The following is a 528,282-nucleotide window of genomic DNA, read 5'->3' as shown; positions in this document are numbered from 1 at the left end:
AAATACACCGACACCAAATAGGAACATCTAGATAAGGACAGCGCACTCAAACACCCAGACAGACACACCAAATGTGACACACGGTGGTACATTAACAGTGACACGCACCGAATCACATCCAGAGATCGGGACACAGAAACAACCAATACAAATTCACAGAGACATACTAACCGATCTACAAGCACTTGCAGTCAAGAAACGTGCAGGCATTCACACTTTTTGAAGCTAGACCTTTACACAGACGCAAATTATGAATATATGGATCCCAGGTAGACTGTGGAACATGCTTGGGGGCTAAGAAAGAAAATACCCTGGTGAGACTTCAGGGTCCAAGAATTACCTAGTCCGTGATCCTGGATGCAGATCGCCATACGTTACTCAATCCATGCTTCTTTGCTATCATTATTGGCAAGCATATATATATAAATTTTAGATACTACTCAAGGTACAGTGTATATATATATATATATATATATATAGTATGTGTAAAAGATACTGGGTGTTTGAATACATGTACATTGTATTTGAAAGGACACACAAAAACTAATGTCTTCCCTTTGAGGAAGAAAAATGAGGGACTTTTACCATTTTACTTCTTTAAATTTGAATTAAAAAAAAACTTTTATTTAAGCGTGTTTTTCCAGGACCCATCAGCTCCAAGTTAAGTAGTTGTGGAGGGCATAGCTCACAGTGGCCCATGCGGAGATTGAACCAGCAACCTGTTGTTAAGAGCACCATGCTCTAACCACCTGAGCTAACTTGCCGCCCCTAAAATTTGAATTTTTAAAAAAAACAAATTTTGGGGCGGCTGGATGGCTTTTGGTTAGAGCAGGAGCTCTGAACAATAGGGTTGCAGGTTTGATTCCCACATGGGCCAGAGAGCTGCACCCTCCACAACTAGATTGAAGACAACGAGTTGCCTCAGCTTCCAGCGGGGCAGCCAGATGGCTCAGTTGGTTGGAGCAGGAACTCTCAACAAGGTTGCTGGTTCAATTTCCGCATGGGATGGTGAGCTGTGCCCTCTGCAACTAAAGATTGAAATGGCAATTGGACTTCGAGCTGAGCTGCTCCCTCCACAACTAGATTGGAGGACTTGGAGCTGATGGGCCCTGGAGAAACACATAGTTCGCCAATTAAAAAATAAATTAATAAAAAATAAAATAAGGCCGGGCCGGTGACTCAGGTGGTTGGAGCGCTGTGCTTCTAAGGTCGCAGTTGCTCACTCAATTCCCACATGGGCCAGTGAGCTGCGCCCTCTACAGCTAAGATTGTGAACAACGGCTCTCCCCGGAGCTGGGCTGCTGTGTGTTGCCACGGGCTGCTGTGTGTTGCCACCGGCTGCTGTGAGCTACTGTGTGCCACCCTGAGCAGCCAGCCGGCAGCCAGCGTGAGTGGCCAGCAGCCAGCATGAGCTGCTGTGTGCTGTCATGGGCTGCTGTGTGCTACTGTGTGCTGCCATGAGTGGACGGTGGCCATCGTGAGTGGCTGGCAACCAGGGTGAGCAGCCGTGAACGGCCAGCAGCCAGCGTGACCAGCAGCCAGCATGAGTGGCCAGCAGCCAGCATGAGCTGCTGTGTGCTGTCATGGGCTGCTGTGTGCTATCGTGTGCTGCCATGAGTAGCCGGTGGCCAGCATGAGTGGCTGGCAGCCATCGGGAGCTGCTGTGTGCTGCCATGAGTAGCCGGTGGCCAGCATGAGTGGCTGGCAGCCATCGGGAGCTGCTGTGTGCTGCCATGAGTGGTCGGCAGCCAGGGTGAGCAGCTGGCAGCTGGTGAAAGCTGCCGTGAGCTGCTGTGAGCGACCGACCATCGACTGGTGACCCACTGCCTCAGCGGGGGTTGGGGGGGGTGAGCGCAAGACTCAAAATACCATCATGGGCCAGAGAGCTGTCCTACACAACTAGACTAAGAAACAACAGCTTGAACCGGAGTGGGGGAGGGGGAGGCGAAAAAAGGGGAGGGAAATAACCCCCAAAAAGCCTCCCACCAAATTTGACATTTACAAAGAGGGAAAAAAAAGCAAAGAAAAAGAAAAAAGTTTTCTCCATGGAAAGGCTTGAATCTAAGGGCTAATCCCCTTTAGGGCCATTTCATTCATTGAAAGTCTGCTTTGGTTCAGTCCAAAGCCTCAAAGAACATAGTTGTATTGCCATAGCCCCTCGGTCTACTTCAGCCACGTTCGCAGATCTGTACCCTAAACTGGGAGGGTCTGGCTTTGCTGCCTGCTGAAAAAATAGCTCTGGGAGGAAGGAGATGGTGCTGTTTTACAGGTCTGTGGAGTTTATGATTCATCCGAGGAACCTGGAGGATGTTATCAAACGTGAGGCTGGAAGATGCATGAAAAGGAGGGAGAACAAAATAAAAACTGGAGTTTTAAATAATCTGTACTTGACCCAGACGCTCTTAGAAGCTAATCATGATTAATTGAACTTGTTACTTACTAACACAAACCACTTGGTTATATTGGTTAATATTGGACAATCTTTGATTATCAATCTTAATCTGAATCATTTGATGGATTTTTTCTCCTCTCACAAAGGGGTTATCTCAGATCCCAGCTCACGGTGAGTTCGCCATTATGGATGAGGTTTAATGCGCTCAGAGTACTTTTTTAGTATCCCCTGGATATCCTTCTAAGGACCCCCTCTGCTCACTTGCAAAATGGGGTTCATGATATACCTGAATGATGGTGGTGATGGTCTGTAAATGGAAAACGCTGTCAGAAGTGCAAAGGCTAAAAAGTTTGCGAATAAGGACACTGCAGTGAGCCGTTTATGATACTGCAGAAATTCGTATTTGGTTCAGGTACTTAATAACCCTAACTTGAGATGGAGGTTGAAGTAGGAATCAGAAGAGTATGGTAATGAAGGCACAGGATGGCTGTGAATAGGCTCCCACTATAAACTACCACCTTCCTGCAGATCTGAATTTTTATAACGTGTTGATTCAAACACTCCATGTATAGGTCTGCCCAGACATTGGACGTATGTAGACGTAAAGATATCCACGGCTATGCTATATGCAATCAAAAGCCTATCAATAGGATATTGGTTAAATGAATCATTATTAAAAGGTTGTATATTCATTGATGTGGAATAAACCGTATTTTTTTTAAAGGGTTGTAAAACAGCACATATAATCTAACATTACGAGTATGTAAACATAGGCACATGTAGGTAAAAATGCAAGTATCTGAATAGCAGTATCTCTAGGTGGTAAAGTTTTAAAGGATTTACTGCCTTCGGTACACTTTTTTATACTGTCTATGAAAGCTTGAATTGCATTTATGGACGGAAAAAAAAAATCACACTTGAAATGAAGTCTAGTGTTTTTATGGTTTGGTAATGGCCTTGTCCCTATGCTCACTTTTATCATATAGAAGTTGAGCAGTATACACACTCTACCATTAAGGACCTAGCACTGTGATGGTAAGCAATGGTCCCTGCTCTGAATGTTTAGAATTCAGGTGAGGAGACAAAGCATCATTCAACAAATTTCAAACGCCAATGTGCCAGCACTACTCTAGTTACTGAGGATACACAAAGCAGTGTTCCTAGACAAATTGTTTTAAAGAATTTTAAATACCAGCTCACACCTATTAGGTTGGCTACTATCAAACAAAAAAAACATGTTGGTGAGGATGAGATTGGAACCCTGGTACAGAAGGTAAAATGGTACAGCTGTTATGCACAGTATGGGGCTCCTAAAAAAATTAAAAATATAATTACTGTATGATTCAACAATTCTACTTCTGGGTATGTATCCAAAACAACTGGAAGTAGGGTCTCAAAGATGTGTTTTGTGCACCCATGTTCATAGCAGCATTACTGACAATACTTAAAACATGGAAGCAAACCAAGTATCCACCAATGGATGCATGGACAAGCAAAATGTTGTAATATATTAATACATAACAATGAAGTACGGTGTTTCCCCTTAAGTAAGACCTAGATGGACAAGCAGCTCTAATGCGTCTTTTGGAGCAAAAATTAATATAAGGTCTTAGAGCTGATGGTCCAGCTAGGTCTTATTTTCGGAGAAACACGGTATTATTCAGCCTATTTTAAGGAGGGAATTCTGCGACATGCTACATCACAGATGAAATGAGTACATTAAGTGAAATAAGCAAGTTATAAAAGACAAATACTGTAGATTCCAATTATATGAGGTAGTCAAAAACCATAGACAAAAAAAATCATAAAGACAATTTGTAATGATGGTTGTGAGGGGCTGGAAGAAAATGGGGTTACTGTTAATGGGTATAGTTTGTTTTACAAGATGAACTTATGGGGATGGGTGATGGTTGCACGTGATCGCATTACCACTAAAATGTACATTAAAAATTAGGTGTCATTAGTTTCACCATGTTACACCAATAATCATTTAAACTGCAAGGCCTTTCCACAGACTCTCATGACACTAAATTAGAATGTACACAAAGAACATTCTTTTCCACGGGCTCCAGCTTCTATGAGAAAACAAAATGGCACCCAAGTTCATAAAAAAATTAGACACCCTGCTACTGGGGTGGACATGTTTATTAACTTTTGTCTACTACACCCAATAAATTACCTTCTTTCCTTTTCACATTTCCTATTGTACATCTGGGATTTACAGAGCTCTTAAATTGTGTGGAAATTATAAAACTTTCTAAGGCTAGAACTGTAATTTCAAGCAAAGTCCAGGGCAATAAAAAATTAAGATAAATCCTTTAACATACTGTCTTCTAAAAATTAATCATATAGTACCTTCTCACCCAGAATTTTTCAACTTAATTTTAATTTGATCTTTTTATATCTTCATTTACCTAGTGAGTAGCACTTTGAGCTGTCGTTATTATCAACTATAAAGTTTATTGATCAGCAAGTTAGATAGATGTACTTGAGCAATGAGAAGTAGTTATTTTCATTTTGCTCATTTTAAACTTCAAAAAACTAGTCATTATCAAACCTTTTAATTAGTTCCTATGTTGAGATTAACAATGGTACACAGTAAAAAATAAACAGGGAAAAAACCTCTGGCCAGGCAAAGTAGTGAATTCTAAAGACTTCATGTTACTGTCCCACTAACCTTCCTTGAAATGTCTGATTGCAGTAGGTCCCCAGAAAATTACAAGACTGTTAAATGTTCTGAGCAAAAAATAAAAGATAAACTTGGGAAAACAGCATCTAGGGTTCTGAAATAGGGTGCCTCACTTTTTTTAAAAAAATTATTTGCACAGGCCTGCAAATGGTGATTATTTTCCAGTATTACCCTTAGTTTTAGGTTTGGAACAGTAGCAAAACCAGTATTTCAAGCAATAGTTACCTAAACCAGGCATTTGATTACAATTGCCTAGCAAAAACACTTCTTCAGCTGTAGGTAAATCTTCCTCAAAGTATGGTCTCTAGCCTTGACATCACAAACACCAATGACTTGTTACAAATACACAGACCCACCTGAAACTTCGCACATCAGAAATTCTAGGAGCAGGGCCCAGCAATGTTCCAATTAAGTCTTCAGGTAATTTTGAGGCATGCCAACACTTGTCTAAAAGTATCTTGGCCAGACTCCTGACTTTCGTAAGACTTGCTTGCATCAGAGTGAAGGGGCACTTCAACCTCAGTTCAACATAATAGTTAAGGATCCTTGCCAGGGACTAAAATCTCAAACTCATTACCACTCAACATTTGAACTTTCAAGCTATAAGCCATATTCTATGGAGACCAATAGAGGAGTACAGAGAGCTGCTCCAAGCACTACTGCAAATTACCTTCAATAGCCTAGAGATTCTACCAGTTTTGTTACTAATCTGACTTTTAAAAATGTTCTGTAGTGTTCCTGCAGATTTCTCCTACACACCACGAGCCTCTCATTATTATTTTCCCTCACGGTAATGTTGCGTTTTACTGTTCAAAGATACCAAAAATTCATTATGAACAAAGCCAGGCAAAAAATAAGTTCTCTTAATACCTGCCATAATACTTAATACTGTATATTTCCTTTTGTCCCCATTGCCTTAACAAAGGGGGGTGAGAGCTCTTCCTCTTAGAAGGAATTCATAGATAATTTATAAAGTTCCTTAGATCATATCACTTAAAATCTTTAGAGGAGACAATGGTATACTCTATGGCTAGTAATTTACCTACCTCATTAATAAAATTTATTTTAAACGAAATTATATTTAGGATAGTCAATACTACAGCTCAACCAGTGTCATGTTCTTATCCTAAATTTACCAGCAATGGTTTTAAAAATATTGCAAAACAAACGCAAGGTGTTTTTAAGTTTCCCTCTCACAGGATTAACTAAGATTAAAGGCTAAAATGGAGGCAGGAAAAATGTTCCTAAACTTTACAGCAAGTTTTAAGTAGAAATATTCTTACTTAATAAAGGTTTGTCATAATCTGGGAAATAGCTGTTACAGGTTTATTTATCACTAGTTTGAGAATTTCTGCTTTTTAAATTAAGCTGTTAAACATTCTTTTCCACAACTTGGTACATCCAACAAAGTAGGACTTGTGGGAAAAAGCTATCACTGACAGGATAGGACATTAGGATATGACAATTAGGAATTCCACTGTACACGTAATGCATTGTGTAGTTGCTGTTAGTTAAAAGTGGGAATTAAACAAAAGTGGGTAATTAGTAAAGACCAAAATTAAACTGCAGAAGTAAACCGGGAAGGATTTTTTGTTCATGTTACATTAAAAAATGCTACCTGACCTTCAGAGGTAGACCATAAAATTTTATCCAACTATTTGATATATATACTTTAATACACTTGGACCTAAGAGTTTCGAAAAGAATTCCTGTAAGTTTACTTATTTTTTAAATTAAAAAAAAATTGATAACATTTTTTTTAAAGAATCCCAACATATTTCGAAAGGCTGCTAGAATTCTTGCTATTCCGTGTTATTTTTAATTCTACTGTTAAACTACGTAGATATGCCTAAATATTAGCATTTGCTATTTCTTTGCCCTTAGCATTTTAAACTCCCAAGATTTTGAAAAATAATGCAGACATTTTTTTGTTATGTAACAGGAACAAAAAAATCCACCAGCACCCAAAACTTTAAAACTCAAATCTTTAGTAGCAATCTTTAGAACACTCTAGATTAAAAATGTAAAAATTGGTTAAAGCATGCAAAAAAGTGTAATAGTGAATAAAAACCACAACTGACAAATATATTGGTTAACATTCCAAACATGTATAACCAATGAACATGGCCTAGGTTCTTTTTTATTGGTATTCACTTCAGAAACTTGAATCCACAGATATAAGCAGTTTATAACCAGAAAGTTACAAGTAAACACAGATTATACATGCAAATTTCTGTTCACAAAGGTCACATGTGCAGGTATATATGAATTAGAAGCGTGCGTCTAGATTATGGCCAAACTGTTTTTAAAAATGCAGAAATGTAAAATTACATCTTGAAAATATGAAGAGATGGTCTACACACTTCAAAAATCAAATGTTGCTTATACCAGATGTATGACAGCTACAGGATTCAAGTGACAAGCAATAAAGTCTCAAGAAATTAATACTGGTCAAAGAGAACGGGAATATTTTTACATTTCACTGAAAATACATTGACTACTAGAATACGAAATCTAGCAGGAACTTAGGGAAAAAATTACAAAATCTAAAGCCAATTACTTAATATTTCTTATTACCTAAACAACAGCATAACATTAAAAGAAAACTGCACCCGCATTTTAACCGCTAATCTCACATTAATGAAGTTCTCCAAAAATGAAATGCAACCAAAAGCGCTTCAAACTCCAAATTAAAGTCTGCAAGGCTCAGATTAAAATGTGGAATGTTTCAGATGAAAGTAATAAAAATACAATTGCTTTTGTTCTTTATTGAATGGAATTAAAAGTTTTGACATTTTCTTTGAAGCTTAGAACTACTAAATTTCATTTCTTTGAATAGTTCTATGCATCTTTTTCTTAGTGGTGCAAGTTGTCTTAAGTAGCTTACAAAGTCAGTCTCTACTAAGTACTCCTGTCTGTTACCATTCTGATAAAACAAAAACAATTTTTCATTAACTTAACCGTGTATGTATTTTTGCTATAACACTTAACACATGAACAGACATCTATTATTTTTCCACTAAAACAAAAGAGTACAATAGTTTTCTTCTAACTACCAGTATTGTATTTAAAAAAGGTTAACATTAAAAACAAAGAACCACTATTTTCTTTGAAATCATTAAGCTTCTTGCACATCTTAAGCTTCCTTCTTCTGCCTGCGTTCTTCTGCCAGTTTATTCAGAAATTTCTGAAAGAAAAAAATATAGCGATTAAATAAGTTATTTAAGAAGAACATAAATGGATTAATTCCAAAATAAAATATTCTATTCAAATTTGGGGGTTTGGTGTAATTCAACTATAAAACCATATCATTATTTTAAAGATTCAGTTATTTCTATTAGTCAGTGAACAAAACAGGTTTAGGACAGCATAATTAAGACATGGGGGGAAATGGTAAAATGTGAAAAACGGTTCTTTCAAGGTGCAATTAACACTAACTTATAGAGATGAGAAAACAAGACCATAATCAGAAGAACTGCTGTTACTCCAAGAACACGTATTAGTTAAAATGACGTGCATTTTTTCAATGCCCCTTCCACTAAAACAAGTGGGCAAATTTTTCTTAACGGGCCAGTAGTAGTCAATATTTTAGGTTTGTGGGCCATTAAGTCTTTATTTCAACTACCCTTTTCTGCTGTTATAGCAATAAAAGCAGCCACAGTACTTAAATGAATGATCGTGGCTGTGTTGAAAGTGTAGCTTGCTGACCCTTGTATTAGATCTGTACCTTCTAGAGCTCATGGACACAAGAGATCTGTCAAGACATTAACGAAAGTACAAAAAAAGAAAAAAAAATCTAATCTGAAACATCAAAAGCATATTCTTTATAAAGTATCAAGCAGCCCAGAGGACACTTTAATATTTATATATATCTAGGTAATAGATATAGTTTCTGCCCCCAAACAGCTTAATATCAAATCAGATAAAATTTGAGATTGCTCCTACCATTGAAAATAACCTTTGCCATATCTATGATGGAAAGATATGTATAAGCAGCAAAGAACACTTGTATTTAAAACAGGTGATTCAGCCAAGAACTGGATTTCCTAAATTCAATGCTATCTTTTATTTTCTTCCTTTTTTTAAAAAAAAACATTTTATTTATTTAAGCGTGTTTTTCCAGGACCCATCAGCTCCAAGTCAAGTAGTTGTTTCAATCCAGTTGTGGAGGGGAGCAGCTCACAGTGGCCCACGTGGGCATCGAACCCGCAACCTTGTTGTTAAGAGCACTGCACTCTAACCGAGCTAACTGGCTGCCCCCAATTCAATGCTATCTTTATACATCTAGTCAACACAAAGAACATGTTTGATGACTGAATACTTTTGTAGTTTTATGTTATACAGCAGTGTGAAAAACCAAGTTATCTACAATTATGAGTTCTCTTACTTTCAAGTTTCCCCCCATTATTTGTTTCAGTGCTTAGTCCTTAAAGAGGCCACTAAAATACCAAATTAAAAAACATCCAAATAGGTATTTGTATTACAAATTTGTTGGGGACGGCTGGTTGGAGTGTGTTGCTCTGAACAACAGGGTTGCCGGTTCGATCCCCACATGGGCCAGTGAGCTGCACCTTCCACCACTAGAATGAGAGCAGCTACTTGACTGGGAGCTGATGGATCCTAGAAAAACAGACTTAAAATAAAACTGTTATCTCTAGGTCCACAGAAGGTATTATACACATTTTATTTTCTATAAACTTACATGATTTGTTAGTTTTCACTAAAGAACTCTTAAGATTTAGCCTTACCTTTAATTTCTGATAATGAGGAAGGCTGCTGCAATGAGTATTCTTTGCAACTTCTTCATTTGTATAAAAGAGTGAACACAGCTTACAGTAAAACCCTGTTTTAGGTATCACATAGTCTATACCTAGAACACAAACATACATTCTTACAAATTCAGTAAACTGAGTATTTTAATTAGTGTTCTCAAATCCAACATGGCCTAAGCTAAAACAAAATTAAACAACAACAAAAAAAATGACATTAGTTAATAACTGAGTTGTATTTAATTGACGTGTAAGGTCCCACCTATTTATACTCTTAAAAAGGCAGAAATATAACAGGTAAACAAAACAAAAAACGATGTGAAATTCTCAGAAACCTTGATGAGAAGAAAATAGAACATTGCATAATGGTAACAAAAGATACAAAATCAGGAGACTCAGTTAAGAAAAAGGAGAATATATCAATTAAGATTTACAAATTGTTCTGTACAGAAATAAATTTAAATACTATCAGAGCTTATTTAAAAATCAATTTAAAGACAGACCAATTTTAAAAATCTTATTTAGTAAGAGTTTGGGGAGGGTGAGAGGGGAAGAACAAAGCCTTAAACCTCACCAACAGGAACATTGGGCTGATACGGTCCAATTCTATACTCATCTGGGATTGTACAGTCCTCCTTGTTTTCGTCGCTTTGGCCATCTGCGTTTTCACTTGTATCCTTGTTAGGATCATCGGCATTCTCGGCAGATTCAGCACCTGGTTCTGTATTTTCCTCATTTTTAATTCCATTTTCCAACGCTGCTTCGTTTTCTTGATCAAGTTCCTCGACCTTGTCCACCTTAATTTCAACCAAACCATCATCATTTTTGTCAGCAGATTTAAATGCCATGCCCGATTTACGAAGTTTCTGAAGTTCCGAATCTTCCTCATCACCAACCTCATCTAGAGTGACAAAACCTTCCATACTCCCTGGGAAACGACGCTGTTAAGAAAGACAAATTTACTCTGCAACAATTATCCTGCAGCATCCCTTCCATTTGTTTTACTTGAAGGGAAAGGCATAGCGTCTTTGTCTTTCCTCATTCTCTCAAAATACTGACTTTTTTTCTTTTTCCCCAAAATCACTGATTTTTAAAAAACAACTTAGCTTGTTTTAAAACTAAATAATCGAAGGCTTGCCTCACACAAAATGCAGAAAATAAATGAGGACACTCACATCCTATACTTTCTGACACTTCTTTGCTTCTAGGGACTGTAAAGAACTGATTTGATAGAAGTAGTTGAATAATGTCCTTTGGAAGACAGTATCTTACGATACAACTTGTTTACAGAATATGCAGTCTAAAACTGTAGTGGTTTAAAAAAAAAAAAATCAAGCTCTGGAGCACGACTGCCTAGCTTTAAATTTTGGCTTTGCCACTTATAAGCAATATGACCATGGACAATTTATTGAACTTCTCCATGCCCCAATTTCCTCATTCATGAAATGGGGATAGCAAAGGTATCTACCACAGATGGTTGTGAGATTAATTAGCACACACAAAGAGCTTAGAAAACTTTACAGAAATTATAGGCTCTTAAGAGTACAAACATATTACATAATAATCATCCACTTCAGCCAAAAAAAATAATCTTAAGACTAAGTTATTTGACCAAGCCATCAAAACCTAGGTGTAGGGCCGGCCTAATGGCTCAGGTGGTTGGAGCCATGAGGCTGAGGCCGATGGATTGATTCCCACATGGGCCAGTGAGCTGTGCCCTCTACAGCTAAGATTGTGAACAATGGCTCTCCCTGTAGCTGTGCTGCCCTAAGCAGCCAATGTGAGCGATCAGCAGCCAGCGTTGAGTGAGCTGGCAAGAGCTGCCATGAGCTGCGGACCAATGAGAGACTGCCTCAGCAGGGAAGGGGGAAAGCGCAAGGCTCATAATACCAGCATGGGTCAAGGAGCTGTGTCCTACACAACTAGACTGAGAAACAACGGCTTGAACCAGAGTGTTGGGAGGGAGGGGGGGAAACCAGAAAAAAAAATACCTAGGGGTAAAAATTAGCTTTCAAATAGTCGAATGTTACTTAAAAGAAAACAATAGAATAAAATCACAAAAATTTCATTTCAAGAGCCATTTAACATACAGGGTTTCAAAGGCATTTTAAATGCTCTAATCCTTAATACAGGTAGTCAGTGTACCATGGGTCTTTTGTTTTATTAATCTATATACCATGTATGTATTTTTATATTCATATGCATCTGATATGCTTTTCTAATGCCTTTATTAACCTGATATGCTCTTATTAGTAACATATTCTAAGAAAAATGTTTTAAAATCTAATAAAGTATCTGATCAAGCTTAATGTTTCTCAAATAGGAAAATTCTTCAAGTTCAATAATTGACTGAGTGGCAAAATGTTTTAAGTATCTCTGATCAATTACCTTATTGAAAACTCATCCCCCATCTTTTTAAAAACAAGCTCAAGTATACAGCTGCCTATGAGTACTTACTACCCCTACAATATAGACGTATACATAGTTTTAAGTTTTTCTCCTTCACTACTAAAAAGTTCTTTGTGAGCTGACATTTTTTGGCAACTATAATAGGAGGTCCTATTTAAGCTATTTATTGCAGAGTTTAGACTTAAATGTTTATATTGTGGTTCGTATCTGATTTTTTCTAATTTTCTTTAATCTGACCCTACTAGGGTAAATAAGTTGAAACATTTATTTGATCTAGTTTTCTATTAAAATAGGTCAATATACAATCTTCCTTTACCTTTTTAAGTTTTTTCTTTGCAGCTGCTGAAGCACTTGTATCTTTTTTCACAGCTTTGTCTGAAGGTTCCTTTTTCCCATCAGAAGTCACATCACCTAAATTAGCAAGATCTGTCTCATCTCCCACTGAACTGCCACTTTCTAGCAGTGCTGCTGCTTCTTCTTCATCTACAAGTAGTTCATCTTCAGATTCAAGAAGCATGCTAGGTTCTTGTTCTGTCTGGTCATCTTTTGTATCCTTTTCACCATCTTCACCTGACTTCTCTTCTTGTTCTTTACCTTCATTTGTACTTTCAGTCTTCTGGGAACCATCAGTTTTGGATTTCTTATCACTTGGAGATTCTTTGCCATCTGGAGAGTAAGATCTTTTTCTGAAATAAAAGATACACTTCAATCAATTCCCCTGAGCTTAATGAACTAGTGTTTATACAACACACACAAAGAATGAATTACCGTGATTTATCTTTTTTCAGTAAGTCAATGCCTCTGTTGGGAATCTAAAACACAAAATTTTACATTAGTTACATAAATATATTATTTATTTAATAATAATTTATTATTAATTAAACAAATATTCATTTGCAGAACAATATAATTATCCAATTAACTGACAATTACCACCCTTTAATCATCTAAGTTTATGCAATCCTTGTAACCATAACTAAGAATTTAAAAGCTACCTAAGTCAGGAAGTTCATTACAATCAACATTTCAATAGAGCAGTGGATAATCAAGATTTTCGTAGAACTGTGCTCAAATAAAAGCTAAAATACAATAGACAAAAGCAATAAAGGTGCTTTTATGGAACACCAGATAAAAATCTTCTGCTACTGAGGAAAACCAGAGAGAAAAGGTTGCTCTTTCAACAACTAAAACCTATATTCTTAGCGTATTAAAATGCTTATAAGAATGTTGTGGCTTGAAATATGTGGAAACAAGCTTTATAATGATGATGAACCAAGTACATACCCTCAATACCAATTTTTTATATTTTTCAGACAGGTCAACTTTCACACATCTCCCCTGAAACCATAGGGCCTTTTTCAAACAATGGTCAACCATTGCCATTGCATCCTCTCTGGTTTCCATCTCAATAAAGGCCTTAAAAAAAGAAAAAAAAATTAGAAAGGGCATTATTTTTCTGAAAATTGTAAAGAACTCTAGTGCTTATTAGTTTCTCTAACCACTTGGTAGGAAAATTTAATCTTTAGCAGAGACACAGATAAGAGTTAAGTCACCCAATAAAATAAGGGCAACTTGTCAGATTTACAAAGTAGCACCAAATATTAAACGACTATATGCAGGCTTTCTGCAAAAAATGAAAAGTAATACTTAGAAGATATTACTCAAATACCGTAAATGAGGAAAACGAATTTTTTAAAAAAGAATCATGTATAATATGGAAAGCAACAATATAATCCCAGTTGAAGTACGAAAAAAACAAAACACCAATTATCATCTACATGTATATTACCTGACTTTTCAACCTCATCAGTATATAATTCTTTATTTTCCCATAAGGCTCAGCAAGCTTAAGGACAGCACTGTCAGAATAGCCAGAATGGGGTAAATTGCTGAGATGTATCACACGTCCAAGCTCTTGCTTTTGATCAAACTTCTGGTCTGGCTTCCCTTCAGGTTTCTTTTATTCAATAAATAGAAAAACCAAAGAAAAAACAGGCAAGTTAACATTATCCTAGTTATTAGCAGCAATTTTAAATAGCTAAAGTTAATACTAAAACAATGTATTAAATAACTGGTAATACAAATCTGAAAAAAATATTACCTTTATTCTTTTATACTTCTGGGATAAATGGACTCTCACTGGCTTGCCAAATACTAACGCTGGTGTGGTTGTATAATAATCCACTGCAGCCTGAGCATCTTCTGTGGTTGCCATTTCAATGAATGCCTGAAATTGCGCGCACACACACACACGTGGGCGCACACAATTACAAATAAACAAACATTGCTCAAAGTCTTTTCAGATATATTTAATCATTAAATAAAAAGTACTTTCAAGAATCTAAAAGCAAAAAAAAAAAAAAAGAATCTAAAAGCAGAACAAAAAAACCCAACATTGCTAACCTGCTAAGCAATTTTATTAAAGGTCATCTCAGATTTTATTATCTTCATGCTACTAAAACTATCATTTATGCCCACTGTATCTGAAATAACGATTTGGCACCAATTTGGTAGAAGTTTGAAATGATTACAATTTACTGCTCAAAAACTACAATTTATAAAGTTACTAATTATCCATCAGTACTAGAATTTAGCTTTATAGCAGTTCCTTGAATAACATCATTTCATTATAATGATGAGATGCCATAGGAACTTAACTCTTGCTTACATTAGTTAGCCTGTGGTAAAAATGGTTTAATTTTGTCATTTCACCTAAAGAACGTTTTGATGACATTAAGTGAGGACTTACTATATACCGGGGGTGCCAAAAAAAGGTATACACATGACTCTTATTCATCTTTTGTTAACGGCATATCACATAACGGTATCACATTTTAATACAGGTTTTTCTTTCTTAAAAAGTGTATACATTTTTTTTGGCACCCTCTGAATTATCATACTTCAATTATTGGCTTTTTTCCTTTACTTCATTCCATATTGATGATTTAAGATTACATTGAGTTGTTTTTCTAATACAAAACCATGTAATCCCTTTAAGAAATATATTAGTAATGAATAAGTATTACACATTTTTCAACTCATACCTCATTAATTTTATTTAAAATCAGATGATTTGAAATGACTCCGAATGGTTCCACCAGCTGTAATAATTGATATCTCAAGTTTTTCCCTCTCTGAAAATCCATGATGTGAACAACTCGGCTAGTTTCCTATACATTAGGAAAAAAATCAAGTCAGTAAGTCTCTTTAAACGCAACATGAAACAGGTTATGCATTAGAACTTTTAGAGTCTAATGTTAACCAGAACAGATTATTTAAAGTAACAACTCATAACATTCTAGAGAATTTAGAAGCAATGCAGGAAATCAAGTTAGTATGGTAGGACAGATCTCAAAGTTTCAGAAAACAGTCTGCTCTGATTTTTAAATTAAATACTGTGTATATTATTGGATAACAAGGTGCAATCTCTATAGACTACAGGCATATGAAAATTAAAGTTGTAACTTTTATCAAACCCACAGAAAATCCTGATGGCTTTCAAACTATACCAGTCTTCCTATAGTAAGAACTATGACACAGATTCAATTAGCAAGGATTTATTTAAATCAAATCACATTCCCAAAACAGCAAATAGAGTGAAACCAAGAGCTTTATTACTGACCACTCTGCCTTTTTGCATGTGTCTTGGTCCTTGCAGGTTTCCATTTCCAGCACCTTTATGGGGAAAAATATACTTTTTCAGTCTTCTAATATACTTGCTATAACAGGCTACTTCAATTGAAAAACAAACATCTTTCAAACACGAATAAAAGGACATATTACAAATATCATGAGTACCATGTCTTTTCATGAATATTATTTTTGAGTAACATTTTATTAAGCGATCTTTTGCCTATCATCACTGCGTTTTATTTTTATGGCAAAAGCTTAGGGAAAAGTAACATGAATTTTATAATCACCCAGATTTCCTCTTGGTCCAACTGCTGGTCCCCCAAGATGAAATGAGGGAGGTGGAGGTCCCAGAATTCCTGGTGCTGGGTTTGTAGACTGCTGCAACATGAACGGATCACCCCTAGTAAAGTGAAGACATAAAATATAATAAGCACGATAAAGGTATCCATCAGAAATAATTAAGACTTATTGTTATAGCACCTCTTGGATAACTATGATTCCAATCTTTAGGGGCATTTATGTGCGAAGTAATTAGGAAAAAATCTATGATAGCAATAAAATAAAAAGTACTACATAAAGTAAGTTTCTAAAAATTCTGTCACCCAGTCAATAAAAAATAATTCAGAAATTATTTTATGAAAGGTTGAAAGTTTAACCTGAATTCCTTATATTGATCTCCTTTACAAACCATAGCTTAAAAATATTTAACTTACATTGTGTGTCCTGTATCATTGTCAGGATTCCATTCTGGGTAGCTTTAAAAAGACCAGAAAATTAACTTTAAAATAAAACTATCCTTTTCACAAAGTAGCCTTGCTTGGCCTCTAAAATAGAGATTATTTATTAGTAAAGTATGAGAATATAAGTGTTAGAAATATTACAATTTAAATTGTCATATAGATATTTCCAAAGAAAAATTTCAGATCTCCAAATTAATCTACACAAATGAAAATAAACATGTTCTGTATTGCTTGAAAGTGTAGGTAATGTACGTTGAAATTAAATTTTTTTCAGTATTTAAGTCATAAGCAGGCAACATGCTGCATGAGGAACTGGAAATATGGGCTACGTAGGGAAACAGGGACCTGTAATCACAGGTTTTCCTTCTCCAATATTAAGTACTATGAGCACAGTTGAATTGTATCACTAGAAAGAAAGAACAGCCCCAACAGAGCTAGGCATGTGTGAAAATTACCATTCCCGTGAACAATGGGTATAGAGTGTGCTGCTTACGCAGGGAGATTCTTCAGGAATTCAATTTCATTCTAGCAGCTTAAACTCAGAACCAAAGGTATCTCAAAAGCAAAAAATACATCCTGAAGGATTCTGCTTGACAGCTTAACTTCTAATGATTCCCCACACTTTTCTGAATATTCAATATTTTTAGAGCATGTATTACTGTTATCGAGAATGTTCTTATGAATCTATGCTATATAGCAAAAGCCATCTTTAAGTATATTAAAAATTCCTTCAATTTGTATAAAGCACTAATGTTTATATACCTTAGAAATAATATCAAATAACAAAGTGCCACTATCGCTGCATCTAATATTCCATTAAGATTTCAGATCTAAACATTTTGTTTGTAATTAGTATTGCCTGGACAGTAGCAACTATGCAGGAATAACAATGTGGATATTACAAGTAAATGATGAATTCCCGAAAACCAATCAATGGCTGTTTCTGATTCATGGTAAGGATGCTTTAAAGGTATTTCAAACTCCTACATTTCAAGAAGAAGCTGGCATCGACGACTGTGACTCGCTCCATTGATATGTTGACTCCACTCCTGCAGCAAAGTAAATTAGTAGAATTAACAAAAATAAAGAGTTTTCATTTGAACCATTCAAACTCTAGGATGTTAATCTATATGCAACATCATAGGCTGTGCAAACACCTGCCCATTCACTAATCACACTGATTTAACTTAAAGCGATTTTTCTGAACCCTTGTAGCTTGATCCTGCCCTCAAATACGCCATGCACATTCTTGGAAAAACTGGGTAACTTGGTTAACATACTAATAGACCTTATAGGGAAAAGATATAGAGTTAATAAAGATCAAGAATAGTAACTGACCTTGAGATCAGCTAGACATATTAATTTCTGCTGTAGACCAAACTAAATTATTCATGTTATATTAGAATTGTTTTTTATAGTTGTCTAAATGACAAAATATCCATGCTTGTATCTACTCTTCTAGAAAATATATGCTATAAATGTGAACAATTAGTTAAAAATAGAATGTTTAATTTCATCCAGCCTTTTGAGGTATGTTCCAAATATACTACAGACATTAAAAGCTAAGTTGATTCAACAGGAATAGCTTTTCTAGAAAATGCTTCCCATTTAATAAAAAACCTAAGCTCACATTTCCCAGAATTAAAGAAGCAAATTTCAGGAATGTCTGTTTCCAACTTTTAAGGAGGAAAACATTACATTCAGCCAATATTTGCTCCTTTGTGGTTATTTTAAATTTGAAGGGATTAACTTTTGTCCTATTTTATGCAAATAAATTTTCATTTCTTTAGTTAAAAATCCACATGTAAATGATTAATGTTTTAGGTAATGTAAGAGTTAGGAAAAGTAGGTTCTGCTGCCATTGCTTGGGTTCCATTCCCAAGGTGCCACTTGCTAGACATGAATCTCTAGTACAAAATATGTAAATTCGCTATGATTCAATATTCTCCTAGGGTTCTGTGAAAAGTAAATGAATTAATAAAGGTAACTAACTACTTATCAAAACATTGCCAGGCACATAGGAAGTGCTCAAAAAAAGTGATTATTACACTGCTTAAAAAGCTATCTTGTTTTACAATTCCTGCTTTACACGTTTTACTGTTTTACAAATTCCCACAAAATGAACCAAATTTTCTAATACCCACACTACCTAATACAATTATATTTGGAATATAGAACATGGTCAGGCAATGTTTTTCAAAAGGGTCTCACTTAGAGCTGAACTAAAATAAGAAACCAAATTACAAGATACCTTTTTGAAAAGCTTTAGAATTGTATTTTATAAATGGGATCCTAATTTTTAAAAACTGACTTATGTTACAAGTTTACATACATTCCTATGCCATAATAGAATTAACTAAAACCCTGTGAGAGAACTAAGATGGAACACATTCAAAAAGAATGTCAGTTCTCAGAACTTGAAGAGCTATCTCTCAAAGCTAGACTGTCTTTTGGAAATAATGGCTAATAGCTAAGGAACTCAAAGAGATCTCTGTAGTTGGCTCTACAACCAGATATTTGGGATATCAAAAGGTTTTACTTGGAAAGCAACAGACCACTGACTTGTTGAAAGCTACTTTTAAAATTGCTAGAAGCAAGAAGCGCCATAAGTAAAGTTTGCAAAATTCAGAAGAGGGATTAAACAATTAACTTAGAATTTTCTGAATGAAAAATAATCTCAGATTTTATTTATAAAATATCCTTGAGAAGTAATGTGTTAGGAAAGGAGTAAGTTTACCCTATTAGGCATGCTTCTAATTCATAGAAGATGGAAAGGGTACCTAGTTGAACAGAAATTATTCATATCCAATCCCCATGCCCTATAAAAGTTCAAATTTATGGTAAAAGTGGCTGATCTTTCAACGTACTAGAAGGAAGGCCAAGATCAAAGACTCAGTTACAAACCTCCCAAGCTCGCTCATTATTAACCTGTCCTACCACACTTTTACTGTTTGGTTTAAGGTGAGGATTAAGAATCAAATGGGTTTTTAAAAAAACCTGTATCCTTGGATTCTACATTGAGGTAACTCTCCCATCAGATTTCTAAAGAACAAGGATTCATTTTTTGAATTCAGAAATTCTGTAGGAAAACTACATTCATCTTGATGTCTTTGAGATACCTAAATGATATGAAGAAAGGATAATTTGGAGAAATACTCCTGGAATGGTAGAATAAAGAATAACTTAAGGGCTTCTAGAATAATACTAAAAGGAAAAATATGAACGCAAGTGACAAGACAGCGAAAGGGCAGTTTTCTTTAAGTGAAAGGAATTTGAGGTTGTACAGAAAAGCCACTTCACATTCTAAAATGACCTAGAAAGAAAAGCAACACCATCACTGAAAGTCACTTAAAATATCAAAAACAATGATGACAAATTAGATGATGTTTTTCAACTAAAAGTTTCTTACTTCATATTAAGAAGTTTTGATCAGGTAGGTTATTTAACATTACCAGTAGGTAAAAAGAACAGATTTTCCAAGTTATGCAGCAATACCAGAGAGCAGGATTAAATGTTTAAAAAATGTTCATAATCTACTTTCACCACAGGAATTTTTCTCTAAAGTCATTGTTTCTACATCAGCTCTAAAATGAGTAAAGACCACTCCTAAATGTGAATATTTAATTACTTTTTCAATAATGCAGATACCCAGAAAACGTGAGCTTTAAGGAAACTAGAATACACTGAAAATCCAGGTACTTAAACTTAAAATCGGTCCTATTTACAAATATAAATTTTGTAAATCAAACAATCAAAGGCCTCTAAAATAGTTCTTAAAATGTTCCCAATATTTTGATAGAATGAGGGCCTAAGCATTTTTACAGGTTAAAAGTACCTCTTGCACTAGGTAGGGTATCTTACTCTCGAATCTACGGTTTCAAATATTTTTAAACTGTTCTTTTAATTTAGGTCCATTTACTATCATTATTTATTAATATCATTGTTCAGAAATTAGAAGATAACAAAATTTGGTGAAAAAATAATCATACATACAAAATAGAAACTTTTCTCTGATTAAAGTCCTCTCATGACTTCCTTTTGTGTTCCTTTACTCAATTGTTTTTCTATGTGCAAGCAACAAGGTTAAATTACTGCTCAAAGTCAGGATAAGCAGACTTCCAACAACAGGTTTTGATTTCAATGACTTCAGAACAAAGAATTTTAAGTCCCTTACAATTACTTTAATTTGAGACAATGTAACTAGCGATTTGCCTTGGAATTTAAAGATTGCCATTATTGCAAATAGGCAGAAGTAACAGAAAAAAATTGAGTCACCCAAGTTTAATGGACCTTTTCATTAAATCAACTCCCACTAGACCTAGAAGTCAAAGTTTAGTACTGAACAAAAACTAAATTCCATGATATACTTAGTATATCCAACAAATTTGAAAACAGACAACACCAAAAACACCAACCAGACAGAATGTCCTAATTTCTATGAGTTTGGGGTTCTGTGTCTTGCATGAAAATTTATTTATGAATTTAAATTTAGCATTTTGTATTAATTTTTGATATAAAGATTAAAATATTCCGTTTGTGTACTTAACCTATTTATACATTAATTCAAGATTTTTGTATTATAGAAATACATATTTAGCTAAGAATTACTTTTTAAAGACTTCTTCAAAGTACTCCAAATTCAAACAATATAAGAAGTCTTTTCTCTTATGTGAGACAAAATTCTGCGATCCAAACACATTAAAAACAAAATCTCTAATGATCTGTATGATTTAGTTTACTCAAAACTCACTAAAAAATGCATTTAAAAGGGATAGATATGAAAAGAAAACCTTTCCAGATGTTACTGTAAACAAAAAAACCCTGAACAGTAACCATCAAATCGATTTCATAGTAGCAGTATGTTCCAGTTAAAATAGAATTAACTACACAGCACATCAGGAAAAATGGATGGTCAGATTATAGATCAAGCTAGTAAAGTGCTATAATGTTGACTTTAAGTCAACTGCACTGTATATTGACAAAAAATCAGAGGAAGTAAAATTGAAACATTGAAAGAGAAAAGACAACATATTTAAAAGGGCTTTTTGAAAAAGTTCCCATTTTGCCAGATGTGATAATTAAAGCAAAGGAGAATTCACTATACCTCTTTTTTTTTTCCTCAAATGACTATACCAGAAGTCTATGCCTAAGTCAGAAAAAGAATATGCTTATGAGGAAACACAGAGCAGGATACTGCAATAGTGGATTTTTCCAAGTCTCTAAAGGGATAGATGTAATATGGGATAATAAAAAGTGAGTTCTGAAGTATGTTTAAGAAAGTTGTGGAAAAGGAGAAAAAAAATGATGAAAAATTTCAGTCATAGTATGAGAATTTACGTTAAAGGGAAATTAAAAAAGGAAGAATGAACTAATCTAAAATATGAAACATAAACAAATACCAGGGCTCTACATTAACTCTTTCCCTGTAGCCACAGATAAGAAAAAAAAGGGAATTGTTCAAGAATCCATCTTTACTACATACAAATCAGCAATCAAGACAGATGGAGAGCTGAAATCTAGCATCCTGAATGGCAGAGCACATTGACTGCAAAAAAATAAAAAATAAAAATAAAAATACTCAAAACAATTCAACAAAGCAGACAAAAAACTGCTTAAATATGATTAAGAAGAACATATTGATGCCAAAAACCAACAAGATAATCCCAGTGGATGACAGCTTTGTGGCCAGAAGTAATCTAGGCAGATTGTATTAATGTAAAGCCCTGGTTTAAAATGCTCAAAAAACAATTACCTTCCAAATAAAGTATTCTCAAAAGTATAAAAATTCTTGATCAACTTAGTGTCATCAGACTACAGAATTAGAGTAAAAGATATAGGTAAATACAGAATAGACACTACAATGTAAAAGAAATTAGAAGCATCTGTTGCATTAACTCACCTTATTAGAATGAACTGGCAAATCACATATAGAGCACAGATGGGGATAACCCTTCGGTAAGAGTCCATGGAAGTCTTCAATATTGCTACTTGGAGGAGCGCCCCTCTTTTTCTCAAAGAGAGATCTCTCTTGTAAGGGGCCAGGACCACGTCCCATTCTCTCATACTCACTGTCAAATTTATGATAGTTATGCGAGGTCTCACCAAAAAAAGAATCATCCCTACACCTTTCTCCATCTCTTAATCTGTCATCTTCATAATCCATTCTGTCATAATAACCAGATTCTTGAGAACGACTTCCATGGTCATAATCAAGCACTGGGTTGAGACTAGGACCACGATCATCAAAACTATCTCTTCTAAAGTGCCTTTTTTCTTCCCAATCATCCCTAGGTACTCTGTATGGCGGCTCCCGGGTAGCAGATCTGCCATCTCTACCATAACTCAATGTAGGGCCTTCTTCAGTTCTCCTCCTTTTAAGCTGTAGAAGGATTTGGGGCAAATTCTCAGGAGTAATCTTGTCCTCTGGATAACGACTCAGTTCATCTAAGTCTCTAGCAGACAGACCAAAGCTGGCCAAAATGTTACTGGCCTGGTCTGCGTCTCCACGGTGTTGAGAAGACAAAGGGAGTGGACCTCTACTTCCAATGTTAAATATAGACTGCAAATTATGGGAAGAAGTACTAGCAGAAGACAGTGCACTATGAGCTCCTTGTTGATTCAATGAAGAACTCATTCCAAGATTCATTAAACTAGCAAGGCGTGCAGTACCCTGGTTCATCCTTCCAAGAGATGCTGGCATACTTAAAGACTGGGTAGCAGCAGCAAGAAGGCCTATTCCTGCTGCAGACAGGTCACGCCCATGACCCTGCGAGTCCCTACCGAGAGATGACTGCTGGAATGACTTGGACATTGTAGAACTATCTCTTGTCTAGTTTAGATTTAAAAAAATTTTTTTAAGATGGCCAAAAAGAAAGCTCAAACTAGAAAACTAGGTTAACTTTGCTTCAAAAAATGGTAACGCCAAGAAAAAGGATCAATAAGGACTGTAGAATCTTCTTCAAGCTGAGAACCAGCAGACAACTCTGTAGAAAAATAAGCAATTTTAGTCATAAATCCCTTTAAGTAGATGCCGTTTTTTTAAAGAAAAAAAACTTATGCATCATGTTGATTAAAAAAAAAAACATTTAAGATCTCAAACTTACAAGGAATTTATTATATATCTTAAACAGATTCCAGATGTATGCAGAGCCTGCATATATTTAAAAAGTAGTCTTTCATGCTAACATTTAACTATTAAAGGGAATTTCATTCTAAATTTAAAAACATTTCAATTGAAGGGTTAGATGTCTCGAGTACATCAAAATTTCAGTAAAAATATAGATGGGTCTCTTCTTTCAGAAGAATAAAAATACACCCTATAGTATGATGCTTAAGTTCCAGAAGACTAAAAACAAAAACAAAAAAAATCAATGTCAGCAAGTCAAAGATGAATCAGTTGTATTCTGCTTTAGAAAATGAGACCTCTTTCTATCAGAAAGAACCAAGTAAAAATCACAAGTAAATGAAGTTTAGGTGATAAGTACCTAGTATAAGATCTAAGACCAAACACAGTAACTGAGACCTTTATGCAGCAAAATCAATTTGAGGTGAAGACAGATGTGAAGAAAAATAAGTGACTTCCTACAGTTTAAGGATTTCAGCACAAATTTAAGCCATATAGCTAACTGTCTTCTTATTGTTCATCCTGTATCAGGCAGTACTTATTTCATTTCTAATCTTACAAGGTAAGGAGAACTAAGTATGGTCAGTACAGAAATAAGAGACCTCCCAAGAAAAAACCCAGGTACAGGAAGTTTAGGTGATTTAAAGAAGTGAAACTCCCCAAGTTAGCATTCACCAACACTCATTTAATGTTCAGGGCTTCAGAACCTCTAGAGCTCCAAACAGGTATAAAAATGAAAATGAGATCTTGCTTGCATAGATTTCTATAAACTTTTCACAAGAACAGCCACAATCACCTGGAAATTTTAAATTCTGAATACAATCACCCAAAATGTGTTCGTAGATGGATTTTCATTTTTTTCTTAAATTGTTATTTTACCTCAGAAATTGTTATGCAAGAATTTGCAAAGCATTTATGTATGATTCTCATAATATTAAATGATGTACGTTAATAAATGTCCTTGATGAAACAGCTTTTCATAATCACCACTACACACAGAAGTCTTAAGTAAGTAGTTTGCTACAGAATTCTATCTGGAGGTTTTGTTAAATTTTATACATCTGATCACCCATACACACCTAAGCACTGATAGTTCAAAATATTAAACTTTATTACAGTAAAAACCAGGCAATATTCAATAGTTACAAGTCTATTATGGGGCCAATCCCACCAATGATAGAATCAAGCAAGGAAACACTAGATAGTGGCAGAAGAAGTATAAAAAAAGTTACAGGCAGGACTAGATTTTACAAAAAGATGTAACAAAGTTAAAGACACAGAAATGCTATCAGAGGTGACTGGAATTACAGATGTTTTGCACACCAAGAAAGATGAATTTGAGAAGACACCAAAGAAACTAATTTTGGATGCTATGTAAACTTAGGCTTTAAGATAGGACTAATAAAATAAAGACAAGAGTTAAGTGGATTTCTTTGGATGAAAGTATTTTTGATTATGTCTTACAAGTGCCATACAGAATCGCAGTTGACATACTGTGTAAAAACATTGGTAGAACCCTCTAAATTTTCACATATACTTTATTTTCAAAGATCAAAACTTTTAGAGGGTTTTTTAAAATCAGTATTTCAAAGCACCAAGGTTATTATTAATTGCAGTTTTGCCCTTCATGTCATAGCCAAAGCTTTGTATTATTGAAAAGCCAGTTTTTTGAAAGAATTGTTCTTTTCCCTCAGGGAAATTATACAATACTATAATGATCATGTGTAAAACTTTTTCATTCATCATATTTTAAGGAAATGATTGTTGGATTGCAGAGAGCTCACTTTTCTTTGTAATATACAATGAAAATGGTGTATCTGCAAAAAGAAAGGTTAAGAGAAGGTAAAAGATAAAACAGAAAATGGATGTCAGAAAAACTCAGAAAAAGGGCAAGACAAACAATGTATATATCCCATGAAAACTTGTAATTTCATTAAGAATAACCTTAATATTTTGGACTCAGAGTTTCAACTTATATGCAGCCCCACACAAAAACATGAGATGGTATTACTGAAAAGGAACTTAAAATTTAAAAGTCAGACCTTTGACTGAAACACAACCAAATGAAATTCTTCAACTTTTTTCATTAGAATGAAGAAATTGAGAGAAATCAGACATGTCAACACTGTTTAAGAGCATTTACGAAAACAATTCCTTTAGTATCTGGTCAATGACAAACATAAGACAAACAAGCCATTTTAAAAGGCTCATTTAAGCAAGACCTATTAAAGTTAGTACAATACTGAGATGTTTACTAAATTACTAAATATTTTTTAAAAGATTAGCTTCTTTTACTTTTATTTCCACAATTGTAAAATTTCCTTTTCACAGTACATTATACTAGAGATTAATAAAGTCTGAAAACAGTTCCTTTGAGATTAATATAACATGTAACGTCAAAATCTAATTTACCCATTTATAATCTTTATGTAATAAATTTTAAATGTGCATCAATGCAGAACCTTTCACTTCCAAAACAGAAAGTACCTCCACCCCAAATCAGAAAAAGAATGCCTAACTTCATAATTAGGCTTCACAAATGCTGTTTACTATAATCTAATACTCAAATTCTTAATAAACAAGCTTAAAACTCATTTTTACAGACAATATCACTAAATAATTAACCAAGAACTTAAAGCTAGTTCATGACCTAAAAACTGTAAATGCTACTAAATATGTTAGCTTCATGTCCAATATCTGAACAAATATCTATTTATGTATGGTTAAGAAATAAGTTTTAGTTAGTAATATTCAACCCCTCTCACTCCATAAATTACCTATCTGATATTCTTTACTGGATATATTTTCATCTCCAATGAAAGAACTGGAATACAAAAATATTTCAGAAAACAAAGCTTAACATAGAAAGTTCATGGAGAACAGAAACAAATGGTTGTTCTAGATTTTCTCCTATGTAAAATAAAGATCACCTGTTAGTTCTATTGATCATTCTTTCAGAGTGTTATTTATTTAGCAGGATTACTAAAATGAGCATAAGCAGGCTTTAGTTCTTTAAAAGATATAGGAAAAAAATCTTCAGCTTCTAAATCCAAAATTTAAAAATTCCATGTTTTGAAGGTACCTTCTAACTACCACAAGTATCTTTAGCTATGTTCTCAACTGTGTGAATTACTTGTTTGAAACAACTGATTTTAAGATGATAGAACCATAAAATCCTTGTAGAGAGAGATATTCAGGAAGAAATTCTTCATGTTGACATTATTTTAACCCTTCATCTCACATAAAAAACTTACAAGCAACAGCTAGAAAACTATAGTTTCTTACAGTATTTTCCCCTTCTGAATTAAAACCACAAAGCGTACAAGAAATTTTCAGATTTTCCTAATGTTCCATCAGAGTCAAACTTGTGATCTGTTAACTTATTCATTTGAAAATATCCCAAATATGTTTAAGGTAGTAACCAACAATACCAATACAGTAAATTCTAATCGTGTCACCAATAGATGGCAGGGATAGCTATTAGTGATACCAAAGAAGCATCATTTGGAAAAGTAGGTGCTTAACTTTTGTCATCAATCACACAAAAGCACTGATTCCTGTGGTCAGAACTTTTAAGTCAAGTGACAACCCATTTCCAATTAAAATACAGGGTTAGGTTCATTATTCCTTATTTAAAATGTTCTCACTTAATTTTATAATGGTTTTCTAAATAACTTATCATTTTAAAGTAAACTAACATTAACATTTACCAACATTCCACTTTACCTTCTCTCAGTATTTTATAACTTGTATTTCATTTAAAGGTTTGATTTTTTTAAACGAACTATTCAATTTTTTATATAGAGCTTGAGCCACTTTAAAACCTTGTACTTTAATGTGCATTCCTTAGTGTCATAATCTGATCTCACTATGGTATACCAATGAGTGACTTAAAAGGTTTTTAAAAATAAAATTAATTTAGATAGTAAACCCCTTAGGAAATAAAGCCCTAGAGCTCTATTAATTTCAGTTTTGTACAAAGCAATACATGCAATATGTGCCTCATCACACAATAGGAAAAGATGAAACATTATAAAACATAGTGCCAAGAAGGCTGAAAAATAGGTATTCATATTTTAAAATGCTTTAAGACTGTTGCTCTTCATATTATAGACCTGGACTCAACCTCTCACCCATTTCTTGATTCTTAGGCTAATGATAAAAGTGTTGCAGAGAGCCTTCAGCTGCTAAAATAGAAAACATGTTAATATCAGTAGAAGGGATTCCTATTCAGACTTGGAATATTTTCCTTCTTCCTACTTTTAAAAATATTTCCTAGTGCCTTTGAATTAGGTATTAAATAATTTTCAGATTAAAGCAACGAAGGAAACTGATTTATAAACCCATACTACAGGGTAGAAAGTCACTCCAATTACTTGACAATTCTGACTCTTGATTTTAATTTACTGATACTAACTTGGCTTAACTCTATTTAAAAGCAGAATTAGTGGTTTTCATCAAGGAACCATTCTGCACCTTTAAGATTCTCCCCTCCATTCACTTTACGTTCTACTCTCCCGTTTCCACAAACACTTGTACAACTCTTTGACTTGATATATACTGAGATTTCTGGAGCCCAAACATCTTGATCTGAATACTGGTTCTATTACAAAACAGCTGCGTGACCTTGGGGAAATTACTTAACATGAGTTTGTTTTCTCATATGTAAAATGGGAATAAAAATAATACCTATTTCATAAGGCTGTAAAGATTTAATAAATTAGTTCACATAAAACACTTAGAATGGTGTCTGGCACATGTAAGCACACACAGTAACCACCTTTTATGTAATCTGATCTTCACAATCAATATGTAATCTGATAAAATGACTGACCCAGCGGCACACAAAGAGCTTATAAACCTTTCACTTGTACTGTACTCCCTTATTTTATATATCAACTTCAATGTCCTATCCATTTCTACTTAAAGCCAATATTCATGTTTAAACTTTGTTACTGAACTAGAAGTCAGATTTTAAAAGACCAGATTTAAAGATTGGTAGTAACCCAGCCAAATAAGATTGAAGAACAAAAGTGAATTCTAGTGAAAGTGGACAAATTAAACCTTTCTTCATTCTCTATTGCCAATCTACTTTTAAGTTACCTTCTCATCCTCCAAATAAAGTCCGTATCTCTATTTCCTCTGCCATAATCTTACTGGAGATCTTCAGTACTCCTGCCTTTCGGCTGGCCTCCTTGCATCCATGTTCACAGCTTCCAATATAACGTCCTAAAACATCACTCATTACCTTATACTCTACTGCTCAAAACCATACCACTCCCTCCTACTTACCACATGAAGTCCACACTACGGTTTTCAATGCCTTTCATATACTGGTTGCATCCTAACTTATCCAAACCCACTTTCCACTGTATGCCAACACCTTATGAGAGAGGTCATTTTATGAGAAGACTGCCCAGTACTCATGTAAATATAATTAGCTGGAATGTGTTTCTCCTCTCTTCATTTAATACTAGCAATTCTCTGAAGGCACAGCACCCTCACTTTATATAATGCATTATACAAACCACTGTGTATGCAAACATCCAAATTTAGAAACAATATTAAGAAGACCTTAGATACCTCTTACCTACCAATTTCCAATGCATTCCTCCTTCCCTTCTGTAGTCCGTTTTTTGTTTTACCACTTAATATATATCCTTAAAAAAACACGTTAATTTTGCATTTCTAGTTTTTTTTTTACAAACTGACTTAATATGTATGTATTGTTACTTGCTTTAAAAAAACTGATTTATTCACTAATTAAACCTACACTTTCCCTGCAATATTATGACACACGTACTTTTCTATTGTGCAGATGATGAACATTTAGGCTGTTTCCAATTTCTTGCCTTACCAAGAATGCTGCTATGAATATTTCTTGGTGTCTCCTGATGCTTAAGTGTAAAAATTCCTCCTCCATGGTGTTTCCCAGAATACCATCGCCCATACAAGGGCACACAGTTAAGTATAAAATTGTTCTGACGTCTCAAATCTCACAGCAAGAATATTTTAAGTACAAATGTTTGTATTTCTTTGATATTGCTGTTCCTTACCCACCTATTGCATGAATCAGGTGTTCAAATGCTTCACTTGAAAAGTTCACATTTGGTATAGGTTCTTCTATGGGTTACTATACCAGAGGAAGATGTTTAATATCCTAGTAATCCCCACAAAGGGGGCGTGTGTGGGAAACCCATACAAATCACTTTGAAAAATTAGCAAGTTCTGTACCTTCATTAGCAAACTATGATACTGCAAATCAAAGATCCTATTTAGACCCTACTATCAATTGACTGCTTTCCATATTTGATGCATTCTACTGCCTGCCCACTATGACATGTACCACAGATATTTACCCCCTTTGTTGTTTTTATCCAACAGCAGTCGCTGGGAAGAACTACACCCCATCCCCGCATTGGTATACCTTCTTTGTTTTCTTGCTAACCTAATTCTGCCTTAACGTATGTAGCAACAACCAACCACAGGTTAGTGTAACTCTCGATCAAAGATAATGTCAGAGACATGCCATCTTCAAAATTTTCCAGAAAAAAAGCAAGTATTTGTATCAATTAGCTTTTAACCTTTAGAATAGCTTTTAAAATTTTTAACCAATGAGAATGCCCATTACATAGCTAACAATTATAAATTTCAACGCTTTATTTCCAGGACAGTGTTGACCTTGAAATAACCTTGCACACACCGCAACACTACAGTCTACAACCCTTCCAACCTACCCAACCAACTTTGTATTGTCTATCCCAAAGTTAAGTCACCTGCACTCAGAAACTGTTGCCACAAGTGTGGGATACATATAAAGCAATTCTAACTAAACGATATATAAAAACAAAGTACTTTTACCTAAAAAATGTTCTAAGAACACATAATAAAGTTATCCAATTCTTTGGTTTTGCTCATTCTTAAAGTAATTAATGGCTGCAGTTCACATTGTAAACTAATTAGCATTAATCACAATGAAAACATTTTTACATAAGAATGTCTTCAGATTTCTATGTTACAATAAGAACCACAACTTTTTGTCACTTGAAAACTCAGCACTTCAGACTTCAAGAAGCTGGCTCACTTCTATCTGAATTCCCCTCAAAAATACAAGAGATCCTAAAATACAAAACAACATGAGATTCTGGTATTAAGCAGTTCTAACATTTACAAAAAATGTCCCCTCCCATTACAAAAATATAATTTTTTCTTGTGGAAATTTTGGAAAAATCACCCATAATGCCAACATCCAGAGCTAATATTTTGGGGGTATACTTCTCTTTTTATGCTTATTTACATGTCCTTCAAACAACAATATATTAAATTTAGCAGCAGCTGAGTTTTAGTACATTTTTCTTTCCAATTAATACCATATTCCATTATCATTTTACCATCATTATTCTCCTCCTTATTGCTTCAAATAGCTGTATAGATTTCCATTTGATGGCCACACTATAATTTGATCTCTGAATGTTGAATCTTTTAGATTTTTAATATGCTTGGTAACTGAGATTAACATTTATGTACATAAATCTTAAACTATTTCCTTTGGTTACATTCCTGTAAGAGTAGTCCTTTCATTTTTAAGCCTATTTAGTAAGACATAAAGAGTCTGATTCAAGTATCCAATCAGGACGCAAGCATTCCAGAAGGCACTAGCAGCACTGCCACTGCCTCCTTGGGCTTTAATCTTTTCTATAAAATTAGGAATTTGAATTACAGTTTATTTATAAAATTTTATAAAACATTTTCTTTGCATTCTTCAGTTGTTAAAATTTGTTTAGTTATCATTAACTAACTTGTATTATTACTTAGCATTTACACTTCCCTAAAATTAGTATGTTTAAAGAAGTCTTTATGATAAACAATGTTCTTATCAAGGGTGGTTAAATCCTTCCGAATTAGTTCAAAATGGTACATAAAAGCAACTCCACTTACACACAGTGAAAAGGGAGATATGTAAAGATGATAAAGTGAAAACTTCCTTTCTGGGTAAAGTATATACTAATATTATAAGCATATAATGTTAAATGTAAAGGAAAAATTGTAAATTTAAAGCACTTAAACACGAACACCGTCTGGCTAAAGATCGCTTTTCCAAATCTTACATAACCAACCAAAAAAATCTTCATGTAGTACTTCAATTGTGTTTAATTTCAAGTTTGCAAAAACATTCTAGTTAAGTGGAAAGGCATACCACAGAGCGTTTTTCCAACAAGACCTGTTTTCCCCGCCTTCTTGATTACCAGAACAATACTAATGTTGAAAAATTACGTCGCTAAGCTGCGTATATGACCAAACGATTGAATTTTTTTAAAGGAAATTTTATTTTGAATATTTAAGCCTAAGGTATTATTTTTGCCCACAGACAATTATTGTTTAAATTTACCTGGGAGAAAACTGCATTACTGTTTAAAAATCTAAAACCAAGCTCTCTGTTCAACAACCAAAACGCAGCATCAATACAAAATCTCATGACTACGAACTGGGAAATCAACGTCTCTCATTATTCCAGCGCGCTTGAAAGACTAGAAATTTCGGAATCGCCATAACCATTCTAGAAATATCTGGCTGGAAAACTGTAACTGACCCAACAGGAATATTCCACAAGATAGGGCCACAAAGCAATATAAACACCTAGGAAATATTCCTCCACAGTAAATGGGAAAAGTCTCTGTGGAACACAGAACAGGGCACAACGCATGAAAAGAACAACGATGCGACTACACCACGGTACTCCAAACCCTTTGTCTGGAAACCGGAAGGTCCCACACCACACGATTCTCTCTGGAGGAACCTAGACTGATAGCATTTTAATAAAGGGAAAAGGACTGTGAGGTGATTCTCTAAACAATACAAATCTCCTGCCTCGCAGCGTACTGCAGAAGGCTTTATCCAAGACGCAATACGAAAAACAAGCGTTAACGTTTCATTTTTTCGGCCATTTTTAAGCGATGGGGGGTGGGGAGGAATTGTTTCTGAGGTCCGGCTAAAATCGCGCGCGCATGTGTGGGCGGACAGGGGAGTCTTAGGGGGCGCTATGAAGCGATGGGCAAGGAGCAGAGCGGAGGCCGTGACACCAAAAACGCTGCTCAAGCGGCTAAGCTTTTCAGACTCTGCGAAATCCTCCATTTTGGGGCACATTTTCAGGCGCAAAAGGGGAAAAAGCAAACACGTATATGGGACTAGCGCTATCTAAAAGCTTCGCTATGTTAACTATCCTCCCCCAAACAGCACCCTATGGACAGTGGGTCCCTCAGGCTTCCAGCGCTCCTCCCTTCTCCTCAGCGCTGCGGCTCGCGTGTAACGGGCTCGTTGTCCCGCCCCCGCCCACAGTAAACCCAAGACGCGGGAAGCTCAGCCGATCGGCTGCCCTCGGTGCCCCCAACTATTCCGCCACACCCTGGTCCTTTAGCTGACCGCGTGTATCCCTCCGGGACTGCTCACCTCCGCCGCCCGAGGAGGCTGGTTGCGCCGCCACTGCGCTCCTAACATGGCGGCCGCCGATTAGGCGGCTCACATACGCAGCGCGGAGGGAGGCAGAGCGGGCGGGCGGGAGCGAGCAAGAAAGGCGCGCCGCCGGCTCCCCGCAGCCTCTGTCGCCATCGCTGCCTCCTCCCGGCGGACGCGGAGAGCCCCCTGCCACCCCACCCCGATTCTTACCCGCTTCACGCCTACCTTAAGGAAAGGGAGAGGGAAAAAGGAGAGGTACCTCTCTCCCAGCGAGCGGGACGCGGAGGATCCCACAATCCCCCGCAGCAACGGCGCTGGTAAGAGGTGGCAGCAGCGGCTGCGGACCAAGAGCAAACCCACTCTCGCGAGAGAGCTTGCCCCCTCCCACCTCGGGTCTTCTGTCTGCGCGCGCCAGGCCCCTCCCCCTACCCATTGCAAGCGCTTCACTGGCGCTCTTGGCGGCGGTCGTTGTTCTCTAATCCCGGAGCCCGCCTGTGGCGGGAAATGGGACAGCCACAGCCTATAAGTTCGAGTCCCATTTCCCCAAAAAGCTTTTCCCCACTCCCTAAATTGCCTGGTGTAAAATTTAAATAGGGTATGTGTTAGAAGCCAGTCGCGGGAGTCCCTGGCTTAGACCCGATTGCTATTCTGATTATTTGCCGAGTGGTAAGTAGCACAAGGAAGGGGGAACAGATACCGATTTGGCTGATCTCAGGTATCCTGTGGAGGGTCATTGAGGCGCAAGACAGTGAACCCATCCCACGGAAAAGACCGCCGCCGCCATTTGGTGAAATTGACTGAATGTAAAACACTCGAGACTGATACAGGTTCTGTATGAGGGAAAGAATAACACGTGTGGGAAAACGTGAGGCGGACTCTGATAAATTGCATAGTTAAGGCTGAAGTCAATGGGCATTTCCCTGGAGTTTAAAATACAAATACAAAGGGACAGTCACCTGAAGTCTGAAGTAAATTAGTGAATGCAAGTCCTGATTAATAACACGCAAATTTTTAAAATCTTGTGTGTTGAATCAGATTCGCGTCTTTGAAAAAATATTCTGGGTCCGCTGTGAAGACAGTGGAGGGCAAAGATAGACTAGGGACCAGTAGAAAATTGAAGCAATCATTTAAGACAAAAAAGCAAGTCCTGTTAATTTTATTGGATATAGAAGATTGAGAAAAGTGTCATGGATGAATGACAACTGTTAGCAGTGCTATTAAGGAGGCCTGGAACATATTTCAGCTGAGGAGATAAGGCAAGTTCTGTTTGGCATCAGTTTTAAAGAAGTGGTACCGTATTTATGGGTTTTAGGTCAGGGGAAAAGGGTGTGTTAGGGCAAATATGAGCTGCTATAAATGAAGCAATAGGAGTATTGTGAATAGAGAGGCCTTAGGACCAATCCTTGAGAAACTTAATCAGGTAGAGCTGAATGGCAAAGGAGACCAAGTATGGAGCGGGAGAGTGTGGGGGGGAACTGGGGGTATATTAAGGGAGGGAGGTCAGCAGGAACAAAAGATACGGGGGAAACTGAAATCTATGTAATTTTACTAACAATTGTCACCCCAACAAATTAAAAAAAAGATATGGGGAAAGGGACAGAAAGTATGCTGTCTTGACAGCCAACATACTCAAATGACAAACTGATCACAGGGTCAAATGCTATCAAGGTTAAGACTAGGTGTAAAACCATCTACAAAACATTCAGCAACATGGGCATTAACATTGAGTTGCTTCTGGCAAAGTGGGAGAAGAAATCAGACGAGAGGTGCTGAATATTTGGAAAGCAGGAAATTTGGCTGTAAGAGACTGGAGAAAGCAGGGTAGAGGAAGATTTTTTGTTTTATTATGGGGAAGAGTTTTGAGCACAATTATGTTGGTAGGATAGTTGTCTTAGGAAAGCATTGGTTGAAAAAACAGGCAATTCTCTCTTCCCTGTTTTTTAACTCATAATGGATGCTCCTAAAAAGAATGGGATCAGAGGAAGGATGACGTGCTTTTGCTGTAACTGGAGGTATGGTGAGGATGGTGCTGTTTTCATTGTTTGAAGGCATGGGAATTATAGTTAGGTGACTTCAATTTTGTGACTAAGTCACCTGTTCAGAGTTGTACCAGGGTAAAATTTTAAGTAGCCATTGTGAAGAGTGGAACTGCAACCCCACATTTCCATTTCTATGTATGCTGTGATTTTCCACAGGTTTTGAGAAAGCATTTAGTAGAATTCAAGGCCTCAGACTCCCCTAAGTGATGTTTAAGCCCACTATATAGTTAGCTTTGGAATGAAATTTTGGGGATCCTACTTCTTCAGTAAATCTTGGGTCTTCTTTCCATTCAAAGCTAGATCTGCCTTCTACTCTGTGAGCCTTTGATTCCAACTGATCTTGGCTAAGACTTCCCTTCATGTTGTCCCCAGATCTTAGATGACACATGCGGCTCTGCTTCTCTGGAGACAAAAACATGAATGCATCTTAGTTCAGATATGCACTTACCCTGGCTTTTGTATAAGACTGTAATGCCATCTGGTGATCACACAGAAAAGTCAAACTTTTTTAATTGAGTTATTTATTGAGGATCTGCTCAGTGGCTCATCAGCAAAAATATACATTGGAAACCAAAGTTAATACAAGATTCCAGTCATCAAATGCCTATTTCATGAAGGGAACAATGTAGAAGGGGGGGTGAGATGGGGAAACATCAGGTTAGTCTGGATTTGAGGGGATAATGAAGACCATTTGCAATTTTGAGCACAGGAGGCACATTGATAGAAAACATATATTTAGACACCACATAATTAATAAGCAGCTGTATATCATAATTTAAAGGGTAAAGTGCCATTATTCCTGTTTTACGTCAGAGATTAAAAAGCTTGCCTATGGGCATGAAGCTCAATAGTGACAAAGTCAGGATTCGAACCCAGTTCTATATAAACACAAACTCAGAGCATTATACTATACCGCCTTCAGCAGAGCTGTGATCTCAGAATCTCCTGGCAGTCCATAATCCAGTTGTTTTTAAATCAGATTTAATGCTCTGGAAGCAGGTCATTTTTATGCTTTAGGGTATTGAAAATGAGAAAACTGTTAACTAGTGGCCCTTTTACTAGTGGCATGGGGGTAGAGGTGAGGAAGGGGGCTTAAAATTTTCCCAACTTCTATATCCCTACATTTCTTGTGTGTTCTAAGGATTTTCTATACATACATAAACGTTTTGTGTATGTGCACATACATACACTTGTGGTGAATTAAAGATAGCCATGAATTCCACTCTTCTCATTGAATAGTGAAATCAGTTGCCCCTCTACCTGCATCTGGAAGGGCCCTGTGACTTTGACCAATATAATGCAGAAGGGACCCAGTTGCCATCCTGTAAGAATTCCAACCAATATGAAAGGCCACATCAGTCTACAGCTCCAGTGGAGCCGCCAAGTGACCGCCAGGACCAACTGCTAGCCGAAGTCTAGCCTTCAAATGGCTGTAGCCCCCGCTAAACCCATGTGGAACACAACCATCCAACTGAGCCCAATCACCCCACAGAATTTTAATACTTGTTTGAACCACTACTAAGTGTTAAGAGGTTTGTTACGCAGTGATACATTAAACAAAGCTTTAAGATTATATACATTTTTCTTGTTTTACTTCCTTGGGTATCTTCCAAGAAGGCTGCCTAGTACTCTATTATAGGGATGGTACAAAATATAACCAATGTTCTTCCAATTTACAATTTAGCTATTTTCTATTATTCAAAGCAGTGATAAAAAAGTCATGTATATATTACTCCACACATGGAAAAGTACATTGTAGTTTAAAATAAACTCGTTTTCTAGAGCTACACTGTCCACTATCTAATAGCCATAAGCTACACTCACTCTCAGTCTTACTATCTACATTTAGCTAGTGGACAGCTGGGAGAACATTTCTGCCATTGCAGAAATTTTTATTATACAGTGCTGTTCTAGTGCTGGGATCAGGCACAATTTCTGTGGAGGGACAAATGTTATTTTAGGCTTATGGGCCATATGGTCTGTCAGAAATACTCTGCAATTGTAGTGCAAAAACAGTCATAGACAATCGGTCGATAAATGAGTATGACTATTAACATTAAAATTGGAATATCATATAATTATCACGTCACAAAATATGGTTTTGATTGCATTGGAATTGCTTGGTCAGGAGTATACATTTTAAGTTTAAAAAACTAGATTGCCTTCCTTAAAGATTTTACCAATTTTCACTGAAGAAATGAGTGCCCATTACCCTGTTCCTTTGATAACTGTTATCCAAATCTATTAGGTTGGTGCAACAGTAATTGCGGTTTTTGCTATTGTTTTTAACCTTTTAAACCGCATTTACTTTTGCACCAACCTAATATTTGAAACTCTGACTGCTGGATGATGAAATGTCAACTATGGATTTGCTTTAATGGGGTTAAGCATCGTCTTTCAACTATTCGTATCTTTTGCCCATTTATCTATTGGGTGGTTGAGCTTTTACTTTTTGATTTATAGAAATTGTAATAAAGAAAAATTAACCCTTTGCAATATCTTTTTTTTAAAGAAGGGTGCAGCTCACAGTGGCCCACATGGGGATCGAACCAGCAACCTTGGTGGTGTTAGCAACACTCAATGAGCTAACCGGCCACCCTGGCAACATCTTTTAACAGTTGGTTTGTTCATGATGTTATTCCATACAGAACTTAATCTAGTCACATCATCCATTATTTTTAAGTATTCTTCATTTTGTTTTTAACTTAGAAGGCAAAGCCACTACACAATAAAAAAACTTTTTTCTTTTTTTCCTGTACTTTTACATTTAATTTAATTTGGTTCATGATCTATTTCTAGACTTTCTTATCTGTTCTACCGTTTTATTCTTTTTATTAATGTTTTAACATCTGGTAGGGCTAGTTTTCCTTTATGACTCTAATTCTGCACAATATTATGGTTATTCTTATTTTTCCAAATGAATTTTAGAATCAACTTCTCTGGTTCCCAAAATAATCCTGTTATTTTTATTCAGATTTTAAAGAACATCGTTTTCTTCAGGAGAATTATTTTTATGTTGAGATTTCTTGGACATGGTATAACTTACCATTTATGGTTTCATTTGTGTCTTGTCAGTATTTTAATGTTTTCTTCATATATATCTTTTTTGTCTCCTTAAGTATTCCTAGTTTTATTTTCCTTCCAGTTTATCTTCAACCTGATTACTTGCTATTTCAATGAACTATTTTTAGTTGATGCTCATAGTATTTAAGTATACTTACCATCTACAAGTGATTTTTACTTTCCCCACTTATACATTTATTTTCTTCTCTTGCCTAATTGCCTTTTATAGTACACTTGAACGAAGTTTTTTCCCTTTTTTTCCCTTCCCCAGTCATTGAACATTACAGTAGCACCTGGACCCATTAACTGTGTGACTTTGGGCAAATAACATATACCCAGTAGGACAGTTGAGAGGATTAAGAGATGTGTAGAATGAAGTTAGCAGTTCTGGAACCTGGTCAACATATAGTAAATGTCAATATTCTACATTGCCACATTCGTCCTGCAGTATATTTATCCTAAAATAACAAAACATAAATTCAAAGATTATTCATTTTTGTAAAGCCCGGAGTAAACATGTTAAAATTCTCCATTTAAATTTGGTTGTAAGTTTTATCCTGGCATCTACTTGTCAGTGCAATGACCACTAGTTAAGATTCTGCAAGTTATAATTTACACACAAAGATGTTTCACAAATTTCCTTAACTATAAAGACATTTATAGATTACCAAAAAGAGTAACCAAAGCCCACATAGATATTTTAGTTAACAGATGTCTCCAATTTTAACAAGTCCTCTGCAAATTCATTATTTTCATCTATTACTTTTTGAAGTTAAATTTATTCTCAAATAGTTGTGCAGTATGTTGTATTTTTAGGGTCCTCTAGCCAATGATTTAGAAATCTGACACCTTTGTTTCCATCATTTTTCTGTTTCAAATTTAAAAAAAAAAAAAAACAGAACCAGCACTCTTATTACTCTTACTGGGGTTTTTGAAAAGCAAGCTATGTCTATGGCCTTACTCTATTCTGGGTGCATTCTGACACATAGATATTATTAGGTTGGTGCAATTGTGGTTTTTGCAATTATTTTTAACCTTTTAAACTACAATTACTTATGCACCAACCTAATAATATTTACCAGCTGGGGCTCTTTAGCTGTCAGTAGAATTGATGCTCCTTGGCTATATGGGAGTGAGGTAAACTTTAGAAGCTGGTGAGTATCTTTTCAAAGGAATCTTACATGGCATCTTACTGGCTGGCTCTGTGTTAAACCGTGGTGCAAGGACACACAAACTGGGTGCCCAGTCAGGGAAGGCGGCTTCTCTGCAGAAGTGCAGTCTGAACTAAGATCTCAAAGTAGACAAAGTGGAGAAGGATGATGGAACCAGACAGGGTAACAGCATGTGCAGAGACGGTAGCAAAAGGCTTATCAAAGACTGAAATAAACCAGTTTGGCCAGAAGGGGATCTGAGGATGGTAAAGATAAGTAATGTGGGAGAGGTAAGGATAGACTCTGCAAGAACTGACAGGCCATGTTAAGGTGAGCAAGGACTGAGTCTTGTTTATCACTTATCCCCAATATCTAGCATAGAGTTCAGCTAATAAAAGCCGTAGAAAGGGTATGAGTTAAATGACCAGTCTTTTGACAAGATGGGTAATTCGCATAGGTTACTCTCCCTCACCCATGGAGGTTAGGGATTGATAAATTAAATATGAGGAGGTTTCCCCACTGTCCCCCGGAGGAACAGATCATGACTGGGTTTTACTATACAGGGGCAAAAAATGGAAACCCAGTGTAGAAAAGGGTAGAGTGCCATAGGAGTAGCAGTAGTACAAACTGGAATAGAACTTTTCTATTCTGTCCCTTTCCCCTCCGTTTACTGCCTCATATCCAACCCATCACTGGCTAGGGTGGCCAACATATTACAAGCTTACCTAAGCCCTGGTGTTCTCAAGAGTTACAACTGAAGGGAAGGAGAGGAATTCTATCATCTGCTACTCTGGTGAAGCCCAGATTCTAACTCCGAGTTTCTGTGCCTTGAGGGTACATCCACTCTCCTTCAACTCTCCTTCAACTCGGGCCTGGGCTGGGCTCCTCCCTCTTATCAACAGCTGACACAAAATTCCCATCCTCTACTGTGAGCTCATCAGGTAAAAATAATCAGTCATCTGGGGACTGCAACATCTGCTATAAAAGACTATAGGCTCAACCACTCAAGACCATAGGATAAAATGTGTTGAGAATATTAAAAATAGAACGTTAATTGAATATAGAAGGCATTGAACTATGGATCCTGGTTGACACACATAATACTTCATTGTTTTATCAGCTCACAGGGATAGAAGCAACAACATCTCAGTATCAAGAGCACATCTAACACCCAGATCTTGGTTCCTTAATACCATTAAATAATAAAGGAACCAGGCTCCTTGGCTAAATCGTTGACTCAGAGATTGGGACAGGTTGAAGATACAAAATGACTTTCGCGTCACCTTGGTGGAGGTCAGACAGTGGGAGGCGGATGGGATCGGGATGTGCTTCCAGAATCTCTCTCGTAACCTCAAAACTGGTGCTAGATCTGGGGCAGTGCTCAAGATATAACACCCAATGTCTGACAAGAATGGAGACAACAGAAAAGGACGTAGACATTTATTTCTAAGTGTCTGAAAAATTCAATAATTTTATTTGCTCAGAGGTGGCTGTGAATCTTTGAAGGGAAAATACAGCATGATTTTTTTTTGTTTTTTAAAAACAAGAAATCAGCAAGGTGGTATTTAGATGACCATCTATTGCTCACATGCCGTCCCAGGTGTGAGCTTTGATACTATTCAAATTCTTCCTCTTCCATGAAACTGCAGCTCAGTGAAATTTTCCTTCCTCTAAATCAGTTCTCAAGCTTTACTGTGCATCAAAATTACCCAAAGGGCTTGCTGCTACATAGATGGCTGGGCCTCACCTTTCGATGGGGCTTGAGAAGCTGTCTTCCTGACAAGTTCCCTGGTGATGCTGCTGCTGTGGGTCTAAACACTGGTGTGAACTCATAACTCCCATGAAGCAGGGCCTGTGCTCCATTCCTTCACTGCTTCATACTGTCTACCACAGGGCTTGGCATTTAGTAGTCACTTTATAAATACTGGTGAATGAATGAATACATATCCTCACATTGGTTCCTGGAAAAAAAAAAGATATAAAATGAGCCCAGAGCATCTTATAGTGCCATAAAGTGAGACATACTTAAACACAACCCCACAATAATGGGGACATATTGAAGGGACACAGAAGCCAACTGAAAGAGATGCCAATGGCCAGAGATGGAACGCTTTGAACAAAATGAAGTATTATCGAATTATTTCCTAAAGTATAAATATCCATGACTCCATAGTAGTATAAATTGAATAAATGGGGGAGAAAAGACCAATTTCTTTCTGAAAAATTCCAAGTAACTTTGCAATAGTGATTTCATTGCAAAGTGTACAGTATTTGGTGGAGGGGAGTACCTTTACAGTGGAGAAACCTGGCAAGTAAGACATCAGCCAGGTGATCAAGTCTAACATCAACAGTAATAAATCATGTTGTTAGCATGTATTCCTGGTATGTGATGGGAATGGTACTTTATCTCTGTAGTCTTCCTCTCAAAATCCCTTAAGCCCAGCCTAATCATGAGAAAAACTCAATCCTAACTGAGGGACTTTTTATAAAATACCTGACACAAAACTCAAGGTCATCAAAAACAAGGAAAGTCTAAGAAGTTGTCATAGCCAAGAGGAGCCTAAGGAGACATGATGAGTAAATGTAACATCCTCAGTGGGATCCTGGAACAGATAGAGGACATTAGATAAAAACTACAAAAATCTGAATAAAGTATGGACTTTAGTTAATAATAATGTATCAGTATTAGCCCATTAATTATGACAAACGTACTATACTAATGTAAGATGTTATTAGGTGTGGGTACATGGGAATTGTTTGTACTATCTTCACAACTTTTCTGTAAACTACAACTATTCTAAAATAAAATAAATTTCAAGGTCCATTTTATCACCCCTTCCCAGGGAGTAGTTAAGTCACCCAAACAAGCAGTACAGAACATCCTCGCACCCCAGAAGGCCTTTACTGGACAACAGGGAGGGCTAACGTAACAGGGGCTCCTTTAAACCTGGCCTTAAGATACTAAATTAACAAATATATGACCCAGCAAATTGGCTCATTAAGTGTTCTAAAATAGTACTAAAGAGAAATGTTTTTAAGCAGACATTCTAAGTATTACAGTTGATTTGTTAATTCAGTGAAATTCTTTTCCAAGAGAATATTGACAGGCTCATTAACTGGAGCTGTTCATAAAGCCCCAATTAAGCAAAAAGATTAACAGGAGTCATTGTCACTTTTTAAAGTTCTTAATTAATTGCTCTTACCAGGTTGTTTTCTTTTGTGTGAATTCCTAGGCACTGAGCTTCCTATTAGTATCCCTTTGGGGCATGCAGAATTTATTCTTCTGGGGTTTTGTTTTCCCAATTAAAATTTGAGACGTGATCCAAATTTTCAATGCAAGTCTACTGACAGCAGTTTCTTTCAACCCTGAAAGGGAAACAGGCGACGGGATAGCACTCAGTACTTGGGGCCCCCCCTACTCACCCTGCTTTAGTTTTTCCTCTTATACAGGATTGGGGCCTGAGACTTGATCAGCGCAATGAAGAGGGGCACTTGTGTTCACAAACTGCTACGTATGGTAGGAGGTGGCAGCTTGGATATTTACAGACCAGTAACCCTGCCAGTACCATTTCAGTTTCCTTTGCAAAAGGATGATAAAGAGAAGGAATGAATAAAAATCTACTTTGAAATGTTTTACACTTCATCTTCTTCCTAAGACTCACCAGGAAATAAAAAAAATCAAGTCAACAGGGAGTAGTAGGTGACTAATTAACTTCACTTATCAAGTAGGAAATCCCGTTGAATTATTTTAATGTGCATGATTAAGCCATTGAAACCTCTTAGGGTATTAAATACAGGCACAAATACCAAATGAATGATCCCTTTTCAAGTAGTAACCAAGGGGCCTCTCTGCACCTGGGTAGCATTACCATAGTCAGGAAGGCAATCTGTATGCTCAGAGGAACTTGAGATCTCATATTTAAACCCTGGCTATTCATGATATTTAATATTCCCCTTTTCTTAGTAGCCATTTCTATTTCACTGCCTAGGGATGAGGCTGTGATTAGGCTCTGCTGGAATTGAAGGCTGCTGTTCTTTCTTAGGACCTCTTCCTTAGGTGTACCTTAAAAGAGAACCACTATGATAAAAGTAGCTCATGTATAAAGTATACATAAATCCCAAACACAAGAAATAAGGACTATTCTACTACTGGATAATTTACTAAAGTCACCCTCATCTTCTAAGAGATGAAGAGTTTAAGGCTATATGGTAAAGGTTTGCTAGAAGAGAAGGGTATTGATAACATGGAGTTTTTCCCATGTTGGTACTGGCCCTGAATCTGTCACTAATGAGCTGTCAACTCTCAAGGCCTGAATTCCATTCTCTAGAACAGTTTGGTAAACTACAGACTGCAGGCCAGAAACCTGCCATCTGTTTTCCAAAGGCCCCTGAGCTTACAATGGTTGAGGGAAAAATTTTTGTTGTGACACTGACAATTTTATGAATTCTAATTTCAGTGTCCATAAATAAAGTTTTATTGGAACACGGTAATACTCACTTGTTGCCAATTGTCTATGACTGCCTTTACACTGCAATTGCAGAGCTGAATAGTTGCAAGAGACCACATGATGCACAAGCCTAAAATATTACCTGGCCCTTTATAGGAAGTTTGCCAACCCCTGCTCTAGAACAGCAGTGTATAATAAAACTTCCTGCATTGGTGGAAATGTTCTCTGGGCTGTCCAATATACCGTATTTTCCCCCAAAATAAGATCTAGCTGGACAATCAGCTCTAATGAGTCTTTTGGAACAAACATTAATATAAGACCCAGTCTTATTTTACTATAAGACCAGGTCTTCATAATATAATAAATATAATATGTTATATTATAATGTAATAATATAATATAATACCAGGTCTTATATTAATGTTTGCTCCAAAAGACGCATTAGAGCTGACTGTCTGGCTAGGTCTTATTTTCGGGGAAACATGATAGTAGTCACTAAATCCTGAGATGGAGAAACTGATTTGATTTAATTTTTGTCAATTTAAACAGCCACATGTATTGTACAGCAGAGCCCTAGGAAATGAGAGCTTAGTTTAAGTCTTGGACTTAAATTTTTACAATTTTAAGTTTTCTACCTGTAAAGAATACCTCTCTTCTGTTTTCCCTTTGCTCTCACACTACTAACACCATTTCTGACACCAAATGTCTGGGGTTTTTCCCCACACCAAGCACATCTGTGTCACTAGCTGAGTGTCCTAAAATTTATCTCAATTCTGACACTATCTACACCTGGAAACAACATCAGATCCCACAGGTTAAGGTTACATCCGACAAGACTGCCCACCTTACCTCCAAATCAGAAGATCAGGTTGTCACCCATGCTTCTGACTGATAGGCTAAAAATCTGAGGTTCCCACAACGTTCTACTTAGGCTCAACTAATTTGCTAGAGTAGCTCAGAGCTCAGGGGGAAAAAATTATTGTTTACCAGTTTATTATAAAAGGATATGATAAAGGATACAGATGAACATCCAGATGGAAGAGATGCATAGGACAAGGTATAAGTGAAGCGGTACCAAGCTTTCATGCCCTCTCCAGGAGCATCACTTACACAGCACCTCCACGTGTTCACCACCCTGAAAGTTCTCTGAACCCCATGCTATTGGGATTTTTATGGAGGCTTCAACATATAGTCATGATCAATTATTAACTCCAATTCTAGCCCCTCACCCGTCTCTGGAGAATGGGAGCTGAGGCTGAAAATTCCAAGTTTCTAATCATTGCTTGGTCTTTCTAGTGACAAACCCCCACTAGAACAAAAGACATTCCTATCACCCTGGAAATTTCACGGGATTTAGGAGCTATGGTCTGGAACTAGAGGCAAAAAGTGAATATTAAAACAGGGCTGGCTGTCAGACATGAGGTCATGATGGAGGCAGGTTTCTCATTCAGGTGAAGGCATCTAGGATTCAAAGAGGATAGGAATGACATGACAGGTTGTCTCTAACAGGGTCCTTTTCTAAAAGAAAAAAAAATTGTTTGCACCCAGACTAGGACCAACTCCACAGGAGAAGTTATTCCACTCTCAGAGATGCAAAATGCTGCCCAAAGGCACTTGGACACAACACCAAAACAGTGCTTGGATCCAGACCTTAATAAAGGCAGCAATTGCTCTTCCAACAGTGTAACACCATCCGAGGCATTACACTAGCCTGGATAGCTGACAACTGCTGGATGAGTCCTAGTAAAATAGCTTTATTTGTTTCAGATACCCAGGCATCCCAGGTAGAAGACATGGATACAGGTATCCTCATGAATTAAATGTTGACTGCAAAACAAGCACTGATTGCAGACCCTGTTGCCAAAGCCTTTAAACATACAGGAAAACAAAAATCCCTTTTCCATGCATGCCTTCAGTCATGTTATCCAACATTCGGGGAGTTCCTGCCAGGTAGTGGGTACTGTGCTTGGATCTAGCAGTGAACAAAGCAAAATACCCCACCCTTTCCCTTATGAAACTTACAATCTCCCTACAAATTCCTCAGATTCCTAATGCCTTCAGACTATAAACATCAAAATCCTACTCAGCCTTTCACTGACAGGCTGCATTTGTTGGGGACAAATATTAGGTAATTTTGCCTCCCAATTGTTTCCTGATGGACACCAACTAACAGACGCTATGACTGGCACATATTCAATGTTGGAATGAATAGGGACATTTACCTGAAAACTCCACACAGACTGTACACCTGCCACTAATTTTCTCTTCAGGAGGGCCAAGGATGCCCTACTTTCAAGTCATCCTAAAAAGGAAAAGATTTTACTGTTTAATACCCCAGACTAAAACAGCAGCTCCTAAAGGCTGCTTTTCTGTAGAGATGGAAGCAGAATGCCGTCTACCATTTATAATTTACCATATTTTTTACATCCTCAGGAATTATTTTATTTCCCATTTGCCTTTTTCTAGCCTATGATTACCATTAAAGCTAACTATCCCCCAAGCCCTCTAGATACCACTAGTCTTAAGACCCCATATGTAAAAGGCTACATTCACAATGAACATCTGAGATATTCACACAAATCCTTTTAAGGAAAAGCAAATTGATAGAACAAAACTAGCTTTGATAAATAACTCCCCAGCCTCCCAACATCCTCATCAGTTCCTCCTATGGAAACCAGGATGTCACTTTTCACAGAAGCAGCAACTAAGTCAGCCCTCTTGGACAATCTCCAGCATCACCCTGAGTGATTAGTGTTTGCCTAAAACTGAGAAGCATCTCTTCTCAGAAAATTAGCATTCCAAAACAAAATCACTTACAAAGAGGGCTCAAGATTTACTGCTCCAAAGGGGCAACAACTCTGTTCACTCCTGAAAATCAGTAAGAAACCAACACAAATATTCTGTCAGCCTAAAGCAGAAATTAGTATGGCTGTAGCTAGGCCTAGTACACGTGTAGAGCCCATCAATTACTATTTTTATATTTTATTAATGAACTAAAGAATAGCCTACAATTTTAAAGAAAATTCACATCAACACTTCCTTGTAAGACATTTGTATAGATATAACTACAGCTATGAAATCCCTCTACAGAGGAATCAACCTGACTAGCTTTGTATGAGGGAGTGAGACCCATGAATTGATTTCAGTGAAAATGCGCAAAAATCCCATCCACTTCCTCTCTGTATAAGGCCCTTTTTGAACACTTGGAAGGCACTGAAAAAAATGAAAGCCTTTTCTTCCCTACTTATACATTCCTCCATGGCTTGATTACCTTTATTCTATTTCTGAGGTGTAATTCAAATAACTTCATACGAGCCAAACCTGTTGGACCACACCACTCAGAAATGTCTGTATTTTTAGGTTTCTCCCTGCAAAGTTACGCTCTTGCAGATTTAACCTTAATGGATAAGCAACTATGCTGGCATCCTGGTATCGTTAACAACAGAGATGGCGTGAACCAGGCCCAGAATGCCAACCAGCTCTCTGCTGCTGTTCTCCCAGCAGTGTAACACTTGCCTAGGTACAAGGCAACCTAGGCAGCTGCCTACAGCTGGGGCCAAAGGTAGGCAAATGGCACTGCACTCACCTGGCACTACATCTGTCCAAAGTCCACAACTGGCCCCTCTGCAATCAAAGCACATCAGGTGAAAGTCAGCCAACAGTTAGGGAATACTATGTGCAGTTCAAGACCCCTGCCCTCAAAACCCTGTAACAGTAAGGCTGGAGCCACAGAAACAACAGCAGGAAATAAAATAGATTTCCCTTGATTAGCTTTATTTTCACATGGTATTTGTTACTTATGTCCCACAGCAGTTCAACAGGAGCAAGTAAATGGTCTAGCCAACACGCATCAGGAAGCTTGGCTCTATCACATAACCGCCAAGTAACAGCAGACAAGTAACTTAACCTCTCTGTATCTCAGGCTCCTTTGTAAAATGGGAATGTTATCAATAGTACTCTACACAAGGTGGTTGGGAGGCTTACATGGAAAATAAATTACGCCCATAGGATACTATCTGGGCACTCAGTAAACATTTGCTATTATCAGGAGCTACATTCCAGGCAAGCAGATGATGGACACGAGTGGGTAGAAGGGAAAAGTTACCCTGGGAGAGCAGTGGGCAGTGAACATTGGAAAGGTTGGTTAAAACTAGGTTGAGGAGGGCCTCCAATATAGGACTTCTTTAAGAACTATAAAAGCAGAACTTTAGAAAAATAATTGGATGCAGTAATGGATGTGAAAGGAACTGGACACAGGTTGCCATTCTGCCAAAGACCTCAACTATGAGTTGAAAGCAATAACCAAAATGTTTGCAAAAATATTAATAAACATTCCTACCCACTAACCCTTATAATTTACCTTATTTTATATAAGGTTAGGGTATCTGAGACCACATCTTGTCCCAGCCACCATCTAATTTCACTCCTGACCGCCTCCAAACAATTTAGAGGAAAAGGATACCAGAATGGGCTCACTGTCCAGGTCCAAAAACCAATCTAAAAATAGCCTGCCCCTTTTAGCGACTTGGGTTGAAGGAACCAACCGAGCTCCACCGGACACGTGTTCCTCGCAACGCTTCCAAAGTCCCTGGCCCTCGTGCCTGGGGGGCGAGGCTCTCCTCGACCAGTTCTAGGTGACCCTTCAGGGACAAAAGGGATGGGAGAAAACGGGGCGACTCAAGGGCTACGATCTCCCAGTGTCTCTTCAAGACGCCCTCCAAACCCGGGGTCACGAGGAAACGAACCCCAATTTCGTCCCGTGCCACGGAAGAAGCCTCCCTATAACTCCCTCTAGTCCCGGGTTTGTAAACCTCCAAGGTTTCTCCCCACTTGGCCCCTACTCACCTGCATGCGTCCGGAACTCCGCAGGGGTACTCCTACCCCGGCAGAGGCCGCATGGGAAAGGACAGCCGGGAACCGAGAGGAGCCCCGCCCCGGGGCGGCTACTGGGCGGGGCCTTGGTGGGCGGGGCTCCCGGGCCCCGCCCAGGAAAGGCCCAGTTGGAAGAATGCGAGTTCTGTGGCACAGGTGAGCGTACTCCTAACAGTAGGTTGGACCCAGAAGGAAAAGGGTAGGAATCTGAACAAGGGCTACATTTATTTGACTCCCATTCCCTTTGTTACTTACGGATGGAAGAGGCGCTGGCTTTGGAGTTGTTAAAAGAGAAAACCTGGTGTGTTCTAGTGCGGCCGTGCTTCCTGCCTGCCCACACCGAGCGCCTCTGGGACACCAGTTTCTCTTACACATGTGACGCCTTTCGGTTTCTTCAGGCTCAGCCCACGCTTTTTCCACCTCCCACGCAGATCCTCTTTCTGGCTTTCTCCAGCAGCGCTCTGACTCGGCTTGTGGATGGCCCATCCACAAAGGTCACCTTGGCTTGCAGGTTCTCTCCAGGAGGTTTTCGGGTTCAGTACACCGGTCACTCCTACACCCTGACCCTGCGGGACCACATCACTGATGCCTGCATTGGGGTCCTTAGCTGAGCTGCAGCAGCTAAAGAACACAGGCTCATTCTGACAGACTTGCACTGTGGCACAATCAGCCAAAGAAGCCACATCCTTGATCTGGACAGATTGCACACCAGGTTACCAACATTTTTTTTGAACACTAAAACTTCCTTTCCCTTCTAGCTGAATTCAGTATGATTCTGTCCTGCTGAACAGCTGGTGAAGCTGGGGCCCAAAGGGGAGAGGCTCAGTAGCAGTAATTCCTAAATCCATTCCCCAAATTCTAGAGCCCCTCCCTTCCTAGCTTCCCCAGCATTCACCCGGCTCTGCTGATCTATTTGCCAGGCGAGCACCTGGGAATCATCCACTGCTCTTGGCGTCTACCAACATGTTTTATTATCTTTCCTCAGCTTTTTCATAATGAAAAAAAATGTGCTTCCTGTGCACCTAACCCTCCCAGGCTTTTGCTGAGAAAGCCCAGAGCCCTAAATTGATTCCAGCAAGAGACCCTAGGCAATAAGGCCAGAGAGCCACTGGAGAAGTAGCAAGCACAAATCCTCTCCAGTTTTGATGGAATCAGACACAGACTCTGGTCGGAAAAAGGCTTACATAAATACAGTAATTTAAAAAGTCACGTGAGCAGCGCTGGCCTGGTAGGCAGGAGCTCTGCTTTGCAGTTAAATAGGAATGTGGCTGAGGACTGCTGCCATAATCAATGCTCTCATCCAGCTGTCACAGTGTGTTCATAAAAGAGGGTTATGAGAGCTATAAAACAGGCTAGATTGGGTGGGTAATTGTCCTGCGGAGCTCTGCTAAAGGAAAAATTACATTAGCATCTCATATATTTTGTTTTCTTTCCTTCCAAACACACAAAATGGAGAAGGCAGAGCTACCCTGAGGATTCATGAAAAGATGAGGTTTGTGTGAACATGTGTATGTGTGCTTTCTAAAAAGAGGCAGGAAGTAATTGGGGCTAGGGAGATACTAAGGCCTTTGGGGAGAGAGGGACAAATGACCTGGTGACAACTGGATTCACAGATTAGTTCAGGTAGAAGGCAGGATTTGTATAGAGGAAAGGCCAGCCATTATGAGTAAGGCTGAGCGATGGGCCATGTTCTCCTGTCATTTTGAAAATGTGGATTTTTTTTTTTTTCCCAATGTAGGCCATTCAGTGTCTTTGGAGGAAAACCTAGATTATGATTTCTTCATTTCCTAATTTAAAAATCCTTCATAGTTAACCTCTATCCTTTTAAATTCTGAATTCATTTTGGTGAGTTAATTTATGTGGTCTTTCACCAGCAACATCCAACTCTTCTATTTTTTTGCTTGTTTCTTATTCTTGCAAAGACAAAATTGTTAGGAATAATACCAAAAAAAGAGAAAATTTCTAGATAAAAAAATATGTAGCCAGATAGAAGGCAAAGGATTCGTGTAGGTCCATCAGCTCCGAATTTGACTTCATGATCAAAAGGCTGGTCCCAAGGGACACTAGGTCTCGAACCTTCTTCCCTGCCTTTCCCTGTCTCCTCCATCTATCCATCCCCTCCTTGATGCCTTTTGCCCATGAGACTGCTCTTTTCCTTTCCTCCCTGGACAGGAATGACTGGTAGAGAAATATTTAATCATTTGTTCAGTCAGTCAACATTTACTAAGCATCTGCCATTTGCTAGACCCGTTTCAGATACTGCAGATAAAGTCAGAGCAATAGACATCCCTGCCTGCCTAAAGCTTACAATCTAGTAGGAAAGAAAGACAAGTGTATGTGACCTTGGGCATATGTCAGGGGGCAGCTAACCTAGCCTGGGGAGTCAGGGAGAGGACTAGAGATGGCAGTGTTTCTTCTGGAAGACTCTAAGGGTTTAGAGCAGAGGAGGGATCCCTCCTCATCCCTCTCCTCCTCTTGCTGCTGCTATGTCTATAATAGCTACCCAAGTTAGAGTGGGATCCTGCAGTTGTCCTTATTATATCTCAAAAGCATAGTTGGATTGGCAAGAATATAGAGAAATTGGACCCCTCATACACAGCTGGTGGGAATATAAAATGGTGTAGCCACTTTGGAAAACAGTCTGGCAGTTCCTCAAATGATTAAAGATAGAATTACTTTATGACTCAGCAGTTGCACTTCTAGGTATATACACAAGAAAATGAAAACGTATGTCTACACAATAACTTGTACATAAATGTTTATAGTAACATTATTCACAATAGCTGATACGTTGAAACAACCCAAATATCTGTTGACTGACAAATGGATAAGCAGATGTGGTATATTCATACAGTGGACTATTTGACCATAAAAAGGAATGAATGAACCATTACATTAAGTTAAAGAAACTAGACCACATATTGTTTGATTCCATTCATATGAAAGTCCAGATTTGGAAAATCTGTAGAGACAGTAAATTAAGGGTTGCTTAGGTCTGGGGCTTGGGGAGATGTGGTGATAGTTAAAGGTTATGGGGTTTCTTTTTGAGGTGATGGAAATGTTCTAAAATTGTGGTGATGGTTGCACATATATGTGAATAAAATAAATATCATTGAATTGTACACTTTAAATGAGTGCATTGTATGGTCTGTGACATACCTCTGCAAAGCTGTTTAAACAACAACAATGAAAAGCATTCTTGGGGAACTGAAAGATCTGCAGTTCTGATTAAAATTGTGAGCTGCATGGTCACTGCCAATTTTAAGGCCTAGAGAGGATTTTTTATTTTGGGTCCTGTGTCCTCTCAGAGCTTCTTCCTCAATATACAGAGAAACTTAATACGTTTGTGTGGGCAGCACATATGCAAAGGGATAGACTCTATGTTCCCATACTTCCCCTCCCTCATAATGATTTGGTTCAATATTTATAGTGTACCTACTGTGTAGAAGGTATATGGACCTGAAAGAGCCAAGTCTCTTTATTCCCTCCAATGGTTGAAATTAAATTATTAATATAATGCCCTCTATATAAATAAATAAATAAATAAATAAATAAATAAATAAATAAATAATAAAGCTCTTTAGAAAGTAGGTGATGCGGTACAAAGAATAGTCACAAAGCATCTGGGATTCTAGGCTCCCTCTATGGCATTTAGGGAAATATCATGGTGACACAGCTAGAGCAAGACCAGTTGCAGGCCTTCTTCTTCTTTTTTTTTTTTTAAATATATGTATATATTTATATATATATTTATATTTATATATATATTTATATATATATATACACACACACACATATATATATTTAATTGGAAACCTCTTTGTTTTTATTTATTTATTCTTTTATTTTTATCTTTTTTTAAGGAAGACACAGCTCACAGTGGCCCACGTGGGGATTGAACCAGCAATCTTGGTGTTATCAGCACCATGCTCTAAACAACTGAGCTAACCGGCCACCCCTCCAGGCCTTCTTGACCCTGAGCATTTCTAAGACTTGGCTCTCTCCTCACAAGCCTCCAATCACCCCTTCATTTGGTTTCTAGACTCAATTAGTCTATTTCCATACCCCTCATTTTCTCAACAAACTCACCCCCACAATGTCCAAATTGGCCCTCCAATACTGAAATCATTTGCCGGAAATTCATTAAGCTGAACACATGGGAAATTACGGAGGAGATTTCACTTGTCACTTCGGCTCAAATATAGAAAGTAATTTTAAAAGGACAGTGGCGAGAGGCTATTTTTATCTTGCTTGTTTGTGCTGAGTTTTATCTTATGTCTCTCATTCTCTTCCTGACTACCTCACTTCTTCCTTGCTTCTTTAAAATAAACATTGGTCTTTTAAATCTTTGTCTTAGGTTCTTTTATCTTGCTTTATAGAGTCGTCTCTTTCTGACTTTGTCATCCATTCATTAATTCAACAAATATTGAGTATCTACCATTTGCAGGCCCTTTACTAGGCTCAGGAGGGATACAGTAAAGAATAAAACAGACCTGGTCCTTACTATTATGAAAATTACAATCTGAGGCAAGTGGATGTCAGGTAGAGTGAATTCAGATTTGGTCACAGGAAAGCCTTGAGGGAATTACTTATACTTTTCTGATGCTAAGTTTACCCTGCATGTGAAAATTGCCAGAATCTCAGCATGTTTGTAGGGTTAGGGAATAAACCAAATATATACTACGGATGCAAGGAAACCAAAGACCCAGGTTTCTGTGTGATTCCGTGTTTCCCCCAAAATAAGACTTATATTAATTTTTGCTTCAAAAGACATATTAAGGCTTATGTTCAGGGGATGTCATCCTGAAAAATTATGCTAGGGCTTACTTTCCAGTTAGGTCTTATTTTCAAGGAAACACGGTATATATGTGTCCTGGGTAGGGAGAACATGGATTTGGGAGTCAGATGTGGATCTGATTCTGACTCTGTCACTTAACATATTGGCTGTTTGACTTTAGGCAAGTGACCTCTGGACCTCAGTTTTCTCACCTGTAAGTTGGGAATTGCAATCTTTACATTTAAGGTTGTGAAGATTGAATGAGATATCATATATAAGGGAGCAGGCAGGTGCCTAACATATGACACTTTTTTTTAATCATCACCGCCCTACCCTACCTTTGAATCCTACAATTACAAAAGAAAAAAAAAAATAGCCCAGTCTCCCAATTGGTGGGAAATGAGGTTCTTCAAACGGTACTCACTGATCATATAACCACAGAAATGGGTTGTTACTTATATTGGTTACTATAAGTTGCACTATACATGCAACTTATGATGGCAGTGAGATCGTTCCCTTCTTCTGGGGTAAGGGAAAGGCAGTAAAAAATGAAATTATAGGAAAAAGACTGAAATGAGAGAAAACAAAGGACTTCCTCACTATGAGGGCTGGAAATGTGAGTGGATACCAGAAAGAACTACAGAATCTCCTCTTCTAAGAGCATCTATTTGGACTGGGCTGGGGCAGGCCTACCTGGAGGTGGAGAATAAACCTGCCAACCTCTTCATGTCCTATGTAGCCGATGGAATCTTTGTGGGAGGAATTGCTGTTATTCCTTTTCCAAGCCAGGCATGCTCTGGAGAGATGAATGCTGCCTAGAAGGCTTATTGCTCACAAGGAAAGGAAAAATGGCAGCTGCCATTTCAGGCACTTAATAAGTACACTAAATTGAGAAGCTGCTGATCTGGTTTACCTGATTCCTCCTCCCTGATAAAGAAGAAATCTCTTCAATCAGAGGTCCTTTGAAGCTGAAAAGGAAGCCTGAGCTCCAACTGCGGAAACTGGCAGAGGCGATGTTTAAAGGAATAAGCCAGCTCAGCAGGGAGCACCAGGATTCCTGGATCCCCAACTTTGCCCCCACCCCTGGGAAATTTCAGGTTGCCCTTGTTCTGCAGAGTTCTTTTCAAAGAGGATGAGTTTAGTTGTTCTTTTCTCCCTTCAGCACCATTTTTCTTTTCCTTCCTTCTCCTTGTTCTCGGTTTCCTTCTTTCCTCTCTTGTACTTCCTTCTTTTCCTTTTTCTCCTCCTCCTCCTCCTGCCTCCTAATCTCCGGTTCAGCTGTTGGATCTCATCGCCCACCCCGTTTGCGATTTCTGTTCCAAGAACTTTAGAATTCCTTCTTGATCTGAAGTATAATAGTATCCTAATAACAAAGGCAATGCTCTTAGAGAGCAATGTTTCCCCAAATGTAGTCAAGGTATGTGGAGGGAAGACCTTTCCTGCGGGATTTTCAGAGCCTATCATGTACTAATGTGAATTGTGAATGTCCAAGGGTCATTAGAAATTGGAACCCACATTTCCCAAACCTCTTTGATAATTTTTTCCCCCTTGGAGCTCATTTCGGGACATGGTTTTTGGAACACATTTCAGAAAAACATATCACATTAGATTTAAAAAAAAATACTGTAACATTCATCATCATTTGATTTCTACAAATACCGTATGATAGGACAGGGAAGTTATAATAACCTCACATTACAGATGAGTAAAACTGAGGCTCAGAGAGGTTACATGTCTGGCTGATAGTAACATAGCTAGCCAGCAAGCAACAAAGCCAGGCCTGCCTCCTCTTCTCATTTATGGCCCTAGTCTCTTTGCACTGCCTTGCACTGCATTTAAGTATAATACATATGTGACATAATACAGCATGTGATATAATACAGCATGTGATATGTGATATGGGATCTAGAAGACACACACTCTGCAATTGGTTAATTATGACACTCATTTTTTTCCCATTCACTAAATATATATATATTTTTTAAGTTTTATTGAGGAATATTGGGGAACAGTGTGTTTCTCCAGGGCCCATCAGCTCCAAGTCGTTGTCCTTCAATCTAGTTGTGGAGGGCACAGCTCAGCTCCAAGTCCAGTCGCCCTTTTCAATCTTTAGTTGCAGGGGACGCAGCCCACCATCCCATGTGGGAATTGAACCGGCAACCTTGTTGTTGAGAGCCCAAGCTCTAACCAACTGCCCCTCCAGAAGCTCAGCGGCAGCTCCTTGTCTTCAATCTAGTTGTGGAGGGTGCAGCTCACTGGCCCATATGGGAATCGAACCAGCAACGCTATTGTTCAGGGGTCGCACTCAAACCAACTGAGCCATCCAGCCGCCCCATTAAATATGTTTTGCACATCTATTATGTGCTTATCACAGGTGCTGGGGATAGAGCAGCAACCAAAATAGACAAAAACACTAATTCTTGCCTTCATGGAGCTTACCTTCTAGTGGGGGGAGGGATAGAAATTACAAGATAATTCTATAAAATATATTTGATTATATTTGTTATATAATAATAAGGGCTAAGAATAAAGTAGAGAAAAGGCTAGGCAGCTGTGGAATTGCAGTTTAGGAGTGCAGGGGGTCGAGGAAGGCTATACTGAAAAGGCTACATGTGAGTAAAAACCTCAAGGAGATGAGGGAGTGACCATGCAGAGATTTAGGGGTAGCTGGGAGGGAGCTCCAGCAGAGAGAAAGGCAATTCAAAGAGCCTGATGCAGGAGTGAGCCTAGGGTGAGGCTGAGCTGGGGAGAGGGTGAGGTGGTAAAAGATGAGGTTAGAAAGATTGAGCAGCTCAGCTAAGCTGGCTCCGGGATCACTCATGAGGCTTCAGTCATCTGAAAGCTTGCCTGAGACTGGAGGATCCGCTTCCAAGCTCACTCAGGTGGCTGCTGATAGAAGACCTCAGTTTTTTTACCACATGAGCCTCTCCATAGGGCTGGTCATGATGTGGAACTGGCTTCCCCGAGTGAGTGATGAGAGAGAGAGAGAGAGAGAGAGAGAGAGAGAGAGAGGAAGAAGTCAGAGTGTCTTTTATAATCTAATCTTGGAAGTTACATACCATTACTTATGTCATATTCTGTTAGTCACACAGATAAACCCTAGTTTTATATGGGAGGGGACTACACCTATGTGACTATCAGGAGATGGGGATCATTGGGGATCACCTTGGAAGCTGGCTATCACAACTGGTTTGTGGGAAATTTCCTCAAACTAATCATTACTTCAATAAATACTAACAAAAATGTGCCAGGCTTTAGTGTGGATCCTGAAACACTGGAACTCACAACCCTATGTGGGTGGAGGCCTGAATAGGGACAACACAGAGAACCGGAGCTTAAAAAACCCACTGAGAGTCTGAAGGTCTTATTTCAAGTCTGCATGAACCTGCTTCTCTCTTCAAAGCCCCACTTCCTCTAGGCCTAGCCTCATTAGTTCATTCACCTAATTAATACAACCTGGAATAATCTGACTTAAACCTGTAAAGAAAAAAAAATGCACAGAGGAAAGCTATAGAACTTCAAAAGCAGGCTGGGACCCCTTTGGGCAATTTAACCTTGAGAAGACACTGGACTTTTATGAAGGGCGGAGCCAACCTACCCATCCTTCCAAAACCTTTAGGAAACTTCCTGTGAAAGAGAGGTATCCCGCCTAGTCTAAGAAGAATGACAACAGGTACCAGAGTGTTTGTTCTGTCTTTGAGGCCCAGTACTGGGTCTGTTCAAAGACAAATGGCTCTCCTGAGACCCTTGCCCAACTCCGGCCAGGCTTGGCCTTGGCTGTGCAATCAGAGTCGGCCAGTTTCCTAAGATGAGCAGCAGATGGCATCACAACCTCAGGAGCGAGCAGCTGAGGCTGCTGGCAAAAGCAGCCGCACGATTAGGAACTCAGACTCACGCTGGGCATCTGGGGGGCTCCTGGGTGGAGGGGACCTGCCTCCCCAGCTCCCAGCTTAGGGAAATTTGTGTGTGGTGCCTGTAGATTGGGTACTGTCTGGCCAGTATCTTAGAGAGCAGAGCCTGGAGCCCCAGTTAGGAAACAGATGGCAAACACAGGGTCTTTTCTAGGATCTTTTCTGATAAAGATGAAAATCAAAGGTTGCTGTTCCCAGAGCAACTGTGTTTTCCCATCACGGCCTGTCCCTTGCTCGTGAGGTTCTACATGAAATATATCCTGGTTTTGGGGCTGGCAGGTCCCTGGTTGAAGCCTCCTGGGGTGGCCAGATGGGGCCAGAGATGATTTGAGGGATCAGAGGGCTCTGGAAACTATCTAGGGGATCCCAAGGGCTCAAAACTGAATCTTTAACTGCTCCCTGGAATACCAGGATCCTCTCTACCCCAAGGGACTCAGATGAGGAGCTACACCTAGAGCTGCCTCCCAGCAACACAGACAGGCCTCAGTCCTGTGGGCCTTCTGTGTGTGCCTCAGTCTCCTTCCCTCTCCTTGTATTTCTGACTCTTCCTGTCTGTTCTGCTTTTTCCTGTCTTTCCTTTTTCCTCTGTCATCTCTGTTCATTTATGTCTTTTCCTCTGTGAATCTCTTTTTTTCTGCTCCAGGATAGAGAAGAAAGTCAGTTACCAAACTGCCTGGGCCAAGTGCTTGCGGGCATGGGACACCATTGCCAATCTTTAGGGACTCAGACCCTCTCCACCTGACCTGCCCTCCCTCTCTTAACCCCCTTTATCCCTGCTGTTACTGCTTCTGCTTGATGGCTAGTCCCAAGGAGACCTGGACAAAGGGAGGTCCAGAGGTCATTAAGAGAATATACTCTCCACCCCCAGAGTCCATGCTCCTTGCTTTGTAGCTCTGGACAGGAAAGCCCTCAGAGGCTTCCCACTAGGACTGAAATTCACTGAACCTCCTATTCACTAGCCACCCATCTATGTCCCTAGAATGTGAGCTTGAGAGCAGGGACCTTTCTACCTTGTTCACTGCTGCATCCACAGTATCATAGTTAAAAATAATGAGAAGTTAAATGGACGGATGAATGCTGGGCTCTGTATTAGACACCAGAGTACAAATATGAAAGGTACCATCCAGGCCACAAGGAGAGAGGGACACCCAGAGAAGCAATCACCTATCATCCAGAATAGTAACTATGAGGCTGGTGGTGGTAGAAGCTGCAGTGGGCGTCTGAGTCTGCTTTGGGAAGACAGAGAAGGCTTTGTTCACTTACCACTTCAACAACTGTTCATGGAGAGCCTACCAGTACTAGACTGTACATTATAGCAGAGAACAGGGTAGTCTCACAGTGGGGTGAGGGGGGTAAATAAATAGAAGTAACCAACAGAATGAATGCTGTCCTAGGGGAAATAATGGGCAGTGGGGGCAGAAAGCAGAGGCAGCTCGCCTAGTCTGGGGGGGAGAGTTCAGGCTAAGCCCTGTGTGAAAAGTGAATAGAAAGTCATCTTGGGAAAGAGGAGGGAAAGAAAGTTCCAGGCTAAGGGAACATCATGTAGGATCAAGAGAGAATAGGCAAGCTTCAAGGAACTGAGTAAACGTGTCCAGAAATCTGGCTGAAGTACCAGAATGGGTGCTGGGCAGGGCCGTGAGACACAAACAAAAGCAGTGAGTGGGAGTGAGGTGCAAGAGCTGTCAAAACCAGGTTAAGAAGTTCTGACTTTACCTGGAGGGCATGGGAAACCATTGAAAAGTTTTAAGGAAGGAAGTGATAAGATCAAGTTTGCATTTTAGAAAGATTACGCTGGGTGCTGTAAGGGAAATGGATAAGGTAGGGCCAGAGTGGCATCCTTGAGACCAGTGAGGGACTCGTCCAGGCAAGAAATGATGGCCTGAAGGATGATGATATCAGTGGGGCCAGAGGTCATGTTTGAATGAAGACTGAGGATAATTAGCAGTCTTCCTGGTGGGAGGGGATCCTGGCATTCCAGACAGAGAAAAGGATGTGCAAAGGTTTCAAGAACTTGGCAAGTTCTGGGAAGCACATGTGGCTATGTATTTTTTGCTGCGAGAGCGCATAGGGCTAGGCAGTGGGAGATGAGCTAGGGAGGACCTAACCTTTCCAAGAGCGTTGGAAGCCCAGGGTGAGGCCAGACCCCTTTTGTTAGAATTGGGGGAGGAGCGGGAAGGACATCCTCTCCAGATACCTGAATTATCTGAAGGGCTTCCAGAGGGTCCTGGTGCATCCAGGGATTTTCTGAACAAATACATCACTCAGAACATGAAAGACAAAGCAAGCAGTATCCAAAGAGGTGAAGAAGGATGTGGGAGTTGGAGCAAGCAGGTGGACCAAGACGGGGAGTGGGGAGATGGGAAGACACTGCCTGCCAGGCAGAGAGGTGAGCAAGGCTGTGTGAGATGGGCCCCAGCAGAACCAGGAAATCCATCTTCCCTAATTGTCCAGATCCTGTCCTCACTCTTCCCTCTTCTGTCTCCAGACCTCAAACGCCTCTAATTTCACCCCAAAGGAGATTTGGAAAACAGTAGAGGGCACGACTAACTACTTTCATGATTAGGAAACTGGGTTCTGCTTTTTCCTTGATTTGTAACTTAGGGCAAGTCACTGCCCAGAGCCATTTCCCTCACCTGTGAAGTGGGGACAATAATAATACATACCTCATTGGTGCTAAAAGGTTGAAATGAGGTAATGTGAACAGAAAGCTTACTCAGTGAAGGTTCTCAATAAATCTTTGGTGTTATTAAGATTTTGGTATGAGCCAACTGGGATGGGAGCGGGGAAAGAGAGAGAGAGGAAGGGATGTAAGTGAGGAAGGCTGAGTGGAATGGAAGTGAGTTCCAGCCTGTGCAGAATTTTTTAGTGGCTTCCGCGGCCTATGGAACAAAATCCTCCATCAAGGCTCATTTGGGCCCCTGTTCTGCCTCGTCTGCCACTGCTCCCAACCTCACGTTACAGACTAAACATGACACCACTATCTGTAATTCCCAGAACATACCAGGTTCTTCACGCCTTTACATGAGCTGTTCTGGAGAGAAAATTGTCCCTCAGATTTGTCTTCATACCAAATATCAGGAAGATTTTAGAGACTTGGAGCAGATGTTGGAAAGGGACCCTCCGTGAGTAGATTGTGGGAGGCAGATGGGGACAAAGGGAGGGAGGGGCAGGACAAGGATAACATGGCTCAAATAAATGACATTTGACTTAGTACAGCAGGTCCACGATACACTCATTTCGTCCCACATTGTTTACTTATAACACTGATGAGGTGCTGTAGGAACTTCACTCTCATTTATATTAATTAGCCTATCGTAAAATTGGTTTCATCCTTCATCTTTTTGGGTCAAGTTACAGAATTATCGATGACGTGAAGTGAGGACTTACTGTGCTTAGTTGAGACAGAGGGGCAGGCAGGCCAATACACAGGCTTGTCTGGGTAGTGAGGCTAAGACTGAAGGAGCGGAGGGAAAGGGGAAAGGTTCAGGGGGGCCTCAGCGTATACCTGGCCTTCCACACCCTTCTCTGTTTTCCTTCTCCTTCCTTCCTTAGGGTCTATGTTCCCTGGGAGAGAATTGCAAGCCTGGGAGTGTTAGCCAGAGACTTAGTTGTTCCTGGTAGAATCTGAGGCCCCAGGACACAAAGGTCCCATTACTATACAATGTGGAAAGTGACTCTTAAAGATTTGTGGAAAGAGCTGTGGGAGCCCAGAAGCATATGTAGCTAACCCGGCCCTGCCAAGACCCAGGGTTGCTGTGAGGATTATAGGAGTTAACATGGACGTGTCCGGCACAGAATTCTCATCACTATTATCCTACTGTGGGCAGGGCCTGTTTCTCAGAGAAAGTGTTGTTACTTTCATTGGATTGTGCTCTTATTGAAGGAAAGGACAATAAACTATCTTGTTTTCTGTTGTATAGACGACACCATAACATACTGTCTGGTGTACAATCAGTAAATATTTGTTGGATGGATGAATAAATTCCCATTTTATCACTAGGGACATTAAGGTTGAGAGTTTAGGGGATTACAACCATTCAGCTAAGTTAGTGGCAGAGGAGGGACTGAAATCCAAATCTCTGGATCAGAAAGACTTCAGGCCCAGGGATTCTTAGAACTCAGTTCTGATGCCCCCAGGGCTCACCTGTTTTCTGATACAGATGGATGGAGTAGTGGGATACCGTGGGAAGAGGTCCAGACAGGCCTTTGATAACACCTTAAGTGATCTTAAAAGGACCCTTGTGCCCTGTGACTCTCCTTATTCTCGCGTCCTCTAATGACCAGCTACGAAGGTGAGAGCCTGGCACCCACCCAAAGAATCTTCAGAGAAAGACCTCTGAATCTTTCTCACTCTCCAGCAGCCAGCCACACCTCATGCAGAATTGTTCCACCCTTTCACCACTAAACCCCTGACTAAATCCTTCCTCTCTCCACCTTGCCTAAAGCTCTCCCTTTCTCCCGGTCTCTTCCCCTCTTTCCAAATCGTGGATCTTCCTCCTGCCCCTTATCCTTCTTTCCTCCCTTTATAAGGCAATAGCCTTGTTCTTTCCTCCTTAAATTAAAGGTCAGTATTCAATCACTGTCAACAAAGTACATTTCCACTGTATTCGTCCCCATGCAGTGAAAATTTATCAGGGTCTCTCACCCTACACGGGTAAGTAAATGTGGTAATCCAGTGAAAATATGACATCAGAGGAGTTTGAGGATAAAGTCACCATAAAAACTATCAGTTACCCACTGGGGCTTGGGTTTGGTTGTCTGCCTACTATCTTTGCCCCTCTGGGGGGAAAACTTGACGGGTGGTAACAGCTTATGAAAGATGCTTTTTGCCTCTTTAGGTCCTCAGAGGTCAGCTGGAGGATCAAATGCTTGTAAAGTGTCTGAGAAATTATAATGTGCTACATAAGCTTTAGGATTGCATGTGCACGAGTGTTATTGCTTCTTTTGTCTTGTGGGCCATTTCTGTCCCTCTTCAGTGTGACAGATGTCTGCTCTGTCTGCAAACCTAGGCTAACCTCACGCTTAGATGTCTGTACTGTCTTCTGCTGGCCTGCACATGTAAGCAATATTCCTATCCCTCTTTGTAGGTAGCTCCTGGGCACCCCAGAATCACACTGATGTTTGTTTATCCTAGAAGTTTAATACAAAGATAAGATTTTGAGGGGGACAAGAATCTTCTGAGTAGCCCTCCACATCCCACCCCTCAGGAGTGGAGAATGGGGCAGGCTCACAGAGCCATGGGGAACAGGAGGGAGGCTTGGGTCAAAGCCCTTAGCTGCAGCCAGACCTCAGGGCAGTGGTACCAGGGTCCGCAGGGATTCATGTGCTGCCCTAATATTCAAGAGGCCGTGCTCAAAGAGGCCTACACTGCCTTTCATTCCAAAAACAGGCAGAAGAGCCTGGTGGTTAAGAGTCTAATATCTGGGTCCTGGGTTTGAGCCCCAGTCTGCTACTTTCCAAATTATTTCCCCTCACTTTTCTTATTTGCCAAATGGCAGTGATAACAGTATCTGCCTCAGAGAGTTGTTGGGAGAATAAACGAGACAAGGCTTGTGAAGCACTTGACATGTAGTAAAATAATTTTATTGTTGTTTTAAGTGTTGCTCAGAAAGCTTTGTACCTCATGAGTCCTGCACCTCAAAGGCCTGGCCATGGGAATATAGACCTTGCCTCGCCCCTTCCCCCAGGAAAGAGCTCCTAGGTCTGAGTTGTGCCTGCTTACCTTAGGATCAGGCCGTTCCAGCCCAGCAGGCCTTGAGGGCTGGAGTTGAGACCAGAGGAGGCACTGAAGAGGCAAGAAGAGTTTTGTGGGAGGTGGGTATCTCTTACGTAGAAATGTCAAGAATCAGATCTGGAAGTATGGGAGGTGGCGGGGGTGGAGGGAGGAGGGAAGAAGATAGGATGTCTCTAAATTGCTAGAATCTGGATGGGGCTACAGCTCTAGGGCCCTGGCACTTCCTGCCACCCCCAGGCTTGAGGATGAGTCACTAGAGGGAGGAGTAATGGAGGTGTCATGCTCTGCCTACAGAGCATGGGGCTGTTCCCCAAAACAGGGTTGGTGGGAGGGAGAAGGAGATGCAGAGGCTCAGGGGCAGAAAGGAGCTAGGAACGAGGGGAGACAGGAAACGCTCCTAAGGCTCTGCTCACCTATTGCCAGGCCAGGGAGGCAGGCCCCACGCCCCACTGCTTGTGCCAGTTTCAGGGCCCTTCCTGGCTAAGAGTAATCAATCCACAATTACTCATTTGACTTCTGCCAGTCTGTGCTGGGTTGGTTCTATCCAGTTTTCTCCACAAGGGGGTGCTTCACATCCTTTTGGTCACCCACAATGGGGGAGGGGACAAGGGACCACTAGTCCCTTTTCTACCTGGCCAACTCTTAAAGTCTCCTCCCCTTTAAAAACCTTTCCCTTTGTCCCTGAGCAACTTTTCCATGACTCTATTGCAGTACTTTTTTCCTTTTTCCCCAGGAATGCCTGCTCCTTTTAGTCTGCCAGCTTCTCACAGTCAGGGATTTCTTTATGTCCTTAGAGCCCAGCCAAAGGTTAGGCATAAATGTATGGATGTGGCCTTGGTCCTCAAATACTGTTTCCTTTTCTTCTCTTCTTCTCTAGTTACCACTGTTCCCTGACTCCTTTTTACACTTTTCATGTCGTGAGCATCTACTATGTGCCAGATGTCTTCACATGATGATTTACTTAATTCTCAATGATGACCTAATACACATTTTACAGACGAGAAAAATGAGCTCAGTGAGGTGAAGAAACTTGTCCCAGATCACAGTCAGCAGGTGCTAGAAGTGAGATTTGCCAGCTATGCCCTCAGAGTTTGTTTTAAGAATCATTTTATTTATTTTTTTTAAATACAATAATCAGACTTCTTAGTTGTAACACTTAGATACAGAATTTTTAGTTAATTTTTGAGTTGCCCATTGCTTTTCTTCATACATATATGTATGTGTATATATATTATCTTTATTGAAATATAATTTATACACTATACAATTCAATGGTTTTTTTGTATATTACAGAGTATGCAACCACCACCACAATCAACCCTAGAACATTTTCATCATGCAGAAGAAAACTCCATACCCATTTGAGTTATTTTCCATTTCCCCCTCAGCCCTAGGCAACCACTAATCTATTTTGTGTTTATATAGATTTGCCTATTCTGGACATTTTGTATAAATGGAATCACACGTTCCGTGGTCTTGTAACTGGCTTCTTTCACTTTGCATAATGTCCTCAAGGTTCATTTGTGTTGCAGCATTTATCAGTACTTCATTTCTTTTCATTGCCAAATAATATTCCATTAATATTAATGAAATGGAATAATAATATTCCATTGTATGGATACAGTACAGACATGCCATACAATACAGTGTTGTATTTATCCATTTATCAATTGAAGTGAGTTTGGATTGCTTCCACTTTAAGGCTGTTATAAATGTTACTATGAACATTCATGTACAAATTTTTGTGTGAACACCTGTTTTTAATTCCCTTGGGTATATAACTAGGAGTGGAATTGCTGGACCATATGGTAACTCTATGTTCAACCTTTGAGGAAATGCCAGACTGTTTTCCAAAGCAGCTGCACCATTTTACAGTTCTACCAGCAGTATATGAGGGTTCCTATTTCTCCATGTTCTGTCCAACACCTGTTATTATCTATCTTTTTTATTATAGCTTTCCTAGTGGTATGAAGTAGTATCTCATTGTGGTTTTCTTTTTCATTTCTCTGGTGACGAATGATTTTGAACATCTTTCTATGTGCTTATTGTCTATTTGCATATATTCCTTAATGACATATCTATTCAGGTCCTTTGCCCATTTTTAAATTGGGTTATTCATTTTTTTATTATTGGGTTGCAAGTGTTCTTTAAATAGCCTAAATTCAAGTCCCTTATCAGATATATAACTTGTAAATATTCTCTCCCATTCTGTGGGTTGTCTTTTCACTTTCTTGATGGTATCCTTTGAAGTACAAACATTTTTAATTTTGATGAAGTTCAACTTAGCTTCTTTCCTGTAGCTTGTGCTTTTGTTGTCATATATAAGAAGACTTTACCTAACTTCAAATCATGAAGATTTACTCTTATATTTTCTTCTGAGAGCTTTTTAGTTTTAGCTCTTACACTGAAGTGTGTGATTCATTTTGAGTTAATGTTTATGTGTGGTATGAAGAAGGGGTCCAAGTTCGTTCTTTTGCATGTGGATATCCTGTTTTCCCAGCACTATTTGTTGAAAAGACTATTTCTTTCACCATTGAATTATCTTGACAACTTTGTTGAAACTCAACTGACTATAGTAAATGTAGGGTTTACTCTGGAGTCTCAAGTCTATTCTGTTGATTTTCGTATCTATCCTTATGCCAACAGCACACTGTCTTGTTTATTATAGATTTGTATTAAGTTTTGAAATCAGAAAGGGTGAGTACTCCAAATTTGCTCTTCTTTTTTAAGATTGTTGTGCTATTCTGGGTCCTTTGCATTTCCATATGATTTTTTTTGGATCCAATTGTCAATTTCTGCAAAGAAGCCAGCTGGAAGTTTGATAGGGACTGTAATGAATCCGCAGATTCATTTCGAGGAGAGAGCACTTGCTTGTAACCAGGACATCACACCATTTATCAACCGCAACGCAAAAGGAGACAGGAGGAGCATATTAGTGAGTGAATGAATAGGAGAGAGAGAGAGAGAGAGAGAGAGAGAGAGAGAGAGAGGAGAATAAAGGAAGAGAAGTGGTCATCCATATGGAAAGAGCAGCAATGAATCCAGATATGGGGAAGTCCCAGGCCAATCAAGAGGCAGAATCCTGGGTGTTCGCAGCTGCCGCCGCGCCGCCGTCGCTCTCTAACGCCAGCGCCGCCTCTAGCTCGCCGAGCTCCAGCCGAAGGAGAAGGGGGGTAAGTAAGGAGGTCTCTATACCATGGCTCGTACAAAGCAGACTGCCCGCAAATCTACCGGTGGTAAAGCACCCAGGAAGCAACTGGCTACAAAAGCCGCTCGCAAGAGTGCGCCCTCTACTGGAGGGGTGAAGAAACCTCATCGTTACAGGCCTGGTACCGTGGCACTCCGTGAAATTAGACGTTATCAGAAGTCCACTGAACTTCTGATTCGCAAACTTCCCTTCCGGCGTCTGGTGCGAGAAATTGCTCAGGACTTCAAAACAGATCTGCGCTTTCAGAGTGCAGCTATTGGTGCTTTGCAGGAGGCAAGTGAGGCCTATCTGGTTGGCCTTTTTGAAGATACCAACCTGTGTGCTATCCATGTCAAACGTGTAACAATTATGCCAAAAGACATCCAGCTAGCACGCCGCATACGTGGAGAACGTGCTTAAGAATCCACTATGATGGGAAACATTTCATTCTTTAAAAAACAAAAAAAAAATTTCTCTTCTTCCTGTTATTGGTAGTTCTGAATGTTAGTTTTTTTTTTTTCCATGGGGTCAAAAGGTACCTAAGTATATGATTGCAAGTGGAAAAATAGGGGACAGAAATCAGGTATTGGCAGTTTTTCCATTTTCATTTGTGTGTGAATTTTTAATATAAATGCGGGGACAAAGCATTAATGCAAGTCAAAAGTTTCAGTGAACAAAACAAGTTTCAGCAGTTCAACTTTATAACAATTATAAATAAACCTGTTAAATTTTTCTGGACAATGCCAGCATTTGGATTTTTTTAAAACAAGTAAATTTCTTATTGATGGCAACTAAATGGTGTTTGTAGCATTTTTATCATACAGTAGATTCCATCCATTCACTATACTTTTCTAACTGAGTTGTCCTACATGCAAGTACATGTTTTTAATGTTGTCTGTCTTCTGTGCTGTTCCTGTAAGTTTGCTATTAAAATACATTAAACTTAAAAAAAAAAAAAAAAAAAAAAAAAAAAGAGGCAGAATCCTGGGAACACTAAATTCTTCCTTATCAGGTACATGTTCCGTTAACCCAATTTCAGTCCATATGTCGGTAAGTGGTATGGCTTCTTCCTTCCCAAGATCATTTCTTCCTTGTCTCTAGGTTCGTTTCCAAATACCTGGAGGTTATGAGAATGCCTTATATACTTTGATTTATGGGATTTAATGAAAACTCCCAGTTGAAAGGCCCCACATCTTGTCAATGGAAAGAAATGAATCTCATTCCCTCCCACTATTCTGCAGTAGGAAGTTACAGCCCCTTCTTGATGAGTAGCAGGGAAGTTGCCCTGGAGCCTGTTCTGGGCAGGGTGTATATGGGTCTCCAAGTGTGCTCTGGGGTGTGCAGGGTGGGAAATGGGGTGCTACTCTTTTACAGCCTCATGCTCTGGTGAACTCAGTTGAGCCCAAAGTGTCTTGCTACAATCTGTACCTACTGTACCTCACCCAGACCATCTTTCTTGCTAAGAGATGGTGGGGGAGTGAAGATATGGGAGATGGGAGTATAGGCTGGAGGAGAAATGAGCTTAACTCCCTCCTACTGAATGGGAAAGGGATGATTGAAATTGCTCATTTAGCAAACGATTTAACCTGCTGTAGAAAATCCTATTAAATGACAATTCTTATCTCATTCCCAGGCTCCTGGGAAGCAGCTCTGGGCTTTCTGAAGACCAGGACACAGTCTGTTCTGAATCTGGTCAAACAATAATCACCAATAGAAAGCCACAAGCCATAGGCAGGGAAACTTCACCAGGTTTCCTTACCTCTTCCCACCCTTTCACCCTAGTCCCTCAGATCATCCATCAATTATCTGGTTAGTTGAGCCTTTTCTCTGCCATTGTAATATAAATAGCAAGCATTTTATGGGTCCCCATTAAGCAATGTGATCAGCATCAATTACCTAATGAGACTCTGGAAAGTCGTGATTTAAAATCCTGTCCTTAATTGTGACTCTGCTTTGTCTAGAGCCAATGTGATAATTGCAGAGACACCCAAACTAATGGCACTCCAGGTGTGGGGCCTCTGCTCCCAGCCTGGGTTTGACCCTGGGGAAAATTCATCCTCTGCCCAGCGGACTGATCTCTGTACTTTGTTCTGAAAGGGAGAGTTTTATATGTTCTACTAGGCCTCAGCGGGTCGTGGGTAGGTCTGCCCAGTTCTGCCCTGTAGCCTCAGGACCTCTGGGCGTGGAAGAAAGAGGCTGAGACTAGAAGTAAGTACAGGGACATGGGACTATTAGCTCCACAGGTGAGGGAGTTTTGTCTGTTTTGTTCTCTGCTATCTCCATAGAGCCTTAAACTATCTGGGACATAAATACTTGATGACTGAAGGAATGGAATCCTGGGATGGTACCTTCAACCAGCAAGCTCTTCTCTTTGCAAGTTTAGGACTAGTTCCCTGGAAGATAAGGAAGGATTTTTGTGTTTAGTGATGATCTTTTTAGCCTGAAGTTTTAGTAGTTGCCCCATTTGGCCTGGTGGCCTCAGACACAAGTATTCGATGTTGACAATCTGGAGGGTTTCCTCTTTCTCTCTAAACACCCCTCCCCTCCAACCTCTACCGCCAAACAGCCTGGTTAAGGATTATATCCTGGCTTGTTCCCAGAGCAACACAGGTGGTTCCTGTTCTTCCTCCCCCTTGGATAAGAAGAAACTTGAAGGCACTTGCCAAATTTATTTGTCAATTTTCTGTCATTCGTCATTTATTCTCAGCGGTATTTCACTTATTTGATCACACTCTTCCCTTGGAAACACTTTCTTAATTTGGCTCCCTGGGCACTACGACTCTCATGGGTTTCCTCCTGCTTTCCTGACAGCTTTGCCTTATCTTCATGCCCTCTACATGTTTAAGGCCCCAAGTATCCATCTTTTACTCACATTAATTTCTAAGCGAGCTTCTCCAGCATCAGCTTTAAATGCTTTCTATACTGATGACTCCTAATTTATCTCTCTAGTTGGGAACTCGCTTCTGAGCTTCAGACTCAGATATCATTTTATTTTATTCCTCAAATTGTTCCAATTTTGGTTACTGGGAGCTCTTTCAGTTGGCTCCTATGTCCCTTTGATATACCACCATCATTGTTTTTTATTTGGGCTCTTACTTTCTTTCTGTCACTGTAAGATGCTCCAGGCTCGCGTTATATATTCCAGGCCCCAACCCTAGAATCAGCCATTTCTCAAAGGAGCTCTGGTTTCTTTCATTACAAAGAAGTTTCACTACCTGAAATTATATTATTTCTCTGTATTCTATCTGTATCTCCCGCTAGAATATTAGGTCCTTAAATGGGACCTTTTTTGTTTGTTCATGCTATTATAATATATATATCTTATGTTATATATTATAAGTCATATATAATAATGCTTATTATATATATACTCTCTCCATTACTTAGAATAGTATTTGGTACACAGGAGGATATCAATACAAGTTTAGTGAGTGAATGAATAAATGAATAAAGCTGAGTATTATGCCTTTTATATTCATGCAATTCCTCGTAGTGTTTTGACACTCATAAGAATTTAATCAAAGGACAGATGTATAGAAGGATAGATTATTGGATGTATGAATGAATCGAGAAATGGATGGAAGTTGTGGTTACCACTGTGTACTCCAGTTATTCATGACAGAAACTGGGTGGTAGGCCTCTTTCTTGATTCCTTTCACACTTGCTTGTCCCACATTCAATCAACCGCTAAGGTCTGCCAATTTTACATCTCAAATATTTCTTAAATCCATTTCCTGTTATTCATTTCAGCTGCTATTGCCCTAGTGCAGGCTCTCTTTATCTCTTGCCTGGGCGAGCGACAACTTCCTTACTCATCTCTCTGCCTTCACCCCCACCACCATCCACATTCCTGCCAGAGGGCTCATTCTAAAATACAACTATGCTTGTGCGTCTCCTCTGCTTAAACCCTTATTGTGAAGTCTAAACTCCTTAACACAATATAAAGTGCCTATGATGAGGACCTGGACCTTGGCTATCTCTCCAGCCTCTCTTCTGTCATTCTCTACCCTGCATTGATTTGTATGTCTCAGAAATACCAAACTGCTTGCAGTCCCCACCAGGGCTCGTGCTACTTCCCTGCTGTTCTTTGCTCACACTAGTTCCCCTGCCTGGAATGCCCTTTCCTCACGTCCATAGCTCAGAATTCTTACCTGTTTCAAGTTGTTCAAAGCAGGTAACTTTGAAGTTGTTATGTTTATAGTGGGGCCAGGACTAGGGTGTACAGTTTAAGGGAAGCTGTGTAAGTAAGAGTGAATACATCCTTAAATTTTGTGCCCTAGGTACCTCACGTGACACATCCTAATCCTAATCCAGTCTCTTCTCCTAGATTGGGAGCTTCCTGAAGGCAAGAAATTTCTCTTTTATTCCTATAATCCCTAGCACAGTGACTGGTGCCTAGCTGGTGGCTCATTAAATGTGGGAGGGAGGCGGGAGGGAAGGGAGGATGGATTAGACTCACTGGGCCTTCAAATCCAGACTCTATCTCTTACTAGCTATGGGAATCTGAACACGTTCTTCTTTGTTCTTCAGTTTCCTCATCTGTGGAAAAGAAACTTTATCTCCATTATAGGTTTGTTTTTCCATTTTAAGGAAAATTTTTCCTTTCATTAAAAACTTAAAATTTATTGACCTAAAATTCTTTATAGTATTCCGTCATGACTAAATTGTCTATTATATTTGCAGGTATGTCCCTTTTAAATTTTTTGGTATTGTTTATTTATGCCTTCTCTTTTTCTTGATTGAGCTTATCAAAAAGTTTTCTAGATCCTCTATGGTATCTCTATTTTCTAATTCATTAATTTTTGCCTTTGTCTTATGATGTCTTTGTTTTATTCTCTTTTGGATTAGTCTGTTCATTTTTAACTTCTTGAGTTGGATGATTTTTTTCAGCTTTTGCTTTTCTTATGTAAACATTTAAATCCGTACATTTCTCTAAGTACCACTTTGCTTTCCACAGCTAACTTTCATTTTTAAATGTTTCATTTTTTATTTCTTTTTCATCCCATGAGTCTATAAGTATTTCCAAATGCATGAGGCCCTTGTTATCTTGCTGTTAAGTTCTATTTTAATTAGAGAAAGTGGTCTATTGCTTTTTTTAAAATGTCTGATGAGATATGCTCTTTGGTCTAGTATGTGACCCATTTTTTAGATGTTTCATGGGTGCTGGACAGTATAACTGTTGGCTACCTCATAGGGTTATTGTGAAAACAAATATTAGATAACAGCATAAAGCACTTAAAACAGTGCTTGGCACTTAGTAAGATCTGTAGAAGTAGTGGCTTTCATTGTTGTTTTGTTATTGTTGGTGGATGGCAGTCTCAGTTGTTGCTCTGTGTGTCACCAGGTATCCTGGGAATTAAGGAAATTGAGCCCTCTCCTGCAAGCCGGTGCTCTATAGTTCAGTGTCTACACTGACCACAGAATCAATTAATCTTTGACACACAGAGAAAGCACCGCTCAGCTCATCATAGTAGAAACAGTTCAGAGTCTGAGTCAGCCTGACCTGTGTTGGAGCCCTAGTATGGCCCCTCACTAGCTTCCTCCAAACTTCACTTTTTTAATTTGGATATGGTCTTGGACTTGGGTTGTTGGGAAGATTAATGTCAAAGCCTTCAGAATAGGCTGGACACAATGTAGACCTTCGATTGCATTGGTTTATTTTCCTTTTCTTTCACTGAGCCTGCAGGGACAGAGAGGAAGGGAAGTTAGAACTGTAATGTTGCAGCCGTTTTCACTCTGCTGTCCTGGACTTCTCTCCTTAGAAAGCAAGCCTTCTTTTCATTCCAGCAAAGTTGTACTTCTCTGATGCTTCTCCCCAGGGAGCAGCTTGAAATCAGCCATAACTGAGGGAGAGGGGAGAGGGAAGGGAAGCGCCTGTTGACACATGCAAATCAGTACCCAGCCTCCTGCCAAATGAGTGTGATACCTGTTCGGACAGAATTTTCCTTTTACCTCTTATCTGGAGCAGTCCCATTCATTTTTCAGGCCACCAGTTACTGTATTCCATGGATGACAGCTCTTCAGTCCCTCAGTAAGAACATCCTCCCTGGTGGCCACAGAAACTTGGGATTTGCCTCTGCTTATTTCTGGGGTCCCCAGGTTGGCTGAATATCTCAGGGACACTGACTTCGACCTCTCCTACTTTCTCACCTCTAAGCCTAGGTCCCATTGTGCAAAGTGGGTTGGCTGGTTTTCCTATCTTTGAATCCAAGGAAGAGGAGGCATGAAACACACAGAGGGCAGAGCTAAAGGGGCAGAATAAGGGAAGCTCTGGACAGGGGTGTTTTAAAAGCACCCTCAGACAAAGATAGTCACTCCATTCTCTCTACTACCACTAGTTCCTTTGCCTCCTGGTTTTCGCCTTCTCCCCTCTAATTCCCACACACAGATCAGACAAGCTTCGTTTTCTCTGCTCCTGCCTCCAGGCTGCTAGAGAGAACCACAGTACCATGCTGACAGGCTCCAATGTCTGATTTCCAGTCATGATCAAGCCTTCAATGCCCCTTGGTAATCTTTATAATCATCCCCAGTCCTTGATCTTTTTCATTCTCCTGTTATGGGCATTTGGCTTGTTTCCAGTTTTAGCTATTATGAATAAATAGCTGTGGATAGTCTCATACACATCTTTTCGTGGACATGTTTTTCTTTTCTTTCTTCCTTCCTTCCTTCCTTCCTCCTTCCTTCCTTCCTTCCTTCCTTCCTTCCTTCCTTCCTTCCTTCCTTCCTTCCTTTCTTTCTTTCTTTCTTTCTCTTTCTTTTTTTTTTTGAATAAATACATAGAAGTGGAATTGTAGGTTATAGTGTACCTGTAGGTGTATATTTAACTTTATAACAAAGTGACAACTATTTTCCAAAATGTTGTCCTAGTGGGGCCTTTATTAAAAAAGAAAAATTCCTGAGTTCTGTGTCAGGCTTACTGAATCAAATCAGAATATTCCAGGAATAAAGGCCAAAAAGCTGTATTTTTAGAAAGTTCCCCATGTAATTTTAATGCAGCTAGTTCATTAATTGGCATTAGAAAACCACTGGACAACACTTAAAATCTTTACTTTTTTGTTTTCCATTCTCTCCTCAGTAAATGTAATTCTGGCTTCTGGGCCCACCATGTATCATGGGTGCAAATAACGAAATAGTTGACTAACAGTGATTCAAGCAATAAGACATTTCTTTATCTCATATAACAAGAAATCCAGAGGTAAGTAGCTTCAGGTTTTGTTAATTTAGACACTCAGTAATGTCATCAAGGATCCAGGCTTTTCTCATTTGCCATCCTCAGGGTATTTGTTTTATTCTTGGGCTTGTCTACGATCATAGTCTAAGATGCTACCACAGCTCTAAACAGCCTGAGCTCAGATGACAATTTCCAAGGCAGGAAAGGAAGGGCTTGAAGATATTCATTGTATTGAGGAGAAAAGTCTTTTCCAGAAGCTTCCACACTTTCTCCCAAGTCCCATTGTCCAGAACTAGGTCACTTGTTTACCCTTAGGTTTAAGGGATGGGGGAGGGTATTGAGAAACTATTTGGCTATTTTTGAGCCCCTGTAATGGGAGGTAGTCCTTAATAGTAAGGAAGAAGGGTGGGAAATGCCTTTTTGGTAAGTAATCAAACAGTGTCTTCCACAAGACCTCACTAAAACTGTTCTTAGGAGGTTATCTTATTTGCTAGATCCAATGCCTTCTCCCTGTTTTCCTTGCACTTGACCTCTCTGTGATGTTTTACATTGCTGGCTGTCTCTTTCTTGAAACTCTTGTTTTCTGCTACTTGTCTACTTCTTTGATCACTTCTCCTTGGGCTGTACTCCACTACATTTCTCTTCTTTATAGGTTGGTGTTACCCTAGGTTTTTAACCAGACCCTGTCTGGGCACCTCTGAGTATCTAAACCAAGCAATCTACCCTAACCATGTGACCAAGACCTAATGAGAGCTGTCTGTCAAGAGTTGGCCTACTCCTTGAAACTTTCTTTGGCCATGGTCTTCCTTTCTTCTCTACAGTCTTGATTCTCCCTCTGCCATATCTCTGTCTCTTCTTTCCTTTACAGAGCTATTGTTCTTGATAAGGCCCTTAGTAGCTTTTTCTTAAGGACAGAATTTAAAAACAAAGTTATTTATAATCTCCCATAGGGTAGGTGCTGCAACTGAAGGGCCTTTGTTTTCCCACACTCCTTGGAATTTTGGAATAGAAGCTGAATTGCTTCACAAAATAAAGGGATGAAGATTTGGAGTACCAGAGTTTAAAAGATCAAGAAGACAGAGACTAGAGTCCATTGATAGCTGGGTGGTAGAAGAGTGGAGAAGGACCTACTACTTATAACTACATAAGAGAATTTGAATAGACATGTCTAGAGCTGACTTTTCAAGTGAAACAATGTGTGTTGTGACCCCTCCCCGTGATGGCACACATTTTTATTGAAAACTTCTGAAGCCACCTGTATGGGGTGTGACTCAATTTCAAACAATGCCAGTGAGGGGGCCACAGGCTTATGAGGCTGGCAGTCTGGACAGCCCCCCATCTGGGTCACACCCAGACTATCAAAGCCTCTCTGATCTCTCAGCCTCTGGCCTCAAGCCACTTCCAGCCCATCTTCCACGAAGCTGCCTGGGTGATCTTTTTAAGACACAAACACAGGTCATTTCCCTGCTTAAATCATTTAATGGCTCCCCAGTTAGTGTTTCTCAAACCTGGGGTTCATGGATCACTGGGACATATTCTCAGGGGTCTTCACTTCCCCTCAAGAATTTTATTTAATTTTAGGATTAATTAAAATTTCATCATATACACCACATTAACAAAATGAAAAATAAAAATCACATGATCATATCAATAGATGCAGAAAAAGCATTTGATAAAATCCAACAGCCATTTATGATAAAAACCATTAAGAAAGTGGGAATAGAGGGATCATATCTCAACATAATAAAGGCCATATATGACAAACCCACAGCTAACATCATACTCAATGGGGAAAAGCTAAAACCATTCCCCCTAAGATCAGGAACAAGGCAAGGTTGCCCACTATCTCCGCTTCTAGTCAACATAGTGCTGGAAGTTCTAGCCACAGCAATCAGACAAGAAAAAGAAATAAAAGGCATCCAAATTGGTAAGGAGGAAGTAAAATTATCATTATATGCAGATGATATGATACTATATATAGAGAACCCTCAAGACTCCACCAAGAAGCTATTAGAGCTGATAGATGAATTTAGTAAAGTAGCAGGATAAAAAATTAATATTCAGAAATCAGTTGCATTTGTATATACCAATAATAAAACATCAGAAGGAGAAATTAAAAAAACAACCCCATTTACAATTGCTCCAAAGACTATAAAATACCTGGGAATAAATTTAACCAAAGAAGTAAAAGATCTGTACTCAGAAAATTATAAGACACTGAAGAAAGGAATGAAAGAAGATATAAATAGATGGAAACACATATCATGTTCATGGATAGGAAGAATTAATATAGTTAAAATGTCCATACTGCCTAAGGCAATATACATATTCAACGCAATTCCTATCAAACTACCAACGATGTTTTTCACAGAAATAGAACTTATAATCCTAAAATTTATATGGGACCATAAAAGACCCCATATAGCCTCAGCAATCTTGAGAAATAAGAACAAAGTAGGAGGTATAACAATACCTGACTTCAAATTATACTACAAGGCTACAGTAATCAAAACAGCATGGTACTGGCATAAAAACAGACACATAGATCAATGGAACAGAATAGAGAGTCCAGAAATAAATCCATGCCTATATGGCCATTTAATCTACGACAATGGAAGCAAGAATGTATGATGGGGTAAAGACAGTCTATTCAATAAATGGTGCTGGGAAACCTGGACAGACACATGCAAAAAAAATGAAGCTGGACCACCTCCTTACACCATATACAAAAATAAATTCAAAATGGCTTAAAGACTTAAATGTAAGATCTGAAACCATAAAATACCTAGAAGAAAATATAGGAAGAAACTTCACAGACATTACCCGGAGTAAGATTTTTACTGATATATCCCCTCGAGCGAGGGAAGTAAGAGAAAAAATAAACATGTGGGATTATATCAAACTAAAAAGTTTTTTCACAGCAAAGGAAACCATCAATAAAACAAAAAGGGATCCTACTGAATGGGAAAAGATATTTGCCAATGATATATCTGATAAGGGATTAATATCACAAATCTATAAAAAAACTCACTCAACTCAACTTCAAAAAAACAAACGACCCCATTAAAAAATGGGCAGAGGACTTGAAGAGACATTTTTCTAAAAAGGACATACAGATGGCAAACAGACATATGAAGAAATGCTCAACCTCACTAACCATCAGAGAAATGCAAATAAAAACCACAATGAGATGCCACCTCACCCCAGTCAAAATGGCTATCATCAATAAATCAACAAACAAGTGCTGGCGTGGATGTGGAGAAAAGGGAACGCTTGTGCACTGTTGGTGGGATTGCAGATTGGTGCAGCCACTATGGAAAACAGTATGGAGGTATCTCAAAAATCTGAAAATGGAACTACCCTATGATCCAGTAATTCCACTCCTAGGTATCTATCCGGAGAAATCCAAAACTCCAATTCAAAAATCTTTATGCACTCTTATGTTTATTGCAGCACTATACACAATAGCTAAGACATGGAAACAACCGAAATGCCCATCGGTAGATGACTGGATTAAGAAACTGTGGTACATTTATACAATGGAGTATTACGCAACCATAAAGAAGAAAGAAATCTTACCATTTGCAACAACATGGATGGACCTAGAGAACATTATATTAAGTGAAATAAGTCAGACAGAGAAAGATAAGTACCATATGATCTCACTTATATGCGGAATCTAAAGAAAAGAATAAGTGAATGAACTAATCAGAAACAGTTTTGGAGACAAAGAGGAAAAACTGAGGGTTGCTAGATGGGCAGGGGGGTGGGGGTAAGGGGGAAGGTGAGGGGATTATAAAACAATCAGTAACCACAAGATGGCCATGGGGTTTTGAAAATTAATCTGGGGAACGTAATTTAGTGGTTACCAGAGGGTAAGGGGGTTGGGGGGTGGGAGATGAGGGTAAGGGGGATCAAATATATGGTGATGGAAGGAGAACTGACTCTGGGTGGTGAACACACAATGTAGTTTATAGATGATGTGATACAGAATTGTACACCTGAAATCTATGTAATTTTACTAACAATTGTCACCCCAATAAATTAAAAAAAAAAAAAAATTCATCATAGTCTGTAATGCCCAGATGACCACCTTACAACCAAGCACTTTGAGGAGATTTTAGTATTGGTTTGCACTTGTATTTATCAATTGGGTTGCTGCCAAGTCATCTTCTGAAAAGACAGCATTTAACTTTTAATGCTGTAATCATTTTTCTCTCATTGTTCACAGATACATCTTCAGCACTTAGGACAGTGCCTGGTACATTGTAGGTGTGTAATAAAGATTTCTGGGATAAATGAATGAATGAAGTGTCTCAAACTGGGTTCTGATATCCTTGGGGACTCTCCACTGTTTGAGACCTCAGCACGGCACGTGAGGTTCTTCATAGTCAAGCCCAGAATATTCAACTAGTAATTTTACCAGACAGTCTGGGCAGGATGTGGAGGTGTAATCCTTTTTGGGGGGGCGGGGGGTAGGGGAATAAAAAAATGAAAGTACAAAGGATTTATGTACATTTTGACAGTGCAGGCGTGATATGCAAATGACTTGCAAATATAATGCAAATGACACACAACTCCTCATGCAAATGAGCATCCTGTCTTCGGAATCAGCTGTGGGGTATTCACTAATTTGTCTGTGGTACTGGCAGTAAATCTTTCAAGGCCTTAAGATGCAAGTTGCTTTAGTGGGGATGTGTGTGTATTGGGGAGGAGGGGATGGTAGGAAAGGTTCTCTCAAGGAGGAGTCAGTGTGCTGCAGTTTAGCGTAAAGCTTAATACAATATACAGCTTAATATGAAGTTATTCTACCGTGATATTCCATAGGCTGGATTTTTGGAATTGGTGGATGATGTGGGGGCGGGGGGGTGGGTGGGGATGAAGGGGGAGAGCGGAGAGCAACTCCTTTCACTGCTTCAACTCTTTGGCTACCTCTCATCTTCTGTCCCACCCATCTCACACCATCCAAGCTCTGGTCTACCTGAGTAGAGAGTTGGGAGTCAGAGATCTGGCCCCAGGTCTTTACCCTGCGGACTGTTGCAGAGCCTGTGGTAAGAGCTCTTGTAAATCATCTGAAGGAGGGTAAGAGCATGACGTGGAGTTCTGCATTTCCTAATCTCAGGACAAGAATTTAGCTGAGATTCTGCTAGACCTATTAGAAAAAGATGGTTGGTTACAAGAAGCCTGCGGGCTTTCTGAGAAATAAAGCTGCTTAATTTCAATGCTGGTGATGCAGTGGCTGACAAAATTGGAAGCTTACTTGGAAATCTAAAGGAAAAAAATGTCAACTGTGATTTTTTTCATTATAAAAACCTGTTCTTCCCTGTTGTTGATGTGAAAGAAAATTTTGGGTTGTACAGTTTCTTCTCTAGTGATTATAAAAATATTGGGCAAATGAAGTAAAAGAGCCTCTTGCAGATGTATTTTAATATAACTGGAAGTCTGTTTTTTCTCTGACACTTTGCTTAGCAATAAGACCTGGGTTCAGTTTCCCACCTCCCACAAACTTGGGCAACTTACTCAACTTTTTTGAGTCTCAGTTTCCTTATCTATAAAATAGAAATAACAATAGACTCCTCATGATGTTGCTGTGAGTGTTAAGTGAGATAATTCATGTACTTAGCATAATGCCTGGCTCACAATAAGCATTCAATAAATGTAGCTATTTGTAGTGGTCATCTGTGGATTTGCTGCCAAGAATCCACTAAACCTCCATCTGATAACCATACCCCAGTTTCTTTTGGTGAACCATCGTTTTCTCCTCAGTCCATGTGTTTCTAAGGAAACTAACTGTACCCTCAGCATCAGGAGTAGAACATGTGACTTAGGTTTAAACCAATTGGACCAGTCTATCCTTCAGGCCATATCGATTGATTAAAAAATGGGGACATACATAGAGTTACCATATGACCCAGCAATTCCATTCCTAGATATGTACCCAAGGAAATTGAAAACAGGTGTTCAAATAAAAACTCATACACAAATGTTCATAGCAGCATTATTCGTAGCAATAATAAAAAAAGAAACAATCCAAATGTCCATTTCTGATGAGCGGATAAACAAAATGTTGGTATATCCATACAATGGGGGGCATTATTCAGCCATAAAAGGAAGTACTTGGGGATGTAATGTACAGCATAGGGAATGTAGTCAACAATATTGTGATAGCGTGGTACAGTTGCTAGACTTACCATGGTGATCACTTCTTTAGGTATATAAAGGTTGAATAACTATGGTGTACACCTGAAACTAATATAATACTGTATGTTAGCTATATTTCTAATAAAAGTCTTAAAAAAATAATAAAATGGGGCCGGCCTGGTGGCTCAGGTGGTTAGAGCTCCATGCTCCTAACTCCGAAGGCTGCCGATTCGATTCCCACATGGGCCAGTAGGCTCTCAACCACAAGGTTGTCAGTTCAATTCCTCGAGTCCCGCAAAGGATGGTGGGCAGCGCCCCCTGCAACTAAAATTGAACATGGCACCTTGAGCTGAGCTGCCACTGAGCACCTAGATGGCTTAGTTGGTTGGAGCGTGTCCTCTCAACCACAAAGTTGTGGGTTCACTCCCGCAAGGGATGGTGGGCTGCCCCCCTGCAACTAGCAACGGCAGCTGGACCTGGAGCTGAGCTGCACCCTCCACAACTAAGACTGAAAGGACAACAACTTGAAGCTGAACGGCACCCTCCACAACTAAGATTGAAAGGACAACAACTTGACGTGGAAAAACGTCCTGGAAGTACACACTGTTCCCCAATAAAGTCCTGTTCCCCTTCCCCAATAAAAATCTTAAAAAAAAAATAAAATGTGAAAAAAAAAGAGATGTACTGATTCATGCTACAACATGGATGAAATTGAAAACACTATGCTAAGTGAAGACAGACACAAAAGGTCATGTGTTATATGAGTATAATTCCACTTATGTGAAATATCCAAAATAGGCAAATCTATAGAGACAGAAAGTACATTAGTGGTTGCCAGGGATTAGAGGTAAGGGGAATAGGAAGTGACTGCTAACATATATGGGGTTTCTCTTTGAGGTGATGAAAATGTTCTGGAATTAGATAGTGGTGATAATTGTAAAGCATTGTGAATATACTAAAACCCACTGAACTGCATACTTTAAAAGGATGAATTTTAAAGTATGTGAATTATACCTCAATGAAAAAAACTAAACTAAAAAAAAATGGGCACATGATTCAAGCGGGCCAATGAGAGTCAATAAGACTCAATCCAATTCTTTGGAGCCATGAGGGGAGCAAACTAATTCCTTGTTGCAGGACTCCAACTTGAGAGAATATAGGGTTTATAGCTGCTGACTTGACTTGCTATGTGTAGTGCCTGAGACTGAATTATCCAACCCAGCTGAAAGCAGAGCCAAGAAATGGAGAGATATAAAGAGCTGGTTACACATTGGAGCAAAAGTGACTAATCATCCCAGTTAGCCTGGGATTTTCCTGGTGTTAGCACTGAAAGTCTTGTGTTCCATGCTGGTCACCATAGTTAGAGCTCTGCATCTACCTCTGCTTGAAACTCAGAACTCTACCTGTGAACAGTCCAAGTACATGACTCAATAAGTTGCCCTTTTGTTTAGCAAGTCTCATTTGGTTGGGTTTTCCAAAGGCAGGCACTGAGACAGAATTTAGGGTTCAAGATGTTTATTAGGGAATAACACTTATGAAAGGAAGAAGACAGAAGCAGAAAATTGGACAGAGGAAGGAGTCAAAATGTGATGTAGGCTCTTGGCCAATCCAGCAGAGAGCTCTGGCACTAGTATTGCCCTTTGAAGTTCCCACATTGAGCCAAAATGGGCTAGGCCATTATATTCTCCTCTGCTTCTTTTTACTTGCAAACTTCTAGTCATCCTTTCAGTCTGAGCCTAAATATTGCTTTTTTGGAGAGTCCTCTCCTGAAGCCCTCAGTGACGTTAAGTGCTGTGGCATCTGGGGTATGTGTAGCAATTTGATTAATTATTAACTTCTGAATGCCTGTCTTACTTGCAGTCTATTAGTTTCATGAAGGAAGGGACTGTTCTGGTTAGCTATTGCTAGGTAACAAACTACCCCAAATCCTAGTGGCTTAAAACAGAGGTTGGCCATGTAGGGCCCGTGTGCCAGATTCAGCCTATAGCCTGCTTTTTGTATAACTGGAAAACTAAGAATTTCTTTTTACATTTTTAAGAGGTTGTTAAAAAATAAACAAACAAACGAAAAACCTAAACAAGAATAACATGTGACAGAGACATTACATGGCCCACAAAACCTAAGGGACTTACTGTCTAGCCCTTTATAGAAAAAGTTTGCCAACACATGGATTAAAACAACAACCATTTTGTTACACCTCATGATTTTGTGTGTCAGACATTCAGGGAGGGTTTGGCTGAATGACTCTTCTGCTCTATGTGCTATTGACTGGGACCTTTCAGTGGCACTCAGCTGGAGGCCAGTCTCGTTTGGAGGATCCCAGAAGGCTTCACTCATGTCTGGTACCCTGGCAAGATGGCTGGAAGCCTGGGCTCAGCTGGACCCCTCTCCCTTTCTATACTGTGTCTCCCTCAAGGAGGTTGGACTTATTACAGTCGCTCAGGGCTCTAAAAGACCAAAACGGAAACTCTCGAAGACTAGCCTTATAACTGGAGAGCGTCACTTCTTCTAACTCTATTGGTCAAAGCAGTCACAAGCCAGCTTTGATTCAAAGGGTGGAAAAATATTTGCACCTCTCACAGGAGTGCAAAGAATTTGAGGCTCTCTTTAATCTACCTGAAGACTAAGTCAGCTCACTCATCATTATATCCCCTGCTCTTAGCACAACCCCTGACATATGAACTCAGTAAATTTGTTAACGGTCTGGTATGTGGAATCTGACTTATTTGTAATATGAAGTATTAGACTTGGAGCTAAATGTCTACTTGGTCCCTTAGGAGCACTTCATTCTTCATGTTACATTTTGGGGCTACCATGGCTGGCCCAGCTCTGTGCTCCATCTCTCAGAGTATTTGAACTTCAGTTTCCTTTTTGGTTAATGAGGGACAATAAAATCTGCATCTTGCAGGATTCCTGTGAGAATTAAATGGTATGACAAATGTGAGAAAGCCTTATAAACTATAAAGTTCTGTTTAGCATTAGGTTGTTATTGTCATTGTTCCCCTGGGTGGGGTGTAGACAAAGCCAAAGGCCCTAGATCCCTTGCCCTGGAGAAAGATCCCTTAACCTTACTCCGCTCTCCAGCTCTTACCCCTGCCAGTTCCTGAGGAGCAGGCGTTAGGAGAATGAAGGAGGGTTCCCATGGCTATGCAATCCAGTTCTAGCTAGGGAAGATTTATTTCCCTACAGTGGTTCTAATGATGGTTTGATGGGTCTCATAGTTCCATAATGATCTTGATGCCAATACCTCCCTCCCTGGGCGTCTCTGTAGAGTCTGTGGGGAAATGGGAAGGCCCACTAGCTAAACAAATAAGAATGATTAGTTGGATGTGACCAGCCTCCTGTCGCCTGTGCTGGCTTATTGTGTGCTCCGACATATGGAGTAATAAAGACGCTGCTGAGAAAAACTGCATTGAATCTGTCATCCTCATTCAGCTCAGAGAATGCAGTTTTCCTTTCCCCAGAAGAGCCCCCTGAAACCCTCTGTCCCAGAGACACTCCATACCTTTCATTTTCTATGTGTCTTATTTTTGACTGGAGGGAGAGCAATACCTCTTCTTCCAATCTTTCCACAAAAGCTCCTATACAGCCTGGGCATGATATATAATGTGTGTGTAGGTTTGGGAGTGAGATAATTATTTAGAATGTTAAGTAGGGATATAAAGTGGGATCTCATGTGTGAATTTGTAAGTACCCACATGTGTATTTGTGTGTAATTTAACTTTGCCCAGCCTCTAGCCCAATGTCTGTGTAGCTGAGAGGCATAGAAAACAACAGTATTGATAGCTAAGAACTATTTAGCATTTACTGTGCCAGGCACTGGGCTGCATGCTTTACATATACACGTTTGATTTATCTTTATAACAATTGTTGAGGTGAATACTAATATTACCTCCATTTTATAGGTAAGGAAATGCCCCTCTCAAGTTGGTTAGCATTAAGCAACTTGCGTAGTTAGTGAGGGTCAGTCAGGACTTGAATCTAGGTCTGTCCAATTCCAAAGCCTGTTCTTAAACTGCTCCACCATCCTTAATCCAGGCTTTCTGCTGACAATGATACTGGATTTGATTATATGTTGTTCTGAGACATGTCACACAGCGAGCCTTATTCTCCACATCTGATTTCCCAAAGCTTTGGTGCTATGGAACCTTCATTAGGGACAGTGTCTGAGGAGGGAAAGATTCTCCCATTGTTGGCTTACTGACCCAGGATTGTGCTAGTGTCGTCAGTCACTGTACCCACTACACCTTGTCACAGTCACCATTCCTTGTCACCTCCTTGGAGAGGCAGCCCTGGCTTGTGTGGGGGTAGGCACAGAGGGGACCAGGAAGAGGGCCCATGTAGACTATCTGACAACAGCCATGCAGTGCCCTGGTTCTAGGGCTCTTCACGGTGTGTGTGTGTGTGTGTGTGTGTGTGTGTGTGTGTGTGTGTGTGTGTGTGATTGCAATGAACTATTCGAGTCAACCTGGCTCACCCCAAATTTGGTATGTAGAGTTAAACTGGCTTAGCCCGTCAGACATGTGGATGTGATACAGGTGACAAGAGTGAGAGAACAAGTAGTCCATGAGGAGAGATGAGAGCGTAGTAGCCTGTCTTCAGGCCACTTGAGTTCCAGTTCCAGTCCCTGCCTGTCTTTATCTCAGTCCTTTATCATGGGTCTGGTCTGTATGATACAGGGGTGAGGAATTTGGAAGCTTGAGGGAAAATCTAGGAGAAGGAGATGTGAACTAGTTGTCTGGGTACTGTGCAAGGGAAAGAAATGATAAAAATGATGCACTGAGGTGATACAGATGAGACAGGGAATGGGGAGGCAAGAACTGCTCAGCGAGGCTTTCATGTTGTCTGCTGCAGGGTGGGTGGTATTCATGTCTCCATCACTGTCTTTAGTAAATTCGGCATTTCACTTGATACTTTTGCAGGTGTGGGTTCTTGGTGGGGAAATGGGACAGGGAGGGGACAGCTGACATCTAGGTTATATTTCATCTGTCCCCAGTCTGGTTTCCTTAGGTTTTCTGATTGGTTTTCAAGGCTACTCCATATGTGTATGTTTGCATGTTTCACTAGACATGCCTAACTAATTATGTAAGTAATGTCTGTGGCAATGTGCATATCACGGTGTGACAGTGTTCACGTATGTGAATGCAAGGTGTTGTCATTTACCTACATGTGTAAACATGTCTATGTGCTGAGAGTATGAGTCTGGAGATGTAAGCTTGATGCACGGGTGTGAGTGTTTGTACCAGGGTGAGGGGCTTGTGGCCTACTCCATTTCCCAGAGGTAGCTTCCATATTATCTCCCACCCCACATGTTCTCTTTACAGTATGACATTGACACTCCTCCCACTGAGAGGTGGGCTTTCTTTCCCTCTCTTTAAATATGAACAGACCTTAGTGACTCCATCAACCGATAGAGTATGACAGAATGACACTATGCAACTTCTGAGGCTAGCTCATAAAAATACCATGCACTTTTATTCTCTTGGGATGCTCATTCTTGGAAACCAGCCACCGAGTTGTGGGGGGGCCAAGCAGCTACTGGAAGAGGCCACTTGTCAGTGTCCTGGCTGACTGCACCAGCTGAGCTCCCAACCAACAGTCCGCATCCACTGCCAGCATGCTAGTGAGCGTCTTGCCTTATTTGAGCCACCCCAGCTGACAGGACATGGAGCAGAGTAGGTTCTTCCCAGCTAAGCCCTGTCCAAACTACTAAATAAGTGATTGTTTGGGGATGCTTTGTTATGTGGCCATGGATAACCAGAACAGGGCTGTTGCTGTGTCTGTCCTGTGTGTGTTCCTGTGATTCGGGGCCTTTCTAGGTGCCCGGAGGCAGTGCATTTGTGGCAGATGTCTGTGTACATGAATAGGTGTGTGGTTGAATGTGTTTCCAGAGACAGAATCATAGTTCTTGGGGTTTTGCTTTGGCTTCAGTGGGAGCTGTTTGGTGAGAACTCTTTGAAATCTTATCTGTCTTGTCTAGGTCTCTTCTTTTGAGTGTTTTTCCTCTGAAGCAAAGAGGCCTGTTTACCTCAAAGCGAATGCAGTTTAAGTTTATTTTTTCTGGTCAAAGCCTCCTGGAGCTGCCAGGGCCTTCCAGGAGGTGGGAGGCTGCCATCCGGAAGTCTCACAAGCCTTTCACAGGGGCTAGAAATGCTATTTAACAAAAATTTTCCTTTTCTGCTACTGAGGCCTTTAGAAATGATCCAGAGACAGAGCAAAGCACAGACACTGGGGTCTTTGAAGTCTCTTAGAGTAAAGAGACATAGAATTCTTGACTGCCACCAAGGAAGCGGCTGATACAGGCTCAGGTGTGCCCAGGTCCCGGGGTAGAGATCATCTGGTCTCTGCACTGCCTTTGCAACTGCAACCCACTCCATCTGAGGGCAGCGCAGGAACTGGAGGATTCTGGTTCAGATGGCCAGTTCCTCTTGGTCTCCTCTGCAGTGCCCCCAGCTTCCTGCCTCTTCCACGTTGGTAGCTCGACTTAGGTTTTCTGGGAACACTGAGAGCTCTGGCTTTACACTCCTGCCCTTGCGCTGCCTCTCAGGACCTCTAAAACACTGTTGTCCAATAGAGCCTTCTACGATGATGGAAATGTTCTAGACTCTGCTCTGTTTGATATGAAAGACTTTAGTCACATGTGGCTATCGAACACTTTAAATGTGGCTAGTGTGACTGAGAAACCGAATTTTAAATTTAATTTCAATTAGTTTAAATCAAAATACTACATTGGCTACTGTATTGGATGGCACAGCTCTGAAGAGTTTAAGAGTTTTTGTCTTATCTGTAAAATGGCGATGCAATCATTTACCTCACACAGCTGTCTGCCGCAAACGAGATGATGAATGTGAAAGAGTTTTCCTCACATAAGGGATCTGGAAAGGATGAGAGCAATGTGAACCGAGTGGGCTTATTCTTTTAGCTCTTTGCTGATGTTTCTGTTTTATTGCCCTTGTTGGGCTGTTTTGATTTGATCTGTTTACAATTTCTGTGCCTCTCATCAGTCCCTGAGCCCTTTGAGGGTCAGAACCTGGTGGGACTGCTTCATACCTGTATCCTCACAGCCACTGGCTGACATGTGGCTTCATACTTATATTCGAGTGAATAAAATATTTGGAGTCCAGAAGGGATTCCTGGCAGCAGGATTTAAAGCGTATGGTGAAAGCTGGTGGGGGGTGGGGCAGCGGGGAAAGAGCAGAGAGAAGGCAGAACAATACAGTGGTGAGACAGAGAGCTAGGGCTCCTGCTCCCCACATTCTACATTCTAGGCCTGTCCAGAGAGAGCAGGGAGCCAATTCCTGATGTTGGGAATGCTTCCATACAACTGGGCCTGTGGGAGAGAGAGAAAGGATCAGGGAAGAAATGATCCATTCAAGACATTTTGCTTGTTGAAGAACGCCAGGTCATATAAATTTCTCCCTACCCAGGTGCTGTAGTTTCCTTTGATTGATGGTGGCCAAGCTGACGGTGATTTCTTACGCTCTCTACCTTTCCAAGCGTTTGCTCTTTTGGGGAGTGGAGGAGGAAATTTTGAAGCTCTCCAACAGAGGTACAGGGAAGAAACGGCTTTTGGGTTGTTAATTCACTTATTTAAAAGAAAAATTTAAACTTATTTCTGCTCTATCAAGATTCACAAAGGGAAACAAACAAAAAAAGAGACTACCGTGATCCCATCCATGCACTCAGATCCCTGGACTTCCAACTTCCCACTTTTGTTGGGGTCCTTGTTTGGAGCCTTGAAAGTAGAGGCTATATGCTGAGGATTGGTTCTGGACCCTGGTTTCAGCAGTTCAGGAGGCTTCAGCTAAGAGCTAGTCTCCTTGGGAAGGTGGTTCTCAGTCAGGGATTTTCAAGGTTTGAGGACTGGCAGGCTTGGAATTTCCCTTCCCCAGACATGTTAGCCCGTTAGAGCTGTCTCAACAAGGAAGCCAGACTCGTGAGTGCTTGAAGCTGTGTCCAGCTGAACTCTTCTCTTGGCCCATACATTTATTTATTCATTCTATTACCAGATTTGAGCTTATTCTGTTTTTAGGCATCTTACTATTATAGCATTTATAACTTTTTAAATAACTTTTGTCAGGCTTGATTGTAGTTTACATGTTTATTGTATAATTTATCACTTTTGCAATAGATATTTGTTGAACATTTATTATCTGTCCTTATGGTACTAGGCAACGCCTCAAGCTAGAATTATTCCTGGGCCCAGCTACTCTCACTGGTCTCCTGGGTGTTCCATAGGAAAAGTGAGCTGTTTCCTGTCCTTTCCACCCAGTCCCAGGGAAGTGTTCTATCTAGATCAGGGGTGTCCAAACTTTTTTCAACGTTTTTTACCAAGGGCCGTATGCGGTAAAATACACAAACAGCCGGGCCACTCACTCGAGGTGAAGTACTTATTGCCTCACCTGGTTTATTTAAGTAAACTAAATATAATTTTGGAATTTGCTGCGGGCCAATTAATAATGGATTGCGGGCCGCAGTTGGCCCGCGGGACGCAGTTTGGACACCCCTGATTTAGATCTTTCTTGTAAACTGATTGTCATGCGGGGCAGCCTGCGCTCTGCTCCCGCTCCCCACATAGGAACGCAGGATATGGTGAGGCCAAAAAGGAACACCCACAGAGCTATAGGTAGGCAAGTCATACCTCTGTATTCTCGCTGGTGGCTGGGTTGGAGGCACAGGAAGCAGGAGCCACAGAATCTGCAATCCACAGTCCGCCACACTCTGCCGCTTGCTAGCTCAGCCACCATCTTCTTGCTGGCCCCCATTTTCTATTAGCTTAGCCACAGCAGTTATATTAGTGGCCAATGGCTCACTGGTTATAGCTGACGGCCAACTAGACACAGCTGATGGCCATCCAATCACAGTTGATAGCCATTTACTACCTGAGCCAGCACCTTTCTATGTGAGGCTGAGAGCCTGGAAACTGCTCTCTGGGGCTCTGTCCCCACACTGATACTACTCACTCAACTATTGCCCAGGAGCTTGTTCTCCCTCCCCAGGATACTAACCAAGGCTTGCTAAGGGGCTGCAAAGTCAATTTCCCACCTGCTTAAACAATCAAGAAAGTAAATTAATTGCTAGAAGCTCACATAATACAAAGAAATGGAAAAGGAACTCAAAAGATAGGTTGTTTGCTTGCTTTTGGGGAATACCTGCTGTTTGGGGGAGATCACTGCTTATTTGGATGATCCTTTTCTCCACTCCTGAATGACAAGGAATCATTTGAGGGCCTGAGGGAGCACCCCATTTTACCGGTGAGGTGAGGCAAGGGAAAGCTGAAACAGAGTAGTATCATGAAAAGAGAAATAGGACTTTTGGAGGCATCCAAATCTGACTTGAATTCCCAGTTCTATCACTTTCTGACTGTATGAGCTTGTATAAATCCTTTAACCTCTGAGTCTCAGCTTTTCCATCTATAAAAATGGGATGACAATTTTAATCTTAGAAAGTTACAGAAATACGATGTATATGCAAGCAGCTGGCACCTATAAAATAGCAGCTATTCAGTGATAAAGCAGATTAATATATTTTAATATTTTAAAAATATTTTTTCGTTGTAAAAAATTCATACAAGACACAAGTATATAAAGTAGGTGACTTGCAGGTGGCCGTGGCCTATTCTCCATGAATTTTCAAAGGACTATTTGTTGCTTGAGACTCGGCTTTATCCCAAACTGAGTCACAACAGTTTGATTTATTTTAACTCACTCCAGTTTCTTTTTGAGGATCTTCCCCTTAGAAAGAAATTAGACTGTTGGGAAATCAGAGAAGAAGTGCCACCTTGGCCTAACTTAGAAGCAAAACTACGCCCGTCGGCATCATTTAGAAAGTGTCTCACTCCGGCGGAAGCACACGGGGAAAAAAAACGTTCCAGGCTGTTTGCGAAGGGAGACGCTGTGGGGCGGGGGAATTTAACAGCGACAGGAAGAGGCGGGGCTAACAACTCAAAGTGCTTGAAAGGGAGTGAGGCCACCTCCCGCTGTTCTGGAAGGCGGCAATTGGGCGAAGCGGAGAGCGACGTAATAGCTGCGCGTTCACGGGTTCGGACGGTGGCCACGGCGTCTGCGCATCTGGAGCTAGTTGCCGCAGCGGCAGCCTGGAATTGTGGGGGTTGTGTCTGCCCCTCGGCTGTCAGGCGGGAAACCGAAGGTAGGGGCGGTGAGGGCCGTCCGGTCCTGGAGCTGGGCGGGGGACTTAGGGCATTGCCCCGGCCTCCTCCCGCCAGCGGCCCCGGCGCTTTCTCAGCACTGTTCTGGGGTCCCCACGTATCCCCCCTCGTGTCTCCAAAGCGGGACATTCAAGTGGGTCCTGAGCTCCTCAGTACTGTCAGCCGACCTGGCCTCTCAGCCCAACTGCTGCTTTCCCTGCCTGTACTACTCAGAACGTCTCTAGTAACCCTTCTTAAATGCCAGGAGATGAGGCAGGGGGGTCTGAGATAGGCTTTTGACTCCACACGTTTTAGTTTCCTTCCCAGTTCCCTTCTCCCGGCCTCAGTGTGTGCATCTGTCTAACCGCTCCAGTGTTCTTGGCTGACTGACTCCTCTGTGTCTGGTCACCATATGGAATTGCGCCCTACTTCCTATCCTATCTTGTGTTCTTTGTCCCGGTAGGGGCAGACTTGCCTTTAAAGTAGGGGTTACCGACTTTGGTGTGTCTCAAATCACTTTGTAGGTTGTGCCTATCTTTGGTCTCCACCCACAGGGATTTCTGATGAAATGAATCTTGGGCACTTGCAATCCTCCCCAGGTGGTTCTGATTCAGCGAAACTGTCGCTTTGAGATTCTCTGCTTCAGAAGACAGAATCAGTTGATATATGAGCTTCTTAATATGGCTCCAGGAGGGAAAGACCAGGAGTCAGGAAATGCCTAACCCCTCAGAGGCCAGTGGGGGCTTCCTTCGCACTGTAGGAGCTAGAGGGCTGTTTGATTCCTTTAAAAATATGTATTGACAACACATAATGTAAGATCAGTTTTCTAATAAACCTTTTGCAAAGCCTGGCTTCAATTCAAGTCCAGCTGGCTTTCTGACCTCAATTAAACAAAACCAAACCCACAAAGTGCTTTGGGGGGTTGGGGGGTTTAGGTTAACCCAGACTAGGTAGGCAGGAGAATGAATGGCCCTGTCCATGTTTGCTAAGAGAAGAAACTGATGTATTTATAAACACTTAACAGTGTTTGTTTTGACAGTGTGAAAGATGTTTTGTATCTGTGTGTCTTTTTAGCTCTTACTACACTCAAACATTTTTCTTTTTTGATGAAAGTATAGCCAGATTTGGGGATTGGATAGGATTTTGATGAGAGCCACGGCATAAGGATATTAGGATTGATATTTGTATAACATGGATCAGGACTTGGTCTATAATTTCAGTTGAGAACATGGCCCTTAAGTTTTTAAGAAGGTGTTGCCACATCAGATGTGTTTTAACCTTTCTTCTGGTGTTTAGTGAATTTAATACATGTGCTGTTCTGATGAAATTGGCTACAGAAAAGATTTACTGGCCCCATTTTACAGATGGGAATGGGGAACATGTTAGTGATGTTAGTAGCCCAAGAATGAAAAGTTGCCTTGTACCCCGATTCCTGTTTTCTTCCCCTTTCTGCTATCTTTGTAGGCCATCTATTGCTTCCCTGCAGAGGCCAACTTTGGGCCCTGGTGTGTTTCACTGGTACCAAAGAAAGGTAATTAAGCGAAGGGAAAAAGCAACAAAATGGGTTTTAAAATAAACACTCCAGAATTTAATCCTTCAATGAGTATTGCTCTCCTCTAGAGTGGTATGTGTATGTGTGGGTGGTGGGGGTTGAGGGTGGCATCCCTTAAGTGATATGGTTATTGTCTAAAGCAGTTTTGAAAGTTCGCATCTGAAATGGTCTCCTGAGACATTTTTGGATCATGTGAGAGGTCAGTTTCATTAATACCACACCGTGTGTGTGTGTGTGTGTGTGTGTGTGTATTTTTTTTAACCCCAAATGGCATGGTTAAGAAACTTGTCATCTGACTTGTCTATAGATGAATTAACAGTTCTTTCGAAGTGGGCATAAAAGATTTTTGGAGTGTGGTAAACATGAGTTTTGATTCAGTCTATCACTTACTTATTGATATTAGCCATATGACCTTAGATGAGTTATTTCACCTCTTAGACTTGGTTTTCCACTGCCTAACAATGGGAATAATACTTACTTTGAAGAGTGGTTAAATGAGGTAATACACATAAAAGCTCTTGGAACATAAAAATGTGGTAACTGTTTTCAACCTCATAGAATGAAGATTTGCTATTAATGAGAATATTGAAAAAAAAATGACAGTCTCTAAAGGCAAGTTGTACCTTTTTCCAGATAGATGGATGCCTTCCAGTTCTCTTCATTATGTTTGTGAATTCATGCCCTTCTCATCCTGCCTCCTTTTTTTTCCCTTCATTAATTTTTTATCCTAAGTGAAGCTTTGCTGCAGAGGCCGTCTGCCAGTCTTTTGGAGTAAGCCTCTTTACAGGAGAGCTAATCTGAACATTTTTACAAAGCCAGCCCCTTGGTTGTGTGTTCCTGGGGATTTTTCTCTAGGGCCTCAGATGGCGCTTACGTAGATCATGCTCTATAGCGCAGGCATCTCTAACTCCTGGATTTGGTGTCAACTTGGAGACCTGTCTTTGTGGAGCTAATCTTGTTCTTTCTGAGCGAGGATGAATCCTTTATCCTTCCCTGAGTCAGCCTTAAGCTGCAAGCCTTAGTCTTCCACAGCACAGAGCTTCTTATTTCAAATATATGTGGTCTGAAGAGGGACTATCCTGCCCCCTTTTTTTCTTCACTTACTTTCACAGCTGAGTGAGGGAGGAGGAGACTAGCCCGTTACCATATAGGTGGGGTTTGGGTCACCCCTGATTCCTCTCATCAACAATAACCGCATTTGTCTTTGGGACAGAACCCTAAAAGAGGCAACCTGCTCAGAATACCTGTGGTGAACCTCCCGGAATTTTCCTGACTTGTTAAGAGTTTACACCTGCTGTCTTCATTTGTGCAATTCTCTACCTTGGAGAGTGAGAGTATAGTAGCAACGGAACTATGTTCAATCCGGACTTACAGTTTCTTCAGGTTTCCCCTAGGCAGCTCGTTGAGTAGGGTATGGTTGTGTTTGCTGGCCATCTCTCCCCTATTTTCCTAATATTGCCCTTGGCTTTGAAGTTGAGGCATTGAGAAGTGTCTTAATCAGTTATGGACAGTGCTGTAACAGAATACCATAGACTGGGTGGCTGAAATATCAGACATTTCTCACAGTTCTGGAGGCTGGAAGTGTGACATCAGGGTGCCAGCATGGTCACGTTATGATGAGGGCCCTTCTCTCAGTTCATACCGTGTTTCCCCGAAAATAAGACCTAGCCGGACAATCAGCTCTAATGCATCTTTTGGAGCAGAAATTAATATAAGACCCAGTCTTATTTTACTATAAGTAAGACTGGGTATAAAATAATACCTGACCTTATTTTACTATAAGACCTGGTCTTACATAATATATAATATATAATATAATAAAATATAATATAATACTGGGTCTTCTATTAATTTTTACTCCAAAATCGCAATAGAGCTGATTGTCCGGTTAGGTCTTATTTTCGGGGAAACACGGTATCTTTTCTTCCGGAAATAGTTTCATGCACATGCCTCACATTTCTGTGAGGCTTCCAAGGTGGGTAGCAGCCATCTGACCAAATTCTAGAATTCTAGACTAGCAGGCTTTAGTTCCCTGGAAGTTACATAAAGTAGAATAGTCGATACAACGTTGATGGGTCATGCTTGAATCCAATGGGTAATAAGACATTGGAAGTTTAAGGGGCCAGCTCCTAAGCAAGGTATTTGAAGTTGATTTTGTGACCTTCCCCATCTCATACTCATGCGGAGTTGGATTTGATTGTATTCATGAAGCAAAGTCTACATCCATGGGCCCAGCTGCTAAAGTCTAAAATCATCGTGTTTCTGGGCTGGAAGAGATCATTGTTGGGGAATTTATATCAATTTCATTACAAACATCAGGGCTGGGTCTGGTTCAGATCCAAGGGATGACAGTTTGTGGCTCCTTGGGTGAGTGAAGAGTCGGGAGATAGTCTTCTAGTTCTGTCACTGCCCTGGCTTTAGTTTTGCATTTGATCGGTTCTTATTTTACTGATAATAGATCTGAGCCCCAGAGAAGTGAAATGGGTCATACATTTTTTAGGGCCACCGGTATGCTAGTGGCAGAGCTGAGACTCAAGCAAGAGGGCTCACAGAGGGTGGCCATAGAAGTTGTTAGAATTATTTAAAGCCTGTAAAGATGCAAGATGCTATTGCAGTTGAAAATCTCCAGGGAGAAAGAAGACCCCCCCCACCCCCACTAGCTTTCTTGTCTGTTGTCACTATTGAGAGCTTTGGCTGTCATGCTTATATTTCTTCTATTCATGTTGAAGTGTATTTCTTTCCTCTTGCTCTTACCCCTGAGGAAATAGATTTGAAGTTTCCCCCTCTCTTCTAAACAGGTTTCAGACCAGACGCTGTGAGTATGTTCTATAAAGAATGGGGCCAATGCACCAGTGGATCTTTTCTGGTGACTCAAGCAAACCTTTAATACATCTCTAAAAGAAAAAGAGATTGAAGGAATGAATGGCAGGTCAGAGTGGTTTAAAAACACTTTGGAGTTAGCTCACTTGGTTTCATATTTTGCTCTCTACTTATTAGCTGTGAGATCGAGAACAAGTTACTTATTTTCTCTAAGCTTTAACCCTGTTGCCGTGACAGTCGAATATATCCAAGTGACAACGAGGTGTGACAATTAAGTTCACGAACTCATCCTAGAAAAAGTGCTACACACCTCATTGCTGAATATCACTACGGTCACCTTTGTACTCCCCTTGGGAAGCTATGCACCGACACCAGTGCCTAGTCCACCTTTAAAAGCAATTTTGGAACTCTTTCTGGAATGGCCATCAGAGCTGTCGTCGTATTACCCTTGATGTCCTGAATGTCATCAAAATGTCTTCCTTTCAATATTTCCTTTGTCTTTGGATAAAGAAAGAAGTCATTGGGGGCCAGATCAGGTGAGTAGGGAGGGTGTTCCAATACAGTTATTTGTTTACTGGCTAAAAACTCCCTCACAGACAGTGCCGTGTAAACTGGTGCATTGTCGTGATACAAGAGCCATGAATTTTTGGCGAAAAGTTCAGGTCGCCTAACTTTCACGAAGCCTTTTCAGCATTTCCAAATAGTAAACTTGGTTAACTGGTTGTCCAGTTGGTATAAATTCATAATGAATAATCCCTCCGGATCAAAAAAGGTTAGCAACATTGTTTTGACTCTTGATTTGGACTGACAGAACTTTTTTGGTTGTGGAGAATTGGCTGATTTCCATTGTGCACTTTGACACCTTGTTTCAGGGTTGTGTTAATACACCCATGTTTCATCACCAGTGATAACGCCCCAAAACATCGTCTTGCCTCTCCAAAAGGTCTTGGCAAACTTTGTTCTTTGGTGAGCTTTTTCAGGACCATTTCTGCACACACCTTTCTCATGCCAAGATTTTCAGTTAGATTTTCCTGACTTTCTCCATCGATGTTTATTTGGTCTGCTCTGCTTCTCATAGTCAGCCAATGATTTTGATGCACAATTTGACGAATTTTGCAATGTTTTCATCAGCTCTGCTCGTTATTGGCTGCCCTGACCCCTCTTCATCAGTGACACATTCTCTCCCCTCAGAAAAACGTTTATTTCATTTGTACTGTGCCATTTTCTTCATGGCATTATCCGCATAAACTTGGACTAACATGTCTCTGATTTCACTTCCACTCTTGCCAAGTTTAATAAGAAATTTAATGTGTGTTCGTTGTTCTAATTCAAGCTCAGACATTCTTACGATGGCACACAAAAACACACAACAATAATGAACGCCACTCAGCAAGACACCGCCACACATCGACACGAACACAGCTGTGAGACACTGATGTACCAGGGTTATGAAACCTGACGGAGCTGCTTGTACAGTGCAGCTAATGTAAGTGCACCATGGCAAGTTTGTGAACTTAATTGTGAGACCTCATATTTCCATCTGCTGACTGCGGATAGAAACTTCCAGAAAGGAAGTTTAGGAAAGAGGATGTACATTTTTCTGTATTTTTGTGTTTTTCAAGAATGAATACTGAGGAATTTTTTTTTTTTTAATTGGCGCAGGGGAACAGGACTTTATTGGGGGAACAGTGTCTACTTCCAGGCCTTTTATCCAAGTCAAGTTGTTGTCCTTTCAGTCTTAGTTGTGGAGGGCGCAGCTCAGCTCCAGGTCCAGTTGCCGTTTTCTAGTTGCAGGGGGCACAGCCCACCATCCCTTGCAGGAGTTGAACCAGCAACCTTGTGGTTGAGAGGATGCACGCCAACCAACTGAGCCATCCGGGAGCTCAGCGGCAGCTCAGCTCAAGGTGCCGTGTTCAATCTTGGTGGCAGGGGGCGGAGCCCACCATCCCTTGTGGGACTCGAGGAATTGAACCAGTAACCTTGTGGTTGAGAGCCCACTGGCCCATGTGGGAATTGAACCGGCAGCCTTCGGAGTTAGGAGCATGGAACTCCAACTGCCTGAGCCACCAGGCCGGCCCCAGGAAATTTTTATATATGAAAATAATGTCATTTATATACAAAGCAGCTCAAATTATTATTAAATGCATAAAATAGTCAAAATAACCCTTTTGTTTTTTGTGGATTTCTGACACATTTTGAATAAAAAAGTTGAAACCAACGCAGCCAAAGAATTAATTTCGTGATCTGTAGAATGGGAATAGTAATAGTTAGTTTTGTAGCTGTCTTGAGAATTAATAGAATACATACGGAAAGTGCTTTCTCTGGCACAATTTAAGTGTTCATATTATCAATAATGACAACAGCCGCAGTTACCAGTTCCTGACTCAAAACGTGGTTAGAGGATAAGGTATACTGACCAAGCAGGTTTTATCTTAGCAACTGTGTCATTATCTGTCTTTGTTGATTGGCTTATTATTCATATCAGTAGTCTCAGCTAGCTCATGCTGAATAACTAAAAGTTGTAAATAGTAAGGAACTTTGCAGTTTCTCTGCCGTCTCCTTCCTTACTCTGCTCCTTTCTCACCTTTCCGATGCCCTCTTTAATGGGCTGCCCAAGCCAGCGGGCCCTGTTTCCCGGGCAGTGTCTGAATGGGGATTTTAATAGAGCAGGGCTGGTGGGGCCAGAGCCCGCCTGGGGCCCTCTGACAGTGTGTTCTCCTTGTCTCTTGCCTTCTGTTCTTCAGACGCGAAGCAATTAGCTCATTAGGGGAACTTGGACTTCCATCACGGCTTTCTTCTGATTTGTATGCCCATTTCTGGTTCTTGTGCCAGGTCAGGGAGGCATACTTAAATACACTGACCTGGATTTTGGGCTCAAGTTGACCCTCTTTCCCCTTAAGATTTACAGCTGGTTCAGGGGAGCAGTGGGAGTGGGAATGGGAGTAAGCTCCTGAAACTGCTGCCCCCATTATACTGACCTCAAGCGGAGTTTTAAAAAAGCCCAAGCACCATAACTATAGCTTGTGTCTTAATGAAACAAACGAAAACCTCACTATTTTGGAGGAAGACCACTCTGAATTGGTAAAAAATGAGAATTAAGTGTTTTCAAAGAAATGCCATTTGTTTTGGCAGGCCTCTGCAGTAGCTGTCTCACCTAGTCTTACTGCTTCCTGTTTCCTATAGCTGCTGTTATGATGGAGTTATTACGGGAGCCTCCTCCTATCTCCTGCTTCAGCTTCTTCCGGGACATTGTACGCCAGTGACCTTTGGGGTCTTCCTAAATACAGCGCCGACAGAGACCACTCACGCTTAGAAGCCTTCGGTGGCACCCACTGGCTGCTGACTAAATTCCCATGTCTCAGTTGTCCTGGTGTCCCATGCCTATCCTGGTGTTTCCCTGTCCTACACTTTATAACCTCTGCCACCATCCACGTGTTCCCTTTGCTCCTGATAGGCTGGTCCATGTGGGCCTCTCAGCATGCCTCGTGTCGGTGTCTCTGCCAGTTCTTTTGCGCAGAGTACCCTCTCCTTACTTTCCAACTTCGTGCTGCACAGCTGCCTTCTTCAGCAAGCCTTGCCTGCTACCTCCTCATCTGTATCCCATAGCAACACTTTGATTGTGGAATTCAATCTAGTTTGTCCTGGTTAGTTATTTTGTCTCTTATTATATGAGTTTCTCAAGGACATGGGCTCTGCTTTATTTTGTGTCTCCCGCATGATGCTGAGTGTAACGTGGACACCATAATGCTTCTTGAATAAATGAATGACTATGTGAAAGCCTGAGAAATGATAACAGTCCTGTTCAAATCCCAATTCTCTGAAGCATTCCTCGATCCCTAGCCACAGTGAACCTGGCATGCTCAACTCCCAGGCTCCTTTGTGTCTGAAGCAGTTTGAGTCTTTAGAGTAAGGCTTATCTTTCCAACTAGAAATTCCTGGAGGGCAGACACTGCATCCCTCCTTCCTCCTTGTGTACCCAGCCCCCAGCACCGTTCCTGGCTCACAGAGGGTGTTTAATAAATTCTGTGAATTCAGGAGTCCTGCTGTTTGGTCAACTGATGTGCCTACCAGTTGGTCAGCTTTCTCTGTCACTCACTGGCCAGGGGTCTCCAACCCGGCTATTTTCAGGGCCAGGTAGGGAACCGTTAGTGTGAGGCAATAAGAAATGGTGGGCCTGGTCAAGCTGCTCCTTAGGGAGCTCAGTTATGTCGGCCTGTGTTGTTTGGAGAAAGGGGATCAATAGTAGGTTTCTCCATTTTCTAGATGGGGTAAACTAAGGCTCCGCTTCCCTTTCAGGGAAGGTTGAACTGACAGTCAGGTTTCCTTTTCTTTGCTGAGTATTATTGCCGTTATTAGGCAGAGGGCTTTGTTTCCAGGTTACAAATCTTTCTGGCAAAGAAGTTAAGTGTGGAATAAAATTGGAAGGACTTGTGTAGTCCTTGGATAGAATTTAATGCTCCACATCCGGAGAGAATAAACATTGTAAAGTGTTAAAGATGGGTTTGGATTCATACCCTGACAACATATGGCTTGGCATGTAGGGACTCCTGGGAGACCCTCCTAACTGTACACAGCCCCCCTTTGCTGGTAGCCCTTTCCCACAGGTCCTCCTAGCAGCTGTTGTGCACCAGAGTGAATCATCAGCTTCCCTAATCTTTAGGGGAAAAAAAGAAAAACAATTATAACTGATGAAAGCCTTATAACAGGAGGCAAAATAAACAGATCATCCTGAAAGACAGTATGCCTTAGTACTACTTTGCTTCCCCGGACTGTGTCCAGGGTATTCACTTCCATTAGAAAATACTGGCCGGTCCTCACCACTGGACTCTTGAGAATACAGCATTGAGATCATCTTGCCCTTTCTACTCTGTTGCCCCTAGAAGGTCTTTGGAAACTTTCGAGAGGCAGCGAACAATATGAAGGGAAGGGTCAGTTGCTTCTGAGGACCAAGCAGAAATCATTGACGTTTTACCTATACTGTTCCTACTTAAATCAGAATTCTCTCCAAAGAGAATTCTGTGCATTACTGTTGCAGGTCAGAGTGGGAGAGGCGTCTGGTACCTCCTTTGTCATCTCTGCAGAGAACTTGGGGGCATGTAAAGATCATGCTTGCGTTGACTGTTCCAAAGGGGGTTGTCCCAGAAATACCACAGATACCAGCTGATGGCTTAGTTAGGCTTTCACTGGTTTTTAGCTTTGTAGGTCCAGAAACTCAGCTAGTTCACCCAGGTTTAGGTTACCGTGGGCTGTCTCAAGTACACGGAATTCACGAGAACGTCAAACCACAGTTCCAGTTAACTAATTAACTCTTAGAAATATGACTGCCTAGTTGATTTGTGAGGACAGGTACCGTGTTTCCCTGAAAATAAGACCTAGTCGGACTGTCAGCTCTAATGTGTCTTTAGGAGCAAAAATTAAAAATTAATATAAGACTGGGTCTTATATAAGACCCGGTATTATACTATACTATACCATACTATACTATATTATACTATACTATATTATATTATACCCAGTCTTATATTAAAATAAGACCGGGTCTTATAATAATTTTTGCTCCAAAAGACACATTCGAGCCGATGGTCCGGCTAGGTCTTATTTTTGGGGAAACAGGGTAGGAGCATTGTCTCCTCTATAGGAAAAGTGAGCTGGGAAGTCAACTCACCCCTAGAGGAAAGCAAGGTGAAGTATGGTGGAAAGCTTTTGGCTGTAGCATCCGATATGCTCAGATTTAAACCATGTACTAGCTGTGAGACTTCAGATGAGTTACTTAACCTCTCTGTTCCTATTTCTTAATTTGTAAACCCCGCTGGGGTTTTCATATATGTACATAGTAAGCACTGAGTAAAATATTTTGTCTCCTATATTCCCTTCTCTCCTTCCCTCTCCTCTCTTTCCTCCCAGCATTGGTCTTTTAGGGCTACATAAGTAGTCTGACCAAAATACACTTGTCAGACTATTAGGGCACCAGGAATGTATTTGAGAGAGACTCGTTTTTGTTGTCTAGGTTTCCCTTTTATGTATTCTTTGAAGACCACAGTCCTTCCTTTTCCACAGGTTGCAGTAGGAACAACTAGATTCTAGCTCTCATCAATCTTTTCCAACCTCAGGAGTCTTTGTGGTTACCATTCAATCCAGTGGGTTCTTTGCTGAGCACCCACTATGTGTCAGGTACTGCTTGGCTGTAGGAATATAAGGGTGAGTGAGACAGAGAAGGTCCCTGCCCTCAGTAACTCCTCTCCAAATTCCCTCCTTCGATGGGTTACTTCAGTGGAGGAGTGATCTTGTTTATTCTTTGTTGCTTCATACTGATTTCCTTCTGAGAGGGCAATATTCTCCCTAGACCTAGGGGACAGTGCCCCTTTGTGCTGCCTGGGCCTTGCCTGCTGGCTTGCCTGCTACCAAGCGATGCGAGGGGTGTGCTGAGGCTGAAGGGGAAAGCCCTGCGGGCTCCTACTGCCTCGGCCACACATCAATGTTGCTTTTCTCCTTACACACAGATTATAGTGTTCGTTGGTAATTTAAATTCAAATAACTTTCCGCCCCCTCTCTGCCTTAAAAAAAAAAAAAAGCCCTGTGTATTACAGGGGAGGGAACAAAGCAGGCAGCCTGGTCTCCTGGTGGGATATGTTTTTATCATGTGTGTGTTTTCATGTAGCCTTGCTAATGGTTGCCTTTACTTTAATAAGGCTAATGTGTGATTCAGGCATATTGATATTCTGCCATCGTAGAATCTCACATTTTCCTCTACCTTGTTTGTCATTAATGGTGTGACAGGTAGATTCAGGGCTTTGGCGGACAGGAAGTGGGACTTGCTTCTCCACTTTGGACTCTGGACTGTGTCCTGGACCCTCGTGGGCCCTGGATAAAGAAAGCCCAGCAGCCAGGTGGGTGGATTTCTCAGCTTCCAAACAGGAACCTGAAGCCAGCCCTCTTCTCCCTCCTCTTCTCTCTGGTGCCAGTTTTGCCAGTGGTTGCCAAGAAGTGTGCCCGGGGAAGCAGGCAGAATGGCTCTCTGGGAACCATTTATTTGAGAACTCCCAGTGGAGGCGGCATTTTCCTCTCCTCTTGTTGGGGTGTGTGGCACTGTGATGTGGTACTGCTTGTCCCTCTGCAGGACTGAGGCTTGTGTATGGCTCCTCCAGCCCTGCTAGGGTTTTCAACAATAAATTGCACGCTGGGAGGTGTTTCCCCTAATTCCATCCCCTTCACAGGAGTGGAGGGGTATGTCAACAGTGAGGGACCCAGCTGAGTCTCTGTTTCTGGCACTGTGACCACTGACAGCGTGGTAGCTGAGCCCAGATGAGCCACGTTTCCCGCTACTGCTGGGGCTGGGCATTTGCCGAAACTGGGTTTAGCTTTAAGAGTCACACTAAAGGTTTGGTTGGAAAGGAGAGAACACTATGTAATTATTGCTTATGTACCAGTTAAACCTATCAGCCAACAGATGTCAAGTGCAGGAAAAAAGTGCAATAATGTTATTATAATGGCATAATAGTTATCATTATAATAATCAGCTGGCATAGTTTTTGAAAAGAGGCAGATCCTGAAATGAGTGCAGGGGGAAGGGTTAGCCTTGAGCTAAGGCACAATGCATGGCTGCTTCACCTGTCAGCAGGAGAGGCTGTGTGGCTACGGATCATTCAGGGATGGAGTTGCCGTCCTCTCCGCGTAGTGAGAGGAGCTGCGCAGACTTCAGCTGGCATTGTCTGCCCTGCAGATACTGTCTCTCTCATGTTGTGATGGAGGACACACCATTTTTTGGTTTAAGTTGCTCTGGATTGCAGAATTACCACCCCAGCACCCAGCAGCAGTGGGTTCTGGGAAAGGCAGAGACTTAATCCGTGTGGCTCCATTTGAGATTTTCAGAAAATCCGGCCTCATCCTCATAGCTACAGACGGTGAGCTCCACTCCCAGGAGTGAGCTGCGCTCCATACCTGGCTTGCCTCATTCTGTACGTACTGACAGTGGCGGGCTGTGCTTGTGGCAGAGAGCCTGCCTTTACCCAAGCACTTGGCGGAACTGCAGTCCCATTCTGGTTAGGACGGTGGCGGTGAGGGGGGAGGAGCAGAGCTGGGCTCTGAGATCACCCACAAAAGCAGCCCTGGGGTAGCAGAGGAGAGTCTTTGGATTCAGGCAGACCCGGGTATGCTCCTGACCTTGCCATTCACTAGCTGTGGGACGGGTTGTTTAAGCTCACTGAGCCTCAGCCGCCCTTCCGTGGTAGGTGCTTATCTGTGTCGCATTTGTTTTTCCCTAACAGCCCTGTCTGAAGTACCTGTCACGATGCTGCCACTAAGTAGTGCTCAGTAAATGCTGCTTCTTCCCCCATCCTGCACTCTGCCTACCCTGAGTAGTCAAAGGGCAAGGACAACACAAGACCCTCCTTCTTTCATAGGCCATTTTGGCTTCGATTAGAGCTTTATAGGAGCTTCCTTAGACCTCGGTGTTGCTTCTCTGAGCCATGACCCTAGACCTCTTCTGAAGCTGCTTCATTAGGGGAAACTTTGATATTTAATGTTTGGGAACACCTCTGCTTTATCCAAGGAGTAAAGGGTAGGGTTTAAAATTCCTTCAGGGAATGGTATACCTGCTCCTGCCTCAGCCCCCTGCAGCCCGGCTCCTCTCCCCTTTTTCCTTTGGTGGTTCACTTGGGGGCACTGCTTGCCCTGGGAAGCACTTGTTTTTTTCAGACTGCTAGTTGTTTGGCTCAGTATTTTTACTGGGTAAAGGTTTTTGTGTTTCTATCTGTCTGGCCTTGGCTGTGGACTTTTATTTTGGAAGTTGGGAGCGCTCAGACAAGGTGCTAGCTTTTTAGACTAATTTTGGCTGTAGGCCAGCTTGTCACTATGGCTACTACCTGCCTGAAGAATGGCAGGACATAGAAAGTAACTTTAAGAAATTTGGGAAAGAGGAATGGGGAAGAGGAAAGAAAAATTTGTTTTGAGATCCCACAACGGGAGAACAACTTCTTTAAGCAGAACCATTTGATTTGGACAGAGCTTCATTTCCCTTGTCAAAGAAATTTTGTTCTTTCAGTGAAACATATATAGAGTATCTGTTACACTCCAGACACTATTTAACGGATAAACCCTGAGATATAGTCGTGACCAAGTCAGATACAGTGCCTGCTCAGAATGTATTGCTGAATATAGACATTAATCAAATTATAATCACACATATATAAAATTACAATGATAATAAATGTGTTGAAAGAAAGGAATGTGGTGCCATGAGAACATTTGACAGCGGTTTGGCTTGGTCCTTGGTTAAGAGGTATCAGGGAAGGCTTCCTTGAGGAAGTGATATTTGAGTTAAATTATGAAGGACAGGTGTTTACTGAGAAATTCAACATGTATTTTAGCCTGAGGGTCCAGCATTTACAGAGTCTCTGGGGTGGGGGTGGGGATGGGGGTGGACAAAGAAGCAGCTCTAACTGGGAATAATATGTCGATCTCACAGGGTTATTGCGAAGTATCAATGAGAATATATGAAAGGAGCTGAGGTTCCTTCACATTTGGAGTAAATACTTAACTGAAATGTGGTTATGATTGTTATGGTTTATGCGGCTAACTTTTGTTTGTTGTTTTACATGTCTGCTGTGTGCTGGGCTCCATGCTGGGGGTGGTATACAGACGTGGTCCTGGCCTTGCAGTGCTTAGTCTTGTGGTCACCTGTTCTGCTCTTTGTCGCCTTCTGTGTGGTCATGCTTCAGCCAAACAAGGAAATATCCCCTAGGGAGTCTCCTAGGAGGGATCCAGGTCAAGTGTCCACTTTTTGACTCTGTCTCCTCCTCCGGCCTTCTCCTTGTCCTGCCTCCAGCATGCTCTGATTCTCTTTGTTCCCTTCTTGGGGGTGGGGGTTCTCAGTTCTCAACAGGGTAGCCCTTCTTCCTGCTAGGACTGCACCATCTGGAATAGCTTTCTTTTTTTGTTACCCTGAGTCTCCATTTCACTTAGTAGTGAACGTCTCTTAAGTCCTCTTGTTTTTTCTTTAAAACACTCTATTGTTGCTGTTACTTTTCTTTTGTAAAATATCATGTAAGATAGTTGACGTTAAAGAGACAATGAAAAATAAACTAGGTTGTATTTTCTGTAAAGGTTTGTTCAGTACTGAGTTACTGAAATAAAATACTCCCCAGTGGTCTAAGAGGGGGAAATGACCTTTGTAATGGGATTGTATTTGGTGGAAGTGTTGGGGAAGGTTAATTTGATTCATTTGTTTTCTCCGATGGGGTTGGTGGGGTGAGGGAGAAAGGACAAAGCCTTTACTGGTGTTTGACGTGGCACCTGTATTGGCTGAGAAGATGCGGAAGTGTTTGTGTAGAGTGTCTAGAGCTGGGTGTGTGGCCTTGACCTGTGCCCATGCTTTCGTCCTCAGTCATGGGGGGGAGGTGTTGCCATGATGAGTTTATATGTCCCTTCATTCACTCACCATTTAGTAAGCTCTATATGTTGTAGAAAGCAATGGAATTCCAGTTCTGCTGATGGTTAGCTTTTTGACCTTGTGCTTTCACTTCTGTGACTCCATTTCCTCATCTGAATAAGGGCGTACTGACACCCAGCTCCCGGGCAGTGAGGATGAAAGGATGTAATGCACATCGTGTGCCGGATGTGACAGGTGCTCACTATGGTGAGGATTGTAATACCTTCAAAGAATTCAAACCCCATCGGGAAGACGGGACCACGGGTGCTGAGAAAGGGTGGCCAAACGCATGGAACAGTGAGGTTGGAATTGGCTTGTTAGGGAAGGTTCTTGGGGAAGGGATTTGGAGTCAGGCCCCAGTCTGTGTCCCTGAGTGGGGAAGATGAGCCAACGGTTTGAATTAGAGGGAAAGCAATAGGTAGAAGGCTTGCGTGGTAACCAAGGAGAACTGTTCTTTCCCCCTTCAGGGAAGAAGGTGGAGTCATTAGTGGGAAGTGGCCGGGAACCCTGGCCCTTTCAAGTAAGGCCAACCTGGGTTCCAGCCCCAGCTCTGCCTCCTATATCCTGTGTGGCCTTGGGCAACTTTCCCTCTTATGAGCTTTGGTGTCTTCATCTGTAAAATGGAAATGGTAATATCTCCTTGGAGTGTTGGGCTAGGCACACTTGGCATAGTGCCCTTCACATAGTACATATTTAATAACTGATAGATTAAAAAACAATTAAGTATTTCTCTTGGGAAATGAAACTCTTCTAAACTTCTGTGGCCAGATAAATGTTTTGAAAAGTCAGTATACATCTTGGAATCAGTTATCAACTTCCCTCATTAACTTCTTAATTTAAGGAGCACGTCACTCCCCTGCTCACACCCTCTGCTGCTTTAGCATCATACTTAGAATAAAGTCCTGACTGCTGTGGATCATGAAAACCTATGGGTTGTTCTGAAAGAAACGGGCGTGCCTCAGCACTTGATTGCCCTGAGGCATAGTCTGTATTGTAGACAGAAAGCCACTGTCAGGACAGATTATGGAGAGACAGAATTGTTTTCTGTAGGCAAAGGTGTCAGATCAGGGTGCATTGTATCTCCCTATTTGTTTAATCTGAATGCAGAACATATACGAAAAACTGGGCTAGACTCAAAGGACGGGTGAAAATTGGAATAAATATCAATAATTTAAGATACGCAGATGACATCATCTTACTGGTAGAAAATAGCAATGATTTGAAATGACTCCTGATGAAAGTAAAAGAGGAAAGTGCCAAATCAGGACTGCGTTTGAACATCAAGAAGACAAAAGTCATGACTACAGAAGAAATACACAACTTTAACATAGACATTGAAGATACCAAAATTGTTGAAAATTTTGCTTACCTTGGTTCAATCACCAATTCAGATGGAGACTGCAGCCAAGAAATCAAGAGAAGGCTGAGACTTGGAAGAGCAGCGATGGAAGAATAAGGATCACTACGAGCAGAGATGACCAGGAGAGACCGCGGCTAAGATCACTCCCACCCTCGTATTCCGAAGTACTCCCGGTGTGTATAGATGCGAAAGCTGGACAGTGAAGAAGGCTGATAGGAAAAACAAATGGATTCATTTGAAGAATGGTGTTGAAGGAGAGCTCTGTGGCTACCTTGGCCTGCCTGAAAGATGAACAAGGGTGGGTCCTAGAGCAAACTATGCCTGAAACATCCCTGGAGCAAAAATGGCAGAATAAAGCTGTCCTACTTCGGGCACATCATGGGAAGGCAGGGTTCTTTGGAAAAGACAGTAATGCAGAGAAAAAGAGAAGGCAGCAGGAAAAGAGGAAGACCGCATATGAGATGGACTGACTCCATAAAAGAAGCCATAGGTACGAGTCTACGGGAGCTGAGCAGGGCTGTGAGGACAGGACACTGGGGATGTCACTCATTCGTAGGCTCGCCAGGAGTCAAGCACCGACTCAATGGCGTGTAACACACACTATCCGCTGGTTAAGGTCTTTCACGAGCAAATCTCTGCCTGCCTACTTTGGCAGCTGCATTTCCTACACTCTGCCCCTCACTTTCTGTCCTGGCCACAGTGAGAGGCCTTGGCTCCAACTGTACCCTCTGCCTGGAATACTGTTCCCTCACCTTCACTTGATTGGTTCCTTGTCATTCAGATCTCAGTTCTGCTGTTACTTAGGAGAAAGGGCCTTCCTTTCCTCTTGTGTAAAGTAACTACTCATGTCACCAGAACATAGCCATCTGATACTTTCTTGTTCGTTTGCTCCTTGTTGACTCTGGTTTTCCTCCAGTAGAATGTAAGCTCCATGGGAACAGGGCTCACGTCTGTCATGTTCACAGCTGTATTCCCAGTGTGAGGAACAGTGTCTAGCATGTGGCAGATGTCAGACAACATTTGCTGAGTGAATGAACTTGTGAATAAGAATGGATTCTGTTATTACTCAGAAGCTGGGTACACACGTGTTCACATTCATACTGCTTTGGTTTCTAACAAATCAAGATGTAGTTAAGATGATTTTCTTTACTTTTCTTGTTCATTACTTATTAAGTGTCTCCCTGCTTCTAGGAACAACCCCCTCACCCGCCCCCCCACCTTAATTGGAACCTTCTGAGGAGAGGCTGTTTTTCCTGGGCTTCATTTTTATGTGGTTCTCTTTCTTCCTAGCATTTTGTTATTAGAAAGCGGAGTTTGTAGTTGCTGGGCTTTGGGCATTGATTTTTAGGTTTTCTGTTTATAAGGAAGCAAGCTTTAGTGCAAAAGCTCACCAAGACAAGGCAAATTTATCTTACTCTGATTTTGTACCAACACTTTTTGCAATGCTACCTAAGTTCTTAGACAAGGGCATTAGACAAGAATTGACAGATTGACCCTGGCTAGACAGAAACAAATTCATGGAATGTGAGTGAGTAGCAAGGTGAGACATGGAGAAATCAGGAGACAGTGCTTCTTTCTGGCAGTGGCCTGGTTTTTCATGGCAAATATTAGTGGTACGACTGAGACCCTGGACCAGTTACGTATTCCCCTGGCCAAAGGCCTGTAACCTGGAGCTGCAGGCACTGTGGGGGCAGCTGAGCGCTGGTGTGTCCCCCGGGAGAGGCTGAGGCCATCCTTTCTCTTGGCCTTGTGAGGGAAGTGCCTCAAGCTTCCTGGAGGAAGAAGAAAGTGAGACTCCAGCTACCTTTGCAAATGTTTGGGTCCTAAATGTTATTAGTGCTCAAAGACCTGGTCCTGGATTTGGAGAAAAAAATCCCAGGCTTGGATATGAGCAGGGGAGGGTGTGTAGAGCAGGATGTCTGCAGCCAGCAGAGATGAGCTTATTATAGTCCTGAAAAGTTCTGTATTTATTGAGAACTGTAGTCCTGCACGTACTGGTCATTCTACTCATTTCCAAGGCTCCCTTTCTCCCGCCAGAGCCGCCTTCTCCTTTCTTTAAGTTCACGGTTACCTTAACCTGCCTTAGATACTGTTGACCCTTCACTATTTATAAGGCTCTCAAATGAAGGACATGGGACAGTCTTCGTGTCAGCGCTCTCCTTTGCTGCTTTTCCTGCTTTAGGAAAAGGACTTAGCCTTGTGGCTGACTCAGCCTATTTGGCCCCTCTTGCTACTACTATAGAGTCAGTGTCTTAACTTGCTGTATTTACTGACCATCCTCTCTCCATCCGGCATAATCTTTAGCTTATGTTTAATTAATATTTAGAAGTTCACTTTTGGTGAAGTTTCTCCCCCCACACTGCCCCCCAGACCATTTTTTATGCAAGAACTTCAGCTGTAAGCCAGCAAGACAGGCATTTGAAGATTCTGGTACCAGAAGGCGGCTTTTGGGTAGACCAGTGAGTGCTTCTTCTGGGTGACTTTCTCTGGGCTCAAAAATCATTAAGTCTCTTTTCACTTTTTTCACTTCCCCGCTTTAGGCCTTCCTGAGCTAAAGGATGACCTCTATTCCTTTAATCTTTTCTTACTTGCTTTATTTCCTGGCCTTTGTGTTATTTCTTCAGTTTTTATTCACAGGAGTGTTTTATTTCAGACTCTTTCAGAGATTTCTTCTGGCCAGGGTTGCAGGTAGTATGTCAGGCTCCATCTCCCCCACCCCCAGGCTCTAACTTGGTTTTTTGTGACTGTAGACATGTGGTTGGGATGGGTAAGACGCACTGTTACACTCTTCCACCTCGTTTTGACTGTCATACACAATTTGGTGTCATTTAAAGCGGAATCAGCCAGAGAGTCCCCAAACCAAAGATGTTCCTAGCCTTCAGGGGTGTTGCTTGCCCAAGTTTCTGGGGAACCTAATCAGTTACCTTCTTTGTTGGTTTAAAAAGTAGACAGACTTGCATCTCTTATTTTGATTTACATTGAGTTTTCTCTTCTTAAATCCTGAGTGAGCATTTAAGAAACAGTTGCCAGTCTCTGTAGTCACAAGAATTTGGAGGATCAGGCCTCCTGGCCCTGTTCCCATATTCTTCTGTGCATCTGATAGAATAATAAACTGCTATGGAAACAGCTCTCAAATGTCTTTCTTCTCTTACGCCCACACCCACACATATGAACACATTCCTTTTCTAAGGAATGGACATTTCTTTAAGGGGAATTCATCCTGTTGAATGCAAATGCCCTCCATTACAGCAAAATTCAGGGGACCGAAATAGGTAGAATTAGTGAGGTTCTCCCCCTCCCCCCCAAAAGGCCTCAAAGATCTTAAAATAAACCATAAAAACCCGCTACTCAGAGCTTCAGCAAAGCAGACAAATTGCCAACCTGGTATAATAAGGCTCTTCTCTCCTCTGATCTCTTTCCCTTTCCTCTCTCAATTTATTTTAATATCCCCTTTCATGGTCTTACCTTTCTAGAAAGTGGATTCAGTCTTTCCTTGCTGTTTCTTAGCAGGAGAAGCAGCAGGGCTTCTGGTTTTCATTTATGGTTTACATTTCTTCTCTATTCCCTCTCTTTACCACCCCATCTCCTAGCATCCTGCTGACCCCTCCCCAGTCAGAATGGACAGTGTCACCTCTAGTTACATGTAGCTTTGGAATGTCATGTTGGCCTAGCGATTTGGGCAAAATTTGGGAGCCTGTTCTGAGCATGTGCTGCTATGAGGGAATGGGGGCTCTTTTTTTTGTCTGGTACCGTCTTTCTTTCCCCTTGCCTGCCTCGCCCCCATGAGCCCTGTTGCCAGGGGAAGTGGAAAACTCTTTAACTATGATGAATTCATTATTCTATGAAGTTATAAAATAGCATTTCAGAGCAAGATGTCAGGGAGTCTTCCTGAAGTTCCCATGGAACAAGCAACCTTTCAGTTACATTTTTTCAACACCTTTGGGGGCCCATTTGAAGAGAGCTAAAGCAATAATTAGGATTAAGCAAGGAAAACTAATTTGGAGCCAGAATATTTTAATAAGAAGCTTAAAAAAGTCAGAACCAGCTGATACATAATAAGTAGGGGTTTGAGCTTTGTTCTCTTCTTACTTCTTTTAAAATGATTATGTTTTGGTTTTCTTCCCAAGACTTGGGGATTCTCCATTATTCCCCTGGAATGGGGGAGTGGGGATCTTGTTGGGGATCCGTGCTGAGATTCAGGCAGCTGAGGGGGCAGAGCTGGGCAGCCTTCGGGTCCTGCTACATCCAGGGGTTTGGGTTCATCTGGGGAAAGGGAAAGCTTGCTTTCATTTCTGGATCCCCAAGGATTCCCCCAAGGATTCTTTGGGACTGACTGTATGTTCCAGGTGATTCTCTTTGAGAAATGAAAGACATTTTCTGGATGGTTCTAAGAACATTTTTGCCCGTCTTTCTGAGCAGTTCGAGACTCAAACCAAAGATATGTGGATTTGTCTCCTTCAGGTCTTTAGGTGACAGTCGTAAGGCACCTAATCACTTGTGAGGCAGGCAGTTTCTTATAATAAAGAGCTTGGTTTTCGGAGTCAGATCTGTTTTCTAATTCTGGCGCTGCTACTGATTAGCTCTGTGACCTTGGAAAAATGACGTAAGCCCTCTGCGTCTTAGCTTCCTCATCTGTACTAGGGGGATAATGACAGTACTTATGACGTAGGGTTCTTGTGAGCCCAATATAAGCGAGTAAATAACTCTCTAAATGTTAGCTGTAATTGTTATTTTGAGATACTGATGGAAAATCAGATTGAACCTTCTTGGCGAGGGAATGGAAGGTAGGGAGTCACTAGAAGAACCTTGAAATACGGGGTTGAGGGAGAGAAAAAGAGCATCTAGGAAAAAGAAAAGTGGGAGAACTCTGGGTACGCTAATGAGTTACCTGTTGTTTTACTATATTAGTTAAGTCCTAAGTCTTCCCCTTGGCTAATCCACTAAGCTGGTGGTTCTTCCAGAAATCCTAACCTGGTTACTGGCTCCTCAGCAAAGATTGAAGAGCCACAGCTGCCACACTGCCCTCCGACACCAAGACACCTTTGTTTTTACAAAACATACTGCCGTGTTTTGCCACCTGCACTCTGAAGTGTTATAAATAATTAAAGCTGAACCATACTTGTCAGAATAGGTTCAAAAAGTGCATTTTGGGATGCTGTCCCTTTGCCCTGACAATGTGTTTATTAGCTTGCTTGTTAATTCCAGCATCGCTTAACTTGGGGCACCTCTGCACCAGTCTGCTTATATTAACACTCATGGAATGAAGGCTTAGAGAGGGGGACTCAGCATGAATCCCTCCTTCTTTCTCTCTCGTCCCTGGGAAGTCCTCAAGTGATGAGCAGGGGACAGGGAGGAGACTGAACTACGGTGGCTGATACTCCTCCCCAGATGTTTCTGTGCAGGAAAGAAGACATTGTAGGCTGGAGGGAGTAGAGCAACAGGTTAGGAGCCTCTTGATGTTTTAGAAAACAAGTGCAAATAAATCAGATGAAAAAACTTTGTTAGACTGGTTTCCTTTCTCATCAAAATGTTGGACTCGGGGCTGTTTCTTCCCTTACCTGATGATCAGAATACAAAGATGTTGGCTCATCCTCTGATGAGGCTTTGCTGTGATGGAGGTGGGGGGGAGAGGCTTGTCTGGGGGCGCTGCAGCAGAGCTGCTGTCAGGGCTGATTACTTCAGGGCTTGGCAGGGTCACCCAGCAGAGTGCACAGGGCTGTCCGGGGGAGGCTGTGTGCAGACGAGGAGCAAGGGACAGGGCTCGAGAGTGCAGGCCTGGAGTCTCAAGAGCAGGTCCAAAGCCTGGCTGTGCTTCTGCTTGCTGGATAGGTGTTTCCTGTGGCTGCTGCAACACATCAGCACACACTTGATGGCTTAAAACAGCAGAGGTTTAGTCTCTCCTAGTTGTGGAGGCCAGAGGCTGGAGTCAGTATTGCTGGGCTGTAATCGCGGTGTTAGCAAGGTTGCCCTCCCTCCAGAGGCCCTAGGACAGACCCTTCCTCCAGCTTCTGGAAGCTGCTGGCATTCCTCGGCTTGTGGCCACATCTGTCCACTCTTCAAGTTCAACATCTTCAGATCTCTCTGTTCTGTCTTTGTATCACCTCTTCTGTGCTTGTGTCAAATCTACTTTTGCTTCTTTCTTAGAAGGATATTGTGATCGTATTTCCAGCCTATCCAGATAATCCAGGAGAGTCACTTTAAGATCCTTAACTTTATCATACCTGCAAAGACCTTTTCTCCTAACAAGGTAACATTTACAGGTTCCAGGCGTTAGGACCTGATATCTTTGAAAGACTATTCTACCTACCACACTGGGCGAATTTGGGAAGTGAGTTTCAGCAATATATGCGTACGTTTGTTTCCTTATCTGTAAAAGAAAAATGACAACCATATAGTGTATTCCTTGTTTCCAAGAGGCTTAAATGACACCTTGTATACCAAACACTTAACACAGTGCCAAGTATGTAGTTGTGCCTCGTACTTGGTATTATATATATATTACAGTTACTGTTATTTAGCCATCTTCTGTCAAAGCGAAAGGAATTGATCCTTAAGAGTTTATTTGACTAGGGACAGCCACCCCCCTACAACCACCACGGCCCCCACAATCCTAGGATCTTTGGCTCTGACCCCCTCCCCCTCAGTTAGCAGGTATGTCCCCTAGGCCACCCCCTTACCCAGTCCTCCCTTTTCCTTTCTCAGTGCATGGGCTGGTCTTTGGGAACAGGCCTCACCCTTCATGTTTGTGTCCCCTAAAAATTCATATGTCGAAGCCCCTAACCCTTAGTGTGGCAGTGTTTAGAGTACGGAAGTAATTAAGATTAAATGAGGTCATAAGGGTGGGACTCTGATTTGACAGGATTATGTCTTTGTGAGAGGAAACCCCAGAGAGCCCTTGCTTTTTCTCTGCACTCATGCACTGAAGAAAGGCCATTTTGAGGACAGGGAGAAGGTGGCTATGGACACGCCAGGAAGAGAACTCCCGTTGGAACCAAATGCGCAGGAACCTTGATCTTGAACTTCTAGCCTCCAAAACTGTGAGAAAACAAATTTTTGTTGTTTAAGCCACCACGTCTGTGGTATTTTGTTATGGGAGCCCTAGCAGACTAATACAGAGGGTATAACCTGGCGCATACCCACTTGTGCCCAGACACTTAGGGAGAAGCTTGGCATCTGCAATTATTCCCATTTACCATTCAAGGCAGTTTGCTGTGTTGCTGCTTTCCCATGGATAATTGTAACTCTATAATGAAGCATGGAAGAATATTATTTTTACAGTGGCATTTAGGATCTGATCGCTGTTAGCCAAAAGGTACGTGTCCCCAGTGAGGTACTGTAAATATATTTTATCTATTCTATTACCTGCTGTTTCACGAACACATCCCTGACGCGTTTTAATCTTGTTTTTCATACTTGTCTCCAAGTGAGGGATTTTTCTGATTTACAACTTTGGGGGATAATTACTATGTTCATTAACTTCTTTTCTTTTCTTCCCCTCCATTTATTACTGGTTTCTTGAGAAAATGTTCCCTTAAATCTACACTAACTGAGACAGGTCACTTGATTAAAAGGGTGTTTTACATACTGGCTTCTCTGGCTCCCTTGGCCCTCTGATGGGAGAGCTATGTCCGCACCTGCTCAGCTAGGGTAAAGGTCTCCCTGGTCTGGGCTTGGATAAATAAGAGGCTGTGGGGGGGCCTCTCACCTCAGGCTGCATTGCAGAATATTTGTTTGCAACTGTAGTATTCCTGGGCAGGGAGCAGGAGAGGCTTACCTCTCCTGTTAGTACAGGACATTGTGCACGCTATGGGGACAGCGTTCTTGGCTCACAGGGGTGTTCAGTACATGTCGATTAAGTGACTGTGTAGCTGGATAGGTGGCCTTGGCATTCAGAGAGACTGAAGGGGCAGGCCAGGGGTCAGTGCCTGGGGCTAGTGAATGAAGGGTGCTGTAACTGCCCTGAAATGTAACAATTGGGAGCAGCCTCTTGAGGGCCATGATGCCCTAGCACTTGGATCTGCAAGAGGAAGCAGAAGAAGAAGACGGCTGTGCTGAGGATGGTTAATTTTGCATTTATTTATTTTTCTGGTGTTTGGCCTAGTGGGTCCCTTCTTTTCATTGTGAGTTCCCTCTGCTTTTCACTGTTATGTATGTTCCATGTCAGTGCAGTTGTTTACTAAATGTCAGGTGATCACCCAAGACAGTTCAAGGAAGAAAAGGAAAAATCGTGGCTCAGATAAGTTGCCTCAGGATAGGACAGAGACAGGGATGTATGGGGTTAGATGTCTGGGAAAAGGACCGAAGAAGGTGAGAAAGCAGAAGCCAGAAGGGATTTGACTTAATGTGGAGCTGAAGAGAAATCTGATCTGGGCTAGAAACCCAGGGAAAGAGCCCTGGAGGGATTTGTCTGTAGGAATGAGGGGAGATGGAGAGCAGCTCGCCTGGGATACTGTGGGAAAGGGAACACTAGGAAGAATGGCTTAATTCTCTCACCCCCCCACCCCCACGTATCTCTCCATTATGACACTTGTCAGATCAGGTGGCAGTTACTTGTGTATATGCCTTTTCTTTCTCCGAGAAGATAGGAGAGGGGGCTCCATCATCTCTGTTTCTCAGTTACTTAACACTGTCCATCACATCGTAGGTGCTGCACAGACGAGTGATGAACATGCTTGAGGTTAAGGTCTTCGTGAGCCACCCGTTAAGGACTGAAGTGTGAGGGGCTGGCGGGACAGAGGGGAGACGAGCACACAACTGGCTTGGGGAGAGACTCAGGATAAAGCTGAGAAGTGAGCCTGACACACAATCTAAATCATCCTTCCAGCGTCGAGCTAGCTGGGCAAAATAGACATGGTCCCATCATTATGATGCTTAAGGCCTAGCAGGGGCGAAGGACGATTATGTAAGATAAAGTGTCATAGGTGCTATGATCAGTACTTACTAGTGCTGGGGCAGCACCTTATCTGGCTTTAGAGGAGGGGTGGCGAAGGCTTCCTAGAGGAAGTGTCTTTTAGGATGAGTAGGAATTTGCCAGATAAAGAGGAGGGGAAACAGAGTCCCGAGCAGAGGGACAGAAGTGTGAAGGCCTGAAGGTGGGAGGCAGGATGTCTTAGAGCTTTGGAAAAAAGTTCCCTAAAGCCAAGAGTTGACAGGGAAAGGAAGGAGAGAAAGCTGAAGACGCCGATCTCGGCTGGACGGTGGAGGGCCTGGCTATGGCATTTGGCTGTTATCCTGAGGCCCGTGGAAAACCATTGAATGGTCTCAAGCAGGGGAAGGTAGGATCGATTTCAGCTCTGCTGTAGGATAATCCCATTAACATTTAATCAGGTGTGTGCTTGTAATTTGTTGATCTTCTACCCCAAGATCCCTAGACGCTGCAGTGGAGTCTGCCCATTTGCTCTCCATCAGCGTCGGAGTGCAGGAGTCTGAGGTCTGGCGGCCAGCGCAGCTCGCCTCAGGCCTGAGTCCCTGGTGTTTGATCTTAGACCTAGAGCCCAAGGCTGTGTTGCTTAGCGTGTGGTTTTCAGGACTGTAGCTCTCAGCCCAGCACTTACACAGCAGCTTAAAATTCCTCAGCCACTGCACATGTCTCTGCTCGGTGCGCTCCACAAATTGCAATTTTTTTATGACAATGTCAAACCAATTGTAAAAGTTTTGAAAAGTAGGATTGAGAAATAAAAACTTCTTTGCCTTTGCTTCCTGCGAGGGAATTTGAAAAAATATAGAAATTCTAAGTTATATGCTAAATATCCTTGGGGTTGCCTTTCCTTTCCTCTTGAAAGTGTTTCACATTAACCAAAAATCCGACAGAGACACTTGTGGGAAGATAATTCCTTTCGGCTGGAGCTTAAGCTCCACATTGTGAGCTTTTTAATTTTCTTGCGTTGGCTGTGGCTTGGGACCCAACTGTGCAGTCGCCAGAGCTCGTCACAGTCCTGTTGCTGGGCAGAGTTATCTCTGTGAATCTGGATGTTTTCCCCTTGTACCTACCTAATGAAATCCAAATTAAATCAATTTTAATCAAGGAGATGAATGACGGGTTTTTCCTTAGAAAAGAAACTACAAGGCCCCAAAGTACTGGATGCAATAAAAAGTGAAGCTTTTATTTGCAAGTGTGCCATTAGACATGGCTTTAATGTCAGGAAAACAGGAGGTGCTTTTAAAGTAGGATTTGGAAATACGCCATCCCAGAGAGATGAACGAGAGTGCTTTGTTCTCTGCCCCTCTTCTCTTGCACAGTTTATGCCCGCGTGTGTGTTCCCAGCGCCTTGCACAGGTACATGGCACGTGGTAGGTGCTCAGAGACATCTGAATGAATGACAGGATGGCTTTGAGCAGGTACTTCTTTGTCTCCCGTTCCCTTCTCTCTCCAGTTCCTCAGCCTGCCATTTGTTCGTTTCTTCACCCATTTGTTCATTCGTTCAACATACATTATTCCTTGTGGGCTGTTTTGCTGGCCAGTGGTAGAGAATGGGGTGAAGAGAAGTTCGCACCGAGCTGAGGCTGAGGCATGGCCAGATCGCTCCTTCTTCTTCAATACATATTTTGTCCTTTATTTTGGGAAATTGCTTTCTAAGCTATCAGCACCACCATCCTCCTCCTCCTGAAAGTTGCCTTCTTCCGCCTGCTTTGATGGAAGGAAGTGGCTTCTCTTCGTGGGGTGGCGGCAGAGGGAGTAGGGGTGAAGACATGTCAGCTCGGTGGTTATCCCCATAGTATGTCTTCATGGGCTGGAGGGAGCCGAGCTTGCTCCCCTGGGATTTAATTCTCATAATCATAAGTCTGCCTCTGGGCTCCAAGGTATTGACTTCGTGAGGACTCGTGCAAAGCACCAAACCCTCCTGCAGCCCGCATTGCAGTCGCTACTGTGATTGAATGAGCTCCCTGAGTGCAGAAAGTGGCTTCTATTGAGAGTGTTTCAGAGGGGCTTAGAAGGCTGGATTTGGGGTGTTCCAGAAACCCGAGGCTGAGCAAATTAAAGCTGTGTGCCTTCTGTTTCCTCATTGTGTTGCTCAGCCTGGGTCTGGCTTCGTTGACAGCCTGCTTGGGTTGCCCTCACTTGAGAGGTGGGGGTGGCTTTCCCGGTTCGGGCAGGTGAGCAGGAAGGGAGCTAGTAGATCAATTGCCAGCACTTGATGACGGATGGGCAAGGGGTTTAAGGGCAGGTTGGGGGAAAGATGGAGGTGTTAAGGAGAGCTCCTGGGTTTCTGGCGTGCTCAGCAGAGCTAGGCAATTCTAGAGGATCAGGAATGGGGGGAAGAGCATGAGCTTAGCTTTGGACTTGTTGAGTTTGAAATATTCCAGAGGAGATCAGAGCAGGCATATCCTTCGAGGAGAGGTGGCACTAAGACTGTGTCTAGAATCTTAGGCTGCTTTCCTGTGTGAGTTATCTGCTGGGGTTTTAGGCCACAGATTCTGTTTACTGGCTCTTTTTCTTAATAGATGCTGAGAATTTGCAAGAGCTAACAAACCATTGAACTGCAAAGCAAAGAAGAGTTCATAAGCAGAGTTCACAAATGATGATGACCCACCTAGCAGGTTTATAGCAGGCTTCCTTTCCCCTCTCTAATCTCCCTTTTACCAAGGGGCTGCTCTGAAAAGGAGATTCCAGAACTTTGCTAAGATAGTGCAATGAATTACGTGTTGGAAACTCATCTGGCTTGTCTGGCAAAGAGAGTTCTTGTGTATCATGATGCCATTCCCCATAAGCCTTTTGCTCCAGCTGTTGTTGGAACAAATGCTTGCTCGTAGTTTCATGCCTCCAGGCCTTCAAAAAGCACTCTAGTCTCTGCTTGGGATGCCTTTCTTATTGCCTTTTCCTCTTTTACTCTTTAAAGCTCACCTCTTCCAGGAAGATCTCCTTGACCTCCATCTCCTGATGGAGATATCTGTTCTCTCCTGCTTTAGTCTGCTAGCTGTCTCTGTCAGGCTCCTTCACTCCAGTGCTTACTCTGCCGATTTACTTATCCCTCCATTGTTCGTCTGGAAGCTCCTGGAGAACACGTTCTCTATTAGTCTTTGTATCCCTAGCACTTGGCACATCTCTGGGATGTGGTAGGTCTCAGTAAATATGTGTTGGATGATGAATAATCTTTGGATGTGTTGGAAGTGGTGGCAACTGGATATATGTTTTATAGTAGGCAATAAGGATTTCTTCATCTTTTCACAGTGCACAGATTTTTTTTGCTCTTGGCCGCTCTCCTATATGGGACAGTGAACAAGGTCTTTGTAAAAACATTTTTCTGGATTGCCGTGGCTGTTAACAGCTCACCTGGGGTTGAAATGCCTTTGATGGGTGTGAAACTGCAGGTAGTAAATGAGCAGTGTGTCTGGACTGTGTGGACATAGTGTTCTTCTGTTTTTCTGGATGCTCTCCACGTTTTTGTGAGCTACCCAAACATCTGGCTTCTCTGAAGTCAGGGCTTGTGCCTCGTTGTTTATTGGAGTGGTTGCCTTTCAGAGTGAAAGTCTTTAATGTTAGCCAAGCTTCTCCAGTGTTTTTCTGTTGGTATCACCAAGGGCTGCAGTTGCTGTTTGAAGGAGAACTGCCACAAGTGGAATCCCTGAGCAGTGAGAGACAGGAAGGAATAATTGGGAAGAATTGCCTCCTACGTTGTGGCAGGGCAAGCCCTTTAGGCAAAACCGAAGAAGGTGTAGGGAGTTGATGAGTGACAGAGACAGAAAAATAAGATCAACTGAGAAGTGAGGTGGTAGTTTTGTAAGGAAACTAGAAAGAACGGGGCCCTTGCTGTACGGGTGAGGTAAGGGAGGGCCTCTTGTCATCTCTCATACTCTTGATGCTCTTAAAATGATACCGTCTTACTCATGACCCAGTGGGATTGGGTTCAGAGCATCTGCTGCCCAAATGTGGCCTCCAAGTGCTTACTGATGCTTGGCCAAACATGTTCTGCCTGGAGGCTGATTGTGAGACCGATTGTTTTTAGGATCTGTTTACCTGGGCAGGTAGCTGGCATGTTATCCCCTTTCAGCAAATCTGGTGCTGTGAGAAGGCTGGCTGGCAAGTCGTCCCCGTGGAGCCTGCTGTGGCAGGAGAGACTTCCTGGGGTCCCGCTGGCGTCCCCATCACAAGCTCACTCACTGGAACCCAGCGTCCCTTCGCAGGCTCCAGTGTAGGACGCTGCTGCTGGCTGAGCTGTGCCCCTGTCAGTTGCAGGCAGATGACTCCTCGCAGGCAGAGATTTGGTTGGTGGCATCTTGCAGAGCCCCCTGACCCTACCTGCTGTCGCGAATCCTGTTGTTTCCCTCTTGTACACACCCTGGAGTGTCTCGTGATTATACCACTCTTTAAGAACAGATACCAGATGGGAAAAGGATCCCTCTTGGGTTTATGTGTGCTTTTTTTTTTTTCCTTTTTAAAAATACACTTTAAAAAATAAATTGTAGCCTGGTTTGGCGATTTTCCATGCTCAGAATGTGTTTGTCATGTTTTTGCTGCCCTGTGGAGACCAGCAGAGCTGTGAAGAGAAACTATCTCATTAGGAGACTCTGGAAGAAAACGAGGCTCTCCTGGGGCTTCCCCAGGGCCACGGGCTCCGCCCCTTCCACAGCCTGTGAGGCCAGGGCCTGGGCATGGCTCCCAGGGCACTGTTGCTGTGCCAGTGTCCCCGGATCTTAAGGAATTTAATTAAGCAACTAATAGACTAGGGGGTATTTAAAGTTAAAGTATGGTTTTTGTTGACATTAAACAAAGGTATTTAAAGATCAGTTAATGAGTGCTTTTTAATATTGCTTCTTGAACTCCAGTTTGGTGACTGCAGTTGACATATATACTTGAGAAACCCAAGTTCAGTGTGGGGGCGTGGGGTGCAGTTGAACGTGGACTTGGACGAGGAGGAAGAGAGAAAACACAATTTACAGCTGCTGACGGCTCAGCTGTTCCCTTGCTGATTGCGCTCCTCTGTACTGCTGACGCAGTGAATTGTTAATAGATGGGCTCTTGCTGTGCCAATCGGGGGATGAGGCCATTTTGATTGTTGGGAATAAACTCTGAGCTTGGGAAGAACACTTCAAGTTTGACACTAATGCCACACTCCCCCTCAATCCCAGCACAGGATGTAAACTTTTGGGTGTGTTTTCATATGAGGGTTCCATCCTTTTGGGTGAAAGCAGGCACTGAACTGGGGAATGTTGGTTGGGTAATGAGGGAAAGTGAGGAGATGAGAGTTCAGGCCTAGGTTCCACTTAAAGAGCTGCAGACAAGCTGAGTTGCCCATCAGCAGAGAAGTGGATTCTGTGGACTGGTTGGCAAACCTCTGTAAGGTCTCCCTGCCTGAAAAACTGCTCTGCCCACCTGTCACAGTGACGGTCACTATTCTGGATTAGGATGTTCATCACCTCTTCATCTCTCTACCCACCCATTCATTCACTTATTTATCATCCGTGCTTTCATTGAGGGCCTGCTCTGTCCTAGACCCTGCACTAGCTAGGGAAAGAACAGTGGAGGAGTGGAGGGGGAAGGAGTCCTTGCCCTCAGGGAGTCCATATTTACACTACAGTTGGTGTGCCTTTCGATAGCTGCACAGAAAATTATGGAAGTACATGGAGGACCAACAAAATATGGCAGGTCAAACCTAGCAGGATATAAAAGCGATCATCTGACCAAGTTGGGCTTATCCCAGTAATGTAAGGGTGGTTTCACAGAAAATCTGTGCATAAAATTTGCTACGTTAATAGGCTAGAGGGAAAACTGTATGATCATCTTAGAAGATATAGAAAACACATGTGATGAAATTTAACACCCATTCATGATAAAATGTTTCAGTTGTTTAGAAATATAAGGGGACTTCTTTACCTTGATAAAAAAATATCTACCAAAAAAACTACATAAAATACCATTTTTTGTTTCTTAAATGTTTTTTTTTTTTTTTTAAGATTTTATTGGGGAAGGGGCACAGGACTTTATTGGGGAACAGTGTGTACTTCCAGGACTTTTTTCCGAGTCAAGTTGTTGTCCTTTCAGTCTTAGTTGTGGGGGGCGCAGCTCAGCTCCAGGTCTAGTTGCTGTTTCTAGTTGCAGGGGGCACAGCCCACCATCCCTTGTGGGACTCGAGGAATCGAACTGGCAACCTTGTGGTTGAGAGCTCACTGGCCCATGTGGGAATCAAACTGGCAGCCTTCGGAGTTAGGAGCACGGAGCTCTAACCGCCTGAGCCACCGGGGCCGACCCTGTTTTTAAATTTTTACAGGCGAGACCAATATAATTAATGTACTTGTGCCCATTTTCTAGTTTCAGCAATTGCCAATTCATGGGCCATCTTATATTTTTTAGTGTGGTAAAATATATACATAGCATACAATTTGTCATTTAAACCATTTTTTAGTGTACAATTCTGTGGCATTAATTACATTCACAGTGTTAATGCAACAGTTATCACTACTTCTAAAACTTTTTCATCACCCCAAACAGAAACTCGGAGCCTGTGAAGCAGTAACTTCCCATTACCTTCCTTCCTAATCACTTCCCCACTCCCTGCTTACCTCTAATCTGCTTTTGTCTCTATGAATTTGCTTATTCTAGATATCTCTTATAAGTGGAATTATACGATATTTGTCCTTTTGTGTCTGGCTTATTTCACTTAGCATAATGTTTTCAAAGTTCATCCATATTGTAGCTCACGCATCAAAACTTCATTCCTTTCATGACTGAATATTCCATTTTAATGTATATACCACATTAAAAATATATTTAAAGAAAGTATTCCTCTATTGATGGATACTTAGATTGTTTCTACCTATTTGGTCACTGTGCGCCTTCACATGCAAATACCTGTTTGAGCCATCGTTTTCAAATATTTGGGTATGTACCTGGGAGTGGAATTGCTGGGTCATGTGATGGTTATATATTTGGCTTTTTAAAGAACTGCCAAACTTTACCACAGTGGCTGTACCATTTTACATACCCACTAGCAGTGTACCAATTTTCCACATCTTTACCTACACTTGTTATTTTCTGTTTTTTTTTTTTTTTAATTTTAGCCATCCTACTAGGTATCAAATGGTATCTCATTGTGGCTTTGGTTTGTATTTCCATAATTACTAATGATATTGATCATCATTTCATGTTGCTTATTGCCATTTGTATATATTCTTTGGAGAAATGACTGTTCAAGTCCTTTGCCCATTTTTAAATTGAGTTGCTTGTCTTTTTGTTGTTGAGTTGTAGGAATTATTTATATATCCTGTATATTAAACCCTTATCAGATATGTGATTTGCAAATATTTTCTCCAGTTCTGTGGGTTGTCTTTTTCACTCTCTTGCTAGTGTCCTGTGAGGCCCAAAAGTTGGTAAATTTTGATGAAGTCCAATGTATCTGTTTTTTCCTTTTGTCTCCTGGGCTTTTTAGAGTCATATTTAAGAAAGTGTTGCTCAATCCAAGGACATAAAATTTTGCCCTTATGTGTTCTGCCAAGAATTTTATGGTGTTTGCTGTTAAATTTAGGTCTTTGGCCCGTTTTTAGTCAATGGCATCCTTGTTAAAAATCAGTTGACTGTAGATGTGAGAATGTATGTTTATTCTTCTGTCAACACCATGCTGTTTTGATTACTGTAGCTTTGTGGTAAAATTTTGAAATTGGCACATGTGACTCTTTCAGTTTTGTTCTTCTTCAAGATTGTTTTGGGTATTCAGGTTCCCTTGAAATTTTGTATGAATTTGAAGATGTGTTTTTCCATTATTGTGAAAAATGCTGTTGGGATTTTGGCAGAGATTGCATTGAATCTGTATATTACTTTGGATAGTGTTGTCATCTTAATAATATTGTCTTCCAATCCATGAACCAGAATGTCTTTCTGTTTATTTTGGTCTTTAATTTCTTTTAGCAATGTTTTGTAGTTTTCAGTGTACAAATCTTTCACCTTGGTTAAAGTCTTCCTTTGTTAAATTTATTTCTAATTATTTTGTTCTTTTTGATGCTATTTTAAATGGAATTGTTTTCTTAATTTCCTTTTTGGATTGTTTGTTACTAGCGTATAGAGTTTCAACTGATTTTTGGATGTTGATTTTGTATCTGCAACTTTGCTTAATTTGTTTATTAGCTCTAACAGATTTTAATAAAAAATAGATTTTTTAGGGTTTTCTGCATATAAGGTCATGTCATTTGTGAAAAGAGATAGTTTTGTTTCTTCCTTTCCAATATGAATGCCTTTTATGTCTTTTTCTTGCCTAATTGCTCTGGCTAAAACTTCCAGTATTATGTTGAACGTAAGTGGCAAAAGCAGGCATTCTTGTGTTGTTCCTGATCATAGGGTAAAAACTTTCATTCTTTCACCTTACATATGATGTTAGCTGTGGGTTCTTTATATATGACCTTTAATTATGTTAAAAAAATTCTATTCCTGGTTTATTGAATGTTTTTATCATGAAAGGATATTGGATTTTGTCAAGTTCTTTTTCTGTATCAATTGAGATGATCATGTGTTTTTTTCCTTCATTCTACCAATGTAGTGTATTAAATGGATTAATTTTCATGGTTGAACCACTCTTGTATTCCTGGGATAAATCACACTTGATCATGTTGTATAATCCTTTTAATATGCTACTGAATTTGATTTGCATGTTGAGAAATTTTGTATGTATATTCATAAGAGTTATGGGTCTGTAGTTTTTTTGTAGTGCCCTTGTCTTGCTTTGGTGTCAATAATTCTAGTCTCACAGAATGAATTAGGAAGTGTTCCCTTTTGTTCTATTTTTTTGGAAGTTTGAGGAGGATTGGTATGCTGCTACCCTTCTTAACAGGCATTTTGCTGGCTACCGTGTTTCCCCGAAAATAAGACCTAACCGGAAAATAAGCCCTAGCATGATTTTTCAGGAGGACATCCCCTGAATATAAGCCCTAATGCGTCTTTTGGAGCAAAACTTAATATAAGACCTGGTCTTAGTTTGGGGGAAACACTGTAGTAGACCCTGGGCTGTATGGCATGGGAGTACCTGTTTGGAGCTCTGGCCTTGAAGCTGGGTCATGCCAACCTTTTCATACGTTTTTGTCCCTGTACTTCTGTCTCGGCCAATCAGAGTGTTGATGCAGACTGGAAGCTGCCCTGGCAAAAGTGTCAACTTGGTAAGACTGCAGCTCTTGTGCTCTCTCTTTCTTTGGGCTGATGGATAGACAATCTGTTTTGGGGTTGCCAAACAAGAGCAAGGCCTCTGAAGCATCCCAGCAGACACGGGAGCTGGTTCTAAGTCGAGAATAATATTAATTTGAAGTGTTTTCTCATATAGCTAGCATTTCAGGAAGAGAGACTCCATCAGGCACAGCTTTCCATCATTATCACTTCGTATCTGATCATAGAGGTGGCCACACGCTGTTTTTCAAAGTAGTACTTCGTATATATGAGTGCCATTATGTTCTGCTTCTGCTCAACAATATTTTATGGACCTGTTTTCGTGTATCACCATAGTCCGTTTTTCACCGATTTTAATGACAACATCATTTTCCATTGTGTTCTGGATGCCCCCTTTTTAGGTTGTTGATATTATTCAATCACCAGATACTTTTGGAGTGCCAGCCATAGTGCTGTGCAGTGAAGATCCCATGGTGGGTTAGGTGGAAAGTTGTCCCTCTCACGGAGCGCCCGGTCAGGTGGGTTGTAGTTATTACAGGCCTGTGAAATGGAATGTCACTGAGCATCTAACAGCCTTGGAGACGATGGGGAGGTTGTGTAGTCTGGTCCTGGATCCTGTTGCTGCTGTGAAACGAGCAAGGCCTTGGCAGGACCGTGGCAGTTCTGCTCATAACTGAGCTTTCAGCGAAGCCCAGGATGAGGAGCCCTGGTGAGTGCACAGAGTCAGCTTTGAAGTGGGGCCGCCACAGCAGGGAGGACGGCCGTTTCCTAGGCGATACTCTGCTTAATATTTTTAGTGCGTGGTCACGGCAGAACTAAATGCGGTTTCTGATCCCAAATCGGTAATAAATGTAGACATATTTAGAGTCAGAAACAATGCTTTTAAAATTCTCTGCTCCTTCGTTGTCCTGCCAAGTGCTGAGTTTAGGTTTCTTTGTTTCTTGGCTACCTACCCAGCCTCCCACCATCTCTCAGAGAAGGCGCCCAGATTTTCTCGGGGTGTTAGGTAGGATTGTGAAAGCCGTGAGTTATGGCTCCCTGAGCTGCTTTGAGAGGCATCTGATTTTTGTGTTTCTGCCCACGTATGTAAATGTGTACATTTAAAAATCATCGTCCTTTTAAGTTTTTAAGGATTTGGGATTATAAATAGTCTTGGACTCTCAGGCGTGTTAAAAATAAAATATGACGTGTTAGTTGCTGACTTACCTGGAAGACATAATCAATGGCAACATGGTAGTCGCGAGTCCTGAGCTTGGTGACCTGTCTTCATGTAGCTGCTCAGTGTTTCTGTAAGTAAATGCTGTTTCCTTCGGACTCTTCAGTTGGTTTAAGGAGCACCCTAATTGTTGCCCATCTCATTTCAAAGACGGAAATTGTGTCTCAAGTTGTCCAGAGTAGTATCCATTTCTCATGACATATTCCTTAAGATGGTACGGTCTGAGACTTTCTTTTTAATGTTGTACTGTCTGAGACTCAGCTGTGGAAGGCCATGCTGTCCACTGACTGTGAATAGGACATCAACCACCCGAGGGTGGTGACAGTCTCTTTTGTATGTTCTGTTCCATAATATGGTGCCCAGTGGGCTCAGGGGACCGAGGCTCATACTAAAATATCTTTCTGAAGTACCTGTCTGTAGAGTGTGACTGCTGAGTGCTTGTAATCCAAAGTGCCAGAGTGGCTGGCAGAATAAGTGTTGGTATGCGTACCGATTTGCAGATAGTCCATTGGGAACTATAGGCTGGAATCCTTGTAATCGTCCCACTAAGAGGCCCTGACCTTCTCTGGAAGCTTGGAGACAGCAGGGGAAAGGAATGACGAACGCTGACTGGGGAGTGTGGATGAGTGTGTGAAAGTCCCTGGTGTTCTTTGGAAGCAGGCTATAGAGAAAGTCCACTGTGCCTACTACCGGGAGACCCAGTTATTTGGAAAGGAGAGGGAAGAAGGCCCACGGGCCCTTCCTCTTACTCCCTGGTTGCCAGCTGATGCTGTCCAGGGTAGTCTAAGCAGTCTCGGCCTGCCCCAGCTGCCCCTGCCCTCCCTACTCCCTCATAGAGGTAGGAAAGCAGCAGCAGGAATTTGGAGACGGGCCTGAGTCACCAGGAAGCTGGGCTCTGAAGTGGCTGTTCTCATTCCGAAGTGGCTGTTCTTCAGTGGGCACTGATGCAGAGCCAGCCAGTAACACCTAAAGGTTTCAAGGAAATGCCTGTTAGCCACCCAGAGTGTGGTTTAGGTGTGTGAGCAGGCCTGTGGCTCAGGGAAGCTGGGGGCCAAGGAGCGGCTGGATTGTCAGAACAGAAGACAATTCTACATGGGGGTGAAGCCCCTGCTGCTTTTGTTTATCCTGTCCTTTGCTCAGATTTTTCTCGAATATTAGTTAGAGCTGCAAGCTTCTTGAACCCTCTTTTGTGCCAGGCACTGTGCTATATGCTTCATATCATCTCATTTAATAACTGACAACCATCCTATAAAATAGTTACTGTCAGGTCCCTTTTCAGAATTGAAACTTGGAGAGGTTAAGCAGCTAGCCCAAAGTCCTACAACTAGTCGGGGAGACTTGGGTCAAAATCCACATTCTTTTCATTCACTGGAGTGGAGATGGTGTAGAGTGGAGCTTCTGGTAACCTTGGCTGTTATCGTCAGACACAGGTCAGTCACTTTCAGGAGCTCAGGCAGGGTCAGGGAGCCGGTATAAAGAATAGGTTGGGGCGGCCGGTTGGCTCAATGGTTAGAGCGCAGTGCCCATAACACCAAGGTCACCGGTTGGATTCCCACATGGGCCAGTGAGCTGCGCCCTCTAAAACTAGATTGAAAACAACAACTTGACGTGGAGCTGATGGGTCCTAGAAAAACACACTTTTCCAATATTCCCCAATTAAAAAAAAAAAAAATGTCACCTTGCCCACTGCCTGCTAGGAGCTTGAGTCTAGGGCCTAGTGGAAAGTACACTGACCAGATCTGGGGTGTTTCTGTAATTCACCTGGTCTCTTGCTGGCGTGCTTAGGTGAGCCCCATTCACTTTTTGGGCTCCATTTTCTTCAGCTGCTATGTAGAACTAATCCTGTCCTACATGCTTCCTGGATGGGGAGTGGGATCAGGATCATAGACAAGTTGGAAATGAGCTTGGATATCATCTTGGCCAACTTTTACCCAATATAGTTCTCCCCTCCTGTCTGCTGACTTCTTGCCAGACAGTTGGGTATATATGAGGGGAGTGCATGGTGCTGGGCTCTGTGAGGGGGAGCAAGGGTGCCTTTGCTTCTTGTACATTTGAGAAGCCTGAGTGACGGGAGGTGAAGAGGTCAAGCCACACAGGGTGCCAGTGACCTCGCTGCAAGTTGAGCCAAGGGCATTCTTCCTCTTGAATATCTGCGCCTCTGCTGTGGGCTGGGCTGTGCCGAGAGCACTCAGTAATCAACATGTGTGAGTGTCATGTGCGTGTGTGATGTGCAGAAATGTGCATGGGGTTGAGGTGGGTCTCTCCACAAGAGGGCCCCAGTAGGCTCATTTACATTTCTTTCTCCTGACACAAAATGTGTGCCTTTTTATTCACACTGTTGCAGAACAAATAAAATGAGTCCAGTTTCTGTGGCTGATTTCATACACCAGTGGAAAGGCAGCATGGTCTATGGAAAAAGCACATGTTCTGGAGCGAAACTGGCTTTGAATCCTGACTCTACCATTCTCTGGCTGTGTGCACTTGGGCAAGTTACTTAACCTCTCTGAATTTTAGTCCCCTCATGCGCAGAATGAGTAGCATATTAGAGTTACCCGGTACGTCAAAGGATTGTTGAGAAGAGTGAATGAGCTTAGAACGGTGCTTGGAACATAGAAAAGTACTCTATAAATGTTGATTATAATTATTTGACAGAATTTACTTTCCTCTGGGCTTCCCAGATAGTGCATTTGAATACGGGGGAACTGGGTGTCCCTGGAGTATTTCTCTCCATCCCTCACTCCAAGTGCTACAATTATGATTACTGCAACTCTACAAAGTGTAAGGACTAAAGCTTCTGCACAGCCTGAGGCATGGCTGAGAGCTCAGATAAGTTGTGTCTGATGGGAGTTTGTTCTTGTAGAGTTTGCTTCCCTGCCCCCTCGCTCTGCGGCTGTGAGTGTACCAGGTCCAGCCCGAGGACGTGTTTGTTGAGCGAGACAGCTCTACACCATTATAGGAACCTATCGTATGGCATCAGAGAATCCCTCAGTAGGGCCACTGGAGTCAGTTTTCTTTCTGTTATTATTAAGACTCTAGTGAAAATGTTGAAAAAATTGAATTTAGAGAAGTAGCTCCACATTTCTCAACTTCGGTGGACCCACTCAACCTTTCCAAGTGTTCTACACTCATGCCGGTTTCTTTATACGAGTGCCCTCTTGTGAAGCCCCTCTGGCTGCCTCATCGCCAAATCCAGTGGGTTTTCTCATTCTCATTCCCAGTGATGTCTTGACATGTTGCCAATAACTTGATTTTCTCAAGATTCTCTCCTCTCTTGACCTGTGTAATTCTGCGCGATTCTTGATGTGCCTTGTCTGGTTCCCTTGCTTGTTCCTCTTTCTTTTCCTAACTTCCAGCCCTGACTTTAAGACTATTCTTGGCCCATCGTTCCCATTCCTTTCTCTCCAAGATTCCTCTCTAAGACAGGGATTCTATTCTCGTCGTCTCGGTTATTACCTCTGTGCTGATGGCACCAAAATTCTTGTCCTGCACCGGCCATCTCTGCCTCTTTGTCTTCAACAGTTATGAAGTTGCCAGAGCCTTCCTGGATCCACTGACAAGCTCTGTGCGTAAAAGCACTGAACTCTGGTTATTCTATATGTAGATAGATATTGAATGCCTGCTGTGTCTTCTGGATCTTTAGCAGTCCAGATGAAGATTGAGTTTTAGGCTCCTTTCCAGCATTCAGATTCTTTGAAGGCTGTGGCTGAGTAGGATAGGTGTGGAGAGGGCCAGGCTGGGCTCATTTTTATTCAATCGCTCTGCCTGTCACTTGGTTTCTTTTAGCTGGAGCCACTGTCTTTGTCTCTGAGGCTGCAGGTTTTGCTAATACACTTAGCTACGTTCTTGAAGATCTGTTCTCTTCCCTGCTGGGATAGGGATCAGATTGGTCACATCCTCCACCTTTTGGGGTGCAGAGTATTGAGAAGGGATCAGGCATGCTACCTCCCTGTCTGACCCCGCCCCGTGTTGCCCTCCTTCTAAGGCTCTAGTCCTACTAGTCCTAGCCGGGCCTGCGGAGCCCTTCTTGGCTCCGTGTGGTCTCTGGTGGGGCCAGCACTTGCCCCTGTGCTGCCACTGGAAAGGCTTCTCTTGGGCTCTCCCTTACAGGCTGCACAAGTGGGGTTTGGCTTTGGAGCTCTGGGGTCAGGTAGAGGCTTGGGTTTGCTTGTGTTAGAGGACCCTCTAGCAGCGTCCTCTAATGACTTCTTGGGTACCTTGGGTTTATGGAGGGCAGTTCACACTTGCTGGGCCCGAGGCATGGCGTCAGTATTTGGGGCAGGTTCTGTTCCCATGACGTCGATGGTCAGTGTCTAACGGATGCTCCAAGTCCAGCCTCGCAGCCAGTTAGGGGCTGGGTGGTTGGAAGCCACATTGCTTTTGCTGTTTAAAGGCTCTTTTCACTTAATTGCTGTCTACTTCCTGACTTTCTGTTTAGTTTAGGTCTTGGGGGGAGAAAGCTTGTTTGCCTGACTACTCCAAACTTATTTCTCTTGTCCTTCAAATGATTCTTTAAAAATCTATTTCTTTTCCTAAGCCTTGGTACATTGTTCTCTCTTGTCAGGGCTGTCCTTTCAGTGTCCTCTTTGCATTGTTTCTTCAGCTTCATATTTGCCAGCTCAAATTAGGCAGTGATCTTCTGTTTGTGTAGAGGTGAGTGACTGTGTGTGTGTATGTGTGTGTATTTGTATGAGTCTTTGCAGCCCATAAATAGTAATGAATGTGTGTCTGGGAAGAGCTCATTTTCTAACCTTCAGTTTGTAAAGCAGAAGATTCTTTTACAGTTGTTCCTGCAGCTGGTAGTTTTACGTGATGGTGGCCTGGCTCTCTGGACACTCGACGAGTATGCCAGGAAAAGCACTGACGGGGCTGGGTCTGCCTTGGGGCTCAGCAGAAAACTGGCTTGGGACTCTCCAATTTTTATCTGTGGGGTTATTCTCTAACACCTGTTTCTTTCACCTGCTGGGGGTAGATACCCAACAAAAGGCTTTGGTCTTGAAGTTGGAGGTGTGGGGTCAGCTAGAGGGTAAGTAGAGTCTACAGAGGCAGGAGCTCTGGAGACTTGTTCCGGGGTGCCCGGCCTGGCCCCAGCTACCTGTGGGTCCAAGAGAAAGCATCTCTGCTCTAATGACGGCGTGATAGCTATGTGCCCGCTGCTTGCTACGCATTGTTTTATTTAATCCTCCCTAACACTCTTTGAAGTAGGAACTCTTATTATGCCTGTTTTATAAGTGAAGAAACAGGTCTAGTGAAGGTGGTTTGCAAGGTCACAGAGCTAGGAACTGGCAGCGAGAGCCAAGCATTGGCCTTAGGTCTGTGTGACTCTTAGTCTATGTACTACATTTTCTACCCAATATTTTTATCTCTTTGCTTCAGTTTCCTCCTTAGAAGATGAAGGTAGGAATTCTTGCCCTTTCACTTTTTCCAAAAGAGTTGGGGAAGCAAATACATGGACATACACTGTAGATGAAGAACGTGAGCATTTTATACGATGGAGTTTAAGTGCTCTCACCCAGGCTGCTGAGGACACTTGTGACCATTTCCTGTTCTCCCTGCGACTGGAGAACAGCCACTGTCCATGGGGCCTGCCAGCCACGTCAGAAGCTTCCAGAGATCCAGCAGTCCCATTCCTCCTTCCTTTGTTGGCTTCCTGCCATCCTTTTCGGCCTTAAGAGAAGACAAAGTTATGGGAGGATGTCGTACTCGCACAGGGCCCAGTACTCTCCCCCATTCCTGTCTGAATTGAGTGCAGGACATGAGGTGCCAAGGGAGGCCAGGCTATCAAGTCCAAGGGCCTCTTTCACTTGTGCCCCAAGCGTCTTCTCGGGGCTGCAGTAAGCTGGCCGTACAGATTGCCAAGAGCCTTCAGCCGCTGTTTAAGTAGAGGTACAGCCTACACGTGGCCAGTTTTGATGGGAAAATGGGCATCTCAAAGCCCAGGATACCTAAGGAAAGAGTTACTGGTGCAACCCTGAACTGTGTTCCCCTTTCCTGCACAGAGTGATGGTATTTTAAGTCACAAGAAGCCTGTAAATGTAAAGATGGAGGTCTGTCCTCCGTTGAGAGCTGAGGATGATGCGAAGTTTTGTTCTGCAGCACGTCCCGGGGCAGGCGATCAGGCGAACTGAGGGTTAGTGGGTGGTAAGTGGTTTGTGGGGGGGCGCTCACCTCAGGCTGAGTGTGCCAACCTGTGCCTCCGTCGGATGGCATGACTTCGGCTTTACTTATGTCAGCGTCTAAGGTTTTCTTTTGCTGCTGCTGCCTAGGTCCCTGCTTGGGATGGTGGGCCATCCTGGCAGGACATAGCTGTGTCCCACTTCCTCTTTCGCCACTTTCCCGCAGCTTCAGCACAAAGCCCAGGGAAAGCTATGCCTGCTTGCTCTCCACCCACTACCTCTTGAATAAGAATCAAGACTAGATGACATGGCTGCAGGCCAGGCCCTAAGAGGACATCATACCCACGCCTGCTTGCTGCAGAGCTTGCCCTTGTCCTCCGAGTAGCCTTGCAAAGCCTGGAAAACTGTCTCACACCTTTCTCTTCGCCTCACTTCTCCAGGGTCTCTCCCTACACACCTTTCCGCCCTACATGTGCTCTCCCTGTTTCATGGAAAAAGTAGATGGAGGCAGTGAATTGGTCAGGTGTGCAGCCTTATGTGGAATTACTGGGGAGAGATGAAGGATCCATTTGCGAATCGATATCTCATCCTTTGTATTGGCAGAAAATGCTTCTGAAGTCATTGATGTGTGTGCAGGAGACGGTGGCGCCGGAAGCCCTGTGGGAGCTGCCATTTCTCTCGCCATCCCTCTCCCCTTCCCGCTCCACGAAGTGGGGAGGCTGCTGTTCGTGCCTCAGCTGCCCCGGCCTCTTCTTCCTCCATCCCTTTTGGGCCTGCTTCTCCTGTTCATTTGTCTTCTTTGCCCTTGACTTCTTCGTTCTCATTTGTCTCTTCCTCTTCCTCTTTTTCTCCAGCACCAGTTCCATGTTTATCCCTGGCTCTCAGGAGGGTGCATCTCACTCTGTGTGTGTACATGCGTGTACACATGAACGCTCTCGTGTCGGGGAAGGGAAATCTGTGGCTTTGGGGCATAATCCTTGTTCTCACTTATTGTATGTTGTCTTGATAATGCCGAGTTCCCCACTTCAGTTTTGATTCTTCTCTTCCCCATAGCCATGGCTGCAGGGATAAGGAAGGTATCTTGGGACCCTTCTCCCTTTCCAGCCTTCTCACTCCTGATGTGGCAGCCTCTGCCCCTTGTTCATCCTCACCCGCCCAGCCTGGCCCTCCACCCCCCTCACAGCCAGGCCTGGCCAGGCACCTGTCCAGACCCCAGTGCTGTGCTGTGAACTCACTCTCTGCCTTTCAGTGTGATTGGTGCCCCAGGGAGCCAGGTTGCTGGGGGAAGCTCATGTGGCACTCAGCCGTTCCATTTTGTCGACAAAAAAGAAGAGGGGAGAAGCTGGCAGAAAGCAAAGGCTTTTGCTGCTGGGTGAGTGTAGCAGCTATTTATAGCTCCCAAGCCTTTGCTTTTCCATTTGGCTGTGCTTTTTTAGCACAGTGCTGGTCCAGCAGGGCTGTTTTTCTTCGTGTTTCCAGATGTCCTTAGGGAAAGTTTCTGTCTGCCCTGAGAAGGTGTGGGCTGGGCAAGAGGGCAGTAACTTCTGAGCGGGGGTTTAAGCAAGGCTTTCGGTCCCACTGCATGCATGTCACAGGACCAGTTTCTTGAGGTGGAACATGGAGGAATGTGGCAGGAACAGGAAAGAGAAAAGGTAAACTCCATGCTCTTAAGAGTTGTTCTCCCATAATTAATTCAGTTAAGCCTCTTTTGAGTAAATTGCTTAATGAGGTGTATTGGGGCTGAGTGATCAACACAAACTTTTTATAAAGGTCTGGGCTAATACTGACATGTTCTGGATTCTTCTAAGCCTTTTTTTTTTTTTTTTTTTTTTTTTTGGTGGTTGATGGTGGGGTCTTTTATTTTGTTTTTCTTTTTGCCCGTCTTTCCTGTATCATTTGCCAATTTGGACTAAGTTCTCTTGACTTCTGCTCTGGTTTACTGACCGAAATGTTTTCACCACTCCAAACAGAAACTCTGTACCCAGTGACTCCCCTGGTAACCTGTAATTTTTCTGTCTCTCTGAATGTGCCTGTTCTAGACATTTCATTTAAGTACAGTCATATAATATTTGTCCTTTTATGTCTACCTTATTTAACTTGGCATAATGTTTTCAAGGTTCATTCATGTTGAAGCATGTATCAGCATTTCATCCTTTCTATGGCTGTATAATATTCCATTGTATGTATATACCACATTAAAAAACACACTCATCTGTTGATGGATGCTTGGGTTATTTCCACCTTTTGGCTATTGTGAATAATGCTGCTATAAACATTCACATGGAAGTATCTGTTTGGGTCACTGTTTTCAGATTTTTTTGATGGAATATATAGCTATGAGTGGAACTGGTGGATCATATGGTAATTCTATGTGTAGCTTTTTGAGGAAACACAAAGTGTCCCACAGCAGCTGCACCATTTTACATCCCCACCAGAAATGTCCAAGGGTCCCAGTTTTTCTGTATCCTTGTTAACATTTGTTATTCTGTTTTTTGTTTCTTTGTTTAGTTATAGCTATTGTCGCACATTGAAAGCATTAACTCATTGCGGCTTTGATTTACATTTCCTTAATGATTAATGATGTTGAGAATCTTTTCACATCCCTGTTGGCATTGTGTATCATTTTGGAGAAAGTCCTTTGTCCATTTTTAATTTGGGTTGCTTGTCTTTTTGATGTTGAGCGATTGGAGTTGTTTATATATTCTGGATATTAAACCCTTATCAGATAGGTGACTTGCAAATATTTTCTCCCATTTTGTGGGTTGTCTTTTCATTCTCTTGATATTATCCTTTGATGTGCAAAAGTGTTTTAATTGTGATGGAGTTCAATTTATTTTTCTTTTATTCACCTATGCTTTTGGTGTCATATTTAAGAAACTATTGCCAAATCCAAGGTTATTAAGATTTCCCCTATGTTTTCTTATAAGAGTTTTAGCTCTAAAATTTAGGTCTTTGGTTCATTTTGGGTTACTTTTTTGTATATTGTGTAAGGGAAGGGTCCACTTCATTCTTTGTGGATATCCAGTTTGTCCCAGAACAATTTGTTGGAGAGACTGTCCTTTCTTCACTGAATGATGTTAGCACCCTTGTTGAAAATAATTGACCATATATGTGATTATTTCTGGGCTCTGAATTCCATTCCATTGGTCTATATGTCTGTCTTTATGCCAGTACCACACTGTTTTGATTGCGCTAGCTTTGTAGTGAGTTTTGAAATCCAGAAGTAAAGTCCTCCAAATTGGTTCTTTTTCAAGATTTTTTTGGCTGCTCTGGTCCCTTGAAATTCCATATGTATTTTAGGATAGGCTTCTCGATTTCTGTTAAATAAAAAAAGCCATTGGGATTTTGATAAGGATTGCATTGAATTTGCATATTGCTTTGGTAGTATTGTCATCTTAATATTAAATCCAGTCCATGAATGTGGGATATCTTTTCATCCATCATTTTAATTTTAACAGCTACTAGGGCCTGTGCTTTGGTTTCTTTGGCTGTTTGAAAAGTGATGCGAAAGGCTTGTGGTTTGTGAATATTGAACTCTGCTGGTTTAGGGGATGCTAATGGCATCTGTCTGCAGGTATAACAGCGGGTATGGTTTAGAAGTGAGTGGTTATAAAGGCATATGCAGATTTGGACCCGTGTCTGTCCACACACGAATCAAATGGTTCGTTTCCTTTCTCCTCACCATAGCTGATACCACTCTACATAACTTGGTAACAAGTCGATAATGAGGAAGAAAGGGACCAGGGCTGTTACAGCTCAGGGAGGAGTCCCGGTTGACTTAGTTCCAACGAAGGCATATCTCCCCTTGGCTGGCTGGGGTCCTTATGGGAGATGGAGGCTTTCCTCAGACTGATCTACCCCTGTGGGAGAAGACCTCTTACACCTCTATGTGGGAGTGTCTGACATCCATTGAAGAAGTGCCATGGTGGGAATCTCAGTGCTGGGGGATCAGGCCCCAGCTTCCCATTGACCTTCTGTTTCCTGTGTTTATATTCGCTAGGTCTCCCTGTGCCTCCCCAGGGCCTATCCCTATGTAGGATGGCTCCTCTGGGCCTGCTGCTCGGGCTGCTGGGGGCCTCCTGCTTCACCTTCTGCCTCAGTCATCAGAACGCAGTAAGTATCACAAGTAGACGGCTCCCGATTGGTTCCAAGAAAGCCTCCATGCCACCAGGGCTGCTGTGCGGGTGGGCTGAGCTTTTGTTTTTCTTACAGGAATCTGGCCAGTGCTCGGTCACAGAGTCTCTATACTTCTTCCCCTCTATTCCTGAATCTTCTGGCCTTTGTTTAAAGCTCATGGTGCAGTTTCTCTTTGGGGAAAGTATGATGATGGTAATGTTATTATTATTTAATAGTAATAATAAGCTTACCATGTACTAAACATTGTTAAGTGCTTTATATGTGTTTTATTTAATCCCCCCCACAACACTATGAAGTAGACAGCTACAATTGTTACCCTCATTTTGAGAAGGAAGACACTAAGGCTCAGACGCATTAAGTGACTTGGCCAAAATCCTACAGCCAGCTTGTGGCAGAGCTGGGGAAGTCAGGATTCTCCCCAGGAGCTGGCTGCCTGTGTGGTGAGCACCCAGTATGACTGTTTCTTCCTCTGCTCCTCTCTTCCTTGGCTTTCTCAGTCTATCCATATCTCTGTATCCTCGTTCCCTCTGTCCTTTTCTCCCTGTTCTTTCCAGGCCCCTCTGCTTTAACCTAGACTTCATTGCTTAGGATTTCTGTCATTGCCACAGCAGGAGCAGAATGCCGAGAACGTTCTGCCCTTGGCCCAGCTGCATATGCTAAGGCTCCTGGCCCTGTTTCCCTGGCCTGCCCAGCAGCAGTCTGCCCTTGACCAGCTCCCAGTGCCCTCTCTCCACCCTCCCTTGAGGAGCCTTGACTGTCAGCTCTGACAGCTTTACCCTCCCCTGGCCACCTTCCCCAACCCCAGGGGCTCCCACTAAATGTTGGCTAAAGTGCTGGAGGCTTTGGAGCTGGAGAGCCTTGAAATGCAAATGACAATTGTGATGAATTTAATAACAATGCAGCTCAGCTGAGGTTCACCTCTGGCTCATGGCGAACTTCCACTTTCTCTCTGAAGTCATTTGTTTTCTCTCTGCCTTTCCCCCCACTTTGTGGAGCAGGAGAGAATGTACAGTTAAGAGTCGTGAATCCTTTTGAACTTTTAATGTTCTCTGACTAATATCTTGTTGGTGCTGGTTTTTTGGCCTCTTCTTCTAGGACAATGCGAATAAGATCCCATTGGCCCCTAAGTATGGGACCGTCCGGCCGCAGCATGAAGGTTGGGGTTGTGTTTGGCATAGCCTGGCCCAGAAAAGCACCCAAGTGTCTCAAGGGATCAGGACTGTGTCCCCCCCCCCCCAACCTGCAGCTCATGAGGATCCAGGGGGGTCCCCATCATAAGCTTTAGCAGATGCACAATTAACAAAAGCGTGCTGATGAATTTACTTCAGGACCGTGTTTTAGTAAGTCCCTTTTGGATAATAGTCCAACCAAATAGATGAGCTTTCAGAGTCATAATTATTCTGGCCCATTTATATTAGCTCTATTGAGTCTAGTCTCAGAAAAATGTTAATACTGACTTTCATCAACAGAAGCTGCTTTTATCCTTATGTCTGTTCCTAAGCTGTATCCATTTGTCATAATCTTTCATCATGTGCTAAACAGAAGTAGGAGTTGAAGCATCTTTTCTCTCATACCATAAAAATTGCTGCCCTGATGGCATTTAAAATCCAAATTATGCAGCCAGCCACCTTCACAACAGTGAAAATGGCCGGTGGGGGAGGTGCTGGTGATTATGGTTCTTGCTTCAGAGCCTGGAGTCCAGGCAAGTGCTCCTGGAGACCCGGAACGGTCCTCCCAGAGGGCATTTGTGCAGGTTAATGGCCACCCAGGAAAGGTTGGCTGTGTGTATCGGGGTATGATCTGGAGCCAGCGTCCCTTCCCGGCTCTTGCTGTGGCACCTCCCTGGGGTGCCACATCTTAGGAGCAGTGTGGACCCCGAAAGTGATGTGATTGTGTGGTATACTGGCCTTCAGATAGGTAGTGATTAATGAGGGAGGTAGTGGAATCCAGTGGAAGGAGCACAGACCTTTGGTAAATCCCATTTTGCCACCTACTTTGGCGTTTTGACCATTTCTGAGCTTTCTTTCCTTATCTTTAAAACAGTCTTGGTTCCTCCCTCTTAAGATTTTAGAATAGATTCAGTATGATTATGGATACAAAGCACCTAGCGTTGGGATTGGCGCAGTAAGGTCAATGATGGTCAATAAGTGTCAGCTGTTATTTTTAGTAAGGGGGTGGCCGCTTCCAGGGTTTCATTTAGGGCTCAGTCAGGCACGCTCCTGTCCCCAAATGTTGCCCTGGCAGTCTGTCTCTGTCACATCGTCTATCAACCTAGCATTAGAGATTCATTCATTCTCTTGGATCTTGAAGGCTTTGATCTTTAAGAATCTTTTATTCAGATACAAGCACAAGGAAGTGTGACATGGTAAGCTGTTGTCAGCTAACACCTTAGCTGGGATTTCTTGCCAGTCAGTTGAGAGGAAATTGGTGGCAGAGAGAAGAGACTGCTGAGCATTCAGCATTGGAGGGAGCCCTAAGAAGCCAGCTGAGAGGGCACCAAAGCATGGGATTTACTGCACAAGTGATCGAGGGCTGGCCCGCCTCTCTCGCCTCTTGGTCTTTCTCTCCAGTTCAGGACACTGCCCAGGCACAGAGAGACTATTCTTGCTTGTCCTTTCTTTGGGACTGTGGTTTCTCACCCGGTCCATGAAAGCTTTCCCTTGGGAAGGGGGCCATGCCGATAGATGTGCTAAGATGATCTCATTGCCCTTGCTTCATTCTCTCAGTGTCCAGGGCACAACTGTTAGGGCACGTGACTAAGAACAAAAACACAGGAGTGAGTCAGAAATCATGCATGAACGTTGGAGTCAGTCAGGCCTGGACTTAAATTTCTACCCTGTTTCCCGCCAGTGTGATTTGCTCAGGCTCCGTATGCATCCTCCACTGTAAAATGGGAGTAAAGTATGTGCTTCACAGATGAAACTTGGACAAGTGGTGAAGCTTGCAAGGCACTTTAGCCCAGTGCTGGGCATGTATTATGTTGGTGCAAGAGTAATTGTGGTTTTTGCAATTTTTTAACCTTTTCAACTACAGTTACCTTTGCACCAACCTAATAGTAAGGGCTTAGTGAATGGTAGCTGCTATTATCATTACAACCTCATCCCCGTGATGTTGCTTTTCCTCAAAACCTTTTGTGGAATTTCCCTTTTGAACTGACTGTCTAAGTCGTGGTATGTCCATATGACTGAACTGCCCTCAGTGCTTGCCGGATGTGACTTGGGCAAACAGTCCAAAGTCACTTGGGGCCAGATTTGGTGAACAGGGTGAGCTGGTCAGACAGGGGAGCACCAATTTTGTATCACCCTCATTAAAAACTGAGGTATGCTATAAAATAATGCATGTGTGTGTTAACATCTGGTTCAAAGGTGATAAGAGGAAACTCATAAAACATCTTGAGCAGTGACAGGATTGTTGCAAAAGCGTTTGGCCTTCTTAGGGCTTGAAGCGTGTGACTCAGTGGTTCATTAGCCTCCTTCTAATCCTACTTTGTAAACCTACTCTGTTAACCTTGTTAGAGAAATTGAGAAAAAGAGGCTTTCCCAGCTCCTAGTCATCAGAATGAATACTAGCCCGGCCTAGATTTTGAAGGGCTTTCTGCAATATTCTCATCATCACCATTCCCCTTGCCTCTTTCTGCTCTTGATGATGAGACTTTGGTTGCTTGCTTATAGCCACACCTGCCAGGAGTTACCTGGCTAATAGATATGCTAAAGTAAGAGTTGCAATTTAAAGCTTATAGACGCTTGGTTTGGCCCTCTTAGTGTTCTAAAAATAAAAACATTACACATAAAAATCTGGTTTTCTGTTTTCAAGTTGAATGCCTTCATGGCAGTGGCGGACCAGCTGAGTAGCAGCTGCGTTCCTCAGGCAAGGCAGGAGGGCCCCAGTTTTCACAGTCCCATCACTCCCTGTTGCTTTCCATCTGGCCCACCTTGCTCATTCGCATCCTTTCCTGCCTGGCCTAGGGACGGGATGCATTTGACCCACGCTCCTCTGAGGTAAATTTTACTAACATTCTTCTAGCCCCACAGTCTAGTGTATGGTGCTTCAGGCAGAGGCTGACCATCACGGCTGGGCCTTGGAGCACCCAGGCTCCTGGTACTTAGTGGACAAGGTGGTCTTTGTTCTGGAACGTGCGGTTAGTACCTGGCTTCCAGCAGACTCAGCTGCTGTGGGCTTTCCTCAGTCCAAGGCTTCCAAGAGACATACCTGCCTGTGGGAGTGGTGCATTCCTTCCTTTCTCTGTTCTGTGATTACAAACTAAGCCTTGTGCTAGGCCTGGGGAATGCAGTGGTGAAAGAGACTGACACAGAGCCTGTCCTTCGAAACTCAGCTGGAGAAGGTTGATGCCCAGGCCCTCAGATTGTAGGGTGCCTCCTGCCAGTCTTCTGCTCTTTAGTCTCACAGGCACTTCTTCTTTTCTGTTCCTAGTTTTCTTTTGAGCTCAGATTTGTGCAAACTTCAGGTTGAGGAGATAGGAGAGGTTTGAGGGGATAGGCTGCACACTTGACCACAACCCAAACTTGACCTGCCTAAACAACGCCATATTGTGTAGTCGCTGTTGGATGTCACAGCACAGACTCATCTAAACTGGAACCCATGACTGCCTTTACAAGAGTGACAGCTACACAGAGCTAGTGTACACAGAGCTAGTGGTGTACTGTGTAAAGTACTAAATATTTTACAAGGTCATATTTCATCTAATGTATGAGTTAGATGTTATTATCACTACAAATGGGGAGACTGAGGCTTGGAAAGTTAAGTAACTTTCCCAGAGTCACAAGAAACTGGGATTTGAATTTTAGGTTGTCTGATGCAGAGCTTGAGTTCTTAACTATTATGCTATATAGTCAGTGCCTCTCATTATTTGTGACATGATTTGAGGACCTCTTCTTGCTCAAGATACTTTCCTTACTGGTCCTTAACAAGATCTGAAATCCTGCCATTTGAATTTCATGCCTTTATTTCTTGTTAAAATGTAAAAAATCCTTAGAGGGGCTTTATATTGTTATCCACCAACACCTTAACATCTTAACCTTTCCTCTGACAGCTAATTAAAGATCAGCCCCTGAGGGATCCAGGCAGGTGGGGGTACCTATCTGGAGCTGGGGCACTGCTTGAAAGAGGTGCATTGTTACCTCCCATGCAGAGTTAGAATTGTTGGGAACTAAAATGAGATCTGTATAAAGTACCTAGCACAGGTTTCTGTTCATAGGAGGAATCCATGAAATATACTTACCTATTATTAGGGGAGGTGGAGGAAAAGTGACGGTGGGGGAGGTGGGAGGGCTGAAATAACCTGGTGTGCTAGTGTGGGTTCCTTCTTGCCCTCCTAAATGTAATTTCCCAGAGCTCTGGAACCCTCTGGTTCCAATTTCCTGAGGCCTTACTGTGTTTATGCAAGAGCAGGTTTAAAAATGGGACAGAAAGATGGGAGACTGAGGAGGAGCGAAATGAATAATACTTTGTATTTATCTTGCGTCTCTGTCTCCTGAGCTCAAAGTGATCCACCGACACCATCTCATTAATCTTCCATACTCTCCATGGGGTGGAAAGAAATAGGTTTTAGGAAGAGGTTTCCAACCTGGGCTTCTTCCTTCCTCAGCCCAGCTGGACTCCCAGCTTCCCACTTCCACCCCTTTCTCCATAGATTGGAATGTCCCAAATGGTCATTTATGCCCCATAGGCACCCTGGGGGATTGCCAGATCCTTACTGTGCCCTGCTAGGCTGCTTAGCAATCAGTTGGGCCTCATCTGCTAGCTTTTGTACATCTGGGGTGGCCATTTGAGGCCTTATTCTCCTGTTCATATATATCTGTGTGTGTGTGTGTGTATATATATATATATTTTTTATATAAATCTTTTAATTGTAAGAGTAATAGGTATGAGTTTTAAATATCAAACAGTATAATATCATATCAAAAGCAAAAGACTCTTACTGTCTCCTTTGCCAACCTCTTTCCCTAGTATGTTCCCTTAACCCCCTAGAGATAGTATGGAACTTTGTGGACTTTTTCCTTATGCATGTACAACAGTGCTATATACACACAACATCTGCTGCGCTCATTTAACCGAATTGCCTCACTCATACTGGTTCTGAGGCTAACCTTGTGAAAGGTCCAAACATGGCTGGGAGGGAAGGAAGGGCATGGAGGGGACAGAGTACCACCCTGGGCTATTTCCTTTCTGTTTGCTTGTATTTAGCTGTGATGGCTCATGCCCTGTGTTTTCTTTTCTCTGAAGGAGTTTGCGCTGACCAACCCAGAGAAGAGCAGCGCCAGAAAAACCGAGAGAAAGGAAACCGCCGCAGAGGAGGAGCTGGACTCCGAGCTTCTAGAGGTGTTTCACCCGACCCACGAGTGGCAGGCCCTCCGGCCAGGTATCAAGCCCGGCGCTGTCCCTGTGAAATATACTCTGATTTCAAATTGCATGTCCTTTGTCCCCACAGGGCTGCTTTGAAGGGCAGCCACTCTTTGGCCTGATGGAGGGGAACAGTGTGGTCCCTCAGAGTCCCCCTGCTGCTGCCGGGTTCAGGGACCTCCATTTTCCAGCAGAACAGAGATTGCAGCGTCTGAGTTCCCTGGAAAGAAGGCAGGTGGTGGGTGGCCAAGCTTTCTGAGCAAGTGATTGAAAACTTTCTCTCCTTGCACTTCTGAAGCACAGGAGAGGCAATGACATGTGCCTCGCTCTGCAAGTGCTATTTCGGGCTCTTCTGCTCGGCTCAGTGCTGCTGAAATATTGTTCACAGGAGAGTCCTGAGCACTGGTGCGGGGCACGAGTGTTCTTTTGCTGAAGGAACCTGTGCCGAGAAATAAGGGGCTGGTCCTGGCCTGGTTTTTAAATGGGGCATCCTCAGAAGGAACAACTTTCTAACCCTTTTATGAGCCTGGGCCCAGGGCTTAAAATAACAATGAAAGGAGCCCACAGTTGTGGTGTTGACCATAGTCAGGGGCTGTGTTAGGTACGTCACGTGCATAATCTTGTTCCATCTTCACAATAATAGGAACTGTTACTGCCTTTATTTTCCTAGGAAAACATACGTCAGAGAGGTTATAACTTGACCTCTGTCCTTCAGCTAACTCGTTCTATGGCATTGACCTCGGATCCAGGACCTGCCTTTTCCCCCTTTGTCCTTCTAGTCCCGGCTGTCCTTGGCTGCCGCCCCAGCGTGGTGACACTTGGGCCCGTTCTCAGGAGTAGGCGGTTTGCGTTCTACACTGTGGCGAGGTGGATGGCGAGCCCTGGCAGCTGCCACAGTGTAGTTCCCTCAGCTCCTCGCCGATACTGTCTTCACTGCCCCCATTGCTGCTGTGCTGGCAGGGGCAGTGTTTGCTGTGCCAGCCAACTTTCTGGTGGTAATATCACTCCTGCTGGGCCTGCATGCGGCCCAGTTGCTGCCACAGAAGAGGGATGAAGCACCAAGGAAGCCAAGTAGGAGCTAATGGTGTTGGGTAGAGGGAGGTTTTAGGAACAGAGGAGCTGGCTTCAGCAGATCCAACCCCTGGCGCCCCTCCCCTGGCTTCCTTGAGAACTGAGCCCCTGGTCCTTGAGGACTGAAACTAGAGGAGTTCTCGGGTCGGGAGTAGGAGATGTGGGCTGTACCCACTGGTGTTATGTGGTTAAAGGTGCTTGTACCATTTTCAACCAGGCAAGTGCCTGGAGCAGACGGAGGTCGATGTCCTCTGGCTGCCCCTCCTAGCCTCTCTGTTCCTGTGGCACCCTTTAGGGCCCTGGTCTGCATTGCAGAATAAGTCTGAAAGTTCTGACCCAGGGCCCTCGCCCAGCCTTCTGGCCAGTGGGGCTGCTGTTAATGGCTAAACAAAGAGCTCCTCTCTGCAGCCGTGGGGAGGGAGAGCCCGCGCATGGATGACAAGGGCAGCAGAGGGCTCTGAGTGCCTCCTGGAGAATTAGAGTGGAACACTGGTTTTTACATTTAACTTGAAGCCCCATTGACATCACCCTCTGCCTTCTCGTTTCTCAAGAGCCTCTTGTAAATTCTGCTCCACATTCCCTAGAAGCTGTCCCAAAGGCTGGTGTGTTGTGGTTGAGCACAGATACTTGGGCCCCACAGCGCAGGGGGCAAAGCAGCCCAGAAGTGCCTGCCCGTCTCAAGTGTTATTTGCCTATACTCACCCCCAGAGTAGGGCTGGTGAAGGGGCTGGTGAGAGGCTTGTTCTGGCCTCTGTGTCTGATGTGAGGTCATTCTGAGTCTGCTGCTGGGGAGTCCGGCCCGTGGGGGCAGACAAGACTCCCTTAGGCTCTGGTATAAGATTGAGATGCTCTGTGTGTATATTGAGAAGGTTTTGTATGTCTGTCTGTTGATAGGAAATTGACCTCTCCGTGGTCTGGGTGTATAGCTGGCACTTGCCTTCAATCAGAATATAATATTTAATTCACCACATTTGGAATGCTGCCTGGGAGCTTCCAGCACAGCTACCTGAAGGTTAAAGGAATGTAGTCAGTCCTGGGAACTTTTGATGGGTGTATAAATGGGGAGGTAGTATAATTTAGTGGTTAAGGGGACAGGCTTTAGACGCAACTGGTTCTGGGTTCAAATCCTTTGCTACTTAGGGGATCTTGGGCAAGTCACTGAATCCTTCTGCTCTTCAGTTTCCCTGTTGATGTTGTGGGGAAATGTCCTGTTCTTCCTGCTGCAGAGGCTGTTATGAGGATTCTTGACATGAAGACATCACTTACTATGCAGCAGTTCTGATTTTAAATGGTAAATTCTCCATTTGTGCCACCATTCAACTTGATTGTGGAATTGGTTACCAGTGAGCGTGCATGAGTGTGTAGCCTTCCTGCCCTTTCTGGCCTTCGATGGGGAAGGGAGCTTCTGATGAGAAGGAGAGACTTCCACAGCCGTGAAATGCGCTCCCTCTCTCCCTCCACCGAGGTTTTTGATGAGGGAGCAGAAGGGGTTGGCACAGCATTTCTGGACTTAGAGTCAGGGACATGGCTCAGGAAGGTGGCGATGTATCTTCTGGGGACTTTTCAGAAAATGGCAAAGTGGCTGGTTTGTGTTGACCCCAGTGCAGTGCCTTCTGCCCTGACAGGCCTCTGAAGGGAGGACCTCAGCTCTGTTGTGCTCAGGCTTCCAGGGAGGAGAAACTGGGGTATGTGGCCTGGGCTCATTTGAAGGCAGATTTCCAGTCAGAGGTTGCAATACCAGGCGACTAACACAGGACTCCACAGCCTTGCTCCCAGGTGGAATCGAGCCGCAGGCGCTCAGCCGTCGCGCAGCTGCCGGCCACTCTCCTTAGTCTGCCCGCCTTTTATTGCTGTCAGCATCCTCACTGGGAGCTGCTTGTTCCTGGAAGTGATTTTCTTGTCTCTCTCTCTCTCTCCTGGTTTATTTTGGGATCTGTCTCACCTTATGGAGGCACAGCAAGTATTTGAGTGTGGATTCAGCATCAGCTGTTCCCGAGCAAGCAGAGGAAAGCTGTTTGCTGGCGGGTCCTATGGATTCTGGGCAGGGAACTCAGGAATTTGTCCTGGGGTTGAGGCCCCCTGAAACCCAGGTCACTGCCTGTGCACTTGTTATTACAGAAAGCTGGTCACAGCCCTCTATGATGGAGCGTCTGCTCCCTGAGCATTTTCTGAGATCCTGTTTTGTGCCAGGCGCTGTACTGGTAGTCAGAGATATACACAATAGCTCACATTTACTGAACATCGACTGTGCCAGGCATTCTTTGAGGGCAGGTGCTATAACTTCCCTCATTTTTATAGATAAAACTGAATCTCAGAGAGGAGAACTGACTTAGCCAAGCAACCAATAAGTGGTAGAGTCAGAATTCCCACCTCGCTTTGTCTGGCCCTAAGTCTGAGCTCCTAACCATCGTGCCGTACTGTTTCTCTGGGTAGCAAATGGGACATGACCCTGCTTCCATCACCTTATAGTCTCACGGGTGATAACAGAGACAGAAAAAGACATCCAGTGTGTTGGATATGGTGGTGGAAGTGTCTTGTGCCCAGTGAGGGCACAAAGAATGGGTGTGGAGAGGCGAGTGCCTTCTCTCTCTTCTGAGATCTTGGTGGAACAATGAGTCAAATTTTATAATGCTAAACCTCCAATCCCACCTTCAGTTCTCTTTTGAGCTGTGTGGTCTTGGTCAAATTGATTAGAATCTCTGAACCAGTTTCTTCATCTGAAAATAGGGATGAAAATATCTGCTTCACAGAGCTGACATGATGAGACAGAAACAAGATTAACATATGTAAAATGTTTCACACAGGGCTTGGCACATAGGAGATATTCAATAAGTGGCTGCAGTTGTCATTTGAAAAATTATACATTTGCTGCCCTCTTCTCCTTGGGGACCTGAAGGAGAAGTGGAGGCAACAAGGCAGCCTGGACAAATGACCCCCTTGCCCTGCCCATTAGCCAGTGCTGCATGTTCCCCCCATGTGGGCTCAAGGAAGCTCAAACCTGGGACTCCTTATTGACCTGAGCTGACTTCCCGGAGGCTGTGAGAGCTTCTGAAATATTAGCATTAGCACAAAGAGCCCACTTGACGGTAGCGTGCAGGAAGCCCGTGCAGGAACATGTTCATGTGAAGGGGTTAAAAAAAGGAAAAGAAAAATCCAAATCATCAACAACCGATGAGAGCAATCCAAGAATTATAGAGCACCAGCCATCTGGTCAGATCATTTCAGATCTGCATGAGCAATAGGAGGGAATTGAATTTTAAAAACCTCGTTTATAGTAGACCAACTACTCTGTTTCAAGTATTTAGGAGAGGAGTCTGATTTCCTGTAGGCCCTGGACATCTGTTTGCAGGAGCACCTGCCTCTGGTCTGGGCGATTCTGCAGGATTGTCTCCGTGAGGCCTTTGGCCAGAAGCTCGCAGAGGGCTGTGTGACTCTCCAATCCTCCGACACCAACTAGGTGTCCAATAATTCACTTCAGTTCTGACCCCGTCTACCTGGACTTAGTGTCAGATCCCACGGTTTAATGGCTTAATGCCCCTGCCTCTACTTCAGATGTGTTGCAAATTCTAGGCCACCTGTACTTTTTTGACAGACTAGCTATAAATTGGGGGTTCCCACTACACCCTTCTCAGGTTCGATAATTTGCTAGAACAGCCAGCAGAACTCAGTTACTGGTTACGTTACTGGTTTTAGTTAGTTACTGGTTTATTGTAAAGGGTACAACTCAGTAATAGCCAAATGGAAGAGATGCATAGGGCAAAATATGGGGAGAGGGGTGCAGAGCTTCTGTGCCCTTTCTGGGTTCAACACCTCCCAGCACTTCTGTGTGTTCACCAGCCTGGAAGCTCTCTTAACCCTGTTGTTCAGGGGCTTTTATGGAGGCTTCATTACATAGGCTTGATTGATTAAACCATTGGCCATTGGTGATTGGACTCAATCTCCAAGCCCCTTCCTCTCCCTGGATGTAGGTTACCCTTGGCCTTTCTGGTTACCCGCCCCCATCCTAAAGGTCTTTCTGGTTACCCGCCCCCATCCTAAAGTTATCTAAAGGCCTCTCACCAAGAGTCATCTCATTAGCATAAACTCAGGATGAAAAAAGATACTCCTACTGTGTTTCCCCGAAAATAAGACTGGGTCTTATATTAAGTTTTGCTACAAAAGACTCTTTAGGGCTTATGTTCAGGGGATGTCATCCTGAAAAATCATGCTAGGGCTTATTTTCCGGTTAGGTCTTATTTTCAGGGAAACTCGGTATCACTCAGGAAATTGAAAGGGTTTTAGGAACTCTGTGCCAGGAACCGGGGATGAAGGCCAGATGGATTTTTTGTTATACCACAGGCTGCAATTGAGGTAGGACTAAGAGGCAAAGCTCCCAGTGCCTTGTGGTTGGGAGGCAGGTGGCCCTCTCTTTCTCCCTAGTTTGGAGGGATCTTCCTTATGCGTCCTCTCATCTCCCAGGAGGTTCACAAGAGTATGACCTGCTTCCAGCCCATCCTTCTCTCTCTCTCACACACACACAAGCTCCTGTGGCTCATCAGAGTGGTGCAGTGGGACTTCTTGGCTGTCACCAGGAGGTAATGGCCTGAGGGTGGGGTATAGCATGGAGCCTCTGTTGGATGGTCTTTCCTCCTGGCTCAAGTGCGGTGCTGGAAAGGTGGAGCAGGGGCCGGATGTATAGAGGAAACTGCGGTTTTTGTGTGGTGGTGGCGTAGTCTGTCTCCTCTCTCGAACACAAGTTGCTGTCTCCAGCACCTTTTCAGGATGAGGTGTTCAACAGAGCTTATTTTTGGTGCTATCTCCTTCTGCACAATGCTTTCCTCCCCCATGTTGAAGGCTTTCAGGTCTTCTGGGGATTCCCCGAGAACTTCATTTGTTCCTCCCTTCCTATACTTCCAGCCCATTTCACCCATTATTGCCACCTCCCCTGCCTTTGTTCAGCGTTCTTCACTCTGAGCGTTTCCTTTACTTCTTGGTAATATGATTCAGGGAAACTGCTTGGGGCATAGCAGGATGCCAGGCCTCTGGAGGCCTATTGGAGCAATTTCTGACGTTCCAAATTCCTCTGTACTTGGAGAGAAAAGGATGGAATGCTTGAAGGCACCAAAAGGCTCCATGAGGACAGTTTAAATCTCTGCATTTCAGAGAGACCTCATTTCCCATATTTGGAGTTCTCCCAGGATGGTTGACCATCCCCCTCAGCAGCCAAACCCCCCTCACCTCCAGGGTAAGAGGGGAGGCCAGGGCAGGAAGGCCTGTGACCTCTAGGGCAGCCACTGCCAAGGCCGAGGTCACTGTGACACTAGCTGGTTGAGCTCCATGCTGGCTCAGAGCATCTCTGCCTGGGCTTTGGCCTTCATTACCCGGATGGAGAAGGCCAGGGTCCACTTTTCAATCTGTGGACTTGGGTGGTAATGGAGAGCAGCTGTTGGCCGTGTGCTTTCTAACAAGCATTTGTATGCTTAATGCTCACCCTAGGCTTCTATCCTCTTCCTCTGGTTCCTCCATCCACCTGTTCTCCCTGAGGTTTAATAAAGGGCATTTAGCAGAGTGGCACAGCCTCAGCTCTTAGAGATCAGATGCCCGAACTGGCTGCAGTGAAAAACTCAGACTGGAGCGGAGATAATGGAAAACGAACTGCAAACCTGTTCCAGCCTCCACGCCCAGAGCTCGGTTTTAATCAACACTCTGCAGTGCTGACTTCCCTTCTTTTCTCAATGGGGACTTCACCTTCTGGCTAAGACTCGCCAAGCTGTCTCCAAGTTGGCACTACCCAGAGCTGGGAAGAGCTCTCAAGGGCTGGCCTGGAGCTGGAATGAGAAACCCTTTTCTAGAACCTGTTCCATTCTAGTTTTGTCACAGCACCGGAGGTAGGAACTACAGTGGTACCTCGGTTTTCTAACGTAATTCATTCCGGAAGACCGTTCAAGTTCTGAAACGTTCGAAAGCAGCCGACAGCTAGGCCTCAGGATCTTGTACTCAGCGGAAGCCGCGTGACATGTTTGACTTCCGAGGTGTGTTCAAAAACCAACGCACGCACTTTTGGGTTTACGGCGTTTGTAAACCGAAATGTTCGTCAACTGAGATGTTCGAGAACCGAGGTACTACTGTAATCAGTAACTTAAGAGGAGATAATATTTGAGTAGGTAGTGAAGAGGGCAGGTAGGAAGCATGAGTGGGGGGTGGATGACGTGAACAGAGACATAAAAGAGTGTACCCACCTGGTTGGAGAGGCAGGGATCTGTAGGGGAATACTGGGATGGTGGTGGTGGGCAGCATAGGGGAACGATGGGAGCGACGGGCGATAAGGAAAAGAAATGACAAGGCAGTAGGTCTACAGATGTGCAAGTAAGTGTAAGTTCTGCATGTGTAATTGAGTTCATGAATGGGAGATGAGGAAATGAAAGATAAACTCCTGGGTTTGAGAATAAGTGGGAGAACTAAAATGGTAATTTCAGAGCTAGCCAGATGAAAAAACTTGTTCATTTCATATTACGTTTGTTGAACGCCTATAATGTTTTCAGGTATAGTGCTTGATGCAGGAAATACCATGGTGGGCACCGAGAGCCTTGCCTGCCTGGGCTTCTGGTGTAGGAGGGCTCCCAGCCGGGAATATAGCTCTGTGAAAACACAGAGAAGGGAGGAGCCCTGAATGAAAGATTTCCCAGAGGCAGGGTCATTGAAGCTTAGCAGAGAGAGCTTTTGTGTATTGGATGGCAGAGGGGAAAGGGACCGGTGTTGACAGACTTGAAATCCCAGAGAGGAGATCACTGATGAGGCAAAGTTTTTTAGGTGGCAGATGGAAAGCCTTAGCCTTGTGAATATAATGAGCCTTGGAAATGAGAAGCAGAGGCTAGAAGAAAATAAGGAAAGGTGGGAGAGATATAGAGAGAAATTAAGGAAGCTTCCATTAGATGTCTTCAGTTTTCTGAGCCAAGCCAAGGGTGGGGCTTCTACTTTGGATGATGAAAGAGAAGGACTCGATTGGGTGGTTGAGGAATGGCAGGTTAGGGAGAACCGCTGTGAGGAAGGTGCTTAGACAGCCAAGAGGTCAGAACTAAGCATTGCCCAGCGGCAGGAAGGGCCCAGTTCATATCAGACATGCTGACTTTGTGGTGGGCCAGGATCAGTGAGTTCGGTGACATTCTAGAGCAATCTAGCCCTGGACAGTGGATAGCTGGAGTGTGAGGAATCATGGACAGATCATTGAGGAGACTGTTTGGGGTGGTGAGGGAGACCTTTGCCTCTCTGGCCTATGGGGCAAGCAGGAGAGCTCTACTGGAAGCTGCTGTGAACCAGCTCCAACCTTTCCTCTTCTGAAACAGGGAACATTGAGACTCTTGGAGGCTCCTGGCATTGCCTCAAGGTCAGAGTGGGGGTGGCACCCCACTAGCCACTGATCATCTAGGCAGGCTTGAAAAGAACGTGAATGAAGCAGAGCTAGTGTGCAGGGGGCTCTTTTGTAAAAGCCTTTTGTTGATTGTGCTGTAATCAGGCTGATTGTATTTCTGTTCATGTTAGGGTTTTGTTTTGTTATTTGTTCATAAACTAATAGGTTGTTGATCTTGCTTTATTTCCCATAATATGGTGATTTGGGCAAACAAAGATTGAGTTGTATTTTAATTTCCTTAATTCCAGAATAGTCTGGTTTGTATAATGCAGTTGTTTGAAAGGAGAGAACCATTTCTTTGGATTAAAAAGTTTTCAGATTTGATTATCTGTTGCCATAATTAGTTTATCTGGGCAGAGGTGAGTTTTTATGGAATGGTAATATGGTGTATTTGTAAATTGTTTTTTTGCCTAGAAAAAAAAAAACTCCCCCTATCTCCCACCCTAACAGCCCCCTAAATGTTGCATAAACATCTTACTATTCTCCATTCTGTCATCCTGGTTTTGCCAAATCAGGCTTTTGTACAGAGGGTGAAGAGATTGTCTAAATCTCATGGCCAAGAATAACTGAGGCAGAACAGGACCCAGGCACTCGAGTGTACCTGTTGGAGAAGTGGAGAAACCTAACATTTTTGGGGAAAGCCCATTGTGCCTGGTGCTTTGTGTACATTATTTAAGGGGCTTCAAGGTGCTTCATAAAGAGTAGTTACCTCTTCTCTTGGTGTCTTTTGGAGGCTGTGGTCGGTCAGTGAAGGGGCCTCAGATCCCATTGCTTTTCCTAGGATTTTCTCTCTTCTGAAAATAGAAACTGCAGGATCATTGCTTGAAAGTGGTATTATCTGAGGTCTATGTGGGAACAACATAATGTGAATTTTGGGGGAAATTATTCAAGAGGATGCAGAATTAGTCAAGCTGCCCCAACTTCATTTCTTAGGATAGATCTTAGGGATCTTGGGGTAGACCCAGATTTCCCTGAACACAGTGGAGTGAGCCTGTGTGCAGTGTAATTTGAGGGCTATAAACTGGCTTTAAAGTCTCACTGGGTTCGACTGCAGATGGAGAGGCTGGAGGAATTGTTCCCTAAAGACCATTAGCATTTCAACCTCCAGTACTTGATCAAAATAGCTAGCTGCGGATACCTTGGAGTTAGGTCTAGAATAGTGGATTTCAAAGGGGAGGGGCTCTTTCTTGCAGAAAGCTGCAAGTAATAGTGTTTGCCAGATGAAATGTTTGATTTGCAAGAGTTCATCTTAATGATGGGGTTGAGGGGTACTCTTCGGAAGTGGGGAGAAGAAAAAGACACATCAAAGGGAAGCTGAGTCTTTTCACCTATTTGCTGGCATCATCTAACACTGCTTACGTATGTCAATGTATGTCAGTGAAAGTTTTGGTTCTATAGTGACTCAGTTTGAACAAAATGTTCTCTCTCTCTCTCTCGTTTTTTTCTCTTATTCCTTTTTATGATCTCAGCTCTTCTCCCTTCTTCCCTCCCTTGCTGCCTGCCTTCTTGCCTCCTTTCTTCCCTTGCTCTACTGGCCCCTACCTGAAGCTGAGTGGCAGGTGGCAGGCGTGGATAGATGTGGAGGTGTATAGCTGGGGGAATATTTTATCAATTCTGCCAGCATCAAAGAATGACTTCCAAACCAATCTTTCCAGCCATGTATTTCACTGATCAGTTAGAATGAGAGGGGGAAAAAAACACATTAGCATTGCCAGAGAAGGGATTTGGGAAAAATCAAGTCTATGGAAATGAGTGATCTAAAGCATTAAAAACAAATCTTGGAGTGCAGCTTAAGTTCTTCCCCGCCTGTCTCACATAGCTGTCTCGCGACACACACCTCAGGTCCTACACGAATGGGTTATGCCTCATCTTTTCCAAAGAGCCTAATGCTAAAGAGGAGGTATCAGCTTATGTTACTCATCATTGGACATTTATTTCTAGGCATGACATGGAAAAGAAGCAACCTTAGAAGGGTGTTTTTTTTTCCTTTCTTTCTTTTTTTGTCCTGTTACTGCAATGTCTCCACATACTTGCAAAGGCCCTTGGAAGAGAGTTCTCCTGAGTTGAGCACACCATGTGCAGGCTCGTGTATTTCCCATCTGCCTGGTACTAGTCCGGAGTGAGGGCTCAGGAAAACAGTGGCCTCTTCTTTGTTCTTAGGCCAGGAAGGGGATTCTTGTCAAGAGAAAAAAAAGTGTGGTTGTATAGGTAGAACTTAGTAATTAAAGGGGATTAGTTTGTCTCATTTGGAAAAAAGACAAAAGCCTGGAATGTCCTTTCTTCAAAGAGACGTGTCCTTCAGAGGGAATTGACGGAGGGCAGAAGCCAGGCCATATTTTGGCGTTTGGTGGTTGCAGCGCCTTGAATATAAAGACAGTAGAATGTTGTAGTCAGTCTGCCCAGGTTTACACCTCAGCTCTGTCTTGTACAGCTAAGTAGCCTTGGGCAAGTTACTTAACTCCACTAAGGTTTAATAAAATATCATTTGTAAAATAGGGATAGTAATACCTACCTCATCTGGTTGTTTTAAGTAGTAAATAAGGTAAGTATATAAAGTGTTTAGTACCAGGTGCGTAGTATTAGCTCGGTAAATGTTAGCTTCTGTTGTTTCTGTTTTAGTAAAAATGAGTGCATATCAGACAAACCCAAATTAAGGTATGGTCTAAAAAAATAACTGACCAGTACTCTTCAAATATGGCCAAGTCAAGAAAGACTGAGGAGCTATCACAGATCGGAGGAGACTAAGGAGACATGACCACTAAATGCAGTGCAGTATCCTAGGTTAGATTCTGGAACAGAAAAAAGAACGTTAAAGGAATGACTGATGAAATCTGAATAAAGTTGGTCGTTCAGTTACTACTATTATGTCAATGTTAATTTCTTTGTTTTGGTCATTGTTTTATACTTATGTAAGATGTTAATATCGGGGAAGCTGAGTGAAGGGTATATGGGACCTCTGTAGTCCTTTTTCATATTTTCTCTCGGTCTAAAATTATTTCAAGGTAAAGAGTTAAAACAAAATAAGTGAATTGTCCAAGTGGCCTGCTAGATAAAAGAGAAACTGATCAGAGTGGAGCCACGCAAAGCGGATGGCACCTGACTCTGTCTCACCTCCTGTGTCAGAGGGAGGGTGCTTACTAGGGGCACCAGTGCCTGCCTCCTTAGCTCCTGAACACCTGCTGCCTCCTGAGGCAGAGGTGTGCTCGAGGCAGATAATTGGTGAGAGAACCTCGCAGACACGCACCCAGGTCTGATCCTGCAGTGGTGCCATAGAAGCACTGGGGAGGAGGCCACACGTTTGACATTAGGACTCTGCAGGGCTGAGAGATCAGGGCACTTGTCTCTGTTCCTTGGCATAGAAATGAATTCTGTCTGTTTTATCCCTCTGTCTAAGCACAATCACTATGGCAATCTGTTTGCGGGTCGCTCTGCCTACCCCTACGCTCGTGCTCACTGTTTGATCACCCAGAAGAAAGAAAAAGAAGTTCAAACCCAGCTCTGCAATAGTTGATCATTGTCTTTACTGTTTCCAGTGCCTTACTCTTGCACAAAGCAGGTATTTGGCTTGCTCTTCTTGGGTGCGTGCAGAAGGTACCTGTGCTTTTCTCATGACTGATGCAGCCGTCTCTCATGCTAATAGCAGGGTTTGGAGAAGAAAGCCATTATAATCTTTGGGAGAATGTGAATCTTTGAGTTTTTATTTTTGTGTTGAAGTTAGCTGTCAGGTGGGATCTGGAAATAAAAAGTCTTTCATCCTAGCACACAACTCCCTCGCAAGTATTTACCCTCGGAAGTCCATATTTTCTAAGTTAAAAAAAAAAAAATCAGTGCTAAAAAATGTTCTTTGTATTCTAACTCAGTGACTAAGGTGTACTGCTTTTCGGTATTGATTTACAAATTTTATTGTCAGACCCTTGGGATGTGGATTACCCAATAGTGTGACAAATGGCTGAGCTCTGAATTATGTATTGTGTTACAGGGAGTTCATAAACTATATTTCTCTATAGGTTATTTTAGGCATAAGACTGGTGAACTGTCATTTCTCTTTTAGTCACATGTGACTAAAAAAGAAAAGGAGGGGGATGGTAATGTGAGCGAGAAGTGTCTGGCTCAAGATTGAACAGTGAACTACCCCCCTGAAGGCTTGTGAGCACAGAGGCTTGAAGTGGACAGAGTTTGGGTATGGATGGAGAGTACCTGGGTGGAGGAGAGAGACTGCTCCACAGCTCACCTTTGCTGCTCCTTTGCTCAGGCTAGAGCCCCCGTGGAAGGATGACTGGCTTCTGTTGTCCTGGGGCCTCTGTTCAATCAAATAATAAGTGGCCTGAGGCCAGAGAGTCCTGCACCCTGAGTGGGCTTCCCATGTGCCCCTCCCCCACCAGCCACTTGTGCTGATGGATGTGCAGACCCTTTACAGATGGTTTGGCACTGCCGGCTTTTGGAAGTCATCTGTCTCTTTTGAATGAGCAAGTTGATGTTTGCTGCTCCTTCCCCCTGCACAGAGAGAAATCACTTCTGCCTTATGATGGAAATGTTTACCTCCCCTAGGGAAAGGCACTATTCTTTGGGGATAATGTCTGCTGGTCCTCCCCACCCCTTGTGGGAGCATAAGCCTGTGCCCAAGGGTGGACGGGAGGAGTGGCCATTGGAGCGTGCACAATTGCCACTGGGGCAGCCATCTGCCAGTGTCTCGGCTCACAGCCTGCCTCCGAGCTGGGCCTGCATGCATTATGTGCAGCCTGTTCTCTAAATGAGCTTTCTAAGTGTATGTAACTCCTTTCTACCACGTTCTGGTATGGTCTGCCTCAGGGCACTGTTCAGAATCTCCCCTAATTATGCTGGAGCTCAGCTTCTAGTGTCTAGCAGTTAGAGTTTCTGGTAATAGCCGATTTTTTTTGGATAGATTTCTAAAATTGCAGTGAGGGATTGATTTATGGTTATAGGAAGATTTGCTTCTTACGGGCAAATTATCAACCCTGCGCTGAGGTAGTTTCATGGCGTGGTGTTTCGCCTCTATCCAGAGCCGTAATCTAGCCTGCCTAGCTGTTTCCAGAATGGACTCTTCGTAATTTGAGGAGACTGCTCTGGTATTAGAATGGAATCCGTGCTTCCGGGTGCAGACCACTGTCCCCGCATATTGCCCTCCTCCTCCTCCTCACCTTCACTTCTTGAGAAGGAGGACTTTTTGCACATGCTGCTTAGAAAAAGGAGATTCATAACATGAGTCAGTCCTCGCCCACAGAGCTCGGATTCCTGCCAGCCAGTACATTTTGGCAGGCAGGCCATGTGTGTGGAGAGCACGTCCTTCCCTATCCCTGCACTGCTCCCCTCATTGTGTATGCCTGGGGTGGAGGCTGGGGTGTCCAGCTTCTCATCTCTTCTGCTTTTCCTCCCAAGCAACCCCTGCTTCTCCTGTAGGCTGTCCTTTAGTATCTATAAGGTAAAGGAGACAGCCTCTCACATCCCAGGGACCTTATAGAAGTCCTCTGGGAAGAATTCAAGCCCTGAGATGTTTGAGTGCTTGCCACGTGCCCACCCCTGTGTTAAGTACAGTGAGAACTAGCAGGGCGCCTTGGCTTTAAACACTAGAGCCCACCTGGGAATCCATCTGAAGAAGGTTGGCAGTCCGCCCCTCCCTCACACATCTAGGGGTGCAGGTCTCTTTGTGTCTGTCATTACAGTGTTGAGCTCTGTAAGTTAGTGAGGCCTCAGGCTAGTGCTGTTGATGAGGCCCTTGAGAGTGAGTTACTGGTGACCTTGGGCTCTCCTTTGCCCTCTGGTGAGAGGGGAGAGGAAAAAGAGGCATTGGGTTCTAGAAAATCCTTGACTATGAAGACTTGGTTCAAGTTTGCCTTCTTCTCACCCATCCCTAGATATGTCAAAAGAACCTAAGATAACAGAGTGGAGGGCAGAATGGGACTTCGGGGGACCAGAAACAGTGAGAAATCTGTAGGGGCAGAGAGAGCTGCTGGCCCACCAACCTGTTAGAACAAGAGAAGGAGTGTCTTTCTCAGCCTGGCCAGCCAGGGAGACCTATGCTGGGCCCACTGTCGGCTCAGTCTAGCTGGGAGTGGTGAGCCACACAGACTGGTCCCTGGGGATACTGTTGCTGCATCGGAAGCTGCAGTTCCCCTCTTCACATAGCTACATAGCCACAGGAAAGTTTCCTGCAGCAAGGAAACTGACTGCATGGGGAGAGACGGAGACCAGATGTGGCTTCTTTTTAGCCCAGCCAATGGGAAGCTCTTGTTTTTGGAATAAACTCCCCATCCCGAGTCTGTGTAGATGTGGCTGGAGCTGAGCCTCTCCCTTCCAGTCTGATCTCTGTGGGCTTTCTTCCCCATTTCAGGCCTCAGTGAACTGACCTGCTGGCTGGTTCTGGAGCCTTCCCAGGCCTGCAGCATGTAGGGCTTAGCAATGACAAACTCTGTTGTAGGGCTGCATTTATTGGATGTCCTTTGAAATTAACTTTCTCTGTAGTCTGTAAGTGCTCCATGGGGGCCCCTTCAAGGGTCTTGGCTTCCTTTGAACGCAATGCTTGTGCTGACTCCCACTCTCATTCCTGTGTGTTCATTTTAAACATGGTTGGTGATGAATTGGGGGAAAGGGATGGGGGTTTGCTTTCCTCTGCACCATAAGTGCAGTGCTGCTCATTTCATTCTCTGCACTCTGTCTCTGAGATGAGCAGGGTCCTCTGTGCCCATGTTTAGTGCTGCTGTGTTGCTGGGCTCTCCTGGCAAAAATTAGGCTAATGTCTCCAACGACTGTATTAGCCACTGAAATGAGGTTCTAAATTGAAGGTACTACACCAGGTTTCTCTCCAAGGTATCACCTTGTTCTGGCTTTTATTATTCAAATTCATTCTCTCAATGATTCTCTGCAGACTGACTGGCACGCAGGTTTAGTGCTGCACATTTGTACTAGCTGAAAGGCAAGATCACCTTTTAAGAAGAGGGAGAAAGGGAAGAGAGGAAAAAAGCAAAAGATGAATGCCACTGTGCAAAGACTCAGCAGTTTGTCTGTTCTAAGAGCTATTTGGCCAGCCTGTGAGATGAATACCTAGAGATTGGTGAGGAAGGGGCCGGACCTGGGACGGGGTGGTGGCGGTAGCATGGGGGTAGAGTTATGTCATTGCATTAGTGGCATCTGTGCCTTATAAGTTCACCACACTTCCTCCTTCCCTTTCGTGTTTACTGAGCGCCTAAATATATGCCTGCCAGGGGACCAAGAACTCCTGAGTGGGAAACCAAAGATCAACAAAACAGGATCTTTCCTTCAAGAAGCTGTTAGTCTTATAGTTTTACTGGTTTTTCTCTCTGACTTGTGTCAGAGTGGGGGTGTGAGTGGGGGGTGAGGGGGTGGAGGGGAGGGAGGGTTTATGATTTAGGTTTATGAGTTTTGCATTTTACATCAGAAGTAGGCGCTTGTAACAGTCACATGCTTAGAGAGTTGAGAGTTTGGCTCTTACGTTTGTTTTTAAAATGGCTTTTTTACTCTCTGCTGACAAAGTAATATGTTTTCAAACAGAAAACTTAGAAAATACAGAAAAGCACAAAGGGAAACAACAAAACCACCCATATGCTTCTATCCAGATGTAAAGTTAACATTACGACTTGTTTCTTTCAGTTGTTTTTATAAAAATGCCATCATTTGGAACATAGTATTTTGAAGCTCATACTTCAAAATACTATGGGAGGTAGAATTTTGCAGTTTTGAAAGCTAGAACCTCCGGCACGTAATTAGGCATAAAGTGAACATTTTCTAGGTGCTTGACTTAATCAATTGTATGAATATACCAAACTCGGCTCACATTTCTTTTTTTTAAGATTTTTAAATTTTTTAAAAAGATTTTATTGGGGAAGGAGAACAGGATTTTATTAGGGAACAGTGTGTACTTCCGGGACTTTTTCCAAGTCAAGTTGTTGTCCTTTCAATCGTAGTTGTGGAGGGCGCAGCTCAGCTCCAGGTCCAGTTGCCAGTTGCTAGTTGCAGGGAGCGCAGCCCACCATCCTTTGCGGGACTCGAGGAATCGAACTGGCAACCTTGTGGTTGAGAGCCTGTGCTCCAACCAACTGGGCCATCTGGCCACCCAGGAGCTGAACGGCAGCTCATTGACTTCATTTTAGTTGCGGAGGGTGCAGCTCGCTGGCCCATGTGGGAATCGAACCGGTAACCCCATTGCCCAGAGCCAGCGCTCTAACCAACTGAGCCATCCGTCCACCCCAAATTCTGCTTAATTGATTATTACTATTGTACATTTAGGCGGTTGCCAGTTTTTCATTGTTATCAATCTACAGTGAACATCCTTATATATATTTGTATGTACTCTCTGACTTACGTTCTTAGAAGAGATACACCGAAGTAGAAGTGCTCCTTATGATTCTTTTGAACAGCCTCTCAGCTGGGACAACCTCTTGTCTGGGCTTTTAAGATAACACCCTGTTTTTGAGTGTCTCTCATCCCTGTTATGCTTCACACTTCAGATGCCCTGGGATTTCCTTTCTCCCTGGTCCCTGGGTACTTCTCCCTTGACCAGGAAATAGCTGGCTTCAGGGGACACAGGGCAACAAGCACAGAGCATATGTTCTCATTGTTTTGTGCCAAGACTGTAGGATTCCCCAGGGACGGGGACCTTATCATCACCCTCGGATGGTAAGCAGATACTATTGAGTGCCTGCCCACCTGTGTGGAGCCCAGTGCCAGATAAGGGAGAGAGACAAAACAGCCCCTACCCTCAAGGAGTTTAGTGACTGATTGGATAATGGAATTGACATGCAACAATCCACATACAATTTATTGAGCACTTACTACCGTGTTTCCCTGAAAATAAGACCTAGCCGGGCAATCAGCTCTAATGCGTCATTTGGAGCAAAAATTAATATAAGACCTCATGTTATATTGTAACCAGTCTTATAGTAATATAAGACCGGCTCTTATATAATATAAGAGCCGGTCTTATATTATAGTAAAATAAGACCAGGTCTTATATTAATTTTTGCTCCAAAAGACGCATTAGAGCTGATTGTCTGGCTAGGTCTTATTTTCAGGGAAACACTGTGTATAGTAGGTCCTTGTGCCAGGCTGTTGGGAATAGAATAGGCTGAGAGCTGTTCTTCTTAAAGGAAGCCATAGTACATACAAATAAGAGCTATTTATAGGTGAAGTTAATTGGCCAAACAGGCAAAAGGATAAATACTGAATCTTACAGATGGCAAGTGTTACAGAGATTGGCAGCTTTGGAGAGGAAGATCATTTATTATGGGTCAGAGTAGTTAGAGAAAACTCAGAGAGAAGGTAGGATAGACATTATTAGTGATTGTAAAAGAGCTGACATTGCAGTGGAGTGGGAGGAATAGCTTGCAAAGGGATGGTGGCAATAGTGACTGTCTGACAGTGGAGATCAGTGGCATAGCATCACTGGGACACATTGGGGGTGAGAGCTGCAGAGAGGTGAGTGAGAGTTAAGGTTGCATACTGAGACCTGAGAGCTCCAGAGGAGTACTAGGTACATAGTGGATGGGTCAAAACCTTGTTAGTTTGTCTCTGATTAAAGGGCAGGTAAGAAGGTCTTGATTTCTCTTAATTTTTCAGAGTGTCCCCAGGCTCAGTCCTGGTACCTCTCATTTTCTCTATTTGCACTTCTGCCCTTGGTGATCTCATCTAGCCTAATGGCTTTACATTTTGTCTGTATGCTAATGACTGCCAGATTTTTTTTTTTTTTAAATCTCCAGCCCAGATTTCCCTGAACTCAGACCCATCTATCTATCTGCCTATGAAATACCTCTATGTGGATATTTAATAGGCATTTCAAACTTCACATGTCTAAAACTGAGCTCCTGTAACATTCCTTACCTCAGTTAATGGCAACTCTGTCCTTTCAATTACTCAAGCCAAAACCCCTGTAGCCATTCTCGATTCCTTTCTTTCTTTCACACCCCCATTCTATCTGACCGTAAATCCTACAGCTGTCTTCAGAATATATCTAGAATCTGCCAACTTCTCATTATTCCTATGACCACCGTTATCTTTCACCTGGGTTATTGTAGTAAGCTCCTAGCTGGCCTTCCTCGTTCTGCCCTTATCTCCTGCAGTCAGTAAGCCACACAGCAGGTGGAGCGATCCTTTTGTCATGTCTTCCTGTACACAAAAATATCCTTTGACTTTCCTTTTCCTATAAAGTAACAGTTGAAGTCCCTTCCTTGGGCTGCACAGCCCTCTGACGTGGCTCTCCAATCCCGCTGTCATTTGATCTCCTACTACTTTCCTTCACGTTCCCTCCCCTCTAGGCACTGTGGCTTCCCTCTTGTTTCCTGATCACACCAGGTCCCTCATACTTCGGAAACTAGAATGTTCTTCTCCTAGGTAGGTTTGTTGCTAGCTCCCTCACTTCTCTTAGGTCTTTATGCAGAAGTGACCTTCTCTTCCAATGGCCACAGCTGGAATGGTTTAAGCAACAAAATTAATAATGTAGTTTTGGATTATACACCGAAGTATAAAATAAATATACATGAGCCTGAACTCAGATAAACAAATGATTGATTGAATGAATAAATAGAGAAAAGACAAATTTCTCTTAACAGAAGAATTCCAATAATATATATAGATACTTTTCCCTCCAGGGAGTGGAGCTTAAATCTTTTGAGTGTGGTCTGGACTTAGTGACTCGCTTTTAAAGAATAGATTTTGGAAAGGGGAAAATCGTGACTTTACAGTGGAGACACCCCGTAAGCATTACCTGGATAACATCACCAGTGCTGTCATGTGGATGTAATGGGCCTCCCTGATAGGATGTGAGAACAAGGGCTCTTCACCTCTGTGGTATTCTTTCTCAAAACCAGTAACCCCGGTGTCATCATGAGGAAAACATCAGACAAATCCGTAGAGGGACATTCTACAAAATACTTGACCGATACTTCTCAGACTATAATGGTTGTGATAAATAGGGAAAGACCAAGAAATTATCATTGACTAGCGAAGACAACATCTAAATGCAATGTGGTATTCTGAATTGTGTGCTAGGACAGAAAGAGGACTTTCATGGAAAACCTGGTGAAACACGAAGAGCGTGGAGATGCCAGCAATATACCAATGTTGATTTCTTCACATTGACTGAGGTACCACAGTAGTGTAAGATGACAACGTTAGTGGTACGGAAACTGGGTGAGGGGTGTACAGGAACTCTTGGAACTCTCAGTGCTGTCACTGTAAGTTTTCTGTAAATCAAAAATTATTCCAAAAAAGAAAAAAGTACCCTTCTCAAGCAAGGCCTTCCCTGATCACCATCTGAAAAAAGTGTTTTATTCCTCCTTGACATTTCTTATCCCTTCCCTTGTGTTATTTTTCTCCTTAGCACATACTGTCTAACACTATATATTTTACTAATATTGTTTATCGTCTGTTTCCATACGACAATGTAAATGCTGAGAGAAGAGGGATTTTTGTCTGCCTTCTGGATATTCAAGGCCCAGAACTATGCTTAGTTCATAGCAGGTGTTCAATAAATAGCTGTTAGTGAATGAAAGAATGAATTCCTCTGTTGCACCCGTTTGTCCTTAAGTAGCGTGAGGATTTGGTGTTTGGGCCTTCCTTTCTCTTTTGAGATTTCTAGTGGTTTCCCATTCCAGTGGGGGAAGTAGCACTTGTTTCTTTCCTACTTTAGCTCCCATGGAAATGAGAGTCATGTCAGAGGTGGGTGTGCTTCTCCAATATGTTCACCCACCAGCAGGAACAAGTAAATGGCTTCATTTACTACTTTCCTGGCAGAAATTCTTCCTCCTGAAGGTGGGGGCCGGTTTATGAGCAACACCTTCCTCCCTTCACCCTCTCCCCCAATGTTTAAGCCTGTGATCCAGGACTGGCTGGTTTCGCATGACAGATGTGTGTGGATGTGAAGACCGGGAGGGAAGCATAGGACTCTTTGATCTGGCAAAGTAAAAGCAGAAGGAAAATTCATTTAATCACAAGTATGCATTGAGTTTCTCTGTGCCAAGCGCGGAAAACTTGGAGGATAAAGATATGGGAATGTGGGAATGGTTCAACAAATTCTGGTCAGTGGAACCTGACCGCACTACTTGAACTCCAGGGGACTAAATTTAGGACAGACAAAGAAAGCCGACCTCCCCCAGTGAGTAGTAAATGCATGGTTTAAAGTATGGATTCAAAAATATTTTAGAAAACTGTGTGGATGATAGCAGTGTACATAACGGGCAGGAAATGGAGTTTCGAGGACCTCCATTGAGCATATCATGGCGAAGGACCAGCCTCTTCCACACTCAGAGCCCATGACAGGAGATCCTGTGGGTTTCTCTGCTACTTCCATGGAGGTGGTTTGGGGTGGAGAATTGTATTGTCAGCACCTCTCCAGGTGCAAGGTGTGGGGGAACGTTGGAAAGGAGCGGGTCTGACTGAGCTCTGGAGGACGGTGGCAGCACCTGTGTTTTTCCTGCGTCGGTACTTGGTTTATCTCATAATATATTTAAAACCGTCGTAGAACACGCTTCCCAGAGAATAGAGTCATGCTGATTTGAGGCCTGAACAGTCATCAGGAATAACAAAACTGTAAGATAAAAGATAATTCCCTTGTGCCTGACACTCTTCATCTGTTGTTTGCAGATTCTCCTTGTCTTGAGCCCAATGATGCAGTGGTTTTGCTTTCTGTTTTTGGTGCTATACCCATCACCTGTGGTGTTCTCTGAACAAAGGCTTGCTCCCTGCTGGGCACAGGAATTGGGCCTGGGCCTGGGGCTAGATTCCTCTTGGAGACAAATAAGCAGAGCATCTTGCATCCCCTTCATTTTGCCTGTCTTAAGGAAGAGGCCAAGGGTCCCCTCCCTTTGCAAGTAGAGCAGGATGTACTTTCTTAAAACTATTCAGATATCACAGTTGGGTTCAATTATCTGCTGAAATAGACTTATATAAAAGGAAAACTTACAAAGGAGAAATTTGTACCATATAACAGGCTATGTTTTTGTTAAAAAAAATTTTTTTTTCCCTTTTCAAGGCCATCCAGTTTAAAGTTTGAGTGTCCAGGAAAGAAGAAAAGGAAACCAAAGTACTTACAGACTCTTGAGTGTAAATCTGAAGTCTCAGTGGTCATATGCTCTTCACCAGCAGTGCAGCCTGCCAGTGGCTTCCCCTCCTTGACCTTCTTCCTTAGCTTCCACTCTCCCACCCTCATTAGATGGTCAGACAAGGAAAGCTGGCCTCGAGATCCTTAGCTCTGCCTGCCTGCTGCTTCAGCCAAACTAGATGACCTAAGGGGACTCATTCCCATCTCTGTGTCATGGTGTAAACCTTTCTCCCATCTGTAGGGCCATCTTACAATTTATAGCCTTGTAACAAATTACCTCAAACTGGTGGCGTGGTGGCTTAGCTCACAGACCTGGTACTGGTGAGCTGGGGCTCCTGCTGAAGGTCTCATAGGCTGAGATCTGGGTGTCACCAGGCTGTGTCCCTTTCTGGAGGCTCTGGGGAAGCAGCATCTGCTTTTAAGATCATTCAGGTGATTGCTAATATGTCCTTGGAATCAATTCCTAGAAGTCAGATTTCTGGGTCAAAGGTAAATGCAGTCATAATTTTATTAGATGTTGCCAAACTCCCTTCCACAGGGGTTGTACCGTTTTGCATTTCTGTCAGCCATGTATGTAGTGCCCGTTTCCCTATAGTTTCACCAACAGATATGTATGTATTTGCCAGTCTGATTGGTGAGAAACAGTTTCCAACTGTAGTTTCGTTTGAACTTTCTCAAATTCTGAGCAAAGTTGAGCATCTTTTTATATGGTCAAAGGGCATTATATATTTTTTTCTGTGAACTGCCTGTTCATATCTTCGGTCCTTTTTTCTATAGTGTTGTTGGTCTTTTTATTTTTAAAAGCTCTGTATATATTAGGGATATTAACACTTTGTCAATAATTTTAAGTTGCACATTTTTTTCCAGTTTGTCATTTGTCTTTTTACTTTGCTTATGATACTTTCCATGCATTTAAAATTTTTTAAACTTATTTTACAAATTCAAATTTATTAATATTTTGTTATTGCTTTTGGATTTTGAATCATAATTAGGGAAGTTAGACACTACTCCCAAGTTACAGAAGAATTCACCTATGCTTGCTTCTGGTACTTGTACAATTTCATTTTTAACATTTAAATATGGTTTGTTTGGAATTTTACCTGAAGGAAGGGAGTTAATTTTATCTTTTTTCCATATGTCTGTTAACTCATCCCAACAATACTTATTAAAAAGTCTGTCCTTTCCCACAGATTTGAGATGCCGTCCTTAACAAATTTCCACATGCTATTGAGTCTGTTTTTGAATTTTCTGTTCCATTGCTAATTCTGTCCGTTCATGGGCCAGTACCACACCGTTTTAATATACAGACTTTGCCATACCAGTAGCTCTCTGTAGGTGAGACAGACCCTGAAGGAACTGACATTGTAGGTCGCCTGCTGAGTGAAGCAAGTCTTTCCTGGAAAGGGGAATCTGGGCATGGCTGCCACAGTAGAAGCAATCTAGCTGGAAGCCCAGCTGGACAAGCTTGAAGCTGAGGCATGTGGATAGCAGATTCTGCAGGACTATTTTCCCATCATTGCCCTGAACACTGTTCTTAGAAGCTGGCTGATGAACAGGAACTAGGTGGGCTGGTGCAGCTGGCACCAGAAGTTACACTCTACTGCTCAGGTATAATGAGCTGAGCCCTGGCATTTGAGCATTTGAGGACACGGGCATGTGTTCCCATGGGGAATGAAATCTCACTTATTAGAAAGGCTTTCTTCTCAAGCAGTCAACTGACCAGGAGTGGTTTGGGTTTTGAAAATGTTTCGTGATGTTTTTGACTTTGCTGTTCTTTGTCAGAGAAATGACAAAAAGGAAAGGGCACCTCGTCAGCAGTCAGCAAATGTTTGCTGAATGAGTAAATGAAAGAACCATTGTGGGCAGAGCAGCAGCAGGAAGCAAAGGGTCAGAATTCTGTGTCATCTTTAGCAGCTCGGCAGGCTGAATAATAGCTTGAGATGGAAAGAGAGCGTGAAGGATGGAGCCTGGAGCAGAGGCGCAGTGGTCCTAGGTGGGGTAAGGAGGTTCCCCAGTTATGTTAGACACGGGTGCCAGCTGCCTCAGCTGCCTTGTGAGGAAAAAAGTGGGCACCTTGAAGTGGAGGGGTGGCTGGATGCTTGCCACATGTAGCCATTTGGGACATGGAGGGGCTAGTCTGGTAACCTTTTCCCAGAGGAGGCTTTCCCCTCTCCCTTGTTTGAGAACTCGGTGGCCTTTCCCGACTTCTGGCAGCTGGCTCTCTTCCACAACCTCACAGCCCACCTGCTCTATCACCCCCCTCCCCCCAGAACTTAAAGCAATATGGTCCATCGATTGCCACCCCCCACGCCCAGTTCCATAAGCTGTTTCCCCTCAGGGAGCCAGGCCTGCGGCCCATCAGTTCCATCTTGCTTCTTTGAGTCTCTCAGTGTCTTGTGGCCTCACTCTCTCTTGTGGAGCCCATGGCACCTGTCCTTTCCCAGACACGATTTATTGATTCCCTCACCTTGTTGTCATATGTGGAAAGAGGTGGGACTGTAGCAGGATGTTGGATTAGGAATGAAGAAATGGAATCCTGGAGTCTGGGTGGGCTGCTCTTCATGTCTAATTGCTAGTGAAGGTGGACCTGGGAGGGGGGGTGGAGAAAGAAAACCTATAAATATGGTAATTTATTATTATTTTAATGACTCTCATTTATGTAGAAGTTAAATTTGGCTTCCATATCTGTTATCTCACTGGAGTCCATTCTTACCTCTTTCCTGACTCCTTTTTCTCCCTCCTACTTTTCAGGTTTATGTCATACATTATGTCATAAATATCGTTTCTTCTCTCTCAGCTTTCTGCCTCGGATATTTCTGGCTCCAGCCCTCATTGCTGTACAGACATCTCCCAAGCCTGTGTTTCCAGCCTCAGTCTCATCCACTGAGACCTCATCTCATATTTTCAGCTGCCTGATATTTATCCACCTATCCCACTGGTGCGACGCCCTCTTTTAAACCAAACTCATGATAATTTCCTCCCAAACCCATTCTTCTTCCTGTGTAATTATGGCATCATCATTCTCCCAGTTACCTCACCTTGAAACGTAGGCATCCCCCTCCCGCCTCCCTCGGCCCACTCTTGTCAGTCACTTATCGGTCGTGTCCCATCACTTATTTTCATTCCCACTGCTCCCTCTTGTTTCCATTCCATGACTTCTAACTGAGCTCTGGCTCCTTGCCCGGTTTCCCCAACTCCAGGTGTGTCTGCCTCCAGGTTGGGCCCCTGGGTCAGTCTGTCTTAAGTCACAGTTCTTGTTCCCTGAAGAAACTGAAATGCTTTCCCATTGCCTAGACAGTTAAGTTCCAACTTCTCGACCTGGATTGTGAGGCCCTACACATCTCTCTTTGCTCTTTACCTCTTGGTATGATCCTCACCTCATTTTCTAGCCACGCCACTGCTTCCATTTCCCGGATGTGTTCCGGCCTCACCTTCTTTCCTGACTTTGTTCATGTTACTTTTCATCCTGAAGCTTCTTTTCTACTTCTCTATTTCTCCACTCCTTTGCCCCTTAACCTACATAATTTCTACCTATTAAAATCACATTGATTTGTATCTGTTGCAGTGGAATACAGTGACACAGTTAAGAAATGAGGTAGATGTACATGGGCTGATATGGAATAATATTGAAGGCAACTGCTAGATGTAAAAAACATGTCCAACAGTATACATGGTGCAATTCCATTCTTGAAAATGTTGTTAGTAATAAGTGTATACGAATGTATGTGGAGAAAAAATTGGAAAATTGTTTTGTTAATCACTATTCTTAAAGAAAAGTGATGATTATAGGAATTATAGGTGACTATATAGTTCTGTAATGTTTGATTTTTCAAATATAATGGTCGTATATTTCTGTAGTAATCAGAAAACATAAAGCATAAATCAAGGAAAAAAAATTGTCCCAACCTTCCTGGTACATCCGAATTTTCTCCTCCCTGCTTTCCGCGAGTGGCAGGTGCTGTTCCTCATCTACCCCCTCGCCGTCACACCCTCTGGCTGAAGCCCACATCAGGCCTCACATTACAGTAATTTATAGATTTGCCTCATTCCCCTTCTTGCTCCTGAATCAGAAGTAGTTGGTATCATTCGAATCCTTGAGTCCCTGTGGGGCCTGGCCGAGTGCCCATGCCCGGTGGCTGCTCCTGTTGGTTGAGCTGGCTGCCATGCCCCAGGAACCTCGGGCATCCTGGGGCCTTAGTGCTCCCATGGTTTGGGAGGGACAAAAGGCCCTCCTTTTTCCACGGCAGAAGCTGTATGTTTGATGGGGCTGATGATGGACGGGCTTTTAATTCATTACCAGCTACCTGACTAGCATCCCGGTGATTATGATTGATCAGAGTGTGATTGGAAATCTCATCTGTGTTCTTACTGATCCCTAGAGGAATCCATTCCCACACTACAACCTAGGCTCTAATCTAGCATTAGATAAATTCAATTCAGCAATCCATCAAGACACAAAGTAATTGAAGTGTAGATTAGTGCCTGCCAAGAATGGCAGGAGGAAATGATGGAAGGGATTTTGGCGAAAGGGGATGAGCTGTCCAGCCCCTAGGGAATCCATTATTCTACCAGCCCACCAATCCTTCTGTTGAGCTTTAAGATGTCTGCTTTGCAGATCCTTCCTTCCAGGCCCCAGATCAGCATAGATTCTGGTCTTTGCATCCAGAGACTTTCATAATACATAGGGAGAGACTTTTTTATTTGGCCTTATCTACATTCTTGAGAGTAGGCAGTGGAGGTGTTGACAGTTAGAATTTGGTTGTTCCTGAAGTGCTGTCAGGCCCCGCATGTCCTCAGGCTGGCTCAAAGACAGAGGGAATCAGTGTTGGGTGATGGAAGAACTGCTTTTGAAGTCAGACCGACTGGACTACCAGCTACTCTAGGCAGGAACCACTATGGGTCACAGGATGTTTGGTAAATAATTATTGAGTTGGACTAGTTGTATAACCAAAATATTCTTATCTGTACAATAGGAATACCTACCTCATAGGATTGTTGTGGAAATGAAATAAGATATACTCGTATATAGCAGCTGTTCCCATACCTAGCACCAAGAGGTAATCGGTATCTTGTAGTTTCCTCTTTTCTGTCCTCTTCCCCCTTTCCCCCTAGGGGTTAGAAATCTTATGACTTAGTAGGTACACACCTACTAGGCTACAATAAGAGCAGCTTGAGCTGATCTCATTTTTCAGCAGGTGTAACCTCGCTCCCCATCTGGGGTTGTCTTCTGTGGTTCCCGTAGCCATCCCCATGGGCTGGCTGTGAAGGCCCTGTCCACAGCGGTGGCTCATGGCACAGCAGTGTGGTACCGCGAGAGCGCCAAGGGCAGGGCAAGCTACTGGAGCTCTTTGGCATCTGTTTTTTTTGTTTTGTTTTGTTTTTATCTGTAACAAAGTACTATTTGCCCTGTCTTGAATGTATATTGCAGTCCAAATCTGCTGCTTTCTGAGAGGGCATTCCCCTACCTCCATTGTTCCTGAGAGATGCTATATTCTGTTACATGTCTCCCTTTCCATTGCCCTGCCCGGACTCACTTTACTTCTTTTGAATATCTGTCTTAGGACAAGAATTTATCAAGTGAACTATTATTGACACCATATTGTGATAATAGTGGTTAGTGCTGTGCTCATAGTATGGTAGTACAACTCTTTTATGAGGCTGCCTGCTAATGCAAAGGACTTGAAGTAGCTTTTAGTAAAATGTGTGTGTGTGTGTGTGTGTGTGTGTGTATGTGTGTATGTATGACTGTTTAAACATAAATTAAAAATTAATTTAAACTCTGTGGGTGTGGGATTAGGGAAAACAAGTATAATAACCACCTTGGATACTTTGGTTACAGGGGTTACAGGACCTAAACATTAAATGTAATTCTGAATGTCCTGGCAGTTAAGAGAAAAAGGGAAATATAATGAATCATATAATTATCATATAATAAAATAGCCAATAATTATACTGGTTGTCTGCTGAGAAAGAAACTTTTTCCTGCTACTGGTAAGAACTGATCTAAAAGCATTTTTATAATAGACATTAAACTAGGTACTGGACAACGTCTTTAACAAGATTTTTTCCCCCAAAATGCTCAGACTTGCTCAGAGATGTTAGTTGTGGCTATGCAAGAGAAGGTAGAAATTCCAGGTTTTCCCGTCTAGTTACTTTTGGTTTTTCTCTTGGGACATTGAAGTTGTCGTGGGGAAGAAAAACGTCATTGGAAAATATCGGTGAAGCCAGTGCACATTTGCTAATAGAGGTGATTCCTTCAGAGCTCAGAAATGGAGGAAAACCACAAGGCTGTACAGGAATAAAGTGATTACAAAGTGATTTCCTTACTTTGTTAAACCTTTTGGTTTCAATTAATCTCATAAGAAGCTATTCAGTAGAGTTTAATTTTCCATTTACTTCTTTTTGCCACTACCTGAACTGAAGAAATCCAGGGCAGTCCATTATTCCTTTGCCCTCCCTTGTGGGTAAGTTATTTTTCCATCCGGTCTCCCTCCATCTCTGAAAGGGTTATCTGACTCATTTGGGAGGATAGGGTATTCTGTACTTGTTTTTATCTATTATTTATGTTTGCATTCAATTATACTCAGCCTTCCTTTCAATTATGGAGCTGGCCCTTGAGCACTTTTGTTTCAGGGAGTAGGAATCTGTTATAACAATTAGCTCTGGAGAGAGGGGAATTACCCATAATTCTTGTCCTCAGAAGAGATGTAGTACTAATGGATCCCTGGCCTCCCATACGACTCCTCTGGAGAGCTGCTAGCCTTGTTTACTCCTTGGCTCAGGACCTCCTGCACGGGACTGGCAGGAGGTACTCTGTGTTGTAAACCAGATTTCAGTCCCCTCGAGGGGCCTCTGCTGCAAGGCCCCAGGATTCCAGCTTACGTTTGTGCTGCCCATCATGCCTCGCAAAGCCCTTTCCAGCCGGTGTACTTCAGGGACGTGCCATTTGTGAAATGAAGTTCTACTTCGGTGTTGTTTAATACGGTAGTCACTAGCCATTTGTGACAATTTAGATGAATTAACATTAAATCAAATTTAAAGTTTAGTTCCTTAGTTTCATTAGTCACATTCCAGTTGCTCAATAGCCATGAGTGACTGGGGCTTTGATGGACAGCATGGATTCAGAACATTTCTATTACAGAAAGTCCTATTGGACATCGCTGGTCTATAGATATGGATAGCTGATGCTAGTTTTCCTTAATTGGCTACTGATTTGGAAACAGAATCTCCTCTTCTACATGATATATTAAGTAGCTGCTTGATGGTCATTATTATTTTACTGCTTTATTGACTTAAAGTTAACAAGTGAAAAGTGGTAGATATTGCTAGCTAAAGTTATTGGCGACAGTGCCGAGTTCTTTGCCTCTTGGTGCCTGGCATTTTATATGTGTGCCTTGTGGTGGTGGTTTTCCACCTGCTGGGAATGGTGAGGAGCTGACATGCAGGTTGTGAGGTTAAGCTTCTCAGCAGACAGACTGTCCCGAACCACGTAGGTGACCTCTGCAGGTTGGGTCTTGCCTTCTCCCACTGCTCTGACTTTCCCCAGCAGGGAGTCATGGAGAAAGTAAGTCTGGTGAAATCTGGAAGCTCACGTGGGAAGATGCTTGGCTGTCAAGGACCTGTAGTGTGAAAATCAATTCCAAAGGGTTCCAGAAGAGTTAAGATGATTCCAGAAATGAAGATTTTTTTAAATTCCCAGAGACTTCAATGAGAGATTGGGAAGCTTTTTGTCAATTATAATTTTGTCTACTATAATTCTTTGTAATTTTTTTCAGGCAAGATGTGGTTAGAGACAGAGTGTATAGTAACCAAGTATTGTTTGTTGTATACCCAGAAATGTGAATTTGAGATTTTACATGGAGAAATACAGCCACATTGAACAAGTGATCTTTGCTGTCCTGAGGGTCCCTGGTCCCATACAAAAATCTTTTCAAATCCCACATATAGACATGCGCCTCCTAGCGCTGTGTGTTAGTTTGTCTGGGGTGTGTTACAGGGAATGAGGACAATGGAAAGCACACTTATATGCTATTCCTCCTATCCTGCAATCCTGTCCTCTTAAGGGCACTAAGTATATGATTTGTCCTAGGATAAGCTGAAGATTTGATACAAAGAGATGACTCTCTAACGATGGGATTTGATTAGTAAGATTTTTTTGTGTGTGGGGGGGGTCTGGGTGGTGCTGGGGTTGCAGTGTCTCCCTGATAGCTCGCAGATCCCAGCACATCAGTGACTGTTTGGGGGCCTCTGCATGGGGCTGTGCCCACTGCTCTGCGCTTTCAGGTTGAGTGCAGGTTTATTCAGAGACGCGACTTTGGGGAAAGTTCCTCACGATGTGTGGTGAGGCCTCAGTTCTGGGCTCAGGAGGTGTGATGGTAGCTGTTAGGAAAAACTAAGGGAGATTAACAATAGATTCCCTGAGAGAATTAAAAAGATTCTTAGGTTGGAATCACAATCTAGACAAGAACAGTTTGGGGGGATGGAGTTTCATTGTAAGTTGGGACTCTGGCCTCCTTTTCCTGGAGTTGGGCCTGTTAGGAGTTCAGTTAGGAAAACTGATGAGAGCTCAGAGAAGCAGCAGTCCTATTTGGTGGGCTGTCTCGCAGGTGATCATTTTCTTCTAAGCTTCAGCATCTCTCTGCAGAGATGCCCCCTCCATGCCACTGAGCCTGCAGTCAGCTGCTGTCCCTTTTGGGGACATGCTGCCACGCTGGTAACTGTACAGAAATTCCAGTTAAAGAAATCCCTGTCCCTGGCCACTGTGATTTGTAATTGAGTGTCACGGAGAACATTTAACTGACGCCTATGACCAGATGTGCAAAATACCTAAAACTGTGAAATAAGTTTTAGGTAACTGTGAGGGAGTCTTGAGTATCGGATAAGAGAAATTTGGGGGAAATTGAAATATATGTCACAGTTTTATACTTTTTGTAGTTTTGAAGTTATTTATTTATATAAATTTATTAAATACATTTATCATGTATTTGGCAAAATGAAATCCCAGATAAAAACTGGGAAAAATTTGTTTTTAGATTCTGGAGGAGAGGAAGGCTAAAGAACCAGAATTAGTCCCGAGAAAGGAATTGTTTTTTCATTTTTTTCTGGAGAGTCTTTTATTGCTTAATTTGGGTCACAATAGTCTTTGAATAAGAGTGACCATCAGCCATAGCCATTGAAGGGAAATTGGTTTCTTAGTCACTGTGCTGGTGAAAACATGGGTTGGCTATAAATCTGACCCTTTTGACATCATGTCCTCAGTTTTTCAGATGTCTACTAACCTGTCACAGGCCCTAGGAATAATCATTTACTCTTCTAAATGGTGTTGCTCTGAGCTACCAGAGCTCGGAGATTGATTGCAGGATGGGGCAGTGTGCAAATGACTATATCAGTATCAAGCTTTTGCTGTTCCCAAGGTCTATATATTCAGCCTTTTAGTGGCTTTCCATGTAATGCATTTGACTTTTAGCTTCTGTTGCTAAAGTAATGGTAACATATTCTGCTTTCCATTTGTTTATTTATGGTCTTGTATTCTATCCTTGCAAAACTTGATATAGGTACAAAGCTTCAGAAATGTATACGTACCAGAGTAATAGATAACTCTGGTTTGGTTACGAGGCAATAATTTAAGTTGACAGGTTTAGCTGATAACATAAAACACTAGAGAGAAATAGGATCAGTTTATAAATGTCAGTAGAACCCCCGAGAAGGCGTTGCTGCCTTGGAGCTGACTCTAGTACTGTTGTTTTGTCTAATATATTATAAAATGAAGTAAACTGATGTCGGTGAAAGTCTGGCTGACCGAGATTAAAAGAATAGAGCTGTAAATTAGCTGCTTCCTTTATGTCACTTTTAAGCAACTTTCAGAAGGGACTAAATGACAGGACATTAGGGTCCTTGGAAAGACCTGGGGTCCAACTTCTCTGGAATGATAAGAGGCCAAGAGAATAGTTGGGCCTGCTTGTGGCCAGGCCTGTTGGGAATCACAACTTGCCAGTTCTCTATGCCCCACTATGCCTTTGTCCCGGGAAAATGGAACCTTAGACTGGAGGAGATTGTGAAATCCAGATGTCTAGAAACTAGACCTTGTAGAAGGTCATTATAGGTTCTGTCAGCATGACGGCCATAGCCATCCAAAATGATGATGTGAAATATTTTAGTGATTTGTAAAAACTAAAATCAATTCAGCATAATGGGGCATTGACATACAAGATCACCATCTCTCTTATGGAAAATAAATATTCCTGCTTTATCTCAATATTTATTCCCCGTAAATGCCCTAGCATTTATGTAGTATTATCTTAGGATTGTGTTTTCCTCCCTGTGACATGCTCTGTTATTGACGTCTGCAGAGCCAGGGGAAGTGGTGGGGACTGCTTAGGACATCCAGGAGTCATTGATTTTTAGGCAACAGTTTCAGTTTTGTGTAGTTAGTAGGACTGGACGTAAAAACTAAGCACACATATCATTTTCATGTCTCTCAGTGGCGGTCACACATTCAGAAAATTCCTTGTAGTATTGTTAGTGTTCTATAGAGAAGTTTGTACTGACGTCCTTGTTTTGTTTTGCTCCTCATGTTGCAGAGGAAAAATAAAGTCCAGGGGATGGAGAATTTCTTTTTAATTTTTACTTTTCAATTACAGTTGTCATTAAATATAATTCTTTTTTTCTTCCTCCTTCTTCCACTCCACTCCCCCCCCCACCCCTTCAAGCCGTTGTTTCTCAGTCTAGTTGTGTAGGACACAGCTCCCTGGCCCATGCTGGTATCATGAGCCTTGCCTCCCCCGCCGCTCCCCGACTGAGGCAGTCAGTTGCCAGTTGTTGGTCGGCGTTCACAGCAGCTCACAGCAGCTCTCGCTGGCTGCTGGCCGCTCACAGCAGCCCAGCTCCAGGGAGAGCTGTTGTTCACAATCTTAGCTGTAGAGGGCGCAGCTCACTGGCCCATGTGGGAATCGAACTGGTGACCTCGGTATTAGGAGCACAGTGCTCCAACCACCTGAGCCACTGGGCCGGCCCTATGTTTATTTTTTAAGGAGGGTACAGCTCACAGTGGCCTATGCGGGGATCAAACTGGCTTACTTGGTGTTAATCAGTACCATGCTCTAACCAACTGAGCTAACGGGCTACCCCTCAATATATAATTTTTTAAAAATATTTTTTATTTTAGGAAACTTTTCATGAATTAATTTTTGGTATTTGTTCCGTCTTGTTTGGACTTTCTTTATCTAATGTTGGGTCCTTGTTGTTTCTCTTCATTGTTTATCAGTTTCTGACAAATTTTACTTTTCTTTGGTTCTTTTTGTTTTTTGGGTTTTTTCCCAAATTTTCCTTTCACCTTCTATTTATCTTAACACATTTTTTTGTTATGATTATTCGTTCTTCTATTTCTAATTTTTCCTTCAGTTCTGGCACTTCATTTCTTATTTTTGTTCCTGAATATCTTGTATCATTTGAAAAATGTGTTTAGCTCATTTTGAAACAGGAAGTTACAGTTTTGATCATTTTGTGGCTATATCTTTCTGGCTTGCTTTCATGATCTGTAGGGATGTTATTCTTTTCCTTATCCTTTTTTCTTATAATAACTTTACTGTATAGGATTTGTCCTCAGTACTTTTCTGTTGCTCATTTTTATGTGAAATTAGATTTCTTTTTAACTTTTAGAAAGAAGCACGGTTTTAATTACTTTTTCTAAATTTATAGTGCTCCCTCTTCTATTGTTTTCATGTAGTGTTCAAAACCTGGCAGCTTGCTCTATGAAATTTCCTGGCTCTGTTTTCTTCCCCAACTTTTAGCTGGACCATCTCTTTCCTTTATTTCTGTTGTTCCAGTTCTGCTCAATTTTGATTGCACTTCTGAAAGTGTCTTCTAAGTGTGGGACCGAGTCCTGATAGGAAGCGTGGGTTGATTAAATTGGAGAGTTCAGTGGGGCTAGACTGCTCTAGCCCCTTGAGAACTTTCCACATGTTTCCCGCACTTGCCCACTATTGGACTGGGAAAAAAAAAGCCCCTCCAGTGCTGCTCTCCCATTGGCCCACGGTGTTTCTTAATGAGTATCTGTTGACTCCTTTGGGGTTTTCCTCTCTTAAGTCTGTCAGACACCTCGTTGCTTCCTGTGCTTTCCCATATAGAACCTGAGGCCATGCAGATCTGATGTCATTTGGTGATTTGTCTTCACCTGCTTCTGTTTTGGGATTCGTAGGTATCTTTTCACTTAGTTTTGATATAAATGTTGCTTAGGGGTATGGTTTTACTATCTGAGTTTGTTTTTGTGTGGGGATTTGGATAGATTAAAATACTAGCTGCTGCTACATTAACATATATGTTCTTTAAAAAGAAATATGAAATCATACATTTGCAACTTGTTCTTTTTGCTTAGTCTTAGTCATCTTTCTGTCAGTACAAGTCTCCCCGCTTTGTTGAAGACTGTTTTATTCCATGGAAGGGATATGCTATATTATGTAACAAATCTCCTACTGGTAGACGTTTTGTTGTTTCTCATTGTTTATAATTATTAAAATGCTGTAATGAACATTCTATTCGTGCAACCTTGTGCACTTCTGTGAATGTCTCTAATGGATAAATTTCTAGAAGTGGAATCTGCTGGGTCAAATGGAATGAACAGTTACAGTGTTAACAGGTGTTGCCGGATGCCCAGAGTCTTTGCACTACTTTACACCCTTACCTACAATGTATTAGAAGGCCTGTTGCTGGTTGGCCTTGCCAGTATTGGCATAAAGGCTCTCCAAGGTACGCATGTTTATATAGGTGTTTGGAGAGTGATTTACAAACCTCTTTAAGAACTAGCGAAAGCTGTGGACCTTCTCAGAAAAGTGTAACTTTACACGTAAGTATTTCACATATGATTTCAGTCTTCACCAGCTGGTCTCAGGTGACATTGTTCTTGTTGCCTTCCTAATCACCAGCTCTCTCTTCTGCTTGGTGGACTTGGGAACACTGGAAAGTTTAAGGCTAAAAAGTAGTTGTAGAGTTATGACCAACAGTTCGTCCACCAAAGCCTGTAATCAGAGGTGGTGATACTTAGTTTTGATAAAAATGTAGCTTGTGGTTTGGTTTCGAAGTCCACAAAGAAGTGTAACGTGTGTGGTTTACTCACCGTTCAGGACTACACCGTGTTACTCTCTCATTCTATCTTCATCTCTTGCTGTTTCTGTCTCTTCTTAGTCTTCGTACCTCTCTTTGCTTTTTATTTTCTGGTGGGTTGAGGAGTGATACTGTGGAATTAAACCTCATTTAAAAATACGTGTTGTATTTATTTTTATTTCCCCCGATCCCAAATTAAAAACTGTCTTTGCAATAATACATCCTTCTGCTCCACATTTCAGAAAGAGCAAATTGTTTGCTTCTCAGAAAACTCACTCATCTTTGTTTTGGAACGTATACGTAGTGGACATTTACTATGTACCAGGCACTCTGCTTAGAAAAGTAAGGAGTATAAAGATACCCTGACTTCAAGAGGACTGTAACCTACTGCGGAAAATTTGAGAAGTATCATATTTTTATGGATTCATTTCCTTTACTAGACCAACGATCTCCTTAAGAGTAGAGAGGCCATGTCTGATCCTTGATTTTCCTATAAGCTGGCGTATCATTGGTAGTCAGTAAATGTTTCATGAGTAACAAGAACCCAAATGACTAAGAGAAAATGAATTGAGGAAGTGCTGCTATTAGAGAGGAATAAGCAAGACACTCTGGAGATTGAAAGGAAGGACGGACACGGAATTGTTCAAGTTATGCCATTAAAACTGGGTTTGAATTTGGCCCGCTAAAAGCGAGCAAAGAGGGGCAGTATCAGGAAGCAAGGAAAGCATGGGGTTCATTTGGCCAGAGCATGGGGTACCTGTGGATGAGGGGCGACGAGACAGAGAATATCAGGCAGGGACCTTACTGGGTCAGGTAGGCCTGGACACCAGCAGGGGTTTGGGTACTTTGAAGGGCAACAACCACTGAAGGTTTTTCAGAAGAGGGGTGCCCACACAGTCGGGGGATGCCGTGCCTGGCTGCAATGGCAGGAGGCCTGGCACTCTTTCCAGTGGAGATTAGGTCTCATGACCTCCTACGGTCCCTTCTAACTCATGATGCTGGTGTCCCTGGATTTCTGAGGGATTTGCCTTCTCGTTTGGAAAGTGGAAAGTGGCAAGAGGATGTCCTAGAGATGGCTTTTTGGGAGGTGATTTCTGTCAAAAGGGATCCAGTCCAGAAGTGCTCAATAGGGAGTGAATCCACTCATGCGTGGGAGGGAGAGCGAAGGCCAGAACTTCCAGCACTGCCTGGTCCTTGTAGGGAACTTGAGAGTGTGTGGCGGGTAGAGAACACATAATGAGGTGACAGTTGCCGCATTCCTGTTAGGTGCTCGGGATTGAGAGCATTGAAGGGAGGTGCAGCTGGGAGCAGCATCAGCTGTTGTGACGATGGGGTAGAGGTGCGAAACAGGCTGCTTTTTGGAAGTCTACACATCAGCAGGTATGCTGGAGCGCCAGCCTTGTGCTCAGCGGCCCGAAACGTCCAGGCATCCTCTGCCATGCTTGGGTGGGCACCTGCCAGCAGTCCCCTGAGGAGCAGGAAGCCAGAGCAGGGCAGCTGCTTTTATGTGCTTTATGGTGCATTGTTGCAAAACTGGCTTAAGCCTGTGATTTCCTTTATCAGGAAACCCGAAACCCTTCTTCCTTGTTGCTGGCTGGCAGTTGTTCTCATTTAAATTCTCTCCATGTTTGCCTAGGTTATGCTGCTGCCTCTTTGATTTCTGTTCGGATGTCTTGGGGATTGGGAAAGAGACTGCCTTATCTTAAATGGGTCTGGGTGGCCTGCTGGTGGCCCCAGCCAAGGAAAGCTGTAGTGGGCGTTTTCAATGTGGTCTAGGCATGGTTTAGCCAGCTCGTTGGCTGTCCTCTCAATTTGGATGCACTGAAGCCTTCATTGTTATTGAACTTTTTGCAGCCTTAATGAGGGAGGCAGTCTGACATGAAAATTATACAGAAATCATCTCCTCTACAGAATTCAATCAGGTATATACTGAGAGCCTGTTAACACTCAGTCTGAGAATCTGTCATGGCACTGGTCCCCGTCTCATAGCTGGGAAAACTCAACAAGTCAGAGGCAAGAGCCAGGCAAACGCTATTATTATTGAGAGCGCTCTGCAGTCAGCCCAAGCATGCCACAGGCATTGTCTTTTACTACTCACAGTGAACTCGATACAGTGGGTACTCAGCCCCATTCTGTACAAGGGCCACAGAGGTCATTTTCCCAAGGTCTCACAGCTATTAAGTGGTGGAACTGGACCTGGAACTTGGGTCTTCCTCAGCCTGTGCCTTCCACCACTGGACTGGACGACTGCCCAGGTCACCCAAATGCTAGAGGCTAGAACTCCTTCTGGTGAAACTGCAATGCAGGTGAAGAAAGCAGAGCACAGCATTACTTAGCAGGTCTCTTAATACTGATGATCCGGAACTTTAAGCTAACAGGCAACAAATTGGGATGGTCATTACACTTTGAAAGGTTAAGGAAGGCTCAGGTGACCTCATTTTGTTGCTCAACTTGCCTGTGTTTAAGGGAGACCCTCCCACAATGGGGTCGGGGGAAGGACCTGGGACCAGTTGTTTCCTTGACTGCCTTCTCTGCACTATATCTGTTGCTCAATCTCCCTCTTTTCCTGCTCTGATTTGCATTCTGTCCCCCCTTCTCCCAAAAGACACTTAAGAGTCCCATACTTGAGAGCTGATCTAGAGAGAGATTCTATCCTAGGGATTTTGCTCCATTCATAACCTGTATACATTTTCTTCTCTTTTCACTGCAGGGAGCATCCCAGCTGAAGGGCTTTTGCAACAGGTGGAGGGGGGGGAGGAAATTGTAGGGTCAGGAGTAGCTGATACTGTTTTGAAATTATTCATAGAACCATGTTTGGCCATGGAGGTAGGTAGCAGGTGCTGTAACGGAGGACAAATAGAGCCAATTATGATGTCAGGATCTCTGGGGACTGATGGGTGGGGAAAAAAGGATTAAAAATTAAAGCTCAGTATCTTGGCACTTTGCTTTTTTTTTTTTTTTTGCCTCCTTATTAAATTATGACTTCTGTTTGAGGAAATAATAGAGAATAAAGGGTATGTTTAAAATACAATCTTTGTGTTTTAAATTTGACTAATGAATGGTTTTAGCACTTTGATTTGGTTCTCAGTCAACCTGTGTTCAAAGTATCAATTAACCAATAAATATTATAAAAAACAAGAGTCAGAAATGGTTGCCACTCCAGCTAATGAGCTGCTAATGAAATTGTGCCAGGGTGGGAAATGCAGGCATTCTTCTGGAATCCCCTAAAGTCTTCTCCAGAAAATGAGCAGTAGTGGAGCTAAGGCTCCTGACCCCTGGGAAATAGGCACATTTGACTCCTTCTCTTCCAATTTGCCATTTTCCCCCTCCTCATTATTAAGTGAAGCTCACTGCTAGTATCTCATAGTTAACACCAATTATGGTGAGAATTTTTTTTTTTAATTGGGGAATATGGGAAACAGTGTGTTTTTCCAGGACTTATCAGCTCCAGGTCAAGTCGTTGTTTTTCAATCTAGTTGTGGAGGATGCAAGTTCACTGGCCCATGTGGGAATCGAACCGGTGACCTTGTTGTTATAGGCACTGTACTCTAACCACTGAGCCAACCAACCACCCGAGAATTTTTAAAATGCAGTTTTATTTGCTTCAATTCCTACGTGGCTTTAGAAAGCTGGAAGTATTGTTGCTGTGCTGTGGTTTACTTCCAGTGCCTGGCCCTTGGTCTCTTGGTGATTCGCTTTCTCTTCTAATTTTATTGAGCCTTTTCTCAGTCTCCTCACCCCCGACACATACATACACACACAACTGAAAATAGATTGAAGTCTGAATACATTCAAGATTTTGTAGGCATGAAGGAATATGGGGTAGGTGGGGAGCATATCTTTAAAAAGAAAAAAAAAAAAGGAAAAGAAAAGAGAAATGGCAGAACTAGTAGACCATAGCAGTCAACAGGGTTCTTGAAAACCAGATTCCCAGCATGGATGCAAAAGCCCAAGTGCTCTGAGTAAGAGGCTGTGCTGTACCTGTTAGTCTCGTGTGTCTTCTTCTAAGCTAAAGAGGAGCAGGGGACACATTGAGGCTAGTGATAGAAGGGGGTCAGAGGCAATCAGTGGGCTAGGAAATAGATGTGGGATGCTGGTTATAGATCTCTGGGTGAAGGAAGCACCTCTCCCCTGTTCTTCTTTATTCCTCCCCTGGTTTTATTACAGTTTGGAGCTCTGACAGGTCCCCTGGGCTGATGGGAGGAGTCACTACACATGCTTAAGGTCCCTTTGAGGAAGGCGGCCTGAGAGGGCCATGATAGGATGCCTAGTTTTCCTGGTCAGAATCTGTCATCCCTTACTACTGTCTCATTCTTCCCATTGCTGACCCATTCCCCTAGTTCAAGCTTTATTATGTCTGACTAGGTCAAGCAAGGATGATAGCTTTCCAACCGGCCTCCCTGCTTCTTGTCTCCCTGTTTCTTAAACTGAGCTCCAAATGCTTTAAGGGGAGTTACTCATTGCCCCCTGAATATGCCTGCTTCTTTGAAAGATGTTCTCTGGCCGTGGAGCTCTGAGTGTTGATCCCATGCTCCCTCGTTTACTTCGTACTCCTCAGTGGCAGCAGTTGGTCTCCTTTCTGTGGTTTCCTTCCCAGTGTCGCACGCAGCAGTGGCCCTCAGTGGCTGTGCAGTAAGCGGTGGCAGAAGGAGCCTAGAGTGCAAAGAGGCTCGCTGTGTCCTGGGTACTATTACTTCGAGCCTTTGTCCTGATGGCTGTTCAGAGTACCTGTCTGACTGTAACACAGGAAGTCTAAGTAGCATAGCCAGCCCTTGTCCTGGAAGAGCTCTGCTTTTGTCAATTTGGTATGTACGTAGAGGTTGGTGACTAGCTGTTGTCGGTCCTTGAGGCCTGGAAGGAGACATGAGTTAGGTCACAGCAGGTCAGATTTTGGAGGGTAGTTCTGGAGGGTGATGGGAACTCTCAGGGTCGCTGTTCTCTGAGGAAAACAATGGAATCAGTTGTTCTGAAGGGCTTTAATGCAGGTGAGAAGTTTCCACCCTTGCTTATTTGCCATGCCAGAAAACTGCTAAAGGCCCTGCCCAGATTCTAGATTCTGGGACTTAGAGGGAAAAGTCAGTTTGGAGAATATTTTTATTTTTTTCTCCTTTTGTCATTGTGTAGTCTTTTAAGAAAATGCATAAATACAAGTACAATCGTGCAATCTAGACTGGTTCACGATATGTTTTGCTGTTTTAAAAAAGGTCTCCATTTGTTTCCCTTCAAACAAATAATAACATTAAGCATTGGTGCAGAGTTCAGCACCCTAGAGAGGTTTGTGCACATTTTTTTAATTACTGGTTCAGTTCAAGTCTTGCCTTGGAGACAGGATAGATGCTCATTTGTGTGAGTTAGGGATCTTGCCAGGACTTGTTCTGGGGTTTTGAATAAAAAAGCTGGAGAGGACTGTGGTCGTCATGGCAACTGGCCCTGTAAAGTCTCAGCTCTGACTGGCCCGGTGAGGTGAGGGCATTGCTTCCTGTTCCATAGTCCATCTATTCCTTTTGGTCTGGGGAGTGGTAGCAGAGGGCTAGCATTTAGGCTGACCTTTGTGGAGGCCTACTGTGTGCCTGGAGTTGAGCCTGAGCTGTGGGCACAAGTAATTGGTCCCTGCCCTTCAGAAACTCAGCATAATCGGGAATTTTTACTCTTATTAACATACACCTACAGGATTTGGTCAAAAAAAAGGTCTTTGTTTCATCCTGGTTGACATTTACCTTTTTGGGGCTGTGTTTCCTGAAGCACTTAACTTTTTCTGAGCACCGACACAGTGCTTTCTTATTTGTTCTTCACAACAATCTAATACATTAGGGAAAGCAAACACAATAGCTTCTTTTCATTTAACACAGAAAGGCCTCAAGAATCAGACAGAAAAAGGAATTTGGTTCAATTCACCTGGCCCTCAAAGACAGAGCTGAGTGGGTAGCAGAGTTCCAGGGCTCTTGGTGGTACGGCTGGAGTAGCCCTTGATTTTCTGCCATTGTGTCCAGGTATGACTTGAAAGCACCTAGACGTCCCTGGAGGAGGAGGTTTCCAGGCAGGAAATACAGAGGCTACCCTGTTCTGTCTCATCCCTCCCAAGCCATATAACTGCTGGGGCATCCGATGCCAAGACAGAAACAAGAGCACTGTGGCATCCATCTCACTTGGTCCTGTCTCACCGAAGCAGGGCAGTCAGGCCACACAGCATTCTCTCACTGCAGGCACTACCTGAGGAGGACCCTGCCACTGTGAGTCCCAGAGAGGCAAGTTTTTAATCACCGGACACTGGGAGGAGTTGGGACAGAGAGTCAGGCAAATAGGTGAAACTTTTCCAGCACTCACAAATTGGCTATGGGCCGAATTTCATTTATGGATGTTTCGTTTGGCTTTCATATTTTAAAATTTGAATGCTTCAGAGGGGGCATTTTTCTCAGTGCTCACCACTCCCTATTGTCTTACAGGTGACCCTCACTTCTCCCTCTTACTTGCCTGCCTCTCATAAGCATTTGTGTTGGCTCTTACGTCTTGGATCACTATTTCTTACCTGCCCTTCTTACCAGGGTCCCTCTTGACCAGGTGTTTCATGGCCTCAGCCTTTCTAGGCCCATTTTCTTCCTCCTACGCTGCCCAGAACTGTCCTTCTGGAGCTGTGTTTAGGCTCTGACTTAGCTCCCTATACTGGCCCCTAGAAATACTTTGCTGTCACCTGGGACTGCATCCGATAGACTAATTACTGTTTTGGGATTCAAAAGAAAGTTCTGCTTTATCCAAAGAAATGAATTTTTTAAGCAACTTTATTGAGATAAAATTTATATGCCATATAATTCACTCATTGAAAATACCATGTTTCCCTGAAAAAAAGACCTAGTCAGACCATCAGCTCTAACGCATCTTTTGGAGCAAAAATTAATATTAGACCTGGTATTATGTTATGTTATATTATGTCATATTATGTTATATTATATTATAATATACCCAGTCTTGTATTATAGTAAAATAAGACCCGGTCTTATATTATAGTGAAATAAGACCGGGTCTTATATTAATTTTGGCTCCAAAAGACGCATTAGAGCTGATGGTCTGGCTACGTCTTATTTTTGGGGAAACACAGTATATAATGGGAATAATTCTCTCCCTACATCTAGGGACACTTGTCCCTAGTCTGGTTTCCAGACTATGGTGTTTCATGGACCAGAAAAAGTTTAAAGAAAATTTTGGGGACCAGAGGCCAATATAAGTGTCCAATATGAAGAACAGTTTTTTATTTTGCTGAGTTAAGGGCCTTAACATGAGAAACAATCCACTATCATCCATCATCATTACTAATCTCATTTTATAAAAGGACATTTAACACTAAAAAGATATAGAAACTGTATAATTTCAGAAAAAAAACTGTCCTTTATATTGGACACTTTTAACTTCATGGTTTCAGGGCCATTGGAATGGTCCTGAACAAACCACCTCAAAATGTGGCTTAAAACAACAGTAATTTCTCTTTGTATTGATCTGACTCTAAGAACTAGAGTAATAGTTCACATACCCTTCAGATGCCCCCCCCACAATAAACGAACTAGGATATGGAGGAGTGGGGACCACAAAATGGAACACAGACGCCAACAAATGAACCAAGTATTACAAATTAACATCAAAATCACAATGAAGGGGTAGGGAAGAAAAGAAGTAATCTAAGTGACTTTGTGAAATGATATCTTGACTAGATACTATAAAACTAAAGACAGATGCTGTAAAACTAAGGACAAAAGAACTGTACATAAATGCTGAATCAGTTTGGTAAAATGTGTTTCTCATTGTGGTATGGGTTAGCAATTTTGAAACTGGTGTATATGTATATTAGAATTGAACAATAAATATATTGCAGATAATAAGAGTCAGGTTTATCACTGTTGGAGAAAGCAGTTACAAATAAGGAAAGGGGGAAGACAAATGAACTCTGAACTCTGTGGTGTTAGATTGGAATCTGGCATATAAGTATAAACATGATTTTTAATATACAGACAAATAGATACAGAAATATATATGCATATATGTATGTGTGCACGCAGACACACACACACACACACACACACACACACCTCTTAGCTCTGTCCATTGAAAGGGTCTAGAAACAATAACACTCTAATAGTAATGGACACACCTAGCACCCAGATCTTGGTTTCTAAACACTGTTCTTCAATAAAAGAGACTAGGGTTCCTTGAGAAGTAGTTGATTCTGGGGCTGGAGAAAGGAATATATAAGATGAACTTAGAACATCTTACGGAACCAGGAAGTAAGGAAATACTTGAAAAAAGAAAATGACGAGGGGAAGGGACTTGTTAAAAGAACACAAGAGGCAACCTGAAGGAGTCCCTAATTGCCAAAGCTAAAACAATTTGAGCAACAAAATAAATAATGGTAGCATCGGATTATAACTCATAGAATAAAATATCCATGAGTTCATAGTGGTATACGTAAATAATTAAATAGATGGAGGAGTGACAGTTTTTCCTTGCAGTGAATTTTCAATTAATGTGTAACAAAGGAGGGAAGTAGGGAATTGTATTAGATCATCACCACAGTGGTAATTGTTGCAGGATTCCCCTAATGATGTGGTTTGAGGAGAAAAGGGATTTGTATAATCTCAAAGTACTTCCCCCATTATATATATTTATTTATTTATTTATTTATTTATTTATTTATTTATTTATTTATTTATTTTAGCAATTCAATGGTTTTTAGTATATTCACAACATTGGGCAACCATCACTACTATCTAATGTGGTCATTCGCCATTTCTTTCCCCCTAGCCCCCGACAACCACTAATCTGTGTCTCTTGGTTTTTCTATTCTGGACATTTCATTTAAAAGGAATCATATGATATGTGGTTGTTTGTATCTGTCTTCTTTCACTTACTGTCATGTATTCAAGGTTCATCCATGTTGTGTATATATCAATATTTTATTCCTTTTAATGGCTGAATAGTATTCCACTGTATGGATATACCACAGTTTGTTCATTCATCAGTCGATGGACATTTGGGTTGTTTCCACATTCTGGCTATTATAAATAATGCTGCATGGGCATTAATGTACAAGTTCTTTATGTGAACATATGGTTTTAGTTTTCTTGCGTATACACCTAGGTGTGGAATTGCTGGGTTCACACAGTAACTCTGTGTTTAACTTTTTGAGAAACTGCTGCACTGTTCTGTACAGTTCGGTAGTTTGCTATTATTTTTGTTTACTACCTGGAAAAGCTCAGCAGAGATTACTTTTCTTAGCTGATCGAGGCCAGTAGCACCAGTAAGAAGACATATTGGCATCACAAACCTTGTGATACAATGCACCGAGAACACCACTGCTTCATTTCTGTGGTGCTTCTGTCAAGGATGTATGACCTCAGTTTCATCAAGAGAAGACACCAGGCAGTCCTGAAGAACTGACCAGTATTCCCCAAGGGTGTCAGGTCCATAAAAGACCTGGGGAGGCTGAGGAGCTGTTGCAGACTACAGGTTAGGGAGAAATACCCAAAGGCTATGTGGGATCCTGGAACAGAAAAGGACATCAGTGGAAACACTGGTAAGGTTTGAAAAAGGATCTTCAGTTTTGTTAACAGTATTGTTAATTTCCCAGTTCTGATCATTGTCTTTGGCTAGGTAAGATATTAACATTGGGAAAGGCAGTGTAAGCTATGTATGGAAACGGCAACATTTGTGTAAGTTAAAGGTGGTTCAAACAAGTTAAAAGATACTCAGCCTCTTGTTCTTGCTCACATGTCTGCGGATCAGCTATACTTGGCTGACCACGGCTAGGTGCAGCTGGGCTTAGCTCCAGTCTGCAGTTTGGGTCTAGGTCTGTCCTCTCTCGTCCTTCTTGGACTGGAATGCGAGTGAAGCATGTTCTTCATGGTGACGGCAGAATTCCAAGAAATGAGCCAAACACACGGGCATATTTCAAACTTCTGTGGCACGTTTGCTAACACCCTACTGATCAAGGCATGTTACAAGCCAAGTCCAAAGTCGGGATAGGAAAGTCCACTGTCACTAGTAAGAGGGGCTGCAAAGTCACACAGCAAAGGATGTGGATACAGACGGGGGGGAAGAAAATTGGTGACAATAGTGCAGTCTACCACAGATTTTTTTTTCCCCTGGAGAAAGCAGTTGTTACCTGGGTCTTGGCCTGGGATTGAAGTCAGTGACAGAGAGTCCCAATGGGAGTCAAAACTCAAGTATGATGTGACCTTACTTAATTGGGACCGGCTTTCTCCTTAATAGAGGCAGTTTCCTCAGGCTTGGGTCTGTCCCCCGGGAGCCAGTGGGGGACACAGACCCTGTAGGCTTTGCCGGCCTGTTTGCCTTTCTGGATCCCCGTCGTCCCTTGCTCTTTGCCCCGCGATACCTAACTCTTCACCTGCACGGATCTGGTGACTTCTTGCCTTTGCTCCCCCCTAGTGTTGTGGTCCCTTCACAGAGGCCCTGGAAGGATGCAGGTCAGATCCCACTCTCTCTCTAACTTGGCCTTTTTCCCAGGGGGGTGGAAACATTGGAAATACTGTATTTTCTGCTGCCTCTGCCACTGCTGCTGCCATGGCTGGTTTTGTGTATTTTCAATGAACGTAACCTGTATTTTCAGTTAATGCTATTGTGGTTGCTCTTGCACCCTGTGGTGGCTTATGTGAAAGGAGTAATTTTGGAATTTTCCCCAAATAAAATAAATTGGTTCACATAAGATCCTCGTCTCCTCCTTGGCCCGCGTAGCACGGGATAACCTGTCATGTTCCGAAACTTACAATGTCACGTCCTTTTTTTTCTTTTCCATTTCTAATTTTGATCAAAAGTCTGAAAATTCAAGATTCTGCTATTATTAGAATGGATTAGTATTAATCCTCTTACTACTAAAAATAACTATTGACATGACTACTAATTATTATGAATCTACTTGCCCTAGTGAAAATCCTTGTTGGCCTTTCCACACACCTCTAGGTCAGGATTTTCTCTTTCATTTTTAATTTTTCATTCAACAAATAATTATTGAGGGTTTACTATATGCTAGGCCACATGCTAGGCCCTGGGATAAAATGGCGAGCATTTATATTAACCAGGTAAATAAAAAAAACTAAAATATAACTACTGATTGAGGTAAGTGCTGTAAAGAAAAAAAGGTCATGGTGCTGTGAAAACCTTTAGGGGGCAGCTGGATCTGGTCTGAGGAAATAGAGGGTGCCTCTCAGCAGAAATGAGTCAGCTGGGATTGAAAGGAGGAGGAGAGGAAGGCTGCGGTTGGAAAGAGCATTCTGGGCAAAGGGAGCAGCCTGGAATGGCCCCACGGCGGAGGGAGCATGGCTCTTGCGTGGAATGGAAAAAGGCCAGTGCAGGGGATGAGTTGTGGACGAGGCTGAAGGGGCAGGCAAGGGTTCCATCCTAAAGGGCCCCGTTGACCAGCATGAGGACGTTCATCTTTATTCTAAGAACAGTAGGAATCCATTAAAAGGTTTGAAACAGGGGAATGACATAGTCAGATTTGTATTTTGGAAAAAAAAAAGTCATTCATTGTAAAGAACAGTGGGTTTGGGAGGTCAGAGTAGATGGGGGTCAGTGGGAAGGCTCTGGCAGTGTCCACAAGAGAGATGGTGATGGTTGGACAAGAGCATGGTGGGGAGGACAGAGCAGGGTATAAATTCAAGAGACATGTAGCAGGAGAAATCACCAGGTTTTGGAGAGCTAGACGGGGTATGCAGTTGGGCAGCAAAGTCGAGGGGATACCCAGGATGATTTAGCATTCCGCCAGGAAGGTACCCTGTTGTTTGTCAGTTTGGGATCTCTCCAGGTGAGACAACCTGTCCTCTTCACATGTTCAGCGATGAGATTGATGCTAGAAAGCCACCTCTTGCCCCATGGCCATAGGAATAGGACAGAAGTTGTTCTTGCCAATATTTGGCTTCGTCTCCTCTCAGAACCAACTTCCTCAGCCATTAGCTCTGTTTTCCTACCCCCGCCTGGGTTTCCTGATGGCTCACCAAACCAGCAGCCTCCACAGCACTTCCAGTGCTTCCAGCCTCTTCTGCTCTCTGCCTCCTGCAAGCAGCCTGGCTGTGTCTGTGTCTGAGCCTTTGCATGCAGGGCTCCATCTGTTTGGGATTCTCTTTTTTCCCAGTCTGGCACTCACTTTTTGCCTCATTTAATCACCAACTTAACCTTATTCAGGAAACCTCTCCGGAGAAAGGTTTCCCCACTCTATTCTGAACATATATATTTTTTTATCCTTGAAGCATTTTGGATAGGTTTGAGGTTAGAAGGGGATCATTATGCACATACACTTAGGTATTTATGTTCCCATTTATTTTCAGCCAAAGATACAGAAATTCCCTGCTGAAGTGGGGCAGCAGGAACAGAACAGAATGTCTTGGCCTGGTGTTTCCCTGGCTCCTTGGTTCTGTGATGGAAGCACAGTGGTTGGTGGAACTTGGAATTCACTATGGTCCTGCCAGAAATTAGAAAACCTGAATGCTTGCTACGTTGTTACCCTTTTATACTCAGGGTTTACCTGATCCTTCTGGGAGAACTTGTACTATGTGCTTCTGTTTGTGGAACTTTTCCAGGTCGTCATCCTGTTTTGATTTTTGAATCAAGCTCAGCATCAGCAGGGCGATGCCATCCTCTGTCAGGGAGAAGCAGAGTCAAAGTTCAGGTGTCAGAACAGCATCTCTGCTTCTAGGTTTCCAGTCGCCTGAAGAGCTCTTTCCCTGAAATGCTCTCTGTCTGCAGCAATTAACATTCCTCTTTGTATTCTTAGAACCTACCTACCACGGTCGCCTGGTATGTAGTGGTAGTTGCCTGGTAAATATCAGTTGCATGAATGAATGAATAAGTATAACATTCCATTTGTAGTATGTGATGTTGCAAGATTGCTTTTTAACTATCCTTGGGTAATTTTATACAATGTGTATGAATAGCCCATCCATTCTCAACACTTGTTTTTCCAGCTAGTGGATCAGCTCTTCTGAGATAGGTGGGTGTAGGTTTTTTGTTTCTCTTGGTTCCAATCCCCGCCTTCTTGGCTCGCCATGTCCTCCTGCCTTCCAGTCTCTTGCTTCTTCCTTCTCATATACGTTAAGTGCCACAAATTATATGTGTCAAGCTCTGGCCTAGAGGCTGGGGGTGAAAAAGGAGGAGATATAGTCCCCGTGCTCAGGGAGAAGGAGGCTGATTAAATTGATGAGGGTTGTGAGGTGTAAGTTTGCTGGAATGGCAAGCTGTCTGGGGTTCTGACACGGGAGGGGCACAAAGGATGTTGTGTGGCCATGTCCTGAGGGTAAGTAGGTATTCACCATTCACGTACTGTACATCACAGAAAGGCTTATTATAGCTCAATGTAAAGAAACTAGAATGGTTTAAATACTATGCAGGTTGTAACTGGGGGACGTTAGTCTCTAGACTGAAGTGCAGATACCCTTGCGCACTTTACCTCATACCTTTATTCATTGTGGATAAGCAAAAGAATGTGTGACTGGTGTTAGAGAGGGAGGGAGGCAGGGAGAGAGAGAGCAGTGGGGCGGGAGGGACAGGGAGATATGGATGGATTCAGGTGCCTGCGTACAGCAGTCTGGTCTTCAGGAACGAAGACACTCTGTGGCCTGTTAGCCAGCCATCCCATCAGTGTCCCTCTAAGGACTGTTGACCTCATGAACCTTCTCTGTTCTTGGCTTGTAGGTCAGGCTGTTCCTGCAGGATCCCATGTGCGGCTGAATCTCCAGACGGGGTCAAGAGAAGTGAAACTCCAAGATGAGGATACGTTCCGAAATACTTTGAAAGGGTCGAAGAAAGGCAAACGGTAGAGTGTCTATCCTAGGGGCCGGGAGGCTGTCAGCACTGGTTTTTGTAATACTGCAAGTAATGACAATGCAATGTTTCTTACCAAACTCATGTGGCTTTTTAAAAACATTGAAATTTAATAGCGTAGAATTTGTGATAAATCTGTCAAGAAATTTACCTCTATGGTCTTTGGAAAGAAATAGTTTGCAAAGCAAAGTGATACTTTAAAAAAGGCTGTAGGGGGAATGGTTAACCTGTTTTAAAAATGAATCTATTTTCCCCAGTACTTTAAGAGCACTCATTTGAATCCCAACAATTAATGCGCTGATTACAGATGAGTCATCTATTCATTAAAACAGGCCTGTTAGGCCTTCTGCTTTGCAGTAATACTTCCTTGGTGAACAGTAAAGTTTAAAGTGTTTAATTCAGACTAAATTTTCCTCTTGTTAGTCCATATTAAAACAGGCTATCTTATAGTATAAAAGTTTTCCAATGATACAAGATTGCCTTACTTTTTAATAACCAGTGTGGATTATTCAATTTGGGTCAATACATGGTCTCTCTTTTTTTTCTGCTATTCACCTTGAACTACCGAGTTGCTTCTGCTTGCTATTTCCTGCATGAGGGAGAAGGAGGTGGACATACAGGCTTGCAGGGGCTCCTGGAATTGTGCAGTTTGAAAGGTTGATATTAATACCAGCCATGAAGTTTCTAACACAGGGACCAGCAAATTATGGCCTGTAGGACTGCTGCCTGTTTTTTTGTTGTTGTTGTTTTTTTACAGCTAAGTTGTTTTAAACATTTCTTAATGGTTAGGAAAAAACAAAAGGATAACGTTTCATGACTGATAACAATTGTGTGATATTCAGGTTTCAGGGTCCATAAGTAGTTTTATTGGAACATAGCCATGCTCATTCATTTATGTATTGTCTGCTAAACCAGCAGAGTTGAGTAGTTGAGACAATCGCCATAAGGCCCACAAAGCCTAAAGATGATCTGGTCATTACAAACAGTTTGCTGCCCCTGTTCTAATACATGTAAGGACTGGGAATCAGTCATGGATCGAGCAGGGATAGTGTTACTCCGTCCTTAGATTTTTATGATTTTACCAATATTTTGCAGTTAGATATGAGGCAGAAAGGGACCTTAGAGACCCAGTTCTTACCTAAGTCTTTTCCTCGATGTACCTGACCAAAAGGCACCTTCAGTCACGTGGTGCTTTCAACCCCACCAAGCAGCCTGTTCATATGTGGGCAGTTTTCACTATTGGAAACCGCGACTTTATATTTTGATAGATAGGGACATTTTTGTCCTTCTCACAGTTACTCTAAACCGGCAGGGATCTTTATCTTCCCCATCTCTCCGGGTAGGCGTGTACCCAAGTCAGAAGATGATTCCTTTCTCACAACCGTCTAAGAAAGAATCAAACCTCATTGTTGTAACCCTGCCAACCTCCCTCTATCCCCAGCACACATAGAGACACATATGTCAGTGTCTCGAAGTAGTTCAGGAAATTGTTTCTCACATCTAAGCCAAGTCTTAGTTTCTAAATAAAAAGCCTATCTTTTTCTTGGTTTAAGAATACTGAGTTACAGACTGGATTGCTTTGGAGTCTTTTATTTGTTGGTTTTAATACCAAGGGAAGTTATTTCTCCAACACCTGACTGGAGACCATCAGTAGGAGCATTTACTGCTTTGTCTGGTGTTCGTATCATTTTAGAATAGAAAGCAGAGCCATCCATATGGTCTGTAGTAGACAATACCGAAAGAGAGAAATATTTGTCCCCACTCCTGACTCTTATATCCTCTGAAGTATTTCTGAGGGCTCTGCCCTGGACTGGCCTCCAGGATATGCTGGACAGGTCCTGTTCCTTCTCAGCATTTATAGCCAGTGGCAAACCCGTCTGAATAGGAGCCCGAAGGCACTAGCAAGGTGGTGTGGGTGTGGGTGCTCACTGCCGTGAGTTCAGGAGTCTCTGGCTGCCTTTGGTGGTGACTTTCTCCTCCTGGGGTCGTCCTGTGCCCCTCCAATTGTATTTCACAATTGGAAATACAGCTGGCTCTTCAGCACTGGAATGGGAACAGAGGCCAAAGGGCAGGGCTAATCTCCAAAATTGTTGTAGTGTTTTGCTTATCCGCGTGTTCTGTGTTTGGGGGACAAGAGGAGCTGCTTTCCATTAGATTGTCAGAGAGGCTGCCGACCCCAACAGAGTTAAGAACGACTGGCTGGAGAGAGATGGCGATGGTCCATTCAGCCGAATGCACGGCAGCCTCTCCACCAGTCCTGCTGGATGTGTGACTGGCCACACTGCTACCTAGAGCTGCAACGCCTCTAGGCTGTGAAGCTTGGGACAGGGTCCCCGACTCTGATTTGTCCCAGAGGATTCTCTCGGCACTGCCTGATTGCCTGTTGGCTCCCAGCAGCGGGGTTTCCTCTTGCTATTTTTATATTAGGCATTGCCATTGCCACTGGTTCTAGCCCTCATCCCTGTCAACCTCTCCACAGTGCAGGTCTCTCTTTGCCCTGGAGCAGCCAGCTTCTTTGAATCACCCTCCTGTGTTTCGAGGGATGAGGGACAAACTACATCCAAGTCGTCCCACCTTGGGTTGAGTATTTCCCATGGTACAATATGCTATAGTGGTTAAGTGAGTGGGCCCGGGACAGAGCCATTGACTTGCTCCATTCATTCATTTCCCAAAAGACCTATTGAGTGCCTGTGTGCCAGGCATTGGGGTTACAGTAGTAAACGAAACAGATAAGATGCCAGCCTTGTGGAGGCTGCCAGGGAGACAAACAGGTAAATAAACATGCAAGTAAGATAACTACAGATTATAAGAAACACTAAGGAAGAAACAAACCAGGTCGTAAGTCAGTCACTGGGGGAGGTCACTTTAGATAAGATGATTTGGGAAGCCCTTGTCAAGATGATATTTGAACTGAGACCTGAAGAACGAGGGGGATTTAGTGGTTACTTTTATATGTTTAGGGTTGGAACATTGCAGGCACAGGGAACAAGAAGAGTCCCTGGCTTTGTCAAGGGAACGGCTTTGTCAAGTGTGAGAAACAGAAAAATGATCAAGGTGACGAGAGAGGTGGAGAAGGAAGAAGACTAATACCTAGGAGATGAGATTAAAGGTATAAGATCATGTGGAGTTTTGAGGAGCGTGTTGAATGTTCTTCACTCAACTAGAATTGTAATGGGAAGCCGTGAGGCTTTTGTGGGAGGCTGATTTAATATAATGCAGTTTTCGAGATCACTCTAATTGGTATGTGTATAGAAAATAGATTGAAGGTGGACAAAAGCAGAAGCACAGAGACAATTAAGGTATCTTTTTAGTAGATTGGACGAGACATAATGGTGGCTTAGTCTAATGTGTCATAATGGAGAGTGGATGGAATTGGATATTTAATTTGGAGGTAGTGACAATAGGACTTGCTTATGATTTAGATGTAGGAGTTGAAGGAAGGTTGGTAGAAGGAATTCAGGATAAAGCTTCATTTGGGGATTTGTGTAATTACGTGCTTGGAGGTACCATTTATTGAAATAGAAAAGACTGTGAGAGGGACAGGTTTCTAGGGGGAACATCAAGACCTATGTTTTAGATGTAATAAGCATGAGGTGCCTGTTAACACATCCGAGATCCAAGACATATCAGGTAGTTGTACAGGAGTCTGGCTGGGACTCAGGGGAGCGTTTTGGGTCAGAGACATAAAGTTGGGCATCATAGCCTGATAGTTCTTTAGAAAGAACTAGAGGAAAGTATAGATATAGAGAAGAGCAGATTGTCCAGGATTGAAGTCTGAGGCATTCCAGCACGTACAGGGTTCATGTAGGAGATGAGGAACCAGCAAAAGAGAGGAGGAATGAGGAAGGGGAAGAACCAAGAGAGCACGGTTACAAGAAGCCAGGAAAGGAGAGTGTTTCGAGGAGAGAGAGGTGAATGGTGTAAATGCTGCTGAGTGGTGAAGGAACATGACATTAGTGAAGAGTCCATCGGATTTGGCCAGCAATTATTCATAATTTTGAGAAGCAGCTTTAGTAGAGTTGTGGGAACTGAATCCAGATTAGAGCAGATGGCAATGTAAATAGCAGCAGGAAGGTGAGGATAGCGGGTGAAAACAGTGTGTTCATAGTTTTACTGTGGTCGGGAGCAGAACAATGGCGTGACAATTAGACTGTGCGCTCAAAGGAGTGTTGGTATGTTGATGGGAATAATCCAGTCCCAGGGAGAAACTGATGATGCAGGCAGGAGGGGTGGTGTCATTATGGAAGTTTAAGCTTTTGGAAAGGCAAGTGGCATCTGGGGCTTACGTTTAATCGGAGCAGGGACACTGGCATCCATTCTAATAGAAGGGAAAGCAGAGAGTATAGATTTAGGTGCAGGTTGGTGCGTTGAGCTGATGAGGGAGTTCTTGATCATAACATCTGTTTTTCTCAGGGAAGAATGAAGTGAGAATACCAGCCGAGGATGGTTGTATGTGTGTGCATGTGTGAGTGCAAGCACACATGTGCATACTTGTGGCCTGACAGAGGGGGATTTAAGGCAGTAAACAGAAATAGGAGACATGATGGGACTAGTCCTGCCCAATTAGCCCTCTCAGACGCGGGAGGAGATTATCTGTTCAAGCTGTGGCCCTAAATACTGAGCTCCCTCTCAGGCATAAGGGGCAGGGCACTGGTATCCTCAGGCAGCTGGCAGTGGATGGTACTCTGCTGGGCGAGGGATTTTCTCCCCTATCTTGTAGGACTGTGGTCATGATTTGAATGAAATATTACTCCTGAAGGGCTAACACAGTGTCTGACACATGGTTGAGTGCTCAATAAATGGGAGTGATTCGCTATTATTAATTAGTTTAGGAAGACTGAGGTGTAAAGAAGACAAGCGTTTTTCTCAGGGCCGTAAAGGTCTCTAGGATGAATCAAAGACTGAATGAGCAAAGCCGTGAGAACACGCCCTTCTCATGAGAGCAAAGGCCTGCGAGGCTCTTGGACTATGAGCCTGATGGATGTGCTCGTCTTCTCTGGAGCAGAGCCGGCTCTGAAGCCTTCTTCCCCCACCTCGAGATAGCTCCTTACCTCCTCACCCCCTCCGCTGGACAGTCTTGTCAAACACAGCCCGCCTTCCATACATCTCTGTCCATAGCACTCTTGTTCCTACCTCTGTTCCCTAAACTGAAATGGCTGCTGGTGGCAAAACCTTCCTGCACCTCCCAGCCCATGAATGCCTTCACTCCGGTCAGGATGAATGGTGTGGCTGGGACCAGCTCCAGCGGGCTTGTGAGGATCCCACTCTGCAGTCTTTGCTGGGTTCCCAAGATTATGTCCACGTTGTTTCCCTTCCTCCCTCTTCTTGGAGGCTAGCTGTGGAAGGTGGCTGGCTTTGATTCTAGTCCTTTCCATTCCTTTGTCAGGTTGATATATACCTCCTGCATCTACTCTCTGCCAAGGGGTTTGTCTTAAAAGTGTGAATGTATCCAGCCTGTTTTTGTGAAGACAGTCTGGCTTGTCAAATCAGGTCAGGCATACACTTGTGAGGCTCAGGGCCCTGTTGGTTTCTTTCCTAGAGGAATATAAATAAACAGGGTCCATGTTATTCCCTCTGTCTGTGTCCAGTACCCTCCAGGAGCTCCTGCCCTGGCATGTACTGAGAGAGCAGCATTGCACAGACCTTCCAGACTTGTTTTTGTCTGAGTAGTTGGCTGATAGCTCTCTGTCCATGATGGGCTTCTGTCTGCCCCATGCCGTTTCCTCCTCTTTCATGATATGACCCCATCTTCAGTGTCTTTCCTCCTCTAGCTTCAAGGTAAGATCCACCCTGTTGGACTTCTGGTTGACAGGTCAGCTCTCAGTTAGAGCTGGCCTGGTTTAGCTTGCCTTCAAGTACCAGCCCCCCATGGGTGTTTTCTTTCTTGGGAAAGATGGTGCCTCCCTCCTGACTCTCAGCTTCTCTTTGGACAGGCTGGACATCAGCACCAACACTTACACATCTCAGGACCTCAAGAGTGCACTGGCAAAATTCAAGGAAGGGGCAGAGATGGAGAGTTCAAAGGAAGACAAGGTAGGTGACATTCTTTCCAGGGAGTTAGAATAAACCTGCAGGACGGCCTTGAAGGGAATCACTTTTTCCTGAAGCTTTTGCAAGAAACATGGGATAATAACAGTAACATTATAAAATAATTTAAAGAGCAGTTAATGCCAAATAAGTAACCCTTTATATAGACAGTTTTCCCCCACTTTCTTCCGCCTCCCCCTTCCTCCCCCCAGTTCAAGCTGTTGTTTCTCAGTCTAGTTGTGTAGGACACAGCTCCCTGGCCCATGCCGGTATTATGAGCTTTGCGCCCCGCCCCACCCCAGCTGAGGCATTTGGTTGCCAGTCGTCAGTTGGCCATTCACAGCAGCTCACGGCAGCTCTCGCTGTCTGCCGGTGACCTCAGCGTTAGGAGCACAGCACTCCAACCACTTGAACCACCGGGCTGGCCCTATGTAGACTATGAAAAATGCTGGGAGCATTTCTGTCATAGTTTAGGTTAGGATCCAACTTCCCATTACATGTTTGGCCATCCTCTCCATTATCACAGACATACGTGGAAAGAATAGGGATTAAAACTCAGATCTCCTAGCTTACATTTGGATTAGACACAAAGGACAGAGGTACTATGCTGGGATGGAAGAAGCCTGGGTCCTTTGAACATGTGGCAAATGTATTCCACTTTTCAGGCCTCAAGATTCCTTAAATATACAACACAGGGCTTGGACAAGAGGATGGCTGAGGTTTCCATCTGCTCTGAATTTATCTACAAGCTAAGGGAAACCGAAGGAAAGAGGCAGAACTGCAACTTCCTGGCTATGGCCCGAATGTCTGGGGAGGGCTTGTGGGTACAGACCTCTACCAGAAAGAACTCTTACTCTTAGTTGGATCTCATGTAATAGCCAGAGAATGTCACAAATCATTTGTTTACATTTCTAGTTGAGTCCTGTCCTTGAAAGAACCTCCTTTGATGGCTGCCTTGGAGACCTTTCTAAGTTCTCCCTCCTCCTCCTCATCCTCTGCTTTGTCTACCCCTCTGCCCTCGCCCCAGAATCCTGGCATTATTTTGGAGGGGCAGCATCAATTTCTTGACAGCTTTTATGTTAGTGGAGGAAGCCTTAGGTCCCTCATATCCTTCAGAGCTAAGTATTTTTGAGACAAATAAGCTTTTTTTTTTTTCTTTTTGGTGCTGGGAGGACCCAATTAGGATGTGTTAATATGCAGGCCCAGTCTCCATGTCTTTACTCATCTTACTAAAGTCACATATTCTAGCAAAGAGAGTATATGTAGTGTGAGAAAGTGAGGAGCAGGATGGCAGCAGCAGCGGCAGCAGGGTGATGCATAAAATCCCATCCTATCACTGGTGTATTATTGACCCAGGGCGTGAGAAGAAGCAAATCCCCTACCTGGTAAAGGTGAGGCCAGCAGAGGAGAGCACTGCATGGCTCGGTGCGTGGAGCAGAGATTTGTGCTCCTGTGGCCAGGGGTGGGGCTCGTTCCCACTCATCCCTTCACCCTGTGGGGCTGACAGGAACATAGCGGCATAAAAGGTAGTCTTTGTTCCAGGTCTTCTCTGTGGCTGGAAGACGCACTGCACCTCTGGCTCTTTTCTTTGCGCTTTTTAATGACATTCTTCTTCCATAATTCAGTCAGTGGAGAAAAGTATGGATATAATGAAAATATTTTTTAAGTGTAAAAGCAAGAGATTAAGTTTGCAATTGTTTTTTTGCAATTAAAAAAAAATCACTTCATAAGTTACATAAATGTCTAACCATTATGCTGTACACCAGAAACTAATACAATACCGTGTGTCAACTGTAATAGAAAAATTAAAAAAATTTTAAAACAAACAAGAAATAATCATCACCCCATGCAAAGGGAGATGCCTGTACCAGTTAGCTGAATGCGTGATCCCTGTCTTGGCTGATCTGAGTCAACTGTCACTTCTGAGGTATGGCTGCCACACACTTTTTTTTCACTTCTGTGGAGTTTTGGTTTTTAGCTCCTCATTGAGGTGCTGGGTCCTGGGGTTTTTCTCCCACTGTCATTTGGAGCCTGTCTGGACTGACTCAGCTCACTGCCAGGGCACTGAGTCAAATAAATTGACTTGACGTAGGTTGGGGAGTTTCTTACATGTTCTAAGCTGATGGTTACAGATGCCATCATACTTTTTGTTTATCAATCTTTAAACGAAGGTAGTGTGGCGGCTTGCAAGTACAGGGTAATGCTTTTGCTATTTATAAAGAAAATACCTGATATTATACTATATCCTGTCAATTGAGGGAATGTTTTTGGGACTTGAATTTTTGAGGGGAAGGGCATCAATTCTGTTGTATCCATTGATACCTTAGTAGATTTAAGTGAATCAGTTCTTCCCAGAATCACGTGCTTTGTGGAAAAGCTTTGTCTTACTGAACAGATTCGAGCTGCTATTATTGAAGTTGATCCCTTTATCCCTCTATTACCATACAGATTGCTTGACGCTTTATGGTTTAGCATGTCAGCTGTTGTGCACCTGTATTCTATAAATCACTGCATTTTAAAATGCGGCCTTAAACTTTAGATTCTGGACAAGGTGAAGTAGACTATTTCCTTTTATTCCTCCTGCTAAGGACAACTGAAAGCTCCGGATATAATACTCAAAGTAATTATAAGAAAACTCTAAAAGGTGGGAAGAATGAGATGGACTGGCTGGGAACCTTGGAACTTGAGGAATGACATGGCAGTGAGTTCCTTGGGCTTTCTTTTTGCCCTCTATATATCCAGAGTGGGCACTGGAGAAGCCCACATCCTGGAAATGCCAACAGGTACAGATAGAAAACAGCCCTAGGAAAGGATCTGGAAATGGGCTGCCTAATAGGACAAAAACCTTTTTTGACAATACCTATCCTACTTTAGCCAAAGGCCATGGAAATCTCCCCATTCCCACCCTTAGTGCCAGTGGAAATTGAATGGGGAACTTAGTTTGTTATGGCTAAGTGGGAAGGTGGAAATCTATACTCCCTTTCCTCCACCAGAGTGGTGTCAGCAGAAGCTGAGTGGGGAGCCTGAACTTGTACTTCCTTTTGGTGGCAGTGAGATGGTGTGAGGCTGTGCTCTGCTACCTTGACCGAAGTGGTGTCAGTGAGAGTTGAGCAGACAACCTGCATTTCTGCCCTCTGCCCAGTGGTAGGAGGCTATTCTCTGCTCTTCTACTGTTGGGGTGGGACCAGCAGAGGCCAAGAAGGACACCTGAATGTCTGTCCCCTGCGTGGCGGCACCAAGGTGAGTTTTCACTTCTAGCTGAGGTGATACCAGTGGCAGTGATGCTGGATGGAGAGTCTGTACTTTCACCCTTCACCTGGTGGCAGTAGGCAGTGTGACTCAGCATTCTGCTCCCCACTCTGGGGCAGGGTTAGTGGGGGTAAGTGAGAAGGCTGAACTTCCACCCCTAGGCCAGCAGCAATGAGGCAATGCTTCAGTTCCCTCACCAGGGTGATGTCCTTGGAAGGATTTCTACTCCCAATGTCCAGCGCCCAGTGGTGGCAGGTGATGCTCTTTTTCCTCCTAACTAGAGAGTGGTGGTAGGATTTTGGAGAGAAGGGAGCTAGAGAAAGGGATTTTGCAGATGAAGTCCTGGGCATACTTCCTAGTGACCCACGCGAGAAACTGACCAGAATTAACACAGCAAAAGATTTTAGTACTGAACTATAGTGTGGAACACTGCCCAGGTTTTTAGATTAGCTTCTGGGTAGCACACAAAGGAAGCAGACCAAATAACGTTGCAAAGGCTCTGAAAACTAAATTGTCTTGGAGTCACAGCCACACAAGAAGGCCAGAACCAGCATGTTAAACCTAAACAGTGTGACTGCCTACTGAAAAAGGAGATTCAAATAGGATTCAGAGTCTTGTAACTTAGTACCCAAATGTCCGGGATACAATAAAAAAATCACTCATCATACCAAGAAGCAGGAAAATCAAAACTTGAATTAGAATGGACAATTAACAGACACCAACAGTGAGATGACTCAGAAGTTGGAATGATCGAACAAAGATTTTAAAGCAGCTATCACAAAAAAGAAATTATGAATACTCTTAAAACAAATGATGACCTCAGCAAAGAAATAGAAGATATGAAAAAGAACCAAATGGAATTTTAGAACTGAAAAACACAACTAAAATTGTTAAAATAGTCACTAGATAGGCTCCACAGCAGAACAGAGATGAGAGAGAAAAACATCAGTGATTTAAGACAGATAAAAATTTCTTAATCTAAATAACAGAGAGAAAATAGATTGGAAAAAAAAATGAACAGAGACTTAGGGACCTACAGGACTATAGGCATACCTCTTTTTATTGTGCTTCACTTTATTGCGCTTTGTAGATACTGCGTTTTCATCAACATCTATGCAAGACCATCCACCAGCAAAAAATTAGAACTCGCTGAAGGCTTAGATGATGGTTAACATTTTTTAGCAATAAAGTGTTTTTTAATTGAGGTATATACATTTTCTTTTTAGACATAATGCTGTTGCACACTTAATAGACGACAGTATAGTGTAAGCACAACTTTTGTATACACTGGGAAACCAAAAAGTTTGTGCGACTCATTTATTGTGTTATTTGCTTTATTGTGGTGGTCTGGAACCACACCTGCGCTATCTCCTAGATATGTCTGTATAACAAAAGATCTAACATTTGTGTCCTTGGAGCTTCAGAAGGAGAGGAGAAAGAATATGGGGCTGAAAAAGTCATCAAAGAAATAAAGATGGAAAAATGCCCAAATATAGTGAAAGGCAGAAACCTACAGATTCATGAAACTGAGTAAATTCTAAATAGGATAAACCCAAAGAAATCAAAACCATGGCACTGATACTGTCAACCTTCTGAAAACTAAAGACAGAAAAATTCTTGAAAGCAGTGAGACAGAAACAACATATTATCTATAAGGAACAATGATTTAATGACAGTGAATTTTTCGTCTGAAACCACAAGGGCCAGAAGTATGTGGCATAACATTTTTCAAGTCCTGAAAAAAAAAAAGTCCACTCAGAATTCTATTGCCAATGAAAATATCCTTCAGGAGTGAAAGGGAAATCAGGACATTCTCACACAAAAGAAAATTAAAAGAACTTGTCACCAGCAGACCTGCTTAAAAGAATGATTAGAGAATATTCTCCAAATAGAAAGTAAATAATAACAGAAGGAAACTGGGAACATCAGGAAAAAAGAAAGAACAATGAAATAAATAAAAATAAGAGAAAATATAGTAGACAGTCCTCTTGAGTTTTTAAAATTTGTTTGATAGTTGAAGGAAAATTATTATCTGTAACTCCACATACATTCATTATGAATTCCATTGCCAGAGTTACGGCTTTTGTTGTTGCACTTTCATCTGTTTGGGGCAGTTCTCTCTTTGTATTAGCCATTTTTATGAAATGTTACCTGAGTTTATCATTTGGGGATGAGGAAGCCGTACAACTACACACTTGATGTTTGTGTATGAACTGAATAATGGATGCCCGGTGGCCAATCACTGACAGACTTTGAAAGAAGTGAAGTAATCAGCCACTGATCATTTTGGGCATTTAAGTTATTTATGTAGCTATTTGTGGGCTGAAGAACTAGCAGCGAAGGTGGTAATTTTTGCAATTATAGTTAATATACTGTGGCAACTGAAATGTGTGTCATGTTGGGAGACTGGTGTTACTTAAACTGTGGTGTTTGAAATTGGCGCATATCAGGTCTGTGCAAAGCAAGGATTGTCTGTATCTGGTAAAAGACTTGCATCTAGAGTATATAAAGAACTTTCAAAACTCAGCAGTAAAAACCAGCAACCTACTGGGAAAATGCACAAAGGACATGATAGACATTTCACCAAAAAGTGTATGTGGATGGCAGATAAGCACATGAAAAGATGTTTAATGTGATTAGCCATTTAGAAATTCCAGTTAAATCCATGATGAGATACACTGTACACCTATTAGAATACCTAAAATAAAAATGGTGATAATAGTAAATAATAGTAAGGATGTGGAGAAACTGGATCTTTCATACATTGTTGGTGAAAATACAAAATGGTACAGTGCGCTGGAAGATAGTTTGGCAGTTTCTTATAAAACCAAACTATGCTTATCATGCAATTCAGCAATTACACTCTTGGACATTTATCCCAGAGAAGTAAGAACTTAAGTTTATACAAAAACCTTTATACAAATGTTCATGCAGTTTTATTCATAATAGCCAAAACTTGGGGAAAAAACTCAAGTGTTCAACAAGTGAATGGTTAAACAAACTGTTCATTTATACAATGGAATACTATTCAGCATTAAAAAGAAATGAACCATTGATGTATGCAGCTTGGATAGATCTCAAGTGCATTATGTTTTGTAAAAAAAGCTAATCTCAAAGGTTACAGACTGTGTGATTCCATCTACTATGTTTCCCCGAAAATAAGATCTAGCCAGACAATCAGCTCTAATGCGTCTTTTGGAGCAAAAATTAATATAAGACCCGGTCTTATTTTACTGTAATATAAGACCCGGTCTTATTTTACTATAATACAACACTGGGTCTTTAATGTAATATAATATATAATATAATATAATATAATACCGGGTCTTACATTAATTTTTGCTCCAAAAGACGCATTAGAGCTGATTGTCTGGTTAGGTCTTATTTTTGGAAACACGGTATATAACATTCTCGAAATGACAGAATTATAGAGATGTAGAACAAAGTAGTGGTTGCCAGGACATAGGGTTGGGAGAGAGAGGGTGGGAGGCTGAGGCGCAGCTCCAAAGGAGCACAGTAGAGTTATTTGGTGGTGATAGAACAGTTCTGTTAGCTTGATTGTTCTGGTGGTTCCAGGAATCGGTATACTGGATAAAGTTGTATGGATGATACACACACACGTGCAAATGTGTACGTGTAAAAGCTGGTGACGTCTGAGTAAGACCTGTAATGTAGTTAACAGTATTGTACCTATGTTTTTTTGGTTTTGATATTGTGCTATTATATAAGATGTTACCATTGTACTATTTTTGTAACTTCCTGTGAGCTTTTAATTATTGCAAAAGAAACAGTTTCCCCCCCACCCCCTTCATAAATAGGCCTTCATGATGGCTAGGCATGCGTAATTTTTGTGAGGCAGAGGTGACTAGTTTCTTATCCTTCTCACTTGCCTGTCATCCCAAAGCTCTAGGCAGTGACTCAGCTTTCTCAGACCTCTTTGCCTGGCCAGAGTCCTCTATCTGGGTGTAAGAAGAGCATTTCACTGTAGTTTTAGCCCAAAGAGATAGGATATGGCATCCTATAGATATGATTACTCTGCTAGGAGCTTGCTCTTTTTTAAGAGAGGCTGATTCATTTCTTTGGTTGATGTTTCTATGGCGTGCTTATAACTGGAGAGAAAACCCAAAGGTAATAGATGAGCAATTTAGAACTGACAGCTGTTCATCATCCTGCTTTTTATAAATATTCGTGCCTTTTAATTTTTCTTGGAAGACAGAGACGCAAACCACTGTGACATTTCAGACTCTCTTTATAAGCACTATCCTCTAAAATTGGTAAGAAAACAGGGAGTGTCACAGGTATAAAATATCTAATTAAAGTCTTTTATTCACCTCAAATATCACTTTATTTTAAAAATCTATGTGTATGGGGTGGGGAGGGATTGAGAGAAAATTGTTTGAGATTTGAGTATAGTACATACAGTAATTTAGCCACTTCAAACAGTTGAACAAATTGTACACCTGTAGTTAGATTGACAGTAATGACAGTGACTTAATTTTCATCAGCAAATTGTTCCCACTCTGACATCTCCTTACCCATAGTTTCCTACATCCGGGTTTCCCAAGAATGTTGCTGGATTGGGCAGGGCAAAGCCAAGATAGTCTATGATTGTAGAATAAGGAGAACCAAGGTGTGGATTATTCCACCTTAGCCCTCAGCCTTCCCATGTGAAGTTAGGGGTGGAAGGTGAGCTTGCATTGCTTTCCCTGACCTTCCCTGACCTCAACAAGAAGACTTTCCAATCTTCCTGAACATTGGAAGTTGGACTTGTGATAAGAGAACCTTGGAAAATCTTGAGTGTGTTTTTGGGGTGGAGGGCTCTATGGGTATACTCTGAGGGCTCTCTTCTCCAGGTATCTTCGAAGGTATCAGGATTTCTGATAATACAGATAAGAGAAGACTTTGAGTCCGGGAGAAGCAGTCCTTTGAGGGTGGGTATCCATGGTAGACCCTGAGAGTTCTGGGGAGATGTCTCCAATCGCTTTGATTAATCATCTCTTTGCTGCTCTCCTTAGGCGAGGCAGGCTGAGGTTAAACGGCTCTTCCGCCCCATTGAGGAGCTGAAGAAGGACTTTGAGGAACTGAATGTTGTCATTGAGACTGACATGCAGATCATGGTGCGGCTGATCAACAAGTTCAATAGTTCCAGCTCCAGCCTGGAAGAGAAGATTGCTGCTCTCTTTGATCTTGAATATTATGTCCATCAGGTATTGTATTTCTTTGTCCAGAAGTCTGACTTTTAACTGACAGCCCCTGTCCTTAAGCCTTAAGAAGATACACCAGCATCTTTACTTTTCTCCCAGGATGTACAGTATTTTCAATCTAGGCCAATTTCTACTGCAGTAAGATACATTCTTAGAGGCCAGAGCTAAGCTCTTTTACATTTGGAGCGTTACCTCCTTTATTTTTTCAACACTGAGGATACAGCACAGGTAAAATAGATGTCCCTGTTCATTGTAGCTTATAGTCTGGAAGGGGGAATAATTAAATAACGAACAATTGAACAGTGACCAAATTAACCATTTAATAGTAACATAATTTAAAATTGTGTTAGCCCAATAATCATATAACAGGGGACTTAGCCTAGTCAGGGGCACTGGGGAAGGCTTCCCTGAGGATGGCACTTTTAGGCTGAGCACGAAGTGATGATTAGGGGTTTGCTAGGCCCTGCGGGGAGATGAGAACAGGGGATCGCAAACTGTGGCCCATGGGACAAATATGGCGCACGCCTGCTTTTGTAGATAAAGCTTTGCTGGGACACAGCCACACCTGTTTGTTTAGGTATTGTTTTATTATTTTTGGGCTATTTTCATGCTACAATGGGAGAGTTGAATAGTTGTGACAGAAACCATGTGGTTCACAAAACCAAAAATATTTAATATCAGGCCCATTAAAAAAGTTTGCCAACCCTGGGCTTAGAGCCTTCCAAGTAGAGGAAACAGCATGTGCAGATTCGGAGCATGTGCAGAGAAAAGCTTGGAGAGATCAAAGACCTGGAAAAGATTAGAGTGACAGGAGCACAGTGATGGGGTAGCAGTGATAACGTGGACGGTTAGGGAGACAAAGAGGTGGTTTTATCCTCGATCCTAAGAGCCATTGGAGAGTTTGAAGCAGGGAAATGACTGAGCAGACTTGTGCCATAATGATAGTAGTTAATATTTATTAAGCATTATCATATAATAGGCACATATTCAAGTGCTTTGAACACACTAACTTATTGGCTTCCATAGTGGCCTCATGAGTAGGCACTACTATTAGTCCCATTTTATAACTGAGGCACAGAAGGTCGCACTTGTGATTGCCCAAGGTCACCCAGTTAGCAGTAGAGCTAGGATTCGCAACGAGGTCTGTCTGACTCCGTACTCTACTCTTAACCTTTTGGACATTCTGCCTCTCACAGGATACCGATACTGTTTGAATGAAGCCTGAAAGAGAATAGGTGAATCTAAGGAAAAGAAGTCAAGAGAAGCCATTTATTTATTCAGTGAATTAATTTATTGGGTGCCTGTGAAGTCTCATGCACTGTTCCGGGCACTTAGGCTACATCTGTGAACAAAATTTGAGCTTACCTTCCAGCAGAGGCAGATAGACAATAAACATAACTAATAAGTAAATTATAAATAATGTTTGAAGGTGATTAATACTATAGAAAAATGAAAAATACAGCAGGGAAGGGAAGGGCCTCTCAGGCAGGAGAAACAGCAAGTATCCTTAGCCCTAAGGTGGAGCATATCTAGTGTGTTTGAGGAACTGCAAAGAAGTCAGTGTGGTTGGAGCTGAGAAAAGAGGGAGAAAAGTAGGTGAAACTCGGATAATGGGAGGAAGACCATGGAGTGCCTTGTAGGCCACGGAAAAGAATGAAATTGCCCATTATTCAAGGATGTTTAACAGAAGGAAGACATGATCTGACTTACTTTTAAAGGATGCCTCTGGCTGCTGTGTTGAGAATTAGACCAGACCCTGGGGGCATGGGTAGAAGCAGGGAAACCAGATAGGAGGCTATTGCAGTAATCCAGACTTGAGGTGATGCTGGCCAGGAAAGCTGTGTAATCATAATCAAAGACTTGTTTGAGACCCTCATCAAGACATAGATCTTCACCTTCCTCCTACACACGGCGGTGTCCTTGTTCTCTAAAAGCTAGGCTAAAAGATGTTCTTTCTTTAGGATTTGCCAGCCTTTGTGGTGAGAGAGGATGAGTGTGTACTGTATCTGCAGGAATTATGGGGCAGCCGCTTCATCTTCTCTCTCTCTGCTCTTAACTCTTTCTCAGGCCTCAAATAGCAGGTCTGTGATCCTCTTAGAGAAAATGGACCTGCGTTCTTGTTCCTCTTTCTAGTCTTTCTCTCCAGGGTAAAAAACAAAAATTCCAATAGCTTTTCTGTTACAGATATTTAAAGGATTAAGGATCCTAGGGGTTATTTGCTCAGTCCCGCTCTGATGTTGACAGCTTTTATTTTTTTCTCATCTTAACATACTTGAATAGATCTTTAGGTACCAGGTTTCTGTAGGTTCTTCCTTTAGCTATAGCATAAAAGGCCAGAATGACTTGAGAGCTTATCATACCTAGAGGGGAGTGAGTACACAGGAAGCTTGCAGGGCCCCAACAAATTTCTTTTTCCTGCAAGTTTTCTCTCTAGAGTGACATCCTGTTCTGCTTTCATAGGTCATTGGTTGGGGTAAACGGTTTCTTGGACATCAGCAAACTCAGCCTAAGGTCAGCCTAGTAACCAGTCCCCTGGTATAGGCCAAACTTGCTCTGTTGGCAGAAGAGTCATAAATGTTTTGGGTCATTAGCCTTTTGATTGGAAATATAACGTCCTTGGTTTGGGCTGGTATGTCAGGTTTCCATGCAATAGTGTTAAGTTGTGATTTCACAGGGGGATTAAAGAAGACACAGCTTGGCCACGAGGTCCAGTTGCAATGGGTAATTGGAGTGATGTAGTGCTAGCTTTGAGGAAGATAGGACTTTTCTTGCCAGGAACTTCACCAGTTCACTCCTGTTCTAGACTCACTGGTTGGCGGTTCTGAGAGCCCTGGGCTTCAAGGACTCAAACTGGATCTGCCCAAGGATTTCTTATAGCCGTATTTGAATTATTAAACAGGATTTGTGAAAAACAAAACCATGCGTGTGGAAAACAGTTTGTGTGTTATTTATGAGGAGAGGCTTCTTTCTGCCGATCACCCTGGGGCAGTGTTTGCCTTCCTCACGTGACTCCTCGGTTATTTACCGTCATTTCTCCCTTTCTCTGTTTCCTGTTCTCTCATTGTCTCATCAGTGCTCTGATTCTCTTTCTTCCTCTTGAGTGTGGGCACAACTCCCTACTGCCCCCTTTCTTATGTGCTCCTTCCCTCTACCTTTAGCTCTTTTCCTATCTCACCCCTTCAGGATAAGGCAGCCTGGGAAAAATTCTGGCCCCAGACTCAGATTTTGGAGCTTGATCTTCTGGGTGTGCAGTAGGTAGAATGACTTCTTTCTTCCCCATCTCTAGTGAAATAGCAAATGAGGACACATATGAGAAGGCTGAAGTGCTTATATAAATGCCAGCATTTATAACACTCTGAATTATTTGTAGTAATAAAGAGAAACTGAATCTAGAACAGAACCGTGGTGACGCTGGGCTGTGTTGCTTTGGGGCTGTCAGAGTGGCAGCTGCTCTGCTAGGAACTCAGACAAGCTGTGATAAGTAGCCATCCCAGGCTTGGAATGACAGGACTCTGAGCCATCGTTTTGTATCCAGAAAACCTGGAGGAAGGAGGATCAAAGGAGAGGCAATGAATTCTTAGATTTTAAAATCAGGGTATGTGAGGAAGGGAGGCTTATGTCACACCCAGCTCTAAGTCTCCCTAGTTAGCTGTGCTGTAGCCCAATAAGCATTCCTCTTCATAAGGACAGATTAGGGCAGAAACATTCCAGCCCTGGCTTGGGGCCTTTATGGCAGAGTATGCTCCGTACTTACTTCACGACCCTGGCTTGGCCATCTCTTCAGGTCCGTGGTACAAGGGACCCATTCATTTTGTTGGCGCAAGTACTCCAGATTGCCTTTGTGCTCACAGTGGAGTTCATTTCAATAACATTTTTTTCTGATCAAATTCATTAGTTGGTGTAATGATTATTTATTGAACACCTAACTGTATGCTGAACACTGTTCTAGTCACTAACCTACACAGTGGACAGACAGACAAAAACCCCTGCTTTTGGGGAGATGATATCAGAATGTATAAGAATGATCTCAGTGGTAGGCCCACCCCAAGACATAGGCAGAGTCAAATACAGTGCTTCAAACTTGCGTTCTCTGTTAGAGCCCTTTTCCAGTTCGGAAGGACACTGTCAGGTAGGAAAGGGCTCTGGCGTCGGGAGGAAAAGTGGGTAGTAGTCACTTTGTTGTTGGGCTCTACCTTCCTGGGTTTTTCTGATGATTTGTAGAGTGGGATCAGCGTGTGGGCAAGAGGCAGCCTTTGTAGCAACAAAGATATTTTCAAGGGAGACCTGTAGCTACTGCATGAGGAAACAAGATCCAGTGATCTTTCAAAGGAAGTTGCGTCCTCCTGTTCTAGGGTACTAATGACTCTTGGGGAATGAGATCTCCTCTTTTCTAGAGTAAGAGAGAGAGATCGTCTGAACTTGAGGCTTTGGACCTTAAATGATAGCCTCGACCCGTGCTATCCGATAGAACTGCATGTCCTGACGGCCATGTCCTGCACTGCCCGATAGTAGCCACTAACCAGTAACACAGATAGAGACCAAAGCCTTTGAGAGAGAGACTTTCGTGCAGATTTTCTCAGAATGTCCTCTGATTCAGTCAGCCTTAGACTATATGAAGTGAGGAAGAGGGAAGAGGATTATACTATTGTTATTTCTCTCCAATCACTCTTCTAGGCTCCTCTCCCCCTGCAACAGGGTTCCTCTTATAGTCCCTGACTTCTCATTAAAAATTAGCTATTTAAAAAAAATAAAAAATGTCTACTGCCTCCATTGCCCCCACTGGGGCTAGACAGCAGCAGGAAGCATGGTGCCATTTAGTGGTGCTCATGATGCCAGATCTTTGTGTTAACAGCTTGTCCATTAGGCGTAAGCCTTGTGACTCGTGGTATTAGAACTTTCCAGGACATGTTTGGCATGAGCAATAGATAAGGTGCCATTTCTGCCAGTTCCCATGTAGGTGCTCATAAACCATGTTAGATGAATTCAGAGTCTCAAATGTAAGATTATTAAAAAATTTAGCTTGTTTTCTTCAAATCCTTTCCTAGTTAGCTTTTTATTTGATTTGTTTTTTAGTTTGGTTTTGAATAGTCACCAACAGCAAGGCTATAAGAAGGGCTCCTCTTTCCTTGATGGCTGTACTGTGCTCAGTTGTGCCTTTGTTGCAGATGGACAATGCACAGGACCTGCTTTCCTTCGGTGGCCTTCAAGTGGTGATCAACGGGCTGAACAGTACAGAGCCCCTGGTAAAGGAGTACGCTGCGTTTGTGCTGGGGGCTGCCTTTTCCAGGTGAGCAGCAGGACAGACATCCCATTGGCCGGGATCGTTTGGGCTCTTCAGGTGAATTCTAGCTTTACTCTTGGCCTGACTGGCCTGGATATAGGTTACACTTGAACCTGTGCATATCCCTCTCCACATTTCACGGTATTCTCAATGAAACCAGGGTAAGAGTTTGATTCTGCTCTTATTCCAAGTAGATAAGAATTTTCACCTATGTTGTCACCATTTATGACTCTGTTTCCCCTCATCTTCCATGTATGGACATTTAATGATATATTTTAGATCACATTCTGTGTTTTATTCAAAGCTAATAAAAACCATGAGTTTGAGAGGAAAGGGGATGAACTCTAAGAGTTGGTCCTTTTAGAAGTAAAGCTACATACATGTGGTGATGGATAAATGAGGGACCTGACAAAGGAGGGCCTTTTGGGGGGAATGTGTCTTTCCTTTAGTTGTCTGGAACCAATCAATATGCAGTCAGGGTATCGGACTCTCTGGGTTGGGAGTTGTTTAAATTTCAATTCGTCTGGCTTGTGCTAGAAGACTGATCAGGCAAGAGAAGTGGGGAGACAGCATCGTTGCAGAGAGACTGAATCAAGGTATGTGGGCACCACATCATTACACTAAAAAAGTGAGGATGTCTTCAAGTTGCAGTTGGTCCATTGGAACTATAATTCCTTCCATGAAAATCTGTTCCTGGGACCATTTGTGCTTCTAAAACAGGAGCCAATATTCAGATTCTTGCTGCAAGGGCAGGGATGGTGGCTATCAGGGTGGTGACTATTAGGGTTGTCCTGCTTGGGTATAAGGATTATGATGTTGTAGGAGAAAGGCTATTCTGAACATCTTTACCATTGGAAGCTTTTTTTTTTTAATTGGGCAATATTGGCGAACAGCGTGTTTCTCCAGGGCCCATCAGCTCCAAGTCATTGTCCTTCAGTCTAATTGTGGAGGGCTCAGCTCAGCTCCAAGTCCAGTCTCTGTTTTCAATCTTAGTTGCAAGGGGTGCAGCCCACCATCCCATGTGGGAATTGAACCGGCAACGTTTGTTGTTAAGAGCTCGTGCTCTAACCAAATGAGCCATCTGGCTACCCCCTGGAGGCTTTGTTTTGGCTACCCCCTGGAGGCTTTGCCTTTCATCCATGCTTATCTTTATTTAATTTGAAACTCAGTCTTTTGTCTTTTCATCCTAAAAAACTTCAGTATCTTTTCTTAGTCAATTGAGGGGCAGAGCTGGGAAGGCCGGAAGAATTGTCCCACGAGGAGAGGCTGAAAGTACTGCAGGCTTTTGTTTCCCTATCTCTGCCCTGCCTTGATCTGGAAGCCCTGGTAGTCCTGTGGTTGTGTAGTTGACAGTCAAGGCTGTGGCCTCCAAGTCACTCCACCTCCCTTTATCTCACCTCCCAGACCCAGACAGGCTGCCAGGAAGCCCAGGGAAATCTCTGCTTGTGCATCCACCAGAAAGGTGGAGAATCTGAGTTTGTCATTGGTGGCTGTGATCTCAGCTCTGGAGCAGTCCTGGGTCTCAGCCTCATTAAGGCTTTGAGAACATACTGAGGCTCACTCTTTGTTTCTCAAGCCATAAAAGAACTAAATCCAACATTATTAACCTCTCTCCCCAGACCCGTTTTGGAAATCTTTGCCATAACACCAAGTATTCTGTACTTGTTCCTTGCCATTACTTTTGGAAACACGTTTTTTTGGGGAAACTGTAACATCTTGATGTCACTTCTTAGTTAAGGGGACTAAGTGGCTTGAGAAGTATGCATTGGTCCTGCTTAGCAGGCCATAACTCATCCGGGGGCTATGCCAATATGTGGTGTTAAGACTTTTCTGTGATTGTATTAGTGTAAAACCATGTTAACATTTATGCAGCATCACTAAAATTTAAAATGAGATAAATATAAAATATTGAATTTATTTTTTTGGTGGCAAGCATACTGCTGTATTCAAAATGTTCTAGCCAGGCTTTTGATGGCTCACCGGAGGGCACTTACAGTGACAACATGGTATGGCGCCAGAGCTTTTAGAAGCCAACAGCAGGCTTTTTGAACATCATGAAAATGTCAATGTTTTATGCAAAGAGGAACTTGATGCAAGGTCAGAATGTTTCTATGCAGAGAGGCAGATTTCTGTGCTCTAGTCTGATATTCATCATTTCCTCTTGATGTATTGGTTCTGTAGCTCCTTCCCTTCCCTCAGCATACAGGTATGCACACACACCACACATGTGCATGCACACACACACACACACACCACATGTACATGTACACACCTCACACAGGTGCATGTACACACACACCACATGTGCGTGTAACACACACCACATGTATGTGTACACATACACCACACATGCACATGCACACACACCACGCAGTGTGCATGCACACACCACATGTGCATGTACACACACCACATGTGTGCATGTACACACAACACATATGTGCATGCACACCCCCACACATGTGCATGTGCACACACACACACACACACACACACACCCCACGTGTGTGTGTATACTCACACGGTGATTAGATGAGCTTGCTCTTTGTCAAGAGGGTATTCAAGGAATCATGGAGTCCCAGGGTTTGGGGGATGTTATTTAAAGGTCATTCCTTCTAGTTTTCTGCCGATGGACAAGAACAAGTCCTCAGTAAGTCCAGATGTGTGAGTATTTGGGAGGACTAGGCAGACCACTGTTGCTAGAGTTGGAAAATCTAGGTTCAAGTCCAGTCTCTACCATTTCCTGGCTGTTGGCCCATTGGCAAGTGATTTTACCTTTCTAAGCCTCATCTTTTGCATTTGTTAACTAGGAACAATCATAGGTGTCCTCTGCATTTCATAAGGTTAAGTGAATATGAAATAACACAATGTACCTAAGTATAATTATAAATAACATAATAAGTCTTGTGAAAATGCTTATAAAGCACCTGCCAGAGATAAGGGGTGTAACATTATCAAGCTCATCATATGTCCTTTTTACTGAGTTTTCACTATAAGGCAATTCTAATTTCTTTTGTTTTTACAGTATAAACCTTTACTTCCTCATTTTCTGTTAAGGGGCTTACATTCTACCACATAGCATATCTCTTAGTGCTAATAGTGCTGCTTCGTAAGGGTGTTTATTTGCCTACCTGTCTTAATTGCTTAATAAGGCCTGCACACACATTTTTATGGATGAAGAAGAGATCTTTTCCCTTGTGTTAAATGTGAAGATCAAGAAGAGTTAACATAAATGTAATTGATGTGACCACTGAATGTTACATGGCCTTATTTAAATATTAGTCACACTTATTTATGGGTCACAGACACTAATTTTCTGCTGTTTTTTTGCCCATGTATAAGGTAGGTCAAACTCTTGCATAAGAAGATATGCGGAGATAGGGACATAAGAGTCTGATGTTTTTGGCAGCTTCATCTTTATATGGTTTCTTTCTTTTTTTTTTAAACCTCCTTTCTTTCTCTTTTTTTTTTCTTCAACTTTTATTTATTTTAAGTGTGTTTTTCCAGGACACATCAGCTCCAAGTCAAGTAGTTGTTTCAATCTGGTAGTGGAGGGCGCAGCTCACAGTGGCTCATGTGGGGATCGAACCAGCAACCTTGTTGTTAAGAGCACCGTGCTCTAACCAACTGAGCTAACCGGCCACCCCAACCTCCTTTGTTTTTCAATTCTGTTATTTTTCAGTGGCCTTCCTGTGACTTGATTTTATCTCACGATAGCCCTGTGTGTGTCTGCTTACAGTATGACCTACCAGGAGTCTGTGGAGTCCTGGACCAGTTGTTTGTGTTTCTGTGTATAGGAAGTCTCAGGAAAGCCTTGAGAATTTCAGAGGCCATGCCACCTTCTGTCACATGGTTTTGGTTTTACTTCTCACAAACTGGCTGCATCCTTTTGTTTGCCTCTTACTTCCCTATATGTAACCTGTACCTTTTAACTATCAGGAGTTAAATTACCGAGAAATTGGCATGCTTGCCCCAGGGAGCACTGGCTTTTGCTGTTCTCATGCCCTTGCTTCAGTCACTTTTGGTGTCCTTTATCCATCTTTAATAACTCCCATTCTCATCTGCATATATATGAATTATTATGCTATAATAAGGTAATAATAATAAGCACTTACATGAGCTAGTAAGTGCTCATTGGATACAGTACTTTTGTGTGAACTGTCCATAGGTTGCAGGGTATGGTGAACCTGTGCCTGGTGTAAAAGGTACATGTGGCATCAGTCATCGTGCGAGTATGTTCTGTGATGAAGGGTCCCTGGGACAGGATTGTGTTTCACCTGCTCTCTCCTTGGCAGCCTCCTTGGAAACTCCTTAGCAGATTTTGGGTTACATAAATCTCTTTGTGAAATGAATGTCTCCCCGACTCTTGACCCTGCACCCCCTCACCCCATGCTTTGTTGGCTCTCTAATTTCCTAGTTATACTCTTCCCACTGAAGTTTTACCAGTTCATTTTTGACCCTTTGGCTGGTGTCCCATCTTCATCTATTGGCCTCCAATTTCCAGATTTCTTTCCTGCCATCCTCAGTGCATTTCAGCTCATCTGTATCTTTTCTCCTCTGTCTTTCCTAATGGCTTCTGGGAGCTCACTGGTGACCAACATTCTCAACTCCACTGACCTTTATCTTCTGTCATCCACGAGATATCTTGAAACTCACTTCCGATTTTTTCCAACATCTCATGTTCTCTGAACACCTTCATTAAATTCTTCACATTTTCATCTCTCCTACTGAACATGGGTTTTATCCTTATTGTGACCTTCAGTCTCTGCATATCTTCCTGTATGTTCCTTTACCATCAGGGCTCCTCACTCTCTTGCCTCTCTCTAGGCTCCTTCCTGTTATCTCTCAAATGGTCTCAATGACCTATCCGCGGACCCCTGTCCCACCACCAACTTGTCCATCGCCTCTAACCTGCCAACCTGTATTTCCCTTCCCTTCCAGACTTCTTGGAAGAAGAGATAGAAAAAAAAAGAGATCCAAATAAGTGCACGTGAACATTATGTTTCTACCATCCCTGACATTTTTCCAGAGTATTTTAGAATCATTGACATCTCTGTAACAGTCAACAATGTCAACCACTGCTTCCCTTTGGAACCTTTACTTCTTGGCTGCCATGTGATTGTAGTCCCTTGGTTCTCGTAGACCAGTAATTAACCCCTCCCGCTCCCTTTCCTTTTATGGTGCCATCATCATCTTACTAACTCCTAATTATAGCCATTCATCAAGATTTTCCTGGCCTTGTTCTCTTTCTCTCTTCATTTGCTCTGCCAAGGGTCCTACCTGTTACTGTGGTTGCCAATCTTACCTCATTGGGGGTGACAATACCCAGTGTGAGTGTTGATGTCTAGCCTGTCTCCCAGGTCCCACCCTCCATCTCTGTCAGACTTTTCTGTCTAATTGCACCTCAAACTTAAGGAGAAGAAAGTGGAATTCACTTTTGTCTCTCTCACAAACTAGCTTTTTCCTCCCACGTTCTCTTTTTATCTATTCTTGGCAATATGATTGTCGTTACCCAAGCGTGAAACTTTTGAGTGATATTTGAGTCTTCTTTCTCCCTATTTCACTGGCGAATGAATCCTGTGGATTTTTATTTCCACTATTGTTGTCTACTAAACAACTATTTCTTTTTTTTAAAAATCTATTTTAAGGAACCTTGATACTGTGAGAGCAGCAACACGTTCAGGGAGGGGATTCCCTCTCCCATTGCTAGGAAATGAGCCACCAGTAGTCTAAAGCAAGCGCTTAATCCCATTCTTCATGGACATAGATTGATTTAGAGGTGGGCGTGTGACCCAGTTCTGACCAGTGAGACATAAAGAGGTGTTTGCTGGGAAGGCATCTGGGAAGGATTTTGCTCTCTTATTAAAAAAATAGTTAAGGAGACCTTGCCTACCTCTTCTGCCTTGATTGCAGTTGTATTGGAGCTGTAGCAGTTACCTTAGATCAGTGAGGTAAAAAGCAAAGGACAAAAAGCCAACATGCTGAGAGCATAATAGAGGAAAGTCAGAAGGAGACTAAGTCCTTTATGATATAGTTCAGGCTCAGTACTGACTACTTCCAGACCTTTATTGTGAGAGAGAATTAAATGTCTTTGTTTTTTAAAAACCAGTGTTAGTCATTATTCTGTTAACTGAACATATTCATATTAATAAAATTTCCAAAATCTCTCTCTTGGATCTTTTAAATTCCCGTTGCTGCTTCATGGCACTCATCTCAATTTGCAAGTATATGTTTGTTTGATTACCTGTTTATAATCCCTATTAGACAGTAGGAGGAGGAGAGGATTGTTTTTCTATTTTAATCTTGCTGTCTCCCTAGTATGTAGCATAGGACCTAGCATCGAGTGCTAGAAAATAATTACTGAATGAAGAAACAAAAGAATAAACTGATGCCTAGGAAAGGAAATGTTTTTCCTGATAGCCTATGGAGGTTGAGTATAGAGTCCTCCCTTTATTATTAATGCTATAATAGTGGATGATTCAGATACTGCTCCTTGACCCTTTAAAATCGAAGGCCATGGAAATGAGTGTGTAGCTATTCCCACCCCCGTTTCCCAGCTGAAGGCCCAGAAAATAGAAGGTCAGACTTTGGAGATGCCAGCATCTGAATAAAAGTTCAAACGTGACTCCTAGTACTAGTTCTGACCTCACAACGCCAGGAGCTAAATTTTCATGCTCCTCCAGTGACAGAGGAGATGCTCAAACCATTTCGTGTCTGAGAAATTGATTAGCGTATTAACCAAGTTTGGCTGTGCAATCGTATAGCTCTTAAAGCTGCATTCAAAGTTTGATTTCTTTTTGCAAATGGCGATGAATGACAAATGGAAAATGAGCTCTAAGTCTAACCCGTCACCCTGACTCCTGCAGAACCAAGACTTCATTTTAGGGAGGGAGGCACCACTTTGCTTAATGAACTTGTCCCTTTGGCTTTTTTCTTTTTTTCTTTTTCTTTTTTTTGAATTTATCTGCAATGTGCTCCTGCCTCCTCCACATCCTGGATGAGGCTGCCTTCAGGTTTTTTGTTGCTGTTGACTACCTTCTTCATTTCTTTCATGTGTAACTCCAGCCTACAAAGTTCTTTCTTTTCAACTTAATTAGCTTTTGCTGTCTTGACTCCTAAACTGACTCTTTAACACACATCTAATTCTCTGTGTATGCCAGTTCTTTCTTCTATCCCTCCCTCCCCCAAATTGAAAGCTTCTTGAGAATGGAAACTGGTACCCAAGTCTGTGTTGCCCACAGCACCTTATAGAGGGTAAGTTTCATGGGGCTACTTAGAGTCGCATTTCATGGTCCAAACTAAGTGGCCTAACACAAAAGCTGAAATCACCAAAAATCAGTGGGAGGAATGAAGCCACTGAGAACAGGGAAGCTTTTTATTTTTCTCTTCTAGTTTGGTTGATTTTTATTTTCTTCCAATGAGTACATATTATTTAAATTTTAATTATAAATATAAGTAACGAAACAAAATAGAACTGGGAGACTTCAGTGTCTAATAAATGGTGGTTTACATTTCCCAAGAAGCATTCTTGGTTCAGAATACCTGAAGATGCAGGATTAAATATTTAAACATTTCCTTAAATGCCCAATTCAATTGACAAACTGTAGGGCCACTGCTTTGCCTAACTAAAGGGAAAATTAAAAACATCGTATTCTATATGTGGTGGCTCTGCAAGAAAGAGAGAGATGTCCCAAAAGACAAATATAATGGAAAGCACAAATCCTAAGAGAGAATGAAACACTGAAACTTACAGCCATCTGTGGGGACAGAGTCCCAGAGAGCAGTTTCCAGGCTCTTGGCCGTGTGTGGAGAGGTGCTGGCTCGGGTAATGAATGACCATCAACTGTGATTGGTTAGCCATCAGCTGTAACCGGTTAGCCAATTGGCTACTGATATAACTGCGGGGCTGTGTTGATTGGTTGGTTGGTTGGCAGACAGAGAAGTGAATGGCAGACTGTGGATCGTGTGGCTACTACTGCGTGTGTCTCCTGCGGCCACCAGAGAGAATATAGTGGTATGACTCCCCTATCTATGGCTCCGTGGGTGTTCCTTTTTGGCCTAGCCAAAAGGATCCTGCTGTTCTTATGTGGGGAGCAGGACCAGAGTCCCAGTAGGCCGCTCCGTACGACACCATCCTGGGACATTTGCCGTTCCATGGTGGCCGAGAATTTTTGGTTTCCACAGGTTTGTAAGTTGGGGAACAGGAGACAAAGCCTACAGCTTACAAAAGGGAGATTTAGAAAAATGAAAATCTTCCACTCAAAAGGAGATAGTAAGGCAATTTGGCTTTGAATGGAAGGGAGAGAAATTCCCTAGAAACTTTTTCACCTAGTCCAGCCCTAGAGTGCATTTGGGCTGGAAATAATATTCCTTTTGTGGCTCAAAAATCTCCAAGCTGAGAATTTAGTCTAAATGGTCTTGATAAATAATAAACTAGAAAAAATGTTTGCAAATTATATTACAGACATAGCATTAATATTCCTAATGTATATAAAGAGCACCTAAAAAATAGAGAATAAACACACTAACCAACCCTGTAGAAAAATGAGCCAGACACACATAGTTCACACCCTAAAAGAAATGTAAATGCCTTAACCATATGAAAAAATGCTCAACCTCACTCATAAGAAGAGAAAGACCAATTAAAACTACACTAAGGTACTGTTTATCACCTGTCAGATTGGCAGAAGTCCAAAAGTTGATAGCATCTTCTGTTGGTAAAGCTGTGGAGAAATAGGCTCTTATGCATTGCTGGAGGAACTATAAAATGGTACAACCCTTATAGAAAGAAATTTATCAATATCTAGCAAAATTGCATGTTTATTTACCCTTTGAAATAGTATACCTCTAAAATACATTAGTAAAAATACAAAAAGACGTATGCATGTTCAAGGTTATTCATTATAGCACTATTTGTAATAGCAAAAGACAGAAACCAGCCCAAACGTCCATCAATAGGAATCTAATTGAATGAACTGTGTAATTTATTCCATGAAATACTTATCCAGTTGTAGAAAAGATTGAAGAATATTTCTGTAAAATATAGAATATTTCTTTTCTATGTGATATTTTTTAATCACAATTTTATTTTTTTATTTTTATTTTTTTCAATTACAGTTGACAAACAATATTATATTAGTTTCAGGTATACAGCATAGTAATTAGACATTTATAAAACTTATGAAGTGATCACCTTGATAAGTCTAGTACCCCCTGACACCATACATAGTTATTACAATATTCTTGACTGTATTCCCTATGCTGTACTTTACATCGCCTGTGACTGAACTGGCAATTTGTACTTCTTAATCCCTTCACCTTTTTCACCCATCTCCCCAACCCCCTTCCCATCTGGCAACCATCAATTTGTTCTTTTTTTCTGTGAGTTTGTTTCTGTTCTGTTTATTCATTTATTATGTTTTTTAGATTCCACATAAAAGTAATATCACGTGGTATTTGTCTTTCTCTGTCTGACTTATTTCACCTAGTACAATACCATCTTGGTCCATTTAGGTGAGAACCTGTGTTATTTAACCAGAGCGCTCCCTCCCTCCCCACTCCCAGCTCAGTGAGGTAGTGACTCCACTCCAAACTGTTGCAGCATAGAACACAGGACTCCCTGTACCCCACCTCTCAGTTGGAGGGCTTTCTTCTGGGGGGCGCAGAACTTGAGCATTTCTCATCCTGCCTTGAGCTTCCTGTTGCTGAAACTGAGTTATGGCTAGTACATCCAGAGTGGGGGCTCTCTTCTCCTGCCCATCTCCCACTCGTGGAATGGAGGCTGTACCCTGGGTATGGAGCACTGCAAATATTGGGGCCCTAATCATCCTTGCTCTGGCTCACGAGGCAGGGGTTGCATGCTAGGAGAGGCAAGCTGAGAGGACCTCAGGCTGCTGTCACCCAACCCACTGAGCATTCAATTCCTAGAGTTGACATGTCACTCAGAGAGAAGCTTTTCATTGTCTCCCCTCCCAGCTCCAGAACCCTTGCTCAGAGATTTTGCCTGGGGTAGAAGCAAGGCCATAAAACAGCTCCTAATCTGTTCCTGCTGGAACTGACTTCATGTGCAAGAATGTGCAGAAGTTCAAACCTAAGCACACTCTCAAGAACTGTGGAGGTTGTGGGTGAAAGGCAACTAGGAAGAGATGGATGGATTTAACAAAGACACAGCCCAGCCTGTCAGGCAGCTCATTTGCAGGAGGGAACCAGACAGTCAGGCAGTCGGGAGGAGCCCTCCTGGGGTCAGAACAGACATCAAACAGGGACTCAGAAACTATTCCTTCAGAAGAACTTTGAGCTGATTGGATTAGTTTGTAGAACGTTTTATGCCTCAGGGCACTGGTGAAAATAATAGAGCTCATTATATTTTAGGGATTAACCTTTAGTATCGCAAATATTTTTTCCAAGTTTATAATTTTTCTTTCAGCCTTCTATATGGCACTTTCTACATGGAAGTTAAAAATGTTTATTTAGACAAAATCATTCATCTTTATTTCATGGTTTCGGTCTTTTATGACATACTTAGTAAAGCCTATTGTATAGCAAGAGTATATAAATGTTGTCGTCATATTATTTCAAAATATGAAAATTTCAAACATAAAGAATTTAGAAAATCTTGTACTCACTATCCACATTTAATAAACTAAAATTTGCTATATTTGCTTCAGGTTTTCTAAAGAATAATTTCTAATTCTATTTCCTTCTCCCTGAGAAGAAAATACACTATTCTGAATTTTGTGTGTATTATATCTATTTTTTATATTTTTCCATATTTACTGTCTTCATAGTATGTGTGTATTATTTTACTAGTATGTGTTTTATTTAATAATACATACGTGATAAATATGTATGTATTATTTAGTTTTTGCCAGTTCGATGTGTGTGAAATGATGGTATCTTATTCTTGTTTTTAATTCATTTTTCCCTGACTATTATAGAGGTTAGGTACTCCCCCCAACCCCATAATTCGAATCACACTGTACATGTTGCTCAGAAATTTCCTTCTTCGCTGCCTTCTTTCCTTCCTTTCCTTCTTTTCTTTTGAGTATATTTTTTGTATGTTTTTGTGGCATCAGGGCTGCCACTATTTAAAATTACTTCTGCGTATCTTTCGTACATTTTTTTATTGAGTTTTTTGTTTATTGCTTGGGGGTATTTATATATATTATATGTAATAGGGATTCTTACATATTATATATATATTTTTTCATATATATTACATATAGCCTGGATACATTTGTCACTTATATGCATGGCAAATACCTTCAGGTATGTAGTTGATCATATAACATTGCTTATGTAGCCTTTTGTTATAGATGTTTTAAAGTTTTTTTTTTTTTTAAAGATTTTATTGGGGAATGGAAACAGGACTTATTGGGGAACAGTGTGTACTTCCAGGCCTTTTTTCCAAGTCAAGTTGTTGTCCTTTCAATCTTAGTTGTGGAGGGTGCCGTTCAGCTTCAAGTTGTTGTCCTTTCAGTCTTAGTTGTGGAGGGCGCAGCTCAGCTCCAGGTCCAGTTGCCGTTGCTAGTTGCAGGTCCTTGTGGGAGTCGAAGAATTGAACTGGCAGCCTTGTGGTTGAGAACCCACTGGCCCATGTGGGAATCAAACTAGCAGCCTTCGGAGTTAGGAGCACGGAGCTCTAACCACCTGAGCCACCTGGCCGGCCCTGAAGTATTTTTATAAAGTCAAAATTATCAATCTTTTTGTTTATAGTTCTCTTTGTATTTCAAGAAACTTCCTTACCTTGAGGTTATAAAGGTATTATCTTTTAAGATATAAAGTTTTGACATTGAAATTTTTATTCTAAAATTTACTTTTCTATGCTCTGATATATAGATTTAATTTTGGTTTTTTACCATGTAGTTGACTAGTTTTTCTGGCACCGTATGGTGAGCAGTCTTATCTTTCCCCCAGTGAATTATAATAGTTCCTCTACCATATACCGAGTTCCCTGATTTATATGGGTTTGTATTCTGATCCGTTGGTATCATTTTTTCATCCTTGCACCAATCTCATATTATTTCATTACTGTGGCTTTATAAGTTTTGATATCAGGTAAATCCTTCTTTCTTATTCTTCTTTAAAGTTGCCTTGCATATATTTGGCCCTTTAATCTTCCATATAGACTTTAAGCACACTTTGTCAGGGTCCACAAAAACTCTGGATATTTCAATTATGTTGCAATAAATTTATAGGTTAATTTGTGAGAATTAGCATATTTACAAAATTGTGTTCCCACCCACGAACATGGCATATCTTTCCAGTTAGATTTTTAAAAATCTTTCAATAAAGCATCATATTTTTTTCCATATAGGTATTGAATCTCTTAATTTGTTATCTTTAAGCACCTTACACTATTTGTTATTGCAAATAGGATCATTTTCTAGTTTTCATTTTCTAATTTGTTGTTGCTGGTGTATGATTTTATATCTAACAAATGTGCTGAAGTCTTATTACTTCTAATAGTTTATCTTTTTTTCCCTTGGATGCTCTTTGTAAACGGTAGATCTAAAAATAACAACTTTATTTCTTTAAATCTTTCACTTGTCCTTTTCTTATTGCAATTTTAGCACTTTTAATACAGTGTTTATTGAGATACTAGTAGTAGACATTCGTATCCTATTACTGTCTCTAAAGGGAATGATTCTCATATTTTACCATTAAATATATTTATTTTAGGTTTTTAATAGACTAAAAACATTCTCTTCTATTCTTAGTTTTCTACGATTTTTTTAAAAGCAATCATGAATTGGTATTAGATTGTATTGATAATTTTTTGTATCTGTAGAGATGATTGTATGATTTTGGTTCTGTTAATAGGTTGATGTGGTGAAATGCATTAGGAGATTGTCTAATGTTCTACTTGGCTGTGATATATTATTATCTCTAATATTGTATTGGATTTAGCTTGCTAATTTTTAACAGAAGTTTTATATTTGTGATTATAAATCATATTGGCCATGTGATTTTTTTTCATCATATTATTATTCTATGATTTTGTATAAGAGTTACAGCGATTTATATGATTTGGAATACTTTTCTTTCTTATGTCTGGAACATTTTTCATAAGATGGGATTGTTAGTTCCTTGAAGGCTAGATGACACTCACCTGTAAAACCATCTGAGCTTGATATTTTTTTTGTTGGGAGGGGGGGAAGGTTTAAAATTTTTTTCTCATTTAATTTTATTGATATTATAAGACTGATTTTCTGTCTCTTATTGAGTCAATTTTGATCATTTTTCATCTGTAAAGTTGTTTATTTCATTTTTCAAATTTATTGACAAAGTTGTTTAAAGTATTAGGATATTTTATTTTCATCTGTACTGCAGATGAAAATGTCTCTCTTCTCATTCCCAATATTATTTTTCTGTGCTTATCTCCTTTTTTACTTGGCCAGTTTTGCTAGAAATTTATCTTCTATTAGTCTTTTCATTTTGTTAATCCTTTTTTCCCCTTTGATTTTTGATTGAACTTATTCCTGCAGTTAACTACTGTTTTCATTTATACACTCTCTTTGCATTCATTCTTTTGTTCTTTTTCTAACTTTCAAGTTAAATGCATAACATTAATACTCAGTCATTTTGTATTTGAAAATAAATGTAAGACTTCAGGTTTTCCCTGTAAAACCATTTTAGTTAAATATTCTATAATTTATATCATAATTTTTTTAATCCATGAATTATTCAGTAATGTGGTTTTAGTTTCCCAAATATAGTGTTTCCTTCCATGTATGCATATTTTTATGTATATATTTTGCATTGTGAGCAAAGCGTATAGTCTGTATGGCAATGATTCTTCAGTATTTGTTGAGACTTCCCTTTTTGGGTGGTTAGTTTGTAAATGTCCTGTGATCGCTTCTAAAGAATGAGTTTTTTATTTGTTGGATACATGGACACATATAATTTTTTTGCTTTATATATTTATATATGTGAATTCAATTTTGTATATAAGTTGTTTTTGTCTCCTATTTTCTTACTAATTTGTGGCCAGCCTCACTTTCTTTTCTGAGACACTTGTAATAAGATCTCTTACTATGATTATATATTTCTGTTTCTTCCTGTATTTGCTTAATGTTTGCTTTATTTTGAGCTAAGTTTGTTAAATGTATATAGATTCAGGATTCTTACCACTTCCTGGTGAATTGTACCTTATATTATTAACAAGATCATTTTTATCCCTAATAAGTTATTTTTGCCTTGAAGTCTGTTTTTTCCTGATATTACTGGATCTACCAAGATTTCTTTCTGTTAGTATTTTCTTGGTATATCTTTTTCCATCCCATTTCTTTCAATCTTTCTCCCATTACATTTTGGATATACCTTTTTCTTACACAGCATAGAGCTAGATTTTGTTTTATTGATACAGTTAAATATCTTTGTTTTTATTGGGTGAATTTAATCTACTCCCTTTTGTTATCTACATATTTGGATTAATTTCTGCTATCCCTTTCAGTGAATACCTCTAAGGTTTAACATGCTTGAATAGGCTACTAAACGTGTAAAGTTTTCTACCTCCCCTCAAAAAATACAAGAACTCTAAGAATGCTCTAATTTAATTTTTTTTAGTCTCCATTCTCCATGGAGAGCTAATATTTTATTTCTACCTCGTTTTTAAGCAACTTCATAAATTAGTCATTATTATCATTATGCTAGTATTTTACATTTCACGCTGTTCATGTTTATCATTGTTTACTGATTTCTTTACTTACTTTTTCCTTCTGGGGCTTAATTTCCTCTAGTTATTCTTTCGGCAAATGTCTGGGGGTGGTAAACTTTCTTAGTTTTTCCTGATACTGTCATTATTTTGCCCTCCTGCTTGAATCATAGTATATTTAGTTATCCTGCTGGTATTGGTTGTTATTGGTGAAAAATCTATTGTCAGTCTAAGAGTTATTTCTTCTTTAGGAGATCAGTTTTCCCTTGACCTTTTTAAGGTTTTTTTAGATGCATTTAATTATTAGCAAGTTTTACTATTATATTTCCAAATGTGAATTATTTTAATTTATCCTGTTTGGCTCTCAGTATGCTACTTCAGACTTCAATTATGGAAATTTCTTGGTTCGTTATATTATTACCTGGTTCATCAGTTCTCCCCTATATTCTCTATTCTCCTCTCCTTATACTTTTATGAGGATTAAATCAGACTATCTGTTTCTAATATCTCTTAACTGTTACTGCATATTTTTTTCTCTCCATTTCTTATGCTTCTTTCTGGATGATTTCCTCCACTTTGTTTTCCAATTAATTGATTCTTCAATAGTGTCTAATGTGTTTATCATATCTATAAAGTTGCAATTTAAATAACTATATTCTTCATTTTAGGAGTTTTCTTCTAATTGTTGCTTTAATGGCTTCTAAAAGTTTTGATATGTGGTATTTTAAATATTGTTCAAACTATTTTTAAATTTCAGTTATGACTTTTTTGATTCATGATTTATAATTAGGTGTATTTTGTAATTTCCAAATATGATGGAAAGTTTCTAGTTATGTTTTTTTTAAGATTTTTATTAAAATAGAGCTAATATACAATATTAGTTTCAGGTGTACACCGTAGTTTTCAACATTTATATACCTAAAGTAGTGATCACCATGAGAAGTCCAGCAACTTCTGACACTGTACCACGCTATCACAATATTATTGACTATATTCCTCATGCTGTACATTACATGCCCATGACTTATTTGCTTTATACCTGGAGATTTGAACCTCTTATTCCCCTTCACCTTCCCCCTGCTTTTAAAATTTTTCAATTACAATTGATGATGTTCAATATTATTTTATATTAATTTCAGGTATACAACATAGTGGTTAGATATTTATGTAATTTAAAAAGTGACCCCCTGACTAGTACCCACTGGCACTATGCATAGTTATTACCGTATTATTGACTAAATTCCCTATGCTTTACTTTACATCCACCCCAGTTATGTTTTTATTGACACCTTGTAGTCAGAGAAATTTTATTTCAGTCATTTGAAAATACTTGAGACTGTTTGGTTAGTATGTGATCAGTTTTGGTAAATGTTCCACATGTGCCTAAAACAATATGTATTCTGAACCTTGACCATGAGATAGTGTCTCTGTCTCTGTCTCTACACACACACACACACACACACACACACACACACACACACACGCGTATATGATGTCAAATTCTCTGAGTTTTTGTTTTGTCTCAGTTTTATCTAAAATTGTTTAATTTTGTCCTTATTCTCAAAAGAAGTTTTATCTGGGTATAGAATTCTATGATAACATTTGTTTTCTTTCAACAAATTAAATATATCATTCCATTATGCCTTGTGTTGTTGCTGTTGAGAAGTTAGCTGTCAGTTGGTCACCCCTTTGAAAATAATCTCTTGGTCCCCCTGTCTACTTTAAGATTTTTCTGTTTATGATTTTCTGTACTTTTACATGATGATATGTTTAGGTGTGGATGTTTTCTTTTTAATTTCCTACTTGAAGTTTGTTGAATTTATTCAATCTTGATTTGTGTCTTTTACCTGTTCTAGAACATTTTTAGTCATTGTCTCTTTAAATATTGTCTTTGCCTCTTTCTTTTTCATATCTTTCTGAGACTAATTAAACATATGTTAGACCTTCTTATTTAGTTTTCTTTTGTTTAAAGCTATTTTTCATATGTCACATCTCTTATGTCACATCTCTGCTGAATTCTTGATAATTTTGTGTAACTTATCTTCTAGTTTACTTATTTTCCCTTCTATGTCTGATCTATTATTGAATCTGTTCATTAAATGCTCAATTATGTGTTTATAGTTCTAATTTTTAGAATTTTTATTTCATCTTTGTCAAAGTCTGATATATCCCTTCTTTTAGTTTCTTATTTATTGAAGATATTTTTAAGGATGTATTTTATTTATTCAAACATTGTAAACACAGTTATTTCACAATCCGCGTTTTATAATTCCAGGTCTGTTTCTGCTAGTTTTCATCAGTGGTGCCTTGTTTCCTTCTGTGCTTGGTTATTTTTGGCTGTACTACACATTGATTTTTAAAAATTATTTGGGGCCTGCAATGAAAGGGATCTTTCAGAGAGGATTTGGGTTTTATTCTACCAGGTGTTTGGAGGTAATTAACAAGCTGGAACCCTCTCAAATCAGGTTCACAACTTGAGGTTTTCCAGTCCAGTCAAGGGTTGGGAACCCACACTGTAAAACTGTGGATTGTGGCTTCAACATTTTGTGGTCAGTTTTTTCTTTTTCATTGGTTCCTCTTTTTTCCCCATTGATCTAATTATTACCAGTGCAGTCTTTCTGATTCACCTTAAAGCTAGGACTCCAAAAGACTATATTCTTTGGATAAATGTGGGGTGACTTTGGTGACTCTAGATCTTGACTGTGTCCCCCTTTCTCCACACAGTTGCCAAAACCAAAACCCAAGTTTGACTGAATCAGTGAATGCTCTAGGCCTGAATGAATGAGTACTCTGGTTACTTTTCTGGGTTCCCTCATTTCCTTAGCTTTTGCTCTGGTAGTTCCTAATCATTCTGTTGCTTTTTGATGCTTTTAAGGAGATATTTTAAATATTCAGTTTTTTGTTTATTTGTTTATTTTCAAAGAATGGGTAGGTCTAAATAATCTAATTCACCATTGTTGGGAATGAGAGTTGACTATTTTTTTAAAAAAAACCTTACTAAGCCATCTTGTTTCTGACAGCTTTTTAGTTTATTCTTTTACTTATGCAATTGTAATACCTGCAAAGAATTATAATTTTTTTATTTTTTAGTAGTAGCGGTGAGACTTTTATTTGTGTCTATTTTTGGCAGGAATCCTTTTGGTATTTCACGATTATGCATGATGCTGACATTTGATGTGTGTGTCTGCTCTGTCGGTTTATTTGTGTATGTATTTGTTTATGGTAAGTGTGTTACATTAATGTTAAGTATGTATACATCAATTTTATTTTCATGAAGGGGCTTTAAGATAAATCTATGGTGAATTGTGTACCTTTTGCCATCCACCAAAGTGACCATCTGATACGTGTATATTACTACTGTGACCTCTCTTGGGGTGGATTGTATTTATGTATTACCTAATAGTGAATTATCCTTGCATGTTTGAATGACATATAATGAATTTTGTTGGTCATTGTATTAGTTATCTATTGCTGCCTAACAAATTACCACAAACTTAGCTGCTTACAGCAATGGGTGCTTATCATAGCAGTTTCTCTGGGTCAGGAGTCCAGGCATGACTTAGGTGGGTCTTCTGCATCACTGCAGTAGCTTGGGTTTAATCTGAGGCTCGACTGGGGAAGGATCTCTTTCTAAACTCATGTGGTTGTTGGTAGAATTCAGTTTTTTGCAGGTTGTCAGATTAGGGGCCTCAGTGTTTTTTGATGGCTGGAGCCTGTGCTCAGTTCCTTGTCACGTGGCCATCTCCCTAAACAGCTCACAACGTGACAGCTTGCTTTTTCAGAGCCAGCAAGGGAGAGAGTTCTCAGCAAAACAGACGTTACAGTGTTTACACAGTGTGATCACATACACAGAATCACATAGATCCTGCCACCTTTGCTGTATTGGTTAGAAGTAAGTCATACTCTCCCATGTAAGGGGAGGGGATTACACAAGGATATGTCTGGTTTGGGTCAAGATATTATGAATTGGTTGCATGTGACAGAAAATGGCATACGTAAGATAGACATTTATTTCTCTCTCATGTAAGCATCCTCAGGTGGCACCTCTGCTCCAGCTAGACACAGGGTTCCTTCCAGTCACAGTATGAGGACCTCCCGAAGGAGTCATCCTTTCCTTGTCACCCTGAATGTCTAGGTCTGCATTCCAGAGAGCAGAATGGAAGAAGGGACATGGAAGAGGAGGCAAATGACATTGAGAAGTCTTTTAAGGAGGATCCTAAAAGCTGTCAGATGATTATATCACATTGGCCAAAATGTAGTTTTTATCATTTATTTTCCAAGCAATAATTTTGCTCCTGTGGAAGAGTGGGAGAGCATATCATGGGACAGCAGTTTCTGCCACAGCTAGCTTTAAGCTTAAAAAATTTTTTTCTCTCTTTTCTATTTGCTCTGGAATAGTTTAGCATAAAATTATCTCTTTTGTTGAGATTTGAAAAAGATAATCTGAGAAAATACCAGTGACTCAGTTTCTTTGATGTAGAATGGTCAGGACTTAAAAAGCACGGTATACCAGCGAGAACTGGACTAAGCTGGACGGGCAGTGTGGATATGAGAAAGGCTGGTTGTGGAAAAGGAGCCTGCTAGGGGCAGGGGCCTCACATGTATTGTCTCATATAATCCTTGCAACAACTCTTGGGATGGGTAATAGTGTTCCGGCTTTACACAAGAGGGCACTTGCCCAAGGGCACTCAGGTAATTTACGTGAGGGCTCCACTTTAAACTCAGAGCTTTGATGTCAAAGCCATGTTCTTTGTATAGTTTGAAGAGTTAACAGACTCCCATAGAAAGGGCCATTCCTCTAAGGGTCTTGAAAAGGGACCTTTGTCTTTCTCTTCATCAGTTACACAAGCTCTGGACTGGGATATTTTGAGGTTGCGGGGAATGAGATGGGGAAGAAACAGGTGGGCTATATGGAAAAGTCCCCTGATTCAGGCCAGCTCCCGTATACAGCAGTCTGAGTGGTAGTCAGGATGTAATGTGATGAAAGTCTGTTCTTTGCCTTCCTTTCCTTCCACAGCCTACTTACTCATTAGGAGGTGTCAAATGGGCACGGACTGAATTGAGCCACATTAGGAATTTCGTGCCCACAGGCTTCTGCCCCTTGGCATCGAACCCTGAAAACAGCTCTGACCAACCTTTCCATGAATAGGCCTTGTCAGGCTTGGGAAGCATGTTTCAAACTCTGGTTCATTTTTCAGAACATTCAACCCCGTCTGTGTGGTTTTTGTATGAAATTTAAGTTACAAGGTCATAGATGGGGAACCTCCTCCTGTCATACTTCCTCTCTTCTCACCCTCCCCTCAAGTATTTCTGAGTGTTTTGTTTATTGAATTCTGATCAGTTAGAAGTTTTCTCTCCCAACCTTTCTTGTGCTGGTAATAGTAGCCTATTATTTAAAGAGAAGAATCCATAAAGGGTAGGGGGAGGACAGCAATTGAAAGATGGCAGGAAATATCGACCCTGTCCCCTGCTGATGACAGCCATGCTTTGCAGCCTGTGCTGGGTAGAAGACCGGTAAGAGAGACGCTCAGGGCTTTTTCAGGAAGTTGGCTGCATCCCATTATCTCCGAATGTGTGCGAAGTGTTTAATGAAAGGCACTGGGTAAAAGGCTGTCATGTGGCTGTGGAACAGAAGGATTTCCTTGTATTGGACAATCCATAATCCCTTTGTTTCAGAGAAATCTCTAAGACTGACTTCTCACTGCCTCCCAGCCCCCACTGCGTTTCATTTGCGTAGACAACCTTGAGAATCAAAACAAATTTATTTCTATCTCATTTTCTCCAGCTTTTCTAGTGCGTTGAATCGGTTGCTTTGGTCCTACTGTTACTTCAGGCCGGCTTGTCGGGAAAGGATTATAGCCGGGTGCTGGGTCCTGGGTCTTGGCTTCATCCAGAGTGTCTGGCCAACGTGCCAGATCGCAGGTCTCCTGTTATAGATACCAGGACCGGAAAGAACCCAAGTGGCACTCAGAGAGTTAGGAGAGTCAGCTTTATTACGCCGGCGGGCTCAGCGGGATCCTTCCCAAAAGACTGAGCCCCTAGCAAGGTTTTGAGCAGGTTTTTATGGGTTGGGGACTTCCTTGAGTTGGGGAAGGGGTAGGTGTCGTCTGGTGATTGGCTCCAGGTGTGGCTTGGAAGGGGTTATGCGGAAGTGGGCTGGGGCTTAGGCTGGGGACCTCTCTCTCCTCTCGGGCCACCATTTTAGCTCAGTTCCATGTGGCAGGGAACCACTTTAGGTCAGTTTCTCCATCACTCCGAGGCTTCTTGCTCTGCTTGACTTTCAAGTGCAGGGTAGTTTAGGCTGTCATGGAGCCTTCCCTTTGCAGAACTCCCAGAAAATGGGAAGGATAAAGGGGGCTGACGGCTTTTTTTAAAAAGCCAGCTGGAAAATATATGGAAAATAAAGTGCAAGCCACCTGCCCAGTTTCCAGGAGTCCTCCCCAAGTTACTTTTTGTGGTTAGGCTATTTAGATTCTCAGGGCAAGGATGAAGTTGAGGAAAAGGCTGCCGCTATGGGGTTTCTGGTTACTATTAGACTGGGAGCTCTGGGGCATCCTGAGGGACTTTGCCTCTCAGTGGTCACTCTGGTACCTTCATGTTGAGCGAGGGTATTTTCACAATCCTCATTGTCTTGGTGGAAAACTCTTTTGGGTAAGAGTATGCCCACATCGGGGTGGGCACTAAGATTCAAAGAGAAGCAAATGCCAAGCAGAAAGTGGGCACAGCGGTAAACTTGCTGGGCAGTTCTCAGCCGGAAGAGAGGACAGGAATAGGCAGGCCCGGTGCATACCTGTGGCATTTCACATGAAACCCCTGTTGCCCAGGTGCTTTTGCCAAAGAGCTGTGCACAGTGATCAATGGCTGAATGGAGAGGAGCCTCAAGTCCCCAACAGTGCCCTGTCGAAGTGATTTGTTCCAGACCACAGAGCCAGCCACCAGCCAGAATGAGATGAGTCAGACGGTCTGATTTTTCAGGCTAAGATATGGCCTTCAGGTAGCATTTCCTGCCCATCAGAGAACTGAGATCTGTAACAGTGTGTTCCTACAAAATTCAGATAAAGCCCCCTCTGTTCAGCCATGTAACTCAGAATGAACTCTGCCTTAAATGAGTTGCAGTTTCCCTGTTTGCAAAGGTGAGAAACTGTTGGGGGCTTATCAAGCTGGATGGTGCCTTGGTGCTATGTGGGGCAATGAGTATCTTACACAGAATTGTCCTGTCCTCCCTCTCTCCCTGCCTCCCTTCCTCCCTCCTCCCCTTCCTGCCTCCCTCCTTCCATCTACTTTCCCCTTCCCCTTCCTTCTTTGTTGCTACCGCCTGTCTTCAGATCTTCATACTGACTACTTGGGGCCCCAAATCTCTCTTGCTATGGCTAATCTTGACCCTATGTTCTTGAAGTCTGAAACCAAGGTTCACTGAAACTGCATGATTAAGAGACTTGTAAAATTCTAGTTTTCCCCATGGAATGTGGTCATATTTCTCTGTGGTATTTTGGTAAACTTTCAGATTAGTGCCTGTGAGGTGACTTAAATTTAGATTTTATGTCTTCAACTCTGATTTGGTAATATATTCATATGGTTCAAAATTCAAAGGGCACAAAAGGTTCATAAGTGAAAACGCTTCCTCCCACTCCACTCCTGTGCTTTCCAGCTTGTCTTCCTCAAGGCAGCCCGTGTTGCCGGTGTCTTCTGGAGCGGTTTATGCATATTCAAGCACATACACCCATATAGTGTTTTTCCCTGTTTTTACATAAAAAGTAGGTTACTACATTACATATATATGATGCTAAACTTGCTCTTTCCATTTAACAATTTATCTGGATATCACCCTTTATCAGTACATAAAGGGCTCCTTAGGTGGTGGCTTTTGTTCTTAATAAATGTTGAATGACTCAGGTGGAAGCTTTTGGGAAAATGTGTGCATTGACCGATGTTTAAAACTGACAGTGCTCCAATTAATTAGACTTATTACTAGGCAAAATTTATTGTTTAAATGAAGGCTATGTTTGATTGTTGTGTCTAAGAAGTGATTACTGATGGTTTTTTAGAGCTAGTATGACGCACAAAGCATCTTTGATAATAAGTTTGGAATTACTATGTCATTAGTTTTGATTGGGAGATTGTGCAATTCAGAATTTTAGTTTAAAACCTGTTAAAGCAATAAAGCAGCCACACACTGGGTCTCTTTGGCTACAGTGTTTCCCTTCATGGTGTTGGCACCATTTTGTGACAATCAGGTGTAGGGGGCTGTGCTAGATATACCATGGCCACCAGGCGGTGTGAGCTCTGGAGATGCCTAGATGCTTTGTCTTTGCAACTGAAAAGTAAAAGTGAAAAGCTTGGCTATTTGCATATTCCTGAGATCTGCTGACAAATTGGGAATGCTTCCAGAGCCAGGTAACCGACTGGTTGGGCTGTGACCCTTTAATGGTCATGTTCCTGGTAAAAAGGCCGTCCCCAGAGGGATGGGGGAGATGCCTGGGGGTGGGTAAGAGCGCTCCATCATCAGTGTTTGCCAGTGGCTCAGAAGCCACTTGAATGCTTCTGAGAGAGCCAGGCTATTTACAGAAGACAGAAGCCACCTTTCTTTCCCTTTAGAGGGCTGTGAGGGCTTAAAATCCTCAGGGCCAGGTAAGGCAACCCGAGGTCCTGAACTGTGACAAGAATATGGTACCCGTTCTCCCCATCCCTTTCTCTTCACAAATAGATAATTCCAAATTTTAAATTGTCCACTAGTCCCAGGATGGAGGGCTTGTTAGATTTCTTCTTAAATAATGTATCAAATATCAAATTGACTCAAAATTGTTTTCTTGTTTTTGGGTACCCCTGCTTTGCTGATGCCCAAGGACCAATTGGGTGTCTCTGTTGTATGATCCAACATTGAGAGATTCTAGTTCTCCCGAAGAGCTGCCCTCTTCCTAGAATTTGGGTGGCAGGAATTACTTAAAATGTCAAGAATTTTGAAGTTTAAAAAAAAATGTTCTTTTGTTTATTTAATAATATCTTTACCCAAACTGAACATTAGAATAGCTCTGAAATTTTCCTCCAAGAAATGGATTTTCTTCTTGAGTGCTCCATGATGAAATCAGTCTTAATTTCAGTTCAACTTGTGTGTAAAAACACACAGTGAGTGATTATTAGTCCCCGAAGGAGACAAGACAGATGGAGCCCAGAATGGAATTGGCTTTATGATTAATTGAATCCTTGAAGAGTTGAATAGAGTTAGAGCTGATTCGGCCCAATCAGCGCCTTGAGACGGCTGGTGCTGTCCCGAGCCTGAGAGAGACGAAAGGGTCACAATAACCCAGATTTACCCTCTATTAAAATGGATTGGATGTATGCACCAGACGGTTCCCATTTTTAAACCATTGATGCAGGATAATTGGAATGGAAACAAACAAGATTAGAACTAGATTACAGGTATTTGTGCAACTTGCCTCCTAAATCAATCAGAGTCCGTGATTTGTTCTTAGCGTGTGTTATCATTAGAGTGAATCATTGAAACTCAGGGACACATCTGGAGCTGTCCAGCCCAAAGGGGAGGCGGGAGGAGGCGGGAGGAGGCGGAGCCGAGAGCTGCTTGGGGGTGGGAACTAGGTATGATGGTAGAGTGGTTTTGTTTGGTTGTTTGAGCAGAAGTCTTACAAGAGAATTTTAATTTTACTGTTTTTTCCTTCCAGCAGGGAGGCATAATGTATAGGTTTGAAATGACTACTTCTTCTCCAGTGAATAAATGGATTTTTAAATTTTTTAAATTTTTTATTTTATCAAATGGTCACTTAGAGCAGCTGCTTCCTGAGGGGGCCCTGCAATCCAGGGAGCAGGAAGGGAGAAGGCCTGGTGCTGTGGCAGACTGCACACACATTAATCATCAAGTCTATTGGGATGACGGGGGCCTGTTAGTACAGAACATTGTCTGTGGAGCTAGAGAGCTTGGGTTTGCCTTCATGGATGGGCTGTACTTCCGGGCCAGGAGCCGAGGGAGGAACCCCAAGTTCCCTCCCAACACTCTCCCACCACTAACTCTAGCCATGGGCGTGGGGCACGGTGTGGGCAGGGGGTCCTGATCCTGAGTGACTGAACTCAGGAGTCTGGACACGTGGGTCACAGTGTCATGTCTACAGCCAGCTAACTGACATTTGAGTAGTCATTTTACTTATAAAAGCAAGGGGACTAGGTGTCCGAGGGTTTGTGTGGCTGGAGGTATTCCACCGCCTGTGTCCTCCCTGAGCTTTGTCCCAGGTGCGGCTGCCTGTGCCCAGTCCCTGGCAGCACACTGGGTTTCTGCCCACAGAAGCCCCCTCTGGCAGGCAAGCCTCAGCCCTACCTTGGAACTGTGCTGTTTTTTTCTTTTCCTTTTTCCATTTTGAGCTCTTGTGAGTCAGGCTGCAGGCAGCTCATTTACATGGGAGTCAGCCAGAAGCAAAACCGCTTGAAGTCTACTTTCATTTTTACCGTGGGAGGTGTTTTCCTGTTGAATTGCTAACCAGGCAGGTCAGAGAGAATCAGAAGGGATCTCACGCATCCCTAGATGAAAATGAGGACAGCAAAGCACCTCAGAAGGGGGTGAAGAAAACCTCCTTGAAGACATTTCTTTACTTTGACATGCTCCAACCTGAAGGTACCTAAAAAGGCAGTATCCCCAAGGGAAGGAGGTGAGATTTCTTGGTCTCACATTGGAGAAGGTGAAACCAAGGCCTATGCCACACCCTCAGGCCTCTGTGGAACTAAGAACTGAGCTTCTCTTCTCCCTATTTCCCACTGCCATGTCCTGCGGTTACCTCTGGCTGGAGCGTCCCTTGCTGCCATTGTGTCAGGCACAATGGAGTTTCATTTGCCCATTTTATTGGAGTCCCCTTTTGTGAAGAAGAGCGCCTGAGACATTTCTAATTCCCTTGTGTCTGATACAGCCTTTGGTCTTGTCAGAGGCATCTCTTCCATTTGCAGCTCAGCCTCAGCTGGACCCTTTGCCTCCACCCTAGCCTGGACCCCAGGAGCAAGCAGTGCTCAGCAGATTTTCCTTCCTGCTTTGTGTGGGTACTTGGGGATGGGAGGGGGAGTGGCAGTCCTGCTTAGGGGACCATGCCTGGTTCCCTGGACCTGAAAGACCTCAAGCATGTATGGGAAAGGGAGGAATGGCTGGTACATAGTCAGTTTTGCCTGGCGCTGAGTGATCCATGGTCTGTGGAGCTGATTCCTCTTTGTTTTTGAGCCTGGATCTTACCTCCCATCTGCCTAAAGCAGTACTTCTCCTGGAGTCCTGGAAGTGCAGCGCCTCTATTCAGTGATGAGGATAGGCTCGTCATGTAAGCCTGCTGGTTATAGAAGGTGGAAGAAGAACTTAGCAGTGTCTGCCTTAGCCTTCGGTTCTCTAGACTTTGGTTGGAACATGTCATGTCCTCTGGGGTAGGGGAAAATTCTAGCCACCTTTGCTATTCCTCCAAAAAGCCCAGTGTGACAGGAAGCTGTTACTTTAGCCTCCAGGATGACATGCACTAGTCGTGGCCTTTGAGTCTCACCTATCTGTCCACTGCCAGTGTTGTGGCAGGATATGTATCAGAGAGATGGCTGAATGAGCTGTTCCCAGAGAGTCCGGGAGTCTTTAGGATGGATGCCAACTAGGCTCGTTTTTCTCAGAGACTGTCTCTTTCTGCTTGGGTCTCAGCGTTGTTCACGTTCACAGTTTCTGCCAGGCCTCCCTGTCCCTCTTCTTTTCTTGGGCAAAGTTCTTTATTGTGACCAGGTAGGTGGACAAGCTCTATTGGGGAGGGCTGGGGGGACATGGGAGACACATTAGGATGGAATGGGTGATGGTAGGACAGACATATACTTGGACACATATCTGCTGTATGTCTCATGCAGTGTGAAGGGACCTGTCCTTGCCCTGCTCCCCTCTCTGTGTAGCACCCCAGCCTCTGGACTACTAGGCAAATGTGATTCTTGATGACAAGCTGGAAGGGGAGGACTAAGCCAGGTAGCAGTCATGGCTAAGGGCTTCCCACCAAAAGGGATGCTTTTAGAAACAGTGCTTGATGTACACGCCACCCCAGCCCCCTCTCGCCCCCTTGGGTGTGTGGTTAAGAAGTAACTTTGACTGCTAAACATCTAAACATCCAAAGAACTGTGCTGGGGAAGCCCAATAGGAAGCAGATGTGCCGTTCCAGGGATGAAAGGGACCATGAGGCCAGCAGCACCAGGGTCCCACTGATTTGCAGTGACTTTGGCCAAAGCCCTTGGCCTCTCTGTGCTCTTACCTGGAAGTGGGGACTATTCCCCTCCACCTCCAGGGGCCATGGAGACAGAGGTGGTTATCCCTATAAAATGGGCTGATTGTCTTGGAAGAAAAGTGCTGTATGTCTGCCAGTTGTTGTTGTTATAAATAGTGACACTTGGAAATCAACAGGGCATCACTCCGAGGAGCTACAAATACTGCCCACGCCTGTTTGTTTTCCAATTTATTCTCACCATTTCCTAGTGAAGGGAGGGGCAGATGCTGCCTGCCGTGCACCCTCACTGATGGTTGGAGGATTAACCAAAAGATAATGTGCACAGCCAGACTGAACTGGGCAAAGGCATTTGGCAGCTAAGGTCACTACCCATGGCGAATAGGCTCAGAGAGGCCAGCTTGTTTGACAGTGTTTACTGAATTTCAACTCTGTTTCATTCTAAGGGGATAATAAGCTGTATTTGGCATATTTACTGCCCTCAATATATTTAGAGTCTATGCCAAGGCATTAAGAATGTTTAGAAATAACCACAGTACCTACAATATTCCAGGCACTGACCTAAGAGGTTTACATACGTTTTCTCATTGAACCTGTCTAAGTAGTACTATTTATTATGAGTAAGTACAATTATCATTTCCAATTTACACATGAGGTAACAGGCCTAGGGAGGTCAAGTACTTCCCTAGGGTCACATAGCTAAACTGTGGTTAGATCTAAGACATGATCTAGGCAGTGTGACACAAAAGCCAAGCTTTGAACCACTGTGCCATGCTGAGCAATGATAAATGCAGAGAGAGACAGAGAGAGACAGACTGAGGGGCAGAGAAGTCTGGGGAGGAGGAGAGAACCGAGATGGGAAAGAGGATGACGGGGAGGAGAGAAAGAGGTTGAGAGAGCTAGATATCTGTGTTCCTATTGTTTTCTCTGCCCTCGAGTGATAATCAGCCTCTTTGCCTTTATTTCCATGTGCCATAGGTCAGATCCAACCCCAGAAGGAAAATCAGGATGTGTATTACCGTGTTCCCTCGAAAGTAAGACCTAGCCGGACAATCAGCTCTAATGCATCTTTTGGAGCAAAAATTAATATAAGACCCGGACCGGGTATAATATAATATAATATAATATAATATAATATAATATAATATAATATAATATAATATAATATAATACCAGGCCTTATATTAATTTTTGCTCCAAGAGACACATTGGAGTTGATTGTCCGGCTAGCTCTTACTTTCAGGGAAACACGGTAGGAGTGGGCAGTAGATAAGAAACTTGATTTGAGTGGCTCACCACCAATCCCCTGAAATGACTTGTCAATCACTCCCATCGTGAGATGGACTTTGATTGTTCCCTGGAGAAGGTAGTTTGGGGTTTCTTCCCTCCTTTTTCCATCAGTTGGGTTCTAGTGCGTCTGTAGTTGAATTCTCCAGTGGGGTCTTGCATTCACTTGCCCCTTCTCACCAAGGGCTGCCTTTGGAATCTTCGAGAGCCTGAGTGCCCATCTCAGCCATGGTCCTGGGCCCACAGGACTTCTCAGAAGAAGTCATCTCCTTATTGCTGGAGACAGGCATCCAGGATGAACGTCTGATGCACGTGTGAGGCTGCCATGGCAGCATTAGACCCACCACATCGGGAGGGGACTCTGCCTGTTGTCACCAAGCACAGGAGAGAGACCCTGCACTGGGGAGAGGCTCAAGCATAGTATTTTTAGCAAACAATCCTTTATCGTTTCTTCAGCCACTTTAAAAATAATCCCACCCTTTCTTTCTAATTGGCACCATTTGTCATCCTCTGTCCTTGCTTTTCACATACTGAACGGTTCATGAATATTTATTTACCCTCTAGAGGCAACTCCATATATATGTGTGTGTGTGCGCGTGCATATGTGCACATGCACCTTTCAAACTCATTTTGCCCCTCCTTCCTTTCCGATTATGAAAGGTGACACAGTGGAAAATAATAGAAAGCAGGGGATGGAAAGAAAGCCGGCGGCCCTTGACCTTGAACCCTTTCCTTTGATGCTGCAACTGACGAATTCCCACACCTGTTTCATATTCCTGCTTGTCTGTGAGGTTACCTCTCCCCCTGCCCTGGTTGTCCAAACTGCCTGCCTTTCTCAGAACTCAGCCAACTCAGCCAGCCTTGAGGTCCCATACCGTACCTCCACCCTCTTTGCTTGGATGGTGAAATCCCGTCCTGGGCAGTCAAGTCCAGGATTCCTGAGGTGCTTTGATGAGGTACCCTGGCTTGGACATCCAGCTCTTCAGATTTTTTGTTTTGTTGTTCTTGGCAAAGGTGAGAGGAGTAGGGAGCCACCTTTCACCTGCCAGGTTTTCCTAGTCACATCTCTGCTCATCAGCCACACTGACACATGAGCCCGAGAAGTTCTGAACAACAAGGGAGCCTGGAGCCCGCCTCAGGGATATTTTGCTGAGCTGAGGACTCTGGAAAGAACCTACACCCTTGTGGCTGACTCCTCTGCCTGGGATGTCCCCATTCCTGAGCCATTGTTCTCTCGGCTCTCCAGACAGGATGAGTGCCTGAGCAATCAAATGAGGGAGTTGGTTATCGCTGGTGTGCGCTTCTCAGCTGTGCTGCATCTAGCGCCTCTCGGTGCGCCTTCCCCATGCTCCCGTGGAAGACTACGTTCTCTCCCTCTTAAAGTCTTCTCTAGACCAGAGATGATTCTGGATGTCACCTCGTTTTCACCCCTGTCTCCTAGGAAGGACGCCCTCTCTCATAGCCCATCTCAGCACTTACGTCTTCTGGCTTTAAAAATGTATGCATTCATTCCAAAAATATGTGTTGCATACCTAGTATGTGGTAGGCACTCTGTGTTCTGGGGAGATGCTGGTGAACAAGACAGATGGGTCTTGCTTCCTAAATACTTTCCCTTTTAGTCACTTTTGTGCTTCAAAGGATACTGTCAAGAAAGTTTTATGATAAACCACAGAATGGGAGAAAAATTTTACAAATCAATATCCAATAAGGAACTTTTATCTAAAATGTGTAAAGAACTCTTACAATTCAGTAATAAAAAAAGATAAATAACCTAATTAAAAAATAAGCAAAGGATCTAACTAGACAACTGTCCAAAGACGATATCCACTGGCCAATAAGCACATGGAAAGATGTTTAACATCATGAGTCACCAGGGAAATGCAAATCAAAACCACAATGAGGTAACACTTTACACTAACTTGAATAACTTGTCAAAAATACAGATAATAACAAATGTTTGGTGAGAATTTGGAGAAATTGGAGCCCTTGCATATTGCTAGTGGGAATTTAAAGTGATCCAGTCACTTGGGAAAACAGTCCATCAGTTCCTCAAATAGTTAAACATAGAGATACCATATAACCCAGCTATTCCACTCCTAGGTGTACACCTAAGAGAAATGAAAACATATGTCCACACAAAAACTTATACATGATTGTGCATAGCAGTACTGTTCATAATATCCAAAAAGCAGAAACAACCAAATGTTCATCAGCTGATGCATGGATAAATACAAGGTGGTGTATCCATACAATGGAATATTATTTGACAATAAAAAGAAATGAAGTGCTAATATATGCCTCACGTGGATGAAATTTGAAAACATGCTAAGTGAAAAAAGCCAGTCACAAAGGACTACATATTGTATAATTTCATTTGCATAAAATGTCCAGACAAGGCAAATTTGTAGAGCCAGGAATTACGTTAGCGCTTTGCCCGATCCTGAGAGGGAGGGGCTTAGGGAGAAATAGGGAGTGACTGCTAATAGGTATGACTTTGGGGGAAGGGTGGGTGGCTTTAAATGTTTTAAAATTGATTGTAGTGATGGTTGTACAACTCGGAATATACTGAAAGCTGTTGGATCATATGGTGAATTGTATGGTATGTGAATTATATCTTGACAAAGCTGTTTTTAGAAGTCAGTGATAAATGTTATAAAGAAAAGAAAATAGGATTATGTTGGGATTTTTCAGATGGGTTAGTTAGAGAGGTCTTTCTGAAGAGCTGTCATTCTGGCCTCAACTCAAATGTCAAGATGGAGCCAGCCAGGCACACATTAGGCTAAGCGTTTTCCAGGCAGAGAGAACAGCCAGTGCAAGGGCCCTGAGGCAGGGACAAGTTTGGCTAGTCCGTGAAGCAGCCAGAAGGCCATTGTTGCCTGAACGGGGTGAGCCAGAGGGAGACTAAAAAGTGAGGTTGGAGAAGTTGGCATTGCACCTAGAGAGCAAGGTGAGAAATATTTGGATTTTATTCTAAGGGGGATGGGAAGCCACTGGTGGCTTTTAATCAGGGGAATAACAAGATCTGATTTACATTTTTGAATGATCCCTCTGGTTGCTTTGTGGGAAAGAACTGTTCATGTTTTCAGAATATAGTTTCATACCTGTTTTACACCTCTCACGGTAGGAAGTTCTTTGATGTCTCATTCACGTCATCCTTTCTTACCAGGATCCTGAGTGGTACATCTGATGGCCATGATAGCCCCTCATAACCAGGAAGATTATTGTTTTTCAAGTTAGGAAATGGAGTCGGAAAGCCTCCATGTCTTTCCATGGATGTGGCTACTTTCATCATGAGGTTGTGGCTTTCCAGGCTCGGGACATGGCATCTACTTGGTTTTCCAGTGCTGGAGCTGGCTCTGCCTATGGCAGCCTGACCCCAGAAGGAGTCCTGCTGCCTCCACCAGCTGTCAGCACACCCACTCCCTTCCCCTGAAGTGTAAGCAACACAGGGTGCTGTGTGGAAGTCCCGCAACCTAGTGGCAAGGTGGCAATGAACTTTCTTTTTATGGCTCCAGGTAGCTCCTGAGAGGCCGTGTGATATGGTGAATTAGAACATAAGACTGGAACTATGTGGCCTGGATTTGAATCTGGACTCCACTACTCATGGACTGTCTAACCAGGGGCAAGTGATTTAATCTCTCAAGCAGTTTCCTCAGCTGTAAAATGGGGATAATAGCATCCACTGAGTGTTGGTTGTTGTGGGGGACTGAATATGTTAATACACGTAAAGCATTTAGAAGAGGGCCTGGCAAACAGTGCTCAGAGAGTGTTAACTGCATTATTATCTTCTCTTATTCACCCAAACTTTATGTCAGAGAGTCAGCTCAGCACAGAGGTGTGCTTCTCTGGGGAAGGCAGTGGATGGCACGTAGTCATTAGAGCTTTACTTGCTCTACAAATACTTTTTAAAGAATTTCATATGTATTGCCTCCTCTGACTCCAGAAGTAATACATGCTCAGCGTAAGCTTCCCAAACATTAATGTATAATGTAGAAAGTCGAAATTCTATCAAAAGTATCTAAATCGGTGGCAGAGAAGACCTGTCTGATGGTAGTTTATTCACTCCTACAACAAGTATTTATCGAGTGCCTGCCATGTGCGTCCTCTGAGGGTTACCGTGAAGAGTAAGGGTGATAATAGAAGAACAGTACCTCGCATCTGCTGGGCACCCAAGAAGTGCTCAGTAATGGTAGCTTCGATACTGTTCTCATTGTCACCCTGCCTGGAGGCGGAGGGGTGGGCATTGTGTTTTCTGCAAGCTTTTGCTTGACTGGAGAGCTGGGCCGTCTGGGCTATGAAGGTCACACTGTTCTTTCTGGTGTAGCATTTTGGACCCTGGGGCCGTAGGGCTTTTGGTGGCCTGTAGCCGTAACATCAGACCTGATTCTTCCATTAATGCGTCACTTGCAGGAAACAGAATGCTGTGAAACATCTCTCTCATTTTCTTCTTGTCATTTATTACCTTCTGATTGCTGTATATAACCAATTACTTCCAAATTTAGTGGGTTAAAACAGTAATTGTTATTTCTCAGTTTCTGTGGGTCAGGAATTTGGAAGTGTCGTCAAGATGGTGTTGGCTGGAACTGGGCCTACAGGATCTTCTTCCAACTCACATGCCTAGCAAGTTGGTGCTGGTGGCTGGTGGGAGGTCTCAGTTCCCCTTCCCATGAGCCTCTCCACAGGGCAGTTTAGACATCCCCATGGCTCCCTCCAAGCGAGCAATGTGAGAGAACAAGGCAGAAGTGCCCGTGCTTCCAATGGCCGAGCCTTAGAATCAACACCATCACCTCCTCTCTCTTCTGGTCGCATGATCAGCCATGATTCAGTGGGGGCGGGAACTATGCAAAGGCATAAGTTCCAGAAGGTGAGGATTGCTGGTGGCTATTTTGGAGACTAGCTACTGCACTTAGTATTCAATGACCCTGTCCAAGGAACTGTGAGAGGGGACCCCAGACACCCCGGGCCTGGCTCAGTCACCTGGTAGACACTTGACTATGAGGTATGTAGTGCTCATTGTGGCTACACCCCCTGTCCCCCACTCCCTGACCTCACGATGCTGAGCTGCGCAGCTCAGTAGCTGCCTCTTGGCTAAAGTGGTGGCATGTCACGGGAGGACAGTGGTTTCGAGCCTAAATCTTTGATCATGACGATAGATGAAGTACACGATAGAAGACTGTGCTCTTTTGCAAGTCTTCCAATGGCTTGTGCATCCAGACTCTGGATTTCTTGAAATGGACTGATCAGCTAACTGGTATCTTCCTACAGGTTTCTTGCTTTCAGAGGAGGCTGCCATTTTTGGTACCTTGAAATCCAGTCATTTCAAGATGAGGGTGAACGGTATTATATTAAACAGGGGCTCTTTTAATTCCTTATAGTTTCATGTGTTCTGTAAGGAGAACCCTCCCTTACAAAGGGGAAGAGGTAAAGAGCTTCTTGGGTAAGAGCCTGGGATCTGGATAGACAGACAGCTTGACACTGTGTATCCTGGGCAAGTTACTTAACCTGTCTAAGCCTCAGCTTCCTCAACTGAGAAATGGAGAAGACAGTGACGCTATGAGGATTAAATGAGATAATGTATATACAGTATACATAAAGCTCCCAGGACAGAGCACAGTACATAGTAAAGAAATACAGTAAGAGCTGTTACTAGTGATAGTATGAATGTCAGTCACGTCGTCGTCATGCTTATTGACCCTGAGAGAGACCGAGAGAGGGGCACTGACTTCCAAGCACCACAAAGGGCATCTGGGCTTGTGACCCAGGCCTCCTTCCCTGTGGTGGCATTCACACTTTCCATGTGGAATGTTCTTCCATGTGATGCCTCTACCACAAATAGAAGTTTGGGCAACTCCCAGTTAGCCCTTGTGTGAATATTTCACTCTGAGATAATCTGCATGCCTGGCTAGCTTCCCAAATCAGCTGAGTGGATTATTCTCCTCTCTCAATTATTCAACAGTACAAGTAATTGGGAGCTGCGTTAGAATGTGAACGCCGCGCGGCCACCTCCTGTTCTCAGTTGCTCAGCCCTGCCAGTGGCGATGTTTCTGAGGAGCGTGGAGGCTGTAGAGCGGAGTCCCAGGGGAGAGGACAGAGCTGATGACAGGCATGAGGGTGAAGAATGAGAGCCCTGGAATGACATACTGGGGCAGGCATTGCTGCCACTTCAGAACGGGATTGCCCAGGAGGAACGGTTTACAAAGGCAGCCATCTCTCTTTCTGGGCCAGAGGGAGGCCCTGTCGGAGCCAAGGGCCATGCTTCCCCGAGGAAGCCCTGGAATGTTAGCTCTTCCTGGGGTCTTTTAAAATATGATTGACCACCCTCTTCCTTTTTGTTTGCTGCTTTATTTAGCACCAGGGGACAACACTAGGAGACCTTCTCCTGTCCATAAAGTAGGGTCTCTACATTGAAAAGACCATGTGTTGTAATGATCCATTCGATAAAAAAGCAAATGAGTGAAAATTTATGTATAAATTTATAGTGCATATATATTTCTAAGTCTCTAATATGAAAATCAGCTGTTTAAGAGTATGAGGAATGAGGTTATGAAAAAGAGGGGCTTTTCTCTTTCTATTTCGCACTATGATGTTTGAATGAGCTTATTTATTAATTTATTAATTGGGGAACAGTAGTGTGTTTTTCCCAGGACTCATCAGCTCCGTCCAAGTCAAGTTGTTGTCCTTTCAATCTTAGTTGTGGAGGGCGCAGCTCAGCTCCAGGTCCAGTTGCTGTTGTTAGTTGCAGCCCACCATCCCTTGCGGGAGTCGAACTGGCAACCTTGTAGTTGAAGAGCCTGTGCTCCAACCAACTGAGCCATCTGGCCGCCCGGGAGCTCAGCGGCAGCTCATTGACTTCATTCTAGTTGTGGAGGGCGCAGCTCACTGGCCCATGTGGGAATCGAACCGGCTGTCCCGCTGCCCAGAGCTCGCACTCTAACCAGCTGAGCTACCTGTCCGCCCCTACCATGAGCTTATTGATTTTCCAATAAAAAGGTAGAATAAAATGAAGACATATAAGAGAACTTGCTATTGGATTTTTCGACATCAGCCCTTTGAACCCTCATGGCATACAACCTTTAATTGGCTTGAGTTTTGGGGGTGGATTAACAGTTTGTTCAGATCCCTCAGCCAGGTGGCCAGTGAGGCATCATTCATGAATACCATGGCCCAGGCTCTCTCAGAGTCATATTCTCTTTATTGGGGGCTGAATAAGTACTTGTCTACCTCCAGCCACTGGGGCCTTGGCCCTGAGGTTGCTATCTTCCCTCCTCTTTCTGCTCTCTCCTGAGGACCCAGGAACCATTTGCCCTGGTTCTGCTGGACCTGGGGTTCCTGCAGTTACCAGAATAGTCCCCTCTTTGTCTTAGGGGAGGAGGATTCAATTCTTGATTCAGGTACTATTTTGATGTACATGGTTTGTCCAAGTTCAATAGTTTTGAATGGGGTAAAAGATTATTGCTGTTTGAACTGTTTCTCTGGGTTAAAAAAACGTGTTCATTTAGTCTGTGGCTCAAGGAAAGTTGTTTGAGCTGTTTGGGGTTCATAGTTACTGAGGTTCACTCCAGGTTGTGGCTGGTGATTGGTTCTAGCATTCTAGCATATGCTTAGGAAGGGCAGGGGCAAAGTGGGAGGTGGCAGCTTTCTTTTCCCTGGAGCTCTTCACAGCAGCAGTAAATTGTAGTGTGTGTGGAGGAAGAGCCAAACCAGCTCCAAATGCTCCGGGCCAGAGGGCCCTTTGCTGGTAAGCTGCTTTCCAGCCTGGATGGAGGTTCGTACATCTGGGCCCAGCATGGCTGCGCTGAATCAGACCTTCCAATGTGGCTCCAGAGTACCAGGCCTGGGCAGAGCATTTAGCTGCTCCACATGGGAGCTGAGCTTCATTTTCCTGCATTTCTACAGAAGGTCTCAGTGGCAGAAGGAGTTTGGTAGCCACATGTTGTCCAGCATCACTGCTTAGGGCAGGTCCCCAGGTCAATGTAAATTTGACGGAATCACTTAAGAATGTGCAGAGCTTGGGAGCTGAAGCCTAGAGATGTCTCTGTGGGGTCTGGCTGCCAAGGGTCCCCACGATCTCCTGTCCCCAGCTGGCCTTGGAACAAAGAGGCCTCCTGAATATGTCTCAGCTCTTCCCAGAGACCCTGACAGAGTTCCTTCTGGGCTTTTGGAGGAAGAGCGTGACCTATATGGCCTGAAGGAGGTCTGAGTCCCCAGGATCCCTTGAGAAGGGAAGCTGCTTTGATAATTAACCAGAGAGATGATGGAGGCTGTTGAGTGGGGCCTGATGAGGGAGTTAAAGGAGTGTGCAGTGGGCCCTTCATGCCAGATTAGGGGAGGAGCCCACGGTGAGCCCTGTGTGCCGGGAGCTGAGCAGGTGGAGGCTTTCGTGGCAGTGGGGTGTGGTGGGTTTTCTGTTTCTGTACCTGGAATACTGGCCTCCCTCTCCGGGAGGTAGGAGTGTCTTGGAGTGGAGAGCGGCCCTAGGGAGCCACTGGTAAATGGGAAGCGTTCTGGGCTGAGCCTCATCCCCATCCTGGTTTCTTATCAAGGTGCTGCGCTGAGGTTTCCACGTTGGGAGAAGTTTATTCTCCACGGTTCGTGCTGTGGGAAGGAGATTCACATTAGTGGGTGTGGAAGGCGCACTAGGAGTTGGCTGCCTGGGGGCTTTATGCTTTAGTACTGTGTGGGTGTCCTAACTGTGGAGCTGTTTGCGTCTGCACGGTCCCGTGCGTGGCTTTTAAAGGGACAAGCAGCAGCGCCACTGGGGCACTCACAGTTAGTAAGGTCAAACTTGATCTCTGCCAGCAGAGACCCAGCAGACTGTTACATACCTGACTGCCAACCTAGCCCCAAACAGCCAATTGTTACTCAGTATCGTGGCTCGAGGGGGTGTGAAACAGTGTGGTGAGCTGTGAAGGCTCTTATGTATGTTGTTTTTTGTCGTCAACACATTCCTCCATCTTCCTCCTTTGGAACACTTCCTTTCCTTTGGCGATTGCTTCATCAGAACCATGTAGTCAGGTAAGGCTGTTAATCTTTGTGCCCTGTCTCTTCCCTTCGCAGTTAGGGCTGGTCGGTCATAGGATCTAGACTAGCTGTTCATAGTGCCTCTTCCATCTGCTCAGTGATTAGTCCAGGGGCGGGCATTTAACACAAGCAGGGCCAAAGTCCTATACCATTTGAGAGGGAGACCGCTTTATGCTGGGATTTATGTGCTTAGGGTGACCGGTGGCCATCCGACTCAGCCCTGCCTAGAGACTGCAGCCTCGTCTGGAGAGGGAAGCAAAGCCAAGAGATGCAGCCTGCGAGAGCCTGGCAGTCTGCTTGAGCCTCTGGACCCAGTTGTGCTTTTACTTTTGTCATCCTTCACGAGGGGACCCCACAAACTTTCCTTTTTCCCTTAGATGAATCTGAATTCAGTTCTGTTCCCTTAAAAAGAGTCCTGACTAATACAAAACAACCTCCAGCTGATCTAACTATTTGCTTCCAAACTGCTAATGTTATATCCAAGAAAGCTGCTTCCTTGGTGGAATCTTGAGCCCAACACTGTACTTCACATATTGGGTACTCACTTCATGTTTCTTATGTGGGTAACTGTACCCTCACCATCTGCCACCAGCCTTTGGGAGGAGAGCGGAGGCCTGAGCCTGGATCTTCCCGCCTGCCTCTCAGTGTCAGTGACTCTTGTCATGCATGCATTTTTCATCTCCTTGCTCTCCTTCTGCAGAGATAGATACAGCCTGGCAGTCTCACTTTGCAGGGGCCTTGCCAAACACGCCAGTGGTGAGGAGTTTATCCTTCTACCTCAGGCTGCCATTTCTCAGATGTAGATGAGACTGTGCTCCCATGGCATCACACTGCAGCCGCCAGTCTGCTGAGCTCCCTCCGAAATGGGCCTGTGCCCTGGTGCCCAGCTTGAGCTGGTGCGAATTTATTGTGCTTAAAACATCAGGTCGGTGTTAGAGGTTCCTTGCCCACTGCTTCTTTCCCAGGCTGCTTGTGCCAGCTGCAGGGCCTTCGTGAGGCTGTTCGGTGTCTCTCGGTGGCAGATTCATTGTTCCATATTTTTATTTAATTACTTACTTTTACAGCTCTTAGAATAAATCTAATCCATCTGTTATGCTACATTATGCCACTGCAGTTCATGCAATTCTGTCTCATTGTATGATATTTGTCAACTTGACCTTGCCCTCTTCCAGTGTTTGTGCTCCTTTGCGGGTTCTGTGCCACCTCCTCAGTGGATCCCCAGATGTCAGTTCATCCAGCACCCCCCAGGCAGAGCTGGCTGCGAGTGACTCTTAGATGGAGCAGAATTTGGGGTGTTGCAGAAGAAGGAGAGTGGCCAAGGAGCCATCTCTGATGCCATGCTGACCTGACAGAGGTCTGGAAAGTTTAACTGCTGTTAGAGTTCCAGAAAAGAATGCAGAAGTTCTAGCCTAGCCTAGGGTTTCTTGTCTTTAGCCAGAGGATTGGTGTCAAGGACAGCCAGGCGAGGTCTGGCTGAAAGGAGATGACAGTGGCCACCTGTGGACATGCCTGTGAGTGCCTGGCTCTGGTGGCCAGCGGTGCCTAATGTCAGATTGAATCAGGGCTGCTCTGAGACCCAGCAGAGGTGGAAGTTACCTACTGGAGGTCGATTTCAGAAACCACGAGGAGGATCCTGGCCCCCAAATCTTTTTTTCCCCTGTAGCTGCCTAAAATTCTGTTAATACCAGTGTGAATTAATTGTATTTTGTTTTTTAAAAATACATCTATTACCTCTCTTTGTAGGCAAATGCAAATACTCCCAGCAGGCGTCCCCTAGGGGTCATTGAATACCCTCCCTGTATCCCTTTTCTCAAGCAGGCAGGCATGTGTGGTGATGGGGACACAGAGAGAGTCGGTTTAAGGGAATCAAGCTAGAGGGGGAGGGTAGAGAAGGTAAAATTCAGAACACTGGCCAGGGGCTACCCCGTGTGAGTCCTTGGAGTGGGTAAGGTGCTCAGAAGGGGAGGGAGGTCATGCCCAGCCCATCCACATGCCTAGTTATGGGCCTGGCAGTCCGGGCCTTGGTGTCCTAGCAGGGGGCAGCACCAAACCAGCCTCATCCCTGGAGGCAGCTCCTGCTCACTGAGTTTCAGGCATTGGGCTAGAACATCGAAAGGATGGAGGTGACAGGTGAACAGGTAATAAGGCACAATCCATGTCCTTGAGGGAGTTGATGGTTTAGCAGGGGAAACAGACTTTGATCAAGTCTAAGAGTGTCGTGAAGGCGGAAGGGGGCCTCGGGAATGCACAGCAGTGGCCGTGCAGGCTAGGCGGCCGGCAAAGGTTTCCTGAGGAAGTGTTTGCGGTGAGACTTGGAGGAGTGGCGACCAAGCAGATGAAGACGGGGCAGGGATGGAGAAGGGTGGAGGAAGGGCACTCCTGGCAGAGGCAGTAGAGAGCGCAGCACATTGCCTGTGCCATAGGGTCATTCTCAGCATATTCCTTCCTGAATGGAAGCCCGGAGGCCACTGCTGTTACTGCTTCTAACTCGTATACCCCTGGGGGCCAGGGGAGGACCTGTATGTGGCCGATAGGCTTTCTGTGATGGAGGCGCTTGGGTCAGAGGGAGGCTCTGTATTCTACTGCCTCATCCTCCCGGGTGCCCACAGCCCAGGGCAGGGTCTGCTGCACTCCCCGCCCCACCCCGCCTCGGGCCCAAGCGCGCATTAAAGACCTTCCCACTTGGACGTGGGCCCAGGCTGGAGCTCATTATAGCCCTGTGGCCAGGCCCTCCATTTCCCTTCCAGGTTAAGACTTGGCAGGCATCAAAGTCTGCCCGCAACACCCCACAGGCCTTCTGCCTTAATGATCTCACTCCTGCCCTCAGTCTGTGGGGCCTCCTTAGCTGAGCTTTTCTCACCAGAGCCTCTGGTGACTTTTCACAAGCTTTTCCTCATTCCAACAAGCAGGATTCAGTGACTAATTGCTGGTATTTTTTTTCCTCAAGACTATTTATATAGGCTGTCATGTTGCGGGTGAGAGAGAGCAGGCTTCAGTCTTGGGGGCGGGGGCTGTTGTTTCCTGCGACGGCCATCATTAGACTGAGGTCTGTGTGGCATTGATGTCCACACTTTGTCTTTATTCTTGTATTTTTTTTGTCATTTTGACATTTGGTTCTTTGAACATCTAACATCTCTTTTATGCTTCTCATCTCCCACAGAAGATTGTTGTATTTTGTCCCCACCGAAGCTGCTTTTTCCTTTTGTTAGATTTCTCACTTTCTTCTTTATTGTATTTTGATCAGTGCAGCTATGTAGGTCTGGGTTTTATTGAGAGCTTTTCATCTTCTTGGCAGTGGCCTTCAGGGCCTGAGTCTTTTAGCAAAAGGTGGGCTCTGCCTGAGGCCCCTGAAGCAGGCCCTTCCTGGCCAGGACTAGAGAGAGCCCAGCCTGTCATCTGTCCAGGGACTCTCTAGCCTAGTAGCTCTCAAACTTAAGCATGCATCAGAAGTCTCTGGAAGGCTTGTTAAAATACAGATTGCGAGGCCCCTCCCCTAAAGTTTCTGATTCAGTAAGTCTGGGTTGGGGCCCGAGACTGTTTTTCACACTAGTTCCCATGTGATGCCATAACTACTGGTCCAGAGGCCACACTTTGAAAACCACTGTTTTAATGTAATTCCTCCTTTACCCTGAGCCAGAGTGGCCGGGGCCCTGCAAAGGGGAGTATAGCAGAGGACCAGGTTCCCTCTTCTCCATCCTGGTCCCATTCTCCGAAACTAACTGATAGCAGCTGGTGGCAGTGACACCATGGTATTTAAACACTTGTACAGTGATTTCCCTTGTCTTGTATCATTTGTTACTCACACTCATATGAGTAATCCTTTGGTTAAGTAGCACAGCTTCTTGACAGATAATAGAAGTAAAGTTTAGATAAGTTAAGGACTCTTTCCTTTCCTAGCCATGCAGCTAGTTGTTTGTGGTGTAGCCCCAGTGGAATCCAGGTTTCTTAGCTCCTATTCTAGAGCAGGGGTGTCCAAACTTTCTTCAACAGGTTTCACCACAGGCCATATTTGGTAAAATACACAAACAGCCGGGCCACTCACTCGAGGTGAAGTACGTATTGCCTCACCTGGTTTATTTAAGTAAACTAAATATATTTTTGGAATTTGCTGCGGGCCAATTAACAATGGATTGCGGGCCGCAGTTGGCCTGCGGGCCGCAGTTTGGACACCCCTGTTCTAGAGCTTTCAGAATTCTGCCGCTTATTAGCTGTATGATGTTGGGAAAAATTACTTAACTTTCTGCGACTCAGTTTATTGATTAGTAAAATGGGGTAATTATAGTATCTGCCTCAGAGTTGTCATGAGGATTACATGAGTTAACATATGAAAAGCAATGAAAAACTATTAAATGGTGGCACTCCAGAATCCATTCTCTTAATGACCGACAGGGGCTGCCCTTAGTTTTGCATTTCTGTTGTCCCAAGAGACTCAGGAGAATGTACTGTTACTCACCAGATAGCATTATCCAGGGCGGTCAGGATGGGACTCAGTTTCCTTGGAAAGGTGCTTCTATGTGTGGTGCCCCTGAAGGAACTAGAGCAGAGGAAACCAGGTGTATGGCATTTGCCTCCAGGAGTTGAAGGTGGAGCTGTAGCTGATGGGTGGGGTCAGTGAGTGAAGGCTAAGCCCAGAAGAAGAGCCACCAGGAACGCAAGGCAACCTAGGTCGCCTGGTCCACCCAGGAGCTGCTGCCGTCAAAGCCCTTCCAGTGCTCAGTCCTGGAGTGGAGGCTGGGGGAGGGGAAGAAGCTAAGTCTGCCCTTTTGGTGTTGTTTTCTCTTCCTGCCTCTCCTCCACCATCTGTCGGGCATGTATAGAAATAGCTGAGGTTTTTAAGCAGAAGGCTGGTCCTGATAGTGCTACAAATATTGAACCTATTGAATGTTATGTGTCAGGCACTGTTACAGTCAATATCTATCTCATTGAATCCTCACGACGACCTTATGACATAACTCTCATTCACAGATGAGGAAGCTTGGGCAGACAGATAAATTAAATCATGCAGAGAAGGTTTAAGATTGAAACTTTGGTCTGTCTGGCTCCAGAGCCTATTGTGTTTGCCACTGTGAAGCTGCTTTCTTGGACTCTTACCTTGATCTTTCCCCCTGGGGTGTGCCATCTTCCCCCACACCCCACTCCATGGATGCCTGGCCTTGGCCTGTTCCCGGGATCCTTTGCCCCTCAGCTCAGTGTCCAGGGTCCAGGACTGTGGGTGAATAAGGAAGTGTTTTATTCACGTTTGTGTCGTCCATTGATCCTAACACAAAGCCTTGTAAAGAGGCTGACCACGTGTTCAGTTTATGCCTCTTGTCCCAGTGCCTCCTTTTCACTCATAAACGTGTCCCAGTTTAGACAATAAATTATGTGGTCACCCTACTTCCACATGACTGGTTCTCCCAACCCAGTGGCAGTGGCATTTTAATAGGGGACCCTGAAAGACAGACTTATCTTGAAGACAAAAAGAAATAAATCCCAGATGGTGAAATTTTAAGCACTTTTGTAGCCCAGTGGGCAAGAGAATTTAGACATTCTGCCCAGCATCCCACAAGCCTACCACAAAGGACTATTTCTAAGACCACACTTGAGCCTGTGAGGGTCACCAGGCCTGTCTCAGATTCAGCGGGGCAGGAGTCCCCCTGTGGCTTCGTGGAAGTGTCTGACAAGCAAGGCCAGAAAAGGGGAGGGGAGTGCAAAAAGCTTTTGCTTTCCCACCTCTCCCAGGCAGAAGCAGTCCCTGTCTAGCATTTGACTGTGTTCAGTTCCCCTAGCCTTCCTGCAGCAACGAGCTAACTGGGGTTGGTCCCCTGCAGTGCTCAACTCAGGCCCTACTGGGACCCAGTTGCTTTCCTGTCCAGGGGTCTGCTCACCTCCAGCTCTCCTACATCTCCTACATCCTGGACATGGGACCATACGCACCCTCAGCCTTGGTGTGTGCAGGTCACATCCCAGGTGGTCACATCCCATTTGCAGGCAGCTGAAAACTGCTGTGCATATGTCAGTTTACACTTGAACTGGTTTAATGTTTTTTTCTTTTAAGTTGCAATCTAAAATTCAGCCAGACAGGCTTTAACGAGCACTAAATCGTCAAGCCTTTTGTTTCCCTTGCTATTCAAGCCATAGAGATTTTGTGTTTGATTCAGCAACAATTGCTGAATCTTAAACAAACCATTTACATTTTGACATTAACTATTTTATGAGTGCAACTTTTTCAGAGGCAGTTAGAATGATTCTAGCAGAAGGCCTTTCAATGATTTATTAGAAAAAGAGTTAAAAGGGTTTGTGGAAGGTGATTCTTAACATTTTCTTTGAAAAGAAAAGTAGATTTTTATCTGATTTCAGTTGAGTAATACATACAGATACTTAGCTTTTCTCCTCCTATCTTAATGACTTTTGATCTCGCCAAGGTCATTCTTCCAGGACGACTTCCTGATTAAGCCCTCCTCCATTTTTGAGATTACACTGAATATTGAAGTCACCCCTCTTGCACAGTGACTTGTGTAGTAAAGTACCTCTCTGCAGGTCTCTGTTGGCTGTTAATTTTGTCTAACATGGCAGGAACTATTTTCATCCTTTGCTCTGGCCCCAAGATGCTTAGCTGAAGACCCTGTGCACCCTGAGCCCCGTCAGAATTTCTCAGCCAGCTGACTGGGAAAAGAGCCTCAGACAAATAGCATGCTCACCAACGAAACACTCCATCATTCTGTCTCCAGAAGCTGTAGGTAATTGGGGTTTTCTCCAGTTCTTAAAGAGCTCCACAGAGTGGGAAGTCTTCACTTTCCTTTTAGGCCTCCAATTCCACTGTCTCTGGTGAGTCAGGCTTAAGGGCCCCTGGCAAGGTCAGGCCTCCCAGTCTTGTTCCTGCATCAAAGGAAGCTCTGTGTCTTAACCTGGAGGAGACCTGGTGAGCCCAGAGCCTGGCCAGGGAACCAGCAGACCCACTGCTCTCAGTTGTCTCCTCTGTCACAATGTGAGAGACGTGACTAGGGCACTTGAGCCGTGAGACCAGCCACATGAAGTGGAGCTGGCCGAGGAGGCCATGGTGGTCCCCCCTACCCCTCCACCCCACCCCCGTGGAAAACCAGGAGCCTGGGTGCTGCACTTGCCTCTCAGAACTAGAACTAATTGTTCATAACGATCTTTCCAAATACCAGTGACGCAGAATATTTGGATGGTTCACCATATTTTTCACCATATTTAGACTGTCAGAAACCTTAAATCTCTGAGCAAAACCTCATCAAACAAAGGATATTTTGGGGACTTGTTATGTATGTTGCACAGCAGAGAGATTTGTAGTCTATATGACTTCCAAATCCTGTAATCGAAGCATTTCAGTGTTGTCATTTTCAGCTATAGACCATCCCACGATCATTGCCTTTCCTTTTGCTATTAAGAGATGGCTCATTCATAAACATTTCTGCAGTCGTGTAGCAAAAGCAAAATAGGCCCCGCTTGGTTCCATTGGCTCTGAGTGAGGAGATGAGGTCGGGGGGGTTGATTTCTCAGCACACACCTTAGAACTCTTGAGAACAGAATCTGGGTGAGGAAGGAAGTTCTTCCTGAGACAGAAAGGGCCAGTTGAGAGAGGTGTATTGACCATAGCTTGGGACAAGTACTGGCCAAGGGATTTTCCCTGGAGCCCGCTTACCCTGAGGGATCTGGCTTGCTCTGCTCTCCCTCAGCCCCCAGCACTACGGGGACAATTATGCCACCAGCTGGTATAGATGACCTAAAGTAACACCCTCTCTGTGTTCTCTAATAAACTTGATAAATTGCACTGTGTGAAAAATCTCCCATATGTTTTAGCCTGAATTTTCTTTTGCTTAACCCTGTTATTCCTACCTCGCCTCCCTCAGACTGCCTGAGACAATTACTGGGAGACATTCTTTGAATAATTATAGGCCACAGATAATTTCTCTTTAGCCCTCTCTCTTCCATGTTCCCCACCCTTTAGCCAGTTCTAATTAGCTTCTTTGATCCTTCCTCCCAGTCTTTCCCTCCAGCTTATTAATTTCATTCTCCCCCATGAATCCTTTCTGTACTGGTTTTGTCTATTTAGCCAGAGAAGCTGAGAATGAGAATCTAGGGCCACTCAGTGGGAGGTGGTATATTCTTCCTCGTTCCCGACCACAGGTAGCCCCTCCCACTTCTGAGAAACCCGAAAACCCAGGCACTCTTTATTAGCAGAAAAGTAACAATAGTAATTTTCATTAAATAGTATATAATATATTGTGATAAAACAACTGTTATTTGAATGCTTGGTATTTGTCAGAAATTGTGCTAATCTCTTTATATATTATCACATTTCATCCCTATAACAATTCCATGAGAGAAACATTATTAATCTCTATTTTACAGATGAAGAAACAGAGGTCCAGAGAGGTTTAGCACCTTACCCTAGTAACACAGCTTGAAAACACTGGAGCTAGGACTTGAACCCAGGTCTCCTCTCTGACCCCAGAGCAGGTCTTATTCACTAGTTTGCGTACTGAGTTTGGGCTTTTTGGTGAAACAAAAGTCCAGACTGTTGTCTCTCAGCCCACCAAAAAACAAAGCATCCCTAGGATAAGATGTCAGTTATTTACCCTCAGTGTAGAAGAGGCTTTTTGAATTGAGATTATAAAACTGGTGCAGAAGTAAGTTGGTGTGACACTCACTGTAGGTCTTTACAAATCTGAGCAGCTGGAAATGTCCTTCCATAGGAAACAATACTTTGATCAATTCTTGACTTGCTTTAATTCCTAACTCATTTTTCTGACCATTTTCTCTCTCAGATGGTTAAGGAAGGCATAAGGAAAAGGGCCTCACTGAAATTATATTCTGAGCAACAGGAAGTATTTGTTTGGTGAAGTGAAAGTGTCAGGGACCTTAGCAGAAAGTGGCCATGTTTTCAGAAGCCAAGGGAAATGCAGAATTCCCTGAGTTTGGGGGAAAGCAGATTTTAGAAGGTCCAGGGAAAAGTACATATAATGTCTGGTTAAGAGCTTCAAGAGGAAAGATGACTCATAGTTTGAGAAATGAAATGTGCTTAATATAGTCATACGCGATTACTGCAAGAAAGAGAAGAGACACCTAAAGAAACCAACATGGCCACGTAGGGAAGAGTTTGAATTGAGCTATTGTCTGAGAGAGGAAAAAGGGTCCTCTAACCAAGAACAGATAGAGAAGAAGGGTCACTCTGAGTGCACTGTCAGGAATACCAGGTGGGAGAGACCTGGGATGCTAAGAGTAAAGCACCTGCCTGAGCAGTTAGTGTTCAGAGTGAGGGGAGTGGCAAGGAAGTCTTTTGGCCTCCTGCTTCAGTGAGATGATTCATTTAGTGGATGAAAGAGAGGGGCATCTCCATCCTGTGTTTATTTCCATTTTGCCTTTGACTTCTCCTTTAAGGAGAACGGCCTTCCTGCTAGAAAGAGTAAAACAAGTATGGTGAGGAGGAACTTGAGCCCAAGAGTGTGAGGAAGGAGGAAAAGAGCCACTGGCTTTTCCAAATTAGTTAGAATCTGAAAAAATCAAATGAAAGTTTATGGGACATCATCATGACATCTGTGTGTGTGAATCTTTATGGCATCATGGGGGTTGAGAGAGAGGCAAGGAGACAGGATGAGTAACTATTTTGGTTTGCAAAATAACAGGGCAAGTTTTTGAGACATAATTTGTGAGTATTTCTAAAGAGAAGAGATGATTTCTTGGAGCTAGCATGAGTTTGGTAAAAACTGGTCTTGCCAGACTAATTTAATGCTTAATTCCTTCCTTCCTTCCTTCTTTCCTTCCTTCCTTCCTTCCTTCCTTCCTTCCTTCCTTCCTTCCTTCCTTCCTTCCTTCCTTCCTTTTTCTTTCCCTCCCTCCCTCAGAAAAGTGCATCAATCTTATACATACCACTTGATAATTTATTAAAAGTGAATATACCCATATAACCAGCACCCAGGTTAAGAAATACGAGGTGTGATCAAACAATACAGTGAATGTTTAAATAAAAAAACAATTTATTATAGTAAAAGACACATTGCCATTAATCCCCCTCAAAATACTCCCCCTCACTTTGAACACACTTATCCCATCGTTCTTGTCACTTTCTGAAGCAGTTCCTGGAAGCCCTCTTTTGTGAGTGTCTTTAGTTGCGCTGTCTTGGCTGCCTCGATGTCCTGAATAATTTTGACTTTGGGGAAGAGCCAGAAGTCACATGGTGCCAGATCCAGTGAATAAGGTGGATGAGGACACACCGTAATGTTTTTGACAGAAACTACCAGAAGTGATGTGTGACACGGAGTGTTGTCATAATGGAGGATGATTTATGGCACATTTTAAAATACACCTTCTCTCAACCAAATAAGTTGAAACTTGTCACACACTGTTAACTAAGGTTCGATGCGCCACTTCCCTAATTGAAGATCCCTGCCTTTCCATTGGTTGGCACTCGGCAGCAGCATTCACCGTATATTTTCATCACAATGGAAAGGCTCCGTATCGCACATCGCTTTTAGTACAGCAATTTCTGTTAAATAAAAACATTCTGGTTATGTCATCATCCACCTTATTTACCAGATCTGGCACCGTGCAACTTCTGGCTCTTCCCCAAAGTCAAAATGACCACGAAAGGTAAACCTTTTGAATTGATTCAGTACATCGAGGCAGCCATGACAGTGCAATTAAAGACACTCACAAAAGAGGACTTCCAGAACTGCCTCAGAAAGTGGCAAGAACAATGGGAGAAGTGTTTGAAGGGAGGGGGAGTCTTTTGAGGGGAATTAATGGCAATGTGTCTCTTACTGTAATAAATTTTTTAAAATTTAAACATTCACCATATTTTTTTGATCAGTAGACCTCAGCACCCCAGAAGACTCTCTTCTGTTCCCTTCCAATTCTAATTTCCTTTTTCAGAAAGATTTGCCAGCCAGGGAGATTAGTCCAATGTTATGGATCCAGAGGAAGCCTGCCATTCAGGAAAGCATTTGGCAGAATGTTATGATAATGTAATAGGTCAGGTAGAGAACTGATGATAAAGACACGTGGATGTGTAGCTACTTGAGCGATCAGACCTAATGTTGATTTATATAAATGGCTCAGTGTCAATGGAGCCTTCATGGGAGTGATGTGCCAAAGAGCTCATGTGAGACTCTGTCCTGTCCAACCTGTGCTCAAGTTCTTATGTGAGGTCTTGGGGACAGAGGACACAGATCACAAGGGGATAACCAAGATGTTGGGTAAGTGACAGGATGAGAATCCGAAAGAATAATGACAGGCTAGGATGAAGGGCCCAGGGAGCCAAGTGACATTTTAAATTTTGTTATTAAATTTTTAATTTTATAAATAACCCATGTTCATATTAAAAAAGTAATTCTTACCACTGAGAAAAATAAGTAATTCTTACCTCTGGTGTTATACTACCCATGTTGTGTGTAACTTGCTCGTTGCCTGCTGTGTTCAGGGCTGTGTTGGGGACCACTTCACTCATCAGAGGGTCATGTGAACAGCATCCAGGGATTTGACGTGGGTAGGCCCAGTGTGCGTCAGTAATGTGACACCAGTACCAACAGCCTAGATGTGGCCTGAGGGATTAGGAGCAGAGGCCCCTGGGCCCACTGGACTCTGGAGGGGTTGGCCTGGCTGGAGCCCTGTGGGTATATTTTGGTACCACCTCTGCAGGGATTTGTCAGCACATGGAGCAGTATCCCATAGAGCACTGGGCTTTCCAGAGTCACACAGAGAATGTCTGCAGGATCCAATGATGCCCCATCGTCAGCGGGGAGCTTTCTTTGAACACTTGGCTGCTTCTAAGCTTCAGAAGGGCTGACCTGGCGAGGCAGGACCAGGCAGCCCTCTCTACTTTGAGTGGGTATCAGTTTCATGAAAGCAGATTTCAGCTCAACCAGAAGACATTTTTCTAGTAATAGGAAGAGTTTAAAACTAACTTTGGGGCAGCCGGCTAGCTCAGTTAGTTAGAGCGCATGCTCTTAACAACAAGGTAGCCAGTTCAATTCCCACATGGGCCAGTGAGCTGCGTCCCCTGCAACTAGATTGAAGAGAATGACTTGAGCTGAGCTGCCGCTGAGCGGCCGATGGCTCAGTTGGTTAGAGCGCGAGCTCTCAACAACAAGGTTACCAGTTCAATTCCTATATAGGAAGGTGGGCTGCGCCCCCTGCAACTAAGATTGAAAATGGCAACTGGACTTGGAGCTGAGCTGCGCCCTCTACAACTAGATTGAAGGACAATGACTTGACTTAGAGCTGATGCGTCCTGGGAAAAACACACTGTTACCCAATAAAAAAATAAAAAGAAAGAAAGAAAGAAAGAACTAATGTTAAGGCTGCTTCGTTCCGTGGTTACCTCCCTATTGCTCCAGTCTGGCTCAAATCAGTGCTAGGCCAACTGATGACAATCATGGGGGTCATTTACAAAAGTCAGGTGTTTGAGCCCCATCTTCTGAGGTCATGATTTAATATGTGTAGGATAAGGTTAGAATCTGTTGAGTTTTCGAAAAGTGCCCCCACGTGCTCCTTGGAGAAATGGCTGATTCCATGGCTGGTGGGGGAAAAGTACAACATCTTATACAAGAACAGCTTGTGCCAGAAAGTAAGGAAGTGCTCAGAGAATAATGGAAATGTGTCAGGAAAACACAGGAGCCAGTATGGAAAGGTTCTAGTGATTAAATCAGGGATAATTTGAGCATCAAAATAAATAATGATAGAAATGGATTATAACCCATAGATTAAATAAGAATCCATGAATCCACAGTGATATAAATGAATGAATGAATGAATGAATGAATGAGGAAGAAGGAAAACCTCTTCTTTCAGGTAGAGTGTCAGCACATACAGATAAAAGAAATCAGATGGAGTTTGAATATCATTGACAAGTACCATTGTAATAATTAAGCCAGAATTATTGACGAAGGCCAGAACTACTGGGTGAAAGTTTGATGAGGAACAGGCAGTCTTCATATCTCAAGGTGTCTCCCGACAAAATATTTATTAATTTCAAAGGGACAGATAGTATCTTCCTAGTGGGGAAATCTGGCAGATGCCCCCGTGACTGAGTAATCAAAGAACATACAGTTGTGGGCCTGACTGACATCACGTGCCTCCTGATATGACGCGCTGAGAGACTAACATTGCTTTTGTGCTATTCCTCCCAATGTGCATAACCTTAATCTAATTATGAAAAACCCATCAGACAAATCCAGACTAAGGGGCATTCTACAATTGGCCTGTGTTCTTTAAAACTGTCAATGTCATGAAAGACAAAGGAAGGCTAAGGAAGGACGTATCAAGGTTAAAGGAGGCTTAGAGAGTCTGCAAAATACATCATGGAGTCCTGGATTGGATCTTGGACCAAAATTATGTTTGTAAAAAGGATATTTTAAAGGATATTCTAAAATATCTGATGATCTATAGATCAAAGTCTAATGATCTATAGATCATATGCCATTGTTAATTTCCTGATTTTGATCAGTGTACTGTGGTTCTTAGGAAATTCGCACTTGATATATTTAGGAGTAAAGGGGCAGCAAATGTTTCGGAAAAGAAAAAGTATGTGTAAATCTATATAGCGAAACAAAGTGAAAAAGCAAATGTGGTAAAATGTTAACAATTGGTGACTCTTGATGGAGTTCTTTGACTATTTCGCAACTTTTTTGTTCAGTTATTTTTCCTGTGTAATTTTCTAAGTGACCAGTCTGAAATGATTTAAGGGGAAAAAGTACCCCGGGTGATTGTAATACAGAGCTGCATTTGAGAGCTGCCAGTTGTCTGTAGACATTTTGGTACCCCTCATCTCTCCATGGTGGGCAGATTATCAGAGAGAGTGTGTGTGTGTGTGTGTGTGTGTGTGTGTGTGTGTGTGTGTGTGTGTGTCAGGAGATGCTAGAGATATTCTTGTGAGTAGTGAATTGTGGGCATCCACGTTTGCTTACGTGGCTGGCTTCTGGTTGGGAACTATATATGAGTGGGTCCAGTGACACTCCTATCCTTCCCCCAGTATCAAATGGAAGTTCTGAGGAGCCCAGTGTGGCTCCCTCCACACTTCGCTGGTATAAGGCTCCTTACAGGCCAGGTGTTTTGTTTCTCCACTTTTCTGTGGAAGAGTGGTATGTGGCATTTATGTTTTTGATGAATCTATTCTGTTTTTATTCAAGTTGGTAATTATCCATATCTTGATTGATTGATTGATTGCTTAGCCCTATGAATCCCTAGATGGCAGGCTACTATAGATCCCTAATAGACCTATCTATTTCAGGATTATACATCCTGTAAATCGTGTGTTCCACAGATGATCAAGGCCACACGCTAGGGCACAGACAGGATGAGGCCACCAGAGAAGGAATCTTTCTCTGTGGGCGAGAAGGTGAGCGTGGACAGCCTCATCAGGCAGGACCACCCGTGATTCAGCCTGACCACGTATCCCCTGAGCTAGGCCCCCCTTTCCCCACCGCACAGCACCTTCTCCAGAAGCATTTCAGAAAAATGGCAGTTTCCCCATCTGTATTAAGAGAATGAAAAGAAAATGATATTGTCCCACTTAGAAATACTGAGGACTCCTGAGGGGGCACGTACCCGATGTGTCCCCAGTGTCCCATGGACAAGTCTACACTTGGACTGGGACTCGGGATGACGTGGGCTCTGCTTCAGGAGCTTCACCTTAGTGTTTTCTCAGCCCCCATCTAATGTGTCAACCTAATCCTTATTTCCCATCCCGGAGCTCCATCTTTTCCAGTTGTTCTCCTTTTTTTCAGTCCTTGTAGTTCCGTTCACCCCAGCAGGATTTCTGTGCGTTTTCTGTTTCTTTGCACACACCTGTGGTGCCAGCCGTGCCTGCTTTGTGGCCATGTGACCTGTACCGCTGTACAGGACCCCACACTGAGAAGTGCCCAAGCTTGGTTTAATGCTCTGCCCTCACCATCTTGAAATTCCGTTTAGTTTTTGAACAGGGACTCCACATTTCCATTTTAAACGGAGCCTGAAAATTACATAGCCAGTCCTGAGTTCCAGGGACAGAGAAGGGCAGCTCCTGTCTCTGAATGCTCCTGGGCAGCGTTTTCATGCCCCCCCACCCTGGCCCAGCTTGGCTGCACACCCTGAGATCAGCTTCACCCCCCACTCCAGACACTTGCTTGGCTTGGGTTAGCTAAAATCGGACCTCTGACCCTTGGTAGGTTGCCCACATCGGTCACCCTGACCCAAACGTTTTAGTTTCTGCAAATGCAATCACTTCCATTTTTGCAATCCGCACCCCCCCGCCCCCCCAGAATACAGAGTAGCAGCTGCTGCTGCCCCTCTGCACACAGGCAGCTGACTCGCCTGCTGATTAGGACCATCCCAGTAATCCAAGTGCTAATGGTATTTATTCAGTCCAGCCGGCTTTGCCCTGAACGAGGTTTATTCCCATTTATCTCATCGGAGACCAGCTCCGTCCTTAATATCCTTCTGTTGACTTTGAGTACATCGGCGCCACTGATGTCACTAAGGCATACCAGGTCCCTGCCCTTTTAACTCACTCAAATCCCCAACTGTCAGGACACCCACCTTCCAGCCAGTAAGACATCCCACCCCAAACGCTGCAGCTCTGGTCCGGAATCTGTAGGCGGGAGGCGGATGAGGCCGGTGTTATGTACCCAAGGCACCTGGGCTGAATAAAGCTGCCTTCTCAAGGATACCGTCAGGCCTCTGTGTAGCAAACCCACTATAATCATTACCTTTCAGTCACATGCATCGACTGGCATTTTGGCATTATTAGCGATGCTCTCTTAAACACAAGATAGCAAGGATGCAGACGTGAAGGGACTTGCCCAAGGTCATCAGCCATTGTTCACAAGATTCTCACCCAGGGTTCTCCAGGCCTGGCCCTGGCCCCTTCCCTAGACCTCACTCTAAGCTGTATTGGGCCTTTCCTCCCTCAAAGCACACAGCACTGAGTATTCAGAGCCCAAGGCAGAGCTGCCTGGAAAGAGAGAGGCTGAGAGCATCTTGGCGTTTGCCCTTCCAGGGCAGACTGCTCAAGAAACAACAGGCTTTGCTTCTGCTGTCCCTGCCTGGATGGACTGAATGCCATCTGGAAATGTAAGCCATGTCTTCCCCACCTTCCCTCTGCTGCGTTTCCTCAGCCTCTTGAGTGGGCGGCACTAAAAGGCTATTTTCAGAGGGTATTGTATGGAACCCCTGAAATGTGTGGCGCCCTGAGGCCTGGGGCAGGGCCCAGGGTTATGTGGAGGCCCTCATTTAAGCTGTCAGGGCCCAGGGCTGCTGAGCTACTTGGCTCCCCACATTTGGCCTATGGTCCTGCTCTACTCACCCAGGCCCTTCAGGACTGCTGCAGGTGAAAAAGTCGATTTATTGCCTTATGAGTGATTTCAGCAAGTGACTAAAGGCATCAGGCTTTCTCTGTCCCTCTGGTTTCCTTCTACCATGTATGAGCTCTGTTCTCTTGTCATCTAAATGGGCTTTCCCCATGGGGATGGGGTGGGACCCGGCCGCTGCTGGCATGGCTGCAGATGCTTCTGGCTTACGGCCACCTACCTTGTGGAGAAAGCTTTTCTCTGTCCTGACTCCAGTGTAGGAGACTGAGGGGCTCTGATTGCCCAGTCCTGGGCCACCCACTGAGGCCCTGGTGTTGGGGGCTGTCATGGGCCAGCACTGGGCCACAGGCCCTCCCCTGTAGCCTGGGGAGTTGGGACCCACCCCATCAGGACCACAAGGAGTGGAGAGGCAGCAGTGTCTCAAAGGAAGGGAGGAAAGGGAGGAAAGGGTGTCCGTGCTGGGAGGTGGGGCTGAAGAGTTGCTGGGCAGATTAGGCACAGACCACATTTCCAGAGCCTGGGACTGGTGGCTCTGCCTGGCTCCGAGTGTCCTCTAGCTTATCTCCTATCCCTGAGGTTACTATTCTGAGCAAGGTCCTGCTCTTGGGTTCTCTCTGGTATCTGTGCCTCGGAAGCACTTGTTTTCCACTCCCCATATTTGCCTTGGGTGTGGGCTGAGGAAGGAGAAGCAGGAGCAGGGTTCGTTTGCTGGGCAGTGTCTGGGTCCTGTCGCCCCTTCTTCGTCCCAGCCAGCAGACCTCCTTGGCACTATGACCAGCTGCACCTCTCAGCCCCATTTTCTTTTTTCTTCCCCCCGCCCCTTTTTCCGTCCCCCTCCCCCATTCCGGTTCAAGCCGTTGTTTCTCAGTCTACCCTGTTTCCCCAAAAATAAGACCTAGCCGGACCATCAGCTCTAATGTGTCTTTTGGAGCAAAAATTAATATAAGACTCGGTATTATATTATACCCAGTCTTATGTTAAAATAAGACCAGGTCTTATATTAATTTTTGCTCCAAAAGATGCATTAGAGCTGATGGTCTAGCTAGGTCTTACTTTCGGGGAAACACGGTAGTCGTGTAGGACACAGCTCCCTGGCCCATGCTGGTATTAGGAGCCAGCCTTGCGCTCCCCTGGCTGAGGCAGTCGGTCGCCGGTTGTCAGTCGGCTGCTCACAGCAGCTCAGGGCAGCTCTCACCAGCTACTGGCCGCTCACACTGGCCACTGGCTGCTCATGGCAGCACAGGTAGCCCATGGCACCCCACGGCAGCTCACAATGGTTGCCAGCCACTCACACTGGCTGCCGGCCACTCACTCTGGCTACCGGCCACTCATGGCAGCACACGGTAGCCCATCGCAGCCCATAGCAGCTCACAGCAGCCCAGCTCCAGAGAGAGCTGTTGTTCACAATCTTAGCTGTAGAGGGCACAGCTCAGTGGCCCATGTGGGAATCGAACTGGCAACCTTGGCGTTAGGAACACAGCACTCCAACCACCCAAGCCACCAGGCCGGCCCCTCAGCCCCGTTTTCAATGACTCTCCAAGGCAGCCTTCCACTGAAAGGTCTCCTTGCCTCTCCGCATATGCTAATGCTGTTCCCTGAGCACCTGCGCTTTCTTCTGTCTGCAGATTGTCTTCCTCACCTCTACGCCAGCTTCCTACAGTCTCACCTCCCATCCCTCCTGGCTCTTCTAACCCAGACTTACCTGTTCTTTCCTGAACCCCTACAGACCTTAGGTTCAGAGCCATCTGGTCGGTCCTAAACTTACGTAGCCATTCATTCATTCATTCATTTACTCACTCTGACATCTGTCAGTAGAATCTGGTGGTTACGCCTCTCATACGTGTGGATCCTGGCTTGTTCGGTGTTGAGTGGCAGAGAGCAGGTCGAGCTTCCCAAAGGATCTGTCCTGCGTGTGGGCTTCTCTGAGCAATTACCTCTTGGTGGCTTGCCTCTCCATGTTTCCTAGGACTGGTGCTCCCATGGACAAGAAGTACCAGGGAAGCCATATCTCTTACTGGCTTTTGGCATCTTTCCTTTACTTCCAGTCAGCTTATTCTTTCTCTGGAGGATTTGCCTCTGTAGTGCGCGCCTGCCCCCTTTGCCCCTGTTTGTGCTTTGGTTCCCTTTAGGGGTTTGAGTCTTCTCTCCCCTTCTACCAGGCAAGACATGGGCAGGCAGAGTCCAAGTCTCCTGCCTGTTGTCTCTACCTGCCCCCAGTACCACCTCGTGTTGGTGACAGGCTGCTGGTCCTGTCCCTGGACCCAGTGTGCTCAGACCGGGGTCCTTGGACACCCACTCTGTTCCCGAGCTCTGATCTTGGCTTCCTGGTTGGCTGGATGACTGTCTTGTCTCTGGGTCTTGTTCTCAGAAGCTTTGCAGACAAGGCGAAGCTTCACGTGCTGTTGTTGGAGGGCCTTGTCTCTGTCACTCTGAGGCCCCGGAGGATGGGACTCGGGTGGGACTCCCCGCGGCTGACGCGCTGTCGTGCCTCGCAGGCCCCCCTTCCTTGAAAGGCAGCATTTGACGTTTGTGTGAATTTCTCAGCGGTCTTTGTCTTTTCCTAGACCCTGCATGTTGCGGGTGAGCGTTCCTCAGGCACACGTGGGCAGATACAGCCCTAATTAGCTCACGCTTTGGTGAAACAGCTGCATTTCTCAAGTTGGGGGAGCAGGGTCAGGCCCCCAGGCATCGGCCCCCACTGCCCATCAGCCTCCCTTCCCCAGAGCCCCCAGGCCATCTCCGGGCTGCTCCGCAGACATGAGTGCAGCTGCAGTAGGACAGGTCGGAACCCACCCTGCATATCCTTTCTGGCCGAGAGGCTGCCAAGGGACTCAGAGGGATGAGGGCGCCTTCCATGTTACAGCAGATCTGCTTTGTCTGCTTTGAACCTTGAAGCTGGGGCCTGGTAGGAGAAAGGGTGGGCCATCTACGACTCACGCGGGCCCCACCAGCGTGCCGCTTGGCCAGCTTTTATGGACCCTCTCCCACAAGCAGCAGTGTGCATGCTTTCTTACTGCCCGTGTCCCCTTTACACTGGGTTTTGGACCAGGAGTCAACTCCCTCTGATTTGTCTGCACCCTGCCTCATTTTCCAGGATGCCTCATTTTCCAACCCTGCCAAGGTTGGTGGGGGGAACAGGTGCTTTGGGGTCTCCAGGGAGCTGGGGCCATGCTAAGGTAAGGCAGCCAGAGCCTGGTGGAGACTTGTTGCCCTTTGTGGTCTGTCTGACCTCTGGCCTTGCCCCTCCCCTTGCTACTGACCTCAGGCTTTTTGTGAGCCTGCTGCCTTTCTTCTCTGAAGCCCCGTAAGTGGCTGGTGAGGGAGACTTGACTTTCCTCACAGGCCTAACTACATAGGTCCCTGTGCTTGGCGCTGGTTCCTTAATTGATCACTAATTTGATCTGAGAAAGCAAGGATCCTGCAAAAGGGTGTCTTGCTGAGGTTCCTAGCCGTGTCCCGTGCCTGGCATCCTGCCCTAACGGAGGTCTCACCTTCCATACCCTGCATCCTTTCAACCAGGAGAGCTGTGCCTGAAATGTTTGTTTGAATCCTCATCACTCTGTCTCTAGACCAGATTGGGGAAAGGCGTCCCAGAGGCAGCTCTGGCTTCTGAGTGTTTCAGTTGCTCGTTTGTTGGTTGGCACAATCAGGGTTGTATACGTGTGTTTGTTCATGCATTCCCTACTGCCCAGGGTCCTATGATATGGCAGCTTCTGTGCTGAGCGCTGAGAATACAGCATAGAGAAAATCACAGTAGCGGCTCACAGAATGGAGGTCTGGTAGGGAGGCCCTGGGTTGGTCCTGTTTTCGGATCTGCTCAGGGATTCAGAGGCTCCCTGGACCTTGTGCTTCCTCCTGCCTTCCTCCCATGAGCGTTTACTACATGCTGTGTGTGTGCTCCACCGAGGCGCAGAGAGAAGAGGAATGGGTCCCTGCGCCTACGACCCATGGATACTTGCCCCTCAGTGTGTGATGTTCCTGGGGTGATGGAAGGAGGAGCGCCGCACACGGTTTGGGGAGCACGGAGGAAGCTTGCTATAGGAGGACACTGACGTAGTGCCTTCAGCATCAGAAGGACCTTCAAATGGAAATTGGTGATTTCGCTTCTCAGATCCCCCCAGCCTATTGGCTGCTGAGGAGTGGGAGGCTGGCACGGGCCCTTGGCCCTGTCATCTGTGCCACAGGCCATTGTACAGGTGGATCCACGCTAAGTAATCTGTGTTCTCCATCTAAGTTCCAGCTTGTCCAGAGTGGGAACCCCCCCTTGTGGACAATGTCTCTCCCCAAGGTTCGCTGGTATGGCATCAGCTCCCTACCCACCCCGGTCCCTGGGCTGGGCACAGTGGTTCACCAAGTTGGTGAACAGGTGCAAAGTCATGCTTTCCTCTGCTTTTCCCCCAGCAACCCAAAGGTCCAGGTGGAGGCCATCGAGGGGGGAGCCCTGCAGAAGCTGCTAGTCATTCTGGCCACGGAGCAGCCTCTCCCAGCAAAGAAGAAGGTGGGTTTCTGCTCGCTCCTGCCCAGCCCCCAACACACCCATGGAGCCTGAAAGGCAATGGTCCCTGTCTAGGCTGTGCATGTTACCTTAGGGGACCTGAGTGGCCGCCCACTGGGGAGCGGTCCCACTCACCTAAAGCAGCACAGCAGCATGCAAGGCATCTGGAGGCCTGGGTGCAGTTCCCACGGGGTGGTCTTGGGTCCCACACCCTGGCTTCCTGCCCTGGGCCTCTGTTTGTCCACTGGGTGATGGTAAAGTGTCTCATGTGTCTCCTGGCTTTCCCAGACTTGGGTTCTGGGGTGTAGTTGTACCTAGGGTAGTGGGTGGTGCCAGGAAGAATGGGGGCTGGACTGGGGTAGTTGGCACACTTCTCGCTGCCTTTTGTGGGCCTTGGGACAGGGCCGGCTCTGTGTGGCTCCTCACCGCTCACCTGTCCGGGTCTGTCTCCCCAGGTCCTGTTTGCACTGTGCTCCCTGCTGCGGCACTTTCCCTATGCCCAGCAGCAGTTCCTGAAGCTGGGGGGGCTGCAAGTTCTGAGGAGCCTGGTGCAGGAGAAGGGCACAGAGGTGCTGGCCGTACGCGTGGTCACCCTGCTCTACGATCTGGTTACTGAGAAGGTGAGTGCCCAGGCCTGCCCTAGCCCCCGTCACTTTGCTTTGTGTTTGCTTTTGGCCCTTTGACCCTGGCCCCCTCCCATGTGTCTTCTGTCCATCCATCTCTCCTCATTAGTGAGTGCTCCTGAGAAATGTGCCAGCTCTGAACCAGGCAGGCAGGGATGCTGTGGGGACCCCTCTTCAGGGCCCTGAACCCAGGATTTCTGAGGCATCAGGAAGGAGGTCCTATGGGAAATGACTGCTAAGCTGAAACCTCAGAGCTGATGAGGAGGGAAAGGGCGGGGTGGGGGCCTGGTCAGGGCAAAGTGTGCAAGCCCAGGGGTCAGCGAGATTGAAGGCCAGAAATAGCCAGGATCAGTCCTTCGTGGAATGAAAGGTCACGTGGCTGAAGCGTAGGGTGGGGTGATGAGCAGTGGGATGGAGCAGCTGGGTCTGGGAGCTGTCATAGTCACAGCAGACAGGAAACCAAGAGCCAAGGGCGGGAATGATGTTGAATCTTAAGATTCTGGAAACCTGGAGTTGCCTCCTCTGGGAGCTTTGGCTCTGGGCAGGGGCTCAGAATGGCTGCCCTGGAGGGGCCCCAGGGAGCCCAGGTGCTTGCCTCCTGGGAAGAGACTTGGTGTCTGGCCCACTTTGGTCTTTGTGAGCCTAAAAAGTGTCTTAATTAAGGAGAGTACAACCAGCCAGGCCTGGATTCGTAGTTCAGCTGCCGCAAAGAGCATTGGCAGGGCTCTCTCGGCTGCCTGTCTCGGATCACACTCTCCCTGGAACAGCCAGACTGTGGATTGGTGGGGCAGTGCTAGGCCGCCACTGCAACCAGTGCTGAGTGTCTGAGACTGGGGTGCCCAGCCCTCCTCCCTGCCTCTCCCCTGCTCTGCGCACCCCTCCCCCAGGCCTCAGGCAGAGGGTTGGGGTTGTCCATCGCTGCTTCTCTCTGTCAGCTATTCCTTTTCTGTGGGCTCGTCCTCTCTTACTCTCTCTTCCTCTCTTCCTCTCTTCCTCTCTCTCTCTCTCTCTCTCTCTCTCTCTCTCTCTCTCTCTCTCTCCCCCACCCCCACCTTCTTTAAGCTTCAGAACCCCGTTTCTCAGAACAGCAGGCAGCCATGTAGTGCTCACATCCACTTAATAAGGCCGAGCACAGCTGTCCTGGGAGTGGACCAGTGAGCCTGGAGAAGGACATGTACATTGACTGCCATTTCCCAGGAGAAACTGATCTCTTTCCTCTGGAGCCTCAGGTGTCCCTTTGCTGGCCCCAACCCTAGCCTGGTGGGCGCTGACGTCAGCTCATCCCCAGAGAGTGACCAAAGCTGCCCTGAGTCAGCCGGCCCGGGAGCCTGCCTCTGAGGCTTGGGGTGCTGTGAAGATCAGGGAGGGCCTGGCATTTCTCTGCAAACAGTACAGAGACAGCCATCCCCCTGCAGTTAGAGAGCTTCAGGACAGATCAGCCGTACTCTATGCTGGAGGACTTAGGGCTTCTGTGTTCTTGTGGTTCCTCAGAAAATGTGAAGAACTAGGCACACTGGGGATGGGTCCAGAGCCCCCTGAAGGTGGAGGTGTGTCAGGAGTGGGGAGGTAGTGGCTAAACTGGAGGATTCCCCTGGATTCCCCCTTCCCAGACCACTGCTCCTGCAGAGAGGGGGTGCCTGCCTGTGGTCGGCAGCCATGTCCTCTCGTGCTTCCTGGAGCTGCAGAGCCACAGGGTGACCCAGCCGCTGGTCCCTTCCACAACTGGTGACTGGGTGTGTGCCTGTCTGACGCTGTGCCAGGTCTGTGGTCCCTGCCCTCCTGGTGCTTCCAGGCAGACACTTTTCAGAGAATCACCCAGAGCATGTAGGCCTCGGAGGCTTATGATCAGAGCCCCAACTTCTTTTGGGGAGTCAGGAGCGTTGCTGAGATCTGAAGGGTCAGGTTAACTGAGGAGTCAGGTTGGGTTCGAGTGTACTTGAAGTGGGAGCTGCCCCTACAAGGGCCCTGGGGAAGAGGTCGTGTGACAGGTGCCAGAGTGAGGGTGTGTGTGGGGACGAGGCCAATGGCAGGCAGGGGCAGATCCTGGAGGGGAAGGGATTTACTGTTTATCATCAGAAACGCCCGTTGGGAAGGGTTCGGGGCCGGGCATCACTGTCTGCCATCAGAGGACAGGGGGAAGCAGGTTGGGAGCGGGAGGCAGTGGACTGAAGAAGTGCAGAGGGGAGCAGGGCACGTCGGCCGAGCTGGGAGCGCTGGGATGTTTTGGAGGTGGAGCTGGCAGGACGCAAGGATGAGGTCAGAAAAGGACTACCATATCCCTCTTAGCCTTTCCTGTTCCAGGATGCTGACCCTGCTTCCTCCACCAGCTCCAGTGGGCCCCCAGGCCATCAGGTGGGCCCTGATCTTTCCCTGGGCCTCCCTGTTGCCTTCTCTGTCCCCTTCATGCCTCATTCTCTCCTGGACTTCGGGTGAGACTCCTTCTTTCTTCTTGTAGGTATGTTTAGTACGGCCCATAGGGGACATTTCCAACCCTCCGACCGTCCACGGCTGCATTGCCTTCCTCTGACGTTTGAAACAAGCTGCTAACTTGTTAGGATTCAGGTGTTTCCTTTCCTGCCTCTGGCAGCCTGGCAGGATGGGTTCCCGCCATATTCTGCTGATAGGGCTGGGTTTCTGCTCTTTACAGACACAGGCCAGGTATATAGCTTTCCGAACTGCCCAGATCCTCAGCGTGAAGGCCACCCTCCTCGGAGGGACGCCCAGGCCTCTGTGTGTTCTGTGCCCATCGACCAGAACAACCTGCCATTCTTCTTACACAAGGTGGGCCCCGGCCTGCTGCTGCGTCCCTCAGTGTGTGGACCCTCCACCACGTCCACTTGGACAGCTCCCACTTACCCCTCAAGACTTGGAAATGCCATCGTCCTCTGTCCCTTGTCCCTGACTCCTCCGAGGGCGCAGGTCAGTGGTAGCAGTGCTGCTCACCAGCTGGTCTGGCTAACGTTTGCGGAGGTGTAGGCGGTGTGTGGTAACTGGTATTGAAGCGCCATCATCGGGTGTGGCTGCATGTTCATACTCGTGTTGAGTCCCCAGCTGTCCTGAGAGGTTATGTCATCTCCATGTGAGAGATGATGACGTTGGACCTTGAGGAGACTAAGTGCCAGCCCAAGATCATTCAGCTCTTAGTGATGAAGCAGGAATTTGAACCCAGACTGTGCCTCCACACTACGCTGCTGGACTAAATGTGTCATGCTGGTTAGGAATTACAGTAGTACCTCGGTTTTCGAACATTTCAGTTGACGAACGCTGTAAACCTGGAAGTAAATGCTTCGGTTTTCAAACACTCCTCGGAAGTCGAACGTGTCACGCGGCTTCCGCTGAGTGCAAGATCCTGAGGCCCAGCTGTCGGCTGTTTTCGAACGTTTCAGAACTTGAACGGTCTTCCGGAAAGGATTACGTTCAAAAACCGAGGTACCACTGTGTTCAGTTAATTTTTATTCTCCTGTTAGACCCTGAGCTCCTTGAGGGCAGGGACCATGTCTCCATCTTGGCTTCTCCAGCATCTGGCACATTACACAGTTGCTTTGATGAGTGGATGGATGGACAGATGGGTGGATGGGGCAGCATGTGTGAAACCGTGAACCCCGCTGGCCTCCCATGAAAGGCCTTTGAGACCCCAGGGGATGAAGAAAGAGGGTGTGAACTGTCAGCCACGTGCCTTTGCCTCTGAAGGGCAGAGCTGACTGCTCTCTCTTTCCTCTCCTCCCTCCCCACCCCGGCACCTGGCAGATGTTTGCCGAGGAGGAGGCCGAGCTGACCCAGGAGACGTCCCCAGAGAAGCTGCAGCAGTATCGCCAGGTACAGCTCCTGCCGGGCCTGCGAGAACAGGGCTGGTGTGAGATCACTGCCCACCTCCTGGAGCTGCCTGAGCATGACGCCCGCGAAAAGGTGCTGCAGACGCTGGGTGCCCTCCTGGCTACCTGCCGGGACCACTACCATAAGGACCCCCAGCTCAGCAAGATGCTGGCCAGCCTGCAGGCTGAATACCAGGCTCTGGCCGCCCTGGAGCTTGCAGATGGTGAGGACGACGGCTACTTCCAGGACCTGCTGGGCTCTGTCAACAGCTTGCTGATGGAGCTGAGATGAGGCCGCCCCCAACACCGGGACGGGACTGGACCGCTTCTAGTAAGGCCGAGAGGCACCAGCTAGGGAGGGTTCTTCAGGGGACAGCAGGCAGGAGGGAGACTCCCTGCTGGGGCCTGGGCGTCATCTGGGCAGTGCTGGCTTGGCCATTAAATGGAGGCATGAATGCCGTTGTGTGTCTGTCTGCTGTGAGTCTGTGCACAGTCCTGGGCTCGTTAGGTGGGTCGCGGCTGGCAGGCCCAGAAGGCCCTTGGTGACATGCTGTATGGTCAGCCCAGGGCATCCAGTAACAGGCCTCATAGGAGTGGTCTGGGCGCAGGAGTTGGAAAACTTCGGGGCCCAGCTTTTACCACCCAGTAAGCTCTGTGACCTTGGGAAGTCACTTAACTTCCTGAGTCTGTTTCCTCATCTGTCAAAGAGTTGTGCCATTAAATGACAGAAGATGTGCAAAAGGGCTACCCCAGTGCCTGGCACCTGTGCTTGCCTGTCCCCCTACCCCACTATGAGGTGGGGGGTCTAAGGATTATCTCACGGCCCCCTCTACCTTGTGCTCAAGTAAAAGCTTCGAGGCCATTGGCCTGGCAGAAGCCTGAGGGCATCACCACACGCAGTGATGGGCTGGGCTAGAGTGATTGGTGCTGGGGCTTGGGTGGTGGAAGGATGCCGGGGGTGGCTTGCTGCATTCTGGAGGCCCTTGGGTGTAGGCTCCCTCCGGGAGAGGAGTGACCTGGCTAAAGCTGGTAGTGGGAGCCCATGCCTGCCTCTCTGTGCCCTTGCCCCTCTCCTGTGTCCATGCTGAGCTGGGCAGAGCCCAAGGAGGGCTTGGAGGCGGGGGCAGCGGAGCCTGGCAAGTCCCGGCGCCCACCCCAGAGAGACTGGGAGCCTGCTGCAGGTTGCCACGGCAACCCCAGCTCTGGGCCTTCCTGATTTGGATTCTGGTGCATTTGTTTATCAGCCTTTCCCAATGCACCCAGAGGCTCATTCCTGCTGCTCAGGCAGCCCCTCCCAGCCTCCGTATAGAAATCTTCTCCTCCTGGCCTTGCGTATAGAAATCTCAGCTTCACTGAGCTCAGGCCAAACTGAGGCCCAAGGAAACTTGGGATGTAGTGAGAGGCTTACTCCCCTGCAGTCCGTTTGCTCAGCCTCAGACCCTCTGCTGCCCACCTCATGCCACAGCACATAGGAAGCTTGGAGAGAGTTGTTGCCTGCACAGAGCCCTCCCAGAAGGTCAGGAGGAAGCAGGAACCTGTTTCACCAGGGTAGGAAGCCTCGGGGCTCAGGCAGAGTGGGGATCACGCCCAAAGTCTTATCAAGTGTTGGGTACTGCCTCACAGTCTTTAAAATTTCTCAGTAGCCTTCAAAGTACATTTTACAGATGAGAAAATCATGGCTCAGACAGGCTCAGTGATCCACCTGAGGTCACACAGCTTGTGAGTGGCAGGGGTAGGATTTGCTGGGCTGACCATGCTGTAGAAGCTTGAATGTGCAGCTCAGAAAGGGATAGTGTTTAATTTGACGGCAGCGGTAGGAGGGCAGAGAGGAGGTGCTGGGACCTGCCTGGCTAAGGCCAAGATCAAGAGTCACTTTAAAGATGGGCTCAGCAGGCTCTGCTGGTGGATTTGAGAATGGGGGATGATGCGGCGTGGGGGATGCTGGGAGATAGGAGACGTGGGTTTGGGGCTGAGGGTTGTCTGGGTCTCGTCCTGGCAGAGGTGAGAGCTGAGGCTGTGGGAGCAGGTGCCTCCAAGCGAGGGCTGGCAGAGATGTGAGGAGCCGCAGAGGAGGGTTTGTGAGGTCCTGAGGTGCTGTCAGCAGGCAGGGGCCCCCAGAGCCCTCGAGGCCTCTAACCACCAGGGTCTGATGTGGGAAATGGAAAGGGGTCCCCTTGGAAGGAGTTGCACTAGTAGAAGCCTAATTGACCTTTTCTACCCTCTGGGATGCTATAGAAAGGGGACTTTGGGCCATGAGCTCTTGGGGTGTCCTTGGGGCCAAGGACAGAGCATTTGGGGGCCATGGTGAGGGAAGCCAGACCAGAGCCAGGCTGCTGAGCCCACAGGCTGGGCAGCGGGACTGCTGCTACCCTTCTCCTCACTCCACACGCTCACAGACAGGGCGTCAGGGACAGAGACGTTTGGTCTGCAGTCTATTCTCATTGGCCTCATCTGGGTTCATCCTGGGCCTGACTCCCTTGTCTTGGGCCCTGTCGCAGTCTCCGAGGAGACAGGCAGCAGTGTGAATCAGGGCTCGGCTCAGGCTGCTTAAGTGTGGGTTCTGGTTCCACCACTCAGTTCATCATTGATTGTTGTCTGCAGGTCCAGAAGGAGCCCTTTCTCTGCCTCTCCTTGGGTGCCGTCCTGGAAACTGTGGTCAAGGAGTGTGACCTGGGCTCGAAGTTAGGCAGGAAATGGTAATGGGGGGTCATAGCCACTGGAACTTGGGGGTGATGTGACTTCTTCCTGCCAGGACCTGCAGGCTGCTTCCTCTTCTCCCACACCCGTCACATGGTGGGGCCACAGGGCTCTTGGCCTTATGGCAGGGACGGGCTGAGAGATGTTACCGGCCGACTCCTCGTAGGTCCTGGCTGGTTGGTGGTTCTCTGATCCTCAACTGGACTGATCCAGGCCCTCCACGTGGGAGGGTGACAGGGAAGGGAAGTGGGCTGGTGGTCCGTGCTCCCCACCCCATCCCTCAGCAGGCTTGGTTTTTATTAATTCACTTATTTATTCATTTGTTGATTTAAATGATATTTATTGAGCACTCACTCAGTGTTAGACTTCAGGATTCTGATATTAGTAAGTCACAGGACCCGGGAGCACAGTCTGGTGGGGGAGGCAGTTGCAACGTGACATGTACTGTGATGGAGAAGGCCTTGGTCAGTTGGAGCCGAGAAGACCCCTGACCTAGAGGGAGGGCAGAGAAGGCCTCCCAGAGCTGGTGGTAGCCAAGCTGAAACCTGAAGGATGCTGGGAAAGCATGCCAGGTGAAATGGGGAAAGGGTTTCAGCCCTAGGAAGATACAGGAAGGACTGAGGTGAGACAGAGTGGTCCATTTAAGGAACCCACAAGTTCACTGTAGCTGGAAGAAGTGATGGGGGTGAGGGGCCAAGTGGCCCAAGGTAGAGCTACAGGGTCAAGGGGAGCACGTTCTCCAACGCCTTGTCAGCCTTGCCAAGGAGCATGCCCTGGCGCTGATGGAGTGGCGAGCCAAGGGGAAAGTTTTGGTCATTCTTCTGATTGCTATTCTTTCTTTCATTCATTCATTCATTCATTCATTCATTCATTCATTCACTCATTCACTCACAAAAGAAGTCTGATTAAGGACTAACTAGGAGCCAGGCACTGTTCTAGGGCATGGAGTGAGAAGTACCAAAGAGGGGCAGACCATGAGAAATAAGTATATAATATGATGCGAGGCAGTGAGTGCTAAGAGCTGTGAGGAAACATAAAGCATGAGAAGGGGTACAGGGTGTTAGAGAAGGCCGCACTGATGAGGTATATATAGAGTGAACAGAAGGAAAGTAAGGCTGTGAGCCATGTGGGGATCTGAGGAAGTGCTTTGTGGACCAAGGGAATAGCAGAGGCAAAAGTCCTCAGGCAGGAACACGGTGGGGGTGTTGGAAGAAAAGCAAGAGTCAGTAGAAGGGAGAAGAGAAAGCTGCAAGGGGAGGGCAGGTCTTAGCAGCTATTGTAAGGATGGGAGCTTTTTCTTTGTGATGGGAGCCATTGGAGAATTGTAAGGGCAGGAGAGACTCGATGTGACTAACATTTTAACAGAATCTCTTCTGTTGCTGTGGTGAGAAGAGACGACGCGGGGCAAGGACGGAAGCAGGAGCCCAGTGCAGGGCCTACGGCCCATGAGGTTTGAACCAGGGGGTGGGGATAGAGAACGTGGTGCGAAGTGCTCCAACTCCAGATATGCTGTGAAGATGGAGCTGTGAGGACGTGTTGCTTGCTGCACGTGGCATGTGAGGAGAGTCAAGAATGAAGCCTCACTTGGGGGCGTGAGTGTTTGGAGGTGCTGTTGGCAGAAGTGGGCGGGGAGAGAGTAGGGGGAAAGATTGAGACTTTATAGTGGACGTTGTTTTGGACGTGTTTGGTTGAGACATCAGTTGGATATTCAGGCGGGGGTATTGACTAGGCAGCTGGAGAAAGAGGAGCCCAGGGAAGAGGTCACATGTGAAGAGAACCGTGGAAGCACTGTGTGCTGGGCCCAGCTCCTAGCGGCCTGCCAGCCATGTGGCTCTCAGACAATTGCAAGCTTGTTGGTAACCACAGCCATTATTAAACATCGAATTATATAAATTTACGATTAATATATTTAAAAATCCGAGGTAATTTTTAAAAACTAGTAAAAGAAGAGCAAATTAAACACCCAAAAAAGCAGAAAAGGAAATAATAAAGAGCAGAAACCAATAAAATTGAAGACAGGAAAACTAGAGAAAAATCAATGAAATGAAAAGATGGTTCTTTGAAAAGAGAAGACACCAACATCAGGAATTAAAGAGGGGATATCACTATAGGCTTTACAAGCATTGAAAGGATAATAAGATAATACGATGAACAAACAACTCAAAGTCCATAAATTTGACAACTTAGAAGAAATAATGGTCCAATTCCTTGCAAACAGTCTTTCACTGCATTAGTTTTCTATTGCTGCTGTAACAGATTAGTATGAGCTTAGTGCCTAAAAATCACCCAAATTCATAGGTCAGGAATCTGACAGTTTTCACAGCCCGAAAAGCCATCTAACGGGCTGACATTCCTTCCTGTCTGCTCTGAGGGTGCACTTGCTTGCCTTTTCCAGCCTCTAGAGGTTTCTCATGTTCCTGGGCTTAGCGGCCCTTTCTCCATCTTCAGTGGCCACAAAAGCAAGTCAAGTTCTCATATGACATCACTTCTGCCTACTTTTCCACTTTAAGGCCTGTTGTAATAACCGGGATAATCCAGCATAATCTCCCGATTTTAAAATCAGCCGATTAGCAACCTTAATCCCATCTTCAACTTTAATTCCCTTTTGCCACGTAGCATAACATACTCACAGGTTCCAGGGGATAGAATGTGGACGTCTTTGGGGAGCCATTATTCTGCCTCCTACAAATACAAGCTACCAAAATTCAAGAATGATAGATAACTTGTATAGTCTTAAAGAAATTTAATTCATAGTTTTAAACCTTCCCACAAAGAAAACTGCAAACCCAGATAACTTCACTGGCAAATTCTACCAAATAATACCAGTTCTACACAATCGCTTCCTGAAAATGGAAGAAAATACTCTCAAATTCATTTTAAGAGGCCAATATTACTCTCATACCAATACCAGGCAAAGATAGTAAAAGAAACAACTCTACAGACCAACACCCCTCATAAGCATTGAGGATGGGAGGTATTGGGGAGGGGAGATCCTGGAGGCTGTAGTAAGGACTTTTAGATTTTTCTCAGGTCCCTACCAAAATCCTCAATGCAGAACTCAACAGAATACTAGCAAATCAAATGTAGCAATATATACAAGGATGCTACATCATCACCAAATGGAGTTTATCCTGGGAATGAAAGGCTAGTTCAACTCAATTTCCATATTAACAGACTAAAGAAGACAAAGTCACATGATCATTTCTATAGATACAGAAAAAGCATTTGACAAAATTCAGTATTCATTCATAATAAAAACTCAGCAAATTAGGAATAGAAGGGAACTTCCTTAACCTGACGAAGGGAAACCACATAAAAGTCTACAACAAACATCAAACTTCATGGTCAAAGACTGATTTCTTTTTCCCTAAGATTGGAAACAAGGCAAGAACACTCACTCTTACCTCTCCTTTTCAGTATTGTACTGGAAGTCGTGGGCAGTGCAGTAAGGCAAGAAAGTGAAATAAAAGGCATACAGATTGAAAAGAAGAAATAAAACTGTCTCTGTTCATAAATGACACAGTTGTCAATGTAGACAATCCCATGAAATATACAAAAAATCTTCTACTAACAATGCGTTTATCAAAGTCACGAGAGTCAGTGTACAAAAATCAATTGTATTTCTTTATACTAGCAATGAACAATTGGAAATGAAATTTAAATGAAAGAAATAGATCTAGAGATACGCACTGAGTTCTTGGGTTGGAAGACTCAATATCGTTAAGATGTCAGTCCCCCCAAATTGACCTGTAGATTCAGTGCAATCGCAGCAGGAATTTTTCAGATATCAGGAGTCTGATTTGAAAGTTTATATGGAAACGCAAAGGAATTAGAATAACTAAAACAATCTGGAAAAAGACCAGAGTTGGAGAACCCGTGCTCTCTGATTTTCAGACTTACTACAAAGACTGTTGTCATCAAAACATTGTGGCATTGGTCAAAGAGTAGACTCACAGATGAATGAATTGCAATAGAGTTCAGAAATAAACCCATGCAAATATAATTAATTGATTTTTGACAAAAGTTCAAAGACACGTCAGTGGAGAAATGATCATCTTTTCAATAAGTGGTGGTACGACTGGACAGCCATATTTTAAAAAAATGAACTTTGACCTATATCTGTCATCTTATACAAAGTTTAACTCAAAATCAATCATAGGCCTAAATGAAAAATTTGTAAACTTTCAGAAGAAAACAGGAGAGAAATCTTTGTGACCTTGAGTTTGACAGTTCTTTTGGTACAACAACCAAAAGCACAATTACTAAGGTAAAAATTTGATAAATTTGACTACATCAAAATTATAAACTTGTTCTGTGAAAGAAATTAAGAAAATAAAGGACAAGTCACAAACAGGGAGAGGAATATTTGCAAATCACACATCTGACAAAGGATTTGTATCCAGAATATATTAAAAATCTTCAAAACTCATTAATAAGGAAACAGTCAATCCCCCCTCAAAAAAGGCAGAAGATTTGAAGACATTTCACCAAAGAAGAAATATAGATGACAGATAAGCACATGAAAAGATGCTCGGCATCATTAGTTGTTAGGAAAATGCAAATTAAAACCACAATAAGGAGTGGCTGGTTAGCTTACTTGGTTCGAGCACGGTTCTAATAACACCAAGGTTGCCGGTTCGATCCCCTCATGGGCCACTTAAAAGCAAAACAACAAAAAACGAAAGAACCACAATAAGACACTACTTCATGGTTGAATTAAACCTATGAAGTGGTTGAATTAAATTAAAAACCTAAAGAAGCAGAAAGCCTGACAACACCCGATGCTGGTGAGGATGGAGAGCCACGGGACCCACACCTGGCCGGTGGGAATGCAGAAGGATGCAGCCACTATGGAGAATAGTCTGGTAGTTTCTTACAAAGTTCAACATAATACCGTACAACATGACAGTCCCACTCCTAGGTATTTACTTAAGAAAAATGAAAATCTATGTTCGACTGCTTATATCAACTTTATTTTGGGAAAAAACAAACCACCTAGAAACAATTCAAATGTCCGTCATCTGGGGATGGGTAGACAAACCCCGGTACATGTGGTTGCTGCACAGAGCGCCACGTGGGCATCTCCAGGGCGTTATGCTGGTGGAATGAAGCCAGACACAAAGACTGCATACTGGGATTCCATTTCTAGTCCATTCTGCAAAAGGCAAAACTACAGGGGAAGGGTTTTGCCAGGACTCAGGGTAGGGGGGCGTTTCCACTATGTTGGGGCAGCACAAGGCACACTTTGGGGGGTGCTGATGGAACTGTTCTGTATCTTGATTGTGGTGGTGGGTTACACAACTCCATGAATTTGTCAAAACTCACAGAATTGTGTACCAAAAAGTGAATTTTACTGTATATAAATTTAAAATGAAAAATTTTAAAGGTAATAAACACTAAGAACTCATCCTTTCCTAATTACTTTACAGTCGACCATTACCTGTGCTCTTGAGATTACTTATGTCTGTTGTGTCTGGGTGGTGGAAACACTACTGACGGCGCCCCTGTGCTTCTCTTCGCACTGGCACCTTCCAGCCACGTTGGTGGCTGGATTTCTGCTATGTGATGTGGTGGGAGTGTTTACACACTGGGAACTGGGAAATGCTGCAGATCAAGGCTTAATGTATTGTTTTGTTGAGTGTCTAGACTTAAAGTGATGAAGAAATGTACTAATGCCAATTAAACTTAGAAGTTTGTCATCCATAGACAGCACAAAAACTTGAGGGAATTTTCTTACAATATTTGACAACTATCATCTATCTGGTTTAGCAAAAAAGTCACTCACTGAAGAACAAGTGAAATTCCAGCAGACGTTTTTGTTTCGTCTTCTTAAGCGAAGTATCAACCAGCATTCACGTCAGAACCAGACTCGTTTGTCAGTTGCAACCAGAGGTTGGCTATGGATGCAGGAGTTCAGCAAAATCAGTGAAAGCCTGTGACAGTCAGTTGGCTTCATGGGATTTACAGTAAAGACTATTGTGTATTTTGTTATTTTTGAATTGCATACAATTCCTTTATAGAAATGCATGTATGTATATGTATGTATGTCCGCCCCTCCCAACCCTGCCCTACAAAGCTGATTATTTCCAGTTGCATTGACCAGCGTCACCATGGCGTGGGAGTCATTGCAGACAGACGACCAAGGTCTGCTGCCTGGACCCACCTCAGCATTAGAGGTCAGAGCCTGAGCTGGTCAGGAGATGGACAGGGACCAGGGAAGGGCGTGCCGTGGACGGATGAAGCAGCCACCTACGTCACATGCTCCTCACAGGAGGACTGGACAGGTGAGCTGGACAGGGGACGGTGCAGGAGGGCAGTGGGGTCTGAACACACATCCGAGGGAGACATGGACTCAAGCTTCTTGTATTGTCTTCTTTTTAACTATGGGATCTATCAGCACATGTCTTCTATGCTGATGAGAAAGATCCAGGAGGAAAGAAAACTTGGCAAGGCAGGAAATAAGAGGGGAGGATGGTGGGGCAGAATCCTTGTGTAATAGGCCAGGATCCAGTGACAAGCCAGGGGGCAGCCTTAGCCAGGGACCTGGATGGTTCCTGCATCCTAACAGGCAGAGTCCTGAGGAGCTGGTGCAGGGCTGGGAGCGTGAGGGAGTTCCCAGCTCGGCAAAGGCTGAGGGGGCGGGGGGTGGGCTGGTGAGGGCACAGGCCCCTTGTAGAAAGGATGGGGGAACCTGGGGCCTTTAGAGGGACGGGATCTGGAAGCTGGGAGGGCGTGTTGGGCTACTTGACTGGGAGCTGTGTGACTTGGGTGAGAAGCTTCACCTTTCTGAATCAGTTCCCTCAGCTGTACAGTTTGAGGGGCAGTAATAGTGCTGACACCTCAGGGGGTTGTGGGTAAAGGCCTGACATGGGCTCTGGGTGCGCCTAGCACATGGCAACTCCTGTCCTCCTTCAGTGGAGAGGGACTGGCCTGGGTGGAGAAGCCGTGAGGATTATGGTGGCAGAGGTGAGGTGGGGCCTCTGAAGTGTGTGCCCAGGGGCCCTGGGAGGCGCTGCAGGGTGGTTAGCAGGGCAGGGAGGAGGGCAGCTGCTGCCAGTGTGGAGAGGAGAGCTGGGCTCTGCCGTCCTGTGTGCATGTAGTGGCCATAGGTGTGAAGAATGGCCAAGCCCAGGGTGCCAGGCTGGTGAGGTGCCATCAATGAGGGAGCTGGCCAGGCCTCACCCAAGGGAGGTGTCCCCAAGGGTCATGTCTGCCCTGGCTGGGAAGCCCAGGGAGCCCGTTCCTTAGTAGGCGGCGAAGGGGCAGGATTGAAGACCCCAGGTCACGGTGAGGCAAGTCCCTGCTGCTCAGCCAGGCCCTGCTGCTGTAGATCGCATCCCTGAGGACAATGAAGGATTCCTGGATTTGTGGGCAGGGCCGCTGGTGCCCCCTCAGTGGCCTGCTTTTTGCCTTCCAGTATCTTTTGATAGCTTAGTTTAAATCAATGAAGGGTTTGAGTGGTTTTAAAACTATTTCTCAAGCACGTGCCAGGCCCTTTGCTGGATGAGGGGGTGAGCAAGACCGAGGTTTTCTGTGCCCCAGGGGAATGTGGGTGAGCCCTGTGAGGGCTGGCGCTGTAATACCACGTGCCATGGCTGAGGGCCAGTGTTTCCAGCCATGGTACAGGATGATTTAGGTGACACATGAACATTTATTAAAGAGTTATTTTGATGTTTATTAGGAAAAAATGTAACTAGCACATCAAACATGATTTCACAGATATTGCTTAGGAAGAGGCGAAGTTAAACAAAAGTTAGTCTTTTTAAGTAAATAATATTCAGGTTGGGATGACGATATGGCAAAGGTGAAGACCAGAATATGCATGTGATGGGCTCATAGGGAGAACACGGGGTCCACAACCGCTTCCAGGGGGCAGTGTGGGTACAGAGGTCAGGGTCACAGTGCCAGACACATAGCAGACTCACTCTCAGGCGGGCGGTGGGCAGCTCCAGACAGAAGGCTTTATGCAGAGGCTTGACTCTTTAGAAAATGTTTTTGGAAGATTCCTTTGCTACTGTGTAAAGAATGGAGAATGGATGTTGCAGGCTGATGTAGGCGGTTTAGGAACTTTCCAGCAACCCAGCTGAGGGGTTGCCATGGGCCTTGGCCTCTGCTGGAGGGAAGTGGATGGGTGGGGGAGGTGGCCTGGTTGGGAGCTGGGCACTGCTGGGTGCTGGGCTGGGAGCAGCAGCTGGGGACAGATGTGGATTTGGAACTCAGGCCTGGAAGACAATTTTGGAATGTGACAGAAGGCAGCACAAGCCATGAGAATGTCCCCGACTCAGCATGGATCCTGAGTCAGGGGGTTGGGCGTGTAGAGGGAGGCCCGTCCCATTGGAGACCCCTGGGGTAGCTGTTCACTCAGTGTCCTGGGCCTTGGAGAGTCACTGATGAACAAAATAAAGACCCCCACCCGTGGAGCTTACGGGAGAAACACAGGGACCTGTAAAGCAGTTCTGTGCTACGATGACAGGGCAGGGTGAGGATTTATCAAAGGTCTTTCTGATAGGGGCACTTCTGACAAGATGCCTGAAGTCCGTCCTAAGAAAGCACAGGGTTATCATTGGGGACAGTGTGTTCCGGGCAGTGGAAGCACAAGTGCAAAGGGCGAATGACAAAGAATGGTGAGGGTAAGACCAGAGAAAGCTGGGAGACCATACCATCACTTAGGACTGGCTTTTACTGGGAGATGGAAGCCACTGGAAGGTTTGAGCGAAGGAAAATGACACGATCAGACTTGTTTTATAGAGATTTCTTGTGACTGTCATGGGAGTGGGGTGTGGGGAGCAGGATGATTGGGGAAGCCTGGTGGGAGGTTACTGTAGTCCAGCCAAAGTGATGGTATATCGCTGTTGAAATCAGGTTTTAAAACCACCACTGTGGCTTCCCTCTGCTTGCTGTTCTCTAGATCATTCACTACCACGTGTGAGCTGCTGTATGGGGAGGCCCGCGTGGCCCGGAACCGAGGCCTTCTGCCAACAGCCGTGTGAGGGAGCCTGGAAGCTGGTCCTCCATCCCAGCAGCCTCACGGGAGACCCCGAGGCAGAACGTCCCACCAAGCGGCCCCTGGGCTCCAGACCTTCAGAAACTGAGGTAATAAATATTCTTTTTGGGGCAATTCGTAACTAATATGATGACCAGGTGATAGATAATAAACAGAAGTGGTGAGACGTAGTTGGACCTGGCACACAGTTTCAAGATAAGAATTTGGATAGGTCAAGTTTGTGACATTTATTAAGACTTCCATGTGGAGAGCTTAGGAGGCAGGCAGCTATAAAAGTCGAGTTCCGGGAGAAGTCAGCATTTGGACAGAACTTAAAGCTGGGAGTCTGGTTAAGATCGGGAGAGTGAGTAGATCAGAGAAGAGCCCAGTACTGAGCCCCGGGGAGGCACAACTTCTAGCTACTCGGCAGAGGAGGAGCTCGCAGCAAGGCAGACAGAACCAGAGGGAGGTATTCTGAAGTGGGGAGCTTCCAGGGAGGGAGTGTTCACCGGGCACTTGTTGGGCGAGGCAGGTAAGATGGAGACGAAGAGCCACTCCACCCAGCTGTGGAGGACGGCCCGGAACAGGGTGGACGGACGCAAGCTGACTGGAATGGCAGAATGGAAGGAAGGAAGAAGGGACAACTGCACACATTTCTTGAGGGTGTTTTGTGTGAGGCAGGGGAGGGACGTGGAGTTAGGAGGGTTTCTATTTTGGAGGCAGCCATTGTCATGACCTGGTTGTAAGCTGATGGGAGCATCCATGGAGACTTCAAAGATGCCTCCAAGGTTTTGACCTTTCCTTTGAAGTGTGGACACATGGACTCCTTGCAGGGCTGGCCAGGCAACACTGTCCCAGAGGCAGAGGGACACTGGGAGCGCCCAGAGCATGGCGGATGCCGATGTTTCTTGTAGAATTGGACTCTACTGGAAGGCAAAGAAAAATGACTTTTGGCTTCCTAGACTTGGTTTCATCGTGGACTTTATTGGGAAAAGTTAGTGTAAAAAACATTCAAATTCATAAAATTTAAATAAGACAGTAAAATTATACCTTGTAGCTATAGTAATCGGTATAGTAATCACAAATAAGGTAAAGTCTAAATTATTGCCTAAGCAAACACTATTTTGTCAGGCTTCTGTTGCAAGCCCAAGGCAGGAAACATTGAATTATTAGAAGTGAGCCCAATGATGCATTTGCTGAAGAAAGGGAAAAAAAGCATGTTCTGATTACAGCATCACAACTTTAGCCTGAAAAAAGCAACTTTATTAATATGTCCTGCAGCAGAGTACATTAGTAATTGTAACCATGCATTAAAATTCTTATGTCATAAAGAGAATAATCAGTTTTCTTCATGATACATTGTTTTACTGAGTTTCATGTGGTTTGTCCCTCTCAGGACCCTCTGGGAACGTTCCCTCTCCGGGGACAGCCACCTAAGACACCCAGGTTTCTTACTCTGGGTCATCTTTGGTCATTTAACACCAGCCAACCTGCTGGGACCCAGAGCTGATGGAAGCCCCCTCCCCAAAGGGTGAGTCAGCTACTTTTCTCTCAAACCTTAATGCCACACCAAGAGAACGGGCATCACAACTTGGTCAAGAGTGTTATTAACAAGTTAATGTAGGATTCTCTTTGGTTATGGGATTTTTCTTTTTATTTAAGCTTATAAAAAATATAGCTAGAAATATGTTCCTGAATCCTAAAAGTATTTGTGACCGACTTAAACACAAATATGTCCTTACAAAAATCACCACCTGGCCAGGTTTAAAATCTGCCTGTTTCTCTGTGGAATCTGACATCAGTGTTCTATTTAGCAAATACAATTGAGTGAAGCACAGTGACAGCTGTGAGAGCCCGAGAGGGGGCAGCGGGCGGGGCCGCCTTAGATGCTGTCCATGGCTTTGAACTCGCTGAGGGCCTGCACGGGGTTCACGTGCTTCTTCTGAGATGCCCGTTTAATCTTGGTCTGTGTCTCGTCCTGCTTCTCTCTCTTCACCAGGGGCTTTTTCTCAGGCGCCTTCATCTTCCACGACACAGCTGGGAGGTTGAGGGAAGCCATCCCCTGGGACTTCTGATATTTGGTGGAGGCTACGTAGGACGCCTTTACCGTCTGCACCACGGCGTTCATCAGGTTCTTGGCGGCCTGGATCAGGGACATGGCGCTGTCCACCTAGGAGGCATAGACATGGGCGGTGAGGAGCACAGGCCTGCCCGCCAGCCCCGGGGTTGCAGCTGGAGGCAGCCCGACTCCTCCCCCTCCAGAACAGCGCGGGTGGTTACTGAGTAGCTCTCCCGGGGCTGGCTGCTCTTATCCAAATCCCTTGAAAACGCCTGTGTTTCAGATCTTTTGAAGAAGAAAAGGGAGCAGTAACAAATCATACGGCATCTGTCCTGCCCCGACCCCTCAACAAGTTGAAGGAGGCGCAGCCTCTTCCTGAGCAATTGCAGAGCTAATGACAAGCAGCCGCCATAGACAGAAGCCACCGCTTTCCGTCAGGCCCAGGGACACTGGAGCAGGTGAGCAAATGGTATCAGTATGAACAGTTTCTCTGAAATTCTGTGCGATTAGCAGAAGCCATGGGAAAGCAGGGGAGCTCAGCACACCCAGCAAGACCACCTCTTTGTCCTGCCCAGGTGACAAGGGGTCCAGAACTGTGACGTGGTAAAGACATAAGGAAAGAGCTACTACTCAGGCACTGGAGGGGTGGAGGCGATTTGAGAACCTTGCTCTGTCATTTTGCAATTTTTGAACAGCCTCAATTCCTGCCTGGGGGAAGAAACACCAGATCAAGTGCTTTTTGCCAGTGAGGGGCCAGCCCTGTACTGCACCCAGCTGTCTGCCACCCAGCAAGCTAACAGCTGCCGGTCAGCATGGAGCAGCCCATTGCGGCCCTGGGCCTCCACGGCCTGAGAAGGAACCTGAGGGTTTTCCAAGCACACGTCCCCAGTCAGGGCAGGAAAGAGTGGGGGTGGGCAAAGGCCAGCACATTCCCTTCACAGATGAAACTTACCCCGGAGACGACGAGCTCCCCACCCAGGTTCTGGACCTCGGCCTTGACTTTGCTGCAGATGTTGAGCTGGTGGCAGTAGAGGGCGATGCGTTGCAGGTAGGCCAGCAGGTCCTGCTTGCAGGCGGAGTCTGGGCACTGCGGGGAGAGCAGGCTTAGACCCAGCCTCCAGGGAGGGCCCAAACACACCCACCCCCAGGAGCGGTTCTCAGCCACACAGGTTGCCAACAGGCTCCCTCTCTTGGGCCCAGGTCCCTGAGGGTGAGAAAATGCCTCAGCAAGCAAGAGCTTGGTTCTGGAGAAAAGACAGAGTGCTCTGAGCTGGGTACTAGCCATCCCATAGCTCTTCTGCTCAGAGGTGCTCTACACTGCAAACACCTGATGAAAAGAGTTTACTTCAGGCCAAGATGGAGGATCAGTAACTCAAAGCAAGAAAAAGAGCAGCTGAGGACCGTGAGGTCTTGACCGGTCACAGGGAAACTCAAGGGTGGCTGCTGCCCAACTGCCCAGGGCTGGGAGGCTCCCGAATCAGGGCCGGCTTAGGCTTAGGCTTTCCCCGGAGGAGGACACACAGAGCCCCTGCCCAGTGGGCACAGTGAGTGAGAGGGTGGTAAACCCGCGGCCAGGCAGCCGTGCTGTGCTAAGAAGCTGCAGGAGCCCAGCAGAGCCGTTATCTGATTTGCGTTTTAAGATGATCATATAAGATCATGTTGGCAGCTGAGAGGACAGTGTAGTGGGGAGAGGCCATGGAGGTCTGGCCTGAGTTGGTGACAGAAGCGGGGAAAGGCCTGGATGATGTCAGGATTCGTGGCGCCAGCTGAAGCTCCAGGGGTTCAGTATGGACTCCATGAGAGGGCAGTCGGGGTGACCGCTAACTGCTGTCCCCCAGCCTGCAGCCCTGGTGCAGCCTGGGAGGCAGACACTTGAGGGGAGGGGTCAGAACGGCAGAGAAGAACTAAACAAACATTGCACGGATTACATCCTAGGCCTCTCCTGATGCAGCTCTGTCATAACCAAAGCCCAGCGCACAGCTGAGGAGACACCTGGGAGGAACCTACAACAGTGTCTCCAAAAATTTAAGTCTTGGAGCATCGAGGAAAATGGAAACTTCCAGGAGATAAGAATCACATTTCCTGACATATCAATCAATACAGGGAAGGTTTACTGAAGGCTGGGTCGTTGAGAACCTGCAGTGCTGAGACGTAAACGTCTGTCCCCAACTGGTACATTAGCCTTTCAAGGTACTAGCCAAATGCACTCCTAATTCTTCTATGAAATAAATCCACTAGAGGTGCTCATACACGTGGTGTCAGAGCTTGCAGAAGCAGTGCCTACCCAGAGCTGAAGTTCTGAAGAAAACAGAGAGCGAATAAACCAGTCAGCAGTAGAGGCTGGTTTTAGCTGTCAGTCATGGGAAGATCTCAGGAGAGACACACCTGCTCCAGAGATGTATTCTAAGGCAAACTGGGCTGCCTCCTAGGGCTTGTCAAAGAAACAGGAATTCAGAAATCCTTAAAAGTCTAAGAATTAACAGTCTGAGAGATGAGTGTTGTGTCCCGTGAAAAATATTATTGTTGCTGAGACCCAGGATGAACATAGAGAGCCCCACGGCAAGTGTGTCACTTACATGGTCCGCGATGGTACGGCCAAGCTTATCCATCCTGGATCCTGCCTCAGCAATTTTCTTGGCGGCACTGATGACATCCGATGTATTTTTGAGTGGTCCTTTACCTCTGAAAGGAGAACAAGGGTCACTGTCGATGGAGGGGGCGGAAGACAGAAGAGGCGACAGCGCCGCACGGGCCTGCCTGTCTGAGTGCTCACCGCGTGAAGTCGGTCATCTCCATCATGATCATGCACATCTGCTTGGCCAGCACGATGATGTCGTTCCCACTGTCGTCCCATTTGGACACTTCAGCATCCAGCTTGCTCTTTTCTTCCTGGAAGCTGGCCACCTGTTCCGCAATCTTTGCTTTCTGCTCTTGAGGGAGCTGAGCCATGATCGCCTGAGAGCAGAAGCACAGAGAGCTCTTCCATGTCAGGGAGCATGACATTCTCACAGTGCGTTAGCCGAGAACGTGTCCACCGAGCAATCCACGGCAGAGGCAGGATAATGCTTTAAAAGGTTTCATTTTGCCTGAAGGGCCACTTTTGCTCATTTTGCGTAGAAGCTTATGGCAGCCTGAATTTCCAACCCACTTTCAAGAACACATTTTAATGTGGAGGAAAAAACAGTGTGAGGGGTAGAAGACTAATGTGGAAGCTCCGTGATCACACTTGTGCAGGGACAGAATCTGCTTAATTGGATTCTTTAAAAATTTCATCCTGTCTCCGGCCCCGGGGAGCGGAGATGAAAGAAGGGTTAATGCACGGAGCCCTTTCCCTGGTGGGCCCTGCACGAGCATCTCCTATGGCCACAGTACATCGCCAGCTTTTCAAGGTGAACTGGAAGTGGTTTTAGAACGTAAATTTTAAGGAAGGCAGAGAAGCTGCTGAGGAACACACATTTTATATTTCAGTGGCATTTAAACTTTATCAAAGCAGCACCTGGAGGCCTGCTGACCCTCCGCTCCTCCCCATTCCGCTTCCCAAAGTGCTCACGGCCGAGTGTGGCCTAGAGCAGGGCTGCACTCACTGTTCAAAATGATTTCTGAGAAGTGAAAAAAGAGCCCTTAGAAATATTTCTTGGTGTCCTCCCAAAAACAAATGCTACTGATTGAAGATTTAATGACTCAAATGAATGCAAGGGCTCTGACGGATTTTCTTCAATGTACCACTGTTGTTTTTTTAACCCATGAATAATGAAATAGTTCATACCCTGGTATCATTGAGATGGGCAAAAACAGCAACCTTTTCCGATTTCACTCTCCTTTTAACAAACATTGCATTGATTACACCCTAGGCCTCTCCTGATGCAGCTCTGCACAGACCAAAGCCCAGCGCACAGCTGAGGAGACGCCTGGGAGGAACCTACAGCTCAGACTAGCAGGTGCCGCAACTTAGGTTCCCTTGCGTCCTACTGCCCGAGAAGAGAGGGAAAATGGGGTTCTTAATACTAAGAGCTTTTTCTTTTCTAGGAAACCAAGCACTGAGAAGGACAGGGAAGGTCCATAGACGCGATGAACTGACTCCTTACCCGTGCGCTCTGGCCGGCTATCAGCTGGTCGTCCTCTGTTTGGACACTTGTCCTGCTTCTGACGTCAAAGTCTTCCGTCTCGAAGTCAGAGTCATCCAACTCCTCGGGGGTCTGCACCAAGAGAGGGAGACCAGGAGTCACACACCTGGGCCTGCTGTATGGATATCCAAAAGCCTAGTTTCACGTGCAGTGTTCCAACAGGTGAGGAGGCTACAATCGTTCACTGTCTGAGACCTGCTTCACTGATGCACAGGCGGGGTGCTCGTCCAACAAACGGCAGGTGAGGGCACCACACCAGCATGTCCTAAGGGGCCTGGGTGCCTTTCTGGGGGTGGGGCGGAAACTTCTACCACTGAGCCAGGACTCTGACATAAATCTTTTCCCTTTTTTTTTTATAAACATTTTATTTATTTTAAGTGTATTTTTCCAGGACCCATCAGCTCCAAGTCACGTAGTTGCTTTAATCTAGTTGTGGAGGGTGCAGCTCACAGTGGCCCATGCGGGGATCGAACCAGCAACCTTGTTGTTAAGAGCACCACGCTCTAACCAATTAAGCTCACTGGCCGCCCCAATTAGTACTTCTTAATGTACTTCTCTAACAGCTACATCCTAAGACAAAGTGAGAACTGTCTGAGTATAAAAGGTACTATATTGAAAAACAGAGGTGTTTTATACAACAGTAAGCAGACCCTTACAACAGTCCGCATTTCTGACCAGAAGAAAATTAAGTGGGTTAAACAATACTGGGCCTTCCCTTAGGGCACCAAAGGCTGCTTGGAGGAAAAAAAAATAGGCAACCTATTTTTATGTTATTTTTTTTACTTTGATAAAAGGAAGAAAGAATGTGGCTGGTATGGTCTGAGTACCAAAGGGACTGACAGTAGCCTTAGCTCTTTAATTATGAAATAAAATTCTTATTTTGCACAACCTCTAGCCTCTCGTGATTAGCTGCTGACTTGAAACAAATGCAAGTTCTCGGGCCGGGGCAGCAGGCAGAGCAGCTGCGGTTGGCTTTTGGCCAGCCTGCCTGTGACAGGAGGGCAGTGAGGCAAGGCCCTCGCCCGCACCAGGACCGAGTCCAGCCCCAGCCCGTGCTGTGAGGCTCCAATGAGAGGACACGTGAGAAGGCACCTGAAACCACCCAGAGTACCTTGGGTTTGTACACATGCAAAGGCCAGGCCTGGCTCTCCGTGAGACAAGGACAGTGGGAGTCGCACGAGATACCAGTGAGCACGTCCATGGAGACCCTGGCAAAACCCCACGCTACCACTGCCCACTGTAATCCTTTGCCACCTGGAAGAGGAATCCAAGCCACCTGCCTGCTCCCAGGATGTGGTTTCCCAGAACACTACCTGCCTCCCCAAAACGGGAGGCTGGAATTTGCAAGCATCTCCTGGAGCGCATGCACTTGCAGCCACTTAAATCCCCAAAGGTGTTAACTCCTCTCTATCATTAAGATACATTTTATTCTATTTCTAGGTGTCAGCATGGAAAGAACTCAGCAGAGAAAGAGCTGCATTCATTACCACTGGTATCTGCGACCCAGAGACCTCTTCACACCCCTGAGATAATGGCCCCTAGGTTTAACCCTGTGTTCAACCAGGCCAGGCATCTGTTGAACATGGGCTCTTCTTTAGCACAGCAGCAGGGATGAAATAAGCAAAAGGCTCCACTTGCTCCCTGTACCCCCAACATGACCAGGTGATCCAGGGCCTGTAGGAACAGCCAGCAGCCAATCCTTGAACAGTTTCTTTCCTCCTCACCCCAGAGACAGTGCAGTTTTGCCCAAGAGTTTCTACACTGCATACAACATGAGTCTAGGCTGACGCGAGTGCCTTAGAAGTGGCCTCTGTTTCCAGGTGACAATCTGGCTAGGTTCTGCAGGCTGTCAGGCTGAGGGGAAATAGTGGGTCAGCATCCCTGCCAACCTTGGGAGGTCTGACTAGCAGACCATGAAGGTGTAAATGAAACTCCCCTGACCCCAGACTGACAGCATGGTGGGACAGCCACGTATGCAGGGGCCAGCAGGCATCGCGCTCCGACTGCCTGCTCCACAGCAAGGGCAGGGCCTGGCCCTGGGGAATGGGAGTGGCCTTGGGGAGTTAGGCGCAGGGCAGCATGTGAGGGGTCACTGCTACGGGAAGGGCAGCTGTGAGCCAGGCCCAGCACCCAAGGGATGCATCATGGAGGGGCTGTAGCGTCTCAGAGCCTGTTTCTTGACGCCGATCCAGGAGGGGCCTTGGGCTTTCTCAGAAGAGCAGGTGGCACTTCCATTCAGCTATGGTTCGAGGGCCGTGAACACCATGGAGGGCTGTCAGTCCCTCACCCTGCACACTGGGGATCTCCTATCCTGCCTGCCGCCTGCCCCTCTGAACAGAGGGGTGCTCCTTGTGAAGAATAACTTCAATCTGCACTGTGCCTGTCTCTGAAATTAACTGAAGAGCCTTTACTGTCTGTAGTTTCCCTCTAATTCAAACGGAAGCCTCATATTTGTGGTGACTGTTTGCCCTAAATTAAATTGTCAAGGCCAGCTCATACTAGCTCCATTCTTGGCCCAAGTTTGGATTCTAACTTGCAACTAAGTCATTTTAGACAATGTAATTAAATACATCTCATTCTAACGGCTTTTAGATTCATGGTTTTAATATACTGCCAATGCAGCTGAGCTCCAGAATGATGAGCTGCTCAAGTTTAGCAAATGATAAGAAAGAGCTGTGAGCTGTTAAAACGTCTGAAATGCAGTTACTCACCCTTATCATCAACACCGCTTTCCTGATGTCCCGGATGCCATCATACACCAGGCGCGAGGCATCGATGAACTCGTTCTCATCCATGGGCTGGGCGGGATCCGAGCTGAGGGCCTCCACGGCCGCCTCCACTTGCTCGGTAAAGCGGGGCATGACTGTGGAGGAAGGGGCAAGGCCGATGCTGCTGGCCCAGCAGACGTCCTCGTTCTACCAAACCCCCCAAACCCCTCATTCAGAGACAGAGGCGAGGTGTGTGAAGAAGAGCCTCTGCTCCTACCCACGTGAGACATGTTTATGGCTGGAATAAATTAAAGGCTCTATTTTATAAAGACTTGAATCATCTTTGTCTGACCAGATTCTACAATACGGGATTTAGATGGCTGAGAATGTGAAGTGAGATTAACTTGAGGCCTTAAGAATGGGACCCTCCTTAATGTAGCATTTATTCACCGACAGATTTTAATTCAGAGTCCACCTTAAATAGTATGTTTAGAATTATTCTAACCATGAATCATGGGACACACATGCAGGAGGTGTGTACGTGAGGCCTTACTCTTGCTGACCAGTGTCCCATAAGCCTGATGCACCACCCAGAACCCTTAAGACCTGAGTCCTAATCTGCTTCCTAACCGAGGCCATCTGCGTGTGAGGAGCACCAGTGATGAAGGGAGTTCCCGTACCTGTGTTGGAGAGCAGCTTGGTGGCTTCCAGCACCTTCTCTGTGTAGACCCCTGGTTCATAGTTGTCCATCTCTGAGGTGACAACGTGAATGACCCGGGCTGCCCGGCCTCGGATTGCACCTGCTGTGCGGTCCAGCCCATCCACATCTTTCTCTTGGAGAGCAATGACACATTTGTTCACATCTTCCAAAATGTGATTTTCTGAGGAACAAGCAAAAAGCTGATTGAGGGAGGAGGCCTTCCACAAGAAGGGGACAAATTTGCTGCTTTTCTTTTACAATTACACTTGACAAACAATAAATACTAGTTTCAGGTGTGTAACACAGTGGTTAGACATTTACATAAATCTGAAGGTTCGCTGTAAGGCTTTATCCTCCCGTCCCTCGTCCCTTCCTCCAGTAGAGCCAACAGCAGTCAATCTACCAAGAAGCCACAACAGCCCTGGGACAGGAGAAGGTGCTGGAAAGCAGGCTGGAGCCTCATCAGGAGGGTGCTGAGGGAGCCTACCTGAGGGCAAACATTCTGGAACCCTCTTGTGGGCTTCAGCTAGGCCTCTTATGGTATTTGTGGAAACCGCTGAATCTTGTTAAAGCCGACAAGTGGCTCCTACCAGTCTGAGACCTGGAACTGGAAGACCCACCAAAACCATTTTTCCTCAAAGCAAAAAGCTTGACAGCGGATCTTGGGAACCCCAGTATAAGGAGTTGGCTTCAACCTCATCTATAATAGCAAAGTGGAAGCGACCCAAATGTCCACCCGCAGAGTGGGTAATAAATTATGGGCACTACGCAACCGTTAAAACGAATGAGGTCGCTCTGTAGTGACAGACCCAGAATGGGACAGGGCATGTTCTCACTCCCCCAGAACTGCAGAGACCACCGCAGAGCCTGAATGACAGGGCTGCCTGGACTCCACGGGGCAGATGGGCGAGCAACACAAAGGAAGGTCCCAGGTGATCACCTGGCCGTTTCCTTCCTGCTCGGAAAAGAGTTTTCCTCATGACATGTGGGAACTTCGAAGCAGTGTCAAAGACATGCTCACTCCCTTAAACCAAGAGTACCTGGTACAACAAGTGAAAGACTAATGGCCAGTTCTGGAAGAGCCAGAACAATTAGGGCAAATGCAATCTGTTTAAGAAACACGTCTGGTAATTTCTTTGCCTGGCCTGGCTACCTTGTGCTTTGACATGTCATTATCCAGGACTGGTTCCTGATTTAATCTACTTCCAAAAGCCATACCATTCCTAGCCTCTGCTAACACAGTCACGTTATATTTGACAGTGTCTTAGGGAGCTAGTAATAAGCTTGACCTCTTAAGATACCCAAAACAAGAACGTGGTGATGCTATACCATTTCCTCAAGGGCAGCCAGAGGCACGTGGCACTGGGCAGATGGAGCAGAGAACAGAGCCACCACAATGCCCTGCCTGGGCTTCAGGAACGCCTGTGGGCCCCAAAACCCAAGGCCCTCCTCCTCGGAGTTCCCGACAGACTGCAGGCAGCGACTGTATAAGGATCTTTGCACTAAAGCCACAGGTACAATGGACAATGATGAAAAACTCACAATGAGAAAGACCTAATAATGTGAAAGAACTGAAAAGAGATTTGGTGAAAACATCTTTCCTACAAAACTAAATATACTTTTACTATATAATTCAGCAGTCACACACCTTGGTATTTATCCAAAGGAGATGAAAACTTACGCCCACATAAAAGCCTACACATAGATGTTTACAGCAGCTTTATTCATAATTGCCAAAACTTAAAAGCAGCCAAGATGTCCTTCAGTAGGTGAACAGATGAACTGGGTCCACCCAGACAATGGAATATTACTTAGCACTAAAAAGAAATGAGTTATCAAGCCATGAAAAGACACGGAAGAATCTTACCTGCATATGACTAAGTGAAAGAAGCCAGTTCGAAAAAGCTACATACTGTATGAGTCCAACTACATGATGTTCTGGAAAAGGCAAAACTAAGGAGACAAGACCGGGGCTGGAGGCAGGGATGAACAGACAGAGCAGTGAATTCTCTATATGATATTATAATGATGGATACATTTGTCCCAAACCACAGAATGTAAAGCAAGAGTGAATAATAATGTATGTTGTGGATTTGGGGCAGTAATGATGTGTCTGTCGGTTGTAACATGTGCCACCATGGTGGGGGGTATTGAAACGGAGGAGGCTGTGCGTGTGGGGGCAGAGGTCAGATGGGAAATCCCTACCTTTCAATTTTGCTGTGAACCTAAACGCTTTAAAAGTCTTTATATATAAGAGGGTGCCAAAAAAATGAATACATATTTTAAGAAAGGAAAACTGTATTAAAATTGTAATACTCAATATTTACCAATAACAAAAGATTAATACAAGTCACGTTTGACTTCTGCAATTACAAAGTGTTCAAAGTGGTTACCATCAGCGTCCAGACACTTCTCATTACAGCGATCTACTGCTTGAGCAACGTTAACCAAAGTGTCCACTTCTATACATTTTTTTGGCACCCCCAGTATTAATAAAATATCTTTCCAAGGAAAGCCAGAGTATAGTAAGAATTCCTGTTACAGAAAGGAAAAATGAATTACCACAATATAGCTAATACCATAATTTAGTGTCTACTAATTAAAAAATTAGGAGACTTGTTAAGGTTTATGTCATTGTACTACTATCAAAAGAGAAAACATATTAAACTTTTTACATAAACACATTTTAGGGGGGGATATCTGAAACAATTACAAGAATAAATGGATTTGGAGCCCATCAGAAACATAGTACAAACACTCTACATATTAATTTAAACTAAAGAGAATGGTACTGAGCTTGCCTACCATACTAGGCCGTGGTTAAAAACTGCTGCTTTTACTGAATCTAACACAGTATTTTACACTTGTATCTTGTATCATTAAGAAAAGGAAAGGAATAAAAAGAAAAGATATTGCTAACTAAACTATGAACCAATGTTTCTCATCATTGATTTTTAAGACTCATCCTTGCTTCAGGATTGTTAATATTTGGGGAGCACATCTTAGAGTTACTGAAGGATGGCATTCTTTTTGTTCACTAAACAAAGTGGCCTAAACTTCCACCAAGTTTAGAAGTGGCCTAAACTTCTAGCTTCATTTAGACACCTGTGTTTTAAAAAATCAATTTAGACCTTCTTAAATTCAAACCGGCTTTTCCCCAGATGAACCCAAACCTTCAGTGACAAAGGAAGCCTTCCGTTTCAGGAAGCTGACTAAAGTAATATTCTCTACCCTCACTGAACAGCCGTCTAAGGAAGCCCCAGCCGCTGAGGCCACCTCACACCTGGGACACAGCATCAACCCTGCTCTCTACACTGGAGCCCAAGGGGAGAAGTGAATGTTCAGTGGCCACATGCAAACACAGGAGGGTTGGGGGCTCTCACGATAACACAGCATAAATTACTTGAGCTTTCATTGAAATCCCCAGGAAACTCACCATGGGTTTACACGTGCCGAGTAAACACACCAATCTGCACCCCATTAAAAACTATGGCTGTTCAATGCAGTCTTTTTCGTTTTTTTTGGTGCTTCTAACAGGAAAAACAAATCATACACATACTCCAGTCTGTCCACAAGGAATCATATTATGGACACTATTATACTTATTTTTCATTTGAAAACCTTTCTAGGTCTATCTACAGATCTGCAACTCATCCATTTTAATGGCTGCATCCTTGTTTCAGGATTGTTAATATTTGGGGGGTGGGGGGGAACAGATGGAGGGGCCATAATTCACTTATCCAGTCTTCTCTTACACATTTTGGTTGAGGTGAACACCCTCGTACAAGTATTCTGGCAAACATTTATTTGTGTACATGTCCCTGGGGAAAATTTCTAGCAATGGGATTATTAAATCAAAGGCACATATGTTTAAAGTAGATGTATGGTGCCTAACTGCCATCCAGGAACCAAGCCAACTGGCATTCTCCAGAAAGAATACATAAACTTATACTTCAGTTCACAATGCAGAACAGGACCCATTCTGCATACCCCTTGCTCTGGAGAGCTTTATTGGTGCAACCTTATACACACAGGAGACACTAAGTTATATAAAGGACTTATATATAACAGGAAATAATCTGAGTGCTTGACATTTAACTAACAGGTGCCATTTCTTTAAAAAATAAAACCACCAACCAATTAATGAGGAAACGGGGGCACAGAAGTATTGAGTGACTTATCCGAGGTCACAGAGCAAGTGGACACAGGAGTCAAAAATCAAACCTAACTTCACTACTACCTAGCTACTTGCTTCTGTTTGTCATTTTTGCTATTAAACACAAAAACAAACATTAGGTACAATAATCCTTTTATTTAATGTCCTCCCAATCAAGACCAAATTCTTTGGGCACACTGATAACGAAGAAGACAGGAGAAATCATCACTCTTGTGTGTTGTCCTAAAGTAGCTAATGAAATGATTGTTTCCAAGAGCATTTGGTAAAGAAATGTAATAAACCAATTAGAACCACTCACACCTTTTAAAAACAAAAATAAAAACAGTGACCAAAACTTCCACATGCAAGCAAACGAATGAGAAAGTAAGCCGCATTTTGGGAAAGCATTTGTTAATACAATTCAAATGAAATTCAAACAGTGTCCCTTTGATAAATTTCAAACCCCTATTAAGGGATCAGTCAATATAAACACACTCCTGGTTTGCTGGATGCTCTCTAGCATCCTAAACCACCTCCACTATTTACCAGGCAACATCTGAATAGCTGGGAGGAGAGAGTCGCCACTCCCTCTTGCCTGAGGTGGCTGCATGTGCCTCTCTCTATTGTCACGTGCCCCCGTCTCATAGTTGACATGCGGTGGCCCAAGCTCCCCCTGCCCTGCAGCCTCATAAAAATGCGGGCACAGGGTCTTGGCGGCTTCACCAGATTGTACACATGATGATCAGTACTTTTTGCGCCACAAATTTAGGCTACGCCTTATGGTAAGTATGAGGGAACTTCTGGAGCCAATGAAACAAAACATCCGGGAACAACAGAGATCAAGCAGCAGAGGGGCCTCTGAGACCTATTCCTTCAATACCTTCCCCTTGGGGATGTTCTCAGTGAGTGGGCTGGGCTGCAGCAAACATCCAGGCCCCATGGATTCCAAGACGGTAGAAAATTATCAGTGGAAATAGTCCCCAAAAACGCTCACAAGGGCCGCAAGGCCCCAGCCCAGAACACAGTGAACGACCACTCCAAGGAGTCAAGCAGCCAAGCAGCATCCGTACTTTTCATTTAGCAAAATTTTATGAAGCCCACTAACCGTAAGGCAGACCTGTGCTTGGCACCCCCATACTCAGAAACATACCCACCTCACTGAGGGGACCAGTGAGGCACCAATGTGTGTAAGGGCAAGGGGGGGACTGGACTGGCTGAGGGGCAGGGCAGGGTGAGGGCAAGACACGGCTTCCTGTCTAAAGCCTGCCCGCGCCTGCTGTAGACGCCACCAGCTCTCCAATCCACGGTGCACACCTAGAGATGCTGGGGACCAGTGCGGGGGGTGGGGGACGGGGGTGGTGCCTGCCAGTTCCAAGTGAAGCTCCTCTCAGTGAGAGCCGCCACTTCACTCCTGAGGCTGTGTGTTGGGGGGACATCGCTAGGCCCCCCACAAACAAGGTGCTAGAGCTGCCATGGGCGAAGCAGGTGCGTGAGGGTATAAGCTGCTTAATCCAGTAGAACTCCACACGCGCATCTGCTGCTTGTCTCCTCCCTTCACCCCACGCCCCTAAAAATTTTAGCACATTATACAAATCAGAAGAATTGCGAATAGCCCTGTCCTGTTGATTATTTAGTTACTTGACATTGCTAAGCAAGTCTGTGACAAAACATCAGAGAAACCCATCAGGGTAGACCTCGAAAATTCAGATGCTCTGCAACCACCACCACTTTCTGACTGAGAATTGTTCCGTGTTTTTTATATGCTAAATAGAAAATGTCTAAACTCCTTTCCATCAAGTCAACCCTATGCTTTCCACATTTGCATAAAAATTGAACATACCAGACAAAAGTGTATCTGTTAAAGAATTTGATTTCTCTTTACTGTTCTTCTGTTTTATGTCACATACCCTGAAGATACTACCTGCATCCCACTAAACACTACTGCAGAATCCCTTTTGTTCTCAGATTTGAAGAATGTTACATGAAGGACATTAGATTCTTCCATTTTATTTTGCTGTAAGGAGGACTGAAAATCCCTGGAGATCGAGCCTGAGATCTACCCACCCTAAGCACAAAACAGGAAGTTTAGGAATGGAATAGCTGTCTTTGGAGGGGGGCTTTGCACTGGGAGTTCAGAATTTGTTGTTTGCTTAAAAGTGTGCTGTGAAGGTGGAATGTTTTTCTCTAAACCTATGAAAGAGAATAATTCAATACTTCATTGGGAAAAACAACAGAAGGCCAAGATTTCCCAAAAAAGCCATTGCTGCATTTTTGGCACCTGTAAAGATGTGCTTGCAAATGGGTTTTTGTTTTAAAGCACCAGCACCTGCAATCTGGCAGTCCTGCAGCAGCGTGGTTTACCCCCTTTCTACACTTTACAGATGGCCTGCTCCCAACTCTGTCCAGTAGAGCCACCAACCCCATGGAAAGTGGGCAGCGACGGGAACACTGGCATGTGGAACACATTGTCACCTTATAAGGTCACTCACTGCTGGAGGACAGCTGCTGTGCAGGGACTGAAGCCCCACTTCTGTTTCAAGCCCCACTGCCACCTGCATCTCCCACCTTCAGCCTGGGGTTCCCTGGGGTGACAGGTAGTTTCAGCCCTACAAGTACCCAGCCACTGACTCTCCCCACAACCGCTGGCTTTAGGAAGCCTGGCACCGCCAGAGAGCAAGCAGGGCAGCCAAGGGCAGCAGAGGGCCCCTCAAACGGAGAGCGCATTAAATGGAGATGGACTGACATTCATCTATGTGACAAACAGAGAATTACAGTTGACAGACATTTTCTATATGAATGCGATTTACTATGTCATTACCAGTTTATGTTTATATAATGAAATCAACTGTTCTGTGAGGTGAATTACTCAGATTTATTTTTTGCAAGTTCCTAATTAAATGGCACTTAAATATTTCCTCTCTGTTTTCTGTCTGTGCATCATGTAGGCAGAGTCTTTCAAAAAGTAGGCAGTTAAACTATGATCATTTTTGTGAGGGAGACAGAACAGATTTCCAAGAAGGGAAAAAATTTAGTTTACAAAAGAAACTAAAGGTGATGGTGTTGGGATTCCCTTCTCCTAAATTTCACTTGCTTATAACAAATACCCACAGGCTCTAGGATACAGGTCAATGCCTTTCCTAAGCACACAGCTGGAAGAGGGCTGGATGGTTATGGTGCGGTACAGGTCACAGTGGTAAGACCTTGCTCTATACAAACGGGAGGTCTCTGCCAGCAGCTTTCTGATTCATGTCTAGACCGAGACCAGCCCTAGCACAGGGGACACGAGCCCACCTCCACGGCTCAGGGGACAGTGGGAGCTTTTTTTTTTTTTTTTTTTAATTAAAATGAAAACCTGCACATTATTGCTAGAATAATTCACCTGCCCAGACTTGGGGGCGTTTTGATTGTCCATTATTGTAACTTAGGCAAAAGTAATTATGCGCATCCTCACATGCTCCTCTGGGGAACCAGCTCATTACCTGAGACAGCCAGGAAGTCGTCAATGGAAGTAATGTCATCCACAGCATCTGTGAGAACGCGGACTTGTTTTTCCCACTGTTCTTTAAAAAGATCCATGTTCTCTTGGGCCAGTTTACTCTGTGGTTTTGCTGCCAAAGCCAATGCAGCATTGATAACCTGCAAAAATATTAAAGTTCATTGTTTACGCTTCAAAGTCATGAAAATCAAACTGGGATAATATGGTCAGCGTGTTGATGGCTTTGTTTCACATGCCTTCCCCAGGACACGATACCACATGTTCCACCGTTAACACAGATGGAGGAAAGAAGTGTGTGGAACGGTAGGTTTTTATGTGTGAATGTCGAGAAGTAACACATTTGAAATACAGTAATACATTGCAACGATGGACAACTACAAACAAAAATATCTCTAATATTTCCACAGTGAAACAACTGTAATTTTTAACATCTTCCAGGCTTTTTTCTCCTCATATACATATGTAGGCATGCATGCATGTCAAAAAATATACAATTAGTAAGACTTGCTACATAAAACTACGTTGTTTCTTATTTTAAATACTTCTCCATATCATTGCATGTATGTTTAAAACATTAACTGTTTATTATTCCATCTTACGGGCGGTATAGCACTATTTTCTTACTGTAGGATATCTAGGTTTGTTCAGTTACCCGCCATTCTTAGTAATCTTGTCAGGGACATTTAGCATTTTAGGTTCCTTATACATTATCACAGCACATTTGTGAAAAATATATTGTATTCCAATTCCAAGCATTTTTCTAACAGCATATTTGACATATAATAACTGCATAGAAAGTGTAAAATTGTTAAGTTTAAAAAGTTATTTCTTAAAAAAAAGTTTTGAGATATAATTCACATACCAAACAATTCACCCATTTAAATCACCCATTTAATTCAGTGGTTTTCAGTATCTTCACAGCTGTACAACCATCACCACAATCATCATCCCCAAAAGAAACCCACATCTATTAGTCAGCCCCCTCCCGTCTCTCAACACTCCTTACCCTATCTCCTGGGAACCACTAACTTAACATTCTGTCTCTATGGATTTGCCAATTCTGGACATTTCATATAAATGGAATCGTATTAATATGTAGATTTTGTAACTAGCTTCTTTCACTTAACATATTTTTGAGGTCCATCCATACTGTAAAATCTATCGGTATTTCATTCCTTTTTATTGACAAATAATACACCATTATATGGCTGTACCGCATTTTATTTATCCTTCATAACGTGATGGACTTTTGATTCATTTCCACTTTTTGGCCATTATGAATAATGCTGCTATGAACATTCATGTACATGTTTTCATATGTTTCCATTATTCTTGGGTATACAACTAGGAGTAGAATTGCTGGGTTTTATGGTTAACTTTGTTTAACTTTCTGAGGAACTTCCTTCCTGTTTTCCAAAGCAGTTGCACCATTTTGCATTCCCAGCAGCATGTATGAGGGTTCCAATTTCCCAACATCCTCACCAACACTTGTTTTTCCTTTTTAAAAAAATTTATAGCCATGCTAGTGGATGTGAAGTGCTATCTCACTGTGGTTATAATTTTCATTTCCCTAATGGCTCATGATGTTACACATCTTTTCTTTCATGTGCTTATTGACCATTAGTATAAATTCTTTAGAGAAGTATCTACTCAGATTCTTTGATGTATTCACTGAATGAATGACAACTGCATGAAAATGAGCTGAGAGAATAATCAGTTAAGATTTCTAGGTACAAGGTGCTTATGGGTTATTAAAAATAAATGTGTTTATAATAATGCAACTTAGAAGGGAAGCAGACAAGAGGAAACTGGTGGTGATGGAGTGGAGATATGGATGAGGCAGAAAAAGTTTCCATAGAAGCATTTGGGCATAAAACCCGAGGATAAGAGTTTGGGATGATTCTTTTTTTAGGCAATGTAAGAACCACATGCATTCAGGTCATGTGTATAATTCCTAATATACTGGAGGAGTATTCAAGAATGATGTTATCAACTTAGCCCCCAAAGACTATAGTTAAAAAAACTGAAGAATTAGACTGACTAGACTGGTGCAACCGTTCCCTTCCCTCCTAAACAACTGGACGTGATAGGCCATCAATTACAGAGCACAGGCATGGGGGAATGGCCATCCCAGTTATTAGTTAATTAATAACTTTCAAAAATGTATGGATTTGGACAAATTATTTGGAAGAGACAACCTATCTTTCTCATATGTTATGCTGTGGTCTTCCATATTTTCATCATTTTCAAGGCTTGTTCTTTTTCTCTTTTTTTTCTTGCCATTCATTTCCACTGGGTGATTCACCATTGTGGACTACTCACTTCATTAACTAACTCATTAATTCATTCATGTATCAGTGAATCAGAGTGGAGCTAGACCTTGTAAGAATATCTAGCTGAAGAAAATATTTCCAAAGAGAGCCAAGTAAACACAGGCAGGGACTTAATTATATGTTGTAAATACTAAGATAATTTTCCCTTACAAAGAGAAAATTGCTCTCTTTTTCTGTAATATATCTTATCTGAGAAAGTGCAGCGGAGGCACAGCAACTTGCCTGAGGTACAGGACACTTGATAAATACTCATTTCTGATGTCTCTTAGTAAATTAAAAATAGGAAAGATATTTAAAACACTACTTTAAATAATCATCTGACACTTAGTGGTAAAACTCTAGAATCATTTACCTTAAAAATCAAGATGTTATTGATTGGAATACCTACTGTCACCATTACTTAAATAATAATATAATGGTCTTTCTAGCTAATGAAATTAAATGGGAATTGGAAAAGATAGAAAAAGCTCTTAGAAAGGAGACAACAAAATTACTTTTCAATGCAAATGACCTTTGTTTATCTAGGAAATTAAAGAGTCAACTGAAAAAACTCTCAGAATTAATAAGAATTCATTAAGGTAGCTAGAGACAATATAAATATATAAAAATCAATAACTTTTCTATATACTAGAAAAAATTTAGACTATAAAATGAGGGGAGTGTCAGATCTTCATGAAAACAGCATGTAGGATTAAATCTGTAAAGAAACTCACAGGACTGAAGTAACAAAAAAATAACTAAACTTTTCTGAGGTGCATTAAAAAAAACTTGAATAAATAGAAATACATTCCATGTTTAAGGGTAGGAAGATTGACCTATTTATTTACAAATTAATCTGGAACAATAAATAGCTGAGAATAGCCAAAAAAAAAAAAAAATCTTGGGGATAGAGAGCAAGAGTAAGGGAGGGATAGTTAAAATACAATATAAAGCTAAAGTAATCAGAACAGAATATAGTCTAAAACCAGACCCTATCCTAGAGCAAAACAGAATGTATGATAAAAGTGACATCACTTATCAGTGGGGAATGGTCCATTAAGTTACAGCCTCACTTCATATTTATATTTATGTGCTAAGACTGTGTCTAGATAGATGAGTTAAATTAAAAATAACAAGGCCAGAAGAATACAATTTATATATTTACTGAACAAAACTGTAAATAGAAATAAATATTTTTTATGGCTAGAAAACTCTTTTCTACTTCCAAATAACAATGGTAGAAGTCAATCTATAAATTTGATTACTTCCTCTATTTAAGTATGTACATGATAGATGAAATGTGTATGTGTGTGTCTGTGTGTGTGTGTGTGTAGTGATCAGTAAGGAAAACACCAAAATACCAGCAGAAAATGAGGGAAAGACATGGACAGCTTACCTAAGGTGAACCACAAACGACTAGGCAACAACTAGGGGGAAAATGTACTCACAAAGAAATGCAATTTAATGTGAGTTAATATTTTTGCTCATTGAATTTGCAAAGATGCACACTAGGCACTTCTACCATAGTGAATGTCAAGTTTTAAAATGTTGCTGTTGCTAAAACCTCCAGCACAATGATGATGGACATTCTTGTTTTGTTTCTGACTGTAGGGGGAGAGTACTCAGCCTTTCACCTTTAAGTACCATGTTTCACCAGGCTGAGGAAATTCTCTTCTATTCCTAGTATGCAAAGTGTTTTATCAGGCCTGGATGTTAGTTTTTTTTTTTTTTTTTAAAGCACAGCGCAGCTCACAATGGCCCATACGGGGATCGGGGATCGAACCAGCAACCTTAGTGTTATTAGCACCACGCTCTTATCAACTGAGCTATCTGGCCACTCCCTGGATGTCAGATTTTATCACTTTCTCTGTTTTATTACTACCATTCTGGCTACCTCTTCTCCCATTGCCTTTGCTGTCTTGTCTTTTTCCACTAATGTTGGAGTTCCTCAGATTTCGATTCTTTCTCTCTTTCTACACTCCTCCTATGAACAATTTCATCTAGTTTCATGATTTTGCCCACTAATCCCACATCTCTTTCCTACAGCACTCATTCTAGCCCCGAACTCATACCCTACTACATACCTGATAGCTCTACACAGATGTCTCAGATATTTCAAAATAAGCACATCCAAAATAAAACTTACGATTTCCTGTTCCCAGCCACGCTGAATGAGCCCTTTAGCTCTTCTGCCAAACCACTTTTCCCTATCAAAGTAAATGACAACTCCACCCTTCCATCTTTGTAGGCTCAAAATCTTGGAATTTCCCTGACTATTCTTTTTCCCCTCTATCTCACATAAAATCCTTCAGTAAACTCTACCTTCAAGATATATCCAGACTCTAACCAGTGCTCACCACTTCCACTGTCCTCTTGCCTGGATTAGTACCAGAGCCTCTGTTTTAGTTTCCTATTGCTGCTGTAACATATTACCACAAACGTAGTTGTCCTTAGAACAGAAATGTATTACCTTACAGTTCCGCAGGCCAAAAATGGTTTGCAAAGATCTAAAATCAAAGTGTCATCAGAACTGTTCATTCTGGGGCTCCAGGGAAGCATCCAGTCCTTGCCCTTTACAACTTCTAGAAGCTGCGCACATTCCTTGGCTTGTGGCCACATCACTCCAACTCCAGTTTCCATGATCTCATCTCTGACTCTGACTCTGGACTCTGACAGCTCTGCCTCCCTAAGGATTGAGGCGGGGTCCCACCTGGATAATCGAGGATAATCTAACCAACTACAGGGCCTTAGCTTACCTCTACAAAGTCCCCTTTGTCATGTAAGGTAACATTCACAGGGTTCAGGTATTAGAAAATGTCCCCCTCTTTGGGGGGGGGGGGAGGGCATTATTCTGCTTACCGCACTTCCTAAGGGGTCTGTCTCTCTGCTTCCATCCTTCCTCACAGAAGTCAGAGAGACCTTGTTAAAATCTCAGATCATGTCAATCCTCTACTCAAAACCCTTCAATGGCTTTCCATGTCACTAAAAGCTGTACCGAAAAGGCCCTACACTACCCAAACTCCTGTTACAATTTGACCCCCTTCCTCAAAGCCTCTGCATTTGCTGTTCCTTCTGCCTGGAGTCCTCTCCCCTAAGATACTCTACGGCTTGCTCGGTTATCTCCTCCAGGTCTCTGCTTCTACAGCACTTTCTCAGTGAGGTCTTTCTTGACCATCTCAACTGCACTATTTAACACACACATTTGTGGGATGTAGCTAAAGCACTGCTTTGAGTGAAATTTACAGCATTAAACGTTGAACTGTTCATTAGAAAAGAAGATCTCAAATCAAGGATCTAAAGGCTTCTAACTATAGAAACTAGAAACAGGGCAAATTAAACTCAAAGCAAGCAGAAGGAAGAAAACAGTAGCAATTGATGAAATACAAATTCCCAAAGCTCACTCAAGAATAAACAGCTAATCTGAATATCCTGATATCTATTCAAGAATTCACTATTAAAAACCTTCCCATGAAGAAAACTCCAGGCCAGATGGCCTCATTGATAAATTCTCCCAAACATATAAAAAAGGACCAATACCAATTACACAGACTTTTCAAGAAAACGGAAGAGAAAGAAACACTTTCCATCTTTTATGATTTGGAAACCAAACTTTACAAGAAAAAAAACAAGACCGATATCAATATGCCAGCCTGACAAGGAGACTGCAGTATCTCAGGACGCCTGGAACCTGCAGACCTCTGGATGGGGGTGAGGGTGGAGGAAAGAGAAAATGGTGAAACTTAGTCAGAAGCATCTCCTTGGAGCCCTTCTGTGAAACTGCTTTGTGAGAAAAGATTAGAGAATATCAGAAGTGAAGAAGTGAGGTGATTCGAAGGCAGATGGTCTTATGATTGTGAAATAATAGATGAGTGAGAGCTGAGGCCGCAGGCTACCCTGGCCGCTCTGCCTTGGGTGCTCCTGTAAGAGCTGTATGTTTTCTCACAACCTGCAGGCCAGGCCTGTCTGGGTTTGTACTTATTTGATGCTTGTCAAGCCTGTTAGTCACAAAAATGATCAGTGTTCCCACAAGCACAACGGAAGGAAAAAAACAATATGGAAGATAAATCTAAGGAGGTAGAAGAATGTACAATTTCATAAGTTATTTCTCAATTTAGTGAAAAGTACAAAAAAAATGCAGGTAAGCAGTGGCTTCACATACTCAATTCGCCCTTTGCAGATTTCCAAGAAAGGCCATGTTTTAAACCAGGATATATGAATTATTAAAGTGCCAGATTTGTATTAATGTTAAGTGCACAATGCTCATACTTGCACAATAAACCAAGAAAAATAAAATATTAAGTGAGATCATCTCCAAAATGCCTTTCTCAAATTTTAAAGACTCAGTTGTCAGAAACATGGCGTTGGCAGGGTTTTGTTTTGGTTTTTGCTGTTTTCACCCCTGGCCAGCACCAAATGAATCGAAAACCTGAAGTACGTGAAGCAGCCACCAGGGGCTGAGATGGCTTCTGCACATCCACCAGCAAGACAATGTTGGGGACATACGTGGACACAAACGGTCTGTCCCAAATCAGTTTTTTCCTTTCTGCTCAGATGAAGGCGGGTCCATTTTCTGACGAACTGAGTGAGAGGGAGTGCAGCCACAAAGGGGAGGGAAGTGCAGGAGAAGAACTGACCTACTTCCTCTCGTACCCATGATAACAGCACATCACCAAAAAATGTCGGAGCTTTCCCCCCACGTACAACAAAATAAAACCACTTTCGGGTGACTTCCTCCTCAACTCAACTTTAACAAAAAATATTTGGAGTTAAAGTTGCTTTACTACTAAAAAGTTAGTACTTTAGAACAAAATTTCCCATTTCTAAAAGTTAACTGGTATTGGGCACACTGGAAAATGAGGAGGAAGAAAACTCTAGAGGCTCCATCTGTCCTCTCCCCTCCAGAAAGGAGCAATAAGGTCTAGGAGCCAACTGGAAACTGGAAGTGGAGCCAGTGAAAGCAGCCCCCAGGGAAGCTGCACAAGGAGCCACCCCACCCCCGACGCCCCCTCCCCCGGCACCCGGGCCAAGGCTCCCTGAAAGTGGCAGCTGGGGTGTGAGGCACAGAAACCAGCCTGGAAAAGCCTAACACGTATTGCCCCCTCGGACAGATGTTGACAGCAGCCTCACAATAAAGAAACATAGACTTTAACATAACTGTCTCCATGCTATAGCATATTAAACACCACCTTAAAATCCTGGGAAAGTAACAAGCTAGCCTAGGTAATTAATTTGCCTGGAGTGTTTATCAAAGAGGCCAGTGACTACCTCAGGGCTAGGACACCCCCCTCACCTTCCCCACCTGCCTGAGGTCACTGTCCACATCAGGACGAAGAGTAAGGAGAGCGCTCCACTCAAATCCCGCTTCCTCAAAGCGTCGGCCCAGCTACCCTGAAGGAGAGGCCCTTTGAACAGGAAGCACATGGGCCAGGGTAGGCCCGATGCAGCTCCCACAAGAGTTTGGTTTACCCTCGTCAAAGAATTTCAAAACTTCAAATCTGGTACCAATCATTTAAAATTGAGACTTGACAAAAATCTGACCTGCTGACTTCTAAATAATGAAAGGACCAAGCAATGATGGAACGGCACATGGTACTGCACGTAGTGTCATTACCATGCCTACAAATGGCTACTGTATTTGCCATGACTGACCCTGCCCAGCCATTTGTGAGGAATGACAGGAGTGCACCTAGGTGAGAATCTGGGAGGATAATCACACCTGGAGAAACCCCTTTTTATTCAGGACACATACCAAATACCAAGCGTGGTCTGTCTAAGCTCACTCCCCATGAGGTCTGCTCTAAGAGAAATGAAACTACAAAGAAGAAGAACTCAAACTCTGATGGCAAACTCAAACCTGGGCAACACGGCCCAGCCACTCGTGATTTCTGCACACTGCTATTTTCATTAGGATCTACTAGATCCCACCTACCCCTAGGCTTTAAGATCATTTATATAAATACCCTTGGTAGGTGTGATCAGCGTGTTACCATCTGTTTCCATCAGTATGTGAAAGCATTGTCGCTTTTCAACCATTTCAAAACCAAATGGAGAACCAAAGACATTAAAAACAAAGTGCTGACAGGGTAAAATGGCAAACTTGAGGAAAGAATGCCAAATCTTTAGAAATCTGCTCTCAGTTTATTTCATACAACTTGGTCATCCATTAACTTTCTGGAGGTGATTCAATCCATTGTACTTATTTTCTGTACAGCTAGCAATCACTGGCAGATTTCATGACTAGATTAAAGCTGGGAAATGTCCTTCACATAATGTGTATTCACAATTGGCCCATCACACTAATATTTAGATGAAGCAACTCTCATTGGCAAACTAATCCACATGGTTGAGAATGAGAACAAATGCCCTAACTAATCTGTGCACCGTTAGGAGCTCCTATTAGTAATCAGGCTTTACTTTGGTCACCTACCTTGAGTGTCAGGAATAATTTATATGGAAGAGCCAAAGCATCAGTCACCGTACATTTTAAAGTTGGTCGGAGACACAACGCAGAAACTTCAGTCCTGTGACCTCTACTCTATGACTTCAGTTCCCTTGCTTGATTCCCTTTTATCAGTGGCCACTGCCATTTGGCAGGCCATTTAGAGAAAGGTAACTCTAAATCCTCAGAGTAGGCCCAGGAGCATTCTCCACCTGGGAAACGAGAGGCAACTCTTCCACTGGAACAGCATTTACGCTGCTAAGGAGTTGCTGTTGGGGGCCAGGGCTACCAGCCCCACCGAGAGGATCAGTTCCCCTCACAGGAGGCAGGCAGCACTCTGGGCATTAACAAAGCCACCATTCTTCTTCTATGTGCTTCAGAGTCTTTGTAATGTCCCGGACGCTTACCTAGCCTTGTCACCAGTCTTCCAACGTGCCGGTATAAGTGAGATACTGGGCACGGCGGAGTGGAGTGCAGGCGGGTGACCGTGGTGATTGCAGCACTACCCCTTCTCAAGGAGGGTGTAGACTGAACAGCATGGGCACTGCCCACCCTCCACTTGCCAGCAGTGGAGGACACCATGCAGTTTTAAAGAAGGGCAAGAGGATAGCAAGTAAAATGTGATGCCCTGAGGAAATGTGACTTGAAGTTAAATATAAATTTCTCCAAGTTTCACCGACTCTGGATCAGTGTTTTGTCTTCAAGTGACAAAATTCTAAAAACAAAACTAACAAATAAACCTCATCTCCACCTTAGCCAAAACCCAATTCAGTGGTAACTTAAACATTGCCGGTTGTACTTTACCTGAGGACAGAGGGCTTCGAGCTGACTTGCAGACATTCGTACAAGCTTTACACCTTCTTCATTGTTCGAGATGGAACAGGCCAAGTTGGCGACCTAGAAGAAGGAACACCATAAAAACATCTTTGGAGATTTTTCTCTGTGATTATAAAGGAAAACAAACATATACCTACGCCATCCCGGACCTTCACAGAACTAATGACAAGAGTACCAATGGCATTTTACTTTTCAGAGATTGATTACTTGCTTGTAAGGACAAATTTTTTTAGCTCTATGCTAAGGAAATTAGACAGACTCGTAACACAGGTCACACTGTAAGTTGGTGGCAGAACCTTGAAAGATCCCAGGGCCTGTAACTCACAGGCTTTCCATGGGCTCTCACCTGCCTGAACAGTCGCTTCAGAAAGAGGTTCTCCCGGGGAGGGCAGTAACATGAGAAAAGCTATAGCACCAAGGGCATCAGGAAAGAATTGCTGGTATCTTCAAATAAAAATGTACTTTGCAGCCGTTCTTGAAGGAAGGAAATTGAAATTCTAAGTTGCTCTTCTCATTTGACAGGTGAATGGATGCTTACTTTAAGCTAAGATGGGTTTTATTTGAACACAAAGCTATTTTTCAAATAGAAAAAAAAAATAGCATTAAGACAACATCAAGATGGACGCAAGGCCATCCTCGTCAGAAATGGAAAAGAAACGGGGATGATGTCCCATTGTTAAAAGCAAAACTGTCCTTCAACTGGCTTCTCAAAAACACTGACAGCTGGACTCTTTCCCGAATGATGCTGCTTCATTTGAATTAAAACCTTTACCTTCCCATCCAACTGCCTCAATGACACTGCTCACTAAGCCAGAAACAATCTTTCTAAGTTGCGTTCTACTTCCTCTGCCGAAGCTCTGGCTACGCTGAGAACACTGCTCGGTAGTGACCACTGGACTATGATCACTTATCCATGATTCTAAATGAACAGGCTTGCCAATTCCATTAGCAATGCCACCGACCAACTGAATACACGGTGCCGAGACACATCGTCCCCCAGTTGCAAACTGAGTTATGAACGGTAGCAGTGCAGGCACTGGGATGTCGGAGGCACTTTCTGGGAATTTAAACGCCAGAGTAAACAAGGGCAGTGGCAACAACCTTTGATTTTCGCTCCTCCACCCAAATTAAGCACATGAACAGGAAAAATTAATTATGTACTGTTACGGCTGTTGTTTGCTGAGTTACTGTTAGGGGTTATCCGCTTCTGCAAGACCGCTGACTATCTGAACCCTGCAATGCCTAATCACAAGGAGAAGTTAAAGAACGAACATGCAATTTAAAAATAAAATGCAAACAAATTGAAAATTAAGTCAGATCTTTAATGTTTAGGGGACTTCAAAGTCACATAAAGAAGTAACATTTACACTCCCTGAAGATTACAATTCGACTTTCTGCTACCAATTGGCCCTGAGCCAAGAGGCACTTTTCTCTTCATGATGACAATCTATAGAGCTGATTGTAGATTTCTATTTGTTTAAAAACTGCTGCAAAGTATCACCTAAGCTAAATTTTGTAGAACATAAAACTTTAAAAACATTATCCCTCAAGTGTACATTTTATGACACTATAATGAAGGAGAAAGCTTAAATTAGATGTGTTCATGTGCCTTACAACTCCCCCTGGCTTCAATGCTTTCAGAAGGAATTTTGAAAAACAAATACAAAATGTGAGGGTGATCCCTGAACGAGCAGTTTGGGGCTGACAGAGCTCCCTGGCGATGCGAGCGCTAACACCCTGTACCTCGTCCTGCTGCCACCATTCAGGAGGCCAGCCAAACGTTAGGTTCAGGGAGGCCTGGCACCGTGGTTCTGCCTTCCATTCTCTAGTCTCTACCAGCACAGTCTTATTTCAGTTTATATTCTCCCAACTGTATGAATCTGTAAAACCCAGGGAAAAAAAATACTTCAAGAAGCAAATGACTGTATAAAGTATTATCTACTACAGATCAGACAGATGAAAGCAGTGTGTGACGAGGCTGAAATGGCTGACTCCTCTAAATCATCTGTCCTGTTTCCTGATACAAACCCTAACAAAACAAAGGTTATGGACGACTGGTTCTTCATTTTAAAACAGTACTTAAAAGCATCTCTGATGGGCTGTGAGAGCAGTAATGTTCTCCGTGAGCACAGCACCTGTTTCAGGAAACCGCCCTGCCTGCCCTGGGAGGGGGTAGCAGGCACCTGTCACTGACAGTCTTCTCCAGATGAATGAGCTTCAATCCAACCTTCAGGAACGAGGCTACTCACGTCTAACAGTGACAAATGTGCAAATGCAGCCTGTCGACCATGGCTCTCAGAGTGGCTAACGTCACATAATAATGCCAGGCTTGACTACAGTGAAAGCTGTGGGAGGGGGGAGGGGCTTCCTACAGGCCTCCTGGGGGGGTGGCCTCTAGCAATCAGAGATGGCAGTTAACACTGAGACTGAAGATTCTGAAGTTTGAGTTACAAACACTCGGAGAACCAAACTTCCAGAGAACCTGGCAGAGTTGACACTTCGTAGAGCAATGGACAGTATCTCTGCTTGTTCTGGGAATAGATTATTATAACACAATAGTATAGATTATGAAAACATAGTAACTTGTATTTTTAACAATTTAAATATCTTTGATTCCTGCTAATCCAAGAGATGGGCTAGGGCTGACATTATGACTACTAGCTTTGAAATCACGAAGGCCTCTTCTGCACTGCTTCTGCCTACCCCGTTAAGTTTGGACCCTGTTAAAGAGCAGAACATTTCAGAAAACTTGCAACTACCTGGTATGACACAGCCCTGGGATTTTGCTAGTTTCAGGAGTAGCCCAGTAACAATCTGTGCTATGGAGGAGACTGTCACAGCCAGGCCGTGTCAGATCAACAAATATGACACCAGAACATGACAGGAAAAACAACTTTTCAGACAGTTAGAAAAGCCCTACCTTTACTCCATTCCAGATTTTCTTCACTTAAATAAAATTTATGAAACAAAATTCTATAGTAGAAAAATATCCCATTATGACTATTTTTCCTCTATTACACATGTGCTGATGACTTTAAATAAAGTTCAAATTTGTTTTAAGTCACACACACAAATTGTTCCCACTGCCTCTGGTAACTGCTCCTGGTTTTATATATTTAATGAGGCTCTCCATTGCCCCTTACTCTGAAACCTCTGCAGGAAGACAAGATTTCTTTTTGTTCCTGATAATACCGTGTTTCACCAAAAATAAGACCTAGCCAGACCATCAGCTCGAATGCGTCTTTTGGAGCAAAAATTAATATAAGACCCAGTATATATTATATTATATTACACTACATTATACACGGTCTTATATTAAAATAAGACTGGGTCTTATATTAATTTTTGCTCCAAAAGATGCATTAGAGCTGATGGTGCGGCTAGGTCTTATTTTCGGGGAAACACAGTAAATGAATGACCTGCTCTCTTAACAACCTATACCTGTTTTATGGGAGTGAAACAAGCGAGGAGAACTGTGAAAAGGGGAGCTTGTAAGCCTAAGTGGTGACACCATGGTCTAAGTGGCAGGCCATCAGGCTGAAGCTCAAAACCAACATCACTTGCCATGTGGCCTTGGGTCGAGCTACTACCTGAGTTTTCTTCTTTAAAATGATTGAGTCTGAACTCTCACAAAGTCCAAAATAACAGTAACTCAAGTTTTCCAAACTTGTCATTTATCAAGTGAAAAGTCCCAACTGCATGTCACATACATTTCAAAACCATTCAAGAAAATTCTAACAATTCCTCCCAAGCCCACAGGGGAAATGATGATGAAACAGAGTTCAGGCCTCCATCTTTCCAATGTCCAGGAAAGGGTACTAGCTTATTAGGAGGAACAAGGTATCTTACCAAAAAAGGAGGTATGCATGGGTGATAGAAAAGTACCACACTGTATTTGCATAGATCTGTAAATTTAGTAAAAAAAAAAAAAAAATCACTGAATTGTATACTTAAAAACAGGTAAATTTTATGTTATGTAAACTATACCTCAATAATGCTTTTTTTAAATAAAAAAAAAATGCAGGGCTAAGCAGGTAATTAAGGGAAATTATCAGAGGCTAGAAATGAGGAAGCCGAAATTCAGAGAGGTAAGCAAGCACGGAAAATAATGTTCACTTGGGGTGGGGGTCGGGGAATGGGGTGTGTACCACACTGTGTGATAAGAACTTGGGTTTTTAATGGGAAACACCATGACCTTCACCTCAAATCAGAGGCTCTGCTCAGAGCAGGGATAGCCAAAAGGCAACAGCTGTAAGTACAGAGTGAATTAAGAAGTTTCCAGGATGAGGAAAACAGTAGGATACTTGCCAGTGTAGGTAGGCTCTAAGCATTTACTCAAGGGTGAAAAGAAAATGCCTCTGTTCCCCAAATTGTAACCAAAAGCTGGTCCTCCACAGGAGTTTAAGTATAGAAATTATGTTATTTATATGGCCCACAAAACGTTTAGGTTTAGGAGGTCACTGTATCCCTAAGCAACTGGCAGAAGCAAATATAAATGGAAATTTTCTCTGATGGAAGATAATCTAATCCCAAGCCTCAAAGACTTCCCATATGCAAAATGCCAGAATGTGAACTCACAATAAAAAGTGTAGGAAGTACACAAGGAAATAAACCACCTTGGGCAAGAGTAAGCAAAAGAACTGAATTATCAGATCCATAAAGACTGCAGATACTCAAATGAGCACAAATGGAATATTAAAAAATGTTTCTCATGTTAATAGAAATGAAAGAAAGTATACAACATATAGATAAGGAAACACAATAAAAAATAAATAGGCAGATTTGAAAAGGATCAAAATAGAACTTCAAGAGAAAAGTGGTAACTTTTACCACTCCTAGAAATTTAAAATAATCTTGATTAAGCACTGCTGAAAACAGAATTACTAACCTGTGAAATCAAACTCAAGAAATTATTCAGAAAAACCAAGAAATATTCATGACATGGAAACCATAAAAGAAATTAAGAGACATTCAAGATAGATTGAGAAGGCCTACTATTCAACCGTGAGGAGTTTCAGAAGGAAAGACAGAGAGAACGGAGGAGAGGCAATACTGAAAGAGATAATCTAGAAATTTTTCAGGGTGACTGCAATGTAAATTTTAGATTTGGGGATACAAACTCTAAGCAACATAAATAAAAAGAAATCCATAACCTGACACACTGTAGTGAAGCTTTAGAACAGGGGTGTCCAAACTGCGGCTCGCAATCCATTTTTAATTGGCCCGCAGCAAATTCCAAAAATGTATTTATTTACTTAAATAAACTAGGTGAGGCAGTACTACTTTACCTCGAGTGAGTGGCCCGGCTGTTTGTGTATTTTACCGCATATGGCCCTTGGTGAAAAACGTTGAAAAAAGTTTGGACACCCCTGCTTTAGAACAACAAAAACAAGATTTTAAAAACAACCAAAGTAAATACAAATTATCTATAAAGGAAGCACAGTAAGATTGCTGATTTCTCAACAGCAACAATGAAAGCCAGATATAGAGAAATAATATTTTTAAATCACCAGAAGGAGGGAAAAAATCATCCATCCTAGGACTATACATATAAAATGAAAAAAAAATTTTTTTTGAAAGAATTAGAGCACAAAAAAGACATTAAAGCAAAACTAAAACACCTCAAGAGCATTACTCCAGACAGATCTTTCCTATGCTTCACTATGCTTTAGGAAGAAGGGAAGTAATACCAGAAGGAAGGTTTAATGTGCAAGAAGAAATGGGAAGCAATAAAAATATGGTATCAGATCAAATTCATGCAAAGTTGAAAAAAATGCATAAAGCAGTATCAATAGTGTCTAACTCCTGGGGCTAAAAATTAAGAGAACCAAAATACTGGATAATATTTAGGTTGGAGAATGACTGAAGTTCAAGCATTCGAAGATTCTTCTACTGTCTCAAAGGGAGGAAAAGAACTGATTAATCTGAACCTCTGAGTTCAATATACATGCTAAAATATCCCAAGTTACTAATAAATCAGAGGATGTACGATTTCCAAACAAGAAGGGGAAGTGATAGAAGGAGGTAGGAAGAGTCCATTCAAAAGAGGAAGGAGAGAAGGAGGGGTAGAAGCAGAGGGTTAAGAGAGTACAAAATGCAATGATGAAAATGAATCCACATGTCGTTAACAATAATGAATGTGTGTGTACTAAGCCCTCTAATTCACAGGGAAAAAACTCCTGCTAAACTGAATAATAACATATGCTCCTCACCAGATACATTTAAAACATAAAGAAAGAAAGATTGAACATTATTTTTAAAAAGGAGAAAGCTATACTGGGATGATCAGGAGAAAGCACATGCCTCACAGCCCTGTCCTCCCAATGCTGTCACTGCAGCTGTCATTGCTGAGGCTCAGGCCACATGCTGGGGAAGCCCCACCCAGGTCAGAGCTGTTTGGGTCTCAACTCAGTGGCAATTGAATGCTATGATCTCGCCATTTTAGAGGGAACTTATAAGGGGGGGGACACAAAAGAAACCATGTGGAATCTGTCACTATTATATATTAAAATGTTGAGGACCCTATCTATGTAATTATCCATGTAATTATTCACTCATACAAAAGCCCCATGTTAGGATTCTTTTTACCTTTTATTTTTAGGATGGGCTTATTTTCCATGAAAAAAATTGGCATCTTTCCTTCATTCTAAAGACAAGAACTACACAACCGATTGTTTCATCCTTTCCTCCTTGCTATCAGGAAGCACAGTGCCAAATCCAAACTGAAGCATGGCAAATATAGTTCCTAATTGTCTATAACTCCTCTTTTCCTAGATTCTTATTTTCTACATTTACCTGGTTTTATATGTTTCTGTTCAAAATAAGCCACATCAAATCTAATTTTAAGAAGAGGCAGGATATAAATATAAGCATCTCTAGCAAGAGGATTACAAATAGTGACTTTAAATTATTTTAAACAACTTGGCTATTTGATATATTTTAAAAGGCTTTCATTTGTAGATCACCACCCAGATGATACTGTTATCATTTCCATTTATATTGTACCGAATGTATCACTTTTAAACTTCCCTATTTCTACCTACCTGAATAATCTATCAGTAAAGCTAGAAAGGGCACCTGTCTAAACATTAGTCCATCAGCTCTACTGATGAGGAAGTAGGAAAGTGGCACTCTTCTCTGGAGCAGGGCCAAGATTTGGGCAGAATGCTTCCTTAATCGATTCCTACCAATGCTCCTGGAGAAAAGAATCTTGATGCCCCTTGAGAACAACACTGCCTTTGCTGGACCATCCCAAAATGCTTGTGAGAGGGGGTCAGGTGTTAAAATAGTACCTGGAAGACACTTTTGTCTCACACAGCCCCACTATTCTGAATTTACAAACCTTTGAAAATGTGAGATGATCAAGCTCAATATACTTAGAAAATTCTTCTGGAATTCAAGGTCAGCATTCCCCCCAAGAACACCTGAATGCATTCATGCAAACGTCCTATAGTCCTAAAAAAGTTGAAGCTTCATTTAATTTGCTATTTGCAAGAATTTCAGCCTACAGTATTATACAAAGGTACTGAGAAAATACCCAGATGTCACAGGTAAATCATACAATCGTGTAAGGTCAGTGTTTAATTCAAATGCTCCTTACAGAGCCTTCTTCAAAGGCCACTTTACTGTGCATTATCAGCACAACACAGAATAAAAGTTAAAACGCAGATCATTCAATTTGCAGTTAAAACACACATTTCAAGCCAATAAAGCCATACTCTATGAAGTCCTAGCTAATGGGAAATACCGGAGGTGGGGAGGGGGGAGGTGGGGGCAAAAGCAAGTAATGATAACCCAACTCAAAATGCCTACCAGTTACATTTACTTTTGGGTTCTCAATTCACATGGCAATGAATAAGATAGTACTATCTTATTGTAGCAAGTTCCTTATAGTAAGAGGCCCATTTTCACACAATGTCTGGGGCTGAGGGGGAAGAGATACTAAATGATAGTTTTTTATAGGCAAGATTTCATGAAAGGTATTTTCCCTATTTTACTCTCAACTCAAGAAACTGAAAATGGACTCAGAACAGAGCAAAATTAAAAGGGAAAACTGATTGTTCTTTAGCTATTAAGTTGCTCACAGCCAAAGAAGGTGGGCAATGAAGCAATTAAAAACATGGGTGTTGCATTATTGACGAAAAGGTTAATATTTCTGACAAAAAATAAATTTTCACCTCAATACACTTTAAATTGAAGAGCAACAGAAAGAAATCATTAACTTGATATTGGAGAAAGAGTCAAGTATAAAGGGTATTACCCGTTTCCTGAAGCACAGCCATGCCCTTTTATAAACAGATGAAAACAAAACCCTCAGCGCTATACTCCACAGCAGAAGAAACTGGTTAAGAGAAGTGTCATCCAGCTCACCAACACTGACCCTTAGCTCCTGCTCCCCTACACTAGCCTTGGGGACACACAACCTCTATGCACCCCTCACATAAGAAAACGGGCTTCAATACCTTCAATACGGGCGTGGATGGGAGTGGGTACCGGATTCCACTGACAACTGTGGCGTGAGGCAGTCAGAGATCCTAGCCAGCTCAGAAAATAAGAGCAACCTCACAGCAAACACTATTACTTGCTTTTTCAAGTAAAATCACAAAAGTCATTTATAATAAGGATCCAATAGGCAGCCAGAACTACACAGCCCTCCAAACACTAAGTGTGCACACAGAGGAACTGGAAAAAATTCGCTCTGCTCATAAAACCTTAAGAGTCAGTATGTGGTTTTTATTCTTGAGACTAATCTTGTGGTCCCATAATGTAATACACAAAGAAGACACCATAAAAGGTTTCCATTTCTAAGTGGGTGTTATCCCTAATACTACTCAGAAGCTATTAATACATTTGAAGCAACTTTACATGACACCCCAAATTAAAGCATAACCTTTTAATACTATTCTATCTGGTCTGAGCAGGGAAAGCATTTCTATTAAAGCAATAAATAAGACTTCCAAAAACCAAGTTAGCAAGAGGCAACACATCTGCTTCAATTTTATTTTAATCACGTGTTAAAATGCTACTTAAATAATAGCTTTTGCTCAGCTTCCATTTCAAATGCTGATAAAATGGATAACTTTTCACATATAATCTCAGCACCATTTATACCACATTATACAAAATATACATACTACATAAATTTTGATATTCTCTCTCTCTCTCTCTCTCTCTCTCTCTCTCTCTCTCTCTCTCTCAGAAAGTAATCTTCATGTGGGTAGGGATTTTTTTGTTTCATTCCCTGATATATACTTAGTGCCCAGAACAGTGACGGGAACATTTTAAAAACTCTATAAATATGTTATACAAATCTATTACAATTTTTTCTCCCTCAACTACAGAAAGTTTGCTATAGTTTTTATTTATTTTTTATTTCTTTTTATTGGGGAACAGTGTGTTTTTCCAGGACCCATCAGCTCCAAGTCAAGTCGTTGTTTTCAATCGAGTTGTGAAGGGCGCAGCTCACTGGCCCACGTTGGGAACCGAACCGGCGGTCTTGGTGTTATGAGCACCACATTCTAACTAACTGAGCGAACCAGCCACACAGAAAGCTTGCTATAGGTTTTTGAAAGCTTTGTTCAAACAAAAGAAATTACTGCTCAAATCGATGTCACCTAATTTTAAAGTCTTCAAAAGGTTCCCATCTCTACATCTCTAAAGATTTTACAATTCATCCCCTCGTGTACACATTAAACAGAATGGTGCTCTTTTGTATAAACATTACAAATACTTCAGACGAAGACAAAGCTCACTAACGATGACGTTCAGTCATGATGTAGAGCTTCACCCAAGTACAGTCCTCAGACCACTGAATCCGAATCTTTAGAGACAGTGGCCCAGGAACCTGAATGCTGAGCACCTATGTGACTAATGTTTATTACCTTTGAGAACCAGTAGATTCATTCACCTAATAGTTATTGGGCACATATGTTCCAGGCACCATTCTAGGCACATGTTCTCAAACAACTTACATTCTATTGGCGTATAGGGTAGGGAAGAAAAAATAAGAAAATGAAAAACAACACAATAATTACAGATAATGAAAAGTGTTATGAGGGATATAATAGCAATGACAGGATGAAAAAATGGTACAGGGTGGGATGGAGGGGACGAGGGATCCAGGAAAGCTTCTCTGTAGACGTAATATTAGGGCAGAGCATTCCAGGAAGAGGGCCCAGGGTGCGGAGGACATGAGGTGGTGACATGTACGGAGATGGCCAAAGAGAAAGTAGTAGTCAAGCAAGGAGGGGTAGAAGGTAATGGAGACGCGGGACAAGCGGCAGTTGGAAAGGCAGGCAAGATACTGTATGGACCGTGGATAAGAATCTGGGTTTTAGGATTTTTATCCCAAGTGTGCCTAGAAGCCACTGGTGGGGAGAGGAAGGGAGGGTAATATTAATGGGTCCTGAAGCAAAGAAATGGCATGATATGATTTAAAGAAATCGTGTTGGCTGCCTTGCGGGGAAAAAAAGACTGGAGAGGCACATGAGTGCAAGCCAAAGAATCTGTTAGGAGGCTGCTGCAGAAGCCCAGTGTGAGATAATAGCTGGACTAGGGAGGTGACTATGGAAATGAAGTAGAATGACATGGGGACTTGAGAATTAAATATGGAACATGAAGAATAAGTAGGGGAAAAGAAGAATCAAAAATGACTCTCAGATTTTTGGCTTGAGCAATTAGGTGGGACAATGGCAAATAAAAAAGTACAAAGATGTTTATCAGACCACTGTATGTAAAAGACTAAAATAACCTAAATAACCGACATGCCTAAGGGTAGGGGACTGGTTAAATACACGGACTAGTAAGCAATCAACTTAAATGCCGTAAATGAGTGCTTCATAACACAATGAAGTGGGCACAGTATTATAAGCAGGGGGAAATATATTACATCATAACACATTATGATATCATTTGCCTCAAATCAGTGTGATATCTATTTTGTGTATTGTTAAAAAAACAACCCACATACAGATAAAAAAGTGTGAATCCACTCCAGAATGTTACTTCTTTTTCTTTGTGATTTTATTTTCCAAATTTTCTAAATTGAATATGTATTTCTTTTATAGTTTTTTCTAAAAGCTCTATTTTTAAATGGTAGTGTCCCCAAACTGCACCTAATCCAAATTGCCACTTTTATCTTTTCTCCCCGGGCACCATGTTGCTCAGGGATGCTTTCAGAGGCTCTTGTAATACCTCTAATAAAGGAGCTGGGTAAGTGAGCCTAGCAGTGTTGCCACACAGCAACGCCGGGCAAACTGGCTGGTGAGTGTGTGTGCGTCTGCCTCCGACTGCAGCAAGCACGCGGCCTGCCCAGATGGTTCTGGCAAGAAGGCTGCTTCACGGCAGCGTTGAGCACATTGTCTAACACCCAATAAATCCGACTATACACTTTAGGAATCGGATGTGAGAGGAGGTCATCTAACTTGAAGGTGCAGCTATCTGATGTATACATTAGCATCAGGTGTTCTTGGGGAAAATTGGGGGGAAAAAAAGAAGAAGAAATTACTGAACAGCACATTAATAGAACCTGCTCTGGGAAGCAGATAGGCAGCTGAAGTCTACAAAGAAGCTGCTAGAATATTGCACAGAAATAGCACATAGAAACTATGTTTTATATAGTTACCCCTATTTTAAAGGGGTAATCATAGAAGATATTGAAAAAGACACGAGAGGAATAGTGTAGACAAGTTTTATCTACATAACTTAGAGAGCAAGATAAAAATAAAGGGATTCTTAACTGGATGAATGGCAAACTACATACAAAGAATTGTTCAATCAAGAGAATGATTTCTAGTAGCAAGCTGAAAGGTTCAATCCTATGTCTTGTCTAAGATTTTAAAAACATCAGATTGGATAAAGAAGAAAAAGTACACTTATTTTTTTAAAAAGGAGGAGGAAATAAATGAATGAATGAATGAATGAATGAATGACACAACTTTGGAGGGGGCAGTCTATTAAGAGCAATGCCAGCAACAATCCTGAGGACTGAGATCCTAAAGAGAGACCAAGCTTCAGGGAAGGAAGGGAGACTGGAGATTGAGTTCAATTAAATCATGACAGGACAGAACAACAGACTGAATCTAAGAATTTTATACTGAGTGAATGTCAAAACCACGGAGAGCGCCAAACTACCAACTGCACCTGCACAGACAAGAAAGGGACAAAACCGAGCAGCAGGACCTCAGGAGGAAAACCCTGTGAGCTCAGTGGGAATCACAGAGTGAGACCATTGCCCCAAAGGCTACACCATCCTGGGACACGCTAGTCAGAGCCTCCTTCCAGTATGATGGAGGCCTTGGCTGCTCTATCTCCATCCGCCTGCCCCGGAGCAGGTGTTCAGTAAGGGCTGGTGTTTGAGTGGCAAGAGTTCAGAGATGAGGCAGGATGAGGAGAACCTCTGAAAGGCCTGAGGAAATCATCTAGGCCAGCATTTTCCAAAAGAAATACAATGTGAGCCACATAAGAATTTTTAAAATTTTGGGTGGCCACATTTTTAAAAGGTGCAATTAGCAAAAATAATATATTTTATTCAATCCCAAGATACTACATAGTTCAACAATTAACATAAAAAGGTTAATGAGAATTTTACATTCTTTCTCCATATCTTATCTTCAAAATGAGATGTGTATTTTACTCTTACAGCTCTTCTCAATTCACATGTGTGTAGCAGTAAGAAGATGGACAGGGATAGTTCCAGAAAAGGAGACTGTGGCTCCCCTTTCCTCAGCCACAGAGTCCACCAGTGCTGCCTGTAGAGGGAGGGAGTTTCCCATTACAGGAGGAGTCTAAGAAAAGATAAGTGACAATACAAGGATGTTACACAGAAGGGGTTCACACACCAGAGTGAAATCTATGATTCTATGAGAGAAAGAACTACTCACTGTCATGTGAAGAGATGGACTCAATTCTCTGGAAAGGACAGAAAACCTGGCTTCCAAAGGGGAGAACCCCCAGGGAAAAGGAAAACTCAAACAATTCAACGACCAGCAGGTAAGAGAAGCGCTAAGTCACTGGGTAAATGGTCAAACTTGGATCTGCACAAAGCTGCAAAAAATAAACATGCCCTGTCTTACCTCTTCCAAGGAGTGTTTATGGCTGCAGAGTAAGCTACCTGAAAACCAGCATTCCACATACCTTTGAGATGGGGAGGTATTAAATAACAAAGAATCTCTGGTCTTTGACCTTGATTCCTGGAACTTCTAAATCCTTGAGATTTCAGTAGTGCCAGGAGGAGGGTCTTTGTTATTCATCACTGGCCCTGATAATTGATGCTAGTTAAGGTAACTCCTGGTGGGCCCCGCCATGTGTTATGAATAACTGAGGATTGGGGCAGGCCACCGAGCCAACCAAGTGATTAGAGGACTGAGATCCTAAAGAGAGACCAAGCTTTAGGGAAGGAAGGGAGACTGGAGACTGAGTTCAATTAAATCATGATTCTATCAATCACACCCACATAATGAAACTCCAATAAAAACTCTGGACCCTGAAACTTAGTGGAGCTTCCTGAATGGTGAACCATCAATGTGCTGGGAGGGTGACACACTCTGATTCTATGGGGAGAGGGCAGGAAACTCCGTCCTTGAGACTGTCAAAAAGAAAACCACAGGCCCAAAACGCTGTCACTCATGCTAAAAGCCCATGATACCAAACCTAGATTTAGTTGCAGTTTCAACCTCTTCCAGAAACATAATCTTAACCAACCAATCTGGAATTTTCTGTCCAGTATCAATGAGATAATCTGCCAAGTGGGCCCTCTCCACAGCCACCCATCTCCCTACCCCTCCCACACACACACAGAAAGAAATGGCAACCTGCCAGTTCTCTTCTACGCCCAAACAATCCTTTCTCTTCTTTTGTTAATAGCTCCCTTGCACCACGCTTTTGTCCTATAAAAACCTTCCATGTGTACAACCCCTGGAGAGCCCTTCTAGTTGCTAGTTGAGATGATGCCCGACTTATGAATGGCTGGCTTAATAAAGCCAATTAAATCTTCACATTTACTTGGTTGAATTTTGTTTTTAACAAGACCTTTCCACACTTCACCCTATGTGTCTCTTCATTTGGCTGGTCCTAATTTTTACCTTTTACAATAAAATAATCATAAGTAGTATAGTACTCTCCTGAGTTCTATGAGTTGTTCTAGCAAATTATCGAAGCTGAAGTGGGCCATGGGAAGTCCCAAATTTGTAGCCAGTTAGTCAGAAGTGCAGGTGGCCTGGGAACCCCTGAATTTACAGCCAGTTGGGTAAGAAATGCAGTAGGCCCGGGGCCCCCTTATGTTATTAACCACAAAAAATTGCAGTATTTTAGAACAAATATATCTGGCAGCATTCTCACTGGCTAGAGAATCTGAGTACTTCCTTTCCTGAAGGAGGCCTATCACCACCAGCCCTACCCAACTGTCACATAGCATTCTTACTTCTCCTAAACCCCCAGGAAAAATGGCAGATCACCCAAAATTGGCCTATAGACATTTACTCTATTTAAGAGAGAACTAATGGAAAGAAAGGAAGAGATTAACAAAGCAATCACAATGAAGTGTTTTACCTTTGCTTAAAACAAGTTTCATTATAATACATAAGTAGTGTGGGGAGGAGAAGCCTTGTCACTGAAGAATAAAGTTCTGCCTTGAGTCAGGAATTTGAGGCTTTCACAACACTTTAAAAACTCATTTCCTTTTCATGCACATATGCAATTATATATTCTAGTATCTCTATCACCATAAATGTAATTAACTGTTTGCAGAATGGTACTACAAAGCCTTTGGTTATGACTCAAGCAATGAAATGCCATTTTAAACATATATCTGTGTGGGAGATGAAGAGGTGAAGGGCACAGACAGGGGAGAGAGGTGAGAAAGAGGTCAGAACTGAGTTGTGATAGGGAACACCGAACTCTAAGGGACCCTTGGTTAGTAACGTTCAGAATGAAATAAAAAGATGAAGCATGGACAAAGCTCCTGGAGAAAGGTCTCCAAAGCCACCAGGTCCACCTAACGCTCCCCACTGAGCATAGGCTGGCCAGTAAGCCAGTAATCACAGCCCTCAGTGTAGAGGGATGCAAGTCAGGTCACCTCAGGCCAAGTTACGTGACCTCTCTCTAAGCCAGTTTCCTAATCTGAGAAATGTTGTAGAAAGTACACTGTGCATATTACGAGGTACACAGTAGGTTCTCAGCAAGTGTCAGCTCTGTCGGTTGGAGAGTCTAAGGACGACATGATAGGCCCAAAGGGCCTTCCAGCTGCGGTGCAGACACGGCTGCCCCCTGAGGTTCAGCTGCCACTCTGAGCCCTTTCCATGCCATTACTGGTACCTGTTAGCCAAGGCCTGGGCTGCTGGTGTCCCTGCCTCTGCCTCACAGGCATACTTTCTAATATGTAAGCTACTTAGAGAGGTTGGCTTCCTGAAGGCAATCTTTGTACATCTGGAGGTTACACCTCATGCTGTCATGTAACTATTGTGAACAAGTTTATGTTAACAGAGACAGAAAATGAAAGTCTTTCGATTTAAATTCCAAATGCCAGAATCATTAACTTGAATAGCAGACTGACCTATGTATTCTGTACATAATTAATTCATAATGTTCAAAGAAAACTAGATGTAAAATTAGTAATGCATTTAATGTGATTACTGATGTTTTCCTTGGAATATTTTTATGGTATTAACCTGGCCTAATGTCACTATAAATCCAAATGTACGAGACATCCATTTTACATAAAAGGCCCATTTTCTGTTCCTACATAATGACCGACTTACCAAATGGTCTCTGGAATATCTTTTCCAAATATCAGATGCTTTATATTAAGGTTACAAAATCTAATAACTTGAATATATGCTTATTATGTGTTAAATTTTTGAAATAAATAATAAATTAAACAATAATAATTTCAGTTATCAAAAGGACTTGGCATACACCTTAAAATAATCCCGAGATAGATATCAACACCATCCTTGTTTTACAGACAAGAAATGGGAATTCAGAGGGATGAAGTAATTCGCTCGGATGCAAGCCCCGGCTGTGTGGCTCCTGGGCTGAGCTTCTAGCCACTACTCCCTTCTATAGCGTCGTGAGTTCAGCATGTCATCATCTATCTTTATTAGCATTAACCTTAAGTGGAGATGTTACGTTTCCAGGCTAGGGACTGGATATTTATTCACGTACGTAATTAATGTAAACTGACCAAAATGGTAGTTGTAGATAGATGTTAAGTAATAATGAAAGACTTTCATCTTATACATATTGTGTATTAGGTGAGCCCCTAAAATTTGTAGCTGATTAAATATGTGACTAAAAATCACCACACTCCATCAAGTTACCTATAGTTAATGAAACTGCTAATACACTTACCTCAATCAATTTGTTGGCGTGTTCACGGAAAACTTGGGCATACTCTTTAACTTCTTTCTCATTTCCATTCTTTGCAGCTTCAATCAACACTAAAAGTGGAACGTTGGTTTCCAGGAATGAATCTGAAACGTGGTCCATGACGGCTTTGCGGAGCTAATAATTAAATTGTAAAAATTTGATTTTATTTCTACCCAGAAGCTAGATTGCTTTTTTCTCTTGTACTTTTAAATCTAATGGGAGCTCATGCCAGTTTGGCTGCACTTACATAAGGACCCCTCACGGAATCCATGCAATTATATCTGCAACACAGGGAGCGTGTGATCGTGGAGGTAATGGTTTATACTAGTTACCGCATTTCAGCAACAGAATCTCAGTTTTCAAGATAATATCTGTTTTTCCTTGCTAATTACAAAACTTACATCTTCAAGGAATAATACAGAATTGAACAGAAAGCAGCTCTGGGTTAAATTGGTACATAGCCTTGGAATATATGTCATTAGCCTAATTGGCTAAACAAGAATGAGAAGATAGGAAAATGTACTTTCTGGTTTATCTGAACAGGGTTAGCACACTTTGAACCTTAAAACTAAATGGTCATCTTTATAACCGTTTCTGATAATACTTCACCAAAAGGAAAATAAAGATATGTTCCATCTTTAATTCAGCTTTATATCTGACATAAACAATTAAATGTCTCTCCACTAAGTATGGAAATTCTATTAGTACTACAACTTCTTTTTAAGTCTTAATACATTGTTTTATAAAAATCAATGCTACCTTTTTTAAAAAACTAAAACTCAATTTTTGATTCCAAAATGTTAATGGAATTATTTAACATTAAATGAAAAGATTCTTTCCTCTGTGTTTACTAACTTGGAAAATTGAGCACCCCAAACATCTCTATACACACACCGTATTTGTACTGAAAACACATCTCCACCAAGGATCGAAGGGAACAGTGAGTGTATAATCAGAATGGGGCAAGTCAAATAAAAATAATTATAATTTCTGTTTCTACTGGATGTAAGTATCACAAGATCCTTCAGACTACTTTCATAGGTCCCCATGTCCTTTTAGATTGATTTTCTTACCTGTACATCCTTTCAACACTAGAGCTAATTTTCCATCCACCCAGTGGGACTGTATTAGTACAGGTCCCCAAGAGATTTTATTAGCCATTTAGAAGCTTAATGGCAACAGAACAGAGAGAGACAGTTTTCTGTGAAAATCAATTCTTATCCCTAATAAAACATATGAGGGCTCAGCATTTATTGGGATTTTTAACTAAAACTATAAAATTCAGAACTTGGGAGCACAATCGGCACTTTCTTCCAGCTTACCTGTCTACGCAGGTCCCTGGTCTTCTTGGTCATTTTATCTATTGCAGAATTGAGCGCATCACTTCTTTCTTTACGTCCAGCCTGGAAAGAAAGGAAAGAGATATACTTTTTAGTGATTCACAAGGAAATTTAATAATAGCCAATAGCCATTTATGTTAAAATCAACATTGAAAAAACAGTTGTTTTTTTTTAGCTCAAAGTTGGAAAATACTTGTAGGACAGGGGAATTTGGCGCTGTTCACAAAAACATAACCTAACAACTCTTAGGCTCCACATCATTTGATGATGGGAATTGAGGAAGTTTTACCAAAATATGAGGAGCCAAGAGACAAGACTTTCGCTCCAAGTTCCACTTGAAAAATTAAATTTATATTTTAATTCAAGGTTCAACATACAACAATTTCATTAATGAACTGCAAGCAAGAACAGGTTACACCTGATTTTTATAAACTCTGAGATTTGAAGAATGTCAAAATGTGAAAGATGGCACCTGACACAAAAACAATGTAAAAAAATGAATTTTAAAACTAAGGTGTACCATGAATTAATAATGGTTCAGAGTTAATAATGACTATGCAGCTTGAATAAGAACGCTTTGTAAGATTATTTCAGCCATATTTTTTTTTTTTTTAACTCTAGGCTAAGCTTAATGCAATTGCATTGCACAGAAAAGAACATTTTAGCTAGTCTGAGAGAGGTATGTAAATCAGTCTTTCTTCAGAGGTCAGGGGGTTGAGTTGAGATTTATCCTGGAGACCATTCTAAGTAGAATCAAAATTGATGGTAGCAGAAAGAAAGGAACAAAGGGGGTTAGTTATCATAGGAAGGGCTAGTAGCCATGTGCTTGGAAATACCTAGTAAAATAAAACATCAGCTAGATAAAATTATGAAGTATATTGAAACTTTTTTCTTACAATGCCCAGCCAACAAATGCAGCTTTCTGTAAAACACACAGGAGAGACACAAAAGACAAAGGAATTTAACCCAGTGTTCTACCCTTGGGTGCCCTTAAGATAAGGTATGGATACGTCAACAGTACATAAGCCAGCACAGCAGATGACTGGCTGGGGATGGGGAGATGTGGTTATGTGTTTTCTGGGTTTGTTACTCACTTTCTCTTTCCCCCCATCTAGTAAGAGGGGACGATGACATATGTCCCTCTGCCCCCATTTCTATGGACGGAAAAGAGAAGGAATATTAAGGGATATAGGTTATTTAGCAGAGGACAGAAAGGAGACAAAAGAGGACTTATGAATTTTAAGAGTTGAAATAGTGATAAATTGATATGATCACCATCAATTCTGGTCAGGGTCACATCCCTTACCTTTTCCCCAATCCTTCTATACTGCCAATAAAACTAAGCAGTCCACTAAGAACAATGGGTAAAACAAAAAGAGTCTCAACAAAACTAATTCAGGTATGAGAAAATTTCTACCTGCAGGAATAAACTGATTTATTCACAGCCATCCGTCAGAAAAGAAAGTGACAAGTATAATTAGTTACTGACAATCTCAAAGATCAAAATAGCAGGATCTAAGGCAAAGGTGGCTAAAACTGAATTAAAAAAAAAAATCAAACTGACCTCATAATTAATGCTTTAATCAGGAAAGTCTTAGCACATTCCTTAGATACTCAAGTACTCCCAAGAAAATTTCTCTAAATAAACCCAGTAAAGTTTGTCATTGTTCCTAGACATGCTTTGGGGGTAGTTCTAATAGATTCTTTGTTCTAGAAAACATCTGTTATCTGAAACCCAAAGGCTGAACTCAATGACTTCTTGATAGCCCAATCTCCTGTAACCTCAGTGCCCAGAAATTTCCTCAATTTGGGTAGGATTCACTTTGAAAGTTATATAAAAGAAAATCCTTAAACTTGACTTTTGAGGAAATTATAGTCACACAACAAAATTCCCTTTAAGATGCAAACACACCATGAATCTGTTAATTCTGTCAAACTACTTTAAAAATCAATTTGTTTTTCTTGTTACTTTAGGAAATAAGAGGTTTATGCCTCATTAATCAGGAGGGGGCAGTTCAGAAGCAGTTATTTACTGAAGCTTTTAGGTTATACTATACAGACCTCCTTTTAAATTAAAGCATCCCTTTAAAACATACAGTCCAAATAGCAAGTTTAGGGTTCCAATCATTTAAAATGCAATAGGGATGAGTGTACACACATATACACACTTACAACCTTAACAATAAGCTTGACGACAGTAGAAAAGCTTATTGATTTGTAAAAACAGAATTTTATTTCCCTTTGAAATTAAAGCTGTTAGGGTTTTTTAATTTCTGGTTTTAGGTTGGCCAAAATAAGTTTGCTCTCAAATGGATCTTTAAAATAAGTGACTCTCAGTTCTCACCTAACTGAGAGACTCTATTCCACTGAGCAGAGAGAACACCTACGTTCACTCAATTTTGATACGTCTGTCTCTTCTAAGCAGTGAAAAGGGCTTGCTAAGAAAAAGATAAGGCATGTTTGAGGTTTTAACATAAAGCTTCTCCTCAGTAAGTAAATACCAGCTGAGCTGAGGAGAGGCAAAGGTTATTAGCTAGAATTCTGGCTAAGACAGTGAAAGCGCTTTCAAAACCCATCTTGAACAGAAGCTCTATTTATTTAGACACACTCTTTGTTGAGCAGCTACTATGCATCCATTGGAGTGGGCAGGACTAGCCACCATAATCCTTCTCTCAGAGGCTTTATAATCCGAGGTAAAATAATTCAGAGTAACGCCTAATTCAGTAATACTTGGTATCGTGCTGGGCCTGACAGGAGCACTGAATGATGTATTGTTAAGTCCAGGTAATAAGTAAAAGCTATGCAGAAGGTTATATTTAAGTTAGGCATTCATTTTTAAAAAGTACTAAGAACTAGATTTTCCTGGAGGATTTTACCCATTTTGGTGGTAACATCTGAAAGAACAAGCTTTTTTTTTTCTTCTAAAGAACTGACTTCTGCCTCGTAAAGAGCAAGCATTCTCCTATAACAAATTCACAACATTCCCAACCACTCATACCTTTGCCTCAGTTGACACCAGGTCTCCCTGCTATGGCGAGTGTATATGTCCACCAATTCCTCACCCAAACCCTACCCACCTCTCAAGTCCTTGACTGCACTCCAACCCTTCCCTTTGGGAAGAGATGAAATAAGCAACAGCCAGCCAGGAAGGGATAAAATACGTCCCCTGGCACTGCTGGTGGCATCTCAAGGTGCCTTTTAGTCCCTAGAAATGTGACAGTGCTTCCCAGGGGAGCCACAAAAGACTACTCACCTAAAAGGTAACGGCACAACATAAACTCAGTACTTCCATGGAGAAACACACAGTGAAAACTTCCACTGTGCTTCTAAGGGAAAAACATGTTCTACTTTGAAGGGTCAACATGTTCTCTTCAGGGCTCTCTCTTGCCAGAGGCTTCCTTCTCTTCGTATTCTGCACACTCTCCCTGCTGGAGCCCAGCCATTCCCGTTACTTCATTATTACGGTCACTCTGCCATCTTCCACGCTAGGATCCATCCACACACATTTTAATTCTTCAACATGCCATGACCTCTCTCATCTACCTGGAATATTCTTCCCCGCTTCTTCTAATTCCCATACAACCCTTTAGATGAGATAGTGCACTTCTTTGTAGAAGCTTCTTCTAGCTACTCTCAACTCTAAGTTCAAGTTAGATATTTCCCTGGACTGCTCCCACAGCAGCTCATACTTCCCCTCACAGCCATTTTCAAACCATACCCTGGGATAATTACCTGACCTGTCTCTCTCCCATTGGACATGAATGAGAAAACAGTGACCAGTTAGAGACATATTTTAAAGTCATTAGGACTTAATGTATGATCTACATGGCAAATTATCAGTCTCCTGCTTTCATGTTATTAGTGGAAATACAAGTCTTTTCAAATAACCCCAAATACTGCTTTCTGTCTTCATTTTAATCTAGTGTAAGGGTGGAGAGAGTGGCAGAGGAAGGCAAAATCCAATGTTTTAACCCCGAAACACTTAAGGACTATTTAAAAGGAAATAAGAGGGTATGACGAATTCAGAAGGGCTAACTAATTCAGGAAGGTCTAATCAGATACAATGCTTCCATCAGCCACCAGAAAATTCCACAAAATTTAAAAATTAAGAACCATGGATTCCACAAAACCCAAGTCACAACGGGCATCTGGGGAACCCTCCACCCAACCCCCAAGACAATGAGACAGAGAAAGGAGCAGAGCAGTCTCATAAGCCCCAGGCACACAAGAGGAAAGCGAGGCTGTCATCTAGAGCAGAGGCCTTTCGGGAAAGCAAGGGGCGAGGAAGTGATGTCTAAGGCACTGCTGGAAAGCTTCAGAGAATGGGGGGGAGGGCCCTCTAATATTCACGAGACTCTCAAGAAAAATGTTTGAAAACGAAGGGAGTCAATCCATGTCTTCATGAGTATGACTGAAATGAAAGGTTTGCTGTGGACTGGGCAACACCTTATCACGCAATAAACATTCACTGAATAACATGAGAAGCAATTTGACCCTGGTTGTTCTTCCTGGCCCACAGATGGCTGACAGGCTCTGCACATGCTGAATGTATCCGTCACTGGGAGCCTTAGGCAGAGACGATGTAGCTCAACATTAGACATACGACGGTGACACACACCTGCATTCCCAAATTCCTTTCAAAGAGTACCCTCTCCTTAAGAAGCAGAGAACAAAAGTTTCTAGTTTGCCTACTGTTACCTAGTTCATCCTAAAAATTTAAAAACTAGGTAGGGAGCTCTAAGGTTACAGATATCACCCCACTTTCCTTCTCTTCCCCCCAGAGAACAGAGGGTTAAAAATGAGCTTTACTGGTTTGTCTGGATATTTTCTCAGATGACAGCCAGCCGTGTATACCTAACCTTTAGATTTCTCTCAGCTCAGTGCTGCATTACACCTGAAAATATGCCCAGACATCTGTCTAGATGTCCTATCAGTTCTCGTAAGTGTAGGTATTTTCAGCTCTGGCCAGAGACACATGCTAGAACATGGCTTGGAGGTATTCCACCACGGCGGACATTCCACCACGGTGTAACCACACCAAGTCCAGTTCCACGGCTGCTACAGCACAGAACTGCTAGTAATAGTATCACAGTGAATTTGTGACACCTTTCCACCAAATCCTGGGAGGTAAGAATGAGCATGTAAACTATTCCTTTCTATTTCTGGGGGAAAAATGACAAAATCTATGATGGAGAAAAGTTAGCCAATACTAAGAGGGTCCTGGCACAAATTGAAGCGCATAGCTGAGACACTCCCATCTCTTTTTCTTTGTAAAAAAGATAGTCATCATCTACATGTTAAACAGCTGCTGTGCATAAGCTGGGAAGTTCTCAGAAGCACCAACAAGTAAATAAAGCAAGTAAGAATACAAACTAAGTATATAAAGGTCATCGAATAAGACAAATTTTGAAGCTACCAATAATCCAGAAAAAAAGACTCAACTGTAGGGATACTTCAGAAGGATTTTAAAATACTCAGTTACCTGGTGAAACTGGGCGAAGATCTGAGATGAACCAGGGAACTCTTTTGGTTTCTATGTTGATTTTAAAAAAACAAAAAAAAAAAACCTTTCTAAAGGGCTCTGATCCTCTTTGTCCTACTTAAGACAATGCGTTGGTTAACAGGGAACCCTTGTTTACTGAAGTTTCCACAGCATCTCATGTTCACCAACTGGTGCTGGATCTTTAGCACAATATGGTAAGTGTGTGTTTTTCTTAATATTAAGAAAGATTCTTGACAGTTTTGCCCTTCACTAAAATTAAGTATACAGAGCAAAAAACAAAACCTTTAAAAGACAAATGACTAACTGAAATAAATATTGTAAAATACCTTGCAAAGTTAATTTCTTTAATAAACAAAAATGTCTTTAAAAATCTTTAAGAAAACGACCAATTTTACGAGTGGGAAGCAGAATGAGCAAATGAAATACACAGTCTATAAAAAAAAAATAACAATATATCTCCAAACAAAGTGATGCTCAATCTCACTCACAATTAAAGAAGAACAAATCAAAGAGAGCATTTTTTACCTATCAGATTCCCAGATATTTTTAAAGTTTGCTGGCTTCCAATATGGTACTTACGGGGTTGAACAGGTGGCTAATACACACTTAGAGAGTACTGTGGAAAGCATAAAATAGTTTAAAACTTTTTGGAAGGTAATGTGGCAAGGTCTATCAATTTTAAAGATACACACCTCCTACCCAGCAATTTTATGGTTAGAAACTTATATATAAACTTGCCTAAGAATGCAAAGTTATTAAAAGGATATTCATTTTACACTGTCTGCAAAAGCTAAAGGCCTCAACAAACTACACGACCGTAAATTATAGTAGTCACATAAGGGGAAAACTATGCAGCCATTACATACATACTCACATCCATAAACATATGTGGGGAAAAACTATGAAGCCATTAGACAAGACAGACAGACACCCCCACCACACACACACACTCCATGGAACACGCACAGCAGGACAGAATCAGCTCCCACAGGAGCTCAAGCCTTTGCAAGTCGCGTTTTAGCAATATGGGGACAAACATCTCAACTGCAGCTATAATGTTAACATGCTGCTATAGCCTTTCATAATAAAAAATCATCTTTCTCTCTTTGGGCCAAATTTTTTTATTCATTTTCTCTGCATTGACGCTATCACATTTTTTTGCTTGCCTTAGCACATGCCGCCGTCTCTACTCCAAAGCACATTAAGAGGGTTCTGAGGGAATGCCATTTCCAAGCTTCAGCAAACAAGACTTGCCAGCATCTAGCTAATATACATGCAAATTAACCCCCTTTAAATTTAGCCAATTGGGTCAAAGAGTCCTCTAAAATTGTAGGGATTCTTCCAGAAAACAAGAATGTGTATCTTACTCTTAATTCTATCCTGTGCAAATGGCTTTGTATAGCCTGTGACCATCTATGCAGGCAAGAGGAAACACATCTAAATAGAAAGCTACTTGAAATATAGAGAGGGAGAAGCAGGAAGGACAAATTCAAACTTGGCTATGTTTCAGAATAAAAACACGAAGCCTGTCACGCACAGAGGAAAGGAAAACATGAACACAATGAAGCCACTGGCAGAACAAAAGTAGAAAAGGGCTCGGCAATATAAAATTGGATCACTCTGCACATCAATCAAGACTTCAGGATAGTTCTGTTTGGTTGGGTTTGATGTCTATGGTGGGAAAAATAAAAGATCTTTGTGGTTTAAATGTACCTCTGCCCAAACTTCTATGGCAGATTTTCCCTCACCTAATGTCTAACTCAGGTACACCACCATAAGATTTATTCACTAATTCCTAGCTCTGGGCACAGAATACAAGGCTAGCACAACAGAATTAGGCTGTCACATGATCCTAGCCCTGCTACCCCCCAACAGCAACAAATGCCAAAATCACATGCCTCCAAAACTAGGATTAGAAACCCCAAACTTTATAATCACAGCATCAAAAGAAACACAGCTCACCAATACCCGTTCCTATAGCTTTCTCTGTCATATTTACTAACAAGAAAACAAAAGGACTTTTAAAAATCAAAATCAATCAAGGGTAGGGATGGGGACAAGAATCCAATCAAAAATGGAGATTCTTAGAGCCTAATGTGGCATGTCTTCTTTTTAAAAGGTCTGTGAGAGGATCCAAGATAGTAGAGTAGATAAATTCTGTGCTTGCCTCCTCCAGTGACCACATTAAAATTGTAACTAAATTATAGAACAATCAATGTGAAGAACCATCTGAAGTTTTATAACGAAGGATATAAAGAAGACGACACATCGAGACTAGTAGGGGGGCAGAGATGCAGATGGGCTGGCCCCACACCTGCTGTGAGGATGACCTGGGCCTGCACCAGAGCCCCTCCCAAGAGGCCATAGAACCAACATACCTGGAGGTTGGCTTCAGATCACAGCAGAGTACCAGCCAATTAGCCCACAATGGCATACACAAAGGGCAGTCTCAACAGGTACCAGAGTCCGATAGAGTGAATCTCACTCCATGGGAAAAGTAGCCCGCCACAGCAATTTGTAAGCTGTGGATGTGGCCAAACTCCAGTCAGTCAGCCTGAAGGTCAATCCCAGCCATTGATATGTCAATAGCAATCAAGGCTCAACTATAACAGTAAGGCACACAGAAGTCACACAAGGGACACTCCTGGAATACCTGACACAGGTGACCAGGAATACTGTGCCACTGGGCCCCACAGGGCACCTACTACTTAAGGCCACACAGCCAAGACTGGGAGACATAGCAGATCTACCTAATACATACCGCGTTTTCCCCGAAAATAAGACCTAACTGGAAAATAAGCCCTAGCATGATTTTTCAGGATGACATCCCCTGAACATAAGCCCTAATGCGTCTTTTGGAGCAAGAATTAATATAAGACCCAGTCTTATTTTCGGGGAAACACGGTAGAAACAAACACAGAGAAGCAGCCCAAATGAGGAAACAAACAAAAATATCCCAAATGAAAGAACAAAACTCCAGAAAAAGAGCTAAACAAAATGGAGGCAAGCAACCTACCAGATACAGAGTTCAAAACAATGGTTATAAGGATGCTCAATGAACTTAGGGAAAATAGATGAACTCCGAGAACTTCAACAAAGAAATAGTAAGCATAAAAAGGGACACAAAAACCATAAAAAAGAACCAGTCAGAAATGAAGAATACAATAATGGCAATGAAGAATGCACTAGAAGAAATCACCAGCAAACTAGATGTAACAGAGGATTGAATCAGCAATTCTGAAGGCCAGGTAGCAGAAAACACCCAATTGGAACAGGAAAAAAAATAAATTAAATCAATCAATCAATCAATCAATAAAAGAATAGTTTAAGAGACCTCTGAGATATCAAGCTTAACAACGTTCTCATCATAAAGGTACCAGGAGGAGAAGACAGAAAACAAGGGATTGAGAAACTATTTAAAGAAATAATGACTGAAAACATTCCTAACCTGGTGAGGGAAATAGACATATGAGCCCAGGAAGTGCAGAGAGCTCTAAACAAGATGAACCTAAACAGGCCCACACCAAGACGCATTATAATTAAAATGGCAAAGATGAACAAAAAGAGGATCCTAAAAGCAGAAAGAGAAAGGCAAATAGTTACTTACAAGGGAGCTCCCATTAGATTGTCAGCTGATTTCTCAATAGAAACTTTGCACGCAAGAAGGGATTGGCATAAAAATATTCAAAGAAATGAGAAGCAACGGCCTACAACAAAGACTAGTCTACCCAGCAAGGCTATCATTTAAAATTGAATGATAATGAGCTTCCCAGAAAAGAAAAGGCTAAAGGAGTTCTTCACCCTAAACCCGTATTACAACAAATGTTAAAGGGAGAAGAAGAAAGAGGAGGAGAAGGAGGAGGAGGAGAACATAAAGATGAATAATGAAATGGCAATAACTATGTAGCTATCAATAATCATTTTAAATGTAAATGGATTCAATGTTCCAATCAAAAGACATAGGGTAGCTGAATGGATAAGAAAACAAGACCTACACATATGCTGGTTACAAGAGACCCACTTCAGATCGAAAGACATATACAGACTAAAAGTAAAGGGATGAAAAAAGATATTTCATGCGAATGGAAATGAAGAAAAAGTTGGGATAGCAATACTTACATCAGACAATAGACTTCAAAATAAAGGCTATAATAAGAGACAAAGAGGGACATTACATAATGATAAAGGGAAAGGGATCAATACAACAAGAGGATATCACTCTTGTAAACATTTACGTACCCAACATAGAAGCAACTAAATATGTAAATCAAATATTGACCGAATAAAGGGAGAGATCTACAGTAATACAATCATAGTAGGGGACTTTAACACCCCATTGACACGAATAGACAGATCTACCAGACAGAAAACCAACAAGGAAACAGCAACCTTAAATGACACCCTAGACCAGATGGATTTAATTGATATTTTTAGAGCATTTCACACCAAAGCTGCAGAATATACATTCTTTTCAAATGTACATGGAACATTTTCCAAGATAGACCACATGTTAGGACACAAAACAAGTCTCAATAAATTTAAGAAGACTGAAATCGTATCAAGCGTCTTCTCTGACCACAATGGTATGAAACTAGAAATCAATTACAAGAAAAAAAACTGAATAAGACACAAACACTTGGAGCTAAATAACATGCTACTAAACAATGAATGGGTCAACAAGATCAAAATAGAAATTAAAAGACACATTGAGACAAGTGAAAATGATAACACTACAACTCCAAAATCAATGAGACACAACAAAAGCAGTCCTAAGAGGGAAATTCATAGCAATACAGGCCTCAAATAAAAATCTCAAATAAACAATCTAACCTCACTTAAAAGAATTAGCAAAAGAACAGCCAATAAAGCCCAGAGTGTATAGAAGAAAGTAAATAATAAAGATCAGAGCAGAAATCATCAACAAAACAGTCGAAAAAGACAATAAAAAAGATCAATGAAACCAAGACTGGTTATTTGGAAAGATATTAAAAAATGATAAACCTTTAATCAGACTCATCAAGAAAAAAAAGAGAACCCAAATACAATCAGAAATAAAAGAGAAGTGACAACTAGCACCACAGAAATACAAAAGTTTATAAGAAAATATTACAAACAATTATATGCCAACAAATTGGACAACTTGGAAGATATGGATAAATTCCCAGAAACATACAATCTTCCAGGACTGAATCAAGAAGAAACAGAAAATCTGAACTGACCAACTACTACTAACAAAATCTAATCAGTAATAAAAAAAAAAACCCCAACAAATAAAAGTCCTGGAACGGATGGCTTCACAGGTGAATTTTACCAAACATTCAAAAAAGAATTAACAGTAATCCTCAAACTATTCCAAAAACTCAAGAGGAGGAAAAGCTCCCTAGCTCATTTTAAGAGGCCACCATTACCCTGATTCCGAAACCAGACAAGGACATTACAAAGAAAATTGTAGCATGACATCCCATGGATGCAAAAATCCTCAACAAAATATTAGCAAACCAAATCCAGGAATACATGAAAAAGATCATACACCATGATCAAGTGGCATTCATTCCTGAGATGCAAGGTTGGTTCAAATCACAAATCAATTAACTTGATACACCACATAAACAAAATGAAAGATAAAAATCATATGGTCATATCAAGAGATGAAGAAAAACATTTGACAAAATCCAACATCCATGTATAAAAACTCTCAGCAAAGTGGAAATAGAGGAAACATGTCTCAAAATGATACAGGCCATATACCACAAGCCCACAGCTAACATCATACTAAATGGGGAAAAGCTAAAAGGGTTATTCTTAAGATCAGGAACAAGACAAAGATGTCCACTTTCATTTTTATTTAACATAGCCTAACCACAGCAATCAGACAAGAAATAAAAGGCATCCAAATTGGAAAGAAGTAAAACTGTCATTATTTGCAGATGACTTACTATATATATATAGAAAACCTGAAAGATTCCACCAAAACAACTATCAGAACTGTATAAATGAATTCAGTAAAGTAGCAGGATACAAAATTACTATTCAGATGTCAACTGCATTTTTAAACACCAATATGAACTGTCAGAGAAATTAAGAAAACAATCCCATTTACAATTGCATCAAAAAAATAATAAAGTACCTAGGAATAAATTTAACCAAGGAGGTAAAAGACCTGTGCTCGGAAAACTATAGGACACTGAAGAAAGAAACTGAAGATACACATAAATGGAAGCATATTCTGTGCCCATGGAAAGGAAGAATTATTGTTAAAATGTCCCTACTACCCAAAAGAATCTATAGATTTAATGCAATTCCTATCAAAATACCAAGGGCATTTTTCACAGAACTAGAACAAATAGTCATAATGTATATGGAACCACAAAAGACCCCAAATAGGCACAGCAATCTTGAGGAAAAAGAACAAAATTGGACATATCATGCTACCTGATATCAAACTCTAAGGCTACAGTAATCAAAACAGCATGGTACTGGCATAAAAAGAGACACATAGATCAATGGAACAGAATAGACAGGCCAGAAATAAACCCACGTCTACATGGTCATTTAATTTATGACAAAGGAGGTAGGAACGTACACTAGGGTAAAGACAGTCTATTCAATAAATGGTGTTGGGGAAACTGGACATATATATGCAAAAAAAAAAAATTAAACTGGACCACCTTCTTACACCGTATACAAGAATAAACTCAAAATGGATTAAAGACTTAAATGTAAGACCCAAAACCATAAAACTCCTGGAAGAAAATATAGGCAGTAAACTCTGACATTGCTCTTAGTGGTATTTTTTCTGATCTATCTCCTTGGGCAAGGGAAACAAAAGGAAAAAAAATAAACAAATGGGACTACATCAAACTAAAAAGTTTTTACACAGCAAAGGAAATCACCAACAAAACAAAAAGACAGCCTACCGAATGGAGAAGTTTTTTGCCAATATACATCTGATGAGGGGTTAATATCCAAAATTTCTAAGAATTCATACAACTCAACACCAAAAACAATCCAATTAAAAAATGGGAGAGGACCTGAACAGACATTTCTTCAAATAGTACATACAGATGGCCAACAGACATGAAAAGATGCTCAACATCACTAATCATCAGAGAAATGCAAATTAAAACCACAACGAGATATTACCTCACACCTGTAAAGCTGGCTAATATCAATAAATGAACAAACAAGTATTGGCAAGGATGCAGAGAAAAAGGAACCCTCACACACTGTCGGTGGGACTGCAGATTGGTGTTGCCATTACGGAAAACAGTTTGGAGGTTCCTCAAGAAATTACAAATAGATCTACTTTATAACCCAGCAATTCTATTTCTGGGTATTTACCTAAAGAAACCCAAAACATTAATTTGAAAAGATATATGCACCCCTATGTTCACTGCAGCACTATTTCCAATAGTCAATATACAGAAGCAACCCAGGTGCCTATCAATAGAAGGCTGGATAAAAAAGATGTGATACATATATACAATGGAATATTACTCAGCCATAAAAAAGAATAAATCTTACCATTTGCAGCAACATACCATGTTTTCCCGAAAATAAGACCTAGCCGGACCATCAGTTCTAATGCATCTTTTGGAGCAAAAATTGATGTCAGACCTGGTCTTATTTACCGGTCTTACATTAATTTTTGCTCCAAAAGATGCATTAGAACTGATGATCGGCTAGGTTTTATTTTCGGGAAAACACGGTAGATGGACCTAGAGGCTATTATGCTAAGTGAAATAAGTCAGACTGAGAAAGATAAATACCATATGATCTCACTTGTATGTGGAATCTAAAGAACAAAAATAAGCAAACAAAACAGAAACAGACTCATAGATACAGAGAAACAAACTGATAGTTGCCAGAGGGGAGCGGGGTTGGGGAGCTGGGTGGAAAAGGTGGAGGGATTCAGAAATACAAATTGGTAGTTACAAGACAGTCACAGGGATGTAAAGTACAGAATAGAGAATATAGTCAATAATATTTCAGCAACTATGTGTAATGCCAGGTGGTACTAGACTAATTGGGGGGATCACTGCATAAATTATTTAAAAGTTTAACCACTATGTTGTACATCTGAAACTAATGTAAAATAATATTGAATGTTTAACTGAACAGAAAAAAATTTTTTTAATTAAAAAAGAAATGGAATAGAAAACACAGGGAGTTTTTACAGTCCAGGAAAGAAAGATCACTCACTTCCTCAGGTTGGAAGAAAGGAGAACAAGGCTTTAGAGATGGATTATTAGAGGCTGAGGAGCTGGTCCGACGGGAACTCCCACCTGAAGGACTTGAATCTAAGGAAGCGAAGGACAGGACATGGAAGGAATAAAAATATAGGTGATATTCAGGGGGTAAAACAACTTAATTGGGATAGTAATAAAAATAGCTCAACAAACACTGAGTATTCACTAAAAGGAAAAAAAAGGCCTTTGAAAGAAAAGATTCCCAGCAACACAGATATACTGTACTTATTCACACTGGACAGTGGTCCCCTGTGATTGCAACAAAACTCCAGGAGCCTAGAACTCTGAGTGCTCTCAGATCTGGCTCTACCTGCGACTATCAGCTTGCTTTAGCGCACCTCCAACATGACAGACAGATAAAGCCATCAATCCTTACATACTCTATCTGTCTCAGTCAGACAGGCTCCATTTCTTTCAAAGATAACAAGCTAATGTTTAGCACCAAACTCCAGAGATTTTTTTTTCCTTTTTAGAAAAACAGCAAATCGGGGATGGCCGGTTTGTTCAGTTGGTTAGAGCATGATGCTGGTAGCACCAAAGTTGCCGGTTCGACCCCCACATGGGCCACTGTGAGCTGATCCTACCTTTAAAAAACAAGCAAATCAAAAATTTAGAAGAACAATTACATGTTTGCCTCCAAATATATGCATGTTTGAAAGCAGTGAACAACTCGAGGATTTACCATAATCTTCTCCCATCCTCTTTCCCTCGCCCCTCCAAAAAAAAAGACTAGTAAAACCCACTTACTCTAATACAGTTTGTAAGGTTGCCAACTAAGGATCCCAAAAGCTTCTTAGCAGGGGATATACTCAGACCCACAAAATCTAGGGCCTCTACTGTAAAAATTATCATTCTTTTATAAATGTGAGGAGATCTTCCAAGTAGCGATCAAGACTGGCACCAACAGGTTTATTTTACTTTATTTTATTTTTAAGGAGGGCGCAGCTCACAGTAGCCCATGCGGGGATCGAACCGACAACCTTGGTGTTTGTTATTAGCACCATGCTCTAACCAACTGAGGTAACCAGCCACCCACAACAGGTTTACTTTAACATACTTCTACAGAGCACCTCCATGCAACACCTCTGGTGCTGGGGTATGACAACTTTTGGAGTTGGGCATGATTAAAGAAACATTTGCCTTTTTAATATAAAGCACAATCAAGCTCCATCTCTACCACAAAAGAATAGAAAATTCCACGTATATATCTGTACATCTGCTTCTCCAAGTAGGGAAATAAGTCTCCCTAATCAGCAACACATATTAACCCATATTAAACGTAAACTTTCACGCAGAGGAACGCAGGTGACGACAACACATAAGCCCGCCGCCTGGCTCACTTATCTGCGTCAGCCCCTTTATAGAGAGGAGGAGAGATGGACAGCTTAGATTTTACTTCTTTGCCTTGTCACGAACAACTAAAGCAGTGAAAATTTAAACAGATGATATGTATAGTACCTTCCAGAGGTTGTACTGCCACTTTAAGTCAAAGGCATATGTGTACGGAATAAAGCTGCTCTGAAATGATACCAGGAAAAGTTTAATTCAGAAAGAACACTGGTTTGTTTAGTCCTTTTAGCTAAAGAAAGATAAAGATCCAAAAAAGTGATACAAAATTCCATCAATGGGAACTGTATACTGCACCAATTTTAAAGTAAACACCACGTCATCTTTGGTTCTACTGCCTGAACCTTTTGAACCCAGAGAGGGCAAGTGAGCAAGATGGCTGGTGACCCAGACAGAACTGAGCTCTCTCTGGGAATTGTGACACTGTACTGCTGCCCACTTCTGCAGATGAATCAGAAAATAACGACTCTTGATGGCATTGGTGCTTCTCTGGGCAATTTTCCTTGACCACAAATGTGTCACCATGGCACGGGAATGATGTCATATAGGCATTTCCCATTTGTTAATATAGAAGAGGAAGGCCAAGCAGTCTGGAAGGCAGAAAGGAACCAAGAGTCTAAGGGGAAGGAAGGAGATGCTTTTCCTTCTAATTTTCACACACGACTCATTCCTAATCGTGGTTGCTCTGATCCAATGGACTCTAAAATGCTTTTCTCCACATAGAACTGAAGTGGTTACTTCAGGGAAGAATTTAATCTAGCTCCTCCGCCCGGCAAAGGTTTTATTTCATCAGAAGGTGTCTGACTTCAATAAAGAACATTTACAGCAGCCCAAGGGCTTCTGTTCCTTTAAAAAAAAAATTAAAGAGACCACCTTTATCAGCTTCCCCAAATTTTCCGCTTGGAAATTTTGGGAACAAGTTCCTGTAGAACAGTAACTCTGAAACTGAGGGTCACAGACCCTGTAAGAGTCTGATTAAACCTTGTTCACAGACAAATGCACGAGCAACAAAATTCGAGAAGCCAGTCTATAGACCCAGGTTAAGAACGTCTAGCCCATGGAGAGACAGACTATGGAAAGCACCAAGGTCAGCGGCGGGAGTGGCATCCCTGAGGTCTGCCACAGGACCTCTCCCTCCCTTTGCTAACCAGCAAGCAGGAAAACGATGGGAGCGCTAGTGCAGGCTCCTTCCTAGGAGGGGTTCCACTCACAGGCAATTTGAGCTTGGGGAAAACGTCTTAGGGAGGTGCTGCAGTCTCAGACCCTGCCTGTCAAATCTTTCCTTCCTCTCTGCCTTCAGAGGTGTCATACCTGCCCTGTGGTCTGAAGACTGTCGGTCCTCAGGGTATTCCTGCTGTCTCCTCTCTTCCTTTATACTCGCCAGGCATTTCCCCCAGTAAAACTCATACCTCTAATCCCATCTGGGGGTCTGCTTCTAGAAGGACTCAAACTATACACCTGCAGTTGCTGCCATTCACAGCACCTTCACACAGGATCCCGGGGAAGAGACCTTGATTTCCTGCAGTCCTCACGCTAGTGCCACACTCCAACACAGAAACTGTATCCCTGAAAACAATGACTTCTTAGACTTGCCCAGTGGAATAAAGCCCCTGGAAGCCAACAAGCCAAAGATGTTTCATAGAAACCATGGGTCGTTTTGAGATTTCTGCTTCCAGGTGCGAGACAAGACCCACCAAGGATAAGTACCAATGATATGAGAGAAAATGGCATGGAAGGCCACATCAATAAGGTACGATGTGTAAGAGGCCTTACCTTTGTCAGGCCTGAAAATATGACCCTGACTCATGCTAGAAATATCTGTCCCATTCATACAACACTAAACATGGAGCTGTACATTAATAACCAAGCTCTGAAAAGTGATGACACTATTCAACAGGGAGAAGACAGTTAGTTAGGTTAAGTACAAACAGCCAAAGCAAAAATCCTATTCCAAAGAAGTATGAGTAACCTTTTGTATGCACTAGAGAGAGTCCCACAACAGTACGAGACTCTGAGTCAGTTCTGAAGTGTGCGGTGTGACCTACTAGGTGTGCGAACAAATGCTCTGTTATTTGAGTCCCATAATGGCCCAATCCCAGCATCAGATGAGACTTTCAGTTGAAGGAATAGATGCGATTCTGAGGTCCATACAAGGGATTGTGTCAGAATTCAGCCACGCTGTATCACTTGCCCTAAATCATTTCTGTTCCACTGTTAATACTTAGGGAACGCGATACTAAATGATTCTATGAACCTACCCTTTTCTCCTAGTGACTGAAAAATCAGCATATTTTTTAATCAGCACTGTGATAAAACATTGTTATAAAATAGGACAAATCTATAAAATAGGAGAAATCTTTTAAATTAGAGTTTTCCTGAAATACTCAAAAGAGCAAAATAACCAAATGCTTTTTGCTTTGTGAGGTTTTTGGTTTTGGGTCCCCCCCCACCCCTTATTCTTGGTTTATGATGTTCGGCTCTTAAGGACAAAGAAGCCAAACCCACTTAATCTAATTTACCAACACACTGAAAGTAAATCGTAATCATACTTGTATTTTAACCAGGCATGACAACAAGGTGATTGAGTAGCTGCCCAAACTACCAGAGCAGCGGGCACTAACTTGCATAGACTGGCGTTAGATCAGCACTTCATAAATCGTGCAGGCTCCTGTCCATTTAGTGGATCTCTCTATGCAGACTCGGCAGGCTAACACTGGCTCTCGCAGCATTAAAAACCATCACTCTGCTAACTCAACTCACTGTTCAGACGGCCTTCTTGAATGCAGCCTTTATTACAACCTCACGGCTGCTCCCTTACTGAAGGAATACCATGTTTTTAAGTCAGGAGTTCTTCTTTCTCGCTTTATTGTAACTGGGGGTCTTACAACGACCCGCTACTGTTACAAAGCACAGTGCTTTATAACAGTAAAGCTTCTGGAAAACCCAAACAAAAGACACGTCACCCGGTGACGTCAGCCTATATACAGTTCTGTGTGGTCGCAGCACATAAGCAAATCCATTCTTGTGCCGTTTCTCGGAAAAGCTTTTCAGTAAATGCACTCATGCTGCTCCAGGAGCTCTTCTCTGCAACAAGCCGCCCATCTGCCATCAACAAGTTAAGACCGAGACAACTAACAGCTGCGGAAGGCAGAGACTGACGCTTTGATTAACCAGCTGAGCAGGGCGAAATTAATAACTTATATTCCGAACTGATTGAAGGGATCAGCGTGGTCACAGAAAATGTAACCAATGCTGTTGAGAGGAATATCCTAAGGAAAAAACAACTCACCCTGGTGGATTCAATTTTACTCAGAAAGCCTGGGACACAGAAAACAGGAAACTGGTGAAAGGCTCCAGCATGGAGCCTTTTACAGACTCACTGCGCTGAGTCTAACAACCACGACTGAATGCAGCCTCCAATGTGCTCAGAAGAATGGGTAAGTCCATGCATTTCTGTGTCTTGTACAGTCAGCAAGAAACCGTGCTTTTTAAAATAAGCCACTGAGTTCACCTTTTATGAGGGAAGTCACTGTCATTTTTTGGATTTTGAGCTTTAGGTAAAAGCATATATTGCTGATGACAGGACATGTTTTATCTTCTTTCTTAATGGTTTAAGTTTCGTTCCAGTCAGACTAACAAGGTTAGTTTTTCTGCAGCAAATGAAAAATAAGTGATATGCAGTGAAATCTTTCGCCATAATGTTTTTGTTTTTTAATGGCTCATACGTTTTGATGAAAAATATCCTATCTTCTTGTTTTCCTTAAATTATATTCTGCAGGCTTACATTTCAAGTGGCCATTCGGGGCCCCTATGCTGGCAGCAATATATGCAATGAGTATGGTTTTAAAAATGCTGCCTGCCCTGGGAATGGCGTGTCCACCCAAATGCCGCTGTGAGAAGCTGCTCTTCTACTGCGACTCTCAGGGCTTCCACTCGGTGCCAAACGCCACAGACAAGGGCTCCCTGGGCCTGTCCCTGAGGCACAATCACATCACAGAGCTCGAAAGGGATCAATTTGCCAGCTTCAGTCAACTTACCTGGCTCCACTTAGACCATAATCAAATTTCAACAATAAAAGAAGATGCTTTTCAAGGACTATATAAACTTAAGGAATTAATCTTAAGTTCCAACAAAATATTTTACTTGCCAAACACAACTTTTACCCAACTGATTAACCTGCAAAATTTGGACCTGTCTTTTAATCAGCTGTCATCTCTGCACCCAGAGCTCTTCTATGGCCTTCGGAAGCTGCAGACCTTGCATTTACGGTCCAACTCCCTGCGGACTATCCCAGTACGCCTATTCTGGGACTGTCGTAGTCTGGAGTTTCTGGATTTGAGCACAAACCGTTTGCGAAGTTTGGCTCGCAATGGATTTGCGGGATTAATCAAACTGAGAGAGCTTCACCTAGAGCACAACCAGCTGACGAAGATTAATTTTGCTCATTTCCTACGGCTAAGCAGTCTGCACACGCTCTTCTTACAATGGAACAAAATCAGCAACTTGACTTGTGGAATGGAGTGGACCTGGGGCACTTTAGAAAAGCTAGACCTGACTGGAAATGAAATCAAAGCCATTGACCTGACAGTGTTTGAAACGATGCCCAATCTTAAAATACTCCTCATGGATAACAACAAGTTAAACAGCCTCGATTCCAAGATCTTAAACTCCCTGAGATCCCTCACAACCGTTGGCCTCTCTGGCAATCTGTGGGAATGCAGCCCTCGAATATGTGCTTTGGCCTCCTGGCTGGGCAGTTTCCAAGGTCGGTGGGAACATTCCATCCTGTGCCACAGTCCTGACCACACCCAAGGAGAGGACATACTAGATGCAGTCCATGGATTTCAGCTCTGCTGGAATTTATCAACCACTGTCACAGCCATGGCTACAACTTATAGAGATCCAACCACTGAATATACAAAAAGAATAAGCTCCTCAAGTTACCATGTGGGAGACAAAGAAATCCCAACTACTGCAGGCATAGCAGTTACTACTGAAGAACACTTTCCCGAACCAGACAATGCCATCTTCACTCAGCGGGTAATTACGGGAACAATGGCTTTGTTGTTTTCTTTCTTTTTTATTATTTTTATAGTATTCATCTCCAGGAAGTGCTGCCCTCCCACTTTAAGAAGAATCAGGCAGTGCTCAATGATTCAGAACCACAGGCAGCTCCGATCCCAAACACGACTCCATATGTCAAACATGTCAGACCAAGGACCGTATAATGAATATGAACCCACCCATGAAGGACCCTTCATCATCATTAATGGTTATGGACAGTGCAAGTGTCAGCAGCTGCCATACAAAGAATGTGAAGTATAATATCTACCCGTCATCAAAAAGTACATCAGATAAGTAACCTATTTTACATAGTAGGGGCTAAATAAATATCTAATTTTTACCAATGGTGACATTAAGTCTAATTTTCAAAACCAAGTGGAGACTTAAGTTTTTGAAGTGTTGAAGTGTTTTTAATTTTTTTTAATGAAACCATATTTTAAGTGTTAAATGAAGCAATGCTCACATTAATTTGCACTCTTGTTGGAAAAATCTAAAAATGCTTACTTCAAAATAAGACATTTTATGTATGTGATTATATACTATTGAGTGTAAACATTTACATTAAGGTCTCCATATGCTATTTTTTTCTATTGAAAACAGTTTGGAAAGAAACTACTGAGCAGGAAAAGATATGGATCAATACTCGGTTGATCATTGCTTTCCATCCCAAGTACCACAACAGGCTTGCTGCTTAAAAGGAGACCTAGTAAAGTTCTCTTGTATGATAATTTGGTATTTACTCAAATCTACAATTTACTGCCAGTGTGGGAAGTAGCATTTCATGTATGCTGAAGACTGGTAAATATTAAACACTCTTCTTCCAGAGTTTTTGCCTAGGTTAATAGATATTATCAAAGTCCACATCAAGAAATCAGAACCCTTTATATAATTCTAATAAGCTGACTCTAATATATTTCATCAATGAATCCAAGTGATTGTGGAAAGGTCTGATTACAATGAAATCAATACTAAATAATTACACTGACTTTGTATCATACACCTCTAGTTTAACTTAAAAAGGACATGTTGATTTTTATGGATTTAGACAATTATTTTAAACTAGTATTAAATTACCATTTTACTAATCAGTTTACTAAATTCTATATCTGCATTTGTATGTGAAAAAATATTTAGAAATTATTTTGGAGAGAAGAGAGTCAACAGTCCTATGACCTGCTCCCTCTAGTTGGAAAGCACACAAAAAATTCCCTCCCCCTCACCTGTCATGGTCAAAGATGCCTTGACAAAGGGGTTAAACCCCTTCTGCCTTTTCCTGATCTTCAAACCTCAAAGAGCCAAATGAAAAATAATTGGCTAGCAACAGGCATAACACTGGTTATCATCAGAATATATTATAAAGGAACCATTAAAAAATTCACTTTCTAAATATTATATGCTAAAACTTGGCCTTTTAATAAAGATACATAGTCATACTGTAACAGCAGTGCCTTCTGAGTGAAGGGAACAACATATTACTGGGGCAAACGTTCTCATGGTAGAACACGCTACACGTTTATGCAGCCACACAGTGGTCACCCGAAGACGGCACGGAGGTGAGGGGGGGAAAGGGAAAAGCAGCATTTTGAAATCTGACTCGCAAAAAACAGCTTAGCTGAAGTTAAAAGGCAGCCAAAAATGAGGCACATGGGTAGCTGTATACAATCTGCAACAAACAGGCGAAAGCCCGAGGACCTGCAATTGAAAGGGGGGGGTTGGTGCCCCTCTTAATACAAACATTCCATAATTAACAAATGACAATATGCCATACTTTTCATGCAGAAAAGAGCCACAAGTATCGTGTTTCTTCGATTATGATTTCTATGGAGAAACTATAACATACTGGGATTCAGTTGCAAGTTACCAATTCACACAGAATTTTTCCATAAACAAAATTCCATGTATGTATGTAACAGCAAAAACCAAGAAATTAGACTACTGACTTGATTTTGGAAGAATGAGCATCTTTACAACTGGCATTTTACTGTATGTGAAAAGGGCATAATAAATCCTTAGAGAAAACCATTACCATAAAAAAAAGTTCTCTTTTCCTTAACATGACTATTTACATGATATCCTTCATTCAAGGCATATTTTCTTCCCTGGACTGAAATGAAAACATGTTAAGACTACAGTTTAACCCATGAGATTCCACTGTAATTAATTTTTTTCTTTTTAATACCAAGAGAGGGGTGGGTGTCTACCTACATTTCAAAGAAAATGTGTCTCAGTAAAAAGCATGCAAGATCATACATTATGGTGAAAATGTGCTCTCTATATTTTTCAAGGTGGGTAGATTAGTTTGGCAAAGTCTCAGCCCAGTCGACTTCAGCTGATCTTTAGCAGTGAGCATTTTATCTCTTGTTAAACCAGCCCCAGGGCCTGCCTGGGCAGGGACAGAAGCTGATTTTACGGCATAGAGCACAGCTCACTGCTTCCCTACAGAAGGGCTGGATCAGAAACCCCCATTACAAATGAGAGCTCCACAAGCTAAAATTTACCAACTCATTTATCAGGGTAACCACAGCCATTTGTCAAGGGAAAGCTTTGTCACAATACAACTGTGTCCTGAACACTCAAGATTCCACTAGCCCTGAAGGATAGCAAAGGAGTATTTTCCATCATTTCAACCACAACCAAAATTAATGGAGACTGTGAGTAAAAGGGTGAAAAGTATTGGCTGGGTATCCCCACATTAATCCTAAAGATTACAGTTAGTAAAATGGACCATCAATCAGCAAAATCCTTAATGTATGTAGAAAATTGGAAAAGCAAGCCATTTAGTAATTCAGAAGAACAGCATAGCTAAGGCCAGCAAGGCATACTTTCAAGTTGAAAATTAACTGATTTTTTTTTTTTTTTTGGTCCTCCATTTTTTGGGTAATGCTCTCTGAGAAAAGTGAGTAACAATGCCAAACAGCATTTTCCTTTTTCATTAAAGCGCAAACACCCTTTTGAATTGCCCATGGAAGGCAGGATTCCATTTCATTTTGGTCTATTTGTGTTTCGGTATCAGCACAGGTTTGAAGATGAGCCTGTTAGTCTTCTGTGCTCTCTTTACCAGCTGGCTAGGGTGCAAGGGCATCACAGCTACACTGCAGATCCTGCTAACGCAATGTTAGGGCTTTTGTTTCTCGGTTTAGTTTTATCCTCTTCAGTCTCTTCTCTCCCCCCACCCCTTTTATTTCATTTTCAAGGTTAGAGGGAAAACGACCACTTAATCAAGAACCAGAAAAATAATTAAATCTCTCTAGAAAAAGGAAAGTTAAAGAAGGTTATGATTCTGTACCCACTTAGTAACCAAGAGCTAGTTTGGAATCATTTATATTCATTTCTGTAGCTTGCCAGGGATTTCAATCACCTTTCTGAAATGAGAGTGGGCTGACAAATTTGCAAATCCATACACCAACACAGAGAATACCCACTGCCAACATCAAATAGCAAAGATACTAATTTTTTAAGCCAAAAATCTGCACTAACACATGTAATTTCTTAATGTGCCTAAGTTAATTTCTGTACTAATTCAATGAATGGAATTGACTGAACTTCCCAACTCCACTAATTATTAAAATCCATCTGCTTATTCTGATGCTAGTCACCAAGAGCTAGACTCTATCTTTCCAGTAAAAATGGGCCCCATGTAGCACTAGGTCTGAACCCTAAAATTCAAAACAGGCCTATCATTTTCTTACAGCATACTTCCTATACACAACTACCGAGGGAAAGAAAACTGTAAATGCCCTGTTCTCTCCAAAGTGTGGATATCAACATGAAATTTTGAAAGAATATTTTTAGAAGCTGACTTACATTACCATTTTTCTAATAGAGCAATACAGTGACAGACCTGTCTGAAAAGTCTGTTTGTCTCAAAAAGCACTTTAACCTTTTCATCTTACTGGTTAAAGTGCTTCAACCAGAAAAAGATAAAGGTGTAAGGCCACCCATAGGTAATTACATAGTTCTGTTCCTAACCTAGGGCAAACTTGAATAATTTAAGGCAAAAAAACAAACAGAAAATGATGGTTTAAGCTTTCATACTGTTATTGCAAACATCTGGAAACATCTGCTACTCTTTCCACTAATCTATCCTTCCTTGGTAATTAAAAAAAAGTTTGATCTATGGAATGTTTGTTGAAACTTCCTATCAACACTGAGACTGGAAACCAAAAGTACAGTCTAAACACATTGTGTTCAATAACCTTTAGAGCCATTTGTTTGGGGGGTGGGGGTGGGCAAATGGGTTGGGGGGGAGGAGAAAATACTATTACACTGGAGTCTGAGGAGAAACAGTAACAAAGTGCAGTGTACAGCAAAGTTTTGTTATTAAAATTGTGTATACTGTAAAAAGTGAATGTCTTTTTTTTTTTTTAGCTTTTCTTTGGTAACCTGTCAATTTTGATATGTGAAACCTAAAACACCATTTGTGACAGATATAGAAACCTGAAATGAACAGTTATCTTATACCATGTTCTCTACAATGCCAAATGTGCCAGTTGAAAAAAGGGCAGCTAATGATCACCTGTCTTCATTCAGAGACAGGCAAAACTAGGCTAAGTAAGAAGAAGGTGAAGGTAAGGGGAGCAGGGTAGGGGCTGGCTAAAAAGCCACCACGCCAATAAACAACTGTCATGCAATAACAAGCTGCTCGGTCACAAGCCTTAGCAAGTGGACAAACAGCTGTCCGTGGGGCTCACAGGCCTCAGGTTGGCCACCACACCCACAGTGCTGTCACAGTGCCTTCTGGGGGCTTCCAAAAGGCACTCAATGGCCTATCCCCAGCAAATAGCACCTTGGTGTCCACTTCAGGGATCCACTGGGGGACATTCCAGCAGCACCTGAGAGGGACGGCCACAGGTGCTGACCTTGCTGGGATCTCTAGGATCCATCCCTACACGACCTCCTCTACCCCAGATGCCAGCTCACTAAGTAAGGAGAGGAGAAAGCATGATGTTTATTGCCCCTCAATTGGCACAGGTAAATATCTCCAGGACAGAACGCTATGCCTGGGCAGCAGCGGGGCAGAAACTGCCCTGGCCTCGAGGAGCTCACTGCCAGGAGTCTGCCATACTTGCCAGGATGGACTTCCTGCTTCTTCAGGCCCAGAGCACTGCAGCAGGACCAGACAGGCAGGAAGAAACAAGGCTACCCCTTCCCCAACACCCAGGGATAAGGAGATCAGAGAAGCTAAGAGAGCTCTTACACCAAAAATCTCAGCAGTAACTAGGGCAGAGGGAGGAAACAGCACAAAATTTTACTGTCAAACTCATCCAGTATGCACTAGAGGGCACAGGTGATGGTGGTTTTAAACTGCACAAAGGAACGAATTCCTATAGTTTACAGAGTTAAAAGCAGAGCTTATTAACATAATTTTCGTACATTTTAACCTTGAAAAAGCTACATCTGATTATTTTTATCAGTTATTTTAATTAGTTTTGCCTGTATGCCACAGCATTCTCAGGTTCCCACTTAAATTTATAATAGATTTCTTCAAGGTCTGTTAAAAGAGATTTTTTTTCTTTCTTTAAATATATCTAACCAGCTGGGTACTCAAGTCTCCCTTAGAGACACAAAATGTACTACAAATTGTCTTTCACAAAGAGAGAAGGGAAAAAGAGGTGAAAATCGTAGCAATTCCAAACATTTCTCCTTAGCCGTTCCTCCACATTAGCCAACATTTTGGGAACAATCTTAAGGATCAGACATTGAGCTTCCCTTCCCCCTATCGGAAGGGGACATTAAAGAGCAAGAAATCTCAAAGGCAAATACAATGAGGCATCCTATCCTGCGAAGCCCAAACTAAACACACCATCCCTTTATACACGGAGGCCCCAGAGAAAAGCCTTGCCATGGCTCCCAACTCAGGCCCTACCACTAGAAACCAGCCTGCAGAGTGTCTGTAACCAATAACCCTGACAGCAAGGGCTAGTGGTTCCATCACCGCCCAGAGACGGCTCTTCTCCCACTTGGGAACCAGGTTTTAAAACTGTAGTCCCAGAGCCAATTCCCAAGCCTTTCTACAACATTCATCAAAAGACTTTACCAAGAACCACAGAGCAGAGATGTAAAAACGACGTAATTTCACTGAATACCCATTCACAATTGTGTTCAAGAGTGCACAAGAACTCCATCTTTAGGTCCTGGTATGTGTGTGTACGTACACACACACACACACACACCCCTCTTCAGGTTGCTTTTTCTGGAAAATCATCAGACAAAAACACTACAGCCATTTACATCAGCCCACCTGTTTTATCATCCCGAGAACCGACATAGTTCCTCTTGTGATAAAAGCATTTCCCATGGCCTAGCTGCCAAATACAGAGCGCAACTGCTCAGTTCCTTAAAACCTCTAAAAACAATGTATTTATCATTTACAAATAACCTACCGCTATAAAGTCAAGGACACTTAGCATGATACATTCATACGTACAGAATGGTTGAAATAAAATGTAAAAAGATCAAAAGTAGGGATTCTTAACTCTAAGGGTCCAGGATATGTTTCATAGGATACAAGAACCTCTTGAAATTATAATGCAAATACTGTGTGAGTCGAGAGATTTCACCAGATCCTAAGGATTCTGATAACTGACAGAAGAGCCCTAGTAGAACAATGGAATAGTTATTTCTAGTGGACACAAATTTGGCCTTGATCTTCCTGGTGGCCAAGGCAAAGAACAAAACCACCGCCTTTCATTGACCCAGGGAGTAAACGGGCTTATGTCGGAGGAAAGACACTTCTTTCATCTGATAAAGGAAGCCCATTAGTTTATGGTGGGGGGGACACTTAAGTACAAAAGTATGTGAATTACTTATAAAATAGAGCCAACTATAGGAACAATAAGGAAACAAATCAAACAGTATCTCCAAGGAAATTTTAGAGAACAGGCAGACTTGTTCTTCATGTTAACCCTTGAAAAAGCTACGGGTAAGGAACCTAAACATGCTTTGTCGCGATCTAACCTTTGGTGACCCACGGCTGGAATCTAGAAAGTCGGCAAGAAGGAACATGCACCTACTTAGAAGAGCAGTTCATGTTTCCTCCTTATCACATCCTGGGGACCCAAACTATAATGTTTCATCACATAAGGGTCACCAATTAAATACCTACTCTCTTACATTACAAATCTTCTAGACTAGGAGTACAATTTAAAAATCTTCCACCACGTCATGAACAAAGAGAAGCACATTTCATGCATTACCTCAGCTGTGCTGGTGATGATCATAAACGTGCTTCTTAGGTAGGGATCTACAAGGCGATAACTAATCTGTTCTAAGAAAGGACACATTTAAAAAGATAAAGCATTCACTATGTGAATAGTTGTCAGAAACTGAACTGTCTCTTTAAAATTTAAAGCTCATTCTGCATGCCATTAGAAAATCCACCTATTATTTCAACAGGAACCAACAGCACGGTGGGGGATTAAGAATCCTGCTCCACACTTAGGCTGGGGACCCTGGACAAGTCCTTCAACCTCACTGTGCCTTGGGCCCCTCATTCCTGACATGGAATTAATAGCAGTAACAACCACAGGGGCACTTAATACATGTAAAGTCCTGAGAACTGGCTGGCCCACAGTAAATGTTCAAAAAAATCTTTGCGATTTTTAATAGCAATATGTGGAGAGCTAGATGTGACAGATACATCAACGAGAGAATATAATCACATTTCAGACATGGCAGACCCCTCTGTTGCTTCCTGAAACTCTCTACTTTCTCGTCTTAGTTCCCTCACTGAGTTAATGTATAATCTCCAAAATGAAGATTGATCATTAGTGAGAGTCAACAGCCTGGATACACTTTTTGTATTTAGTATTAATATAAAACTGACCACATTACCTCATAGTCCAGTAATCTGCTTTATAAAATGTATTATATTAGACACATTTCTCTAGTTTGGCTTTATGAATCAAGGCTAAATTTCAAAATACTTAGAATCCCTAATTCCAAAATTCCTTCTGTGTAGTCATTTAATATCAAGTAATATCTCTTTTCCTTGTTCTATAAAATTATACAGGACAACACATGCTATCCATTATCATAAACGAATACTATTTTTCAAAAGAAATGAATAATCTCATTGATATCTTAGCTCCCAACAATTTCATTTTAGGACAAATACATGACTGAGAATTAAGAATCCCTGCGATGTTCGGGTTTTTTTGCTTAGAAAAAATATACTTCAAGTCTACCACATCTAATTTAGGAAGCAACCCATCCAATTATGACAGATTTGGTTCCTAGGCAGATTTGCCAAAATTATTGAGGGCTATAAGTAAGGGAAGTATGAGAATTTGAAAATACAAAGATAACCCGTCAGTGCACATGGGAGGGTATGTTCTGTGATTGCTGAATAATGAACCTCCATCATTACCAAAATTTCTATTAAATATAAAGCTTGCTCAGAATTAACCTCTCTGAATGAATCCACATTTAGCTTATTAGAACCTACAGAGCATATGGCCCAGATTTTTCAAATCAAGAACTTCTTTCTTGACATTGTCTTTCCAAGATCATGATCCATTTTATCCAACAGGAAAATTACTTTATCTCTTCCTTCACCCACAACTTTTCTCTACTTTCTCACATCTTTTGACCCTGGGCTTGCTCTCTTTCCTAATGTACCTGCACACAAACAAGCTTTACACATACTTGCTTCTCCTCATGGATCCCCAAATTCCAAGGATTGACCACCTTATTGAACAGAAAAACCATTCAATTGTAGTATATCCACTGCACCCACCTTCTAAGAAATATCTATAATTTAAAAAATATTCCTCAACTCCACAAAACTAAGTGCCAATAAGCTACAAACTGAATCCACACAATTTAGGAAATACTATAAGAAAACACAATCACGGATCTGCATTGTTTTCTCATTCTACCCTCCCCTCTGTATAGAATTCAAGTATCAAATAATGTTTATTCACCTGCTTTTACTTTCATAAGATCAGGAATACCAGCCATTTAAGAACACTGCCCTTTTGCTTTTAATAATCAGCACTTACTCCAGCTCTCTGACCAAATAAAACCCCCAACACCCTTCACATCTTCAAAAAGAACAGCAATTTTGCTGGTTTTATTTGGAGGTGGGCAAAGTGCCTTGGGACATGGAGGGCATTAGGGTGGAGGACAGGGTTGTGAAAATTTCTGAAATGTCGAATTCTTGGGGTAATGAGAGGCAGTAATTCTTACCTCCCTTGACTATGCTCTAAAGTTTCACACCAGTTGTTAGAATTTCATAAAACCAGCCAAAAAAACACTGACCTTTCTCATGAAAGGAATGTTCTGCCACAGGTTACGCTACAAATAGAGAAAAAGACACAAGCAGGTCTGCCACACGTGGCACACACTAAGAATCGTGTTCAGAAGTGACCCTAACAGTGCTACTTCTCTCTCATCAATCTCCCTAACTTTCCCTTGAAACTCACCAGGGGAAAAAATGGCAGTGAGAACGCAGGAGAAAGAATCTTCTACCTCCTGCAGGCGTGGGGAGCAGGGCCGCCCCACATCCTCCTCTTTTCTCCCGACAATCCTTTCAGGCCAGTGTGTGCGAAACTGCTCTCTGACATTTTTCATCTTCCAGCAACTAGAGTCCATTTTGTTATTGTGTTAAGACTGCCAGTCTAAGAGTTATTTATGTGTTACTACTCTACATGAAAACCTAACAGCAGGTGGTCAGGAATTTTCTTCCTTTTGATGCAGCTTTCCTGAAGTGTCAAAAAACATTACAGTGCATAAGCGATAGCATCATCCAGACACCCAACTTGTGCTTGCTTAGAATTAGATGTGAGATAAATTACAGATAGAACATGAAGAACTGGACAAACTATAAAAGTTTACCTAAAGTCCAGTTGACATTCCCAACAAATATATCACCATCAATCATTTAATAAATTATTAAACAAATACATTTCTGTTAAAAACACAAATCTACTGGCTTCCCAAGACAATAATCAGTATTCTAAAGATCTCACCTTCTAAGTATTTTATGTTACATTTTTAAACAACACACACACACACACACACACACACACACACACACACACCCCTCAATTTAAACTGGGGAGAGGAAGAGGCCCCCCCGGGGATTAGGTAAAACCTATGAAAGGCTAGACTCTTTATTCTGAAGTTATTAACTTGCATTTAAACTAACTGAATTCTAACATCCGCTATCAACTGAGACTAAGCACACTACAGGTGGCACAGATTTGGAACGGGAAGCATGGGGAAGATTGTTTTTGACATGTTGAAGTTGAAATATTTGTAGCCACTCAAACAGAGATGACAATTCCAGGGTAAAGATCTAGGCCAGAAATATAAATTTTGATGTCATCATCAGTGAACAGAGGTATTTAAAGTCACGAGACTGAATGAGATCACCAAGGGAATGAGGGTGGATAGAGAAGAAACCCACAGAACCACACTTTTCTACAACAATCTAAGGAATCTTTTAACAGTATCTATGAAATGGCAGTCAACAAAAAAAGGATGGGTTTCAAGGGCAACATCCCCTCAACATCAAAGCCACCTGAGCAAAGCATGTTCTATTTGAAAACTAATGAGAATAGGTCAACTTAATTCATGAAAATAATGTGAAACGTTACGTATCAAAAGAATTGTTACCAACTGAGTGGCTGCACACACCCTGCTTCAGAAGTGAGACCTACCATGAATCCATCATTCCCCACACCTCCGGGTATGTGCTCCACGTCAAGTAGTGCTGGAGATGGCCCTGTCTTCTATGAGGTCAATAAATTCCAGAACCAATGAGAGGTCATGAGACAATCAGCAAAGCAGGTTTTAATTGGGGGGGAAATGTACAGCTCATATACTTGAACTACAAGACAGCCAAATATTCAATAAAAAAATAACCACATAATTTTCTCTATCTTGGTACAGATTTGGGTTGTAAAGTGTATGCATATATCAAAACTCATCAAATAGTACACTTACAATTTGCACATTTCACTGTGTATAAAATTTATCATTAAAAATTTGAACTCTAGGGGTGGCTGGATGGCTCAGTTGGTTAGAGCACGAGCTCTGAACAAGAGGGTTGCCAGTTCCATTCCCACACAGGCCAGTGAGCTGCGCCCTCCACAACTAGATTGAAGGACAACGACTTGGAACTGATGGGCCCTGGAGAAACACACTGTTCCCCAATATTCCCCAATAAAAAAAAAAAAAATCCTGCTACTTAAAAATAAAAATAAAAGTTGAACTCTAGTTAATGACATGCATGCTACAATGTTTAGAGGTATAGTATACAAGTGTCTGCAACTGACCTTGAAATGCATCAAAAAAATAACATGGATTCAGGGATGGATAAATATGTGATAAAGCAAACTGTTAATCACAGAATCTAGAAAAAATATATATATACATATATATATGTATATATATATATGTTCACTGCATCCTTCTTTCAGCTCTGTATGAAATTTTTCATAATAAAATGTTGGTAGGAAAGGAAAAAACATAATTACAATTGTAATTTATGGTATTAGCAATCTAAGACACTATTCCTCTCAATTAGACCTACAATGTTACATGATAGTTAAGCAGTTGGACTCTGGAGCCAGGCCGGGTTCAAAGTGTAATGCCTCCACTTAGTACCTGTGTGACCCTGAACAAGTCATTTAACCTCTATGCCTGAGCAGTAACAAACTCATGCTCTGAAGATTAAATGGAATATGCATAGAGCACTCAGAACAATTCCTGGCACTTAGTAAGTACTCCAGCGTGAGCTGTTTTTACTACTACTGTTACTACTAGTACTACTCCTACTAAATATTTTTAAATAAGTCTACAAATACTACTTTAACTTCCACTATATGAGATGCTAAGGTGACAGGCCCTTCCTTTTCAGGAGTTTATAATTTCATTGGAGATAAGACTTAGAATATTCATTAAATAACTAAAAAGAAGAAAGAATAAGCCCCAAAATGTGAATTGGATGGTGCCACCTACATTACTGATATTCAGAGAACAGGGAGGGCACTGAAGCATGCAGTGGAGAAATGAGCCTTAATCTTGGTGTACAGAAGTACCAGCGGGATTTCAATATGGCTGGGTGCAGGGGTAGCCAGAGCCACTCATCTGACAGCTGATACCCGTACGTGCAGCTACTCCCAGCTTGGCGGGGGTAGGGCCATATGCCAATGGGCCTCAGGGACCTGGAAAGGTGCTTAAATTTAACATGGCAATAAGAACAGTCACTCCAGATTTCTGGAGATGGCTGGGATGTGATGATCAAAGCAGTGATTTAGAAAAATGTATTCTGGCAATTTTTCTTGTTTTGCTGAGAAAAACAAAACCCATAACTTCAACTATCAGAAAAGGGCTGCTAAGGAAGATGGATGAGGGAAAGAGATTTATTTAAAGGACAGGCAAAGGATAAAAACCAATGGTCAGTTGAGATAGAACAAATGACTCTCTCTGAGAGCTTTGCTCAAGAGAAATGGGTAGCAGGCTGGGGCATGGGAAAAGGAAGAAGTAAAAAATCATTCACTTACCTAGATGTACTAAATAAAGAGAGCTTCCAAGTTCCCATGTTAAATTTCAAGTTTTCACTATTAATCTCTGACCTAAAACTATATTCTGAAAAGATACATTGGTTCTCCATGCTTCCATATTCACAGCTTTTCAAATGTCAATAAGGATTTCCTCTCATGAATTAGACACAAAAAAGGCAGAACCAGTTTCTACTTTGTAAAGTATGGGGCAAAGTTCTTACTTGGGTTCCATTCACTATAATAAATTTTCTCTCCTTTGCAATTTTAATTATGTACACTTAAAATTTTTGCAAGGCCAGGGAGGATGGTCTATAACCATTTAAAAGTTTTAAACTTTTAGGACAATAATTCCTGACTTCCTAATGTGGTACAAATATTAAACAAATGCAGGAGCACAGTGTAGTGACAACCTGTTAATTTTACTCCCTCATATACTACAAAAGACTCTTATAAGGTTTAACTTGTTGCTTTCACATATAAGAGGTTCATTAATGGCTTCACTGCTAGAATTCTCAGTGGAACTGCTGTTTTTGTTAAAAACTATGTGGCATGGCTGCCAATATCTGCCATTATCTGCCTCCTATCTTAATACCAAAACTGAAGATGAAAAATGACATCTTAAGGGTTACACTTCACAATAGCAACACATTTCAGAATTTCAGATTCCCTTCATTCCCTCCTTGAATTTAACTATATCATGTCTTTAGTTTCCTCACCATAATCAAATACTTTTTTCTTTACAAAGACTTGCAGAAATCCTCATAAGAGCTCTTCAAATAAGAACACATTTCTTTCCACATTTTCATTACAATCAAGACTAGCTAATAAATTTCTCCACTTAAGGCAAACCACAAAAATTATCAGATGTCCAGACTTTTTCCAGACTTAAAAATTCTACATTAATTTTTATTTAACCAAAGGAGGGAAAAACCCAAATGGGGAGAACCTAGCAGAAATCAACTCTTGTTGCTTTTTCCAGCTCTTTTTACAAGAAAAGGGACATGCTTTCCCCTCTGCTAAGAGAGTGACAGAATAGAGACCTTGTGTCACCCATCAAACACTGTGGAACGGTGGGTTTCCCACACACCTCTAGGCACGTGTCGCAACTAAGAACCACTAGTAAAACAGTCTAAGCTTTAAAAAAGAAAAGAGAGAGAGAGAGAAGACAAAAACTTAACAAGGTGCAAATTTTTAGCAAACAGGCAAAAAAAGTTTTACCGAGTATGTATTGGATTTTCTGTCATTGCTATTAAAGGGCTACTACTGATAAATCTGCAATTTCCTGCATCCACAATAATATTTATACACAGGAACTGTAAAAGCTGGCTTGTACTTGCTGTTTTTATTTGATTAGAAAAAGAAGCTCTCACTTGAATATGTGTGGAGTCACATTCAATATTTGCATTCAGGAACTTGTATATCCATAAATAAATTGCAGATATCCACACAAATTTTGCAGATGTGGGTAGAAATAAAAACAAAATAAATGTTCTTAAAACTGCTTATGAGTATAGAAATCCTACAGATGTGATGTCAATGAGAACTGTGAAAAGAAGGTACATCAAAGACTGCTACAGAACAAAGGCTCTGAAAACCTTCACTAAACCATCTCCATGACTGGGCTTCTTCCTCCATCCAGATAAAATAAATTTTGATCCTAAACAATTAAAATGGCCTGTTTGAAAGAATTTTTATAAAACCTAAAATCTCAATAATATGCAATTAATTAATACCTTATTCAACCATGTAATTTTTGCAAAGGAATTTGTGTTTGGAATATGCCATAAATTTATATGAAAACTCTCATTTGGAATGTGAAAATTCTTTCCTAGAGCCAGTGAGTTAAACAGTCTTTTCTCTTTTTTTGTGCTACTTTTGCATGTGTTTCACACACACGCACAGCTACAGCATATTGCTTTTGAATATTTTTGTTCAACTCTTAAACAAGAACTAGGAAGTATCCCTTTGTTGTACAGGTGTGTTATACAGGTATGGAGGAATTAAGATTTGCCTTCTAAAGAGTAACCAACTAATGAAGGCTTTTAAGACTCAAACGTCACTATTACTGTCAGAAATCCCTGACTTGATAAAACTAATTGAGCACACAGTAAATGTAGGAAATGTTTTATCATTCACATGTAAGCATTTCTAAGGTCAAAAAAGAAAAATAAAATCTGTTAGTGTTGAAACACAACTAAATTTAGACCAATTTCTCAATTTAAACTAAAGCAAATATTGCTAGTGTAACTTAGTATGTGACAAAGCAGTATTTCAATTCAGCAGGAAAAAAAGATGGTTTATTAATAAATAGTACAGACATAAATCACTATTAAATTGGAAGAAATATTAAGTTGTAGCACTTATCTCACACCAGGCACATGAAAGATTATGATGGATCTGTATTGTGTCAATTTATCTAATCAAACTATATTTCCCAAATATTCCCCTCCCTGCATAGTTAGCCTGGACCACATGAGACATCCTTGTTTGAGATTTGGAGGTTGGAAATGAAGCAGCAACCATCTTTTTTATCCTGGAGAGATAGATACAGGTACAAGGTGCTACTTCTGCAAGGTCGCACACATTGCTGTTTGGTGCAGGGTCACTTTGTTATCATGGGGCAGCAACTAAGAGCACAACGCCTACAGGATGGCCTCCTCCAGCCTTTCTGACTTCTGGGTCAGGTGCATACTAAAATCTTTGATAAAGGGAGTCATCTTCTGCTTCAGGAAACCTCTATCATCAGAGTTGGAGGCCTGGATGTAGTAAGAGGCCAATACGAGTTCCCAGCTGCCCTCTGCTGTCCAGCTCACGTTCCAGAGTAACCCTGCTTCACATGTAGCATCTTCTTTTACTGACTGCATGCCCTGCTAACTTCTGGCTCCAGCACCAGATGCAAAAGCAACAGCCTCACATCAACTGTTTAATCTGTTCCCAGGATTGCTTTTCAAATCCCTATAATAAGTCGCTTAGATACTTTTCATAAATGCTCTGCTTCTGTCATTGAACTCTGAGTGACACAAAGAGGTGCGTGTAAGTAATCTAAGATGGGGAAGGCATTTTTACCCCAAACAGGAAATGCCCTAGTCATGAAACAAAAGATAAACACACATTCATGAAAATAAAAACAAAACTTTGATATGCTGAAGAGAAAAAGTCATATGCAACGTCAAAGGACAAATGACAGATTTAGAAAAAATACACGCAATGCAGCTGGCAGATATTAGCTCCAGCAAAACCAATAAACAAACAAAAAAGATACTCAAGCCATTAGAAAAATGGTCACGGGTATGAACAGGCAATTCACGGAAGGGCAAACCCAATGACCAGACAAGTATATAAAAAGATCATACGAATTCAAAAGTGGTCAGGGAAATGCAAATTAAATAATGAGCTATTACTTCATACTCATCAGATTAGAAAAATTAAAACAAATAACACCTACTGTTAGGATATGAAGAAACGGTTATTTTCTTACACTGGTGGTAGAACTGCAACTGGTTTAGCCTATTTTGAAAAATAATCTACTGACATCCGTTCAAACAAAAATATGTATGTACCATTCAACCCTGCAGTTCCATAGAAATAAAATCCAAAATTTACCTCATAAAACTAAAGCACAAACACAAGGTACAATGCTTGCAGGAAGGGGGGAGCTGTCAAATAATTGGTAGTATATCCACATCATGAAATATTACTCAGCAATTAAAAGATCAGAGGTAAATCAGGAGACTTGAAAGGATTTTAATGAGCTATAAGATGTAGGTTTGTAAACAGAATCCCACTTTGATCAAGAAAACACCTACACACACCAAAAAAAAAAACCCATCTATGTGTGGGAAGGAGACTGGTGAGGTATCATATAAGCAGAGAAAAGTATGGAGATATTCACATCAGATGGCTAACACTGGTCCTTCAGAAGAGGAAGATGTGGGATGGAGAAGAGATCTGAGTGGAAGGAGGGAGAAGAGTTGAAAGGATAAATAAGAAGACCCAGCATGGGTATATAGATCCCATTTATGGAAAAGCTGTGTGTATGTGTACATGTAAATTTAAAAAGAGGATTATCTTTGCCTTTATACATTTTGGTGTCGCATAGTTGCACTTGGTACAAGTGAAGCCTAATTTCTCATAATTATAATATTTAAAAAGGCAATCCAGACTCGAGGAAGGAACTATAATTGAACTACAGTGGTTATCAGTTGCACTAAAAATTAGAAAGGAAGTGGCATTCATGCAAAAAGAAAAAAAGGAAAAAAGCGAAGAAGAATAGAGGCAGTGGAAAGGAGATGTAGAGTGGAAAAGAGATTGGAATCATGGTCCTGGAAAACTGCCCAAAAAGGGGTGAAAGAAAGTACCTCCCTGAGCTAAGCCTAGAAGCAGGAAGTGTTGATACAGGGAGAGAGATCTGGCTATTGGCACACAGCCCCACAGGCAAGGCTCATATTCCTGGGGACGCACTGAGGTACTGTTAAAAACCAATCACTCAATCTCTCTTTCTCTCTTTTCTTTCTCTTTTCTCTCTCTCCTTAAAAGGTTAATGCCAGGCCTAGTAGAAACCTCCAGAATCCTGATCCAGCACTCTAGAACTACTGATTGTGTAGCACCCATGTTAACCAGATGTACACATACTGAGTATCTCCCCTGCTTATAGGCAGAAATCATTCATCCCCACAATGATACCATCATAGCCCACCTTTACCCACAGGCAATGGATCACCCACCTCCTGTGACTATCAGCTGCCATCATCAATTGGACAACCTCCAGAGGATGTGACTCCGCCAAGGGCCCCAGAAGCCCTGAGGTCAGAGATCAGGCACAATAGTTCCCAACAGGGAAGAAGAACGGCTCAGTGCTAGAGGAGCCCAGAAGGCAATGTGGATTCTCCTCTCCTGATTATCTGTGACATGAACTAGACAGAGTATTTTGTGAAATTATCCTGAACCTGAACTTCCCCAGTATATATCACTGATAACATTACATTGCATGTTTTCTACTGGCACAAAGAAAAGAATACTTTCTGTTTATTTATTTACTGAATAGTCTTTTTTCCTAGAGCATAGAATGACAGTTTTTACTATGGCTTTAAGCAATGCTCAATAGCCCCTAAACTGAATGTAAAAACTCTTTGTGTATGGTTAAGGGTAAAGGTCCAATATTAGAGAGCGGAAATTAAATCACATACACAAAAAAATTGTATTATGATTTGTATGAGTTTTCTTAACATTTTTATAGTAGTAATTGGTAAATTTTAAATCTGTAGAAGTACTGCTTTTGGGGCTCCAAAACCAGAAAGCATCACTCAAAATTAAGAAAGAATAAATGAATGTTTTTCTGGACAAAAGCCAGGGTCAAAGAGTTCAAGACCATAAGAATTGTTAGATATGCAAAAGTGAAAGACTATATATACTAAAATGATAAAATCTTCGAAGTTATTACAGTGAATGAAGACTACTTTAAACCATATGTGATGAAAAAGATAAATTATGAAGTGTAAAGAGATCTGACACTCCAGAATGAATACTTTACATTCCAAAGTAAATACCTGTTGGCTATGTAGATAATACACTAGATGTGCTGTCATTAACAGTAATTATTTGTTAAATAGAAGTAACCTCAATGTTACTATCCAGAACAGTCAATAATAGAGCACCTAACCTAAGGCTACTCAATCTGACTTGGTTGAGAAACAATTCAGACATGAAACAAGACACAATGATTCCATTCCAGCCGTGAAGACTTCGCTGCAGTGAGGGACCTGCCATAGCTGATGCCACAGCAGAGAGAACAGCAACAGGGGCCTCTGAGATGAAATACCTAAGAAAGACGCAGGAAAGCCAAGACAGACAGGAAACAGCATGCTTAGGCATAAAAACAGAGAATGCAGCAGGTTTTGGCCAAAAGATGGGGGTGTGGAATGATATTCAGTGGCTCTAAGAGCAAAGGATACAGAATATTTAGGAAAATATTTTTAAAAGGAAGAAAACAAAATAAGCAGAAGTCAGCAATTATCACAGTAAAGCCTATTTCCAATCAAGTAATATAACTCTCAATACAGACAGACACGTAATCTTTATCGTGTGTGTATGTGTGTCTATGTGCTTTACTGCATCTACATAAAACATTTCTGGAAGGAGCTATAATAAACTGTAAGGAGAGAAACTGGATGGCTGGAGAATAGGAATGAGAAGGAACTTTATATATACTCTCTGTATACTCTTTTATACCCTTTTAATTTTGAACTATATAAATATATGTATTACGTATTTTAATAATTTTTAAACTTTTTATTAGATATTAAGAAATAACGCAGCCAGAAGAATCTCAGCTCAACCACAGAGATCTACATTTTTCAAAACAAACCTATGAGAGCCAGCAAATGAAATGCATTCGCATTACACTTAGCTTTAGTATCGTTTCTGAAGCAACTAACCATAATCCAATGAGCAAGTTTGCAGGTAAGATCTGAAGGCATCCTATCTCCTAGGTGAAGAATGACGATGCCAGCCAGCCCACATGCCTCACTTCTAAGTCGGCCTGGCTTAACTATAAAGATTTTTCCTAATAAGCTTTTTCTCTTCAGACACTTTTGAGCTCTAAAGAGAGAGAAAGACTGTTAACATGAAAGGGACAGAAACCTTCTAGAACTCACACTACATATTCCAGTGTCATTTTATACTACACTGGCAACGCCTAAACTTACTGGTTTTGGTTATTTAACCAGTTCTAGGGTATGTAAACTCTCTTAAACAATAAGCTAGTAGGTTTATTAATAAGACCAGGAAAAGTCTTACTCATAACACCATTTTCCTCTAGTGCTAGAAAGATGTTTTATTAAACTAGAGAGGAAATATAAATACAACTTGTAGAAAATGACGGAGAAAATAAAATAAAAAAATTATTTCAAATGCAATCACCAAATCCAAAATGGATGGGAAAGAATAATGAGGAGATTTTATACACAGATGCCTATACAAAACTCAATTCAGAGAATGAACACTGACGATCAGAGCCTCCCTTCCCAATGCCATATAACTGAGAATTAACTATAAAGAAATATGCTAGACCCAAGCAAAATGTACATTTTAATAGTAAAGAGAACATATTATGAATCTGGGAATAAGGCCACCAACTTCAGGCAAGACTGTTAAGACAAATGGAGAGCAATAAAATAACCTCTGCAACAGTTGGCAGGCACACACTTGCTAAAAATTAATACAGTCTTTAGACATTATTACCAGAACTCACATAAAAAAGAGAAAATTCTCCATATGTATTTGACCATTGCTGAAAGAGGAGAAGTAGGGGAGGGAGGGAGGAAGGGAGGGAATTAAGCTCTTTCGCTCTGTAGAATGAGAAATGCAATTATTCTAAGAAATCACTGGAAAGCAGAACAGCTTAAAATATAAAAACAGAGCACTTAAAAGTCTTAACCCACTCAGAATACTAAGATGTATTAGTAACAGCAGTGGTGATAGTAGCAGGAGTATTAACAGCAGGGGCTGTTTACACCCTCCCAACCATGCTATGCTGTGTGCCACACGCTATCAGATCCCCAACTCAGTGCTGAGGCCACTGAGACTTTGGGGGATTTAGGTAACTCTCCATGCTTAGAACAATGTCGCTCCACAGAAAATCCCTCTGATGAGAAATTAACCTTAACGCCAAGAATCTATACATATTGGTAAACACATAATTCAAACATCTTTGGAAGGAAAACGAAGCTTCAGATTAGGTCGATTTTACCACCCCAGAAGCAGGACCACTAAATCCCAGCTAAGCAAAGAGAATTTTAAAGATACAGACGAGCCACTTGATTTATCTCCCGAAATGTAGGCAACAGTAACTACCCCTGAGAACCTCACAACTAAGAGACATGTACTGGCCTATACGATCCCTGCCATTTTCAGCTTCTACCTTCAACTCCTCCATCTCTGCTAAAGAAACACTTCAATAGCACCAAGCTCTAAGCAGCAGCAATAGAACTGGGAGCTGCCCAAATACTTCCTTTCTGTAATTCACTGAAAATTTACTTGGGCCAGCAAAGTAAATGTTCCATCTCCGAGGATATCCATTTAGGGAGACTGCCTCCCCAAAAGAGGCTTCACAAGCACCTGCCCACACTGATTTGAGAGGGACTGTCCACCAAAACACGTCTTTCTTACTTCCTGCCATACTGCTTCAAATTCCACCATCAGGCTTCACTTTGAGAATTTTCTTTAAAAGAAACAAAAAGAATGTAAATGCCCCCCAAATAAAGCAACAGTAAAAAGCAGGGAAAAGGAATAATATTAGACTTTTTCAACTGACACTTTGACTAAGAAATTATGACAGCCAGAAAGAATGTTTTCAGTTTTCCTGCTAGTTGCAGGGAAAACTTAAGAATTTTCAGAAACTCCTTCTCTCACATGAGTTTATTTTTGGTGCCTCTTACAGTTTGGTCTGGTAGCAAGCAAGCCTCAGCAGATAATAGGAACTAACTACAAGGCAAGTTAACATTAATGGGAAAAGCCTGGGAAGAAGCCATTATGGTTCATCTAACCCCTTGTTTATAGCTGTAATTTTATTTTACATACACAGATTGGAGACTTATTTCCTGCTTGTAAAGTTGTTGCTGGCTTCTGTGATAGAACTGAACAAATTTCTGTGATAAAGCCTCAGGATCACTGAGAGCTGTGACAAGGCTGCCAACTTTAGGCTACACTTCGCAGAAAAGGCCAGCAGCTGCTTGGGTTCACCAAAAGTTGGTAGATTTGCAACTTAGCTCCGCAGGGCAGCTTACCCTACGGGATCAGCCATGCTGGTCTGGGATGGCACCACAGAGACCAGGAAAAGCCTGTGTGACACGAACCGCACATCCGTGCTGTTGAGCTCCAAGAACTCCTCACAGAATTAAAAAGAACAAAAACCTATTGTAGGCAAACAAAGTAATTAAGGTTGCTTAAAACAATCTACTTCACTTCTAACCTCTGCTACATCTTTTTTGCAATTCCTTCGAATTCAAGGGGGCCTAGAATATAGCTATGAGATACTACTACTATATACATATGAGCACCATTATTTCAACCCAAATCCAATACATTCCTCTGACAACACACACACACACACACACACACACACACACACACACACCTCTAACTATGTAATTAATATAAAAGCTGATTCTTTTTCATATTTCTTAGAGTTGTATAGTCAAATTCTAGGAGATGACATGCAGAATCTCCAAACAAAAAATACAAAGTATTTCAAAGTATGGAAATTTAAGGGCCAATAATATGAACATTGTACAGATCCACCAAATTTTCAGAGAGACAAAAATGAAAAACAGCTTGAAATGATATACGTCCTGGGTCTGGTGTCTAAGTTTTTGACCTATTTTTGATTCAACAAGCCTTCACATGACATATTCCTAATTTAAATAAAATAGCCACAGAAGATTGCAGGCCATTAGTCTGTTCAATCCGAGGCCAGGAGATCAAAGCGGGCAACCTTGTGCACAACAGCGGCTGTGAATGTGGCCGGTGCCATTCAGATGGCAACGGCAGACACGGGCCTCAATGCCAAACAGGGAGAACATTTTTTACTTCACATGGGATGAACAAATTGCCTTGACTCCTACAGGAAATACAATTTAAAATACTCATCACATCATTAGCATATATAGATGTGAAATAGCATGGGAATATTGTTAAACAACTTTATTAAGATACACAATTTATTAAGATATAATTTGTATATAGGTCACCCAGTAAAGTGTACGATTCAATGCTGTTTGGTGTTTTTTTGTTTTTAGTGTATTCACAGTTATGGGCAACCATCACCATCAGAACATTTCCATCACCTCCAAAAGAAACCCCTGTACCCTTTAGACATCACATCCTTGCATGTGAATACTTAAGTGCTGAATTTTAAATATCCAGGACAAGGTGTACACACCTGATTATAAGTTTAACAGCTCTAAACTTGTTGTGCTTTCCTTAAAAGTAATCTTTAGTATTAGCCTAAATTTGCTTATACCCCCAGCATCACAAATTTAACTATATTCTCTTTCAAAAGACTCTCTGGATAACTCCTGTTTGTGAAGAAGGGTACTAAGGCAATCAAAACTCTAAAGTACACTCTCTCACACATATGAATATACCACTTTTTAGCATCTACCAACAATTAAACAAAAATACATAAAAAACAAAGCCCATAAACCCATTTTTAAACGTTTCTATCCAATACCGTGTACATGACAAATAACTACCCTACGTCTATGGCACGTGCCTTTCTGGGTTTAGGAAAGTAGAAACAGGCTCCACATCCCACTGTGCCGAACTTAACAGGACCTTAAAGAATGTTAGACACTCTCTTCCTCCACCCACATTAAACATACACCCCCTAAAACTGTTGATTCACCGGATTCTCAGCTGCCAAAGAAAGCAGACTAGCTTAGTGTCTGACATTTCCTTTTGGCAGTCATTAGTCCTTAATGTGTCACTGTCTAGAGGCTAAATGGAATAGTTCCTTTCGTTCCTACTTTGGCAGATCATTTTCTTGGGCCTGAAGAAATGTATCAAAGGCTAAATCCACCCTACAAGAAAGCTGCCAATCAAAGAAGTTATAATATTAAAATAATAGTATCATCAAAACACCTCTCTCCATAAGCCCCTTATCACTAGCGTCTGAGTAGTAACTTTCTACACACCAGCAAATTAAAGAGAAAAAAGCAAACATTTCCCAAGACCTCTGGCAATGTCAGTGAGCCACCCACTAATGGGAAAAGAGGATGCTTCTAACCAGTCTTGCTTATAAAATGGTTCTTTAATGGTTCTTCATTCCCACCAAGGCAAGAGGTTTGCCATCCCCAGCACACTAATTAAATCTTAATTCTAAATCTATTAGAATTCGCCCACTCCTCCATGCCAATCAATGCCAACCTTACCTTTCTGTCTCTGTATATCCTATTTAATATAGTTTTATACATGCTCCAGTGCTTTATAATAAAACAATTTCATTTATGCTTTTTTTTTAATTTCCATTTTACCAGCATTATCTCTTCTAAGCCAGATCTCCTAGTTCTTATTTTTGCCCACAAAAACAGCATTAAGAAAAGGAAAAACAGAAAAAGACAACTGGGGATAAGATGTTTATATTCAAACAAGGCTTCTCTAGTGAGAGGTCATGTCTTTTAATAATCAACAGCAAGAACAAGAATCTGAAATCATATTGGCCAAAAAAGTAGTGTTTAAGCCACCTAAAATTGTGTTGAGGTAACTTCCTTTTTTAAAATTATTTATAAACACTTTTTTCAGTTACAGTTGACATTCAATATTATTTTATGTTAGTTTCAGGTGTACAGTAGCATGGTGGTTAGATATTTATGTAATTTAAGAAGTGATCCCCATGATTAGTCTAGTACCCACCTGGCACTATACATAGTTATTGTAACATTATTGACTAATCCACTAGGGTGGATTTAGCCTCTGATACATTTCTGAAGTATATATTCTCTATGGGCAAGTTCTCAATTAATAGGAAACCTGTAGAAGTCATGCCCTCCCCCCACCAAAAAAAAAAAGTCCTGATTACTGCCATTTATGAATTCCATTCAAAGTCTAGTGAACAACAATGTAAACATCAGTACTAAATCGTGTAACAGTCAAATAGATAAGAAACAAAAGGTTTTTTACTGTGTAAGATAGAGCTTTAAAAATAAGACTCAGGAGGGCACTGGCTCTGCTACGCAATACTTGAGGAATCGGACTGTGGAATGCCTAGATGATGAAACAATGACCATTTTTGGCCTTAAAAAGTGCTTGCTAAGAATTTAAGAAAATTGCGCAATTTACCAGTTACATTCCTTTTTGGAGAGTCCAATCTAGTGACAAAGGGTTTACTTTGACACAAGTGCACAATAACCCCAGCAGCTGGGCAACCAGCCTTAGGAGCAGCCAAACAGGATGTCTAGGATGCCCCCCTCAGCTGGCTGCACCCTTTGCCAATCCCAGACACCTGAGCCACTTACCCACTATGCTGCCTATAATTCACAGCCGCTGCTCACCCACAAATTCACTTCACCATGACCCCTTATGACCCTGACTGCACTTAATGGCATAATTTCCTGCTTCAGTTCCCATTTGCTAACTGCATCATTTTCCTATTATTTTCCCATACAAATTCTCAAGAGAATCTAATTGGCCTACGAGACATCATAGGCCAGCCTTGAACTAAGGATTGAGAAGGGAACTGGATGAGATAAAACAAGGCCTTCCTGAGGTTGCAAGACAAACAATTAAATAATTTTTTAAAAAAGAGAAGTTGCCTCAACACAATTTTAGGTGGCTTAAACACTATTTTGTTGGCCAACATGATTTCAGGAGGACTGTAAACATGACAAGACTGTGCCCTTAAACATCTAATATACTGACACCAATTCAAATAACCACAATGATGGTAACAGATACCTTTTTAAAACTTTTTATTATGGGATTTTCCAAACACATCCAAAAGGATTGAGAATAGTAAATCAATTTCCTTATGCAACATCAAGCTTTAACAACCATCAACTTTCTGTTTTCCTATTTCATTTATCACCCTTCTGTTAGTTTTTTTTGCTGGAATATTTTTAAACAAATCTAAGACACTGTGTCATTTCGTAAGGGATTCTCTTCAATGTACCATTCCCCATAAACCTATGTTCATATGTGGATGTTCAAATCTTGTCAAATCTTGAGGTAAAAAGAACTGCCATATGACCAAAACCTCAAATGAAAAAAACAGATTTACTGACGTTCATCGTCGTAACCTGAAAATTAATGTAATTATTGATTCAGAGTGGTTTTAAGAAAATGGTTAACTCTGCACTGGCTGGAAAAACCTATTCAAAAAGAATAGTTTGATTTAGCTTCTAGAGTGTGCCAAAATGAAAGAGCTACAGACAGCAAATAAGAGCTAGCAAATGGAGTCAGTTTTTAAAAACTATGTGACTAGAAATTTCAGTTTTAAAATCAGATTTCTTTCTGAACGTTACAAAATTTAATATTGTTTTGGAGAAGAAAAATCTAAATGTCTTCCTAAAGCTTTGAGGCCATTTCCTCAATTAACACATTTTAAGTCTAAGAAAAACTGGCTTTGAAAAGGTGAGGAGGGGTAAGAGGATCCTTTATTATAACAGAAATCATTAAGTAAGGGTATGAACGACCAACTTTTAAAAACCAAACAATTTTCCCATATATAATGGCTTAATTTTTCACCAATACAGACTTAAATGCAACATGAACAAGTATGTTCTAGATCCCAGCAACAAGTGTATTTATTATTATGAGCTTTAAAGATTATAATTGGGTATCACTGGTCAAATATTTATGATTTTTCTTATAAAATATTTCAGGTTATTTTACATCAGGGAATAATAAGCAATGTTCCTATAACTACACGAACAAGGACAAGCAAAAACATAAATCTTTTCATTCCTAGAAGATGAGTTTTGTATTTGAATCTACAAAACCAGTAATTCTCCCTCAAAGCAGGGAGAAGTAACTCAGGACAAGTATGCTCTGGAGTTAAATTTAAAGGACAATTAGCGAGGACATCTTGAAATAAGATGCCACACTGCATTCTATTTGGAATACTATTACAAACTACAAATTACCAAACCAAAAGTTAGAGTATCTGCAACTGGAAAAAAACCAGAATAGAAGGACAATCATTTCAACACATCTGAAAATAATACTTGTAAGACAATTTACTGCCCAGATGTTGTTTCAGCATAAAGCATCTCAAAGGAAATATCTTCCTTATAGTGCATCTCCAAATCATGTCATTACAAAAATGTCCTGACGCCATTTTCAGAGAATGACCAAACAAAATCAGTTCTCAGCAGTCTTTGATTCCAAATATCCAATATGCCACTTTAAAATAAATAAGCTATTTAGTGACTGTCAAGTACTTACATAGCAGTCATCAGATGTGAACACAGATTCAACCCAAAATAAACAGAAAGAATAAGGACATTCACTCAGAGAAAAAAAACATCACATTCCACAGACTTTCACCCTTCTATTTTTATATTATGACTAAGAAATATGAAAACCAAAGTAACTTTCAAGAGAGCAGGCCTGAAATCAGAGAAGAGGAAATTTCCTGGCAGACAGGGCTATACCTGTCTCTTGCAAGTAAAGTTTAGAACTCAATGAGTTTTCATTAACTACCTTAAATTCTCTAAAACACCTAATTTAAAAAATTATTTTAAAGATCAAGGGACATAAAAATATTACGGCAGAAAGTTACAATTGATAAGCTTTTACTTTTACATGTTTGTCACATATGAGAATTCTAAGATAACATAAACAGCCTCCCAAAACACCCAGTTTACTAATTTTAAACAATTACAATATTTTAAATAAATCAATTTCTTATCAACACATGACAACCTTGCCAAAAGTAAAGCCTACTCCTTGGGCCAAAAGAATAAATGGGGTAGAAGGAACTGTATTATAGTACTTAAAATAATACCAATTTGCATATGTACAACACTTGATAGTTTTATGCTCACATCAAACAAGGTATCTCCCTTGCTCCAAATGAGGAGGAAAAAAGATCCTTCTTGCTATCTATGATTAGATGCTTGAACTTCAAGATCATCGCTTCTGGTATATGACAATTTTTGTCAAATAAAAACATTACGGTGTGTCCTCATCCACCTATTCACCAAATCTGGCACCATGCGACTTCTTGGCTCTTCCCAAAGTCAAAATGATTCAAGACACCAAGGCAGCCACAACAGTGCAACTAAAGACACTCACAAAAGAAGACTTCCAGAACTGCTTCAGAAAGTGGCAAGAATGATGGGATAAGTGTGTTTGAAGCGTGGGGGGAGTATTTTGAGGGGGGTTAATGGCAATGTGTCTTTTACTGTAATTAATTTGTTTTTATTTAAACATTCACCATATTGTTTGATCATATCTTGTACATATTCTTTTCAAGTGCAGATAGAACATTCACAGAGAGGTAGCACTGGGTCATAAGACAAACCTTGTAAACAAATAAAAGAACTGGAATAATGCAAAGTATGTTCTCTGACCATAATGAATTTGAATTAAACTAGAAATTAATAACAGAAACACTAGAAAATTTCCAAAAACCTGGAAATTAAACAACATACTTCCATACAATCCATTGGCCTCAAGGAAAATTTAAAAATGTTGTGAACAAGAATGAATATACAGTATATCAAAATTTATGGGATGCAGACAAACCAGGACTCCTTTGGAAATCTGTTCTAAATCTTTACACTTGAAAAGAGGATAGGTCTCAAACCAGTAACCTATGTTTCACCTCAAGAAACTAGAAAAGGAAGAAAATAAACCCAAAGGAAACAGAAGAAAGGAAATAATAAAGGGCAGAAATTAGTGAAATTGAAAATAATAGAGAAAAATCAATGAAACCAAAATCTGCTGCTTTCAAAAGATCGATAGACTTGATAAACATGTACCCAGACCAACAAAAATAAAAAAGAGAGCCGATACAAATTACTAATATTACGAATGAATTAGAGAATATGGCTACAGACTCCCCACAAACAGGACAACAGAATGCTTACAAACAACTCTTTCCATGTAAAATGTGACTAATTGGATAAAATGGACTGATTCCTTAAAAGCCACAAACTTTCAAAATTTATCCAAGAAGAAATAGATAACCTAAGACAGTCTTATATCCATTACAGAAATTGAATTTGTAATTTAAAACCTATGAAACAATTTGTTGGCTAGACTAGATTAAGGCTTGGCAAACTTCTGAGAGGGCCAGGTAGCGAATATTTCAGGATTTGGGAGCTATTTGGTCTCTGTCACAACTACACAACTATGCCATTATGATGGAAAAGCAGCCATAGATGATAAGTATACAAATGGGCATGTCTGTGTGCCAATAAAATTTTTATTTACAAAAATACGTGGCGGGCCAGACTTGACCTGAGAGCTATAATCTGTCAAAACCTGCACTAGATAACTAGTGTCACTTCCAAATCCTAAACTTTACAATTCTATACTTCCATGGTAAAAAGTGACTTTGATATACAGTTCAAGAAAAGGATGATAGAAATACTATGACAGAGGTAACTGACTCTGTTTTGACCAAGACTTATTAGAAATGTATACTACAGTAAACAAATAAAAAAACAGCTCATCACTTCAGTCAAACTAGTCTTGAAGGAATCGTTACCTCAAAAAGATGAATCAAGTCTTTATTATGGTGAAAAAGCCTCAATTTTTCCATATTAATAGTGCTTTGGAAATAAATACAGTATATGATCATAAACAAAACCTAAAAATCCAAGACATATAAAATTAAGGGTCTAAGTTTATTTTGAAACTTTATATCATTATGACCATAAGAAACTGTCAATAATGTGGGGAAAAATACAGAAGAAAATTTATATTGCCTATCATCCCACCACCTAGTGACAATTACTAATATTCTGATATATTTAGAGGTTATTACCTTTTAATCCAGAAACATTTTTTATATATGAAATCTTTTCAAGCCTGCCTGACATCTAAAGAGCTGCAAGTAATACCAAGGACAGTCTAACAGCAATTTTGTGGAAGCTAAAACCCTATCCATCTGCAGCCTGACACTGGGCAGATTTCCATGTCTGCTCCATCATCCTGATTTCAAGAGACCACTCCACTATTGCTCTACTAGGCCAGCACCATTTCGTCTAATACATAAACATGCATCTTTTTGCATATAGAAGGTTAAGAACTTGCCTGTTAAATATTGCAATTCATAATGCCAGAGTAGCATACATAGGAAGTGATACAAAATATAACTGGGATGAGATGTCTTCCTCAGAGTTAAGAAGCTCTTTTAAACTTCTCATCCGTAAGAAAAATCACACATTAATTTTTGACAAATAAGGTTTCCAAATTAAATAAATGCTGCTGTCAACAGAAATCTTACATATGTTCAGATTTTGCATTCAATGAAACATCTATTTATATCTAAATTCTCCCAAATATGCTAGGCAGCCCAGAGACTAGCTTACACTAACAAATCAATACAATCATCTGCAAGCAAAGCTACAGATCTATTGACTAGCAATACAGGTGAGGAGACCCAAGGGTGCAAACAAAGATGGAAATCCTAGCATATCGTAAAACAAAACTCAGCCCCTGTAGCTGCACATCACAGAGCCAGCTGAAACATCTATGACACTCAAGTTAACACCAGAGAGTCTAGCAAGGGAAGGCAGGCTATGAAGCTTTCTTGTTCTGCTCACTTCAGGCATCTATACCAGACATGGGGAATTAAAGATTTTGATGTAAAATTGTATTTGCTGACGTGCAAAGATGTGTAATGATAAAAAGTATTAAGAGCTCAGACTTTCAGGTCAGAAGGATCTGAGTTCAAGTGTCAACTGTATATATATGTATTTTTAAGCAAATAACAACTCAAAGATTATTATGGAAGTAAAATAGGCAATAATGTATGTTTCTTATCACAATGGCTAGCATATGGTAAGCAGTATAATATTTCAGATAATCCTTTTTATTGTTAAAAAAAAAAAAACAGTAAGAAAAAAACAGATATGTACATATACACATGCCCAGAATAAAGTCTGGAATGCTATACACCAAAAATAGGCGGTAGGATTACATGTGACATATAATGAACACAGAACTTTTATAATCAGAAAAATATTCTAATTTAGAAAATAAGAAAATGTAGCCACAAAATAATGCAGTAACAAGCTCTTCACGGAGTCCTTCAGAGGCTGGGAAACTCTGGCAATGCTAAAGTGATTCCAGGAAGGCATTTGCAAAACTGAAAAGAGATTAGCATCTAAATTAAGTGCTTTCCTTCACTACAATGAAATATATTTTTGAAAGTGAACATTAACTGCATCCTATTCATACATTCCATATCAAACTATTAACCAAAATCAAATAAAAATTTTATACCTGATATATTCAGAAAATGAAAACCCCTGTACAATACAAAAATGTCCAGTTGTTACATTCCTCTTTTAGGATCCTACAACCACTGCATCCATTGGGGCAAGAACAAAGATAAAACTTATCCTTAAGCAACATCATCCTCACCAGGTCCTAAACTGTACCAATTTTCTTCTGACAAAAACTATGTTTTTAGGTATAAAAAATATAAACTATAACAGGTATATGTATGGGTTACTGTGCCATTCTGGACATTCAGTGAAGTTGATGCCAAATTCTTATCTATTCTCCTGAGCTGGTTGGTTACCCAGTAGTCACAACTATCCAAGAGAAACACAAAGCAAGCAAGAAACAAACTATACATATAATTATAAATTTCCCAGTAGCCGTTAAGTTTAAAATAAAAAAAGTAAAATTAAGTTTAAGTACAGATTTTTTTTTAACCCTGTATATCCAAAATATTATCAATGAGGTATTATTAACATACTCGTATTTTATATCCTTTTTATGTACTAAGTCTTTGAAGTCTGGTGTGTAGTTTATATTTACAGCACACTTAATTTGGACCAGTTACATTTCAAGTGCTCAACAGCCACATATGGCTACTGGCTACCATACTGGATGGCAGGAGCTAGAGCTACTCAAGCCCAAGTGTGTGCTGCTTCTTACCGATTAAAAGTCCTAACTCCAGTCAGTCAACACACACCATGAACCACTAGGCAAGACTTCTCAGGCCAAAACCAAATGGAATTCATTTCAAAGATTGAGGTCTTCTATGTTTCAGACACGGTGTTAAGTGTGTTCAGTCTGGGTTTTGGTTTTGAGGGTGGGGGTTGGATTTGGTTTTTGAGGGGTCAGAGGTTGGAGATGGATATGGTAATAGAGACAAATAAGTTTGGTCCAAATAAATTCTACCATTGGAAAAACAACTTAAAGCACATGCCCTAACAAAGGGAGAAAGGAACAGTACTAAGGATCAGCATATCCCTCAGCAGAATGAAGAGTGTTAAATAAAGAATTCAGCCGTTTAAAGTACAGGGTTCTTCAGAAGAAGGTTTTTAACTGGCCTTAAAATAACTTCCGAGAACATTATAACACACAACTGGGCTTTGAAGTCAGCTATTATATATTTAAGGAACAAAACTTTAAACCCAACTTGGTAGTTGGTTTTAACCAATTAACCTAATAATTTGAACCTTAATTATATGACTATTTTCTTTATATGCAGAGAACATTAAGAAGGTTAAACTATTTTAAAATTTATAAACACTGCATAGAAGGGAAAAAAACTTGAAATATATATCCCTAAATGTTAACAGTAAAGGTGGTTCAATAATTTGATATACATGTATGTTCAATTATGAAAAAATAAAAATAGACAAAGTGGCAATAACTCTTTTCAACTTCAATTACATTTCCTTTTAATGTCAATCCATTTACTTTTAAACCTTTTAAGATTACCACACCCATCCAAGCTGTTTTTCTTTCTCTAGAACCCTCATAGGCAGAGTAACCTTAGGCTGACAGAGCAGGAACAAATTAAACTTAACCACAATAACCACATTTCATTTCAAGGAAACTTGAGAGTCATTTGTGGAACTACAAAGGCCCACTGAATGGTTAAACCTCTGCTGTCAGGCAGCTGAGACATTTCCATGTTAAGTAAGCAGGGGTCAGATGCATTATGGCTCACATCAATACCTCTTACAGCATCCTAAAGTAAGTTAGCAATAGAGCCAAGACTATCTATCCTCCACCTCTTCAGACCACAATCCAAGCAGGAACATTAAGGCTGCTGGACTCCTAGCCCTGGGAGGTTTTAAAAGGGAATTTGGCCCTCACCAGATGAATTAAATTTAACTCCACTCCAATCGAAAATATCACTTTCACTCACTGTTTTATTTTAGAGTACTTGGTTTAATTTTTTTCTACAAATTCATCTGTGTACCGAAAGATCTACAGGAAATGGAGGTAAACCACCCATGGCCTCCTCTCCCAAAACCTTCTAGAATGTAAGGCCAATAAAGGCAAGAATCTTTGTTTTTTTCACTAATATATCCTTAGTACTATGAACATCCAAAATTCTTCATTTTATTCATTCTCCCAAGTCAGCATGAGTTCATCAAGCAAGTACTCACTGAGTACCTCTTCTGGCATTATACTAGACCCTGGAAGAGTATTTTTAAAATAGTTCCCATCTTTCAAACACTTAAAACTTAGTTGCAGAAGTTACATGGATAAAGGAACTATAGTTAAGTAATAGTTCGAGGAAGTAAACAATTAGGTGCAAAACTTTAAGCAGCAAAGAAATAATATAAAAAAGTGCAGTTTGAAATGGGCTTCAGCAAAGAGATTGGGGGGAGGCTTGAAGGAAGACAGGATTAGGCTTAAACAGGTGGGAAGTGAATTTCAAAAATATAATGAACAATGTCCTACTGCAGGCATGAGCTCAGACTGGTCTGAGCAGGTGAACGGACTGGAAGATGGAGAAAGTGAAGAGAGCCTGGAATAAGGCAGAAAGCAACAAATGCAATAAATCATCAGAGCAATTTCTCCACCTTACCTGCACGTTGGAATCACTTGGGGAACTTTTAAAAATACTGACAACTGGACCTCAATCCAGTAATTCTGACTTAATTGGGGTACAACCTAAACATTAGTAGTTTTGGAAGTTCCCTCTGGATCCTAGTGTGTATCCAAAGTTAAGAATCATTGCCTTAGAGGAAAGAACAACGTAACTTGGTAAGTGGCAACACAGGATGAGAAAGGAAGACTCAAGAGATTATGGAAAAACTCTGAGAGTATATTATCTATTTAAAAAATGACATTACTGAGAGAATCCAGGAAATGAACAAAGTAAAAATATGTGAGCCCTTCTGGACTTTACCACTCTGTCTATGAAGTTCCATGTAGTGAACTAGTTTTAATTAATCGAGATTGTCTCAATTCTCCACATACCGTAATTACTTGCCCAATCATTTTCAACAGAAATAATCAAAATTTAAAGTGAACCATCTTTTAAAAATCAACCTAAAGAATATAAAATAAATCCTCCATTAAGTCCTCTCAGGTTTCCCAGCTAGAAATAATCTCATCCTCCTTGCAATTTTAGCAGTGCCTAGAATAGCATTCCCCGTAAGTGCCCTGTAGAGACCCTGTGTGTTTCAGAAGGGAGGAATCAGCCTCGTTCCTTTTACACAGTGCCAGCAGACTAGTTTGCACGTGACACATAATATGAACTGAGTGACAGGCAGATACTGCCGGTTAAGTTCTGATTGTCACTAGAGGTTCTAAATGATTTTGATGCTTCATAAATAAGCAAAAATATATCCCCAGTTGCTTCTGCTTCTTGCAGACCCTTTTGCCGTTCTAAGCTTTCAAATGTGCTTCATTGCCCTCTCCCTTTATCCTCACTCTATCCCTTTCTGACAGGACCTAGCCTGATCACTGCTACACGAGTTAACACAGGAAGCTAAATATTTTTATCTTTAGGAGAAACATGCCCAGACACCATCTTCTAAACTGTATTGCTGAATCTCAAGATAATTTCTCTCAAAAGGCCCACTATAATCCTCAAATTTCAGCCAAACATCAATTATTGTTCTAGTTTTCACTTCCATAATAAAATGTTATGTAAAAGTGCCGCTATGGTCTCCACATCTTCCGTATACAAGACCGTTTCCCACCTTCCTTACATCCACAGCACAAACAGAAAGCACTATTTGTCTGATATTCTAGGGAGAAACCAAAAGGTCGCACATGACCAGGGATGATTGGTCAGAAATCTGACCAACCCCAAAACTCAAGGGGTATCTTGTAGACTGGTTAGGAAGCTTTAGTGTGGAGTAACGAGGACAGATTTACCACATAGTCTTCCCCACCGAAGGCTGTTTTTAACGTGTTTCCTAATCATAACTGCATCGGACACTTTGGCACCACTTCAGCACTGCACACGATGGCAGATTACTGATCTACATACGCACCACGGGCACTTCGTTTCCTGTATAAAACTCCAACACTAGGAGCCAGTCTTCAAATTACCCATTTTTTTACATTTTCTGATTTTCAAGCTTAGAGATGGGTTTTTAAATGTGTCCTACATTTTCACTGTGACATATCACCCACTTTTTCCATTTGATTTAACTAAGCCTCTAATCTCATTTTTGTGAAGTAGACTGAATACAATCAAAACATGGCAATGGCTTAAGAAAATTCAGTATGCTCCACTAATTCCGCAATATGGTAGAAACAAGATAAACACAGGAAAGCATTCATTTTTACCCCAGGAATTCCATCATGACTCACTATTATCTGTTCACTTATATAGGCATATAAGTAAACAAAGAAGAAGTATGACAAATGAACAAATGAGAAAGTACCAAGATCTTTTCCTGAAAAGTACTGAGTAGGCAAAAATCACTAGTGAAAACAAATGTGTACTGTCCCTCTTCCCTTTAAAATTATTTCATATAATTTTTTATTTCATTTATTCCTTCTTTGCCACAGGAAAATATTGGATACAAGGTCTAAATTACAGTAACCCTATATTAGCAATTAATAACTGGAATGGAAGAGGAAGTATCAGGGAAGGAAAAAGGAAGGTAATGACAATGGAGGAAAAAAAAATCAACAAGTACAGTATTTTCTATGGCAAAAAAAAAGACAGGTATCAAATTTCACTGGTTTTTAAACAAAAACCTTAAAAATTCAAAAACACTATTCAGTCTAATACAGCCCTGCTTGGAAACTGCTCTTACGACATTCTATGTGGTTCATGAAAAAAATTTCACCACCTATATATATATGTGTGTGGTTTTTTTTGTTTTGTTTTTCAGCATTCTGTTTTGTTCAAAATCAATTGGCCACCTCGACGTGGAAAGAGAATTTAGGCATATGGAAGGTCATTAACCTTAGGTGATGCAGGCTGAAATATTTAGAGGTGAAGTGACACAATGTCTGCAACTTACTTTCCAATGTTTCATAGAAAAAAAAGGATGTGTATGTATACATACCAATATACACGCATACATTTATATACATAAGCATGCACATGTACCTAAGTCTTAATCTGTAAATCTAGACAAAAGGGTAAATGGGTGTTCACTGTAGTGTTTTTATAAGTTTAAAGTTTTTCAAAATAAAAAGTTGAGGTAAAAAGGGGCACATAGAAAACCCTTTATTCCTTGAAAATTTTGTCCCTCCCAAAGTCAAGGAGCCAAGAACATATTTGACATTCATAGTTAAAACATCTCAGATGCAAGTTCTGTGACAGAAAACTCCTCTTCCTTCAAAGAAAAGCTCTTACACTCACATTGCCCATGTACTCCGAGAGCAGGTCCTGCAGGGCCTGGCGCACGGCGTTACATTCCGCCACGATTCTCTCACGCCGGTCATCACGCGTGCAGGACGAGTCGGCCATGAGGGCAGCCCCACTAATGATGCTTTCCAGGCGCTCCTCCAGGGAAGGCCTAAATCGCTCCTCACTGAAGCTCAAGGGGTCCACGATGATTTGTTTCTGCAGAGGAAACATTACTGAATGTTAGTGCTAATCTGTGTTCCCTCCATTATTTGAAAAGGTGAGGAAAGTGTTGATTAGAAACACCAAGAATTTAACACAAAAATTCCAGCGCCTGAAAGAAAGTTATACTCCTTGGCAGATGTGGGGGCTAACCCACACAAGTTGCTTTCTGGTGGTTCTCTTCTCAAAGAAGGCACTCGAAGCAGTACTAACCAGCTGAATGGGGCCTGGATAAGGTATACCGCCAATGCAAACAGAAATATGTCAGCATAAAAATCATGTTCAAATGACTTAATCTAAACACCTAAAGGACAGCCTATCCAGTATTAGTACGTTAAGGATAAATAAGTTAGCTCTTTTTATTTTCTAGGAGCATAAAACTGCTACATGACACCAGCAGAACTGTTTCACCACACACACAAAATCAATAATTAAAAAACAAAACACTAACTTCTGTACTCCAAGTTTCAGAAAAGAATGTATTTATCATCAATTTCAACCTATTTTCCTTACCTTACACATCTCATCAAATTTTATGAACAATTCAGCCTCAAATTTATCCTGTTATGTCTAAATTTGAGACTTTCTTTGCTCAAAGACCTCCACCTATTCTGTAAGAGATGTAGTAATCTGTCCCAACAGTTGTATCTGTGATATAAGTGCCCCAATAAGAATAAATCCTTCCTATGTTTCCCCTTCACTCCCTGACTCCACTTAAATGCAGCTTTACCAGTGATAAGTGAGGTCAAGTCACAAGTAAGCTATAGGTACAAGGTCAACATCAACACCCCCAGGACAGCCGCTATTGGCCTCCCTCCAACTTCTCTACTTGATACAATTTATCCTTACACGGCTAAATGTCTGTGCAAGTATTTTGCCTTTAATTTTTCTTTATGGAGAAGATGTTCTTATTGATTTCAACTTAAATGCCAAGGTTTTTCTTTAAAAAGCTTGCCCTTCTCCAATAAGTATATATTTCTTCTTTCCCTTTCAAAGAAACGTCAGTTTCAAACTTTAACATGCAATACCTTGAGTTTGTTATTAGCCTACATTTTAGCTATTCAACTAGATTAAGTTACTGCAGGATAAATTGAATGCACACTGTGTTCTGACCAACAGGAATCAGGAATGAATGGTCACAGAATTTTAATAGAGTCACAGAGCTTTAACCTACCTGCGATCATTTAGCCCAACCCCCTCATTTATGAATTAATATTACTGATATTATTATTACTCAACTTAGGACAAAATGTAACCCTTATTGCCTTGAAAGAGGCCAATAGCTCATACTGCCAAATTTGGGGGGGCTGGGGGGACAACAGTGCCAATAAATTGTAACATACATCACAAGCGTTTGCTATAAAGTCAGGTAATGCTTAAGGCTGCAGAGTAAAAAATTCAGTTCTGACACCACGGTCTTTAGGCTTAATACTGTTCTTAGGATTTACGAAAAGTCTGACATCAGCGGTGCATATCAACAAGGATCAGCTACCCAAGCCAAAATAAAGAGGCGAGACAGGAAAGGAAAGGTAAAGACCAGGGAAAACTGTTAAAAACAAAATGCATTCCATTATACTGAGTCTTCACTTCAAAGCATTCCTACTTATGAGAAGGTGCTGGCCACCTGGAAAGCAATTTTCCTTTATGGTAGTTAAAAATTAACCCAAGAATTGGTTTTTAAATTAAAAAAAAAAAATCTTAAACTGCTGCCATCTACTGGAAGCCATGAGGCATTGTGGGTAAAAATTTTATAATACAAAACCCACCAAAAAACTTATTAGCTACATAGGACGTATCCACATGGAATGTATAGGCATCATCGATAGTAAAAGGTAATTATACGGCATTATGCTAAGAAAGTATTTCAATCCCAAAATTGCTAATCTTGATTAAGTTTAGTCTATTATTATAATTTAGTTGTTGAGGAGAAAAAGTCTACCTAGGCAGACAAGTAAAATGATGACAGCACTTCTGATGTAGTCAGTTAGCATGTATCTGTATCTCCCATCAGACTGTGAGCCCCTGGAGGGCAGAGCCTGTGTGCACTTTGCTCTCTCTCTCCCAGCTTCACGTCTGCCAGAAGGTTAAAATCTTGGTTGAAATGAACTAAACTCAAATATACTCAAGAAAGAATGACCTCATAGGAAACACAAATTGCATAAAAGAATTCAGAAGTTTAACTCAAACTAAAAAAAGAAAAGATAAATGCTTTCAGCCAAGTCAAGTAGACTGATGATTCATAAAATTTCTTTCAACTTAGATTGCAAATCGAAGTAGAAACTAGGCTTTCATCAGAAACCTTGATCACAGTTCCCCAGAAATCTGTTAACTTTGGGGGATGGTCAAGAGCCTCAAGTTTCCTCCCAAGCTTAACTTACATCAAAGTTATTGAGGGCGTATGCCAGTTCTCCGCCGCCACCCTGGTGCTGGGAGGCGTCATCGGAAGCCGTGGCCTGGGCTGCGTTGGCAATGCCTGACACTGCCTGCTGCAGCTGCTTGTAGATCAGGTCTCGGTTGGCCTTGTAGGCTGCAACGTCAGGATGCTGCAGGCACGCCTGGGACGCCGTGTAGAGGATCGGAACGTTTTTCTGCAGGATTCCTCTGGCTGCAGCCATCTGATCACGATGGCCCCCATCTTTCAGCTCCTACGAGAATGAAACAAAAATTGGAACAGTCTTTATATAGGCTCTGCTCATATAAAAATAAGTCAGTAAATACTGAAAAGTCAAACTTTCTACTAATTAGACACAGTATTTTCATTAAGTCTGGCTTGAAAGTTCGTTACAAAGGAGGCAGTAGGGCTTAGTAGGTAAGACTTCAAACTTTTCCAAACCACAGACCTGAATTTCAATTTCTACCTCTACTTTTTCCTGACTATTGTGATCTTATTTTAACTCTCCATGGTCCGTTTCACCTTCTTTAAAATAGGAACAATAATAGTACCTCTCTTCCAATTGTCTTGAGGATGAAATGTGATAATGCATGTAAAGCACCTAGCACAGCACTAAATAAAAAGCAAAATGAAACTGACTAGCATCTTGATTACAACTATGTAAAACTATGTAAAGATGTACGTACCTACTGCAACCAAAACAGAAAAATCATTCAGAGACACATTTAAACAGAGAAGATTTATTATGAGGATTTCTTTTTCATTAAGTTGTAAAAATTCATTAAAAGAGTTTTGTGAAATGTGGGGTGGGATACCACAGGTCTACACAAACTATGCAAAGCAGCCAGGTGAGGATGTGGCAGGTTGTCCTCCCAAGTACATAACACCTCCCATCCCCTCTCCCACCCCAAAGGCCACCTCAGGACACAGGTCGTCAGGTACAAAGCTGAGGCTCCAGTCCTCCATGACAGTAAACCAAAAGGTGTGCGTTTCACCGTAACACTCTATATACATGTGGTCTTAAGTGAAACTGTCCTTTTACAGTTTCTTCTACCCCATAATGATAACCCACAGTTAAAAGGCTTTGAGGTTCCTGGCATAGTTTCCACTACCAGCATCGACTTGGTAGACCAGGTGAATATACTAAGTGACAAATAAGTGACACCAACAATAAGCAAGATGGGAAGGGGGTACTTCTGATATCCCATTGTTACTGAAACTACTCAAAGGAGAAAAAAAACCAAAACTAAGCCTTTAGTAAATGTGGATCGCCACCACAGAAGAGAAATATAAATGATAACTCTAACTGACCACCAGAGCTGTTACAACTCTATTTTAAGTGTGATAATAGAATTTCAATGTTAATGTCACCAACAGAATCTTAGAGAACAAATTTAAATGTTTTACAAATGAGTATTATGTATGTAAACATGTAAGAGAAAACTTACTTAGAAAGGCCAAAGTCAATTACTCAAAGACTGACTGAGCTACTGAATGGCTCATCTTTCTAGATGAGTTCCTAATTAAGCATCAGAGACACCAACAGACTTCCTTTTACTGAAACTTCATTTCACTATGTATTCTAGGTTTGCATCTTTACTCAAACCTTGTGTAATATGACAGCTTTCTTTTCCTCCTAGAATTCTTTTCTCATTTAGAATCTGAATTTGCAAGTAATAGCTCACAGCACTCCAACTGCCCTGTAGCACAGTACATTAGGCTAAATATTCAGAAAGAGGACCCAATGGATTTAGAGAATCCGAGATCATTTCAAGACTCAGGCTAAGGGCTGAGGCTAACCATTATGTCTCAACACGAGTTCTGGGTAGCATTTCCTAAATGTCTTGCCCTCACCACAACCTCATGGACTTCGTCTTCTAGGGAGACATTTACCTTTAAACACTTGTATTCTTCTGTTTCTGTTTTATAAAATGCTTTGCAATCCACTTTGGCTTTCTTCCTAAGTATCTATAACCTAGATCAGTACAGCCTCTTACAAATATTTCCAAAGATCCTTGTGGTCACCTAAAGTTAATAGTGTCAGAATTACTATTCAACACCTGACTTTCCTACAGCCACTGCCAGGCCTGGAATGATACACTTCTACCTTTCCAAAGACTACATTAGGTTAAATATTCAGAAACAGGACCCCATGGACATAGAGAATTGATGATCATCTCAAAACTCAAGCTATGACCTGGGGCTGGGGGTTGACCATTATGCTAAAGCAGCCGGGGCACATGTTCTGCGTGGCACTTTTAAATGTCTTGCCCTCACCACAATGTACCTCTGACAGACTCCTATTTACTAAGTATTGAAAAATATATGTTAATCTATATGAAAATAACAACTAAGTATCATTACGTGTCCTAACTGCTAAAGTGTTCTCCTTTCTCTCTAGAACTGCTTTTGCCGTTAACACAAGGAAACTAGATTTTGTTAAGTAGCGGTAAGAAAATGGACACTATCACAAGGCAGCACTATTTACCATAAGAATAATGATCAATCATAAGTATTCTTTTCAAGATACATAGTGCTTATAAGTAATCCAGATTAGTGAAAAAGCAATATATTAGATTATTGCTTTTAAGCAATATAATAGATTATTTATGAAATTAGAGTCCCTTGGTCTATACTTTAGCCTTCGTGATTCTTCAATTTTACCAATCCAGTTGTTTCAGGCAGACTCAGAAATAAACAGAAAACATAAGGAGGAAATTACTGTTTCCAATGTAATTTGAACTAACCATCACATGCAGTGACCAAGAAACACAAGCTAACTTCTAAATAACCTATAACACTCTTACCAACAGCTGGAAATTCAAATGAAAGTTTCCTCTGTTTCCTTATTATAAACTGTAGCCATAGATACATTTGATCAGAGATTTCTTCTCTTGGACTCAAATGACTATAAAGAAATGGTCTCTGGTCAAACCCAGCCAGACCAGATTATTTACATATAAAACACTGGCAAAATTATCCGTTATCAATGTGACTATTCAGGTTTTCAGGAAAATAATTGTGGCAGTCAGAGTTCACAGACTAGGTAAGAAGAACTACAATTTTACAAACTATCTCAACAAGCTCTATGCACCCAGTGGGTAAAAGGCAAACATGCAAGTATTCCACATCTAGCATATTAGGGAGCCCGTGTCGACAGAGTGAGGCACCAGTACCATCCTCGCAGGAACCACCAACGGCCATCTAGCCTCTGTCATCTGTGTTACCCTTATCACCAAAGAGCCTGCAGCTTCACGGAAATTCAACACTTCCAGTCAGCAGACAGCATTGCAGCCCACGGAAGGAACAGATGAGGGCCACACTCAGGATTCCATTCCCCATGGATGTGCAGTACAGCAGAGTGGCTTATTCACTCTTTCATTACATAAATATTTATTGAACACTACTATATCCAGGCAATGTTCTAAGCACTAGGAATTATAGTAGCAATTTAAACACAAAATCCCTGTCTTCTGGAGCCAGACAGCATAGGTTGAAAACCTCATTCTACCACTTACTAGATGAATGCCCTTGCCAAATTATTTAACCTCTCTGTGCTACAGCTCCTTCATCTCCAGAAATTAGTGTCTGATCAAGTATAACTAACTACCTTATACTATTTTGTGAAGACTGAATGAGTTTGTGTTTATAAAGGGCTTATAACAGTGTTTAGCACATAGTAAACACCTTTTTAGAGTTAGTCATTATTTTCAGCAACATCTTCACCACCACCACACCATGTCCCAGAAAAACCTTAAGAACAAAGAGGTAAATTCCAGAAAGCCTATGGACCTTATGGATGTTTAGCATTTCCTCAATAGGTGGCGGCTACTTAAATGATACAAAGGAGGCTAAGAGAGCCAGTACACATGCTGAACCCAAATACTGCTCTGGAGGAAATACCCCTTTTCTGGACTAGGGCTGCCTGCAAAGATAAGAGGCTCAATGAGGAGGTGAACTATTACATACCACGCTTGGGGAGAGAAGACAATCAAAGGTGAAAACAGTCGAGGGGGTTAAGCACACAGCGGAAGAGGAATTCGTCCAGAAAACAAGCAGTGTGGAAAAACATGACCAGTTACTGAAGGAGGCATATGGGCAATACCCAAAAGGCAGAATGAAGTTTCCAGTAGGCTGAGACCTTAGGATAAAATGAGTAGCAGTCCAATTCCCAAGAAAAGTACTAGTTTACGGCAATCCACACCAAGGCCCAGGTCCCCTAAAGGGCCATTTAATGAACAGGAGGCACACAGGCGCCCACAGCCAGCCTACCCAGTGGATTCTACTGTCGGAGGCTACGGCTGAAGGCTAAAGGATCAGGCCCAAGGAAAACTATAAACGACCGTGACATGCTACAAACTCAAGAGAAACTTTTAAATGGGAACATGTATCACTCAAGATACCAGCAGTAAACAGATAGCAAAATCAAATGGGGTGATTCAAAGATGGTTTAGGGACTATACTACAAAGGTATGGGCAAAATACAGGGAAACCACAAGGCTATTAGGGCACTTGGGCCTGAAGAGGCAAGAGGAGGCAGCAGTTACCAGAATCCAGGGAGCAAGGTGTGTGGAGAATGCCACCCAACAGGGCCGCTGACTTTTAACCACCCAGGGCAGCCAACCAGCAGGGAGGGAGCCACGGAAATAAAACCCCAGCATCACCCTCCCAAGTCCGCTGGTCTCCTACTGGTGCTCCCACTGGCCAACCCAACCAAGAGCCAGAGGTCAAAGGAGCCCCTGGGTGCCATCCAGACAGGTCAGGGTCCTGGGGCAGAGAGCAGGGTGAACAAGGGCAGAGAACAGATATAGAGAGGCAACGAGAAGATCATTCAGCATGTTAACTAATAACTTCAAGATTTTTATGACATCTTATTTCAGAAATGTTTGAAACTGACTACTTTTCTTTTTTAATACATCAGAGATTATGTTAACTCCTCACAGATTCAGGGCCTACAGAATTAAAACTCTGGCAGCATTTCCGGTAAGTTTTTCCAGTAGCGTACAACATTCTAGATTATTATTATGTTTTATCTGAAGAACATCATCAATTTACTTATTCCACCATTTTACAAAGATATGCAATAGTGCCCGTCTAAATGTTCTCACTTTCCTCAAATAATATTAAGTCTTCATAAACCAAGATCTGAATAGGTTTTAAGACAGTGGGACTATTCACCCAACTTTATGTTTTAAATGTAACTAACATAAATTTCATGTATTCAAATGAGAATTTATATCAAGAACAGTAAGTAAATTGTGAACATAAGTTAGCCATCTTGCCATATTTATAGCACTACCATACTATTGCTATACACAAGTTCTAAGGATCAATCAGTCCCAACAAAAAGAAAAACTACTTGTGATTTACGTGATGGAGACATAAGCCAACACGAGGATAAATGCTAAAAGCACAGTGAGCATACGCTAACTAAATTACTCAGACAATATACCAAATCTAGCTATATTATTAGTGTAAAATTAAATACTGGAAATGTAAAACCAGGATCTCATATGTGCAGGTTCAGTGTGATCACAACTCATAGCGTGAAATATGAGCAATAACTACTATTCACCAAATGCCCACTGCTAGAGGGCCTACTTAGTGTCTGGCACTATACTAAATACATATATTATTTAATTTATTCCTCTCAACCCTGTGGGATAGTTTTTAGACTACCGTAAATATAACCAAATGAAAGTTACGAAGAAGTCCCCAAAGGCGAGGCTGTCACGTAGGGAACATCTGCAGTACTGACGCCATTTTCCTCGTGCCTATCAGAGCTCCTGTAGGGTGTCCTGTCCCCAGGAGGGCTACCCCCTTCCCAGACCAGAGGTAGGTCTTCCTTCCCGAGTCAGACACAGCAACTGTTTTCCTCGTACCAGGGATTAGTGAGCAACGGCCATGTTACACAGTCCAGATTTAGGGCAAATCTGTTAGGCGCTTCTGGATCATTTGTTTAGAGACATATGGAAGAAACAGTCTTTTTTTCTCACTGGACATATTGATGTTTGCAAATGTCAAGCCCAGAACTTCTGTAGCCACGCAGTGCCAGGCACAGGGAAGATGGCACAGTGCTGGGAAATGTCAAGAACCTAGATCCTTGGTGATACCACCCAGCCCTTAAATTTAACAACCCTGAAGTCAGTAAACATAACTTGGGACTGCTAATTAATTAGTAAGCAAATAAATGCCCCATTGTTCAAGCAGTTTTATAGCTGCGTTTTCTGTGAACTGCAGTGTAAAATATCCTAACTGATATAGGCATTGGCTAACAATAAGAATTCTGATTTTCAGGGCTTCCTTAAAAATAAGAATTAAAAGCTTGGTCAGGACTGGAAGCTATAAAAAGCTGAATGGTGACATAACCTTCTCTCTACGGAGCACACATCTAACACACAGCATCCAACAGCAGGGCACGGGGAAGACTGCAAAGCACCTCAAAAGTAAAAGCACCAAAGGGCAGCCATGCCCTTTGGAAATGCCACACAACGCAAATTCCTAACATTAGAGAAACTACTTATTGTGATTATAAGAAATAAAATTGACCCTTGAACAACGCAGAGGTTAGGGGCATCAATCCCCCCTCCCCCAGTCAAAAATCTGCATATAACTACAGTTGGCCCTCCACGTCCATGTATTCCAAACCCATGGATCTAAAATATACTTAAAAAGTGACAAAATATGGGGAAAGGGAAGAGATACTTTCTGATGTGGAATTCATTCCAATCTGTTTTAACTGGTTTAAGGTTTTTAAAAATCTGAATTAAACTCCATCACCAACTCAAGTTAATCCTTGAATGCACCTAACAAAGGCCTATCACCTCTCTACACGATCACAAATTGCTGAGCTACTTAAAGGAAAAGTTTTATGAGATTTAAAATAGGAGCATAACATGAATACAACTTAATTACAGCTTTATTAAAATACTGAAAGGATACTTGGTAAATTAAATGTTTAAATGGAACTATACTGGCAGAGAGAAGTACCGGTACCTTCAGAAAACTTAGGCAAAATGGATTTTTCCCAGTAGGTAATAATATAAACAACTTTAATATATCCCCAAATCATGACTGTACCTGTTGTCTTTTTGCTGCCATGATGTTCAGCTTATCCACTTCAGGTTTCAGGGCTTTGTACTGTATTCCCAAGTCCTGTTCAGTACCAGCATTCCTCAGTTTCGCGATACCGTCTTCCACCTATTAAACATACCCCCCAAAAAAGAAAAATTCTAAACAATATAAGCTTGATATAAAGAAAATCTAGAATTTTTGTATTCCTTTTAACAGCTACTCATATAGCAATCCAGGCTCTCTTGAGTGTACACAGCCCTCAAACATGTGGGCAGCTACTACTACAAGGGAGTTTTATGGGAGGTGGAAGGGAGAGCCTTACTGACTTCTTTCTCTTCTATCTGAAAGGATGCAATTTAACATACCTTGGTTTCTCAACTCTAGAACTCTGCTGCTAGAAGGAAATGTTTAATCACAACTGCAGAAAAAAGGAAGGAGTCAAAACAATACATTTGCTACAAGTCCTTCATTAGAACCAAGACAACACAGGCTCACAGCAGAACCAGTATGATGTACTCTTGGAATAGAGGAGTAAGTGGAAATTAAAGAAAAACATTGCTGGTCCATTTAGGTAAACCAAGTTCAAAAGCAAACCAAATCCTAAGGAATGCTGAACTAAGTATGGCCAGCAGCAGTCTCACTGTGATAGAACAAATTAACACACATAGGCCTGTACTTACAACTTTCAGCTGAACAAGTAATTTGTAGACATCTGCCATGTCAGCCAAAATAAGCAGCCGGGTAACAGCAGAGAGCAAAGCTCGAGCTGCCCGAACCATGTTGCCACGCTTCACAGAAGAGCAGGGATCATCTGCAAACTCTCCGGCAGCACTCTTCATCAAATCACCTGTTTTACAGAACAAAAAACCAACAGCAGGAATGAGCCAAACAGCTGGTCCACGCTAAAAAAATGATTAAAACAGTTCAAATTTTGTATATTTCATGCATGGAATTTATTTTAAGGGTTTTTTTTTTCTTTTGTTTTATAGCTGTTACTAAGAAAAGCAGCCTCATATGTTGCTGGTGAAAGCACGATATCTGTAAAATGATTTGGCATTATATATCAAGAACCTTAAAAATACTTCTTTCCACTGATCTAATAATACTCCTTTCCCAAAAAGTTCAGTACATGTATCCTAAGAAAAAGAAACCCAAGACTTGAGTAGGAGAAAAAATGGATCTAATGCAATCTACCCTCACCTCCACAGAATGATACAGAAATACAGGAGCCATTATGTAGGACCACCACACTTCATTAACCATCCCAACTATCTAATGTGCACGGCTCTTACAGAGACTCACCGGTACGTGAAAAGACAGGGTTTAATCACCGACTCAATTCATTTTCCTCAGAGCAAAACACTGCCAACAGCTCAAGTGCTCAAACAATAAGCATCTAGCTAAGTACTCTATGGTATAGCCTATAATTGACTTCTGCAAATATTAACATATGTATGAAAAAAATGTTAAGGCTTATGATAAAACCGTAAGCAGAAAAAAGACATAAAATGTATGTAATTGGTGTTTTAAAAAAAGGGAAAAGATTGGAGTCAAAAGGCAAACAATAGTTATACTAGGTTACAATCTGACTCTATATTATTCTGTACTTATAAAAACATTGTCTGCAACAGGTATTATAGCCATAAGAAAATAAAGCTAAAAACGTACATTTTACTATAATTATTAGGAATATCCAGCTTATACCATTCTGAGTTCAACAATGCTAAGAATTTATTTATAACATTTCCTAGAAACTTGTACAATAACATAGTTTTTGCCATTTGTTTCCATTAATAATCATTTAAGGCGCCTGCTGTCCTTCTCTTATAGCTGGAAGCAATGGGGGGGGGGGGGCCAGGGCTGCTTCCCTTCTGAGTTATACTGACAGTCCCTGCGTGGGGACTATCTTTAGATTCTTGGAAAAGCATATACTCCCTCCCTTGGCTGAATGTGCCCACTTCAGATTAAAGCTTAAAGGCCATTCACTCTCTCACCTCTTTCACAAACGCAAAAGTGCATTCTCAAGAAGCCTAGCTGCTTCCAAAGAGACCTACCAAATTTCTCCTATCAAATTTAGTTGCAGAACATGAGCTTGGGGTGGTGGGGGAGGAATTAAATTCACCCTCGGAGTCATGGATTAGAAGCACCATATATACTAAGAGTGAAGACAAGCGTATTTGTCAGGTCAGAAATAACTCACTATGAAGAATTTCATAGTTAAAAGTTTTTCCTGTATGTAAGATACAGACACATGGCAATTATGTAGGTACACAACATTAAAAATGTTATCTTATGGTACTTATAAAGACAGACCTCATTCATTTAGTTATTTATTCAACAAATATTTGAGTGCCCACTATATCACAAAGACTGTATTTGGTGCCAGTGGTACAGTGCACAAGAAACAGCCCATGTGCTCATGGAGCTCCATGGGGCGTGGGGGAAGACAGACAAGCAAACAATTAAAAGCAAATTAAGACAAGGCACCTCAAAGGGCTCACAAATTAGGGAGTATTACAATGCAATCAGAATTACAATAGCCCTGTGGACAAGGTACTATGAGAAGACAATAGGAAAAGCTATGTACTCATACAGGAAATTGTCTCAAAAGCCTTTCAGAAAAAGATATTTGCCTTAAACAATATTAATATTAAACGAGATATTGGTTTTATACAATAAATAATTTCACCTATTTATTGAGAGCTTACCAAACAAATCCACTGCCAGCGATACAAAACAAGACTATCCCTGCTTTCAAATGGTTTATAATCTAGAAAAAAGGAATGTGACCATACAGAAATCATGTGGCATTTTAATACGCAAGCTATAAAAAAGGCACAAAGTACCATAGGGTTTCAAAGGAGGACGCATTAACGACCAGTTTGGGAAAGAAGTGAAATGCCAGCAAGTTCTATAGAAGACATGGAATCCGAAATGGACTGGACCCTCGAAGCACAGGAAGGACTTTTGGCAGGAAAGAGAATCAGCACCTCAACAAAAGAACAGCAACACAAATTACAACATTTAATAAATGTCCACACTCTATAGCACTATCATATTTTATTTAATCCTATAAGCCACCTAGAAAGCAGGTATTAGCCCTTCTTTACAAATAAGACAACTAAAGCGTAGACAGGTTAACTAACTTAGTCACCTAACCGTAAACAGTAGAGCCAGAATTTGTAATGTCAATGCTTTTATGTTCTTACAACCACTTATAAAGCTGAAGTATACAAAAAGAAGGCATGTTTGGGGGCTAGGTTCACTAGCCTAAGTGGAAAGAGGAACGTGTACAGAAGAGGAATATGGGAGTGAAAAGGCCATGGACAGAGTACAAAGAAGAGCCCTGAGCCAAAGAGTGAAGTCGAAGTCATAGAGACACAGGATTAACCTAATAAAAGTACATATAATAAACCTGACCAGACAGATTAAGAGCCACAGTTAAGAGCTCAGGAAAGAACAGCAGTACATTATACAGGCAGGGGTGGAATAATGTAACCTTTGATTATGAAGAGTGAGGGGAAAGAAAGCATTGAATATTACTTAAATGTTTCGAGCTATGGTTATCCTGAGACAGAGAAAAGAGCCAGAGACTGTATGAGTGCACATAAAATGGAGAAGTTTTAAAAAAAAAAAAAAAAGCTGGAGCCCTTGAGACTGGATTTAGGAGGAAGGGAGGAAGGCTGTGACAGAGAGCCGGTTACGAACTGTCAAAAACAACAAGACAAGAATTTCCAAGAGAACAAAATCAAATGCATACATACTGTTTAACAAAATCAAATGCATACATACAGATCAATGGAATAGAATCGAGAGTCCACAAATGTAGTCAATTAATTTTCAACAAGGCTGTCAAGACCATTCAATAGGGGGCAAAAAATAGTCTGTTCAACAAATAGTGCTAGGGCAACTGGATATTCACATGCAAAAGAAAAAAGCTGGACACCTACCTCATATCATATACTTTCAAAATAGATCGAAACCTAAATGGAAGCGCTACAATTAACAAAGCACTTAGAAGGAAACATTAAGTCTTCATGACCTCTGAATCAGGCAATGGTTCCCTCTCTATGACACCATAATCACAAACAACAGAAGAAAAAATAGGTAGACTGGACATCATCAAAATTAAAGATTTTTGTGCTTCAAAGGACACTATCAAGAAAGTGGTAAGGATCTGGTGTCCACAATATACAAAGAACTCTTATATCTCAACAATAATAAGCACATGAAAAACTGCTCAACCACAACAGCCATAAGGGCAATGCATATGAAAATCACAATAAGACTATCACTTCGTCTCTAATAGGATGGCTATAATCAAAAAGACACAGAATAACAAATGTTGGCGAGGATATGGGGAAATTGGAAACTTCCTAGGAATGCAAAATGGTGCAGCCACTTTGGAAAACAGTCTGGCAGTTCCTCAAAAAGTTAAATATAGAATTACCTTCTGACCTAGCAATTCCACTCCTGGGTATATACCCGAGAGAACTGAAAACATGTGTCCACACAAAAACTTACACGCGAATGTTCACAGCAGCACTAGTCACAACCGCTAAAATGTGGAAACAACCCACACATCCACCAACTAATAAATGGATGGACAAGAAGTAATATTTGTGCACACTGGAACCGTACAAAGTGAGGACTATGTGTATCTACCTCCCAGCACTGCCGTGGAGATGAAACCAAATGTCCAGCAGAGCGATTAGAAGAGGGCCTGCACTCGCTTGTAATTTATTATCCCTGTTGGAATTAGACTGAGGGGAAAGGCAGGCAAAAAGACACTAAGGACATATACCTGCAGAATGAAGGTTCTAGATCACAGACAGGAATCCACATAATCAGAACCACAGAAGGAAGTGAGAGCCATGAGAGGAGGAGGAGTTCTTGTACCCTGAAGTGAGAAGTGAAAGCAGAGGGAGCAAGAAGCTTCCAGGCGATATGAAGCTTAGCACTGTCAGGGAATCTGAGTTTTCTCCAAAGCAGTAAATAAGACTCTTCTAAAAACTGAGCCCGGTGGAAATGGAAATGAGGGTTTGAGTGTAGTAGAAGAAACTGTGAAGCAGCTGTTGAAAATGCTGGAAATGAAAACGGAAGTTAACCTGAGGTAAATGAAAGAACTGTGGCAGAAGTAAAGGCCCAGATTAGGCCAATCAGGATGGATTTAAAGTAGCTTCTTAAAACTATAGTCCATCTAAAATGAATCAAAACTCTTCAATGATTAGCTTACATTCAAACGGACAAGTAAAAAGTCTTATAGATAATTCTGAATTTAATTTGAATCACTTAACCTCCCTGTATTAATCCCCCATTTTTCATTTTTCACCAACTCTAATCTCTTTATACCATAACCTCCTCTTCCTCCTAAATTCTCACTCCCACCCAGGTTCCTCCTAAACAGTCTCATGCCTTTGACAGCTACCATGATCTTGTTCCAAAATAATATCAGGTCAAATGACAACAAATAAGTGGAACTGGAAGGAAGAAGTAAATGAAATATATTTGCCTCCATTCTAACCTTTTAGCTCACAGCCACAATAATGGCAAATCCTTAACTCCAATGGCTAGCACATGGTACTAGTAAAGAAAAAATCTATCAGAATCATACTGTATAATGGATGTTCAAATTTTTTAAAATGTTCAAATTTTCTCTACTCATAAAACTATGAACAAATACGTAAATAAGACACTATTTAAAAACAAGGGTCACAAACTTCTCTGAATAGTCATATCTGTAAAAGGAACATGACACTAAGATTGACTTGAGATGTTTAATAATTTATATACCTATATACAAAAAAATCAAGAATTCTTTAACAACAATATAACTGCCAGTTATAGCATACTTGTAAGTTATCAAAAGCGCTCTTTCCTCATACAAAAAGGCAAACTGGGGAAACTGAGGCAGACGGGCACTGTGTCCAAGGTCACACGGTCAGCAGTCAAGGCCAAGAATATGGGTATAACTGGGTCTTCCGGCCTTGTCCCAGCTGTCTCCAGTCAGCTACACTACACCTGGTAGTAACTAAGGTACAAAGAAGATGAAACTTAAGAGAACCCACTACTACTGTTCTATCTGCCATGAAATCAGGTCTGTAAACATGCCCATGCCTGGGCATTCCCCCCACCCCCCAGCAACTAAGCTGGGGGTGAAAGTTAAGCTCCTCTGGCATTCAAAACAAAGACAAAGGGCAATTTTAAGGGACGTAAAGCAAAACCCCACAGTTCTACCTTAGAACAGGACAACATCAAGACCTTTCTGAAGCATCAAATATCTTGAGTATTTGCCATCAAATACGTCAAAGCAATCCAACTTTTTATAAAGTTATAGGGAAAAGACAGGCTTGAAAGCTGTGTGTGGGTGGGTGTATGTGTATGAGAGAGAAAAACAGACAGTAAAAATAAAAAACAGAAGGCTTGGTTATTCTTTTTAAACATTTGCCTAGAGATATTCTATTATGCTGCTCTTTTAAAACAAAGAACGTTACAAGGTGACGTTAATGAATATATAATTAACCCTTGAACAGGGGTTTGCACTAGCCCATTTATACGTGGATTTTTTTCAGTAAACACCTGTACTGGTTTCCATCTGCAGGTGGCAATCCACAGATGCGGAGGGCCAACTGTATGCACTGATCTGTGGCATTTTTATATAGGGGATTTGAGCATCCTTGGATTTGGGTGTCCGCACCGGGGTCCTGGAACCAATCCCCCACGGATACCAGCGACAACTAAGTTTTGGGAGAGTCAAACATACAGATTTGACCGTGTGGGCTCAGCATCCCTAATCCTCGCGTTGTTCAAGAGTCAACTGAACACGGTTCTCCCGGGACATTGTCCGGTACAGATAAAAAAAGGTATTGGAACTGGGTATGAACCCCAACTTTGCTATCTGGCAGCTGTGTGACCTTGAGTTGCTTTATCTCTACCTTTATCTCTACCGTTTTTTCTTCCATAAAATGAGACTACCATCTTGCACCTCACTAGACTGTTTTGAAAATTAAATGTGGTAATGAATGCAAAGCTCAACAAATACTTCTGTGCCCCCTCCACTTGACCATCTACTTCCTCCAATTCCTCAATCTATTCAGAACATGGTCGTTACTGGTACACCAACTGTTTCTCACATTTTTAGAAATAAAGTCATGCTAGTAAGTTTCCTAAAGGATGGGGAAGGGGGATTGGCGTTTAATTTGTAATGTTGCAGCAATAAAGGGGGAGCCTCCTTCACGCTGATCTCCATAGTGCAGGAAAGTAGTAAAAATTGGTCCTTTTGTGGTAATAGCTACAAAGCTTGATTTAGTTCTCCTTGCTGGGCCTTACCTTTTACATTTGTTTGTTTGTTTTAAAAGATTTAAGCCAACCTGAGGTTCCTTCCTGTTTTTAGGAACTTATCTTCCTGTTTTTAGGAACTTATCTTCCTCACCTACCCCATTTACAACTTCACATACCAAAAAGCCCATGTCAATACAAGAACAGCTCCCAATTACACTGCCAGGGCAGAGGGTCCCAGGGCCTTAGAAATCCAGGTATAGAAATATCCCTACAGCCTTCAAAAGTCTTCCAAGGGGACCCAATAGATAAAGTTATATCTTCCCTAAAATAATACTAAGGATACATCTAATATGTTCCTTGGCCAGAACCTTTTCTACCTTTAGGTCTAGAAAAAGATAAGAATTTTCCAAGTCCAGCAGAGGAACAGGGCTTATCTTCTACAAATTATATAATCCACTCACTTCAGGTATCTTAATGGAAAAAAAAATTTAATTTCCACCTTAAATAGCAGATACAGAACAATTTATACTGCACATGAGAATGGAGACCACAATATGCATATGTCATGGGAGTGGGATGGGGGAAACCACACCAATATACACAAAAATATTAATAGTGGTATATCACAAGGTGATATAGTCTGAGGGGTGAATATTCCTGCTGTTTGTGTTTGTTTGTTTATTTTTTATAATGTATATACTTTTAAAGAAAAAAGTTTTTAAAAGAACAAAAAATGTAAAATATTTTTAATTCATGTCTGTGATACATAAAACTCAGGGTTTCCTAGAAAGGAATAACCTAAAGACTCAAAAAAGTCTATATACAAAATTTCTTTTCTAAGGCATAAGAAACTCATGGCTATTAATGTCGGTGCAAAAACAAAAAGTAAAATTAGCATACATTATAAACTATGAAAGTTCTGTGAAATCGCTGTCTTGAAAAGCTTATCCAAACTATGGGTAAGCCGCATGGTAAAATAAGGAGGCCATCGCAGTCCCAATCTCATTGTCCTTATTTGTTGTTTAGTTGTTGCAGGCGAAATTCAACTATTATACAGACCTTAAATAGACATTTCTTAAATAGAACATTTTATGAAAGCATATTGTTTATTATCAACTGCCAAATCCAACAGGGCAAGATATTTTAAGACATCCACCTGAATATGCTTTTGAGTACCGGCAAAAACTCTGTGTCAAAATGACAGAAGCTTCCAGAAGAGTTAAAAGACATTTACCATCTTAAATGTGTTCAAAGTATTTATTCATTTCAGGACCAATTTCATGGCCATAGTGGAATTCTGATTCCCCCTCTCCCACTGATTTCCCAGACGCCTTTGCTCAAGTCACTTTGATCTCTTTATCTCAAAATGATTTTAAATGCCTAAAATTTTTTTCTTCTCAGACAAATAGCTCATACTATACTTGTTATCAATGACAGCCTTCAGTCTTTAAGATAAAAATGTCCTATTTTACCATACTCCTTTGATGTTGAGTGTTTGAAAAGTGAATAAAACTCTGGCCATAACATTAGAGCAGTCTTTTGTTTTCTGGCTCAAAAATAACCTCCTTAAGTTGTATTACTCTATAGAGGATATTATTAAGCCATTAAAAATTACATTGTAGGAAAATACGCAATGATACTGAAAGATGTTCAGAATCCATTAAGTAAAAAAATGACAAAATGGAGCAAAACATATTTCTACCCACATGAGTACACTCATAGAAAACAAATTGGAGGGGTCTAGACCAAAATGTAAACCATTGGTTTCATCTCTGGCTAATAAAATTATAATTGATTTTTAGTTTCATCTTTTTGCTCTTACTATCAAAAACATGTTTACTGCAGAATATTAATTTTTGTTCAAAAAAAAGTTTTCAATTCTACCCGGGGAACAGCCAGAGGAAGAAAAAACAAGTAAGCAACCAACATCACAGGTTAAGTCTGCTATAACCACCTCCCCACCACCCCCCATATTTAACAGCTTGGAATCTTTTTACACAGTAGAAAATAAAAAAACATCCACCTTGGATTTTAAATACCTAAAACTTCCCTATCATGGGATTCCTAATTCTTGAAAGCCACTATTTTAGTGCTTCATCTCCACTGATAAACCTACTTTATACCAAATTCTCTTACATACATCTGATTAAGGGATCTTGCCAAAAAGTGACAAAACTATTCTTATTTCTTTACCATTCCACCAACTTTTATTTTATAAAATAATAAACTGACAGGACCAAGGCTTCACAAAATCATTTGCTAACTTCAAAATAATCAAGAATAAATACTCAGGGGCCGGCCAGGTGGCTCAGGCGGTTGGAGCTCCGTGCTCCTAACTCCAAAGGCTGCCAGTTTGATTCCCACATGGGCCAGTGGGCTCTCAACCACAAGGTTGCTGGTTCGACTTCCGCAAGGGATGGTGGGCTGCACCCTCTGCAACTAACAACGGCAACTGGACCTGGAGCTGAGCTGCGCTCTCCACAACTAAGATTGAAAGGACAACAACTTGACTTGGAAAAAAGTCCTAGAAGTATACACTGTTCCCCAATAAAAGTCCTGCTCCCCTTCCCCAATAAAATCTTTAAAAAAAGTAAAAAAAAAAAAATACCACCCCAAAACATGCCACATGGGCATAAGGATTTAAAAAAAAAGAATAAATACTCATTTCCCGAGCTGTCCCAACTCCTTTCCCCACACCCCAAAAAAGTTTTAATTCATTTTTCATGACCTGGTAATAAAATAAGACATTTTACACACTTGTCAATGAAGATAAATTGGCAACATAGTTGCAGAGAATAACAGATTTCATAACATAGTCCTATGGGAAGGAACCAAATGGTAGTATATATATATATTGGGGGTGCCCAAAAAATGTATACACATGACTCGTATTCATCTTTTGTTATCGGTATAAATTGAGTATTACAATTTTAATACAGCTTTTCCTTTCTTAAAATGTGTATACATTTTTTTATATGCTCTGTATATACATCTTGTAAAACCCACATGCCTGTAACATAAGGATGAATCTGAGTAAAACACTTAATCCTCCCCACTTTCAGCTTTCCCTTCATCACTGGGGGATATTTGGCAAAAATCACAGACCCCTAGATGATACCTCCATAATTTTAGAAAAACTGACAACAAATTCAAAGAATCTTTGACAGATGCTTTAAGAGAACTTTCCTGGGGTGCCATTTTTAATCCACAAAAAATGTTTATCTTTTGAAAATCAACCCAGGAAATAAACGTTTAATATCATGTTATTTAAACACTATAAGCCCAACAGGAATCAGTTCAGAGAACACCCAGAACAACTCTCAACCCACATCCTTCCCCATCATCTGGGAGTAAGAAACAGAGCTTTGAAACTCCTCCTTTTTCCAGTCAACAGAATGGATTGATTTAAAAGAAAAAGTTAATAAGAGTACTACACATATTCATGTTCTCATTTTCCTTACTAATTCAAGTGTGCCCTGCTGCTTTCAGAAACACTCCAAAGAGAGGAACTTACTTCCTGATTACACATTCAAATAAATGCATAACATGCATTTCAACTTGGAATCACTTTCTTAAGAAATTAACTAGTAGAAACCACGTTATTGCACCATCATGGTTGAAGTCCTGCCAAAGTCAAAACTGCAATACCTGAGATAACTCCCTTGGCTACGCTGGACAAGTACTCATATATTAAGGCGATAATATTACCCACCATAACTTAAAAGCATTATTATTCCTAGTTAGTGTTACTTATTTTGTGAGTTAACAAGACAGACTTAAAAAAAAAACGAGGAGCAATTTCAAAATCACAGGAAACTAGAATTTAATAAGTTCATTCTCCTTTCCTCACTTCCAAGCTGGCTACACCAGAACCTGAGTCTCTGCAGAGCAGCATATGCTCACGCAGGGTAGCGATCCGGAAACAGACAGCATCCTTGACACATCCCAAGTCAAAGGAAATACAGCCTCCACCCTAGCGACTTACAGTTTAAGTCAGACAGACAACTTTAGGACATAAAACACCCGGGTGATAACCAGTTAATGATTTTTTAGAATTTATATTTTGCTTTTCCTGCTCAAGTTAAATGAAAAGCAAGAGAAAATGGATTAAATGATGTGAGTGGAGGAACGGGGGTCAATAATGAACAAGTTTTCAATTAATCACAGTCTTCAGAAACATATGTAGGGTAGGAATTGGAGTGGAAACACTTCTAACCACAGACCCAGCCATCAGGGGATCACATGAAAAGAGACATCTACAAAACAGGATGAAAAATCTACCCAGACGGCAAGGGGGAAAGGCAGGTTAACAAACGAGAAGCCAGAATTCAAAGCAAGAGTATGAGAAAAATCAGCTGCTTTCTGGTAGGTTTAATGAAGAAAGTGATTACACTCATCTGAAACCCTAATTAACTTAACTTTAATCTTTTTCAAAATGTTAAATGTTTCCCTACTATTGCTCTTCCTGAGCATTATTATTAACACTTTTTGAAACCCATGCTCAACATTCCAGAGTTGAAATACTTGTCATTTTTCTCCTGTGAAAAATTAGAGCCCATATATAAAAGATCAAGCTCATGATCCCAACCTGATGAAAAGCACACTAACAGGACCAGACAAATTAAAATGCCATCTCTCTCACATACCCACACAAAGCTCCTCAAAGCTATGTTTCAAGTCTTCACATCATCCACTTAGCAAAGCCAGACTCCACTTTGCCTCCTGTCTACCTCTCAAACCCTATTCGAAACAGTCACCGACAGCTGCTTTGTCCTGATCACATCTGCCTTTTTTAACATCTGTCTTCCAGGCTGCCTGTATTAGATGTGGGTACATCCATCTGAAGCCGTCAACATCTGCACTGGACAGGAGACCAATTTTCACCTCCTTCAATCTGACTCTAGTCAGTTGCCAGGGAAAAAAATTATGCCTCAAGTGCCTGACAGCTTGTGCTCAATATCCATCCTTTCGTCAGGGATAAAATACATCATTTTCCTTAAAACTGCTTTGCCAACACACACACACACACACCTCCATATGTGTGTTTTTTCCTCCCTATAAACAAATCATTCAAGCTGCACCAAGGAAGATGGCATCTACGTCCTCAATTTCCCTACACAATTATTGAGATATGTAAAAGAATGTCTCTTAATTAGTATCAACTAAAAACCCTCACTGCCTATCCCTTCTTTAAGTCAATGCTCTAAGAGACTGGCAGTTTCATCTGACTGGATAATTCTATGCTTTCAAGATTTAAAAAGCTGAGATGTTATCTGTGCAACAAGACCATTAAAGAGTATACTCACCAATCAACTATAGCTGCTAAGATCACGCTTAGATGCTAGCAAACTCAACAGTTTTAACTCTTGTTTTAGTAGACCAATAAATACTGCTTTCTTGTTCTAAAAGTGACAAGACACTTTCCACAGAAAAAATGGTTCCTGTAACAATTGAGACTTAGCATTGAACACATTGATTGCTCTCAAGAACCTGAAGTCCTACTTCTACTCAAGGACAATGCATTTGCACTACAATCAAAGTTACCTGAAATGGAATAATGATCCAAAACCAGAACTTGAAAAGAAAGCCTCCAAAAAAAATCTTAAGACAAATAAAGCCTAAAGATAAACAGACATGAAAGGGGGGAAACTACAAGCCAAACATTAAAGTGTTTGCTTTCTATTTATTGGACATTTATTGGATGAAGAATTTACTCTATTTTCACCTTCTAGCCATTTAGAGAGAAGGTATTTGTAGGTGTCACTATTAAATGTTTTTTTCAATATTGGAGAAGAGGCTACAGTGGATCATCCAAATGTTTTCATGTTGTCCACCATGTGAATAATAGCACATACATGAGAGGTGGCTGGCTGTGGTTAGTGATATGGCAGCAATGGGAGAAAAATCAAGCCAGATGGTCTGGTAGACAGTAAAACTCGTTGGCTTTAGCTACAATCCTTGCTCTATTCAACAGAATTCTACCACCTTTTCCAAAACTAAATCTGCTCCTACCATTAAAACCATTACAGACACATGCAATCAAGTCTTGATTTTCAACTCCAAGTTACTCCCCCTCTGCAATACCAACAGACTGATTAGTGATGGAAAATCTAAAAGATCAGCACTTCCAGCCCAATAAGCCTTGACTCAATTCTTGAAAACCTGGTAGAATTCCAATCAATAAGAAAAATAACAGGGCTTCAACAAATCAGCAAAGGAGCACCACTGTTTACAGATCCCATCACTGCCCTACGGGCTCTCACACGCACCTTTACGTTCCAGATACATTAATAAACAAACATGAAGAAATGCTCAGCATCAATTAGCTCCAAATAATGCAAATTTTTTTTAAAAAGGAAGTAGCATTTTACACCTATAAGGACTGCAAAAAATTTTAATGGACTATCCCACTACTTGTCAAGGACAACTTGTTTCTATTCAACATCATTTTACCTCTTGTTCCCTTAGAGAACTCTCCCTGGCTCCTTGTGTCCTGTGGTGAACATGTGAGCCAGGCTGGCTAATCAGTCTCCTCTGGCAAAACAAACTGGTTCAGTGCTGAGCATGACCCAAGCAAAGATAATCAGTCCCCTCTCTAAGACAGACACTGAGGAAGAAAAGTTCTTCTTCCGCTGGGATGACAAAACTAGGATGGCCACCTCAAACCAGAAGTGGACGTCTTGTCCAATATGTACATATGAAAACAGAAGTAAACTGAAATACAGGGAGGCAGGTGATAAAGAAAGCCTCACATCCATGGAGTCAGTCATATCTAGCCATGCCTGAACTCGGGATTTACAGGTCCTTGAATGACATCGTTCCACTCAATGTTGTTTCATTATAGAACATTGATGGGAAAAGAAAGAAGAAAAAAAAAAAAGCAGGTCCCAGCCGGAACACTACGTAGAGTTGGCACACTCTCGCCATGTCTGCATGGGTTTTCTCCGGGCACCCCAGTTGCTCCCACATCCCAGCAACATACAAGTGAGGAGAACAGCCTGTCTACATGGTCCTGGTCTGAGTGCGTGTTTGAGTGTGAGTGTGAGTGAGTGTGTGCACACACATGCACGCACACGCACCCTGCGGGGAGGGCGTCCTGTCCAGGGCTGGTTCCCACCTCGCACCCTGAGCTGCCTGGATAGGCTCCAGTCAGCCACCCACGACCCTGAACCGGAATAGGGAGGTTAGAAAATAATTACCTCACTTGTATTTATTAATCTCTCTTAAATGTATAGATAGCTCACATTTATTTTAATGTTAGAAGTGTTTGGGGTCCTTATTTAGTAGTTTGATGTTTTCATGACCAGAAATATGCCCTAGGAACTTAACTCTTGTTTGTATCAATTAGCTTATGGTAAAATTGATTTTCTTTATGTCATTTCGTTTCAGCTCGCAGTTTCCAAGAACCTATCAATGACCATAAGTGAAGACTTACTACTGGACTCCTGGAATTCCCAATTACAAAGGCCCATAAATTCCCTTTTGTTTAAAAAAGTTTGAGCTGAATTTCTGTAACTTACAATTGGTGAGGTTATATGAACATTAGCAAACTGAAGATCTAACCCTCCTAGAGAACAATTTACTAGGACATTTTAAAAGCCCTCAAAGTTTCCTGAAGAAACTTTCTGAATGAGTCACAAAGGTAGGCATGTATGTAAAACTTCAGATTATACACTGATTTGTGCACTTTGTTGTAAATAAATTTACTTGTAAAAAAGATCTGTGCCCCTACATTCCTATGTGGAAATGTACCTCAATAATATAATTTCAAAAAGGAAAACACTACGTGTACATGGTATTCATTCATTACAACAGTAGTATTTATATCAAAAACATACAAACAACCTTTCAGTCCACTACTAGAGAAATGATGCAACACAAAGTATACAGTTTTAGAGATTATAAATTCCAAGGTATACTAACTAAATCATTTAAAAATGCCTGAAAATAGTTTTAATTTAAAAAAAAATTATAAAATGATATCAAAGCTAGAATTAAAACTAGGGTAAAATGCATATGATGGCAGCCAAGGGCAAGAAAGAGAATATAAAAATATATAAATATAACATACTATTTATAATTATTCATTAATGATAGAGTGTAAATCTAAGAAAACATGTAGAGGACTTATATGTTAACCACTGATGGAAAAAAATCTAAACAGATGTAAACATATTTTACTCATGAATTGGAAAACTCAATATATTAAAAATGTCAATCCCCAAATTGATTACAAGTTTAATGTAATTCCTATCATAATCCCAGTTTATAGATATAGACAAGATTCTCTAAAATTCATATGGAAAAGCTTAAGAACTAGAATAGCTAAAACAATTTAGAAAAAAATAAAGTAGGTGAAATCTATCCAACTGTAAAACACATGAAGCTATAGCATTAAAGACCGTGTGGTAGTGGCAGAGGGATAGACGCATAGATCAATGAAACAAAACAGGGTACCCAGAAGTAATCCCATCCACGTACAGCTAAATTTTAACAAGAATGTTAAGCAATTCAATGGAATAAAGACTGTCTTTTCAATAAGTGGTACTGGAGCAAAAAAAAATGAACTTGCTCTAAACCTCATGTTGTACAAAAATTAACACAAAATGAGTCAAAGGTTTAAATGTAAAACTATAAAACTTTTAAAAGAAAACTGGAGAAAATCTTCAAAAGCTAAAGCTTGGTGAAGAATTCAAAAACATGATACCAAAAGCATGATCCATAAATAGAGGGTGGTAAAAGTCAGTAAACTGGACTTCATCAAAATTTGAAACTTTTACTATGCAAGAGACCTGTTAAGAGGATCAAAAGACAAGCTATATCCTCACCATGGAATACCCATGGAACACTACCTAAAATTTACAAACTAGTGCTATACCAACGTGGAAGGCTCTCAAAGGCGTCATGTTGAATGAAAAACGCCCATCTCAAAAGGTCCTATACTGTATGATTCCATTTGTACAATATTCTTGAAATGACACAATTAAAGATGGAGACATTAGTTTTAAGGTTAAAGGTTAGGGATGGTGGGGAGTGGAAGCAGTACGGGTGTGATTATAAAGGGGTAGCAGAGGGAGATGATAGAATAATTCTGTATGTGGATTGCAGTGGTGGTTACATAAATCTACATATATGCTAAAACCAGAGAATTACACACACATACTGTGCTTCCCCGAAAATAAGACCTAGCCAGACAATCAGCTCTAATGCATCTTTTGGAGCAAAAATTCACAAGACCAGGTATTATATTATTTTATATAAGATCCAGTCTTATAGTAAAATAAGCCCGGGCCTTATATTAATTGTTGCTCCAAAAGTCGCATTAGAGCTGATTGTCAGGCTAGGTATTATTTTCGGGGAAACACAGTCTTAATTCCTGGTGTTGACATTGTCCTGTGTAAGATGTAACCATTGGGAGAAACTAGGTAAAGGGTATGCTGAACTTCTGTACTATTGTTGCACGTCCTGTGAATTAAAATAAAAAGAAACATAAAATAAGCTGTTAATGGACTTTTTATTAGTGTAAATAAACACTGAAGCAAATACTGTTTTTTAAACATGACTGAAAACTGGCACAGCAGAATCTTAATGGCTCCAAGCTGAGGAGAATATGCAAATTTTAGGTAATTCACCTAGAGTTTTTTAGTAGCACACGCTGCCTCAACCCATTCCCTAAATGATTCAAATCACAGGAAAATAAATTATGACAATTTTTCAAGTACCACATCCATAGTTTTATCTACAAAGAAGATTTGCACAGGCCAAGCAGGGAGTTAACGTGTCTGACAAGTGACCAATTATCCCTTTCCTTCCTTAACAGCTCCAGCTCACACCCAGTCTCTCCTGACTGTTGGCCCTGCCTCTATGCCCTCTCCCAAACCCTTTAACTCTTCCTGAACACCGCTGAGAGAATAAGCTCCTCTAAACACCACACTTTCCTCATACTCAGTGTTGCCCAGATGGCAGAACCTCTTACAACAGGAAGAAAGTTAAAGGAGACATATTTCAGTTTAATTTAAGAAGAAAAAAGCTTTAAAAATAAACACAAAGCAACGCTAGAGAAAGCTGCTTCCAGAGGTAGCAAGTCCTATGTCACTAGATATATTCAAGCATATGGGAATCTGAACGTGAGAAACCTAGTTCAACCACAGGATTCTCTGATTCTGATTCGTTTCCCTGGTCGTCCTCCCTTCTTCACCTGGTATTCCAAGCCACCCTCTAAAATCTAGCTCCAAGCTCTTCTCCCAACACCCCTGTCCAGTCAAGACCCTCCCTCACTGTTCCCCATGCACATCTTGCATCTGCTATTTTGTTTTGTTTTTTTTAACCTGGATGACTTTTTCCCCTCCCTTCTTCTACCTTTCAAGATCCAGTGTACCTTCAGAGAGCTTTTCCAGAACCATGCTCCCTTTCCCATTCCATTCCATTCCTTGCATGCTACTCATCCTATTAATTCACTTTTCATGTAAATTAACATAATTATCAGCTCTGGGAGACAAGAAAAATGGTCCCCCGTGTGATAGAAGACAGTATCTCTTCGTCAGAGACCACACGTGGTCACCCAGCCCTTTTCCCATTCTGGTTTCTCTCATGCAAGCTTTTTCCCAAGAAATCCATCTGGTTACCCAGTACACCAATCATCTCCTCGGCCCTTTACTGAGCAGAATGTCATTAGAAACAGTGCAGGAACAATACAGAAAGGTGTGCCTCAGCTTCTTGGAGCCTTCTCCTCCTTCATCCACCCAGAACCGTCTGTGAGCTACCACAGGGAAGAAGTCACTGATGCAGCAGCAAGTCTGATCGTGGCCTTTGAGATCCAACTGTGAATTTATAACTAACTGATTTAAAAAACAACAACAACAACCCTGTTCTAGTAGAAGTTATTCCACATCACTCCACGCCCAATTTACCATCATCAGTCCTCTTTTTTTAACGTCTCTCCTTTATCAAATAAGTTTTGCTTAGGTCTTCCCAACTCTGTCCCTTGGATGTCTCCTACCTAGCTAAGGGCCCTCTTTTTCTCAGAGCCCTATTCAAGGATTCATAAAACACATTTAGATACTGCTTTCTAGGTATTGTTAAAATACATATGTATGGGTATGAGATTTCTTTTTTGGGTGATAAAAATATTCTGTAATTAGATTATGGTGATAGCTGCAAAAATGTGAGTATACTAAAAACCACTGAATTGTGCACTTTAAAAGGATAAATTTTACGTTATGTGAATTACATCTCAGTTTTTTTAAAAGGTAGCATTCTCCACCCCTACCCTATATTTACATTTGGCACTGGGGAGGAAAACTCATTTAATTTTTGAGACAAGAGCCTCTCCTCACACACTTCTTGGAGAACACAGTCAATCATCTTCCTAAAACATTTAAGTATCTATTGTGGACCAGGAGCCATGACAGGTGTCACAGAATACAGTCACCAGACCAGCACAGAACCTGCCCTGATGGAGCCTAAAGAGGGGAAGACAACAAATTATTTAATTACCACTGTGATAAGAATTAGGAAGAAAAGGTATAAAGTAGAATGATTTAATCAGGGTGGGGGAGTGTGGGCGGGCAGGATCCCAAAAAGAGAAAAAAGCACCCCTAAGAGGCACGTGTGTGTCTCTGCCCACACAAGGTAGCTACAACGAGTCTAGGCTGACTGGCAGTACGATGAAACCCCGAGATCAATTTGGATGCAGTGCAATTGATAACTGACTCCCATCCACCACAGGAGGCTCACTTGGCCATTTCACAGGCCTTGAGGTAAAGATACCCTGCCTTTATACGAATCGTTCACCCACCGACAGTGTTAATAATAAGTTTTTAGCGTACTCACAAATATTTGTATTTATTATTCATGTAATCAGGGGCAAATACAAAAAGAAAATTAAGTTATGCTAAAAAACCATACATTCAACTCTGATTATTAATTATGATTGTATGGAAAACACAGGGCTTGTCCAAACTCAAAAATAAAGAAGGTAATTTATGGCTCAAAAGTATCATAAATAAATACATAAATCAATAGTTTTTTGAAAACAGTAAGCTCCAAATCTTTAACAGTCTGGGAAAACCCTAGAACAGAAGTCAGCTAACTACAGCCTGTGGGTTAAATCTGGCCCGCCCCGTTTTGTAAATAAGTTTAACTGGAACACAGTCATGCTCACTTGTTTACATATTTTTATATCTGCTTTCCCAACACAACTGCAGAACTGAAGTGTCCACAGAGACCGTATAGCCAGTAAGGTCTAAAATATTTCCTACTTGGCCCTTTACAAAAAAATTTGCCAGTTTGTACTAGACACAAGTAGTCCACAGTGATTCAGAAAAAAGAAATCTTATACATCCTTTAGCAATGAAGTGTTTCAGTGGATAAGCAACAGACTTGAAACGCAAAGAATTCTTATTGTACTTCAATCAGCTGTGGAGCTCCAGGTAAATCACAATTACTCTGTTTCATATACCAATAAAATTCCAGAGCAGTTAGGTCAGCTTTGCCTAAATGCTTAGGACCACTGAAGGCAGGCCTGGGAAAGGTGTTTGTATTAATTATCTTTTGCAGCCTAACAAATTACCCCAAAAGTTGGTGACTTAAAATAAACATTATATCCCCAAGTTTTCTGCGGATTAAGAATTCAGGGTTGGATAGGGCTGTCATCATCTGAAACTTGACTGGAGCGGGAAGATCTGCTTCCAAGGTGGCTTACTCAATGACTGGAAAGCGTACTGACGGCTGGCAGGAGACCTTAGTTCCTCTCCATAGGACCTCCCCAGCGTCCTCATAACATAGCAGCCAGCTTCCCCCAGAGTGAATAATCCATGAGAAAAAGCCAGGCGAATACAATACTCTTTGTATGACTTTGCCTCAAAAGTAGCGATTCTTTATAGAAGTAAGAGTGTCTAAGTCCAACACACATTCAAGAGGATCAGAGTTAGGCTCCACTTTTTTAAAAGAATCTGCAGACAGACATATTAACATCACTACAGGGTTTCAAATGATGAATAAACAGCTTCAACACCATAACAAGGCTTGGCTGATTCAAGAATCTGTGCTTAACCATTTTCATAACATGTATGTTGTTCTATTTATGATAGGAGAGAGGTTTCATCACCATTTATTAATGATGATGGGAGGCAGTTATGTTTTTGTTTTAGCTTTTATCCCCCAACGAGAAGGTAAATTATCATGAATAGATCATGATCATAAATAATTGCCAAGTTGGACTAAGACAGACAAGTACTTGTGATTCAAAGCCACATAAAAGATTTTCTCAGATATAAACAAAATTAACAAGAAAACAAATTTAGACATGCATTCAAAATTGGGGGAATGCATATATTGTTACCATGATTCCTACAGATTTCCATCAGAGAAACTTCTGAAATAAGGAACATATATACAGTGAAATAAAAAGTTACCTGCAACAATTAAATGCATTCTGAAAATAAATATTGTAGTCACTAGACTCAATGAACACTTGGCCAAATTCATCTGTTAATATTATTGTGAATTTCACTACAGGAGGCAAGGAGGCCTGGGGAATAAAACTTGCAGACAGCGGACAATGAAGGCACAGACATCCTGATTTTCTCAACAGAAATATCAAAAACTGTCTTAACTGCATGATTAAACTGCTTTAAAATAATTCAATTCAAAACCCACTCTACTGGGTTGAATAGTGCCACCAAAAATTCGTGTCCACCCAGAAGTTGTAAATGTGGCCTTATTTGGAAATAGGATCTTTGCAGATAATAATCAAGATGAGGTCATAACTGGATTTGGGTAGACCCTAATTCAATCACTGATGTCCTTATCAGAAGAAACTGTACACAGAGACACAAAGGGACAATGTCATGTGACAATGAAGGCAGAGATTGGTATGATGTGTTTACAAACCAAGGGACACCTAGGATGAGACAACCACCAGAAGCTAGGAGAGAGCATGGAACAGATTCTTCCTCTGAGCCCCTAAGAAAGAATCCACCCTGACAACTTGATTTCAGATAGATGGTCTACAGATATGTGAGAGAATAAATGTCTGCTGTTCTAAGCCAACTTTGTAGTAACTTATGTTACGGCAGCCCTAGGAAACTAATACATCCAACAAGCTAGTATTATGGAATTTAAATAATCTCATCATTTGCAGTACGAGAAATATGTGTCTTCAACCTGAAAACTGAGAAAAATATGTACCATTCAAGGTTTTTAGTTTGCAAATTCAGAACTGAAGATAGCATCTCCTTGTAATGTATTGCCCCTTTTGGGTACTGTCACAAAGATGAATGTGACTTAACACTTCAATGGACTATGCACACAGCTCTCAGCCCTCAGAGATTCACCGAAGTTCTCCCAAAGGCCACCAAAGCGCCTGCACAGAGTAGGGGCTTAGTTCACATTAGTTGATATCCAAAAGCCCTTACAAAAAGCTATGTCTTTGTTGAAGTCCTCCTGCTGGACCAAAACTACAGTTTTCAAGAAGTGAATCTTCCAGGGCGGCCAGGTGGCTCAGTTGGTTAGTGTGAGCTCTGAACAACAAGGTTGCTGGTTCAAATCCCGATGGTGGGCTGTGCCCCCTGCAACTAAAGATTGAAAATAGCGACTGGACTTGGAGCTGAGCTGCGCCCTCCACAACTAGACTGAAGGACAACGACTTGGAGCTGATGGGCCCTGGAGAAACACACTGTTCCCCAATATTCCCCAATAAGATTTACTGAAAAAAAAAAAAGAAAAAAAGAAGTGAATCTTCCACGTTCAAAGTCCTCTCATCATACTATTTGTAGCATCATCGTGATGCCACTAATTACTGGTAAGCCATGGGTTACAATATCATTTTATTAATTCTGAGTTTCCCAGATTCAATTTATTTCAAACTCAAAACAGTGTAAATACTCATGGCTGATTTAACATACGAGTCTGACAGAATGGGGCAATTTTTATGGTATCCTCAGAATTGCTGGACGTTTTCCATTTTATCACCCCTGTACCTTCAGCATGAACTAAAAAGAGGCACCACATAAGCTAAAAGGTAAACTTTGGCTCTATTTATTTTCTATCAAATTGTGTTACAACACTTCTAAGAGTCAACACTACTTGGAACACCCACGAGAAGTGGAGTCAGAGTTGCCAGAAAAGATGTTACTTTGTTACTACCTCTACTGATTAAAACTTAAGCCATTGTAAGGTAATACATCTCCAGTAACAAATATTACTAGTTACTGAGTAATGGACAAGCCTCTGAGAATATCAAGCACAGAGTTATTCCTGAAGTCATTTTCTAGAAAGACCTGCCTTTCTGTATATAAAAAAGCAGCACTGACCCACCTTGTTTTCGAACATCTTCTACTGCAGCCACAAGCTCCTCCTTGAGAAACTGGCTCTCCTTTGCAATTTTATCCCCCTTCTCCAAGAAATTCTCAGTTGCTTGTTCAACAGATGCAGCCAAAACATGGGCCTTCTTAGAACGACCTCTCTTCTTATTGGAGGGCCCCTTACTGTTGGTGTTTACCAGAGTCGTAACCTAAAAGTTTCATTTTTAAAAATTGAACTGCAGTTAATTAAAATGAAAATAACAGAGACTACCATCTTTAAAGATAGCACAAGTAAATTATTCATCACAAAATGAAACATCACATTTATGAGAGTCCACCAAGCATTAACAAATAAAACAAATAATATACAACTCTCTTCATATTAGATATATGGCAATGATACCCTATTTTTAGTTTCCAAAATAATTTAGCTATCTGCATGTGTAAGAAATATGATAAATATTTTAATTCTTCAAACATAATCATTAGGTTTTTAGTTTCATTTTATCGATTAAAAACTTATTAGAAACAAGTTAGACATCTCTACTATATTTCATCAAGTAGTTCCAGAAGGAGGTCAACAATGAACTTAGCTTTAGCTGGAGCTCACATTTTCCCCCTATTTTCAATCTGTGCAAAATGTTTTAGGACAACTTACTTCTGAAATCTTCTCAGTTTATTCACACAAATCTCAGCAATTAATTAGTAAAGGCCCTTAAAAAGAAAGGAACGACCGCCCAAAGTAGCCTCCTGTGGCGATGTTTTAAGTCCCAGAACACGAACCATCATAAATACGTATAATACCAAATGACCTGCAGGCTGAAGATGACTAAAGATTTGTTATCAGTATGATGTGCAGGTCTACTGAGATCTGCAGCCGACAGGCTACAAGAAAGTACATGCTCCCAAGTCTCACCACACACTCCTATACATATTTTTAAAATTGTGTGTGTGTAAGTGTGAGTGTGAGAGTGTGTGTGTGTAATACTACTTTATACTTACCATTTGGAAGGGAGCTTTTAAGATAGCACATGCCACCACATTTCATTTTCTCTCACACACATACACGCACACTAGTAAACTGTGCCAAAACACTAAAAATGCACAGCTAGTTGCTAACAGTTAATGAAATGTCATCACATTGTGCTATTTGTATTTGTAACAGAACATACCAAACCTATACCCTCAAATTAAATTACCTGCTAACAGACAATGAAAGGTGTGTTAAACAGGGTGAAGAGACTCAACAGTCAAGGCTCCATATCCACGTCTTCCTTGGCTATACCTCCCAAGGAAAGAGTGACGCCAAGAAAATGTCTGCAAAGTGCAAACATTTGAAAAGTTGCACTGCATACCACTAGCCCCTATTATCGCCAGTAAGGCTGAAGAAAACAGCAGCAACTAAAGGGTTGTTTCTAAAGGGTTAATAAATCCATACATCAATATTTAATTATTACTGAAGCCACATCATGAAGTACTATCAACCTAATCTCAACCGCTCAAGTTAAGCCTTTGAACTAAATAACCCGTGCTCTGTGTTTGTTACCCAGACCTACTGCTATGGAACGTATTACAACTATGTATTCGTTTTCAGATTCTTACCTGTGTAACAAGAGGTTCCAACAGTCTTTCAACTGCCAGAGTCCTGATCTCTAGACTTTTGGGGTCCCATTTGAAGTTTATGTTGCCTGTGTGGACAGCAGTCATTTCTGAAAGAGACACAAAAAGCCAAAAGTCAAACACAAACATAAAATATGTAACAAATCTCCTACTTAAGGACTTTTGTTGTATCAGGAAAGCTACATGCACCTTAAGATGAAAACATTGTTACCAGCCTGCACATGAGGGCCCATTAACTCTTCCAACCTCTTAAGATTTCTAGTTTACAAACATTAGGGGCACTATAAGAGGGCTTCCCAAACACACAGAGCTTTTTTTCCCTTTGGGCTTCCCTGCACCAAGACATTTCTACTTCCAGTTTTTCCACATCGACTTAGAAGCAGGATGAAAAGCTCAAAGTGAATGAAGACTAATACAGAAGATTCTGATTTTTCTTACTCCACAACATTTATAGTACAGTATTATCTAAACGGTACACCTCACTTCATTTCTTGATGGATTGTTAGAGAACATCTTGCTTTATTCTATTAAAACAAGGCTTCAGTCTGCTGCCCTCTGCATCTATAGCTACTAACAGTCACAGCCAGAAGAAATTTCAAGTTGCACTTAGTCAAATATCACTGTATCAGTGTCAAGTTAAACTTCCATTAGAGGGTTTAAGATTAACTAAAGGAAAAGACTTCAGTAAAATACCAAGCAGTTCGTATTTGCTTCTAAAAGTAGTGCCTTCAATTCAACTTATAGAATTCCATGCTAAAGGAAAAATCAAGGTGCATGTAAAAACTTGGATATAATGATGTTCACAACAGCACTGTATACAATCATTAAAAATTGGAAACTATCTAAATTTCAAACAACAGATCACTGAATACTGTGCTGCTCTTAAAAAACAAAGTCAAAATTTAGAAAAAAAAAACAAAACACAATGTTCTCACTGCCCAAGTCTATAAATGCCATTCCCACTAAAGGGAATCAGGGCTTCTCAAAAAAGACAAGAAAAAGGCTGATTCCAGGTCAGAGATATCCTACTCAGTACAGAGATATCCTACTGTACTGAGATATCCTAGGATAGATATCCATCTATCCTAAAGCAAAGAAGGGCACAAAGACTAACAAGATCATACCAAAAAGACTCAGGAACAAAGGGCCCCATTGGCTAACTTTGCAACAAGCTGAATATCAAGAACAATGACTGTAACTATGATAGACAGACAGACAGACAGACATAGAAAGACGGACATCGTATGACCACAGGGAACCTCAAAAGAAAAGAGGGTAGGGAGGGAATTTCTTTACCATGAATGTGTATCATAACTGATTCAGGTGAGGAGTATCAACGAATGTTACCACCATTAGGTAAAAGGCTATTGGGGACAGCAATTTGTAAGGCACCAAAGTATCACTTGACAGGTTACTTACCGGTTACAAAGGGGGCAAGATATACCTTTACAACATTGAGATCCAATCGTCACCCCCTAAACAAATAACTAACCTATTAGCTATTGCTAATAATGAGACACACGATATTATGTCTCCTAATATGATGAAATATGAAGTATCCCATATTATCTATAAAGTATTCTTAATGAAAAAAGTTTTAAATATTTTTCAAAAGTTTTAAATGTTACTATAAACTGAGCAAAGATAGTTGTGCAACAACAACATTAAATTAAATGTTTAACCCCAGTCTAATGAAGCCTCTACCTTTTTCAATGTCATGGATTCCTTTGGCCTATAGACCAGCCTGCCAATACAAACATAATGTGAGACACCTATGTAATTTAAATTTTTCTAACAGCCACATTAAAAAAGTAAAAAGAAAATGATCAAATTAATTTCAACACTATATTTTAACACAATATAGCCAAATTATCATTTCAATATATAATCAGTATTTTAAAAAATTATTAGAGATATTTTACCTAAGTGCTTAGTGTTCGAAAGCTAGGATGTGTTTTATACTTGGGGCACATTTAAATGCCAATGAGCCACATCGAGTGCTCAGTGGCCACATGTGGCTAGTTACTTCTGTATTGGACAGTGCAGCTCCAGCCCTTTTCTCGGAACATTTTTTAAATGCGTGAAATACAATTCAAAAGATTATAAAGGAAACACATGTATTAAATTTCAGTTATCACAATACTTTATAAACAAATGTGTAATACAGCAATATATTTGCTTCATTATTAATATTACATAAGAAGTCTGATAACTACTTCAAATTAATAAACATGCACATTTTTTTCAAGATATAATTATTGTAGATATGAAAAGCACCGCGATTCCTACTGGTGACAAAGTTACAGGTGCAACTGAAAACTGTAGTTTGTTGTCTACATTAATATAAAAGGAAATGCTAAATTCCTATTAATGGTAAAAACAAAGACAAAATTTTTCTAATGCAAATTCACTGCAGGTTAAGAAACCTAACCTAGACTGAATTTCGAATTTATAGAAAGTTGATGTTTATAGGAGATACAGACCACGATGAAGAAACAGACAACTCCAGATTGTAGGGCATTCTACCAAAACAATCAGACTAACTAACTCTTCAGGGTCAATATTTGGGGGGAGGGGGTCGAAGGACTATTATAGACTAAAAAGCCCAGGAGACATAAAAATCTAATGCAATACATGCACCATGTTTGGAGCCTGGTTTGAAACAAAGAGCTATTAAGACGTCTGTAGGAAAATTGGATAAATTTTAATATTTATTAAATATTATATGATATGGAATTACTGCTCAATTTCATAGATGTGATCATGAAACTGTGGCTATGTAGAAAAATGACTATTTTTAGGAGATGCATGCTGAAATATTTTGGGGGAAAGTGTCAAAATGTCTGCAACTTTCAAATGGTTCAGAAAAAGTAAAAATATATACATAGAGAGATCAAGGAATTATTTAAAAATACTCATATTGTTAAATCCAGGTGGAGGACATGTGAAACGGGTATTCACAGATTTATTCTTTCAGTTTCCTTGTATACCTGAAATTTCTCATTTTAAAAAATGGGGGAAATGTTGCAAAAGTTGATGAGTAAATGTTCGAAATGCATACTACTAAAGATCGACTTACTTCATATAGAATATGAAGCATAACTGCAGGGCATAAAAAAGATATCTGGATATATAAACCAAAAAATTAATAATAATGATGTTATCTCTAAAAGTTGGGGATTATAGGTGGTTTTAACATTCTTTTGGCCTAACTGTATTTTTTGATATTATAAAATTACACAGGTATTTATAAAGTCATTTCTATTAAAAAAAAAAAGAATATTTTACAAGATGTAAGGAGGCTAATACAGTCAAACGGTATGCCTGATCATCACTTAACAACTTTGAACTTGTTTTCTCACTTATAAAATAAGACTCATTACCTTCAGAGTGCTTTTGTGGAGATTAAATTAAATAAATTTAATCTGATGAATAAAATTAGATCCACTGAATAAAATGATAATCATGAGTCCATGCTAATATGATTAAAGAAGGAAAAGTTCTTCCATACAAAGGAAACCAACTAATAAATGTAGAATAAATAATGCATTTAGAAAAACAAAAATCTCCATTTAGGCTACGTAGTAATTAATTCAGGCAAGATCCTTGAAGAATGCCTAACCGAGTGAAAGTTAACTAAGAAACTGAATATTTATAGTCCCATGGTAACTCCCACGAGATTATTTACAGATTACAAAGGAGGGGAATACAGTAACTGCACAGTGGAGAAACCTGGCAGATACCACCTTACCCAAATGATCAAAATCAACATCCTCAATAATGAGACAAATTGACATCAGGTAGCTATGCAGTGAGAAAAAATACATCACTTTCTTTGGCATTTCCTACCAAAATTATACAACGTCAATCTCATGATGAGGAAACGTCAAACAAACTCAAAATGAGAAATATTCTACAAAATAACTGGTTGTAGTCTTCAAAAATGTCAAGGTAAGGAAAACAGACTGAAAATTCTTCCAGACTAAAGGAGGCTAAAAAGATATGACAACTAAATGCAGTAATTCTGGACTGAAATCGTACTGGAAGGAAAAAATATTGAGACAATTGAGAAAAGTTGAAAACAGATTATGAATTAGATAATAGAATGGTATTAATGTTAAATTTTCAAATTTCCATCATTATATTGTAGTTAATGTCCTTGTTTCATGTGATGAGCATAATGTCTGCAACTTACTCTCACGTAGTTCAGAAAAAAATAATGTATTAAATATATGTATATAAACAGAGAGAAATGGAAAGTGTGAGGGAGAATTGGAGGGAGAAGAAAGGGAGGAAGTGAGAGAGAAGAGGAACAAGGAGGAGTGAAATGGAAAGAAAGGATAGGAAGAGAAGAGATAGAGTGAGAGTGGTAGGAGCAGAGGGGAAGGGAGGAAGAAGTAGAGAGGAAGGAAAAGGGAGGGAAGACGAGAGGGAGGAGACAGAGGGAGAGGAGAGAGAGAAATGTCTTGAAATGTGACTAGAGTGGCTGAGAAATTGATTTTTAAAATTTTATTTCATTTCAATTAATGTCACATAGCCACTAGTGACTATCTTATCAAACAGCACAGTCCTAGATGCTCCACAGAAAGTGCCATCAAACACCCAATTCTGTATTAAATGACGACCAGGACAAGACAGAGAGCAGGTCTGTGACTGGTCCACTCTTGACAATTTTAATATAAAAATGTCTCCCATAAATGTATGCTTGAGGCACAAATAGGTGGACCCCTTTAAATACCGCGGAAAATGTCAGTGCAGGCATCATCGAACATTCCACCAAGACTTAGTTTAAGCATCAAAAAATTTTAGAGTCACTGGAGATGGGGACCAAAAGGAATTTGGATTTGCTTGATCTGGAAACACAGAATACTGGTTCCCAGGAGATTTGTTTCATTGCAAGTGGGCAAATACGCTCGCTACCCTCATGTCAGGCTGATACTTTGGTTTTTAAAGGTTATTTGTCCACTAAACTAATCAGCCCAAGTCAGTCAACTTTAGAAGATGGAGTGCTCTGGATTGCTAAAGTGCTAATAACAGCTCGAGCAAAGGTCACCAAATGTCACAGATAAGACAGTTCAGAAAGAATACTTTGCCCCGTAGATTCTGCATTCCTATATCCTAGCATTCCATAGGCACTGCATCAGCACAAATATAACAGAAATCCTTTCGAGCGTTGGAGAGGGAAGGAGCCAGAGATAAGTGAAGCTAACTGCAAGCAGACATGTGATCACACTTGTATTTTTATTATTAAACAAATACAATATACAATTCGCTTTCCCAAAGAAATACACTCTGCCACTTTTTCTTGAAATAGAAAGATTTCGTGAAAAACAGGAGCCCAGGGGAAGGGCAGTTAGCCCACCCACTGCCTGGGAAAAGTACTAGGCCTGAGGACGTGGTAACTTTTGAAAACCAGCAAATCAAGGTCCAAACAGCACACACATGCATTCCTACTGCTTTAGAACCTACAGTTCAGGCCCACTTTACCTACATGAGCAAAACTGGGAACCAAGATGGGAGTACTGGTTTGAGAGATGGGGTCTCAGGCCACAGGGAAGCTGTGGAGAAGGAAGGCTAAAGATATCTGAAGAGGAAAGAGGGAGGAAGTCACCCAAGGTGAGCCTGCAAAGACTAGGCAGGGCCAGTCAGGGGAAAAAAAAGGTTGGGGGTGAGGGAGAAGTCTGACACTTGGAGAAAAACTCCATGTTTCCCTGAAAATAAGACCTAGCCAGACCATCAGCTCTAACGCGTCTTTTGGAGCAAAACTTAATATAAGACTCGCTATTATACTGTATTACCCGGTCTTACCGGGTCTTATATTAATTTTTGTTCCAAAACACGCATTGCAGCTGATGGTCCGGTTAGGTCTTATTTTCGGGGAAACACGGTAAATTGCCAATGACACCTGACTCTCTGGGTCTGGGAAGACACTAGGAAGGGGCCAGGAAAGCATGTGCCCAACCATCCATCACCTCTATGCAATCTTTATCATGCAAACCTAGGGTGAGCAGATCATCCGATTTTTACAGAGATGCAGACTTTTACATGAAATCACCCAACTTGAACGTTAGCAACTAGTTCTAGAAAAACTGTACCATTGTGCAGGAAAAGCAAACGTGTCTGAGTACTATGTCTACTTTGTTACAAGTCGCCACTTTACAACCACTGAACAAGATTCTCCCCGAAAATCCCTTCCAGGTCTACATTCCAGAACTCCATGTCCTCTTAAGTAACTCAGGTCTCTGCGGAGGTCTCCAGCCTCACCCACAAAAATTCACCAGACGCAGGCTCCCACTCAAGCTGTTAAAGCAAAGGACTCAATCACTCACTAACACTGAGAAACGTGAAATATACTGACACTTGAAAATTGAGCACCCATTCAGCGTGTTTTCAAGACTTTTCAATAACCATGATGGACGCTGCCTGCCTCGTGCAACATCGTTAATCAAAGGCCCTGCTGAGAGTGACACCTAATGTTATTAAACTATACTACGGAGTTGAGTAACACTCCTGGTGATCCCAACCCTAAAAAGATTTCAAAAAGTAAAGGAGAGTCCTTAAAATCTAATGAGAACATGTTGCCTGAAAAGAACATGGCTTCTGGTACCAGCTTCGTCACTAACTTATTACCTGACCTTGAGCAAGTCACCTCACTTCTCTGGAGCCTCACTTTTCTCATCTATAAAATACAGGGGTTTGTATTCTAAGTTCCAAGTCCTTCCAGCCCTGAAATTCTAGTATTCCCTTTCATCTATATTTTCTCTCCAATGGCCTCTGAATTGTTTTATTAAATGTAATTAATTTTACCCAGGTTTAGCCTGTGGTCTTCCTAGCTATATTTTAAGTTTAAGGATAACTATGTTTATGCTTCTTTATGTCACTTAAGTCACTGGCAACAAAGGTGCTTTATACGGAGCAGACACAGTATTAGTTGAACTGAATTTATGCAACCTGATTTTAAAATATTTACAAGCCTACCAAGACAAAGCTCCTGCCTTAATCTTCGTCATATCTTCTGCTTCTCTACAATTAATGGTATTGTTTAGAGGAGCTAAACAAATAAGTTTTAAACTCATGGCAGTTTCTAAGTTTTCCAATTAACTTACAGAGCACTGTTTCACAAGATCTATGGCAAAACCTACTACAGCTAGCCAACCTTAATGAATTACAGCAACCTTCGGTTTTTCCAGGAGGGATCACGCTTAGTGGAACTAAATAAAAAGTTAAACTGTAGTCTTCATTACCTTATAAACCTCAATCCTGGCTATAAAGCAGAAGTTCACTATAAATTCAGACAGGGGCAGAGATGTAGGTGTTTGAGTAGCAATCTTTATGACAGAAAGAGAAGGAAAGAAACAACAAGCAGAAAATAAAAGCCTGGCTCCATCAGAACGAGGCTGATTGCTGGCCAACGGCCTCTCTCGTGCAAAGAGCTACGTCCCTTCTCCAAAGACATTAAACGTTCATTTACAACAGAACCGCCACATCACTCTTAACATGTGTCTGCTCCAAAGCTTTCCAATATCCTCACCCAGCTACTCAATGCCAATTTTTTTTTTTAACAGCAAGGTTAAGTTAATGCAATGTTAGGATGGTTCATTTAAATGCAAATCAGGAAATTTAGAAATTAGAAGTACTCCCAGTGATGTTAACTGTGACACTGGACAAGATATAGGGGGGTGGGTTACTAGCCATCACAAGGTGCAAGGCTGCCCCTGCACTGAGCAGTTAGTTAACAGAGCTGTGGGAATCTCAACTCTCAAATCTCCCAGTAACTGTCAAAAAAACCAAGGTAACCTTTATAATTAAGACTCCCTGACACCTGTCTATTTTACTAAATCCTCCCACGAGCCTGTCATCTTCGTTGGGGACTAGGGGAGGAGAGAAAAAAGGGTAAGAAAATAAGAGGCATAAAAACACACGTTCCATGTAAACAAAAAGAAAACTTGTGGGTTTTTTCCCAAAACTGCAGTCTCTTTCTAATCACAAGCACAATATCATTATCCACAAAAATGCTTAGCCCTGGTCAAACCTGAGAGCCAAGACATAATCAGAGTAGTAAAAAGTTTCCCATCTACTGCAGAGTACCTGGATTCCATAAACCACCATCGTATGTGATCAACTCATCATATATTATACATTTTATATCAAGCCCTTATACGGCACACAGCAGAAGTTGCTACTCTCCTTCCAGGTATATATACAGCTCTATGAGAAAAAACACACTTGGCTAGATATTTATTATTTTTTAGATTATTATAATTATTTATTATGATTATAATTATTTTTAAAGATTGTAATTATTTTTAATCATGATAAAACATTTAATCATTCTCATTTTGTTCCTTTTCTTATTTTCTTGAGGCAATGGGGAAACACAGGGACAGTCAAATGAAAGAACTACCGTGCCACAAGCATCAGGAGACACAATGATTACCAAAAACATTAAGCAAAGGACAAAAGGTAAACCTAAAGTTCAGTCAGCCATTTAGCCACTCAATCAGCAAATATAATACCATATGAGTGCCTTCTCCATACAGGTACTATTCCAGACAGCACAGAGCAAGACCAAAAAACTCTGTCTTCATAAAACATACACTGGAGTAACGGCATAAACAAATAAGACAACATCAGTGCTAGGAAGAAAATTAAGCAGGGTAATAGCAATGGAATTATGTAGGGTCCTTTGAGGGCCCTTCTGTCGTGATAACATTTGAACTGAAATCTGAAAGTCAAGGAAGAGCCAGTCAAGTGAGTACCTACCATATTTCCCCAAAAATAAGACCTAGCCGGACAATCAGCTCTAATGCGTCTTATTAATTAATAAGCAAATATTAATAAAATTAATATAAGACCCGGTCTTATGTAATATAATATAAGACCGGGTCTTATATTAATATTTGCTCCAAAAGACGCATTAGAGCTGATTGTCCGGCTAGGTCTTATTTTTGGGGAAACGCGGTATCTAGGAGAAGAGCATTGCAGGAGGAGGTAACAGAGACAGGGCTGCATCTTCTAGGACTTAGAATAAGAGAAGACTAATAAGACTAGAGCGCAGAGTAAGAGGTGAGCGATCAAGTGAAGAAGAAACAAAAACCCCAGTGCTGCTGTGTGACTGCAGTGAGGACGGGATATCTCTGTCCGTTTATGCAGCCTCCACCCCACGTGGCTGAGACCATTAACAATGGACGTGTGGAGCAGCAAGCTGCACCAAGCCCTCCTAACAGACAACTGATTATGGTTGCACAGGAAGTCCGTTTCCATAAGAAACTGGATGACTCCGGTCTGATACGCAAAAATGAAACCAGCATCTGGGCTGGAGGCACAAGAGAAAAGAGAGACAAAGAAAGGGAAAATAGGTTTTTGTCTTAGAACAATGAGACTAAAAGGCAGAGAAACTTGAAGACAGCTGAGAAGCCCACAGGAAGAAGAGGACTGTACTTTTCTTGGAGAGCCGGAGAAAAGATGCCTGCACCTGACTAAAGCCTAAGAAGTTACCCAGATGGAGTGAGAAAATGAGAAAACAAGAAAGAATTGTCTCTAAAACTTGTATTGTAGTATTTACCTTTGACGACCTATTTTGTCATTCATTCATTTGTCAATGACTGACTGGTTACCGCGTCCCAGGACACAGAGACTAATTAGAAATCCCTACCAGATCATCACAGCAACTAGTGACTAAGTACAAAAGGAAAGAGGTACCTTTACAATAGAGAAATCTAGCAGACGCCACTAATCAAGTGTCTCCGCTTAGCCTCCCCAGCAGTGAACAACCCGACAAGAGCTGCAATGCCCTGAGCACGTGTACTAGTACACCGTCACATACTATGTCGTGTTCTTGCCGAAAGTGGGACAATTAGGCAAATCCAAACTGTAAAACATTTACAACACTGGACCTAAACTCTTCAAAAGTGTCAATGTAATGGGGAAAACAAACAAACTAGAAATAAAAACTCGACTTGACATCTAAATGCAGTATGTGATCTTTCCCTGATACCTGGATTTTAAAAGGACTATAAAGGACATCACTGGGACAACGGGTGGAATTTAGTATGAATATGGACTGTGCATGAGATCAGTACTTCTGGGAATCCTGTGAAATGGCAAATTCTGATTCAGCAGGTCTAGGTTAGGACATGAGAGTCTGCATTCCTTACAAGCTCCCAGGGAAAGCAGACACTGGTTCTTAGACCACTCTTTAAATACATAATATTTAATTTAATGTAGTAACATTAAATTAAATAATGTTACTACAGCAATGTAAAATTGCTTCTGTAACATTGTAGTTATGTAAAGGCAATGTCATTATTCTTAGGAGTTACATGCTGAAGAACTCAAACGTGAAGTACCCTGATATCTACAGTTTACTCTCAACTACCTCAGAAAAAAAGTTTATATAGAGTAATTGAGCAACTTTGAAAATGTTAACAATTGATGAATCTAACTGAATTGATGAATCAAGTACTCCTTGTACTACCCATTCCGCTTTTCTGTACATTTAAAGATTTTCAAAATAAAAAGTTGGGCAGGGGGATGCTCAGTCTGGACAGAAAAAGTTACAGTACAACAGCAAGCATGAAGCTGTAAAATGCCCCATCAGTGCACCAGAGGAGCACGCCGGCTGGGGCTCCCAACTGGCCAGTGAGTCCTCACTGAAGATCTGATGCACGGGATGGCGGAGTGGGGGGGACAGCTGTTTCAGGCTGTGCAAAGGGACAATGACACCAGAGAACTTTAGCACCTTCCAAGAACCACAAATATGAGTGGAAAATAGAAGATGGATAGTGAATAACAGAAGACAAGGCTGAAAGATAAGCACAGAAATTAAGAAAGCATTAGAGGTTTGCACTTTATCTTTCCTAACTCACAAATATTTTGGCCCCATCCTATTCTGTTTGTAATAGTTACTTAAGAAACCTTGAACCGCCACGCCAAAGAAAAGACAAAGGAACAAGCCCTCTTATACTTACCACAGTGAAGGCCCAGCGTGGCCAGCAAGTGCCTTCCCAGAGTGGCGTTTCCCCAATCTACAGGGCTTCACACACACAACTGCACAGCGCAGTTCCTCAAACTCCACAGACCCCACAGCAAGCATTTCCCTCCCAACCTATTGCCCCAGGTCCACTGACCAAGGCCCCGCCTAGGCCTCCTTCCTTTCTCTTCCCTCCCCATCCCCGGCACCTCATTGAAGAGCTCACTCTACTAACCCTTTCTGTTCTCAGAGCTCTCGGCCTCGGTTCTGGTTTAAACTATACAGGAGTCTTCTCATTTCCAGTCGTTCCCAAGAGAGCCCACGTTATCGGCATAGGGTCAACTCCTCTCTAAAAAAACTTGGGATTGTTTCCACACAGGCAAGACGAAGCTGCAACTCCCACAAACAAACCTGACCCGCCATAGCCTGTCAGCCTCTGCCCCTGCCTCCACCCCATGAAACTCTTCTCCAGTGCACCTGCATGTCTCCTTTATACAACCCCTTTCCTCTCCCCAAAACACCCTTCCAGACTTGTCCACCTTCCTTCAAGACTCACACAAACGCCCTGTGCTTCCACAGAAAGAGCTGTGCCCTTTGCGGGAACAGTGCGGTTCTCTCTTACAGCACATGCCACAGGCACTGCCTCAGTGAAACTGAGAGCTCCTTTGAGCAGAGGGACATGGCTTTTTTGACCATGGTACCTTTCATCTCATAACATTCTATAAATGATTAACTGGATTGGCTCAAATGTTTCACACATCTGGAAGGAAATTAAGAAATGTCTCTCTTGTTATAGATTAACAAAAATGGGTATAGATTCGTACATATCAGTGATATTACTCAGGCTAATCCCTTTAGTTTGTAAACTTCCTGAGATGAGCCATGGAGACTCACACCTTCCTACCATCTCCCCCAGCACCTGCTTTGAAAGGCAGACTTATAAGAAGTGTATGGTATTTAACTGAACCCTTCCCACTGCAGGTAAGATACAGCAAACTAAACAGTACCTTATCCCCCAATTCATAAAGACACTCAGAAAACACCACATCTTTCCCTGGTCACAATGATCCTAAAGCAGCTTAAATTTCTCTTCCAGGGTTGCCATCTTCCTCTTCCTCGAGTTTCCCCCCTCCTCCCAAGGTATCGAGCTCACATTTCACTTAGCTACTTCTCTGCAAAATGACAGGTTTCTAAAGATACACTTCAAAGTCAGTCCAGAGCTTTTCTGAGAACATGATGACCCCAGGTCCAAGGAAGCAAAAAAATGATAACAGATGATTATGAAAAACCTTTGCCAATTTCAAGATATCCCAGGAATAGAAAATCCCCACGAACACTGACTCGTCCGTTATAGTAACTTACCCTTTCAGCTTCTGCCTTATTCACTGAACGATCATTTTTCACGAACCATGATTAAGAGTCTGGGCTAATATTGAAATATTTAACATTATGAAATATTCAGTGTTCCATGAGAATGGTAACACTGCATCTTTGCTTGGAAAGAAAGCTGGTATCAGAGCTGCACGGGCCAAATGGACTATTAACAAAGGCTCCTGTCTTCCTGTCGCCTGAAATGGGCCACACTGAATGCGTTTTCTGAATTACAATGGCACTTTTAAGTTTCAAGAACAGTCTGAAAATAATAATAATAATTTAAAAAAAATAGTATGCAGTCTGACCTAGTTAATGAACCAGTACAGGATTATGTAACCTGATAATTAACCAGGCTTCCCACTCCCATCTTCAATACAAGATGTCAAACACTAACAAGATAAAATAAAGCAGAGCAATAAAACATTTTCAAAATACAATTGATGATTCTTATTTACGACAATATTTGATAATAAAATCTCAGAACAGGAAAACGAGGGAAACTCACAGCTCAATATAATGAAACGGAATCACCAATACAATTCAGGGAAAAACTAGCCTTTAAATTAGCAATTAAAGAAGACTAGTTGGTTAACACTAAGATTAAACTGGATTAAATTATTCATTACAAAATTTTAACTCAAATGGTAAATTTTTTCTTCTGTAAAGCCCTTGAAGTCTTTTTAAAAAATTCTTACAGAAGAAAATTTTAATAACTTCCATAATATAATTTCCTCTCTTCTTTTACTATAATGGGAACATGGAACAGATAACAAGAAATTTTTAAAATCACACTACCCATATAATACTTGTTCCAAATGATCAAATCTTTCTTACAAATATTTAGAGTAATACTCGAAGTTGCCTTTCGAACTCTATTTACATTATATTTACAGTTAACTACAGTAACCAAACTTGGAGCCAGTGAAAAAGCACAAATTACATCCCAATCAAAAAGTGGGGTTGATAGATGACAGTCCATCAACAAGTAAATAGAAATGCACGCTAATTTCAAGCTCCATTAGAAGAAACGGAGTTGGGGCATACTTGTACATGAAGAAGAAAAAGTTTGGTAGTTATGAAAAAGACTACAGCAGAAAATAATGAACATTTAGAGGCTCCAACAGAGAAAGGGCAATGTTGAAGTTTTATTTTGAAGTGTGGTTATTTCTGCACACTTTGAACTTTCAATAATGGATAAATTTAGTATAGTGCTCTTGCAAGTGAGCAAACAGCATGAGACAGGGCAAATCAAGCCAGACTATCCACTTCCCCACGATGTCCCACCTGTTCAACCCACACCCACAACGTGGGGGCTGCACAAGCAACCCCCTCCAGGTCTGGACACAAGCACACCGGCACGGGGCAAATTTTAGGAACTGTTGCTCTGAGACTCTCCCATGTGCCTCATGGGTTTAGCTTTATTCTTAAGAGAAAACAAAAGGTACTAATACAACTGAAATCCTCCAAATGTACAGTATACCCAAAATTCCCTTAAGACTTCTAAGGGTGTGGCTTTGCAGTCACTTCTGAGAAAAAATGAGTTGGGCTGGGAAAGCAGAAAGGATCACTGATTTAACATTTTTCACTATTTGTTTATCTCTATATAAACAACTAGCAAAAATATATTTTTTGAATGAATTTAATTTTCAACTGCTCATTTTCTCCACTTTTTATATGCAGCAAAATTCACTCTGGTGTACTAGTCTATGCATTTTGACAACAAACTCAGTTGTGTGATTACCTCCACAATCAAGATTTAGAAGTTAAATGACTATTTTCACAACAGCATGTACATATGACTAAACCACAGAATACAAATGTACAAAATATTATTAGCCTCAAGAGTTAATTTGGCATGAACTTAATTAACTACAATAATCAAAACACTGTGGTGTTGGCATAAAGAAAGACATAGAGACCAACACAACAGAATACAGCCCAGAAACACACCCTCACATATATAGCCAAGTGATTTTTGTTACAGGTGTCAAGATCATTCAATGAGGTAAGGACAGTCTTTTCAACAAATGGTGCTGAGAAAACTATAAATTCACATGTAAAAGAATGAAGTTAGACCATTACCTAGTATCATATACAAACATTAATTTAAAATGGATCAAAAACCTGAATGTTAAGAACTAAAACTATAAAATTCTTAGAAGAAAACATAGGGCAAAAGTTACATGACATTGGATTTGGCAATGATTTCTTAGCTATGACACCAATGGCACAGGTAACCAAAGAAAAAAATAGACAGATTGAACTTCACCAAAATAAAAATGTATGAGTATCAAAGGAGATTATCAACAGAGTAAATAGGCAGCCCAGAGAACGGAAGAAAATATTTGCAAATCATATATGTGATAAGGGATTAATATCCAGAATAGAGAACTCCTAAAACTCAACAATCAAAAAACCAAACAACCGGATGATGTGCAAAGGATTTGAACAGACCTTTCTCCAGAGATATACGAATAGCCAATAGACACATAAAAATATACTCAACATCACTAATCATTAGAGAAATGCAAGTCAAAACTACTCATTAGAAGGGCTATTATAAAAAAAAATAGAAAATATGTGTTGGCAAGGATGTGAAGAAATTAGAACCATTGTGCACTGCTGGAAGGAAGGTAAAATGGTAGGCCACTGTGGAAAACAGTATCGCAGTTCCTCAAACAATTAAAAACAAATTTACCACATAATCCAGCAATTCCATTTCTGGGTATATACCCAAAAGAATGGCAAGCAGGGTCTCAGAGAGGTATTTGTACACCCGTGTTCTAGCAGCATTGCTGAGAGTAGCTAAAACACTGCAATGCAAGTAAGTGTTCATCAACAAATGAACGGATAAGCAAAATGTGGTGTACAGATACAATAAAAAATTATTCAGCCTTAAAAAGGAAGGAAATTTGCACATATGCTACAAACATAGATACATCTTGAGAACATTGCACTAAGTAAAATAAGTCAGGCACAAAAAGACAAATACTGTATGAGTCCACTTCTATGGGGTACCCACAGCAGTCAGAGACAGAAAGTAGAACGGTGGTTGCCAAAGGCTCGGGTAAGGGGGAATGCGGGTCGAGTTCTCGTTAAATAGGTAGTTTTAGTTTTGCAAGATGAAGACTTCTGGAGATGGATAGTGGTGATGATTGCACAACAACATCAATGTGCTTAATACGACTGTACTGTACACTTAAAAATGGGTAAGATGGTAAATTTTATGTGTATTATATCACCAAAAAAAATTAAGAAAAAAAGAAGGAAATTCTGGCACAAGCTTCAACATGGATGAACCTTAAAGACATTAGACTACGAGAAATAAGCCAGACACGAAAGAAAAGTATATGATTCTCCTTTTATAAGGTACCTACTATTGGCAAATTCATAGAGAAAGAAAGTACTGATAGAACAGAGGACACCAGAGAGTGGGGAGAGAGGAGGGTGGGGAGTTATTGTTTAATGGGTACAGAGTTCCTACTTAGGACGACAAAAAGTTCTGAAAATAGAGAGTGATGACGGTTGCACAACACTGTAAATGTACATAATGCCACTGAACTGAACACTTGAAAATGGTGAAAATGGTAAATTTTATGTTCTGTATATTTAACCACAATAAAAAAATTTTGTTTTTAAAGTATAGTAAACCTTTTCCCCCAGGAATTCCACTTCTAAGAAGTTATACTAAAAAAGTAATCAAGGATGGGAAAAAGATTTAGCTACAAACTAAAGCAGCTCCAGAAGCAAAATAAATGTCCAACAGAGGACTGATTAAAGAAGCCACATAATGGAAAAGGACAGGATCATTAATAGGCTATGTTAGCGTTGTGCAATTAATCATATTTCATCAATTCTGAAGCACAGACATTTCACATTTTTAAGTCTCTAAAACATGAATGTCTTCCAATTGACAGCATTTCCTAGTTTATTTGGCAATGTTTCTTTTTTCTTAGTGGTACATACAGGTCAATCTTACTCCTATTAGTAGAAATGTTCAAGTTATGATCAGTGGACAGATTACAAAAGAGCCCACAAAGTGAAATATCGTTTTCATAAAAGTTATATGTAGTTAACATACATGCCTAGAAAAAAGATTAGAGGATATACCAAAATATTAAGTGTTTATCCCTAGGTGACATAAATAGGAGATTTTTACAAAAAAAGCTTTAATAAACTGGGAGTAAAGCCATGCCTCCCACCCACATCAACCTGGTACAAGCTTACATATATAAGTACATCTACTATAACTAATTCAGTATTTATTGAATAGTATCTGCTATGGGTTTAGAAATAAGTCAGATATCACAGAAAACAAGAAAATACAAAAGAGTGTAATTGCCTTGAAGAAGCTCAGCACCTGGCAAAAGAATTTATGATCTAGAAGAATCTTAAGGAAGGTAAACCAGCAACTTAATGCTACTTAAATAGTGAACTAGTTCACTGGTTTTATTCATAAGACAACCCACTTAATATCGGTAAAAATATCTCCTGTCCAGCACTCCATAATTGAAAGAATTAGCATTTTATCACATTAGAAGTTAAAATAAATATTCTTTATAAATCATCTTATTCATTACACAGATGACAAAGTTCAAATTCTAAACTCTCAGCTGGGACTCATAAGATTAAAAACTCCTAAAAGCACATTATGATAATTCATCAGGTAACAGACACATAATCCAATGACAAATTAGCAATAGCGTAAGACACCCTACCACATAACTCTTTATTGTTTATTATGACCTTTCAAGAATTACATTTTTAAAAAATTCTCTCCCCAGGTCTTCCTTGCTTACCATGTGCTTGATCACTGTGCTGGAGGGTAAAGTGGCTACAATAGTAACTTAGTTCTTGTCCTCATGGTATCTACAATCTACAGTTCAGCTGGGGAGACACACACACACACACACACACACACACACACACACACGAAAAGCTCCATGACAGTGGATATGGTGATGATTTCTTAGATATGACACCAAAAGCACAGGCAACAAAAAGAAAAAAATAGATAAACTGGACTCGATCAAATATAAAATTTCTGTGCATCAAAGGTCATTATCAACAGGGTAAAAAGATAACCCATAAAATGGGAGAAAATATTTGCAAATCGTATAGCTGATGAGGGATTAATATCCAGAGTATATAAAGAACTCCTACAATTTAACAACAAAAAACAAACAGTCCAATTAAAATAGACAAAGGACTTGAACAGAAATTTCTTCAAAGAAAATATAAACGACCAATAATGAAGTAAAGATGCTCAACATCACTAATCATCAGAGAAATGCAAATCAAAACCACACTGAAATATCAGCTCACATCCATTAGGGTGACTATCACTTAAGGAAAAAAAAAGCTTTTTTAGCGCCATCTGTTAGCGGGCCAGCCTCCTGCTCACCTCCTTCCTCAGGCGCTGGCCACCAATATTTGTCATTCTTACAACATAGCAGACATTGACAACAAAGAACAGTCTGAACTTGATTAGGATTTGGATGATGTGGAAGACGTAGAAGAAAAAGAAACTGATGAAGAAACAAAAATCAAAGTGTGTCAGCTGACTGTTCAGATGAAGCAAAATCCTCAGATTCTTGCAGCCCCCCAAGAAAGACGTGATGGTCTGGTGGAAATACCAACAGGTTACGTTGAAAGCTTGCCTAGGGTGGTGAAAAGGCAAGTGAATGCTCTCAAAACCCTTCAAGTTAAATGTGCACCCATAGAAGCCAAGTTCTATCAGAAAGTTCATGATCTTGAAAGAAAGTATGCCATTCTCTACCAGCCTTTATCTTATTTGATAAGCGATTTGAGATCATTAATGCAATGTATGAATCTACAAAAGAAGAATGTCAATGGAAACCAGATGAGGAAGATGAAATTTCGGAAGAGCTGAAAGAAAAGACCAAGACTGAAGACAACAAAAAGGATGAAGAAAAAGAAGACCCCAAGGGAATTCCTGAACTTTGGATGACTGTTTTTAAGAATGTTGACTTGCTCAGTGAAATGGTTCAGAACATGATAAACCTATTCTGAAGCACTTAACAGGTATTAAAGTGAAGTTCTCAGATGCTGCCCAGCCTATGAGTTTGGTCTTAGAATTTCACTTTGAACCCAACGAATATTTCACAAATGAGGTGCTGACAAAGACACATAGGATGAGGTCGGAACCGGATGATTCTGACCCTTATTCTTTTGATGGACCAGAAATTATGGGTTGTACAGGGTGCCAGATAGATTGGAAAAAGGGGAAGAATGTCAGTTTAAAAACAACTAAAAAGAAGCAGAAACACAAGGGACGTGGGACAATTCATACTGTGACCAAAACAGTATGCAATGACTCATTTTTTTGCCCCTCCTAAAGTTCCTGAGTGGGGATCTGGATGACGAGGCTGTGGTTATCCTCGTTGCAGACTTTGAAACTGGTCACTTTTTACGTGAGCATATAATGCTAAAATCAGTGTTGTACTTTACTGGAGAAGCTATTAAAGAAGATGATGATGAGTATGATGAAGAAGGTGAAGACGACGACAACAAAAATAATCCGACTATGGCTCAAGAAGGATCAAAACCCAGCAGAGTGCAAGCAGCAGTGAAGCAGGATGGATGTGGCTTGCGGTAACCTGCACGGGTCTACCTTCTGCTTCCCTGGAAAGGATGAATTTTCATCATTTAACAAGCCTATTTCAAGTTTGTTGTTGCTGTTTGTTTGCTTGCTTGTTTTTGTTTTTGCAGCCTAAAATAAAAATGTCAAATATTAAAACATATTTTTCAAATGGAAAATAAATGTTGGTGAGGATGTGGAGAGAAACTGGAACCCTTATATATTGCTGGTAACAATGTAAAATGATACAGTCACTGTGGAGAACAGTATGACAGTTCCTCAAAAAATTAAAAATAAATTTACCATATAATCCAGCAATTCCACTTTAGGGTATATACCCAAAAGAATTAAAAGCTGGGACAGACACATATTTGTACACCCATGTTCACAGCAGCCTCATTCACAATAGTCAAAAAGTAGAAGCAACCCAAGTGTCCACCAACAGTTAAAGGAATAGCCTTCAAAAGAAATTCTGACAAATGCTACAACATGAGTGAACCTTACAGGTATTATGCTAAGTAAAATAAGCCAGTCGCAAAAGAATAAATACTGTATTGTTCCACTTATTTGAGGTAACTAAAGTAGTCAAATTCAAAGAGTAAGAAAGTACAAAGGTGGTTGCCTGGGGGCTCGGGGACGGGGAATAAGAGTTATTGTTTAATGACTTTCAGTCTGGGAAAAGAGTTTCAGTTTGGGAAAATGAAAAAAGTTCTGGATGTGGATGGTAGTGATTGGTTGCACCATAACGTGAATGTACTTGATGCAATGGAAGTATACACACAAAAATAGTTAAAATGGTAAATTTTGTTACGTATATTTTACCACATACACACACACACAAAAACAACCCCAGGATATACATGATTAAGAATGTCATAATCAGGTGCAAATTTTTTAATTTCAGATAAATTGACGATCACTTTCAGCAACAATGGCCAAGGCCTCCATGGAAAAAGCATGTTACTCTGCCCTCAGATATGGGCAGCATTCGCGTCAGTGAAGGATGGAACATCCCAGTACACAGGTCTGGCAAATGCAGAGGACAAGTAGCAACAACAGTAGAAAATATGGCTGACAAAGGAAGTTAGGGCCAGAATGTAGAAAGCCATGTATGCCAATCTAAGAGTCTGACCAATGCAGCAACGAGATAGCAGTAAGTTTCTCAAACCAGAGTTTTGCTTATATGTAAAACACTGGATGGTGGAGTGGAACATAGGAAGAAATTCACGTAACTTTGGCAAAGACTTATTGAGCAACCATAATGTTCTGGATTCCCAGATTAACAACTGAAGGGAGTGGAAGGGCACAAAATAAAAGGGACAACAATGGGTTCCTGGAGTACTGGTAATTTTCTATTTCTTAATCTGGATGGCAGATATGGGTGGTATTCACTCAAATAATTCATTAAGCAGGTACCCATGATTTGAGCACTTTTCTATATATATGCTATATTTTCATTCTCTCAGCTGGAAGTCATCCATAGAAATATTTACCAAACAGTATAAAAGATGCAATCACAGAATTTGTACAAGGTATCCAAGAAGCACTGAGATCCAAGAGAAAACCAAGAGGCATGACATCTAAGGAGGTTTTTAAAGAATACATGAGTTTGTCATGGGGGCGGCCAGTTGGCTGTTAGTTAGAGTGCAGTGCTCATAGCACCCAGATCACTGGTTCGATCCCCACATGAGCCAGTGAGCCGCGCCCTCCACAACTAGAGGGACAACAACGGCTTGAGTTGGAGCTGAGCTGCCAGTGGGTGGCCAGTTGGCTCAGTTGGTTAGAATGCAGTGCTCATAACACCCAGGTCACCTGTTCGATTCCCACATGAGCCAGTGAGCTGTGTCCTCTACAACTAGATTGGGGGGGAAAAAAAGAAAACAACAACTTGACTTGGAGCTGAGCTGCGATCTCCACAACTAGATTAAAAAAAAAGAAAAAAAAACAAAGGCCTGCCTTGGAGCTGATGGGTCGTAGAAAAACACACTATTCCCCAATAAAAAATTAAAAATTTTTTTAAATAAAAAGAATGAGTTTGTCAGACGGATGAGGGAGAAATAAAAATGCTCCAAGCAAAGGAAAAAAATATGAAAAAGGCAAAAAACAAGTAACAAAACAATTTATCCAGAGAATTATAAGTAGTTTCAATAGTTCAAAAATAGAGTGAAAACAGAGAACACAAAAAGAATTTATGTAAGATGTAGATGGAAAAGATTTCATCTCTGATTGGATATGGGTAGAAAGGCAGAAGAATGGAATGGAGATGATTCTCAGTTTGCCCAAAACAGCAATTTGGTATTCGAGGCCCTCCATAATCTGTTTCCTCATCTGTCATAGTTCCACCCACAAGCTAGGCTCCAGACAGAAAACTTTTTCCTCCTTCATTCAATTTGCCCTCCATGCCAAGTACCATGCCAAAGGCTAAGGCTGTCTGTCCCAATTTCAAGGACCTCACAGGCTCACCTGGTAGCAGGGAAGGCAAACAAGAACATCAGTAATAAGGTACAGTACAATGGAGTACAACAACCTGGTGAGAAGAGGTTTGCTACCAGAAAAAAAAAGTGCTAATTTGAGTCTTGAGATATGAGTAAGAGCTCATCATGAAAATAATGGAATACAAGGGGGGTGGGGGCGGTCAGGGCACATCACTGAGGACAGATAAGCCTAGGCCCCTACATTCAAACCGTATCCAAGCCCTGTCTCATTCCTCCAACATACAGCTCCTTCGCCCCCACCACCTTCACTCTGTCTCTTAGCTCAACTCCCTACTTCCACTTGTACACAAACACAAGCCTTGTGAGCACTAGTAGGAATGATCTTCTTGAAAAGGAAATCAGATCATGAAACTCCCTACAATGGCTTCTTAGAATAAAATCCAAACATGTGACCTGGTATTTCCTGACAACCTCACGTGAGGCCTCTCCCCACCCCAAAAGTATTCAGGCTACACAGGTCTTCTCTTAGGTCTCTAGGTCTCTAAACCTTTACACAAAACAGAGGACCCCGATCCCTTTGTTCAGATCTTCACCAGCACCCCCAACAACTAGGTCTGCCATGTCACGCTATTGTTACTTTCTCAAAGAAATTTCAGGGTCCTGCCAATTACTGTTGATCCCCACCTCTGGTTTTTTCCCTCAAGAAGACAAAGCCATCTCATTTTGGGGCATGTTGAGTTTGAGAAGCCCCTTAGGATACCCAAGCAGCTCTCTGGTGCACAGGTGACAATGGGGTCAGGTAAGAATCTGCACTCAAAAGAGAACCCTGGACATAAGTTAGATGACAGGGAGACTGCTCAGGGAAGTGATTCTCAACGTGGAGGAAGGAGGCACCCCTGATCGCTAAGTCACTATATGGAATGAGATGTTACTTATGGGAATAAGGGTAACGCCACATCAGTGGTGTGAAGGACTGAGATACACTGGATAGAATCTTGGCTAGGAGTAGACTGGGGGGGTAAAAGAAAAAGAAGCAACAGCCAAAGTATAAGGAAAACCAGGAGAGAGCTATACCACAATTCCACAAACTCCTATGCCCTTTTATGCTTCCTCCATTGACAAAACCCTATTCATGCTTCATCCAGTTCTAATGCCACCCCTTCCCGAAAGCCTTTTTGGCCTGATCCAAACAAAACCAGACCCCTCTCCATGCCTCCACAAGTCTCTCTCACCATTTAGTATTACGTAAGATTTGCCCAAGATTTGCCCCACGCACAAGTTTCTCATCAGTAGTACTGTTATGGCGCTTAACGCAATCTGCGTTGTAGGACACCTGGGTGTCTGCCTAACTTACACTGTGAGCTCTCAGGGGCAGAGACCGTATCTAAATCATCTGTGGGCCCTTAACAAAGAGGGTGAAAATTACTTAACTTCAAAGCCAAGATGCGTAAATAAGTAAGCAGAGACTATGGATCCTTTTTCTGCTTGTTTCTCTTGTAAAACAAAATAACACTCCCTAACTAATTTGATTTGCAAATTTGTTTCTTAAATTTCTTAAAGTAACGTATACCTGTATAGTCTTAAAAATCGCTGCTAAACAAAATACCCTCTCGTCAAAATGCCTATCCTGTTGCAACAATACAATGATATAATCATTTCCTTCAACATAAATACGAAATGCCCTTAATTGAGTTGGGAGACTTAACGTAGCTTATCTTTTCTAAATTACTGTAAAACAAACACCAAAATTTTTTTTTACAAAGACACAGGAAGACAAAAGAGGGTGTCAATCCTGGATGCGAGCCAACTGCCGCCTGCATTATTGGGAAGCCATTCCTGCCAAGCCAAGGTTAGGCATCCAGTCAACATTTTTTCCAGCAAGTGCTTCCTTCACACGCACGCACATGCCTTTAAAAGTCAACAAAAAAAAAGAGTCTAAGGCCACTCGGGAGGACTAGGACTAAGCCGAAGTAAGTGCGTCCGGTTAGCCAGCACCAGAAGCATTAGTAATTTCACAACAAAGGTTAACTTGGTACACGCCAAATGTCCACACGGGTGTGGCGCACCTTCCCCCGAGCCGACCGTGTCAGAGAAAGGGAGCGCTCCAACTTTCACATTCGCTCGGGCCCGGGAATGCGGGTGTGCGGGCTCAGCGACGTCCCGGCCAGCCGACCGGGAAGTTTCGGTGGCGGGAGGGGGATGCGACCGCAGAGACCACAAACTACAATCCCTTCCCGGCAAAAATCAGGTCCCGAACACCCCCACACCGCGAACGACGCGCCAGCTCCTCACCGCGGGGCAGGGGCTGAGCGCGGGGCCTGGCGCGCTCACCGAGGCCACTTGAACAAAGTTTAGAAACCGGGAGAAACTTTCCCAAGAAGAAGCGCGGCGGCCGCGCGAGGCCTGCGGCTCGCTGGGCTCCAGCCGCCGTGGCCCCTCAACTTCCCGAGCGCCAGGAAGCGCCGGCCCCGCCCGGCCGGCCGGGGCCCAGGCCCCGGGCCCCGCAGGGGAAGCGGCCGGCAGCCGCGCCCGTCGGGAGCCGGATTCCCGGCGGGGTCGCAGAGGAGACGGCGCCCCGCCCGCCCGAGGAGCCCCTTGGCCCATCTGGGGAGCCCACGCCCGCGCGAAGAGAGTTACCTGCGGCGAGCGGGGCGAGCGCAGGAAGATTCCCAAGGCCCGAAGCCGACGGCCGACGCTTTGTCTCCCTCCAGTCCCACTCCGAGGAGGAAATGGACTGCCGGACGCCCCCGCCCCCGGCCCGCCCCCCGCCCGAGGCCCCCGCCCCGCGGCCCGGGCACCGCCCGCCCTTCCCAGCACCTCCCTCCCGCGGGCTCTTCCCTGTGCCTCCCGCCGCTGCCCCGCTTTCCCTTGCTTTGGGGGCGAGCCCCCAGCCAAGAGAGCTTGGCATAGCCTTGCCAGGACCCCCAAAAGGACCTCTTGCTCCCCGTCCTTCACCCCAGAGTTACCTCATCCCTGGCCCCTAGTGGGCGCTCAGGCCGGGAGTGAACCCCCGAGAGGAAGGAGGAGCGGTGATTATTGGAACAGCCCGCGAGCGGGTGATGGCAGGTGAGTCACCTCTCAGCACACAGGTGAGTCTTGGGGAGAGGCCCGCGCAGGCCCCACCCCTGACTGGTGCCTTAAGGACCTTGGCACGCTCCGGATTTCTGCCACAGGTGTTCTCGAGTCACAGGCTTCCAAAAAAGTGTCCTAGGCCTACTGTCTATTTTACAGGAGAAACCGGCCTCACAGCTTGAGGCAGAGTGGCAATAGAGTCAGACGGTAGGGACCTCATCAGGTGAGGTGGAAGACCTAGAAATCATCCCCTCACTTGACAGATAAGGAAAGCAAGAGGAACCGGCTTCTATTCCTATCCCTCTGGCCATTTGGGGAATTTTATTCCCACTCTTCCTTATCTTCCTGGTGAAAGCTCTAAAAAAACAAACATAACTACAAAACAAACATATATATATATATGCCATATATATACAGTCAGACAATTAAATTTCCTAACTTATTCTAGAAAAAGTGCTACATACTTCATTGCTGAATATCACTATGGTCACCTTCAAAGTACTCCCCTTGGGAAGCTATGCACCAGCTCAGCATCTAGTCCACCCTTCAAAGCAATTTTGGAACTCTTTTTCTGGAATGGTGGTCAGAGCTGTCCTCCTACTGTGTTTCCCTGAAAATGAGACCTAGCCAGACCATCATTTCTAATGTGTCTTTTGGAGCAAAAATTAATATAAGACCCTAAATTATATTATAGTATAGTATACCGGGTCTTATATTATGTTAAAATAAGACCGGGTCTTATATAAGATGCGGACCTATATTAAAATATGACCAGATCTTATATTAATTTTTGCTCCAAAAGAGGCAGTAGAGCTGACGGTCGGCTAGGTCTTATTTTCGGGGAAACATGGTATTACCCTTGATGTCCTGAATGTCATCAAAATGTCTTCCTGTCAATATTTCCTTTATCTTCGGGTAAAGAAAGAAGTCATTGGGGGCCAGATTAGGTGGGTAGGGAGGGTGTTCCAATACAGTTGTTTACTGGCTAAAAACTCCCTCACAGACCGCGCTGTGTGAGCTGGTGCATTGTCGTGATACAAGAGCCAAGAATTGTTGGCGAAAGTTCAGGTCGTCTAACTTTTCACGCAGCCTTTTCAGCATTTCCAAATAATAAACTTGGTTAACTATTTGTCCATTTGGTACAAATTCATAAAGAATAATCCCTCTGATATCAAAAAAAGTTAGCAACATTGTTGCAACAAGTTTGCGAACCTAATTGTTAGACCTTGCGCATGTGTGTGTGTGTGTGTGTGTGTGTGTATGAGAGAAAGAGAGAGAGAGATTCACTATTAGCCTGGCATAGAAAACCCTATGATGTTTTTCCTCCTTCATCATAGGATGATGAATAAGGTTGAGTTCAGTATTTGCCTATAAATCCAAAATAATGCAAGACAACAATATCCACTGCTGTCTTGGTGCTGAGCACTGAGTAGGGTGCTAGGAAAAACTGCCTTCAATATGTTTACCTTTTACTCCTCACATCTCCCTCTCCCCCAGGAAATGCAAACTCCTGGAAGACAGGAACTGTATCCCTTACAGCATCCAGCACAACACTCATCCCCTAGGCAGTGCCCAGTTAACATAGTCGATGTGCCCACTGTAATTCAAAACACTATGGGTTCGTGAGTGCTAGTTAAGAGATGCTGACAAAGGCAAATAGGACCATGAAAGGAGAGAACAACCTTCAAGAGAAAGACAAACCAAAAAAAAAAAAAAAAAAAGAGAGAGAAAGACAAACCTTAAAAAGGCCATTCTTTGGGTATCATCAACAAAACAAATAATAACAAGTGTTGGAGAGGGTGTGGGGAAAAAGGAACCCTCATACACTGTTGGTGGGAATGCAGATTGGTGCAGCTACTACGGAAGGCATTGTGGAGGTTCCCAAAAAAATTAAGAATAGAATTACCATATGACCCAACAATCCCTCTCCTGGGTCTCTAGCCCAAAAATCTGAAAACATTTATCCGTAAAGATATATGTACTCCGATGTTCATTGCAGCATTATTTATGGTGGCCAAGACATGGAAACAACCAAAGTGTCCTTCAATAGATGATTGGATAAAGAAGATGTGGTAGATGGGGTGGACGGTTAGCTCAGTTGGTTAGAGCATGGTGCTGATAATACCAAGGTTGCCCATTCAGTCCCACATGGGCCACTGTGAGCTGTGCCCTCCTTAAAAAAAAAAAAGAAAGAAAGAAAAAAGAAAGATGTAGTAGAATACTACACAATGAAATACTACTCTACGATAAGAAAAGATGAAATAGTGCCATTTATGACAACATGCATGGATCTTGAGATCATTATGCTAAGCAAAATAAGTCAGACAGAAAAAGCTGAGAATCATGTGACTTCACTGATATGAGAGATATAAAACTGAAAGCAACAAAGGAACAAGACAAACAAATAAACAAAAACTCACAGACACAGACAACATTTTAGTGATTACCAGAGGGTAAGGGGGTGGGGGGATAGTAGAAGAGGGTAAAGGGGGTCAAATATATGGTGATGGAAGGAGAACTGACTCTGGGTGGTGAACACACAATGTGATATATAGATGATATATTATAGAATTGTATACTTGAAACCTATGTAATTTTACTAACCATTGTCACACCAATAAATTTAATGTTTTCAAAAAAGGCCATTCTTGTTCAGTTACATCCCATTCTGTTTCTGGCTTCAGAGTCTTTGCTCCTGAAGTCTCCCTGCCTGGAGTGGCCGTGGCTTTCCCCTCACTGCACTTGGTTACCCGAGAACATAGTAATCAATCGATAAATATTTGTTTGAACTAACAAGAGATAAAGGATTATGCTCCATAACTTTGTATATCCATCACTTCACTCAGGACCAGCTACTTAATTTGTGAGGCCCCTTATTCAAAAATGAACAATTTCAGTACAGCAACAGCTGAGCATTAAACCAAGTGTGGGGCCTATCTAAGCATGGGGCCCTGCTATAGACTGAATGTTTGTCACCCCCAGAATTTACATGTTGCAAATCTGCCGCCCAAGGTGATGGTATTAGACATAAGGCCTTCATGATTGGGTCATGAGGGCAGAGCCCTCATTAGTGGGATTAGTGCCTTTATGAAAAAGGCCCCAGAGAGATCACTTGCCCCTTCTGCCATGTGAAGACACAGCAAGAAGGCTCTGACAATGAACCAGGAAGAAAGCTCTCACCAGAACGTGACTATGCTGGTGCCTAACCTTGGACTTTCCAGCCTCCAGAACTGTGAGATTCAAATTTCTGTTTATAATCTACTCTGTCTGTGGTATTTTGTTATAGCAGCTGGAACAGACTAAGACAGGCCCTAAAAATGAAATTGCATTTGTTTTGGGAAAAGAAGGATCCAGTGACAGAAAGAATATGATGAGAGACTTGCAGCCCTGTAAGCTAAGGGGAGTCAGTTCTCTACCTCTGAGAAAACCTGAAGGCTCACTAGGGAAGACTTGAGCATTCAGCGTGTCCCAGGCACTTGCTATGTGCTGAGGAAGCAGCAGTGAATAAAACTGACTTGATCCCTCTTCTCATAGAACTTAAAATGTAATGGAAGAGACACGTACTAAAAGAGATAAACAAAAAAAAAAAAGGTCAAGGTGATGATAGGGGAGAGATACAAGTAGATTTGGTGGGAAATTAACCTAGTCTGGGGTTCAGTGACCTGAGGAAGTGAGCTTTATCCTGCAACCCTCTCCAGTCAGACTTGAGCACTCGCCTCTCCACCAAAACTGCTTTTATTGAGGTCCTCCACGATGCCAAATCCAGTGGTTCCTCTCCATCCACGGGTGAATCTGTTTGATCACTCTTGTCCTTGAAACACTGTCTTCATTGGGCCTCCAGGGCACCAAGCTCGTCTGATTTTCCCCCGAACCCCTTGGCTTCTTAGTCTCCTTTAATGGTTCCTCCTAACTCTTCCCAATCTCTAAATGTTAGAGCAGCAGCTCTCAAAGTGCAGTCTGAGGACTCCTGAGACCTTCTCAAGGGGTAGTAAGGTAAAAACTATTTTCATACTACTACCAAAATATCACTTACCTTTTTCACTCGCAATCTCTCATGGAGTACAGCAGAGCATTCCACAGGCTACATACAAGATTTATGATATGGCATCACACGGAATGCAGAAGCAGATACAAGAATCCAGCTACCTTTTATTAAGCCAGACATTAAAGAGATTTGCAAAAGTGCAAAACATATGACACTTCTCCTGGAATTTTCTTTTTAGAAAACATTATTATTTTTCTCTTTAAAATGTTATTTATGATAACATGTAATAATACAGTAAACACTGATAGATAAACTCACATAAACAACAGCTCTTTGAGATCTTCAAAAATTTTTAAGAGTATAAAAGGATCTTGAGATCAAAAAGTTTAAAAACTGCTATTAGAGTATCCCAGGCTCTATCCTTGGACCTCTTTTTCTGTCTGCCATCAACCCATTGGTGATCTCATCCAGGCTTTTGGTTTTAAATATGCTAACAACTCCAGGCTTATATCTCAACCTGAACCTGTCTCCTGAATTCTGAACGCCCGTAGCCAGCTCCCTATTTGATACCTCCACTTGGATACCTAGTAGGCATCTAGGCATCTCATACTTTATATGAGTAAATACCCAAAACTGATTTCCTGATACCTCTGTTCAAACCTGTTAATCCCACAGTTTTCTTCATTTCACTAAATGGCAACTCCATTCTTCGAGTTGTTTAAGCAAAAACTTGGGAGTCATCCTTGACCATTTTCTTTCTCTCACACATTTTCTATCTAATTCCTCAGCAAATCTTATGCCTCTACCTTCAGAATATACTCAGAATCCACCAACTTTTTACCATCTCTGCTGTGACCATCTTGAGTCAAGCCATCATCATCACTTAGCTTGAATTTCCCAGGAGCCTCCTCACTAGTCTCCCTACTGCTGCCCTTGCTTCCCTCAGTCTAATCTCAATTCAATAGCTGGAAAGAACCTATTAAAATGTAAGTCAGAACATGTCACTCCAGGCCCAAAACCCTCCAATGGCTCCTATCTCACGCCCAGTAACAGGCAAGGTCCTTATAAGAGCCTCCAGAGCTCACCTGCCCCCCACACATTTCTCTGACACACTGGCCTCTTTCTTATTCTTGGAACACATCAGGCGGGCTCTTACCTTAGGGCCTTTGCTTTCTGCCTGCAATGCTCTGCTCCAAATAGCTGCCTGACTCACTCTCTCACCTCCCCCAGGTCTTTGCTCAGCTGTCACTTTCTCAGTGAGTCTTCCTCTTGGCCATCCCCATCTAAAATTGCAACCATTCCCCCATATCCCATTCCTCCTTGCTTTATTTTTCTCCTTAGGGTGTGTCTCCATCTGACATATAAAGTCATATATTTTTATAGTCATATATATGAATATGTATATATTAATATTTTTTACTTCTTGTTTTCTTCTGTCTTCCTCCCACTAGAATTTGAGCCCCTCAAGAGCCAGAATTTTTGTGTATTTTGTTCAGTGCTCTGTTCCTGGTGCCTACAATAGTACCTGGCACATAGTAGTTTTCTCAATTAATATTGGCTAAATGAACGAAAGAATAAGTGGGACCTAGAAAAGACACTGACAGGTATATAAGGAGGGAAGGAAAGAGTTTGATTCTAGACCAAGGGGTCGGCACATTTGAAGGCCCTGAGTCCCCATTCCAGGAAAAGAACTTGTGTGATTTGGGAGCTGGTGAGGTAGGCAGAGGCCGGTCTAGACAGGGCTTTGTAAGGCTTTAGACTTTACCGTGAGAGGGATGGGGAGCCACAAAGGATTTTAAACAAAGAGATAACATGACCATATTTTGTTTTTTAAAAATTCACTTTGGAGAAAAACAGGTTGTAAAGCAATATACATAATATCCCTTTTATGTTTAAACAATGAATACATATTTGTTTTAATGCTTTCCTCTCAGAGCAGCTGAGCCATTGAAAACGTATCATCTGTTCACAACCCCCCAGTTCCTCCCATATCACTCTGAATAAAATTTACATGCTCTTGCCCAGCCACCTCAGACCCATCTTTGGCTTTTCGCTTCCTTCTTTCCAGTCCAGCCTACACTGGCATCCTAGGCATTCCCTTAACACATCAAGCACTTCCCTGCCTCCAGGCCTTTACATTTCCAGCTCCCTCTGCTTGGAATGGTCTTCCCCCAGACAGTCCCTTAGCTCCCTCCATGGCTTCATTCAGGTTTCTGCTCAAATGTCACCTGGTCCTAGAGGCTCCCTAACCACCCTTTCTTTGTAAATTAACACGAGCACCCACTTCCCCTCCCTCCCTTCTCCATTTTATTTCTTTACCCTACTGTACTTCCTAGCACTCGTTACCACCTAACACATTATATGGTTATTTATTTACTTATTGTCTGTCTTCTTATTAGAATGTGTCATTAAAGCAGATATTTTTCTCTTCCGTTCACTGTTGTGACTGCAGCAGCTAGAACAGTGCCTGGCAGGTAACAGGTACTCCATTGAATGAATACATAGTTACAAGTCTGTAAGGATACACAGCAAAGTGTCATAGTAGTTAGACGCAGGAGGGGAGTGGGGGGACTTACAGGTTTACTATATATAGGATGGTATATAATAGATAAACATAGGGGGATGGAAAGCGGTGGGTAGATTTGAGAACTATGCAGAAGGACAGAGGATCCTCAGTCTTGCCAGTGGAGTAAATGTAAAGGTTTCAGACTTGATCAGCCTGAGGAAATAGTGGTGCCATTTACCCAGATGGAGAGCCCTGGAGGTAAAACATGCAGAGATGGAGTGGAAAGCAATGCAGACGAAGAGCTCTTTTTGGTTGTGCTTAGTTTTCGGGCCTGCCAAACGTCTAAGAGGAGATATCCTGTAGACAGGGGTATATCCAAATCTGAACTCAGGAAAGGCCCTAAATGTAGCAAGAATTGTGGGCGTCATCTGCACCTGAAGAATATATGGCAAGAAGAGGTGGAGACCCAGGACCAACATTCAAGAAGAAGAAGCACCAAACCAGGAGACCGAGTTCCCCTCTGCAACCCTCTTCTCCTTTCCTAAAATGCACCAATTCCTTTCCCATGTCAGTGTCTTGGCATTTGCTGTATCTGCTACTTGGAAATCTCTTTGCTCTAACTCTTCCGCTTGGCTCCTTTTCATACTCTTTTTTTCTTTAATTAAATATTTTATTTAGTATCTACTTACATGTTGGATTTTTGAGATCACTTGTAATTTTTTTTCCAAACTTTATGCCATTTTTCTTTAAGGGCAGTTTTAAGTTCACAGCAAAATTGAGAGGAAGAAACAGAGATTTCCCATCTACCCCTTGTCCCCACACAAGCAGTCTCCCCCAATATCAATATCCCCACCATTGTTAAAACTGATGACCCTACATTGATACACCAGTCACCCAAAGTCCATAGTTTACATTGAGGTTCACTCTTGCACATTCTACAAGTTTGGACAAATGTATAAATGTGTATCTATATATGCATGTACCATACAAAATATTTTCACTGCCCTGAAAATCCTCTGTGCTCTGCCTATCTATCCTTCCCCCAACTTCTCATTCTTGAGGGCCAGTTTCAGCACCACCTGGTCATCCTTGACAGTACTCCCCCAGACCACCGTCACTCTCCACCACATGACTGCATTTGTATTTTTTATAGCATTCACCCCCCCTCCATAATTGTCTTGTTTGTCTAGTGGTCTATTTTCTATGTCCATTAAACTATAAGCTCCATGAGGACAGGAATCTTGTTTTACTCTTTCATTTCTCTGCTCATATAATTTGGCACAATGCCTAGAACACAAAATGCATTTTAAATATATTTGCAGAAAGAATGAATGGCTATAGATATAGAAGGAAAATCAAGTGTCATTGAAACCAAGGACTGGTCACTAATATCAATTGATGACATTTGGGTTGAAACTTCAGGTTTCAACTTACTTTAGGTTGTGGAACACATGCACATAATCACAAAAGTTAAGCTGCATCAAATATGTTAAGGAAAAAAAGTCAATTAGCAAGACTTTAATGGAATATTCTAAAAAATAACACAAATAATGTCAAAATATCAATAAAGATGAAATATGAGCGATCATGTTAAAAATTCTCTACATTATTAGGGCTTTGTTATGATTTATCTACATTGTGCTATTAAATAGCTTACAGTTTACAAAGCACTTTCCTGGATGTGACCTCATCTGACAGACTCCACAGTCCTTAAGGAAGATAGAACCAAAATGAGTGAAAATCCAAGAAGGATGAAGATGAGAACTGACTTGGCAACTTTGGAATGAAAGAAAATCTTTACCTCTTGTGGCCATGAAATGATAAGCAACCCTTCCCCCATGCAGTTCCTTAGAAGAAATCAAAGGGACTCATGGCTTAGTCTGGGGAAAGCCAACAAAGGGGGTCAGATTTGGAAAGAGTCGATAAAAACCAAAGGTAGAACCAAAGTGTGGGACCACAAGGGTCAAAGACAACTGGAAGCCGAGTGGCTCTGGCTGCCTTTCAGTTCCTTTTCAGATGGGTTGGGGGAAAGCAGTAAAGCCCTGCCCACCCTGGCAGTTTTATTTATTAGCTTATTTAATATCAGTATTTTCCTCATTTCTGTTTAGCTCAGTAATTCACAACTCTGGCTGCATCTTAGAATCACCTTGAGAGCTTTTTTAAAATGATACCCAGGGACCACACCCAGTGGCTCGGATTCAGCTGTTCTTAGTTAAGGACTAAATCTCCCTGGGTGATTTTAATGTGCAGCTAGAGTTGAGAATCACTGATACCTAGTCTAAACTTGAGCAGAAAACAAAGGAAAGTATACTTACAACTCATTCATTAATTCATTCACTCATACAATAATTATTATTTTAACACTCAATGACTAAAAGTAATAATAGCTCCTATTTACTAAGTCTTTGGTACGTACCAGGCTCTGTGCTAAGAACTGCACATTTTATCCAAGCCTCTCAACAATCCTTCCCTAGTTGCGATTGTATTCCTCATCCTATAAATGGGAAAACGGGCTTGGGTCACACTGGAAGCATGTAACGGTGCAGGAACCTAGATCTACCAGAATCCAGAAACAGGCTCTTAACCACCCCCACTTAGTTTCTGAAATGTCAATGGCTTTTTAAAAATCTTTGTTGAAAAGCCACATTCAAAATAGTTTTCATGTCAAGACTATACTGTAATTAAAATGCCTGGTTATTATGCTATATACATTTTGTCTTTTTGCACAGCTTCAAGCAGATTGACAAGTTGGGGGTTTTGGGGGTGGGGCTGTGGGAGGTAGGATGGGGGCTCACTTGTCTCCCTTCCAGGCCTCTTCTATTATAATAGAGGATGCTGCTGGCTTTAACCAGTGAGTTAAGTTTTAAATAAAAGAACCAAACTTAGGCCCTTCACACTCATGAAACATGTGTAAGGTTCTCTTTATTCATGTTATTCATCTTCCTTGCAGAAAATGAAATCAACATTGAGTTCTTAAAGTCAGTCAGCAATAGGTGTTCATGATTCTTTTCTCTCTGATACCGTCAAAGATATGCACACAAAAACAAATACTTCCCACCCCTTCCATGCTCACATTTTTGTTGATAACAATAGAGAAAGAGAATCTGAAAGGAAAAATGTTAGACTATGACAATCAGGCAAAATTATATCTAAAAAGAAGTCTTTTTAAAAAGGGGAGGGAGCTGGAGAAGTGGAGTTGTGCTTTATTCTCCTTAAAGTCTTAGTGGACTTTATTATGGAAACCTGATTCTTTGTATTCACCATTCTAAAAATTCATTTTTTGCCTGGCATCTTTAAGATTTTTGTAGGAGTATAAAAAGTACTATCAAAATAAAAATTGTTGCATTATAATATAAACTCAATTAAATTAATACACTTTAGGTCTCAGATGTATTGATGAATGATTCATTTGTCTCCATTCATTGCTTCTGTTGCATAACAATTTTTCTACATTTCAAGAAACTTTGAGAAAAAGAAAACTTGTTGGGACACAGCAGAGAGATACATGTCAGGAACCCTTACATGGCCCTGTATGTCCCCGTATGGGCCCTCTGAATACAGGAGAACTTAAAGTGGAAGCTGGGGCAGCCTTTGTTTTTGGTTTACCCAAGGTGAATTTGATTCTGGGTTGACTGGAGTCAGGGCTGAGTAGGCCCTGGGATTCCCGATTCCACGAGCTCACAGTAGAATCTGGCAAACGTACATTCTGTCCTGACTCCCCTTTATCGGTTCTTACCATTCTAGCTTCTTTATTTCTGTATGTCTGCCTATGAGTCTGGCAGGACCAGCCCCTTCATCACAGAAGGCTGTTATCATATTCATTCATCCATTCATTTGTTTAAGCAACAAATATTTTGGAGCACCTATTATGTGATATTCATTGTACTAGACTTCGGAGATACAGCAGTGGGAAGCCCTTGTGAAATGTACATTCTAGAGAGGGAGACAGACAGTAAGTGGATAACAATTAAATGAACAATATGATTTCAGATAGTGGTAAGTACTAAGAGTGATGGGGAGGAGGCGTGCTCGTGTCGGTACAGGGATGAGGAAAGGCATTACTTGAAAAGGTAATGTTTGAGCTGAGACTTGAATGGCCAGAATGAGCCCTGTGATGGGGCAGAATATGCCAGAGGAGAAATAGCAAGTACAAAGTGTTGGAAATAAGCCTCACACATTCAAGGAACAGAAGGAAGTCCAGTGTGCTGAGAGGTAGTCGATGAGGAAAAGAGTAGAACTAGATGAGGTCAGAGAAGTAGGTAAGGGATGGTATGGAGTTTGGGTTGTCCTTTTAGAGCAATGGGAAACCCCTGGGGGATTAAGATGCAGAGTGAACATGATCTGATTTTCATTTTTAAAAGGTCACTTTGCTGTACTAAGAATGAAGTATAAAGGGAGCATGAGTGAGTGCCTGTCATCATTCATTCATTTATTCATCTACTCAAAAAGTTCCTAATTGCCAGGCAATGTGCCAAGGACTGTGAAATCACAGTGGGCAAAACACTCTTCCCCTCAAGGAGCTTACAAGACAGCTGGAGAGAGACAGAGAAGCACATAGGCTTTTATACTATAATGAGCTAAGTGCTGTGCTGGGAGCAAGCTCCATGTGTTGTGGGAGGAATTCATTCATTCATTCATTCATTCATTCATTCATTCATTCAGTAAATATTTATGTGCCAAGTTCTTGAGATACAATGGTGAACAGACAAGACACATACCCCATGGTTTACAGATTAGTGGAGGAGAAAGACATTAATTAAACATTCTCACAGACCTATCACTACCCATTGTGATATGAGCTATGAAAGAAAAATAATGTGAGAATGTGTAAGAGGGGAGACTAGTATAGATTGGGCGGACTCAGAAGACCTGAAGGATGAGCTGCAGGTAAGTAGTTAAGTAAGTAAAAAAAGGATACAAAGACTGTCAGTTACACCTCAATAAAACTGAAAGAAAAAAAAAAGGAGGGGAAGAGTGCGGTGGGCCCACTGAGCTCCAGGCCCAGGTCTGTGGGTTGAGAAAGACTTTCTGACATCTAAGCTGAGGCCTGAAGGACAAGTAGGAGTTATCCAGGCTCAATGGGGTTGGAGAGGAAGCGAAGGTGTTCCAGATCACGGAACAGCCTGTGCAAAGGCAGGAGGCAAGAGAACATAGTGGGTTCTGGGAAAAAGCAAGGTGTTTGATATGGCTGGGTTGTAAAGTAGAAAGGCACAATGAAATCAAAGAGAATAGAGAAGTGACAAGGATTAGAAAATCATGTCATACTAATAAATTCTTTTGAACTTCATTCTGAGGGCAGTAGGGAACTGCTAAAGAATTTGAAGGAGGAGAGAATCCAGGCCAGGTGGAATATTAGAAACTTCTCTGCACCCAGAGAGGAAAGTGGGCTGAGCCCCCACGACTTGCCACACTTTATCTAGCAGAGCAAATCCCATGGAAAGTGAGCTTTAAGCCCTCTTGGGATTTTCTGGGTTGAGCAACACTCAGTTTAGCAAATGACATTGGCCACGCTATTACTGCATCTCCCCGCCGCCCACAGCCCAGCACAGGACCAGCAGGAGTTATGAATTCGTAAGACATCTTCCTGTTGTGCTGAGCAACAACCCATCAGTGCCTCCAGGACTGGACATAGCAAAGAACCCAGTTTCTTCCACCTCATGGGCCATAATATGGTGCACAGAACAAGGTCTCCTTATGGATCCTTCCATCAGTTTGCTTAAGATGAGGCTGTGACCCCCTGACTGCTATCATTTGCCCTCAGCATTTTGCTCTCACCTTAAACTTTCACCCAAACATCTGGCTCTCGGGGGGAAAGCCCTTTTTACCTAGTGGTGGACAATGTCTTCTGACTGCCCTGCCCTCCAAAGGATCTTTCAGTTTAAGGAGTGGAGAGAAGGTGTCATATGTCTCCATTGACAAGGCTGAGGCCCAGGACACCAGGGCTTCAAATGGCTTCTCATTGTTAGAATAGTTTAGCGTGGCCTACAGGACCCTTTGGGATCTGCTCCTTTCCACCAGCTTTCCCCTTCCTGGGGGTCTCTTGTCCCATATTTCTCTGTAACAGTGACTTCTTATTCAGATCTCAACTCAAATGTCACCTCCTCGATTTGACCTCCCTGACCACCCACTCTTAGGTAGCTAGTCACTCTCTGTCCCATCACCCCATTGTATTTTCTTCGCAGCACGTCACCATCCACAATTATTTATTTTGTACCTACTTGCTTATTGTTGGTCTTCTCCTTCTAGAATGTAGCTGACAGCTTGGACCTTGTCAGTCTTACTTACTGTTTTAGCCCCAGTACCTAGAACAATGTCTAGCACATAGGAGGTGCGGAGTGAATAAATGGTCCGTGCCTATCTTTTCAACCTCATTCCCACCCATTCCTGCATGGATTCCCCGAGCTTTGGAGTATGGAGGTCTACCGAGGCCTTCAGACCTGCCTTGCTAGTTGAAGCCCCTAATTACTTCAGCCTGGAATGACTTTCCTCCTCTTCTAGCCACCCACTTCCCTGCCCCCAAACTTATTCTCCCTTTTCTTCCAGATTCTGAAATCCTCCCAGATACTCAAGCCTGATACATACCTCTCTCAAGGCTCATCTCACTGTATTGCAATGACACGTTTACCTGTCATCTACCCCACCTGCCCACATCTGTGAGCTCCTAAAGGAAGGTATCCATTCACCTCCTTATCCCTAGCACACAACACAGTAACCAGCACAAAGGAGGCACCTCACTGTTGTATGTCAATTGACTAGATAGAGAAATGCGGTTCAGAAAAACATGGATTCGGAAACTGGTCATTTTTATGGCAATGGTGGGAGGAGTTGTTATAACTCTAGACCTACAGCAGAAAGGCAGCCCCTTCCTATGGGCCAAACCAAGAAAATAGTACCCTATTAAGTTCTGATAACTAAGGACAAAATGGGGTGGATATGGCCAAAAAGATGCTGTTTCTCACCATCCACGTACTCTCAAGTGGGCAAGAGCTGTAAATTCATGGGTCAGAAGTACAGGAGCATCCACGCTGTCAATTCTGGCGAGCCAAGTAAAGACGACTGGGGGAAGTGCCAGGGAAAGCTTGCGCCGTGCTTCCCACTCCACCAGGCATGTCCTCAAATCTTACCTCACTAGGGGCTGGAAGGAAGGAAAGTAGGTCTCATCCTGTCAGTGAGGCTCAGAGAGGGCCAGCAGCCTACCCAAGGAGACACCACCAGGAATGAGTTGCTCTCTAGCTGTGCCATTATTCTGCTGTTTGGGAGACCCTAACGTGCTCGTCCAAGCTTTAGTTGCTAAAGCTCCTAGAAGTCTAATTATTATTGCCTAAAATACAGAACAGCAAAATGTGTAATTAGATGCTTTTAATCACGTCCTTTTGGATGCTGCTGCTGAAAATGATGCTGAAGACGATAGCAGTTTTGACGATGATGATGATGATAAAGGAGCAATCCTTGAAGGCAAGGAACAGGAGGGAACCCTCACCCTAGAAGGGAGCCAGAGCCAGCGCCACAGGGAAAGGGCTGATCAGAATGCAGCATTGCCTAGCAGTTGATGTGAACTCTCCAGTTGGGCCACCTGTGACCTCCTCAGCGCTCTACTTCTTACGGACTATGTGGTCTCACCAAGCCTCAGTTTCCCGATCTCTAACTGGAGAGATTATTACCTGACTCTTAGGGTTGTTGGAGGCTCTTATGAAGTCGTCTCTGTAAAACATTATCACAGTGCCTATATCACAGAAAATGCTTCATGATGATACTAGCAAATTTTTACAAGCAGCATACTTTATGCCAGGCAATGTTCTAAGCACTTTACATATTAGCTCATTTATGTAATACCCTATAAAGTAGTTACTGATATCAACAACCATGTTTTCTAGATAAAGAAACTAAGGCACAGGGAAGTTGAATAATTTTTCCATAATCACAGAGCCAGAAAGTGCCAGAGTTGGGTATTGAAAGCTAGCCTGACTCCAGAGGCATTACACAGTTATGGCAGCCATGGAGATGCACTGCTGGGATTTCCCTTTGAGAGAATTATAGCAGCAAGCAGAGTTCCCTGACCTTGGGATCCATCACAGCATCCACGCCAAGGCCATGCTTCCTCCGGCCTTCTCTCAGCCTATGATTGAGCGCAGCAGGGGTCCCAGAGTTGGACCATTCCTGCCCAACACAGGACTGCCTTAATGGGCAACTGTTTCGTGTGTGAGATAAAATATACATAACATAAAGTTTACCATTTTAACCAACTTTAAGTGTACAGTTCAGAGGCATTAAGTGCATTCACATTGTTGTAAAACCATCACCACCATTCATCTTCAGCACTTTGTCATCTTCCCAAACTGAAACTCCACACCCATTAAACATTAACTGCCCATTCCCCCCTCGGGCCCCCCAGCTGCTGGTAACCACCACTCTACCTTCTATGAGTTTGATTACTCTAGGTACCTCATGGCTAACTGGTTTATTCTGCTTAGCGTAATGCCTTCAAGCTTCAGCCATCGTGTAACATGTCAGAACTCCCTTCCTTTTAAGGCTGAGTAATATTCCACAGTACCTATTTGCCACATTTTATTTATTCTTTCATCTGAGGGACGACCTCTGCTCAGGGACTTTTTCAGAACTGCACTTCAGTCTGAAGCTCTTTTTACCCAACCTTCCCTTATTGCTCATCTCCTTTTCCAGATTGTCAAACCTACATCACAGTCAGAAGACTCTCACCATCTTCCCTAGCTCCCTCTCCATTTATCCTTCACAGATGCTCCCCCATTAATCTCTTGCATGCCTAATCACATCTTGGTGTGTATTTCTCAGAGGACATGCTCACACAACAGCTTCTTAATAAACATTATCTATCATTATTATTATTTCTTAGGAAGGAGAAGAGGCATTTAAAGGAAATTTTTAAAAAGAATTTAGGACAGTTATATAATTGTGCATGTTATATACATTTTGAACTCCTTTTGTTATATATATATTATATATACATATAAAATATATATATATATATATATCATTGTAGAAAAGTTAGAAAACACACACAAGTAAAAAAAAAAAAAAAGAAAATTAAATTCACCTGTTATTCTACTGTCCCAGATTGTTTCCAACCATTACTGTGATACTGTTTCATTTTGGAGTAGATATATCTAGATGTTCACCTCTACACATGTTTATCGCTAAGCATATCGGTGTCTTTCTAAGGACACTGGTTTCTTTCATAGAGTGAACTAGGTACAGATGACACTGTGGAGCTTGGATTCTAGAAAACGACTTAATTTATGAATGCATTCATTCTTCCATTCACTTAATACATATTTATTGAACAGCTACCAAGCATCAGGCCCAGCTCTAAGCACAAGAGATACAAGACAGCCACAGCTCTCGCTTGCAAAAAGCATACAATCTAGTGGGACCACGGACACACCTCCAGGCAGTTACACTACACTGCTGTGTGGACTCAGAGCAGGGCCACCCAGCCCAGCCTGGTTTCTTGGAGAAAGTAGTGTCTAAGTCAAAACCCGAGGAATGGCAAGGAGTTGACCAGGCAGAAGAGAAGAAATTTAAAGAGGCATCGTAGGGTAGAACCTAGGCAAAGGGGGCCATTTATAATAGGTTTGGTTGCCTAAGGAGCAGCTGACTCTGCCCCCAAGTGCCAAAAAATGATTAATGACTGTGTGTGTGTGTGTGTGTGTAGTAACACAGACTCAACCTCTCAGACTGAGTAAGGGATTCCTTAATCCCTGACTGAGTGGGTTCCTTAATCAGTAAGGAAGCTTGAACAGAGGCTCTCAATGGAGAAAGCAGATACCCAGGAACCCACCAGAGGAGAGAAACGAACTGATTCCCAACCTTGGACTGGATACATTGGCCAAGTATCAAGCTCTCTGAAGGTTTGGAGGTTTCCCCACTCTGTGGAGTCCACAGACCCACAACAATGCCAAGTACAAAAAGAACGCTCAGCTGTACCTGGTGTCCATGGCACCGTGTTTCTCAGCCTAGAGGCCTCAGCACTATTCTGGCATCATCCTCAGTCTCCTAGTGGTGCAGCTGGTGAAACATGAAGTATGGAGTCCAAGGGCTTAGAAGTAATGCCTTTCCCCAAGATATCTGAATTATTCATCAGCAGCAGCAGCACTGCCCATCACAGAATTTCCCAGAGAAGTTGTAGCTCAGCAGAAAGTAAGTATTGTTTCAAATACTGGTTTGATATTAACTTTTTTTCTGATTGGCAGCAGTCGACGTCTTATTTTCTGCACCCTTTAATTCTTGTTGGCCAAGAACTATTTTAGTATTTGGGTATAAATAAAACTATTCAATGAGATAATATCAAAAGGGCTCCAAGTGCGCTGACAGGCACCTCCATCTCATTAAATGTGAATATCTTTACGATGGAACTTGGGTTTTTTAAAAAAAGCAGTAGACAACCATGGTGTGGTATTTTTAGGTATGTAGGTGAGGCAGGCACCCACAAATGCCACCACATCCCTCTGAAAGGTACAGACAGCTCCGCACTTCCCCCAGGCTGGGAGGGGATGGCTGAGATGACCTGGCAGTGTTTCCTCAGTGTTACCTTCCCTGGGAGTCAGCAACCGCCCCCCCACTCCCACCTCCACATTCAATGCGTGGTGAAGCAGCTGCCAGCAAGTGGCCCAGGCAGTCAAGGCCCATTTCTGTGGGCACTGAATGAATGAAGCCTTGGCACTGAAATAGACAGGGACACGCCCCGTCCTGGCAGCTGGACCCCGTAAGACTGGTCACCACAATGACCAGCACCCAGCAGGGGTCTACATGTCCTGCGCATGGGAGAAATGTCACCACCTCCCTCAGGGACAGGCCTGGGTGGTGGTTGTCACTGGGTGGGTGAACACCCACTGGTCTTCTCAGCCAATTTGACAGTCAGGGTAAAAATAACACCAGCCGCATCATTTTCCAAAATTAAGGGCGATGCTATAGCAAATGTATGCAGATGTATACAGACACAGATGGGAACAAGTGTATTTAATTGTAAATGAGTCAGAACAGAGCAAATGAGATTTCCCTTATATTTGGGTTCCAAAAATTACAGAGAAAATGTGCCTGAGGCAGAAACAAACCAACTCCCTCCCCCTCCCCCGCACACACACACACAAAGGGGGTAGGTTATTGGGGCAGGAGCCACCCGGGAGGGGACCTTTGGCATCCAGAAGGATGGAGTAGCGTTGGTCTCCTCTGGGGATTAGGAAAGTGCCTTGGCTCTCAGAGGCCCGAAAGTGACAGTGACGGCTGTGCTGATGGGATGGCCACAGACAGATAGCAGGACTCAGGGTGCCTGAGCCTCATCTGGCCCTTAGGCGCCAGAGACAGTGGGGAAAGGAAGGGAGGGCAATAATGGACTCTCCTCAAGGAGGGAGCCCAAGGCCAGCTTTTGTGACCTCAGAAAACAAGACTGAGGCCGAGAAAAAGAGAGAGAGCGGAAAAACATCTCTGCCTCGTTCCCTGAGGCGAGAGAGAGGAATAATGACAGAATACTTCTTGTTTGGAAAGCGCCATTTCTCCTCAGCGACTTTAAGGAAGGCACCTAGTAGAGGGCTCTTGGTAGATGTTCAAGAAATACCAGAAGGCAAGGAAAGAGAAAGGATGAAGGAAGGAAAAAAGATTTCATCCTGCAAGTCCCTGTTCTGTAGGCCAGAGTGCTGCTGGAGTGAAGAACCATGGAAGCAAAAAGGCAGTGTGTCCAAGTGAAAGTGACCTGCTTCGGAAGACACAAGTGTGCCCTCCTTGGGGCTCAGGGGGTGGCGTGGGGGATGGGCAGGAAAGTACTGGCTGGCCAGGCCTCCTTCCCCTGTCAGCTCATTCCCTCCACAGGAGGCAGTCTGGAATTCATACCTACCCCCTGTGACTGAACAATTGTAATTTGCTTCTCAGAGAACAGAGAACATTGTTTTCACCACAGCAGGGGAACTATCCCGAGGGGCGGCAGCAACCTGACTGCCTGCCGAAAGCTTTGTGCATCAGCGCTCAGCACCTCCCAGGCACCTAAGGAATGCCTGCAAGGAGACGAATGTATGAATGAAGGCATGCGTGAATGCATGAACACAACAAAGACGTTCCCCGCCTAAAATGGTCTCATTCTGTGGTTTGAGCCCTTTACCGCTCCCTCCCCAGTCTTATTTCGGCTGTGTACTGATGATTCTCTGCCTCCCAACCTCAAGAAGCAGCAAACGCAGCCTTTTTCCTTGGGTCCAGCTCTCCCCCCACCCCACACCCTACCCCCGCAGGAGGACGCCAGAAAGTCATGAAACGCAAAAGCTCCTCTTGGGAAAAGAGCAAGGGGAGCTTTCATCCCAGCCCCCCCTACATTCTTTGTTCTTCACATTTGCAGGCCTTGCCTCATCTCCCCAGAAAGCCCAGAGGGCTAGGTTGGCCTTGCTAACCTTTGACCCAAGCCCCTCCCACCCTACTCCCCCAGTCCCACTCTCACCACTGCCCCAGCCCAGAATGTCAGCCTTGAAGAAAGCCCATACTGTGTGTTTGGTGGTCTGCAGGGAAGGGTCCTTGTGCTCGGAGGGCCACACACCCAGCAGGTCCACTGAGCCACCCATCCCAGCACCCACCTTGCTAGATGCCAGTGGATACAGCAGCCTAGTGCAAGAGTTTACTTAAAATGCAGTCAAGGGGAATTGAAGAACCAGCTGCAAACTGAGGCCCATGTCTGCTTTCCACAGGCCTCTTTCAACACGGGCTTCCTACAAAAGCTCAGTGCCCAAGCTCTGGCCATTTTCTGTAACCTGCCTTCCCTCGCCCCACCGTGCCTTCTGTGTCTGACTCTGTGTAACATGTTCTACTTTCTAGCCCCTCCATCTCCCTTCCTTTTTTCTTCTTGTTGCTCCCCTTTCTTCTTCTCCCTTCTTCCTCATCTGTTCCATTTGCTCAACACTTTACAGTTTAAGAAGCTCTTTCAGATACATCAGACATGATAAAATGAGTTCAAGGGCATAAGTGACAGAGCAGGGACTGTGGCATACAAATATATCAGACTAAGCAATTACAAGACACGTTTTGAAAAGATGGAGAAAAGAGACAGAGACTCTGTTGGCATAGTAATAACCGGAACTATACTATAAGAGGGAAAGCATCTTGTAGACACTTCATCCCAATACTGGGCTTTGGAAAAGCAGCCCGTCTTTCATTTCCAACAAGCAAGACCTAAAGGCTGACATCTATGCTTGTGTTTTGTGAGATGTCTGTCTTGGTTTGGGTTCCTCAAAACAGACCCTAAAACAGGGGTTCAAGTGTAACCAGTGTATTTGGGAGGTGATTCCAGAAAACACTGGTAGGGGAATAAGGAAGTGAGACAGAGAGGAAGGAAGCCACTAAAGGGTGCTTCTAAGGTATTAAGTTACTACGTGGACAACTGGAGCTCAGATCTGCTGGGAACTCTAGAAGACAACATGGAAAGTGCCTCAGGGTTGTCCCCACTGAGGGGTGAGGAAGCTGGTCTACACACACACACACACACACACACGTACTTCTGTCATTGGCTGAGAGCAGCTTCCAGAGCTGAGCCATTAACTCCCTGGCACTTCCCACTTTTCCTAGGCAGAGGCCAAGTGTGTTCCTGTGCCCAGAACAAAGCCCTCAGGCCCAGTCCCAGGTGTTTGCAGTAAGCGTCTCTGGCATGTAGAGGTGAGGATTTGACCAGAGCAACGGACAACATCTGCTACAAACCGCTACAGCCTTCCAATCAACACCCTTTAACTTGAGCCAGTTTGTGTGGGTTTCTATCTCTTGAAACTAAAGAGCCCCTCACTAAGATATGCCCCCTTGTAGTGAGGCAAGGCAGTGCAAAGCTCCCTCACTCTCCCACCTTTCTGTCCCTGTGGCCTTAAAAGGTCCCTCTTCTCCACCTCAAAATGTCTTTGAATCTTCTCCCATTCTTTTTTCCTTTGCTCTGGGCTTGGAATATTTTCCTTCCATCTGAGCGTTTGGAATACACACACACACACACACACACACACACACACACACACACACGGCTTCCTCCAAGACTTTGTTCTGTTATCAGTTACCTTCCTTGAGTGAGGAGCAGGAGTTCAGAAGAAACAGGGTTCCAGGCAGGGGAAGCAGCCAGATCCTGCCCATAAACTTGGTCTAAGGGTGCCCTGCCCAGTGACTTCCCAGCACCCACAATACAAAGTCCACATTCATGAGACTGGAATTCACATGTCTTTTCCTATGCGTCATGTTAATCAACAAACATCTATCAAGGGCTTTCGTACATACCAGGCCTGGGCCAGGCGCCGGATGGAACAGTGAATATGACAGACAGTTACACAGTCCTGTCCTCGGAGAGTTTACAGCCCGTTAGCGGTGGAGAAGACAAAGTGGAGATCATAGGAAGATTGCCCTTCTCTGAACCAAAAAGCCTTCAGGGGAGGAGCCCAGAACCACCTGCCCTCCCGGTGTCCATGCCCCTCCTATCTGTATTTAGCCTCCAATGATTTCAGCTTCCTGGTATTCACACCTGGTGTAGTTCCCTCCCACACTATGCCAGACTCAGTGTATATGACCAATGGAATACAGCAGGAGTAACAGTATGTTACTTCTGATATTAGGTTAGGTTATTAAAAGACAGTGCAGCTTCTGTCCTGGGCTCGCTCACTCTCTTTCTCTCTCTCTCTCTCTCAGTCTCTCTCTCTCTCTCTCTCTGTCTCTCTCTCTCTCAACATTTGCTCTGAGATTTAGTTGCCATATCTTAGGCATCACTGTGGAGAAACTGAGACTTCCAGCAAATAGCCACATCAGTGACTCATCTTAGAAGTAGAGCCTCCAGCCCCAGCCAAGCCTCCAGATGCCTGCAGACCCAGGCAATGCAACCTCCTGCGAGGCTCTGGCCCAGAACCACCTCGCTAAGTGGCAGCTCAGCTTCTGCCCCTCAGACACTGTGAGATAACAAATGTTTATTTTTTTAAGCCACTATGGGTAATTTGTTACACAGCGACAGATAACTAGTATACAACCTTTCACCCGATCACCTTCTCCTTGATACCCAGGGCCTTTCTGCTTGTCCCATGTGGTTCTCATTGACCACCACTCACCAGCATTTCTCGATGAGCCTAACAGAAAGCATTACAACATGATTCCAAAAGTGCTTTCAAAGCCTCAGAGTTAGCTAAAACCCTACACACTTTTTTTTCCTTTAGCAGTTTTTCTCTTAATTTATGTTCCCTTATACAATTCAAGGGAAAAAAGAAGCTATAAGTTCCTGATCCATTTACACTCACCTCTTCCCCGTGGCCCTGTGAGAGTGATTTGGTGTGAGAGAGGGCTCTCTTCGAACCCCGTAGAGCTTCTCTCTCTGTGAACAAAAGTGAGCTTGCCAAGAGGAAATGGAAGTTGGACCTCAAAAAATTGGAATTAAATTTTAAATCTGGAATTTGTGTTTTCTGAATGGGCTCCAAACCTGGAAGCTTCCTTGCCCTCCTCTGATTCAGTCTCTCAGCCTCACTGGACTGCTCTTTCCATCAGAGATGCAAACACTTCCCAGGGTGGTTTCCTTGGAGGGCGTGAAGGAAGGACACACTCAAATACAGAATGGTGCTTAAATCTTTAAGCACAGGGCTTGGACATGCTTAGAACAGAATCGTAGGGCTAGCTCCTCTGTCACCAGATGATTCAAGCTCTGGACTTGGTTTTCCCCCTTTTTGTTTTAATGTTCTATCCTGTGAAGTAACTCTGAAAATACCCAAGGAGCATTAAACCACTTACCTGCCCCAGGTCACCATCCTAAGATTTGGCAATGCTGGATGATTTCTCCAGACTCTGTGATAACCCAGAGTGGGACATAAGACAGAATCAGTTTTAGTTATTTGGGTAATGCTGGTCGTGTTCCTCTCCTTTGGAGTGAGTACAAATTATTCTGAAAGGCATAAAGAAGATAGGGGGGCATAGAATACTATTTATTGAATCCCTACTGTGCACAAGATTGTTATTTCATTCCTCACAGGAACCAAGTGAGGGAGGATTTGGTAGCAGTTTTAGAACATGGCTTCAGATTCTTTGATCTTCCTCTCACTGAGAGATGGGGTCTATTCTATGTCCTCCCCCCTTGAATCTGGGCAGGCTGGTGACTTCTTTGACTATAGAGTGTGGTGGAAATGATACTATGTGACTCCCAAGGCCACGGCATAAAAGGCCATGAAGTTCCTGCTTGTTGGCTAGGACACTCACTCTTGGAAACTGGATTCACCCTGGAGGAAGTCCCAGATTCCAGAGGCCACCATGCCGCGTGAAAGCCCATGCCACGTGGAAGCCCACGCCCCGTGGAGAGGCCATGAACAGGTGTTCTGGTCAACAGTCCCAGCTGAGCCCAGTTTCAAGTCACCCCAGCTGAAGCCCCAGATATCATGAAGCAGAAACAACCCATCCCCACTGGGCCTTATCCAAATCCTCAGAGTCTGTGAGCGTGACAAATTGTTTTTTTTAAGTGTAGAGCTGACACACATTATATTAGTTTCAGGTGTACGACATAATGATTCGACATTTGTATACACAGCAAAGTGAGCACTACAGGAAGTCCAGCCACTGTCCATCACACACATTTTTTATGCCACTAATTTTGAGATTGTTCCACGGTAATAGATGACCTTAATAGTAGTACTATTCCTGTTGCACAGATGAGGAAACTGAGACTTGGGGAGATTAAGTTTGAAGGCTAGTTAAATGGCAGAGGACAATTTGAACTGAGGTCTGTGACTATGAAGCTTTGTTGTTTCAACGGGGACCCAATTGGGGACAGGCTATCAGGACTAGCTGGGTTGTGGGGCTGGGAAGGATGATATGGTGCTTTTCCTCAGTGATCCATACCCCAAATCCTGTACTCAGCTTCCCATCGCAGGGCAGACACTCTCACATAGTTCAACTCCTGGGAACGTTTGGCAAAGATGAATCTAGGTTCTATGACTGGTCTTGTCTGCTGCTGAGCATGTGGGGCTGGAGCAGGATTCCTGGGTCTGGAGGTCTCATCTCCATTGGTCACACTGGCGTGCTAATACCAAACTGACCCATTTTTCAAGCAGATCCTGACCAAGCAGGAGATGCTGTGAGCTAGCATCTCTCTAAGGACCAAAAAAAAAAAAAAGCCCTTTGAAAATTGGCCTAAAAAACTCTGGGTCCACCTGTGAGGTGGAGGTGAGGCGTGGTTGGCCCTTTGTCTCCTGTGGGGCGGGGAGACAGGGTCTCTACGCTCTCTTCCCTCTTTGCAGTGGTGCTGAAGTTTTCATTTCCTTAGCTTTATAAAGTCTCTGGAGGGTACCAGGTGTCAGATGCTATAATAAGTGTGAAATTTAACTACTTTTCCATCAAGGCAAAAAATGCAGCCTCAGAGATTCAAGTACTAGAAATCTGCTTGTAAAAGGCAGGAACCCTATTGTCAACTTTAAATAAATTGCAACTGAAGCATGATCAGGCACCAAATTATCATCGCAAGTCCTCTCAGGAGCTCTCGCTGTTCGGGAAGGGTCAGGCAAGAAGAACACAGTCCAGGAAGGGGGCTGGAGGGAAGCCACAGTCCTGCTCTTTCTCACGGCTGGAGACTTCCAATGGCCTATCTTTTGTTCCAGAATGTACCATTCTCCCTACCAAGGCTCACCATCCCACTCCACAGCTCTTCTTCATCACCCTCCTCACATCCTCTCAGCCCCGCCTCCCTGCACAATAATTTCTGGTGAGCGCTGTAGGCCGAGTTTTCCAAAGATACAGCCCTGGCCATTAACCTTTAAAAAGCAAAATGCCAAGAGTGCTGTGTCATAGGGAGCACACCTATTTACAGCTGCTTTTTCAGATCACAAGGTACCAGACAAAGAGAGAATTTTGCTTTAATAACAAGTAGGTACTTAGACTTAATGCAGGGGAGAAAAAGCCATGAAGGGATCTGAGTAAGCCATGGAGAATCCAGGTTGAACAGAGAAGACACTGGGCAGCATACCGCAAGAGGGTTCTACAGGGAAGAGAAATGAACATTTACTGAGTTCTTACCATGTGTAAGGTGCCATGTAAGATATTTTACATACATTATGTATTCCTCATTTCAAACTTGTGAGGTCCCATTTTATGGATGAGTAAGCTGAGGCTCATAAAAAGTAATTAACTAACTGAGGTTAATTGCTCCAAGTCACACAGCTAGTGTGAGAGGGACCTGGGATTCAAACCCAGATTTGTTTACTCCGCATTCTTTATTTGAGAGAGGTATTTATTATCCTTGCCTTCGCACAAATATCCCAGTGTGTGACCTCCCACCCTCCTCTAAAAGAAAAAATAAAGAGTAAAAGTTATTCCTAACATGTTTACAGAATGACCTGAATGAAAGGATCTTTTATACTCCTTGAGAAGGTCCCAGAAGAAACTCTGAACTTGACTATTGGACTCAGAACCCGGAATCTATGCTGTAGAAGCACCCACCATTCCTAACTCTGTGTCCTAATCTTCCTAATCGTCATAGCCAAGCCTAAACATCAGCCCAGTCACAATGCTTCTCAAGTAGCTACACTTCTTTCTCTTCTTTAAAGTCACTTAAAGAGAACTCCAAATACCCCTCTCTTGAGGCTGAACACTGATGCGCAGCTATTTTGCCCACCCTCATGAAGCTCAGTGTCTCAGACAGGGTCAGAGAGGGTCTTCCACATGTCAGCCACACAGGCCACCACTGACCATCCATCATCCCAGCCCACTGGTCCCTTTGGATCAGAAGCTCTACTGTTTGGAGGCCAAAGTTGGGGCAGGGAGTCCTCAGGGACCCAGACTGTCTAGGGCACTCTCTCAGAGGTACTGCCAACGAGTGGGGTTCAGCTCGGAAGATCCCTGACTTTAGATTTCTTCCCAATCTGGCTGTCCTCCAGGGCACCCTCCTCTCTCCTGCCAACTTCAGGAATCCAGTACCGTCCTGTCAATAAGCATGGGTTTGGGGGAAAAACAAAACAACACAAAATGGAAACTTTCTGCTCATTCCTCATTATTTCCCATGGAAGAAAATGAAACCACTGTTCATTCAGCTACAAGCCAAAAGCTTAAGAAAAGAATTATTTTCTGAAGAATAATTATTTTCTAAGATTAATTATTTCTCTCTTACACTCTATAATATTCAATCCATCAGCCTGTTGCCTCTACTTCAAAATATATCCAGAATCTAACCAATTCTCACCACCCCCAGTGCTACCAGCTCAGGCCAAGCACCCATCATCTCTTATTTGGGCTATTACTCTCCTAACTAGTCTTGCTGCTTCACTTCTCACTCCTTTTTAGTCTATTTTACGCATAACATCTAGAACTACACTGTCTAATGCAGTAACCTCTACCCACATATGGCTAGTTAAATACAAAGTTAAAATAATTAAAATGAAATGAATTAAAATTGTAATCTCTTAGTCACACCTTCCACATTTCAAATGCCCAGCAGCCCCACGTGGCCAATGGCTGCCATACTGGACAGAGTAGACATGGAATATTCTCAACATTGAAGAAAATTTTATTGGACAGCACTGATCTAGAGTGAAACTTTTAACACTTCAGTCAGATCGTGTCTGTCACCTGCTCAAAATGCTCCAATGATTTCCCACGATACTGACAAAATAAAAAGCCCCAGACCTGACCATGGTCTACAGACATTATGTAACCAGGTCCCCTGCTGTGCCTCCTATCTCATTGCCATCTCTCACTCAGTTGCAGCCCCTGGCCTCACACATACCAAGCATGTTTCTTTCTCAGGGCCTTTGCGCTTGTTTTTCCTGTGCCTTGAACGTTCTTCCCTTAACTGATCACACGGCTCACTCCCTTACTTCATTTAGATCTCTGCAAATATTTCCCCTCCCACAATTACCCCAACTTTTTGAAAAAGGAGTCATGTCCTCCCCCTCCGATCCAGTTGCTCTCTAGCCACTTATCCTGCTCTGTATTTCTTTGCAGCACTTCTCACTGCCTGACGTTCTGTTCCACGCGTATTTGTTCATTGTCTGCCTCTTCCACCAAAACCCCTGCTCCTGGGAGCCAAAGGCCTTGTGGTTGTGTTCTCCGCTCTATTCCCTGTGCCCAGAACCCTGCCTGGTGCACAGGAGAGACTCATGCATTGTTTATGGATTTACTGACTACATGTTTTTTGTACTGCAAATGTCCCTGAGCGAACAATTACAAAGGACTTGGCTACTTTGTTGGAATGGGGGGGGGGGGAGAGAGAGAGCGAATAGATGAATTAGTATCTTAAATTATCCTGTTACAAACCTATATTATAGAATTTGGTATATATATGTATTGTATAATACATTGTATATATGTATTGTATCTTATGCTTATATAAGGCTTGTTTTGAAAAAGTGAATTTGATCCAAAGTGATTGATATATTAGGGAACAATTTGTGTAAAAATGCAAGTTTTTTTTAATTGGGGAATTTTGGGGAATAGTGTGTGTTTCCAGGACCCATCAGTTCCAAGTCAAGTCATTGTTTTCAACCTAGTTGTGGAGGGCACAGCTCACTGGCCCATGTGGGAATCGAACTGGCAACTTTGGTGTTATGAGCACAAGCGCTCTAACCAACTGAGCGACCCGGCCGCCCAAAACACAAATTTTGTGTTTGCTTCGGTACCACTTCATCCACTAGAACACTAAGTGGGCACAGAAAATTGCCTTTATTTGAACCAACCCAGGTAGAAATACACAAAACACGTACACACCCCACGTAACACCTGTGGTAAACTGAACTACTTGAATTCACCACCTGTGTCATGAGCCACACCTATCCACATCTGGCATTACCAATTTTCATTAAATTTTAGATAACCCTCCTTCCATTACTTCAGGTCTTTTTTCAAATCAAAGTGCCATATTTACTATAGTATTTATGGTTTGTTTTTAAAAACTATTTAACATCTATAAAGCTATGCTACCATTTTTACTAGGTTCCTATCTATTTTTAACGTGTCACTGGTGAAGTTTTCACTGTTGTGCCCCGATCCCCATTTTCCCATAAGCCCTGGGGGATTTTGCAAAGCTCTATGATTTTTAGGTGCACACAAGTCACCTTATAACACAACTGACCATCCTTGGATGCATCTACCTTCTCCCCCATCACCCAACTAAAGGGAAAGCAGGAGTTGTTTTCGATTCCCTTTACAATCCCCAATCCCTCCTCCCCACCCCAAGACAGCATATATAATGGATGCTCATGAAATGTTTGTATGTTGCTTAATTTATTCCACCCTAGCCTCCTATCAGGAGATCCCCCTATTAGATTCCATCCAACAGAGCTCAGAACCGGAATGGTTAAAGGAACTTGGAAGAAACTGCCCAGGAAAGGTTTTTTTGTTGGTAGCAGTTGCCCTCCCAGAGCTTCCAGGGGTCCCACTGCAGGGAACCATTAACTTTCATCTGAGTGGGTGGGAGCCAACCCTCTCTCCCATTAATGCCCCTCATGGTGGAGAGTCCCCAGCTGGTGAAGGAAGGCAGGTACAAGACCTGGAGGTTGTTCTGGCAGGCAGCCCTGCTGCAACCCAGGAAGGATGCAGCAGCTTGTGCAGTGAGGCCCCTCCTGAGATATATTAACATCACAAAACTTAATGGACCAGAAAGGGGAAAAAATTAACATAAATTACCTTCTGCTGAAATCCTGCCTTCCTTGGCAGCTAGAGAAAAACTTCAATTCAGTGCCAGAGGAAAGTCAGGCCTTGGGAAGCAGAGGCCTTAATGGGCTAAAATATCACCTCCGACCCTCCCTCTAAAACAATAACTCCCCTGTCATCTAGGCCTAGTAACAAATTATGCAGGGCAAATGGCACAGAGAAGCTGGTTTTACTTACGCTGCTTTCTGGCTAGTGCTTTGTGCAGTGTGGGCTTTATGTAGCTTTTGCCCCGTATACAATGCTTTCCTTGGGGGAGATGGAAACTTCTTCCTATCTGGAGAACCCTGGGAGTGTCTCTGGTCCTGGCTGGGCCTCCTTAAGCCATGGTAGTGAGTTGGAGAATATCTTGATTAGGAAACTACCTCCAAGGCCTCTTTGGGGAAAAAATGTGTCTCCCTGCCCCTTCCCATGCTCCTCTGCTCCCCTCATGCAGTGAGGCTTAGCAAGAACACAGAATTCCTCCACAGGAAATCTTGAGTTTCCAGGGTGATAGGCTAGGGGAAAGAGGGAGGAGATGTGAGAAGGTATTGATGGAAAATGTGTATATACAGCAAGGCAGCAAGCTGGCATTAGAGAATAAAAGTTGGACAGTGGCTGAGAGATGCCCAGTGGCAGGAATGACCAGGCAACTTTAAATAACAGCGATGCCCAAGACACAATTTTTAAGTTGCTGTCTGTGTGGTGTGTGCCTGCTTCTGTTTCCCTCAAGCTTAGAGAAAGTCTACCATACATAGTCTTGAATTAGAGATGCTTTGTAGAGTGAAGAGATACCGGCAGCATAAGAGGAGAAGGGATGAGGCACATAGTAGGTCAAGAATTCAGCAGAAACACGTAATAAAAGCAAATATTTTTATAGCACTATGGAGTGGCAGATACAGTGCTAAATGCTTTATAGTCATATATTACTGGTAACTCATTTAATGCTTATACCAACCCTATGATGGAAGAGCTTTGACTATCCCCATTTTATATACAAGAAAACTGAGGTACATAGAAGTTAAATAACTTATCCAAGATCACACTATAAGTGGCAGAGCTAGGATGTGAAACCCAGGCTCCAAAGCCATTCTTTAAAACACTACACACTATTGCCCCTCAAGAATTCCTAAAGACGGAGTTCAGGACATGGGTTTCCTATTGTACTTGGGGGTGGGGGCAGCATGAGGTGTGTCCTTCTAACTGAACACGGAGGGACGGATGACCCCAGGAGGCTAGCAGACTTGGATAAACTTAAGAGTCTGATAGTTGGGCTACTCAAACAAGGAATGTAGGGCCAGGTGATATGCAAAGTTCTTTCCTGCATTAAGGGTCTGTGAGACCAAGACAGGGGTCCTGCCCTGGAAGAGATTGTAGTGTTGTGGAGGAGACATGTACCTGGAACAAGTGAAATAGCCTACAACGCAGTAAAGGATCCAGCATGAGGTCGTTGGGTCAAAATGAAATATGATGGATGGAATGCTTTAGGGAAAGAGAAAAACAGGGAGACTTCATGGAGGAGGTGGCCTCCTGCAGACAGTATGCTGGGATCACAAGGCCCTGGAGTCTCATTTCAAGAATTTCCCAGTCCTAGCCCACTTTCTTCAGGCTCTTTCTTCACTCTCTTTCCTTTCATTTCCCAGACTTCCTTTTATCAAATCAGCAAAACATAAGGGAGTGCCTTGTGGAGACTTGGAAGGATGGCCAAGGGTTGAGTTGATCAGTCAGTCAGTAGAGAAATGATTACAAAGGCTCTGGTTCCCAAAAAACGATCTGCAGGCTCAATCTGAAGGGAAATTTGCACTTCCCATCACAAATCATCTTTGCTTAACTTTTGCTTTTTAATTGAGATATAATTCACATAGGATAATATTATTTTAAAATATTCAGTGATTTTTAATAAATTCGCAGAGTTGTGTAACCATCACCAGTATCTAACCATAGAACATTTTCATCACCCCAGAAAGAAACCCTGTATTCATTAGCCGTCACTCCTCCTTTCCTACTCACCCCAGACCTGGTCACTATTAATCTACTTCCTGTCTCTATGGATTTGCCTATTCTGGATATTTCATATCAAGGGAATCATGTAATGTGTGGTCTTTTGTGACTTGGCTTCTTTCACTGTGTATAACACTTTCAGGATTCATCTGTATTGTAGCAAGTATCAGTACTTCTTTCCCACTGGTTCCTGGCTCCAGCAGCTTCTGCTTCCAGTAAACTGATTTGTATTCTCTGCATTCACCTGTCTCTCCAGGTGTCAGGATGGCATTTTTGCCCTGTGAACTCAGTTTCTGATGGATCTCAGAAAAAGTGTTGATTTTCACTTTGTTTAGTTTTCTTCTTATTGTGAGGCAGCTGGATCTTGATGGGAATTGAGTTGAATCTGGAGACTAAGTTGGGGAGTATTGCCATCTTCACAATACCGAGTCTTCCATGAACATGGGATGTCTTTTCACTTCTGTAGGTTTCCTTTAATTTCTTTCAACAATGCTTTTTATTTTTCAGTGTACCTTTACTCAACTTGTGTCCTTCCCTGGCTCAGCTGCTGCAGAGCTGATGGGTTAAAATGTGAGAAGGGGTGGGGGTCATTGTCCCTATCTCTCTACCAGGGGCAAGACTAGCACTCCACTGGGGTGATCCATGCTGGGTTCTGGGCAGTTACCGAAGGGCCTTCATGCTGAAGTGCTGAGCACAGCTGTTAGTCACTGTGTGCCTGATGCTGTCCCACTCTGGGCCACCCACTGACTCTCAGTTCTTGAATGCTGAGAGGGGATATCTATCAGGCTCATTATTCCAGGAAAGCATCTTCTGCTTGGGCCAGCCTTGGAGCAGCAGCCCCAATGCCGCTGAAGTCTGGTCCCCAGTTCCTATTTGCCCTTGGAATTTCTCCTGCCAATAACAACAAGGTGCCTTCTCCAGGAATGTCATTGGCGGAGAGGACAAGCACCATGCAAATTACATTTCCAAGCCTTTCCCTAATCACATCAAAGTCCTTTGCAAAGAGTCTTCTGGCCTAACTGGAGTTTGATAATTACAAATTATTTCCAGCAGAAATGCTGACTATGGGAAGGGTAGAGTAAATTTGATTCATATAAAAGCCACAGTCAGATCATCATGAAACTTCAGGGTATTTATTTTTCCATCAGTTCCTCCACAGTTCCTCCATCTCCCTTTTTGGCCTGGCTGAGCTGGAGACTCGCCTAATATAAATAACAGCATTGAAATAAAATCATGCAAAAGCTTAGGGGAACACTCCTGAGTAATGGAGAAGATAATAAACTTGGACAACTACCCCAGCCCTCTCCTCTTACTCCATTAAGGCAGGCGAAAGTTCACAACTGATTTGGGATCCCCTCTAACAATAAACAGGAGGAAAACTACTGCTTACGTAGTTTAAGAAAAAAATTGCAATAATGTACCAGATTGCTATCACTCCACTGATACTCATTCAGTTCCTGCATCTCTGAAGTCATTTCCACTTTCTAAGTTATGATGGGGGACCTGTGGGTGTTGCACAGAACAAAGAGATAAAGCTAACACAGAGGTGGCTTTGTTTATTCATTCATTCATCAAACATCTGAGAGCTGACTGTCCCAGGAAATGTGCTGGCTGCAGGAGAAGCAGAGATGAAGGAGGTGGGGGAAACTGTCCCTGTCCCCTAGTTGCTCTTAGTTTAAGAGGAGAGGCAGATGTGTATCAGATAAGCTACACTACCTGGAAATTTGTTGTTTCCAAAAATCTGTAACTTAAGACTCTTCCCCTCCGTTTGGGTTGAGGCCGGAAAGGTAGGGAATGGTCATCTCACCTCTGCCTCTAGGGGCTAGAAATTAGAGCTGCTAATTCATCATTTAGAAAAGAAAGAAAGAAACACAAGATAGAGAGAGAAGGGAGAGAAGGAAGGAGAGATGAGGGAAGAGGGTTGTCCTGCCCAAGAGGAGGGCTTTGGAATGGATGACTAGGTGGGTCTCAGAGATCTGATTCTTTGGACATAGAGTCTGGCTTGAGGGGTGAGGAAGATGGTCAAAAGATTATGAAGAAAAACCAAGAAGAGTGTCTGAACCTAAAAGGTAACATTTGGTGGAAGGTGTTGCCCACAACATGGAACTCCTCCCTGCCTACCTTCCGAAGAGATGGTGAGAATAAGGAAGAGGATGGCTGAGAAGGGTCTTAAGGTATGTGGAGAAGTGTCAAGGTCGCAGGTCTCACGCCAGCAGCAGCAGGAGCATTCCACTGTGGGGCAAGTCGCCTGGGAGCGACAGGGGGCTGCTTGACCTTATTACCACAACATTCCATGGCTTTCTATTGTTGGGCACAGTGGCCATGTTTTCCGCTCCTCCAGAGCCTGGATGTTGGGTGAAAGTCATCCCTCAAATCTTCTCTCAGTGTGAAACGGCTGCTGCATTTCCAGGGCTTAATTGTCCTCACCAGCTAAAAGCTCTCTGCCAGTAATGAAAATACATCCACTCATTTTATCAGGAAAAAAGGATAATAACTCAGCCAGCTATAGCTTACATTTTAGTGAACATCAGCCCAGCTTGTTTCTAAGGACATCTCTGATGTGAAGCCCAGAAATCTGCTGGGGGGCTGGGAGACACTGAGGAAAGGGGTGGGGGCACGAAGGGCAAAGGGTGCCCAAGGCTGCCCACTTTGCCCCCTCAGAGTATATAACTTTCCAAAACGACACTGTCCCTTTCCAAGGGCGTGAGGATGTGACTACTCAAAATTTAAAATCCCTTTGTTTCTCATGGAACACGAATGACAGCGATGGCAACAGTAATAGTGACTATGACACTTGATAGTTTTCAAAGGACATGCAGATACTCTCTCATTTGATGCTTCCAACCTCCCTGAAGGGCTAGCAGAACAAATGTTAACATGTAATTTCTGTAGATAATGAAACTAAGACTTAAGAAGGGACGTGACTGACCCAGTGTCACCAGCCATGTTAGAGTCACTGTCTGATACCTGCTCGGGGCTGTCTTTCTATAACACCACACCCAGCGGTGGGTTGGGCCCTGGAGGGAGTCACTGGTGCAAAATGGGCTAAGGCCGATAGAGACTGACGCAGTTCTGAAAGATTACATTTGGAGAACCTAAAACAAGCTCTGAATTCCCTCAAATCCACCTCTATAAGCAACTCTTACACCAGTGCTCCAGCCACACTGGCCTCCTGTGGCCAATATTCTCGAGGACCAACTTCCAGCCAGCTGTGCCCCACTTCTTCCTTGCTCACAGAAGTCTAGTTTTACCCTCAGAGCCTTGGTTTCTGTCAGAAATTGCAAGCACTGGTTCTTCAACAGTGTTCAGAAGCTAGGCTGCTCCCCTGCCCAACTCTAAACCAATCTGAGTCATTTGTTCTCCTGGCTAATGATCAGTTTAGCATTGAACATGGGAGGAAATTTTGTTATAAGACGTGTGATGTGAAGAGAAATCTGTGCAAGGGAAGGGTTTCCTTGTTCTGCAAAGGGAAGGCTTTGCCCTCTTCCTCTCTGCTCCTGGACATTGAGGATGAGGAAGCTTTAGTGGTCATCCTGGCATCTGGAAGGAAGTCACCACAAGAGGGTGGCTGAGCAGAGAGAAGGGAACAGTCTTGCCCTAAATGATGTCAAGTTGCTGAATTAACCAACCTTAAAATTCTACCCTCTCTGCCCCCAGGCTCCTTTATGTGAGGTAATAAAATTCCCTCTTTTTCGTGCCATTTTGAATTGGGGTAACTTCTCTTTCTTTCCACTGAAAGCGTTCTAAATATACACCTCCTTTCTGTTCCTCAAACCCTCCACGCTGGTTCTCGTTTCAGGGCTGTTTCCACTGTCAGGACACTTTTCCACCAGATGTTCACATGGTTGTCTCCTTCTTATCATTCAAGCCTCAGCTCAAATGTCACTTTTCCAAAGAGACTTTCTATGAACTACCCAATCTAAACCAGTTTTCTAGTCACTATGTTTTCATTTTAGCACTTATTAGCATCAAAAATCACGTTTTTATTTATGTGTTTACTTGTTTATTTTCTATTTTCCTCAGTTAAGTGTAAGTTCCATGTGAGTAAGAACTGTGCCTGGCTTGCTCACCGCTATTCCTAATACCTGGCACAGAGCTTACCACATACCGTGTTTCCCCGAAAATAAGACCTAGCCGGACCATTAGCTCTAATGCATCTTTTGGAGCAAAAATGAATATAAGACCCGGTCTTATTTTAATATAATATAAGACCGGATATAATATAATATAATATCATATCATATCATATCATATCATATCATATCATATAATACAATACCAGGTATAATATAGTATAATATAATATAATACCAGGTCTTATATTCATTTTTGCTTCAAAAGAGGCATTAGAGCTGATGGTCCGGCTAGGTCTTATTTTCAGGGTAACATGGTAGCAGAGACTCAATAAACATTCAGTGAACAAATAAATGAATCCCAGAGACAATGTCACCATGCTGCTCAACAGTCTCCCTCTCCACCATGGCTGTTTGGGTAATGGGTCTGTACCCTTGGCCTTTCATCAATTCTTTTTACACAAATCTAAATCTCAGAACTAGTAATAAATAAAGAAGGCAGCAGAGAAGAAAAATATCATAAAAGCAAAATTATTTTAGGCTTAAATGTAAAAGGAGAGCAGCCTGATTACATAACATATGTAGATCTATGCAAATTACCATGCAAGTTAAATAGGGGAAAAGTTTGAAGTAGTGGCAAGTCCAGAGTCCCATGTTGAGTGTGTTTTCCTTCTCACCAGGAAGTGGTGTCAACTTCTTAGGCTTAGAAAATGGGGATGCTAACATACAGTGACAGAAAAACCAGTTGAGAGTTATACAAGTAAAAAAGAATTTAACTTAGTTGTCGGTTTTTTTCTAAGAGAGAGAAATAAAAAACATTCCACTTACCGACTTTAAATAGTAGAAACAGGAAGCATAAAACTCTATTCAGTTTTATATGATGGCCAACGAAGATTACAGAGGAAGAGGGAGAAAGGCAACAGACAAAAGAAAAGGAAGAGAGAGATTGAGAAACAACCACCAAATTACCCAAATCTTTTAGAAGTAAGAACATTATCTATATAATGATAATTCTTTATATTCACAGAAAACAAACAAAATAACTACTCTCACACATAGCCCTCTGGGTTTAAAAAAAAAAAAAGATACATTTTGAGAGTTTGTTACTAAAATTGTTTAAATTCCTACATAAAATGTAGGAGAAAGGGTACTCACTAATTCATTTGTTTAACAACTACCGTGTTTCCCTGAAAATAAGACCTAACCAGACAATAAGCCCTAGCATGATTTTTCAGGATGACATACCCTGAACATAAACCCTAATGTGTCTTTTGGAGCAAAAATTAATATAAGACCCACTCTTATTTTCGGGGAAACACGGTATTTTGTGGGTACCCATGTCCTGGGCCTTGAAGTAGGTACTGGGGAACATCTGAGAATAGGATGTAGTCACAGTACCTGCCCTCGTGGGGCTTGCATTCTACAAGTTTCTCTATTCTAATTTTCAAAGAGGAAAACACCCTCACCTGCCTTCTCTAGAAAGAAAAGATTATCCACTTTTTGGAGCACCACATTATAGGTGGTCTATATGCTGCTATTAAGGACTCGAAGGTCTTGTCACAACTTCCCACAGCTGAGCACCAGTGGAACTGCCTTTTGGCAGAGATCTCAAGGGGATGCCAACCTTGCGTGCTGGATTTTCTAGAATGTTACTGATTTCAAACATTTTGAGCCAATGTCTCCCTCAGCTTCTCAGCTGTCACTCTGGCCACCATAGTATCTCATCAGTCACCACAATAGTCTCCTAACTGGTCTCCCTGCTCCCAACCTTGCCTGCCTTCCTTCTATGCTTCACACAGCAGCCATACCCATACTGTTAAAATCAAAGGCAGAGCTGGCCTCTTCTCTGCTCCAACCCTGCACTGGCTTCCTGCTCACTCAGGATGATCCCAAGTCCCTACAATGGTCCACAGGCCTACAGTTCCGTTTCTCCAACTTCCACCTCTCCCCCCACCTTCCTACTCACTCAGCTCCAGCCACACACCACCCACAATCCCCACATTACTCTGCACTCGGCACCCCTCTGGCTGGAGTACTCCCTCCATGCCCCCCAAATCCACATGGCTCCCTCCCTCACCTTTCGGGTCTTCACTTGATTGTCACTTTCTCATAGAGGCCTTCCCAACCACCCTATTTAAAATCACAAATCCCTCTGCCCTCCACACTCTCTATCCTCTTTCCTGGCTTAATTTTTCTCCGTAGCTCTTATCACTCTCTAACCTATTGCATATTTCACTCATTTGTCTTTCTCTCTCCCCCATAGAATAAAAGCTCCAGGAGAGCCTGGGTTTTTGTCTGTTTTGTTCATTGCTGTCCCTTTAGTCCCTTGAAAAGGGACTGACAAATTAGGCACTCAAAAAGGATTTTTTGACAGTCCTTTAGTTCAAATTGACTTAGTTTTATGGAAAACGTGACTACGTTCTTCGCATTTTTGTCATTTTACAGAGGACCAGTGAAAACTTCATTGAAGGTTCAGCTTAGTCCTCACTCTCATGATTGGGAAGCCCTGGCCCAGAAGCTCTAAGTTTCTGGAGACAAACCCTGGCTCTGAACTCCCAAACCAGTCCCAGAAGGGGTTCAGCCCTCTTTGACACTCAGCTCACATCGGCTAGGTGCCTGAACAGCAAATGTCAGAGCCTTCTCCTAAACGCAGGCAGATTTACTTTGCAGACGGTGAGGATGCATTTTAATTTGTTGATGTGAAATCTTAATTGAACTAAACTGCTAGAGGTAGGCTCTGTTCTCTGTCATAGTCTTAATTTAGTTGGCAAAACAAGATATCATCAGAGGAAAATCACAGGCAAAGACGCCGTGCCCAGAGGGTTTGGGGAATACCCTTCTGTGTTTGGAGGTGTGTTGATGTGTGACTGGCAGAAGCCTGACCCCATCTACACAACTCAGGACACCAGCTTGGCTTTCCAGGGATACGCAGGGAGCATCACATGGGCTCAGACACATGGGCACTCCCACAGCAACCAGGCTAACTGCTCCCCTCCTGTATTCCAAGGTCTATGTTAGCGTTAGAGCAGGGAAGAGGTGGAGGACTTGGCCCCTGAAGGTGAGGAAGTGTGGGAGGCGCCAGCTCTATCACTCACTTGCCGTGGGACCTTCAGCAGGTCACGCCCTCTACCTGGGCTGTGGTTTCACCATCTGTGCAACAAGGAAGTTGGAATCCATGTCCTAAATGCTTCGACTGCCAACATACCAGGCATGAGTCTCCACGACCCTCAGGCCTGTGTCAGTGTCCAGGGGGAAGCACCTGACTCGTACCCACCAAATCCCTGCTGCCTTCTTGGCCGTGGCATATGCCCACACCAACGACCCTGTCTCCTACGGGGGATCAGGCCACAGGCCTTTCACTAATGGAGTCTTCTCCCTGCCCCACAGACCCTCAGGTTGCGATTCCGGTTACGCCGTGGGAGGAGGAGGCCTTGCGAATCATTGTCTCGGTGACAGATGCCCACTCCATCCCTTTCCCAGACCTCTGCCCCCAGAGGCCTTCTACACAATCTACTTGTCCCACCCTGGCAGCTTCTATCTACTAGGCCTGTCCATATCTGGAGAAGCTCTTGCCGAGGCCTTGCCCCAAGCTGACCCTCAGCTATAGCTACCCAAACAGGCAGAGAGAGAGAGGCCCATCACCTGAGGCGGCTCCCGGGCAGTTCAGCTCAGATTCCTGCATTATCTGATTCCAAGGACAGTCTCTGCAAGGGAGTTCCCAGGGAAATGACTCAGGCCTGGTACCTTCCTCTGAAGCACAGCTGTCCTAGGGGTAGGAGCAGCCTCTGTCAGGGTCAGATTCCTGAGCTCGCAGGTCTTCACTCTGACTCATTGGCTGGGTTGCAGGTCCAAGTACCTGCATTTAGTCACAGGTTCCTCTCATGCTGTGAATCAGGTGCCAGAAGGTTTAGCCAAGAGGCAGTGCCATGTAAAGGGGAGATCACAGCTTTGCAGTAGAAACCACCTGGTAAGTCCCTTCTGCTCACTGAGCCTGTTCCTGCATCTGTTAGGTGGGGATCATAATACTTACCTCAGAGAAGTGCTAGGAGAACTAGACGCTATGCTGCTTCCAGAGTTCCTAGCACTCTGCCTCGTCCGGAGACTGTACTCCCCAAATGGCACAGGTGACATGTTGCTATTATTAACATCCCAGCACAATGCTTGGCATCCAGAAGGTGCTCAGCGAATGCAATGGTGAGGATTGTCTTCCAGAGGACACGCAGAGCAGAGCGGCAGAGCTCCTTTCAGCTCTTTGGAGATGACAGCAGACTGCAGATGGCCCAGACGTATCCCTGAGGTTCCTCTCTCCCTAAGTTCTTCTGTCTTGTTCTGCTTGCCCCTTAGTCAGGAGGCCAGGGTCAGGAAAACTCTAGGAGCTGGTTGGTGGGATCATGGCATTTGGGAGAGAAACTGTGAGCTCTGCCTCCCTCTCCCCTTGGTGGAAACTGGAGATAGTCTTTTCCCATCACAGGATGGAAGGTTTGAGGATGTTCATCTAAAGCCAGCAGAGCTTCTTGCACAGGAAGGGCCTGGACTTACGAGCAGCCTTCCTTGGGGTGGGTTCTTTTGCAGAGACTGGGCTCAGCCTTTGATTAGGTAAGACTCTTTCAACTCCAAGTGTCATAAAACTCCCCCAAATTCTTAAGGAAAAATTGAACGCACTGACTCACAGACGTGGGGAGAATTCTAATCACAGGGTCAGAGGAAGCCCAGAACGAAGGCCACAGGGACTGGAACCAGGGACTCAGCATGCAGGGACATGCTCGCCCATGAAGAAAACAAAACCTGGCGGTGCGGTAGAGAGTGGCCCACTTTATGTTGGGAAGCAAGGAAAGGTCAGTTATGGGCAGATCTGTGGATGCAGCAGCCCCAGGCAGAGGTAATATTATAGCCAGTGCAAAGGTCCCAAGTCAGGAATGAGCTTGTTCAAGGAACAGAAGGAAGCCAGTGTGGGTGGAGAGCAGTGAGCCAGGAAGAGGACAAGGAGAGGGGCCAGCCAAGAAGGAGGCAGGAGCCAGATCACAAAGGATCTTGCAGGCCTTGCTATGAAATTTGCATTCAAATCCTTAGTGTTTAAAGGATTGTGGTAAGCCTCTGGAGGGTGTTAAACAACAGAGGGAGGTGATCTAACTTACATTTTTTTAAAAAGAACATTCTGGTTACCATATGTAAAAGAAGCCGAAGGTCAGGATAGAAGGAGGGTTTGGGGGAAAGGCTAGAGCAGGAGCAGGTTTGGGCACAGGTGGGAATAAAAGTTCCGTTCTGGTCATGTTAAATTTGAGATGCTGGTTAGATGTATTAGTTTCCTAGGGCTCCTGTCATAAATGATCACAAACTGGGTGGCTTAAACCCACAGAAATGTATCCTGTCACAAGTCTGGAGGCCAGAAGTCCAAAATGAAGGTGTCAGCAGGGTTGCTGCCCTCTGGGTGCTATGAGGGAGAATGTGTTTCATATCTTTCTCCTAGCTTCTGGTGGTTGCCAGCAATCCTTGGCTTGTAGACACATCACTCCAACTTCTGTCTCCATCTTCACATGGCATTCTCCCTGTGTGTTTCTTTGTCTCGTTGTCCTCTCCTCTTCTTATAAGGACACCAGTCATATTGGGTTTAGGGCCCATTCTAATACATTATGACCTCATCTTAACTTGGTTATATCTGCAAAGACCCTATTTTCAAATCAGGTCATATTCATAGGTACAAGAAGTTAGGACTTCATCCTATCTCTCTGGGAGACACAATTCAACTGATAACAGACACCAAAAGGGATGTCCAGTGGGTTAATGGGTATATAAGACTGAAATTCAGAGGTTTAGTTTGCAGATATTAATTTGGCAGTCATAGAAAAACAGCCATGGGACTAGATATAGATATAGAACAGAAGAGGTCCTAGGTTGAGCTCTGGGATTGTCCCATATTTAGTGGTTCGTGGAAGAGAAGGAGCAAACATAGGAGACTGAGGAAAAGCGATCAGTGAGGTAGAAAACCAGGTGAGTATGGTGTCCTAGAAACTAAGAGGAGGTCATATTTCAGGGTGGAAGTAGCAGTCAACCTTGTTGAGCTGTGGCCCTCAGACCCAGCAGCATGCTAACCGCTGGTGATCCTAACACGATTAATTCAGTGGAGTGGGGGGATGGAAGCCCACCTGGAAGGGAGGAAGAGAGAAAGTGGAGACAGGTACTATACACATCTCTTGCAAGAATTTTTACCATGAAGCACAGTAGAAAAATTAAGTGGCACCAGAGGGGACTGTGGGGAAATGGGAGGGTTGTGTATTTATGTTGTAAAGCTAGAATATGTTAGAGAACGTTTGTAGGATATTGAGCATGTTCTAGAATAACAGCAAGCCATTGAGGGGCGCAGGGACATTCAATCCACCATATAAAGAGAGAAGACAAATTACATGAGTACATACACAGGCAGGTCAGCAGAATTGGAGCTGGAAAAATCAGGGAGCACCTTTTCTAATTGCTTCTGCTTTCTCCATAAGGCACGAGGCAAAGTCATCAGCTGAAAGTGACGGGTGAAAGATGTTTGAAGAGACAGAGGTTATGAAGTAGAAGTTGTAAAGAATGGGAAAGTTAACATATTAGATTATTAGGAGGTTTGCAGCACAGTAAGTATCCTCTTGAGATTTCCCATTCATATTTGGGACTCTTTCTAGACATCTTTCTTCCGTCTGGAAAAGGCTCTGATTGGCTCTCTTTAGGCCATATGCCTATCTCTGGTCCAATCACTGAAAACAAAGGATGAGATACTGGGCAGACCTGGGTCACATGGCCATCCCTGTGACTCGAGGGGTTGGTGTCATGCCTGGCAGCCCCAGCAGAACCACATGGAGTAGGGGAGGGGTCGTTCCCCAAAGAAAACAGGGATGTTAGATAGACGAAAAGCAACAGATGTCCTTTATCTCCTACTGTTCTCAGGATTGTCCTGAGGCCCAGTGAGACAATGTGGGTGAAATTGCACTGTGGGTTGCATAACACTACATAAGGTGAGCGATTATTACAGTAGTGCTTAGTAAATGGTGGATTTGCTTATTTATATAGTCACTCAGTAAACAGTCACTGAGCCTTTAAATGAGGCTTGCTGCTAGGTTCAAGAAGGAGAAGAGACAAGTCAGGAATCACATGTGATCCTCTGCATGAAGGAGCTTGTAGTTTAGTAGAGCTGTATTAGTCAGCTTTTGCCAGGTTATGTTGTGACAACAAACAACCCCCAAATCTTCGTGGTTTATAATAGGAAAGGTTTATTTCTTGCTCATCAGCTTCAGGTTAGCTTTGGTTCTGCGCCAAGAGTCTTCTTCGTTCTAGCACATGCTATTCTTGTGACAGAGAGGACAGAGGACACTGTGATGGCTCCTAAAGCTGCTCTGATCACTTCTATTCTCATTTGATTGGCCAAAGCAAATCACGTGACCAGCACTGGTAACAACGAGGTAATGAAGTATCCTCCTTCCACAGGGAGGTATTGAAAGTCATGTGGCAATATGTGGCAGTTTATAATACTTTTACAGAGAGGAAAAGTAAATAATTGGGAAAAACAATACAGTCATCACAGAGGTAGAAGCATATGGATGCTCATTATATAATAGAAAGTGACCAGAGTGCTATGATCCACGGCATTAGGAGTCAAAGGGGAGAGCAATAGTCTCCAGTTTGGGAGATCAGAGAAGGCTTCTTGGAGGAAGTGGCTTTTGGGCTGAGTTTTGAACACTAGACTATCTAGATGTGTATAGAAGAAGAAGGCAGGGCATTCTAGCAGAAGAACCATATGAGAAAGCCATAGAAGAGGGAAAGTTGGATGCTTAGATGGGGAACAGTGAATGGTTTAGTTAGCCTAGTAGAGGAATTAGGAGGAAATAATGGCAAGACAGCAAAATGAACCTGTCTGCCAGCCTCTGAGAGAATACAGAAGCTCTCATCCCCACCCCATGCAGCTGCCCAGCCAAGGGTTCCTGGACTGAAGAAGTGCCTGCAATGGCTGGTAAATGAGTCCAGAGCAGGCCTAGACTCTTCTGCCCTTCTTGGCTTGGTCCAGCCCAGGTCCTCGCCCAGAGTCAGCTTCTCTCTCTCAACACCTCTTCCAAATTTTGTTGGAAATTGTACTTCTAATGTTCTTACAGAGGTTTCTGTGGGTTTTCTGTTTGTTTCCTCTGCCTGTGTCAGCTAGCCTGATATCCAGAGGATACTCTCAAACTAGGAGATGCTGAAACCAAAAAAGATGGCTTCCCAGAGGCAGGCAGATGAACAAGATGACGAGATGCCATCCTTGCAAAGCAAGCCGCAGTTTTCATCCTGCTGGCTCCTCTCTTCTACTGCAGCAGTAAAATAAGTCTTTGTTTTGTTTTGTTTAGAATAAGATCCCATAATTTATTTTGCTCATAATGTCATAAAAGAAAAAATATATTGGCTCTTTATAGTTGCATGCATTCCAGTATGAATTTCATTGTCTTTTTGGATTCAGCTTATTATTACAGCAATGCTTTGGGTTAAATGTTTATGTAACAGAAACCTTCTGCTTCTTATTATGTGATAAGAATGTGATGATCAGTAAAATTAATTTTATAACAATTTTGTTTATTTTCGTTGTCATTATCAAATGCAGTACACAGATGGCAAAAGCTTTGTGAGAATGGGTCCTGGCTTATTGGAATTAATGAGCTGCCTACATGGTGGGCGTGTGGTCTAATGGACACTGGCCCTGAGCAGGTTTGCACTTTTAATCATTAATGCCCTGCAGCCTGCTGAAAGCATGGAAAGAAACAAGCTGACTAGAACCCGCCAGCAGACAGGGGCAGGGCCACAGGGGACCTCCCACTGCCCAGGAGGGGCCTGCCTGAAGGCATAAGTGGAGCACAGGGCCCTGTTGCTGGGCACAAATGTTGGTGGTCTTTGGGTATCCTCCAATGTCAAACATCTCGGTAGGTGCCAGGGCACAGCTCAAGCCTAAGGAGAGGCTTGCATATCACTCATTCCATCATTCATTCACTCAAAAATAATGCATTAAGCATCAACTTTGTGCCAGGTACTGAATACAGTAATAAACAAGACAGACAGGCTCTCTGTGCTTTCAGAGTTTCATTTTAGTCTGGAAAGCAGACAATAAACAAGTTAAGGAATAAATCAGCAAGATAAGGTCAGTTAGTAATAAATGCTGTGAAGACAATAACAGGACGATGTGATGAGAGGACTTTGGGTGAGGGGTAGGCTGACGCTAGATGTCGAGTCAGGGAAGGCTGTTCTGCAAAGCTAACATTTATGCTGAGACCAGAAGCATGGGAAGGAGCCAGCTTTTGCAAAACGCTGGGGAAAAGCATTCTAAACATTGGGAACAACAGGTGCAAAGGCCCCAAGGCAGGAAAAGCTACAATTATTTGAGGAGCAGAAAAGAGACAAGTGTGACTGAAGCATAGTGAGGAAGAGGGAGAATGACTGGAGTTGAGGTTGGAGAGTTGAATAAAGGTCAGGTACACACACGTTTGTAAAGCTGAGTGTATTACTCAATAGACAATCAGGAAAAATCAGAAATCACTCCAGGTATTCCAAGTAGAAAGAATTTAATTTGAGGCATCCGTTACAAACATGTTGGAAGGGCTGGAGGAACAAAAAGAGGGAGAAGAGGTTTTCCAAAGATAAGTGATTATAGAAAGTCACTGTCAGCTGTGAGGCTGTGGGAGCAAAATGAGAACATGGCTTCTCCCTTACTCCTGCCTTCCAGTCTGTAGCCAGTGGTTCTAACCGGCAGAACGGAACAGGAAGCCAGCTACCAAAGGATTGCTCCCAAGTGGGGGAGCGGGGGAGGGGGGAGTTGTGTGTGACAGTGTGGAAGGCAAATGTGGAGCTGACTGACGACATTCCAGCACGCAGGGTCAGGTTTTGGGGTTCATTCTCCAGGCCCTCCTTCATGAGCTCTGCGCTTGACATGCAGAACCGGCTGCAGGGGCAATGTGCTCACTTCCCTTCGCACTGTAAAATGGGACTGACAATAATAGTCATGGGTTCGTTATGTGGATTCAGGGAGATAATGTATGTAAAATACTTAGCACATATAAAAAAATCTGGCACTTAGTAAGGTCTCAATAAATGTTAGCTACATATGAAGCTATACTGAAAGTATTATACTGAAAGTAATATAACCCACGTCATGTGGGGGCCACCCAGCCTTTTTGATAAAGGATAAAGGAGGTCTTAGCACTTGGAAAGGTTGGGAACCAAGGGTCTTAGGAGAGCTCAGTCTAGATAAATTGATAAAATCAGAGAATCTTCATTTCCAGTTTGCTCCCACAGGGCCTCCCACAAAATACCTTTGCTGCTTTGCTTCTGTGGGCTCTACTTGGGCCTAAGTGGGAACTCCAGAGTATATGGAGCATGATGGGGGTTGCAGGAGTCTGGCGGAGGAGAAGTAGGGTACCGGACAGATACTGAGCATTGTTCCGGTTATCTGTTGCTGTGTGGCAAGACACCTGAAAGCGTGGAGCTTCAAACCATCCCTTTCTATGCTCACGACTCTCTGGATCTAGAATTTGGATGGGCCCAGTGTGGGATGGCTTGCCTCTGGTCCACAATGTCTGTGGTCTCAGCTGGTAAGATGAGAAAGACGTCGGTCTCTCCACAGCTGGTGGCTGGAATCACCAACGGTTCATTCACTCGCATATCTGGTGCCTGAGCTGGGTTGACCTGAAGATGGGGACTGGAGGCCAGAGCGCCTGCAAGTGGCCTCTCTAGGTGGTTTGGCTTCCTCACAACATGGCGGCCACAGGGTAGTCAGACTTCCTCGGGGGTGATTCGGGGCTCTGATCATGAGTTTTTCAGCTAACCAGGTAGACGCTGTATCGCCTTCTATGACCAAGCCTCAGATGTTACTCAGCATCACCGTCTGCTGCAACTTACTGGTCTGTAATCTATCATCTACAAGGGAGCCACAAGCCCACTGAACTGACAGGGAGGAGGCTATTGACATGGAAAACAATAAGCTTCCAGAAGAGCATATGGGATGGGAGATGTTAATGGGGCCGTTGTTAGAGAATTAAATCTGCCACAGGCTTGCAGATTAGAACTCACACTTTCCATGGGCCTGCGACCTTGCCAGCCATCCTAGGAAGACAAGGTCTGAGCTCCCTGAGGAAAATGGGATCGAAGGCTCATGCCCCTATCTGTGCCCTTCCTTAGCCTTCAGAAGAAGCCTCCCAAAAACCCAACAAGGAAGGAAATCCATGGCCCAGAATAAGTCCTCAGAGAGTGCACTGCTGAACACTCAGAGGCCATGTGTCACATTGGAAAGCAAGAGAGCTGGGAACTGCTAGGGAGTCTCATGACATCTGACACTGGTTAATGATCATGATGGTGGTGACGGATATTGACTAAGTGCTTATTTGGGACCAGGCACTTAAATATATCTTTTTCATTAAGGCTCCAAAAGGAAATGTAGAGCCTTAAATTCACATCTTAGAAAAGTAAAAAGACTGAAAATTAATGAGCTAGGGATCAATCTTAATAAGTTAAAAAGAAACACAACAAAATTAACTCAAAGAAAATAGAAGGAAATAGCAACATGAAGAACAGAAATTGAAGAAATAGAAAACAAATAAGCAACAGAGAGGATCAACCAAGCCAAAAGCCAATTCTGTGAAAACCGATAAATCTCCGATGATACTGATCAAGAAAAAGTTGAAGGAAGACAAAAACAAACAATCTCAGAAATCAAAAGAGGGATATTGCTATGGATGCTTCGGGAGTTAGGAAAAAAAGAGGATATTATGAATAAATGTGGTACCAATAAAATAGAACATATATGTGAAATAGACAAATTGCTCAAAATATATAACTTACTAATACTGACTCAATTTGAAACAGGAACTATGAATAATATTATAACCACTAAAGAAATTGAATCAGAAGGAAAACAAAGGAAACCTAGGCTTCACTGGCCAATTCCAATTTTTTAAACACCCCCATGAGATAATTCGGATTCCCTTCCTCAAATGAGGAAACTGGAGCTCTGAAAGTTCAAGCAACTTGTCTAAGTGCCCAGAGCTGATAAATGTCAAAGCCAAGAATCGGACCGTGGTTGTCCTGGCTCAAAGCCAGGGAGCTGAGCCATTGACACGCCCCAGCCTCCTTTACAAATGCTATAACTAGCAGCGTATACGTGAAGGTGAAGAACAAGGCCTTGATGCCAAAAAATAATAAATAAAAAATGCATGAACAGATTGCAGTTTTGCAGAGATAAGAGGTAATGCTTTTTCTGCCTAGAGAAGCCCTAGAAATGAGGAATCTGGTTATATCCACAGAGTAAAGGAACCTGGAGATTCTCCCCAGGACTCCACCCCACCATCTTTCAAGGCCTATTCAAATGCCACTACTGGTTCTCTGTAGGGTACCATGAACCCTGCCCTAAGCCCCAGAGCTCCCCGCGACTCCTTTCCCCTGCTTCTGTACCCTTAGATGCCCACAGCAGTGTATCTGGGTCTCTTCTATACATTGTCTGCTGTGTATCATTCTCACCAATGTTTTCCAACCTTGAAAATGCATGTCTCCCTAAGAATACAGACCTAGTTTGAGAAACCGGCATTAAAAAGTGAAATGTTAGCACTCTAGGTGATCACTGAGGCTTTGAAAATTGTAAGGCAGCTATTGTAGTCATCTAGACCATCCAGAGTACATTCTTGTTAAATGGAATTTTTAAGATGTTCACTAAAATGAAAACTAAAAATTTAAATATTCACATAGCAAACTTTGTGATCCCTGAAGATAGATTTTATCTTTGTAACAGGATTTCATTATCTCTCTGAATCAAAATTAAATCTAACTTAAGTTCTGTGGAACACTAGATTATTGTTCCATCTTTCCATTCTCTCACAGGTACTAGGATCATATATCCAACATTTTTTGCCAGGTAACTTTGTAGGTTCCTCCTGTGAGTGGAGTGTATTTCTCCATTCCTTGACTCAGAGTTTGGCCATAGGCCTTATTTTTGGTATTTCAGCAGACTGGACATATGCAGACGCTTAAAATGGGCTTGCGCATTGGGGTTGTTACTCCTATATCTTCTGTCTCCATGAGATAAACATTCCCTGATTAGCCTGCTGGTCCTGCAAAGGGGTGAGAGACACCTGGAGCAGAGCCAACCACCCAGCCAAAGCCAGCGTATGAGCAACTAGCCCCCAGCTGGGCCCCAAACACATGTACTAAATAAATGCTTACTCCTGGGTGCACTGAAATTGGGTGATTGTGATATAGCTTTAGTGTGGCCATAGTTAACTGAGACGAGCCCCTTCTTACCAAGATATTACCACAGCCTTGGTTCTGCCAGTTGCCACAGCTGTATCCCTGCCTGGGCGGGGACATACATCTGAAAGGGGTTTCTGAGGCAGCTGCGTCCCCTCTGTGAAAAGTCTAGCCTCCCCAAGATCGTGGCCTTCTGTGCTCGGGCCTCAGAGACATTCAATCCCTCAGGAATTACCTAGGTTCGATTCTTAGATCCATAACTTTGGGCAATTCACTTCATCTTTCTTTGCCTCATCTGCAAAATGGAAATAATAACAGTACTTACACTTCATAGGGTTCTTGTGAGAAATAAGTGAATACATATAAAATGTTTCCACAGTGCCTGGTATACACAGTGAAATGAATGCCTCCTGTTATTATGTATTTGTTCACCCAAATATTCTTCTTCGTAGGTCCTCCCATCTCAGAAGACCTGCAGTCATGTAAGCTCAGGTGTCTGCTGTGGTGGACTTCATACCTTCATTCCCTTCTCTAGTCTTGAGAGTTCCAACTAACCCTCCCGAGCTGGCTCCAGCCCTCTGTCATCTGGGAAGCAGTAAACCTCCAGTCCTAATCTCTGTTAAGAAAGCCTGTGCAGAAGTTGTCTTCTGGGTACCCTGCTGTTTGTAGCTTTTCTTTTCTACCTGGAAATACACAAATCCTCCTGGGAATCAAGGAAGTCCAAACCTCAAGGACACACAAAGCCTGGCTTTGCCGCCCGGGGGGAGGGGATGGAATGCCTTTCATTCCTTTGAGGTGAACCTGCAGCTGAGAAAAATTAGACAGGGTTATTCTCTCAATAGGTCATTCTGCTACATCTAATTCTCAATAAATCTTTGTTACTAGACCGTGAATTCCTTGGCGATGCTGTATTTAATTCCAGAGCTTAGCCCAGAACCCATACTTGGTAGGTACGTGATAGATGTGAGGTAACTGAATAAATGAAGGGTATGCGTTATAGGATCACGACAATTTCCAAACTGGGGGTGGAGAAATACACATGAGCCTGTGTGCTCAGGCTCATCCACTGAGACCCAGGCAGGAGAAGTACCAAGATACCTCAGTCCTCAAGGACTTAAGTCTGCAAAGGAAACAAAGCTCAACCACACAAATCCCTTGCTCTGTCCCACATCAGAGAGACAGTCCACTGAGGTGCTTGGTTAGGAAGCAGCTGTGGGCTTAACAGGAGGCTTCGGGAAGGAAGAGGCAGGATGCTGCCTGAGACTTTAAGGTCTCCGAGGGGCTCAGACACTCAGCAGAGGCCCACCAGCTTATCAGGTATCCAAGGACATCACAAGCAAAGGCACAGCACAGAAATGAGTTTGCTATTTGTGGAAACAAACAAGGAAGCCGGCCTGACCTGCTGTAGAACTTGTGATAAGGAGTCATGGAAGATAAGCTTGGCTATTTCAGGCTGTGACCTGAGTGTGGAGACCTGGAAGTCAGGCTGGAAGTGGATCTCAGTGAGTCAGGCAACAAGAACAGGTTCCTGAGACAAAGCGTGACAAGCGTCAACTAGCAGCAGGAGCTCTCTTTCCTTTCATTCCTGGACTAGATGAGATTTGAATCCACGCCAGAGATTCCGGACATGAGCCCACCAGAGGAGGCAAGACCCTGAGCTCCTCCAAATAAGTAGACGTTGTATGGGTGAGAATGTTTGGTTGCAAGCAACAGAAAAACTTTAGCTAACTTAACAAAAAAATGATTATACTAGAAAGAAATGGGGGTGTGGCTCACAGAATCAAAGAAAATACTGAAGAGGCTGTTCCAGAAAGATGAGGAACCAGGACAGTGAAATCAAGGGAGCTGGGGCTAAGGAATAATTTCACGGTGCTGCCTTGGGGATAAATAAATTCCATTTTCATGTCATTCCATTCAAGATTCAAGGGGAAAAGATCATCTAAATGGCCTAGCTTGAGTCACATGCCAATTCCTCAGCCAAGAAATGGAGGGAGTCTTTCATTAACAGTCCATCAAGATAACTTCTGAGGTCGTGCCCCAAGCCAAATCCCCAAAGCTGGTGGCAGGGGAAATGGATACTGGACAGGCCAGAGCAGTAGTCTCCTCCTACAAGATGTGTGCACTGGGAAAACCTAGCGCCCAGTTGGTCTTAGAGGCTGAGGAGAGAGGAAGGACAGAACAGTTACCTGAACTGGTAGGTATATGTGATGGTTAATTTTATATGTCAACTTGACTGGGACACAGGACAGCCAGATATCTGGTTAAACATGATTTCTAGGTGTGTCTGTGAGGGTGTTTCTGGAGGAAATTAGCATTTGAATTGGTAGACTGAGTGAAGCAGTTGCCCTCCCCAGTGTGGATAGATAATAATGTTTAACCAGATATCTGGGCATCCTGTCCCAGTCAAGTTGACACATAAAATTAACCAAACTGTTGAAGGCCCAAATATACCAGAAAGGTGGAGGAAGGCTGAATTCTCTCTCTGCCTGACTGTATGAGGTGGGACATCGGGTCTTCTCGTACCCTCAGCGCTCCTGCTTCTCAGGCCTTCACTTCCAGACTGGAATCTACACCACTAGTTCTCGGGGGCTCAAGCCTTCAAAGCACACACCAACTTTCCTGGGCCTCCAGCTTGCAGGTGGCAGATCATGGGACTTCTCAGTCTCCATAACTGTGTGAGCCAATTCCCTATAATAAATCTCATTTCCCATTTGATATCTGTATCCGTGTTTATATCTATAGCTCCTAATGGCTGTGTTTCTCTGAAGAACCCTGAATAATACAGTACACATTTATAACAACCCCTAGGCTTCAGAGTTTAGAGTCCACGTCAAGTTCCTTCCTTAGGGACCTTCAGGGTGACCCGGGGGAGACATGAGCTATTGTGGAGGAAGGGACTGATTAAGGTTCAAGGTGGGAAGCCAGGACAGTGTTGAGAAGTAAACCCAAGGAATTTAATAATTTAATAATTTCTAAGAGGGAAGAGGAAGGGACTTAGCATTTCTATGACACGTCAAACAGGAATAGGCCTTTTCTCAGTCCCTGAGATGCTGAGAGGGTCAGGGTGCTCCCCAAGCTCCCCCAGGCTCCTCAGATCAAAATGCAATTTCAGAGGATAAGGGACAGAAGCCAGAGCCCATGCAGGGGAGAAGCAGGGAGAAACCTCCTGCCTCATCTAGTGAAAGAGCCTCCAATGGGGGCAAGTGTTTGTTAGGAAAGTATAACTACCCAGCTTGCCTGTTCCTAAAGCCTAGCACAAGGAGAACGGGGCCATTTGGGAATCCTGATGCTAAATGGTCATGGGAGAGTAGACGCAGGACAACAGAAACCATCCCCACATGGTTGGGGCCCCCCCTGAGCCTGGCCCACTTCACCCTGACAGATGGTAAGGGACCTGAGCACAGAGGCACAGGGACTTGTAAGCTTTTTAGGAACCAGGTAGGGACAAGGTAGGCCTAGAGGCAGGTAACATCAGAAGGAGGGGATAAAAAGATTCCAGATTCACTCTCCATTCTTCTCTACCCTGCTCAGTGCCCCAGGAAGCTGATCTCTGAGGACGGTATCAGCCCGCTCCTTGCCCTCAGCTCCCTGTTGGGTTTGGCCACTGGGAGGCACTGGCAGGAGACAAGGTCCACTGCTGGGCCTGTGTGTTGGCAGCAGCTCCTGTGGGACCATGGCTCTCCCACATACAGGTCTCATCAGGGGTTGGCAACCCCATTCCTCCTTTACCCCTTCCCCTGCCAGCTAAGAACTGGAAAAGTCTTTCTTCTGTGTCTAGGCCCTGGGTGCCTCTGTGTCCTTTTCCTGTCACCCCGCCTAGGAAATAGTCCCTTCATTAGCTTGTCTTCAACTTACCCTCTGAATGTGCCATCTCTTTTCTGCAGGGCCCCGGCCAGGTACAGCCTCTTTCTCACCTTGTCCCCTTGGTGGGTGTCCCTGCCCAGGGCTGCCTCAGATCCATCAACAAGAATCCAGGAATCTCAATCGAGTGTTCTCCGGTATTTGGCAGGATCCTTAAGAAATTATTCTGTCACGTCTCTGCCTCCACGTATGGAGAACAGTCACAGGGCGGAGACTGGGCAGCCCAGGAAAGGCCACCACGCAAAGGCCCTCCAGCCTCAGCTGCCCACCAGAATGAGATCTCTCCCCTTCACCCTGCATCAGCTATTCTTGTTGCTATGTCATTCTGTTCCTTGGACCCTCTATGGACCCTTTCCATCAGGGAAGCCAGGCCCCCCTCTATAATCTACCCCTAAACTTTAGCTGTCTTCCCCTTAACTCCTCCTTTACCCAGAGATAATCTTTTCTTTTCTTTCCTCCCACCCACTTCAGAGCATCAAGAGCGAGCGGGAGGGGGCGGAACAAGGAAGACAATTGGGATCCTTCTCTGAGCCTTCTACTCCCACCCCAGACCTTGGCTTCCCCAGGAAGCAGCAGGCAGGGGGAGGCCTGCGTCAGACTAAATCCAAGACAGCTGCTCATTAAGGAAGCTGAGAAGTGAGGGAGCTGACGGATGGCGTCAGGAGCAGAGCCCAGCACAAGCAGAAAACTGAGCACCAGCATCAGGAGTGACTACGGAGAAAAGAGCAGCGGGCAGGACAGTCGGTGCCCAGAGCAGGCAGGGCCCACACTCCCGAAGGATTCTCAGGAGGAGACGAAACCAGCCAGACCCTCTCCTCCTAGAGCTGTCATCTTAGAAGACAGAACTGCTCTGTCACTTTGTGTGAGCGAGAGGTGGTTGGGACATGGTGTGGAAGAAAAAGGGGTTCTAGGGAAATTAACCTCACAGGGGGATCTGATCATAAATTCCTAACTGGGCAGGTCATGGTGGATAGTCATGCCCCTGGCCTTTAGTAAAAGGTTTATCTTTGCCTGAAGCAGGCCCTGTCCATTGTTCTGGTGCATTTAGTTTAACAAACCTTTGAAATAAGCATAACCACCCTCAAGAAAGCACAGAAACTTGTTAACTATTGGATAAGTAATCCAATGCCTGCCTTACCTTCTCCCACCTCCTTGTAATCTTCCTTACCTTCCCTCCTTAATTTCAAAGACATAAAAGAGACTGTGAAACTGTCATGCTCAGGAGCATTTGAGCTCTTGCTTCCCAGTAATTGTCGTCAGTTTGGCTCAAATAAACTCATAAAAATTCTCTACAGGTTTGGACATTTCTTACGTCAACAATGGATACAGGCAAGGATGTTTATTCATTTATTTCACAAACATTTATTGATGCCTACTACTTACTGGGGGCCAGAGGTGAATCAGACAAACATAACCCCTGCCCTCGTGGACCTTGCTTCTTGATGCACTTAAAATATAATACAAACTCCCTACTGTGGTCCACAAAACCACACGTGGTTCGGTCTCTGTCCTCCTCTCCAACTGCATTTTGGGCCCCTCTAACCTCTCACTCTTCTCTAGGCACAAAGGCCTTCTTGCTGTACCCTGAATGTGCCAAGTTCATTCCTGCCTCAGGGTTCTTGCATTGGCTGTTCCCTCTGCCTGGAACATTCTTTTCCCAGATTTTCCTTCTCATGGCTGCCTCCTTCTAGTCATTCCGGTCTCAGCCAAGGGGCTTCCCTAGCAGAAAGCAAAGTATTCCAGGTGATGGGAAAAGCTTGTTGGATAATCCTGAAGTGGGAAAAAGGTGGAAAAATAAAAGGAAACCAGTGTGGCTGGGGCAGAGGGAAGAAAAAAGAGAAGCGATTTAACCTGAGTTTCCCTGAAAGCCACCTATGGAACAAAGGCTGTGATCCAGAGAGTAGGGGTGAGGGTCAGACACAGAGGAGAGCTCATAAGAGAGTGTATGAATGTGTCACTGAGTTAGTTACAGCTTTAAGCAACCAGGGAGCATTCTGCAAAGATTTATGGAGGGTCTCGGACCAGTCACCTGGGACAAGTGAGAGGGAAATGTTTATCCAGTGGTTCCCACCCCCTTTGTCAGGAGTTGTCTCCAGGATATTAACTACCCTGCACTTCAGGCTGCAAAGCCAGCAATACCCTGGCCACAAAGAAGCCCTGGAAGAAAGCCAGAGAGTAAGGTCGGGAATGTGCTGTCAGGTCGGGCCCCATGAACTGGTTAAAGCCAGCTTGAAATTGTTTGTCACAGCGTGGCCAGAATAAGAGGTAAGGCTGGGCCAATTTGAAGTGGAGCACAAGAGGTGTCCCATAGAGTAAGAGGGACACTATGTGACACTGGAAAGGGAGGCTGGAGATATGAAGGATAGCTGTGTATGTCCAAACAGGGCGGGCTGGGGGGGGGGGGCAGGTGTCAAGCTGGTCTGGGCAGGCACATGTTCCCAACACAGGTGGCAGAAAGAACTGTGGTGGTCTGAGGTCCCACAGGGTACCTTCGCTTTGTGGAGTACTCAACCAGGCCACTGCCCACCCCTTCGTGTGCCAAGGAGGCAATTTCTCACTTTTGGGGAAATTTACTAAGTATTCCACAGTGTCATTCCATGAGAAGGGTGAAGAGGGAGGGCATTAACTTGCTCCTTAAGGTACTTTCATGTGACCTGTGCTGAACAAAAGGCTGGGAAGGATTCTCAGTGTTTATCACGAGACTTGGGCCTGGTGTCTAAGTGTACACATTCGTTTAGGATCCAGTATCTATTTACTGAGCATCTACTATGTGCCACACACTGGGGACTCAGGCAGTTATTAAGAGTCCCATGGCCCCTTCCCTCACCAAGCCCACATCCCAGTAGGTGACATGCAGACCTGGGACATGTTCCGAACACGTTTCCATGTGCACGTGGCACAGGCATGTGCTACTGGTGGAGGCCTGTGATGCTGCTTTGCTTCCTCCACAATCTAAGCCTGTCCCCTCTCCCTTCCTCTGGCACCCCCAGCCCCACACTGAGAGCCCCAGGCAGGCAAAAGATTCCAACCCCATTGAAGGGGGGGCGGGGGCAGCTCATTCTCATTTCTCAGGAAGTTTAATTTTGCCAACAGCCAGAGGCAATGACAGCAGCTCTGGAAATACTCTGACCTGGGATAGGTAGCCCAGAAATAATTGATTCTTTGAGTGTTTTATTGGAAGGTGCACATGCTTGCTGCTTCTTTAGGGGGCCATTCCCTCCCAGGGACGCTTCCTAATGTGAGGAATGATTTAGGCCTGTGAGGCTGGTGGGAGCTGTTTCATGGAGAGGGGAGAGGGTGAGTCAGCCTCAGGGACATAACTTGTCCATTCTCCTTCCTCCAAAGCCACGTATTCAAGTAGAGGAGTTTGGAGAGCACCTGCAATCTGTCTGTCACATGCACCAAAGTCTCACCGACCTTGTGGTCACACACTTTCCCCCAAGGTCTGCCTCAAACCCCCTACTGTCCTGGAAGCCCCTTGCTGTGCTGGCTGAGGGTGAGTGGCCCTGAGCCTCTAGCTGAGCTCTGAAGACTGCTATGCTCTCGGGGTCTCCCCCTGGCCACGGTCTTTAGTGCAGGACGTCTCCTCCTGCTCTGAGTAGGGACACAGAATGTTAACGATGATGAGTCCAGATTTCCCTAGTGTGGAGCCAGCCGGATGGACCCTAGTGCCACATCCTGGCTCAGTCCACCAGACCTGTGACCACACCAAGATGGCCACCTCCTCTACGGATGTTGTTCGATGTTAGGGGAGCGAACATGAAGAAAAAAAATGGCTATAACAAACAACGAAGTTTCATTTACCTGCCCCAGATCTGGTGGGCTCTTCTCAAGGCCATTGAGACTATCTCCCTGGCTTCAGCCCAGACAGGGAGTACCACCCAGCCTCCCTAGGGATCCCATCCTGTACCCCTAACTTGCTGGGCCCTTAGCTAGGTCAATAGGTATGGGGAGAGGGGCTCCACCTCCATGCAACCATTTTAGCTGTGTGCTTTAGCTGAAATCCTCTGGGGTTACAAGCCTATAAACTGTATTGTCCCTAGAATAATCACCCTTCATGTAGGGTATGCTATGGTCTTAGGGATAGACATAAGGGAACGGCTGTCAGGGTGGGCGCAGAGAGCCAGGGCCCAGCTGGGTGTTCTCTGGTGAGGGACCCAAAGCCCTCCAGGCCTGGGGTGGGCCCCCGGAAGTGCTGTGCCGTTTGGTTCCTTCCCCATCTTGGCTCCTAGAAAACTACTCATTCTTCAAAATCCTGATTAAACATCCCATCTTCTCTGAAGCCTTCCCTGGTCCCTTTTCAGACACAGCAGATCACTCTCCTTGAAGTCACTACCTCACTCTGCAAACGGCCTGATCTTGAACAAATTACTAATTACTACGAACACTCTGTAAAATGCGGGTAATATAGCCCTTGCAGGGTTAGGGAGGAATTAGAGATAATGTATCTTTAAAGCCCAGTCTTGTGACTGGCACATGGTGAAGGCTCAGAAAATGACAAGTCTTGGAGCAATGATAGCAATGATCAAGATTTTTCAGTGGTCTGTTTACACATCTGTCACCTCTAGGAGATGATGGACTCCTGAAGGACAAGGGCCCCAGCTGAGGTTACTGTATCCAGAGCACCCTGGCGGGCTCACAGGGAGCATCCAATGTAGGGTAATAAATGGCAGCATTACCTTTAGGATACTTCAAATAATACTAACTGGCCTGTAGTGTGAGTTCACCGTGTGCCAGGCACTGTTCCAAGCGATTTACCAGAATTATCTCACTTAATCTTCACAACAATCCTATAAGGTGTTATCATCTCCGTTTTACAGATGAATAAACTGAAAGTTAGACAATTTGCCTGAAGTCACACCGTAAGGAGTGAGGGATGGAGGCAGTTTCAGAACCAGGTCCGTCTGACTCCCGAGTTTTTGAACAACTCCGTGCTTGACTGCTGAGCATGCGCTGCACTGTATCACCATCCTCAGTCCACCTGTCTTTCTCTGCTACCTGACAACAGGAACTGGATTTGGCTTACTTATGTAGCCCCTGACCCCGGCACAGATCCTGGCACCACCACCATCACCACCACCACCCCAGTCAATGTTTCTTGGGTAAGTAGATGAGAAAAGGGAGGGAAAAAGGAGATGGTTAAAGGCAGATGGTAGGGCCGAGGTGAGGCAAGACATCTTTTGTTTTGAAGAGCAGTGGGAGGTGAAGCCAGAAGAGGGCTGGAGAGAAGCCTGTGTCCTGGCCCTCGGGTTCACATACATTTTCAGGGGCTCCTTGCCATTCCCATCATGCCACCTAAAAGGGTGTTCCCTTGGGAAGAGACTGGAGCTCTGAAGACTTGAGCTGAGGCCTCAGGTGCTCCCTCCCTCCCAGGAAGCTGTTCCCATCCCCAGGACCCCTAGCCCGAGTTGCTGGGGAGAGAGAGATGTTTGTGCCACATGAGTGAGACAGCATTTGGGAGAAGAGGAGACAAAAGCATCTCAGCATCTCTGTGCCTCAGAAAACTAGACTGTGGGGGACCAGGGAGTCACCCCTTTATCCCTGAACTCAACATTGAGGGCCTGACCTCACTTAGCAAGCCTGTATCCTGAGGGAAGACAACCCTGCCGGAGGTAAATCTCTCCTGTGAGTGAGTAGAATGTCTCTTGTCCTGGCAGCATCTTGGAGTTGGGGCAGGGCCTGCCCGCCCATGGCCAGGCTTCTGGGGCCCTTGACCAGCTGTGTCCTAGCCCGCTCTTCTTCTCCAAGCTCAGCTGGTGCTAGGGAGGGAGAGGGAAATTGAATTTACATTTCCTCCCTCAATTTAAAGTCTGGGCAGCTATTTTAACTGCTTCACTGGAATATTCTTTAATTTTGAGTTTCTTTTTCTCATTACGGCTCGAAAATTAAAATCTCTCTGCCTTGGGCAAGTGAAGGCTGAGTGAGGGATGGCTGCCACCGCCGCACATTTCTTCCTTAAGTCAATTTGGAAACACTGACGGCTTTCTCTCCGGGCAGGTGACCGAGAGGAGAAGACAGGGCAGATTTTAGCCTCCTTCCTTCCCAGAGCGGAGGCATTAATCCTCCATTATTCCTGCAGCCCTCACTGACCTGGCCTAATCACAAATTAGTAACACTGTGCCGTAAAGCTCTTCCCTGCGTATTATTTCCAGCTGGTCCTCACAATAGCCCTACAAGGAAGGAAAGCAGATATTCTTGTCCTTGTTTTTATTCATGAGGAAACTGAGGGCCCAGAGAATTTTACAGACGAGAGACAACGTCTTTGGGTGGGGGTGGTTGAAGCTGGGACCCCTCCCCTTCAGGTCTCCTTCCTTCTGAGAAAACAGCCGGGGCAGAGCCACCTCTCCTCATTGGCCCCAGAACACTGACTGGGAGACCTACTCAGGAGTGGTGGGATCTCAGACAGCTCCTGTCCCCCTCTGAGCTTTAATTTCCTTATACTGAAGAAAGGCGTTGGCCAAAATTATGCCTAGAGCCACCTTGCAAGGCATGTGCCCCAACCCCCGGGGAAGGAGAACCATGTTCTCTGTTGTTTTGCTCCATCTCTGTGTTTCTGGCTCTGTCCTCAGGTGACATGGCCACTGCCCCTCCCTATGTCTTTGCCCTGCTCTTCTTTTCTCTCCACAGATCTCTCCCTGACTTGCTTACAGACTCTGAAAGGATATTGGTCCACATGGGCTCTCCCAGTAGAGCCCCAGAACATACCCTCCATGAGGAGCCTGGGGGAGGCAGTCTGGTGGAAGGTGGTTCCGGTATTGCTTCAAACGCAAGCAACGCACTGTTTTCACTAAACTTATCAGGAGGTGCCAGGGGCCTTCCAAGGTCTGGGACAGGTTCATCTCACTGGGGGACACAGGATCTAGGAACGCAGGCTGGGCTGCCTCCCAAACAACATTAGAAGTTGTGACTGCCCGTCACAAACAGCAGCACCAGCCTTCTAAGCGCACCAGCTCTGATGGGAAAAGGAGTTTCTTGCTCCATCTTTGCCCGATCCCCAGCTCCCTTGGGGATCTGGTACTTTTCCACGGTCTTCTATCCCTTTTTTGTGGGACTCCAGAGAACCAGGAGCCCAAAGCACCATGTGACCCTAAACCTCTCCAAAAACCTCACGTTTTTGTTCCTGGTGTGAAATGACAGCCATTCTCACCCCCTCTCCTCTTCCCTGGGGAGTGGGAGCCAAGGACCACAAAGGAAACTCCAAACCTAACCTGAACCAGCAGGAGGGCCAGTCTGGGCAACCAGGGGCTTACTGAGGCTGGTGCAGGAGGGACAGAGGAGGGAGGGAGGAGGGAATGAGTACTTCCTGGAGATTAAGGTTTTGGATTGAAACTCAAAATGAGAAGGAGGCTGCAGTGTTGAAGGACAAAAAAACTCAAACAGATCTGGGATCAAGTTTCAGCTCCACCTCAAGCTGTAAAATTTTAAGAAACTTCTGGAACCCTTGGTTTCTTCCTTCACTTTCCACAGTGAAGGAAGTGTGATTATCGCATGGTGTTGTTACGGGACTGAATGAAATAATGTACAGAAGACACTTACCAAAGTCTCTGGCACATATTAGGCACTCAGTAAATGGTTGCTATCATTATTATTATTATTGGTTCAGTGTTGTGGTTGTTGATTGAGAAATTGGGGATTGGAGACAGACTTTCTTGTTTGTAAAGACACTCAGCCACGGCACATGGGGGGAAGAAGTCCCAAAACAGTGGGTCTCCACCTGAAACTCTCTGTGGTCTCGTGAAAGCCCAGCCTTACCTCTCTGATGCCATGTTGTTGACTCAGAAATAAACCCCAAGGCTTTTTTCCTTGTGACAGCTCATTTTACACTGGGAACAAACAGCATCTTGGGAAATTAGAGTCACAGAGACTGGGCAGTCAAGTCCCACTCAGATAAAGGGGCCCCTGTTCTGATTCCCCAGTGGCAAGATTGCCGCTCAGGCTGCCACCGAGCACGAGGGCCAGGCCAGAGGAAACAATGGCTGGGCAGGTGCCAAGGCTTTAGAAAAAAACTGAGGTCCCAAGAGAGAAACCAGAGCTGCCCCGTGGGCGCTCACTGCCATTCCTTTTGTGCCTCTCACTCTTTGCTCTCCCCCCGCCCGCCCCATTTCTAGCTCCCCCATCCCTATCTCTAATAAGGCGGGAGAGACTAGGGTGAAACCTCACGTGGTAGAGACACTGTGAGGTAGTTTGGAGTGTTGGGCTTCCCTCTGCATCACTAGGTCTGGGAATCCAAATATGATTGGAGAACTAAGGAAATGGGTAGAGATCCTGAGACCCTGAGAAATGAGAATCCATCGCTGTCAGCTTCACCTCACCCCATCTCTCTTCTCCAATCCCAGTTCCCTATTTCTTCTTTCTCTTCTGGTTGTCTCCTTTCCATTTTCTATCTCGGCCTCTTTGTCTTTCTCCTTTCCTTATTCACAGGCTGGCTCTGCAAGTTTTCAACTTTTGTTCCAAGACCCCCCCTATTCATACAAAAGTGTCTCTCTTTTGGTTTCTTTCTCTGGTTCCTTCTCTTCTCTCTGATTGCCTCACCCAGAAGCAGGGATTCCTGCCTTATCTGATAGAGGCTTACAGGACAGCTAAGCCCCAGGGTTTAGGCTCAGGCTCCTCAGGAGTACATGGGGGCAGGGGCTGGGATGTGTGGAAGAGGGAAGCATGAATTGGCTCATGAGAGCGTCGAGATGGCATAGACAAATGGAATGCGGTATTGATTGGGCTCTGGGTGACTCACCAGTTCAGAGAAGGGATCTGGGAGAGGTGTCATTGCTGGAGCTGGTGGTGACACTGGCAGTTGCACCCCATCTCTGCCCTGAGACTTTTTCTTGCCTTGTTAGTTTCTTTTTGCCTCCCCATTACAGTGCAGATCTGGGGAAGCAGATTTCACCTTTGATGTCATTTAGAACCACAATGTGGTTTTCTTAAACTAAGATCTTCCTTCCCACATCCTTACCTCCACTTCCTCTGCCTGTCTTAGTAGATGTACTAATGTGCACGTGGGCATTCACCGTCTCACAAATGTGTGCACATTTTTTATATGTGTGTACAGCTTATGTGCATATGCGTGCACACACACACACACACACACACTCACTCATACATACTCCCACCTGCCATCTGTTTCTGTCAGTAAGGGGAAAATCTAGACTTCCAAACAATGCTAAGGGACTCTAGGGGGCAGATTCTTCCTGGGAGTGATCTGAGGAAGTACTCCTGTGTGCTTGTCTGCTGGCATTTTGATGCCACGGGCCTCTTGACTTCAGGGGCCATACGCTTGAGCCACAGTAAGTCCCGCATTTGGATAGGCATGTGTGTGTCCTTGAATACTATATGTGTATCTCCAACTTCATAATCCGGGGGAAATTGGGGAGGGATGAGCTTGGCAGGGGACAGGAATATGTGGAGGACAATTGAGTAGGGCTAGAGACTTTAGAAACTGACTCTAAGACAAAGGTCAACCTCATCCCCCTCTTACACGCACCCCCAAATTGACTATATTTTCCTCCTCTACATCCTTCGAAGGGAGTTCAATCTAATTTGTTAGCTAAGTCCCAGGAATCCAGCTTAAAAGTGGGACAGAGGAAGAGTTCCAAATATGAGTGTGAATATTAATGATATGTAAATCACATTGAAATGCATTGAAAGCAAAAATAAATAGCTTGTGGGTCTTGACAAAGAACAATTTAGCCTGAGGTGAAGGCAGTGGAGGAGCCAGAGCCCACATAATGGGGTGACTTCCAGAGTCTCGGTAGAGGATGAACCCCCTCTAGTGCTCGGATGTCCTGGCCTATGACACAGTGGAAATGGTTTGTTTTCGCCATAAGCAACCAACTGACAAGTATTTGTCAAGGTGGATTTTCGGTGAAGCTAATGAAGCTTAAGCTTCATGGCTCCTCATTTACACAGGCCCTTTTCAAAGCCTACACTTAATTTTACGTTTATAATTTTATATTCTTTTTCTTAAAGAGGGCTTCCCTTGTATTGGGGATCCACAAAACCTGGGTCCACCTCCGCAATAAAGAATAAACTCTCTGTCCTTAATTTAATTAGCAGCCTCTTTTGAAACCATCTCTCTCTACCACAGACGCCCATCTATCCGAATGGACTAGTTTGCCATCCAGTCCTCTAGGTGGAGGAGGCCCGGATGACCTCCATGGCTGCCCCCACCTCCAGAACTCCACAATTTGCTGCCCTGAGGCTGGTGTAGAAGGATGCAGGTAACTGCTTTGTTGTGAAAGGGAAGGTGGCCCTCTAGCCCAAACCCTGAGAATCCCAGGGAGTAAGTACCTGATGATAAATTATACCATGTTTCCCCGAAAATAAGACCTAGCCGGACAAATCAGCTCTAATGCGTCTTTTGGAGCAAAAATTAATATAAGACCCGGTCTTATTTTAATATATTATATTTAATATATTATATTAAATTATGTTTAATATATTAAATTATATTTAATATATTATATTTAAATTATATTTAATATATTATATTAAAATAAGACCGGGTCTTATATAATAATATAATATAACATAACAACATAACATAACATAATATAATACAGGGTATAACATAATATAATACTGGGTCTTATATTAATTTTTGCTCCAAAAGATGCATCAGAGCTAATTGTCTGGCTAGGTCTTATTTTCAGGGAAACCCGGTAATACCTTACATTTGCAGAGCCTTTGAGAGTTTCTAAAGGGAATGTGTCATTTGATCTTCACAACCTTGAGGCAGGGAGGAAATGATTGTGGAGACTTATTATAGATGAGAAAACTGAGGCTCTGAGAGGTGAAATTACAATAATAATAACTCAGATTCCCGGGAAGTTTACAAATATGATTACGTATTGTGCTTCTTTAACCTGCACAACAACCCTGTAAGATAGTACTATTATTGTCCTAATTTTGGAAAAGGGGACACTGTACAGAGAGGTTAAATAACTTGTCCTAGCCTGACTAAAGAGTAGCAGACCAAGATTCAAACTCAGGCAGTCTGGCTGCAGAGTTCTTGCTCTTAATCAGTTCACCACTCAAATAACTCATTCATGGTCCGGGCCAGAATTCAAATCCAGATGTGTCTGACGCCAGAGCTTTTTCTCATCACCACTTAGCAGTACCACCTCCTTAATGAATCAGAAAGTGCCAGCTGCTTGAGGCCAGGGCCCTGGAGAGAGGGACAAGACTACTGGTGGGTCCAGCCAGGGAAGGAAGAATGAGTCCCAGTGTTCTGGGCTGATAGCTCAGGGCCAGCAGGCTGTGAGCCAACAGCAATCACAGACCTGCGAAGAGTCTGGGAGACTTCATCCCTCCTGAGCCCTCAAGAATTCAAAGTCTTTGACCACCTCTCCCCACACCTGCAATTCCCTGACAAATGAAATCAAGATTATGGTCAGAGGTGTATGTAGAGAGATCACCATGGCAACAAAGTAAAGGATGATGGGTGGGGTTAAGGTAAGGGTGAGACAGCTGTGAACATCCAGGAGAAAAGCAATGAGGTCCCAAGTGAGCCAAGGGAGTGACTGTGGTGTGGAGAAGAGACATGTTGCAGGAGTGAACGAATGAAGGGTGGACAGGGATGTCTTCTTCAAATGATACAGCGCACCTTCAGGCCCCATGGAAGAAGAGGGCTAGAGAGTGTGGGGGCAATAAACAACGAGGCCTATAGGATGAGCGGCCCCTGGAAGCTGCCAGAGGTGATAACATCCCATCTTCCTGCTCTCCGGGCCCCCAGTCAGGCTGGTCCCCACCGGTGTGTGTGTGTGTGTGTGTGTGTGTGTGTGTGTGTGTGTATACAGAAGTGTCAGCCCTGGGCTCTGGGGCCACATCACAGGGAGGTGAGCTATGGGGAGCATCAGGGAAGTGTGATTTAGAGTCTCATTCCCACTGCCCTTCACTGTGCTGCAAGGACAGATCAATGTAATATATAATTACCGCCGCCCCACAAGGCTGCACTATATACAGAGCTCCTCACCCTCCTCCCGCACCCTCCTGCCAGCCTACAGACTATAAATCAGTTTTCAATCCTGAGTGCTACCTGTAAATGTTCAAGCTCAGGATCCTCGCCTCATATTCCTGCATCCCTGGGGGGTGGTTCAGGCTCTCAGAGGCTCCCACTCCCCCCAGTCCTGATTCTGACATCCTTTCTATCCCTGATTGATAGAGGGAGGGGCAGCTGGGAGCTGGAATTGGCTTTAAGGTCTCTGGAGCCCTGGCTTTGGGAGTAGGGGTGGGTGGCTGTATCTACCTGACTCAGCCAGGTCTGAACTGGACACTGCAAAGCGTGTGGGGCTATGGACATTATCCGGCTCAACATGGCAAAAAGGCATTGAAACTGACCCCTCTCCCTCCCCGAATGGCAGCCTCTTCCCAGTCCTGCAGGCTGTGCCAGGAGGCAGGTGGGCACCTTCCCTGGAGAGTCTCCAAAGAACAGCACCCTCACCATGGGTGATGTGGGTGGGGGTGAGGAGGCACCAGCTATGGCTTTACCCTGAGCTGGGGTGGGAATTCCCATGGTATACCTTTGGGGTGATAAAAGGACAAATCAAGAGAGGCATTCTTGATTTGTACCTAGCAGTTACCTTGAGGACTTTGATTCTCCCTTAAAAAAAAAAAAAAAGTTGGCTGCTTTTCGTCCCTTTCCTGCCCCTCTTTGCGGGGATGACGGCAGTAACCTCCTCACTGGTCTCCCTGCATCCACTAAGACCCGCCTAAAAAATCCTCCTGCTGAATGGAGGTCAGATCACGCCTCTTGCTTCCCTGATTCGACCCCTCTGTGAACTTCCCTTCTCCCTTAGGAGAACACCACGTTCCTTGCTATGGCTCACACAGCCTGACCCTGCCCAGCTTAACCATGTCGACCTCGTCGGGTACCACTCCTCCCCTCATTGCCTTACTACAGCCATACCACTCTGCTTTCCCAGCACTCCTGCCACAGGACCTTTGCACTGGCAGTTCCTGCAACCTGAAATGCCCTTCCCCTGGCTCTTACTCTTCCAGGTGTGTTCCTGTGTCATCACCCTTCCCTAATTACTCCATCTGATGCAGGTCCCCTTTCTATCTCAGCACCCTATCTGTTCACTTTATAGAACTTATTATATATTATATCATTTGTAATTCTGTATTTATCAGCTGTTTCCTCATTTTTATATGGGTTTCCCCCACGAGACTGGAATCTCTGTGAGGGCAGGGGCCACACAGTTTTGTTCGCCGCTGTATTCCAGGTGCTTAGCACAAAGCCTGGCACATAGTAGGTATGCATTATTTTTTGTAAGAATTGAATGCACGGGAGGTGGCTGACAGAGAAAGTCTTAGAAGTTGAAGCTGACTTTACCCTCCATTGCATCCCCACTTGGAAACAGCAAACAGAGTCATCCTTTCCTAGGAGATCAGACTTGCAGCTCCCTGGGGGAACTAGGAGGGTTCCCTCTGGGGTCCTTGGCCCTTTTTCCTCTTTTAGGAAAACTCTTTTAGCTGTGGCCCCTTCAGGTTGTTTCTGGAGCTGGCGGTCCACGGACGAGGGGTCAGTGGCTAATGTTCACCACCTCCCACTTCCCATCAAGATCCCGGGGTTGCTGCAAAGCACGACCCCTCCTAACTGATAACTGTGCCCACCAAAGGGGGCAGAGGAGAGGAGCGAGGAAGAAAGAGGGGGTGGTGCAGGCCAGGGACTCAAATGGGGCCAGTGATGGGAGGCCGAGGAGGCAGCTCTTCCACACGTTATGATGTCCTGTCCATGAAGCAAATGCAAATGGACTGAAAGCACCTTTTGAAAAAGCAGCTTTTATTGAGGGAGCTGCTTTAATCCCTAAATGGCTTTATGACCACGAGGAGCTTCCTGGTGGGGGAAATGTGAACTCACCGTCGGCAACCGCCCCGCAGTGCCCTAGTCCCTGTGCCTTTAGATTCCAAACATGCTTCTTGTGGCTAATGGAACTCGCAGATCTCTAACCTCTGCTTCCACATTCCACTGCCCTCCCCCACCCGGAGTCTGTGGAGCCTGGCCCCTGGGTTTGCAAGAGATGGAGGCTGCTGGATGCTGCATCGCAGGCCTACATGTTGAGGGAATTCCGGGGGCTGTAAGCAAACGAGTGTGGCTACAGCAATGTGGGGTCCCTGGTATAACAGCACCTTGGCATGTAAAACATCCCTGCGTCTGTGTGTAAAGCTGTGTGTGCTGTATGCACCAGTGGGTTTGTGTCCATTTACACACACCCGTGGGACCAAGCGTCAGTGTTTGCGTCTGTGCGGCTGCGTGTCCGCCCCCTGTCTGCATCCATCTGTACTCCTCCTCAGGTTGTGAGGGGGGCTGCCTCAGCTGGAGAGTCACGCTTTTTCAAAGACTAATGACTTTTATCAGAATGATAATGAACTGATGACACATGGAGGCCTGTGGACTCTGGAGAGAAACCAGAGAAGAGCAACTGGGGCCAGAGTGGAGGCTGGCAATGTGTGGGGGCTCAGGGACCTTGTCTCTCAGAAAGCCCAGTCAAGCTCTGTTCAGATTTTAGAGGGTAAAGGGATGGGGACAAAAACGGCCCAGCGGGTGTTGGAAACACGTTATCAATATTCCCAGCCTGGCCTACCTGCCTCTTCTGGAACACTGCATTCCCTGCTTTGCTGACTCTCGTCCTCCCAAAGCACTGACCTTGACTATGAAGCTATGAGGGGTAAGAGTGGCTATTCCACTCTCCCAGCCTCTGTCACTCTGGCCCTCACCCCAAACCAAGTCCTGCCCAGAGATAGAGAGAGGGCCGCTCCTCTGTATTGGATAAGATTCTGAAAGGGACAGGAACACATAAGCAGGGCTTGGAGCACCAAAAACTGGAAAGTTGCCCTTTGGACATGGAACCTGTCAAGCCTAATTGATCTCGATGATCTTTCATAATGAATTTAGAGCCAGGTGAGTTGTCACTGGAAAAAGGAGAGGAGAGTCCAGACGTTTGCAGAACATCCACAGTAGAGAGCCCTGGATTACAAAGCAGGAACTCCTCTTATTGGTCAGAGCAGAATAGGTGCTTCCCATCTCCTAACAGTTTCAGATATACTTCATGCAGACCTGGACTTACAGCACACGGGGGCTCACCTCACACTGGAAGCTCCGCCACCCTGTGAGAAGCAGCCACTTCTTCCCAAGCTGGAGAGCTCCACTCCCTTAGCACAACCTGGCACATAGTGAGTGTTCAGTAAATAGTAGTTGTTGTGAATATTAGCATAATCGCCTGGTGGAAAGTCTCTGAGGGTGGTCCCTGCAAAGAGGGCTAAGCTTCTAAGACCCTGGGAGTCAGGAGGGGCAGAGGCAGTGAGAAGCAGGCATGTTTTCTAGTGGGGAAAACCCACACAAGATGCTCAGCTGGAACTCCAAGGAGGCAGGGACCCTGGCCTGCACAGTGGCCTCTCCTTCCCCTGCCCCAGTTTCCAACGGGCATCCTTTCGCTGGGCCCTGCCGGGAGTCTTCCCCCTGTCCCAGGCAGGCCCAGTGACCTTTCACTAAAGTCTGCAAATACATTCTTGGCGAGTCTTGGAAATGAAATTGTGCTCAACATTTGTATAGGGCTTTTCTGACGCCCAGCCTTTTACAGACATTAGCTAATTAAATGGAGGAGGAGGGCCCGGCCTCAGCAGACAGGGCCTCCAGGCCCTCCTGTCCTGGGCAGCCCCAGTCTCATTCCTCCCTTATTTCCCTACAAGGTTGCACTCTAAGGAGGAATCCACTCCTGGGGAGTTGGCCCCTGAGTCAGAAAGCAAAGGGAGGAGGGAGTTTGACAATAGGTTGAGTAGGTAAGTGTCTTCCTGGGGTCATTCTTTCCCAGTCCCAACCACATCCAGCAACTGCTCAGTCTGAAAGTGAAGTTATGTGTCTGCCATGAATGGGTCAACCACCTTCTCCCCCTTTGGAGAAGGACATGAGATCAGACAGACAGTAACTAGAGCCAGAGCAGGTTGTCAAAGACCCTTCCCAGCAGGCTAGAGGCACACAGCGGTTCGGCCTGGTCTAGAGACAAGGCCAATCTCTCAGCCCATATGGGAGTCACAAACCTGGACAGCAGCTTCTAGATTGGAGAGAAGCACAGAAACCTCTGTTCCCCATGCTCTTCCTGGCTACGAGGGCTGGAGGGAGGCCATCCCAGCATCAATGGAATTTCTTGCACTGCCCACCCCCCATCTACTCCCCACCATCAGACGCTGTCTGTGCCACCAGTGAGTCAGTGAATGGAGCTGGTCTATAATGGGCAGCAAGCAAGTCAATTCCTACTTGGGGAGGAGACAAGGAAGGGAGGGGGGAGGGAGACAGGGAGATACTTAGACCAAGAGAGAAACAGAGACCAGTTATAGAGAGTGACGTAAGGAAGAAATCAGCAATATTTCAGACTGAGGCTATAGGAGAAAGGGAAGAAAGAAGACTAGAAGAGAGGGGAGAAAGAACCAGTTCTACAGGTAACAATAGTACCAAAAGTGAGGATTTGATCCAAGGACAAATCCCCCCCAGGAGGCCTGAGAGAGTTTCCATAGGCCCCTGGAAGGAGAGCCACGTCTCTTCCTCCCCACCCCCAAAGGACAGCATGGAAGCTGCCCACCTCAGATGTGCAGGTTTCTTCAAAAGGCAGGTGGTACACATTCTCCTCCTTGATCCCATCACAGGGACTAGTTGCCTGGCGACTTGGCCCCTCCTCACACGGAGAGTATATCCTGCCCCAGCCCACCCTGATCTCATCAGCCTGCCTGGTGCTGATTGGGGAGTTAGCAATTCTGGAGGCTCCACCAAGTCCAGCAGAGCAGGGCCTGACCTCCCCTCACCATAATTATCTGTCACATACAAAACAGGCATTGAACTTCAGAAAACCAATTAAGATTTGAGAGCCAGGGCACAGGAGCAGCAAGCAAGAGTCCAGGGAGCTTTGGAGACAATGGGAGCCAACTCCAAGGGCAGAGCAGTACCTGACAGCTCCCTCCTCTCAGGCCCAGCCCCCAAAGCTGCAAAACTCCTGCAGATGCCACAGAAGATGAGGAGGTCAGACCCAAGGCATTTGGTTGGCTGGCTGGCTGGCAGGGGCAGTGAGCACTGGGATGGTTTCTTCCCTTTTGTGACCAGCAGCCTAACAGAGCCCGGTTTCTCTCTCCGTAGCCCTTTCTGGTTCCAGAAAACCTCAAGAGCTTCCCATCAAGTTACCAAGGCAACTGCAGCCCAGCAAGATTCACAGTGATGAGGGAAAGAGAGCAGAGACTGACAGCAGCCCCAGGACAGGCTGCCAAGGTGGGGGCACACATCTCAGGGTGAGCAGGGAGGCAGAAGCTTCGGGCCAGAGCAAACATCCCCTGCCTCCCCGTCCAGCCTGTTCCAGCATCTGTTTTCCTGCAGTTTTTGTGTTTACACAGCCTGGGTAGATGAGAAGACAGCATCAAAGCTTCCCTCACTGTCAGGTGGGGATGAGGGGTGCTTCTCCCACAGTTTCCCAGAATGGCAGATGTCACGGCTACTACCTTGAAAGGTAATGGGGCCCCGCCCATGGGCACCCTGCTTTTTTGGTTTGTTTTTGGTTTTTTATCTTTTTTTATTTTTTGTTATTTCGTTTGTTTGTTTACAAGCACCCTGCTTTTAAAAGCCAACGGAACTCTCTTCCATAACCACCCGCTGTCTCCATGATGGCCCCTTGGGAGGCAGTGTTGCTAAGGGATCCTGAGCACAGGCTGCTTTGGAATCAGAGAGAAGTGGGTTCGGCTCCTGCTTGGTCACTTTCTAAGACTGTGACCTTGGGCAAGTCACTTCTCTCTCCACCTCAGTTTCCTTAGCTGAAAATGGGGATGATATAATGAATTCCCAGGACTTCATAATATACACATAATGTGATTGCTCATGGATCAGTTTTTAAAAAAATAAAGCTGTTAAAATTTTATCATCATTATTACGATTTTAATTGTTATTGTCATTAAGTGTGTACCTCAGTTTACTCATCTGTAAAATAGGGATCATGATTTAATGGGTTGTTTAAAGATTATACAAGATAAAGCATGTGAAATGCTTAGACCAACCCCTTACCGTAGAAAGTGCTCAGAATAGGAGCTGTTATTATTATGATTTCTATATCCCGCTTCTCACCACAGGCCGTCAGATTCCGTATCAGGGAGCCATCACTGAGCTAGTCCAAACTCCTAGTTCCCTAAGCAGGAGGGGCTATGAAAATGAGGCTTCTGGGATGGTAGTGGGTGGGTGGGTGGGTGGGTAGGTGGGTGGGTGAGGAGTGGTCATTTCTAACACCTGTGCCAGTAAATTTCCAACTCACTTCTAGATCAGGAATGAGCCTGTGACTTCTGCCTTCCCTCACTTCCGTCTCAGGAGCCTGAGGTTCCCTTAGCAGGATGATGTCCCACTAACGCCCAGCACACTGGAGAAAAGGGGTAAACAGTCATTTAGAATGGAAAAGGTTTTGTCCCTACACAGAGGGCCAGACGCCAGGCTCGGGGAGGCAACACAAGAGATTGGATGAGAGGACCACATAGGCGGGGCCACAGTGACTCTGAAAGGTCTTTTCTTGGTCCAGCTGAGGCCTTATTTGCATAAGGAGACCTCAGATATGGCTGACCAACTACAGACTGCTCCCAAAGCCTCACCGTCTTCCTTCTTGAAAACACCAACATTCCGCCAGGGCCCAGTCACACTTCTGACCTTTGAGAACCATGAATAGCCTGCTCTGGGACGCAGACCTTTCCACATATCTGTGCCTCACTGGTCCAGTCACACCCGAATTGCACAGGTGGGTGTCCCAGGGGTCTCCAGTATGTGCCACAAGCTAAAGGGTGGGCTAAAACTGCAGCTGGAAGAACTTAGGGGAAACCTCGGGGAAAATGCCCTAGTTGAAAGAGCTGGGAGACACCTAACCTCTACAGCCCTAGAGACCTTGAAAGGTCATGACTCAGTGGGGGTGGGCTGGGGCTGTCAGGACCCTGAAAACACTGAGGGAGAGGAGGCAGTTCTCATGCCAGACCTGGCCAGGGCCCCCAACACTGTCCTTATCGTTCCCTTCCTCTAACCCTCCTCCTCCATAGTCTGGAAGACCTGCTGCCTTAATGTTCAAAGTAACCCTGAGGCCCTACAGAGCTGGACTTTAGGGAGAACCAGTGACTCTGGGCTCTGATGTCAGAAACCAGGTTCGAGGATAACTTGGACTTGTCCTCCCCCAGAATAAATGCAGAAACTTGGGCCTGTGCCCTCAGCTCTGCTGGCAATAAGCCTTTGTCTCCAGTCCAGAGAACCCAGCCTCCCCACTAGCACCCTGGCCTGGACTCTCCCCATTCTGTGAACAGACAGGACATGGAGGTACCAGAGCCAAAGGCCAGGCGTTTCTTCTGGGCACTGCATGCAGGCATCTTACCCTCCCTGTGCCCGTAAATCAATGCCCACACAGGCTCTGTCACTGGGAAGGAGGAATTCCTGAGGGTCGGTGCTTCAGCATGACTGGGTGGAGATGAGGACATCTGAGGGAGACAACTGGCAAGAAAACAGAAGTGGGGCCTTGAAAACAGCTGCTGCCCAGAAAGCCCTGGCTGTGTCAGCTACAGGTCAGGAAAGGACCACGTGTGTACCACCGACCTGCTCAGCACTCCATGCCTCACCTCATCCCCATCTGACTCGCAGACGAGTCCAGGAACAGTCACAGAGGACTGCGTCAGATCAGGGAGAAAGAAAAAGCCCCCCACCCCCACCCCAATTGTGAAGAACCTAGTGGGCAAGGCATGGGCCATAGCCACACAGATTCAACTGGAAGTCATTCTGAAGAAAATTCAGCGCCCCAAAGATAGCCAAACCAGGGTCAGCTGCTGGGGCTGGCAAGGGGCCAGGAGTTACCACTGGCCCCATCTGGCACTGGCCATGGAGCCTGGATGGAGACCTGCCCTACTAGCTGATCTCCCAGAGGCAGAAGTCAGGTTCCTTCTAGCCTGAGGAATCAGGGACGAGTCAGAAAAGCCAGTTTTCTCTCAAGTCTCTGTCTCTGCCTGCTGGAAAAAGATTGCTTCCAGCTCTCAAAGGGTCTGCCCTGCTTACCCTCAGATTGACACGTGGACAGGCAAAATTTCCAGTGCTCTCAGAGTCCAGGCTGCAGACAGCAGTCCTGAATCTTCTCCTGGGATGACTCACGAGTGCCCCCTGCTGTCTGGTTTCGCTGAAGCCCGTCGTGGGGGGAAGAAAGGAAGGAGTGTTAAACGCAGATTCCAGTTGCCCCAGCAAAAGGGGACACGCGTTAGGCTGCCCGCTTTATACACTGCCAGAGCCTAATCAGAGCTGAACTTCCCCAGGGGTCACCGAGGAGGGGAATGTCTAGAGAGCAATCCATCTGGGAGGACAACGCATGAGGGCCCTGCAGCCTGGCCTCCGGGCACCAGCCCGAGCTCTGATGAGGGCTCTCCAGGCTGCATAGGTCCCTGGCTTCAGGAGAAGTTATGTTCTGCGTAGCAAAATCCCTGCCTCCTCTGAGCCTCGAGAGAAGAGGCTGTTCCACATTCAGAGAATCATCTCAGTGAGTGTGCAGTGGGGGCTCTGCAGCCTTGTGAGCAAAGGAGAGACCCCACTTCTCCCCAGAACTCCCCCAGGTGCCAGTGGGACACCTCCAAAACTCCCACTGATGATACAGATTATAAGAGACAATAATAGCTGTTTGCAAAAGGACCTCTGGCTCCCTGTCTGCAGGTCCGTCAGGTCTCTTTAGCTCCAACAGTCTATGAGCCTATAGGATTCCACAGCCGGTCCTAGTGGTCGGCTTCTCTCCTCGCCACCCACTACTCCCCACTCCTAGTTCTTTCTTTCATCTGATTTAAATCCATCTTGTTACATGCTGAACAATGGCAGCTAGTAGAAAGGGTCTTTGTCCAACACTTCCTATTTTCAAGTTCAGAGAGAGAGAGAAGAGACAGGACACTGAGAAACCAAGGGAAGAGGAAGAAGCAAGAATGAAGAATAGAGAGATAACCAAATATTAGGTTGGTGCAAAAGTAATTGCGGTTTTTGCAATTATTTTTAACCTTTTAAACCGCAATTACTTTTGCACCAACCTAATAAAATCCAAATAAACATCTGAGGAAAACCATCTGACTGGCTGGAGAGGTGGGGAACAAGCCTCCGCAGTCTCTCGTCATGTTCCGTCTAATCATTTCATAGCTGTATGTCTGTGCTCGCATTCAATGTAGGAGTGAGGGCACACACACACACACACACACACACACACACACACACACAGATTGTGGGGAAGGCCTGTCTGTGGGGGCGGGGGGGCAGCAGTCCTCTCTTAACCCAGACAGTTCTGCCCCCCACCTGCATGATTATCTTCCCTGCTCACATCCCCCCACCTCCCAGCCTCCACGCTTTACAGCACTAGGTCCGTGTGCTTTCAAAAGAGCTCCTCCCTGAGTGCCACCTTCAGGAAGTGCTGCGCTGCTCCAATGAGGAGATGAAAGGGAAGAGCGCTAGTCCTCTTCTCTCCAGAGCACTACCCCATCAAACAGCCCCCCTGCCCCTCTTTCATCACTGCCAACAAAAGCTGCAAAAGCAGCCCTCCTCACCCTGAGCAGTGGCCTGCAGGGGGTGGGGTCAGCAGGATTCCCAGCAATGCCAACACCCTCTGCCTCCCTTCCCTCCACAACTGAAAAACAAACAGGAAAGCCCTCCCGGCCCATCCCTAAGGCCACTTTGCAGTCACCCCAGGTTCCCAAAATCCCTACCCAAGCTGCCCCTAACCCTGCCCTCCCAAGGGAGCCTATATTTCTCAGACCTTGGAAGTCACTCCAGGATATCTCACCCTGAAAGACAAATCTGCTCTTGGAATGCAAGGAGACAGTGATGAATTTGCCCACACTCTAGCAAGCTACTTCCATTAACTCCTATGTCCAAATAATTTCTTTAAAACACCAAGGATGAGGTTGGGGGAGGGGAAGGCAAGTCCGTGACATCAATCTTCCATGGGGATTCCTCCTTCAAACCTGGCCAGGTCTGGGCAGGAGAAAAGCCCTGCACACACACAACACACCTACTCTGGGGGCTTCTGGGACAAAGCAGTGGAAATGAGACCTCACCTGCTCACCTCCACCTGCAGCCTCACAGTGCCTCCTCTGACCTAAGTTATTTTCCACTCACCCCCCCTTGGGTCCCTGGATATGGGCTCACAGAGATATGGGCTCACACACCCCTTCCTGGGTGTTTCAGGGCTCTGGCTGCTCCTGGGCAGGGTGGAGCTGCCTTGGGGGGGCACCCTGTCCCCTCAGGCAGACAAGAGCAGCTCCTATTTGACCAGCATCCAAGGGGACCCAAAGGGAGAGGGCATGAGAAGGAAAACGAAGATCTGTACTGCAGTTCCAGGTTTACTCATTCCTTCTCAAATTACCCTACTTAACACTTCATTTTACAGATGAGGAAGTGGAGACTCAGAAGGTTCAACTTGGACTGGACTTGCCCAAAACAACCAGCTAGAAAAGGGACAGATCTGCGTCAAGCATGGGTCTCCTACGTCTAAAGTCTACTTCAGGGAGATGACTTTCTGGTAGGCAAGGGGGCCCGGAAGCAGGTGACATTTCAGTCGCTAAGTGTGCCCACCTATGCTTGGCTTTGGAATACTAAATCATGAACGCAAGCCTACAGTTCTAGCCCCTGCCCTGCTTACACTGTCTGCTTCCAAGCCAGCCTCCAGCTGGAAGGTTTGTACATCTTGGGGATGGGCCAGCTGGGGCCCAGAAGGCAGAAGGGACAGAGAAGGGAAATTCTGGCATTTCTCCAGGGCTCAGGAGCACGAAAGGGGATGACAGCTGGGCAGACGGGCTTGAGCAGGCCATGTGGGAAGGCTGGGCTGCGGGAAACTATGGGCACAAATGGCCTGGCTGAAACAGGGCTTTGCCCAGTTGGCCACCTAGCACTTCTCCCTTCCTCCATTCTCCCTGTCTCTCTGCAAATTGCCTGCTTCAAATGTGATTCTTTCCAAATGAGCCCCACACCTCCCAGGAAGGGCCTGGCACGTGGAGCGATGCTGTGGACTGATTACTGACATCCTAGCCTTCTTCTAGCAGCAGCAGGCTGGGGAGCTGGTGGCCCAGACCACAACAGGAGCAGCTTAGGATGTCCTGTTCCAGCAAATTGGAGAAGGTTCCCCATGGCTCAGATCTGAGGTTGAGGAGCCAAGATGGACAATGAAGGAAAGAGGAGGCCCCCAAACTCTTGCCAACCAGCAGCTTGTTGGTGGCCCGGAATACAGGTGCCCATATGGGCTCTCCCTGACTGGAAGGAGAAAAGTCAGCTTTGTCTAGTGCTGTGAGTTTGATGGCTGTTGAGGCTCAGTGCTGAGGTCCCCATTAGAGGTACTCAACGTGTCTCAGGCCCTGGAGTTCCCAGAAATGAGGGGAGTGGGAGCATGAACCAGTCACTGGCATTTGCTGGATCCTTCCATGCCTTTTAATAGCAGAAACTCCTCTCCTCTCTCAAATGTTTTGTGGGGAGAGGCGGGTATCTTTACCTCCCAGCATCTTGTAGATCTGCCAGTAGTTTGAGTTATCTAGTAGGACCAAAAGCATCATGAGATGTCAAGAGGGGCAAGAGACAAATACTTCAAGATTGGATTCAGGGCATAGCCTCCTCTCTGAGAATATTACCTGGTTACCCTTAAATGAGGGCACCCCACATACTCCATGTGTAGATCAAAGCCACAGAACCCGAAGTCTTCCAGGGCAGCTGCAGAAGTAGCAGCCAACAGAGAACCAGAGAGGCTTACAGCTCAACAGTCCTCAGGGATCCCCTAGATTCCAGGCCAAAGGCGCTCACCACCTGTTTGGTGACAGAATAAAGTGTAGGTTTGGGATTTTGCAAGGGGAAGCAGGTGATGTGGGAGAAAGACTCTCACGCATTGAGAGGTGCTCAATAAATGCTGCGTGAGGGTCACTGGTACAGGAATGTTCTCCCAAAGGAACCCTCTGTCCTCTGATGTGAGGAGAGAGCAGGCTAGAGTAGGAGTGGGGGGGGGAGGGGGGGAAGAGGGGTGTCTTGCTATTTCACCAAAGGTGATCAGGTGGCCTACTCGGGTGTCTCTACCAAAATGAAGGTAGGAGGACAAGTTACCATGAGATGGGCCTCCTAACCTGGATGAGTCATTCTCAGGACACCTCTGAGCCTATCTGGGCCCTGACCTTTGTCTAGATGCTTCCTCTCCAGCGGAGGCTTAGAAGCTGCTGCAGACACTCACAACCCCACTCTTCACAGCACTGGCACTAAGGAACCTGATTAGCAGAGCCCCATGCCAGGCTGCTAATGGGTTGGAAATATTAAGCATAAATGGTTTCCCACACATCAGCATGAGCAAAGCCCTAGAAGAAACAAATATTTTAATTTAAAAGAAAGAGAAGTGCAGGAGGAGAGGGGGTTCCCTCTGCTTATTCTGCATCTATTATTCTCCCACCCCCCACCTGCAACAGTTTCTACAGTTCTCAGGTCAGGCATTCCCTGCCTAGGAGGGGCTGTGCCCATGGGGAAGGAGGGTGCAGACAACAGATCCTCATTTTCTCAGACCTGTGGGAGTGGAAGAGATTCTCAAAGATATACAGAGAGGGCGATCCCTGGGGCTGACTTGGCCAGCCACCCCTATGGTCAGGAAGTCTGTGACATCTCATTTGAATTAATCCTGCGATGACTCAAGGCCCACTTCCCTGTGGATGGAGAGTGGGAGGACTAAAGTAGATGATCAGAGATGGGACACCTTTAGACCTAAATCAGTTGCTCTAGGCCAGTGGTTCTCCCAATGCATCTGGGACCAACTGCAACAACAGCATCTGAGAACTTGCTATAAATATAAATTTTCAGGCCCCATCCCAGATGTACTGAATTAATAAACTCTGGATGTGACACTGGCAATCTTGTTTTAATAAGCTCTCCAAGAGGTTCCAATGCATGTTTAAGTTTGAGAACCACTGCTCTTGGCTCTACCTCTCAGATGGAAAGGAAAGGTCAAAAGAGAAAGAAAAATTAGTAGGGGATGCAACAAGCAGCCGTGTCCAAAGATGGGGGAAAAATGGAACTTTCCCAACGTGGAAATTCAAAGCCAGGCCTCAGAGGAGGCCTCTTATCTTCTCAGGTTGTAAATGTCAAAGCAGTGTCCTGGTCCGCCCGGCATGGAGAAGACTGGGGAAAATAACCGACCCTGACCTTTTGCATTTTGCCCAGAGCAGGAAAGGATAATAGAATAATCATCTCAGATAATATATTTCCTGCTCAGCTTTTCTGAGCTACCTTGTCCTCCAGCTGGGCCCCCCTGAGATGCTCTCCATCTCCCCAGCCCTCTGGCCACCCCACTTGTCTTATGTCTTCTCCCTCATCCATTGAATAAGAACTGGTTCAAACTGTTCTTAAGCAGACAAGCAGTGAGTGAGCACCTACTCCCTAGGAAGTAAGAGAAAGAAGCCCACCATAACCTAGAATTATAAACTATAATGGGGCAGCTTCTCTTTGTATCCACCCCTCTTCCTCTACCCAGGCCACACCAGTTCCTGGTGTTGCCATAAAGAAGGGAGTCATGCTTTCCTTGATCTTTTATATTGTACTTGAATGGTCACATTTGCACAGGGGAAAAAAAAAAAAAGACAAATTTTAGGCTCCTAACCAACCCATATGGGTCCTGAGGGCCAGTACTGGTCTATAGCTTATTCTCCTTTTATATTCACCCTATTAGATACCTAACACACTAGATGGCTAATGAATATTTGATAAATTGAACTGAAGGGAGCAGCAAGAAGTAAGAAACTAAGATATCTCTGCTTCCCAACTGGGACCACGACAGAGATCAAGAAATGGGTCCTACGGTTTGGGGAATATAATCAATAATGTTGTAAAGATTTTGTAGGGTATCCGATGGACACTTGTCTTATTAGGGAGCCCACTTCATGGTGGTGTAGGTGCCTGACCACTGCAGTGTACACCTGAAGTTGAATAATAATGAATGTCACCTACAATTTAATATATATATAGTCACGGGATGTGGAGTACAGCATAGGGAATAGAGTCAATGGAACTGTAACAGCCATATACAATGTCACAGGGGTAGTAGATTGGGGGAGGGGGTTATCACTTTGTGAGGGGTGTAAATGTCTAACTATTACATTGTTTTGTACTCCTCTGAAACTAATAAAAAAAATAAATTACAAAAAAGAAAAAGAAATGGGTCCTGAACTGATTTGGAAAGAAGCTCCTTCCTGCTACATTTGAGCACAGTCACTGCCATCTTCATTCATTCATTCATTCAGTGAGCATGTATAGCATACCTGCTATATGTGGACCATAGATCTTATGTTCTAGTGTGCAGAAACAGATATAAAGTAAGTAAATATATACAATTTTGGGTGGTGTTAGTTGACTCGAAACAAAACAAAGTAGGGTAAAGGGACTAGGAATGGTGGGAATAGGGATCAAGAAAAGCTGCCCTGAGGAGGTAGCATTTGAACAGATACCTGAAAGGAAGCTAGACTTGCAGCTCTCTGGGGGAAAAGTGTTCCAGGCAGAGGGAAGAGCAACTGCAAAAGCCCTGAGGTAGAAGAATTTTGCAAGGAGTTCAGCACGGCTGGCTGGAGTGGAGTGCGCAGGGGGGACAGAGGTAGGAGATGAGATCAGAGGGCCTCGTAGAGCATAGTAAGGACTGTAGATTTTATTCTCAGTAAGAGGGAAATTATTAGAAAGTCTGTACAGAGGAATGATTTGGTCTGATTTTACAGGACCACTCTGGCTGCTGTGTTGAGAACAACCTGCAGGGGGTAGCGCAGAAGCAGGGACGCCACTTAGGACACTATTGCAGAACCTACTCATCCCCCCACCCCCCATTCATTCTCTTCTTCCATGTTTCAGCGGGGCACAAGGCTGCTCGGAAGAAGGACTGCATTTCCCAACCCCCTGCCGCTGAGTGTGGCCATGTGACAAGATGCTGGCTGGTGGGGTGTGAGCAGAGTGACACCTGCAACTTTCAGGTCATCTTCTTAAAGTAATGGGCCTGCCCTCCACTTCTTCCTTCTCCCCTTTCACAGGGTAGAATCTCATGGGCATGACAGTGGCAGCTGGAGCAGCTATCTTAGGCCACGAGATGGAAGTTACATGTTGAAGATGACGGAGCAGCAAGCCATGAGAAGATAGGCTCCCTGACATTGTGGAATGGTGGTATCAACTCCAGACTACGTATGCACAGGTGCATACTTGAGGAATACGTACTCTGCTGTCTAGCATAAAACAAGATAGAAGATTTGGAGGCTCTGATATAGCAGCCTAATCTGTACTGTAATTAATTCAGAGGTGATTGTAATTGCCAAGGCAAGTATTGATGGTGGCTCTGATGAGGGTGGGAGTGGTGTAAGTGGAGATAAGTGACCAGATTATGGAGATAATTTAAAGGGTGGAACTACATTTTCTGAGAAATTGGGTAAGGGGCCATCAAAGATAGGGAAGAGCCAGGAATGACTCCAAAGTGTGGGGGCTGGTAGAACAGAGTTGCATTTATTTCAATGGAGAAGACTCGGGGACCAGTGAGTTTACGAGGACTATGAGAGACATTCACATGGAGATGTCAAGTAGCAGTTGGATATGAGTCTAAAGTTCAGCGGAAATGTAGGGGCTGAAGATATCCATTTGGGAATTTATCAACATGCAGCTGGCTTTAACGTCTTGAGAAAGATGAGGTTAGTTAGGGAAAGTAGATAAAGAAGAATAGAGGTATGATGACAGTCCTGGGGCACCCCAGAGACGGGGAAGATGAGGAGGAGCCAGCACAGGAAATTATGGAGGTGAGAGCAGTGTTTAGAACTGAGAGAGGAGTGTCTTTTGGAAGCCAAATGAAGAGAGTGTTTTAAGACGGAGTGAGCAACCATCTGTGTCAAATGCTGCTGCTGGGATGAGTAAGATGAGGACAAAGAGATGAACTCTGAAATTGGCAACAGGGAGTCATTGGTGACAGTGACATGAGAATTTTCAGTGGAGCGTGGAGGATTAGAGAAAATGAAGAGAGAGGAAGTGGAGACAACTCTGAATTCTGGGCAGGTAGAAATCATTCCAGCAATCTAATTCCATCCTTACTATCATAGTCCCAAGCATTCTGAAGGACATGAGGGCACCCAGGAACTGAACCTTACCCAGCTCCCCTTCCCCAGGCGTCTGAATGACTGTGCAGTCTCTCCTCTCCCTGCAGCCCTGCCTCTGCCCCGCTGCTCCCAAGGCCGCTCTCAAGGACTGCCTGGGCAGGCTAGGCAGCCAGGCCTGACTCTTCTGGATCATAATTAGTGCTGCTGCTAACGATGTTTGGGCCCTGTGGAATTGCAACCTGGGAAATTCCGATACTTCCAATTTTCCCCCTCAGTGCTTTCCCAGATGCAATTTCCCAGTCAGCGTCTATGCTCCAGCCCTAGGCCCCGGCTGCCTCCTCACCAGGGAGAATGAAGATGGTGCCTCCGATGCCATTCCAGTGGTTAGCTGAAGTCATCTCCTGGCCATTATCACAGCATTATCATATTAACACGGCATTGACTTTGGCTTTGGTGAAGGCAGGGAGGTTGCCGTGAGGAAGGGGTGGGGGCACCAGGCTAGTTCCACACAGCACACAGTTAGCACTGATGGCTAGAGAGAAAGGAGCCCTCCCAGAAGACCTCTGGAGTTTCCAGCAGAGATGCTGCTGAACCATCCACCTTTCCCTGATAAGGAGCCTCCTTGGTGCTCCTCTCTCCAGGGCAGAGAGCTGCAGCAGTCAGAGCCCTGGACACTGCTCTGTGGCCTGGCGTCCCGAGGCAGGGCCTGGTCACATCTCAGACCTGGCTCTCTTCTGCCCCAGCAGCCTCAAATCCTGGCCACTTGCCCTGGAAACTGCTCATTACACAGTAGTCCTGATTTCCTAGGCCTGGAGATTTTACTTCACTGCCCCAGTAGGCCTCCAGCTCTCTAGAGCAGGGGCTATGGTGGGCCCCACGCCTCAGGCTATTGAAGGAGAGGCCAGAGGGTTGCCTTGGGTTAAGGGCACTAGGATTAGCTCAACCTTGGCTTCTGCTACAGAGGACAGAAACAGAAACAGCATTTATAAGGTATCTGCTGCTCCCCAGGAGACCAATGTAAAGTCTTCTTTAAAAAAGTGTGTGATAGGGGCCCAGCCCGGTGGCTCAGGCGGTTAGAGCTCCATGCTCCTAACTCCGAAAGCTGCCTGTTGGATTCCCACATGGGCCAGTGGGCTTTCAACCACAAGGTTGCCAGTTCAACTCGAGTCCCGCAAGGGATGGTGGGCAGCGCCCCCTGCAACTAAGATTGAACATGGCACCTCGAGCTGAGCTGCCACTGAGCTCCCAGATGGCTCAGTTGGTTGGAGCGCATCCTCTCAACCACAAGGTTGCCAGTTCGACTCCCGCCAAGGGATGGTGGGCTGTGCCCCCTGCAACTAGAAGCGGCAACTGGACGTGGAGCTGAGCTGCGCCCTCCACAACTAAGATTGAAAGGACAACAACTTCCAATACTTCCAATTTTTTTCCAGGAAAAAGTCCTGGAAGTACACTCTGTTCCCCAATAAAGTCCTGTTCCCCTTCCCCAATAAAATCTTAAAAAAAAAAAAAAATGTGTGATATACATAACATAAAATGTACCATTTTTAAGTGTACAGTTCTGTGGCATTAAGTACATTTTACATTGTTGTGTAACCATCACACCGTCTTCATCTTATGCAACAAAAACTCTGTACCCACTACACTAACTCCCCACAATGTAGGGTCTTGCATATTTATCTCTTACAATCCCTATTGTGAGATAAGAACCCCCATTTACCAATGAGGACACTGAGGAACAGGCTGGGAAAGTAGTGTTGCTTTTCCCGAGAACGGACAGGCAGGAAGAGGATTTGAACCCCAGTCTGCCCATTTCCAAAGCCTGTGCCCTCTGTAGTTCCCCACCCTGAGGTGCCCGAGGTCTAGGCCCATTATGGGAATGCACTGCTGAGTGATGTCACGGATGACAGGTGACTTCACACAGGATGTCACACACTGAACTGTGGCTGGCAGTGAAAGCGCTTCTAGTCAACACAGTGTGTGCTTCTCAGGAAGGATTCCTAAAGCAAGGCCAGGCACTTACCATCCGTCTTTGGACCACTTCACAGCACCCAGCAGGAGAGGGTCTCTCACACATCCTTCTTTAAATTGGTCCTTCTTTCCAAAGTTGACTTTGTTCATTCCCAGGGTGTTGGGCCCCTGACTGCTCAGGGACTCCCCCTCTGCAGTGTGGAACAATGAAAGGAGCACAGCCTGTGGGATCAGATGGGCTTGGGTTCAGGTTCCAACTCTGTCACTCTATAACCATTTGAGTCCAACGCTTATGGGAAAGGTTAGCTCAGACACAGAAGGTTAGTATGAGAATGCATGAGGAGCCACATGGGGTCTCTCAGGACATTCCAGGGACAGGCGCTGAAGCTGGAAAGGAATCTAGATTTAAGATTCCTCAGCAGCTGAAGGGCATGGCTGTTCCTTGTCAGGCTCCAACCACCCTTAATGTGATTCAGACACACTGGGTAAGCCTGCTTCTCTTCCAGGTTCTGGTTGCTGCTGGGGAACTCTTTGCTTTAGGTTGAGGTTTCTAAGCTAGGGAATCTGGCTGGCCCAGCTTGTCAGCTTTCTACCAGGCCATAAATGAGAGGTGACTGGTGTTAGGCGTGTCCGGAGGAATGAGTTGCAGGAGACCAAGATTGGACTATTAGAATTTATTTGGAGTGTTTGAGCTGTGGGAGGTCAGGCTAGAGCAGAGGGAAAAAAGACCATAACCTCCCCAGCAAAGAGGCGTATGGAGTTTTATAGGAGGGGGTAAACGAGGCTGTTCCCCCTTCAATGACCAAGGGTTTCAGGGCAACACCACACCCTGGCCCCATGTCGCCATCCCGACAGCCCAGGCCCGCCCAGGCCGGCTGATCACAGGCCCCTAGAAGATTAAGCAAGACAGGATCAAGACAAGATGGTTTTTAAGATAAAGTTTCTGCTCCTGGCCTAAATATGGCTTAACAACTGGCCAGCCCATGTATGTACTGACTGACCTCTGACCCCATCACCTAGGGCAGAGGAGGGTAGAAGTGAGTAAGTGATGGTTTAAGAAACTGGGTGTGTATGTGTCACATGGCATATAATATGGCTTGTAGCCAAGTTCTGGACAGTACAGAGTCTCTTAAAGGCTATGGAGAGGGTGGTAAATAAGTCTAACATACTATGCTAAGTAAACAAGTTGCTTAACCTCTCTGGGCCTCAGTTACTTTCTTACGCATCCAAACGGGACAATAATTCCAACCTCATTTGGTTGTTATAAAGACTGAATGATAGGACAAAGTCAAAGTAGCTGATAGGTGCTCGGTAACACAAGAGGTGCTTAGTGAACGTCGGCTTCCCTTTGCTCCTGTAGGAAAGGCCACTTCCAGGGCTATATTGACCTCAGCTGGAGAAAAAACACACACAAAAAATCACCCAAAACCCAAAATAGGGTTCTGTCTTCTGCAGCAGATGAAAGTCTCCCCGAGGACAAACATCATGACTCATTCTCTTTTTGTCTCCCTCTTGGCACCTCCACTTGATATATTTTATTTTCTCTTGCTGAAATGGGCCTCTTAGCCAAGCACCCAGTAGGAGAGAGATGAGGTGTCCTCTTTTATATTCCTGAAGGGCCAGTATCGCTAGCTAACCTTCTCCAAGAGCCATTGCCAGCATGAGTGATGGGGAGCAAAGACGCCTCCTGTGTCAAAAGGAAGATAAATGTGCCCCCGCGCTTAGGAGGACACTTTGATGGAAAGCCTAGGACAAGGCAGGATTTTTCTTAGAAATGCCATGAGACAATAGAAATAAAAATAGGTCTTCCCTCAACTCAGGGGGGCCTGGGGCAGAAGACTTTTCAGTGGTTAATCTATGCTTAGAGGCATTGTCCTAGGCATCATTTGATCATTGACTAAGCAATTAAATGTTTATGAAATGTCTGCTCTCATGAAACTTACGGTCTCATCAGGAAGAGACAATAAGCAAAGAATCCCACTCATGAATATATACGTACAAACAACGATAAGTGTTATGAAGAGAAGGAACATGTTCTTTCCATATGCTATGGAGACGGTGGGTAAATAAGTCTAATATACTATACTAAGTAAACAAGTTGCTTAACCTCTCTGGGCCTCAGTTACTTTCTTACGTATCCAAATGGGACAATAATTCCAACCTCATTTGGTTGTTATAATATAAGAAGAGCATATACCAAAGAATCTGACCCCGTGTGGAGGCAGACCACGTTAAAGATTTTGACCTTCATTGTGAGAGCAATGGGAGGTCACTGAAGGGTTTCAGCAGGGTTTTGGCATGATCAGATTTGTGTTTTAAAAAGATCCCTCAGCTACAATAAGAAGAACAGATTGCAGGGGGACTGGTGTGGTAATTCCAGGAAGAGATAATGGTGTCTTTGACTTTGGTAGTGATGGTAGTGATGATGGAGACAGAGAGAAGTTATGGACTCAAAGGATATTTATGAGGTACAATTAACAGACTTGGTGATTGATGGGATAAGAGGGGAGGGTGAATGTGGTAAGGACAAGAATTCCGATCTGTATAAGTGGATGGAAGACAAAGGAAAACAACACATGTGAAGTCTTAGACAGGCTGCCCCCTGGAGGAGCCTTTGAGACACCCAAGTGCCAAAGTTGAATTGTCAGCTGGTTATGTGGGTCTGGAGCTCCAGGGAGAGGTCAGGGCTCGAGATAACAAGTATATGGGTCATTTGCTCAGAGGTAGTTCAAGGGCAGTAGATGAGCTCACCTAAGGAGACAGTAGAGAGTAAGAAGAAAAGAGGACCTAGAGTCAAATCCTGAGGAACTTGGACATGTCATTTAGGGCAGTGGTTCTCAAGATGTGATCCATGGACCGCTGGGAGGTGCCCAAGACCCTAAGGGTCCACAAGGTCAAAACTGTTTCTCTAACACTATTAAGATATTATTTTAAGATTTTCCACTGTGTTGACATTTGCACTAATGGCGCAAAAGCAATAGTGGGTAAAATAGCTTGCACCTTAACATAAATCAAAGCAGTGGCACTAAACTGTACTAGCAATCCTTGGACTTTTCACTGTCACACATATGCAGTTGAAAAAATTTCACTTTCAAGGTGGCCGGTTAGCTTAGTTGGTTAGAGCATGATGCTCATAACACCAAGGTTGCCAGTTCAATTCCCACATGGGCCATTGTGAGCTGCACCCTCCACAACTAGATTGAAACAACTACATGACTTGGAGCTGATGGGTCCTGGAAAAACACACTTAAAATAAATAAAAGTTAAAAAAAAAAAAAGCTAGCCTTTCTCCTATGCTAATTTCCTACTTAGAACTGGCTTTAGGATCTGAATAAAACTGAACACATGATTTGGTGGCTACTAAAAAACAGAGACAGACTTTATAATAGAGTCAAGGGAAAAAAATAGGAAAAAAATTTTACTTTCACTTAGGAATATCCTTGATAATACAGTAAAAATTATTACTTTTTAGTAAACCTCAACCCTTTCGTATATCTTTTTAATATTCTGTCTGACAGAATATTAAAAACAGAAAGAATACATAAAGCATTTCTGCTGTATTCCAAGTACAGTGGCTGACTGTCTCCAGGAAAAGCACTTCTGCAATTGTTTGAGTTTCAAGCTGAACTAGCCTCTTTTTTCATGGAACATCATCATTTTTACTTGAAAGAATGACTGAAAGGCAAGCTAAGATTATTCAGATTTAAGTGTTTGGCAGACAGTTTCCCAAAAATGAACAAAGCGAGCCTGTCACTTCAAGGAAAACAACTGAAAGCATTTGTTGCCAATGATAAAATTCAAGTTTTCAAGCGAAAATTAGAATTTTGGAACACTTCTATCTGCTACCATGAACTTGACAGCTTCCCAATGCTTAAAGACTTCTCTAAAGACATGTGGTGATATGGTGAGATAATGAATGTGATTTTTAAAATATTGTATAATGAAATGTATCAACATTTGGAAGATTTATATAA

General features: G+C 42.7%; 5 protein-coding genes, 2 long non-coding RNA genes, 1 other non-coding gene and 1 pseudogene across 17 annotated transcripts; 5 read left to right on the top strand and 4 right to left on the bottom strand.

Moving 5' to 3' along the window:
- Positions 1-7,169: 7,169 nt before the first annotated feature.
- MATR3 (matrin 3) lies at positions 7,170-33,589 on the bottom strand. 6 transcript variants are annotated; one of them, XM_033095932.1, is made up of 15 exons: positions 33,468-33,589; positions 22,532-23,615; positions 17,620-17,681; positions 16,606-16,647; positions 16,180-16,292; positions 15,882-15,934; positions 15,304-15,429; positions 14,361-14,486; positions 14,049-14,216; positions 13,544-13,675; positions 13,028-13,071; positions 12,576-12,945; positions 10,425-10,791; positions 9,830-9,951; positions 7,170-8,268 (listed from the first exon to the last, which is right to left on the bottom strand). In XM_033095932.1, the coding sequence occupies exons 2-15, from the start codon at positions 23,441-23,443 to the stop codon at positions 8,218-8,220; spliced, it is 2,688 nt and encodes an 895-aa protein (XP_032951823.1). In that variant the 5' UTR covers positions 23,444-23,615; positions 33,468-33,589; the 3' UTR covers positions 7,170-8,217. The 6 variants fall into 6 exon arrangements, with proteins under 6 accessions (XP_032951823.1, XP_032951821.1, XP_032951824.1 ...); XM_033095930.1 differs by having other exon boundaries at positions 33,434-33,582; XM_033095933.1 differs by having other exon boundaries at positions 10,425-10,647; positions 33,434-33,582.
- A 7,315-nt stretch (positions 33,590-40,904) lies between these two features.
- LOC117016897 (uncharacterized) lies at positions 40,905-49,150 on the bottom strand. Its single transcript, XR_004421989.1, has 5 exons — positions 49,037-49,150; positions 47,496-47,533; positions 46,132-46,211; positions 42,665-42,827; positions 40,905-41,422 (listed from the first exon to the last, which is right to left on the bottom strand). It is a non-coding gene; the product is annotated as an uncharacterized LOC117016897 (long non-coding RNA).
- LOC117017155 (small nucleolar RNA SNORA74) lies at positions 45,443-45,643 on the bottom strand. Its single transcript, XR_004422028.1, has one exon. It is a non-coding gene; the product is annotated as a small nucleolar RNA SNORA74 (small nucleolar RNA).
- Positions 49,151-66,306: 17,156 nt separating the features above from the next.
- On the top strand, positions 66,307-67,122 carry LOC117016896 (histone H3.3A-like). The gene has a single exon (XM_033096696.1). It carries the CDS (start codon positions 66,400-66,402, stop codon positions 66,808-66,810), a length of 411 nt encoding a protein of 136 aa, XP_032952587.1. The 5' UTR covers positions 66,307-66,399; the 3' UTR covers positions 66,811-67,122.
- A 22,531-nt stretch (positions 67,123-89,653) lies between these two features.
- Positions 89,654-272,975, top strand: SIL1 (SIL1 nucleotide exchange factor). The gene is made up of 10 exons (XM_033095908.1): positions 89,654-89,851; positions 135,419-135,531; positions 141,799-141,934; positions 190,230-190,350; positions 196,292-196,391; positions 204,650-204,841; positions 210,004-210,125; positions 267,992-268,088; positions 268,541-268,705; positions 272,456-272,975. Exons 2-10 carry the CDS (start codon positions 135,457-135,459, stop codon positions 272,810-272,812), a joined length of 1,365 nt encoding a protein of 454 aa, XP_032951799.1. The 5' UTR covers positions 89,654-89,851; positions 135,419-135,456; the 3' UTR covers positions 272,813-272,975.
- A 12,189-nt stretch (positions 272,976-285,164) lies between these two features.
- On the bottom strand, positions 285,165-514,323 carry CTNNA1 (catenin alpha 1). 3 transcript variants are annotated; one of them, XM_033095901.1, is made up of 18 exons: positions 442,567-442,685; positions 418,530-418,636; positions 416,941-417,136; positions 395,022-395,188; positions 394,348-394,467; positions 387,254-387,520; positions 384,669-384,872; positions 328,719-328,799; positions 327,379-327,531; positions 310,999-311,091; positions 301,427-301,583; positions 293,772-293,972; positions 293,095-293,246; positions 290,345-290,455; positions 289,033-289,214; positions 288,836-288,941; positions 287,212-287,346; positions 285,165-286,370 (listed from the first exon to the last, which is right to left on the bottom strand). In XM_033095901.1, the coding sequence occupies exons 2-18, from the start codon at positions 418,632-418,634 to the stop codon at positions 286,083-286,085; spliced, it is 2,718 nt and encodes a 905-aa protein (XP_032951792.1). In that variant the 5' UTR covers positions 418,635-418,636; positions 442,567-442,685; the 3' UTR covers positions 285,165-286,082. The 3 variants fall into 3 exon arrangements, with proteins under 3 accessions (XP_032951792.1, XP_032951794.1, XP_032951793.1); XM_033095903.1 differs by lacking the exon at positions 442,567-442,685 and adding an exon at positions 514,305-514,323 and having other exon boundaries at positions 285,886-286,370; XM_033095902.1 differs by lacking the exon at positions 442,567-442,685 and adding an exon at positions 442,896-442,914 and having other exon boundaries at positions 285,886-286,370.
- LOC117016547 (uncharacterized) lies at positions 286,253-290,420 on the top strand. Of its 2 annotated transcripts, XR_004421925.1 has the most exons (4): positions 286,253-286,392; positions 286,543-286,717; positions 290,111-290,197; positions 290,286-290,420. It is a non-coding gene; the product is annotated as an uncharacterized LOC117016547 (long non-coding RNA). The 2 variants fall into 2 exon arrangements; XR_004421924.1 differs by having other exon boundaries at positions 286,378-286,717.
- LRRTM2 (leucine rich repeat transmembrane neuronal 2) lies at positions 346,629-353,125 on the top strand. Of its 2 annotated transcripts, none has more exons than XM_033095906.1 (2): positions 346,629-347,272; positions 348,042-353,125. In XM_033095906.1, exons 1-2 carry the CDS (start codon positions 347,243-347,245, stop codon positions 349,158-349,160), a joined length of 1,149 nt encoding a protein of 382 aa, XP_032951797.1. In that variant the 5' UTR covers positions 346,629-347,242; the 3' UTR covers positions 349,161-353,125. The 2 variants fall into 2 exon arrangements, with proteins under 2 accessions (XP_032951797.1, XP_032951796.1); XM_033095905.1 differs by having other exon boundaries at positions 347,614-350,595.
- LOC117017068 (nucleosome assembly protein 1-like 1) lies at positions 433,118-437,486 on the top strand (annotated as a pseudogene).
- Positions 514,324-528,282: the final 13,959 nt, after the last annotated feature.

This window comes from Rhinolophus ferrumequinum, chromosome 24 (genome assembly GCF_004115265.2).
Source record: "Rhinolophus ferrumequinum isolate MPI-CBG mRhiFer1 chromosome 24, mRhiFer1_v1.p, whole genome shotgun sequence".
Classification (NCBI taxonomy): Eukaryota; Metazoa; Chordata; class Mammalia; order Chiroptera; family Rhinolophidae; genus Rhinolophus; species Rhinolophus ferrumequinum.
This window is presented reverse-complemented; position numbering and strand designations above follow the sequence as displayed.

Coding starts and splice junctions, on each gene's coding strand:
- CTNNA1 (XM_033095903.1), bottom strand. CDS start 418,634: ATGACTGCTGTCCACACAGGCAACATAAACTTCAAATGGGACCCCAAA. Junction 387,521..394,347: donor TGGCAGCAAAAAGACAACAG/GTACAGTCATGA, acceptor TCATTCTCGTAG/GAGCTGAAAGATGGGGGCCA. Junction 301,584..310,998: donor TCGAAGCCCTCTGTCCTCAG/GTAAAGTACAAC, acceptor ATATTTTTGCAG/GTTATCAATGCTGCATTGGC.
- MATR3 (XM_033095932.1), bottom strand. CDS start 23,443: ATGTCCAAGTCATTCCAGCAGTCATCTCTCGGTAGGGACTCGCAGGGT. Junction 15,935..16,179: donor TGGACCAAGAGGAAATCTGG/GTGATTATAAAA, acceptor TTCCCCATAAAG/GTGCTGGAAATGGAAACCTG. Junction 10,792..12,575: donor CAAAGAAAAAACTTAAAAAG/GTAAAGGAAGAT, acceptor CTTTCTTAACAG/CGTCGTTTCCCAGGGAGTAT.
- LOC117016896 (XM_033096696.1), top strand. CDS start 66,400: ATGGCTCGTACAAAGCAGACTGCCCGCAAATCTACCGGTGGTAAAGCA.
- SIL1 (XM_033095908.1), top strand. CDS start 135,457: ATGGCTCCTCTGGGCCTGCTGCTCGGGCTGCTGGGGGCCTCCTGCTTC. Junction 196,392..204,649: donor AGAGTTCAAAGGAAGACAAG/GTAGGTGACATT, acceptor TGCTCTCCTTAG/GCGAGGCAGGCTGAGGTTAA. Junction 268,089..268,540: donor CTCTCCCAGCAAAGAAGAAG/GTGGGTTTCTGC, acceptor CTGTCTCCCCAG/GTCCTGTTTGCACTGTGCTC.